A 515,086-nucleotide genomic window follows, 5' to 3' on the forward strand; every position below is an offset into this window, starting at 1 on the left:
CAGGTTAGGTCTTATTTCTGGGGAAACAAGATAGTCTGATCTTCTTGGCTGCAATACTGAGCTCCTCTGAGTAATTAGGAAACCTGATGAACTAATTATGCTCTTAGCGTTTAGATTCCTGGTTCAAATTTTTCAACCCCAATTTTTGTGATATTTTCTCGTCTCCACTGTCAAACCAGAAATGTTGTTGTCTGCTCAACTCTTCCTTGTAATACAGGCTGAATGCAGCAAGTAAAAACTGACACGTACAAACACTCTGGCTTGTCCAGCCATTTCCCTTATAACTACAGGTGTGAGTGGGCATACAGTCTACCTTCCAAGGTATCACAAGTGACAGTTTCACCAAACGTTGGTTTGGCCTATGAAATTTATTTTCTTACTGTTTGCCCCTTAACTGCCAAACTATGGTTATATATTTTTGCTTTTTATTGTGGTAGCACCCCACTTCAAACTATAGATCTCTGATTAAGGAAAATGCTAGCTGCTACCGTGTTTCCCCGAAAATAAGACCTACCTGGATCATCAGCTCTAATGCGTCTTTTGGAGCAACAATTAAAATAAGACCCGGTCTTATATAAGACCCAATCTTATGGTAAAATATAGGACTGGGTCTTATATTGATTTTTGCTCCAAAAGATGCATTAGAGCTAAAGGTCCGGCTAGATCTTATTTTCGGGGAAACACGGTATAATAACCTTCAATTGGCTTTGCACAATTCAAGTTTATTTCTTGCTGATGTAGTAATCCAGTTGGTGGGAGTCAGCCTCTATCTCTCTTGTGGATCCACAGTCCTTAGGGCCTCTGTACTCAGCCAGTGGAAGGGGAAAGAGAGTGTAGGGGAAATATAAGTATTTCTTAAAAGTCTTGGCCTGAAGTTGCACACATCACTCTTCTCACATTTCATTGGTTAGAATGCAGTCCCCTGGCCACACAAACTGCAAGGGAGGCTGGGAAATGTAATCTTGCTGCCCAGGAAGAAAAGGAGAGCAGGGATTTTTGTTGAGTGGCCAAGAGCCTAACCTTTGTGTTTATGTGAATGAAATTGGCTTTTAACTTTCTTTGTTCAGACATTTCTTATCTGGTGTTTGATACTTAAGGTTAGAGTAGGTTATGCTAGTTATAAGAGAATATAAATTGGGAAGTGTTTCTTTTTCTCTTTCTTAGAAGCATTTGGGTAAGACTGAAATTTATCCATTTTTTAAAGTGATTGCTGGATTTTTCCACTAAAGCTGTCTGATTTTACTTCTTTGTAGAAAGATTTTTAGCTATTGATTCAGTTTGATAACTGGTTATGGGATGATTCAGGTTTTCTATTTCTTATCAGTTTTGGTAGCCTCCACTATTTAAAGGAATTGGTCCATTTCAACTAATTTTTCAAACTTAAATTTGTTCACAATATATTGTTCATATCTTTTTAAAATTTCTGCTGCACTGAGAGTTGTGTTTCCTTTTGCATGTCTAATATTATTTTTCTAGCTTTCTTAAAAAGTTACCTCAGGATGCAGCAAAACAAGAGTATAAGGCAGGAAAGGGGAAAGCATGAGACTGGAGGGCAGGGCAGAAAAGTTTCAAGATAGCTGTGTGGTAGAGTACGATAGTACTAGCCCACAAGGGAGAAGGGGACCAGGAGTCTTCTTCAGAAAAACAAAGTGTGTGTGTGTGTGTGTGTGTGTGTGTGTGTATGAAGGAGGACCCATAGAATTGAAAACATGACAAAATTTGGGGAAAAATTGAGGCTACAAAGGCAAATAATTAAAGGAAAAGAAATTAGAAATTATAAGGGATAAAACTGCATAAGAAACATATAAGCCAACATCAAATGAGACACAATTTTAAGGCGTTAATGGGTATAAAAATAGAGAATCTTATTTTTTCTTGATGCTAGAAATATTCTCTTTCAAGCACCCTGGTGTTACAATATGGAATTCGCAGAGACAGCTATGTAGTTCTAACAAACTGTGTGGCCTAGCGTAGTACACTATTTGCATAGCCATAGTAATAAAATTTTTCTTATATTGGTTTCAACCTTTAGAGTGAACACATAGATGAGGAACACCTAGTGAATGGACAGAAGTGAAATTTAGTAAGTCTTGAAAATATAAAAAAGTTAAACTACAGCTGTCATCATAACATTCACCTTTGTACATATGTCCCGTTATGCCGTTAGGACAAATTCCCAAGGGCTGGGTGACTGCAAATATAGATGTGTACATTTATAATGGATATACTGCTGAATCACCTTCCAGTGTAGTGTCCCCAGGTCTTCTCTCTCGATATAGCTTCCCGTTCCCATCTGCTTCGGTTGTTCTAGGAAATCCTCAGCGCTCCTGGCCTATTTACGCGATCCTCTTCTGTTTTCCAGCCCTGCTATAGGTAGTTCCCCCTGTCTTACTATTTATTGGATCACTTCAAAGGATTTTCGCATTGGAGGGGCGGTAAGGTGTGTGTCCTAAAATTACCATCTTGAAAGCAGGTGTCCCTTGCCAGACTTTAAAAATGTAGATTGTTTTTTCTTCCTGATCATAAAAGTCATGATGCTCATTGTGGAAAGAGTGTGAGGCAGAGAGAAAAGACCGAGTGGCTCTGAGCTTTTGAAAAGGCCCAGAGATGTGAGAGTAGTGGCCAGAGCAGGCTGCTCTGTGGCGAGTGGGCTGGAGCTTTTTGGTGCCTCCTCTGCCAGGACTGAGAAATGGAAAAGAAACAACCTCTTTCTCCCTCCTATTTGCCAAATGTATTGAGAGATAAAGATTGTCCAGCTTTGCTTTGTACTTTTCTCAATTGAAGAAGCAAGATTTTTTTTGGGTCTTTTCATCTTGTCATTGGTGCTCGTATAACTTCACTGTCTGTAACGTCTTCTTATGGCTTCACTTGGGCTGCTGAATAGTCAGTCGATCCCCCAGAACCCCCCACTGACCGCGCCTCTTCATGCAGTGAGATCATTCAGCTGGTTAATTTAGAACTGCTAATGACTTAAAAATCTATGTGGAATGTATGTCACCTCAGTGTGCCACCTGATGGTCACCAGCATGGGAAAGAAAGGAGCTCTGTAAAGCCATTTCGATCTGGGATTGATTTGTAACAACAGGATGTCATGGGGGCCTCTGCCCCCCTTCAAAGTCTGGTGGAACTTGACGCAAACTTGTTTCCACAGTCCGGGATATCATCAAGCTTCCTTACACTTCCTGTCCTTGCTTTTCTTGTGGCTTTCTTCTGCGTTCCGACGTCCACGTCAGCAGCCCTGATTCACATGCACCTCATGAATTTGGTAACTGCAGGTTCACAGGGAGGGGTCATTTCCATGCACCACTGCCTTCTGCCCGCTCTCGTGTGCCCCTGCGGCCACCACCCCCTCTGCACCAGCCCACCTCCTCGCTCGCGTACCTGCCGACCAGCCATACTCAGGGCCTTGTAAGGGCGGCCCACTCCCGGCACCTCAGGTGCTCCTGTGAGGATCAGCCCTTATCACACCAGACGGACTGCCTATCCCAGGCCCACTGAGATCCCAGTGAATTAAAATGTCATGGTTTACTTTATTAGTTGAAAAGAATTATCCTATGTGATGATGAGTTTTGTATGTCAACTTGGCTGGGCTAAAGTACCCAGTTATTTCATCAAACACTAGGTGTTTGCTGTGAAGGTATTTTGTAGATGTGGTTAACATCTACAATCAGTTGACTTTAAGTAAAGGAGGGTACCTTTTACTTGGACAGGTGAGCCTCATCTAATCAGCTGGAGGCCATGAAAGCAAAAACTGAAGTTTTTCAGAGAGCAAATCCTGCCTCAGGACTGCAACACTCTCTCTCTCTCTCTCTCTCTCTCTCTCTCTCTCTCTCTCTCTCTCTCTCTCTCTCTCTCTCCCTCTCTCCCCCCCTCTCCCCCCCCTCCCTCCCTCCCTCCCTCTCTCCCTCCCTCCCTCCCTCCCTCCCTCCCTCCTTTCATCCCTCCTTTCATCCCTCCCTACTATTGGTTCTGTTTCTCAGGAGAGCCCTGACTGATATACCCTGTGTATTTATTTTAATTGCACAAATAGGGTAGTTTAGTATATAAAATTAGAAATTACAAATAAACCAAAAGAAAAATCTTACCAGCAATTTCATCACCACCACAAAACACCATAACCACTATCAGCCTTTTAAAAGCTGTATGTAGGTATACATATTTCAAAAAGGTATACTTTATATATTTTTATCAGTTGCTTTTTCATTTAATATTGTTATGGATAGCTTTCTACATCAGTGAGTACAGATCTACATAATTTTAAATGACTGCCAAATATGTTTTTTGGCTATACCATAATTTATTTAATCCTTCCCCTACAGTAGGAAAATGACATTGTTTCTGTATTTTCACTCTTATGAAACAAACTGTAAAGAAAATCCTTGCTCACATATCTTTGTGCCTTTTGTCTATGATTTCTTGTCATAGGGTAAATTCTCCTGGCCTCCCTCTCGTGCTCTCACACACCTATATACACAAGCAAATGTTTTCTACAAAACAGTGATCTCCTTCAGCTGTCGACCTCTTTAAGTGGGATTCATAGATTGTTAAAGCTGGAAAGACCTTACAGATCTAGTCAGACTTCATCATTTTCATATAAATGGAGGCCAAGGGAGGGGAAGTAATTTTTCCAACATTATACAGGCAGCTGAGACAAGATCAGGGCCCAGAACCTATTTCATAACTCCGTGCTTTCAGATGAATTGAGTCTACCCTGTTCAATGGATGGGGTGTATCTTGGGAAGGTACTACACTCGCTGGAGGTAATGTCCTTCAGTTTGGTGAAAGTCAGCACTCAGAGTAAATGCCCTTAGCATTTGGCCCCTGGGAAGCCAGCCCAGTGAAGGATAAAAGAGAAAAACTCAAGTCCTCAATTTCCTGACATGACAGGGCTTGACTTTTTGATTAGGTGAACAATCCTGCAGGCAAGGTAGGTGCTTGCTACTAAATCATCCTTTTAGAGAAATTGTACTGAGTGGTAATAATTATTCATGGCAATAAAATGTATCTTTCATTAGAAAAAAGGTTTTACATTATAAAAATAATCTGTGATCCTTAAAGCTAGACATTTTGAAGAGTAGGAAGAAAATAAGCTATCTATAGTCATATAGTCTAGAGAGGGCCACTGACAATATTCTGAGGGGGCAGGTGGTGGAGCTTGTCTGTTGTTTTGTATCTGTATTTTCCGTAATACAGAGCTATAATTATCAGGGTCTATATAGATGGTTTTCCTTAACATCACATGATAAACATCGTCTATGTTCTTATATAGTCTTCATAAATATAATTTTAATAACTGCTTAATATTCCATCATATTAATGTGCCAGTTTAGCGTCCCTCTATTGTTGAACACGTGGTTGCTCCTACTCTTTCATTGACTGAGTTATAGACAGGGACAGAAAAAGGTCTTCTAAAGGATGTATATGTTGGAAATACTGGAAACAGTATTTCAAGGTTAATGCGTTTTGGTAGCCCTAGGCTGCACTTCAGTCTAATAGACAGATAATAACTAGAAATAATTTAAACACGACAGCACTTTTAAAAAAATGTCCAGCATCTGTTTGCAGAAGGGACTCTTCACATACCTATTTAATCTAAGGACTTTGAAAATGATCATTCTTTCTGTATATTAAATTTTATCAGCCTGATAAAGTTCTTACAGCCCCATTTTGTCACTGTCCTCTGCATGTGAATTGCTTAGAGAACACGTTAAAATTCAGATTCCTGGGCCTAGTTGAAAAAGTCTGATTCAGGACTGGGTGGGGCCTGGCATTTGCATTGGTAACCAGCTCCCCAGGAGCTTCTGACGCAGGTCACACCTTAACCCTCTCCAGGGAAAACTAACTATGTTTGTTAATGGAGCAGCTTCCGCCAGGAGGGTGGGTGCAGGCACTGCAGTTCAATTCCATTCATCATGGACTATTTCTCTGATGTCTCACCAGTTCACGGTGAATCAATTTTTCCCCCATAGAAATATAACTTATCCTTCACAGCAGCTCGCATTTTACAGGAAGAGTAAGTTGCAAATTGTACCAAAGATTACTGACTACCTCCTGTGTAGTAGATACACATTTCTACGTTGTTGTTTTTCTTAGTTTATGAAACGGGAAGGATTAGGCCCTTTGTTTCATAAAATCAGCCATGATCTTCCTTATTTTGACTCTCTTCAAGCAATGATTACACTGTGACTAGCTCTGTCTTAACAGTGGTTCACAGATGAAGAGCAACCTTTACTCTGAGTCCCCCAAGTGGCATGAGAAGAACGGGACTTTTAGTTAAGGACAACAGAGCAATGCAAAACAGCAGTGTAGTCCAAATAGACTTGTCCATCCTGCTGACATCACAGCACCGGGGACAAGAAATGTAACCTATACATCTGGGACTTACTAGAAGATACGGCCAGTTGGACTAAAAATAATGACCATTAAAAAATGGACTAAATAACAAAAAGATAACGCTAAAAAATGGGCAATGGACTTAGACGTTTTCCCAAGGAACATGTACAAATGGACAATAAACACATGAACAGGTGCTTAGCATCATACCCATTAGGGAACTACAAAGCGAAATTGCAATGAGGTACCGTTTTATACCCACTAAACGGCTGTAGTGATTATGATGATGATCATCAAGAAAATTAACAAGTATCGGTGACGATGTGGAGAAAATCGGAACCCATTGCTGGTGGGAATGTAAAAATGGAATGGGCACTGTGGAAAATTGTTTGGCAATTCCTCAAAAAGCTCAACATAGAACTTCCATATAACCCAGCAATTCTACTCCTAAGTACATACCCCCCAAAACTGAAAACAGACTCAAACAGACTCATCAACGTTCCTGGCAGCATTATTTACAATCGCCAAAAGTTGGAAACAACCAAGTATCCATCAACAAATGAATGAACATCCAACTGAATATTATTCAGTCATGAAAAGGAATGCTACAGTGTGGGTGAATCTCAAAAATATCGTGCTCAGTGAAAGAAGCCAGTAATGAAAGGTCACATATTACATGATTCCATTTATGTGAAATGTCTAGAATAGGCAAATCCATAGAAACAGAAAATAGACTAGCATTTGCTGAGGGCTGGTGGGAATGAGGACATACGAGGGTGATAGCTAAAGGGTACAGGATTTCTATTTGTGGAGATGAAAACGTTCTAAAATTGATTGTGGTAATGATGGTTACACAAGCTTGTGACTATACTTAAAACCATTGCTTGTATACTTTAAATGGGTGAATTGTATGGCATGTAAATTATTTTTCAATGAGGTGTTTTAAAAAAGAAAAAATTAGTATAAATACATGTATAGCTTACATTCCAGATTCAGAGGGATTTAAAAAATTCAGGATAATTATTGATGTGGAACTCTGCTTATAATTTTAAAAGAAGTAACAACAGAATACTTTAAGAAAACAAAACAACAGGGGTGGCCAGGTGGCTCAGTTGGTTAGAGCGCAAGCTCTGAACAACAAGGTAGCCGGTTCGATTCCCACATGGACCAGCGAGCTATGCCCTCCACAACTAGATTGAAGACAATGAGCTGCAGCTGAGCTTCCAAAGGGGTGGCCGGATGGCTCAGTTGCTTAGAGTGCGAGCTCTCAACAAGGTTGCCGGTTCAAATCCTGCATACTCAGGAGAACCTTTCCTGATCTTTTCAGTATACATATGTGCCCATGAGTGCATATCTATGTGTATCGTGTATAATTTATGTAGAGCCAAGATGCATACAAATACATGCAAACAAGTTTGACTCTATGCATGGTTGAATTATTTACATGTATAGATCTATGCAAATTGCTGACCAGATCCTTTTTTACTCCTTAATGGCTGGACTTGTTCTCTTTACTCGCATTATATGAATAATGCCCTTGATTGTGTCAATAATCCTTCTCTGACCCTGGTGCTTTGACCACTGGTCCTGGGGTTCATGGAAGCATGAGCCCAGTGGCCTTGCATGGAGACTTCTTATGCACAGCACCTAATTTCTTCTGGCTCCTGTGCCCCTAAGTTCTTTTACGGTGTGGCCAATCCACTTGTTAATTCAACCAAAGAACTGGTGATAAAAGGTTACATCCTGAAGCTTAGAATGCAGTTTATTAGAGTGGGAAAAGAGCAAGAGAAAAATCTAAGGAGAAAACCAGTTTTTCACAAAGAAATTTCTGTGCTACACTTTGATGTCTTGGTTTAAAAGGCCGAGGCCAGAACTCACACAAACACACTCCAGCAGATCCAAGAAAGGGCCTTGTATGTGTGGGGAGCACAGTGCCTCCTGGCCTGAGGCATTTGTGGGATCATTCATGTGGTCCTTTATCAGAGGGATATCCATTTTTTCCCGTATAACCTGGAGTATTAATTTGTTCTTCAACTCTTTCTCCTAATTTTTTAAAAAATAGACTTTATTCTTTTAGATCATAACAAAACTGGGCAGAAAGTACAAAGTTCCCATATACTCCTACTATCAACATCCTTCCCCAGAGTGGTGGTACATTTGTTACAGTCGTTGAAGCTCCACTGACACATTATTATCTAGAGTCTGTAGTTTACATTAGGGTCACTCTTGGTGTAGTGCATTCTGTGGGTTTGGATAAATGTGTAATGACATGGATCCACCATGATAATATCATGCAGAATAGTTTCACTGCCCTAAAAAGTCTTCTGTGCTCCTCCTATTAATTCTTTTCTGCCGTCAACCCCTGGCAACTACTGATCTTTTTTTCTGCCTTTACTAGAATGTCATGTAGTTGGAGTCACAGAGTAAGTAGCCTTTTGAGATTGCCTTCTTTAACTTATTAAGTTGGTGCAAAAGTAATTGCAAAAATTGCAATTACTTTTGCAGCTTTCATAATTATTTTTAACTTTTTAAATTGTAATTACTTTTGTACCAACCTAACAGTTATATGCATTTAAGGTTCCTCTGTGTCTTTTCATTGGCTTGTAGCGCTGACTAATAATATTCCATTGTCTGGATGAACCATAGTTTCTTTATCCATTCACCTACTTGCTTCCAAGTGTTGGCAATTATGGATAGAGCCACTACATTTGTGTAAAGGTTTTTGTGTGGGCATAAGTTTTCAACTACTTTGGGTAAATGTCAAGGAGCATGATTGCTGGATCACATGGTAAGAGTATGTTTAGATCTGTAGGAAACTACCAAACTGTTTTCCAAAGCAGTTGTATTATTTTGCATCCCCCACCCCAGCAATGAATGAGAGTTCCTGTTGCTCCACATCCTTACCAACATTTGGTGCTGTCAGTGTTCCAGATTTTGCCCATTCTAATAGGTGTGTAATAGTATCTCATTGTTGTTTTAATTTGTAATTCCTTAATAACGTATGATGTGGAGTATCTTTTCATATACTTATTTGCCATCTGCATATCTTCTTTGGTGAGGTGTCTGTTCAGATATTTTACCCTATTTCTAATTTTTTTCTTATTGTTGAGGTTTAAGAGTTCTTTGTGTATTTTGGGTAATAGGATTTTTCTTGGTTGTTGTTGTTTTTGTTTTTAATCTTTTACAAATATTTTCTCGCAGTATGTGGCTTTGTCTTCTTATTCTCTTGGTAGCTTCTTTCCCAGAACAGTTTTTTATTTTAATGAATTCCAGCCTGTCAATTTTTTCTTTCATGGATTGTGCCTTTGATAGCATATGTAAAAAAGTCATCACATACCCAAAGTCATCTAAGTTTTCTCCTGTGTAGTTTTCTATGAGTTCTAGAGGTTTGTGGTTTACACTTAGGTTTCTGATCCATTTTGAGTTAATTTTTGGAAAGGGTGTAAGTTCTGTGTCTAGTCTTTTTTTTTTTTTTTGGCATGAAAATTGCTGGACATTTTTAAGAAAAACATATATTTTAAAGGAGTTTTGTTTCCTTTCTGTGTAAATCTTTTCAAAGTTATATCATTCAAAGTAATTCTCAAACAGTTTTCAAACACAATTAGAGAAATAATTTTTTCAGAGTCTCAGGGGCATGAACTTCTTGCTTATCGTTTAGAAATAGCATGGGCCTCAGCCAAGCACAGGTCTGTTTTCTTGTTTATCTGATTTTCTTTTCCTTTTCAACTTGGTTAGTAACCAGGCAAGGCAGGGCATTTATCAGTGACAGCCATTTTCAGGTAAACAGTGAGTTGGGGAAAAGGTTACTGCTGATTTCAATTTAGCCAGCAGCCATTGCATGGTGCCAAAAGCACAGAAACAGATCCTAAATTGTCTCTGGAGGGGAAAACACAAAGCAGAAGCTGCCCAGCAGGGCAGGAGGGGCATTGGTGACTCAGTGCTTTAAGGCTCCTTCTCTGTGAGTCATCACTGAGACAATTTTCTCAAAGGAATGGTAAGGACTGTATGGGGAATGGGGCCTGGTAAGCCAAGCAGAGCCCAGTTCTGCAAAGTCAACAAACCACAGTGCAGGTAGGCTAAACTGGGCCTGAGGAGGTCGGGCTCAGACTGGGGTTTTCATTGAGCCCCCCGCCAATCCCAAACCAGATTACTGAGTGTCTGCTTTGAGCCCAGACACTGGACCAGCTCTGGGCATTGCGGAAAAGGGAAGCAGAGGTACAGAAATGTATAAGACATAGTCCCTTTTATAGAGAGCTGGGAGGGGAGATGCATGACATATCGATTCCACCATTTTGTCATCAGGATCATTGTTTTAAATTATGGCAGAAAACACATAACATTAAATTTACCATCAACCATTTTTAAGTGTACAGTTCAGTGGTGTTAAGTACATTCATATTGTTGTACAACAGACCTCTCGAAAGTTTTCATCTTGCAACACTGAAACTCTATACCCATTAAATACCAGTTCCCCCAACATCAGGGTAATTTTTAATGTCTGCGTCTTGATAGTCACAGCGTCAGAAAACAAATGATTGAATTTTCATCTTAAAGAAAAAATATCAGGGGATGGCCGGTTAGCTCAGTTGGTTAGAGCACGGTACTGGAAGCACCAAGGCTGCTGTTTCCATCCCCGCATAGGCCAGCTGCCCCCTCTGTAAAACAAAAAACAAAACAAACAAACAAACAAACAAAATATATATCTCACATATATTGATATGCTTGCACATGGCACTGAATGAGAAGATGGGTGATTGCTTTTGGGAGAGGATGGGGTGGCTGGGGATAGGGTAGTAGACTTAGTTTTCATGATTTATCCTTTTGAATTTTGTGCCATGTGCTTGCATACCCTAGTTTAAAAAAAAAATTAAGTATCTAAAGGGAAAAAAAATCAAGTCATGTGAGCCACAGACCCCCCCTATTCTATTCCTGAGCACCAGCCAAGCTCAGGGAGAGGTTGAGGGACAGGGAAAGGGTGAGGGTTCAGGATGTCTATTATTATGAATATTTCTTGGTAATTAAAAAGGACATACAATAAAATACAAAACCAAAAGCAAAAACAATAGTGCATTACTATTTAGATATACTGTTTGGATCCCGCTACTTCAAAATGTTTCATGCCAAAATGGCCCTCTCAAATCAGCCACGTAAGAACGTCCTCCTTGAGCACAGACATCCCCAAAAGATGAGATGACATTAGTGCCACTGCAGCTGACAACAGAAGCAGTGTCCAGAGGCAGCAAAGAACATGGCAATCTAAAATGGCCCCAACAGGATATGGGAGTTGTGTCTGGGAGGATAGACAGGAGGACAGCAGAGTGCGAACACCAGGCATATTTAGCCAAGGGAAAGATAAGAGTCTCACTGACACAATACAGCTGAGTGGAGAGAACAATGTGAAAGCCACTGAGGGCAGGGAGGGGTATGTGTGTGTGTTTGGCCTACACTGGTAGACGATGGGCAGCCTTTATGTCATCTACTGCTCCACATACCTAGCTGTGTATTCTTGGACAAGCTACTTAACCTCTCTGTGCCTCAAGTTTTCTCATCTGCAAAATCAGAATAACAAAATGAGGGCTGCTGTGAATACTAAATGAATGGATATATGTAAAGACCTTAGAACAAAACTGGGCACATAGTAAGGGCTTAATAAATATTGGCCATTTGTTGTTTTTACTGTTGTTATCAGAAGATTAATCCGATAGGTCAGATTAAAGGAGAGAGAGAATGGAGGCAGGTAGATCCATTAGTAGGAGCAGAGGCAATACGAACCTAAAAAGTGGTCAAGGAAGTAGAAATGCAGATGAATATTAGAGAAAATTTGAGGAAAGAACTCAGTAACTGGCCACATCTGCAGTGGGGAGCGGGCGAAGGCAAGGAAGTGAGCAAAGTCCAAAATGACTACAAACTGGAAGGTTGGGTGGTTGGGAGGATGTCGAAGCCATTAACAGAAATAGAAGTCAGGCAGGGTAGCTCTTTTGTGGGGATGGAAGGAGTCAAGTTTAATTTTAGATGACTTTGAGGTGACAGTGGGCCATTACTGTAAAAATGTCAAGTATGCAATTGGAAATGGGTGACTGGAGCTCATGAAGAGGGGACATGATTGTCACTAAAAGGTTCATGATGCATCTTAGATCAGTGTAGATGCGTTTTCTGTGTAGCAAGGGGATGGGAGGGGGTGGAGGGGAGGGCAGTGGGGACAGTCAATTGTATAAGGTCATATAAGCCCAGGGAAGGCAGGAAGGGTCATCACAACCTGCGCAAAGAGACCCAGGAGAATAAACATTGGGAAAAAGTCCCCTGGAGTTTAAAGTAGGAGATCAACGTTGACATTTGAAAGCACAGAAAACTTTTTAGGTAAAACATGTAAAACCTTCCTGACTTAAAATATTAAAAGCAAGCCACAAAACATGAAGCAGCTTTGGTTATTTTTGTATTTGGCCAGATGAGCGCATAAAGATTTAAGAGAAAAACAGGACTTTGACCACAATATAGATAATTCTTGACTTATGATGTGGTTACGTCTGGATAAATGCATCCTAAGTTGAAAATATCGTAAGTCAAAAGTGCATTTAATACTACATTGTAGAGTATTGGTAGTTTACCCTCTGATTTCCTGGCTGACTGAGCTGCCACTGCCCAAGATCACAAAAGAGTATTGTGTTGCCTATTGCTGCTTCAGGCAAAGATAAAAAATCCAAGTATGATTTCTAGTGAATGCATATCACTTTCGCGTCACCATGAAGCCAAACAATTGTTAAGCTGAACCATCGTAAATTGGGGCCATCTGTACAGTGAGCTGACGTCTCTCAGCTTCTTTCCAATCGTCTTCATAATTCCAGAGCAGGAGCATGACTTCATTCCTGTCATTTTTCCAGCAACCATTTCCTGTGGCCTCCTGGGTGCCAGGCTTGAATACAAAGGGGAGGAGGTGTGGTCCCAGGCCTGGAGCAGTTCACAGCATGGAGGGGGCAGGAGTTAAGCCTCCAGGCCCTGCTTCTCTACTTTGACAAGTTTGCGAAACGCTTGTGTCATGGTGCCTGAGTCAATTGGGGTTCAGGGCACACTGCATTTGCAGCTCTCGGCCCACCCCTTCCCTTTTCTCCATTAGCTGCTGCAGTTTGAGTTCTCAGATGCCTTCTCTCCTTCACTGTATTGGTCAGCCTATTTCTTTCTAAAACTGGTCCTTCCCCCCACGTTTCCCACCCCACTCCAGCTGCCTCTGGAGCATACTCTGCTTTTTCTGGCATCTCTCTTTATCCCTGCTCCCTGGCGAACTCTTGTTTATCCTTCACGACATCCCTCTAGAGACCTTTCTAGATTCTTCTCATTGAGTGCACTCCCCTCATGTTCTGTAGGTTTCCCTGCTGTAGTCAGTTCTTGGTAATAAATGAACACTGTCAACTGAACCATCGGATGGTTTAGAATGTTGATTTTTCTCAAGGTAGCTAAAGTTGCGGTGTAAGTTCCAGAGCCTGCAAGAGAGAAAAGTGATAAGAGATTACAGATCATGAGAACATGCCGTGGTTCCGTGTACTTCTCCATATTGGGTGTGCAGTTTCAGCAGGAATCTTTAAATCCATCCTATTTTAAACTCAATTACTAAAATGTGCTTAAGTGTTTTAAACAACATTCATAAATTCCTATAAATTCAATATACTTGACTTTCTTGTCATGTACTTCAAATGCCTAATTTGGCAATTTATGACCTCAACAAGCAAAACCTTCCCAAGTAATTGACACAATTTCTTATAAATCTAACATAAAAATTTAAATAGAGGAAATTTCAAGTGTTCTTCAATATTCCAGCATTGTTTTCAAATTTAGTCAAATTCTCCCACACCTTTCAACTTGAAATCAGGCGTCTAAAAATCAACTGCATATTTTAAGTTGGAGTAATAAACTGGCCTGTCAAATAAGCTAAAATGTCACATATTCTGACACTTTAAACACCGAATACATAGATTATCTCTAACTATAACCACAAAGTATTGAGAGTATGAATTTTATTTCATTCTAAACTTTCCTACAGTTGAAAACGATTTCACCCATTTATGAAATCCCAGTCTAAGGTGTCAAGGCTGAATTCTCTAGTTACAGAGCAACGTCAAGTTCTACCTGACATATCTTGGTGCAGAAGAAAATGTTTTCAAAGGGGGTAATGAACTATTTTTAAAAAGTAGTTAAATATTCAATTTTTTTCAATTTTTAATTTAACATATAAATCTGGTGTCCATGCTAATTGAATAGGCTGAGTAAATGGAGCATGAACAGAATGTCACTACTATCTTTTAAAAAAATTTTTAAAAAATGTTTTCAATTACAGTTGGCGTAGAATATTACATTAGTTTCAAGTGTGCAACATAGTGAGAGACATTTATATAACTTACAAAATGTCAAAGAGTTCTGCCTGTGTTTTCTTCTAGGATTTTTATGGTTTCAGATCTTACGTTTAAGTCTTTAATCCATTTTGAGTTTATTCTTGTATATGGTATAAGAAAGTGATACAGGTTCATTCTTTTGCATGCATTTGTTCAGTTTCCCCAACACCATTTATTGAAGAGACTGTCTTTACCCCCCTTGTATATTCTTGCCTCCTTTGTCATAGATTAATTGACCATATAGGCATGGGTTTATTTCTGGGTTCTCTATTCTGTTCCATTGAGTTATGTGTCTGTTTTTATGCCAGTGCCATGCTGTTTTGATTCCTATAGCCTTATAGTACAGTTTGATATCAGGTAGCATGATACCTCAAACATTGTTCTTCTTTCTCAAGATTGTTTTGGTTATTCAGAGTCTTTTGTGGCTTCATATAAATTTTAGGTTTATTTATTCCAATTCTGTGAAAAATGCCATTGGTATTTTATAGGGATTGCACTGAGACTGTAGATCCCTTTGGGGAGTATGGACATTTAATGATGTTAATTAGTCCTATCAATGAGCACAGCATATCCTTCCATTTATTTGTATCTTCTTCAATTCTTTCTTTAATGTCTCATAGTTTTTTGAGTATAAGTCTATTACCTCCTTGGTTAAATTTATTCCTAGGTATTTTATTCTTTTTAATGCAATTGTAAATGGGATTGTTTTAATTTCTTTCTGATAGTTCATTATTGGTGTATAAAAATGCAACCAATTTCTGAATTTTAATTTTGTATCCTGCTACTTTACTGAATTCATTTATTAGTTCTGATAGTTTTATGGTGGATTCCTTAGGGTTTTCTATACATAGTATCATGTCACCTGCAAATAATGACAGTTTTACTTCTTCCTTTCCAATATAGATGCCTTGATTTCTTGTCTTATTGCTGTGGCTAGGACTTCCAGTACCATGTTGATTAAAGTGGTAAAAGTGGATATCCTTGTCTTGTTCCTATTTTAAATAAAAAGCTTGTAGCTTTTCACTATTGAATATAATGTTTTCTGTGGGTTTGTCATAGATAGGCTTTATTATGTTGAGGTATGTTTCCTCTATCCCCAGTTTGCTGAGAGTTTGTGTTTGTTTGTTTTTTTTATCATAAATGGATGTTGGATTTTGCCGAATGCTTTTTTTATATTTATTGATAATGATCATATGATTTTTTATCCTTCTTCTTTTTTTTTTAATGTAGTGAATCATGTTAATTGACTTGTGGATATTGAACCAGGCTTGCATGCCAGGAATAAATCCCACTTGATCATGGTCATGATCTTTTTAATGCATTGCTAAATTCAATTTGCTAATGTTGTGTTGAGGATTTTTGCATCTATGTTCATCAGAGATATTGGCCTATAATTTTATTTTTATGCAATGTCTTTGTCTGGTTTTGGTATCAGGGTAATGCTGGCCTTGTAAAATGAGATTGGGAGGTTTCCTGCCTCTTTGATTTTTCAGAATAGTTTGAGAAGGACAGGTATGAATTCTTTTTTTGAATGTTTGGTAAAATTCACCTGTGAAACCATCTGGTCCAGAGCTTTTGTTCATTGGGAGTTTTTTTTTCTTTAATTAAAAAATATTTTTTTTATTGGGGAACAGTGTGTTTCTCCAGGGCCCATCAGCTCCAAGTCGTTGTCCTTCAGTCTAGTTGTGGAGGGCGCAGCTCAGCTCCAAGTCCAGTCGCCATTTTCAATCTTAGTTGTGGCGGGACGCAGCCCATCATGCCATGCGGGAATTGAACTGTCAACCTTGTTGAGAGCTCACGCTCTAACCAACTGAGCCATCCAATCGCCCTTCTTGGGAGTTTTTGATTACTGATTTGATTTCGGTAGTAGTTATTGGTCTTTTCAGATTTTCTGTTTCTTTCTGAATCAGGCTTGAAAGATTGTATGTTTCTAGGAATTTATCCATTTCTTCCAGGTTGCCCAATTTGTTGGCATATAATCATTTTCAGTATTTCTTTGTATTTCTGTGTTATCAGTTGTCACTTTTCTTTCATTTCTGATGTTTATTTGGGTTCTTTCTCCCTGTTTTAATGAATGTGGCTGAAGGTTTATCAATTTTGTTTATCTTTGCAAAGAACCAGCTCTTGGTTTCATTGATTTGTTTTTTTTTCTTTAAGACTCTATTTCCGCTCTGATTCTTATTATTTCCGTCCTTCTATGCACTCTGGACTTTGTTCTTCTTTTCCTACTTCCTTTAGGAGTAAGGTTCGATTGTTTGAGATTTTTCTTGTTTCTTGAGAGACACCTGTATTGCCCTGTATTTCCCTCTTGGAACTACTTCAGCTGTGTCCCGTAGATTTTGGGTCATTGTGTTTTTGTTTTCACTTGTCTCAATGTATCTTTTGATTTCTTCCTTGACCTTGTTAATCCAATCATTGTTTAGTAATAATGTTATTTAACCTCCACATTTTTGTGTATTTTTCAGTTTTCTTTTTGTAACTGATTTCTAGTTTCATATTTCTGTGATCAGAGAAGATGCTTGGTATGATTTTAGTCTTCTTAAATTTACTGAGACTTGTTTTGTGGCCTAACATGTGGTCTATCCTGGAAAATGTTCCATGTGCACTTGAAAATAATGTATATTCTGCTTTTGGGTGAAATGTCCTAAAAATATCAATTAAGTCTTTCTGATGTAATGTGTCATTTAAGGCCAATGATGTCAATGGTATGTTAAAATCTTCCAGTATAATTGTCAATTCATTACTACTGTGAATCTCTCCCTTTATGTCTGTCAATATTTGCTTTGTATATTTAGGTGTTCCTACATTGGGTGCATAGATATTTACAAGAGTTATATTCTCTTGGATTGATTGCTTTATCATTATGAAATGCTCTTCTTGTGTTTTGTCTGATTTAAGTATTGCTACTTTTTTTATTTTCCATTTGCATGAATTGTCTTTTTCCGTCTCTTTACTTTCAGTCTCTGTGTATCTTTCAATCTGAAGTAGGTCTCTTGAAGGCAGCATGTGTATGGATATTTTTTTCTTTTATCCATTCAGCCACCCTATGTCTTTTGATTAGATCATTTAGCCATTTGCATTTAAAGTAATTATTGATAGATATGTAGTTATTGCCATTTTATTAATTGTTATCTGATAGTTTTTGTAATTCTTCTCTGTTCCTTTCTTATTCTCTTTCTCTCTTGTATGTTGATGACTTTCTGTAGTGTCATGTTTGGATTCCTTTGTCTTTATTTGTTGTATATCTCTTGTAAATTTTTGGTTTGTGCTTACCATGTCCTTCACATGTACCAAGCTATGTTTATAGCTGTCTATTTTAAGTTGATGGTCACTTAAGTTTGAACACATTCTAAAATTACTACAATTTTTACTTACCCCTTCCACATTTGTTTTTATCATTATTTTTCACTTTGTGTATGTGTATCCCTTAATTTATTGTTGTAATTACACACACTCTTCCTAGTTTTGCCTTTTAACCTCTGTACTAGCTTTATAGTTGACTGAGCCACTACTTTTATTATGTGTTTACCTGTGTCAGTGAGAATCTTTTTCTTTCCTATATTTTCTTATTCATGTTTTTGATCATTTCTTTCTATAGAAGTCCTTTTTAACATTTTTTGTAAGGCTGGATAAGTGGTGATGAACTCCTTCAATTTTTTCTTGTCTGGGAAACTATATCTCTTTCGATTCTAAATGTTAGCCTTGCTGGGTACAGTAATTATTGGTTGTAGGTCCCTGCTTCTCATCACTTTGTATATTTCATGCCAGTCCTTTCTCGCCTGCAAATTTCTGTTGAAAAATCAACTGAAGTCTTATGGGAACTCCCTTACACATAACTAACTGCTTTCTCTTGCTGCTTTTAAGACTCTTTTTGTATTATATTTAACCTTTGGCATTTTAATTATGATGCATCTTCGTGTGGGCCTCTTTGGGTTCATCTTGTTTGGAACTCTCTGTGCTTCCTGGACTTGTATATCTATTTCCTTCACCAGGTTAAGGAGTTTTCCATCATTATTTCTTCAAATAGGTTTTCAGTTCCTTGCTCTCTCTTTTCCTTTTGGTACCCCTATGATGTGAATGCTTTTATGCTTGATGTTGTCCCAGAGGGCCCTTAAACGATTCTAATTTTTTAAATTCTTTTTTCTTTTTGCTCTTCTGATTGTGTGTTTTCTGCTACACTGTCTTCTAGATCATTGATTCAATCCTCTGTTTCATCTGATCAACTGTTGATTTTCTCTAATGTAGTCTTCATTTCAGTTATTGTATTCTTCATTTTTCACTGGTTCTTTTTTATGGTTTCTATCTCTTTTTGAGGTTCTCCCTGAATTCATCTATTCTTAATTTGAGCATCCTTATAATCAGTGTTTTAAACTCTGTTTCTGGCAGATTGCTTCTTACCACTTATTTGTTTTTCTGGTGTTTTGTCCTGTTCTTTCATTTCAGACTTTTTTATTTGTCTTCTCATTTTGGCTGACACTCTGTGTTTGTTTCTGTGTAGTAGATAGATCTGCTACGTCTTCCAGTCTTGGCAGAGTGGCCTTGTGTAGTAGGTTTCCTGTGAGGTCCAGTAGTGCAGTCTATCTTCACCTGAGCCAGGTGCTCCAGGAGTGCACTTTGTGTGAGCTGTCTGTACCCTCCTATTGTAGTTGAGCCTTGATTGTTGTTGGCATGTCAGTGGGTGGAACTAATCCTCAGGCTGACTGGCTGTGAAGGTTGGCTGTGACTACAGAGGACTAGATTTTGGGCGGTGGGGACTGACTCCACAGAGCAGGAGCCACTTTAGCAGAGTTCTGGTGCCAGCCAAGTCCACCTTTCTAGTGTGTCATTTGTGGAGCTGGTTGGGTGGTGTTCTGGTGTGGTCTGAAGTTGGCCTCCAGGTGTGTTAGTTCTGAAGGCTCTTTTTTCCAGTGTAGGCCAAGGTCCACCATTTGTGCCCAGCTTGGGCCAGCCTGGTGAGAGCTACAAAGTGATATGCAGTTGGTTGCTGCTTGTACTGGACTTGGAGGCTCTTGGGAGAGGCTATGCTATGAACTGAGGCTGGCTGCTAGTAGTGTTGGGCTTGAGACCATTTCTGGGCACCACAATATAAGCTGAGGCCAGATACCACTTGTGCTAGGTTTGTGGCTGCTTACTTGAAGCTACGTTCCAAGGCAACACTGGCTGCAGCTGACGACAGGCTTGGGGCCACCTGATGGAAGTTACAATTCAAGTTAAGACCAGTCACCACTTGTACTAGGCTTGGGGCCTTTTAGCAAGAGGTACAGGGCATGCTAAGGTCAATCACTGCTTTTTGGGGATTTGTGGACTTTTGAGAGATTTTAGGAAAGTCTGTAGCACCAGCTGAGGTAGGCTGCTTGTATGGAGGAGCCACTGGAAGAGGTTTGGTTAGACACATAGGTTGGGTGGGACAGGTCTCAGGGAATCACTAGAGTGGGATGAACATTGTTTGCCAGCTTAATGGAGACTCAGATTGGCACCTGCTTGCACTGTGCTTGCTGGGTGGGGGGAGGGCTCAACAAAGGAATAATAGTGCCCATTAGCAATTCCATCTCTGGAAAGAGCTGTTCCAACCTCTTCCCCTCCAGCCTTTGCCCTGAAGCTGGTCAATTTAGTTCCTCCCTGTATGTCCCTGGCATTTTTTGAGCTGCTACCTCTCTGCTGGAACCCAGAGCGAGTGAGTTTGTGAATGAGTGAGCCCTTTAAGACCTGTAGCACCTAGGTCTCCAGCAGCATTCTGTCTCACTCAGATGGAATCCCGGTGTTTTCATAGCCAGATGTTATAGGGACTCCTCTTCCAGGTACTGGAACCGGGACCCGTCACTCCTCTGGGGGGACCGTTACAGGCTAGACACTCCTCCTGATTCTTAATCACCACACATGGGTGTGGAACAAGCCCATTTCACATCTCAAACCCCTCCTACCAGTTTCATACGGCTTCTTCTTTATATCCTTAGGACTTCTGTTCAGCTAGTATTTAGGTGGTTCTCAATGATGGTTGTTCTATAATTTAGTTGTAATTTTGATGTGGTTGTGGGAGGATGTGAACACAGCATTTACCTGTTCTACCATTTTGACAAGAAACCCTGTCACTATTATCTTGAAGGAGCCCAGCTGAGGGGAGGTTCTCAGGGGTCTCCCATGACCTTTATGACCTCTCTTAGGTAATAAGATGTCCTTCCTTAGCCCTCATCTTTGAGGGCTAAGATGACCCTCAACACAATCTCAATTCAACAATTAGAGTGTCCCATCTCATATAATATACACACTTCAAAGGAGTGACCTCTGCCGTCTCTGCACTGGGGGAGAACTACAGTGGTGTGGGTTTCAGCACTTCCTCCCCACTCCCTGCAGGATGAAGGGCTGGGTCTAGAGACAAGTCAGGGTGGGGAGGAGTTTTAATAGAATGGGCCTCTCCTAAGCTGGCTTTGCACTCTCTGGGCTGGCAGAGGGTTAGGCTGACTCGGGGCAGAAGGTCCTGCATCTCTGTTCCAGTTGGCTTCTTGCCCCTTCTGTAGCCCTTGGAATGTGAGGTGCTTTTAGTTTCTCCTGGCTGAGAACTATTTTCCCCTCTAGGAAGCCCTTTTTGGACAAGCCCTAGACACCCCATGCTGGCTTCCTGTCCTGTGTTGCTCACCTCTGTTCCCTGGGACCACTTGAACACCTGTGTCCAGATAAATCCTGGGAGTGTACGTCCTTCACTTGTCACCCTCCGCTTCCCCATTCCTCTCACTCTCCCTGGAGGGGATGTCAGAACCTTCCAGATTTCCCTGGAGGGAGATACTGTGCCCTTGCAGGAGGGGCACCCAGCTATCTCTCAGAGGGCCCTGTTGAAGCCTTATTCAGGTAGGGGCAACCCTCCATCCATCCTCTTTGAGGAAATAGGTGTTTTTTTGTTTTTTTTTTAATCCTTTTCCAAAATCTTCTCTTAATCTCCAGTCTGACTATTTACACTCCTGATTGGGATGAGAGGTTTAAGATCAGTGTAAAGATCTCCAGCCATCTGAGTTCTGATCCCTCACTTGGATATGTCCCTTCTCAGGCCTCTGCTGGAGCTTTCATTTCACCTTTTATTATACGCACCAATTCAGTGGGCAATGTCGGGAAACTGTTAGTTTATTTGTGTATTTATTTATTTTCACCACTGCCTTCACATGATTCCATCAATCTCCTTCTCTTCCCCCGTCCCCCCCCAGTGACATCTCAGACAGATCCAGGTTTCCCTGTTTTAGCTGTAAGAGCAGTCTCCTTTGCAGGCATTTGAAAGTCCAAACCAGTCTAAGTCAGCTCTGTGATGTCACACCTAGTTCCCGACTTGTGCCCTCCCCTAGCTGGGAGCAAGGGGCCTGGGGTGTCTTCTTTACTCTTGCTCCGTTGTGCCCTGTCACTCTCCTTGCCTCTTTCTGCTGTAGGCTCCTCAAAGGCGTGGGGGGCGCAGGGGGCAAAGAGGAAAGGTAAGGCATTAGGTGACAGGAGGTGCTGCGATAAATGTCTTTACTCTAAATGCTCGAGGTGTATTTCTGGGTTCTGGAAAGACATTTATAAGGACTTCTGCCACAACACTTCTTGCTATCTGGTAGAGGCTCTCCATCTCCCCTCCCATTCTGCATCTAATCTGCATCTAATCTGTCATGCTCTGAAGGTTTTTTCTCCCCCAAATTCATATGTTGAAATCCTACCCCCCAGTGTAATGGTACTAGGAGGTGGGGCCTTTGGGAAGTTATTAGGTCATGAATGTGGAGACCTCATTTAATGGGATTAATACCCTTATAAAAGTAGCCCCAGACAGCTCCCTTGCCCCTTCTGCCATGTGGAGTCACAGTGAGAAGATGGCCGTCTTTGAACCAGGAAGCGGGCTCTCACTAAATGCCAAGTCTGCTAGTACCTTGATCTTGGTCTTCCAGCCTCCAGGACAGTGAGATATATGTTACTGTGGTTTATAAGCTGCCCCCGTCTCTGGTATTTGTAACACAGACGAAGACAGTGTCTTTCTTCTGAGTCTCCTCATTGCTGCAGACACCCTTGTAGGAGGAGTAATTTCAAGATTACTGTGTTCCCTGAGTGCATTGGCTTCACGGGGGTGAGTTCATCCTTGCACGGGTACTCATTGCTGTCTCCTCCCCTCCCCTGCTGGGCCAGCTGTTCCAACTGGCCTCCTGCTTGGGAATTCTCCTTTGGGGCAGATGCCAAGATCCATGATTCACACATATCTCATGACTCCGTTTCTCCCCAAACCCTCTCTGTGAGAGAGGGTGGCCCCTGGTGGCCCCTGGTATGCCCTGGTGGCCCCACCGAGATCAGCCCCATGGGTTTGTACAACTGGAGGGAGACATCAGACTCCCCTTTCCCAGGCACTCCCCATCTTGCTTAGTGGTTCTCTTGGAGACCCCTCAGTTGTCTTGGAAGAGGCCCCTCCCTCCCTCCTCTGCTCCCATGAATTTCCTTCAAAGTGTTCTTCTTTTCCATTTCAGCCTTTTCTTTTTAGGCTGGGGGTGCCTAGCTAGATTGGTTCTGCTCTTGTTTACTGGGTTATTTGTTTTGCTCGAATATATTAAACTCCTATAGTTCATTAAATCCCAGCTCTGTAGAGGTGAAGGCCTTGTCACTGTCAAAATTCTGAAACAACAGGCAGAGAATCATCACATCCTGCTTGACTTACATCATAGTTTATCGTACTTTTGGTTGTTGTTCTTTTTCTTACACCGATTTCACGCATTTCTATTAATCCTTGACCCCTAAGGGCCTTTGAGATTGTAACCCTTGCTCTATACTTTTTTATTTATTTTTTTAAAAAATTGTCTGATCTGACTCTGATAAAGGTGCATTAGTCTCCCATTGCTATTGTGTTTTGTCAGTTTCATTGCATGTCCTGGTTTTGGGGCTTTTGCAAGAAAAGTTACCTGGAACTTGGTAGGAGAGATTGCCAGATGTTCCTGCAATGCAGTGCTGGGCTTGACTATTTACGAGGCATTTCACAAGGCCATAGGGGCAGAGTTTAACTTGGTTGTCACGTAGAGGTGGAAATCATTTCTGTCCAGAGAATAGATAACCCCAAAGGTTATGGTTTATGGCCCTGTTTAGCATTAACCAGTTTTGTTTCTAACCCATAATCTGTTAAGTTAATATATGCCTATCTAGTTTCTCAACGGTCTTTTGACTGGTTTTAACATCTTTCTGGTTAATATTATTTGTTTGATGAAATCTTTGCCAGCTTTCTTTTCATATTTATTTGCCTGAGAGTCAGAATTTTCACAAAGGTGAAAATTCATAATGGTTGATGACAGTTATGACTTCACTGTGGGTCATCAGCTCCCTCATGATTAAATTTTCTTTTATGGGTTTAATACTTTTAAATATTTTTAAAACTATTAAAGTATTATTTAAAGTATGAAAGCCTCAAATTCAGCTTTGTCTGATGTTAGCATAATAATCCCAGCTTTTGCTTTTGGTTGATATTTAATAAACTATAAGTTAGATACCTGTTCATTTACATCTTTTTGAGTAACTTTGTCTTAAATATTTCATATTCAACATATAATTGGATTTTATTATTTGACTTAATGTGAGTTTGTTCCATTTATGTTTGTTAAAATTACAAGTATATGTTTGGCCTTAGTGCTATTATTAGCTTTTGTCTTTAATACTTCCTTGCAATTTCCCTCTATTTCCTTTATTATTTTACTTTTTAAAAACTATTCTATTTTCCAAAGTAAAATAAAATAGTGCAGAAAAGTTCAAGTACACCGCAAGTTTCCTGGCCTCATGCTTTATGGTCTTTTGTGTATTCGCCTCCCTGCTGTTCTTCTTGCACATTGGAAGTTTACAGACTGTTTTTAGTTCTTCTGTTAATGACCATTATAACTTTAACCTCTGTCTCTTGATTTATCAAGTTAAAAATGAAGTTGAATCTATTGGTTCTTGCTATGAGGTATGAGAAAAATTAGTGTACTCATATTTAGTCTTCCTTTCCTTTGTTCGACTTCCTGATTTTTATTTATAGTTGACTTTATAGTTGGGGATTCATTATGATTCTATTGCAATTCTCTTATACAGTTCTTTTTTAAACTTTTAAATAACTGAGAAATGTATCATATTTTAGAGTGTATAAAATACAGATGCAATATGAAGAGAAGGAAAATAAACTCGTGTTCTTACCTTATCACAACTTGAGAAGAACCCTGTATGTACCTCCACAATCACAATTCCCCATCTCCCATCTCTCAGACTGTACTAATCATCCCTTACGTCTGCTGTCTGTCTCTCTGTATGTATTTTTATAACTTTACCCAGTTGTGTAAGGACAGGGAGATTTGCGACTATGAGAGGAAGGCTTCCAGGAGAAGATAATAAGCTGAACAGAGACTGGCCACAGTCTGGTTTCAGGTACCCTGAGACTTCCCAAGTGCTCTTCTGGAGAAGTCATTGAGTAGGCTTATGAACCAGTCTTTGGAAATACAGGACTCCCGTAGTTAGTCATCTGGCAGGACTCGAGTCTGGGACAAGGTACTGGGCCGTCTGGCAGAAACATGACCAGGGACAGGCGGCTGCTGTGTGTTTCCTGCTTCTAATCTCATCACGGTTGACCTCAGAGCACTTGGGCGGCACGGCAAGGAGTGGGGAGCACAGCTTTATCAGCACATGGCAAAGCCAGATGTGGTACAGATGAGAACTTGCAACAGGCATTCTGGAACCAGGGGCATTCTGGGCTCAGGTTACAAAGAGGGGACAATTGCAGTGGGGATTTGGGGGGGACAGTCGACAGCATATCTGTGTCGTGAGTCACCCTGCTTTAATCTGGATCTGTTCCACTCTGCCCTGGGTACGACCGTCATTCTAGAATCTCCGTTCATCATCTGGAGGATTCCCATGTCCTCTTTTTTATGTTGGAGAGCCTTTATCTTGTTTCTAATGGCGTCTTCTTTATTGGGGTTACTCCTTTGCTTTGGAAGAGCATATAACCTGTAGGTTCTTGAGAAGGAGGCCATGGGAATTCCATTGTTTGAGTCTTTAAATATCTGAAAGTCTTTATTCTATCCTTACACCTAATTGATAATTTGGCTGAGAATAGAACTTGGAAATTTTTCCCTTCAGAATTTTGAAGGCTTCCTTTCTTGCTTGCTTTCAGTGTTGCTGTCAGTCCAAAACCATTTTGATTCCTGATACTTTGTTTGTATAACTTGTTCTGCAGCCCCATCGAAACTCGTGTATCTTGTTTTTGCTCTCCAGTGGTCTGAGATGTCACAGTTCTGTACTTTGGTATGGGTCTGTTGTCAAGCTATCACACTTGAAAATCACAATTCCATTTCAGGCTGGAAATTCATGTCCTTCGGAAGCAGGAAAATGTCTTGAATGGTTTTGTTATGGAGTCCCTTCTATCTTTTCCTCTCTGTTCTATTATTCCTAATATTCAGCTGTTGGACCTCATGGTTTGGTCTTCCAATTTTCTGAGTTTTTAATTTTAGCTCTGTGTTTTTTTCCTAGTGTTTTTGTTTACCTTTGTGAATATATGTGTGTGTGAGTGTGTGTGTGTGTGTGTGTGTGTGTACACATATATATGGAATCTTATTTCATTGATGATATGACATCATCTCTTATTTCTTCGAGGCTACTAATGTTTTATGGAGTGTTCTTCTCCAATGTATCTGTTTTCTCCAAGTCACTTTCTACTGTTAGTTTTGGATTTTGTCTTCCATGATAGAGGTTTTCCTTAGAAATCTAATAATTCTTGGCTGTCTTCTCATGGTTAGAGGAACAAAAAAACTGATAGGAAGCTCTGGGTGTACAGTGGGTGTATTAGTTTGTACAGGCTTCCATAACAAAATACCACAGACTGGGGGCCTTAAGCAATAGAAATTTATTTTCTCATAGTTCTCGAAGTTGGGAAATTTAAGATCAAGATTCTGGCAGAGTTTGGTTCCTGGTGAGGACTTTCTTTCTGGCTTGCAGGTGTGTCTTCTCATTGTGTCCTCAACATGGAGAGAGAATGTGTGTTCTCTGTTATCTCTTCTTTATTTTTTCCAGTTTTATTGAGATATAATTGACATACAGCCTGTATAAGTTTAAGATGCACAGTATGATTTGACTTACATATATTATGAAATGATTGCCACAGTATATATAGATACAAAAAGAAAAAAAAAAGTTTCTCTTCTTTGTGAGAACACATAGGATCTATGCTCTTAACAACGTTAATATATAACATACAGCAGTGTTAAGTGTAGTGATTATGTTGCACGTTATATTCCTAGTACTTATTTATCTTGTAATTAGAAGTTTGTACCTTTGGACACCTTCATCTCATTCCCCTTCTCCCCACTCCACTTCTGGTAACCACCAATTTTATGTCTTTTTCTATGAGTTTCGTTTTTTTTCTTTCTTTTTTAGTTTCCCCATATAAGTGAGATTATAGTGTTTGTCTTTTTCTGTCTGATTTATTTCACTTGGCAGAATGCCCTCAAAATCCATCCATGTTGTTGCAAATGGCAAGATTACCTTCTTTTTTTTATGTCTGAACAATATTCCATTGTATAGGGGTCTAATTTCATTGTTTTACACGTGAATATGAATTTTCCTATCACCATTTATTGAAGAGACTGTCTTTTCTCTATTGAATATTCTTGGCACCCATGTTAAATATTACTAGACTGTATAGGTGTGGGTTTATTTCTGGGTTCTCCATTCTGTTTCATTGGTCTATGTGTCTGTTTTTATGCCAGTACCATGCTGTTTTGATTACTATTGCTTTGTAATATATCTTGAAATCAGGAAATCTGATGACTCCCACTTTGTTCTTCTTTCTCAGGATTGCTTTGGCTATTTGAAGTCATTTGTGGTTCCATATAAATTTTAGAATTGTTTTTTCTACTTTTGTAAAAATGCCATTGTAATCTTGGTAAGGATTGCGTTGAATCTGTAGATAGCTTTGGGTAGTAGAGCTATTTTAACAATATTAATTCTTCCAATCCATGAGTACCTTTCTATTTATTTGTATCTTCTTCGATTTCTGTCATCCGTGTCTTATAGTTTTCAGTGTAGAGATCTTTCACCTCTTTGGTTCAATCTATTTCTAAGTATTTTATAGTTTTTGGTGCTGTTGTAAATGGAATGGTTTTCTTCATTTTCAGATAATTCACTATTAGTGTACAGTAAGTCCTCCACTAACGTCATTAGTCGGTTCTGTGACTTTAGTGAAATGACATATAATGAAACCAATTTTACCATAGGCTAATGGTGACGTAAACATGAGTTAAGTTCCTATGGTATCTCATTAATGTTATAACAAAACAGTATTGAATGAAGTGACGTATTCAAAGACCTGCTGTGTAGAACTACTGAGTGTTAATTTTGTATCCTGCAACTTTACTGAATTCATTGATTATATCTAACAGTTTTTTGGAGTCTTTAGGATTTTCTCTATATAAAATCATGTCATATGCAAATCGAGACAATTTTACTTCTTCCTTTCCCATTCTGATTTCTGCTTCCTACCTGATTGCTCTGGTTAGAACTTCCAGTACTAATTGTATGTGGAATAGGGGTAGTGGGAGTGCACCCTCGTCCCTTGTCTTTTTCCTGGTCTTAGAGGAAAAGCGTTCACCCTTCCACCACTGAGTATAACATTAGCTGTGGGCTTGTCAACATATGGTCGTTATTATGTTTAGGGACTTTCCTTCTAAACCTAGTTAAGTATTTTAACCATGAACAGATGTTAAATTTTGTCCCATGCTTTTTCCGCATTTATAGAGATGATCACATGATTTTTTTCTTTCATTCTGTTTATGTCGTGTATCTCATTGATTTGCATATTTTGAACCATCCTTTCATGCCAGGGATAAATCCCACTTGATCATGGTGTATGACCTTTTTACTGTGCTGCTAAATTCAGTTTGCTAGTTATTGTATTGAGAATTTTTACATCTATCTTAATCAGGGATATTGGCCTGTAGTTTCTTTTCTTGTAGTGTCCTTTCCTAGCTTTGGTATCAGGGTAATGACAGTCTCATAAAATGAGTTTGGGAGTGTTCCTGCTCTTTGATTTTGGAAGAGTTTGAGAAGCATTGGCATTAATTCTTTAAATGTTTGGTAAAATTCACCAATCAAGCCATTTAGTCCTGGGTTTTTATTCATTGGGAGATTTTTGATTTCTGATTCAATCTTCTTACTACTAATTCGTCTGTTCAGATTTTCTATTTCTTCCTGATTCAGTATTAGTAGGTTGTAGGTTTCTAAGAATTTTGCCATTTCTTCTAGGTTGTCCAGTCTGTTGATGTATAGTTGTTCTTAGTAGCCTCTTACGATTATTTTGTATTTCTATGGTATCAATTTTATTGTCTTTTTTATTTATAATTTTGTTGATATTTTTTCCTTGGTTAATCTAGCTAAATGTCAATTTTGTTTTTTTCAAAGGCCAAACTCTTAGTTTTATTAATCTTTCCAATTGCTTTTCTGTTCTCTATTTCATTTATTTCTGCTCTTTATTATTTCCTTCTTTCTGCTGACATTGGGTTCAGTTTATCCATCTTTTTCTAGCTCCTTAAAATTAGGTTTAAGATTAGAATTAGGTTGTTTGAGATATTTTTTGTCTCAAAATGTAGTGTTCATTGCTATGAACTTCCTGCTTAGAATTGCTTTTGCTACATCCCATAAGTTTTGGTATGTTGTTTCCATTTGTGTTTGTCTCAAAATTTCTCCTTTAATTTCTTCTTTGATCCATTGCTTGTTGAGGAGAATGTTGTTCAATTTCCATGTTTCTATGTATGTTCCAGTTTTCTTGTTATTGATTTCTAGTTTCACACCACTGTGGTCATAGAAGATACTTGGTATTACTTCAGTCTTCTTGAATTTGCTAAGACGTGTTTTGTGGCCCAACATATGGTCATTCCAAGAAAACAGTCCACGTCCACTTGAGAAGAATGTGTCTTCTGTTGTTGGATAGAATGTCCTGATATTTCATAATCCTTACACTGGTATCTACACATTTGAGTAAGTGATCTCCTCTTCCAGACTTTGTAAGTTCCCTCTGGCAGACGCAGTTCTTCACCAGTCAGCTCAGTGTCTGCTAGTCATGTCCTTGGGCAGGGAGGGCTTGATGGCAGGGTCCATTTGGCGGCAAGGCCACTATCTGAGCTCTCAGGGTAGAGAGAGGGTTGTTGCTGGCTGGCTGAAGACAGATAGGCTTGGTTCCCTGCCCAAGGCTTGGTTCCCTGCTGGCTTGGTTCCCTGCCCAAGCAAACCTGTAGCATGAGGTCTGCAGTTGCCTGAGTTCTCTGGTCAGGCTTACTAGACGGTCAGGACTCCCCAGCTGTCAAATGCTTTTTCTGTGTTTATAGAGTTTATACAATACTCAGCAGTAGGTAGGGCTGTGAATTAGCTTCCCTGCCCTGGTGAGGCAGCAGGGCAGTCCTTAGGGCCTGCCAAGTTCATTGTATGGGGACCAGAATCAGGCAATACTGTGCACTGAATTCCCTGGCCAGTCGGGGCCACTGGGTTTGTTCTTCAGATGGGAAAAGCCACGGACTGTGCTCTCTGTTCAGGTGCCTCTGTAAGCAGTGCCGTTGGATGCGCTATGCAGCTTCCCTTGTGTTCTCGTTGGATTCCCTGGGAGGGAGGCTGAAGGCTGTATTGAGCAATGGGCAGAGCTGTAAGTCAGTTTCCCTGCCAGGGCTGAATGGAAGCACCAGCTCCAAAACCAACAAGGCTCTTTGTGGTCTTGACTCAGGCTGGCCCATGCCCCAAGTTCCCTGGACAAATAGTGCCACTGGCTTTGCTCTGCAATGATCAGCTCTGCCTGCCATAATCTGCTTGAGTGTTGTTGGGCTCTGCAGCCTCCAGATGTTCTGGCCAGGCTTTCTGTTCAAGCAGGGCTGGGAGCTCTGTTCAGTGGTGAGCTGGGCTGTGGCTCAGCTCCCCTGCCAGGATGAAATGGGAGGGCCCGCTCCAAGCAGACTCCCAGGCGGTATGCTGAGCTGGCTGTGTGCTTGGGAGGGGCCAGGAGCTACTCAGCAGCAGGTGGGGCTATTAATTAGCTCTCCTGCCTGGGCAAAGCAGCGAAAACCTCCAAGCCTGTCAAGGCTTTCTGTTTGTGGTCCTGACTCAAGCTGACGTGTTCCCCAAGTTCCCTGGCTGCATGGTGCCAGTGACTTTGCACTGTGGACAATCAGCTCTGCCTGCTGTACCTTCTGCTTGAGTTTCGCTGGGCTAAGCAGCTTCTAGGTGTCCCAGTGAGGCTTTCTGGTTGGGAGACACATTCAGCAGTGAACCAGACTATGACTCAGCTCCCCTGCTTGGGTGGGGGGCAGACCAGGTTCCAGAGCTGGAAAAGCTGTTTGAGTACCTAGACCAGGCAGGCCTCCTTCCCACTGAGTTCCCTGGTCAGACTATGCTGCTCCCTTGGCTCTGCAAATGAGCAAAGAGGCTGCAGTGGTTGGGACTACTACCTGGGCACTGCAGGTAGGAATTGCAAGATCTGAGTGCTGGTTGTTGCAAGCCCTTCTCCAATTCTCCATCACGATCAGATTCTCAGTGCTCAAGTCCCACAGACTCCCCTGTAATCCCTGTGGGGCAAGACCAGAGTGGGGGGCTCCCATGGAGTGACCCACAATGCTGGGGGAGGCTCTCTCTTCCCATTGGAGGAGCCATAGGCTTGGGGGAGACCGCTGGGCTGTTGCTGCACTGGCCTGGGCGAGGCACCATGTCATCTGTGCAAAGCTGCTCCTCTTACCCTTCAGGTGCCATCTGTCTGGGTGTCCGGTGCAGGGGTACTCCAACCTACCCCTCATGCTCTAGGATTCTCTCAGGGATGTTGGCACGTTGGACAAGAATAGTTAGTTGTTCCTGTGATGGGAAGCAATGTCAGGAGGGCCTGTGTCACCATCTTGGTGACGTCCCTCTCCTTTGTTGTCTCTTCTTATAAGGACACTAATATTATTGGGCAAGGCTCCCCCTGGTGACCTCACTTTACTTTCAAAAAGGCCCTACCTCCAAATACAGTCACACTGGGGGATGGGGCTTCAATATATGAATTTGGGGGGTGGAGGGAAGACATTCCCCAACAGGGGTGCTCACTGATTTTGATGTGGAGTGGCCATTTGGGTTGTTTCTTGAGAAACTCTCTATGACAGTGTCTTTGGGTCTTTCTTCTAGGGCTGGTTAAATTCTCCATAAGAGCCTTTCCATTTCTGGCCTGTAGGGAAACGTTCAGCAGCCAGCATTCTGAAAATGGACTTGGGGAAGACGATTTAAGTCTCAGGACTCGCTACTTGGTATGCATCGGCTCACGTAATCATCCTGTTCTCAGTTCTATTACCCGACCTTCAACTCTGTCTAGATTTCTCTCATCCAAAGGTCCTCCCGACTATTGTGAGGTGGGAACTGAGCAACTGCTTAATGGAGGGAATGAGTATGGAGCCCTGGGGACCTAATAGCTGCCGAACAACGTTCGTCAGACCTGGTTTTGGCCTCTTCCCTTGCTCTCCAGTGTATGGTGCTTTCAGTTCCTGTGGCTTTGGCAGTTTCTGTGGCATACATCGTGGCAGCGGTGAACTCTCTCCACTGACCAGTCTCACCGGCTCAGGGAGCTACTACTGCCCACCTGCTGTATGGCTGCTACCGTCGTATCACTTTTCTCTTCTTGTCTCTTTTGTTCTTCCCGTTCTTGTGACATTTTTGATGTGCATTTAATCAGTCCTCTGTTTCAACCCAGAAGCTGTCCTTCTTTTCTATAAGACTGACTTCCAGTTACTTGTTTCAGTTCTCTATTTAAAACGGATTGGTTACTTATTTCCATATTGTCCCTCTTCTCAAGCTCCTTATTTGGGTGTATATCTTGGCTGTATTCCTTCATCAGGTCGTTTTCAAAAGAAGAGCTCATTGCCAGTTGTGCCAAGAAGTGGTTGAGGCAGGTGGGGGGGAGGCCAAACAGTATCTGCTAGACAGATATAATTTCAAAAAAATAAATCCTTTTCCAATGCAATCACTAGCCTGAAACGCTTTGCTTTAGATATTCTCAAACTACCACTCCTCATGGGCATTAGTCTTTGAATCTTTCCACGTTTGCAAACGTCAGTTTGTTGCCGTTATACTCAGCTCTTCACTTCCTGGCTTTGGGGCCTTGGTGAATTCACTTATGTGTCTTGAACCTCGGTTTCTCATTTAAATGCAGACTAATTCCTACCTCAGAGGACTGTTGTGAGGGCAATACAGGCCTGTCTGCTCAACAGGTATTATTTCCCTTCCTTCCTCCCTTTCCCCAGTGTTCCCTTCCTTTCCTCTTCTTCAGGTAAACGTCAATGACTCTTTTGCTGCCCCAACACCCCAAACACACAGGGGGCCGAGACCCCAGCGCTTGCAAAGCTAGACAGAGGCAGAAGCAAGCCTCGAGCCCAGGCAGCTGACCACCAGGCCTGCTGTTTCTTGAGGGATCCAAGGGCTGAGCCCGTCCCTGCCTGCCCTGGTTGGGGTAGCAGCGACTGTCACTTTTCTTGGCGCTCACATTTGCTAACCTCACAGACAAGAACGGCTCTGAGATGAGAGGATAACCTTCTGTGCAGGCTTCAGCTGGCAGAGAAATCTGTCTTGAAGCAGTAACTCTATCAGGGGAGAAAATACAAGGTACACTCACCTCTAACCTCAATAAAAGCATGTTCACGCTCCAGTACCTTTCAGTGAACTGGCAGCTTGACATTTTGTATGATGGGACTTGTGATCAAATGTGCCCTTGCCTTTTGCAAGAAAAAGGCCAAGTATCAGACAGATCTGCTTCTCCCCCACCTCCTGGAAGGTGGGTTACGAATGAAGGACTGAAAGACATGGGGGTGAAGAACTAAACGGAGGGACACTGAGGAAGCCTGCTGTGGATGAGTGAATGCTTGTAGACAAAAATTTAAAGAAGCAAATCTTGGTATTGAGTCAATGTGTGCAGCCCCCATGCTTAGGACACGATTCTCGCTAGTGTGACGATGAGAATACAAAAGAAGACATGAAAGAGTCAATCGTGGCATCTCAGACAATGGAAGATTAGGTAGCCATTAAAAAGGATGAAGTGGTTCTGTGTGCACTGACGTGAGGAGATGCTCACAATTCCTTTTTGTCTAGTAAAAAAGTTATAAAGCAACACACACAGTGTGACCGTTTTATGTGAAACTGATCGTGTGTTTGTGTTGGCGGAGAGACAGACGGAAGGACGTTCACCACAGTGCTTGCTTAGCACGTCTGTCTCTGATGGCGGGATTTCAAGTTATCTTGTGCTTTTCTGTTTTACTTCAGTTGATTTCAATAATGAGCAGATATAATTTTTAGAACCAAAAAAGGCCATTTTCATTTAAATAAAAAAAAAAGCAGACTCTCTGCTTTGCATCCTCTCTTGATGAAACTATTGACTTCCACTCCCTGCAACTGTACAAACTGAGAGAGAGGACTTTCCTCCCAGGTTCTGTGTCGTAACGGGGAAATAATATGAAAGCACAGATTTACTGCTCATTACCTGTTAGGAGCCTCATTAAACATAAGCTGATGGAAAACATTTTCCCCCTTCAAAAAGGAAGTGTGAGGTAGAATGGAGTGAGGCAGAGTGGAGTGAGAAAGCCTGCGTCACTGACTCAGGTATGACTCCTAAATCCACTTAGTAGCTGGTATCAGGGCTTCCGGGCCGGGCTGCTCTGGGGACACTTTTTCCCGTTAGTGTGTGTGAGCCACAGACACTGCAGGGCCGGTACCAGCTGGGACGGTGGCCCGTCTGACGTTGGGCCCATGTCCTCATTTGTTCACTGGGGGAGACTAGCACCTTTAGCACTGAAGTGACGATTACCTGCATGACGAATGTGAGGGGCCTGGCAGTTCTTTCCCTTGGAGGAGGAGGCGTTTTCCAGGTGCACAAGAAGGGTATTCTAGGCATGTGATGAGTCAGAGGTAGGAGAAAACGCTGCACATTCAGATGTAGCAAAGCAGCTGGTTTGCTACTTATTGCTGCCATGTATTTGATTATGTGTCTATGTTAAAATCAGTTTAACAAGTCCATACATTTAGTTTTTGGAACTTGTTTCACAGAATGAAACAAACAGATTCTTGGCATATACAACTCTGACACAGAAATGTGGCACCATCCTCCTTCCCGCCCCGTAGAGGACACAAGCCACCAGCGCATGTGTCAGGCCGTACTGACACTGGACAACTTTCCAGGAAGGCCCCCCAGAACTACAGGGGTATTTTAAATTTCTTTTTGCTGTTGCAGAATCTCAGCTAGTCTCTTGTCCCTCATTGCATGGATTTGACTTATGTCCATAAAACAGAAGGACCAACTGGGGGAGGGGGAAGTGGTGGGGAAGAAAAGGCCTCAGAGCACCAGAGACTGTTCTTCTGACATTGGCTTCTAGCACAATTTAGAGATTCTAGCAAAAAGTCAGTTTTATTGCCAACAGATAAGAAACTCCCTCATTAAAGTGGGCCAAATACTGAACTTATTAGATATTAGTGAGAGCTAGTACTTCTAGTAGTTTATGTTCCACAGGCTGTTCTAAGAACCTTACACACATGGACTCATTCAATTCTGACAGCCACCAGGGAGGTATTCATACTATTTCCATTTCACAGACAGGAAATTTGCCAAGAGGCAGGGAGTTGACTTGCCCAAGGTCACACATCTGTTGAGAAGTTACTTCATTAAAGTAACAACTGCTTACATAGAGAATGTCACGGTTTATCAATGTCTCCCAAATGTGACCACATCTGATCCTTGCACTTACCCAGAGAGATGAATGTTTAGCTTATGTTATAAATGGGAAATTGTAGCTCAAGGTGAGGGGACTTGTCCAAAGCTTCAGAGTTAATAGAGGAGCCCAGGTGTTCAGGACCTAGATCGTGAACTCTTTTATAAACTCAGGGGTCTGTGAGTTCCTTCTGAACAAAATTTTGTGTTTTCAATAGGATCACCTTTAAAAAACACATAACAACCTTTGGAAATGAAAATTTGCAATTTGAATGATGTTTTCAGAGAACAGGCTTTGGTTTTTAAGTTACAGATTTCAGTATTCTTTTGCTTTAGTAGGAAATTTTTCCTTTAAAAGGAGTTCATTCAGTTCTCATGTTTGAGAAACAGCTTTGCCAGGCCCTTTCATTAGGTAATAATGTATTTTTTAAAATCTCATTTTCTATTCAAATAGATTTGGGTTTGTTTTTGATATAGCTTATATTATTATTTTTTTAACTCTCCAGGTGATTTCACAAGAAGTTGAACTGAAAGCAGAGCTACCTGTGTTTGAGGTGGTTGCTAAGAAGTCATTCAATACAGATCAGAAGCACAGGCTGCAGCTTTAAAGGTTTCCTGCTGAGGCTGGCAGGTTCCCACCAGGCTCATCTTTCTTATGTGACCTGTTGGACTGCACAGCACACATCTCTGGGAGGGCCAGGCTGGCCAGGCTGCGGAGGCACCAAGAGGCAGGAATTCTCCCGAGCCCTGACATGAAACTCCAGATGAAACACTGACTACTATCCACTAGAAATGGGTGAGTTCCTAGGCAATTTCGTTTTAAAAATCTTGCTCGAAATTGTCATTTAAAATCTTATGAGTGAATGTTTTTTTTTTTTTTACAAAGGACTTGTCTGTACCTTACACATTCTGGTCCATTTAGGTAAATAGGACAGATGAGAAAATGGATGCCCAGCGACTCTTGTGTTACGTCAAGGTCACGCTGCAGGCAGAGGCGAGCCTGCACCAGCAGTCAGGCCAGAGTACTTTCCATTCTGTCTCCAGTTATGTGTGCCAACAGCCATTACAGTATATGCTTTCTTAGTTTAACAGTTTTTATTTTTAAAGGGAAAACAAGCACAATCGAAAAGTACTGTGTTTCCCTGAAAATAAGACCACACCTTACTTTTTGCTCTAAAAGATGCATTAGGGCTTATGTTCAGGGATGTCATCTTGAAAAATCATGCTAGGGCTTATTTTCCGGTGAGGTCTTATTTTCAGGGAAACATGGTAGCTAAAATTCCCTGAGCTCCATTCATGGAAAGGCTTTGTAATCTCCCAGTGGACCCACGAGAAAGCCAGTGCCATTTGCCTTGTGGCAGTTTAGGAAATGCCAAAGGCACTCAGAAGCAAATGAAGTGTCACAGATTGGAAACCAAACCTGTACATTCACGGCAAATGTCACTGCATTTATAGGGAGAGGAAAAAAACGTTACATCAGTCTTCTTTGTATGTTGAAGATTTTATTTTTCGAAACTTTTAGGGGAATCAATTCCATTTAATAAACCTTTGTAAAATGCCACAGAAGCAAGGGGTGCAGGGGAAATGCCCTTGGGAATGAACCCTCTCTGGGCCAAGTCTCCGCAGTAGCTTACCTACAAGTTACAAAGAGACCGTGCTAGAACATGAACCTTTGAAAAAACTAATCTTTTTCCTAGTTTTAGAGCTGGGCCTGTTTTACATTGTTTTGTTTTTCTGCTTTCATACATGATTGAAACTCTTTCTCCATTTAAATCAACCCAAAATCCATTTAAATCAACCCAAAATCCATCTTAAAGAATTAGAATGCAGGGAACAGCTTCTGTGGGACGAAATCTTGACTTCGGGCCACCGCACCTCAGACACAAACCTGTTGGACGCAGCCTGCTCAGGACAGACAAAAGGGGAAGCCAAATGCGTCTCTGGGCATAAGTACTGCCCACTGTGTTTTGCACTTGTCAGGTGTGGGAAGCACAGACAGTAAGAAATGTGAAATTAAGGATGCTTGTAAGGTGTACAAATGAAAAAGGCTGGTTTCAAGCCTGAAACACAAACATACAACCTCACTTCCCTTGCTCCCATCACACTGTTATGCAAACAGCAGTACAGGAACCAGAATGATTCCCATTAAAACAAGCTCATTTTCTTGTGCTGGAATGCTTATGGAGTTCAAGTCCAGAGCTCAAATTCTGTCCGTTTTCCTATGTTCCAACCCGGCCTTCTGGCCCTACAGCATATAAATAACCCCCTCCTCAGTTTACATCTCAAATGACAATACCTATTTTTATTTTCTGAATTAGGGTGTCCAAAGGAGTTGACTGATTTGCTTTTGTCACTGTGTTTGAGTCCAAGTAGGTGGCTTGCAGGCCTCATGCAGAATTTAGAAATTAGGTACCTGACTTAAGCCTTGAAAACTGCAGTCACTTCTTGAGAACACACAGGAAAACACACAGGGCAGCTTGGAGCTGAGCACGAGGCTCCCTGCTTGTTCAGCAGCTGCCCGGCCCCACCCTGAAAACAGTTTCTAGTCTCTGCAGCTGCAGGATGAGGGGAAAGCTTCTTGCCAGAGGAACAGGGTAGGTCCATTTTCTTCGCTCAGCCTCTCTGCTGAGTGTTCAACATCTGGAATCTCTACTTCCTGCCCGGGAGGCTAGGGCATCGAGGACTGGCATGACTGTTACTTCAGGGTCTTTACCATGTACGGGCCTTGCAATCTGTAGCCAATCTTTCTGTAATAATTCCTCGTGCCAACCCCTGTGAAGCAAAAATACCAAAGTAAGAAAAGAATCTACTAAGCGTAACTGTAGTAACCCTCAAAAGCCAGCAAATGCTCCCACAAATGCTCCCCGCATAGCCACAGCCCTTCTCTCTCCCACGCTCGGTCATAGACCAAACTTCCTTCCAGATCAAACCTCATTTTAGTAAGTTTGGACCATTCTTATTGTTTTGAATTCAAGATGCATTAAAATACCGAAACTATTTCAGAGCCTGTATATTTACAATCCTGTTGGCACCAGGCAGCCCTCCTCCAGCTGGGTTTAGTGTGTGAGATGGCTACACTCCAAGGAAGCCCGACAGCATTCTGGTTTCCCGGGAGCTTGAAAGGGAGAAGAGGGGCGGGAAAACGGGGTCTCCACAGAGCAGTGCCGCACAGGTGTGCTGAGTGAGAAAAGCACCTGTGCTTCAGTGTCACTGTCACATCAACTCCTCGTGAGTGACAATTTCAGTTAAACATCAGTCACATTAAATTAACGCTACTTAATTTGCACTTATTAGTTTCACAGATCTGTATTAATTGGTGTATTTGCTATATGAGAACCAGGAGTTTACGACCAGGTTTATACCTGCACATTTAAAGGACATTAGCTGATTTAAGTCCATCCTAAAGAGCCATGAACTGTTCTTCTTTAAGAAGAATCTGTTAAGTTTAAGAAATACTGTACTAAATGATGCCTCAAATTAAAACACAATCACATATACGAAGCTGAGCCCACAGGAGGCGAAAGCATGGCTTATCTGGTGGTATCTACAGGATGTAAGGAAATAGGATTCAGAGAATGAGCTTTTGATCAGTTAGGTAAGACCCAGACCTTTCATTTTACAGGCCGAAGCCAATTACTTAACTTCTCTGAACCTCCATTGTAACATAGGTAGTAACGTAACTATGTTTTAAGGATGTTGGGTATTAAATGAGATAGTCCACGAAATATGATAGATCCAGAATCTGGAAAAGGTAATTTCTCAGAAACATTCGTTATTATTGGAAAGTTTTTCATGATCTGATCTCCGATTATATTTCCAGCTTCCTCTCTGGCTGCTCCGTTCCCCTTAAACACTATGCTTCAGCCTCTGGGAACTTTTTTCTAAGTTCCCTGCGTGTGTGGCTCTTTCTCTAGCTTTCATGTCTTTGCCCAGGCTGTCCTCACGAGCAAATTAACTGAATCTGAGGAGGGGGCTGTGGGAACCTCCAATTTATAGCCCCCTAGTCAGAAGCACAGGTGACAACCTAGACTCGAGGTTGGCCTCTGAAGTGGGGGCAGTGTGGTGGGGCTGAGCCCTTAGCCTGTAGGCTCGGACGCCATCTCCAGGGAGACAGCGTAGGAATCGAGTGAAACTGGGGGACACCCGGCTGTGTTGCAGACTTGCCTGATGTGTGGAGAACTCACACTCCTTGCGTCAGTCGTGTTGCAGTACTCAGAGTCCTGTGTGCGACGTAAATGAAAACAGTTTTTCTTTCCAGTGTGGGGACCCACACTGCTCTCCCAGCGCTGGACGCGACACTGCCTGCCGCCTTCGTGGGGTAAGCTCTATTTGTCTTACTAGTGACCGGGACTGTGCCTGACACCAAGTAACTGTTAGCTCTGTCTAATCTTATTCTTTAGCCCAAACATTTGCTATTTAGGAATAGGCTTTCCCATCGTGTTTTGTTGCCTACCCCCTTCAAAATTTTTCAAGTATTCAATGAAACTGAAACTGAGGTGATGGAGGTAACAGAACCGTATCATGTGATGACAGATCACTGCAGAATTTCCCCTTTAATCCAAGGGTTACTGCTACTCATTCTTGCACAACTTCACGTTGTCTTTATGTTCTAATCATTACTTCGGTTCAACATGTGGTCTGGGGTAGAGCAAGGGGAAGGCAAAAACATGAACACACAATGCATCAGGCAGCAACTCAGAGCCACTGAACACAGGAAGACATCTCAAAACTCTCAGAGGGATACCCTTTATCATTTGCACTATGTCCCAGCAATTATACTCCTGAGTGAAAAGAGAAATGAATGCTTTCATCCACAAATGACATGTTGGTATACTATCCAAAACAGGAAATAAGCTAAGACTCTATCAATAGTAGGATGGATAAATTGTAGTACTTGCATGCAATGGAATACTACACAGCAATGAGAAAAGAAACTATAGATATCTGCAACAACATTGATGAATCTCACACACCTAATTTTGAATGAAAGAAACCAGATACAAAAGATTCCAACAACACAAAGTTCAGACGCAGGCAAAACTAACTTCATGGTGACAAGTTAGAATACTTCCAATACATTTGGAAGATGATACAGACTGAAAGAGGGGACAAGAGAGTCCACACACTGGAGTATCTTGAGCTGAATTAGTAGTTACATGGAACATAACACATGCAAAAATGAACCAAGTGCTACACTTAAAATGCTGTACTTTGTCACATGCCTTGTTAAACATCAATTAAAAAAACGAGAGGGCACATCCCTTTAATAGTTGTTTCAATGTGTTTTGAGCTCAATTTGTCCAAAGATTTCAGCGACATAATAAGGTAGAAAGAGGAGGAGGGGAGGCTGTTAAGCAACCACTGTCAGAGCGCTCGCTGTATCACGCACATGCCTCTGACGTCATTCAGTGCAGGGCTTTGTTTCTAGAATCCTACTTGCCAGAAACTATTCTTCCACCTCCTTTTCTCCCACTTTAAAATCCACATTCAAACTGAACTATGCTCTGTGACGTGACAGCATACAGCAGAGACAGGCACTTCAAAATTAAAATCCAACTTTTCCTCATGTTTAGTTACACGTAGAGACTATTAGCGTGGGCAGGTGAGTCTAAGGATTTTCATCAAAGGAGAGACATGATTGACTTATATTTAAAAGAGATCAGTCTGATTGCTGTTGTGAGGACAAATTGAAAGCTCCAGGAGATCAGATTTTTATCTGTTCTATTCACTGCAGAATTGCTAGTACTCAGAGCAATGCCTGGCATATATTAAGTACTCAAATAGTTTTTTCAATGAATGAATAAGTGATCAAGGGTAGAAACAGGGAGACCAGAAAAGATGTTATTGTGATAATCTGGGTAAGATGGTGGTGGCTCAAAGCAGTCATGGTGGTAAAAAGTGGGTGGGATCTAGAAACATTTTTAAGGCAGAGTCAAAAGAAGTTGTTGATGGATGGATAGTGTGACATAAAGAGAGAGGGCCAATATGACTCAAGGTGTTTGGCCTGAGTAAAGGAAGGGTCTGGAAAAAGAAGGACTTGCCATTTACTGCGACTGGAAACAGTGAAAAGAAGGGATGTAGAGGGAAGTCAGGAACTTGGTTTTGGCTGTGCTGTGGATGAAATGGCGATCAGACATCCAAGTTGAGATGCTGAGTAATGTGTGACTTGGAAGCAGTCTTGCTCTTGAAAAGAGACATGGGGAAAGATGGTCTCTTTTCTTGGATGATGTCTTGGAAAGTAATTTATAATTGGGGCTGTTGTCTTGAAAGATGCCCTGGCAGATGGAAACAACCCTTTTGATGGTGCTGAAACAGTAAATTAATACAACCCTGAAGCTACTCTACCTACGAAGTTGTTATGAAATAATGTTTTCCATTTGGTTTAAGCCATTTTGTTTTGGTAATTTTTTGTATTGTGGTAAAATATATGTAAGATAAAATCTACCACTTCAACCATTTTTAAGTGTACAGCTGAATGGTATTAAGTACATTTACATTATTGTGCAAGTCTCACCACCATCCATCTCCAGAAATCATCTTGTAAAACAAATTCCATACTCATTAAACACTAACTCCCAATCCCCCTTCCCACTGTCAACAGCCATGCTGTCTATGTCTAGGACTATTTTGGTGACCTGCTAGAAGTGGAATCATACAGGCTTTATCCTTTTGTGACTCACTCATTTCACTGGGCATATCTTCAAGGTTCTTCCACGTTGAGTTTAAGCCATTTTGAGTTTTCTTTTACTTGTATTGTAACGGATATGTAAACTGAGGCCAGGAAGTGATATACACATAAGACCAAGCCACCATTTAAAATCAGAATTCAGCGCGGTAATTCTGACTACGCTACTCTCCTACTTAAAATTGCTAACGGTGTGTCTCAAGACAAAGCTCAAATTCTCAGCCTGACATACAAAATCTTTCATGCCCAGCCTGGTTTACCCCTTCAGCTTTAGTTCCTGCCACCACTGACCTTACTATGTATAGTCCAGCATCACCAAACCAGGCAGAGTCTCCCCAGTCCACCATGCTGGCTTTGCTGGTGCCTATCACCTCATTCCCGTCAGAACGGCCATCAACAATAAATCAACAAACAAGTGTTGGCGAGGAGGTGGAGAAAAGGGAACCCTCATGCACTGTTGGTGGGATTGCAGATTGGTGCAGCCACTATGGAAAACAGTACAGAGGTGCCTCAAAAAATTAAAAGTAGAACTACCTTATGACTCAGTAATTCCATTTCTGCATATTTATCCCAAGAAATCCAAAACACTAATTCGAAAATACAGATACACCTCCTATGTTCATTGCAGCATTATTTACAATAGCCAAGATATGGAAGCAACCTAAGTATCTACCAATAGATCAAAGGATAAAGTGTGGTACATACATACAATGGAATAGTACTCGGCCATACAAAGAATGAAGTTTTGTAATTTGTAACAACGTGGATGGACCTGGAGGATATTATGCTAAGTGAAATAAGTCACACAGAGAAAGACAAACGCCATATGATTTCACTTATATGTGGAATCTAAAAACCAAAACAAACTCAGTTACGGAGAACAAATTAATGCTTGCCACATGGGAGGTGAGGGGTCTGGGGTGATAGGCAAAAAAGGTGACGGGATTAAGAAGAGCAAATCGGTAGTAATGAAACAGTCATAGAAATGTAAAGTACAGCACAGACAATATAGACAATACTGTAATAACTGTAGGGTGTCATGTATTAGACTTATGGGGTGATCACTTCATAGGTTATATAAATGTCTCATCACTTGGACAGTTGACCCTTGAACAATGAGATTTCCACTTGTAAATGTGGACCTGCTCAGTTCAAACCCATGTTGTTGAAGGGTCAGCTGTGTTTCTGATTTGCAGCTGGGAATCTGCAAATGCAGAAGGCCAACTTAGGTTATATACGTTGATTTTGGAGTGTGTGTGGGGGGGCGGTGGTCAGCGCCCCTAACCCCTGCATTATTTACGGGTCAACTGTATTACAAAACATTGCCACAGCCTACATCTGTCCACCATAAGGAGCAGCAGCGGTGAGAGGGAAGCAGTTTCTTCCATCTAACACAGGACTAGACAGCCTTTGGATAACCGCAAAGTTCAATGACAGAGAGTGCCCTGATTTCCTCAGCTCACCGGATAAAAGAACAGCTTTACTGGGGTACCACCAAGCACTCCTCAGGGAAGAGTCGCACCGAGCATTGCCCTCTACACCTGTCTTTACAAAGAGGCGGGCCCAGAAACGATTACCAACTTGAGAGGCACTCAGGCTTTTGAAGGAAAGGTGTATTTTTGAGCTCATAGCCTTGTTTTTCAATAACATGCAGTAGCACTGGGATGGAAAGTCTACTTCTGGACCCTCTGGGAAACTTTAAATATTTGGGTGAAAGAAGTTGGACCTCTAGTCAGTCCGTATTCCAACCTCTTTTTTACCCCCCAAAAATTTCCGTTTGAATTTCTTTGTGCCTCTTGTTTCTTGAAAGATTTTCCCCCATTTCTACCATCTGCACAATAGGCTGGCCGAAGTATTTGTATTCTCAGCCAGCTGAAAAGGAAACACACTATCACCTGGGCTGGGTGAAGGCCATACCTGCTTCCATCTCCTCTCCATGTTAGCAGGGCTCCTAGACAGTCCTCGTCAGAGTAACTTTCCTTTTGTTAGGCAGCCAAGAAAAAGCAATTACATTTCACGGCTGACGTCAGCCAACCTCCTGCACGGCTGTGGGCAGGCTGTCCCCCAGGTCCTCAGCGTCACGCTGCGCCTGCCCTGGGGGACAGACGCAGCGGGCTGTACAAGTAACCTGAGTTCTCCACCCCATCACCTGCGTGTGGTCCCGCCAATCCCTGGGCTGGGAGTGAGGAGGAGTGAAACCCAGATGCAGCAGTGCTCAGACTGCCCTACTTCCTGTCTGAGTGAACGGGCGTTCGCAGCGCACTGAGGCCGGGACGAGAGGGGCAGTCCAGACGCTTATTCTGTTTCATCCTCCAAATTACCTAACCTACAACCTGGGTTTACCTGTACCACGGGGGCCTTTTTCTTACCCTCGGAGACAGGATCAATATTTTTATCTTCACCCCTTTACCAGCTGTGATGATAAAATGAGATAAAGTGACAAAAAAGAATACCTTGAAACGTGCTCAGAGTGATATTCTGATATTTAGCTTTAGTGTCCAGCCTGTAATTTACCTTTCTAGCTTCCACCTCTGCCCCAGGAGGTACATCTCTTTTAGAAGAAAAACTTTTCTGTGTATGCATAAATTTCAGATATTAAAAGTTATGAAAACGATAGGTGACATTTCTGCTGCAGGTACCTTAGATTGCAGTCCCGGGGCAGAGTGTGAGATTAGCGGTCACTGTGTACTCGGGATGTGAGAAGAGTGGAGGCCTGGTCAGCATTTGGAGGAAAAGCCCCCTTTCTACTTATGAAGGCTGCCTGCCAAGAGCTGCTGGCCTCTCAGTGAACCTGCAACCTGGGGAGCCCAGGGGCTCCGGCATTTCTCTAATCCTTTTTCTGTGCCGAAGTCTTCCGGCCTGAAGCCTCTAGCTGTGAAAACACACACTGCCTCTGCTTTCTGATCCCCTCTCCTTCTCTACGAAAGATGCATACCATTTAGCTTAAGACAGTTTTGCTTATTCTAAATATTGAGGAAGAAAGTCAATTACATAAAATGTACCTGCAAACTGCCTCAGTCACAGGAGCAGGTTAATTATGCATTACTCAATGCTCTTTAATACAAGTGTGTGTGTGGGGAAATCACAAAACCTTAAGGAGATTAATCAAAGATGAAAATAGAACAAACCTAGCTGTTTACTTAAAGACTACTCTGATGAGAAAACATGGGGAGGAAACAGGCAAAAGGACTAAACTAAACGTGGTACCTGAATTGGCTGCAAACAACGCCGCTTCCCCATGTCACTGCAGCCCTTTCTAAGGGTATAAATCCAACAGCAGAGCAGAGGCTTAGAACACTGAAAATAAATGCATTTTCCCTTCAAAAGAGAGTCAGTCAGGAACAGCAAGAGAGCCTACACTCAACCTAGTTTGTGAGCCTAATTCTATCTCAAAACCCAACAAAAGCAGCGACGACTTTACAGGTGTTTATACTATATACAGCTATAGAGAAGGAAGACACTTCTTACCATGTCTCCCCGAAAATAAGACCTAGCCGGACAATCAGCTCTAATGAGTCTTTTGGTGCAAAAATTAATATAGTAAAATAAGACCGGGTCTTATCTAACAAAATATAATATAAAACCAGGTCTTATATTAATTTTTGCTCCAAAAGAACATTAGAATTCATTGTCCGGCTAGGTCTTATTTTTGGGGAAACACGGTAGGTCTTAAATACATATTGCTAGATGCTCAACATGCGTGAACTTAATTTAAAACCTAACACGACTGGAATTATTCTGTGAGGAACATGAGTTTCAGAACGGGTCATACCTCAAGATCACAGAGCTAGGAAGAACTGGAACTCAGACCCACTTGCGTGACCCCATGGCTCACAGCGTATTTCTCATGAGTGCGGTGCTTGTGCTGTGGGTAATGCCTGACCCCGCTTCCCCCGCTCTGGCCTTAAACGTCAGGTCTGCTCTGGTACCAGCATCTTCTTTTTTTTTTTCTTTTTTCTAAAATAGTACAGAAAGGATGTCTGACTTATCTTGATCACCTTACCTCCTATATACGTGTCCAGTTTTACAGCGTCCTTTGTTTGATAAATCACTAGCTGAAACCAACATGATGACCTTATTTCCATTTCACTAACAGGGCTCAGTGAGAAATATAAGAATAAGTCACATAAAAGGGTCCAATATCATACACAGGCAATAAAAACTTTGTAAACAGATATGGTTTACAAACGTGAGAACTATTGAGAAGGGGGGATACTTTTCAATTAACAACTTGATAAATTGTGGCCATCCTTTTTTAAATGAAAATAAATACAATATAGAGTTTTGGGGAAGAAAAGCAACAAATATGGGACAATGATGGGAACTAGATCCTAGAGGAAGGGCAGATAAGTAAGGAGTACTTTAGCTTATACTAAAGAAGGTGCTAGAAGAAAATAAACGCAAACTTAGAAATCTATATTCAGTGAAAACATCCTTCAAGAGTGAAGCAAAATAAGGACATTTCATAAATCAATACTAGAATAACTTGCTATCAGATTCTTATTAAAATTCTTTAGGCACAAAGAAAACAATAACCGCAAATGACCCAAATATCTACCAATAGTAAAACAGATAAATTATGATACAGCCACATCACGGAATCCTATGTCAACTGAATAAACAACCTTAGAGATGCTACAAGGATTAAAGAGCAAAGAAAGTGGTAAACACACCAGTAAATCTAAATAAATATTGACTATATATAATAGTAATAACATCTTATGGATCTTTGAAAATGTAACAGAAATTTCAAACAAGAGGATATCTAAATGGCTGATAAACATATGAAAAGCGAGTCAACTTCATTAGTCAGCAGAGAATGTAAACTAAAACTACAAAGAAACACCACTATGTACTCATCATACTGAACAACTGAAACTCATAATACATTCCTGGTGGGATGGGAGTGAAAACTGATAGTACTTTAGAAAACTACTTTGCAGACTCTTACAGTTGAACATCCATACTCCCTACAATCCGGCAATGCCACTCCTAGGTATATATTCCACAAAAATGTGTGTTTACGGGTCCCAAGACACATATACAGGAATATTCATAAGCCCAAACTGGAAACTACCCAAATACCTGGCAAGAGTAAAACAGATCAATTGTGAGGTATCTGCATAATAGAATCCTACATGGCAATGAAAACGAATGAGCATAACTACACACAGTGTGACTCAAGCTCACAATGTTGCACAAAAGTAGCCAGAACAACAGAAAAACACTAAAATGATCCCATTTGTCTAAAATTAAAACCAGCAAAATCATATAGTTAACAGATTCATAATTAGGTAGTGGTATATAAAGAAAAACAAGGAAGAAAATGTCAAAAAAGTCAGGCTCCTGGGTGGGACCGTGATTGGGAAGGGCCAACAGGGGCTCTTCTTGGGTGCTGGTTGTACTCCTGATCTTGTTTAACATTTAATGAACTTTTCTATTTGTTCCAGTTTACTGTCAACTTTAAAAACGAAAAAGAAGATTTAAGTAATTTCATCTATGTGAATGCTTGTATAAATGGGAAAATAATTCTTCATGCATATGAAAACTCAAACAAAAAAAATGGGTTTAGTAATTCCAACTGGACAAAAAAATATATAAAATTACTAATGTGATTTAATAGAGGAAGAAATAATGAAGAAAGTTTAATTGATCAAGTGTTTATTGAGTATGTGCTAGCAACCTAGATATAGGTGTTTTACCTCCTTCCTAGAATTCTTTAAGGAAAGAAAAATTCTGGCCTAATAATTTAGACATTTTCATGTCTGACGCAAGAAAATGCATTAGCAATCTGGAGGGAAACTCCTGTTCTTTGACACAACCTTTGTTAGGACACGAGTAGGACACGAGGCTGTCCTGCATCACTAGTTATGTGTTGGACTGAATTAAAATTGAGTCCACATCACATCACTAAAGCCAAACATGAAAAGAGAAAATATGCTAATTCTACCCTTTGAAACTTAAATCTGATTTTTCTGAGTAGATGCAAAAGATTATGATGATTCATGATCATTTAATAACAATAATAAAAAAAAATCGGTGAAGTAAAAACAGTGTTTTAATTACTTTTGGACTCCATTAATCAACTATTTATTGAGTGCTTGATGTATGCCTAGAAGCATTAATTCAAGGCAAATGTATTCATTAGTTTCATTTATTTGCTACTGAAATGAGACTTATATCTCATTGATCTCTTAGTAGGATGGCAATATTTCACTCTTCAACAATGCCCACTGATATGCAAGTGGGGGAAAGGAGTTTTGACTGAACATTTTGAAAATGAACCAATTAACTCAATGACTCCAAATTTTTCAAAGAAATAATTTTTTCCTGTTCTGTTAAAATAAAAATCTTACAAGGTTACCAACATATAATCTTAGCTCTTCAAACTAGTTGGTTATTGCAAATCATTATTACAGCACACTAGTACATTATTCTCCATCATCTTGGAAGAAACAGAGACCATCTCAGAAGACATAAGGTCATACCTGCTACCCAGCAGCCTAAAGCTTCCTCTATTCATTTTGAAATGGCCATACCAAGATAATAACAAAGGAAAAACGAACAAAGAATAAAAGGAGGTAACTTATAAAGCAAGTACAGAAACTCTAAACAGAAGCCACTGAGGTCGCTCACAGTAGGGTGATGCTGCTGGGTTATCCCATGGCTCTTAGAAGCATTTTCCCACAGAGGGCCTGACATCACCTAATTCAAAGCAGAGTGCCTCTGTTCCCACCACTGTGGAAGGTTTGCTATGTCACAGACGACTCTCACTACTTTGCTCATGGCCCAAATCGTTAGTGTGTCTCCACAGGAGTTAAAGACTGTGCCATCTATAACTGGGAAGGAAGAGGGAGCCCTTCTATTTTTAGTCTTTTAATAAATAGACTTTAAGAGGGAAAATGGGGGCGTAGGGAACTCCAGATATTAGTCCCTTCACGGAAACCACCATTAAGCTGGAAAGAACAATCAGAACCAACGAAATTGGGACACTAGAACCTGAGAAGACACTTACAGCAACCAGGGGAGTGCTTGATGAAGGGAGAGGCTGCTGGACTTTGGTAAGACAGCAAGCCATGTGAGCCACCTACCAGTCTATCCCTAGAGTGGCTGGCTGGAGCTAGGGTGGGCAGTGAGCCCTTGTCCTCCAAGCACTGGGGGCTGTGCATTGTTTGGTTTTGCGGCTCCTGGAGGGACTAGGGCAGACGCCTGCCTTTAGTTTGTGAAGGTCCCCCTACCCTCCACCCCGTGCTGGTTTGCCCAGAGCATCTATTGTAAGATTTGAAGAGACATCACCCCTCCCCTTTTTAAAAGATCCAGACATTTAAGGAAATCCCTGTCAGGTCACAGGTTGATTGCTGAGATAACAGAAATTTTAGTGGCCACGTGCAACAAAGAATATGCCTCTGCAAAAATTTGGCAAAGTCACTCTCTGAACGGATGACTACAGCCCTCAAGAGCAACCCCTGAGGAAGGGGAGGCTCTGACCTTTAAAATACTCAAATGTGAAGTTCTCAAAAAAAAAATAAAAAAATTGCAAAGTATACAGAAAACAGGAAAACAAGACCCACTCACAGGAAAAAAAGAATTTGACAGAAACTATGCCTGAGGACGCCTAGACACTGGTCTTATGGGCAAAGTGAACTGTATTAAATATGCGTAGGAGCTAAAGGAAACTGTGGACAAAGAACAAAGGGAGCAAAGACAACAAAAGCAAAAACCAACAAGTGGAATCACATCAAACTAAAAAGCTCCAAAGAAATAATCAACAAGATGAAAAGGTAACCTGCAAGATGGGGAAAAATATTTACAAACGATATACTGACTAAGGGGTTAACATCCAAAATATATAAAGAACTCATACAACTCAATAATAAAAAACAAATAATCAGATTAAAAAATGGGCAGAAGAACCAAACAGACATTTTTCAAAAGACGACATCCCAATGGCCATCAGGTACATGATAAGGTACTCAACATCACTAATCATCAGGGAAATGCAAATCAAAATCACAGTGAGATTACCACCTCACTCCTGTAAGAACGGCCGTCATCACGAAGGCAAGAAATAACAGGCATTGGTGAGGATGTGGAGAAACATGAAGCCTTGAGCACTGTTGGTGGGAGTGTAAAAGGACGCAGCCGCTGCAGGAAACAGTTTGATGATTATCCCTCAGAAAGTTACACAGAATTGCCATTTGATCCAGCAACTCTATTTCTGGGAATACACACAAAGGAACTGAGAGCAGGAACTTGAACAGATATTTGCACACCAATGTCACAGCAACACTATTCACATAGCCAAAAGATGAATACAACTCAAATACGTGTGTGCAAATCCACACACACACTGGCTTATATTCACCTTAAATAGGAAGCAAAATCTGATACACGTTCCAGTATGGATGAACCGTGAAGACATTGTATTAAGTGCAATAAGCCAGACACAAAAGAACACAAATTATATGATTCCTCTCCATAGAGACAGAAAGTAGATTAGAGGTTACCAGGGGTTGAGGAGATGAAAGAACTGAGAATTACTGCTTAATAAGTACAGAGTTTCTGTTTGGGGTGAAGAAGATGTTTTGAAAATAGCGTGATGATTGCACAACATTGTGGATGTAATACAAATGAACTGTATACTTAAAAATGGTTATAACGACAAGTTTTATGTGATATACAACTTCCTACCTCCCTAAATGGAAAAACAAATGACTTTAAGGTGCATTAAGTAGCTTCAGGTGTTTGTGGGGGGAAGGGATGTGGATGTAAAGAAGGATATCACCAGAGGAAAACCACGTATCCGCAGCCCAAAGATGGTCTTCTATACTCCATAACTCAGAAGGAAGATATAAATGGCCAATATCATAGACCTAAAGCATCAGGCATTTAGACAGGCTCCTAAGAGGACACAGAGAAGTGTCCTCATGGAAGAGAAGCGGCAGACAAAGGGGCAGAGGCAGGTGCTACTGTGGGGCCTGCCAGACTCTGCTTAGCACAGTATTAGGTGTAATTGTGCTGCCGTGATTGGCTTATGAAAATCTGATTGTCGGCCTGGGACAAGAACTCTTGAAACCAGCTATGTCCAAAGACAGACCATCTCGAGAGAGGGCTAAATGAAGTTTCCTGTAGAAAGGGAGTGGGTGCCTCTTAATCGCAAGTTAATGAAAATGTATTCTATCACTCAGTATCCAAACATGGCCACCACCAGACCCTCTCTCTTTGAGAAGTGGAATTGATTTCCTCTCCCTTTAAATCTCAGCTGGCCTAATGACTTCTGTAACCAACAGAATGAGGCAGAAGTCACATTGTGGTAGGCAGTCTCTAAGATGACCCCTCAAGTTCACTGTCTACTGGTATTAACAGTCTGTCTAATCCCTTCCCCTTGAGGGTGGGCTGGACTCGTTGACTTTCTTCTGAGACTAGGTTATGATGACTATGGCTTCCATCTCAAGGCTGTCCCTGTGATCACACTGCTGGTGGAAGCAAGCTGCCATGTGCTGAGCGGCCCACGTGGCATGGTGAGGAACTCTGATCTGAGACCAATGACCTGTGAGGAACTGAAGCCTGTCAAAAACCGCAGTGAACTTAGAAGTGGGTTCTTCAACCTCAACTGAATCTTGAATTAAGTGCAGCCCTAGCTGACACTTGAACTGCAGCTTTATGAGAGGCACCCAGGTATGTCACTTTGAGATCACTGACCTACAGAAACTGAGATAAATGCTTGTTGTTTTCAGCCACTAAGCTTTGTGGTAATTTATTACATGGCAACGGGTAACGAATATAAGGTGTCCTGGGACCCAATCCTTCCCTTCCTTCCTCTTGGAACCCAGCGCAAGTCATATAAAGAACCAAGGTGCTCATGTTGACCGTCTCAGCTGAGCACCCGCTACCAGCCAGAATTACGACTCCGGACCAGACACCCAGCCAACTGCCAGCCATTTAAGTCACTCCAGCTGAGGCCCCAGCCATTGTGGAACAGAGATGAGCCAGCCTCTCTATGCCCTGATGAATTTCTAAACCACAGAATCACTGAGCAAATAAAATGGTTGTCTTAAGCCACTAAATTTTGGGGAGGTGTGTTCCTCAACAATAAATAATCAAAACAACCATTAATCAGTAGGATTTACAGTAAGAGGTACAGACCCCACTGGGTATCGATCTGGGGCTTCTTGACTGGTAGACCATACATCAGTGATTCCTTCATAAATGGTGGATACACTGTGTAACTAGATGCTTAGGTAGACAATAGGGATGCATAAGGAAACATTTTCCCAAGGCCACAATATAAAACCCTAAATCCGCTAGTTAATAATGTCTTAGAAATGTGAGCTATTGGTCAGAGACAACAGTGTCAGCCAGGCCAACCAAAGAATAAGAAGTTCCCTGTTACGTCCTGTTGGAATTAAAAATGCCCAAACTGAAAGGCTATATAAAAACCAGTACCTTGGGAACCTCATAATATAATTGCTTCCTTTTCCCAAGCAGAAGTGTACAATAGCCCTAAACTAAGAGGAACAAGAATGGGGAAAAAATGTCTACAAATGTTAGTGTGTCAACATTAGCAAGATCATCCTCCGAGACTTGAACGAGCACATTTCAGAGGCCCGAGAAGATTCGACCGCACGGACCAGGGAGGAGCAACAGCACTTGCCAACAGCTGTTCCTCAGAGGCCAACAAGCCACTGACTGCTGGCACCACTAGCTTCTGCCTAGGAACCTTCACCAAAAATTCAGTTGCCCACAGCATCCAAATAATGGAAACTCACTACTGGTCTAACTCAGAAATATCTGAAAAACACGCATTAATTGATATAGTCATGTGAGGGATGGGTCAAATGCACTTATTGTAATATGCAACGTACTACAAACCAGAGTCATGTACAAATGAATAAATGTCAAGCCAGGGGATAACGAATCCTGAGAAAAGCTATGCAACGATGCCTTCAGAGTCCAGCTGCCATACAGACACCAATTAGCAAACATTTAGCTAATTTGTTATTTAGCAAAACAGTTTTCTATGTCATTACTGCTAGTCTGATTAATGATACTGAAATTACTAAAGTTCTTATCAAAGCAGTATTTTATTTTGTATCTACTGTCTTTAAAAAGGAAGATATTAACCAACACAACAAAATCCTATTGGAACATGCACCAAAAAAGTATTAGAATACCAAATGAAGAAACAGAGGAATATACAGAACCCTAACAACGTGTGTTTAATTAGGGAATAATTTATTAAAAGATAAATTATGTGAAGGGATGAAATGGAAACTCTGAAAGAACAATCTTTTCCCTTCCTTTCTGAGAAGTCTTACATTCACACACGCACATGCGGCACAAACTGGTTTGCATTTGGCAGGCTTCCCGAGTCCATTAACAAATACATAAGCCAAAAAGAGGAAAAGCTTTTCTTGGCATTTTGGTAAGGATTATGAGTCCATTACCAGACAGATCTAGTTACAAATGTACCCTACTCTTCAACTAGATTATAATGCAAAGAATAAAACCGCCTTCACCTCAAATGGAGGGAGATGTGTTGCAGCCTGGAATACAGGCGAAGTTTCAGGGGTCCAGTAAGTAAATCTCAGCCACTTGTAGTTTAATGACATGAAACAACTGTTACTTTCTGCCCACACATCACTTCATTAACCAGTGGTTCTGGGGTACAAGACCATCCATTTCAGGCCTGAGAAGCCACACTGGATTATATATGGCACAGGCACATTTATTTTTTTCACTAGGGATTGGTGATGTGGCTTTAGAGCCCTACAACTCTGAGCATCGTGATGTGGAATGATCTCATGTCCACAGTGACTCGTTTACTCACCCTATATCTCAGCTCTTCTCCTCTCCCCTCTCCTTTGCCTTTTTAATAGGTTTAAACAAAACGGCTATCAGTCTCTGACTTCAGTGATTTCTGTCATCCACCATTCAGGCATTTTCCTCATTTCTCACCATCATTGTGTGATATCAACCTTGTACAATTCTTGGCCAATGGCCATATTAATTTTCTACTTGAAAGAACACAAATAGAACACTGCTTATTGACGAAGGTAGGAGGGGAGCTTGGGGAATAGCTGTTCGTCTCGATGCATAGCAATTAGCTTTGCAAACAGAAACAGTAACATGATTGGACCTGATACCTAGCCAAAGCTGCCAGAAGAAAAAAAAAATGATTCTGCTGGGGGTACTGAGTGGCTTTTTAAATAGTGCCTATCGACAGTTATGCGTATATTTGCCTTTTTGGAAATGGTACTAGCAGTGTGACATCAGAGATCTTCAGTTTCCATGGTGATTATTAATGATGGCATTTCAAGTGTTGTTGTTAGGTTCTACAGTATAATTTTTTGCACTTTATACCATAAGAGAGGGAAGAGAAAGAATCGCTTCATCCTAACATTTTTAAAGGAAGGCATGCTGATCATCCAAGCCATTAAACATCATGGCTTTTAAGTAGATACAATTTGTTAATATTAAACAGATGTGTGTTGACAGATGCAACATGGGTAAGCTGATGAGAGATACTCAAGCACTTGGACTTAATAGGGACTAATTAATTGCTTAGACATTTAGCAGCAATTAACAGTTATTTCCTGCCTACACATTATTTTATAAACTGGTTGTTCTAAATACTACCGAGTTACCCGTTCTGACATGAAGGAAAAGATTATTTTCTTACTCTGCAGCAACTACTCGTGAGTTGAGAAACAGTCGAAGCTGGGAGAAACACTTACCTTCCTCTGCAGTTAAGGACCATCTGCAGGAGGAGGGCTCAGTTGGCTGTCCAGCCCAGTAGGAACACCCCCCAAGGCAGGCAGAACCTCGTACTTCCGCCATCTGCCCTCGCAGCCCTGGGTCCCTTGCACATAGGAGATACTTCACACACTTAGCGGCTGTGATAATGAGGAAGCGAACCATTTCACTTTTGCTTTAATTTTCACGTCTAGAGTTGATGGTTAACTTTGAAACACTCAGTTTACTTACTAAGAATTAGATGTAGGTAAAAAAAAACAATAAACTTAAAACGCTTCAAGGGCTTCATTCAATTCTGATAAAAAAGGAAGTTTTCAATTTTCTCATGTAATCTTTTAAAAAAGATAAATCAGCTATAAAATACACAGTATTCGTATATATCTTCTATAAACAAAATATATTAAGGTAACAGATAAAAACTATTTTTTTTAATAGGGAAAAACAATGCACAGTTTTTTTAACTAATGATTCAAATCAAATCTACTGTGTAGTTAATAATATTGACTAGAGGCAGAAACAAAGATTATAAATCTAAGTAACAGAGAAAATCTGCTGGCAAAATGAAAGGAAGTCATGATGAATCAGAATGTAATTCTGTAAAAAAAATTCTACATAAATGCATTCTTATAGTCCAGTAACCAGAATGATAAACGACCTGTCTCTCCCTTACTTAAGCTACTAGTTATGCCAGGACAGAATATTTATGCTACCACTGTGTATGAGTTTTACAAAAGCCTACAGATCAGAACAAGAATTGATTTACAAATTGAGGAAAAGGTTAGAAAAAAACGTATGACAGTTAGGTCACAAAGTACAACCAGCTACAACTGAAGTTAATAAGCGTCCACAAATCATTACTAGGATTAAGACCTACGGTAAGCTTTATCATTGTTTTTATCAAGTACACAACCTACTGAGACCAATTACTGATGAAATTAAAGGGTCTTCTAATATGGTTTCAGAAAAGAATCGATTTAAAATGTAAAACAACTGATCATGTTGAGAACTAAAAGAAATTTAAGATTCAAAGGGGCAGAATTCTAGACTGTAGTAACTGTAAAAAAATAACATAAACCATTTATTTTTAGTAAGGAAATAAAAGTTCATGAAGATCAAGTAAAATTATCCAAGATCACAAGAAGAGCTACCGTCAACACAGAAATGGAATCTGAACCATACGCCATCCCCAAGTGTGTCTTCTTATTTACCACATCTGAAGTACCGTGAAGAAATGCAGCAGACCAACACCGGTACTATCACAAAGAGATTTTAATTCTAAGGAGCAACTTACGGAGAATAACTGTTTGGCTTTTTGCAAAAACCAACACACACACACACACACACACACACACACACACACACACACACAAGCGTGCGCACGCACACCATTACACTCAAATCAGAAAGACCAAAGTCAAAATGAACAAACATGGAAGGACAAAAACAACACAAAAGCATGTTATAAAAACAAACACTTTAAACTGCCTTCCTTGAGATTCTGAATAATGGACATCTCAGGTGTCTGATTCAGAAACTTAAGTATTAGGTTGGTGCAAAAGTAATTGTGGTTTAAAAGGTTAAAAATAATTGCAAAAAACGCAATTACTTTTGCACCAACCTAATAGAACAGTAACGCATTACTAAATTAGAGAAATAAAATATGTAATATATAGAACAAAAGTTCTAGCTTTTTCATTTGAAGGGTGACCAGATGTTGAGTCAAACAGAAAGTCAAGGTCCCATGTAGATTCCCCAGTAGAAAGCAATGTGGGGCTTACAGACCAGAGTGACAGGAAGTAATGCTTCCTTCTTCCCACAAAACTCACTATAATTCTAAGGTCTTCCAGGGATGTTCCTACAGAAATCCACTGACCAAAAGAAACCCTCTGTACAGAAATCTAGTAGTCTTATTGTGGGAGCTGATAAGGAGACTCTTCCCTGTTATTTTTAACAAGTCTCTTCTTGTTATTTTGAAAATTCTATAAGCAGAGATCTGAAATTGAGCTACCATTTGGATGATAAAAAGCTAGAAAGAGTACAGATGCTGATTTCTACATAGAAAGACACCCTGCTCATAAAAAGCAGTAACTGAGGCTCTTATGGGCAACTGATTGCGATGTCAGGCAAGTCAGGGGCCCTCTCTGCATATAATATTTCTAAAAAGACATACCATGAAGGCAAATGAAATAATGTGGAGAAATGAGAGAAAACCAATGCTCTCAGTTTTAAGACTGATGAGGTTCCCAGGATACCAGAAAATCATGTGATTGCTTATCCAAGTTTGAGAGTGCAGGCACTGCCAGGGTCCCAGAGCGTATCCTTATCTTAATGGAAGAGAACACTGTATTTGGAAGAGAATGCTAAAACCCTGCTATTCAGAGTGCGGTCTGGAGATAATCCGTGTAGGGATGGGGGGGGGGGGGGGGGCTGGCGGCGCTGGTTAGAAATGCAGGCTCTCAACCTCCACCCCATGCCTAATAAGTCAGAATCTGCATTTTAACAAGATCTCCAGGTGATTCACAAACACATCAAAGCTTGAGAAGGATTATACTGAAAACACTGCCAGTGCTCTGGCAAAAGAGGCCACTGAAATTCCAGGAGATTTCAACCCTCCCCAGATGCACGTGGAGAATGAGTTCTGAATCAGTACTGGCCCTTTCTTGGTACCAGGCAAGGCTGAGGCTGACTTCTGGTCAACCACAGTATAAACAACTGAGAGGTAAACACTTCTTATTACACATATCAGTATCAATCAGGTAAACCTCATTTAGTTCCCTCTTCTTTAGTGGGATTAAAGATAACAGAAAAAAATTATAAAGCTAGCCACGTTAAGAACTGCTTTATTCATCAGTCTGGATAATGCCAAAAACCACAGGCAGACTAAATGATGAAGTGAGCCTTGGTAATTGCCATTTTCATAATTATAATCATTAAAACTTGGGCAAGGATATTGATTTATTGATTGGCAAAAACGATTTTTTTTTTTAAAGATCTCATTTTAACTTTCATTTTCAGAAAAGATTTTCTTAGAAGAAAATAGCATGTCTTTAAGAATGCAGTAGTCTAATGAGAAAACAAATACTGGAGAAAAAAGTAACCAAAATTTTTATCATAGCTTTCACTATGTTAGCTTCTTATTGGGAATAGCAATTTTTGTAAGGATATGATACCAAAGAGTAGAACTAAAAGGGTGTATACATTATTTCTTGATTCATTCCTACTAAAATGTCCTTTTCATGCCTGTTTCCCTAATTATTTGACGTCCTAGATAAAGTATGAGGGAGCTTCCAAACAGGGGAAGCTGTTCCCCAGGAGCAAAGACACTGAGAATATTTAATGAGCAAGAAACTCTGCCTTTAAACCCCTTGTACAGGCAACTGAAAATCTATTTTAATTTTCTGAACAATGATGATCATCTCCACATTGGTTTACACTTTTCTTAGATGTGTATCATCAAACGACATTTCCCCAGACACTGAGTAACTGGGCACAGAGCCTGAGAGAGGAGTTGACCGCAATGACTAGTGTGACAGTGAGGGAGACACGATACAGACTATTGGTTTCACCACCCAGAGATGGAGTGCTTCTAAAAGCTCTATCCCACCGAACTGCTTATGGTAGGAATTTTCTTTGTGTTTGAGCACAAAGTCTTTCACTGCTCGGCTCTGTCCAATTTTGAACATAAACAGGAGTAAGAGAGGCAGGAGGAAGTTTTAATTGTGGTACCAAGTTAAAAATGTGAATGAATCGTGAACTTTGCCCTCCCCGTTACCTGATATAACAGCTATTTTCCCAGATCCATGCTCTTCTCTAGCTATTCTTTCTGCTTCCTCCATCAGCAGCATGCCGAATCCCTGTAAGGAGCAATGGAGAGGGTTAGAGAATTAAGAAGAAAAGGAGTCTTTAAGGGGATCTGTAAAATAAGAAGGCTAATATTTAGTAGTTGTTAAAATAACTGACAAAAAAAGTTTATGGGAGTAAGGAAAGAGACACCATTCAATTATACCCAAAGTGCACTACAGCAGACTAATAAAAGAATATCATTAAAACAAAAGCCAAAGGGTGTTTTGTGGATGACATAATCTACTCACAACAAGGAGATAACTGCCTCAGCTTCTGTCACTTTTTAAACAAGTCCTAGGCGATCTCCAGCTGATGAAGTCTGGGGCATCTAATCTTGTATGGATTAGGCACCCCTCCAATCTCTAAAAGGCTCTGAAACCTGGCAATATTCTTAATTCACCAATTTTGGATATAATCTACACTATATCCACCGTTAGTGGCTTTAACCCCTTTTCCTGAAATTTTAAAAAGTGAGCTATTTATTTATCTAGACTGTTTGGAGGCTTAGAATAGTGTTCCACTATGTATCATACAGTTTACATTTATGAAGCACTGTAATATTTCACAAGTGCTTTCGTATTATCATCTCCTTTGATTCCATAATAGTTGAATCATTTGAAATTGCCGGTATTAGATCATTTCTGACTTTCACAAATAGCAATTTCATATGGTTCAATCTAACATTATATTCCATTTGACTGAGTCTGAATTTGTCTCTTCCTCCTCCCGCCTCACACCCAAAAGGGGTAATTTGGAGAAAAGACATCTCAGAACAACTAAAATATTGGTTTGTCTGTTTCTATACTTCCCTTTCCTCTTCCTTCTTGCTCTATCTCTTCCCCTGCCTTGTCCCTCCCCCCATTCCTTTTCTCTTTCCCTCCTTAGGGCAATTTCTTAATTATAGTAAAAAAGAAATGGAATACAAGACACCTGATGCTGAAATTTAGTAGGATCCCGACTGCTCACAGGAACCACACTTCCGTACACATGCAGCTCTCGGACTATGGAAACACCTCCAACCAATTCAAAACGGAAGGTTTCTTCCGAACACTTTCGTAATCGCAGGAGGCCGATCAAAATGTCTTGATCTGGGTCTTCGTAGGATAAGAATGTTTCCCAGCCACCATTTGCAACATAATCTCTCCTTACCAATTCAACCTGTGTAATAATAAAAGAATAAAGACCACATTTTTTTTTTTTTAAATTAGAGAACAAAGTTCATTTTTATAATTATACGTATTTGTTTAGGCTGAGATCCACAATTAGCGATAAAGAATGAGTAATCATGAATTATGTTTCTTTTTACTTGTCTACTCTCGAATACCATCAATTAAATAAGAACTCATGCCTTGTTCATGAACTATTTATTATAAAAGGAAAATAATTTTACAGTTTTATAAATATTTGAACTTCATTAACCTTGAGATTCTTACAGAGATCTGGCTCAGTAAATGCTTCTATGCATCAAGTCTTTGATGCTCCATGGCGAGTCTCTAAGATAAAATCACACACTACTACATCACATATATAGTTCTTGGGAGCCCTCAGGTCCTCAATGGTTTCATTTTTCTAGTCCTTACGTCCTCCACTAAAAAACTACTTTTTGGGTTAAAAATTGTCACGGGTCACTTGTTCCTTGATGGCCATCCACAGGGCCCCTAAAACACTAGGCCTAGTTATGATCTTAAAACTAATGAAAACCCAATCACTGGAGAGTGGCTTTGGGGGGAGGCTTTTGCGGTAGCAATCTACCTAGGCTTTTAATTTGTCAACTCATTGTTCAAGTGGCCCTTGTACTTTGCATAAATATAAGCAAAATTATATTTATATGCATATTAACAATATGCATACATACCACAGAAAAGCCAAGCCTACATATGAGGGCATGCTCACACCCAGGTATGTTCTGAAAATGGGCAGACTGTACCCATACTGAGGTGAACAATTCAGACTAACACTTACCTGCCTTTTCAATTTACAGTTTGCTAAATAATGGGATTGCACAAGAATCTGGCAAAATGATTAACTGTGCTCGGGTCTACTTTTTCCCTCAAAAGGTCCCAAATGTGAAAAATATCAAACAATTTGTTTTGAGAACAGAAATAGCAACGCAGATCTCATCTATCCTACCTTTTCTCAAATGGGTTTCCACAAGAGCTAAATCCCACAGAATATTCTGCACACAGCTAGACATTATAGATATATAGGAGAGAAGTTAATTCATTATGAACAATGAACGCCTTTGGGCATTAGGCTTAAGTTTTGTGGAATCCCTGTCTGTTGATAAGGGCCGATATATTCATTTGATTACCACGAAAGGGCAATAATTTAACAGTTGTACACAGAGATAAGCAGATCATATTCAGCTCTACTTGAAGGTAGTCACTAGTTACATATGCCTCTTTCATTTGAATTAAAATGAAATAAAATTAAAACCTCAGTTCCTCAGTTGCACTAGCCACCTTTCAAGTGCTTAATAGTCACATGTGACTGATGGCTACCATATTGGATGGCATCGATTACAGGACATTTCCAACACTGTAGAAAGTTCTATTGAACAATGCTGATCTAGAATGAAGTTCAGACTTGCTTTTCCTAAACTGGCTCTTCTAGAATTCAGCCACCCTCATGTTGAGTTTTCCTGGCTTGACATCTGTATCTGATCCACAATTATTCTTTATTCTTAGTTTACTCATTAACTTCTAGGGCTCAGTCCCACTGGTAAGTTGTAGGTCCAGGCTTGACAAAAAAAAATTATGAACAGGATCCAATCTCTGTATAAAGTGAAGAAACTAACCTGGTATGGTCGTACTTTGTGATGAATTTCTTGAATCCCAACCTCTCTGGTTCTCACATCTCGACACTGACAAAAAAGAGGTGGGGGAGGGGAACAATTATAAAACTGGTAACTAATTCAATTTTTATTGAAACTCCTCCATCAAACCCTGTGCTCAAAATTAAGTTTGGACATAATTTACATTGAGATAAAAGAACTGCATTTAAAAATGAAGTCATCTTTAATAAATCTGATGGGGAAAATAGAATGGAAATATATGAAATTAGTAGTACAGTATTGCTTTTAAAATAAGTTTAGAATTCAAAAGAGGTCAATATATAATATAATATTAGAAGTAAAGAGCATACATCCTAAAATCTGTAATAGTTTTACCCAGGGGACATAACTGTATCTGAAAGTGCAATCCAAAATTATGTACACAGAAGAGTAAAAAGCAAATTCATAACTTTTAAAAACCTTCATTTTTATGGCAGTTCATATTTTTAGCATCACCATATTTGTATCATTATAGAAATGTCAAAAAGAGGGATGCAGAAGATTGCTGTTTTTTTGCAGAGAAGGACACTGTGGAAGAAAGGATGGGAGGCAGGAGGAAGGAAAGAAAGGAAGAAAGGACCTAGATCCATTTATTATACAATCTGAACCATAGTCATGAATGGCTCTTTAAGTGTCCCTGGGAGACACAGACCTGCCTGCAGATGATATGGATGCAATGCCTGGTCTGCGTGGTGGCATATGTGACGCAACTCTCATTCCTATTCCACAACCCAGCATGCCTGTTACATAGCCTGACGTTTATTAATTACAAAATCTTCACAGTATTCCATTATATGTCCTATGGTATATTTTCCCTATGGAACAAACTGTAAAAATAATTTTCAGGATTCTAACATTTTTCACCAGTGAGAAAAGATCACTCTAGGAAATTTGATGATGTCATGTAAGCTGTACTACCAATAGTGTGTTTAGGAAGGACTGCTATAATATATACCGTATAGAATTCCATGAGAAAAATAAGAGCTCATTATTTCCATGCTCCAGGAACCAGTCCAAGAAAATAATGTTTCGCTGATGTGGATTCCATGAATTCAAAAATTGTATAGCAAACAAGGATCACAAGTCTCTGTAACCGTAAGTCTATTACATTTACACGTTGCCCTTTAACAATAGCAGTTCTATATACCCTGTTTCTCCGAAAATAAGACCTAGCCGGATAATCAGCGCCAAAGCATCTTTTGGAGCAAAAATTAATGTAAGACCCAGTATTATATTATATCATATTATATTATATAAGACCTAGTCTTATATTACCGTAAAATAAGACCGGGTCTTATATTCATTTTTGGTCCAAAAGACGCATTAGAGCTGATGGTCTGGCTAGGTCTTATTTTCGGGCAAACACGGTAGTAGCTCGCATGTGAACGCACTCTAGTTACATGCTCTTAAAGAACGCTTGCATGCTTCTTTTTTCTTTTTTGAGTGAGGGGAGTGCTTTTTAAAAGGCAGAGATTGGTGTGTGCTTATTTTCTGGTAAAGACACTGCCTATGTGAACTAGACGTCTGTGGGCTATGCCTGAATTCCAGTCTTTAGATGCAATCCCAGTTTCCTGGGAGGGTATCAAGGTATCTGAAGGGTACAGGGTTAAAGACAATAGCTGGGTAAGGAGGTTACCAGGATACCCAGGCCAGACCAGTCATTTTGGCAATGGTATTATCAGAGGAGAGAGGAGATGGAGATACATCAAGGACAGCTGGAGGCCAGGAAGCAGAGCAGGCACACAATCTTGTTTGGTGCTATTAATTACTATAAATACATTAGCTGGTTTTCTAGAATTTAAAATGTTTTTTGGGAGAGGCAGAGGTACAAAAAACCAATAATGTTCACAAACTCTACTTTGGACAATTTTCTGAAAAATTTTTTCCATAATAATTTGGCCAAGAGAATAAAATATCTTGGGTAAGTTCACAAACACAATAGACAGTCCTCCAAACAATGCCCTTCAAAGTGTTGTCCATGTTTCTATTGTGTGAGAACATCTCCTGGCTCCGCCCAGACCCAGTCAATCAGAATCCCTGAAGGCAGAGCCCAGTGGTGCTCAGGCCTAGACACCACTCCTGGCCCTTTCTCTTTAGCAGTTCTAAGAAGTAGTTTCTAGGGCACTGAGTTTCAAATCTTATAGTGATTCAAGAATCCTCTACTGAGACTTAAATTGCAGATTCCTGGGCTGTTTGTACTTCCAGGGCCAGCAGAAAGGAATGTATGTGTCAGATAAATAAGTGACTGAATAGACAGGGTGGAGTGGGACGAGGGAGACTAGTGTATGTGCTAAGAGCATTGTTTGGTCATTATTTCACGCATGGAATCCTTGTTTCTTCAAACGTTGTATTCTTGTATTCTTCTATAACCATTAACCATTAGTCAAGAATACTTCAAAAGAAAAAGGTATTTTTGAAAAAGGGAGTTGAGCACATAGTTGGCCATCTGACTGGATAGAAAAAGCAACCATTAAAATCAACAAATCTACACTCTTAGAAGAAAGCAGAAGGGGTGTAAGGGATGAGATGCAGCCTTTGCAACCACCAGCTTCAACTTCAACACATTACACAATAAGAATGCCTTCAGTATAAGAGAGCTTTTTGACGAAAGCTGTAAGTCTGTAAGTGTGATCGTATCAAAGTGTTTTTTGTGTTTCAGATTACTTTGATCTCAATAGTTACAGTCAGACTCTTACCTGTATTCCAAGGTCTTTCATTCTTGCAAATGCCAGCTCTCTCAAATTACCATGCTCTACTCCTGAGCTGACTAAGGGCATTGGAATATCTCTGCAGGAGAAAAAGATCAGCTGTTTCAAAACATAAATCATTCTCTACAGCAGTACAGTAGGAATATTAAAAGAAAGGAAAAAGAGAACAATAAAAAACAAAAAGCCTACAATGCAGACCAGAAAAGCAGAGATGGAATATTCTATCCAGGAAGCAAGGTCCAGAGTTTCTCTATCCCTCAGTTTTCCCATCTATGAAATTATGATTTTCACCTGCCACTCAGGGTTTTGGGGAGAAACACCTGATGAAAATCACTTCATAAGATTATAAAGTGCAAAACAAATGTCCAACAACCATTAGTAATGATTTTTGGCTGAAGAGGCATTTGCACTAAACAAGATAACTTTTTTTTTTTTAAACAAAATCCATTTTGTTTACAGCTGCTGAATGACAAGTAATCAAAAGACTGGCTTAGCCAACAACTGGTCTCAAAGAATAAACTTTTCCCCGTTTCCCAAAAATCTAAATCAGAACTGACTTTGCATTAGAAGAATAACAGCTTGCCTAAAGATGAGAGGAGATAAAATTTCTTTATTTCCTGGCATCAATATAAAGTGCTAGACATCCAGGAAACTGCAATCAAAAGTTGAAGTTATGAGTTGCATTTTGGTAGCCTTGATCACTCTCTTCTAGACAAAAATCAGTATCAAAAGATAAAGCAGTTTGAAAAAAAATCTGGAGAATATGCTCAGCACATCTGCTTTCTACTCAAAGACAAGTCCCCAATTTGTTTTGTCTAATATTTGGTTGATTAGGAGAAAGATGAAGAACACATCAATGATCTTGTTTTCTCACTTTTACTTTTGAATCAACTTGAGTCTTTTCCTTCTCTTTGTACTTATCCCTTCAAATGTTAAGTATATACAATTAGCTACTTCATCCGTTGATTTTAATAAGGTATTTCTCACTTGTCAAAAGTCTCAAAAGCCAATCAATCAGCATTAAAAAACTAGACACTATTAGACTCTGGAAGCCCCTAGTTTCCATAAAGACACTATAAAGCAATGACTGATAGGCCAAAACTCTTTAAGACGACACACCAGGGAATTCAAAGTGAGAGCAACATAGGACAAGTTAAATTCTTCTCAATGGCATTTTTTACCCTGAAATATTTTATAAATAACTCAAATATATGTATGTACTTTTACAACTTAAACTTCAGAACATTGTTCCACATGATATAAAATTAATCTGATAAAATCAATGGCAACCACGGTTAGTACCATTACATGGCCAATACATTCAGTTCTTGTTATTTGTGGCAGTTACGATCTGTGAAGGTGCTATGAACACTGAAGCACTGATCCTAGGGAAAATGCAGGGTTAGGCTACTGCAAGCCTTTTCAACTGATGAATACATAACCTGGTTTATTTGTGAGAAACACACTAAAGGCACTTTATTTACTATAATCGATTCATTAATACTGCACTTGTGGTCAGCAGCATTAAAATGTATGCCTCAATGAAACGTAGTTAATCAGGTATTTTCTTCATAAGGCACATCAGTCGTCTTGTGCTCAGAAACACGAGCTAGACAGCACCCCAGCACTATGCAAACAAACAAAAATGCCAAAATCAACAGCAAAATCAACAAAAATGCCAAAAATGTAAAAATCGTGTTATTAAATAGGCTGTGAGGACACTGTACGTATGAGAGCAGAAACAAGCACACGGTCTCACACCAATATCCCCTCCTTCCTCCTCAAGCTTCCAACTACCAGGCTAGCATCCCCCAGGGACTCCTTCTGTACCACCTTCCCTACCGTGGTTGTCAAACGGTGATCATCTATTTCTATCATCCCATCTGCACTTACCAGTTAAGCTTGTGTCATCAGGAAGAGCTTTCCCCTCTTCCCTATTTATTTATGCATTTATTGATGAATTCATGGATTCCTATTTTATTCAATGTTGTCATCTGATAGCAACACATTCTTTTGTTGCTTAAGTTAGATTTGGCCAGTGGGCGAGTTCAGGCTAGTTTCTGGGTCCCTGTGACACGTCTCCATCATTCTTTGAATATTTCCTTACTTTCTGGCAACAAGATGTTCCAAGTTTACCTTTTATGTTTGCTGCCCCAGCCCTTTAATTGGCCCTTTCCCCAAGCAGCCCTGATTCCGTTTAGTGAAGAGTGGGATTTAGAAAGCCAGATCTGGGCATTCGCTGTGTTCATTACTACTGAGGTGTCACCTCTCAGTGCACACAACCAGGAAGCGTATGTACACATAAACCACACCACACGGGTGCCACAATAAACATCAATGGCCACCACTGTTAGTATTAATTACATGACAGATAAACATATATATGGAACAATTTATATAAATTAAAAAGCCCATGAGTTCATGCTGATAATTATAATTCTCATCCAGTGCCTCAATAATTTTTTCAGCTTTCCACCTTTCAATGTTTGTAAATCCCTTCAGACATCTGGCTCTCTTATTTTTAGTACATTTACTTATTTGCTAAATCAAATAACTTACTTGTTCAATGTAACCAATCTCGCAACTACTGTAGCTGCCACCTCTGCACTCCCCACCTTTACTCTCCATTTCTTCAGGTGCCAGGCATGCTGCTGGCAACGCCTCCGTGGCACTGACTCCACTGGTGATGGGAAGGTCGGAAGGGAAAGGAAGATGAGCTCTACAAATATTTTAATAATGAACCAGTACTTTTAAAAGACATTAAAATTTGCAATGGAAGTAAACTCTCTAAGGAATAGGTTTTATCACATAGTGTTGTTAAGTAGAATTATATGACAGAATTACCAGCAGGGCCAGCCAATAATTTGTGGGGCCCAATGCAAAATGAGAACAGGGGCCTCTTGTTAAAAAAAAAAAAAAGACCAATAATCTCAAGGTGGTGAGAGCAGAACATCGAGCCAAGTAGAAGCCCTATAAGACTACACAGGTTGCCTGTCCCGGAGGTGGCTCTGATGACAACAAAAGCACAAATCAGTGAGGAACGGGTAATACAGGGCTTTCTAATGGTGCTGAGAGTTCATAAATGTCCTTAAATTTGTATCTGTCACTACAAAAATGCAACATGGTTTTAATGGTCTTTGGCAGTGACATGCCTAGAGTATATCAGATGGGAGTTTTTCCTCATTAAGGAACAGAAATGTGGCACTCTACTTTCTGTGAGAAAGTCTTTCCCACTGAAAATGAAGGAAGATAATTCTATATATGCTGAACATCTATGTACAAAGTAGTGTACTAAGCAATCAGGAATATATAAAAAGCCATTGTTACAGTCTTCTAGGAGTTCAAAATGCAGATGAGATTACTGACCATTTGAACTTGCTACATCCCACTAGGTAGGAGTCAAAATTGTTTTTAGGCTTCTCAATTTTTCAATCTAGTTTCATTTTCTTTGCTTGAAGACAGACTATATTTCACAGTATTCACTTTTCAATTTCAACAGGTAACATTTTTAAGCTTAGAGGTGCTAATATTTGCAATTTGCTCATCAAAAATCTTTCAAAGTATGTCTAGTTTTTTTTTAAATTAAATTTATTGGGGTGACAGTGATTAAAACTGCAGAGGTTTTTAGGTCTGAAGTTTCTTGTGCTTCAGAAGCCTGTTTTGGTTACAAATTGATATTCCTATTTTAATGCTTTGCAGTGATTTAAATATCACATCAAGGCAGACAGCTGTCAAATAGCCCGAGGGCGGCGGCAGTTTAATGTGGCTCTGTCATGTGTCTGAACAGAATTTTATATTTAATCACCGCCTATACCCTTCAGGCCTGAAATTCAAACTCATCTATTAGGATGCTGCTTCATAAAAAAAAACCCCGGTAAGATGTTATTAACTCAACTGTCATAAAATTAAAAGTGTAAGCTAGTTAAGGAAAAAAAAGAGGGTAGGGTGGGGGAAATTGCAAATTAAAAATATCAAGTAATCTATTAGTAAAATATAGTATTAAAAAAGGCGTGTATAAAATATTGCCATTTTCACTTGAAACATATTCCCTCCTACTTTCCTTTTTCTGTTCTGCCCTTCTGATACCTGTCTAAAAAATAATTCCTAAAATCTTCTCCATGTACATTAGATTCATCAATCAACACTAAATTTATTGCCTGTATATTGGTAGAAGCTGTCATAGGTAGAAATAACCAGGTTTTCTAAAAGCACAGAACACAAAGACACATACAAAGATTTTCCTTTCCTCTGATTTAAAACAAAAACAAATAAACTATAATTATTAAAACTGCCCGGATTAAACATTCTGGGAAGAGGCTTTTCTCCTTTGCCAATGATTTCTTTCTAGCAAGACATAAGTGACTGCTTCCAAATTAGACTAATATCAGTTTTCTACATTCTCAGAATTGCTTTAAAAGTTTAAAGCTGAGGCTAGAAGAAACAATGCAGAGTCAAACCCTTTGATTCCCTTTTCCCAAATCAGGTTTTTAGCCACTTAACACTAGTGTCTAAACAGCTGGCTTTCTCTTACACCGATTCATAGGTATGAAGCTGTTTCACCAGAGCACAGCTACCAAATTGTTATTAAGTGTTAAATGTACTATTGGAAACTGTATGTGGCTTTTTGGTTTCCTAGTCACCTTATCTGTGCAGGAGAGAGGTAAAGGTAAAACTTAAGAAGTTTTTTGCGTGTCTTTTTTACTGTCTCAATAAAAAGCACTATCTCCTTTATGATACAAATCCATGACTGACACTTATATATAAACAGACAACTGATATAAGAACCACAAAGAATTGGTTACATAGAAAAAAATGTTAATCCACACTATAACTAGGGAAATGCAAATTAATACCCCCGGGGTAAACAATCATCCACATCTATAGAGGCTGTGATAAAACCAGTAACTACTTATGTACTCTAAACTGGTATAATTCTTTTGGAAAACTGTATCAAATATCTGTAGCAAAAACTAAAACATTCATGTATATTTCCCTTGTTCCAGTAATAACAATAATACTAAAATGCTTACATCTTTTATCATGCGTTACTCTTCTAGATTATACTGCTCTAACAGGTTACTTCAATTTAAGTAAAAGTTTCCTGTACATGAATTTTAACTGTCGTGGAGGCCAGGATAATAATTAAAAAATTTTAAAAAGTAAAGAAACCTGGAAGCAACCTAAATGTCCAATATTAGAGAGCAGTTTACTGAATAAGACAAATGAAAATGCTAGACTACTATGCTGCCATTTAAATGATAGCTATGAAGGTATTTTAAGTTTTTAACAAGAAATGGAACCAAAAAATGCAAACAGCGTATTTGCCAGTATATAAAATGTACTGCTGTGTAACGATGCATCCCGATTATACAAGGAAATTTTTGGAAAAATAATCCAAGCCTGTTTTTAATACATATATTGAAAGTGATTTTAAAGTAGCTTTATAAGGAAAATATTATTTTGTTCATAAATATAACACTATATAGCTGGAAATTAAGAAGAAAATGTAAGTTCTGGGTAATTAGTAACATTCTACAAACTCTTCAAAAAAAGTGTAAAACACACGATCAAAGAGAAATGTACTGGGATTAAGGAATGGTGGTGGTAGGCAGCAGAAACGCATGACACCACAGCCCTTGGCAGTACGAAAGCCTACTCTAGAATTTAAATGACTACTGTTAACAAAAAGCAAGTCAATATAAAATAAATTTGAATCGTTTTACGCAGTTTATAGAAAGAAAATAAAAGTGGGTGGAACCCAAGTAGCAAAATAAAATTAATTTGAATGAATTCCTATGCCGGTAGCCAATGCAAAACATAAAGTAACATAATATATTTGAAGGAATTCTGCCCATGCTTACAGAATAACAAATGCTGTATTTGTTTATAACATTAGTCCCCAGTAAGCTATATTAAAAAAAAAACACAAAAAACAGAATTCTAATGGAATCTTGTATAACAATATCATAATTGTATTAAAAACTTAAAATAATATAAAAATAAAGTGGAAAAGACTATAAACATTTTAATCGTTTTACTAAAAAACCTAGAAAATAATCACATTCAAAGTTAAGTAAATTACCAGTCTCCAAGTATGAAAACCTGACATCACAGCTAGACTCCAGATGACCCTCCACCAAAGGCATTTCTTCTGTTAGGAACTGAGTCATCATCATCTTCAAACAACGAATTGTCCTCAGATTCACTGAGGACATTACTAATTCTGTAATTTTAGAGATTTTACTTCTTGTTTTAAAGTCTGTATTCCATTAGGTTCTAACTCACCCACACATCTGTAACAAAACAGTGTCACTTCAAAGTCTTAAGCCTGCATCCACCTGGACCACTGACTGGCATTAACCCTTTGTGTGATGTATTTATTGATAGAGAAATATAATGGACAGTTTGGCCTCCTGGAATTAGAGCCAGGGGACTCTTCGACTGGCCGATTCTCCAGAGAGAGCAGTATGGGGGTCATGATAGGAGAACAGGCAACAGAGAGGTTACTCATGTCGGTTATTTATTACCATGCCTTTCTTATCATACCTTTTGGCTACATAATATACATGTTCTTAATTCTTCCTGTCATGACCCTTTACAATTTTTCTACAGAGACCGTATTTGCTGCTCTTGTTTTCTCCAAGTCCTTATTTTCTCAGTTAGTGGTAGGCCAGGATAATGTCCCATAGTGATATTTCATAAAGTCTATAAAATTAAGCTTTTAAGGTTACAGCAATGCCTCTGTTGCTTTTGATTGACTGGTTAGAACAGCAAGAAATTTAAAGCTGAAAATGAAGACGGAGAATGTAAATTCTTCACCTGATTGCCTGTGTGCCCTGTGTCATATTATTTTTGGTAAGAAAACTATGGTGTCTGTGGCTGTGAACTTTCCATCTACTCTGTGGTATTTGTTGCCATGCTGGGAGGTATCATCTTCACTGTTGTCTGTCTGCCCTTTAGTGTACGTGCCTGACAGTTTTTTTACTGTAGTATTAGCGCTTGACATTAAGTTTTTGATTGGCATCCATTTCAGAAGACTTCCATCCCGAATAAATATATTGCCAGCTGTATGACACAGCTACCAGCAAAACAACCAGGCAAGGAATTAGGCTGTTTCCCTGCCCCTCCCCCACCATGAAGTTCCCTCTTTCAGAAAGCTCTGGGTAACCTAGAAAACTGACCATTTGGGTGACCCCATTTTCTCATCCTATTTCCCACTGTTATGCTTTAAGTTAGCCAATGAACAGTAACTCCACAAAACCGTAAATACCCCACTCTCTCCACCAAACCTGCTGTGTACCCCTCAGGCTTGCTGGATACCCTCCAAATCCTGTAAGTAATAAATCTTGTTCCTCAAAGTTCCCTGAAGGTTTCTACTGAACTTCGTCCTGCAGTCATAATAGGAAGCATAAGGGCTGGTCCAGTAAAAACATTGGCCCCTGTGGAGTAACGGGCCAGGTGAGGGCCTCAGGCAGTTTCAGCTGAGAGCGTTGCTGTCAGTCGGTTGAGACCCACACAACCGTGGTATCTGTTGCCATGCTCTGCTGCTGGGAAGTAGTCTCTTCACTGTTCTCTGGGTGCCCAAGTCAGTTAAATGCAAACGATCTTTTTCTTTTGCCTTTCTTCGTACTACTTGTTGCATCTTTGTTTTCTATTATATTAATTTATATTTTTTGAAACAATCTCAAAGTTACAGAAAAAGTCTCAAGAGAGGTACAAATAACTATTTTTCTGAACTATTTGAAATTAAATTGGGAACTAGATGTCCCAATACCTCTAGAATACCAAGTATTTCCTACGACAAGGATATTCTCTTACATAATCGTAATACAACCATCAAAATCAGGAAATTCATGACTGAGACTTTACTACTGTCTAATCCTAGACTCCATTCTAGCTTCACCAGGGTCTCAATAATGTCCTTTGTAGCAAAAGGATCCAGTGAGAACCTTGGGTTGTGTTGTCATGTCTCTTTGGTCTCTTTCAAAATGGAACTCTTTCCTTGATCCTCCTACATTTGAAGAGTAGACACCAGCAATTTTTTAGAAAGCTCCTCAATTTTGATTGATCTGATGTTTCCTCTTGATTAGATTCAGATTACGGAGTTCTTGTTGGGTGCCACAGAAGTGACGCTGTGTTTTCAATACACACTACCAGGTGGCACCCAACTGTGCTACGTAGTATTACTAATGATACTCATGTTGATCAGCTGCCAGGCTTCTCCATGGTCAAGTTACTCTTCTCCACTTTGTAATTAATAAGTACATTGTGGGAGGTACTTTGAAACAATGTACAGTCAATTCTCATTATCTGCGGTAGTTATGTTCTACCAAGTGGCCATGAACACTGAATTAGTGAATATCATAATACTGCTTCTAGAGGAAATACAGAGTTAGGTTCCTGTGTGCGTCTGGTTACAACATTTTGTTTCTTTCTGGTTTTGTTTTTTTGGTCACAACATTTTCATCAACTGATCAATCCACAACTTGCTTTACATGTGTTTCTGTGCAAGGACAGCTTACAGATATATTGTTGATTCATTAACATTGAACTCACAGCGATGGTGCTGTAACTCATGGCTACATGAAGCTTATCTGACACACGTATCGTCTCCGTAAGGCACATCATAGCCTGCCTGCACTTCAGAAACACAACGCTCCCTTACTATACCTGGGGCCATTTTAAACAGTGGCATCACCAACAAACAGCACAGAAATGTAAAAAAGGCGGCATTAAATAGACTGTGAAAAGGAGACACACACACTATCTTCAGAGTACATTCTGATTTTCTCCTTTTCACATTAGTAATTCCCTTTGCAGATAACAAAAAAACCCTAGCTCTCATTATCCTTACTATTATCTACTTATTAGATCACCCCCCTGCTAGTAACCAGTCTTTTGTTGCCATCCTCCTCTTCGCACCCTCTCAGACACTCCCCTTACCTTGCTCAGCTCTGGCTTCCTGTCCCAGATCAGCCCTCGGGAGAATGCCCATTTTACCACATTCAACAGCCTACACCGCACCACTGCCTCCTCCACAGGACACCCTTCTCACCCCGCTGGGGTCTCTGCAGCCCCCTATTTCTCCTGCTGAGATGCCTGCATTGTTTAGTACCTCCTCATGGCTTTTGGAGTAAATTATCCCAGAAAGGCTGAAAAAGGGGAAAGACAATGCAAACAATTTTGAGCGCTGAATTTTCCATTCATTATCTCTTCATTTTTTTAAGTGTGTTTTAAAAAACAGATCATTTTGGCCATTTAGATCCTTAAGTTGGGCCAACAATTTAAAAAATTTAAGAAATCAATACGTTGTAGCAGAAGTATGGTATAATGTCCTTGGACCTTTAAGCAACTCCATTATTTTATATCCTTGGCAATTTTCCTTTAGTTGATAATTCTGCTTGTTTTCAGTAGTCATTGTTTTTATTATTAATCACAATTTTTGTGCTCTGTGGATATTAGTCTCAGCAGTAGATTGTACATGCATTTGCTAGTCACCTCTTGGCCTTGTCCAGTAGTCCCCCCCTTATCCGCGGTTTCTTTTTCCACAGTTACCTGTGGACAACCTCGGTCCAAAAATATTAAATAGAAAATTCCAGAAATAAAAAATTTCTAAGTTTTGAATTGTGTGATGAAATCTCGCACCGTCCCGCTCCATCCTACCAAGGACTTGAACCATCCCGTTGGTGCATCCGCACTGCATACGAGGATGCTACACGCTCATCACTCACTCAGCAGGCATCTCAGTGAGCAGATCCACTGCCACATTGCAGCAGCGCTTGTGTTCAAGCAACCCTTATTTCACGTAATGCCACATTCACATAACTTGTGTCAGTGTATTGTTATAACTGTTTTACTGTATTATTAGTTATTGTTGTTAATCACTTACTGTGCCTGATTTATAAATTAAACTTTACCATAGGTAACGTATGTATAGGAAAAAACATAGTACCTATAGAGTTCAGTACTATCCATGGTTTAAGGCATCCACTGGGGGTCATGGAATGTATTCCCCACAGATAAGGGGGAAATGACTGTATCTGTAATACTGGAATCCAGGCAGGTTTTGGCAGGGTGGTGGAAATGTGCCTTAACGACCAGCAAATACGGGAATGGTTTTTCTAGGATTGTAGGTAAATAGGTAACTTTATGGCTTCAAGATTTTTCTTTAATGTTATATTTACAGTAAAAAAAGAAAAAAAGGCCCATGATTGCAAATGAGATCTTAGTTTCTCTCTCTCTCACAAAAAAAAAAAAAAAAAAAAAGAGTTCAGATGATTTCCTTCATTCCATCAGGAATATGTCACTCTTCCTCCACATTTACATCTACATCTATAAAGAGTGATTGTTCCTACTCTGTTTTATCTTTAGAGGCTCTAGGATAGCAATGATAACAGACACATGGCGACATTCCCACTGCCCACACATGACTGAGCCTGGGTTGAAGTAGACCTGGAAAAGGAAATCCTGACGGGGATCATAAGCTCCTGGAACTAAACATCATGCCTATTTACCATCCTAACTCCATCTCCTGGCTCAGAAGTGAAGGGAGCGAGAAGTCCAGGGATAGTACGATACTGGCCAAGTGGCTGGACATGCTGTCCTTTCGTTTCCATCCCTCTTTTACAGGTAGCATTCCAGCTGTCCCATTTTTCATTAAAAAAATTCAGACCCCCTCAATTTTAAATCAGTCTGTTCTCATCAGAAATTGTAAGCAGACTAGTCACTGCTTATTTCTGGCATAGAAGACAACACACTACCTCTGCACTCGGTACACTCGAGTCCATGGAGGCACCAGGGCAAGGATCCGAGCCACCAGTTCGATCAGGTCACTAGGAGAATAACTCTTATATCTTCCTGATTTCCACAGCTCATAAAGCCCAGTTCCACGGATCACCAGGGTCGGGTAGAGTTTCAAACCATCAGGACGAAAAGCAGGGTTCTCAAAAAACTCCTGTGAACATAGAGAACAGGAAATTACTTCTCAATTATTTATGCAGCGATTAGCCATGGTGAAGTTTCAAAGCTGGGCCAGCCTCTCACAGACCTACCTGGTCCTTAGACTGCCTTTCCTGTCCACCAATGGACGGGATGCAGAGAGGATGGAAAGTCATTGTTTTTATAGCCTCTGTAAAAACCGGAGCAAAGCACAAGTGTGTGCTGAACTACGAAGCCCTCCTTAATCTAGCCCGCCCACCGCTGCAGTCGCATCTCAGGCCACCCTCACCACCTTGCCTTTCTGCCTCTGCAAACGCACCTTCCTTTGCCTGGAAAAGTTCATCAATTTTTCTTCATCTAGCTAATCTTCAGGCCTCAGCTTGAATGTCAGTTCTTCAGAGGCCTTCCTGACCTTCAAATACAAACTGCCTCACTGAAAAAATTTTAAAAAGCCTACTGAATTCTATATTACCGCTTTCTTAACATCAGCATACTGGCAATTTATTCGATGTCTGCCTTCACCTCTAGACTGTATCCTTTACTAATGGAATATACTCAATTGCTTCAACTTCTAAAAAGTTGTGAGAGATCATCATCTGGCCTGTAAAACCTAAAATGTTTGCCATATGGCCCTTTGCAGACAAAGTGTACTGATCCCTGAATATGACTATTTTGTCCTCAGGCCAACTGGCACCATTCCGAACCTGGGATACACATTGTCTATTTGTTATCTGGACACTGAGCAATACATCTAATTCATCTGCTCTGACGTGGTCATTTCCTGTGCTATATCATCCCAGCTGGCTGCATTATTTCTTTATTTGGGATGTAGCAAGGAGACACCAGCCATTCTCCTTTCCATGACTTTGCACTGCTAATCTGTTCTTATCTTGATTTTGCGTGATAAGTGATGGAAGACTGAAGGGGGACTCATACAGTTCCACCTCGCCCCCACCTGGGATTTAACATCTATACGGCCAGCTACATGATATTTTGTGAACTGTAAATGTGCTTTTTATCTTGTGCTATGTGCAGAGCTTTCCACTGTATAACTTACTTTTCAAAGAGCTGCAACTATAGACTTGTTTTTCTTTCTCATTGATTTCTGTCATATTCTTAAATGCTTTGTGCACCATTTGGTCTTACAGATATTCTTCTGTAATTATGTATAATTTTCCCTATGACTTTTATATATTAAAGATTCATCAGGTCTTGAATAAATTTCTATAGCCATCAACAAAGAGCACGTAAGGCAAGTCATTCTCTACCCAGTTTGAATCCACTGGAACATGGATTTCCGAAAAGTACTTCTGGTACTTATATAATAAATTTAGGAGACAGATGGGCTGATATGCTCCATTTATAAGAATGACGATAGATGAAATTAGTTCTGGACTTCTAGATAAACATAGAGAATTAAAATCTGTTTTTCTTTCCCTCCCAAGACATACTAAAACAACAGGAAATATTTTTTTTTAAGGTGTAAATCCAGGAGAACAAAGAACATCAAAGGAGACAGGAGGTGACCGAGTGATGGCAATACATTTTTGGAAGACAGAAAATAGAAGACTGGTAAATGATTTTGCAAGTGAAGAAAACTGCAAACAAAGTATCTGCAAAAGGGGACAGATACCAAAGAAAGGCCGGCTCAGTCACACCCAAGTCCCGGAAAGGCTCATAGACCACAGGTACCAGGAACTAACTGGGCAGGATGGAAGAGAGCACTGGATCAAATCTGTACATGGAGGGCTTTATCCCTCTCCCTTCCTATAGGCAGACACCTGCCTGTTTGTTCCCTGGAGAAATGGAAACCAGCTGGACTCTGAGATTCCAGGTACAAAGGAAGCCCTGGGTGAGGATCAAGGGTGAAAACAGGGAGACTAAGTGAAAGCCAGCACACTGACTGGGGACTCTTTGCCCTGCTCCTTGGACACCAACAGCCAATTTCCTGTGACCTTCACACCACCCACCCCCAACCAGGAAGCTGGAGAGTTCACCGCTGGATCAAATGGCCCTAAATAAGAGTACTGACATTTGGGAATTCCCTAAAGAAAGGAGAGCTTATTACATGAACATCCTTCAGTGAGGCATACCAGCAGCTAGCCACACAGAGCTGGCCATCTGGTTTTTCAGCACCTCACTTTCAAAGTAGGACTTGGTTAAGGATCAGCAAAAACTTGGGGAAAGCCAAGAACATAAAGGGCAGACCAAAACAGAAAGGAAAAAAAAGGAATCTGGAGGGAAACCGAGGCATTGCATAAAGGAAAATAAAACTTAAAAAACAAACAAACCCAACTATATTAGTCCTTCAGAGAGATAAGAAAAGATGTATTACATCCATAAAACAAGAACATCAAACAGCCAGAATAGTATAAGAAAGAACTCTAAGAAATCAAAACTATAACAAAAATGAAAACATTTACTAGAAAGGTTGAAAGATAAAGGTGAGATAATAAGAAAGCAGGAAAGAAGGCAGATGAAAAACAGATAAGGTAAAAATATTAGATGATTAATCTGGGAGATCCAACATTTGCTTAACAGGAGTTTTAGAAAGAGAACACAAAGAATGCAAGGGTAAAAATTACCTAGTAGTCAGCCCTCTGTATCTGAGCATTCTGCATTTGTGGATTGAAAATATTCATAAACAAAAACAAACAAACAAAAACACCATTACATTGTTACTGGTATGTACTATGTAGTTAGGCCTACGATGGTTGCATCTGTATTGAACACATAGAGACTCTTTTTTCTTGTCATTATTCCCTAAACAATATAGTATAACAACTATTTACATAGCATTTACACTGTATTAAGTATTGTAAGTAATCTAGAGATGATTTAAAATATATGAGAGGATGTGTGTAGGTTATATACAAATGCCACACCATTTTATATAATTGATTTGAGCAACTGCGGATTATGTTATCCAGTGGGATTCCTTGAACCAATCCACCAAGGGAGGGTACCAAGGGACCCCTGCAGTACAAAGAAATTTCCCAGATGACAGGGTCCTTCAATATCCAGCACATTTAAAAATTCTTGCTAAGATATACCACTGTGAAATTGCACTATATATGGGAAACAGACTTGCCTAAAATATTCCAGAGTGAAAACAAAAGATATACATAATAGGATTAAGAAATAAAGAATATAGGATTAGGAATACAAACAATATTGTGCTTTTATAAAAAAAAAACAACCACATAGGTTTATTGGCTATTTGAATAATTCCACAATGTCCTTACCTATAGATGTTCATATAAATTAATATTAAAAACATTCATATCCAATAGAGTAATTGGTCAGAGGACAAAAACACCCAATTCCCAAAAGATGCCTGCAGTGCTATTTACAATATCAAAACTGGTAATACCTTTAATTTTAAAAAATTTAGAAAGTGATTACGCAAAGTATAACATATTTATTCAATGGAAATTAAGCAGACATTTGAATATGTTAACATTTTAACAGAGACCAGGCTATGACATGGATAAATCCTTGTTATAATGTTAAGTGAAAAAGCTACTGACATAAGTACCTATCATATATGTAAGTGTGTCTTCTGTGTATATATATGTATAAACCACCTCCCCAAAAAAGCCTAAGCATAGCAAAATCCTGGAAGGGTGTATATTGAAATGTTAGGGTTTTATTTGGTGTTGGGGCTGTGAGTGACTTCTCTTTCTCTACTGTGTTTCTACTATTCTATTATGAGAGAGCACTGTTTTCATAACGAGGAAAAAATCAACACCAAATAATCAAAAGAACAGCGAGGGTAGAAGCAGCATGCAGAGGCTTTTTAAATGAGCCCGGTTTAAGGTAACACTTACTGTGAACTGTTCGATGTCTCTCTCTAGCCCCACATTGGGCAGATCAGGCATCATATGAGACACAACTTTGAAACCAGAATCTTTGGCCAGGTGAAATGACTCACATACTGCCTTCACTGTGTGGCCCCTGAGGAAAGAAAATCCACTACCTGTTACACAAATAAACGGGCAACGTTAACACAAGGAATAGAAGAGATGATCTCTGAGACGTGAAACAAAGAATACGGTTGGGGAAAAGAAATCTCAGGAAGTCATTTTTATATCTCCGCCTCTGAGAACGCCTGGAAGGCAATCATTTTTACTTCTGAGGTCTTTCTCAGAAATTCCCTTATGTATCTACTCAAAGTTCTGACACTAAAATTATTTGGTTGAGCATCATCAGCCAAAATAAGCTTACTACTGTAAATGTCTAAGTTCAAAACCAGAATCATGAGCTCAAAACCATGCAGTAACAGCATAGCGCTATGCTCTTTCCTTTTACAATCTTTTGAAATATTTGGGGGTAGGGGGGAGGGGGAGACAGAGAGAGACAGAGACAGAGAGAGAACACACACACGTATATACAAAATAAATTTCACTCTGGTGGATTTTTAAGAGGATTAATTTCACTTAAAAAAAATGAGAAGAGAATGATTTAGTGACAAAGCAGCATCATTTGGGGCCAACTGGATAAATCATTCCAACATTCTAGCGCCCCATTCATGCAGGAAGCAAGCCCTAATAAGAGTCCGTGGCTCCTGAAGACTGAAGCGCTGTTTCAGTCCTTTCACCACCAAGATGTTCCCACTCACCACAAAAGCCATCCTAGAAAACACGGACTCCATCCCGCTCTCTCTCGATGCTAGTGACGTCCCAGGTGGGAGGACTAGGCCTCTCTCCTGACACCACACCCAAATATCAGGACTCTACAGTGTCACTGTACACTACAGCACTCACTAGGACAGGTGGTTAGGCACGTGTCTATTTAATTAAAATGAAAAATTCAGTTCCTCAGTTGCACTATCATATTGGACAGTGCAGGTATAAAACATTTCAATCATCGCAGAATGTTCTGTTGGACAGACAGCCTTGCTCTAAAGCAACCTTCAATGGTTTGTCCTGCAAGAACCTAAAACCCAGTGTATCTAAAATGAAACTCATCTTCCCTCCAAGCCCCTCTAATTCCCATTCCCTTATTCCCACTCAGCCACCAAACGCTGTCATTCCCTTCTTTTCAGGACATCATTTCTTGCTTAAATTACTGCAACAGCCCCTGAACTGGTCTTCCTTCTAGCTTATTCTTCTTACTCCAGCTCCATCCTGTGATCCCCATAAAGTGCTCTAAGATGGAGATATGCTCGTATCACATCCTAGCTTCCAGCTTGTCCTTGGATTAAAGCCCTAATTCCTTGGGCTGACTTCTGAGCCTGTTTGCCTACATCTTCAGTCTCACCTCTTACCACCCTCCTACCTACCTCAGGCTCTACCCTCTCACCAAAGGAAACCACTCCAATTCCCGAAATGTGCTTGCTGTGTGCTCCCATCCTCAGCAGTTTACTCGTATTTTTTTTTTTCTGCCTGAAACAATTTTCCTCTTCCCCCACCTAACTTGTATGCTTCCTGTAAGTTAGACGTCAATTTCTTCAAAAAGCTTCCTTGACTTTTGAGACACTTTTCACCCCCAGGTACCTCTGTCGCACAGCCCTTGATTACGGGGTCCCGGTTCGCGTCTTCCCCTACCAAAAAGCATTCTATTCAGGTTCCTCTTTCTCAGGCCTGATACCCATCAGCTTCTTCCCTGTGCTCAAAAAATATTCAGTAGGCCTCTGCCACCTAAAGGAAAGACTCCCCTCTCCTTAGCCTGACATGCTTCTGGCTGGGTCTCAGATGCTGACCGTGGATGTTTCCCTTTACTTCCCTCTCCTCGCACAACCCCAACATGCCTACCCAAATCCTATCAAAGCAAGTAGCCTTTAGGGTCCGACTCAGCACACAGCTACGCCCTGAAGCCTGCCTTGACCACTCTAGGTCAGGGATCTCTGCTGCCTAATAAACTCCTGAAGTCTTTTGTTTTTCACTAATTTACCAGTTAATCATAAAGTTCCTCATACAGCTAACCTTTTGTGTGTATCTTTTCTCCTCAACTCAGTGATATATTTCTAGAGGGAAGAGAACCTTCACAAGGCTCTATCGACCCTTATTTCTTTCCTTCCTTACATGCCCAGATTTCTCAAAGTTTATACTCACTGCCTCAACCTTCCTCTCTACCCTGCCAATTGGCATCGCGTCACAAAAACTAATGTCTTCAATCTCACCCTGACTTTCTTCTTGTTCAAACCGCTTTCTTTGTTCCCATTCTTCTTTGCCTTCTCTCCTGCTTTAAACTACTGACCATGAGCCTTGCCTTCTGCTTTCCATCTGGAAAAGGCTGTTTATGACAAGACTAGAAGAGATATGAGCGTGTTTATAGGCTACTGGAGAAGAGCCAGTCAAGGCAGACTGAAAATCAAGGAAAGTGGACAGAAGTGAGAGCACAGATAGAAGACTGACTCTGAGAGGAATACCTGTGTTTCTCTGAGAGCGGTAGCACGGAAGGAACAATGACTATGAAGATATAACTGGTGGGAGTAGAGGAAGGCTTGTGCAAGATCATTTTACCTGTTGGTATCTCTGGCCACGTCTTCGTAGACACTCTGCACGCCAATCTCCAGCCTTGTACAGCCATAGGTCAACATGTCACTTAAATGCCGCTTCATGCAATAATCAGGTCTAGTCTCAATAGTAATTCCTATACACTTTGTGAGGCTCCTCTCAGAATACCTGTAGAGAAAATCTGAAAGTTAACAACCTGCCAGTTTGGGGGCATTTGCTCCCACTTAAAGGACTGTCTCTTCTTTGTCCTCCCAGCATAAGACAGTGGTTAAGAGCACGGGCTCCGGAGCCACACTGTCTGAGTTCAAATCCTGGCTCCGCTACTTCCTAACTACACAAACAGGAACACTATTAACAAGCTCTCTGCTTTGGTTTCATTATCTGCAAACGAGAACAACAGTACCTGTGCCTCCTAGGACTGACGTGACCAAACCAGCAGACAGTAATGCGATCATTATCACCATTATTCTCCTGCAGCATGCGGCAACCATAATCTCCTTGAAAGCAGTGATTTCAACTGTGAAAATCCTATTTTTCAATTCCTAGCAACGGTTTTGCATATAAGTGAAAAGTATCTGCATTACTTATTTCCCACTCTATATTTTTGTCATGTTAAATAAAAGGAAAAAAGGGAGAGGGACAGTATAATGATCATAGGAATAATTTGGATGAAATGTCTTCTACATACAAAAAAGGTCTTTCTGCCAAGCCTATTCATCTTCGCAGTGATTTACAAAATTAGGAATCTTGAGCCAGATATCAGAGTAGTGAGTACCACTTTCGATTCAAGCTGTTTGGGTTAATGGCCTTAATGCTGGCCAAAACCCAGAGAAGTAAAAACGACTTGCTAAGGGGGCTGCAGATGTGAGGGGATAGGAACTAATATTGGCAGACGCCACTGTGGCCCAGCCCTGGGCTATACACTCCATGCTACTGGATGCTCCCATCAGCTCTATGAGGTCTGTCTCACACTCTCCATTGTACAGATGCAGACACTGAAGTTCAAAGGGATTAAATACTTTGTCTGGGTACAGAGCTCAGAAAACCCAGGACTTGAAGTTGGGTCTGCCTGGCTTCAAAATCTTTGCTTTATATTTCATTTTACCACACTTAGACAATTCAGCTTTAGCCGTCAGATTTCTCTCCTTTTCAACTTCTCTAATGTCCTAGAGCCCAACAATTCTTCATGGTCCACCCTTCAACTTTCTCAATTCTTTGGTGAGTGTGAGGGAAACCTTTTTTGTCATTTAATTTCCTTCTTTCCAAAGAAATTTGTAGCTCTTTCTTGAAAAGTAAAAATCATACAAGCCTCCATCATTTGTGACTACTCCTTTAGACATATTCCTTATTAACAGTCTATAAAAACTGACTTTATTTAACGTTAATGTTAATAATTACTCATTTAAGAACCACAGAATTGGAGGACTAATTCTGAAGTCTTTCATTTTAGACATTCAAACTTTTTTGTACTGTTTATTCCATAAGGTTTTGTGTAGAATTACAGAAGCAACAAGACTAAAAGTAAACAACTAGTCCAAAGTTACTATAAGATGAATTATAAGACATAAAAGGGGCTCAGATTTTACCAAATTTTGCCTAAGAAAGGATACTAAATCATTGTGACTTCTCCGAAACAATCTAATCATAAAGTCTCATGCCTCTCAAATAGGTGGGTACCGAAGCATGCAGTAACAGAAGTACATAATGCCATAGTATAAATGTAACTCACTTTCTTTAAATATCAATTATTGTACTTGGGAAAAACCATTATTTTAAAAATTAAAACAAACACATATTATGGAGAAAGCAAACTGCATGAAAGTTGATCAAAAAAACAAAAAGCAGAAAACTCTAAATGAGTATATTTAAGAAAGTAAATGAGAACATCTTAGAATCAGGCATTCCAAAACCGTATCATAAACCTTCCTATTAATCGATATTTTTATAAAGCCTACAGTCTTTCTTAAAAGAAGCCATTAAGTTAGCAAGCTCAGCAGTACAACAGAATCTTGCTCCACTGGGAAAAAAAGGAGAGGGTAGGCAACCGCACGAATGGGAATTTGTCTAGAGGAAAGAGAAAATTCACCACCTAATCTTTCTATTGCACAGATCGTCAAAGGCCCAGCTAAGACAGATAGAGGAAGCTGCTGCAATGATGATAAGGTCTCTTCAAAAGTAGACAAAATATAGTATAGGATATAGAGGCAAATCTTATTCTCAAACAATAATTTAAGTCCATTTCAAAAACAATCTTTCCTCTGGGTGGAAACATCATTTCCTTTTGCAGGAGCAGAAATGGAGAAATAAAAAAAAAAATTCAAGTTTTTAAAAGCCAGTGTTTTATTTAAAAAAGCGTTTTACCACTATCATTTTTCAGAACTGTATTTCATCTGAAAAGCAATAAGCAGAAATTCTTATCAAATTTAAACGTCTAAAACAATGGAGTATTTTCTTAAAGAACAAAATATAAGGTCACTGTATTTTTCTTAGAATCTTTTGTTAATGCTGTATTTAGTCCTATATGTCACTGAATCAGAGATGTAAAGATATCAGTAATTGTCCCTTAATATGCAAATAGTGCACAGACTTTCAACTCATCTAAGTAAAATATGTGAGTTGACATTTTATGGCCTGCTGTCATCTTTCATGTCATTTAGACAGCCATCCAATAGCATGACACTCCTTGAATACCTAGTTCAACTCCCACACCTTCCAGGGACCACAGACATCTTAAGTTCCTGGGCATCTAGGAAATGTATCAAATATTTTCCTACCCTGATCATAAGCTTCTAAGAGACAAAGTCAGGGGTCTTCTGATTCCAATTTCACTGCTGTTTTTGGGGTAGTACAGGGTCATCTTAAAAGAGCCTGTACTCCAGCAGCATGGGGCTAGGCTGAATCCTACACTTTTCTGTATGCCACATGATCAGGCACCAACTATTAAAAGATGCTTATGTTCTCTGCAAAGCGTAATTTAAGCCAATAACATGTTAACAGCATTTTTTTACAGGGGGTGGGGGAAATCAAACAATAACCTAGGAATTTAAAAGCAAACAAACACCAAATGCTACCCAGCCTTCCAAACACAGCTCAAACACATTTCCCCTCCTATGACACCTTCCCAGCACCTCTCAGGAAGAACTCTGTGCTCCCATTCCCAAAGCACCTCGCCCGTACTATGACAACAGGTTGCCTTGTTCTTTGTAGATATGTCTGTCTCCCCATCTTGACAGGAAGCTCCTGGGAGGCAGCAGGCTCGAATGCATTTCGAGGTAACTGCTTAGGGGCTTCAACTCTAAAAACTCTCCTTCGATATAAAAAAATACAAATATGAGAATACATGAAATAGGCATAACTGGGGTCACAGGTCTCTCCTTACTCCCACAGCAGCCTCTAGACTGTTCTACTGGTTATCTTTCCTCTTGCAAACAGTAACCCAGAAGGTGCTTAGCCCTAGGCCAGGTGTTCTGCAGGAAATAAAACTACACAGAGCTAGAAGTGGCAGCAATAAAAATGGATACAGATTTCTTGGGGCACACTCTCCTATTTCTGAAAGGAAGAAAGTGACCTATAAAAATGATCTCTATTATTACTTACTGTCTTCTTGCACTAAGGGTCCCAACCAAGGGGACATGGAAGGAAGACAGCACACCGAATGTTACAGTCTCTTTATTACCCTCTGGAAACTGTTTCTTGATCCACTCCAAGAAGGGGCGGTATCAAAACCCACTTCTCATTACTATCAATATGCTGCAGTCTGCTTTTAAAGCCTGTCATTAATGAAGATGGATGGGCCTTAGTCTAGTACTGTGTGAAATCTCACTGGAGCTCTGGGCCCAAATTCCTGAAAGGGTTATGAAGTTTCCTGCACAGACACCCCTCTAACTCAAACTCATCCTGCTCACACCAAATTGCAAAGTAAAAAATAATGCTACGTAGATGAAGTACTAATTGTCATTAGTCACGATGTACAAACTCTTCTGTATCTTTAGTCCCAAAATGAGTAAGTAGATTTTACAAACTCCTTTGGACAGCCAAAGATTTGTTTGAAATGCTCAACACCACCTGGGGTTTTGGTGTAATTCCTCAGTAGTAGCAGCACAGAAAAAAAAATTTTTTTTTCTATACTCATATCTGGAAAATACCTCAATAAAATTTTATGTTCTGCACGATGCTGTGGTAGTGATATTCTAGACTTAAAAATGATTGAGCTGGTTGTCTGGTGTGTTTGAAGATTTAAAAATAACTACTCTTCCCCCCCCCTTTTTTTGAGATGGTGGTGAAGTGTACTTACTGGATCAGGCAGTTAGTTATGTCAAGAAGGTCTATAAAACAATAGGGTTCTGCCAACACGAGCTGAGGAAACGGGAACAGAATTTTGATTTTTAAATGGGTACTACTGATGAAAAACTAACCTGGTAACATTGCAGCTTAGAGACTAATCAGAGGCCCTTGCTCCCTATCAAGCTAGTTGACCAGGTTTAAGATGCACGAAAAACAACCCATAACATTTTAGGTTTTAATACTCCCAACGGCTGACAAGAATGCTACAATTTTATACTCCTAGTCAGACAGTTGAAGAACAGCAACACATTATTAACAGAAAAGAAAAAAAAATAAGTTACTACACATTCTTTTAATATTATCTTTACATTCAAATGTAAAACATGTATACATACACATATATACAGAGGGTGACAAAAAATGTATACATATTTTAAAAAAGGAAGAAACTATTAAAATTGTAATACTCCATATATACTGATAACAAAAAATAAATACAAGTCATGTGTATACATTTTTTTGGCACCCCCAGTATATGTGCATTATGGAACAGTTTTGTCACGAAGGACTGCTACCTAAAAAATAACTTGCGAACACATCTTAGAAAAAAATTCTCATTCCAATCAAAACCTTCAAATCATAGAATGTCAGAGAAAACAATAATTTTAAAGATAATCTAGTCCTACCTCCCCATTTTTATAGGTGAGGAATCTAAAAACAGGACGAATAAGTGGCTTAAATCTGGTCATAATGTAAAATAACAGAAGTCTGGAACCTAGGTTTCCTGAGTGACTGCACAGCTCTTTCCACTGCATTCATTTAACAACATGTACTAAATACCTTCTATCCTGTCAAGAAGACATTCCCTATTAAAGAATATAGGAAAAAAATGCATTATACAAAATTAGACATGAAAAGTACTCACTAAAATTATTATTCTTGGCTACTGAAAACCAAAATGAGGGGGTGATTAAACTGGTAGATAAAAATCCAATTGTATCAATAATTATAGTAATTGTTAACAGACAATTAAAAGGCAGATATTGTGAAAATGGATGAAGATTAAAAAAAAACACCACAAGACTCAACTACTATATAGATCACTGTCTGCAAGAAACCCACTATCAATATAGACACACATGGGTAGAAAGTAAATGCATGGAAAAAGATAATACATAGGGAAAACTATAAGCACACGAAGGCTGTAATGGCTAAATTAACATCAAATAAAGGAAACTTCAATACCAGAGATAAAGGACATTTCATAACAATAAAAAGGTAATTTCATAATGATTTAAAAAGCTCATACATGGGGAAAACATAATCATAAGTGCATATGCACCAATTAACAGCTCTTCAAAATAAACAATTAATATAACTGAAGGAGAAATAGATAGTTCTTCAACTGTAGTTGGATATTTAATATCCCTCTCTTAGCAACTGACAGAGTAGACAGAAAAAAAAATCTAAAGAATCTGAACAATAATATAAATCACCTTGATTTAATTGATATTTATAGAACATTACATCCAGCAACTGCAGAATACACATTCTTGTAAATACACATAGTATGTTTACCAAGAGAGATCACATATGCTAGGCCACAAGTCTTAAATAAAAAACTTAAAAAAAACTGAAATCATACAGAATAGACCAGACCGTCTCTGACCAAAATGGAATTAGAAATCAGTAACAATAAGATATCAAGAAAAACCCCATGTATTTGGGAATTAAACAACCCCTTTCTATATACTCTGTGGGTTGAAATGTAAAGGTTTTAGAAAATATTTTGAATTGAATAATAATTAAAATACAATATACCAAAATATGTGGGATTCAACTAAAGCAGTGCTTAGAGAAAAAGTTAAAACTGTAAAACTTACATTAGAAAAGAAAAAAGGTCCGTAATGACAGCCAAGTTTCTATTCCTTACTGAAGTTGTAGAAAAAGAGCAAAGTAAATCCAAAGAAGGTAGAATAATAAAAAAATAAATAAAACCAGAAATCAATGTAGAGGACATAAACACCACCAAAAGTTAATTCTCAAAAAAGGAACAAAATTGATAAACATCTAATTAATCAAGAAGAGAGACTACAGACTATCAACATCAGGATTGAAAGAGGGGTGGTCACTACTATCCTACAGACATTGAAAGCATAATAGGGAATATCACGAACAACTTAATACTAGAAAGTCTGACAACCTGGATGAAATAGACAAATTCCTTGAGAAATATAACTTACCAAAATGGACAGAGATGAAACAGAAAATCTGAATATACCTGTATCTATTAGAGGAATTGAATGCATCATCCAAAACCCTCCCATAAAGAAAACTCCAGCCTTGGATAGTTTTACTGGTGAGTTCTAGCAAACATTTTATGGAAGAGATAACTTTCATTTTATATGAACTCTTTCAGAAAACAGAATACTTCCCAACTTGTTTTATGGGGCCAGCATAACACAAATATCAAAACATGACAAAGAAACTACAATCAAGGAAATTACAGACCATCATCCCTCGTGAACACAGACACAAAATGCTTTACAAGGTATTAGCAAGTTGAACCTAGTGGTATATAAAAAGGATAAAACGTTATGACTAAATAGTGTTTACCCTAGGAATGTAAGGTTTAACTCTTTAAAAAAAAAAAATCAACCAACGTAATCTACATTGTCAGAATAAAGGAGGAAAATCATGTGACTATTTAATCAGATGCAGAGAAATCATGTGACTTAGATGCAGTGAAATCATGAGACAACTGAGTTAACAAAACTTCTCGGAAAACTTCTTCAATCTAATAAAGCTATCTACAGAAAACCCCAAAAGTAACATTGTACTTAATATTAAAATATTAAATGTTTTTCCTGTATTATTGGTAAAAGACAAAGAGGCCCATTCTTACCACTTCTATTTAACACTGTACTGAATGTCCCAGCCATTCCAACAGGCAAGAAAAAGAAAGGCAGGCAAATCCAAAAGGAAAAATTAAAACACACTGTATTTGCCTATTATGTGCTTGTGAGGAAAATCCTAGCAGATTTACATAAACAACTTTTAGCACTAAACAGTGAATTTAATAAGGTCATATACAAAAATCAATTGTATATCTATACCGGGAGTGCCAAAAAAATGTATACACATTTTAAGAGATGTGATCTATGTATCACTCTTCAAAGTTGAATTGAATTATGTAGCAATGTGTATGTAGTATGATGCTTGCTCAAAAGATGGCATTAATCAAATGAATGTTAGCGTTATTCATTGGATTACAACTTTAATACAATTTTTCTTTCTTTCTTAAAGTGTGTATACATTTTTTCGGCATCCTCTGTATATAGTTGGCCGTCCGTATCCGCAGGTTCCACATCCATGGATGGAAAATATTTGGGGGGAATAAAAAGTTATGTTGTTGACATGTACTATGTAGTTAGCCCTTTGGTGGTTACTGGGTGCATCTATACTGAACATGTACAGACTTTTCTTTTTCCTTGTTATTCCCTAAACAATACAGTATAACTATTTATATAGCATTTACATTGTATTAGGTATTGTAAGTATATGGGAAAGATGATTTAAAGTATATGGGAACATGTGTGTACGTTATATGCAAATACTGTGCCATTTTCCATAAGGGACTTGAGCATCCATGGATTTTGTTATCTCGGGGTGGGGGTCGGGGAGTCCTGCAGCCAATCCTCTGTGAATACCAAGGGCTGACTATACTAGCTGTAAACAATTTGAAAATGAAATTTTAAAATTTCATTGACTATAGCATCAACAAACAAAAATATTTTGGAATAAATTTAACAAAAAGCGTACAAAATCTCTACACTGACGATTGCTAAGAGAAATTAAAACACACCTAAGTAACTGAGGAGACAATGTTTATGGATTAGAAGGCTAAATGTTGTTAAATTGTCAATTTTCTCCAAATTGTTCTATATTTTTAACACAATCCCAATCTCATTACAATTTTTTTAACAGAAATTGACAAACTAATTCTAAACTTTATATAGAAATACAAAGGACTTACAATATCCATAGCAATCTTGAAAACCAATCACAAAGTTAGAAGATTTGTACTACTTGACTTCAAGATACACTATAAAGTTACAGTAATCAAGACAGTGTGGTATTGTCATAAGGATTGAAAAATTGATCAATGGAACAGAAGAGACCCCAGTTCCACATTTATAGTCAATCGATTTTTGACAAAGGCACTGATATAATCTAAACAGGAAAGGAAAGTTTTTAAACAAGTGATGTTGAAACAATTATCTATGAGAAACAAGAAACACTGACTCCTATCTCACACTACACATAAAAATTAATTCAAGATGGATTATAAGCCTACATATGAGAGCTAAATATAAAAACTAGAACTAGAAGAAAACAGGAGAATATCTTCTTGCTCTGGCAAAGGTTTGTTGCAGACAATACAGAAAGCAGTAACTATGAAAGAAAAAAATTGCTAAATCAGGCTTCCATCAAAATTAAAAAAAAAAAAACTTCTGTTCCCGGATTATCATTTACACAATGAATTGTCAAGCCACAGACTGGGTTTTCACATTTGCAAAATGTAGATCTAACAAAGGATTGGTATCCAGCAGATAGACAGATAGGTATCTAATAGCCCAATAAAAAATAGGCAAAAGATTTTAACAGACACTTCACAAAAATATATACAGAATGCATAAGCACATAAAAAGTACTCAACATCATTAGTCGTCAAAAAAACGCAAATTAAAACAACAAACCCCCACTGCACACCCAGCAGAATGGCTAAAATTAAAGACTGACAACACCCTGTGTTGGTGAGGATGTGTAACCGAATGCTCAGACATTACTGGTGGGAATAAAAATGGCACCACATGGGAAAAACGTCCGGCAGTTTCTCATAAAACTAAACATATGATGTAGCAAATCCACCTCTAGTCATTACAGAGAAAAATAATACATATATTCACACACAAAAAAAACCTTGTAGACGTATGTTTATTCAAGTTTTATTCATAAGGGCCACAAACTGGAAACAGCCCAGTTGTCTATCCACAGAATGGATAAACAAACTGTGCTCTATGCATACAATGGAAGACTACCCAGCACTCAAAAGGTAACAACAACTACCGAAATACCCAACATCATTGATGAATCTGAAAAGATTATGCACAGTGAAACATACACAAAGAGTACAGGCCAAAAAAAAAAAAAAAAAAAAAAGAGTACAGGCCAACCCCGTGTTATTGCACTTCAGCATCCTGTGGTGTGCAGATACTGCGTTTGTTTTTTGTAAATTGAAGGTCTGTGGCAAAACTGCTTCGAGTAAGTCTCTCGATGCCATTTTTCTAAGAGGCTCAGATGATGGTTAGCATTTCAATAGCGATCAAGTATTTTTAAATTAAGGTATGTACATTGTCTTTTAGACATAACGCTATTGCACTTAATAGACTACAGTACAGTACAAAAATAACTTTCATATGCATGGGGAAACCAAAAAAATTCATGACTTGCTTTACTATATTACTCACTTTACTGCAGTGGTTGACACCCAGCTTGCAGTGTCTCCGAGATATGCCTGTATATGCTATATGGTTCCATTTACATCAAGTTCTAGAATGGGCAAAACTAATCTACAAAAGGGAAAAAAATAAGAACAGCTGCCTCTGGGAGGTGTAGGTGAGAATTTACTGGGAAGGGGCCCAATGAAATTTTCTGGGATGATGGTAATGATCTACGAGGTCTGACAATTAAGTTTGCGAACTCATGCTACAAAAAGTGCTCCATACCTCACTGCTGAATATCACTATGGTCACCTTTGAAGTACTCCCCTTGGGAAGCTATGCACTGACACCAGTGCATAGTCTACCCTTCAAAGTAATTTGGGAACTCTTTTTCTGGAATGGCCATCAGAGCTATCGTCATATTTTACCCTTGATGTCCAGAATGTCATCAAAATGTCTTCCTTTCAATATTTCCTTTCTCTTCAGGTATGGAAAGAAGTCATCGGGGCCAGATCAGGTGAGTAGGGAGGGTGTTCCAATACAGTTATATGTTTAGTGGCTAGAAACTCCCTCACAGACAGTGCTGTGTGAGCTCGTGCATTGTCGTGATGCAAGAGCCATGAATTGTTGGTGAAAAGTTCAGGTCATTTTCATCTAACTTTTTCACGCAGCCTTTCAGCACTTCCAAATAGGAAACTTGGTTAACTGTCCAGTTGGTATAAATTCATAATGAATAATCCCTCTGATATCAAAAAAGGTTAGCAACACCGTTGCAACAAATTCATGAACTTATTTGGCAGACCTCGTATTTATTAAAAGGGTTTTGTAGCACCAGTATTGTAATTGTTAGAACTCATCAAATATAAGAGTACATATAAGATCTGTGCATTTCACTGTATGTACATTAACTTCAAAAGAAAATACCACAAACAGCAAACTAGTTAATGACATGCACGATGACACAGTTGGGGAGAAGTGTACTGAAGTCTACAACTTACTTTGAAATGCATCTCGGAGAAAAAAAGGGGCTGATGGATGGATGGAGGAATGGACAGCTGAACAGATATGTGATAAAGCAAGTACTGCAGAACACAGACGTGGTGTTCACAGGAAAAGGCTTCCCATTTTTTAGGTCGGAGTGCCAATGTTAAGGATCCTGGTCACCATCTATGCAAACCTGGTTGATCAAGGGACGAAGTAAAAGTGGTCAATACATAAAGTAAGGTGGGGGAGAGCAGTCGAACCAAAGTACAGAAACGCAGGAGGTTCTGAAGTTTCCCAGAAATAAGGCCCAGCGCAGCAAGGCAGGAGACAGTCCCTTTCAGGCCTTCTTAGGCTTTTGCGTTCTTTATAACTTCAAGTCTATGAAACTATGCTCTGGGCCTGGTACCTAAAATTACCTAGCACTCTAGCTTTTCTAAGACACATAAGAACATAGTTGGAGGATTCCAAATCATTGATTGGGGTAGAAGGGGGAGAGGAAGGAACTGAAATGAATGAATTCCACAGGGTGAAGGTATGACTCACCCACGTCTTGATGGCTAACTGTCCTTTTAAATTACATCTTGTGAAAACATCCAAGGAGCAGGAAAGACTGAATATAAAACTGCTTCTGGGCAGGGCTGATTAAAAAGGAATAAAACTATTTTAAAAGGTTGTTCTGAGTTATTTGGCAACATTTGCATTCCGGTGAATGCGTGACTCAGACCCCACTGCAGGTCCTTTTCATCTCCAGAGCTGTGATTTTTAGAGGACGACAGTCACCAGTAATTGCTGCTCTCTGGAGACAACTGAAGAGTCTCAGTCTAGCTGATAGAAATCAGTGATTATCATTTTGCTTGATTTAATGAGCCTTCACAGAAACCATACCTGCTTTGTCCTTGAACTATTCACTCAGCTTTCCAATTTTTCCATCTGCAAGGATGTAACATACTTTTCCCTACTAATTTGCCAAAAATAATAACCATGTTCACCTTTTAGGCTTTTTCTTTACCCTAACTTGTGATCTTTTAAATAAGAAGCAAAACTTTCATGTGAGACACATGATAACAAAACAGGGACACACCAGCTAACCCTAATTTGAACAAAGACTTTTCAACTTAAACATTGTTGATTCATCTGTCATAATATACAATTTTTAACCTAATTAAAAATGATTGATCTTTGAAATGAAAACTTCCGCTAAGCTAATGAAAATCAGTATTACATATGGGTAGTTAGCAAGCAAAAACAACTAATATCAACTAATAGTAAAAGAAATGTGAAATTCATCATTTTCCATCTGAGAGGTTAACCACACTGGGTAACCTACCCAGTTTTCACGAATACCTTCTGTGCAATATAATACAGAGAACAAGAAGGTAAATGTCTCATTCAAAAAATTTGAAGAAAACAGTATCTCTGTACTTTATTTCAAAGATGTTAACTTTTGAAAATAGTTTTCTGTATCTCTAGTTCTGTAGTACAAACCAGACCACTATTTCTTCAAATTATATGACGTTTCCCTAAAAAAGCAAATACCAATTCTGTAATAGGGAGTTGGTAGTAAAAATTTACCTCAACAAAGCAAATAAGATGCCACAAATCGGCTTTTTTTTTTTTCCAGATTATCTCATAAAAGCACAGAGACCAGGAGAAAAGAGCAAAACACGTCAAGTGTGGCTTGGCATGATTCAGTGTAACATTTATGGATGGTTTTATGGCTCCCAGATTGTACTTTTATTACTTCCCAAGAGCCATGCATGAGATTTGATGCAATGAAGACTCAAATCCTATGTAAATTTTTATCTGAAAGTGAAGTGTTTGTTGCCCTCTTGAGGTAAATTCAAGACCAAAAAGAAAACAGCGCTGCTGGCTTCGTCTAGTCCACTACAGAAAGAGGCTTTCTTCTCCAAAGGGCTTTTTCTACAAATGTATTGTGATCTGAAGCGAGCCAGTTGTAACATAAAACTCCATTTTCGCCCCAACCACAGACAACTTACACACAGCATTGGGCATTAGAACATTTCTGCAAAAGATAAAACTAAAACTTCACAACAAGAATAAAGCAAAATGTTTATAGTTTCAATTGATGAAGGTGTCAAACTAGCTGCATCCTAAAAACTCATGATGCAGACCTTCAGCTGGCCTAGCACGTAAGACTTGGGACACCCAAACTGTAGACTGAAAGCTTTGTGGCAAACTTTGATGGGGGAACACAAGGCAAGTCCAAGATGTTTTTATAGCTCAATTCCGCTTACTATGAAAGGTCCACAACACAAGAAAAGCTGCACTGAAAAGAGTATATAATATATAAGCGTGGGTAGGAAACATTTAATGGTCTTGATTATCCTGCTAGGGAATTCTCAGAGCAGAATGAATTTCATCAGGAGCCCTCTGAGGTACTGTTAACCATTCCAATGTCATGGGGCTTTGAACAAATTAAGGTTGTTTTTCAAGTTACATTTTATTCTAAGCTATCATTTGATTTTCAGGATTATTAAGAAGAATGAGTTGGATTACATCATGACTCCTCTCAAGTTTGAAAGACTTCAGCACTTTACTAATAAGCATGACTCATATCCATGAATGATTAAGGTTCTGAATGAGCAATAAAAATATGGTCACCATCTCATCCTGCTACTAAAGACCCTGTATAGGAGGAAGCGATCACACTGGCCAGATGTTGCTACAAGTCTCGATTCACAGCCATGGATGGCGTTAACCTGTCACATTCTCTAAAGCAATCAAACAAAGTAGGTTGCCATACACACTCTCCCGGTGATGAACTCTTTACACAGGCCCCTGGAGTTACATTTGACATCTAAACTTACGAAAAAGCTTCTCTATTTTTTCATTTTGATAAACCCAAAGAAGAGCAAAAGAAGTTAAGATGACAGGGGAAATAGGGAGAGCACAAAAAGATGTCCCCAGCACCAATTCCTAGAGGCAGCCCTAGCTTTCAACATTCAACTTACAGATTGATCATTCAAAATTCATTCACACGTTTACTTACGACTACTATGTGCCAAGAACTGTTTTAATTACTGAGTAATGAAAACACCCCCAGGTTCATTCAAAATTTGGTCCTACTTACCACCCCGCAAAAAGCTCTCTAAGAGAGGCACTATTTGAACAATCTTATAATTAGCTTTATGACCTATATAAAAAGAGAACCAGAACAAAGCCTAAAGGCAGTAGGAGAGGGAGTGCAAGAAAAAAGACCATATTTAGCTGAAAACTCAACTAGCCCAATCAAAACCACCCCTGCAGCTCAGAACAGCCTAAGGCTGAAAAGATCATTTTTTCTCTGAGAATACTAATGTCAACAAACCATACTTCTTAAAAAAAAAAAAAAAAAAAAGGATTATTTCAATGAAGAAAATCCTTTCCCACAAAACAGAAGTGATTATAAGAACTAGGGACGTATGAAATGATGGATGTTAACTAAATGTATTGTGGTAATCACGTCATGATACATACATGTCAAATCATTATGCTGTACACCCTAATATACGCAGTGCTGTGTGTCAATATATCTCAATCAAACTGGGAAAAATGTATTCAACCTGACAACCCATCAAAAATATGCAAAATTTAAAAACAACGAAATCCCATCTCACCCCTCCACCCTCCAAAAAAGAATTAAAATGCAGATGTAGAGCAGAAGGAATTCTCACAGGCCGCTGCTAGGAGGACAAACTGACAGCCACTTTGGAGAATGTGATAAAACAAGGATTTCTTACTTGACTGCCTCGTAAATATTGTTGGAGGTATGTCCTGACAATGCATCATGTAAATTTCGAATAAAATAATCTCTGTATTCTTCTGGAAGGGCCATAAATGTTCCACCCATCACAATAAACTCCACTTTATCCACACTGTGACCAAGTTGTTTCAACTGAAAGACATAAATTCATCTGCATTAGAAAATACAGTCAACCACCCTAAAAGGGTATTGCAAATTTCTAAATTTTGCAGTGTTTTCATCAGTATCGTTTAAAAATGAGAAGCAATTAAACATATTTAGCAAATTCTGTGAATTAAAAAATAGACTCCAGAGTCTGAAAGAAAAAAAATTATAGCTCAAATGAGGAGAGTGAGAATTAAACATAATAAAAAAGCTTAATGTTAATACCTACCAAATTAAGTGGAAATATAAAAACACATAGAATATAAACTAGAAAGCAGTAAAGGCAAATATGATATAACAACACAATGTGTAATATAATAAGCAACTACTTATGGAGCGTGTCTGTCAGGCCAGACTTTGTGGTTAGCCTCGGAGACAAAGATGATTGTATGCAACCTAATCAGGACTTCACGCAAATGAAAGAAAAAGAAGACTAGATTAGAAGCAAAAATTAAGAAACCAGTTTAAATGAAAACTTTAAAGTTTTAAATCAATTCTGAAGATTCTGGGCACAGGTGGTGGTACCTCAAGCCGGCTTTCCAGAAAAAAAACAACACACACACAAAAAAACCAGGAAAATAAAAGTCCAATTGATAACTCATAAAATATTATGTCTCTACTGCTAGGGGATGAAATAGTATAGGTCTTTGATTTTGTCAACTACATTAAGCCAAGATTCTAATTTTTAAAAACAAGTATTTAAATTTCTTGCTCTATCTTAGGCTTAAGAAAAACCGGGTCAAGTAGCTACCAAATTATGAACTCAAATTAATGTACTATGTAAAGAATGTGTACACTTAATATGGAAAAAAAAGGAACCTTTAAAAATATTTGTTTCTGAAAATGGCAAACAATTTATACATACATCTTTTTGTACGTATTATACACATAATTATATAAACATAAGCATAAGTACATGCATATGCATACATACGTAAAAATATGTCTACAACTATATACACACACACATATATACATATATATCAACACTAAAAGAATACTCTGTATCGATGATTTACAAGGGATACACAACAAAATCATCCTGGTAGCTTTTTCAAAATATCCTGACAGGACCCTAAAATACTTTTTTCCCCCTAATTTTTTTATTTTTCAAGTACAGTTGATATGCAACACTATATTAGTTTCAGGTATACAACATAGTGATTAGACATTTATAAAACTTATGAGGTGATCACCCCAATAAATCTAGTACACATCTGACACCATACATAGTTATCACAATATTGTTGACTATATTCCTTATGCTGTTTTGTGACTTTCAATTTGTACTTCTTAATCCCTTTCCCTTTTTCTCCTATACCCCCTAACCCACTCCCAACTGGGAACCCTCAAAATGTTCTCTGTATCTATGAGTTTGTTCCTGTTTGGCTTGTTTTTGTTTAGATTCCACACTTAAATGAAATCTTTTCTCTTTCTCTGTCTTACTCCACTCAGCCTAATACCCTCTGGGTTCATCCATGTTGTTGCAGATGGCAAGATTCATTCCTTTTATGGTTCAGTAACATTCCATTGTATATATGTACCACCTCTTCTTTATCCATTCATCCAATGATGAACACCCAGGCTCCTCCATATCTTGGCTATTGTAAATAATGCTGTAAGGAACATATGGATGCACGTGTCCCTTTGATTTAGTGTTTTGGGTTTCTTCAGATAAATACCCAGAAGTGGGATTACTGGGTCCTTCATCTCGTTACAGACTTCATTTTAAAGTCCATTTTGTCTGGTATAAGTATTGCTATACCAGTTTTTACCCCCTTCGTTTCCATTTGCATGAAATATCTTTCCATCCCTTTACTTTCAGTCTGTATGTGTCTTTCGATCTGAAGTCATTTGTAGGCAGCACCTGTTAAGGGTCTTGTTTTCTTACCTATTCAGCCAGCCTATGTCTTTTGATTGGAGCATTTCATCTATTTAAAGTGATTATCGATAGATATGTAATTACTACCATTTTACTATTCATATTTTTAATTTTTTCCCCTTAATCTTAAAGAAGTCCCTCTTACATTCCCTGTAATACTGGTTTGGTGGTGATGAACTCCTTTAGCTTTTGCTTGTCTGGGAAACTCTTTATCTGTCCTTTGATTCTAAATGATAGCTTTGCTGGGTAGAGTAATCTTGGATGTAGGTCCTTGCTTTTTATAACTTTGAATATTTACTGCCAATTCCTTCTGGCCTGTAAAGTTTCTGTTGAGAAAGCAGCTGGCAGTCTCATGGGAGCTCCCTTGTAGTTAACTGATTGCCTTTTCTCTTGCTGCATTTAGGATTCCCTATTTGTCTTTAACCTTTGGCATTTTAACTATGATGAGTGTTGGTGATGACCTCTTTGGGGTCATCTTGTTTGGGACTCTACTTCCTGGGCTTGTATGTCTATTTCCTTTGCCAAGTGAGGGAAGTTTCCCATCACTATTTCTTCAAATAGGTTCTCAATTCCTTGCTCTCTCTCTTTTCTTTCTGGTACCCCTACGATGTGAATGTTGTCACACTTGATGTTGTCCCAGAGGTCCCTTAAACTATCCTCATTTTTTTGGATTTTTTTCTTTTTGTTGCTCTGATTGTTTTATGCTACCTTATCTTCCAAATCATTGATTTAATCCTCTGTTTCATCTAATCTACTGTTCATTCCCTCAAATGTATTCTTCATTTCAGTTATTGTATTTTTTATTGCTGACTGGTTCTTTTTCATGTTTTCTATCTCCACTTTTATGTTTCCTATCTCTTTGTTGAAGTTCTCTCTAAGATCTTTGGACATCTTTATAAGCAGTGTTTTGAACTTTGCATCTGGTGGATTACTTGTCTCCATTTTAATTCTTTTTCTGGAGCTTTGTTCTATTCTTTCATTTGGAACATGTTTCTTTGTCTTCTCATTTTGGCTGCCTCCCTGTGTTTTTTTCTATGTATTGGGTAGCTCTGCCATGTCTCCTGGTATTGGGGGAGTGGCCTCATGCAGTAGGAGTCCTGTGAGGCCCAGTTGCAATCTCCTTGGTCACCTGAGCCAGGTGTTGCAGGAGTGTCCCTTGTGTGGGTTGTGTTGCCCTCCTGTTGTAGTTGAGCTTTGGTTGCTGTTTGCATGTCAGTCAGAGGGATTCAACCCTAAGCGAGACTTAATCAGAACTTCAAGAGGTAAAGATCTGGCATGTGTTTTAGAAGTTATTCAAGTGATTCTAGCAATTTATAGTAAAGAAAAAAAAATCACTGCTCTATGGTAGTTTCTACATCTTTTAAAACCCATGCTTCCTTTTTGGTAAACGTAAATATTTCACACTATATTAAAACATTTTAAATGAATTCAATATAAATATCATGGTTAAAAAAGAAATTGAAGCGATGGTCAGTTTACAACTTACTTTTCCAAACTACGTAGGCCCCCCCAAGTGGGGTCCTCTCCTATAACTGACAATCCTGATCCACATATGCTTGGGTGATAGTGAAATGAAAATTAGAAATGACTGGTATTCACTAATAATAATACCGTGTCTCCTCGAAAATAAGACCTAGCTGGACCATCAGCTCTAATGCGTCTCTTGGAGCAAAAATTAATATAAGACCGGGTCTTATTTTAGTATAATATTCTTATCTTATTTTTTGCTTCAAGAGACGCATTAGAGCTGATGGTCGGGTAAGGTCTTATTTTCGGGGAAATGATAAACACAGACGTGACTCACTAACTTTGGTACTATTTTGCATTTGAGATTTTGTAGTTGCCCTGCTAGATGTTACTGTAAAAACTACGGACAATTCTCACATTTTTTTCTTTTAATTAGACAACTTTAAAATTGTAAAAAAAAAAAAAAATCTGTATTAATGTTCAGATTACTTGAACAGAGCAAAACCATTTACCTAGTACTTGTTTTTAATAAATTATATTAAGGTATAATTTACATACAAAAACATCGATTCATTGTAAGGGTAAATCAGATGAGTTTGGATAAATGTTTAGAGTTGTATAACCACCACCACAATCATGATACAGAACAATTTCTCAATTCCCAAGAGTTCCTCATACTCCTCTGCAGTCAATTCCCTATTCCCACTGCAGCAATCCAGTCACAATACTTCTTACCTGGTTTACAGAAGCTAATATTCAATCCATCCACCTGTTGTCTAAGAACTTCCACACATGTATATTTCATAAATTTCATACCATAAATGACTTTCTACAAATTGAAAGAAATGTAAAGACATAAAACCTTTAAAGAAAATAATAGTCTCTATAGGAAGTGGTGTTTCTGACCTTGCTAGGTATTGGAAAATAGTTTCCCTTCCTCAGATGAATATTAAAAACTTACAAAGGGGAAAAACACTTTTAGTTCTTATTTCAGGTTCAACTAAAATCAAGCCAATAATACCTTCTAACTAAACATAAAAATCTAATTTAAAAATGCTTTTTAAAAATTTACCTGTTCTATTCGGTGTCTTGTCTGCAGATAAGGGTCGTATCTAGCACGGATAGCTCTCATGGAGGTTGGCTAAGGAAAAAAGAGAAAAATACTGTTAGGCCCACATTGAATTAAAAAGTAGTTTGAAAAGAGTTGTACTAAAAATAAAATTTTCTTTTCCTCCTTTCATCATTTCTCAGTCTTGTCAGGATTCAAAATAATGTCCTGAATCGCATTTGACTGGTCTCTAGCCCCACTATCAGAAGTATGTGAACAGCAAGGCATCTTCTTGGATTGTATTTATTTTTATGTAAACACTTATGGAAACAACACAAATTGTTTTACTACTTGACAGAAATAGATGTGCATACATATTCAAAAGACTTATTTGGTAAAATAGCCTTTAAACAAGGTCGTTAAATACAACATAGTTTGCAATGGCTTAACAAAAAAGCCTTTATGTTTTCATATAACGGAATATTCTACAGCCACGAAGCAACACTGATACATGTTCTCTAAAATATATTGTTAAACAAAAAAAGCAAGGTGTAACGTTTTGATACACTACCTTATGTGTAAAAAAGTACGATAAAGAATATATATGTGCTTAGACATTCATATCTTTGAAGGATGTATAGGAAAGAGATAACGGATTATCTGTTGGGAGATAGGGGAGACTGGGGCAGAAAGGGATAGCTAGAGGACAGGAATGAGAGGGAACGTTTTCACTGAATAATTCCTTTTGTATTTTTAAAAATTTCAACTATGGTGCAATTTATTGCACTTAAATTATGCCTCACTAAAACTGATTTTTAAAAATATATTGGAGTAAAAAATTTTTGTTCAACTTGAACTATGAAAAACAGGTAAGAAGACAAAAAATCATATATAAGTCACCTAGTTAGCTAGCTGCTGACCTTTTCTGAAGATGCTGGCTGCTGACCTCTTCAAAAGCCTGCTCCACTGGTCTCCTGCTTTCACTCTTGCCCCCATTCTAATCCTTTCCTCCCATAAAATGATCTTTTAAAAACCTATATTGGATTATATCATTCCCCTGCTTTAAATCTTAATGGCTTCTCATGACACCTATAATAAAATCCAAACTCCTTGTCCTGGCTTAGAAACCCCTACGACACCTATCTATCCAATTTCATCCTTCCCCTTCCCCACTATGTTCCAGCACACCCCGCATTGTTCCTAGCATGGCTCCTTGTTCTAGCTATTGTCCCTGCTAGGAATGCTCTTTCCTGAGATTTGTGAGAGGCTCCTTCTTGTCATTCAGAATTCCGTTTAAATAGCACTTCCTCAGAGAATCCCTTCCTAACCACCATAGCTAAACTATCCACCCAGCTAATACACTTGACTCAATTTTACTTCTCTGCTTAGCATTGGCTAGTGCCTGATATTTTTTTCTTGTTTCTTTCTTGTCTCCCGTTCTTAGAATGTAAATTCCGTAAGACCAGGGACGTCGTCCTTGTTTTCACGGCCACACAGGCAGTACAATGCAGTGGTAAGGAGCACAGAATTTAAAATGTGGCTCTGTCACGTATTAGCAGCGAGTCTCTGGGCCACCAGTGTGAGGCTCCTAGGCCTCAGTTTCCTGATCCATAAAACCAGGATAGTAACAGTGCCTACCTTCAAAATGCTGTGTTAAGGTTTCAAGTTGTAGAGCACTTAGAATAGTGCTTGACAAATATTAATAAAAAGTGCTTACATAAGTATTTCTCCAGTGACGACAACAATATTTGTAGCCACTCAGCAAATATTTGGTGAATGAACAACTTTGTCATCAGGAAAATAATTTAAAAATAAAAATTTTCAGAAAGCCAGTAAGTACTTATAAAAGCACACTAAAGGTAAAGTACGACGTGACACTTCCTCAGGACAACCTCACATGACTTTACCTCATATCCAGTGTATGACTGGGTCGAATATTCAAAATCGGAATCAGGGCCACCAGGGCAGTATCTGTTAACATAACAAAAGAACGAAGGTGTCAGACACAAAACTTACTTCAACAGTCTAGTTTAAGTATCTGCAGTCTCCTTAAAATCCTGATATTAAACAAGCTTAATTTTCAAATCCTAACACACGAGTCTATCTTCGCAGTATCTGCAAATAATGTATTTTCTAACAAGATAAATGTATAAAGCAGGGGTGTCCAAACTGCGGCCTGCGGGCCAACTGCGGCCCGCAATCCATTGTTAATTGGCCCGCAGCAAATTCCAAAAATATATTTAGTTTGCTTAAATAAACCAGGTGAGGCAATACGTACTTCACCTCGAGTGAGTGGCCCGGCTGTTTGTGTATTTTACCGCATATGGCCCTTGGTAAAAACCGTTGAAAAAAGTTTGGACACCCCTGGTATAAAGGAACATTGAGTCATTTTCAGAATATTACAGTCACTATTATTTTAGAGGTTTAGGCTTTTAAGGGCAAATAACAGAAGCTAAGTTTTCCTAAGTTTGGATTGATGCAGTGCTCTCCTGGTAATTAAGAAAATCTTTCACCCATTTAATCTTCCTACCTGGAATCATGCATATTCTCCCGCTAACTTTTCCAATTATCTCAATTTAATAAGTTTTTGAAGGTTATTTATAACTTTTTATTTTGATACTTTTCTGGTCCAAATTCATTTAAATTTCTTGACATTTGCAATTTAGGCAGCTCATATTTCCATTTATCAAGTTAACAGAATGTCTACTGATTTGAGTTCTATAACCGTTTTTTTACTGTATATTGCAACAAATGAAAATCTTTCTATGTTTCCTTTTAAAGCACTAGCCTATTAACGGTTGCTTGTTTCAAAGAACTTATGAATCTATTAAATCAAAGTTTCAAATATTAGCAGCATGCATTTATCAATGCTCTAGGGGACTTATTAGTTCAATTAAAACACACACACACACACACACACACACACACACACATAACTTACCGAAATCATCATACTTACACACATATGTTTCCTGTAAAACTGATATGTGGACATCTGTGGGGTTTGCACATCACAGCCACAACAGCAATCTACAAAAGAAAGATTAACAAGAAAGCTATTATGGAATAACTGAAAATTCCACAGAGTGGTTATTTCTCAGAAGGAAGGCGAGGGAATGCAATCAGCGAGCGGCACAGAAGGGGCTTCAAAGGGATGATGATGATGGATTTAAGCTGAGCAGTGGGTACAAGGGTGATCCTTTTTCAACGTTAATAAATCTTTAAAATGCACATATGCACTGTGATGCTAGTTTGTATTGTATTCTACAATAAAGTACAAAATAAGAAATTAATTTTTGAAGTCACAGTGATTCTTATTCTGATTTTACTAAAATAACCTGGGGGGAAAAATTACGTAAATCTATAAAATTATATCTAAACCTAACCTCTGTAACTCAAACTCCTCATGGACACGCTAGGTCTCAATGTTTAAAGCAGAGACTGTTAAACTAGGAGCTGAACTTCAGTGTGTGCAAAATATTCTCAATGGGGTCTGTCAGAGCCTAAGTGGGGTGAAGACAGTATCTGCTTGAGAAAGGAGGGGATGGCATAAATAGAAGATAGGTTTCGTGAATGAAGGGGCGGTTGGTCAAATAAAAGCACACACTAAGGTGACTGCAAGCCAGGTTTCTTACTATCAGAGAAGGAAGTTACAAATGTGGAAAGGGAGAAAACTAGAATGAACTCTGTGGGTTGGATGGAATTGAAGGTGCTATTAACTCATAGTTTTCAATATATCTAGACTGATACACAAAAAATATAGATGCAAACGTGTTATGAATACGTATATATATATATATATATATATATATACACACACATATATACATATATACATACATATATACATACACACATACATATATATTTACACACATACACATTCCCTAGCTTGGTCCATGGAGCAGCAACACCCTAACAGCAGTGAGCACATCTAGCACTCAGATCTTGGCCCCTAGACACCACATGTACCACTGATGAAGTCAATCTAATTCAACAAACTTTACTGAGCGTCTACTATATAGGCCAGGTTCTGAACTACACAGAGCAGGTGGGCCCTGAAACTACATAAATATGAATGCACTGCCTCTGTCCTCTGAAATCATTCTACCTAGGGGAGGGAGAAATAGGGTATTTTAAAACCACATGCCAACAAGCATGTAGAAAATACTGGGAATGCCCAAAGAAGGCAATTAATTAGCCCTGACCAGGGGAGTCAGGGAAGCCTTTCCAAGGGTCTAACAACCATGCGGAGTAAGAGTTAACTGAGCTGAGAACGTAGGGGGCCAGGAAAGCAACGTGCAGTAGTTTTCAAACATTTTTTTAAGCAGTAGAACTTTCCTTTCAAGGAACATTTTACTTAGAACCTCAATTTATAAAAGAGATTCCAAGCAACAGCCCTGGGTGACGTAGAGATGGAACCTGCTCCCACGGCTTCCCTGTTATTCTCCATAGCAGCTCCTACAAAACTTCTAAGGAACCCCGTAGTTTTATAAAATAGTTTAAAAATACTGATCAAGTAGAAAAAGCAATGACTTTGGAGTCAGCCAGAGAGGTGTAGGTTTGCTCCTTACGGTTGTATTTTCCTATTTTGTAAAATGAAGATAACACCACCCACCCCTCAAAACTGTTGTGAGGATGAAATTAGAAAATGCACCTGCATAGTGGCTGGTATGTAACAGGTGGGCAATAATTGTTGGTGGGCAGCTACTATAATTGTGATACTACTAAGAATAACAACCATGGTGTTTTAATAACAACAAAAACCCCTCAAATACAAACTCAAAATGGATCACCTAAATGTAATATGCAAAACTATAAAAAACTTCTAGACGATAATACAGGAGACAATCTAGGTGACATTGGGTTTTGCCATGAGTTTTTAGATACAACACCAAAAGCATGATCCATGAAAGAAAAATATCGATAAGCCAGACTACATTAAAATTTGAAAAGTTCTGCTCTGAGAAAATCACTGTTAAGAGAATGAATATTTGCAAAACACCTGATAAAAGACACGTATCTTAAATATACAAAAAATCCTTAAAATTTCACAATAAAAAGAAACAACCCAATTAGGTGGAGGGCAAAAGATCTGAACAGACACCTCAATAAAGAAGACACACAGCTAGATGGCAAGTAAGTGTATGAAAAGATACTGAACGTCGCACGGCATTCAGGAACTGCAAATGAAAACAAGACACCACTACACACGCCTATTAGAATTACACACTCCTATCAGAATGGCCGAAATCCAGAACACTGATAAGACCAAATGCTGGCGGGCACGTGGAGCAACAGAAACTCTCCTTCACTGGGAGATGCAAAATAGTACAGCCACTTTGTTTCTCACAAAGCTAAACACAGCCTTACCATTTGCTCCAGCAATCATGCTTCTAGATATCTACCCAAATGAACTGAAAACTTATGAGTACACAAAACCTTCACATAAATGTTTACAGAAGCTTTGTCAATAATTGCCAAAAATTGGAAGCAACCAAGATGTCCTTTAATAGGTGAGTGGATAAACAAACTGTGGTACATCCAGACAGTGGAATATTATTCAGTGCTAAAAAGAACTATCAAGCCATTAAAAAGATGTGATTTTACATGTGTACTGCTAAATGAAAGAAACCAATCTGAAAAGGCTACCTATTGTTGATTCCAACCACGACATTCTGGAAAAGGCACAACTACAGAGATAGTAAATAGATCAGTGGCTGTCAGAAGTCTGGAACAGAGGAAAGGATGAATAGGGGAGTTTTAGGGCACGAAAACTCTTCCACGTGATACTGTTAAGGTGAATACATAACACAACACTACGCATCTGGTAACACCCATGGAATGTACACCACTATGAGTGACCCTAATATAAAAACTAGTCTTCAATTAATAATGCAGCAATATTGGTTCATCTGTAACAAATGTACCAAACCGACGCAAGGTATTAATAATAGAACAACCTGGGGAGGGGGAAATGAAGTACATGCAAACTGTGTCCTTTCTGCTCGATTTTCCTATACACCTAAAAATGCTCTATAAAACAATAAAAACAAAGCACCATCTGTGGATTGGAAGAATTAATATTATTAAAATGTCCACACTACCCAAAGCAATCTATAGATTCAGTGCAATCCCTACCAAAATACCAATGGCATTTTTCACAGAATTAGAATAATCCTAAAATTTGTATGGAACCACAAAAGATCACCAATAGCCAAAACAATCTTGAGAAAAAAAAGAACAAAGTTAAAGCTATCACACTATCTGATGTCATACTACAAGGCTATTGTAATCAAAACAGCATGGTACTGGTGTCAAAACAGACACATAGATCAAGTAACAAAATAGAGAGCCCAGAAATAAATCCATGCCTATATGGTCAATTAATCTATGACCAAGAAGGCAAGACTATACAATGGGGTAAAGTCAGTCTCTTCAATAAATGGCATGGGGAAACTGGACTGGTACATGCAAAAAATAAAACTAGACCCCTTTCTTATACCATATACAAGAATAAACTCAAAATGGATTAAAGAGTTAAATGTAAGACCTGAAACCATAAAACTTCTAGAAGAAAATCTAAGCAGTAAACTCTGACATTGCTCTCAGTAACATTTTTTTGGATATGTCTCCTCGGGCAAGGGAAACAAAAGAAAAACAAATGGGACTACATCAAACAAAAGTTTCTGCACAGTGAAGGAAACCATCAACAAAACAAAAAGACAACTTAATGGGAGAAGATATTTGCCAATGATACATCTGATACGGGGTTAATATGCAAAACATATCAGGAACTCATATACTTTAACAACAGAAAGACAATCTGATTAAAAAATGGGCAGAGGACCTGAACAGACATTTCTTCAAAGAGGACATACAGATGGCCAATAGACACATGAAAAGATGCTCAACATTACTAATCATCAGAGAAATGCAAGTTAAAACCACGAGACATCACTCACACCTGTCAGACTGGCCGCCATCAATAAATCAACAAACAAGTGTTGGCAAGGATGTGAAGAAAAGGGGACCCTCATGCACTGTTCGTGGAATTATAAAATGGTGCGGAAAACAGTATGGAGGTTCCTCAAAAAGTTAAAATAGAACTTATGACCCCGCAATCCCACTTCTAGGCATTTATTCCAAGAAATCTAAAACATTAATTCCAAAAGATATATGCAGCATTATTTACATTGTTCGTTCCAGTGTTATTTACAATAGCCAAGATATGGAAAGCGTCCATTGATAGAAGAACTGATAAAAAAGATGTGGTACCCATATACAATGGAAAATTACTTGGCCATAAAAAAGAATGAAATTTTACCATGTGCGACAACATGGATGGACATGGAGGGCATTATGCTATGTGAAATAAGTCAGAGAAAGAAATACCATATGATTTCACTTACATATGGAATCTAAAAAGCAAAATAAATGAAGAAACAGAAACAAACTCAAAGATAGAGAACAAATTGATGGTTGCCAGGTGGGAGAGAGGTTGGGGGGGGGGGCTAAGTGAAAAAGGGGAAGGGACTAAGAAGTACAAAATGGCAGTTACAGAATTGCCGCAGGGATGTAAAGTACAGCATCTGGAACATAGTCGATAATATTATAATAACCACCTATGGTGATGGGTGGGCACTACACTTATCGAGGGATCACTCCCTAAGTATATAAATGTCTATCCACTGTGCTGTGCACCTGAAATTAATATTGAATGTCAACTGTAACTGAAAAATTTAAAAAGTTTTAAATATTGTTCTGGAACAAAATAAAACCACCCTAGTAACAGCTGGAATAAAAGCATAGAGGTTAGGATGCATAGCAGATAGGGAATGACAATTAGCTGTGTACTTCTGATATTTTTAATAGATCACTCACTCTGGGGACATTATAGAAGGTGGATTTGGTGCAGGTAAGACAAAGCAGACCTGTTCAGAAATGAACGCAATATCTAAACAAGAAATAACAAATGCCAAAACATTCCTACCAGTGCTGGCAGAAATGGATGATCATTACACCTCTGTTGGAAACTGAGCGGATGGGAGCACTGTGAATTAAGATGGACGTGGAAGATGAATGAGCATGGCTCAAGTTAGTTTTGGTTGTTACACTGGAGGGCCTACATACAGGCAGTCAAAGGAGAGACGTCTAACAAGCAATTCCACATGGGCCTGAAGCTTGGAGAGAGGCTGGAGCTGGGAGTAAGCAGACGGCCATACTGAAAACATCAATGGATGAAATCACCAAAGAAAGCAGTGGGCCCAGGACCACAGAAAACATCAACTTTTAGAGGCAAGCAGAACAAGAGCAGCCCTCAAAGAAAGAAACGATCAGAGGCAGAAGGAGGAGAAGAGAGAATGGTGTCCTAGAACCAGGTGTATTGGTCAGACTGAAAGGTTGCTAAATCTTTGTCTTCCACAGAGGCAAGCTCATACGTAATACGAAAAACTGAAAACTCAAGACTTCATAAAACATGCTATTCAGGGATATGGAAGTCACTGACAAGAAATTACTTAAGAGTTAAAAGTGGTTGTCCTGGGGGGGAAAAATGGGAGATGAGGCTTTGTTTTTTTCTCTTAAAGAACCTTTCACAGCTAGATACAAACAAACCAAAAACCTTAAGTACAAAAGGAAGAGACCAGGATACATTGGGTGTAAGTTTTGGGGTTTAATTAGCCACAAATGTAATATGATCCAGGAGATATAGCCACCAAACAACTCAACACAAGCTACAATTACTGGAAATATAACATCCCTGTCCAAATAACAGACTGAATTTCTTAGATCAAGTCAGGAACAGAGAATTCAATTCTGGGTACCATGTTTTAAGAGGATATAAATCGATGTCTCACACTCATCCTTTTTATCCTAGACCCCCTACCCCAATTCAGGTTCTAACACCACACTGAGGTCAAACCAAGAGCATCCTCACTGCTCTTTTTGTCTCCAAGCTACCCTACATCTTGTATCCAAAGTAATTTTCTGAAAATCTATTTTGTTCACATCACTCCCTTTCTCAAAAAGCTTTAGTCGTTTCCTATTGTCCTGTTTCTTTGTGGGATATTTAAGATCTTTTACAAGCTGATTCTTCAACCCCGTGTCCTGAGGCTTCCCCAAATGCATGGTCAGTTCGCTGTCCTCACCGTTCCCTGCATACACCACACCTCCTCTGTCATCTCTGCCTCTGCATCTTAGTTCCCCACTCCCACTGCGGTTTGAGCCTCTCTTCTCTGCTGATACGAGCACCGTTTCTATGTCAAGCAAGCTCTACACTTTCTACTGTGCCTTCCCTTTTATTGTAGGGACTCCCACAGCGCTCCTGATTGTGCCCACTGTTTCACAATTACCACACGAGACAGAACAACTTCACACCATTAACGACTTTCTAAAAGCACCTTTTTAAGTATCAATTATTTAAGCAATTAGTATTGAAAGCCACAAGCTTAAGATGGCCAACAACATTTATCATATTGTGATAGTCACGCCTCCAACCTATACTTTTAAAGACACCAAAACATCATTAACTCCTCTAAGCACAATGAACTGTTCCCGATGGATGCCCTCCTAGCATTCTACACACATCTCTACTCTAGCACGTATCGTAACATACAGATTTTACTAGTCTGAATCCCTTACCTCCACCTCACTACCTGGGTATTACACGGAGGCAGGGACTTCTTGCAGAACAGACACACAATCGATATGACATGAATGGAATCACTCACCCCACTGGCAGTTCTGATGGGTTTTGCCTTTAACTTGGGGACCAAGACCTTCCGATACTGAGGTGGGACTGCAGCAATGATATCCACCAGGCGAGGCTGTGAGGAAAGGCCGTATTTGGCAGCTGTCTTGGTTTTTACCCTGAAAGCAAAGCATCTAGCATTATCAAGATCACAGTATTTCAAGGACAAGTTCCCAAATGATGACCTACAAATCACATCATCAACTCCTGTCATTCCCCTATTCTTTCACCATGACAATAGTGGCTTTAACTTCTGTGACTACCGTGTTTCCCGGAAAATAAGACCTAGCAGGACAATAAGCTCTAATGCGTCTTTTGGAGCAAAAATTAATATAAGACCCGGTCTTATTTTTGGGGAGACACGGTAAGTACTTGATATATCAGAAGGTATAAGGCATAGTTGTCACATGCTCTATGTTGGCATGTTTGCAGATAGGCATGTACAAAAATAAATGTGTGTGTATTTTAATAAATGTATCACACAACAATGAATGCTTCCAGAGTTGAAAAGAGAAGAACCCAATGTATGCTGGGGAGATATTCATGGAAAATGGGCACAGAAAAAAGAGTAGGCTTCAAACATGCAGTGAAAACAGAGATGACATTGCAAGCAGACAGCCTGGCTTATGTGAAGATGCAAAAACAAAAATACGCATATTTTAAGAAAGATGGGTAGACCAACTTGACAGAAAGCAGAAGATTTTCCATGTAAAGGTACAGAAGTTTAAAAAGTTAGAAGAGTGAATTAAAGCCAGACCACAAGGTCTTACATAATGGGCTAAAGAATCTGTTTTTAATTCCATTAAGCACTGGGGATATGCTGAAGTTCCTCCACAGGGAAATGATGTGATAAAAGATGAAACAAAGGGAAATTAATCCAGCAAGAGATGAAAAGCGACCGAAAGCATAAACCATTGCAGTAGTCTAGCCTTAAGTTTAAACAGGGATGGAATAGGGAGTTGGTAGTAGAAATGAAAGTGAAGAGTCATAATGAAGACAGTGGGTAAACTTTAGACCCTAATTGGACGTAAGGAAAAAGATTCAAAGAGGACACTCGTTTCAAGCCTGGGTGAAGGTTAACACAACTAAGCAAAGAGGACATCTGCATAGGAGATGGTTTTAAGGAAGATACTGGCTATAGCTTTAGATGTCTAAATTAAAGAGAATGACAAAAACACATAGGAAGTAGAAATGTTCACTAGAAATAAAAGATATAATTGGGGGTACAGCCAACAAAGACAGAAAAAAACAACTTCTAGACCTGGTGGAAAAAATCATTAAAATATCTTCATAGTCAAAAAAGGATAGTTATTCATTCCTTTAGCAAGTGTTTATTAAATAAGCACAATGTTCCAAGGAAGGGGTAAAACATTCCAGTATCGCAAACGGAGAATATGGTCTTTAAAAAGGTCATGCATGTGGTTACTAGATCACTGACAACCTGGGGGTGGGGAGAGAACCCTCATTAGAGCCGCTCTATACAGTGAAAAACACAGATGCAGAGACGAAAGACCACTCTCATTCGAGGACACAGCCAAGTGAAAGCTGAACAAGGTTGCAGAGAGGAAGTAGATGAACATGCCAAGCAGTTTCTAAGGTCGGGAAGGGTTGGATTAAATCAAGGAGCCCAAAGGGAGGCTTCTCCTGGAAGAGTCACTGCTTCCTCTGAGACACAGGACAAAGAAGGATGTGAAGTGAAGTCGTACAGAAGCTAAGAACGTGGGCTCTGGAGACATATGGCCTAATTCCTAGTCCCAACTCTGCTGATCACTAGTTACTTACTCTTGGACGAACGATTTAACCTTTGTCTCAAATTATCCCTTTGTCAAATGAGGGTGACATAAGTACCTATACTTCATACAGTTTTTGGAAGGATCAACTAAGCTAATACATACAATGCACTACTAACAGTGACTGGAATACATTAAGCGCCCAATAAATGTTAGAAGCTATTAGTATTATTGGGCTATGAGATAATTTTGCCTTAAATGAGTGACAAGAAGGGCAGAAAGCAAAATTCACAAGTGAAAAATAAAACATGAGATGGAAAATGTGTAGTATTTGATAATTTCGTAAAAGAGCTACCACCTAAGAACAAGAATGCCTTCTTTTTCATAGATCCACTTACTTATTAAGATCAATGTCCTTCCCCTGCTCGTGAGCTTCAATCAGTTGTTTAATAACATCTCCTATGGTCAGCATCATTAGTTCAGCAGGGCTGAGATCTCCTGGAAAGGTAATAGTTAACAATGTAAAACATCATATTATTCAGGGAAGATTTTTTAGTTTGTTAGTTTTCCTTCCCAAATCATTCCAACCAAGCCAAAGGAACAGCTCAAGTTCACAAGACCAAACCTCTATTGTTTACAATTTCATCATTTTTTGTATCTTTACTTTAAAACAAACCTGGCTTCACCTAGTGTACATGGGAAGAACTCACTTTAGAAGCACAGACACCACGAGAATGAGAAGCACATGAGGAGAAAGATTCTAATTGGAAAGGAACAAAGCAGTTAAAATAGCTTCCCTTTATTTCCAGATTTATAACTATTTTTTGATGCATTATTTCATCTGATTCTCACAACAGAATGAGGTAGATAGAACAGAAATAACTGCCTGTCCCATAAAAATGCTACCAAGGGATGAAATTGAAACTCAAACTCAGGTATTTGCAGAAGTATGTTACAAAGCAATGTAATTCGTTTCCCCGAAAATAAGACCTAACTGGAAAATAAGCCCCAGCATGATTTTTCAGGATGACATCTCCTGAACATAAGCCCTAATGCATCTTTTGGAGCACAACTTAATATAAGACCCGATCTTATTTTCGGGGAAACATGGGACCACTTTGTAACAGAAAAGATGTGAGTTCTATACTTGTCCAAGGATCTTAATGCATCTCTAAGATATAGTCTGTCCACCATTGCGACCTTATGACAACTGAGGCTCCTCGTCCCATCTAAAAGGCAACCACAGAAGCTGACATGTTCTTACATGACCCCATCCCTGCAAGTACAGTTGACTGGTTCAAGGATGGGCCCCTACCCAAGCCAGGCCAATCTGAGCTCTTTTCCTCAAGGCAAAACACACCAATCTCTCTCCAGTGATAAAAGCAATGAGATTTCAGCTTGAGAGCTGCTACCAAGCATGCTTCCTGTCCACAGGGAAAGCTGGTGTGCAAAGATAATGAAGTCACCAGAGAAGCATAGATGAGAAAGTCTAGCAGTTATAGAGCTCTTTCATGTACTTTCTCATTCGAAATCTCACAACACTGTAAGGTAGGAATTATTATCCCATTTTACAGATGTGAAAAATTAAGGCAAGCTATGATGCCATGGTAAATGGCATAGTTAAAACTCAAATCTACATCTTTTCTTCACAACGTCCAATTTTTTTTTTTGTACTGTACCAAGCTACCTCTAATTTAATGAGGCAAGGCCAACACATACAAAACAATTTCGGGGGGGGGGGGGCGGCAGGGAAGACCATCTATAATCAAAGGCTAAATGCTTTCCCAAACCATGTAACTCATCACTTCAGAGTTCTACAAAGGTACCTGAAGGGCCACGTAACAGAGGTAGGGTTGGTGGTGGTGGAGGTAAAGAAAGGGGAGAGGGTGAGAAGGAGGGTCTCTGTCTCCATTTCAACCAAAGCAGTTCGCTTTCACCTGTTTAATATTGAGGTTCTACATAAGAATTTATTTGGAGGTAAAGACAGGATTCAAGTGATTAAAAATAAAGATATGAAACCCACCTGGATAGCCCTTGAGTGTATCAAGAATTAACTAGAGACGTAAGTAGTAAGAAAAGGCTTCATGGAGCAAAGGGCACAGGGTCTTTAATGAAAGGGCAGGATTTGGACAAGCACAACACAGGGTAATCTAGAAGGAACAATGTTAGGTATAGAAATTATCTTTGTGTGAAGGAGCATTGTCAAAACCAGAACACAGGCTTTTTGACAGGGTTTGGTAAAGAACAGAATACAGGATACATTGGCTACTAGGCAAAAGCATTTAAATGGAATGCAATAGACAGTGGAGAACTATGGATTTTCAAGTTTGGGAGTAAAAACATGGAAGTAGTGTTGAAAGAAAAGTATACAAAAGAAAAAGAAGATACAAAAATGATTCAGTAGGTGAAAATAATACATAAAGTCTGGATACTAAGTAAAACACTCTTGAAAGGCAACATTGGGGGAGTGGGGGAACAACCCACAAAATTTAAAGTAAAAAACTTGGATAAAGCTCCTTCCCTAGCTTTCAAACCCTACTGGCTGTGAGATAATGGGAAGATCAATGACTTCTAAGTCCCAGTTCTTTGCCTGCAAAATTGGAACAATATGCACACATCTCACAAGGCCACTGTAAGAACCAACTGAAATGATGTCTATGAAAGCCAAAGTACTATTCAAATATTAGTTATTAAGATGGGTTAGGAGGGTGGTGGCCAGAAAGATGAGGAATAAGCTATTTCAAGAGGTGATTTTTAAGACCTAACAGGGTTTGGCGATACATAGATCAAGTCAAAAGTGTAAAGCTGTCTGGCTGGAAAGACTGAGAAGTTAACGGGAGAAGGTGGCAATTAATTTGGGGCACACAACAACTGAAGGTAATGTAGGCACTTGGAGATGTTGCTCAAAAAAAAAAATTGCAGTTGATATTCATTCAAGATGCAGTAACTAAAAACAGATTTAAAAAAAACTTAAAAAAATGTTTTTGAGTTCAGAGACAACCTAACCAAGCAGTTCCACTTCCTAAGAATAATTTAGGGCTGGAAAAGTTACTTAACTCTTTGAATCTAAGCTTCTTCATCTGTGGAGAGGATATCAACTTCAGAATTATTAGCAAAAGCTCAATAAAAGGTAACTTATTATCATAAACATCATTATTATTAGACTTGGCTGCTCAAATGAATGTATACAAGCACTAAAACCTGTGAGAAAATACTTGAAATTTGACTGCATCCTGTTGAAAAACTAAAGATGGCATTGCTCCGTGCTAATCCAGGAGGCAACACCAATGAGCTAACTGTCCCATAGAATCCAAGAATAATTCGGAGTTTTTCTTTTTTTTAAAACTTACGGAAAAAAACTAAAAAAAAAAAAAAGTCAATCAAAAAAGAAAAAGAAAAAAAGAAAAAAAAGAAACCCTACGTGAAAAGTAGGGTTTCTCCCAAAACAAATCTTAGCAAATTATGGAGAACGCGTTAAATCCACCGACCACGTTAACTACCTGGAGGGCGTACCTTAGAATAGAGCTTTGCTCGCCATTGATGCAAAAGACACCCAGTGATTGCCCAAAAGGAAGGGAGCAAGGGTAGGTGGGAAGGGCACACTAGGGCAGATGAAACAGCGGGGACCTGGAGCCCACAGACTCCCAGCAGCAGAGCTTCTGGATCAGGCAGCAATTCCCGCGGGCAAGACTGGGGTCCGCATCTGACCGCTCAGGTGTGCGCCCCATCCCTACCACCCCAACCCTCGTCCACTCCTTCCTTCCCGCACCTTTCCGCTTCTGCTTCATTTCTCCTCTGTTGTCGCAGCGGCCACCACACTTAACATGGATACCACCTCGGACCTCGGGGAAAGTTGCCAGCCACAAAGCAACCCCGGCCTGGTGTAAAAGGACGGTCAATAGATCGTAAAGCTGCTCCCAGAAGGCGGTGCGCGCGAAGGCCCGCCCCCTCCGCCCCCTCCGTCCCCGCCCAGCGGCGCAGGCGCAGAGCCTCAGGGGGCGGGGAAACGCTGCAGCCACGCGCCTGGGCTTTAGGAAGCTGGAGTTGGGCAGCACAGCGATAGGATAATAAAGCTTAGAGAGAGAGGCTGCGCCTGAAAGCCTGAAGGAGTGTGGATGTGGGTGGAATGTAAATATACGCGGCTGGGCAGGAGCACGAGTGGGAGATCGCATGAAAACGAGCCTGCTAGTGTGATGGAAATTAAATTCAGAGCCTGGAAGAGACCATGTAAGAATCAAGTAACAATTTGAGGCGCGGGCTTTGACGCCAGTTCGTCACCTTGGTCTCTGATGAAAGGCACATGTCATCAATAACCATCATGAAAGCTATGGAGGGTTCTCCGGGAAAATGCACCAAGTTTTGTAGAGTTGAAAGGCAGGACTTGAGATGCCATGTTCCTGAAACCCAGCCTGATCCTCTTTGTTCCGGAGGTGACTCCAAGTCTCTGACCCACCACAACCCCGAAACTGCCCTGGCCAAGTCTGTAACTCCCCATCAGACCAAATGCAGTATTTATCTGTCCTTATTGTCATCCTAGTACCAATTGACATAGCTTCCTTGAAAAGTTTTTCATGATGGGACTTAGCACACTCTCTTGGGGTTTTTTTCCTATTTTTTTCTCAGTCTCTTTGGTGAACTCCTCTACCTCACCTCAAACTATTGGTGTACTACCATCTGGGTGTCTAATATGCATCTCAAACTTAACATGCCCAAACCTATTTTTTCCTACTCTTGCTTATGAGGAGTTACAAGAACTGTAATATAATTAATTTGTGGCCCAGCATTTGGGTTTTTGCAGTTTGAATTCTGAGGCTGCTTACGAGCATGACTCTACTCCTTGGACTTGGAAACTGCCTGCAGAACAAACAGTCTCTCTGTGCTGTTTGATTTCTGTTGATAAGTAACCCAAAAGCTTTTGTTCTACAAGCCTGAGCTAGAATTAGGACACTGACAAATGTCTAATCCTATGTTACCCACTATTCTTGTGTCACAGCCCCACTTGCTCACCAATGAGTCAGCCAACTGTTGAAAAGTCCAGTTGCCCCCAAATCAGAAACTAATGTAGGTTTGTGGTGTTGTTTCCCCTAGCAACCAATTGCTGGGATCATCAGCTGCTTCAACTTTTGCCTTTAAAAACCTAGTCCTACCCTCTCCATTTTGGAACATGTCTTTGGTTCATACTGAGGGATATATCCCTGATTTGCAAATCATGTGTGAATAAAATTCTTAATCTCTTCTGGGATTATCTGAAGTGTTAAAGAGAAAAACTACAGGCCCAAAATGGCATCATTTTTGTTATAATCCATGATACCAAACATAGATTTAATAACTGGCCTAACTGCTCTTTCAACTTTTCCTAGAAATATCATCTTAATCAACCAGTCTGGAATTTTCTAGTCAAGCACCAGTAAGGTAATCTATCACAGGGTCCCTCTCCATCCCCTACAGAAAAAAAGAGTTAATCTAATAAAAACCTTGCCATTCCTTCCCTCCAAAAAAGGAGGTCGTGGTCTAAAAACAATACTTCCCTTTTGTTAATAGCTCCCTTGCTCCACCCTTCTTCCTATAAAAAACCTTCCCTTTTGTACACCCCCTTGGAGAGCCCTTCTAGTTGCTAGATGGGACGCTGCCAGATTCATGAATCACTTAATAAAACCAATTAGATCAAATTTACTCAGTGGAATTTTTTTTAACAGAAGACATCATCATCCACCTCATCACTCTTTTGCCTCACACAAGAGAAAGAGCAAGGTGGTAAATTTTAAATAGGTGTTAAGGTAGGCCTTATTGAGAATATGATATTTGAGTTAATACTTGCTCTGCAGGTATCTAAGGGTATTTCAGGTAGAGGGAACATTTAACACAAACGTCCTTAGCTAGCATAGGGACAACAAGAGGGATTTCATTTTAAAACTAGACTCCATCTTGTCTATAAGGTCAGGAATGCAAAGGGGAAAAGCCTGAGACATTGATTAACTACCTGCTGCTCACTTCCTGAGTGTACATAGCTAAGAAGGGGGAAAAACACAATGTAATCAGCAGACCTTGCAAAAATAAACAGCATGTTCTGTTCTCATGAAGTCAAGCACTGTAAAAAAAAAGAAAAAAGAAAAAAAAAGAAAGGGAAAGAAATCAGAGATTGTAAAACTCCCGTGTAAGTTTATTTTTACAGAACTTGAAAGAAAACCTTGTGTCATGCAGGGTCTCTGGTCCTGCTCCCCACATAAGAACGCAAGATATGGTGAGGCCAAAAAGGAACACCAATGGAGCCATGGATAGGGGGTTCATACCACAATAGTCTCACTGGCGACTGGGTTGGAGATACAGGAAGAAAGCTCCAAACGATCCGCAATCTGCCAGCTGCTTCTTTGCCAACCAAACAACCCACCCCCGCATAGCCACGGCAGTTATATCAGTGGCTAATGGCTAACTGGTAACAGCTGATTGCCACCCAGCTACAGCGGATTACAGCTGATGGCCATCTAATAACCGAGCCAACACCTTTCCACGTGAGGTCGAGAACTTGGAAACTGCTCTCTGGGACTCTGTCCCCACACCTTGTCATGGGACAAAATTGAGCAGACACATACTGACAATAAGATAAGACATTGTTTGCTGACCACAGAGACAACCATCATGGGACAGTCCACCAGCTTCCCCTCTCTGGTCTCCTATCCTTCTCGGAATAACCTGTAAAAACCCCTCACACAATCCTATCCAGGAACCATCCAGCTCCTTCCTTCTTGCTGGTTCCCTGGTGTACTATCTCTCAATAAAGCTTTGCTTGCCGAACTTCTTATCGGGTACCATGCTCATTTCTATGACATTGGACCCAAGAACATGGCCTCAGTTGGCTCCAACAACAGTCCTATGGTAAGAGGATGCCTGGTGTATTCAATGAAAGTAAGGAGGCCAGTGTCAGTGGTGAGTGAGTGAGGGGAAGTGGTCGAAGAAAGGGTGCCGTAGGGAATATATAAAATGGAGTCATTTTAAACAAGTGGCTAAAATTATTGAAAGTTGAGGCATGAGTAAAGACTTCATTTTTGTTCTAACTAGCCTGGGATCTTAACGTTTTTGAACTCTGCAGTCTTGTGTCAATGCTTGGTTACACATCCAAACCTCCAGGTAACCCTCTAATTACCCCCTGAAGAACTCCTGTATTGAGGCCACCTGATTGCCCCCAATGAAGGACTCATGTATACATCCACCTGACATCCATTATTCAGACCACTGGCGTGACCAGACCACCAGGCCCCCATTTTCCTGAGTGCCTGATGTCTGACTAATCACTGGACCAATCCTAGGGCTAAGAATACAGGAATAATCGTTCTCAAGAATGTACTTTCTGCTATAAGAACTTTTAAGTTTTCTGTCTTCTTTGGAACACTTCTGGGTTTTTGCCTAGTTGTGTTTCTAGTTTGTAAACTCTAAGATCCTTGACTAAATCGCTATCATTTATTTCTAGCAAAGCCTCCAGACTCTTTCTGAGTTCATTCCATAGTTCAGAGAAGTGATGGGGTGAGTTAGGGTGGGTTGGGGCGCAGTACAGCTCTTGTTAGACCTTGTAGGTCATTATAACGCCTTTGCTCTAAGTGACATAGGGAGCCATTGGAAAGTTTTTTAGCAGAGAGATGATCTGATTTATAACTTGAAGTTCTCTAATTTCTGTGTTGAGAATAGACTGTAGGGCGAAGGGAAGCGCCTGGGAGGCCAGGTAGGTGGCCATTATCACACCAGTGCAGGTGATCCCCAAACTTGGATGCACACTAGAATCACCTGGGGAGTAGTGAAAAATCCCAGTACTCAGATCACATCCAATACCAATTAAATAAAAATATCCAGGAGTGGGAGCCAGGCATAAGTATTTTTAAAAGATCCTGGGGTGATTCTAATGGGCAGCAAAGTTTGGGAACCACTGACCAAGGCCAGAGATGATTAGGACGTGAATCAGTGTAGTCAGCAGTGGAGGTGGTAAGAAGTGTTCAGATGCTGCATATATTTTGAAAATTTCTATAAGACTTCCTGACAGATCAGATGTGTGATATGAAAGAAAGACAGACATAAACATCCAAAATGACACCGAAGCTTTTGGAGCGAGGGATTGGAATCGTGTCATTGCTGTTCGCTGAGATGGAAAAGACTGTAGGTGGAGTGGGGTTTTAAGCGGGGGCGTGTTGTGGACACGTTGTGTTCGGGATGCTTAGTGAGCAGTAAGACATGAAAATGATTGGGGCTAGAGATACCAGTTGAGAGTTAGAGGCATAGAGGTGAAATGTAAAGCTATGGAACAGGATGACTGTGGAAAAGAAAGAGAAGAGACCAAAGACTAAGCTTTGGGGTGTTCTATTATTATCAGATTGAGAAGAGGCGTAACCAGCAAAGAAGGCTGAGGAGGTACCTCCAGGGAGGTGGGAAGAAAAACTAGGAGAGTGAGATTACCTGGAAGCCAAGTGAAGAACGTGATTTAAGGAGCAGGGAGTAATCCACTGGATCAAATACTATTGTGAGTCGAGTAAGATGAGGATTGAAAATTGATGAGTATCATGGGGAATTTAATAAGAATGGTTTCAGGAAAGGTAGAAGGGAAAGCTTGACTAGATTTATGACAGATTGAGAGGAGAGGATTTTGAGACAGTGAGTTTAGACAACTCTTTGGAGGAGTTTTGCCACAAAGAACTATGGAGAAATGGGGTAGTAGCTGGCAGGGAAACTGGGGTCAAGGGGAGTATGTGTTTGTTAAAATGGAGGAGTTATCAGCAAGTTTGTACGTCTACGGGAGTAATCCAATGGAGAGTGAAAAGCTGATGAATTAAGAGAAGAGGGGAAAGTACTCTGCCTTAGCCCTTCAGTGGGGAAAGGGGATGCAATCTGGTGCACAAGAGAAGGGATTCGCTTCTGATGGGCACAGGGATAGTTCATCTATTAACAGACTGGAAGGCAGAGCACGTGAGTGCAGATTCTGACAGGCAGTGATGGTGGAGCTCTGTGGACATTCTCCATTACTTCAATGTTCCCAGTGAGTGCAGTGACAATTCAGCCTGGTAGTTTGCCCACATTTGTGACAGACCTGGTATTCAGGTGTGCAATGACAGCTGTCAGGGACCATCATAAAGAACCCAGGCAGCTTTCAACATGATCTCAATGAATTTTAGCTATTAGGTACTTTAGTAATGTCTCTGATTAACAACACAGTTAACTGGGGCGGCCAGTTAGCTCAGTTGGTTGGAGCACGGTGCTCTTAACGACAAGGTTGCCGGTTCGATCCCCACATGGGCCACTGAGCTGCGCCCTCCACAACTAGATTGAAACAACTACTTGACTTGGAGCTGATGGGTCCTGGAAAAACACACTTAAAAGAAATGAAAGTTAAAAAAAAAAAAAAAAAGAATACAGTTAACTGTTGAAGCAAGAAACAGCCAGTAGAGGGAGAGCTAAGCACGTATAAGATGAATACGACTATAAGTGTGGTTTTGCCCAGATAAGATCCAATGCTCATGATGATATCCACGTTGATTTTCTTTGGTTTGAACTTTCTATTGGTATTTCTATGGTTTTCTTATGAATAAGGCATACCATCTTGCCAAGAGTTGAAAGCAATTTTTAAGACCACAGTCTAAATACCTACCTTCAATTCTTTTTGACCTCTTTGCCTTTTGAATCCTCCCTTTGGACTAAAAACATAAACCTACAGTTACTGAAGGTTATCCTAGTAATGACTGAGTTGCCTTTGAAGGTCAAACACTACCTGAAGTTGAAGGTTTTAAAAAAACAGCTTTTCCCTGTACTTGATGTGATTGTTTAGGTGGCCAGACACAGCAAAGTGGAGTAAGTTCTACTTTCTTCTCTTCTTGGCATCATTTTACAAATATTTGTTTTTCTGTTTTGTTTTTTTTAAATATGGATGTAGAATTTAAATTCCAAAAGGAGTTATTTAAAACTGTGTGGCACTCGTGTATACATTCACACAATACAATATTGTTTGGTTTTTGATGAATTTCACGACTTTGTATCAAGAATCTGTTTCTCTTCACCACCTCATGTCACCCACTTCTCCCAGTTGCCTTGTAGTTGGGGGTGTAGGAACAGTACTTTGTCTCTTTTGGGACTGGGGCATGTTTCATATTGGCTGGAGTAAGTCAGATCCATCAAAATTGCTTTCACCCTCAAAGAAAGTATGCTGCAAGGTGGATGCTAAAGCTATTTGGGAAGGAAAAATGACTAACATCTGCCTGCTTGTAGGAATAGGGCAGAGAAGAATGTAAGATCCCCAATTCACATACAATTTAAGTTTAAATGAAAGGGGAAAATAGCATGAATCAATGTCTGAGGGAGGATATTGTCCGCAAATAACCCTCCGCTGGCAAATCAGTTTCACTTCTGCTTCTGTAAATGTGACTTTGTGACTGTGACAAAGGGCTGTACACCCCAGCTGGTTCCACATTTCTATACTAAGGCAAAGAAACTGCCACCATTTCCACTGTGGACTCCTGGAGCTGAAGTAGAAAAAGTGACATCTGGTAAGTTGTTTTTATTATATAATTTATGCTGTCACTTATGGTCGATTTTTAAAAAATAGACTTTAGGTTTACAGAAAAGTTGAGAAGATAATACCGAGAGTCGTCATATAACCCACACTCAATTTCTTCTCTTATCTTACATTAGTATAAAATATTTGTTACAATTAATGAACCAATATTTGTAACTGGAGGCTAGACTTTGTTCAGATTGTCTCATTATCATAATGTCCTTTTTCTGTTTTAGGATCCCATCCAGGAGACCACATTACATTTAGTCATCATGTCTCCTTAGAATTCTCTTGGTTGTGACAGTTTCTCAGACTTTCCTTGTTTTTGATGCCCTTGACAGTTTTGAGGCGTGCTGGTCAGGTTCTGAGGAGTACAGGTCAGGTATTCCCTAGGAATCTCTTCTATTGAGATTTGTCTGGTTTTTTTGTTTGTTTGTTTGTTTTTCATGATTAGATTAGACTTATGGGTTTAGGGGAAGAAGATCACAGAATTAAAGTTCTCATCACATCACATCAAAGGTACACATTATCAACATGATTTATAACTATCGATGTTGATTTTGATCACTTGGCTGGGGGAGTGTTTGTCAGGTTCCTCCACTGTAAAGTTACCCTTTTCCCTCCTTTCCATATAGTCCTCTTTGAAGGAAGTCACTCTGCAAAGCCCACACTTAAGGAGTGGAGCGGTTATGCTCCCTCTTCTTGAGGGTGGAGTGTCTGCATAAAGTATTTGGAATTTTTTTACGTGTATATGGGAGATTGTTCCTTCTCCCTCTTTTGATTTGCTTAAAATAAGTCATTTCTTGAGGGAAAGTGAATTCTACTCTCTTGTTTGTTTAAGTGAATTTAAGGCTATGTAAAGGCCAACGAACTAGAAATCTGGAGGATCAGGATTTAGTTTGAATTTTATTTAATAGTGTGATCTTAGGCAAAGTCAGTAATCATTCCTCCCCAAAGAAAACATGTATTGCAGACTCCATCGGGGTAGTATTAATGTCATCTTATGCCTCACTAACTTTGGCAAGCTTAGGGGAGAAACATGAGAGGATTCAAATTCTGATAAAGTACGTTATGAAAATATCTGCTTATTTTACTTGCCTACTCACCTGGGGGAGAAGGGGCAGAGAAAACCATGTCATCCCAATGCCTCCTCTACTGTGTCTATGTCTGGTGTCTGCACTTCTAATGCTGCCCACTTCAGCTGATGTGTTAACACAGAAAACATACCTCTTTTCCTTTGGGGATTTGAAGGCCCTTGTTTCACTTTTTCTTCTAAGCTGTGTTTAAATTGCTCCTTTGAGACAGTGCAATGTCCAATAAGTTGGTCAGGAAATGCTGCCAACAACAAAGGTACATAAACCTTAAAAAAAAAAAAAAAAAAGGAAGTAAATCCTAAATGTCATCAACATTCCATCATTTTATTAAGAATCTCCTCTTCCTTATTTTACTCTTAAGTTACCTTTCTGGGGAGGAAACAGATTTTACCAAAGACTCGAAGGAAAATGCGATAGAACCCTCATGGTGATTGGTCAATGGGGACAAGAATGGGAGTTAGTTTATCAGTTAAGGTGGCATCTGTTCCCTCAAAATAGACTTGGCCCAGGTAAATACTGGTACTGATTTCTAGTTTAATTGTCTTCAAGAAATACTCTAAAAAAAAATTATACAGATGCTTAAGTGTCTGTAGAGGAATATGCATTATCATATTTAATCCTTAACAATGAACTCTGGATTTTCATATTCTCATTTTGTACGTGGATAAACTGAGGCTCAGAGATGTTAGATGATTTGTTCAGTGTTACACTGAAGTACTGGAGCAGGATCCAAACATTCAGGCAGTCTGACTCTAATTCCAGAGTAATTTCCACTACACCATTCACTGTCTGGAGTGTAAGGCCCACTGGGTGTGCAGACAATTTGCCCATTTTGTTTCCTGATATATCTCCAGCACCTACAACAGTGCCTGGCACATAGTAAAGACTCAAGTATTTGTTGAATGAATGAATATAATTTCTGCCATTATTAAGCTTATCATCTAAGACATGTTTAAAAGATACACTTCATTCATTCAAAAATATTTATTTAGTGCTTCCTATGTACCAAGTACTTCCCATGTTTATTTTTATTTTATTTTATTACCCACAGTGGGTAATAAACCAAAGTTGATCAAAATGCCCCTTAAAGAACTTGGCTAATTTAAGCATTTTGTTTTTTCTCCTGTTAGTGTTGCCTCAGTCTGGGGGTAGGGGATAGAAATGAAAGGAAAACAAGAAAAATATTGGGAAGAATTAATGGTATGAAGCAACGTAGGGTGAAATGAGATTCAAAGAGAAGATCTAGGGGAACAGAACAGGATGTTGGTAATTCCTAACGCATTCAATTCTGCATCAGACACAGAATGAATGCAGTAGAAGTCTCTCTCTCTCTCTCTCTCTCTCTCTCTCTCTCTCTCACACACACACACACACACACACACACACACACACACTCACATGTGCATACACCCACACTCTGGCTTGTTTTACCTCTGAGGACATTGAAGAATTTCCTGGCAGTAGGTTCAGTTTGAGTCCCTAAGTACCATTTTATCAAGTTGCTTCTCTCCCTCCTCATTTGTGGGCACTGTTCCCTTCATTCTTTGTTTAAATAGTACCTATTTAAGGCTGCTTGGTGGCGTGAAGAAAACACTGAACTTAGAGTCACTATGTGACCTTGGACACGTTCTTTCCCTTCTCTGGGCCTCACTGTCCATATCTGTAAAAGAAGGGGTTCCAGAGTTCCTTTATTTAAGTCCACTGTATGAAGCTGTTGTAGTATAGGAATGACTATTGCTCATGTGTCACCTCTATTATGTTATTCTGAGAAAACAGACCATAAGAAAGCACAAACAGAAGAGAGAGTGGAAGAAGCAAGGATAACTGTCAAAATTCATAATTATTTAACAGGAAACTGTGCTGTGTAACCTTCCTATATCTAGCTAAATATGCAGAGTCTCATTTAAAAGACACTATTCTTAGGCTCAGTGCACATGAATGTAAATAAGTACTAAAAGCAAAACTAAAGTTCTAACCACATAGTTGAAATACAAGTGAAATAAACCACAAATGAAAACCTCGTCTATATGAGAAATAAATTTGGGTTGTTTCCAATTGCTTCTCCATAGAAACCAAATTTTCACGATTTCACCATCATTACTGTCTTCTCTTTGGGGAAAAGTGGACCCCAACATTTGAAGAAGGACTGTGCACCTATTGGTTGTTTTCCCCTTAAAGCAAAATGAAACTGACATTCAGTAATCTCAGTTGTGCTATTTTTGCTTACTCAAAATCATTGGTACAGTCTTGGTTCCAACAACAGGTGACATTTCAAAATAAGAGCTTCAATTCTGTTGGCACCCAACTAAATCAGAGAACATTTACACTTCAAAGACTCGTTTAGTCTTTCACCTACAGATGGGAAAACTAAGACCTCAAGCAATGAAATGATGTGTCTGAAGTACTACAGCTCCTTTGGTTGGTGGCAAAGAGAACTGGAACCTTCCCCACCTGATTTCTAGCTTAATGCCTTTCCCACCACATCATTTAATTCAGCCCAATGACTATATACTGAGTGTCTATACCATACCCCCCGCCCCCCATTAAATGATATATTTGTTTATAGGTCATTCTTTTTCAATGCTTGGCACTTTATTTTGTTCTCCCTCCTCAGCTGTTTTGTAAATGATCCCTTTCAATTTTCCAGTGTCTTAGTTTCCCAATCAAATGATCCGGTCCTGCCAGTTTTTGAACGTTGACGGAAGGAACTTGAAGCCCAGTTCACCACAACCACAACCCAAATCATTTCCAATTTCTTCAAATTTCAGTTAGGGGTCACATATTACTTGTGTACTAGTACAATGGATGCCTGTGTAGCGGCAGGCCAATGGTTTCATGTCTCGGTTGCATGCAGCTAAACCCAATCCAAGGTAATCAGTAATCAAAAATAGCACAACTGAGATTACTGAATTTCAGGTTCATTTTGCTTTAAGGAGTAAACCATCCATAGGTACATAGTCCTTCTTCAAATGTTGGGGTCCACTTTTCCCCAAAGAGAAACAGTAATGGTGGTGAAATTTTGGTTTCTGTGGATAGTTACATGCTAACAGCCGTTGCTGGCCGCTGTGTACTGTTGATTTAGTAAATGAAGTCAGATGAACTGAAGTCCCTGTGACCCTGTAGGAAGGAAGACACAGCCACTGCCCACATTCCAGAATTTCGTGAACACATTTGCTTCTACTCTAAATTCACTTCCCTCTCAGATTGATGGGGCTGATTCTCAGTGTTTGAATGGTGCTGACACCAGCGTGTTCATGCTTTTGGGCTTCATGTGACTCCTCCATTTCCTCCTGGGATTTGATGGCCAGAACACAAGTTGTCCTGGAGGCCTGCAGTAGATTGTCCACTGGTAGGACCGTATATTTTGTTGTGTTTCCTGTGCCCGCTGTGAGATGATCCGAACATTTTGTGTAACCATGGGTCATTGAGCTGCTGTCTTCAGAAAACAAAGATCGCTTTCTGAGGAGTAATTCTCTTTCTATATCTAAAGTTATTGATAGGCATTACCGTATTCTTGCACATATCATAGCTCATCTACACTTTCTCCCCCCTCCTAACTCACCTAGGTTTTGATGTGGTTTAGCATTTCCAACTCAGCATTTCAAACCGTGAATTGCTTATGTCACTTGTGAATTTTAGTTACCTCATCAGGCATTTCCACTGTCAGCTTTCCTGGTGACTATTTCAAGTAAGAACATAAACTCTTGGATTTGAAGTAGCCTTAAAATTCATCTAGTCCAATGCCATTATTAGGTGGGCATACCAGTATATGTTCAGACACCTGTGGCAGAAAAATTCATTACTCTCTAAGGGAGCTCATTTCATTTTGGACAACTCTGACTACTAGAGCATGTTAAGCCCAAATGTGCTTTCTTGTACCTGTCACCTGGTAGATCTAGTTAGTGATCCTCTCCTGGGACCACAGAAAACATGCGTCATCCCTCTTTTATATGCAGCTCTAAGGTCATGTATTTGGAGACCACTGTGCATCCTCTCCCCATCTCCTGCTTTTGCCTGTGTCTTCTCTGCCTCAAGTTAAACCTTCCCAGTCCCTATGGAGCAGTCCTCACTACTAATCTTGCCCCATCTGCATTCTTGCCTATTTGTTCCTATTCTGCTTTACTCATTAAGCCAGGACGCTAATCATATAAAAAACAACATGGTTTTAAAACATCTTTTGGTGTAGACTCTCATCAAAAGCTTCCCATCATTTTATCCATTCCTTCAGCATTTTTTGTCAGTCATTGCACTTCATGATAGAAATGCATCATTGAAACAAATGCAGCCATGACCTTGAATAGCTCATGGCTCAGTAAGGAGGACGAGACATAAAGGAAGCACAGTCAACATTATAACAGAGGTGTTCTCAGAGCAGTGGTGACACAAAAGGGGAATGACTGAGAATCAGGAAACAGTTTCAAGTAAGAACATAAACTCTTGGATTTGAAGTAGCCTTAAAATTCATCTAGTCCAATGTCATTATTAGGTGGGCATACCAGTATATGTATGCCCACCTAATAATGGAAATGCTGAAGCAGGATCTTGAAGACAGAGTGGGAATTCACCAGGAAGAAGAGGGGAAGGGTATCCCACACAGAAAGAACAGGCTGTGCTAAAATGCCTTGGAGAACTGTGTAGTTAGAGGAGGGCTGCAAGATATGGAATGGAGAAGTAAGGGACTCTACCTAAGGCTCAGGACCTTGCACATAGTAGGGGTTCACACTGCATTCAGCCAGCAACTACCAAGTACAGAAACCATTTCGTCAGTTAATATCCACTAGCCAAACTAAGCTGTTTTGACTGATGCGTTGTGATTTATATTTGGGGTTAATATGTAAATGAGGCACAGTCTCCCTAACTAACTGCCAATGGCTCTAGTGGGGGTTGGCAGGTCAGGTGAGATTTTTCATATCTCAGAAGGGCTGGTGACTCTCTCCTTTTGAATTACATGGCTGAGTGATCCAAACAGCAACGTCAGCTACAGAAAGCAAGCATGTCGGTGCTCCCCACTTGTGTTCTTCAAATTCTTCTCTATGTGTAGAGACAAAGAAGCTCCAGGATAGCATATCCCCACCTAGTCTGTGCATGGCCCTCTCTTCTGAGCCACCATAGGTCCAGTTCTCCTCAGGGCCCAAGCCCTACCGGCTGGTGAACAGGAGGCAGGTTGGATCTGACACTTCTCCTTTTGGATGTGCCTCTCCTCCCTCCCCCGCAGATGCCCTATGCTGTGGGGCTGCCTAGAACCTCCAGTAGGGGTCCTCCTGGTTAAATTGGGAGTGGGGGAGTGAGGAAGATCCAGAGAACCTAGTTATTACCACATCCCTCCTTCCCCACACCGTAGCCACCAAAGCAACTCCAGTAAATCCTAGGAATATCCAAAGTTCCATCTATCTATCAGATTCTTGCTGAGATCTGCTGGGACTGAATCTTACTGGCGCAAGGGTTCAAGGCTTACCCGATTGGGGTACTGATGTCACTCAAAGCAGCAAAGTTATGTAATTTCACCTTCATGGCTCTAGTCACTAGAGGTTATTCTTATTTCAGAGTGAGTTTCCTTAAAGAGCTCAGGTCATATCAGTTTCAAGTTCTATAGATACAACTATTATTGAAAATCAACGGTCAAGCATTGATTTTTGTCACATTTAAATCAAGACATAGTGTACCAGGTGTGGCGAGGGAGTCAAAGGTAAATTAGAATAGTCATTTCCGTTTGGGGCTTGGAATCTAGATGGGGAAATAAAACAAAACAGATTTACGTGTTATTTTTGTTTTGTTTTTGCTTTTTTGTATTTACAGTTTCTGTTGTTCCCCATCCCCACTCCTTGTACTTCGTGTGTATTTTTAGGCTGGTTCCCCTAGGTGGACAAAAGCAGGTGTTTACATAACAGGAAATGGAAGAAACTGAGGATTTTGTGGGCCAGGAGCCACATCCAGGTAACATCCCTATAACATCCCCTGCTGACGTAAATAGAACAATTTACCGTGATATAATTAAGGGCAAATGTGTTCAGATGTTGTTCCTTGCTCTTTATTCAGAAGCCGCCATTTCACCTTTTAATAGTGAATGAATATAAATTATTCCACCAACAACTAGAATAGCCTATCCGTAATGTAGTAGACTGTCTGACCAACAATTAAAGTTGTGTCCGCCCCCTAAAAGAAGGGTCCAGAAAACCACCTTGGATCTTCTGAGGGTGGCCTCTCTTAGAGGGGGCAAGGTAAGGCTCCTGGAATTTTTTCAGGTGCTTTCCTTAGAAGGGGAAATATAGGGTGAATTACATTAGAGTCAGTGAATGTGACCCCCTCCCTACAAGGCTGTGTGCAGGCCCCTGGAGCCAAGCAAGGTGCCTTCCCTAGGAAGACACAGGGAAGTAACCCCTATCTGCAGAACATGGATTGTGTTCTGAGAATCAAAGAGGCTTAGGGACGAGGGAAGTCTTGTTTCTGGATCAGTGGGGTAGTGGCTAGCATCTGAGGAAGGGCTGGATACACAAACCAAAAGCACTTCAACTTTTGGGCACCCTTGGTTGAACTTAGCTCTGAAGGAGTGGCGTTGTTGTGCTTAGAAGACGCATGGCAGTCCCTGGCAATGGAATGCATCAATAACCAACCTGTATCCTGAGGTCGAGCTATCTGGAATCCGTTTTCAAAAGTGACCCCTTGTGGCCGCAAGAAACAATAGCAGCAGTAGACTAAGGTTCCCTTCTCTGGACCGTCCTCACCCGCTCCTACTGCTCCCTCCTGAGATCATCCGGGGTAAAATGCTGGAAAAGGTGAAGGGGTGCTTGACAATTACAGAAAATTAGAGATGTGCCAGTTCAGCCCAGTTCATTCCAGTTACAATTTAATTTAAAAATACTTCCCTTAAACGGTATAGACCCAAGATGGAATACTTTCTCCTTTCCAGGTGGTTTTCATTTTAGAAATTGAAGAGGTTTAAATTCCTGCTGTTTTGTCTGACTTCTTATCCTCTGCTTTAGTTGAGAACTAAGCTTCTAATCTTTTATCATATTAATCACCAGTGCTGATAAAGTTGAAATAAAGGCCATGGATATGGACCTGTCCCTTGTTGTATGCTATCTGTGGCTAAGATATTGTGCCAGCATTGTTTACACAGAAGAGTTCCTGAGTTACAAAGTCCAGATCAAGGCCTGCGTCCATTTACTTTCTCTCTGCAGACAGATTGTATAAATATCCTGGAATTCTGAGGCACCTTGTATAAGACAGTCTACAGGGCTCTTCAGCCTGTAGCTGGCCCTGGGGCCTGAGTGGCATATTCTTTTCTTCTCTGCCTCTTCCAGCTCCCGCCACCCAGCCAGCAACCACTTGGTATTTAATTCTAATGCAGTTCTTAAACTGAGCCAGGATAAATTCTTTGAGTTGGGCTCAATCATTAAGTTAGAATGTCTGAGATAGAAAGGCTGAAGCATAAGCTCTTTCAACACCCTGTCACTGCATGAGCATGCGGTGGCAGAGACTCAGGCTTTGGCAAACAGCTTACTTCTGCACTGCAATACGCTGTGGGGTCTGAGCTGGCTCCAGAACATGGCAGAATTTGTGCTGGAAGACACAAGGCTGAACAGAGGGGAAGAGTGCCTGTGCTACGTGGGAGACCTGCGTCTGGAGCCCCATGATGGTGGATGGGCCATGTCCCCATCCTGGGTCCCCAAGTGAAGCTCCTTCTCTGTGGTTCTTCAGGGAGGATGGCCTCCAACTTCACACTCAGTTTTGGGTCCTCACATTCTTATACGAGCTTAGCGCGTTATTAACTCTTGGGGATCAACTCTTCTCCCAGTTCACCTCACAGCCATTTCCTAAGGCACAAGCCAGCCCCAGGAGCACTGGGTTAGGACCGTTTCCAACAACCTTGACCTCAAAGACCCACCTATTGCCCCTTTCTAACCAGGTGAATACAGACTGGGGGGTGGGGGGGGTGGGTTGCTAAAACCCATCCAAAACACAATGTTTTGGTTATACCCTTTCCTGAGGAGTGTGGACCCTACCAACCATTTACTTCATAACCGAGGGGAACCACTAAAGTGGAAAAAATCTCCGCAGAACTGCAAAGAGCTGTTTCTTGGTGATTTCTATTCTTGTCTGTGTCAGGAAGCTGCTGCTAATGTGTTTCAGTGAGGAAGAGAAGAAAATTCCCCAGATGTGATCTCTGGAGGGCATCCTCTGGGAGAGCAACCTCCAAACTTGTTACATACATTTTTGTCAGCCCTCTCATTTTGCAGATAAAGAAATGGAGGCTCAAGGAGAAATGAGTTGCTCTGGTTATGTGGCCTATTCTTTTCTCTGCATTCTGCTCCTGATCAATTTCTTTCCCCATTTAAAAAGACCTCCCAGAGGCCTTTCTTCATGCTTAGCCCTATCTTGAGCTTCTGTCTACACAGGTGGCACTTGGTGAAGAAGATCCAGCCATTTTGGCTTCTCGGGATTTCCAAACAGGAACCGTTTATTTCATTTCAACATATCATCTGGGGAGATATGTTGGACCTTGCATTTTGGAATAAGATGCAAAATCCTGGGAAGTAGGAACCAGACTAGAAGGGCCCAACAGTGTCTGCTTCTGAAGTGAGCTTTCAGGCATGCAGAGCCGGCAGGGGTTCTCTTAGACTCTCCGGGTTTGTGTATTGATAGAAGTCAAGCAAAAATACCGGGGCCCAAGAACCTAGAATTTTATATAACCTCTGCTTATCTCTAGTTGACGATGATTTATTTAAAGAACCGATGAAAAAAAGAAGACGATCCGATCGAGACCAACGGTTCCGAGCATTTCCCTCCGTGGAACAAAGTGCTCTTAAGGAATGTGAGTGTCATGCAACTGCTATTAGGTTGTTTGAATACGGCTGTGTTCTTTTTCAAACGCGTGAAAATGCTCAAAGGAAGAGAAGGGTAAACCTCAGAAGCAGGATAAAACATCTTCATATGATCCTGATCCAGCAAAGGATGCCTCATAGTCTCTGCAGAGATAGATAATTTGACAGTTTACCTCAAGAATCTCTGGAGAGGAGGGTTGTCAAAATAACTTCTTCCTGATTAGAACCAAGTCTGTGAAAATGGTTGGTTTTGTGCTTTAGTGGGTATTTATACGATGCCCTTACATTTTTCCCCTTTATCTTTCTTTTTCTTTCTTTTAAAATATAGTTGATATACAATATTATATTAGTTTCATGTGACTCTTTTTTCCTTTTTGTGACCACAGGAGAGAAGAATCTAGAAGGGCTAAAGCCCGTGGCAAAGCCTATGCTGACTTTTATTACAAGGAGTTTCAGAGCAGCCTTGCTCCTTGAGAGGCTGTCAGAATCAATGGTTGCTATCTCCCAGGAGCTGTTACCTTTAGTGTCAGATAATGGGCTATCTTGTTTAATTGGCTTTTCATTTCATTTCTTTTTTTTTTTCTTTTTCTGCAATGTTGAGCAGATTCCCCCTGTGGAGATCTAGCATTTGATCCCCTGCCAGGTACATCCCAGTTAATACATCTATATTTTGATTCCAGATGAAAAATTGGAGTCACGGACAAGAAGGGTTTTGAGCAACACTTACCAGAAACTTATTCAGTCTGTCTTCCTGGATGACAGCATTCCTAATGGAGTCAAGTATCTCATGTGAGTCTGATACCAGCTCCCATCAAATCTTACTTAGATGTCTTTCCTTAGGGGAGTGTAAGTGGTTTTCTCCAACAATGAAAGGGAATTTTCAATGAGACTCTAAGCAAAGAAGGCTGAACATTTCCATAGCTATGGGCCATAATTATTATTGATAGTTGCCATTCATTGAGTTGTTGCTGTTGCTAGGTGCTCTGATAAATACCTTACATATATCAAATTTCATTTAATTTTCCTGATACCCCTATAAAGTAGAAACTATTAATATCATCCCCGTTTTGCTGAAATTGAGGATCAGCGAGGCCAAGACATTGACCAAAGTCACATGTTGGTAAGTCAAAGGGCTTAGAATCCAACCTAGGCTGTGTGACTCTGAGCCTGTGCCCTCAACCGCTGTGCTCAGTTGACTTCAAAGACTTGAGTGGTACTCAGGCTGTGTCTCCTGCTCAGTAAAACTCTGTGTTACTCCTCATTATACTTTACCTCGGCATGAACTTGAGTTCCAGGGTCAAGACTAAGTAATTTCCTTGGAACACAACAAGATTGCTTCACATCTATATAGATGTTATAGAGCTTGTATAGAGTTACTATAATTTTTTTTTCTTTTTTTTAAATTTATTGGGGTGACAATTGTTAGTAAAATTACATAGATTTCAGGTGTACAATTCTGTATTACATCATCTATAAATCCCATTGTGTGTTCACCACCCACAGTCAGTTTTCCTTCCATCACCATATACTTGACCCCCCCTTACCCTCGTCTCCCACCCCCCACCCCCCTTACCCTCTGGTAACCACTAAACTATTGGAGTTACTATTATTTTTGTGTAGAATTACCAAGTATTTTTGCATAATCTCATTTGTTTAGTATGAGACAACTCTGTTTAGTAAACAGGGATTAGCATTCCTCTTCCAGCAAGGAGAGAACAGAGACTCAGAAAGGTGTCATGACTTGATTAGGATTAGTACTCAGTTCTTTTGTGTTCTTTTCTGACGCTCTCGCTTCGCTTTGATGATCACGGCAATGTGCATTTAAAAATTGATCTAGAAACAGACTTCTTACCTTAATTGAAAAACCGTCATTGGATCCAATCTACATTGGATTATTTGGAAGCACTGGGGCTGGGAAGAGCTCTTTGATCAATGCCATCATCCAGCAAGCAATGTTTCTACCAGTGTCTGGAGAAAGTATATGTACTTCATGTATTGTACAAGTGAGGTCAGGCTGCTGTGAGCAGTATGAGGCCAAAATCCACCTTCTCTCTGACCAGGTAAGCGTGTCCTCCCTTTTTTCCTTCCTCTCTCCCTCCTTTACTTCCTCCTTCACTCTTCCTTCCTTCCTTCTTTCCTTCCTTCCTTCCTTCCTTCCTTCCTTCCTTCCTTCCTTCCTTCCTTCCTTTCTTTCCTTCTCCCTTTCTCTTAGAGATTAACATTATATTCCTTGTAAATATAGCTCATGCCTTTACTGAACGAAAGAACATAGTACTGAATGAGAAAGTTTCATAGAACAAGGTGGGGGTTCTAGCCTGAGTCCCGACACAACTCATTATTGGACTATGGGGAAGCCATTTTCCTCTTTAGGTCCCTGTTTCCTTATCTTTAAAATAAGGGGGCAGGGGTTATTAAATGATCCTTTGCTGGATTACATGATTTCAGATTTCCTGAATATGCAGCCCCCCTGCCCTCCAAAGGACAATGGCTTCCGTCCTTTGTCAGTGTTTTTCTGTATCTGTGTCATGAGGGGCTTGGCCTTACTCTGCCTTGGCAGGAGTGGAAGGAGGAGCTGAAGACCTTGACTAAACTCCTGCACAGGACAGAGGAGCTGGGCGGAGAAGAGGTGGATGCGTGGGACAGGGATGAGGCAATGGAGGAAGCCATCTGGAAGCTGCAAATACTTTACGGAAATGGAGCAGAAAAGAAGAACTATGAGGAGTTACTAAGGGCAAAGCCCAAAGGAAAGATTCCCACCTCTAGAATCATCACCCTCAAGGCAGAAGAGGTAGCTTCAAGATATTTGTTCTTTATTTATCATGGGTCTTAAATATAACAATTGAATCCATTTAGGGGATTTTGCTCAAGGTATGGTATTTTTATTGGAAATAAGTTGATACCCACATCAGAAGTATCCACGACCAAGTTATTTTTCATTATTTATGGCTGACAATTGGGAATTTTTAGTGTCTGAATGGGGGAGCTTTTGAACACAGAAAAGACTATTTATAGTTACTTGAGGATTAATTAAGGATTTATTTTTATTTTTATTTATTTATTTATTTTTTTGCAGCAAATGATTTTTTTAAAAAAACCCAACTTATGGCTTAAACAAATAGGAATTTATTGATTTTCTCACATAAGAAGTTTGGAAGCAGTTGGGTTTATGGGTTGGTTCAATAGCTCAACAATGTCAAGATCAACATCTCTCTGTTTCCTTGGCCTCCATCACACTTGAAGCCTTATAGTAGTAAGATTGCTACTGAAGTGCTAGACTTCACAGCTACCCTGTTTCCCCGGAAATAAGACCTAGCCAGACAATCAGCTCTAATGTGTCTTTTGGAGCAAAAATTAATATAAGACCTCATCTTATATTATATATATTATACCCCGTCTTATATTATAATAAAATAAGACCGGGTCTTACATTCATTTTTGCTCCCAAAGATGCATTAGAGCTGATTGTCCAACAAGGTTTTATTTTTAGGGAAACATGGTAGCTTCAAGGGAGAAACGGATAAAAAGGTGGCACCAACCACATCTCCCCTTTCATTGGGAAGTAAAAGCTTTCCCACAAATACAGAGCTGAGTCACATGGCCTTTCCTGACTGAAAGGAAGTCTAGAGAAAGCAAGAAGCAGACTTGTCATGATTGGCTAAGACCAATCTCAGTCTATTACCTTCACAAACAGTCAGGATTCTGCTAGCATGGGTGAGAGACAGGATGGATGTTAGATATATAATTAGTAGATTATATTTATATGTTTTACTTATAATCCATATTAATTTTATTAAACTAAAATTCCATTTTAAGTGAAACCAAAATACTTGTGGAACAGATATTCACTTTATTAATGCTTTATACTTAAAAACCTAGTTTTTCTTGCATCTGAAAATTCATCTTTAAAATACTGTATTCTATTTTAAAATCTGGCATTTTTTATGTCTAAAATGAGAACAATTACTTACACCTATTCTAAAACTGAAAGTTCAATTATCTCCTAAGTTTTACATAGCAAATCCTCCTTAGTTAATGCTAGTAACATAATTAATCAAATTTCCTTAGACTTTAGTTTTCAATTATAGTTGACATTCCATATTATATTAGTTTCAGGTATACAGCATAGTAGTTAGACATTTATATAAATTACAAAGTGATCTCCCTCAGATTTTTTATATTATCCTTCAAATTTAACGTATTCAATTCTTTCAAAAAATTTTAAATACTTAACCAGGCATACTTAGAAGTCAAATGAATAAAACCTTTTAAAGCACTTAGCTCTTGTATATCTAGGAAATCAAACAAATGTAGTAGCCATTTCTTATATTTAAATGGAAATTACTATGAAAAATAATTGTGTAAAACACAGACTGAGTGTGCCCATAGAAAATATATTACTATAAAAAATGATATCTAAAACATAGACTGAGCATGTCCAAAGAAACACAATGATTACAAAGCTGGTACTTTATCTGAATACTGACAACTTATACCAAGGTAACAATACAATATTTACTGCTTCACTATTCTGTATTTAGAAATATTTCTTCCCAGTGTTATAAATTTACCCGTTGAAACAAGGGGAACAAAATTACCATTTCAGTGAGTGAGGGCACAAATTCAGAGTTTGGGTTGGGGCCTCTACACTGGGACAAGGGAATCTGAGTTTGCCTCCCAGAATGATTTGCCCTGAGCGAGTGTGGTTGGGTTGAGCCCTCTTCTTATAGAAAGGGACTTTTCAAGCCCATGCTTTTTCTTTTTTCTGTTGCCCTATTGTATCTGATTTTTTTTATAATTAAAATATCTTTTAAAAACTTTTATCATTTTCTCTTTCACAATTTCTTATTAGTTGGTTAGACTTTATGACATCTGTCACTTCCTACCCCCAACTGCAACAAATCCTCTCATTTACTCTCAACTATCTTAAGAATTTACTTTCTTAGCTTTCTTCCAAAACCATTCTATAGCTATTTATTAACAATGACTACCACATATCCCAAATCTTCTGTCCCCTGACGTAGCCTAGTAGAGATGGACTGCCATAGATAGCCGCTGGGATGAATGTGTCAGTATCCCAAGGTATGTTTAGGTAGGAACAATAGGCTGAGAACAATTTCCCATCCCACCCACCACTATTAAAACATCCTGGAAATTCCTACATGTCAAAATATTTTGTGTACTTGGAAAGTAATTTTTGAAACCTTTTTAAACATCAATTTCAGACATATTTTCAATTTGGAAAATATGGTCATTGCATCACTATAAATTTTCTGTAGTCAAGGCTTTCTGGTAACTAAAATGTTCACATTAGCCACATGGGAAGAATCTCCTCTCTCCCAAATTTAGAAAATTGCATATTAATTACATTAATTTTAGAACTGACATGAAATCTAGAAGATAAATCATTATCCAGAGAAGCTATACCTTTGCTGAAGTCCCATGAGTCTAGGCCGTTGCAGATGAGATCACCAGCCTCCTGGTGCCCATTACCCAGGACTGCTTCTTACCATTACTCAGTGTACCTTCAATGAACCCGAACCACAGCCAATCCAAGACAGAAATGCTGGGAGGCTGTCTGGAGTGTGTGACTTTTTCCTCCTTCCTCAGGCAGGAGAGCTGTCTGTCAAACTGGACCCTTACATCCGGACTAAGAGGAGAGACTGGCATGGCGAATCAGCGGAGACACAAATCTGGCCCCTGATCAAACATGTGGAAGTGACGCTTCCCAAATCAGAGCTGATTCCAGAAGGAGTTGTGCTGGTGGACATTCCAGGCACAGGGGACTTCAACAGCAAGAGGGATGAGATGTGGAAAAAGGTGATTCATATGGCTTCGGTCCCTCTTCCCTCAATTGCTCCACCCTTTCTAAAGCAACAAAGAATTCTCCACGTCCAGCTTAAGGGATTTGATGAGTTCACTGGAGTGAAATTCTTCCGCTTTCCATGTTCTAAGCCTCAGGGTAATAGCAGGATATGAGTGGCCAGAGAAACTGGAGAGTTAGGAATCATGAGGTAGGCCCGGTGGCTGGAACAAGACTGTGTGTATATGGGAAGGGTCAGCAAGAGAGACGCCTAAGAGTAAGCAGAGCAAACAGCACAGAGTGGGAGAGGAAGGCCAAGAGTTGGGTACAAGCAGAGAAGCTGACAGCCAGGCACCAAGGAACCAAGAAGCTGCTACCATGTTTAGTTGTAGGGAACAGAAACTCAAGAAAGTAATTCCAAGTGAAGAGGGGTTAATCCAAAGAACATCGCAGGATCTCAGGAGACCGACCCAAGCCCTCAGGGCCACCTCTCAGGATGGAAGAAGCTATTCTTTCCTCTCATTCTCTGCTTGGACTCTTGTGACTGTTTCTCTTTGTGTATGTCTCTGCAGAGTCCTGCTTCTCTCTTAGCTTTCTGTACTTAGCCATTAGGATCCATGTTGCGGAAAATGACCACCCTAACTAACCGTGTCTCTAAGTGACATTGTGGTCCATGTGCCTACAACTGTCTGACTATAGTCTCTGTGTGTTGTAGCTCAAATTCCTAAGGACAATGTGATTGGTTACTGCCCAGCAAATGGATTAGCTTTCTATGTATCCAGACCCAGTGCAATCGGCTGCGGCTGACAGAGGTGGTTGAAATGAAAGTTCACTCCTCCTGCCAAAAACTTAGGTAGGGGTTTGATTCCCAACAAATGGGGTATGAGCTAACGAGGCATCCTCAGATGTGTCTACAGCCAGAGTTAAGTATGAGGGTAATTCGATCTGCACCTAGTGATTAGAGGCCGAAGTATTTTTTAAGAATATATCTCTTTGTTCATTTGCTTTTCAGTCATCAAATACATATAATATGTAACACAATCTACTTACTAAGCACTGAGGATGCAAAAATTGTAAATAACAATAGCAGACATTTACTGAGCACTTACTTTGTGCTGGGTACTATTCTCAGTGAACTAAGTTGCCCATTATAACCCTGGAGGTTTTGACCCAGGCAAGATGGCTCAAGACCCTCTCTGCTCTTAACCCCTACTGTATCCTACATGATAAAACAAAACTAAATGAAAAGATGCAGAGCATGACCGTTAATATTAAGAAGTGCATACATACACATATGTGAATGTGTGTGATGTTTAAATGCACAGCAAAAGTAAGATCCTGCCTTCTGGAATGATACACACCCAACTGTTATCAGCAGTTTGTGTTTGCCACTACTCTTTACTATAATGCATACACCTCTGTATTGTTTGTATATTTTGCATGAGCATTAACAAAGATGCAGAGCGCTGAGGCAGCTGTGTTGGGGAAAGGATGAGTCTTCCTGGGTGGCTGGAGGGAAGGCAGTATGGGGTATAGAAGAGAAAGGTGCAGAAAACAAGCTTGGAAAAGCTGGGGATGGGCTTTAATACCACACTTCCTGGGGCAGCTCAAAGGACAAGAGGGACCAGGGTGTATGACAGAGAAAGAAAGGGTGTCTTTAGGCAGAAGGAGCTCAGGAGCACGAGTGAGAACACAGAGGACACAGGACTGGAGCGGGAAGGGGACTGGGGGGGAGGGGCAGGTCAGTATCAGTGAGTCATGATCAGTGCAGCAGCTGGGGGGCTGTGGACTGGGGAGATTTGTGACTGGTTTCTAACCAAGATTAGGATGGTTGGATCAGGATGACAGCTCACAGAGAATCAGCCTATGCCCTGATTTTACAGATGAGGAAATGAAGGCTCAGAGACGGGAAGTCATTTCCCCAAGACCACACAGCTAATGAGTGGCAGCATTTGAACCAGAAAGCAGGTTCCTACCTTCCCAGTTGAGGCTTTAGCTATCATCCCCACCCCTACCGCCCGACGTCTCCTAACAGTTCTTTAAGATGAAGGCAGACCCAGCCTCCTTCCCCTTGATCAGGCTGCTCAGGCCTGGCCATGAGACCCTTAGTTTCTGCCGGGTCTCAGCTCTTGGAGTGGTATCCCCAGTCTCGGCTAGCTCCAGGCCAGGCCCAGAGAGAAACAGCCTAGGGAGGCAGCCAGCCTCTCTCACTGGATGGAGCTGGAGTTGCTGCCAGTTCAGATATGCTGGGCAGCTTATCAAAGGCCACTCAGAACAGAGGAGCCAGCAAGAGCTGGCTCAGAATACCCACTCTGAGGAGATCAGGCTGAAGCAAAGGGATGGTTCCCAGCATGCTTTGCTTGGCCTCAGCTCCCCGGCATTCCTGTGGTTTTGCGATCTCCTCTCACAAGAAGTTACTAAAGACTCCCCTCTTTCCAGGGAGAACAGAGCCAACACCCCCTGCCCCATTGCTCCAGCTGCCAGCTTGGCCTTCCTAAGCTAAAACTATTATGAATTCAGACCTCCCTGTTCTGCCACTTAGAAGTCCTGAGACTTTAGGCATGTCACCTGACCTCTGAGGCCCTTTCTCATCATGGGGATGGAGGGAGCTGGGGGTAGCAGGGGTGCCATCCCACCTACTCCTAAGTCCAGTCGCTTTTGTCTTATAGACCAGCTTTTTGGTGTCTTCTGAGACTCTAACTTTACCAAACCCTGGTAGTTAGGAGCCTTGTGTAGGGCCTGAAATTTAATCACAGCATACTTTATGATTGCAGTCCTCTTCCCATGATAACAAACATTTATTAAGCACCTGGAGTTTACCAGGACCATGGAGAATACTGTTGGCCTTTAACAAATAGACGACCAGATATTTGTTCCGCAAAATGGGTTGATTTGGGGACAATAAAGAACTGCAATTTGGGGCATGTGGGCTAGTGGTGAACTAGGAGGAAGTCCAGAGAAACAAAGCAGAGGAAGCTCTTTTATGGACTTGGGAAGGGCTGCTGTCAAGGAAGACTCCCGTGGGGGAAACAGGAAGTTCGAAGTATAGTGACTTTTCATTGGCTGAGTTACGGCAGTCTCCCATCGGCTGGGCAAGGAGGAACCTTTTCGTCCTGCGGAGGTAGTGAAGCAGTGTCACTTCTTGTCAGAGGTGCAAGGTACATCTCTTCTTGCTGGGGCCAGTAGTGTGTGTTGAGTGACATGTGTGAGAGTTCTCTCTTCTGGTCTCCCAACTCCATTTTAAATGAGGTTTTTGTTTATTAGTTTTCACAATACAAAGATAAAAGAGGACCTGCCCTTTAGGAGCTTGGAGCCTGGCATCCTCTGATCTTCCAAAACCTGATTGAAGAACCTGAAGCTTCCCTAAGTTGATTATAATTTGGGAAGTGGGAGGGAACAATTGTTTTCTTTTCCTGCCTAAATATGAGTCCAGGAAGGAGACTCAGACCTGCGTTTGAGTCTTTGCCTCTCAGGGCCTATTACTTTCTCTATAAGAGAGTAAAGTTTGTGTAACTCCAGAGTTTGATGCTTTTAACACAATCATTTATGAAGCTAAGAGATTCATGGACAGAGGGTGGGGAGTGCTGAGAACTGAGACTGGAGAGAGAGAAAGGGCATAGGATGGAGGACATAAATGATACATTAAGGAATCATGTCCTCTACAGATGAGACACCATGTATGTTCTTAAACATATTGTGTTCATGTTTCATAGACCATTGATAAATGCTCAGTGATCTGGGTGATCAGTGACATTGAAAGAGTTTCTGGAGGGAGAGCCCACGAAGACCTTCTGAATGAGAGCATCAAAGCCTGCCAAAGGGGTTTCTGCAGGGACATTGCCCTGGTGGTCACCAAGACCGACAAACTCCACTTGCCGGAATATCTAAGGTACTGAGCTGGGCTTGCAGGGATGTGGGCTTTCCTCCAGGGGTCTTGACTACAGCTTTGACTTCAGGATATGGGAGGCATTGTGGCCTTAGGAAAGTGACTGTTGAGGATGAAAGAGACATCTTGGTGACTTCCTGGGACATCAGGACCCTTCAGTGGCTTATTTCAGGAATCTGAACCACTGTGGCCTCTCGTCCAGAGGAGCTACTTAACACCCACCCAGGCTGTCCTCTGTGTAGTTCCCAGGGTGCCACTCATGTGTACGAGATGCAAACAGCACCTCCTGGAGTTGTGTGGTGTGATCATCCTGCCCAGCCCCCAGATAGGGAAAACGTCGAGGCCCCCACAGCTAGTAGGCACTTTCTAGAATACTCTCTGTTACAGTACAGCTTTGAAGTGTCAGATTCTGGTTTCAGATTTGTCTACTTCTGAGATATTAAAGCCATTTGGAACAAAGTTCTCAAAGTTTTAGAACTTTGGCCAAAAATGAAAACATTCTTACAGAGTCATACTCTAACAAAAATTAATGGAAGATAAGCATTTTGGAGCTTAGTAGATGTTAATTTATGGTGATTTCCATGTAGATCTCTTTCCTCCCAGAGCCATCCCCCTATAACTAGGAGGATTATAATTTATCTTCCATATTGGGACAATTTGAAAGTGAAAGGGGGTATTATTAACCCTTACAGAGGATCAGTAGGTATAAACTGGGCTGTGCTGGGTACATGGGGTGTATGACAATGGGATATAGTGTTGTTGATGCTTTTCTGCTCTGACAAGAGCTTCTTTACCTGTCACCTGTCCCCTCCACCATTCCCCCCACACCCACTGAAACTTGAGTCTTCTGTTTCCAGTAATTCTCTAAGCAGAGAAAACTTTCTTGGTGAAGAAGTAGGTTAAGGCTTTTCCCCCTAGCTTCTTGCTCTCATGTTCTAGGTTGGAATTTCAGCTTCATTTTTCCCCCCTGCAGATTCCATCTACTCCAACCCCTACCGCAGAATAATATCTCAAGGTCTCCCTTTCTAATACCAACTTGAAAATTAAACATAAGTCAATCTAATTTGTTCAATGTTTATTGAACCTGTGGTGGGGGCTGCCAATTCAAAGAGGAATATCGCCTTGTTGCTAAGATCACTGTCTTAAAAAGATGGTTACAGTTTATATGAGAGGGACAAGCAAAGTGCAATGGGGACCGAGAGAGAGAGAGAGAGAGAGAGAGAGAGAGAGAGAGAGAGAGAGAGAGAGAGAGAGAGAGAGAGGACTGCATTTTGACTGGGCCAGGAGGTGAGGTCACAGAAAATCTCACCAACAAAACACTGAGAAATAAAGACACTCTTTTTTTTCAAATGGACACTGGAGGTGGATCCAAAGAGAGTACACTTGGACCAAAGAAAGAGCTTATGCAAAGGCATAAAGGTATGACAGTATATGCTGCTTTCAGAGAAAGCAGCAAGATTGCCGTGACACATATGACTTAAGTAATTGTTACATTTTTCTAATTTCATTTCAGGGAAAGAAAAGTAGGAAATGTAAGTATGGACTAATTATTTTTATTTTTAAATTTTTAAAGCTCTATTGAGGTATAATTGATATACAAAAAAATTGCACAAATTTAATGTAAATATCTTGATGAGTTTGGACATATGCATGGACTAGCTATTTTTAAATAATACTTTTTATGATTAATGTTATGTAATTTGAATACATGCACATTTGTCTGGGCCAAGTGAAGATTTGCCAAAAAAATGTGCCTCTTATCATCACTCTTGCTAACTATATATTTTTTGCCGTTTTTATTTCCTTTCACAATCTAGCAAGCTATTCAAAGTCAGCGAGAGGCTGTTTTAGAAAGAAATGAAATGATAAAAATACAAAGGAATAGAATTCTCAAGGAAAAACTAAAGGTAAGTTAACAGGTTTACCTATGTATTGTTCTGTTTTTCAACCACTCAGATTTTGAGAAACAAATGTCTGTTTGGTCTTGGGTAGTAGCAAGGGGAAAAGCTTTGGTGTAGACAATTTGAACTTAACTGAGTCCTATCAATTAGTAACTTTGTGACCTTAGGCAAATTATTATACCTTTCTGAGCCTCCATTTTTTTCATCTATAAAATGGGAAAATAATATCTACCTCCTATGATTATTAGAAGGCTTGAACGATCATATGGCCTACTGAGAAATATGTAAAATCAGGGATCGCCATACAGTTTGAAGTGTGCTTGGCTAGAGGAATACATAGGGTGACATGGGAATACAGGCGAATGCTCAAGTCACACTGGCAGGCAGGGAGGTAGTGTTGAGTAGAGGTTCTGGGAAAACTTCTCAGCCTCTTGAGGCGGAATTTCAAAGAACCAGTATCTTTAGTAAGGCAGAGAAGCAGGAGAAAGGGCATTTGACATGGAGGGAAGAACATGATTGAAAAAGCCTGCTCTGTATGGTGAGCTAGACGCAAGTAGTTTTGAACAGCTCAGCAAAGGGTGTAGGCAGGAGTGTTGTGAGATAAGGCCTGAGCTATATTTTTCAAGCATGAGTAATTGTTCTGTGGGAATCTTGGTACTTTCTTAAGTTATTTTTATTATTCTGTCACTAAAACCAATTTTCAGATGAAATATAAGCAAAACAACATTAATGATAGAGCAAAGTTAGTATAATGTGATAGAGGATATGGTTTTGCTCAAACTAAATCTTCAGTGCTGAGTTTAATAGTGAAACCATATGGCCTTATGTCTATTTCTATATGTAATTGCTTTCTGTATTTTGACTTCAATTACATTGATGCAGAAAATGTCTGATGTACAATGTGGAATTGAAATTTTCAAAGCTTTGGTTCTAATTCAGAATAATCTGACCTCATACTTAAGCCAAAATCGTCTAACAAGCAATTCCTGAATGCCAGTTTTAATGAGACAATAACTCAGTAAAGCTGTTCTTACTCTCTTTAGTCATTCTTGTTGGCATTAAAACATATACAGCTTACGAGTACCTAATTGTATTGTTTCTGGAAGCAGAAACATAAAATGCTTCAATACACAATTCACAACTATATTTATTGCTTATAAATGTGGCAAATTGGTGTGTGTGAGATAAGGTGTGGACAATAATACATCAGCCTGTATGGTGACTATGGTTCTGATTGTTACGGTACGAGTCTTTTTGAAGTCTGCACCTACAGCTCTGATGGCTAGGTGATACCTTAATTCTCCAACCGCTTTATTTCTGTTTGAATTATTGTGAAACCTTTACTGGTACTGCCTGCTTTCACTTGAAGTACATTTCATTTTAATCACAGAAAATATGAGGCAGAAGTTGACGATAAGGCAGTCCTTCATATAGATGTCCGTCCTTTTTTTTTAATTATAAGAATGAAAATTAAGAAAACTATTGTAAGAAAAATTGTGGACCCTGGAGACTACATTGATAGATCTCAGTTTGAAAATAGAGTTGACCCTTGAATAACACTGGGGTTGGGGGTACCAACCTCCCTTGCAGGTGAAAATCTGCATCTAACGACGGTGGATCCTCCACATGTGCAGGTTCCCAAAGCGAAGAGTTGACCCTTAAAAAACGTGGATTTGAACTGAAGTCGACTAAAAAACAAATCCGCATTTAAGTGGACCAATGTGGTTCAAACCCATGCTGTTCAAGGGTCAACTGTACTATGCGTTTTATTAATAGAAAAATTGTTTTCTCACCAGTATGGAGAATGGAAGGTTGGAGGAATGTCAAGTGAAGCATGGATGTAGAGAGGCCATTTGGGAGGGTTAGTTAAGAGTCTGAACCAGGCAATCACTATGGAAATAGAGAAGAGGAGATGCATTCAAAATATTAGGGTGGTCAGATCCACAGGTCTGGATGACTCATTGTATGTGGCAGGTAAAAGAGAGCTGTGTTTTTCTGTTCTCAGGCATGTTGTTTGAGCTGGTTGTTATGCAGCATTTCACCTTTGCTTTAGTACACCTGTCAGGAAAAACCTACATTCCTGCATGTGTCTTCTTTACTGCCACACTCTGACACCAGGTCTGTGTTTAGGGAAGATTCCCACACAAAGCAATTCTCTGTGACACCGCCTGGGTGTCCTATAGTAACTTATTTTGACGCTGGCTATCTGGAGACAGGGTCTGATCCCACAGGGTCTCGATCCCGCAAGACCACCCCCACTTCAGATGTCAATCACAAGGAGTAGGTCCCCAGGTTACCCAAAACTTCTGTCCAACTTGGCTCCAAATCAGAGGTTCCCATGACCTCCTTTCCCTTGGAGTTGATTATTTGCTAGAACAGCTCACAGAACTCAGTGAAACAATTACTTACGTTTCCTGGTTTATTATATAATAAAGAATACAGGTGAACAGTCAGGACAGCGCATGGTCTGGGGGGAGCTGTCCCCAAGGAGTGGGCGTGCGTCACCCTCCAAAGATGTGGATGCACATAGCGGAAGCTCTCAGAACCCCTGACTGTTGGGATTTCCATGGAGGCTTCCTCACATAGGCATGGTCAATGATTAACTCCATTTCCAGCCTCTCTCTCCTCTGATAATTCCAAGGTTCTAATAGTTTGGTCTTTCCGGTGACCGGCCCCAATCCAGGAGCCCACCGAGAGCTGCCTCATTAGAACAAAAGACACGCCTATCCCCAAGGAAATTCCAAGGGATTCAGGAGCCCTGTGTTAGGAACCAGGGTCAAAGAACAACTAGAATAAAAGATGTTCCTAATGCTCTTATCACTTAGGAAATGACAATGGTTTTAGGAGCTCTGTGCTGGGAACTGGGTTCAAGGACTAAACACTATCTATATCTTATTATTTCACAATACCTTATATGATTTTACTCAGTTTGAGGATCAAAATGAGCTCATGGCTTTCCACAGAATTATTGTGTTCTTTTTGATTTTTCAGTTCACACCTTGGCCAATAGGAGCCCTTCATTTAAACTAGTTCCTTTTAGCATTACCCAGACATTAAAAAAACAAAAAGTTTCTGCTCTCCAGCAACAAAATATTCAGGCCAATTTTCTTTTTCCCTGCCTCAAGACATGGACCTACTACTCTCAAAGAAACTTGGGTTCCTTTCAGCAGAGAATAATATTAAAAATAAAAGTTGAGGTGCTAGGGGTACCTATCAAATTATTTCATACAAGTAAAAGAAGTGGGCAGGGTGACATCACTGCAAAATCATGTGAGTGACAAAGGTTGAAAAGATAGATTTTTTTTTTTCAATGGGGTCATGATTTATATTATGAAGTTTATTCTAACTCCAACTTTACTATATCCTTTTTGAGTCTGCTTCCATCTGATATCCCTCCTATTTTGAGCTTCCAGATTTTCTCATCTTTCATATACAATATCTTCTTACAAATTTTACTATATTGTGCTATACATTATCATAACAAACCATGTGCGTAAATTGTAACTGTGACTCATCTGCTATAGAATAATTTGATAAGTATCTACATACCTCTTGGATCCTACTTTCCAGCTGTAACTGTTTCTACTTCTCTTTTATGATCATATGGAACCTGCATATTGTAGTCACGTCACTGACACTATAAAAATATTTCTTTGTTGTATAATAACAACCGTAAGTGTTAACTAACCTTCCATAATTTTTAGAAAAGATATACAAAATTTAGAGCAACATTTTAAATAATGAAAACACCTATACATAGCTAGGCATACTCCTTTCTTTTAATGGTTTTAAAACCCCACTTACATTTAATTCCACGTTAGTTTTATCTCCCAGTAGGAAATAGTTTCAACTTCCCTTCAACTTTTCTCCTAGAGTCAAAACTCTATAAGAAGGAAAAAAATGAATTGTGGCAGGTCCTTTATACAATTTCAGCCCCTGACTCTAGTGTATGGGGCCTCTGAAAGGCTACCAGGCATCTCTTGTCCAACTTTGACTACATGGGCTTATAACTTGCCAGAGAAGTGTCTTCTTCCCAATTCCAGTGGACTGCTCACTCACTTTTATATGTTTGCATCAAGGAGACGGACAGCTCTCTGCTGTTTCCTACTGCCCCCCATACTGATGCACACACATGCACACCCTTTATGGTTTTTCTCTTTTCTTTAAAAAGAGATGAATAAAAGATTATGGAACAACATTTATGCATAATTCTAGTATGACTTCTCTGTGATGATGTTTTCCTAATGGTAAAAAAAGATTTTCTCACCTGATTCTTCACTCCTTGACATTTAAAACCATCATTTCCTTAAACATTACTCTGCATTTAAATGTATGATTACTCACTAACCACCCCTCTAAGGAACTTGCACTTTTATAGAACCTTTGCCTAGTATTGTGTTCTGTTGATTTTTTAACAGACCTAAATGTTTAACAATTAGGTCTGTTAAAAAAAAAAAAAAATGGCACCCTGATTTGTAGTGTTTCCCACGGTGTAAATACTCCCACCACTGCCAGTTTCAAGCTACCAATGTGATGTCACTGACGGCAGAATTGGGAAGAGCTGTGTACTCTCCGAGCTGGTATAGCTCACCACTGCCTTTGCCAGAGGTGTGCTGTGTGCTTCCTTTTACGAAAAGGATCCTGGTACTTTCCCCCCCTCTGCTCATTTAAGTACATGTTGAACTATTTTTTCTATATGTTTCCTTCTAGAATCGATCTTTTCAACTCCCAAGAAAATAGTTTCTAGGCAGCCGTTTCCTCACAACGTCCAACCTTGTAAGGTGTGAACAGTTGGGAATGCTTGACCGACCGGAGAGTGTCAGTTCTTTTTTGGGTTCTCGTGGAACGGAAAGGGAATGAGCTGAAATTTGCTGAAGGCTCTCGTGAGGCCTGTGCTTGTTTCCTTTGTGATGACTGAGGTATTCTGTCCCCTGTGTGCCTCTCTCACTTTAGAGAAAACTGCCTGCTGACTGCAAGGTTCTGGAAGCCTCCAATCTGGTGTACACAGTCAGCGCCCAAGAGTACTGGCAGCAGGCTCTCCTCACGGAGGAGGAAACTGGTAATTTTTCTTGGGTTTTTTTTGTGTTTTTTTTTTATCTCAATCACTAAACTATTTTCAAGGCTGAGCTTGGCACTCTGAATTTCCCACTCTGTAACTTTTTATTCCACGATTCCAGCTTGCCAGAGTTGCTATCCTGATAAGCACATAGACGTGTATTTTTCTCTGCGTTATTGTGGTGCCAGAGACCACAGTTCTTTTCTCCTCCAAATCTTACCATGAGTAGGGAAAGGTCAGTGATAAGGTTGTCATTTCCTTAGTGTTTGGCTTAAGCGAGATCCATCGCATACCCAGCTATGGGTATTAGAAGAATTTACTGAGTATCTATTATATGCTTTTTACGGGGGAAAAGTAGAAGACATGGCACCTTTCTTGATATAACTTAAAATCTCGATGAGGACTGAATAGTAAGCCCTGTGCAAAAATCAAAGTAAAAATAAGGCTTTGTTAAATAGGGCTATGAGTACAATAGCAGTTCAGAGAACCTGGAAATCTGGGTCACTAGAACACTCAGTGAAAACGCAGTGAAAACGGGATAAGTGGGCAGGATCTGACCTTGACTTTGACCTGAGCTGAAAATGTGCATGCATTTCATGAGACACGGATGAGTGTGAAAGGAGCAGTAGGTGTGAAATGTTCCCAGAAAAGGGGGAGAACAAGGATATAAAAGAAATAACATGGCACACACAAAGAATAATATAGGAAAACTTAGACTTATAGGAATAATGGGGAAAATTGTAGTGTGACATCTGTTATCTGACTAACAAAAGGTTAGGGCTAAGGTAAGTTTCTAATCTAGAATCCCACCTGTCAGAGGTTCTTATCTCTTTCTAGAGCAAACAGAAGCTGTTTTGATTATGGGTTATTTGATATAGATAGAAAAACTAGGGGGCCTGGAGAGCTGAGGCTAGAAATGTGAGCACCTTTGGTTTTTTTACGTACGTGCCCATCCAGAGGGAAGTGCCAATTTTCTTAACCAGCCTGCCCTTTCTACACAGCTTGTTTCATACCGCTAAATAAAACTCATATTCATCATTGCTGATCTACCATTCATTATTGTTGAGCCTAGACTTGGGGGAAAGTTTCTCTGAAAGGGTGGTTTAGTGGGCACTCAGTCCACACAGGACCTCAACAGTAGTGAATTCAGGTTGCCATCCGTAGCTGTGCATTTTTATGAATTCTATTCACTATGAACTCTGCTCTTGTAAAATTGTTTGTGGTGCCTGTGAATTCCAGAAATCCCCAAGTTGAGAGAATATATCAGGAAAAGGCTCTTGGACAAGAAGAGGAGGATGGTGACCAAGTATGTCACAGAAGCCTTTGGCCTATTGCTTCTCACAGACAGTTTCAGCTGCACAGACAACCTGCCGGTATGGACTCCACCTGGGCTGTGTATTCCCTGCCCCCCACCCCGGGCAGAACATTCCCTTTTACCAAGTTAGGGAAGTATAATATTTTCTCGTTTCATAGCGAAGGAAGATGCTAAGCCCAGAGAATCTAAAGGGGACAGAAAGATAACAAGAGGGTTAAAACTATAACATCTGAGTAAAAAAGAAAGAAATAACATTTTACCTGGGACAAATGGGCTGAGAGGAAAACGTAAAACTGGTGTGTTGCTCCTTTCCCCTCTCCTGAGACTCGAATGAGATGGAATGTGTTTAAGCGATGGCAGGAGCGATATGTTTAGTTCTCGCAGAATAGACAATTCTTGGTTCTTGTCCAGAGGCATGTGTATGCATACAGTCCAAAGAGTTTTCATCTGTCTGTGGACTCCCGTCATGCCCCGGTACTGTCAGAACCCCACACTCAGAGCGGCATAGTAAAATGAAGTGAGAGGAAGGAAAGTAGGAGGGGCTTTCAGCAGAGTTTACATATTTATCTCCACAGTCTAGAATGGAGGCCTTCTGAATGACCAGTTAAAAGTTACGTTTTTCGTAGTAATGGACAAATTTATCTCTTGAATGGATGATTTTCCCCCTCTCTAAAATAAGAGGGATAAGCTGCTAGATGAGAATCTTGACAGAGTTTTGGAGAAAAATCTGTTACTGGAATCAATCACCCACTGCTTTGCTTCCTTGTGAGGGACTGAATTACAAAGGGACAATCACAGACAGTTGACCCTTAAACAACACGGATTTGAACTACATGGGTTTATTTATGTGCAGATATTTTTAGATAAATACGTATAGTACTGTAAATGTATTTTCTCTTTCTTATGATCCTCTTCATAACATGTTTCTCTCTAGCTTACCTTATTGTAAGAATACAGTATTTAATACATATACATACAAAATATATGTTAATCAACTCTTCATGTTATCAGTAAGGCTTCTGGTCAACAGTAGGCCATTTAGATCAGTTTCTGGGGAGTCAAAGGTTACATGTGGATTTTCTACTGTTACAGGGGTAACTAACTCCTAATGCCTGCATTGTTCAAGGGTCAACTGTATAAAGTAAAAACTGTGGCCTACAAGCGGCAGCAACCTGCCTAGGAAACTAATCTTTATCGACAAAGAACAGCTCAGGAAGCCAGCCTGCTGTATGTTAGACTTGTAGGAAGTTAGACTGCTATCTCTAGTCACAATCCAAGAAGCTAAACAATACCTTCTGTCACAAATGACCCCAAACGGCCAGACCTTGGTTAATAACTGACAGCTTCCCTAATCTTTATCCCTGTGCCCAACTTAGGACCAAGCAAAGAAAGCCAAATACGTACCCTACTGGCTCATGTAAGATCCTTGCTTCTAGTTAGCGCACTATAGCTTCCCCATTCTGTCACCTCCGATCAAGCCTTCGCACCCCTCTGCCTGCCCTTGAGTCTCTGCCAAACGTTGTGATGGTGACTGATACCCTTGCTATAGTAAGCGATGAATAAATAGGCTTGGTGTGTTCTTAGGTGGTGAGTGTTCAATTCCACACTTACTTTCACTTGTCAGATTTGCACAACCGAGTTGTTTGACTTCTTGTTGTGCAGAACAGGGAAGGGGCTAAGACAGTGCACCCATAGGGCTCTGTGAGAGTTCAAGGTCCTGTGGGACCTTGAGATTGTGGGACAGTGAACCTGGGATGGCCTGAGGAGTGGCAAGGAGAGACAGATAATGGAGACTTGACTTACATGAAAAGTAAGCAATACCAACTGTCAGTGGGCTGTCTACACAGTTTTGCTCAAACATCCACATTTTCTAAATTCTATGTACAAGTGACATATGGAGCAAAACTCACTGTCTTTTTCATCGTATTTCTTATGCCTTCTATTTGTCTAGTTCTGTGAGGGGAAAAAAACAAACAGACAGACAAACCAAAATGTCCTGGAATCTGAGATTTTCTCATTTGACTTTTGTCCTCTGAAACACTGGGGAAGGGTTTAACCTTCTAACTTCCTGAAAAAGTTCTTCAGGGTGAAAGTTGCCTCCCTGCCAGCAAAAGATTGCTTTTGGAAGTGCTGATGGAAAACCCATCAAATGTGGTGCTCTGTGTGGTTGCTTTATGTTACAAACAGAAGGACAAGGCATTTTGCAATCAAACTCAGAGTGCCTGCCCCACCCGTGCTCTTCTCTGCTGATCCAGAGGTGTAGTCCCTGTAAGGGCACAGTCCCATCCCTGCAGCCAGACTCCAGGTGACAGAAAACACAGAGGAGGGGGCTGGTTGGCACTTCCATGATTAGCTTTTAGAGAGTTGCCAGCAGATTTCCTTAAAATTCTTTGGCCTCAGATATCGGTCTCAGTCTTTGTTCTTTGATAGAAAGTTGGAAGGCAAGAGTTTTGACAGTTCCCTTGCATTCTGAAAAAAATCGAACCTAAAATAATGCATGATTGATCATTTTTTAAGATTGTGCTTCAAACCAAAAAAATTAGAGTTCGGGTGATTAGTGATTTTAACTAGTCATTATTTTTAAGAATCAATAGGAGATTGATTATGACAGCTCGATGTCAAGTGAGTTTTTATTCATAGTAGGTGTCAGCCCTTCCCTTTGTTACCTTTATTCCCAGCCCTCCCCTTTCTTATCATTTTTATTTTTTCAACATGGATTTGTTGAGAGTGAGACTTTGTGAGAATCTTGCCCATAGATTTTCTTTTCGTGACTTCTTTCTTATTTCGTTTTGATCACTAGCCACAAACTGAAAAGAATCTAGAAGGCACTCTGGAAAAAAATATGGCTTACAGAATTCTCACCAGTGAAACTACAAAAATCCCTGAGACGTGCCTAAAGCTAAATAGTTTCCTTAAACTCTAAAACTCATCAACTCTAAGACAGAGTGTGGGAGTTTGATTGAAGCTGTTTTCAGGATCTTTGAGCCCCATTCACTTACTTCAAAGATGGTGCAGTCAAAATCCAGAGAAGCTAAATCATCTGTGTAAGGTCACACATCAATTCAAGAGCTATTTCTGTCATCAAATTTGGAATAGAATTTAAAAGCCTACATTATCCATAGTTTCTCCATGCCACTCACTCATTCCACAGATATTTATGGACTACTCTCTGTGCCATGCCTCGGAATAAACAAACATGAATAACACAGTCTGTCCTTTTGGCAAGTTCCTAGTCCAGGGCAGGAGACATGGAATGAGAGAGACATAGCATAGCAGGAGGACGGCTGTAACACACGGATGTACAAAATGCCATGGGAGTGCAGGAAAGAGAGCCCCCATTTTGCCTCTGGGGGAGTCAGGGAAGACATCCCAGGGGAAGTGACTTTTGAGCTTTGTCTGGAAGGATGAGAAGGTGGGAACAGCATGTGCAAAAGCAAGGGGGTCACACAAAGAATGGCACATTTGGGGAATGGTAGCAAGATCATGGGCAACTACATGGGAGGGTTTTTCGGGCCAACAGAGAGCTGGCACTGCTGAAGAAGTTGGTTGAGACCTGGCTAGGAAGGACCTTAAGTGATGAACTGAGGTTTGTGGCTTCCGTGTGCTACCGGCAGGGACTACGTGGTCCCTCAAGATTCTCACACAGAGAACAGATACTGGAGTTCCCAATTTGGAACCTACAGGTCAAGGCTGTCCCTGGTGGCGCCTCCCTTGTATTATTTGAATAGATATTTTCCTCCTTGACTAGACTGTATTCTCCTTTGAAGAAGGGACCATGTCTTTATTTTTGTGGTCCTGTAGCTTTTCAATTCAAAGTGTGGTCCAGGGTCCAGTAGATCAGGCTCACCTGGGGGCTTGCTAGAAATGTAGACTCCTAGGCCCTCAGATTTGAACAAATTATCTTGGTGACATGTATACACATTAACGTTTGAGGAACACTAGCCTCAAAAACTGCTTTGTGCACAAAGCACATTAAATGTTTGTCGAATCAGATGTCATTGGAAAAAATCTGCTTTAGTTAACAATTGGATTTTTCCTTGGATAGGTACTCCCCCAAATAGCCTGATGGATTGTATACCTAAAGAAAGTTGCAGGAAGCCTATATTTGTTCTACTCTCCAATCCCACAAAGTTTAAAGAGGTTCATGCACTGAGGGATACTTTATTGGGATGACAGGGAGAAGTCAACTGTGGGTGATTAGCTCAGGCTAAATGAAGCTTAAAGGAAGCAAAGTTTGAGGAGAAGGTACCTTTAGGGAGAGCGTGGCCTCATGTTCCTTTGCCCCTGTCCCCAGAATGAATACTTGCACATGAGTGGCCTGCGGGGATTTGTGGAAGAGAAGATACAGCTGCTGGAGAAGGCCATCGACCAGTGCTTTGCCCCCATAGTGCAGCCCCTGCAAGAAGGGGTCAGAAATGCCAGGACTTCCTATCGACGGATCCTTGGGGCGTGCCTGGTGGTGAGTGGCCCTTTCCAGGAAAAACCTGTGATGTTGGGTGAGGTCTGCCTGATCCCCAAGGTCAGGATTTGAGAGTCACTTGTGGGAAACTGATAGTCAGGTCTCTAGGAGTGAATGGTATTGAGGAGTAGAGAGAAGGACAATATGACGTAACCTCACACAAAGGCCACATTTAGGAAGTAGAATAAAGAGGATCCAGGAGAGTGAGCAAAGAAAGATTAGTCTGAGAGATAATAGAAGGAAATAGTGTAATGCTTTTCTTGTTTTTGGTACTTACTTTTAGTGTAATGCTTAATTTCTTTTTTCCAATAAGAAAACCAAGGCAAAGAAGTTTGTTAAGGAGATTTTCAGATACTCCTGAGGGGTTAAAGAAAATTGGGCTAAGAAAAAGGCAATTGGATTTGGCCATTGAGAGTATTCATTGGTGACTGTAATAGGCAGCCTCCAAGATGGCCCCAGGGAGCCTTAGCTCCTGGTATTCATGCCTTGTGGAATCTTCTCTCTCACTGAATCAGGGCTGGCCTCTGGTCAGTAGAGTACTGTAGAAGGGACAGTGTGACTTCTGAGGCTAGGTCACCAAAGGCCACTGAGGCTTCCACGTTGGTCTCTTGGATCACTCCCTCATTAGGAAGCCAGCCTCCATGTACTAAAGTCAAGCATCAGTGTGGAGAGGTCCACGTGACTAGGGGCCAAGATCCCCCACCAATAGCCAGCACCGCCTTGCCAGCCCTGTAGGAAGCCTCCTTGGAAACAGATCCTTCAGCCCCACTTAGGTGACCGTCATCGCATCTGAAACCTGTCAGAGCCTTATGGAGAAGCTCTGAGCCAGAACTGGCCAGCAGATGGGAAAGACCATCAAATGCATGCAGTCTTTTGACCCTCACTTGGCTAAATAAGAATGGGCCTTGGGCCTGGAACACCTTGTGTGGGAATGTCTTCCCCAGTTTCATGCTCAATGTGTACTCCTTTGTTCCACTTAGTGCTAGCAACCAAGGCCCTCAGGCAAGCTCCTAGTTTTCTGTATTTCAGATCTGTGGGAGTGGGCTTGGGTCCTTGTACTGCAGCACAAAGTGGGATGTATGTTGCTACATCTCCTGCATCAGCTGTGGGGTGAATTCACTGGTCATGAAGGACCCAGGCACTGCAAGGGGCTGAATCTTATGCATACTTTTTCTCCTCTTGCTCTAAGTCAAGGTGGTACCACTTGAGCCTGGTGTGCATGTTATCTGTTCTCAGTGACCTTGAAGCCTGCACTGGTCTCTTCTGTGGGTGGCATTTATCTGCCTTTTAACCTTGGCCACACAGCCTGGCCACCAAGTGAACTGTGAAACACCAACCAAGCCAACACCAATCCGAGTTCCTGACCGCAGAATCAGCGAGAGATAAGAAACACTTATAGTTATTTGAAGCCACTAAATTTGGGGTAATTTGTTTCATAGCAATAGGTAACTAAGTGACCCTGGAGAGAACTGTTTCCATAGGATGATAAAAGATCCCAGATCACAAGAAGTGAACGAGCAAATGAGCACTGAGAACATGAAGGCACGGGTGGGAGACCACTCCTTTGAGACGATTCGCTTGTAAGAGGAAGGAGCAGTATCAGCCATCTTCAGTCCTTCACCACGACTTCCCCCCATGAATTGGACTCTCTCTCATCAGCCCTTTCATGGCTTCTTTCTCTGCGATTGTACACATACCAGGGCATTCCTATTAGATCAGCAACTTGCTTTTGTGATCAGAAATTTGGGCAAACATGTGTATGCTAATGTCATATGTAACATAACGTAACCTAAATACCTAATAACAAGAGAATGGTAAAATGAATTATTACACATTCATATGATATATTGTTTGGTTATTAAAATAATGTTTTGAAAGTATTTACAATAAACTGAGGAAATGCTCATATTATAACATTAAGTGAAAGGGAAGAATATTAAGATAGTTCTTAAACAATTCTATCATGCCACCCAGCCAGTCACTTGAAAGAGATTTCTTTAAAACACATATCATTGAATAATGCTCCCAAAGCCCTGTACTGAAATTTCAGTCAATACAAATGTATTTTTTTTCCTCTTTACTAAGAATCACCATCTGGCTAAAATTTATCAATGTCTCTTACAGCTCTAGCTTCCTCATCTTTTTGTTTCCCTCTGACTGTGAATTTATTTCTCTGAGACAAATAGTACAAAGATCTACAAATCAAATTGCCTTTCATTAAATATTTAAGCAAAAGTATATAAAAAAAAATTGGACTACGCTTGCAAAAATGTGAAACAGATACTCCCAGTCGGGTCGTCGCACATTTTCATTTAATAATTGCTCATTTAACAAATATTTTTCAAGCACGACTTGTGCCCTTGCCAGATGGCAAGCCCATCAAGATGGATAAGACGCTGTGGCTGATCTCAACAAGCCGATGGTCTAGTAGAGGAGCCTAATGAGACAAGCACAAAACTGTACAAGAGGAGGTGTGAGCCACGTGAGCACAGGGCATGTTGAAAGTCCAGAGCAGGGGCACCCCACCGACTAGAGGCATGACGGCTGCTCTCTTTGTCTAGCTTAATAGTATGTTGAAAGAGCATGGTGTTGCTACTCTTCCCTGTGATTCTTGGTACTAGCCTCTGGCTAACGGCAATGCAATTCCGATCCTGTGACGTTCTGTGAATGCCCCCGACCTCTACTAACTTACTGTTTCACTATCTAGAGGAGTAGAGGGAACCAGGGTTTTCACCAGACGCTGAAAGCTGTTTGCCTGAAAAACGGCATCTACGCCTCCAGGACTCTGGCAAGAATAGATCTGAACGCAGCCATCACTCAGCCCATCTATGACCAGATTGATCCCGTCTTTGGAGGCATTTTTAGGTAAAGGCTCTTTTCATCTCGCTCCTTCTTTGTGAACAAACATCTGAAGAATGTTGGGCCAGAGTTTCATCTTGAAGAATTTGTGCTTTGGATCTGGACGTGTAAAGAGTAGCTTGCAACTTGAGGAGGAAAGCTTTCTCTTTGGCAAAACACAAAAGCCTTCTTGGTTGGGTTTACTTGAAAATTTCCCATGGTGACCTGGAGTGCAGTGGAGATGTTGCTTTCAGACTAATATTATGATTCCCATTATTTTTCAAATATCTCATACGTGCAGTAGAGGATACATTTTCTTATGGCTCTGAGCCCAGGACAGGGTATTTTGGTTGGAGAGTGTGGAATTAAGCAAACACATGACCTTCATAAATTTCCCTGAATGCCAAAAGGAAAAGTGGCTCACCCAGGACTCTGTGTTTGTTTTCGACACACAGCATGCTCACAAACATGGCCTGGGTGGGGCCGTAGGTACCTTCAGGCGCCCTCCTTCCGTTCTCCCTTGACCTCCAATCTTTTCCTCCATCAACAGAAACAGAATCTCCTAACATCCCAGCCTATCCCCAGTCTTGCTCCTTCTCTGGCATTTTACCTGGTTTACTACCTGCTGCTGCTCGAACCATTCCACCTGGGTTTGATTCTTACTGTGTGCCCTCCTCCCCGCCCCCATCTTCCTTTAAACTCTTTTGGGATCAGGCCCTTCCACCTACGCCCACCCCACCCCACCCATTGTTTACAAGTCTGTAGGGTAAACTCCAAATTCCTTAGAATGGCATTCAAGATATTCCACTGGCCTCCAAACTGGCCTATCTGATCTCTCCCCAGGCTGTGGCCCAGTGTCATCTCTCTGCTTTAGCCAGCCTGGAGGGGAACAAAGAGCAGCTGAGATGTCCCGGGAACTGTGCTAAGTATTCTGTGTGCATTGTCTCATCCCGTCCTTCCAATAACCCTCTGAAGTGCTCTGTTTTTTTTATAAGAGAACCAACTGAGATTCAGGGGAGTTATACAGCTTTCCCCGCTCGTAATTAAAGAGCTAGCATTTCAAGCCTATGCCCTCTCCTCTATAACCTGCTGCGTCTTACTCCTGGAACCTGCTGAAACTTTGTTCACTATGTTGTCCCAACGGAGAACAACTCCTTCTTCTTTTCACTTTCCTAAATCTTCCCTATCTCTTAAGGTGTAGTTCGAGTTTCATCCTTTCAAGTGGAAACATCTTGGCCGTGGAAAGACTGAGTTTCTAGATGAAACAGATCAGTATCCAAAGCCTGGCTCTGCCACTTACTAGCTGTGTGGTCTTGAACACATCAGCAATCTTCTCTAAACCTCAGTTTTCTTATCTGTAAAATGGGCATCACTGCACTGATTTTATAGATTTTTATGTCAAGGGCCAGCACAACACAGTGCCTGGCTCATGATAGGAATGTGATAACTGTTAGATCTCACCCCCCATTCTCTTTAAAATTAATAAAATGATACCAGCTGGTTTCCTCTTTGTTTCAGTCTCACAATAGCTACTATCATCTCTTAACATTTTACATTGCTTTCTTCTGTAGGGCTGGAACACCCACCAATTCCGCTTTGATGCCTCACATAGATGCTTTTAAGCACTCTCTGCAGGAGAAAATGATGGAAATTGGAATAAGGAATGGATGGAAACATGATAGCTACAAAAAAAGTTTCCTGATCCAAGAGGTAAGGTCCTTCCATGGTGAAGAGGGTGGTGAGGTTTGGTAGTGGTTTTCTTCCCAACATGATTTTGGACACTGCCTGTCTCTCCCTGCTTGTTTCCTTGCAGTGTCCAGGGTCTGGGCGTATCTAATAACAAGTACTGTGAAATACACAACATAGTGGGACGGGGAGAGAGAGAGGTGGCCCTGAGACCACTATCAAGGTGTAAGACACTCGGGCCAGCTTTGTTCCACTGTTCTACTGCAAACGATAGTAAATGCTGAGATTGTAAAGTAGACTCAGTTCTCAGGAAGAACCTTCAAAGAATCCTCAGATGTACAACAAGTTGAATCCACTTATAACATTTTCACTAACCTATTGATCATTTTTACCAATATTATGAAGTATTATCCAAAGCAGTGGAGCTTTTTAAAAAAATGCTGTGTCTTTTGCAGATCATTTTTCAGTTTTGAGTATTCAAGACTCTTGTCTGTGACCCATTTCCTTCTAGGCTGTCTTGGTCCATTTGGGCTGCTATCACAAAATGCCATAAACTGGGTAGCTTATACACAACCGAAATTTATTTCTCATGGTTCTGGAGGCTTGTAAGTACAAGATCAAGGTACAGGCAGATTTGGTGTCTGGTCGGCCCAGTTCCTGGTTCATAGACAGCTGGCTTTTTACTGTAACCTCGCCTGGCAGAAGGACAAAGGAGCCCTCTAGGGCCTCTTCTATGAGGGGAATAAGCCCCCTCCTCATAACCTTATCACTCCCAAAGACCTCACCTCCTTTCAACATATGAAGTTTGGGAGGATGGACACACGAATATTCAGTCCAGAGCACAGGCCCAGCCCAAATCACATGGCAACACTACAGAAATAGCCTGTGCCTCCCCTTGCCCTTCCCCAAAGAGGGCCTATTCCTGCACCTTGCATGTGCCTCAGTTCAACTCAGCAAATCCTTAACGAGTTGTTTGTAGGTGCCAGGCTCTGTGGGAAGCACTTTGGGATATAAGGTCCTGCCTCTGAGAAGCTCACAACCTAGTTGTGGAATCATGTGAACAGCCAACCATAACCTAAGGCAGAGGGAAATCATGGCCACACGCGGGAACACCTGACCTGCTTCTGTTGAAGAAGTTGACGCAAATGGCCTCTTTTAAATGTGGATTCTCAGATAAGCGCCATCCTGGGAGGCCTGGAGGAACACATCCTCAGAAAGAAGAGGAAAATCTATGAGTCTCTCACTACCTCCGTTCAGAACGACCTGAAGCCCTGTTATGAAGGTGGGGGCTCTGGGAAAAACGTTTCTGCTTTCTCTGGGGTCTTCCTATCCGCTCCTTTAGGACCCTTTTCTGCTGCTCCCCCACCAAGTATTTGTCTTCCTGCATCCTAAGTCCCTGTAACACTCCTGGTTTACACATCAAAACCAAATAATTGCAAGGGTGTAGAGAGAGGTAATTCATGAACCCATTTTATCTGTGTGTTTCCAGTTCCTTCTGGCCACCCTTTATCTAGACATCTTGCTTCTCCTCCCTAAGCTCCATTTCAGCTAATTACTAATTAAACTATAAAATCCATCATCCAGTTCTCATTCTTATTTTTTATAAGTATTGGTAAATTCACTTTCCAGCTCCTTCTCATTTTGGAGTCTTGTTTTTTTTTTTTTTTTGGAGAGCAGGGGTGGAATTTTATAAGCTTCTGCTTACTTCACTCAGGTTTCCTGGATCACAGTTATCTAAATATTGGGTGTTAGGTTTTTGGTATCATATTATTATTAAATTATTTCCACTGGGTGGAAAATGGTGCTATGTATATGAACATATGGAAGTGTGTGTATATGCATATAGTTTTCGTTTGTCTGCTTCTCTTTCTTTCTGATGCTAAAGATTTCTAAGCAAGTCCTTGGGGTGTGACTGTGGCTCCCATTTTTTCCAGAGGCCGCTCAGATCACTGGCAAAAAAGCATGCGAGAGGATGAAAGACATCATCAGAAGAGGGGTGGACCGGCAGGTGGCTGAGGGCATGTTTGAAAGGGCTCAAGAAAGGATGCAGCACCAGTTTCAGCAGCTGAAGGTATGCCTCATCCGTAGTCTGAATTCCAGCCCGAGAGACAGGCTCCTGGGGGAAGAGAGGAAGTGGGCACAGAAGACGGAAGAAGTAGTAGCAGTTTGGGCCCAATGGGCCCAAATAGAGCCAGCTGCCTTCCAACCAATGGCCACAGTGCCGGGAGAGGAGGCCAGCTGGCGTTGGCATTCTTCCTTCACTGCCACTGCATGCTAGGGTCAGTCTCCTCTCTGGCGCTGTGACTTCAGAATGCAGCCCCTCAGCCCTCTCCTGCACTTTTCCTCTTTCATAAGTCATCAGTAGACAACTGTAATAGCTAGATGACATCCTAAGATCTTTACACACATTAGCTCATTTCATCTCCAGTGAATCTGTCAGGTAAATGCACTCGGTCCTCTGTATCCACAGGTTTCACATTGTCAAATTCAATCATCCACAGATTGAAAATATTGGGGAGTGTGGGGGAAGTTCCAAAAAGCAAAACTTGAATTTGCCACACACTGAGCGCTAGACTGAGTCCACACGAAGAAAGTAATGTGTAGGCATAGCTTGCTGTATGCAAATACAGGTTATATGCGAAAAACAGTATCATCTTATATAAGGGGCTTGAGCATCTTCGGATTTGGGTATCAGTGAGGGGTCCTGGAACAGATGCCCCTTGGATACGGAGGGGTGACTGTACGATTCTTGTTCTCATTTTATGGGTAAGGAAACTGAGGCAGAGAACAGTGTAATAAAAGGCCATACAGCTCGTAAGTTACAGAGCGAGGATCTGACACTCCAGGGTCTTCAACAAAAACATAATCTCAAGATGGATTTTTTATGAGGGAAATGTCTTATTTACATAAAATATCAATAAATAAATGCCAATAAACTATTATGGCTCCGACATTTATAGTTCCTAGCACATATTTAGGTTTGATTCTGTCTATCTCAGAAGATAGTTCCTAACAGTTTCCTTGAACCTAAGTGTTTCTGGCAAGTATACTTGGGCCATCTTGTCTCAGCCCTGGGTCTCTTAGCCGGCCACCCCCACCCCCAGGTAACATAAATTGTTTTAGTCTAGGACATGTTGGTCCCTCCCTGGCCATGTGAGTTTCCCAATTCTTCTGCCTCAGTCCAGGTTTAACGGACCCTCTCCCAGCCTCCCAAGGAACCTGGCTAGTGGCTATTTTGGTCCACAGCTGAACCAACCTACATCCTGAAATGTCTCCTGCCTACTTTAGCTCAACGCCCCCCCACCAACCTCCAACCACCACCACTCTGCACCCTCATTGCAGTTTTGGAAAATGCCTTTCTCTACAATACAGAAAAAGCATGTAATTGCTCTTAGAATAGGCTAAGAAGTATCTCGTATACCAGTAGCAGTTTACTTTCTGTCATTTAACATATTATCACAGTCTGTAAATCTATGCAGAAAACTGGCCAACCTCTATGGCACCCAGTCCCCATTGGATATATAGAAATTGGCCTTTAGGTGACCAAGGAAAAATTCCACTAAAAACAAACAAACAAACAAAAGCTTAGTACATTGACCATGTTCAAATGTATCTTCAATGACAGCAATGTAGGAAGTTGAAATGGGGCAAGACCACAGAGCGTTCCCATTCTCTGGTCTTATGGACAGCGTATCTAATGCTCAGAGGGCTTAAGTTACTAGCTCATGGCTCAGAGCAAGAGCTGAGACTGGAGCTTAGGGTACTTGGCCTGGTGTGTTGAAGGGAAAAAAAGCATAAGACTTGGAGTCAGGAGATCCAGGTTCAAAATGAGGCTCTGTCAGGCTAGAGGAAAGTGTTGGGTATTTTTCAAAGGGAGGGAAGAGATGGTTAGAAGAGGGAAAATGGTTTCAGGTGATAAAAGGACTGAGAGGAGTAAGAAGACATTTGTTAGGAGTTAGGGAGAAGAAACAGGTATGTCAAGTACGGTATGTTGCACAAAGCAGGTACTCAATCAACGTGTATCCAGGGACTAGATACGTGATGAGATGGTGGATGGTGGCCAGTGCTGTCCCTCTTTTTCCGTGTCTGTGGTTGCTGTACTCTCCTTATTCTTCCATGTGTCCTCACTAGCGCCTGACTCAGTCGGTCAGCACCAGAGGGACAATCCCCGATGAGACTTGATAGGCAGGGGAGGAGATGCTGTGACAGGTGGGACCCCACAGAAACTTTGCCCTGTTGACTCCTGAGCCATTCCATGTACTCTAAAATGGCCCACCTTGGACCTGACTTTGATTTTGGTAACCCCAGTCTTACACACTGATTCCCGGATTGGGTGGGGTCCCCTTCATAAGATTCCCTGTCTCGTGGGCTGTGCCATCCTAACAGAATGACCATCCTTTTTTGTGCAGAATGGAATCACGGAGAAGGTGAAGGGCAGTATCGCCACCATGCTGACCCTTGCTTCATCCCAGGGGGATGGTCTCTACAAGGAGCTTGCAGGTAAATATATAAAACCTTTGCATAAAGGGTGAGCTTGCAGACCGCCCTAGCTGAGGTCGTTCTTTACTGGATTTAAAGAAGTTAGGAAGAATTTCTGGGGGAAGGAATGGAGATGATAACTATGATCGCCCCTCCCTTTGCTGAGTACCCGACCAAGACAAAGCATTGTACTCAGGCTCTGTGCACAACACCTCATCAAATTCTCACATTAGCCCTCAGGCGTAGATACTATTACTCCATTTTGCAGATGCAGAAACAGAGACTCAGATGAGATGATGGGCCCACGATCCACAGCTGGAAAGAGGCAAATACAAATCTATGATTCTGCCCTACTAGCTCCATAAACTTGTTCTTTTAAGTTGATACCTTCTCATGAAAAGCCTCACTATCTGGTGGTGGTGGTGGAGAAGGGTTTCTCTTCCTCCTCCAGGAGTCTGTGGATGCAACACCTGTGTGCTCTGTTGCAAGCAACCATCTCCCTTCCATGCCATGGGCTCTACGAGGCGGCATGTAAACCGGAGAGCATAAACTGGTGCAAAAAGCAATTGGACAATTTCTAGTAAATGAAAAATGCACCCATCCTTTGGCTCAGCGATCCTGTTTCTAGGAATTCATCCTATGATATCCTTGTACATGAGCAGAATGGCATGTGGCCAGGGTTATTCAGGGAAGCATCGCTAATGATGTCAAATATTGGAACAATGCAAATATCTGTCACGAGAGCACTGGTGAAGTTAACAGGTGTACAACTAGTGGAGGATTGTGCAATTGTTAAAAGGAACATAGATAGTAGCAATATGAAACAATCTCCAGCATGTATTGTAAAGTGGAAAAAAGCAAAAATGTGTGGAGTATGTTGCCATTTGTGAAAGAAAAAAGGAAATACATATGTATATGCATAAAAATCTCTGCGGGATACAAAAGAAACTGGTCACACTAGTTGCCTCTAAGGAGAGGAACTTGGAGGCTGAGGGACAGGAAAGGTGAGAGATTTACTTTGCACTCTGTATATGTTGTGCCTTTTAAATTTTAAACCATGTACATAGTTGCCTGCTGGGGAAAAAAAAAAAAAGATCTGATGCCATTGAGTGTGTTGGGGTGAAAGCGAGCAGAGCTAAAAGCCACATCTGCTGCTTCGAAACGTCCATCCTGCACTTACCTATCTCTGGAAATCAACATTATCCCCACCTCTGGCTGCTTAGATGGACATCTAACCGCTTCTAATGGGAAGGAGATAGAACACTCTCAACCTGTAATTTTTTGGACCCTCTCATGACTTTCTGTCAAGGCCTTCACAGGAATCTCTTTGAAGATTATGGTCATCCAATTGTGTCTTCTTTAAAGAACTCATACTTGCCAAAAGGTCTTCCAACTCTTGCAGGAGAGAGGGTCCTTGGCTTTGCACAGGAAAGAATTCAAGTGTGAGCCAGGAAATAAAGCGAAAGTAGTTTATTGAATAAAAATCTACTCCATAGGCAGAGCACAGGCTGCCCTTCAGCAGAGAGAGCCCTGACTCTCCCTCCTTATGGCTGTGGTTTTTATTAGTTAAGCTTTTAATATGGGAATAGGGGGAAGAATAATCTTATTAGTTCTCAGAAGGGGTGGGTTTTTCCAGGAACTTGAGATACACCCCCTTTTTATCCTTATATGGTCCTCTCTGTAGGTGTCATGGAGCTGGCGGGTGTGTTATTTAGTGTGGAGATTATTACATGACATATAGTGTGGCTGGAGGTCACTTGGAGGTGACTCTCCTCGCCATCTTTGTCATGGCCAGTTCTGGCTGGTCTTGTCTCATCTTGATTTACTAGTCTTTTGTCTCCAACTAGCAGTGAATGGTTTTTCTTGGAGGCCCTGCCCCTGCCCTATCTCACAACTGTCCAGGTCTCGCACCCAGAAAATGTTCCCTGAGTCTGACGTAAACTGCTCCTGCCATAATTTAAGATCATTTCCTTTTCTTCACCATCAACAGCAAACATACACTATGTAGGGAGTGCTGTGTCTGGTGCCAAAGAGGTCTATAACAGTCCCCGCTTGGAGTAAGGCAAGATGTGTAAGGATGTAAATCACAGTCGTGGACAGTACGCATTCACTCCACAAGTAATTATCATCTCCTCCGAGGTGCCAGGCAGTGTTCTATGTGTTGTGGATACAGCAGTGACCAACACAGACAAAAATCTCTGCACAGAGCATACAGCCCAGGGAGCAGAAGGCAGGCAATAAGCAGAACAATACACAAAATAAGAAGCATGCCAAAGGGTGATACATGCTATGGAGAAAAATAAAGCAAGGAAAGGGGAGAGGGAGGGCTGAGAGTAGGAGACAGGGTATGGCGGGAAGGTCTCACTGGCAATGTGACAGTCTGCTGGAGAATGCCCTCTGGCTGGGGGAGGTGGAGGTGGGAGTGTGTGTGTGTGTGGGGTGGGTGTAGGGCGGCAGCCATGTGTTCTACTCAGGCCTTCAACTGATTAGATGAGGAGTGCAATCTGCTTTACTCGAGGTCTACCGATTTAAATGTAAATCTCATCCAAAAACACAAAGAAACCTTCAGAATAATGTTTGACCACTTATCTGGTCACCATAGCCTAGACAAGTGAACAGGTGAAATTAACCATCACAGGGATATAATCTGATTACAGATCATAGGGTGAAAACCTGAGATGCCAGAACATAGCAAATTCACTTAGTATGGGGATTGCTGGAGAGGGAACAGGGGAAGGAGAGAGATTCCTGGAGACGCTTAGGGGAGATTTATTGTATAATATGCTGTGTATATCTCCTTCCACTGAGCTCTTGCAGAACCCGAATAAAGACTCTACAATGGCCCAAACCTTTTTTTATAGGTAGGTTTGTGTTCTTTTGAGGGTGACCTCTTTGCCGAGATAAGCCTTAAGGGAAAAGCAAGAATGCTGGATTTGATCAGGTGATTTATAAAACAAATCCATTGGACGATCTCATCTCTAAGCCCCATTCCAGATCTCACATTCTGGGACAAGTGACCCAGGTCATAACATGATTCTCAGGGGAGTTGTTTTTCTGGGAACATTTCTGAAAAGGATGCTAACTCCTGGTGCATGCTTTCTGCTCCTCCGTAGACGTCAAAAGTGAATACAAGGAGATGGAAAAGCTACACAGAAGCCTGAGGGAGGTTGCTGAGAATGCAGTGCTACGGCAGGGCATGCAAGATTTCCTCCTGAGAATGTCCCCCAGCAAAGCTGGGCCCCCCAGAACATAAATGTATTTTTTGGAGCTTAGCATCAAGTGGATGAGAAACAAGCTTGGAGCCAGATAACCAGAATTACTTCTGTCTTGAAAAATCTACTAAAGAACATCTCCCAACTGTCTGAGCTTTATACACAGTATAAACCTCAATAGATTGTTACTTCTGACATAAGCAGATCACTGAGCAACATCAATTCACTTTTTTATTCTATCGCCAAAAAGAGTCATCTTGAATCCCAAGTGCCGTTCTAAAGCTTTAGGGACAAGAAACTTGTACTTCACCAAGGAAAGATATCTAAACCTAAATATTATTGGAAAAACAATTGCAAAAGAAAGCTTTAGAGACCCAATTCTATTTCCCACCCTAATACTGATGAGACGTTCGGGTAAGGAGGTGGGCTTGTGCTGTGCAAACAGCATGGGTTTAAGAGCCAGCTGAACAAGAGACCTGGCTTTATCACTTCTCAGGAGTGCTAATTCAGACTGGTACTTCTGAAACATTTTGATCTCGAGACCTTATACTCTTAAAAATTATTAAGGACCCCAAAGAGATTTTGTTATGTGGGTTATACCTATTGATATTTACTGTATTCGAAATGAAAACTGAGGAAAATGGTAAATAATTATTTATTAGTTCATTTAAAAGTCACAATAATTAACCCATTACATGTGAATATAAATAACATATTTTTATGAAAAAAACTTTTCAAAAAATTTTAGTGAGAAGAGTGATATTACTTCATACTTCTGCCAATCTCTTTATCCTCTGGCCTAATAGAAGACAGCTGGACTCTCTTATCTGTTTCTGCATTCAGTCTGTCGCAGTGTGTCTTTTTGGTTGATGTACATGAAAAAATACAGTCTTATGCAGACATAGTGTGGGAATAAAGAAGAATATTTTAATAGTCTTTCAGATTATTTCTGGATATTCTTCTTTGATATGACATTCTTGACAAGTGGTAATTCTTAAAGACTAGTTGCAGTGTGGAATCTGAAACCATATTGGTGAACTTTTAAGATATTGTTACATTAAAATACATTTCTATCTCATATTTTCAATGTATCTTTTACCAATGAATGATTTTGTGGCATCAGGCCTTGGTCATTTTGAAAATATTTGTTCACTGAAGTTAAGCAGATCTTCCAAAAGTCAATACATTTCATTATATAATAACAAAAATGTCAATTTGTTCATATTTCTACTAGCTTCATCAGGAAAGTCTTGAAGTATTGGGAAGCTGTCAAGTTCATGATAGAGGATTCAAGTTTTATAAAATTCAAATTTTTTCCTAAAAGCTCATTTTAGGAATGGCAAGAAATACTATCAGTTGTTCTCTTTGAAGTGATAGGCTCATTTTGTTCAAGAAAATGTCCACTATTTAATCATGTATGATTAACCATAGTTTGTCAATTGTTATTGCAAGTAAAAATGATGTTCTATAGAAAAAAAGTCAAGTTCAACTTGAAACTCAATAATACAAATGCTTTTCCTTAAAGTAGTAGAAGTCTTTTAAGTGTACTTCCGTTTTGGTCACATAAAATAATAAAATATCATCTGCTTAAGAGTCAATAATGAACAGAATTAATACCTTATACTGTCTCATTAAGAACATTCTTAAGTAAAACAGGCTTAGGAAAAAAAAAAACCTGCAAGTGCACAGTGAAAAATGTAACAGTTACTAGTATAGTTTGGTGCCACTGGTTTGGCTTGGTTTACACTTGGTGCAAGTGGTTTTATCCACCTGTATTTTTAAACCTTTAGTACATATGTCAACATGGTAAAAAAAAAAAAAAAGGCAAACAAAATCTTAATATTATTATAAAAATAGTTGGACCTAGCAGACCCCCAGTATTTCAAGGACCACATTTTGAGAACTGATGTCTTAGACAAATTATTGAAACTCCCTAAGCTTCAAGTTATTTATTTTTAAATGGTGATAATAATAATACCTACCTTGACTCTACTAGGGTTGTCAGGAAGTACTTATCAAGTCCTTAATAGTACTTGATAAATAGTTATTATTTGGCGGCAGAATAGAAGTAACAAGCTTTCACGGCTTATTTGTTGGGAGAATGAAGTTATAAACCCAGCTCTGCTCAGCACTGATATGACCTTTGACAGCTCTTTGACATCTGGAAGATTTCATTGCTTCATATACCAAATGAGGGAGATGAACTAGATGATTTAAAGGCTTTTGCTGCTTTGAAATTCTAAGATTTTAAATCCTTCCCTTCTTATTTTGATGTTTTTTGCCTAAGATTTGAAAAAAGGATTTTATCCATGTAGATGAGTCTCAGTGGTTCCTTTTCTTTTTAACCTTCTAAACACGTACAGTTGCATTGAAGTTTGCATAGTTTTACTCTTTAAATTTCAAGTGAGGGCTGTGGAGAACTTCCACTTCCAGCCACGAGAGAGTGACAAGGACCATATATAACCTCCGACCTTAAGCCACTAAAAAGCCAAACAAAACTTATGAAACAATAGTTTGCAGATGTGGGGAAAATAGTCAGTGCAGAACAATAATCCCTGAAGGAAGGGAGACAAACAAGGTGAACCCTACAATTGTCCCATTTTGCCGCCTCGATAGAGTTTCCAGGCCACAGTACAGGGAGGGGGAACCCATAAAAAGCCTGAGTTAAGGAGACAGTGCAGAGTTTGGGGGAGTCCAAGGCGGTTAGAATTCACAAGGTGAAGTACTGTGAAGAAAAGAGCTATGCAGAGAGAAAACGCCAGAGATATAAAGCAGGTCTAGGGCTAATTAGCACACACAACTACCCAGAAAGAATCAGTGGAAAGGAGCAGGCAGAAAAATCCCCAAATTTCACATCAAGCTCGGAGTAGCCAGAGTGGAAAGACCTTCACACACATGAGGCATCAAGTCGAGTTCTCAGAAGAATATTGCCTCAGGAGTGGGCCAATACTGACCTAGACTAACGGCTGTTGTGCATCCACCTAACAAAGTTTAAAAAACAAACTTCAGATGGATCAAACTGTTCCCAACTAACTTAACTGTATCCCAGAACAAAACACAAAAACACGTAAAGAAATAAAAAATTTCAGCACCCAGCGTTGGAAAATGTACAATGTACGGCATCAAAATAAAAATTACCAGGCATGCAAAGAAGTAGGGGGAAATGACCCATATTGAGGAGAAAAATCAATAGAAGAAGACCCAGGAATGAAACAGGGTAATAGAATTAGTAGACAAAAATGTTAAAATGGCTATTATAAATTTACTCCAAATGCTCAAGAAGATAGGCTAAAGCATAAACATAAAGATGAGAGAAATGGACAAAGTAAGACCCAAATAGAATTTCCAGAGATTGAAAAATTCAATGTTTAGGTGATTAACAGATGCTGTAAAATAAGAGTTTTTTCTTTTTAAAGGGAAATATGTGAGCTTATGGATGCATTAGTTAATTAATTTGATGGGTGAAAATCCTTTAAAAATGTGTATGCATATCAAATCATCATGTTGTACATTTTAAATAGCTTACAATTTAATTTGTCAATCATACTTCAATAAAGCTGAAAAAAAGGAGAAAAGATTAATAAATCTGAAGACAGAGCAAGAAAATAGAGCCACAATGAAACAGAGAAGAAAAAAACTGAAAAAAAAGAACAAAGTATCAGTGAACTATGGGACATTATAAAGCAGCTTAAAACACTTATTACTGGAATCACAGAAGTACAGGAGAGAGATGGAAATATAGAAAAAATATTTAAAGGCATAATGGTTGAGAATTTTTCAAACTTGATAAAAACTATAAACCTAGAGATCCAAGATGCCCAAAGAATCCTAAGTAGAAGAAACAGGGAAAATCACACCAAAACATATCATAATCAAATTGCTGACAACCAGTGATGAAGAGAAAAAAGTGAGATGATACTTTTTTGACATACAAAAGCTGACATAATTCATTTGACCAGAAGGCTAGTGCTACAAGTAAAGTTAAAGAAAATAAATAAATAAATAAATAAATAAATAAATAAATAAAAATAAATGTTAAAGAAAGGCCTTCAATCAGAAGAATAATGGTACCAGATAGAAATTTGAAACTACATAAATAAATGAAGAGCACTGGAAATAGTGTGTGGGTAAATATAAAAGACTTTTTCTTATTTATCTTTAATCTCTTTAGGACTTAAAAAGATTATTTAAAAGAAAAACAAAAACAATTGCATCAAAAGGTTTATAACATGTAAGAGTGAAATGTATGAGGATAGTCCAAAGGCCAGGAGGGGAGAAATGGAAGTATATTGTGTAATATTTTTATACTATGCATAAAGTGATTAATATTACTTGAATGTAGAACATGATACTTTAAAGATACATACTGTAAACCCTAGAGTAACCACTGGAAACATAAGAGATATGTCTAATAAGCCACTAAAGGAGATAAAGTGGAATGTTAAAATTACTCAAATAATCCTAAACAGGCAGGAAAAGAGGAACAAAGAACAAATCACAGAAGGTAAAATAGAAAACAAATTGCCAAATGATAGAGCTAACCCAATCATATAAATAATCACATTAAATGCAAATGGTGAAACACGAATTAAAAGGCAGGGATTATCAGATTAGATTTTAAAAAGCAAGACCCAACTAACTATACGTTGTCTACAAGAAATCTACTTTATTTTTTAAATTTAATAACCACTGGTGTTTACTGTGTAGTTACTATATAGCAGATATGTACAAGGCAAATACATACACGCAAATTATACTTTGTTGCACTTTGCATGAATTATCTTCTTTAAGTCTTATTAAAACCTGAAACAGGATGCTATTTAAGGATGCAAACAATATAAAAACTATCATATCTTTTTTTTGCTTTAAAACTTTTTTTCAATTACGGTAGAGATACGATATTACATTAGTTTCAGGTGTACAACATACTGATTAGACATTTGTATATCTTACGAAGTGATCACCCCGATAAGTCTAGTATCCATCTGACACCACGGTTATTACAATATTATTGAATATATTCCCAATGCTGTACTTTACATCCTGTGGCTGTTTTTATAACTGGTAATTTGTACTTCTTAATCTCTTCACCTTTTTCACCCATCTGCCCGAATCCCCTTCCATCTGGTAACCATCAATTTGTTATTTGTATCTATGAGTTTGTCAAGAAGCCCACTTAAATAAAAAGATGCAAGTCGGTTGAAAGTAAAAGAATGGAAAACATATACTTGTAAGTCCTAACATAAAGAAAGTTAGAGTGCCTATGTTATATCAGACAAGCTTCAGAGCAAGGAATATTTCCAGAGGTAAAGAGAGTCACTGTATAGTGACAAAGTTAATTCATAACTAGGACATAACAAGTCTAGTTATGCACCTAACAACAAAGTTTCAAAATACACAAAACAAAAGCTAATAGAACTCAAAGGAGAAACAGCAAAATCCACAATTATAGTTGGAAATTTCAATACCCCCTCTCAATAACAGATAGAAAAAGTAGAGTAACTCAGAAAGAATATAGAAGATTTGAACAACCAACTTTAGGAACTGATATTTATAGAACACTCAACTCAACAGCATCAGAGTACAAATTCATTTCTAGTGTTCTTGGAACATTTACCATGACGGACCATATCCTGAGCCACAAAACAAGTCTTCATACATTCAAAAATATTGAAATCATACAGAGACTATTCTCTGACCACAATGAAATTAAATTAGAAATCAATAACAGAAAGAAATCTGGAAAATCTCCAAATATTTGTAAAGTAAACAGCACCCTTTCTAAATAACCCATAGGCCAAATGAGGGCTGTGGACTAACATCTTGTTGGGTTTATAGCGTTCTCCTCTAAATCTTAATTTTGCCCAAATGGAATTACCTCGTTGCTCTGAGGGGCCGTGGTGTTAACTCCAGCCAAAGCTTAAAAAGTTAGTCAGAGCTGGTGCAGGCACAGGCTGTTTGCCTGAAGAACACAACCAAGAGCTGCGGGTGAGGAGCCCACCTACGCTGGCAGAGAGAACAAATGGGGAAGAAGCTGAGGGAGAGTCTTGATTCCTGGTAGGAGGCAGCAGGCCGACAGGAACATGAGTCCAGGAGAACAGGTCAGATGCCAGAAAGAAAGGAAACGCTGAAACCCCCAGGGTAGAATCAAGAGGAAAACAGGACATTCGGGAAACAGGAGCTGGGGTTCCGGAGGTTACTATTGGGAGCAAGAGACTTTTATGTGTTCTTTGGTCTAGCTCACAGGCTCCATCATGGGTTCTAAGTCACAGCAGATCCATCTTCCCAGGAAAGGGGGGACTGGCTAGAGTCAGGCAGGATGCCACTACCATCAGGGAGCAAGACTGGGGTTCAGGGCAGGCCTGGATTCTAGAGGAGACCGGAAGAGAAGGTGTGCTGCTCAGAAGACTGTGAGGTGGACAGGGAACATAATACTGTAGTTTTGAAACACACTTTAAATGCCTGCACGATATTCTAATATATAGATGTACCATCATTTATTTTACCATTATCCTGTTGTTGGACATTTTGATGGTGCTGGTTTTCTCCATTATAAATAACATCATAAAGAATATTCTTACAGAGATGTCTCGGTCCCTGTCTCTGATTTTTTTTCCCTTTAGGATAAAGTTTTAAGAATTCCATGATAGGATCTGAGTGTAAGAGCATTTTAAAGTCTCAAATTGTTTTCCAGAAACCCTGTCCACTCACTAGCAGGGATGAGAATTCCTGTAACATTGATTTTTTTTTTTTTTACCCAATCTGGTTATTAGCCTTTTCTGCAATAGATTGATAGAATCAGATTTTTAACATTACCATCTTGTACTGCTTGGGTTGTTACTGATGCCGAAACATTTTTTGTGTTGATTTGAATTTCTTCTATTTGAATTGTCTTGTCACAATCTTTTCTTTGGGAGTGCCCCGCCACTTTCGCTATGAAGTCTTTCTTTTTACTTCGAAAGAATTTCAGACTTACAGAAAAGTGTCAGTCATAGCACAAAGAGCTCCTACGGACCCTGTATCAACTTGCTAAAACATTTTACTATATTTGCTTTATCATTTGGAACTAGTACTTTTTCGGAGCTATTTCAAAGTAGATTGCGTATGCCATGTCCCTTTCCCCCTTAATATTTTACTTTGTTGCGTAAAAGGAAGTATATCTCTCACATTACCCCAGTGCCACGCTCAAATTCAGCAAATTCAACACGGACACAATGACACTGCCATCTCATCCACAGCCTACATTCTAATTTCATCAATTGCCCAATTACAACCTACAGAGCAACGCTTTTCAGCACAGCATGCAGCCCAGGATCATGCATTCCATCTAGTTGTCACATCTCTTTGATTCCTTTAACCTCAGGTGTTTTTGAGAAATATAGGCCAGCTGTTTAATAACATTGGGGTTTGTCTGATGTCTTTTTATGGTTAGGTTTAGAATATACATCTTTGACCTTAAACAACCACCTACATGCTTCATTCTTTTTCATAGGAAAAGTTAGAATTTCCTGCTGACAGCTTGACAATGAGGAAGGAGACTGGGAACCAAAAATGGGTACAAGTCTGACCCGGGTGTGGGAGCTGGTCCCTCACTCTCCGTCCTCTAGGGTGATCCCCACTAGTCTCTGGGGTAAGTGTCTAGAGCAGGGAGGTTGAGGAGAATCGGGAATCAGCCTCCTAGCGCCCCAGACCTGGAATGTCACCTGTCCATGGCTGCCAGTGACCAGGGGCAGCATTGCCAAAGATACTTTTAGACTCTGGTGGAGGAGAGGAGAGAAGGCAGTTGTCTCTGTGGGGATCAAACTCCCCTGCCTCTCCAGACTGACTGACTGACTGAGGCCCAGGACTATGTCTCAGAGTACAGCACGGGGAGGACAAAAGGCATGGTCTCTGCCACTAAGGAGACGAACCTGCCAGGCTTAGACCTGCAGAGGGCCCGTCGCTCCTGGCTTCCCTCTGTCTCCTCCTCACATCTATTCTCTATGGCCCTTCAGCCCCTTTGACCCTACTTTGGGAACTCTGCCCTTTTCCACCTTTCAGTGTAAAACTCCAGAACTCAGGCTTTGGCCAGAAAGTAATGGAGATGCTCCTCTGCCAGGTTTGTCAACTCTAAAATGAGGAGGAATGGGTCCTAATTCCACGACTCCAGGCTCTCCACCAGCAAGAATTGTGGCCTTGCAGTTTCTGTGAGCAAGCGCACTTCTCCAAAGGAAATATTATTTTTTTAGAACCTACCACCGTCTTGTTCCAATGAGGAGAGTGTACTCTTGGACTCTGTTTCTTGGAACGATTGTGCTAAAGCACCTCTCCACCATGCTGTTCCAGGCCGATGTCACTAAAGCCACCTCTTGAACTGAGACAGGCTCTGTTATACCCATCTCAGCGGGACGGTGCCAACCTCAAGTAGTTTCTTTCTCATCCCAGTTCTCTTCCTTGGGAGGTGACACATGTATCCTGCCACAATTACATTACAATAGTCATAAATGGTGACTCTGACTCATTAAAACTATTAAATTATAGTTGATCAGCGCTGCTTAAGAAAGCAGGGAAATGATAATTTTAGAATGCACACCATCCAAATTGTAAAAACAAAAACCTTGTGTGTGCTAAATGACAGAAGAGAATGTGTTGTGTGTGGAGCGCTTCATGATCTGACAATGCCTGATAAATGAGGTGTCATCCCAATACGACAACATCAGCATTTCCATGTCAAGGGGACAACTGAGATGAGACCCTGTCACTTTCTCTGAAAGCATCACACACACCGTGTGCAATCAGCGGTATCAACTGACCTTTGGTTCTCTTGTTTCTTTTACATTTCTCTCCATTTCAATTGAATTACCCAGAATAGTATGAATTCATGCCAGTTTATTTTCTTCAATCTAAGCAATTTCATAACTCAATTATCCCCCCTTCTCCCAACCACAATTTAATCTGATTATGGGGAAAAATTGATGATGAGCCATGAAATCTGGATAAGACTGTGTTCTAGATACCTTCTGTGATAAAAACCACTTTAAACCTTTTAAAATCTTGCTGCATAGTCTATATAAAAGTTCTTTTATTTATTTTTCCACCTGGAAGAAACATGTGGGATCTTGCTGCTGGAAAGGGGACAAGTTATATGACCATGACCTTTGTCTTTTGGCATCATGTAACGGAAAAGGCAGATTTTGCTTCGAGCTAGAAGACAAAAAAAAAGGTTGTATAAAGGTGGCAGGAAGAAAGTTGTTGATTGCTGCCTGGGAGACAAGGTCCAAGGCAACTGATTCTCATACTCTTCCTCTCCCCACCCCGAAATCAAAACCTGTAGTAGAAAGAAGTTTTTAAAAACCTGGTAGGACTGTTGAATCTCTGGAACTACCTGAGTCTGAGAAATCATTCAGGCTGAGTTCAATGTTCCTACTTAAGCCCAGATTGGGCAAAGTCAGTAGTAGGAAGCAGTAACTGGTGACAACTCAGGGTTGTGTGTAGGCATGTGTGTCTTTACAACCTCCTGAGATTATTCAATGTTTACTATTTTGATAATGGATGTCTTCTCCAAGGCTGTCTACCTGAAAGGGTCAGCTTCTCCATATGACTAGATTCTGAAAATGCACACATCTCCCTCCCTCCCGGTCCTGCCCATATATCACCAATCCTTTTCCTTTCAGAGTGGGGAAAATTTGGGGTATGCTGAAAACAAGACCACAACAATAGGGGTCTCCATTATTTCTTCTTGGGTAGGGTAAAGCTCAGTGCTTAGCAGTGCTTAGAACTTCCATGTGCCTATGCAAGTGACCAGAAAGTTTGGTTTAAAGGCAGGTTGTGATTCAGCCGGTCTAGGGTTAGGGCTGGAGATGCTGCCTTTGCACTAGTCTCCCAGGGGTCTATGGACCACTTTTGGGGGAGAACAGGTCAAAGGTCAAGAGAAAGTCAAGAGCGCTGGCTACAGGTCTTGCCCCTTCTGCCTGGGATGCCTGCACAAGTTATTTCACTTTTGTTGGACCACAGCCTCCTCATCTTCAAAATGAGGGAATAGTGTGTTACTAAACTCCAAGGTCCCTTCCAGCTCTCATATTCTAACAGACTAACTTGAATTTTGCCAAAGGGGTAGGGCATTGTGTCCCAAATGACAATGGGACTGGATGAAGGAATAGGAAGGACGTAGCAGGTAGCAGCACCGTACAACTCCAGGGGTGCAACTTCCAGGGAATACAGTGTGAGGGGTACCCCTGGAGTTGTACAATGGAGCAGCCTTGGGGGTACCAGGCACACCTTTCTATCTCTGTTTATTCCTTTAACTCTTGAGTTCCCATAAAAGTTTTTTTCCATGTAGAATACGTTGGCAATTTTAAGAGAAATGCTGTACACGTGAAGGATCAATATCCTTCCAACATCCCACGGATGGCAGGTCCCTTAATTCCCTAAGAAGCGCTTTTCTCTCTCCATCAGAAAGCTATCAGGCACAAGAGGCCCCGAAGCCTGGAAGGTGAAGCTTGGAAGTGACTGTACAGTGTTTGAACGTGGGCCAAGCTATGCTAGTAATACCGTGTTTCCCTGAAAATAAGACCTAGCCAGATCATCAGCTCTAATGCATCTTTTGGAGCAAAAATTAATATAAAACCCAATATAATATAACACAATACTTGGTATAATATAATATAATATAATAAATATAATATAATATAATATAATGTAATATAATATAATACTATAAGACGGGGTCTTATATTAATTTTTGCTCCAAAAGATGCATTAGAGCTGATGGTCCAGCTAGGTCTCATTTTTGGGGAAACATGGTATGAGACTGCACACTTGAATGTGCCAAACCAAATGCTAGAATGTCAGCACCAAAGAAGCCCAGAAAGCCACCAGGGCTCAGAGAGGCCAAGGGTGAGGGCGTGGCATGTCAGCACCTGGATCCTTGGGATCCAACCCCTTGGCAAAGTGCCTGTGGTCTCTGGAGATACCACTGCCCAACCTGAAGCCCAATGGTGGAATGGGCTCAGTGTGTGCCCAAACTCAGTGGCCGAGACTGGAGAGAGGACCCGTCAAAGGAGAAACAGGAAAACAGATCTTGCTCCCTGGGAAAATAGCTCCTAAAGGAGGGATCCTTCATTCAAACCCAGTCAGAAAGCATAAGAGTTGGAAGGAACTGTAGAATCCATCTGGATGAATCTCTGGTCCAAGATGCACCTGTTGGGAATTCAGGCTCTGAGGAGGTTTGTGGAGGGAGATGAGGCTGGAGGTTATTCCTCTTTCCATCTGCTGTGGCAGTGGACAGTGACCTGAGGAATATGACCACATGGAGAGTCAGCTACGCTCACATGGACATGGCGCTTGCTGGCATGTTGGCTTCATCTGGTGACACAACCCGTGGGGACATAGCGACACGAGAGCAAAAGGGTTATTAATATTCATGAACAGTTTTCCTGGCTCAACCCCTGCCTTCAGCTGAGATTTGGCCATCTGCCTTTAGTCTGGGTTCTCAGCTGTTTCCCTCTATTATTCAAGGGACTGGAAGAGTTTCCAGAGAAAGACAATGAAATTCACAAGCCTGTTTCTTACAAATGTAAAATCCTGGTAGGCGCAGTCCAGTCTGTGAGGGGCACAGTGACATGTGTGTGGTAGAATGCCAATGTGTGCTGGGGAAGTGGCCAAACCGACTCAATCCAGAGACTGGGAGAGATGATCCACAGCACTTCCCAGCCCTCTGTCCCTTTCAGCTCCTAGGACATTGGCAACCTGTCTTAGACTTTCCAAACAGAAGGCTGAAGATGATCAAACAAGAAAACAAAAATCGTAAAGACAACATTAGGGATTCCCCTAGTAAAACAGCCTATCCAAACCAGCCTACATTGAAACCCTCAGTTGATCCACCCATGTCTACAGAGCTTTCAAACAGCTTTTTTAGTCCTCCACTCTTAACTATGAAGAAACAACCAAGACTTTAGATAAAAGTCTCCACCATACAAGAGAAAGACCAAAACAAACAGAATATAAGCAACTCAAAGGAAATAGATAATTGCAGAGAGAAGAAAATATTTTTAAAAAAGATATTATCATATAATATCTTTAGGGAGATATGTGAAGATATTGCATCCATGAGACAAGAAAGTGTGCTATGGTGATCAAAGAATAAGATACTCCTGGAACTTAAAAAATATACTAGCAGAAAAAATTTTTTAATTAAAAAGTACATTTGAAAGATAAATTTGAGGAAATGTTCCCAAAAGTAGAACCAAAAAAATGAAAAAATGGAAGCTGGGAGAGAAAAGCTAGGAAAAATTAGAGAATTTGTCCAAAAAGTCCAACATCTGAACAAAAAGAGTTTGGGAAAAAGAAAAGAGGAGAAAAAAGGGAAGGAAATTATGAAGGGAATAATTCAAGAAAATTTCTCAGAAATGAAGAACCTGAGATTTCAGATTGAAAGGTCTCATTGAGTGCTAAGAACAATGGGTAAAACTGATACACGCCAACACTCATCTTTGTAAAACTTTAAAATACTGGGGATAGAGAAATTTTCAAGCACTTCTAAAGAGGAAAAGAAGGTCACATATAAAGGTCAGAAATAAGAATGGTTTTAGACTTCATGACATTGAATTTAGAGGACAACGGTAGAATGCCATCAAAATTTGGAGGGAAAAATATCTCAAACTTAGAATTTTATACCCAGGCAAATAAACTATCAGTCAAGGATGAGGGTAAAAGTAAAGATATTTTCAGACATGCAAGTTCTCCATAAATGTATTCCACCATGAATGTGCTCCATCAAAACAAGAAAATAAAGTAAGAAAGAGAAAGGCAGGATAGTAACAAAGCAGAAGCTCCAACCCAAGACAGAATCAAGGAGAAACTCTAGGATTAAGGTAAGAAACAATCTCTGGATAATAGGCATGAACAAGGTGTAGCGAGAAATTGACCAGTATGAAGTAAATTAGAAAATTTAGGGGAGACACCTACCGAAGTACAAATTAGTAGAATACCTGATGGGTTTGGCTATATCTAGAGGAGATGGATGCCAGTGGTGCAGGGGGTAGGGGGATTGGCAAACAATCAGTGATAGATAAATAGAAAACTACACAAATAGAAAAATAAGACAATAACTCTAAGGAAAACTAAATGTTGTAGAAGAAAATATATTGCATAGCTTGGCTGTGAATAGTATTTATCTAGTCATAATAAAGCAAACTGAGGGCCGGCCCGGTGGCTCAGGCGGTTAGAGCTCCATGCTCCTAACTCCGAAGGCTGCCGGTTCGATTCCCACATGGGCCAGTGGGCTCTCAACCACAAGGTTGCCAGTTCAATTCCTCGAGTCCCGCAAGGGATGGTGGGCTCTGCCCCCTGCAACTAAGATTGAACACGGCACCTTGAGCTGAGCTGCCTCCCGGATGGCTCAGTTGTTGGTTGTAGCGCGGGCTCTCAACCACAAGGTTGCCAGTTCAATTCCTCGAATCCCGCAAGGGATGGTGGGCAGCGCCCCCTGCAACTAAAATTGAACACGGCACCTTGAGCTGAGCTGCCGCTGAGCTCCCAGATGGCTCAGTTGGTTGGAGCCTGTCCTCTCAACCACAAGGTTGCCCGTTTGAGTCCCGCAAGGGATGGTGGGCTGTGCCCCCTGCAACTAGCAACGGCAACTGGACCTGGAGCTGAGCTGCGCCCTCCACAACTAAGACTGAAAGAACAACAACTTGAAGCTGAACAGAACCCTCCACAACTAAGATTGAAAGGACAACAATTTGACCATTGTTCCCCAATAAAGTCCTGTTCCCCTTCCCCAATAAAATCTTTAAAAAAAAAATAAAAATAAAAAAAAATAAAGCAAACTGAAAAGTGATCAAAAGTATGATGTAACTGTACTAGGAGAATAGGGAAAGGAATGTGTGTGAAGTGGGAGATAAAACTAAACCTTTTCTCCATAGTGGGGGGAATGGCTAATGCATAAAACAAACAAACAAAAAACAAAAAAAAATAGCAGCATAACTGTGTTATTTAGAAATGTGAACATAAATATAAAAAGCAACAGTTTAAGGATTGCAAATGGGTTACTATGGGAATTAGGATATGGGTATGAGAGATCAGGGAAATTGTTGCTTTCACAGCAAGCCTTGTAGAACTACTTGATTATTTTAAAAGATTATTAAAATGCATACATATCTTTGATAAGTGTAAAATTTTAGTTTAAAAAAGAAAACCTCCATTTTTCACTCCAAGATATGTATCCAATTCTTCCAGAAGAGAAAGAAAAATATTATATCACTTTATATTCTCTCTGATCCCTTCATTTTTGCCTCTCTCTTCCTCCTCTCTCCCTCTCCCTCTTTTTTTCACTTATTTGCCTTGTTTTCTTCTATTTTATCTCCATGATTCTTTCTCAGTTTCTCTTCATATTTTTTCTTTTTCTCTCTTTCTGACATAGTATGCAGCCAATAACAGCTTATTATTATTATTACTTATATTTATTGAATATAATATTCCCAGTTCTTAGTTCTTAGTATTAAAACCATGCATGGAATGTTTTTTATTTCCTCCAACTGAAGCAATCAAAGCAGCAAAATGAATTGTAAGTTACTTTTTATCAAGGTGGAGAAATCTGTCATGTAAAGGCTCTCTTAGACTTGCAGGATATATCAGAGTTCACTGGGTCCAACGAGCCACTTGAAGGAGGATCTCGCTCTTTGGTACTTGTGTCCAGCCCAGACTTCCCAGGCTCTGACTAAATAATGTGAGTGTGGGGAATATTGAGTGTGGGGAATATCCAGACAGCTCAACTGTGAATGAGAGTCTTCTATATGTTGAATAGAAGCCTCTCTCTCTCTCTCTCTCTCTCTCTCTCTCTCTCTCTCTCTCTCTCTCTCTCTCTCATAGCTAAAAAAAATAACCTAAGACTGCTCCCCATGACAGCCCTTGCTATATCTACAAACAGAAATCATGTCCCCTTGAATGATTTCTGCTCTGGGCCAAACAGTGCTCTTTCTTTCCTGTTCGATTCTGGGCCCTTCACCACCCTAGTCACTCCTGAGGGCACCCTTTAAGCTGAGACTTTCAATCGGAGGCACCTAGAACTGAACATACCTTACCAGGTGTGAGCTCAGCGATGCAGATTTGCAGGAGCTCTGTCACCTCCATTTTTCTGCTCACTGTGCTTCTATTAATGCAGCCTAAGTTTTGAAGTAGCTGTTTCTCTCAACTCTTGCTGACTTACATCAACCTCAAAGTCCTCTAAAATCTTAGGTTTCTTTCTTACGTGCCCCCCTGAAAAGCCTGCTATCTCATATTCTGTATGTGGGCAGATGAGTTTTTCCAACATTGCTGTCTGTCTTACATTTATCCCACTAAACCTCTTCTGAGTTTTGGCCCACATTCTCACTATGTTTTAAGAAGTTTCTTGTGATTCACTTGAATGAACACGCTTGGCTACCAGTTATAAATTGCTCACATTAAAACTATTTCATCATCCAATTCCCCAACAAAATTTATATCATCTTGGCGCTAAGACAGATCTGCTTAGAGCCCCTCACTATATGACCCATTGCAGGTACCCTGGGCCATTGATTTTGACAATAGAAAGAGGTCCAGGCAAGCCTTACTTTGGGGTCTCTGGCCTGTGCACATGACGGGGACGGGGCTCATCACCTTTACTGCCTATAGCCCTGGACCAGTGTCAGAAAATCTGGGCTGTCTCATGCAATCCATCATTCCTACACCTTCTGGGAAATGAATGAAAATGAGTTGAACACATGGAGATGAAGCAGATGGTTGGGTTGATTCCACGATGGATGAGGAGCAGGGAACTCCACAAAGCAGAGGCTCTTGCTCCCACTGTCTTGGACTCCGTGCCAGCTGTCAACAGCTGGACACGAGAGAAAGAACCACCTCACGATTAATACTCCATCTGTCAGGGGCTGTCAGCTCTGAAAAATAATAACAAAGGCTAACATTTGTGAAGCGCTTTGCGTTTTCAACACCCTTCTCTTCCTTGTAAGAACCCTTGAGACGGGAAGGCCAGGAAGTAGTAACCCAGTTTTATAGATGAGGAAATGAAGTTTTAAAAAGGTTCACTGACTTGCTCATACCTATAGATCTTGGGAAGGTGGAGCTGGGAGTCCAGGCTGGGTGTCCTGGCTTGGGAATCCAGTCTTCTCTCCACAAGGCATCTCTGACGCCTACTGTCCAGGTCGCCAATTAGTAACTGTTGATCTACCATCTCCCTTGGGCCTATCATGGGCTAACTGTTGGAGAGGGGACACACAGGAGTATAACCCATGAACCCTGACCTCAGTGAGCTCAGAGCGACCTAAAGCATTCTGTTCAGGCACCTGAGCAGATGGATTGGCCTCTGAGCACAATAGCCATCAAAAGAAGAGGAAGCACAGTCAGTGGAGAAGGTTTTAGGTGAGGGATAGGCTGGGCTGGTCCTGAAGGGTGAGCTGTGTTGGAAAACCTGGGAAGGTAGTGGTGGAGGGCGGACTGTGGGCAGTCTCCGGAGGCGCGTGTGGGTGGGGAGGGATGAGAAGGGACTGGCCTAAGTGCAGACAGAAGGGCGTGTCAGGGTCAAGGTGAAGCAAACAGAATGGAGAGGGTGAGGCGGAAGCCTTGAGCGAGGAGATGATTCCCTTGCCTTAGGCATCCAGCTCACTGACAGGTATGGGGCTGTATTGCAGGATGGGGAGACAATGACAAGTGGGGTGTGGTCCCTCCCTCAGGAAGGTTACAAGAGCACTGTCCTATTATCCTCTCAGAATGACTAGCTCCTCACCACACTCCAGTGGCATGTGACATTTTCCACTATTGAGCACTCAGAAGAAACCTTCCAGTTTTCTAATATTTGTTTTTGTTTAAGTTGTAAACAAGCTTAGAATCTCCTTCAGGATGTCCGATGGAGCACTAGCCCTGTTCTCTGTGTTCAATTAAGAATGGAGAAGCTTTAATACTACATCCCTCTCTTGCAGAATCACTGTGCTCAGTAGCAACTTAAAGGCTCTGATAAGTCCTGCAGTTAAGGAACACCTCTTGCTTTGACCAGAGAACCCTTTCTCAAGGAACTCCTGGGAACATCTCATGAAACTGGCAGGCTCAGAGTCACTGCCTAATCCCGTTTGATACTCACATCTTCCCTGTGATATGAGGCTATTTTCATGTCCAATGAGAATACTGAGACCAAGAAATTTAGTGATTTGCCCAAGGAAACACAACTAGGAATGGTCAGATTAAAGTCCAGGACTTTATACTGTAAATCTGTGGCTTTGTCCCTAATTCAGCCTTACAATGTCTGAATCAACTTTCCCTAATAAAGCATATATAATTACCTTGCGGGGGAGATAACAGAAACTTAGACAGGAGGAAATAAAAATCATTAGGAACGCCTTAAAGCTGATGAAGCATAGATTCTCTCAGAAGCCGGGGCTGCTTTCCAATTCAGAAGCCCTTTGTCTTGGATCCATCTACCTTCCCTCAGATGTAACTCCTACATTGGCGGGGGGAGTGGGGCTAGTGGCTAGAGGTGGTTGACGGATTTCAGTTAAGATCAGATGGGTGCTTTGAGATAAACAATATGATGATAAATCAGAAAGCACTTACACTGTTGATCAAACAAAATTTTATAAAACCACAAAAGCTAAATTCCTAGATCATTTGGCGCATACAGTAATTACTTCTTACCTAAACTACCTCCTGAACAAAACCTAAACTGATGAAATTCATGGTACAATTAAACAATAATTACTTTTTAAACGTGGTAAATCCAAATTCTGATTTTGGAGAGATTATATACTTTTCACCAGGCTCTGCCTACGAAGCTGAACAACAGGAAAAGATAAACACTGGTCTGTGAACAAGGCACAAAAACTTGTTTTTGAAATATTTGTATTGGACATGAAATAGGTTAAAAACTAACAAAAAAGAAAATACTAAAGGTCGTAAAGAGTATGTATTTTTTGTAGAGCAGGCCACAAATAAAGGCATAGCAAGGTACCTAGATAGTCTAATTTATAGAGACAGAAAGTAGAATAGGGGTTTCCAGGGGCTGTGAGGAAGGGGAAGAGGGAGTTGTTTAATGGGTGGAGAGTTTCTGTTTTGCCAGATGAAAAGTGCTCTGGAGATGGATGGAGGTGATGGTTGCACAACAGTGTGAATGCACTTAACACAACTGAACTGTACACATGCAGGCTGCTTGACCTTGGACAAGTTACTTAGTTCCTTCATCTCTCTAAAGTGGGAATAATAACAGTACCGACCTCACCAGGTTGTTGTCAAGGTTAAATGAGTGAAGAAACGAAAACCCCTTGGAATTGCCTAGCACAGGTATATACTACAAAATGTTTTCTCCCCGCCCCTCCATCTTCTTCTGCTTCTCCTCCTATTAGTATTATCCTTCTTCTATCATTTCTTTTTTTTTATCTCTATAATACGAAGCCTCATATGGGAGCTGCTTCTCAAGGGTGGTCAGGCGGCACAGTCCCTGAAAATGACTAAGACATTTCTGACTCAGCTCTGTGTTGGCAGCTGTCATGCGGGGGGGTGGGGGAGGGACCTGAGCCTTGGCAAACTCTTCTGTACGAGATCTCACCCTCAAGTGTTCAGGCCGAATTGTAACCAGTGAACTTGAGCCTATTCCTGAATGTTACCTTCAGAGTTCTGGCTTCAGGAGGCTGTCCACATAAACTGGCAGTGCTGCCATGGCTCAAACTGTTTTGGAATTTCCCTGATGACGTCCCCCATCACCACCCCAATCTGAAGGTAATTACTCTGTGAAGGTTTTGGTTAGATCTTCTTTTTTAAATGTAACCAGTCGTGCTTAGGTTTACAGTTTGTTGTGCCCTAGCCCACCCTTCCTCCTGGATGGTAACCCCCTTGAGGACAGCGAGCTCATCGTACGCACTCTTGCATCTCTCCACCCTGTGCAATGCCAGTGCCCCATAAATGTTGGCCTTCTGGCTGAGTTGAGCCGAAACTGACTTTGGGAATCTCCTGGGGCACTCATCAGAATATCCCCGGTGTGGCCAATGTGTGTCCCTTGGGGGTGGATGTGACTTCAGGAAAACATGTAAGGAATTCTAAGCTGAGTTTGGCGAATGCATTCAGCAATGCCAAACTCCATCCTATAAATACGTTTATAAGGCTGGTTTTCTTGCACGGCTCATAAGCCAGGTCTAGCTGCCATTCCCCTGGAAGCTTTCCAAAACGTTTGAGCAGGGCCTTTAGAATAGGCGCATGGAGTCCCAAGACCAAGGCTGACTTCCAGGAGGAACCAAGCCGCAGGTCCTGTGGGGAGCTGTAATGCTAAGATTGGCCACCAGAGGGGGGACGTGTTCCAGACCCCACGGGGGCCTCCACAAGTGCTCCAAGAACTTTATATTTAGAGACTGGCGGCCAGAGCAGCTGCAGTTCACATCTCAGTCAGTACCTAGCAGAGCTGCTGGTGCCTCCACAGAACACCTCCTGACCGCGGCCGCTGGCTGACTGAGGTGAGGGACCAACCCAGGGACTCCCCAGCCGCCGGCCCCCGACTTGGGCACAAGGCTGAGTCTTGCCTCCTGACCTTATCTTCCTTGACAAGTGACCCCTGAGACGAGTCACTGGGCACCCCTGCAGCCTCTTTCTATGACTCCGTCTGGATTTGGCTGGTTGTGGGGACAAGCTCCAAGGGGCCACTTGGGTCTCAGTGCAGCAGTAGCAGCCAGCTCTCCAGGCACCATGGTGAATGCCGGGAACTGAAGGGACAGCCTCTGCAGCCTCCGTGGAGGCAATAGGGTGAGTCTTTGTCACTTTGACACTTTGATACTAACTTGTCCCAGCACCTGGGCATGGTGTCCCCAAAGGTAATTGGAGGACACTGGGATGTGGCGGATGGAACAGGGCATGGCATTTGGGCATCCCCAGGGTGTGGAGCATAGAGGTACTGGTGCCAAATAGGACCGTCTCAGTTGTCAGCCTTTGGAGATCCACTGGGCCCTCATCCAGCTGCCTGAGCAGGCGAGTGTAAGCCTGCATTTGAAGTGCCGCGGGAAGCTATTGCCTTAGTGGCAACTCTGTCCGGCTCTTGTCACAGCTCAAAAGCCTAATTTAGGGTGCAGATGGTACAGGTGACAGTCCCTCTACATGGACAGAATGTGTGTGCATGTGCGTGCCGAGCGGTGGAACATATGAAGGGAAAGCTGATTTATAAAACACCTATACCTCTCCAGCCTTTGGGTTGTGATTTAGGTTAACTAAGTACTGTTGGAGGAGGAAAGGGCTTAAAACCTACTTGGTGAGAGTCTCTCTGGAGAGGGCCACATTCATGGTGATTTTTACTTGCTTCTGATGAGTTTAACGCCAGGCAATCCAAAGAAAAGCTAGGAGCCCTGCAGAGTTACATGCTGGAATCCAGAGACACCGTCTTTGCAGCAACAAGCAAGGCTCATGCCATCCTCTTGGCAGGAAGAATTGATTGAGTCCTTCTGCTGCCCAGAGAGGGACTTTGAGAGTCAGGATCTGGACTTCAGCTCTGGTCTGCATTCATGATTGCAAAGGGAACCCCAAACAGCATTGTTTCTGGGACTGGCAAGGCAGGAAGGAGGCCTAAAGCACCTACAGACCCCTCCCACCTGCCTGCTTGGCAGGGCCAGAAAATGCTGGGGGGCTGTTGGTTATCACCAGTCTCTGACACTAACTCCCTGTGTGCCCTTGTTTGTAAAGTCTTTCCACGTGCACTATCCCACATGAGGCTCTCCATAAGCGAGTGGCTGGCAGATGTGCTTCTCCTCATCATAGAAATGATGACCTGAGGCTGCACGAGCTTAGCTGATTGGGCCAAGTTCCTGAATAATAAGAAGTGGAGCCAAGATAGGATCCCGTGTCCGCTGAGCTCCCCACACCCCACAGGTCTGCACAGAGCTGCCTAGGGTGGAGCTATGGATGGCTGAGTGCTTCAGCTCTAAAGTGCATCGAGACACCCTAAGAGGTCAGTAAAGTGTCCTCTCCCTGGGGAATGAAGACGCTACTCTTTGACTTGAAACATAAAAGTCCAGGCTCCTTGGGCTTCATCCACAGGGCACTTTGGCGTCCACACCCTGCCCATGTTTCTGGGGCCCTGGTCCCCTACCTTCCAACTCTTAGAGCCTCTCTTTAGCCAAAGAGCCCCTACCTGGCCCTCTTCACTGACTCGTCTTTGACCCTAAAGGTGGTCACCAAAAGGGACGGAGACACCCTTCCTGGACAAAGCAACCTCGTGGCTGAGCCAGTGTCCTGAGGGGAAGCCTTTGCCTAGCAACTCATCCCTCCCTGACATCCATTGGTTCTTGCCTCCTTGTGCCTTGGTTGGCTTTATCTTTAAAATGGGAATAACAGACTGGCACCATTTGCCCCCCTCACAGTGCTACTGGGAGGGCAGAGAGATCCTGGATGGCAAACATCTGTAACTCATGGGCTGAATGGACACGCAAGAGGTTCGTTGAGCCTTCCCTGAGAGCACAAACTTGGCCCAAAGGCTATGAGACCAAATGATCAAAGGGTCCAAATTCTGGCCCTGCTCCCCCCTTCCCCAAGGAAAGAAAAACCACCCAAAATAAAACCTGGGGCAGACAGAACATTCTTAGGTTTCATTCCCAAGTAACAAATATTAGCCGAGCTGACTGAGCATTTCCAATCTCATCTCACTCACATCTGGCCTCGTCCTCGGCCAGCCCCTCTCCCCAACAAGTTCCCCAGGGCTCCAGCTCCACCAGCTGAGGGGTGGGGAGGGAGCAGAGTCAGGACCACCCGACAGACACATTCCAGATAACAAGTCCTGCATTCCAGCTTTGGTCCAGGAGCTGATCAGCGAAGGGGAAGGTGGAAATGAAGATGGGGCTAAGTTGGCCCAAGCCCATCACCACACCTCCACTCCCGGCATGACAGCTCTGGGCTCTGTGCGACCTCTGCTTTTGGCAAAGAGAGGGTTACCACATGCAGAAGACACTGGCCTCCTGATTTGCAGCTCCCCAGGATCCAAAGGAAGCCAGAGGGAGGGGTGCTGCACACAGTGCTATGAAATAAGGGAGGGTCCCCTGCAGCTCTCCAGCAGTGGAGCTGCTCAGCGCCCCACCTAGAAACCCTTACTGGGTGGAGGGCTTGAATAGAGGGCGGGTATTGGGAGACTAGCAAACTTGACTCAACTGTAGACTGGAGAAGCTGAGGTGGGAGCTATATAGGGGCTCCGGGAGCCCCTGGGGCAGGGCGGACAGATCCTGACAGAGTTTGGGCTTCCTTCTGCCCCTCCCTCCCACAGGCTGGAAGAAAGACCTGCAGAGACTGGGAACACCCGAATTGTACGTGTGTGTGCATGTGTGTGCATGCCTGCACGCATGTACAGGGGATGTGGCATCTCATTACATGAAAAGACAAGAGCAGACGCCCCTCTCCAGCCTTCCTGGGCCAGTGGATTGACAACTGGTCATTTACAGCCTTTTCTTAGCCCTGAAGTCAGAGATCTCTGGAGACAAAGGTCAAGTCATGAAAATAGGAAATGTGTTTGCTCTGCCAGGCAGAGCCATTCGGCCAGCTTCCTCCTTCATTATCTCATTATTGAAATGGTGCTGACACCACCTTTCCCAGCCTGCTTCTAAAGAAGAACTGACGGCTGCTCCGTTCAATTAGCAGACACTGTGCCTCCACTGCCACCTGCCAGGCACCTCCCTGTCACCTCCTCTCAGGTGGTAGACCCCTGGCTGCCACTCTGGGCCTCAGAATTGAGCTTGTTCCATGCTGGGCCTGGAACCCATCCACCCTTCCAGGGGCTTTTATCTTCCAAAGAATTCACTTTTGAAAAGTAGATTCTTTTTTTGGATTCAATATCCAGATAGTCCAAGAGCATCAGAACCAAAGGCCAAGCTAAACTAATGGCTGGAACCAGCTGAAAGTGGAGAGTAATTTATAAAATCACTGAGCATATATGTAAGAAAAAGAATATCAAGTATTTTATGGAAATAAATAGTTTGCAATTTGGCTCGAAAAGTGGATTTTTCTTATTGCACAAAGAATGCAAACACACCGTAGAAAATCCAGCAAACAAAAAGAGGCACAGTTCCCACCAGAGTCCTGTAACACATGTCTCACCGGAGCAACTGGGACTTCTCCACACACTGCCTTTCCCATCACATACACAGGACCCGTGTGCATATTAAAAAATGGGATGGTGTCATACACACTTGTATAAATGGGGCTGGTTCACGTTAAACAGCAGAGCATCTCCCCCAGTCACTGGGTATGTTGCTGGGACATTGTGGGTAGGACCCTAAGCCCCTGTGATCTAGCCTCAGGAGGCCATTCAGGCACTGGGACCCTCCCCGGGTCTAAGGCTGCCCAGGCCTTAGTGTCTGGGGTGGCCCAACACGGCCGCTGCTCGCCAGGCTCCCTGCTATGATCCCGCTGAACCCAGGTCTGACCATGCCAGCCCGGCTGGGTTGGGAGCCCTTCTGTTGTTAGCTGTGTTGGCTGGTGGTCTCCATACCCACCTTTGTGTCTGGTTTCCCTCGTTTCTGACAGAGCAGCCCAATTCTGTCTGACGTACCCAGGGCTCTAGAGGCTCAGAAACTGCTCCTTCTGGGTCAGGAGGGTCGGTTCCTCCAGGCCCCACCCAGCCTGGCCCTCCGTGCCCCCTCTCAGCTCAGGGCTCCAGCCCCATCAAGGTCCCACCATCAAAAAGAGCCAAAGGTCCTTGGTTTTCCCAAGCACTGAGGAAGTTGGAGATGGGGAATCAGGGTCCTAAGGGCTCAGTAGATGTCAACCGTTGATGAGGACGTAGTCCCAGGGTTCAGGTTTGGGGTCACAGTGTGGGTACCTTGTTCTATCCATTCATTTCCATTTCCACCTACAGTTTATTCTCTCTCTCCACCCCCTCCGTCCTTCTTCCCTCTCCTGTCCCGCTGCTGCTGCAGGCCAGGATGGAGAATAAAGCCATGTACCTGCACACCGTGAGTGACCGTGACACCAGTTCCATCTTTGAGGAGCCCTTTGATGGCAGGAGCCTGTCCAAGCTGAACCTGTGCGAGGATGGTGAGTACCTCTGGCTCGGTCTTGGGGATCTGCCCTGCACCCCACACCCAACCTTGGCATTGCTCCAGGGTGCTGGTGACCTCCCCCCTAATACTGCATGTATTGAACTTAATGCTTTGAAAGGTCTTTTCCATATGTTTTCTCATTCATGCATCTCAACAAACCTGTGTGATCAGCAAGATGAGCACCCATTTTATAGATGAGCTAGTGGAGGCTGAGAAAAAGCATTAAGGATAATTCAGCTCATAGAGGGCTTCCAGCATTGAGTTTCCTGACTCCTTTTGCTTCTCTCTGAGTGAGAGGCTGTGGTCAGGCAAAGGCATCTGAACCAATTAGCCCAGACCCTCAGGTGAGGAGTCTCCAATCCATTTCCAGAAGGATTTGTGAGGAGAAAACATACGTCTCCAGATATTCATCCTGCCCCTGGGTCTGAGGCCCCAGGACATGTCACAGGAAAGGGTTCCCCATTCCAGTGACCCAGGTGGCACTGAATCTTTGGGGGCTAGGTATTTGCTAAAACTCTGGAAATACAACTGATAACAGCTTCCCCTAAAAAAGCCCAAAGCCATTTGTCAACAGCCTGCCTCCTGTATATCCAGCACAGAACTCGACACTTTGTAGGTGCTCAGTAAATACTTGCTGCATGAATGCATACACTCCTCTTTGCTGTGAGTGTAGAAGCAGAAAGAAAGCACCATCCCCACTTCAAAGATGAATAGAAAGAAGCTCACAGAAGAGTCTTGTAAAGATTTACGGTGAGATAGAGATAGTCTATATTAGGGTTCTCCAGACAAACAGAACTGGTATGCTCTCTCCGTACATACATAAAGTGATGTACTATACAGGACTCACGTGATTACGGAGGCGGAGAAGTCCCACAATCTGCAGACTGGAGACCCAGGAGAGCCAGGGATGTATCTCAGTCTCAGTCAGAAGGCCTGAGAACCAGAGGAGTCAATGGTGTAAACAGCAGTTTGAGGGCCAGAGACGATGAGAGGAGATGTCTCAACTCTAGCACTCAGGCAGGAAGCAAAAAGCAAACACTTCTACCTTTTGTTCTACTCAGGCCCTCAGCTGATTGGATGAGGCCCACCCACGTGGGAGAGGGCCAGTCTGCCTGACTGAATCCACCAATTCAAATGCTAATCTCATCAGGAAACACCCTCCAAGACACACCCAGAAATGATGTTTAATCTGGGCACTGTCATGGCACAGTTAAGTGAACACATAAAATTAACCATCACGCAGGCCTTTTTTCAAGCTTTTTTCTCAAGCGTCATGTTTTGTTGTGCTCCACTCTGCTAGCTGCCTCTGTCTTGAAATTACTCAAAATGAGAAATGACTCCCCCTCATGCTCTAAGCCTGTTTTTCCTCCCACAAAGTGCTGAGAGTAGGAAGGGACGCTGGGTGATTTAGAAAGGCAGGGATTGGAGACAGTCTCAGCAGGGAGAGGAGACAAGGAGATTTGGGCTTGTGACTGATAAACAGCTCTTCACCCGTTCTCGTAAATTGCCTGCCATGAGAGCTCTGTCTCTGGATTCCAGTCAGCGCCCGTATTTACAGGACCCATGCTGTGTGAAGCTGTGGGTTAGGTGCCAGAGATGTTCCAAAGAGAAATTAAACCGTCCTTGCATTCAAAGGGCTTACGATCCAGTGGAAAGGACTGGCATGGGGACGATTACCCATCATATAAAGTAGGCGAAAGTATGTGTGATTATTGAAGTCAAGCAGACCTCAAAAAAAGGCCTCAAGGACTGACTGTGATGTTGTAAGAGAGGAGGTAGGTGGGGAAAGCTATGACGAGCGGAGTTGTACCCGGTCACTGTTTCCGTCAGATTAGTGCCACCTGGGAAGAGAGGAAGGCCCTAGAGGGCTGGACGGCTCGCCTGTGCTTAGCACTTGCCCATCACACATAGCAAAGGCCACGCTGGCTTTGGGATCTTGATCCAGCCCTGTCCCATCCAGCCATGAGTGGGGAGGCCTGGTTTGGCAAGAAAGAACTGGGGTGCAGCATAGTGGGGCAATTGGAGGACCAGCAGGGCCAGCCTGGCTGTCAGTGGGGGAAGGGCAGAGTGGGGAACCACCGGGGTGGGGAGAGGCCTGAGGTGGGAGGTGTCACTGGGCCATTGTACCCTCTTCCCCTTACCTAATCTTACTCTCCCTTTGTCTGAACCCCAAATTTAAAAAAAAATTTTAAAAGACCATTTGGACAAGAAGGGGTGAAAAATAACAGTAACCCAGCCACTGTGCTTTCCAGGTCCCCAGCGGTGGGGAGAGCTGACCAGAGGGCAATTTTAGAGCAATGCTAGCAAGTGTCCTTGGGAGTCACCTGAGGCCTGGCACCCCATGAACTGCAGACAGTAGAGGCTGGAAGATGAGGGATGAAGCCTGACTCACCCTTCCCAGGGCGTGTGACCTGACCAGGGCCCATCCTCCTTCTGGGTCTCAGCATCTGCATCTGCCAAATGGGGACAGAAAGGGTGTGTCGAAGGTCCTGTCCAGTCTACAGTTCTGTCCGTAGAAACAGATTTGGTCATTGCCTTTGGGGTAAGGTCCTTTTACAACCTAAGTCAGGACACAATGCCACCCTGAGCAAACCCAGGCACTGACCTGACCAACTCGGCCTCTGGTCTTCATGCTGAACCTGCTGCCTCTGCCATGTCCTGCCCCCACCTTGGCTCACTCTCTCACCCTGTTCCTGTCTTTGCTCAAATCTCACCTCCCCCAGTAGGCTTTCCTGCCTCTACTGCACTCCTAGCCCTCTTTCCCTGCTTCTCTTGGTCCTATGTTCTTCTAACACATATGTCATTTTCTTATTGACTATGTTTATCATTTACTGTCTGTTCCTCACGTGACAGGCAGCATCTCTGTTTTGTTCACTGATGTCTCCCCGCCTGGCATGTAGTAAGTGCTCACTAAGTATTTGTTGAATGAATGAATGAGCGAACAAACGAATGAACACAGAGGTCCTTAAAATCTACAGGTGGCAAAACAAATACATTCTAAACCTGATTTCTAAATCATCTGTATCTTCCCTGCTCTTCCCTCCTGGATGCCAGGTGCAGGGTGGGGTGGAGAGCACAAGGAACCCAGAAAGACTAGTGTTGAGATGCAACCAGCCCCCAAAAAGCTCATTGGTTTCTGGTTTGATTTCTTTTCTTCCCTTTCATTTCTAAGAGGAAAACATTGGGCTCTGACTTGGGGAAATTCCAGCCAGATTTGATCTGTTTCCCCAGGATTTTGCTGCTTCTTGATCCTCATCTCTGGAGAGTGTAACAGGAGAGGGAGAGGAAGGGGTGAGGCTGGAAGGTTGATGGGAAAGAGGGTGGGCAGAGATGGGGACAGGGAGGGAGACCCGAGTCACTGTGGGCCTTGAGTAAATTAAAACAATATCGTCTGGTGTGGGCCTCACAGGGGCTCCAAGTCCTTTCCAGGGTTTTCCCCTTGAAGGCAGGGAGGTGGGGAGGGGAGGAGGAGCCTCCCCTTGGCCTTGGGGATCCTGGGATCTGGAGAAGCAAAGTTGCAAAAATGCAGCCTACTTATTAGGGTATGCCTTGGATTTTAATGCAGGTGGGAATTTAAAGATGTTAGGGGGTAAACATGTTATTGCATCGGTCATGCACTGACAACACGCTCTCCTCTGCCCTGCCTTCCTCCCTCTCTCCTCTCCTCTCTTTTCTTGTCTTCTCTGCTCCTCCTAACTTGCCTTTATCCCTCCCTTCTGTTCACTTACCATGTGAGAAGGGAAGGTGAGGACTGTGGTACCTGACTTGGTTCCTCTGTCCTCTCTATGAGAAGCCATCTGGCCCAACTCCTGCATCTTTCAAGGCTCCCTCCACACCCATCTCTGTGATGACACTCCCTCCTCTGCACCTCTGGTTTGGGTGACCTCTCAGGGCCTACCTCCTTTCTGTGTCTAAGCTCTCACCCTCCACATAGGAGCCCCCTGTTTATGGGAAGGTCCTAAGGGCAGGGACCTCCTCACCTCCATGTCTCCACCAGTCAAAAGCATTGGTTCCACCTGTTGTTCTGGAATAAGTTGGAAGGAATAACTGCAGAATTCAACCTCCAAGGTCCTTTAGCTAAGGCTTCTCTAACCTTGATGCCTGCTGACACTTCCCTTTGAACAGAAACCATAATGGGCCAGCTGGGCCTGTTCAGCCCCTCCCCCTTCCCTCTCTCTACTCCTTCCTCTCCCTCCCCTCTCACCTTCCCATTCCTTTCTTTTGTAGCCTGGACAGCTGTAGGCCTCTCCAGTCTGGCGCCAGGAGGCGGAGGAGGTGGAGGGCTGGGCGTGGGTGGTGTTTAGCTGGGCTTGGCTCCTCCACAGCCCTTTCCGAGGGCCAGAGAGAGGTGTTAGTGTCAGAAAAATATTGCAGTCAGCTCACCCCACAGCCCCAGGCCCTCCACCACACTCGTGGCGTCATCCACGGGCCACAAATGGGAGGCTCTCGGAGGTAATGAGTTACACATGTTCCTGGCCGCGCCGGGACGCCTGCAGCCGAGCCGCTGGCTGAGTTTAGGGCCTGAATTCCCCATTCCGGCGTTCTTTCCCTATAAAATTAAACTATTCTCCTAGGGGAACCCCCGCATCTACCTTCTCATCAGTCAAATCTTCCCAGCTCTTCTGGCGTAGCTGGGGGCTGCTGGGCAGCCACCCAAAAGTAGGAGTGGATTTCCTGGGAGGGTCTGGCTGGGCCTCATGGAGGGTCACCGCCCTCTACAGGTTGGAGAATCAGGCACTGAAGCAGGAGAGAGCAGAGAGATTAACTCCTGCAGTGCCCCGGTGCTCAGGGTTCTGTCCCTGTTAAACCAGAGCTAGAGAAATGTGTGGTCATGGCAGGTGGGGGTCAGGCTGGGTCCGGGGTCTCGTCACAAGATGGGGAACAGCACAGGGAGGCGACAGGAGCCTGGACGTTGACGTTTGGCAGGTCTGGGCTTGAATCTATAGATCACAGTGGCTGGGTGGCCTTGGGCTCAGTGCAGGGTGTCTTGTTTGAGCCTCAGTTTCCACTCACCACCATTCACCCAACTCTCTGCCTCACTGGGGTTGGCCACTGGGGAGCTGCCCAGAAAGGAGATGGGAAGATAGAAGAAAGGGAAGGTGCCATCTTTGTTCATCCAGCTCCTGCCCTGTGGGGTCACCTTGGGCTGCTGTGTCCTTCCACCCAAGGTCACAGCTCCTTGTAAACCATCCTCTCCACACAGGCTTTCTCCTTCCAGGTGCTAGTAATTGCTCCAGGTGCAAGGACCTTACTCTTGTCATTCCTGCCCTTCATTCCCTCATTCATTCCTTCATTTTTTTCATCTTCATCTTTCAACAAGAAAGGTGCTTTTCAGGTGCCCTGCAGGTGCCACACACTGGCTCCAAGCAGCAAGGGGCACAAGGAGGCATGAGACAAGGGCCAGCCCTCTGTCATTTTACCATCACTCTAGTTGGTCTGTGGCCCCCTCTCTTCCTGCCCTCCCCACTGCAGACCTGCACAAAGTTGGTCCCAGCTCAGTGCTTACCTAAAGGTGGTACAGTGGGAAGGACATGCAGGGTTCGGACCACACAGTTGCTGCAGACCACATACAGCCTTGCTCACCCCAAGAACCTGAGTCCACACTTAACCTCCTGAACAGTCTTGCCCTCTCCACAGTGGGGATGGTATTGCATGGTGGCAAAAGGCACAGGCTCCTGACTCTGGCCTTGCCACCAGCTCACTTGCTGTGAAACCCCGAACAAGTTCTTAGCCTCAGCCTCACCCTCTTCTACAAAATGGGGTACTCATAGCCCTGACACAGGGTGATTGCAAGGGCGACACCAGTGATTCCACATTAAGTCCTTCCCGCAGTGCCTGGTATATACTGAGCACTTATAAATGTTAGATCTTAGGACGAGTATTGTGGCAACCCTATCATCTGTCTGCTTCCACCCTGAGACCCGCCCAGTACACTCTAGTCCCTCCACATTCTCTGTATTAAGTCTCCAGGGCAGTGAGATCCATTTTCACCTCATTCCCAGGTGTATCCGGTACTGATCTCTGGTGTCAGATGATAAGCAGCATGACTAATGCCCACTGAGTCTAGAAGTCCTGGCTTCTCTCTCTCTCTTTCCCAAGCCTTTGGTCCAGCCTCTCTGGCCCCTGTCAGCTGCCCATTCACACTTAGGCTGCAGCTTGTGCACCCAAGTTCCCTCTGGACTGTAAGTCCTTGAGGGCAAACACTCTCTGCCTTGGGTTCACCATTATGTCCCCAACACCTAGCGCTGCATCTTGCATATGGAAGACTCCTTTGCTGGTGGAATAACTGAGCACAGTCTTGTTCTCCAGATCCATAAGCACCGGGATAAAGGAAGGCTTAGAGAGATGAGTTCCAGACAAAATAAAAGGAACTGTGACTCCATTTATCCAAAGATTGCAGGGCTTTACGATGCTGGTGGTACATGCAGAAATAAAAGGTTGTGTCTCCTGTCCTCAAGGGATTTAAAGTCCCCTGAAGACACAGACATGTAAACAGACCCTGCATTATAATTTGATTACTTCTCTAATGGAAGTATATGCAAAATGCAGTCAGAGGGGAGATGAAGGAGCCCTCAGTCTGCCTTGGGGAGGAAGGGAGGCCCCCTGCAGGGATAGACTCCAGAGCAAAATATTGAAGGGCAGGCAGCGGCGTGCCTACTAGGAAGGGCAGGCAAAGGTTTTCCAACCCAAAGGAAGCAACACTCAGGCTATGGAAAGACAGTAGAGGGAGTTAATAAACACTCACTTATCAAGCTTCACAAAGCCAGGCACTGTTGTAAGGATTTTACAAGTATGAGCTCATTTGATCTTCGCCTCCACCCAGTGAGATAAGTCCCGTTATTATACCCAAATGACATATGAGGAAACCAAGGCACAGACACCAGGTAACAGAGTTAGGAAGGATTGGTGACTCAGTCCATTCAGGCTGCTGGGACAGAATACCATAGACAGAGTGGCTGATAAACAACAGACATTTGTTTCTCACAGTTCTGGAGGCTGGGAAGTCCAAGATCAAGGTGCTGGCAGATTTGGTGTCTGGTGGGAGCCTGCTACCTAGTTCATAGATGGCCGTCTTCTCACATGGTGAAAGGAAAGAGGGAGCTCTCTGGGGTCTATTTTATGGGGACATTAATCCCATTCATGAGGGCTCCACCCTCATGAGCTAGTCACCCCCGGAGGCCCCACCTCCTAATGCCATCACCTCAGAGGTTAGATTTCAACATATGAATTTCTGGGGGAATAAACATTCAATCTACAGCAATTGGAGTCAGAATTCACTAATCCTACAGCCCAAACTCTTAATCATGTGAAGCTAAAGCCAAATCATGGCAGGTCTCCTGCACCATCCATAGGAATCTGGATTTCTGGAGGCAATGGGAAGCTAGCAAAGGGTTTCAAAGCAGTGAAAGGATAAGGCCCTGATTGCTTTTTAGAATGCTTACTCTAGCTGCAGCAGGACATTGGATTTTTCCAGCAGGAAGGTCACGAATGACCTCTGCAGAGCCATGTCAGTGTCCGTGGAGTGGGCAGTGAGAAGCCAGGGTGCCATGGATTAAGTCTGAGTTGAACCAGAGGGAGAGGTCCCAATGTAGACTCTGCTTTTGAGACCCCTGGCTTTGAGGTTGGGAAAAGAATCAATGGAGTTGCAGAGGGGATCTGGGGTCAAGTCCAGGTAGGATAATTTAGATCAGGGGTGTCCAAACTGCAGCCCGCAGGCCAACTGCAGCCCGTGATCCGTTTTTTATGGGCCTGCAGCAAATTCCAAAAATACATTTAGTTTACTTAAATAAACCAGGTGAGGCAATACGTACTTCACCTCAAGTGAGTGGCCCGACTATTTGTGTATTTTACCGAATATGGCTCTTGGTGAAAAACATTGAAAAAAGTTTGGACACCCCTGATTTAGATGATAAATGCTAGGGCCTCAGAGAAGTGGAGGAGATGAGGGGGGGACCCAGTTCTGGTTGTGTGCTTTTAGATTAGAGCTGACAGATGGGTGGAGTGGGTGAAAATGAGAAGAGGTCCAGGGAAATGGTTCTGGTTCACACCATGCTAAGAGGTCTAAATGGATGGGAGATAGGAGGAGCAGTACCAGAGACTGAGAAGAAGCAAGTAGTGAAAGAAAAAGCGAGAATGCTAAGCTCTGGAAGTGTCTTGAGGAGGAAGGGGTGACCAATGCTGCTAGAAGATCAAGTTGGAAGAGCAGTGAGCATTGGCCACTGGATTAAGCCATTGGAGGTCAGTAGTGACCTGGTGTATTAGTCAGCTTGGGCTGCGTAACAAAATATCATAGACTTTGTGGCTTCAAGAACAGACATTTATTTTCTCACAGTTCTGGAGGCTGGAAGTCCAAGATCAATGTGTCCTCAGGGTTGGTTTCTCCTGAAGCCCCTCTTCCTGACTTACAGATATCTACCTTCTTGCTGTGTCCTCATAAAGTTTTTTCTCTGTGTGTATGTGTACCTGGTGTCTCTGTGTCTAAATTTCCTCTTCTTATAAGGGCACCAGTCAGATTGGATCAGGACCCACCCTAAATACTCATTTTAACTTAATCACCTCTTAAAGGCCCTATCTTCAAATACAGTCACATTCTGAGGTGCTGGGAGTTAGGACAACATAGGAATTTGGGGGCACAATTCAGCCCATAACACCTGGCAAGAGCAGTTTCGGTGAAGTTGCGGGGGAGAAGGCTGATTGAAGTGGGTTCAGGAGAGGATGTGAGGAGGGGAACTGAATGCAGTGGGTACATGCACTCTTTCAAGAAGTTCTGCTGTGCAAGAGGACAAATGTGAAAGGGAAAGGGAGGCCAAGAGAAATTTTCATTTCGTTTTTTTGATGGAAGAAATAGCAGTATGGCTTATGTTGATGGAGTGATGCCACACAGAGGGAAACGTTGCCTAAACAGAACTGCAGGAGTTATGTCCCTGAGTACGTAAGAGAAGAAGGAAGCTGATGTGCAGACGGGGCTGTTGGCTGAACCCAGAGCACAGACATTTCAACTCCCGTGACAGAAGGGAAGGTAAAGCATGAGGGCCTGGATGCAGGTCGGTGGTTACCTTGTGGTGGGAACTTAAGGAAGCCGTTTTCTCATTGCTTGTGTTTTTGCAGTCGCATAGGAAAGAGAGTGAAGCAGGAAGAGCAGGCATCTGGAAGATGAGTGTGTGAATGGACTAGGAACAGGTGGCAAGCCCCCTGGACAGCCATCGGGACCCACTTTGGTTTAGTGGTCACGCGCTTAAAGTCAGACTGATAAGCATGGTGGCATTTTTCCTTTCTCCAGTTATGCTCAGCTATGCGGATGGAAGTGCAGAGTTCAATCTAACTAGGGTTTAGAGTGTTGCCAAGGGAGTGTGAGGAAGCCAGAGAGGAACGAGGGAGTGGGGGTTGGGTGTAGAGAGGGAATAGCGTAGATTATAGAACGTAAGTCAGACAAGAAGGGAAGGAAGGACATGATGGGGAAAGATGGCGGAAAGGCAGTGAGGTCCTTGGTTTGTAGGTCCCCGGGAGGTTAGGGAGCGTGAGAATCAGAGTTCTTGAGAGCGCGTGCCAGGAAGATGGGACTGGTGACTATAACAGGGGACTTTTGTAATCGCGATTAAGAAGGGATTTTGAGGGGCCGGCCCGGTGGCTCAGGCGGTTAGAGCTCCGTGCTCCTAACTCCGAAGGCTGCCGGTTCGATTCCCACATGGGCCAGTGGGCTCTCAACCACAAGGTTGCCAGTTCAATTCCTCGAGTCCCGCAAGGGATGGTGGGCTCTGCCCCCTGCAACTAAGATTGAACACGGCACCTTGAGCTGAGCTGCCTCCCGGATGGCTCAGTTGTTGGTTGGAGCGCGGGGCTCTCAACCACAAGGTTGCCAGTTCAATTCCTCGAGTCCCGCAAGGGATGGTGGGCAGCGCCCCCTGCAACTAAAATTGAACATGGCACCTTGAGCTGAGCTGCCGCTGAGCTCCCGGATGGCTCAGCTGGTTGGAGCGCGTCCTCTCAACCACAAGGTTGCCGGTTCGACTCCCACAAGGGATGGTGGGCTGTGCCCCCTGCAACTAGCAACGGCAACTGGACCTGGAGCTGAGCTGCGCCCTCCACAACTAAGACTGAAAGAACAACAACTTGAAGCCGAACAGAACCCTCCACAACTAAGATTGAAAGGACAACAATTTGACCATTGTTCCCCAATAAAGTCCTGTAAAAAAAAAAAAAAAAAGCTTTAAAAAAAAAAAAAAAAAAAAAAAGAAGGGATTTTGACTGCTGGTAAAGGCAATAGAAATGTAATACAAGGCCCATATGCGATTTTAAATGTTCTAGTAGCCACATAAAAAGGTAAACAGGCACAGATGAAACTAATTTAAATAGAGTAATATATTTTATTTAATCTAATACATGCCAAATATTATCTTTTTGATATGTAATCACTATAAAAAATAATGGAGGTATTTATATATTTTTTTCTCATGCTGAGTCTTCAAAATCCTGTGTGTATTTTGTATTTTGAGCCCATCTCATGTTTGGCCAGCTCCCTTTCAAGTGCATCAGGGTGGAGGTGAAATCAGAAGAGGAAAAGAGGCGGGGAGGAGTTAGAAATGGAGATTGAGAGAGAGTGACCGTGAGCCTGGAGAGGAGAAGGGTAAGCACATGTCCCTTAGCAATGAGGACAAGGGTGTGTGATGTTAGAGTCCACGCTGGGGGTTTTAGGGAGAAGAGAGAAAGTTCTGGAAGTAGCACGAAAAGCAAAGAAAAAACACCTACTGTCAGCTTAGGCCAGTTTTGTGAGAATGGGTGAGAGAAAGCCACACTTGGGGAGACAAAAGAAAGCAGGTTTCCGTTAGAACAAGAACGTGAAAAAATGTCCTGAGCAGAGGTTGAGGAAATCAGGGTGTTTTGGCTGAGTGTCTGGGAGGTCCAGGGACCACAGTGGGAAAGTTTCAGCAGTCGGGGAGGGAGATGGGGTAAAGGAGGATAAACAAGGCTGTTTGGAGATTATAGTGGGTGATGGGGCGTCCTGGGATCCTGGGTTCTGTGGGATTGACGTAAACCAGGGCGGGACTCAGTGGGGTTGGGCTGGCTGATCTCCAGGCAGCAGTTGAACTGAAGGGGAGGCTGAGTGTTTGTGATAGGGGTCTTGCCAGGAGCACACAAAGTTCTAGGGACCCCTGTTCCCTCCTGAAGGTAGTGTGTCGGCCAGGGGTGTGGAGGGAGCCTTTTCCTACAGCACCAGGAGCTCTGGAGTTCATTTTGGCTTTTGTGGAAGGTAGGAGGCCAGGGGAGGCCAGGGGCGGTGGTGGAAGCATGGCTGTCCATTAGAAGTGGTAATAATACACGGCTCCCCTTAACTGGACACATGCACAGGCAGGCTCTGTGCTCAGGGCTTCAATACATGGTCTCCATTAAACCTCACTATATATTGTTATTCCCAGTGTGTCCATGAGAGTTTGAACTCTTAGATGAAGTAAATTGCCAAGGTCACTCAGCTAGTTAGAGGCAGAGTCTGGATTCAAAGCCACTTCTGCCCTGTCCTTAAACCCCACCCCTCAGCACAGCTCTCGCTACTTCCTCTGGTTCCAAGCTCTGAAGTCCCTGGTGCTGGTGAGGAGCTATGAGAGCAGATTCTTGGAGTTTAAAGTTTCAGGGGGTGGGGACGGTCTGGCTGATCATACAAGCTAGGGGGACCGTGGGAATAAATGGCTAAAATGCAGGGGACAGACGGAATGAATTATTCTAAGAGGTGCCGCTGGCGGGAAATAGATATAAATGTAAATAGGTTTGGACAGGGGCTCAATGACAGAGTCTTAAATGGCTCTGCGAGAAGCCTAAGACACTAACCTCAAGGCAAACTTCAGGTCAAAGAAATGCCCCGCCCTTCCCAGTGCCCCTGGGGCTTCTGGCCTGGAATCTAACCTCCCATGCAGAGTGGTGAAGAGGGGGCCCAATGGGGAAGGTAGGACTGGCCTGCTCCTCCCCTCAGCGCCCTGCAGACCTGGCTGCTGGTTAATGGTGAGGCTCAGCTGCAGCGCTGATGGAGGCCCAGGGTGGTACCAGCCTTCTGCCCAGTGTCCTGGAGCCTGCCCGCTCCCTGATGCCTGCCGCTTTCCTGCTGCCTGACTTGAGAGTCAGTTCAAGTCAAGATAACCCAAGATGTTCAGTGTGGGCAGAAGAAGCCTTGTTTTTAGAAAGTCCTGTTAAGATGGCTACTAGACTTACCGTGGTGATCACATCATAAGGTATGTAAATGTGGAATTACTATGCGGTATACCTGAAACTAGTATAATATTATATGTCAACTATACTTTAATAAAATTAATTAATTACTTTCCTTTAAAAAAAAAGTCCTCTTAAGAGAGGAGGCTGGGGGGGGGGGGGGGGCTGGCGATTTGCCTCCTTTCCTGACTCTTCACTAAGGGTTACAGCTTCTATCATCCACAGGTCTCCTTGGGGAGCACAGTTGAGGGACTAGGAAGATAGAACATACTAGAAACCTGAAGGGGGCAGATGGCAGCAATCAGGTCAGGAGGGGCATGTTGAAGAGGATGAATGAGGACAAGGGGAAATGGAGGACGGGCTTTCTCAATGGGGGCTATACTTCCCAGGTTGCAGGAACCGGCTTGGTTTATGCCCGCTCTCCCTGCATGTTGGTTAATAGAGCACTATTCACTCTTCAAAGTGTCTCTGTTGGAAAATAATCTCATAGTTTGTCCACAAGTAAAAGTAAGCTTGACCTTGTCTCTTTCCCGACAAGTTTTATCTCAGCATCTTGATTTTCCAGTGCCCTTAGGACCTCAGTATGCTCTGCCAAATGTAGGAATTCATTTCTTCCCTCCAGAGTTACAATGAACCCCCAACCCTGACCTAAGAGAATCTATTAAAATGGAAATGTATAATATGTCTAATGTATTTTAAGCATTTCCAGGGTGCCCAGGGGGAGTTTCCTTAAACATGCATGTACTAGGTTTATACTGGGGATCCCTGAAGGATGTTAACAGACTAAAGGGAAGAAGTCAGCTCTCATAAACACTACATCTTGCTCAAGAAATGGTTGCTGAATGAATGAAAGAACTGTCCTTGTGACATTCTTTCCCCTGCCATCCCCATTATCACACCAGGTCTCTTCTGCACAACTCACATCTCCTTCCTGCAAGGCTGAAAAATCCTAGCTCTACCATGTGTTTTGGGCGAACCACCTCACCTATCTGAAGCTCAGCTTCATCGTCTGCAAAGTAGGAGTAATATTACCATATTCACGGTTGTTGTTGTGCTTAGAATTAATGTATCTAAGTGTTTAGCCAGTATAGGTACTTGGCAAGTGGCAGCTGTTATTTTATTGTGTCTCACTGTTTGAGATTTCCAAGCTGTTTAAAAAGGTTTTATTATTATTCAGATATGATGAAGTCAACAGATCAGAAGACAGTGGCCATTGAAAAGATAGTTTGTTACTCATAGAGGCAGAATGAGTGATGGGAAACCATAAGCAAGAGTTTTCATTGTGGTTTCCTTGGGAAGGAACAGGTGAAGCAGGTTAAACAAGCTTGGGATTGGCTAGTTTGGATAATTTCAGTGGGTGCTGGGATACAGGGGCCATCCAATCTGGTACCTGGTGGCCCTGGTGTGATTAGGGCAGGTGGATATGTGTGAGAACTGATAAAGGAGGTGGTTGTGGGCTGTGGGCTCTGGATTGGCTGGTTTGCGTATAAAAGTCTTGCTTGCAGGAGAGTCCTTTATTATCTGGCTAGCCCTGCCCAGAGTCAGCAAGATGTTGAAGTATCAAATACAGAAGCTAGAAAACGTTATTACAAAAGCCTAAACAATGGCTCGGAGTGCCCGGTAAATCTGGGTTTAGTTATTAATCTCATTGACCTACAAATAGCCAATAGATGTTAATTGAGCACCTGCTATATGCCAGGACCTGTGGGATCCAGAGATGAATCACAGACCCTGCCCTCTGGGAACTGACCCTTAATAAATCTGTATTTTTGTTCATTGGTTTATGAATGCAATTCTATTCACATCATTAGCTATACCATCAGTGGCCACAATTTCCCAACAAAGCTCTATACATGATAACTGTTGGTCACAAGCCTTACAAGGTGACAGAGGTCCATTGTCTTTGCTCAAATCCACTGAATTCCCTTCTGTGGCTCAGCCTGCACTGCTTTCTGTGCAGAGGCCACCGAGCTGGAGGCCTCTGAGCCTGGAGGCTTCAGGGACACTTCCAGCTCAGTGCCACACAGGTGGCATGGGGTGGCATCTTAGTCTTCCTGTCTTTAAAACCAGATACCCAGATGGCCCTTCCAACTCAGTTGGTGATAGAAATTGGGGGAGTGAAATGGAGTGTTAAATGTTATCCATTCCTTCCCGGAGGATAGGCCAGTTCATCAAACCAAGGGGACCAGGAGATGAGAGTGGTCCAGGGGACCACTACTGGAAAGAGTAGTGATTTAAAAATGGAAATAGCTGAGCACTAGCTGTCACATTGTAAACACATCACCAGATGATTTATTTCCTCTGACAAGGGACCAGGACAGGAATTGGGAATCTTTTTGAGAGGGATCCAGGGCCACTCTATAAAAGGAGGGTCTCTTAGCTGAATTTAGGCAGAACTCTGAACCTCATCTTATTTCAGTCTCTGCATGGACACAGCATTTCTTCCATTCCATGCACTAAGTTGGGCAAGTGCCGGCATCTTCAGCCAGCCCCAGGACTCACTTCTTCTTCCTGGGGACCCCATGGCTCCTCCCTTACTCCCTGGTCACAGTGACCAGTCAGCTCACCGTGACTGCCTTCATCTTTCCTCCCACCTGCTTTCTCTCTCCATCCCTCAGTCCCAGCTCCTACATTGGATGCACACTACCCAGAGTCCCTTTCTCCTCCTGCAGAAAATAAACACACAAACCCTGATTGTTTTCAAGAATTTTTATGCTGAGTAGTTTGGGAAATCCATAGGGGTTGAGAAAAATAACTAATGTTGCTGGGAAGTTACAAAGTTATACCATATCTCTAGAAGTACGAGGAGAAACTGTCCTAGGTCATCACTGACATCGAAAACAAAGGCCATCCCTCCCGCCTCCCCTCTCCCTTTGTTAGAAATGGATGTGAAAGGCCAGACTCATCTGATCTTGCAGAAGACTGTCTTCTCCTTTGCCTGGAGCCCTCCCTGGGCTGTCTGCCTGGAAGATTCAGGTCTGTGGTCCAACAGGGCGGAGCTGACTGGTGTTCACAGTACTCCAGCGAGTGGTTCAGGACCCTCCCAGACTCAGGTCAGGTGAAACTGGCAGGTGGGGGGCTGTCCTCTGCAGTGTCCCGGCTTACACCCTCCTCTTCCCTTTGATGAGGAAAAGTAAACAGAGGTCCCCATTGAAATCAGAAAAGGATGGCAGCTTCAAAGACAGAGGTTATTTGGGGCTGCCTATTACAACGGACAATGTGAGTGGGGAGTAACCAGTGAGGATGATGATGAAGCCAGACTTCGGGGTTTAGGAAGATCCTTGGTGTACTCTGCTTCTTGTAACCATATATATATATAATTGTAGTTGGCATTCATTATTGTTCAGCCTCAGCTTCAGGTGTACAGTGCAGTGATCAGGCATTTACATCATCCCTGAGGTGATCTACAGCATTAGGAATAGAGACAGTGGAAATGTAATGGCTGCGTGCGATGTCGGAGGGGTAGTGGATGGGGGGAGGGAGGTTATCACTGTGTGAGGGATATAAATGATAAACGTCGAACACATTGTTTTGTGTACCTGAAACTAACAAAAAGTGTTAATAAATAAATAAATAAAATTTAAAATCATAGCCAAAAAAAAAAAAAGATCCTTGGATGAGAGGAGCTCCAAGGTCCCTCCCAGAAATAAAACCCTATCTCCACCTGCTGTTTACCAGCTGTGGGATCAAAGAGAACAAAAAGAAAATAATTGTCCTTTGTAAAACTCAATTAGGTGACAATTGAATCATCGTATTCTGTTTTTTATGTTGTTTAAACCCAGGTTCTTTGGCAATAAGTAAATATCCACTCCTGTCAGATACAATTTGTTTTTTGGTCTTTTGTTTTTTTTCTGTTTTTTGTTTTTTTTAAAAAGATTTTATTGAGGAAGGAGAACAGGACTTTATTGGGGAACAGTGAGTACTTCCAGGACTTTTTTTCCAAGTCAAGTTGTTGTCCTTTCCATCCTAGTTGTGGAGGGTGCCGTTCAGCGTCAAGTTGTTGTCCTTTCAGTCTTAGTTGTGGAGGGCGCAGCTCAGCTCCAGGTCCAGTTGCCGTTGCTAGTTGCAGGGGGCGCAGCCCACCATCCCTTGCGGGAGTCAAACCGGCAACCTGTGGTTGAGAGGATGCGCTCCAACCAACTGAGCCATCCGGGAGGCAGCTCAGCCCAAGGTGCCGTGCCCAATCTCAGCTGCAGGGGGCGGAGCCCACCATTCTTTGCGGGACTCGAGGGATTGAACTGGCAACCTTGTGGTTGAGAACCCATTGGCCCACGTGGGAATTGAACCGGCAGCCTTCGGAGTTAGGAGCATGGAGCTCCAACCGCCTGAGCCACCGGGCCGGCCCCTGGTCTTTTGTTTTTAATGGGAGGAAAGGAAATTCGAACCGATAATTCCCAAAATGCTCTAACATTATGATTAAGAAATTGAAAAATTAGTTTTCCACGAAAAGGCTAAATCGCTGAAGGGGAGAGCTCGGAATGCTTTCTCATGATTTCACAGTCCACTTCTGACAGAGGCAGCCTTTCAATCTACCGCCACAGAACTCCAAAGGCACACTTGTACCCTTGTGGGAGTGTTAAGGAAACTGCGACCCCGAGGTTCTGAAGCTCCCACTTCAGTGTGGCACCGACATTGGGTGGGGGGGCATCTCTGGACTCATCCTCAGCTCAACTGTCCGGGGCTGAGTGGTTTTCAGATTAACTTTCCTTTTCAGATTGTGAATCCTTGCTCCCAAGTATCTCCCCACCCTTCACAGAAAGTATTTTAGCAAAAGCTCTTTTGGGGGTACTCTTGTTCCCATGATGAAAAAGAACCCTTTGTAATTTTATCCTCTGGGAATAATAAAATAGTTTGAGACAACCCCATTTTGAAAGTGTACTCTTAAAAAAGAAATCAAGATGAAAAAAAAAAAAAAACCAAGCTCTGAAAACTGTAAGATTTTTCACTGATTTTCCAAGAACGTGTCTTCACATTCTCTTGTGATATGACAAATGCCTTGCTCCAGGACTGTGTACCTCTGTGCCATAGATGTGTGATTTCATCATTGAATCAAAATGAGAACATCTTGGGGTGGGGCTCAGGCTTGGGATGTTTAAGAAGTTCCACGTGTGATTACGCCCCTCAGCCAGGATTTAAGTGTCGATTCAGTTCCAGTGAATTACTCCCACAGTTTACCTATTTGGGCGCTAAGTGGCAATCTTGTCATGAGTGAGCCAGGGAAAGCCAAGGTTTTGTTTATTATTGCAGATCAAAATTTTGCTCAAAAATATGTTTTTACAGCCAACAAAAATGTGTCAACTACTTGCATAAGACAAATGTAAGAGCTGATCTTTGCAGCAAAAATAAATGCCTTACACATGTCTTTGTTCTTGCAAAGAACTTTATTCTGGTCTGCTGTGTGCTGGTTGATGGGGAGAGAGCGAGCACTGAGACACGCCCACCCAGAGAACCTTTTAGACACGTGGGGCAGACGGAGGTATAAATAGACAATTGTGAATAATGAGGTTAGTGCTAGAGGTGTCTGCTGTGGTTCTTTCAGTGGCACAGAATCCTTCATGTTCTAATCCTTAATGTTAGAATTTAGCATATTCTAAATCTTGAATAGCTAAAACGTTTGGTTTTGGGTCTCTATAAATGAAATCTCCTTGGAGTGCATCAACTTTTTTCTTGCAATTTGTCAGTGAACTGCGATTTAATTACTGGTACTAAAGTCAGTGTTTCTTGAATGTGTCTACAGTGGTACTCGAGAGGACTTGAAGGGATGTATGGGTATAAATTTGTTATTTTAATAGATAGGTATTTATTTTAATGTGTGATCGGAAGATACTAAGTTTCTACTTAGGATGATATAAAATTTCCCTCGCAAATTCAAGTTGTATGTGGAGTGACAAATAAAATAATAGCCCAGGGATACACAGCTGTAGCAAAACTGCACAGGCCATGTGCAGATGGGATGCCTAGAAGTGGGAACGTTGTCTATCCAACTGCTTCCAGCCCATCAGGAAGCATGTGTTCCACGCTGAGATAAACAACATCTCCCAGCCTGGCACTGGTGACCTGTTCTGCAAGTCACTTCGCATTTATTTTTTAGTGTCTGTTTGCTCTCTTGGAGCCACTGGCTTTGCCCTCTCCAGATTGCTCAAGTCCCCTTCTATTGGCTTTCTGATCTCCTGAGATGGCACCTTCATTTCTGGAGGCCACTGCAAGATGGAAAAAACCTTTTCTGTGATTCTCCTAGACCTTGGAAGAGTTTTGTTTTTGTGTCCCATTTTCTCCCTCAATCTTGTATGGGACCATGTTGACAAACAACTATGTGTAATAACTAACAGCTTTGTCTTTATCCAGTTCTTTATCTTTTAACGGTTCTTTATCCAGAACTGTTCTCATATGGAGGAAAACGTTTTCTTCTTAAAGTCACAGTTTTCCAATGCACAGCTGTAAATCAGATGATAAAGCCCAAGAGGAATGATAATGGATTTCAGCCCATCTAGAAAGGCCTGTCCTTCAAAGCCCAAGTTGCTGCCAAGTTGCTGCCTCCTTTATGCAGATTCTAGGACCACCTCCTCACACAGAATGAATCACTGCTTGTACAATGCAACACTTCACTTGTGCCATTTCTCTTACACCCATATGTCATTCACATCAGTATAATAGTTACCTGTTTACATGTCTCCTTCCCCTCACATGTGAGCATCTGAAGGGCAGTGGCCATCTTTAATCTCAAATATTTTCTGAGTGCCCACTCTATGTCCGGCACTGGTCTAGGAACTGAGAAGATGGAAGTGAACAACCTGACAAAGTCTCTCTCCCATGTGGCTTGTTGTCTTTGCATTTCCCAATGTCTAACATAAGTGTATTAGTTATCACATAACGAATTGCCACATAACAAATTACCCCAAAACTTAGCAGCTTGAAACAATAAAAATTTATTGCCTCACCCAGTTTCTGAGGAAGCCATGGGTGTGCAAGGAAAGCCAAGACTTTGTTTATTTTTTACATCAAAATTTTGCTCATAAATATGTTTATATATAACACAATTTGGCCAGAATCTGGGAGCAGCTTAGCTGGGTAGTTCTGGCTCAGGGTATCTCATGAGACTGCTGTCAAGATCTCAGCCAGGGTGTAGTCCTCTGAAGGCTTTATTTGGCTGGAGGAGCTGCTTCCAGGCTTGCTCACGTGGCTGTTGGCTGAAGGCCTCAGTTCCTTACCATGTAACCTCTCCATAGGGTGTTCATGACATAGCAGCTGGCTTTCTCCCAAATGAATGTTCCAAGAGATAAAGAGTGAGCAAAAAGGAAACTGCAGTATCTTTTGTCTAATCTCAGAAGTGACACACCATCCCTTCTTCCATATTCCATTGGTCCCACAAACCAATCCTGGTACAATGCAGAAGGAGACTGTACAGGTGGGCAGGGATCGTCCAGGGCCATCTTGAAAGCTGCCTACTGCAGCGGGACAATCGACGGTGGGTGTTCGATAAACGCTTGTGCAAGTTTTACCCCAACAATCTATAAGTCAAAACCTCTACTTTAAAAATAGTAGACTTTGTCTTTAGAACAGTTTTAGGTTTGCAGCGAAATTCAATGGAAAGTGCAGAGGGTTTCCATGTACCCCCTGCCTCCACACAACCACAGCCTCTCCCACTGTCCACATCTTGCCACACAGCGGTATGTTTGTTACAATTTATAAACCTGCATTGATTGACACGTCATTATCACCCAAAGTCCATAGTTTACATAAGGATTCACTCATGGGGTTGTACCTTCTATGGGTTTGGACAAATGTATAATGACGTATTCATTATTATAGTATCATACAGAATAGTTTCACTGCCCTAAAAATCCTCTGTGTTCCACCTATTCATCTCCCCCCCTCCCCAATCCCTGGCAACCACTGATCCTATTATTGTCTCTATAGTTTTACCTTTTCCAGAATGTCGTATATAAGAGTTGGAATCAAATAATAGATAGCCCTTTCCGATTGGCTTCTTTTACTTAGTAATATGCATTTAAGGTTTCTTCGTGTCTTTTCATGGCTTGATAGATCATTTCTCTCTCTCTCTTTTTTTTAAAACAAATAAGTGAATATGCTTTTTGTCCTGGCTTTACTGATTATATTGTTTTGGAGTGTTTTTAATCTTCCACTAAGCTTAAATTATTTGAATCGTTTACCCAGCTAACATGCTGCTGCCATGTTAAATTAAAAAGTCAGTAAATGTGTTTGGGGAAGACTTAGTGACTTGTCTTTCCCCTAAATTGTCTTCTTTCCCTTATAGTCATATTCTCTAGCCATCTTGCCAGAACCATTCATGTTCTGTTTGTCTAACTATTTGTGGAAAATCTCTGTTTGAAACCCTTATTATGTTCTATTTGAAATCGATTTTATTTAAAATACAAAGTAACCAAGTCTTGCTAAGAGAACTGAGCTACCTCAGAAGAAGGTCTCGTCGTGTGTATTTGTTGATGAAGGGACATGTCAACAGTGGGTGTTTGCTATTAAACAGAAACCTCAGGTAGAGGGGAAGGGAACTACTCTTCTTTGATGGGAAAAAATAATAATAAAGCTCTATCATTGCAGTTTGTGCCAATTTTACAGTGAGCTAGCAAAACACATGCAAACAACAAAGGTAAGATTCAAGTTAGCAGTATTGCTGGCTCTGTGATGTTCCTTCTCCTGTTCTGCCAAGATTGAAAATCAGTATAGCATTGACAATAAAAAGATGGTGTTCTAATTAGTGGGATCAAAGGAAAAATAGTCCTTGCCCTTATGACTGATTGGTTTAAGAAAATGTTTTCACTCCTAGAGGAATAAAGAGGGCCTTACTTTTCTGTTTCCCCTCCCAATGTGAAAAATCTCAAACGGAATGACAGTTAACACTAATCTGGCACTTTATAAATTGTGATGTAGTCAAGCTGTGAGTGCATATTGTTTGCACTTAACCCTTAACTGTATTAACATTTAGCTTACTAAACTGACTGCCTCAAGTTCAGGCAAGTTATAGTGCCTTGTTGTGCCGCAACAGAAAGTTTCGTGCAAAAAAAAAAAAAAAAAATGTATATCAACTTTTTTGAGGAGAATGATTTCTTATTATAATGAACCAGAAAAAGAAGATTCCGCTGGAACTGGAACAGTCAATAGAATATAGTTGAACTTAATTGAATTAAAACTTCAAGGGAAATAAGAAGAGGGTCAAAGAAAACCAATGAATGGAGAAGCCCAAGATTGGTTGGGATAAATGTAGGAATAATAGATTTCAGCATGGGCATCTTCTGACCCCGTCCCAGTAGTTGGTCCACCATCATTCTCATCATCATCTGAAGAGGAAGCAGGGCCTAGAGCAGGACAGCTGGAACAACTAACATGGCAACTCATATTTGGATAATGTTCAATGCTCTGCCTACCATTCTGTCTCTTGAAGAAAACAGATTTTTCTCTAATATGTTGCAACCAGACAGCCAGCAGCTCTCTCTCTCTCTCTCTCTCTCTCTCTCTCTCTCTCTCTCTCTCTCACACACACACACACACACACACACACACACACACAGAAGAAGCCCATATATTTAGGAGCAAAACAGGTTGTAGATCCTAGTGTGTGGAAAGCGATGAAAAATCCCAGCAAAGAAGGTTAAGAGCAAGTTAGAAAGTTGCAAGTCTTAATGGAAAATCAGTTTAAGTCTTCAAAATTTGAAGGGTTGACATTTAAGGGTTGACGAGAATGATCTTTGAATTTGTATTTCTTGACAACTTTCTCCAAATTGTACCCAATGTGTTAATGCAATACTATGTAATAGTTCTGCTTAGCTGTTTTAACCACAGTATTTTCACTAAAATGTGGTAAAATGAGTGGGAAGATATTCCTCACTTAACAATGCCTCTGGGGAGCTAGAGCCCCGATGTTGTCACCACCATTTCCCTCATGGCAACCAAACCTCCTGAAGACCACAGAGTTGCTAGTGATACCCTAGAGGTCATCAGTAGGCCCTGAAATAAGGAACCCAGCGTTACCAAAGAGTAGTAAACATCACACCATCATTAAAAACATTTTCTAAATATCAATGATTTCAACATCTTGTCGTCAGTCTTTCTCTGTTGCCCCACCGCCCTCCATGTGCAACAGGCTCCAGTCGCTAACTTTGAGAATAAGTATAATAGACGCCTGCGTATTTTAGAAAAAAAATCTTCCATCCATTCATACCTGCCCTGCCAGGGTCCAGGTGGGAGAGCATCCCTTCCTTTTCACTATCAATTGACGTAGCAGGTGGAGGTTAGTGAGCTTCCTGGCCTCTGCACAGCCATCGGAAAAGGCTGCCTCGAAGAAGTCCAGCTGAAAGGTGACCAGGAGTCAGGGCACTAGGCCTCACCTAGAGTTTGCCACTAACATTTGACGTCCTTTATAGGTATTACTTACAGGGTTGGACTTAACGATTTGTAAGATCTGGTAGAGCGTTGATATTTTGCTGTTCTGTTTTAGCCAGAAGCTGATAAGCCTTGTGTTGTTTCATAGGATGAAATGACTATGTGTTCATGGAAATCTAAACCCAAGATTGCAAACAAGGGGTCAGATCCAGATGCAAATGTGTTTGGTTTAGACTCCCTAGTGGTTTTTTTTTTTCTTTTTTTTCTTTTTGTCTTGTTTTTTGTTGCTGTTGTGGTTGGTTTAAATGAGTTGTTAACGCTTAAAAACAAGGGGATTTCTCAACATCACTTCTGTCTTATCTTGAAAATTTTGGATCAGGCAACACCCAGCTCTCATTCCTACACTGCAACCTCTTCCGTCTTGACCAGGCATGTGCTGTTGGGTTCCCCAGGGACCCCTGAAGGCCACAGAGGTTCTAGTGATAACACCTGGCCCTCTTGGCTCATTTCCATCCCTTTCTGGCCGCTGTAGAAGTTAGAGTTTGCAAGCTCTCCATATCCCCCAGGTCACATGGGACAATGATGCTTTAGGAAGGGCACATATTCCAGCCTATCTGAGCTTTCTCTGCTGCTTGAACTGGCTCCAGGAGGATGAGCTTATGTGGGCACACGAGTGGTGAACATGCTTGTCTGGCTTGTTTTAGAGTACAGAGGGTCGGTCAGAGGACAGCTAGAAGCTGAAAAGCTTGTCATGTTCTGAAAAGCTCCCTGTAGTTACCGCTGTGTTACAGATGCTCAGAAGGTGTATGAGAGGCTCCACATGAACATCTGCGTGCATCAGGGAGAGAGAAGACCAAACAAGAGCAAAAGCTGATGAGGTTCTCAAATGTCTTTCTCTTTCTCTTCTTACCTTTATTGGTTAGGTCCATGCCAGAAACGACGGGCCGGTGGCTGCTGTACCCAGCTGGGCTCTCTGTCAGCCCTGAAGCATGCCGTCCTGGGGCTCTACCTGCTGGTTTTCCTGATTCTCGTGGGCATCTTCATTTTAGCAGGTAAGAGCACCGTTTCCTGTCTTGGCCTTTAAGGATGCAGAAGGAGGTGCAGAGGAAGTGAGAGCAGATGGGAACTGGAGAGCTAGAGCCTTCGCTCTTCATTCCCACAGCCGTGAGCCCGAACACTGCCCTTCTCACCATGGAAACCGTGAAGGGGGAAGCTGGCTGGTCTTTCCAACCTGGCACCAATGTTAGCAGCATTGCGTGTTTCGTGTGAGATGAATTGTTGGCAGGGGCGATGTGAGCTTGGGAAATCTGAGTTCAGGAGCAGAGACCTCCTTACTCTGAGTGGCTTCTGACTTTTCCTGCATCGTTGAGTGACTCCGTGCGTTACACTGGGCCTCCCTGGAGCTCTGCACTGTGTTTTACACAGAGCACGGTGGGCCCTTGTCCTGGGGTGTGATGAAAATCATTATGCGACACTTTGCTGCTGAGGCCGATCAGGGCCGGGGTCAGTCTGCTGCCCTTTTGCGATTACTGGGGTGGATGGGTTTGTCCCAGTTCAGTTGGGCTCTTCTCCCCACTCTATCTGCAGGACAGGCTGGTGATGGGCTGGAGCTTGGAGCGCATTCTCTAGTCAGGAAGGAGCAGTGCATGGTTGTAGGAAGGGATCAGATGGAGGACCCCCTGCTTGGAGCAGCCCAGTTCACCGCCCATAGCTCATCCCACCATGATGGAGATGGTGAAGGGACAGAGGCTGTGGTGGTCTCTCCTGACTCCCACCCAGAGGGTGGGATGCTCAATGCCCACCTTTCTCAATGGAGGCATATGAGGCTTCACAAAGTAAGGGAGGGATCAGTTTATTTCAACTGCACTCATCTTATATGAGTGGCTACTTTGTGTCAGGTTCCATGCTAGGATTGGAGACACAGCTAAATAAAACCCAGGGGCTTCCAGTCAGGAGCTCCCAGTCTGAGGGGAAGAGGCAGGGACACACAGATGGAGCCTTGTCTCAAGGCAGAATGGGATGGGGGGTATGGTGTGGACCGTCTGTTGACACAAGTGCGTTGGTAATCCAGAGGAGGTGCACACAGTGGAAGTGTGGGAGTGGGTGGGGGGTATTGGTCAGAGCAAGGCTGCTAGCCAGGAAGAGCTGGCTTGGCGTGCTGAGGGTGGGGTCCTTGAGTTAACTCTAGGGGAGGAATCTGGAGGTTAAGCCCTTGCAGATGACCCGTTGCTAAAAACCCTGAGGCAGATGCCTAGGGCCTCCCTGGTGACTATTTGCACGTTCTGTCACATGCAAATAGTCACCTGGGCCCGGTGATGAGATGTTCAGGGCTGCCTTCACCCTCAGGTTCCCACCATCAGGACAAAGGGCATCTTTAGGGGTGTTGTCTGTCCCACCAACCATTGACCTGGAGGGCAGCCAACAGCAACAATGAAAGAAACTCATGATTCATCCCAGGGATCCATGGATGATGTCCAGCCAGGGGATGATTTGAACATGTTCTTGGGCTGCTCAGTGAGAGATTGAGATCTGGGTTTTGTGGGCTTGGCAGCCACAACTGTAACAAATTTCCAGAATTTTTGGAAAGTGCTTCAGCCCAGCAGGAAAGCTAGGCTATGGTATTGCAACTTCTCTGCTGAATAGGAACGTTTAGGTGACAGAAGAGGAGTGAGGCTGGGGGATTCTGGGGTAGATGTCCGGAGGCCTGGAGGGCTGGGAAGGGCATCATCTCTTGGGAAGGGAAGACTTGCAGAGGGATGAAAGTTCTCTTCTGGTGTCTGCAGGGCTACTGTGTGAAAAGAGCAGAGATAGTCTATGTGGCCTCAGAAGGCAGCACTAGACAAATGGCTGGATTTCGTGAAGAGACAGATTTCCATTCAAAATAGAGGAGAATTTCTACCAAGTAGTGCTGTCCAGCATGATGAAGGAAAGCTTTTCTCCTGGCTTGGAAATTGAATGGGATGTATGATGATATCCTGGAAGTTTCATATAGGAGGGTGGAACATAGTTCCCCGATCTGATGAAAATGGTGCCAGGCTTCCTTAGTTGTTCCACGTGGAAACCTGGGGAGAATTTTGATCATTATGATCATCTCTGAACCTGAAATGTTTGGGTACCAGATTGCCTGTGTGGAATGAAAATTTGCCGTGGAACCGATCTGATGGAACCCAGCATCACATTTTATGTCTTGCCTCTGTGGCATGGCCACTGTCACCTGCCCCGGTTATTGTCTGGCAAATCATGTTAGCCTCTGGGAAAGATTTGGTGAGGGTGGCCCATGAAAGACTGTAGTCACCAGCTGCCTCTCTCCTAGGGAGGGGGCTTAGAAATATGGTGGACAAGTCTGAGGTTCTTCAAGGAGGCCCTGCCTGACCTCAGGTAGGAAAGAAGTTTCTTCAGGTGACCCTGATTGAAGACCTCCAGTAATGCCCCCTTTCAGAAAATGCAAACATGGTGGGGGCATTCATGGTTCAGGGTAAACCAGAGCTTGCTTTCTCTGAGGTGTCCTGCTGTGGCTGCTTCCCCTGTTTGAAGTTAATCTAGCCATCGCCCACACTATTTTATCCATTGAGTTTTCTACCTACCGTCTAACTCTCCATTCCTGACCAGCATCCTTTCATGATCTGTCCTCTGATATTCCCACACCATCAGTGGGTCCTCTGCCAACAGTTGTCCATCATCTCCCAAGAAGGCCACATCCAGCTTTCCCACCCCAAATTCCTCCAAGACTTTCTATGTCTTCAATTCATTGTGGCTATTACCTGGGCCGATGGTTCTCGCTTATGTTTTTGTTCTCTTCCAGATTCATTTTTGGACAGTACAGACTGTCAGGCTTAATTTCATGAACAAGAGTGTCACGGCCCGCGCAACACAGGCAGTGAGGAAATGAGAAGGGGCGGCTTTGGGTTAAGTTCTTAAGAAAGAAACAAACAGAGACTTAATGTAGTTAAATCTCTCCGAAGGCCAGGGGGCCTCACAGTCTCAGAGGACTGGAGCCCAGAATAAAGCCAACTGGAAGTTTTTATTGATAAGTGTACAAATACAAGAAAGTAACATTGTTTCTTACACGGTCTGTGAGACTCATGCATCATAGCAGAAAAATGTTTATTCCAATCACCCTTTGTCTGTAAACAGCCAAAGCACAAGGTTCCATGATGTCTTAATTACGGTATGTACCCTCTCAGGGTCAAGTCTCTCATATTGTAATAGTTCTGTTGAGATAGGTGGAGAGAACTGATCTTTACTGTCCTCACGACTTCTGTCACAAACAGGTGCAAGGGAAAAGCTGTAGCCAGCAGTGGCTTTTCCTAGGCAGGGGGAATGGGAGGCAAGGCGCCTTCCCATATTTTTCTAAGGCATCACGTCGGGGGTCTCCACTCAGTTCCGCCTTACTTGGGTTGTGTCTCCCGTGAGATATCTTACCCGTCTTTGGCTGCAAACCATCTTTTGGGGACAAGATAGAGAGACATAAGGTGTAAACACAAGGATGGAACAGAGTCCCAGAAAGGCACAGTCTCACAGACTCTTCTTTCCTTAAGGAAAGACACGGGGTGGGGGGGACAGTTGGCTAGGCTGTTGTGTGACTACACAAGAGAATTGAGATTGGATGGTCCTGTGATCAGGAGGTCCTCAGTCTAGCGCTTTAGGGACGATGTTATCAGATGGAGTTCAAGGGTTAAAAGAGGTTCCATCTCACCCATGGCTATTCTGGGACATCACTGTGATAACAAAGAGTGGTCATCAGGAACCACCTTTTTCCTGTCCTTGAGGAATTTGAAATCAACTGTGAGAAATGAAACAGCAGAAAAGGGAAGTGCAAACATCTGGGGTGGGTCTAATTTGGTGGGAAGCTGAAGTATCACAGAAAGGTAGACATAGAACTGGACTGGGGAGATTTCCTGGTAAAATATGGGCTCCTCTCACACCTTAATTTAGTTCATTCTTAACAGCAACAGTCATATATCACCATCATCATCCTTAATAAGAGTTTCCCTTATGCATGAGCGCTAAGTAGGTACAGGGCAATGGAATAAATCATGGCGCTTTAGTCCATTCAAGCTTCCATAACAAACTGCCATAGATCAGGGGTCTTAAACAACAGGGTTTATTTGTCAGTTCTGGAGGCTGGGAGGTGTAAGATGAAGGCACTGGCAGATTTGATGTCTGGTGCGGGTCCTTTTCCTGGCTCATAGGAGCCATCTTCTCACTGTGTCCTCACATGGTACAAGGGATGAGAGAGCTCTCTGGGGTCTCTTTTATAAAGACACTAATCCCCTCACGAGGGCTCCATTCTCATGACCTAATCACCTCCCAGAGGCCCCACCCTCCAAATGCCATCACCTTGGGGTTTAGGATTTCACCATATGAATTTGGGTGGGATGCAAACATTCAGTCTATAACGTGGGAGTGAAAAGAATCATGAGATGTGGTTCTTGCTCTGGGAGCATTTAAAATGATAGACACATGTACATCAGGACAGTAAGATGCCGCTAATGCTACGGGCCAAATTATGCAGAGGAGAGGCTGACACCTGACCACGGGGTAGCTGGAGGAGACCTCAGCCTGGGGAGAGCTGAACACCATGTGATTCACATGTGGTTTGAACTGAGCACCCCTGGTTTGGATCACCTTGTTTCAAGCAGGTCTGTCCCTGACTCCACAATCAGAGAACAGTATGCTCAGAGCCCATACCCACTGATACGGCAGATTACCGATACCATGATGCATCTTGGAATTAACAGTGGGATGGCCTTGGACTTTAGCGGGACACTGTCCAAAACGGGGATGTGAAACTCCATCCTGTGCTTGTTGTAAGGATGCTGTTGAGGACATGGTTCGTTCCATCACTCACATAGACCAAGAGGGCCCACGGAGAAATGATTTTCTGTCTTAGAAGGAGGTATGCTTTCCTAGTTTGTTTTCATCTTGAGGAGACTGTGAAGGAGAGCAATTAAAATCACTTTCAAGGAGGTAGTTATAATGCAAACTGAGAGTTACTTTTCATCTAGTTGTAAGATGTGTGAATTTAAAGGTAATTAAAATGAAAACCTGGAGACAGATCTCTGCTCCACCCGCAGCAACTTATAGACTTTGTGGAAAGCATTTTTATGTTCATATCATTCCTACCTCCATTTAGCATCTCACTCATTCTCCCTTTATCACATCCTCATTTACCGTTATCTTAGTGCAGGGGTGTCCAAACTGCGGCCCGCGGGCCAACTGTGGCCCACAATCCATTGTTAATTGGCCTGCAGCAAATTCCAAAAATATATTTAGTTTACTTAAATAAACCAGGTGAGGCAATACATACTTCACCTTGAGTGAATGGCCCAGATGTTTGTGTATTTTACCTCATATGGCCCTTGGTAAAAACCGTTGAAAAAAGTTTGGACACCCCTGTCTTAGTGTCTCCTTATTTTATGTCTCCTTGTAAACCACCTTAATCCTTTTTGGAACAAGGAAGGGTGTTATACACAGTGTTGTCTTTCTAAAAAAAAAAAAAAAAATCTGCCTTCTCTATTTAATTCTGCAAGAGCATGATGTTTTTAATAGGTGAATGGATGAATGAGTGGAGAAATGAATGACCAAGACAAGGAACCTTGGAGGGGATCTTATTTGTGGAAAAAAAGATGATTATTTCGGTTTTAGCCAATTATCTAAATGGCTTGGTAAATATGGACTCACCACTCAAGGACATGTGCTAGTAGAAGAAGTGGGTGTGTGATTAATTGAATTAATACACACCGCATAGTATAGACTATATTGGCATGATAGCCTTTCAGTAGGATCTTAAGATAGGCAGGACCGTGCTGTACCTTACACTGCTTAACACCATGGACTTTGAAGCCAGCTTGTCTGTGTTGGAACCTTTCCGCCCCCTCTGTTACCAGCTGTGCGATGGTAGCCAAGTTATTTGACTTTTCTGTACCCGAGTTTCCTCATTTGAAAATGGGGGAAATAAGTATAGCTGCCTCCTTGTGTTGCTATGAGAGTGAAATAAGTTAACGTATCGCAGGGCACACAGTAAGCACATAGAAGTAGTAATTACTATTATTATCGTTATTATAGTAGCAGTACTACCACTATTATTAGTATTATTACTTGTTTTTCCTTGGCTTTCTGTGCAGTCAATTAACCTCGAGGATGTGAACTGAGAGTTAGAAAAACTTTGGTTTAGTCCCAGCTCATCCATTAACACTCTGTAATCTTGGGGAAAATCACTTTGCTGTCTCAAGCTTAGTACACTCATTTGTAAAATGAGCAGGTTGGACTAGATGAGTGTTTCTCAAACTTTTTGACCATGACCTCCGTTAAGAAATATGTTTTACGTCACATCTAGTTCACACATATTCACACATATACCCAAGAAATCATCTTAAATGTATAACGCATGCTGAGGATTTTCTATTCTATTCTATTCATTTATTTTTAAATGGTCACAACACAACCCATACATGTATTTCATGATTCATGAATGGGAGTCAAACTGTAGTCTGAAAAACAATGGACTAAGTGATAGTTCTATTATTCTATGTGTCTTTCAAACATTCTAAGAGAATCACTATATTCTCTTCAGGATATGGGCTTTGAGGGTACACTTCTGGATTCAAATCTGAGCTGTACCACGGAATGGTTTTATGATCTTGGGGCAAATTATTTAAACCTCTCAACTTCTCAGTTTCCTCATCTATCAAATGGGATGATGATGGTACCTACCCCACAGGGTTGTTGTGAGGATTAAATTAATAAATATACAAAAGCTCTTAGTGCCTGGCATATTAGAAGTACTCAATAAATATTAGATACTATTATTGCTATCATTATTATTGGACCAGTTAGAGGGATTTTTCTCGCAGAACACCCAAGGGTTAGAAACCTATTTATTTCGCCTGAGAATGGTTTTGTCTATAGACAGAGAGAACTTGCTGTGCTCTGAGTGGTGGGAAGGTATATGCCCATAGCCCACAAATTTCTAATAAACACACAGGGGAAACCTAGAGACTTTGTCTGAGGGATCTTGGGCTTGCCATGACAATGCAGGGCCCGGCATGCCAAAAAATGGGATAGGGTTTTCAGCACTGTGGCTCTTTAGGGAAGAGAGCAAATGAACCAGCTCTGTGGTGCCAGTCCCACCTGTGACCCTCGGGAGCTTAGCCATGTAAGGGGCCTCACAGGATGTCTTGTGCAATCTACCTCCCTTGGCAAGAACCTCCCTCTCAACTTCCTAGATACCTGAGGTATTGTGCTTCTACTGAACAAAAGCTGTGAGTGACAGACACTTCTGCCTAATCCTCCTTGACTATCTCGTACACGCTGTTTCTTGTTCCTCTTGCAAGGACAACTCATAATAAGGCTTTCTTCTCATCCTCGTGATTGTTCTTCAGTGAGTTGAAAACACCAGTTCCTTCAACAATAGCTCATTAGACCTTGTTTGGAGACCTCTCTGTGTGTGTATGCCTCTATCTGCACACTTGCCACATTATATTGAAGTTATCAGTGTATGTGCTTACTTCCCTTCTAGTAAAAAAGAAAGCTCTTTTATGATAAGGCACTGTGGCTTGTTCACTTGTGTACTCCCAGTGCCTAGCAAAATGCTCTGCACATAGTAGGTGCTCAGTTAATGTTTGGTCTAAACTGAACGTCTCAAGGTAATGGCCACTCCTCCCTCTCCCATTCTTACGCAACAATCCCCAGGCTTGTGTGGTACACAGAATGAGACATAGTACTGCTGGTGTGGTCTGGCCAGGGCAGGGTGTGCTGGGCTATGACCAACTTTGATTTGAATACTCCATGTATGCTGATGTAGCCTAAATTGCATGAGTCTTTTGAGTGGTAACTCATAGCAACACATGACACCACGTCCAACGGATGGAATACTATGCTGTCATTTAATAATCATGTCCATTCTCCACCCCACCCCAACCTCAGATCTTTTTCAAAGGAAACACTGCCCAGTGAGGGCTCCTTTGTCCTATGTCAGTGCAACTGGCTTTTGTTGGTTTTGTTGTTGCTTTAACTTAAATGTGAGTCTTGTTAGTAACCTTAGTTAAATGTCATCACTCTGGTTTCTGCCAAGTATTGCAGCCTGCTGGATCGGTTTGGATCAGTTTGGATCTGGATTCAGATATCTGTCATTTAGCTTTTCCTTTCAGCCTCGTGTCAACATGTCTAAATATGTCTGAGCCGGTCTCCCAACCCAATCCCGACTTCATAGCTAGCCGCCACGTGTACGGTTCCCAGGATGTGGCCAAGGGCACATCAGCCCATGCACATACTTTACTGTCCTGTGAGGTGAGGTGAGGTCACCTCGAAGACCCTCCACCAGCCTTCTCCCTTAAACCTAGACCTTGCTCACCTCAGAAGCTACTTTTTCCCCTGCCTCCCACCTTAATTGTGAGTCTTCCCAAGCTCTCAGAGCTTCCCTGGCAGAAGGTGCTCCCGTCATACCTTAGCTCCATGGAAAGTGGGAGGAAAAAAGAGGAAGAGAATTTTGACATCCTGACTTTTCCACAAAAGATTCTACTGCCCAGGATGAGGGACCTTTCATATCTCTCTGACTTTAATGGGTGCCTCCAACCTCCCCTCAGGTGAGAAAAATGGGCATGGGGGCAGGTCGCCTGTAAATTAGACAATAGGCTTTCTGTGTCTTCAGTCAAATTGTTACAATAATTAAGACTGGGCAGAGGACCAATCATAGCTACATCCCACTGGAATCCTTCCTCTAGACAAAGGGCCAAATTGCGCCACTGACTGTTTTTGCCAATAAAGCTTTATTGGCACACAGCCATGCTCATTCACTTATGAGCTGCCTATGGCTGCTTTCGCACTTCAATGGCAGAGTTGAATAGTTACAACAGAGGCCCTATGGCCTGCAGAGCCTAACATAGTTACTCCCTGGCCTTTTACAGAAAATGTTTGCTGACACCCCCACCCCTCACCCCTGCCAGACTAGGCTTACACTGACCACTAATTACCCCTTTAATATTTCGCCTTTGGTTTGTGCTTTATAATTTTTCACATATGTTGTGTCATCTAAATCTCCTCACAATTGAAGGAATCCAGAAAAGAGTTCACAGTATAAGGATAAGGAAACTGAGGCTCAGAAGAGTTGCGAGTGCTGGTCCACGGTCCCACAGCTGGGGAGTGGAAACCTGGACCATGGATGATAGGACTGCATGCATTCAAGACTTCTCTTAGTCCAGACTCCTGTCGGAGGCAGTGTCTATTGCCCAGTGTCTGAGTACACAGGCTGCCCTGGAGTCAGACTGCCAGGGTCCAGATCTTGACTTTGCCACTTACTGCATGACCTCGGGCAAGTTCTTCAAGGTACCCGAGGCTTAGTGTTCTCAGTTGTAAAGCGGAAGTGGTAACTCCCGAGTTCAAAGCGTTGTGGTGAGGATGGATTTAATTCATTCATATAAACTGCCTATAAGTATCATTCGTGTTTGTTAGGTGATTAGCACCATATAAATCCCACCAACTGTACTATAATCCAGCCCTCATTTCACCAACCTATACGGGAAATAAGTGAGACTTGTCAACTGCTTCGATTTCTATCCCAGCAGCCAGGATTGGAGGAAACTTTAGAGGCACCGTGAACACAGCACCCAGATCTTGCTAAGAAAAGGAGCTTTTTTATTTAAGTAAAAAGAAGAGGGGAATGCGCTTGAGTTAGCCTCTTGCTTCCTTCTGCAGCTTGCATCTCCCTCTTCATAGCTCCGCCTTTGTACTTTGAAACGTACATTTCCTTCTGCGTTCTGGTTCTATCTTCTGCTGTGTGTGCCGAAGCTATCAGGTAGATTTTGTCACTATCTGATGGTTTTGAGTTTGGACTGGGACAGAAGCTCAGCAACTAACAAGCTTAGCTTCAGTTCTCTACCCTTTGGGAGCAAAGTTATAAACTTTTGGAATTTCTGTAATGATCTTGTAGGCATGATGCTTTGTCTACCCCCACCCAAGGGCCTGAAGCCCGCTCCCATAAAATCCAAAACAACACGCCCTTGTTAAGCGCCTTCAGTGGGCCTGGCACTGTGTTAGATGCAGTGAGATAGGAAGAGAAATAAAGAGATACCCCTGCCGTAAAGATTGCACCAGTTAGAAAGCTGATACGCCAAAAATAAACTATAAACCACAGTGTAGAGAAAAGAACAGATGCTTTGGAACCAGGCAAACCTGAGTTCAAATATCAGCCTGATATTTTATGAGTTGAGATCTGGGGAAATTATTTAAGCCTCATTAAAACAAAACAAAACAAAACATTAAACTGGGGATAATAACACTTAGCAATATTGGGATGATTCAGGGAGATAACACACCAAGTGCCTTGCACAATGCCTGGCTTATATCGGGGGCTCAATAAATGTTTCCCTGAAAAATCTCTGCAATTTCCTAAAACATTCTGAGAAGTTCTGATGTAATTGGTCTCCTTCGCTGTCCCACGCCCATTTGCTTCGCCTTTAAATCTTGGAGTAACTGGGAGCTCAGTCCTTGGCGTTCTCTCTTTCTTTCTTTTTATTTATTTATTTATTGGGGTGACAATTGTTAGTAAAATTACATAGATTTCAGGTGTACAATTCTGTATTACATCATCTATAAATCCCATTGTGTGTTCTTCTTCTCTTTTTTAATTGAACTCTTCCTAGTGACTTCGTCAAATCCCATCATATACCACCTCTGTCTTTATTTCTGACTTTTGCCCTGACTTCCAGACTAGTATGTTCAACCAGTTCAACTACATACTTGTGTCATTCCTACTTGGTCATTTAATAAGCATCTCAAACTGAACATGTGAACAGAATTCTCGATTTTCCCTCCCAGACTTGTTTCTCCCCCATTCTTCTCCATCTTAATGAATGACACCTCGATCTACCCAGTTGTATTAACCCAAAACCAAGGAATCCTCCTGGGTTTGTCTTACCTGCTTCCCATTTCCACTCTATCAGCAAGCCCACATGAGCTCCATCGTCTCTTACCTGGACCCATCCAATTGCCCACACCCCAGGTAGGATTGCCACAGTTAGCAAATAAAAATACAGGAAACCCTGATCACGTTGAATTTCAGATAAACTATGAATAATTTTCTAGAAGAAGCATGTCTCAGATATGTGGTGGGAGGACCCAGGAAGAAGAAAGACAGGGCCGAGAGCTTCTCACATAACCAGCCAGTCTCAAGTCTGCGGGGGGTTGGGTGCAGGGGCACTTATGGTGGTAATGGTGGGCGGTGGCCCTCTCTGGTTTCTCTCTGGTTCCAGCCTAGGCTGATGGCCCATTGCTGTGACCTCCGGGCAGATGGTCTTATTAGGATAATGTTCCCATGCCTTCCATCTCTGAGCAGTCCCTCAGAGATGGGAAACCCAAGTCTTCTTGGCCCCACTACCATTCCAGCTGGCAGCCCAGTAGGGCCTGATGGCCGGCAAGCATCCCCTGGGCGCCTGCTGTTCTCTGTGCTCTTTTGTCAGAGCCCCATATTCCCTGAAGTACTTCTGGGAGCAATCCAAGAGATGCAGGAAACTGGGATGGGGCCTGGGTGGGGGGCTTCCTGTATTCCTGTCTTACCCTGCTGGTGTGTTCCTCAGGCAGTCCCAGAAGAGAGGTGGGCCTGGCTGTGCTTCAGCTCAGGGGACATGATTAGCTTCTCCCAAAGTCCTTCACCAGGCTTCTCTCTGAGGAGAGGACCAATCTGAGCTCAGCTGTCATTTAGTGGGCTACCTGGAGCCAGCCCCCACTCCCACCCCCACACTCATTTAACACCTTTATGAACATGGGGGAAGCAGTGAAGAAGGGCTCCCAAAGCTGACCTGTAGGATATGATGGTGCCAGTTCCCAGGGTGGGAAATGGGGGACTCACACACCCCGGTCACGCTGACTCACTCTGGGAGGGATTCCTTCTGCAAAGTGCTTTGTCTCCCCTTCTCGCTGTTGTAAACAATGACGGGGTCTGGCCAGTTGTCCTCTGTGAAACATTGTCCTCTGTGAAATATATTATCTGCCAGGGTTTTGGAAAAATTGTATCTTTCCAGGAGGAGTGGAGGAAAGGAGTCTCCTACCTATTAACACTTGTCCCCTGACCATTAGCCAAAGCCACTGAGCAAAAATAAACAAGCAAATTGCCTTGAAGAAGTCCCTGTCCTTTCAGGATCTCTAAAAGCCCTTTATACCCTTGGGCTCAACAATCCTTCTCCATTTGTCTCTAGGAAACAATTACAAAGAAGAAAAGCACTATGTGTACAAAACTCCTAGCGACATTTTTCACGATCACTCAAAACTGGAAAAAACCTGAATGTCCAACTTTAGGGGGTTGTTTAGCTCAATGACGGTAAGTCAACACAAAGGAATATTACACAGCCTTTTCAAATGGTACCTGAAGCAACATGGGGGAAATGTTTATGAAATAATGTTAAGGGGAAAAGACTGCCCAGTTGCGTGTGTGCGCTCAGAGTGCAATTACGCAATCAGGTATGCAGACCAAGGGAGGCAGGGTGGAAGGGAACTTGGAGAAAGGAAAACAACTGCAATGGAGTGGGAGGCTTATTAGTACACATTCTTCTCTTTCAATTTACTGTAATGTTGTTGGTGTTTTAATAAACCCCCCTTTTAAAAAGCCACAAGAATCCTTCTGCAACCCTGAGAACACAGCACCCTGTGGGACTGCCCTGGAGCCACCAGCACACCCTGGGGGGGGGGGGGGGGTGCGGGGACGGCAAGCAGGTCTCTCCTTATTCAGTCTCCAAACGTGGGAGTGTGCTGCCCCCACCTGGTTTCAGGTGCTGCCATGACAGACTCCCTGGAGGCAGGGACTGCAGGACATGCCTGCCACAGACAAGGAGAAGCTGGGCAAGAGCCCCAAGGGCCCCCAACAAGGGAGAGGCTGAATGATAAATAAAATCAGAGCTAGGAAGGATTCGTCCAGGCTTCAACCTTGTAAATGAGACCGAGTTCCCAGGGAGGGGACATGTCCTGTTCAGGGTTTCCCAAGCCTCCGTGGTCCAATGGGAACTTGTATTCAAGGTTGCGAATCCCCTAAGCTCCCGATCCCCTGGGAAGTTCTGTCTTCCTGTGCACTCTCTTCATGGGTCCCACCTGTCACCCAGACCCAGACACTTGCTTTCCGATGCCAACCTTCGTTCTCGAAGCTCACTGCTCTGCTAATTTTTATTTTTTTTAAAATAATTTCTACCTTCTTTGGGAGTAAAGTCATTATTTGGGAAAAAAGGGAGTAAAGTCAAATACTCCAAGTTTCCCTTTAAACTGTTTTTTCTTTTTTCTTTTAGCTTTCTCCCCTCAGCTTTACTGAGGTAAAATTGACAAATAAAAATTATATACAGAGTGCCCCCCAAAAAAAGTATGTACATTTTAAGAAAGAAAAAAACTGCATTAAAATTGCAATACACAATATATACCGATAGCAAAAGATGAATACAAGTCACATTTGACTTATGCAATTACAAGAGGTGCTCAAAGTAGTTACCATCAGTGTCCAGACACTTCTGATTATGGCAAACTACTGCTTGAGCAACGCTGACCAAAGTGTCCACTTGTATCCATTTTTTTGGCACCCCCAGTGTTTATGGTATACAATGTGATGTTTTGATGTATGTATATATTATAAAATGATCACCATAATCAAGCTAATTAACATCACTTCACATAGTTACTATTTTGTTGTGTGTATGGTGAGATCACTTACGATCTACTATCTTAGCAAATTTCAAGCATATAGTGCAGTACAGTCACACGCTCTTAGCAACACGGATACGTTTCTGAGAAATGTGTCGGTAGGTGATTTTGTCATTGTGTGAACATCATAGAGGGCACGTACACAAACCTAGACAGTACAGCCTACTACACACCTAGGCTGTATGGTGTAGCCTACTGCTGCCAGACTACAAGCCTGCACAGCTTGTTTACTGTACAAAACATCACAAGATTAAACCAAGCACAGAGAAAAATGATGCAATCAAGAGATGAGGTAAACACCAGATGTATGAGGCTGCTGCTGGTGTAAACGGGCATAGTATTTTACAGCAAACATTTTTTATAAGTAAAAAGAGTATACTCTGACATAACAATAAAAAGTATAGTAAATACATCCTCAGTAACATAATCATTTATTATCATTATCAAATATCATGTACTGTAACTGTCTGCTATACTTTTATACGACTGGCAGCGCAGTAGGTCTGTTTACGCCAGCATCACCGCAAACACATGAGTCATGTGTTGTATTACAGTGGTACGACGTCACTAGGCAACAGCAATGTTTCAGCTCCATGATAATCTTATGGGACCACCAGCGTATATGTGGTCCATGGTTGACTGAAACGTTATGTGTTGCATGACTATATTATAAACCACGCTCACCATGCTGTAGATCTCCAGAACGTATTCATGTGGAATAACGGCAATTTTGTACCCTTGATCAACATCTCCCCACTTCTCCCTCCCTGTAGCCCCTGGCAACCAAGATTCTACTCTCTGCTTTTCTGAGTTGGACTTTTGTAGATTCCACATCTAAGTGAGATCATACAGTGTTTGTCTTCCTGTGTCTGGCTCATTGCACTGAGTGTTATGTCCTCAGGTCTCACCCATGTTGTTGCAAATGGCCCACCCTAATCCAGTGTGACCTTAACTTAACTTGATGATATCTGCAGAGATTCTCTTTCCCAGTAAGGCCATATTCACAGGTTCCGGGTGGACATGAATTCAGGGGGACACTGTGCAATACCGGAGAATGAAAATACACAATTGAAGGCATTCCTGCCAAAAGCATTGAAAGGAAGAAAGCATTGTGGGCTTCCTCTTCTGCTGAATCTCAGGAAGCCTGCCTGTTTTGTATTCTTTCATGATATGCTCAGTCAGCAGCTGCCACAAGAGGAGACAGAGGAGAGGCTCAGGAAAACACAATGCCTTGTTCCAGCAGGTCCTAGAGACAGGAGGCAGGGCCACAGGAGGAAGCACCAGGCTGGTCAGGAGGCAGAGGACAGGAGAGAGGGGAGCGCTTAGGCCACAGCCTTTCCTGGGGTTTCCACAGGAAAGGAAAGACAGGGCAGAGCGACCAGTTTAGGATTGGCTAGTTTGAATAATTCTGGTGGGCTTTGATCTATCGAGGTGGTCTCTAGTTGTCTGGTACCTGGTACCTGGCCCTTGAACGATTAGGACCGAGGAAACTTTCCTCCAGAGATGCACAGTCCAGATGGAGGAGGTATGACTCGGGATTGATTAGTTTACATATTAAAGTCATGCTCAGGCTGGGCTCTTTGCTATTTCTAGGAATTGACTAGCCCAGGGAGGGGCAGTCTCTCCCCAGCTGGGAAGGTTTTCAAAAATGTCAAAACATCATAATATACAGAAATTCTTAAGTATATATAATACACCCCCCTCCCCTCGAGGGAAAGAGGAAGGACGTGGCTTCCTTGGTCCCCAGCTCCTGTACACCAGTGTAGCTCTAGAACATTCACATTTAAATTGGGCTCTGCCTCTCACCTTACCGTGTGGCCGTGGGCAAGTCAGCAGCTACACCAGAGAGAACAGGACCCCACACTGGTGGTCCAGCCTTCGGCTCAAGGTCCCAGCCCTGCCACTGGCTGTGTGACCTTGAGCAGGAGGCCTTGCCCCTGGGAGCCTTGGGACCTGATCGTTTGGCAACTGATCAAGGGTTACTAGTTGTTCTACCTGGAAAACCCACTTCTACTTTGGGGTTCTTTAGAGGTTGTATCAGGGACCCCACATTGACAGTTTCTGGACCAGGCCCTCGAAGTTCCGTCAACTTTAAACAATTCAAGGTCCTAGGAAGTGACCATGGCACTTGCTCCTTCGGTGTTCCCCTCTTGTATCCATTTAGCACGTCTTTCCTCTTGTACTAAGGCTGGTGGTTTCTACATTTGACTCCCCACTAAACTGACCTCCCCGAGGGCAGAGGTCATATTTGAATACCTTTGTATTGTCCACATTAGCCTAGATTTGGGAATTACATGGGCGGGTTTCCAGTGCCATCTGCTCATTTTTCATTCTGTGACTTGGGCAAATCACTGAACCTGTTTGAGCTGCAGTTTGCTTATCAGTGAAGTGGGGATCCTGATGCCATCCTCTGAGCAATGCGATGGCCCTTGAATGACCCTTTACGCAGCCACCATTCCTCATAGAGTCACAGTCTATGTAATAATACACTAACTCTCGGTGTGGTCTACACAGGAAACTGCTTAGTCTACAAACAGCAACCTATTTTTTCATGGAATTGATCATTCAGAAAGGCACTTTATCACAGATCTCCATGGGACCGATTGAATGAATGTGTAGATAGTATCTTTTAACATATATTCAAGTAAAAATCAGCGCTGGGGTTCCTGGGCATTGCTGAGGGAAGACAGCTTGTGCCACCTTGAGACCTAGCCACCTGGACTGCAGCCCCTGCCCTGTCCCTATACTTTAGTGGGTTCCACTCAGTCCATCATCTGGCCACATCCTACCCCATAGCAAAGAGTCTTTGGGACTAAGAGAATATCCCAGCTGGAGTCCATGACCCCCTCCTTCTGGGCTGTGCTCCAGGGACTTGGCACTCTGGAATTTCCTCCCCTGAAGGCCCAGCTTTCTTCCAGGGCCTCTGAATCATCCTGCTGAGGACAAATCACATTGCTGGCCAGTGCATGGCTGCATGGGAGCTTTCCAATGTGTTTGTAGGTATTAAGGAGCCTGGGAGGATGGAACTAGGCTGTTCAAGCTGGAGTGTCCCCCAAGCATGGGCATAAGGCCCCTTGTGGCACAGGACTGCACAGGAGGTGGGAAGGGGTGAGGTTCTCATCAGGCAGGGCCTGGACTAGGTTCTGGGTAGGCAGATGTGTTCCTGGCACCTCCAAGGTCTGGCTCTTGTCAAGGCTCAGATGTGGGTGATTTAATGGCAACAAATGTGTTGGTGTCATTGCCTTAGACCCTGGGGTTGGCCTCCAGTTGGCAGTGGTGGTGCGCTAAGCCCTCCCCTCTTTGGTGGCTCTGGCCCTCCCCCTGTTACAAGGACTCAGGGCAGAGGCAGCCAGTGGGTAGCATTGCTCTCAGCTCAGGTTTCACCATGAGGAGCCAACAAGTTGAACATATTTCCTGTGCCTTCTGGGTTCTCTGCTCGGGGCCCTGTTGGTGCCCTCATACCTGCCTAGGACCAGCCTGCTGGTTCACGCATGGCAGTCCCGTCGGCCCAACCAGCTCCAGTGCTTCCTGATGTGTGCCTGTTTCCTGTGGCTGGGCAGTGTCCCACCCACTGCAGCCCCCAGCTCCCCTTTGGAGCCACACCCATGTCTACCACCCTGTCCTCACGCAGGCCACCTGTAGGGGAGGGCGCAGACCTGAAACACTGTCAGGTAGGGGGTTTTCCCATCACCATGAGCAAAGTTTTCACAGGGAAAAGCTCTTTTAGTGGGATGTGATCAATGCAGAAGGAGGCCAGTTGGGGGTGAGCTATGTATTCCTGCTAATCTGCATTCTTCTTGCCTTTCTTACATTCTGAGTTATCACAGTTCTGCCATGGACTGATTCCTGAGCTGCCCCATTTGTAGTGCCCAAGAGCCCCCACCTTCCCGCAGGGCAGCTGCCATCCTCACCACCAGTGCCACCATACCGTCACAGAAGTATTGTATGTCCCACTTTGCCCTCACACCATGCTGTGAGGTAGATGCCATCATCCCGTATACAGATGAGAAGATCAAGGCCTAGTGAGACCAATAGTTCTCACAGGGGAATAGATAGTTGTTCATTCAATTTAAGTGGCCCTGAGCTGGGCTTAGACTCCGGTTTCTGAGTCCAGAGCTCATCCCACGAAACCCCACGGCCCACTCATGGTTTTCACCCAGCCCCACGAGGGAGAGCAGATCAGTTGCGAACTACAGCTCTAGGCCAGGCAGGAAGGCTCTGCGTACATGCGATCAAAATGGGCCTGCGGCTTGGGGCTGCCCAGGTTCACTGTTCTGTCCACCATACCACATGGCCTCTGGGCAACAAGTAGCTAGGGAAACTGAGGCACCTGGTCGTGAGGGACAAGGGCAGTGATCTTTCACAAAGAAGGCTGGTTCCAAGTCAATACTCTGTTCCACCCATTTGTGTTGGATCACTCAGCCTGGCCATGTGGGGTTTTGTGATGTCTGCTGGTACAGTACCTATTATACAAACAGATCTACAAAAAGGGCTGTAATGCTGCATTGCAAATTACAAAGTAAAACCCATGAACTCTCAAGGACGGATTTTTAAATTTTCTTGATAAAACTGAAGGTTATGGAGAAGTTGCCATTGCTTTCTGCAGCCACTGCTTTCGATTTAACTAGGCGTTGGGGGCTGGAATAATTTTTTTCCCCTCTCAGTCTTGGAAAGTGTCCCACAGCTGGAGCCGCCTGCTCTCAGCTGTTTGTTTTTCCTCCTTGGAGAGGGACTTGGGAACATTACCCACCAAACCCCAGAGGAATGGGCAGTTTGAAGAGCACTCAAGACCCCAGGCACACAGCCCCCCAGCCCATGGGCCCCAGGCTGCATTCTTCCTCCAAGTGGGCTGAAAGGCTGGCTGGCAGTCCTGACTGCCCAAAAGACCTGGGCCAGTCCCAGGCTCTTCCACCTTTATATTTGATGGCAGAGGAGATGGGGGATGGGAAAGAAGATTATAGCCCACAGGCTTCAGGCCAGGCTCTGAAACTTCAGTTGTGAAAGCTGAGCTGGGACTGCATTGAGTGGCTCCCAGTAGGCCCATTCATCATCTGGCCTTGGGTGGGACTGGGCAGAGCCTGAGTCATGCTTGCCTGGAGCACTTGCTTGGACCCAGTCAGACTCTCCCATAAATCCCACCCTCACCCCAGGGGTTCAGTCCCCAGACCCAGCTATCTTCCTGCTCCACCCCATCTCAGCTCCTCTTTTTAGTTGCCCTTTAGAGATGTTTTTGATTATGGTAAAATAGACATAACATAAAACTTACCGTCATAACCATTTGTGTACAGTTCAGTGGCATTAAGTACATTCATACGGTTGTGCAGGCTTCACCACCATCCATCTCCAGACCTTTTCATCTTCCCAAACTGGAACTCTGTCCCCTTTAAACACGGACTCTCCATTCTCCCCTCCCTGCAACCCCTGGCAGCCACTATTCAGCTTCCTGTCTCTATGAATTTGACTACTCTAGGAACCTCATATAAGTGGAGTCAGACAGTATTTGTCTTTTTGTGACAGCTTCTTTCACTTACCATAACTAATGACTTCAAGTTTCACCCATGTGACAGGATTTCCTTTCTTTTTAAGTCTGAATAATATTCCTTTCTGTTTGTACCACTTTCTGTTTATCCATCCATGCATTAATGGACACTTGGGTTGCAACCACCTTTTGCCTGTTGTAAACAATGCTGCTATGAAGATGGGTGTGCAAGTATCTATTCGAATCCCTGGGTATTGTCTTGGGTACATACCCAGAAGTGGGATTGCTTGCCTTTTGGATGTTTATGCCAGCTTGCACTTGAAGGTCCATCAGGACATCTGACCACCTGGGACCGCTCGTTGCTAAGAGAGATAGAAGAGGTTAAAGGAGAATTGAGAACAGAACCAACAACCATTATAATGAACTGTAATCATCCTACAGCTTGGAGCACAACTATGGCACCAAAACAGAACTGGGACAGGGTTGTTATTTCCTGAACTAGAATCTCCAGGCTGTAACCTCAGCCATACTCAGGTGCTTCTGATTTGCAGGAAGTTTTAGAACCACTGCCTGACATGCCACTCAATGGACTGAAGATGGCAAAAGGGAACTCATTCGATTCTCTGTCTTCCTGGGTACACTTGGGGGTGTCAATAATGCTCAGTCCACCACACCCAATCTTCTGGTTATCAGATCCTGGGATATGGCCATTAGCCTGACCTGGCTGGGTTGATTGTTTATGTTCTGTATTAGTTTTCTCAGGCTGCCATAGTAAGATACCACAGACTGAGTTGCTTAAATAATAGAAATTTATGTTTCTTACAGTTCTAGAGACTGGAAGTCCAAGATCAAGGTGCTGGCAGGGTTGGTTTCTCCTGAGGTCTTTCTCCTTGGCGTGTGGACGGCCACCCACTTATGACTGTTGATGAGGTTGTTTCTCTGCTCACGCTGGTGCCTGGTGTCTTTTCCTCTTCTTATAAGGACACCGGTCAGATTGGCTTAGGGCCCACCCTAACAGCCTCATTTTAACGTAATCACCTCTTTAAAGACCTTATCTCCAAATACAGTTAACATTCTCAGGAACTAGGAGTCAGGATTTCAACATATGAAATTTTGGGGGAACACAACTCAGGCCATAACGTTATCCTTTCTTCCTTCATTCAATAGATGATTATTTGAAATTCTTTATGTTGCTCACACATAACAATACCATCAGGAAATGGAATAAAATCACTCATAATTTCATGGTTCTAAAAAAATTAATTATTTTCAATAATCCCAGTTGTCTTGTAACCCTTATATTTGTGTGTGTTTGCTTAATATTATAGCATCTGCATTTGCCACATTGTCATATAATAGACCTCATAGCTGTCATTTTTAGGGTTTCATCCAAGTCTATCTGGTTGATGTACCATGATCTAATTACTCTTGAATTTTTCATTCATGATGCTCCAGTTTTTCACAGCTATGAAAAGTAAAAGCAATGAATTTCTTTGTGCTATAGCATTTCCCTTTTTTTTGGATTATTTCCATAGAATTACTTCCCAGGGGTAAGATTATTGAGCAGAGGATGTGAACATTTTCATGGCTCTGGATACATTTTGCCAAATTGCTTTTCAAAAGTATTTTACACTGTCATCAGCAATGTATAAACACACTAGTTTTCACCATAGTCTTGCCAGCATGATGTAGCACTTGCTCTGTAATTTTGAGAGATTTCATTTTGTTTCATTTTGCATTTCTTTGATAGCTAATGATCTCATAAGGGTTTTCATACATTTGGTTATTAATTATACCATCTTTTAAGGGAACTGGCTCTTTAAGCCTTTTGCCTGCTTACTACCTATGCGAGGCCCAATCAGATATTTATTAAGCATCTACTACACGCTTACTACCATGGGGTACTTATTATGGGGTATCCAACGAAGTGGAAGACCTAGTTCTTACCGTCCAGAAGTCTATAATCAACAATTACATCTTTTTTAGTTATTGCTGATTTCTTCGTACCTGATCTGTTGCTTTCCACATTGTGTGTCCTGAATAAATTTTGTTGAATGTAGTTCAATCCCAGATAGCACGTTGACGTAATTGAGATCTGCATTCCATTCAAAAGAATGAAGAACCAGAATTGAAAATGAGCCTGAAACCTAGAGAGAGAGCCCAGGCCTGAGAATCTGATATGGATGTGCCTGAGGTCCTCTGCTACAGCACAGGGAAGGTGTGCTTGACAGCAATTTTAAAGCAAGGTTCAGGGTTTGAGGTTGGCAGTATGGATGATTGTGTGATACGACTGCCCACCAAAAGCTATTGCAATCAAAGTTATATTAATAGAGGTGTAGTATGTAGAATAGGGGAGGTGATAGTCCTGTTTGGCTCCACGCAGATTAGACAACTCCACAACTCCTCAACGTTGATCTTTTTTTATTATAATTTTCAATTTCTTTATTTTTAAAACATTTTAAACCTATAGAGATGTTGGAAATATTGTATAATGAGCACCCATATACCCTTCATCTTGGTCCATCAATTGTTAACATTTTGCTGCATGCCCCACCCCCTTCCTCTGTCTCTCTTCCACACTCCCATTATTATTACGATCTTTATTGTTAGGGAACCATGTGAGAGGCCATTGCAAACTTCACCCATAAATACTTTAGTATGTATTTTCAAGAACAAGGAAATTCTCTTATATCACCACTTACAGCTATTAAATTCAGGAAATTTAACGTTGGTATCATGCAATTATAAGTACATATGTAGTCCATAATTAACTTTCCTCAATTGGAGAACAAATGACACATTTACCACTGGAGGCAGATACGCTGAGACACATTCAAAGAACAACAATTTGGATAGTGAAGGGATTTGAAACCTTGAGGAAAAGGAATCTGTCTTCAAATGTTTAAATGACTATCTTCTGGGGAATCCTTACTTTTTAGGCGGTGACTCTTAACACCCTCCCTCCCACATAGTCCTTGAAGCAATCACAGGCCCTGCACATCTCCCACCTGTGGGGAGCCTTCCTGTGGGTAGCTGGCAGGGGGTGGCATGGAATGCAGAGGCTGCAGGTCACCTTGAGAAGGGAAAGTCATGCTTCTCACTCTGATGCTGGAAGAAACAATGTGGATGCAGAGAGATGCGAGGTGCAGAGGACACCGAGTTCCTCCTAGAGGACGTTCATATTCTTGGTATCATGAGTACAGAGAGTTACTTCTAAGAATGAGAGGGATAAAGCAGGCTTCCGCAGTAAGGAGCATGAAGAGGTTTTGAAGAGCAGCTAAGGAGATTTTTTTCCCAGCCCACCAACCCACTCCAGTAGTTCATGTCCAATTGTATTCAAACAATGCAAGAATAGGCCAAGTCACCACAATTCCCAGCAGTACTATGTGATCCAAGAGGTAAAGCAAGGGAAGGAGGTGGCTGCAGCTGCCCAGGGTTAGTCGTTGATTAGTATGGAAGTGAGAAAACTCCCCAGAGGCCTGGGGCATTTGGCAGCTGAGCTGAATCCAGGTGCAACAGTGATTCAGGCATAGCCAGAGGTGATCTACTGGAGGCCGTCAATCAAGTTCCAGGATCAATCTGCTCATTGAGGACAGTGAGTAGGTCTCTTTACGGTGAGAGAGCTGACAAGCTTGGCCGCAGTGGTTGAAAAGAGGGGAGTCAGCATTCTGGATCTCTTTGGAAAAGACCAAATAATTACCAGGTCCTAGGGTGAGCAGTACTGGGGGCTACTGGGGGTGAAGAGCTGTGTGTTCAGGTTGTTGGAAAGTCAGAGACATAAGAAAGATGAATTTTAGAATTATAAGTCTGAACCCCAAACCTTGGCTTTCACTAGCTAGTGGTGGAAAAATAGTTTCTTCTCACCCCACCCCCCCGCCCCAGTAATTTAGTTTATATAAGTGGGGATGAAATGCTGGTCCTGAGTAGAAAATTAGGTAATGTACATAATGGTGCTTTGTAAAATGTAAAACTCTATACAACTTTGATGTTCCATAACGAATATCAATGTCTACAAATCGGATACTGAAGAAAGGGTAAGTTATCGAGAGCAGAGGGTGTACTTCTGTACAAATGGGAACAGGGCTTTACAATATACAGAGGGTGCCAAAAAATGTGTACACATTTTAAGAAGGGAAAAACTGTATTAAAGTTGAAAGATGAATACAAGTCATGTGTATACATTTTTTTGGCACCCCCAGTATATGGGGTTTTCTTCCCACATGTTTCATTTCCTCAAATGAGGTAACATCTGCGTAAAACACCTAACACAGTGCCTGGCCCACAGTAAGTGCTCAATTACTCTTTCCTTTAGTCTTCACAATACTCCCCAACGTAGCTGTTGTTAATTCTATTTTTAGATGAAAAGGGAGAGACTCAGAATGACGAATTTCCTTGTTCAAGAGACAAGAGGAGCAAGTGAAGTGGTGGCAGGACTTGAACCCTGGCTTTTGGATTCTAAGTTCAATTCTAATTTATATCTAAGATTTATATCCTTCTTTTCTAATTTATATCTAAGAACCCATTCAATTCTCAGAGTCTATGAAATTCTAAAATCTACTTCCTTTACATTATCTGCACTTCATACAACACTGTCAATTTTGGAAAAATTGGAAACATGAGATGCACGTGGTGTTTTTTTTATTACGATATGTTAAAAGTTGTTATTAAAATTTTTCCCTTTTGTAGAAAAGGCTCTGAAACCACATAACATCACATTGTGATTGATGATTGTCACTGACGTAATTTCATATGACTCTTTTGCAATACTGAATACTTTTGCAATACTACAGATAGCCAACCTAATAATGCAAGATACTCTGAGGACCAATTAATATTTTAAAGTAACTCTCACTCTTAGTGTAAATGTTTTTAACTGGAAAAACTGTGCCTCTTTGGATGGAAATGCTTTTTGCATTATTGTCAATGATGATTCACATGGGTGGATGGATGGTTGGATGGATGGATAGATGGACGGATATGTAATTCTGCTTTCCTGGACAGCAGTGTGGTATAGTAGAAAGAGACCTGAACTGGGTTTCAAGAAATATGGGTACTAGCTCTGGTTTTGCCACCAACTACCTAGATGACCTGGGCGTTTCACGTCACTTTTCTCAGCCTGCATTTCCTCATTTGAAAATAAGAAGTAAATGATTCTGAAGGTCAATCTTGGCTGTAAACATCTATGATCTTATGGTACCATGAGTCTGCTTTTTGAAAAACAGCAATGTGAGAGATTTGACACATGGGCTGCAAACCCCACGTTCTGAAAGAGGAAACCCAATAAATGTCTCGATTCCTGGCAAGTTTGGCTCAGATTCCTTACATGCTTATTAGTGAGAATAATTTCCAACCTTCTTAAAATACTTTATGACAGGCTCGACCAGTAAAGAGAGATGAATCTGAGAAAATTGGCCATGGGGAGAGCTCACAGCACTACAACCCAAAGCCGGGTAGAAGCCCTGGGGGACTGATACTGAGCTGTTTGAAAACAAGCACTTACGGAACAAATTGTCCAGAAAGATAGAAACAGAGACACAGCCTTGCCACCCTCACTGATATCAGATTGTGGCCTCATGTGACTGTGCTGGGAGGCAGACTGGAGAGATACAAGTAGGCTCCTGCTAGCCTGAGAAGGATGGACTGTGCAGTAGGGTAGAGCAGACGGTCTGGGCTTTACATCTGGACTGGCCGTTCACGAGCAGTGTTGTCTTGAACGAGCCGCTCAGTCTTGCTAAGCCTCGTCTGTAAAACTGGACACGTGAACATGTTTGGTATTCTCCCATGAAATAGTCAGATGTGGTCGCAGAGGAGACAGAGGAGAGGCTCAGGAAAACAAAGTTGATTGTTCTCACAGGTCCTAGAGACAGGATGCATGGCACCCCAGGCAGGGCCACAGGAAGAAGCACCAGGGTGGTCAGGAGGCAGAAGAGAGGAGTGAGGGGAGCGCTTAGGCCATGGCCTTTACTGGGGTATGTGTGAGAAAAGCAAGGCAGGGTGGGGGAAACAACTTAGGACTGGCTAGTTTGAATTCTTTTGGTGGACTTTGGGCTACAGAGGTGGGCTCTAGTTGCCTGATACCTGGCCCTGGGGATATTTCGGCAGAGGAATGTTGCCTCTCAGGCCAGAGAGAGGAAGTGTGGCTCTGGAGTGGGGATCAAAGTCATACTCCCAGCTGGGCTTTCTGCTGTTTCTGAGAATTGGCCAGCCTAGGAAGGGGCAGTTTCTCCCCAGCCAGAAAGGTTTCTTAAGGTGTCAAAGCAAAGTAATCATATATATAGCTATAGATATATAGATATAGATATATAAAATTATTTTCTGTATATTATTACAGAATATATCTCATGTGTAAAACTGGTGATATGAACAATGATCTGTGAGGATCATGAGATAATATACATGACAGCAACCAGTCCTCTGTCTGGCATCGAGTAGACACCCATTAATTTGAGTTTTCTCTCTTCGTCCATCAGTTTAATGAATGGACCATTGGATTAGTCATCCCATCTACACCTGTGTCTAGCTGTGTGACCTGGAGCAAGAGGGTTCTTCTGTCTAGGATTCTGTTTTCTCACCTGGGAAATAGGGAAGGGCAACCAAATGGTCGTCAAGGTAACTTTTAGGCCCACTGTTGCCACTTTCTTGTCTGATTCCTGCTGAGACCCACAGTGCACCTTTATGGGCTGGAAGGGCAGAGATAAGGGGTCCCACTGAGGGACGTGGAAAAGGCCACTTGGAGGTTGAAACCATAATACCAGAGAAGAGATTGTCCACAACTTGTGGGCAGAGACCCCAGCTCTGACACAGAGGCTTGTACTGGACTATCTCTTTAGGGTCCACACGATTAATCTCCCTCATGTCCAACCATGGGCCCAGCCTTTGGTGACGCAGGGAGAAAGGGCATGGTATTTGAGGTGGTCGAGTACAAAACGTACCTGTTCCATCACATACATTTAATTTTTACATTGATGTGGGCGCCTTACCTGTAAATAAAAAACCCTAAGTTTCTCCACAACATCTACCTCTGAGGACTGCTATAAAAATGAAAAGATATGTTCTGAATCAGATATTCCATATACAGCAAACTGGCCAGTGCAGTGCCTAGCAATCAGTAAGTGCTGAATAAATGAATTAATTATTCATGACCCAATTATTCCATAAACAGGATATTTCTGCAATAAGCATTGAAACTATCTCATGTCTTGTCTTAATAACATTCAAACATTTATTTGTATTTTTTAAATGTGTAAATCACTACATTGGATGCCTGAATCAAATATAGTATTGAGTACCAACTATAATTAAATGAACAAATAATATGTAAATTGTCGATTTGCTAAATCAGTGTTGAAATGAAATTCTAGAAAGGAGTTTCTATTGATGGGTGGGCACCACATTTATAAAGAAGGGCCATGCATTAAGTGAAATCCAGCAAGTTAGGGTTTTTCTTTTTTCTTTACTTTTCAAGTAGAATGAAAGTGCTGGAGATAAGATCAACTCTGGGCTTTACAATAGCAATATTTACATCTCCTTTCCTAATGCACTGCTTTATTACAGGTTGGACGCTTTATTATATTGTATATCAATGGGGACTTCGGCTTAAATGCCACTGAAGCATGCCTAGGAAAGTCAGTGAGCGTGTACCATGGGGCAAGTCACCTTTCTCTAAATGGGACTCTGCTTTTCATGTGTGCTTTGAGAACAGGGCCTAAATTTATCAGGAGAGATTTTTATTTCTTTATAACTAGATTCAACTAGTATGGCTATGAGGGCCACTGTCTGGAAATAACTGCAATAAAAGACCAACAAATCCCACTGAAGTATAGAGAAGATTCCCCACTAGATTTTTGTTGCTAAACAGGATTGTCAGATCCCAGGAGTGCATTACCCACTGGCAGTAATGACTTGAAGAAACACTTCATCCTCAGCGCTTCGGGCAGCTTGGCCCCACTCAGACCGGCCACGTTCTAGGCTCCTCTGTCTGTCGGGTCAGTATCTTAAGGATGTAACTAAGGTTTGGAAATCAGCACCCACCTTTACTGCCTATCCCAACTTCTTCCTACTTCACCCCCAGTAAAGACCCTCACTAACCACTTGTTATGGGTTAAATTATGTCCTCCTCAAAATTCCTATGTTAAAGTCCTGACCCCCAGTGCCCTAGAAAGTGACTCTAGAGATATGGTCTTTAAAGAGGTAATTAAAGTTAAATGAGGTCACTAGGTTGGGCCCTAATCCAATGAGACTGGTGTCCTTATAAAAAAAGGAGATTAGGACACAGACACACACAGAGGGAAGGCCATGTGAAGACACAGGGCAAACACTGTCACCTACAAGCTACAGAGCGAGGCCTCAGGAGAAATCAAACCTGCTGACACCTTGATCTCAGACTTCCAGCCTCCAGAACTGAGAAAACAAATATCTATTGGTTAAGCCACCCAGTCTGTGGTATTTTGTTATGACAACCTGAGCAAATTAATACACCACTTATTTGTGTTTTTGAAAAAATCCCCCCCCCCAGAAGAGAATAACAAGTTTAAAGAAGAAGAAGAAGAAAAGAGGAAGAGGAAGAAGAAGGAGAAGGGGAAGGAGAAGAAGAAATAAAAATAACAACAACAAATATTTACATGTACAATGTGTTTTAGGCCTGTCTCTCCCTGGATGGCCCATTGAAGCTTGGCAGGGTGATTTCAGATGCAATCTTAGAATAACTACCAGCCGTCCTCTTACTTACAATGCCTGATTATAACATCATACCACTTTGTTTTCATGGTGCACGTTTGCTTCCCCCCCCCCCCCCCCAATCCACCACCACGATGGGAAGCCAAGAGGGGGGAGTCTGGTGGAGAGACTCTGGAGTCGGCCTCAGAACATCTGCTCCCAATTCTGGTTTTGTCCCTTCCTTGCTATAAGACCTTCAAAATTTTAATTCATTCCTCTGAGATTTACCTCCCCCTTCTTTAAAACAGGGATAATAATGCCTACTTCACAGGTCGTTGTGAGGATTAAATGGTGTGAGTCATATGGAATAGGTAGGAATGTGACAAATATGAGCTAACTGATGTGGAATTCAGGGATCTCTTTCAGAGTTTCGATTGTAAATGCAAAATACCGCACTAGTCCGTTTTATATGTAACCCTCTTACCTTCAGCTGAGATTTCACATTGATTAAGATAATTTTGAAATCTGACGTTGTCATCTACAACATTACTCTTGCCAGCTTTGCACCTGCTGTTGACCATCCACAGCATAATTGATTCCACTGCGCTGAGGATTTCATTTCACCAGACACCATGTCTTTCAACACTACTAAAGCTTTCCTCTTCTTCAACCTCCAATCCCAGGAGGCCGCTGAGCCCTGACAGTGTTATTTCTTACGTCTGTGGGTGTCGCTCCTCTGCACCCTAACAAGCATGGCCTCGCTTCAAGGCCCTCCTCTGTCATCGGGACCACAGCTTCCTACCCCATTCCCCAGCTCTAGTTCCTGTCCTTTCCAGTTCATTCTCCACACCACTGACAGAGGCATCTGACACAAATACAAGCAGAAGCCATCCCCTCAGCCTACTGAAGAATGTTCACAAATCACAATAATTATGTCCAACTTCTTCAGATAATCTTAGTGTTGGGTTTGGCGTTTTCTTTTCCCAATGGACATTGTTGATATACATTAGAACAGAGGAGTTTTAAAACAGGTTCCTTGGGTTGCGTAGTTTTCTAAGTAAATGATAAATTTCTTGATAGGAAAGGTGGGATTTTACTCATAGACTAAATTGGACAGTCGGTCCTTGGTATTTGTGGGGGATTGGTTCCAGGGCTCCTGCAGATCCCCAAATCTGAGGATGCTCAAGCCCCTTATATAAAGGGCTATGTAGTAAGAACTGCAGAATTGTCTGTCTGTGCAAAATATTTATCTACCAGCTCCTGTCCGCATAGATCGGGGCTTCCCCAAAGCTCAAGGCCACACATACATGAGGTCCAGTGGGTCTCCTGATTCTGAGAAGTCACAGTAGCCTGGGGGTAGAAAGCTAAAGATCAGAGGTGTAGATAAAGTGAGGTCCTGCTGGGTGACACCCACCCAAAGTTGGTCATTGTAACCCTGTCTGGAGTTAAAGGTGGGCTGAGAGTGGGTGAGGCAGGACCAAGGGCTGACCTGTCCATCACCACTAGTTCAAGCTCTTCTGTTTCTAAGAAGAGATGCGGGCACTTCTGTGCCTCATAATGTTCTTCACTTTCAATCACTCACGTGTTCACTTAACAACTATTTATTGACCACCTACCAGGGTTCAGAATTTTGCATTGAGCCTTATGTTAGTCCAAATAACAAGTCCCTAATTCCACTTGCAAAGTCACAAAGAATTAGTCTCTTCCTTATCAGGTTTATGCACGCCATCGAAATGCTGGGTTTCCTGACATTGCCAGTAATGGTTTCAGAAACTCTAGCCTCTGAAATGGGAATCCTGGGGACAGTCTCCGCAATAGGAGACTTTTGATTTGTAATTCCTCTTGGATCCCATTTTCACAGTAATCAACAGTGAATTATCAGAGACTCTGTCTGCTTGGACCACCAAAGAGAACGCTTGTGCCAGGAACACAGAGGATAGAGCCACACCTCTGGGGAGAGGGATAAACATAGTGGTGGGGTTTTTATCCTCTGAGGTTGTGCCAGACTGTCTGAATATGGATATTGTGGCTGTCAGGAGGCCAGCAGTCAGCATGTACTGCATGTATCCTCCAGGTTTGTGCTCACTGATGTGCCAGAGCCTGTTCTCGTGCTCTACCAACGACTTGAGCTGCTTTATCTAAAAATGGATGTAATAATCCCTACTTCACACGGTTGTTAGGAAGAGTCAACGAAGCAACTTCTAGTAAGAGACCAGGACTGAGTCTGGCATACAGTAGGTGCTTAAGACATGTCATTTTCTGCCCTGCTTCCCCATATAGATTTTGGAGTTCAGCATGTGACTGACAATAATCCAGCAGCAGGGTTAGAGGACTGAGTACTGGATTAAGGGACAGATGACCCCAATTGACCCTTATTTTGTACTTCCAGCAATCTCTTGACTTCTCTGAGCCTCCTTTTTTCATCCTTAAATGAGATTATGAATATGTACTTGCCCTGCCTACCTCCCAACATTAGTTTTGTTGAAAATTAAGTGAGGCAATAGACAGGAACGTGCATACAAAGATAAAGGGTTTCACTAGACATCAAACAGAAAGCTTAGCTTTCTTCCTCCTGACCGGTGCTGGCATTGTCATCATGCCCCATGTTTGGGAAAAACAGCCGCTCTGTTCAGTCACCTCTGGAGCACCCTGACTTAACCAGCACGCAATTATATTTTTCATGAACGTTGAGGTCAGTTATGGAACACGGAGCCAACTTGGGACCGAGGTGTAAGTGGGAAGGCAATGCCATATAGATGAAAAGGCTGCAGGAGATTTGTATGTGCAAGCCACCTAGCCCAGGGGGTAGCCTGAGGCCAACATTAACGCATTACTCATATATTATTGCAAATCGTACATTAACACGTTAATTAGTAGTCCGCAATTAATACTGAACCAGAATCTACATTTGAGTCTCTACATTATTCCTGCCAAGCAGTCTGACTCCAGCCTAAGTTTATGATGAGGAACTTACTACCTTTATAGTGCATCCCATATTTGTGTATCTCCTAAAAAGTTTGTTCTGTGCCTTCCACCCTTTCAGCAGTATCCCAAAGTGGTTAAGTACCCGGAGCTCCAGAACCAAACCAGCCAGGCCGAGTCCGTCTCCTCCACCTACTGGCTGTGTGTCCTTGTGAATGACTTACCCTCTGTGTGCCTCAGTTTCCTCATTTGGAATATCAGGATAATAAGAATAATACTTACCTCATAGGGTTGTTATGGGATTAAGTGTATTAATACGGAAAGCACTTAGGACAGTGCCTGGCACATAGGAAGGACTTAGGAAATGCCAGTTAGTATTGTTAGTCTATGATTTATTTTCCCCTTTGTGAAAGTATAAAAGTTGAAGAATAATTAAAGCACATTAAAAGTAAATACACCAGGCAGAGAGATAAATGAGCTGTTTGCATAAACATGAATTAAGAGAGTCACACTCAAAAAAGAATTGTTCCTTGTTGAGAACAGCAAACATCTGGAAGGAATTAAATGGGGGAAGAGGGTGGGTGGTGGTGGTGGTGTGGGCTGAGAACACACTGTGACTGTTGGAAGGAGCTAATTCATTTCTGGGGTGGGTAAATGATCCCAGAAAAGGGAGGCTGCTGTGGGCTTTTACAGCGTGATTTGATGCCCAAAGAGTATTACCCCTCCAAATAATTTCTGTTCTGATTAACCTGGGTAACTGAAATGTCTGTATCATTCCTTTGAGCTAATGCATTGCCTTGAAAAGGCCACTTCCCAAATGCAAATATGCTAACAAAAAATAACCATTTTATATCTGTGAAATTAACAATATGAAAATTTAATACTCAGTGCACTGAGGTTTCACCGAAACTGGCACATTTCAAAATCTGTAATGTACATGTAACTTCTATCATGTAAGTAGAACTTTTTGGGAAGTGATTTGGCTGGAATTTTTGAGTCATAAAAATGTCTATACCTTTTGATCTACTAATCCAACTTCTGGGAATTTATTGTTAGGAAAGATTTCAAAAGAAGGAGAGACCTTTCTGTATTTCTTTTCCATGACTGAAAAAAAAAAATTCAACAGTAAGAGAATGGATAAATTACAACACATCCTCTAGATGGACTCATGTGGCCATCAAAATCATAATTGTAAATGACAGAGAAGAGGATGGGAAAATGTTTACGAAATAATCATATTAGGTTAAAAAACAAAAACCAGAAATCAAATTTTAAAGATGGGGTAATGCATATGGATGGAGCTAGAAAATGAAAACAAGAAGAAAACCAGTGTGCTTTGTTGGAGGTTGTGGGATTGTGGAAGATTTTTTTTCTTTTATTTGGATTCATATTTACATTGGTTGTGGAATGAACGATAATAAAAGACCCAAATGAACTTTCTGGGGAGGGGTCGCTGATTGTCAGCCATCACCCAATGGGCATGTTTCAGTTCAGTTTCCTGGACAGAGAGGTAGGGTCCTAGAGCTGGTAGGTTCTGAGAGGAAGGGGCCGATAGGCAAGGCCAGGGGCCCCCAAAGTCACAGGGCACCAGTCAGGTCTGAGGACCACCTGAAGAGGAAAGGAGGGACTGGTGGGAACTGGAAGAGAGTGGGAGTAGGGAAATTGCCTCTTCATGATGTCACCTCTGGCAGGCCTGGGCAAATGGAGCCTTACGTCAGTCTTGTGACTTAAATCAAGTTGGTTGCACTGTTTTCTCTTAGTCGCTCACGATCCCAATTTTAAAATGAGAATTGACAAAATTCAGAGTGTCCTCATTATTTCTGATAAGCTGCAGTATCTCTTTGAACTCCAGGGACATCGTGAGCAGAGAGTGACACTACCATATCGGACTTTCTGTTTTCCAACTGCCCTGTCTCTAGGACTTATCAACCAATTTAAGTCAAATACTGGACAAACACACTGGCTTTAAAATCAAATCCTGGCTTATGAAGATTTCTTAAGCAGACAGTTCCTGTGGTTACAGGGGTTGTAATTGGGTCATGGATCTATTTCCCCAGAACCTTTTCTTGTAGTGACAACTCTTTAGTTAACTTTCCAAAATGGTGGAGGAGTGGAGTGAAGTGCTAGACCAGGCAGGAGTCAGGAAGCATGTCTCTGGGCAGATCACTTACACTCCCCTGGCCTCAGTCTCTTCATCTGTAAATTGGGGAAAATTTTCACCAAAGACTGCATAGATGCCAACCCAATGGCAAAAGTCTGAAAAGCCCAAATGAAGCTAAACAGGGCCCAGTTTGGGCCACATTAGTAGAAGTTTCATGCCCAGAATGAAAGAACTGAACCTTCTCCCATACTTTGCCCAGTCTGTCCACTCCTTGGAAAACCACATCTAGATTTAAGGCGTATGTGCAGAAGAGGGCAGCCAGGATGGATGGAGGCGGGGAGCCTAGTCATGAGAGAACAGATGTAGGAGCTGAAGATTTTAAACCAGAAATGTTATTACGTAACAAAGACATGATAGTTGTCTTTGAAATTCCGAGGAGCTGTCTTGTGGAAAAAAATTGCATTTGCTCTCCATGTCCCCAGAGGGCAGGCTCACTGGAGACAAACTACAGGGAGGCAAATTTCCAGACTGAACAGAATGCAGAGTAAGAACTAACTAAAGGTGGAGAGATGGGTATAATCAGAGGCTGGGTGACCACTTGGCAGTGTGATTTTCTTGGAGAATAAAGTGCTGGGGGAGGGAGAAGTTGAGGTGGGGCTCCAAGGCCCCATCTAGCACAATGAGCCTCTGAATCTAATCTGAAATGATTTATCTCCTCCAGAGGGGCCACCATAAATGCTTGTAGTTCCAGAAGCATTGCTGAAGGATTGAGGCAGCTGGTCTTCATGTGCCACAAACACCCTCACAACCAATCTTCCCTCTTCCCAACTTGAGGTTCTGGAAGAGAGCGGTTCTATCTGAATTTTCTCAACTGTTTGAACAAACTGTGTATCGGATTGCCTGTCTCTATCCATTCCAAGATTTCCAAGACAGAATTCCCTCTACGCCACATCTGTCTCACCTCCCAGTCTGCCTCACCCCCACTACGGTTGCCATTTCTCTAGTGTGCGGAGCAGAGAGGGAGATAGCTGTGGACAGCACACAGAAAGCAGACAGCAAGGGTCCCTAAGCATTCCAGCCCCAGTGTACCTGAGTCGGTGCAACCCACGAGCTTCCAGGAGACACTCAATGCCAGATTCTAATGCTTAAGATGCACATCTCCCCTTTGCTTGTGAAATAGCTGCATATTACCAAGGAAAGGAACCTCCCCAAGAGGAAAGGCGGGAAAGTCACTGAGATGGGTTGTTTGCCTGCAGAGGGAAATAGGGGATCCAGAAGAAGGGTTGGAGGAGCAAGAGGAGGGAGGATAGCAATATGAAAGTGTGTGCGCCCATCCAGGGGGGCCCTCCTCGCAGCAGGTGAGCATGAGGGAAAGGGTCTCAGAACTCAGAAGGCCAGGAAATAGACAGTGTTGCTTAGAGCTGGGCTGCGTCTGCTGCAGGCATGGTTCCTTCAGGCAGTTCTGGAGTGGACTTGTGGGGAAGCACCCAGGTTCTGGAGCAAATGAGCCCTCTGGCTCCACGACTTACTTGCTGGGTTATCCTGGGCCACACTTTAACAGCTCTAAACTAACCATGAAAGGGGACAATAATGGTACCTGCCTCTTGGACTTGAGAGGATAACCACACACAGTATGGTAGGCTGAGCCACATGAAACTGTGGATATCTGACCATTTCAACACACATAAGTGAACATTTCATATGAATCAACCTCATACATCATTAGAGAAGTACAGTGGTTCCCAAACTAGCCTGCATCTTGGAAGTATTTCTGGCTCTTCTAAAAATTCCCAAAATGCCCAGGTCACACCCAGACCAATTCAATCATAATTTCTGCTGGTGGTACACCTGGCCAGGTCATTCTAATGGGCAGACAATTTTGAGGACCGTTGGCTTATCCCAGCGCTTCGGATCCATTAAGGCACTCAAACACAGCCACCTCTGCTTTCCCTTCATCTATGGTTTATTGAGCACCTACTGCAAGCCACACTTTGGCTAGGCCGGCCTCTTGGGACCCAGGGACCTCCCCAGTGGCGCTCATCTCTCCCCCTCCTCCTCTGCAGTGTCCAGGCCCCGGAGCTCCCCAGATGATCTGAAGGCGTTGACTCGCAATGTGAACCGGCTGAACGAGAGCTTCCGGGACCTGCAGCTAAGGCTGCTGCAGGCTCCGTTGCAGGCAGACCTGACCGAGCAGGTGTGGAAGGTGCAGGATGCCCTGCAGAACCAGTCGGACTCACTGCTGGCACTGGCTGGCGCGGTGCAGCGGCTGGAGGGCGCGCTGTGGGGGCTGCAGGCGCAGGCGGCGCAGACCGAGCAGGCGGTGGCCCTGCTGCGGGACCGCACAGGCCAGCAGAGCGACGCAGCGCAGCTGGAGCTCTACCAGCTGCAGGTGGAGAGCAACCGCAGCCAGCTGCTGCTGGGGCGCCATGCAGGCCTGCTCGACGGGCTGGCGCGCAGGGTGGTCGTCCTGGGCGAGGAGTTGGCCGACGTGGGCGGTGCCCTGCGTGGCCTCAACTACAGCCTGTCCTACGACGTGGCCCTCCACAGCACGCGGCTGCTGGACCTGCAGGGGCTGGTGAATAACGCCAGTGAGGACACACGGCGCATGCGCCTGATGCACGTGGGCATGGAGCTGCAGCTCAAGCAGGAGCTGGCCATGCTTAACACCATCACAGAGGACCTGCGCCTCAAGGACTGGGAGCACTCCATCGCTCTGAGGAACATCTCCCTCGCCAAAGGTATGGAGCCCGCCGTGCCTGCCTGGGCCCCTTCTGCTCAGGCCCTCTCCCTGTGCACCCTCCCCAAGGGCCCAGGACGCCCTTTACCTCCCCATGCTGACTTGACATTGGGAGCCCGTATCTCCTTGATTAAGTCTTCCCTGATAGGACCCGGGAATTTTCTGCCTATACCCATTTCCAGGCCTGCACATGTGCCTGTGAACTCGCACCCAAGAGACTACACTCTGTGTCCACACCCCTAGGCATGACAAGGGCCAAGGGTGGCTAATGGGGGACTGGGTAGTCAGCTGGGGTGTGCCAGCTGGGGCCTCCAAGGGTTTGGAGCTGGGGAGAACAGCAGGGGTCAGGCGGCAGGCTCACGCTGGGAACAGGGAGGCACTCGTCTGGTGTCATGGTGTTCTGATGGGTAGAGCTATAAGGAGCTGGAATTTCAACCTGGCCTTCCAGGCTGTTATGAAGCCACCGTGTTTCCCCAAAAATACGACCTAGCCAATCAGCTCTAATGTGTCTTTTGGAGCAAAAATTAATATAAGACCCAGTCCTATTTTAATATAAGACCGAGTATAATATAATATAATATAATATAATATAATATAATATAATATAATAATACCGGGGCTTATATAATATAAGACCAAGTCTTATGTTAATTTTTGCTCCAAAATACACCTTAGAGTTGATTGTCCTGCTAGGTCTTATTTTTGGGGAAACAGGGTATATTCATCCAGGTAGATAGACATATTTTATTTAACAATTTGTTGGCTTAATTTATAGCTTTTAAACATAATGGCAAAAAATGGGCAGGCCTCCATTTGTACTCTTGCTTGGGGCCCTTGAACATTAGAGCCTTTAGAACCAACTTCTCTGTCTTGCTTCTGTCTAGTCCCTTCCCCGCCCCCCATGCCTTCCTGTTGTTGTCCACCCTGCACATCACTTTTCCCACTTCTGTACTTTTCCCACATCACCTCCCATCAGAACCCACCATGGCTCCCAAATTCGGCCAGATTCAGTAAAAACTCCTTAGTGTAACAGCAGACAGTAATAGTACCATTTTGAACACCACCTATGTCAGGTGCGGTGCCCGGGGTATCTCGTGTATTGTGTTGTAAAACAACAAGTGCATTGAGATTCAGGAAGCTGCTCACAGGCTAGGAGATGATGGAGCCAGGATTTGGACCCAGGCGTTACTGATCCCAGAGCTGGTGTGCTTTGCATCATATACCTGGCCCCAGCCTGCCTTCCCCTCTGTTTCCCTAATCCAGGGGTTGCAAACAGAACTGTCTGCAGGGACCAGTGGAACAATGTCAGTGAGTACAGTGACCATGGCGTTGGGGGAGTAGTAGGGGCTATGGCAGATCCCGCCCATTTTGGCCAGGCTTGCAATTGACAAGGTCTTCCCATTTTTCAAGAGAAACTAGAAATGTGGAATGTTCTAGAAATTTTTAATTGTTTAACACTGTGCGCCAAATAAAACACATCTGGGGACCATATATGGTCCAGAGACTGCCAGCTTGCACCCCTTGTCCTGTATAAAGCATCCAGTCCAATGGGACATGACTTGTCACTGCCCCAGAGACATAGCCTGCCTTCCTGCTGTCATAGCTTTACTCCAGCTGTGCCTCTTACTGCAGTTCCTCCTTCTTCCTCTTCCTCCTCCTCATCCAAATCCCAATAATCCTTCAGTTCTCACTCCAACTCACTTCCTCCAAGAACCCTGCTGGCCTCTCTAGCTCACTCAAGTCTCCCTCCTCTGAGCATCTACGTTGATCAGAGTGGAAAGTAGTAGTGATGAAGCCTCCCGTTTGCATAGTTCTTTCCAGTTCACAGAGTAATTTCACGTACATTATTTTGTTTTACAGTGGGTCCTCATGACCAGCTGGGAGGTTGGTGGAAGGCAGGTTTCATTGTTGAGGGCGGGGTAGGATTCTTGCAGAAAAACAATTGAGGCTCCAGAAGGAAATAGCTGATTTACTCAAGGCTACACAGCTGGTAATGATCTGACTCAGGACTTTTGTTTTCAGCAGCTTTAATAAGGCATAATTTATATGCTGTAAGAGTCACCCATTGAAGTGTACAATTCAGTGATCAAGCCAGGACTTTCAGCCCAATGCCCAGTGCTCATCCTGCTACACCACAGTCCACCCCCATCTGTTCACCCCTGTGTTCCCCGGCACCTAACAATGCAATACGTGTAACTGGAACTCAATGAATATTTGTGGAACAATCGTTAAATCCTGAACATGGACAATCAGAAAAAATTGGTTTTCTTGTCCTGGGTCATTTTGGATTTTTACCTCTCAGAAGTCAAAGGAGGGCTGGAGGCAGAATTTCTTCTTTCAAGTCTACACCACTGGGATCTTAGCTTTTCCCATCTTCTCTTTTCCTTGACCTCCCCTGCCCATAGCAGCTCTGCCCATTATTTAGTAATAGTAGCAGCTCTACCAAATCATGACCTACTATGAGCCAGATATTTTGTCAACATTAATTCTCCAAATTCTCATTAATTCTCTAAATTAATTGTCTAAGACATTGAAGACCACTAATTCTTACATCCTGCAAAAATGTATTAGTGTCCCCATTTTATAGATAAGAAACTTGAATAACTTTTCCACTGTTTCTTATGCAATTGACAAGTGGCAAAGTCAAGGTCTGAAAAGTGAGTCTTTCTGGCTCAAAAGCCATGTTCTTATCGCTGACCATCCTGCTTTCCAAGTGAAGAGACACCAGCTATGAACAATGAAGAGAGTAGGGTCCATAGTCCCTTGGACTCCATTCCTGTATTTGGGGGTAGTCTCTCCCAGGCTCTCCCCACTTCCTTCCTCTTCTGGTCAACAAACATCACCATGTTTCCTCCTGGTACCTCATCCTGGGCCTCACTGAACATTTCACATCCTGGGTCTTTAATTTCCAAGTCCACCCTCCTTGGCTCGAACTGAAACTGCTCTGGGCCATTCATTTGTCAAGGTTCTTCCAGTGGAATCCTCTAAGTAGTCTTTCTTTCACACTCAATTGCCTTGAACTGAAAGTTTCATCTCAGGCCTGCCTTCCAGTCTTCAAGCTCTGCATTCTTGATGAGCTGCTGGCTCTTCAGAAGTGACTACCACTCTGCCCCTCTAGTTCCCAGGATCACCACTGCATCTAGTACCTCCCTTTCCCACCTCTCTCTCTCATGGTTGCCAACTGGCATGAGTAAAGAGAGTTCTGTTTGGCATATCGAAATGTAACTACCATTCAACTTGAATGAGATAAAACTCTCTACCCTGGCTTTTGGATAAGGAATGTTTTACCAGATAGCATTCATACATTTATGTACTGCTGTCTAGAGTGACCTTTCTGCCCTAGCATTGTCCAGTTCCTCTCTTAGTCTTTACACACACACACACACACACACACACACACACACACACTTTGCCCTTTCTTGGCTCCGAATCCACAAATACTCAGCTATGTATATTTTTCAAATATGAGCTTATTTATGTTATTCTTGAGCTTGACTCCGAATGGTTTTCATTCTCTGGCTTTGTTATAGTTTTCTATGAATTTTGTCTCCAGTTTGTCTTTTGTGTACATTCCCAGCAGTGCTTTCTGTTTTCTGATTTGGGTTTTCAATCAGGTCTGTTGAAATCTGTCTGTGGCTTTGAAAGCAGCAGAAAACTTAGATGATCAGAGAGAGGAGGCATACCCGGAGGGGAAAGGTAACCAGAGAGGGGAGGAATACAAGGAGGGAGAAAGGTATCCAGAGAGGAGAGGCATGTCTGGAGGGGGGAAGGTGTGAGCAAAGGCCTGAAGGCAGAACTCTCCAGCCATATTCCGAGTGTCTGCTAGATGGTCGTTTATAGACTCACAGAACATTAGAGCGATAATAGATCTCTGAAATCATCTTGTCCATGCCTCTCGTTTTGTAGTTGAGGACCCTGAGGCTCAGAGATTTGGCCAAGTCCGATCTCCAGGCAGTGGCCCAGCTGGGACTAGAAAGCACATCTCTCAATTCATGAAAACAAGTTGGCAAAGCCAATTTATCTGTGGGCTACATTTTTGAGAAAAAATGCCATCTAGTAGATTAGAGATTCCAGTTCAACAGACGTTTATAAAGGGCTGGTGTCATGTTGTGGAGTCTTGGATTCCAGGCTCAAACGTTGGGACTTTGGCCTCTAGTGAACAGGGATATGATGGAGGTATGGAGCATCTCTAATGAGAGCAACATGTTAATAGTGTTTCTCCTCAACCAGAGATTGGTAACCATGAGCTGGGCAGTGGCTCCCTGGGTGGGATGTATGGCACTCTGTCATTTCACTTTCCACATCTGATTCTGCTGGGAAGGAAGGAGAGAGCATGCTGTGGAAATTAGCAATTGCACCCAGCCTTGCCCACCCCCCTGTTTGCCCTTGAGGCTCAGAGGAAAGCTGACCTGGAAGGCCAGGACCGCCCTCTGGGCCCCAGTTTCCTCAGCAGTGAAATGGGGCTGACGGTCCCTGCCCTGTGTACAGGCTCAGGGTAGTGGAGAGGATGCTGGAATGAGGGACGTGAGAGAGCTTGCACACGGGTAAAGGTAATAGAGTCCAGTGCCTCCGTGACATCAGGAAAAAGTAATTACTAGAGTAATTAATTCAGGGACTCCACCTCTGTCAGCCACCCAGGGATAAGCATGATTCTGGGAGTGGTGTTTACATTACGATTTTGGTCACTGTTTTGCTGGCCTCAGGCCCACTTCATCAGCTATCAAGAGAATTTGTTCTTGGCAGGTCACTGTCTAGATTCCAGCACACATGCGTCCCCCACCCCATCACTAGTTCCAGGATCTGGGAAGAGAGAACGGATTGCTTTTCCCTCCCTGTGGGCTGGTTCCCAGAAGAATCCTGGTATTTCTCCCAAATGCTGGGTCACATATCCTTTGTTCTGTTCTGAAGATGCTTCCAGCTGGAGCAGCTCATGGGCAGTCTGGGCCAGGGCAGAACTGCCCTGGGAGCAGCATGGTGGAGTGGGCTAGACTGGGGGACAGGCTTTGAGAGGGGACCCCGGGTACAGAGGTCCCACTCCCCGTTCCCCCTCTAGGAGGTGGGTAGGAAGGAGAAGCTGGCACACCAGACCAGAAGCACAGTGGAGGGGGTTCTGGGGCTGTTTTCATGATTGAGAAGAAATAGACCCTGCTCTCCTAATCCCGGCCCACCTCTATACTCTGGCCTAGTCCAGTGGTAGAAAAGATAAGAAAGTGACAGTGTACAAAGCTAAGTTAAAAAGTTGATCTGGGTACCACTGACACCATAACGGCTTCTATGACTGCCTAGAAGTCATTCTTTGAATCTCTATGTGTGACAGGTGTTGTGTGAGGCTCAGAGCCGCAGAGAGGGGGGCTCCAGACCTATAGAGAGGCCTGTTCTCCTTGGGGTCCACAGTTCAAGGTGAGTGATAGTGCCCCACGAGTGGGCACAGGATGGCTTGACCAGGCTCAGGGGTGTCCTCCATGGGGAGTTTGTGAACAATGATGGTTCTTTCCCATGATTTGGGGGGCTCTGTCCCGGTGCCCTAAGAGATCAGAAGGATGTGCATGAAGGTGAGCTCCAGGGCTAAGAGGGACAGGGCGCTTAGAAAGGAAAGGATTTGGGGACACCACGAGAAGAGTGTTTCTGCTGATGTGGAAGAGAGTTAGTTGGTGTCCAGAAGCATCCGACTGCTACGTTTGCAGAAGGGATCATTTGGGAATGACCTGCAGGGGTCTCCAGCAGAGGGCGCCATGGCACATTGTCCTGAACGGGGCTCTGAGTTCATTTGATGCTGAATAGGATTAATCCACAGCAATGCTCACAGTGCATTGAAGACAAAGACGAGATAAAGAGGTCTCTAAACAGGCTGGGAGCGGATACTTAATGAGCTTGGTGGCAGTGAGGAAGGAGGTAGAGACATGACACAAGAATCGCCTCAATGACAAGCACCTTGCAGAGTAACGGTGGGGAGGGCAGAGGAAAGGGAGGAGTCACACAGAGCAAGCTTGAGGTTTTTAGCCTGGATTCCTGCGAGAATGACAAAAAGTCAGATCCCAGGAGTGCATTACCCACAGGCAGCAATGATTTGAAGAAAAGCTTGGTCCTCAGCGTTCCCGGCAGCCTGGCTCCACGAGACTCAGAACGGCCACACTGTATGTTCCTCTGAGTCGGGCAGGGCAGTACCTCTTGAGGACACGACTAAGGCTTGGAAATTAGCACCCACCTTTACTGCTCACCCCAACTTTTTCCCAGTTAACCTCTAGTGAAGGCGGCCCCCTAACACCTTATTTGTGTCCTTAAACAATGTCCACGCGTAGGATGTTTTTCAGACCAAGCTTGGCAGGAAGACTTCAGGTGCAGCTTAGAATCCCCATACACAGTCATCCAGGAATTGTTCCAATGAAGCATTATGAAAAGTGAGGTACAGATAGGTGGTCAAGGATGGCCTTGCTACTCAGAGGTTACCAAGCCCCTTTATATCCAGATGGCATTTAATCCACTTACTCCTCACTACAAATGCCCGAGGAAGGAATTTTTACTTAGATTTTATAGAACCAGGACCTGAACTCAAGATGCTCCATATCCATATTCAACCCCCACTCTCCAAACGATAGCTGCCATCCTGATGCCCCACTATCAGGGCCATTCCGCTGGGTATCATCCTCCCCTTGCAAGAATTACTCTTGGGAAGATCCATACATTGAGTCACACCGGAATCAGAGCAAATAAGACAAATTGGAGTGTGTGGTTCATGGTATGCTTAACTTGCTCAATTCCTGGAGAGCTTTGTTCCCCATGGGGAGACATGGAGGGGGCAGAGGAGCATGAAAAGGGGTGGGGGATACTGGGGACGGAAGGTCCAACACAGTGGCAGCTCATGGAATGCAGAGATACAGGCACCTCTCTTGGTTCCCTTTCTGCAGCCTCGCCCTGGCCGGGAGATTGCTGGCATGGGAGTTGGGGGACGATGTGCTTCTTCACTCTGTCTTTCCTTTGCTGTATAATCTTAGGTGTGTTCCAAACAGGCTCTGTGTCTCAACCTTGTCACCTGAAAACTGGGATCAATATGGCCAGTCTGCCTTTGCTTTTTTTCATAGAAAACAGGAAGATGGCTTCAAAACCTGCCAGTCCTCCTTAAATGATTTGTGTAACTTTGCATTTTTAAATTGTTGATTACTTTTTCTCTGTGCATGTGCCATTGAATTATTAAACAGCTGTCAACTTTGATGTGGGCCTGGGGACAGTGCCAACTTTTGTCATGTATCAGTACATCTTGATCTTGGCCTCCTGGTTGTTTTGTGTGTATTAACACACACTGATCTCATATACTCATTCATTCATCAAATATTTACTGTGCAAAACATTACTGCTATGCTGTGAGTATACATGTTTTGGTTTCCTAGGGCTGCCATAACAAAGTACCACAAAGTTGGTGGCTTAAAACAACAGAAATTTATTCTCTCACAGTTCTGGAGGCTGTAGGTCTGAAATCAAGGGGTCCATACTCCCTCTGAAAGCTCGAGGATGCTTCTTGGCCTCTTCCAAACTTTTGATGTTGCCAGCATCCTTGGCATTCCTTGGCTTGTAGACACATCACTCCAATATCTGCCTCCATCACCACATGGGATTCCCCTCATGTGTCTATCTGTGCTTCCTCTTCTTTTTTTTACCCCCCTTTTTCCACCTCCCCCTCCCCTTCCGGTTCAAGCCATTGTTTCTCAGTCTAGTGTGTAGGACACAGCTCCCTGGCCCATGCAGGTATTATGAGCCCTGCGCTCCCCCCGGCTGAGGCAGTTGGCGGCGACCTCGGCGTTAGGAACATGGTGCCCCAACCACCTGAGCCACCAGCCCGGCCCACTTCCTTTTCTTATAATGACACCAGTCATTGGGTTAGGGCCCGCTCTACTCAAGAATGACCTTATGTTAACTAATTACATCTGCAAAGATTCTATTTCCAAATAAGGTTATATTCTGAGATTCTGGGTAGACACGAGTTTTGGGGGAACACTCTTCAATAGTGCAGTACAGTTTGGCATTTTCCTTGGTTCTCTTTTTCTCTCACGAAGCAGCAAGAGTGGAGAGCTTAGAGTCTGGATCTTCACAGCTGGAATAAGGATGACAAGGATGTAGCCCCGTCTCAGGGAGCTGGCAATGTTGTTAGGAAAGAGAGAACATGTACACCTATGACTACAGGACAAGGCGGTGTGAGTTAAATGTCAAATGGCACTAAGTACATATGTTCAAACACGCCATGCCCACTTCCAGCCAGAATGATGGATCAGAGAATGTTTGGCCAATAAGGTGGTAATGAACGTCCTCAGGTGGTGGGGAGCAGGTAGCTATAGCAGACTGACTCCGCAGCTCACCGCCTGGGAACAGCAGGCTGCAGTGGGGAGAAGGTTTGGTTTGCATTCTGGGAATGGCAAGATGTCTAGGGTGATGAGTGACGCAGAGTGACCGAGGACCAGACAGCCTGGAGTTGGAACCCTAGCCCCTTCACTTGCTGGCTGGTTGTGTGGCTTCAGATGAGTAACTTCAATACCCAGTGTTGTTGCAGGGACTGAATCCAATCACAGACCTCTAGAATTCCTGCCGTGCTGGAGTCTCACCCTGGAAGGAAACCCCACTCAGGAGCACTTAGAAACCCCTTCTTTCATTCAGGTGCTTCAGCCAGAAATCTGAACACGATCCTGGCTGCCTCCTCTGCCTTCACCTACATTTAGACAAGGTCTGTCTCTCCTACTTCCAACCAGCTGCTCACATCCCTCCCGACCACCACATCCCTAATTCAGGGCTCCAGCACCTCTCACCTGGGGTGCAGCCTCCTCCTTGGCCTTTCTTCTCTGCTTTCCCCGCTGTTCTGATCCATTTTCCAACACCGCAGCCTGTGTGATCTTCCTTGTGTGCAAATCTGATCACGCTCTTCTCTCAGTCCCCTCCTATGGGGTCTGGGCCCTCAGGGTCAAGTCCAGCACTTAGACTGGACTTTCAGGACCCTCCACTTTCTCACCATTCTCATCCCATTATGTTCCCTCAGCTTCTGCCATTATGGCTCACATATGTCTTTCTTTAAGCTCTTATAGGGGCTGTTCACTCTGCCCACTGTCACTCTGTCTTAGTCTGTTCAGGCTGCTTTAACAACATACCACAGACTGGGTGGCTTATTTCCTTCTCAGAGTTCCAGAGGCTGGAAGTCTGAGATCAGGCTGCTGGCATGATTAGGTTCTGGTGAGAGCCCTCTTTCTGGTTTGCAGACAGCTGCCTTCTTGCTGTGTCCTCATGTGGCAGAGAAGACATGCTCACCAGCGAGAGAAAGGGAGGGAGGGAGAGAAATCTCTGGTGTCTCTTCTTACAAGGGCACTTATCCCATCAGGAGAGCTCCACCCTTATGACTTTAACCCTAATTACCTCCCAAAGTCCCCACCTCCAAATACCATCACACTGGTGGGGGGTGGGGGGGGGCAGAACTTCAACATATGCATTTAGGGGACACACAAACATTCAGTTCATCACACACTCTTACTCCTCCCTTTGCTTAGTCACCTTCTATCCTGCCTTGAGATTTCCCTTTGGATATTACTTCTTCTAGAAAGCTTTCCCTGATTCCCCTACCACATACCCACAAGACTAGGCAAGGTGGAGCCCTGGCTGCTTCTAAAGCATCATGCTGACCCTTCCTCTCTCTAGAAGGGAGTTTGTGTTTCCTCTGCAGGCGGCCTGCTCCAGAAAGCCACCTTCTAACCTGGGTGCTGTTTATAATCCTTTCAGGACCACCTGGCCCCAAAGGTGATCAGGGTGACGAAGGGAAGGAAGGCGAGCCTGGAATCCCTGGATTGCCTGGACTTCGAGGTAATGGGGAGAGTCCTGGGAGGGACCTGGGCCCACCAAGAAGGGGAGGGGCTCCCCATCCATCCCCGACCCTCTGCTTTCTCATTGGTATCAGAGGTGGGGTTCCCTGGAAGAATACCCAGTCATAGCAGCCTCAAATGCGCTGTTCTGTTCAGAGACTGATAGGTTGTTGGTGTAACAATAGGGTGGAGCAAATGCTTTTCCATAGAAAGTACTAGGATTTGAAGGAAAGGGGTGTGTGAGAGGCTCACTGCTCCCTTAAGCCACTTTCCACCCCAGGAGTCAGGGTCCATGTGACCAGGGCCTTCAGAAGGAATTGAGGGTGTCCTGCCATCTGGACCAACCCTCCAATTAGGCTGTGCACCCCCATCCCTTAGTGTTTCCTGAATCACCAGGCACTTGATGCCCCCACCTCCTGTTGCACCCGCACAGGTCAATACACACCTTCCCCTCTCCTAACTTCCCCATCCTGCTACACGCGCTAGTGACAGCCCTGAAGATCCAGTGGCTGGTGGGAGGGTACTTTTTGGGCTTCTGGAAAGAGCCCTCACTTAATGTCGTCAATAGGTTCTGTGACTTTAAGCAAAACAATGTAAAACAAAAACCAATTGGATCATAGGCTAATTGATACAAACAAGCATTAAGCTCCCATGGTATCTCAATGTTATAATGAAACGGCGCTGAATGAAACATTATTCTAGGAACTGCTGTATATTCTTCCACTCATTGCCTGGGGAAATTCCTGTTCCGTTACTTTATCACACTTTGCATCCCAGTCTGTCCGTTCCTGAGCCTCTACTGTGAACAACATTTTTCTAAGCGAGTACAGAGTCTTCTGATTAATGTAAGAAAAAGAGAAGTTTATCAGGGAAAAGCTGTCTACTTACTTATATTAGGAATCATACCTCCAAATCATCTCCTTCCTAAATCTCTGAGGAGGTTGCGAACAGGACAGGAAGCGGAGGCTGGCAGAGGGAGAGCCCGCAGCCTAGCCTCCACTCCTTGCTTCCCCCTCTCAGGGGAGCTCCCTAAATTCAAAATTGAGGATGCCCAAGGGTTCTCAGTGCCGTGAAACCCCTTTTTGTGCCTTAGTAAATTATAGGATGTGCCCTGGGCACTTCCTACACTAGATCCATAGTTCTGCAGCAAAAGGGCTCTTGGACTCTGCAAACATTGTGTTAGGGAGGGGAAAAAAAATTAAGCTCTTCTCTGAGGTCCTGCCACCCTCTTGGGGCTACCCATCCTCTCGAAGACTAACTAGTGAGAGACAGTTTTTCCATGTCCCAGAAAAAGCCCAAAGAAAACCAAATAACAGTCAAAGCAGGAAAGAACAATCAGTTAATTAAGGCTGCTCTGTTCTGCAGAGATAACTGTGGGCTTAGGTCAGGCCCCTGGGGGCCCAGGCCCGGGTGAAAGCATTTGTTGATTCTGGCTCTCCCTGGTGATATAGCCATGGCTGTGGGGTCTCATTTTCAGGAGCCCTGGTAGTCGGCCATCCATCCCATTTACTGACTTCCTCTCTCCTCCTCAGCCTATGATCCCCATTTCTAGACTTTCCTGTGTTTACCACAAGGAAGGGACCTTTTTTGTTTTTGTTTTTTTCCTTAAATAGGATGGGGAGCTAGTTCATCTTCCTCCCACCCTAAGTTCCAGTAAGCCCTTTCCATCAGCGTGAGATGAAGCTGACTGACCATGGTCTTAGTTCAGAAAGACCAGGGCTCAGATCCTGCCTCCAACACCCTCTGCTGTGTGACAGGTTACTTAATCTTTGGGCCTCAGTTTTCTCATTTGTAACACAGGTGAAATAATACCTCAGTTTAGTGTGAAAATTAAATTAGATACTTTTAGATAAAGCATCCAGAACAGTGCCTGACACATAGAAAATGCTCCCCCAAAATGTTTGCCAAATCTAAATCTCCAGTACAGCTAGAGGTAAAGGGACATCTCCCAAATGGGGTTGACACCACCACCATCACTCACAATACAATTGGATCTTTGGTGGGGAGGGACCCAGCCTAACTAGATAAAAGGTGCTGATGGGAAAGGTTTGTGCTGACTTTTGGGACACTTAAAGATGCTTTTGCAGCATCTTTAAATTACCTGAGAAGAATCAGGAAACGAAGGTAATGGGAGGATGTACAGTTGAGGTCGACTGCTGAGCCAGACAATGACCGCTAAGGGCCCTTCCAGTTCTGTGTCTCAGGCTCCCCAATTTGTCTCTTGTCTCCCCAGGTCTGCCAGGAGAGAGAGGAACCCCAGGACTGCCCGGCCCCAAGGGTGATGATGGGAAGCCAGGAGCCATAGGAGCCATGGGCATGCGTGGGTTCAAAGGTAATACTAAATCTCAGGGCGCCCTGGCTCCCTGCCAGCCCCTGGGCACCAGCACGGGCATTGGAGTCAGTGGACTGGCTTCAAATTCTGGCTATGCCACTGACTGGCTGAGTGACCTTGAGCAAGTGGCTGAATGACCTTGAGCAAGCCACTTCATCTCATCGTTCACCATCGGTGTCTTTATCCCAAAACTAGCAATCCCCATGATACCATATTTCACAGGGCTGTCGGGAGGATTAAACGGGATGTACAGGTGTGAAAACACTTTCTAAACTCTAAAGTGCTGCAGAAGCTCAAGGAGGAATCAGTGTTCCCACTGGGTGCAGCTCAGAGGAAGCCAAGCCAGGAGAGTGGGCCTGCGGGAGAAATACAGAGGCTGCAGACCCAGGAGAGCCACCGCCTCCCAGGACGGCCAGAGCCTCACAGTGCCTCATATTCTTTTAATTCCCCAAATAGTTCAAACTTTAATCAGTTCTCAGCTTTACATTGCCAAGAGTGTTTCTTCTGATTTGTTTTTCTTTCCTATTGATAGTCCCCTTGTTTTTTAAGGGAGCCCATTTTATAGTCAGTCCCCATCTTTCCGCGTGCATTTCAAGGGCAGCTCAACCTCCTCTCATCATTGCAGAAGAAGCTGAGGAAATCCGACGCTCTTTCTCCAGGCATGGCCTTCACACTTGTTAAAATCAAATCTAAGAAAAACCTATTATTAATCCTTCTTACCTCATGTCCAGGATGGTCTCTTAACCTTGCATCCCTGGGAATTTTATTCTACTTTCTGGTTGGTGATGAAACAAGCTGAAGTTTTTCTTCCTTTGATGAGCCACATGTTTAAAAACTGATTTTAAAACAGATGACAAACGCAGCACATGCTTGTTGAAAAACTTTAACAACATAGGAGTGTAGAAAATGTAAAGCAAAAAGTGAGCCCTCTCCTCTTCTGTCCCTTAAGCTCTTACTCTTTAGAAGAATTACTGTAAACAGTTTGGAGCATATCCTGCCAGATCTTTTTCTCAGCACACTCATATTTACAGGTAGTATGGTTGCCTTTGTTTTTTCCGAAACTTGGATCGCGCTTGGCGTCCTCCCCTGGAACTTGCTGGCTTGCTTTTTTTCACCAGACAATATGCCATGGGCTTTTCATTTGCAGATATCTTCCTGGAGGTACTTGGAATAGAATTCCCTAGTCATCTGAATGCCTACTTTAGTGGTGTCAGGACCTACTACTTCCTTGTAGAGTGAGATGCTAACTGGGAAAAGAGTTCTTTTAACCACATCCTTCAAAGGAAATTCCACAATTCCCTGGGAACTCTCCCTTATGTTTTATAGCCTCCGCCGCTGGTAAATCTGCCTGACATATAACCTGCGTCTCTCCCTATGTAACTGAAGACCCTGACTCCTTTTCTATCCGTGTGCTTATTAGAGCAAACGTGAATGTGAACTTCTAAAACCTTGACTATTTAATAGGAATACCTTTGCTTTGTCTCCTTCCTGCTGAATACCATGTAGTCCTTTAGTCTGTGCAGGTCTGCTGTCTAGGCATTAATGAGGAGGGGAGGGGAAGAAACCTCTCAGCGGGGCCCATCCTCCTTCCCGGGGTGACCAGAACAGGCAGCATAACTGCTCAAGCTCTTCTCTTTCCTGCTGTGCCCTCCACTGCTGCAAGTTCCTGCTTGAGGTTCTCTCTGGTCTTGGGTTAATAAGTCTCCTGCAGATAAAACTTTGTTGAGCATTAGAATTTATTTCCATTTCTAATGCCAGTTTTTCTCCTCTGTTTCAGGTGACCGAGGCCCGAAAGGAGAGAAAGGAGAGAAAGGAGACAGAGCAGGAGATGCCAGTAAGAAACTTCTGTTGGGGGTCACTGGATTCTGTGGGAGACTGAGCTGTGTCAGCATAGGTGTAGCTCTGTTGCCCAAGTAGCCTCACAGGTGTGGGGGTCCAGAAGCTGGATCCGTGGGCCAAGGCTTTAGTGTCAAAGGAGCCTCTTACCTGCTTCAGGGCTCTGCTGGTCCAACAAGAGATGTAGTCTTACTCCAGGGGCACAGACTACATTTCCAGACATGGTCTCAGCCCAGGGGGTTGTGTAGAAGGATCTGAAGGCAAACTGCCTGTGCTCCCTTCCAGCTGCCTCACAAAGCTAGCTGTAGCATCTCTGTGCCTCAGTTTTCTCATCTATAGAATGGGGATAAGAAGGATCATTGTGAGCATTAAATGAGTTAATACACATAAAGTGCTTATTACAGTTGCCTGGACTGTGGTTAGGACTCCGTAAGTGTTCGTTGTTATTATTCTATGTAATACATCAATTCAGACCTACTTCCTAAATTCATCGGAGATGCTTGCTAAAATTCAGTTACTGACCTTCCCCGGGTACCTACATGGGGAAAGGTGTAGAGGCAAAGCAGAATGCCTTTGGTCTTCCTCCTCTGCCTCTAACTGAGCAGAGAAGGGAGAGATCACAGTATCTGGCAGACCACCAAGTCTAGGAAGGGATATCTTTCTGACAGGCATCCTTCCTAAGATGGGAAAGCCAGTGTCGTTAGTTAACACTCTTTTCTAGGGTTTCTTGTCCCCCTGCCCCAAAGGGCTACATGTAGAACCTTGGGGAAATTGCCAGAAAAGAATGAATCTCTTAGCCAGATCTAAGTGAATAGCATCTCCTAACCAAGTTGCCGAAAGTATACCAGCATCTAGTATGTGCTGGGTTCTGAAATGCTGCCACCCTGTGTGAGGCATAAACAGATTATCGTCTTCCAGGGTATCTGTGCTCTGGTCTTGGCTCTCTTACGGAGACTGGCCTGGGGAAGAGCACCTTCCTCCAGGTTCTGCTGTAGACACTCAGGGACCTGGAGCTTGGCAGATTCATACTTTGGACCCAGATCGAGGGTTTCCCTAGGGCTGATCTTCTTTGGTTTCAGTGGGTCCTTAAAATGACACTTTTATCCCAGTCATGCCGGACCTGAAGGAGACCTCACTCCTGAGTAGGGTCACTCTGGGGTCTCCTGAAACTGTAACTTGCCTTCCCTTTCCTTAGCCTTGCCCTTTCCAGGGGCAGTGATTAAAGATCAAACTGGGAGAATGTACATAAGAGCATTTTCTCACCCTAAAGTGATGGACGTACCTGAGGACAAGGTATACCTATGCTTCCTCTGGACTCCACATGCCCACCTCACCTGAGATGCTGTGATCCACAAAGCAATATGTATATGCTTTACAGTCTTTCTAGCATTCTCCAGAGTCCCTTTCAAGGGCAGCCAAAGACTAAACTAGGAGTGTCCCAGCTAGATGAGGAGATCTGTTGGACCCTGCAGGAGCCAAAAGGAAAGTTTTGATGGCAAAGAAAGGGAGTCTGGATAGGATCTAGGACATCTGTGACATATCCGAGTCACATTTATGAATTGGGCTGGGCACCATACTTTGTCTTTGGGTTGCTGCCTTCTCCTGCTCTCTTTGTTGATTGCGCTCTGATGGCATGCTGCCAAGGTAGCCGAGAAGGACTGTGGCATTTAGCTGTGTGAAGTAAACAGTTCCTGATGGGGTGGCAGGAAGGGAGGCGCTGTGGAAAGATGACCTTTAGAGGGAGATCAGAAACACCGCCCACGTACCAGAGGGGTGCTTGTCAGGAACTCTTTGGCAACTGTTCTTCAGTCAATGTGAGAGGAGAGGGGAGGTCTGTGCAAGCTGAGCCTGGGGAGAGGTGGTGGTCATCAGTCACCATTAATCCCAAGGATGCTTTCATCACTGTTTCACTTGCCTGTTTGGGCCCAGCCGGCTGGATTCTGCACTTGGATTGAGTTCTGAGGCTGGGGGCACAGTATGCAAGGTGGGAGCTAAGCCACAGTGGTGTGGAGCTCTCCCAGGCATGGGTGGGGAGCTTGGGGGAAAGGCATCTAATCCACTTGGCCCTGGAGACTATTGACGACCGGAAGAAGCTGATGTAAGCTCTGGACAGCCCTTCCTCAGGGACTGCTGGCATTTTTTCCTGCCCTGAGGAGGCTACACCCTCAGTGGAGCCCAGAGGTCAGACAACAGCCCTTGCACAAAGCTCGAAGCTTCTCCTTCCTGCCCCCTGACAAGATCCAAAGATGTCACCACTGGCGATGGACTGAAGAACTAAGGTGGCTCAGCAGAGATAGCTCCATCAAAGGGAGGTTTTCTACGCATGTGGAGAAACAGAGGAGACATGCAGGAATTGTAGAACAGCAAAACCGGAGGCCTGGCCTCCGTCTCCTGTTTTCAGAGGCCCCGAGTAGAGAGCTGACTCTCCCAAGGCAAGGGCAGAGGCAGAACCGAAGACGTAGGCCTCTGACTTCTCTGATTCTGGAATGAGAACTTCAGCCCCTGGTCTTGAAGAGTAGAGTTGGGCTCCTTAAAACCCCTAGCGATTCCATAACCTGGAGGTACGGATTTAAGCGTGTTAGGCTGAAAGGGAGAGGGAGGCTGGGCATTGCAGCAATGCAGGGCTGAGAGCTGTGCCTTCTCACGGCCTCCACTCCCTGGCTTGCCTCTGACCACGTCACACCCACGCTGTGTTCAGACGCCTGGTTAAGTTTCCAAGGAACTCCAGTCCCAGAGGCATTAACTGGATCCCTGGGACTGAGGCTCTGAGGAGGAAGCCGAGGATCGTCTTTCAGAAAAGTGCAGAAATTGGGACCCATGCTGAGTGCCCGCTTCCGTGGGCAAGGGGTGGGGCGGTGTTCTTAGTCATTCCCTGGGCCCAGGACAACCCCACTGTGAGAGCTAATGCACAGGAAGAAGGAGGTCTCCGCACCAGAATGCTACCTTCCTTCGAAAAGGAATACATTGGAGGAGGGACCCTCTGGTAACGCAGCTGGTGCTCCGTCCATGGAATCCCTACCAAACACCTCCCACCTTTAGCGGCACAAACCTCAAGTTCCAGCAGGTGGAGATGTTACTACGTGAAAGGGTAGATGAGACACGTCAGATAGATACCCCTCAGGTCAGAATGGGAGATTGGGGGCTCCTTCAAAGAAGGCATTCTATAGAGAAGACTGCACAGTACCCCAAGTTTTAAGTCAACATTATAGTACTTTTTACAAGATCTTGTAATTGTTTATCCATGTTTTGGTCTGGAGTCACAGGATTTTAAAGTTGGGTGGAGTTTCAGATCAACCCCTCTCCCACTCCCAAGCCTACCCCACCTCACCAGTTCATTCAACAGGGGCACAGAGAGCTGGAGAGACTTCCCACAGTCCCAGGGCTAGGTCATGGCCAAACTGAGTCTAGAATCCAGATCTGATTTCTGCTTGATGAGTTGATGAGAGGTAAAGGGTTTTTTTGTTGTTGTTTTGTTTTGTTTTGTTTTGTTTTGTTTTGTTTTGTTTTGTTTTGTTTTGTTTTTCAGGCAAGGGTGATATCAGTTATTTTGTTACATGTTTGGTTTTTGGGAGTTTGGCGGGGGTGGAGAAGAGGAAGTTCCATACACACATCTCAAGATAGAAAGATGTTTGTTTTACCCTCTTATATGGTCCATTTGCAAGAAAAATAAATGGTATTTTTGCAGCTAGGGGGTGGGTAAAGGATCCAGTTTTGTTTAAGCCCCACAGCATGAATTTAAAGCAGGATATAAGTTCAGATTGTTTAAAAAGTTTTCCTCAATTTGGTTTCACATGGAGAAAAATATGCAGAATACCCAGCGGTCAATTCTAAGCCAATGTGTGTTGATAGTTATCAGTGGCATCTCAGAATACTTGAAAAACGTTCAACATCTTGTGCATGTTTTTAGTATTTAGGGAAGTAAATTGGGGAGGGGGCAGTGGGCTCCCCAATGTGCAGTATAAGCTCAAAATAAATTATCAGGATGGTGACTTCTAGACAGTTGTTTTTGTTTTTTCTTCCCCCTAGCTGCTGAGATATTTCTGTTTCAGAATAAGGGTGCAAAGAGAATCCTTTGGAGTCCATGAATTCCCTTCGTCTGCTCCTTGCACCTACAGTTGGCTGCAAGCAGTGGCCCCAGGAATCTGTTCAGGATGACGTAACACCGGAAGTTAGCATTCTTTCAGGCAGGGAGAGCGACAGACAGTCCCTGGACCTTTTATTTCCAATTATATTTCTTTACTCACTTCACCGCACATACAAAAGTTCAGACCATTAAGTTTGCAAACTTAATTGTCCTCCATTCGTACATCCTTAATTCCTCATACAACTTTAATACCCCAGCAACAACATGATTTCAAAGTAAACCACACCTCTAAGAAAAATTAACCACTCACATAATACTGTCAACAAACTTGTACCTGGCACTACAGGGGGAAGTTTCTGTGTACATTATTTCACTTACTTCTCACAGTAATATTCAGGAGGCATGCTTGTGTGCATGGGAGAGAGAGGAGGAAAGCTGGAGGAAGAGGATAAGGAAATCTGCCATAAGTCACCAGAGTTCCTAAGGGACAGAACCAGGACACAGATCCGGTCTGTCTGGCCTGGATTCCTTTCGCTACCATCTCAGATCGTCTTTTATTCTTCTGACCTTTGACAGCCTGGGATCCTCCTGGACCACTCTGTCTGTTCTTAGTGTTCTTAGTGGTTTAGTGTGAAGGTGCTAATTCCCTCCTCAGCAATTCTCATTTTCTTTTAAGGTACTCTTCCCTGTCTCAGAGTTTGCTCCGCATTTCACCAAGCCTTGGCTGCCTTACCGGCTGCTTCTGTGGCTCTGAGACAGGCCAGAGCAAAAATCTGGCAGCAAAGCCCTTCCCATCTTGCTGGTTTTCCCACTCTTTGGGATTGTTTGAACTGAGTACAGCAGCCTCACTGAGATAACCTGAGCAGAAGCTCCCCGGTACCTATCTGACATTGTTGAGTCACTCACACATTTGTTTAGTTTGTGCAGCCATTCATGCCTTCTCTCTAGCCTTATACAGTGAGCGCTCAGCAGATGCAAACTCCAAAGGATGTGTGTGTGCAGCTAGAAAAGTGTTTTTCTCCCTTAAGTTTACATCTAGTCACACTGAAAATACACAAGGACACAAAATTCACCCAGAAAAATTGTCCTGCGGCAAACACTCCTTCTAATCCTGGCTGAAGCAAAGTTGGAGACACCAGAGAGGGGGAAAAAAAACAAAAAACAAAAAAACAAAAATGAGAGCTAGGACGTGATAAATGAAGGGATGGTAGGAATCCGATGAAACCTGGGCAGGGACAGCCAAGCCATGAAGACCATGGGTCAGAAAGCAGGCTGGCATGGAGCTGACTTTGAAAGGAGCAAGACGAGAGAGAGGGAGGCAGGATTCTAGGGAAGCGGGAAACTGGCGTCCCTCACTTTCGTCATAAAGGAAAGATAGATGTGTGGAAGGAAGAAAAACATTTTAGGAAACAGAATATTGGCTTATTCACATACTTGGCAAACATTTAGTGAGCATTTGTTGTGTACCAGGCACTGGTTGAGGACTGGAGAACCAAAAATGGGTCAGGCCCGGCCTCACCTGTGAGGAGCTCACAGTTTAGCGGTTGAGAAAGACACACGATCACCGTAGAGTGTGGTGAGGGCCACGGTAGATGTATGCGCAGAGGCTAACTTGCCTCCTGTTATGGAGGGCAGTTGGTAATGTGTCTTTGACTAAAACGCAAAGGTGGTCTCCACCAGGTGGATGTGGAACGTGAAGTGTTCCCTGTAAAGAGAACCATGCACGAAACAGCAGCACATTGTTTGATACACATAAATAGTTTGACGTGGCAAAGGTTTGGGATGTAAGAAACAAAAAATAAGGCCAGAGAGCGGATCAGTGGTCAAAAGTTCAGGCTCGACATCTGGGCACTGGGAAGTCAGGATGGACTGGACGCAGGACGTGACATGACAGCAGTGGGAGGTGACTGACTATAGGGAGACTGGGGCCAGAAACAAGGGGTAACGAAGCCTCGGCTCTTGTTGACAGCCCCCAATACCACAACCAGTGCTGGGCACAGGGTGGGCAGACCCTTCCTCCCCATGGAGAGGTCCATAGCCCAAGTTCCTGTTTCTCAGTTGCTCCCACTCCTTTTCTTGTCTGAGCTGCTCCCCATTTAAAAAGTCCTGTTTTTCAGAAACACAGTTCCGAGAAGAAGATGAGACGTGAGCTCTGGGGAACAGCACAGGGTGGAGTAGCAATCCAGAGATCCGAGGCCCCTCTGACCCAACCTGGAGGCCAGTCCCTCAACCTCCCCCAGGCCGCAATCTCCTCTTCCCTGGTTCTTTGCAGAGAATGGGATCTGGCCTTCCAGACTTTCCGGTTCGCCAAGAGCCTATCTTAAGCCTCCCAAAACCAAATCCAGTAACTCTTCCTGGAAGCTTCCTGGTGACCCCTTTCCAGAGAACTTTTACATTGCTATGTGCAGAAAATGGTTCTGTTCTGATTAATCCCTGTTGCCCTTGGTGTGATGGCTTCACATAGACTCGAGAGGGGATGGAGAAACCAAAGGCCTGGCTCCTGTCAGAAGCCAGATGGTAAAATACACGTGTGTGGCAGAGGTGTCTGAGAGTTAGCAACAGCTGAGCTAGAGAGCCATGTTACATTCATGTCTTATAAACGGGAAAAGAGGAGAGCTGCAGCATGGGCCCTGGGGAGGAAAAACTGCTTAGGCAGGAGAAAGGAAGCCCCCTTAGGGACTCGGGGACTCGGTGCTCTAGCAGTGCTAAGAGGTCATTAACAGGACCGCTAATGCTTGTATTCTAAATACATGCTAAGTGAAAGCAGGAACCAACTGAAAGACAAAACTGAAGGGTAACTAGAAGAAAATAAACATGCCAGTGTTTGGAGTTTATGTTAAGAATTAGCAGCCAAGTGTGTAAGTGGAACTTGAGAAGATTTGCTTTTTTAACTGGTAGTCTCGCAGGGCATTTCCCACTTGTGAGTGGAGGTAACCAGTTTGACTGTTCCCTAAGCACCTATTTTTTTCATGGTGAGGGAGCGAGGGAGCCTGTCCATGCTATGTCTCCGTGTCCTTCATTGCCCATGTTTAATGGATGCTGCGGTGCCCATCCTTCCAAGAGGGGCCTGTAGGCAACTCCCACGAGGACTGGCATTCCCAATTTCCTGGCAAACATGCCATCATCTCTGGGATTTGCCCTGCAAGACGACTCCTTTAGTAACAAACCTCAGACCGAAGGTGAGTAAGGAATTCTCTGCAAAAACAACGCCTTGGCACCACTGAAGAATCGAAATGTTTTAGTCTTTGATGTGGGTTTTGGACAAAGAAAGTCTTAAGTTGAGACATACTTTAAAAGCAGGAATGGTTACACGGTTTATGTAGAATGCAATGCAAACAAACTCAGGGATTGCTCTTAATCCCCGTGAGCCTGCACTCTCTCCTCTTAGGAGGGGAGGTAAAGCATGCTGAAGGCCCTGCAGATTAAAACTGGGAGGTCCCCAGGGTGTCTCTGATGTGACTGGATCAGCTTTAGCTGCCACTGCATTAACTTCACAGCTTCATTTGATAATGGAAAACACCCTCAGGGTGTAGTTGGAACCAGTTATCTACAAGGACTTACTTCCCCTGGCATAGATTTCAGCCTCTCTTCTAAAGAACACTGTTGTAGAATTCTGATGGAAGAAAGAGAAGATGAGAGAGGGAGGCAAAGCCTGGGGACATCCGGAGGGCTTGTAGATGCTGTGGTAGGAGAGGGTCATGGTTAGTGTCCTCACTGACTCAGAGGTTGGAAAAGCCCCTCGCTGCAGTGCCTCAGTCTCCCACCACAATCCTTGGGGCTTATATTGAGTTCAACACTGTTTCTTGAGAACCGACCACCCAGTCATTGAGCTCATGTATATTTCAGAGTAACTCTCTAAGGTATGTGTGGTTATCCCAGACGAGAAGAAAACTATTCTGACAGATGAAATTACTTGCCCAAGGTCATGGAGCTAGAAAGTGGTCAACATGGTGCTAGAAGCAGGTCAGGTCCTGTGTTCAAGGATTTAAAATACAGGGATGGCGAAGCATTCCAGACAGGGGTCTCAGACCTCGACCTGGAAGGAGAGCAGAACTGAGGCAATAGGACAGGGCAGGGAAAGCGTGAGTTCAGGCAGAGGGTGTGAAAGAGCCTTCTTAGGAAAGGCCACTGGTCCTAGTCATGGGACTTGGAGGGAAAGGCAGCGGGTCCATGAAGCCTTTAGAGGGCTGCCATACGAACATCACACCTCTGCATAGCTATAGGCCTGATAAGATGAGAGCTTAGCATCATTGACTTTCTGCTGGTTCTATAGCACTTCTTACTAGTCCCAAGAGCCTGTTGACCCTCACTGACCACTCACTGCCCTTTGAGAGGCCCAGAGCAAAAGCAAGGCAAAGGACTCACCTCTATCCTGGGCTGCCCAGTGACTCCAGCTCTGAGCAGAACTTCGGGGCATTAGTGACATCCTGCCACTGCAATGTGGAGAGCTTTTGGTTCAGGGCTGGGCAGGAAAAGTGCTTCATTTATTATTTGATCAGACACATTTTCCTTGAACACCTACTAAGAGCCAGGCAGCCATGAGCAGGGCATTGGAGAAACAAAATCAGCCAAGACAAAATCCCAACAAACAAACACGCAGTAGAGTTGAGAAGACCAATGGGTGAGTCAACAGTTAAAACCAATCCAGCATGATGAGTGCAGTGATAATTTGGGGGATATTTCTGCTACTCAGCAACATCCCGAGCACTCCGTGTGACCCCTCCCCCCTCCAATCAAAGGCATAGTGCAGTAGCCCCGCTGGGTTGTGGGTCTGGAGACCCAGATGTAGCCATTTTATCATGTGACCTTGAGAAAGTCACTTTCCTTCTCTGAGTCTCAGTTTCCTCACCTATTAAATGGGTATGATACTACCCACCTTAGAGGAGGACTGCAAAGAATTAAATGAGACCATCTAACAAAAGTGCTTTGAAGAGGCATAAATACCATATTAAGTTAAGAACATATTAAGTTTCCTAATTACCATTAGGAAATAGCATTTTATAAAGCACACCCACAGGCCAGACCACATTTTAAAAACGATGCCCTCCAGCAGACCCTGGCCAGAAACTCCTTAGTTTGCTTGTGGGATGGCTCCTGTCCTTCCCAATACAAACCACATTTCCGTGGATGTCAGGGACAAGAGAAGTGTCACAGCTAGAGAAGGATGCAGTCCAGCCTCCACCACAGGGAGGTGGGGCGCAGAGCCCCTGGGCTGCAGGCCGGCTGGGGGCATGGCGAGTTCTTTCTTCACAAGAGAATAAAAGTTCAACTTCCTTAATGGGCAGCTGGTCCAGATTATCCCCCAGGCTCTCCTCTGCAGCTGCAGAAAATCAGAGCCTATTTTCCCAGCCCCATGTGTTTATTTCTATTCTCCGTAACCTCCTTTCTTTCGACTTGTTTTGCTTTGGCAGGGCCCTGGAAGTCAGGATAAACAAACCTAAAGGAGCTGTGATGTTTCAGGCTCAGGCTGGGTTTCCCGCCTCTCCTTTTCTTTAGAAGCAAAGTTCCCTGGGCTTTGGTGCCCTTCTGATGCACCGCCAAGCAGTGTCTGGGGAATTTAGGGATCAGTTCTGTCTCTAGAGACTCCCAAAGGTCTGTGAGTCTCACTCACTCACTCACTCACTCACTCACTCACTCACTCACTCACTCACTCGCTACAGTTTGTTGAGCACTGTGACGTCCCAGGCTCTTTGCCTGCAAGTGAGGCTGCAAGTGGGGACCACTGGGTACTACGGCGGTCACTCACAGAGCTTACACTGCTGAGTACAGAGAGACCTAGGAGAGGGAATAGCAGTTTAACATTTCTCATATGTGGGGAGCGCATATGAGGGCCGCAGGTCAGGGAAACCCTCCCAGAGGAGGTGACCTCTACATGCCTTGCTCATAAGGCCTGACAGCTGTGTAGCTGGGGCTTGATTCCGGATCCATCCCTTCGAACAATGCTTCTCAACCCTGGCAGTGGGTGCATCACACGCAAACTGTTGGAAACTGTCCCTGCACAACGGTAGGTTTTAAAGCGCCCCAGAAAATTCTTACAAGGCTGTGAACCGCTGCTGTAAGTCCAAGGCTCTTTTCCTTACTCCTAAAGACACTAATTACTGCAGACCCCGGAGGGCTATTTGGAGACAGATGAAAGGTACTTTATGTATGGAGAGGGCTGTTATTAAATATTTGTCTTAAGTATTCAGCCTGACAGTCATCTCTGTGGTTTGAAAATGAAAGGCCTTTGCTCTTTTCCCTGGCTCCACCTTGTAGCAGCTGTATGACCATGGGCAAATTACTTGACTTTTCTGGGCTCCTTTTCTCCTCTGTTAAGTGAGAGCCATAATAACTAACTCATGGAGCTACTGTGAAGAATAAATGGGGAAAATGCATGTATGAAGCACTTTGCACAGTGCCTGATATGTAGCGGGAACTGAGTACACATTAGTTACTTCCCTTCACTGTCCATCCTTGACTTGAAATCTCTCTTGGGTAGCACCCAGAACTTGGCTTTGTTGTAGTTGGGTTTGAGGATGTCTCTGAGCCAGGTGTGAACAAGCCCTGCCAGTAGCACATAGTTCTAAGGCTTGGCTCCCCCAGCCCTGGACACCAGTTCAGAGATGGTAGTCATTGGCCATTAAGTTGTCCCCCCAAGACCCACTGAAAGGCTGAGTAAGAAGCTAACCTTGGTTGTGCTCCCACCAGATGCTGGAGAAAGAGGGAGATATTATGTATCTCGCTCCCCAATTATAAGCACAAAACCCAAAGCATACAGAGTAAGACAAGGTAGCAAATCATTGGATGAAAAAAACACTGGAGCCATTTGGAGATGCCAGTGCCCTGTAAATGAAACCAGATGTTTTAAAATCCTGGAAGGGATTCCCAAGAGATACTGTCAACTTCCCTTCCATTCCCAGAGGCAGCATGAGCAGCTGTCAGGCCTGGTACAGAGTGGAGAGGATTCCTGTGTTTGAAGCAGGGGAGAGGAGCACAAGCTCCTTTCCTCTGGGGGGAGAGGAGGGCAGATAGTCAAAGCCAGGGGAGTCTCGGGTAGACCAGGCCTGCTTTGTCTGAGACCTTGTTTTTCCTACATATATATTTGCAAGGCAAAGAGAGCAAAGAAACATTCATTTGGTGACAAGAATCCCCCCATATGAGATCTGTAAGGTTTGTACTAGGAGGCCCACAGTAGCTCAGCCCTAGTGCCACATGCCAGGGCCATTCCAGAGCTGCCTCGCTTAACAAATCACATCTAGCTCACATTAGAGAGCAGAAAGTTGCTGACAGCAGGAGCTGGTCTTCTACTGACACCCTTGTCCCCCTCCTCTAAAATACTAAGGAGCCAGGAACTGTGCCCTGGGGAGAGCAGAGGACATTAGGAAGAAGATTCATTCCCCCCCCCCCGCCCCCCCCCCCACACACACAGCAGGTTTGCTTTGCAAAGAAGCTTTCAAGGATACATCCCTGCTAGGGCCAGTGTATCCAAGCCATCCTCAGCAACTCATGGAGACCCCTACAAGATGACCTACATGTTGCTGGCAAAGTGCTGACTGGCCAGGAGTGGGAGCTCACAGTGAGAGGTGCCCATGACGCACCAAGTCCTGGACATGTCCTATTGCTCCCCACCATTATAACCATTTTAAGAGGAATGTAGGCTCAACACGAAAAAAAAAAAACCCTAACAATCCAATTGAAAAATGGGCAGAGGACACGAAGAGACTTTTCTCCAAAGAGGACATACAGATGGCCAATAGACATATGAAAAAGATGCTCAATGTCACTAATCAGAGAAATGCAAATAAAAACCACCTCATGCCTGTCAGAATGGCTATCATCAATAAATCAACAAACAAGTGTGGGAGAGGATGTGGAGAAAAGGGAACCCTCGTGCACTGTTGGTGGGATTGCAAATTGGTGTAGCCACTATGGGAAACAGTATAGAGGTTCCTCAAAAAATTAAAAATAGAACTACCTGATGACCTAGCAATTCCACTTCTGTGTATTTATTCAAAGAAATCCAAAACACCAATTCAAAAAAATATATGCACCCGTGTGTTTACTGCAGCACTATTCACAATAGCCAAGATATGGAAGCAACCAAAATACCCATCAATAAACGATTGGATAAAGAAATTGTGGTACATTGATACAATGGAGTATTACTCTGCCATAAAAAAAGAAATCTTACCATTTGCAACAACATGGATGGACCTAGAGAATATTATGCTAAGTGAACTAAGTCAGAATGAGAAAGACAAACACCATATGATCTCACTTATATGTGGAATCTAAAGGACAGAATAAATGAGCAAACAAAACTGAAATAGATTCATAGACACAGAGAAAAAACTGATGGTTGCTAGAGGGGAGGTGGGTTGGGAGATGGGGAGAAGGTGAAGGCATTAGAAAGTACAAATTTGTAGCCACAAAACAGTTACAGGGATGTGAAATACAGTATGGGGAATATAGTCAATGTTGTAAAGACAGTGTAGGGTGTCAGATGGATACTGGACTTATGGGGGGATCACTTTAAAGATTACATAAATGCCTAACCACTGTGCTGTACACCTGAAACTAATATAAGATAATATTGCATGTCAAGTATAATTAAATATATATATTTAGTATTATATATGTATATGCTCGTATACTGGGGGTGCCAAAAATATATATACACATGACTTGTATTCATCTTTCGTTATTGGTATATATTGAGTATTACAATTTTAATACAGCTATTTCTTTTCGTAAAATGTGTATACATTGTTTTGGCACCCTCTGTATATAGTCATAGGATGTAAAGTGTGGCACAGGGAATATAGTCAATGGTATTGTAATAGCAACGTGTGGTATCAGAGGAGCAGTAGACCTGGGTGGGTGTTATCACTTTGTAGGGGGTGTAAATGTCTAATCATTATGTTGTTTTGTACACCTGAAACTAACTTTAAAAAAAGAAAGAAAGAAGAAGTTAGGTGTAGAGAGGTCACATCTGGCTAATGGTGGAGTCAGAATTCGAACCTTGTGCCTGAGTCCAGGTCCAGCCTCTTTCCTCTCCCCTGTGCCTCCCCACAGGGACCACCACTACCCTGTTTTCCTCCGTCCAAATTCCCAAATCCACCCAGGGACCAAGAGACAAGTAGCTAAGCAGCCCTTAGATGGGTGTGTGAGATTCACAGGTGCTCTCTTTGGGCATTTTTGCTGGCGAGGACCAGATCCTTATTGGGTCACTTCAGTGAGTGCGCTTATCGTAAGGACACCTGGGAAAACTTTAGAAGATCAGGATTCATAACACAAATGGGACTTTCAGAGCCTGGAGTGAAAGTCATTCAGATCCAAGGCAGTTCTCGGGTCACAACACTAGGGGTTCATGTCTTTCCACTCTAGTGTCTCGTCTCCAACATGGCTTATAAGTGACACTGTCCCTGCCTCTTTTTGCTTCTCCTCAGCTCTCTCCATTTCTTCAGCTCACTTTCCTAAGAGGATCGGGGTGTCCTGCTAATCATGATCATGTGATGATTAGAAAAGTCCAAAGACTGTGTGACTAGTACCTAAAAGTAGCGCCATGCACTAAGTAATGGTGACATCTGTAGCTTTGATTTGAGAGAACTCTGTCTGCTTTTCTGTATAAGAGGGGAGGATCTCTGATCCCAAATCTGGGGCAACAGGGGAAAAACACAGCAACCCAGAGGCCCTGTCCTGTAAACGTCTGGGTGCCCCTGAAATGGCCAGGGGTGGGGGGAGGTACAAGAAAAGTTCTGCCCAAGTCTCCCCATCCAAAATGGCGCCTCCCCTCACTCTTCATTTCCTTTCTGTGCCTCTCCCCCATTCGCATCTATGCACTCCTTATTACTTGGCCGTAGTTATGTTTGTATTTGTTTTCTAGTTTTATGGCCAGTCTTTCCCACTAAAGTATTTATTGTTCATGGGTGTACCCTACGAGATGGTCAGTCACTTACTTGGCTAAACAAAGATATGAACACAGTTCCGCTGGCCCGAGCAGAGAGGATAAGGGGGAACCTCTAAACGTCAATCCCACGCAGCCCACCCCCCCACTGGCTTTTTTTATTATTTTGACCCTGAACTCTGCCTGGGCTGCTTGGACCCACAGCATCCTCCTGCCACTTTCCCTCTACTTATGACCCCACACTGAGGCTTCTGTTGGAGGCCTCCCAGCCTGACATGTCCCACTGCCACTGTGACAGGGTGCTGACAGAGGCGAGGCAGGTCTGTGAGAAATCAAGGCTAATATCTTGACCTCTGCCAACTTCCCAGGGCCAAGCCCCCAGCCAGGGGCCAGGCCTCATTTGCTGCTGCTGGCTCTGGGTTAGATGTCATTACTGCTCCAGGAGAGTTTCTCTTTCAGACCCGGCCTCTGCCTTTCAGCTTCTCTCCCGGTTTTCCTTCTCCTGGATTTCTGCGTTCTCTTGCTCATCCTCAGCCTTTTTTTGACAACCTGGTGGGAGCTTATGTTTTCAGGAAATGTGTATGGGGAGGGTGGTGAGAGGTGCAGGATGCATAGAAAATGGCATTAAACATTTTGAAGAGCCTTTCGAAGTTGTCACCCTGTAATCTTTCGGCATCTTGGGAATGGTGTGGTTTCCTGGTGCCTTCTTTGGTTCCCTGTGCAGAATATTCTGGGATTTCCCATCAGCAAGTAACAGTCACATGGCCAGTTCTGACTCGTCTACTTTCTCATGTGGCACAAATGGAGGTTTTTCAATTCTGCCATCTCCTCGAAGGGCCTACGAAGGTCTTTGCCAAGTTACCTGGGCAAAACAAGGAAGAAGTAGTCCAAGGCTGCAGTGCTTATGGGGAATAGAACTCCATCGGGTTGGCTGTTTTCTCTGCCCGTTCACATAGGGGTTTTCCTGCACCGTGTCACCCACTTGTCACTGTGTCATAGTACATTGTCTCCACCTCCACCCTCCATAACCCAAGCAATTTCTTGCTGCAAAAAAAGATAGACTTTGACCTCTTCCCTGGTCTTGGAATCACAAGAGCTGAAAGGAACAGTTTAGATCATCTGATCATGTCACTCCCAGTGCCACCCACATATATATATTACCTCAAAATCATTTGGGACACTTTTGAAAAATACAGATCCCTGACTGCTGCCACCAAGATTCTGATCCAGTAGGTCTGAGTGGGCCCAGGAATCTGTATTTTCACAGGCAGAGCACAGGGGATTTTTAGGGCAGTGAAACTACTCTGTGTGGTACTATAATGGTGGATAAAAGTCATTATACATTTATGCAAACCCACAGAATGTACAACTCCAAAAGTGACCCTAATGTAAACTATGGACTCTGGGTGATAATGACGTGTCAATGTGGGCTCATCACTTGTAACACATGTACCCCTTTGGTAGGGGTGTTGATAGTGGGGGGTGCTGTGCCTGTGTGGGGGTAGGGGTCTATGGGAAATCTCTGTACCATCCTCTCAACTTTGCTGTGACCCTAAGACTGCTGTGAAAACTGAAGTCTACTAAAAGAAAAAATGTGGAGGGAAGAAGGCAGATAAAGGACAGTGGTGACACACCATGCTTTCTGCGGCTGTGGTTTTGGTCTTGCCTGTAGCCCCAGCCCCCTTTTCCTTACAAGGGAGGAGGTTAGTAGAGGGGAGTCAGGGAAAGTCCCTGGGGGGCAGGGGCTTCCAGAGCAGAGTGGTGACTCTGGGCTGTTCCCAACAGGTGGCTTGGAGGCGTTGATGGTGCGGCTGGTGAACGGCTCGGGGCCGCACGAGGGCCGTGTAGAGGTGTACCACGAGCGGCGCTGGGGCACCGTGTGCGACGACGGCTGGGACAAGAAGGATGGGGACGTGGTGTGCCGCATGCTGGGCTTCCGGGGCTCTCAGGAAGTGGCCCGCACGGCTAGATTTGGGCAAGGTAAGGTTCTCCAGAGGAAAAGGGCACAGGAGGGGGCCAGGAATTCTAGGACTGGTCTCCTCTCTGAAGTTCAAGTTTCCTTGGCCGCAATCCTGCCATGTGTCACCTGGCCTGTTCCAAGATACGTCCTGCAAAGTGAAGCTCACTGTCCCCCAGGTAAGCCTGTCTGTCTTCAGACAGTTCTGATTGTGACAACATTTTTTTCTTTGCCCAACCCTCTGTGCTAACTGGCTAAAGGGGCGTGTGGTATGTGGCATGAGACGAGGGACCAATGTGTCCCTTCCAGATAGGGAAATGGAGCCTGTTCACATACAGAGTGGCCATGGAACCCTCCACTTCTCACAGCTGCTTTTCTGCTCACCCCCCACTCAAGGCTGCTGCCATTCTTGTTCAGAATCTTGTCCCTTAGACCTCAGTCACTGTTATGGACTGAATATTTTATCTACCCCAAATTCCAATGTTGAAATCCTACCCCCATGTGATGGTATGAGGAGGTGGGGCCTTTGGGAAATGCTTAGGTCACGAGTGGGATTAGTGTCCTTATAAATGATGGGATTAGTGCCCTTATAAAAGGGACCCCTAAGAGTTCCCATATTCTCTTTCTGTGAGTCAGGAATCTAAACGCAGAAGCGGGCCCTCGCCAGAACCTGACCACGCAGGTACCCTGATCTTAGAACTGTGAGAAATACATTTCTGATGTTTATAAGCCACCCGGCCTGTAGTACCTTGTTACAGCAGCCCAAGCAGACTAAGGAATCCTAGGACTGGTCTCGTCTCCAAAGCTCAAGTCAGATCACACTGACTGAAATCTGTTGTGACAGCTGCCAGAGAGCGGCCACTTGACCCCACACACATTGGCCTCTCTACTTAAAGGCCCAAGTGCACAGGGAGTTCAGAGGATCCAGCTCCATGGAGGGCGGCCCACTGGGACAGGGTATTTGGCCCCCCCACTTAAAACTTTGGGCTGGATTTCAGTCTGTTTTCTTCTTCAAGAAAAACTGCCCTTTTTGTTTACATAAAGAACAGAAACAGTAGGAACAGTCCTCACTTTTCAATGTTTGAGTCTAAGGACTTCTTCCTAATAGGTGGAAGTCAAATCTTTTTGGAAAAGAAAATTACAAACTCTTAGAGAAGCCAAAATAGGCCCTGTGAATGTCATGGGCAGCATTCGCCTAAAACCGAGACTTTGTGGCCTCTTTCATTCCCCTTAGATTTGTTATTTTGTTATATGTATTTTATTCCACCCCCCTTGATTTTTGTATTATATGACATTTGGAGAAGTTCTAAAATTGGCACTTGATTCTTTAAACCAGTCAATGGGAAGCCAGACTTGCTTCCGTGTGTACATCAAATTTGCACCAATATTTCCCCGTTGTAGTCCAGTAACGTGATATTCGCGATCTTGAAAGGTAGGCAACCAGGTGTTATGAATGGGTGCACAGAGGGAAATGAGGGCCCGGGGAAGGGAAAGGACCAACCTAGCTGAGTCTCCTAGGCCAGGCTGCGCTCCCTTCTTTCCTGGGCTGGGAGTTGGGCTCAGTGCTGGGGCACAGAGCTGAGGAAACATAGTCTCTGATCTCAACATGTTCAGTTTGGAGGTGGAGGCAGACATGTTTATAGATTCTAAGCAGCATCGTAAGGGCTATCATGTCATAGCAGCTATGGGGACAGAGAGAACGGGATGCTCACCTCTTCGTGCAGCGGCAGGGCTATGCATCAGGTCCAGATATCCCTCTGGCCACAGCCTCCTACCCCACTGGTGCCCCGACTCTCAATCCCAGTATGCCCACTCCTCAGCCTCACAGAGGCTCCCAAGCCCTCAGCCCCTCCCTCCATTGGCTCTGCTTCTTTCTGGGTGTGTTTCCTGCCCTGCCAATCAGGACTAAGGGCCTGTTCCTCCTCCTCCTCCTCTACTCCTTATTTGGTGCCCTTATCTCCTTAGGTTCTACAGATTCCACCAGTCTACCTCTCTGGCATCCTTGGGATCTGTCCCCTTCTTTTTATTCTCACCACTCTTGCCTTAGGAGCTCAGGCAGGGTACAGCAGTGGTTAGGAGCTCAGGTTCAGGAGTCAACCCCAAGTTAGAATCCCACATTTGCCACTTACTAGCTGGTAACCTAGAGCAGATTGCTTAAGCTCTCCAAGCTTCCATCCTTCTACTTTTGAAAGGTGATTGCAAGGATCAGGTTTGGTTTCCTTAGCTTAGTCCCCAAGGCCGTTCCTCATCTGCCTCCCTCCCGCCCCTCTCTCACCTTTTAGCCGTATGCATGCACGTGTGTTTTCTGGACTCACATAGGTGTTTTATGTCTCTTCTCTTGTGCTGTGCCTTCAGTCTGAAATGCCGTCCCTCCTTCTTCATCTAGCTAGATCCTATTCACCTTTTAAAGTCAGCTCAATTATCACCTCCTGAGGGGAGCTTTACTAGCTCCTTCCATCCCCTTCTCCATGCCCACCCCATTCAATACTGTACTCCCAGAGGGGTTCTTTTGTGCATATCTGTATCATAGCATCTTTCACTCTCTGATCTCTGATATATGTATGAGCATCCTGAGGGCTTTTCCTTTATAGCTCCAAATCCCAGAGCTGCGCCTGGGACCTAATCGGTACTGGATAAAAGTGAGAGGGAAGCAAGGGACGGAGGGAGAAAGAAACTTCTGTGCCTGCTTAACCTGAATCCTCCCCTGTGTAATACAAGAAACTGCCTGGCAGTTTTTTCAGTGGTCTGGCACCATAAAATTTTTCCTAGACAGAGCTCAATAATCAAATTATCAGTTTCCCTGAGTAGAAGCAAGGCAAGACGCAAGTGAGAGAGACTTGAAAATGTTGGGGGTTTTTTTGGTTTGTTTTTTAATTTTATATTGGTCCAAGAGCTGTTGGAAAGGGAGTGAATGTGGATAGGGAAGATAGAGGGTGACAGGTAGAACCAGGTCTAGGAGGAGATGGACGGGAGCAAAATCAAGCACAGCTGGGAATTGGGCTTGGGCCTGCAGAGAAAATCTGTGAGACAGACAGACGAAATGGAGGTGAAGGTGGTACCTACACAGACAGACTTGCAGGTGGGAGTAGGTGGATAGATATGATTTGCTCCTAGTCATATCATTATTACCATTTTTTTGCCCTTTTTTCTAGGATAAAATTCAACTACTGGGAGATAGCTTAGTGCAAGACTCAGCAAACATTAACGGGCGAGGTAGTAAATATTGTAGGCTTTGTGGGCCTGATAGTCTCTCTCACAACTACTCAACTCTGCAGTTGTAGCTTGAAAGCAACCACAGACAAATTGTAATCAAATGGTGAGGCTGTGTTCCAATAAAGTTTTATTTACAAAAGCAAGCAGTGGGCCACATTGGCCCACAGTTTGCCATCCACCAGTTCAGTGTGTCTGCTGCATACTGTGTACTGTGATTCTATAAGAAAGAAGGACTGGGTTGGCTGGACGTCAGAGGCCGGGGTTATAGTCTCGTCCCTTTAATAGTTATGGGATAAGTCACTTAATCTTTCTGGGGCCTCCGTTTTCTTATCTCTTCAGTTTTCTTATCTCATAAATATCTGTTTGATTGCTGTCCTGCTGATCTCTGTGTGAGGCGCCAATGGAAGCCTGTAGGATTCAGTGTAACTTATCCCTTCTTTTTATATTACTCTACATAGACATACAGAAGCTCCAATGTTAGCTCCTTGAAGCAGAGATGTTTGTCATTGTCGTTTTATCTTTTTCTGTTCAATAACATAGTCCAAACACCCAGAATAGTGCTGAGCAAGGAGTAGGCCCTCAAATATTGGGTGATGAATGAATGATAAGCATAAAAGAACATCTCCACCGACTCATCCTAACAATATCACCTTCACACAGCCCCTAGTGCTCTAAGTGTCAGAAGTCCTGGCCTCTAGTCCCAAGTTTGCATCCCCAAGAGAAAAACGTCAGCCTGTTTCTCCATTGTTTTGACGAGAGTGAGGAGCAGAGCACCTACCCTGCTTACCTGATGAGGCTTTGTTAGAGAGCTCAAGAAAGAACGTGTGTGGACGTGCAGACCTGATCTCGGGCCGGCCTCCTCAGACTTGAATATGTACGTGAATCGTAGAGATCTTGTTAAAATTCAGGCCCCGATTCATGTCTGGGTGGGCCCAAGACTCTGCCTTTCTGACAAGCTCCCAGGGGATGCTGCCACTCCTGGTCCTCGGGCCACACTCTGAGTCATCAGGTCAGTTGAAGCAAAGTGATGACTGGTACCTAGAGTCGTGGGAGTTCTCGCTTCTCTGACACAGCGAGGACCAGAGATGGTTTCCTGGCTCATTGACCCTTCACCTCTGGGCTGTGTGGTAACTGCAGATATTCAGTGCTGCTGATTTCACAACTTTCCTCTTGTTTTATTAGCTCTTCCATGACAGAACATTAACCAGGACTCCCTGGCTAAACACCAACTGGAGTTAGGAGCTTTGCAATCCTCTATCCGCATTTGGGCTGGTAACCTTGGGCCTGTTCCGTATTCGTCAGTCCCCTTTATTTGTTTTGGGTGTGACTAATCTACAGCCTTTTCCTAGGCTGTCGGAAACATACCAATTTGTCAACTGATATGTTTTTCAGGAGACATTTAACCTGCAAATTATTGCTCGGCCTCGAAGGGTTTATTGTGTAAGAGGCATAGGGTATCTGGCCAGGGAAGAGGTTCTGGTGAAGAAACACCATCCAAGAAGACAGTAGAAAGAGACAGCTCTTCCCACCTCTGTCCCCGCATTCACGGCTCGGCAGTCCCAAGACAACAGATGCTGCAGATCTCTGCCTAACAGAAGTATTAGTCGTGCGGGAGATACATTGGGCAGCAAGGGGTTAGAGGGTCCCTTGATGTTCTTTGCACAGGGTTTCTTTCATGCAGCTTGAGAGTGAGGGACAGTTTTAAGGTTTAATAGTCACTGCTGACCATCCCTGTACGAGGAAAGACTGTCTGGCTACCGAGAGATGGGATGGAAAGGAGGCACCAAATCACAGGACTGTAGTACCTCATTGAACTGGCCCGGTTGTCACAGCCAGTAATGTGGAAATGCAGTTGGTGACCTTTCATTTAACCACATACTTTTTGGTACCGGCTCCTAGACCTAACACATGAGGATGCTGGAGTGACTGGTCATCCCAGTTTACCTAGAACTTATTCGGTTTTGGCATGAAAAGTCTCGTCCCAGGAATCACCCCCCAGTTTGAAAAAGGAAACGTTCCTCCAGATGTGGCTGGGACTTGAATTGAGGTCTGTCCTACTTATTACAAAGCCCTCCCTTTTCTGCGGTACCGGCACTTCTTACATCGATGCATAACCACTTGGTTAAAAGGTAGATTCTGGTTCAGCAAGTCGTGGGCGGGACCCGAGGTTCTGCATTTCTAACAAGCTCTGGATGATACCAAGGCTGCCAGGCCAGACCACACTCTGCGTAGCAAAGCTCTAAGCACTGCTTGCATGGGAGCCCTGAAGCTCAGTTACCCTTCCAGCGCGTTCCCAAATGGGCTCCCACCTTCTGGGGCCTGCTTTGGCCATCAGCGCAGAGAACCCACAAGAACCATGGGTGATGGTCCTGCCAGTTCATCAGTGGGGACTCCAGGTGACTTCTGGTACAGCCCACTCCCCTCTCTACTGACCACTCTGACCTCAGACAAGCTCTCTCCATTCCCTCTTGGAGCCTCACTTAGCTGCCTTATTCCCTGACATTTATTGAGGAACCTCAATGCCAAGTTTATGTCTCTCAAGGCTCAGGTACAATCCTGGGAAATCCTGGAAAGGCTCCCCTGCATGGACACCTTCAGAACAGCAGATTGGTCCCCTTACGAGCTGGATGTCTGCAGGCAAAACTAAAATAGACTGTCTTAGGGACCTTGTATTTTGGGGTCTGACCTAATTACTATGGTTAGGAATGTGTCTTCTGCTTATCAGTAGATATATGTCTAGTTATAATGTTAAATTCCGGGGTCCCCAGCCATTCCAGCACCCTGTTCTGTGCACATAGAATGGGAAACGTCTGTTTTAAATGTCCGGTTTAAACGTCAAAAGATTGGAGATAATGTTGACACTGACTTGCTTGGTTATGGGGCACTGGATCTGTCCAATCCAGCATCTGACACCATCTCTCTGATTTGGCCCTGCCCGAGTATTCATCATCAAAGACTGCAGTATATCATATCTCAAAATTATGCAGTGTGTGTCTCATATAAAGTATGGGCCTTGAAGCGGTAAGACTTGGGCTTGAGTTCAGACTCCACCAACAAGCTGAGCAACCTTGCACCAATTGCTTCCTGAGCCTTGATTTTCCCATCTATAAAATGGATTTATTAATACCTATCTCACAGCACCAGCACTACAGTGAGAATGGAGGAAAATCATAGGTGTAAGATACCTGACACATAGGAGATTCTCAGAAAATACTACCATCACCACTTTCAATTATTGTTATTCTGCTCTCCTGAGACTGAACCTAGAAAATAAGTATTTGGTCTTAGGGGGATGGAGAGGGCAGATGGGAGCCACTAGATCTGAGAACTACCCGCACAGCCTGGAACAACCTGGTCAAGGACAGACCCAGCAGTGCCCCCATTTCTCTTCTGTCCTGCTCTCCTGCATATCTGCTAAGAAACCGTGTTCACTTGTCTCCACAGGCACAGGGAGGATTTGGATGGATGATGTCGCCTGCAAGGGCACAGAGGATAGCATCTTCAGCTGCAGCTTCTCCAAATGGGGGGTAACAAACTGCGGACATGCTGAGGATGCTGGGGTGACGTGCAGCAGACACTGAAAGTAGACACAGCCAAGGTCCAGGCCCTACTGCCCAGCCTCCTTCCTGCATTCTTGGGGTGGGGCCATGGCATGGGGCTCCCTTGATGACACCTCTTCCCTGCCTAGTCCAGCAGCCCCCTACCCCATTATCCCTATCCCAGGACCATGGTGGCCCGTTGTCATTCTCCTCTTGGACATCTGCTCCAAATAACTCTGGGATCTACTGCTTGTCTCTGCCTTCCACCAGAGTTCCTACATGTGGAGCCCAGGTCAACTGGATGGCCATGTTGCCTTGCCTCCTAAACCCCATGCATCAGGCCTCAATATCCGTGTGCCCATTGGTCTGTCAGTTACAGGTGAATTCTGAGAGTACATTGAAGACAAATGCTGCCGTGAGGATGGGAGGGAGTTATAAGAGATCATTCACATTTTAGATAATTCCCAAACCTCAGGCCAAGAGTTTTGACATCTCTTCCTTCCCAGCAAGAGACAATACTGAAGATTCATTTTCCCCTCTTTACTCTGGCTCTGCACACCTTTTTTAGTTTGGGGAAGTGACACAGAGGAGAGGCAGCTGTCAGAGGGAGAGGGAAATGCAAGTCACCTGCAGGAATTCATCTGGATTTGGAGAAGGGGAGTGAAACGAACACTTATTGCGTGACTGCCATGTGTGCTACCTAGTATCTTGAGTGCTAAATTCATTTATCCACTTTGCAGCGTTTCTACAAGCCATGTTAGCTTAGGTAAGTAAGACCTTACCTCCAAGTCGCACTCCACTGACCCATTCACCTGGCCTATATGTCATGAAATTGAGAATGACAGAGACCGTTGTTTCCACCTGAACCTTAGCGTGCCTTTGCTAGGCTTAAGCAAGAAACTCAGGTGCAAGACCCGTGTGACTAGAAGGTTACATACTCCAAAGCCTATGGGGTGTGACTGCACGAGCAGACACGACTGGCTTCCATGCCAACCATCCACATAGGAGGACAGGTGGTTTGGAGGGTGACATGGGGGCTGTTGGGGTCACACCGAGACCAGCACTCAGTCATCTGGCCATCAGGGTTAAAGCCAAGTTGTCTGTGTCTCAGAGCTGTTTGGAGGTGATGGTGTTCAACCTTCCAGGCCTCTGATACGCCCTCGAGGCATAGAAAGCAATGGGATTCCTTATCATCTCTGGTGAAAGAAAGGGCCCTGGGCCTCTGCAAATCCTCAATCTGTACCCCTCTCCCCATGATAGGTAGATCATATTCTGCTTTTGATACAAGGAAAAGGTCAAACTGGGCCATCTATGTGTTCTAGGACTAGGAGAGCGACATGGTGGTGAGGGAGCACAGACCCACCTCACTTGGGGGAGTCCCGGACTCACAGGCACCTGTCACCTGTCATATTGGGTGAGCATCACCCTGCGTGGGGATACTGGCACCTGGGACCAGTATCTCAGGTGTGGGACCAGCAAAGTTCCTGGCTGACAACTAAACCGATATGTGCTATTGGTTCTTTGCTTACAGTATGCTTGTTATTCATTAATGTCCTAATGATCAGAGACTCTCCTTCTGACCAATTGCTATGTTTACATAACACGCATGTACTCATGCATTGTTTTCCCAGAGCCAATATATATATGCATATATAAACATAGCACTGTTTACCGCATAGCTCAGCACATTGCAAAGTTTGTATTAAAAAAAAAAAATGACCAGAGGTGTAAAGCTATCACATTAAATGAAACAGATTCCCAGGTTAGTTCTGGCAAAGAACCCAGGTACGCCACTGATGAAGATCGGCACGCCATTCTTATTTGGGCTTTCCATTTGGGAAAACGCAAATCTTGTTTTACATCAAATAAAAATGATGGTGATAAGTGTTTGAACCTTAAAAATAAAAGTCTACTAGTTTACATACCTACTTAAGAGGACATGGAAATCACCATGGACCTGTATTTCAGGGACTAACGGCAATTAGGCCTGGCCTAAAATACATCAGAACTTTTGTAAGGAAGAATTTCAATAAAGCTAAAAACATGTCACTGACAAGCGTTGCATCCCATTCTTTCTTATGAAAACCCATGATCATGGGGAGGACTGGTGAGAATTGGAAGGTGGGAAGGTGGAATTCTCAGTGGGGACTGTGGTAGAATGGACACTTATGAGAAGCTGCCTTCATACTTCTGGAGGACAACAAAGAGCGTAAACCAAGAACATGGTGGAACGTGAAGTCTCAAGCCTTGTTTGGTCACCTCAGGACAGAGTCCCAAAGCAACAGAACAATAATCAAGGCCCTGCTTGTAAGAGAATTGCTTTTGTAGTCAATGAGGGAAACAACACCTGTCTATTTCCTCACATCTCCAGAGTTTTTACTCAGGGATGTGCTTCCATCTGGAGTTCTATTCACACGTAAGAAGATTGCCCTGAGGTCGGTACAAGGTCTGTGAAGTCGCTGGGCCTCATCACTTAATGAGAGGCAGGTCCTCCCAGCCTCAGGACCTAAGCAGTGCATGGGAATGGCGCAGGCCACTGCGTAGTCCTGGCCACATCCTCCTTGCTGGCACCTGGGAATACCTAATGGCCCCAAGCTTGCTATGGGCCATGATAATTTGCAAAAGGAAGTCAGCAGAAAGAAGCTAACTTCTGGAAATCCCCAGAGGAAGCATCCTGTTTTTCTCCTCTAAAAGCCTGGGGATAGCCCACCCCCAAATCATTGTGGTTGCCATTCTGGAAACAGCCCCCATGGAGAAGGCCAGAAGCCTCTCTTGTCCTGCCTTCTCTAACGCCTACAAGGCACTGCTAGTGCCCTCATCTGAAATGCCTGTGAGGAAAAAGCCTTGGGGCCTACATGTGCTGTAGCTAAACCACCCACTGCAGTGGATTTGATATGCAGAAAGGAGTTAGGACTTTCTCCACCATAGGTACACCTTAGTTTCTTCAGCCACATTGTTTTATAATAGTTATTCTCCCATTTCTATAAAATGTTAAATGTGTGAATCACCTGTCTTTTTCTTCTTAGAATATCTCTCCCTTCAACCCTTCATAAAACACCCTTCTCCCTTCCTTCCTTTTCCTCTCCTTCCTCTCCACCTTTAGTTTTTTGAAGCTGAGCTGGGGTTCTGACTGACTGGAGCTTTGGATTTTATCCCTCTCAACCAGCCCAGCCCCCATCTAGAATGGACTAAGGAGCTCTCAAGAAGGACTTTCAGTCCTTTGGGTAATTCTCCTACTCTGGCTGGCGGGAAGTTGAACAATTCCTAGCTCTGTGTGAACTCTGGGAACAGTGCGTCCTCAAAAGTTGTTCTAGATGGTCTCTAGCTGAGGTTCATACAGCTTGGTATTCAGCTGAAAACTCAAGGGAACCCTATGGTCTTTCTGGAACTTTCTCTGTGTAGCTCACTACTTTCAGATACTGTGCCCTGAAAATTCCTACCTTGTCCTCCCTTCTCTCCAATCTTTGTCTCCTCACCTTGGTGAGATGACCGGACTCCGGCCTCCCCTTATTGTGCTGCAATTGGAAAGAAAGCCTGGCCAGGGTGGGCTCACCTCACTTGTTGCCTTTTCTCAAGGATCACACTTGTGCTACCTATTGTCCGATATCTGAAATTATATGTTTTAAGTATTTTGGACAATTTTCTGGTTATGACAGAGGGAGGATAATTCTGGTAAGTACTATCTCATGGCTTGAAGCAAAGTTCTTCCTGTGGTTATTTTCTACTTAGAATCATAAAGGAAGAGCCTTCATTGTTAAAATACAACACCATGTGAGGATTTGGCAGAGACTACCTCTGGAAAGAGCATCTTCCTGTGGGTAGGGGGCTTCCCCTTTATAGTCTCTCATGGCCCCCACCCACTCAGACCCCTTCCAACGGCCAACCCCAAGGCTCTTGCTTGTTTCTCCTTAGTACTGGCTCAGTTAAACTAACCATGAGCAGCAAGGAAATCATGTCAGAAAAATACAAACAGCTTTAAAACAGACAGATCTCCCAATACAGAAGTCTTAGACCCTTCAAGAACTACTTGAGTTGTGGTCCCAAAGAGCTGGTGAAAATATCCTGGCTGCTTACCTGACCCATTTGCCTCTCAGCCCCACTTATGTTCAGACCATGGGTGTTTTCTTATTTTCCATCTTGTGTTCTCCTCAACAAGTAGAAAAGTGTGCTGCCTGCCCATGCTCCAGTCACTGAGAATGCATTCTTGGTCTGAGAGACACATCATCCTTCTGCAGTTGACTAAGTCAGATCAGTTTTAGTGGGCACAGTGAATCACCTTTCTCTCTCTGTGGAAACCCAGGCCCTGTCCCCACAGGGGAATGGTTTTGACAAAGTTCTTGCCCTTCTTTCGTTTGCATGGTCATTTCATAAGTATTATTGAGTGTCTACCATGCGCAAGGCCCCATACTTCAAATAAGTTCGTTCATTCAAAATGGTAGTAGTAGCTCATGTGACAGAAACAATAGCTAATATCCCCCGAGCATTTACAAGTGTGACAGGCTCTTCGGGGCTTCACAAGAATGAACTCCCTGAATCTATATAACCACTGGCTATGTTCTAATCATCCCAGTTCTGGGGGGTGGGGTGGGGGTGCAGGAGAGACTCAGCACTAAGAGGATCACATAAACTGAGAAGTTAGGACTTGAATTCGAGAAATCTGAAACACTACACTCTATGTAACAAGCAGTGATACTACTAGAATTCTAAAAGTTTAACTCTAAGAAAGGTGGAAATGGAGATCACAGATCAATCACGGAAGAATACAAAATATTTGAGTTCTTGAGTCCTATTAACGTGCTTACAGAAATAAACAGCTCTGCATTCATTTATCTACATTCAAATGACCCAATGCACTTCCTGTAGAGTGAAGCCATAGAGAGCCCTTTAACTAGGACCAACCCACACATAACAATCAAGGGTCCTCTGATCCCCAGTGGACTCAAAGGAGGCTGGAAACTCCTTCCTGACCAATCCTGAAAGATCTCCACTTTTTTCCCCGCATGTAAAGGAGTCAGGAAACGGTGAACTTATGGAGCGCCTAGGATCTGTTTACCTGCTACATCATAAAAGGAGTCCATCTATGATCCAAAATACTTTGGGCTCTCTTACTCTGCCCATATTCTTCAGCACCTTTGGTCTTTCTAAAATTATTCCTAAACTCTTCTCTCTTAGCAAAAAAATTTCAATGCGAATCATTTTTGAGTATCATTTCTTCCCTCTCTAAAATCATTTGACTATTTGTTCTTGAATCATTAAGTTGGACAGAAGAGAAAGGTGTTTGACTTTTGAAGCTGTATAATTTTATGCAAAGAAGAATGTCAAACAGGTTACCAAAACACATGCTAATTGTAGCAAGTGGGGGTAACATTTCCTGAATCAAGATGAAGCGTCATTTACTATTTAGGCTGATCTGATTTCCTAAGATATCTAGTATTAACCAGACAAATATCTTATTTCCTTCAGGTATTTCTGAAACATAACTATACTTGAACAAAGAAAACCAGAAAATTAAGAAACATAAAGGGCTATCTTTTGAGATCCTTCTTGGGTAGCTTAGTATTGGACAGAGGAAGGTAAAAAGCAGGTCGAGTATCTCTGCATTTACACTGGGAGGGGTGTGCCAGAGGGCGTGCGTTCAGACTGGGCCATGAGGCAGAATGGTGGGGAAAGAAGTGTTTTACTAGGAAAACCAAGATAGGAGTTGGGTTTGTTAGAAACCAACAAAACTTTTTTTTACCTTTCTATGAGGTTTCAGAGTTTTCAAATCAGGGAACAGAAACTTCACATACTGTTATATACACAAACCCAGAGAATGGTGATTAAAATCACGGATATTATAAATAGTGTGAACCCTCTCCTACTGTCAACTTCTTATCTATAATTCCAGGCAGCAGTATCTTCCGATGGCAAAATTCCACTGTCTAAGAAAGAGAATGTTTGATTATGTCATTTCGGTGGTTGTTACATATACTTAGTTGATCAATATAATTGGACAATGTGCCTTCTGGGTCCTGATGTACCTGATGTGTCATCTTTCATCAGGTTGCCAGTGATACTGCCTTAGTGTGGGCATTTGTTGAAGTGACACTACCAGTATAAAATCTAGAACCATTCATTTTCTGCTCATTCTAGTAAATGTAAAACCAGAAGTTTTTATTAAAACAGTTACACATAATGATATTTGCTCTTTTACTAAAATAATGATTGTAACGAGTGAGATTTGATGAAATACCCAGCCGAGTACTTACTTCTCCACGTGTGTTATAATGCCCATTCAAAACCCAACCTTTTACAAAAGTTGGATTCAAAGATTCTGTTGGAATTCCTTGGTTCTTTGAGGATCCACAGCCCTGTGCATGCGTATGGTCCTGGGGCATCAGACCCACTTGTCATCTACCCTTTGTCACTTTGCAATGGCCCTCTGAACATTTGTGACAGTTACTCAGTTATTCTCCCTCAGCCCCAAACACATCCTGACACTCAGCTTCTGGTACTTTGTGATACTCTGCAAACCACACTTCTGTGTTGGGCTTCCTGTTAGGCTCTACACGCAGGCAGCAATAGAGGGAGACTGAGGCTGAGGACTGAGAAGGGCTTGATCCTAACTATCTGCTCCTGTTTGCTGTCGCAGGGACAGCGCTTTTCCCTCTGGGAGCTTTTCTTGCTTGGTTGAGGTTTCTGTAAACATCACCCCATCAAGATGCTCCATCTTCCTGGAGCATCTGAGGTGCCTTTTGTGGCATCAGCTGGATCTAGTCTGCAGTTTCCCCAACACTGTGGAACCAGCCTCATCGTGTCCTCTCAGAGACACCCACACCACCAGCCAGTGCCCCTCACCCCAAGCTCTGCAGGGCCCCTGCCTCTACATTCCTCCCTTAGTTTTCTTGGTTCTTTCAACTATAGGGAATCATTAGGTTAGTGCAAAAGTAATTGCAGTTCAAAAGGTTAAAAATAATTGCAAAAACTGCAGTTACTTTTGCACCAACCTAATAGTGGCTTCTTATAGTTGCTACCACCATGATCTCATAGAGTCCCCCACTTGCCCTTTCAGTTACCTATGTAGTTCACAGGTTTTTTTTATATTCAATTTTTTTCTCAAATAACTAGTTATGGTTCTGCCTTCTGGTTAGACCCTGACTTCTGGTTAAACCCTGATATAGTATTGAAACTTGTCAAGTGATTGCTGGGGACTCCCTTCTTCAAAGAGAGCTACCCAAGGCCACCATTTGTTCTAGAATAAGTCATATTTTTGAACACTTAAACAAGCAAAACCACAAAACTTTGAAAAAAATCAAGGAGTAAAATTGGCTTTACCCTCATTAAAATCAAAGATAAATGGAAATGTAGTAAGTACTTACAGCTGAATCATAAGCCTTAAAGCAGTTCTGTAGGTTAGTTTTCCCATTTTATAAAACAGGAAAATGACCCTCAGAAAGGAGAGTACATAACCCAGGATGACACAACCAGTAAGTGGCAGAGTTGGGACTTAAGCTCAGATCTAAACGTAAAGCTGTACATGGTGCCTCCACAAGCTGGATGGCATGAAGCCATTCCTTAGAGTAAAGAGAATGAACTAATTCAAACTGAATACATATGGTACAGTTCTAGAACATGGGAAGGTGGGTATTAAAAATGAAGAAAACAGCATTCTTTGCCTCCAGGAAGTTCTCAATCTAGTGGGAAAGACAAGATAATGACCATGTGTTATTAATTAGTGCAACCCAGAGAAGTGGAATAAATTACGTGGGGTAAGGACTAACTTTTCTATGGTTGGTGTTATGGATAGCGACCTGGACAAATGTCATTACTAGAGCTTCTTTAGCAGTCAGTCGTTGATTCTGCTATGGAATATCAAGAATGTGGAATGTGGCCGAAAAAAAAATGAAAAAGGAAAGGGAACTCTGTTTATTGAATATCTAACGTTTGCCAGATACTGTGCTAGGCACCTCACTTAGTCTGCCTTACTTAATCATCACAACCATACCATGAGGAATAAATTATTAGTGGTAGTTCCATTTTGCAGATGTAAAAAACCGAAGCTCAGAAGAATTAAGTAACTTGCCTTGGGTCAAGTTACTTGACCCCAGCTACTAAGACGTAGGGTTGAGATATAAGCTCATGTCTGGACTAAGGCCATGGCCACAGGTATAGAGATAAGGGGTCAGACCTGAGAGATTTAGGTAGTTGTGAGGACAGAGCCAGGAGTGCAGTTTCCAGGCTCTCGGCCTCACATGGAAAGGTGCTCACTCGGGTAGTAAATGGCCATCAACTGTGATTGGATGGCCATCAGCTGTGGCTAGTTGGCCGTCAGCTATAACCAGTGAGCCATTGGCCACTAATATAACTGCCGTGGCTATGCTGGCAGCAAAATGGGGGCTAGCAAGAAGGTGGTGGCTGAGCTAGCAAGTGCGGATTGCAGTTAGGATGGTAGACTGCAGCTAGCAAGTGGGGTTGGTTGACTGGCAGAGAAAAGCAGGCGGCAGGTTGCGGATCGTGTGGCTCCTGCTTCTTGTGTCTCCAATCCAGCTGCCAGCGAGACTATAGTGGTATGACTCCCCTATCTATGGCTCCGTGGGTGTTCCTTTTTGGCCTCATCATGTCCTGCGTTCTTATATGGGAAGTGGGAGCTGAGACCCCACATGCGACCCAGCATGACAGTAGTGATTACTTGCCCATGATGCTTCTGATTCTCTGTAAGGTGAAATGACAGATGAAAAGTTTATAAACATAGTACCTTGTGCCTCATCTGTGCCTTGGATATACTAATGATGCTACACATTGTGTTTGTCACAAAGAAAGGAGATAGAAATTCCTTAGGGTAAGAAATTAGATTCATGCCCTCACAGACATTTGTGTTACCAAGTTAGAAGGAGGGAGCCCTAGCCTGCTCTTCAGTGCTTTCTAACAAATCAGGTAATGTCTATCAACCTTGCCTGTGTCTCACTCTTACTCATAATCTATCATGAACACACCCCAATCCAAATATAGTCGTGCACCACATAACGACATTTAGATCAACGGCCAAATGCATATACAACAGTGGTCCCATAAAATTATAACAGCTGAAAAATTCCTATCACCTAATGACATCCTAGTGCAACACATTCCTCACATGTTTTGTGGTAAATAAACCTACTGTGCTACTAGTCGTTTAAAATTATAGCACATATAATTATTTACAGTACATAATATTTGATAATGATAATAAACGACGCTGTTACTGATTTATATATTAGCTATACTATAGTTTTATTGTTATTTCAGAGCGTATGCTTTCTACTCATAAAAAACTTTGATGTAAAACAGTATGTCTGTTACGCCAGCAGCAGCCTCATATATCTAGTGTTTACCTCATCTCTTGAATGCATCAGTTTCTCTTGTGCTTGGCTTAATCTCGTGTTGTTTTGTTCATCATGGCCCTTAAGTGTACAGCATCAACAGCTAATGTTATCAGTAAGAGGCCACGTCGAGTGATTGAACTGGAAATGAAATTAAGTGATTAAGGATTATGAAAATGGAAAATCAGTGATGGTTATTGCTCCCCAGTCAGGCATGTTCTGTTCCACCACTGCTACAATCTTGAAGAACAAGAACAAAGTGACAGAAGTTGTTAAAGGATCAACTTCCTTGATAAATGAGACTAACAAAACTTCTAGAAGGGCCTATAGCAGACATGGAGAAACTTCTAATGACCTGGATTGAACACCGGATACAGAAGCCTGTCCCTCTTAGCACCATAATAATCATGGCCAAAGCAAAAAGTTTGTTTGCGATGTTGAAAGAAAAGGTTGGACCAGATTATAATGTTGAATTTACTGCTAGCTCTGGGTGGTTTAAATGATTCAATAATTGTTATTCATTACATAATGTAAAATTGAGTGATGAGTCTGCAAGGGCTGATGTGAAGACAGCTGAAGAATTTTTGGAAACTCTAGACATACTGATTATGGAGGGAAATTACTTGCCAAAGCAAGGAATATTCCGTGTAGATGAAATCTCCTTATTCTGGAAAGGACTCTCTCATCCATTAGGAAGCCAAGTCAATGCCAGGTTGCAAGGCTTTTAAGGACAGGGTAACAGTCTTGCTTGGGGGCAATGTTTCAGGCTACAAATTGAAACCTTTTGTGATCTGGCACAGTGAAAACCCAGTGCCTTCAAGCATATCAATAAGTACATGTAGTGAGTATACTACAGGAACAATAGGATGACCTAGCTCCTTTTCCAAGATGCCTTCCTGAATTGCTATGCCAGTGAAATGGAGTACAGTTTGGAGAATAACATACCTCCCAAGACTTTGCTTACTGTTGATAATCCTCCCAGATAGACTCCTTTTATTGGTGATCTTCAGCCTTATATCAAAATGATGTTTCTCCCTCCAAACACCACCTCTTTGATCCAATCAATGAGTCAAGGAGATGTAGCAGCTTTTAAGGCCGCCTCCCTGAGGAGGACCTTTGCCCAGGCTATTGCTGCAACTGGGGAAGACACTGAGAAGACACAGATGCAATTCTGGAAGGATTTACATCTGTGACTACATCCAGAACTTTGCTTGGACTTGGGGTGATGTCATCAAGTAGCACATTAATGACCTCGAGAAGAAGACACTCAAAAGGTTCATTCATGACTTCAAAAGATTTTCCAAGGATGAGGAGGCTGCAATAATCAACAAGGCTGTGGCTGAGATGGCACCCAGCTTGAACCTGGGTGTGGGTGAGATGACATTGAGGAGCTCCTAGGGGTGATTCCTGAACCACTGACTAATGAGGAGTAGTTGGAACAAGAACAGGAACGCATAGTTGAAGAAGAGGCAAGAGAAAAGGAAATTACAGGAGAAGAAAAAGAAGAACCCCTCAGGAAAATTCACAGAGAAGGGTTTAGCAGAAGCTTTTGTAGACCTCAACAAACTCCTTAAACAGTTTGAAAAGTGGACCCCAACACTGAAAGGTTTTCATTAATAGAGAGGAATGTTCATGGGGCATTACCTGCTTACAAGCATATCTATGATTAAAAAAAGAAATAAAGAAAAGAAAAGATACAAACCAAGCAAACTACCATGGACATATTTCTGAAGAGTGACACCTCCTCAAGAAGAGCCTCAGGCAGGTCCTTCAGGAGGTGTTCCAGAAGAAGTCACTGCTATCATAGATGACAGCTCCATGCATGTTATTGGCCGTGAAGACTTTCCAGTGGTACAAGACGTGGAGGTGGGAGACAGTGATGATGACAAGCCTGACCCTGTGGAGGCCTATGTCAGTGTGTGTGTGTGTCTTAGTTTTTGACAAAAAGTTTTAAGTAAAAACAAACAGACAAAACAAAACAAGTTTAATAGCAAAAAAAAGCTTATAGAATAAGGATATAAAGAAAGAATATATTGTTGTACAGCTGTACAATGTGTTTGTGTTTTAAACTAAACATTACTATTACAAGAGTTCAAAAAATCAGTTTATGAAGTAAAAAAGTTGCAGTAAGCTAAAGTGAATTTATTATTGAAGAAAGAAAAATACATTTATAAATGTGGAGGCTAAAAGACAGAGGTGTAGCATCTTTTAAGCACTGAAAGAAAAAACAAAACAAAAAACCTCTCAACCTAGAATTAAACGAATGAATTTATCTTTCAAACACAAAGGTGAAGTAGAGATTTTTTTTTCAGACATACAAAAGCTGAAAAAATTCATTACCAGCAGACCTGCGCTACAAGAAATGTTAAAGGAATTCCTCCACACAGAAATGCATTGATGTTAGATGGAAATATGGAGCAGTATTGGAAATGGTCACTACATAGGTAAATAGAACCAGTATTTTTCTCGGCATTTAACTCTTTTGGAAAGATAATGAACTGTTCAAAGCAAAAATAATAACCATGCCCTTTATCAGGAAGGGTTGTAAAGCAAAGGAACTTTCACGCATGTCGATGAGAATATAAAATGATAAAACTACTTTGGAAAACAGTCTGGCAGTTTCCTAAAAAGTTAAATATATACCTACCATACCCCCACAGACATTTCAATCACAGGTATTTGCCTAAGAGAAGCAATAAAAGCACATGTTCACACAAAGACTTGTATACAAATGCTCATAGCAGCCTTATTTATAATACACAAGATTTGGAACAACCTAAATGTCCACCAACAAGTGAATGGATAGACAAATTGTGGTGTATCCATACAACGAACATAACTGTGGATGAACAAAGCCAAAAGTTGTAAATTTAAAAAGACAAATATTGACAGATCTGAAGGAAAATTGATCAAGAAGAAAAAGACACAAATAAAAAGTGTGAGGAATGTAAGAGAAGACGAAGTAGAGATGTAGTAGAGAATAAAAAGAAAATAAGAGAATATTATAAACAATTTTATGCCAATGTAATTTTTTTTAACGTAGATAAAATGTAGACAAAAATTGAGATGACAGGGTCCCTAGGATCTAGTTCTTCTCTGGAAAGGCAGATGCTGAGGTATCTGTAGTGTGGACAGCTTCAAAATACACTGCATAGCCCATTTCTTTGTAGCTTTACTGAGTAATAGGCCAAAGAGCTTAAGGGAACTTGAAGGGCAAGAGAGAAGAGTAAACAGCAAGTAAATTGGGGGCAGCGGGGGGGGGGCGGGGGGGGGCGGGGGGGGGCGGTGAAGCTTTATGTAGTGTTTCCCTCCTCTTCAGTTAAGACCACTATTGGCTCTCTGGTGACATCTGCAGGCTAATGAGAGAATGGAAACTGAAAGCGTTAAGGAAAGAACACAAAATGTCTAGGGCCCAAATCAACTAGATTTCTAAGGCCGGTTCTAACATGCATGTGAATCACCTGGGGGTTTTGTTCAAATGCAGATTCTCATTCCGTAGGTATGGGGTGGGAGCTGAGATGCTGCAGGTCTGTCTCCCAAGTGACATTGCAAGGCTGCTTGGTCACACAACCACTCGTTGAGTAGCAAGACTGTAGGGACTTTCGGAGTAGGCAATGTCGGCGGTGAAAGGATGTTAGAAGTCATCTTGTTCAACCTTGTTCAACCTACAGGTGAGGAAGCTGAGAACAGCGAGAGAAGGCAGGAACCACCACAAATGTAAATAGTGTAAGATGGTTTATTTCTCTAACTCTGGCTTTCTTGTTTGTAATAGCAAACTATGTGAGCTCAGAAAGCCTTTCCAGTTCTAATATGTAATGATGATATTACTTGCCCAAGGCCTCACTGCTTAGATAGAACAATGCAGGCCTCGCTTAGTCTCCTCTGATGAACTCAAGAGATCACGTTGGACTAATCTGATCACCAAACGCCTTGGGCATAAAAATGGTTTTGCACAATGGATGATTATATATATATATATATATATATATATATATATATATATATATATATATGATACATATATGATATATATAATTTTTCTGTCTCTCCTTGATGTGCTTGCTGCTGGCTGGGGAAGTAACCCGTTCTAGATTATGTAGAAGATGCTCCTAGTTTCCTTGTGAAACTGATATTTCAGAGGGTAAAAGCCCAGTCCAGATTGTTGAAGGGGAGTCCGGGTCAGAAGTCACTGGCTGCTTCCTACTGTCATCTCTGGCTGCAATAACCAAACCAAACAACAACAACAAAAAATCCCCAAACAGTCACTCTAGCACATCATCCACCAACTTACAACAGAGGTTGCCTCCAGCCGGACCCTTACATTTCCCAGAGTATCCACTTCCCCAGGTTCTGTGGAAACCCACCCCTCCTCGTGCCACAATTGCTCCCTGTAACCAGGATATGGGGGAAACAAACAGGAGTACTGATTTTAAATGCAAGGACATTTAGAGACAAATTCAGCTAACTCTCAACTACATTAGGTGTAATTGGTCCAAGAATTGGAATGAATTACCTTGAAAAAGCAGCTGACGCTGCGCTTTATAATCCAGGGCCTTGGAATGAATTACCCCCCAAACCACAATTAATTGGCAGAATATGGAAATAAGCACTGATTCGTGGAATTCATTAACATTACCATTTAAAGTAATGGTTAAGCTATATGACTTTAGAAATGCAGAAATTGACACTTGTATGTATGATCTGGCAAGGGGTAGTGGAAAATTCCCTGAACTGAGAAGTGGAAGATAAGGGCTTACTTTATCCCTGAATCTACCACTTACTAAATGTATGCCCTTGGGCAAGCTACTCGGCCTCTCTGGGACTCAAATTCCTACATTTGTTAGATGAAGGGGCTGCGTTAGATCACCTCTCCATTCCCTTCCAGCTCCAATATTTTCATACTTCAAAACCTGTATAGCCTAGGAGAAAATTCACAATGTCTACAGAAGAAAAATGGTGCTAGTAAGTTGTCACTGATTTCTTAATGTCATACACAGAAGTATCTGTTCTGCTTGGGAACTGTATACATGGCTAGTTGCTTGTCATCTGGGGCCTCGATCATATTCAGACTTGTTTCCTCAGCAGGTGTCACCGTGTTTGGCATATGGCAGGACCTCATAAATGGTGAGCAGGTGAATGAAAAGAGTCAAGTCACGATTGAAAAATTCTAAAATTCTGGCAAGTCTTAAGATAATTTCCTTGATGCTACTTCCAGTTACTATCTGATATCTGTCGCCTCTTTAAAACTGTATCTCAAGAGATGAACTATTGACTCCATTTCCCCACTTCCCACTTTCTCCTCAGTATGTTCCAGTCTGACATCTACCTCTTTAGGGAGACAAATAGTCCTAAGCTTACCAGTAACCTCTGTGTTGGTGTGATATTGTGAAATATGTATATTTGGTCTTGGTCCTTGGTTCCTGGGACAGAGCTCCTAAAACCCTTGTACTTTTGTGAGTGATAAGGACGAGAGGGGGTGTCATTTGTTATTCATAAGTTTCTTTCAACCACACTTGAGCTTGTACGAATGAATGACTATTGGAGGATAGAGGCTGGTTACTAGAGGAAACAACCATTTGATTAGAGGGTGAGAATTTTCAAGCCCTCTCTGATCTCTGGGGAGGGGAGAGGAGACGGAATTGAGTCAATCACCAATGGCCAGTGATTTAATCAATCATGTGTTCATAATGGAACCTCCATAAAAATCCTAAAGAGTGGATTGGGAGAGCTTCTGGGTTGGTGAGTATGTGGAGATACTAGGAGGGTGCTGCTCCTGGAGAGGTCATGGAAGCTTCTTGCCCCTTCTCCATACCTTGCCCTATGCATCTCTTCCATTTGGTTGTTCCTGAGTTATATCCTTTATAATAAACTGGTAATAGTAAGTAAAGTGTTTCCTTGAATTCTGTCAGCTGCTGTAGCAAATTACCAAACCAGAGGAGAAAGTTGTGGAAATACTAGAGACCCAGACTTGCAATTGGCATCTGCCATGGGGGCAGTCTTGTGGGACTGAGCCCCTAACCTCTGGGGTCTGCACTAATGGCAAGTAGTTAGTGTTAGAATTGAATGAAATTGTGAGACAGCCAGTTGGTATCTACAAAGAATTGAAGAAATGCTTGGTATGGAAAACCCACACATTTGGTGTCAGAAATGTTATGAGTAAAGAAACTGTTTTCCTTTAGTTGGCAAACCAAATGGGCCTTTTGTAGTGTTTATTGTTATGGTCTGAGTTTTTGTTCCCTCTCCGCCTACCCCAATTCACATGTTGCATCCTAATGCCCAATGTGATAACGTTAGAAGGTGGGGCCTTTGGACAGTGATTAAGTCACGAGGGTAAAGCCCTCATAAATGTGATCAGTGTCCTTGTAAAAGATCCCTAGCCTCTTCCAATATATGGGGATAAAATGAGGAGACTGCATCCCAAGAGAGGGCCTCAACCCAACTATGCTGGCACACTGATCTTGGACTTCCAACCAGCAGAACTGTGAGAAAGAAATTTTTGTTGTTTATAAGCTATCCAGTTTGTGGTATTTTGTTAGAGCAGCCTGAAGGAACTGAGACAGCTGGTAAATGACAAAGTTAGAATAACATATTTGTGTTTTTTATCCAATACCTTGCCTTAGTCTGTTCAGGCTGCTATAACTGAATACCATACTGAATAACATACTATACCACCCGTACTGGGTGGCTTAGACAATAAACATTTATTTCTCACAGTCTGGAGTTCGGGAAGTCCAAGATCAAAGTGATATAACATGTGGTCTCTTGTGATGGGTTTCTTTCACTTAGCCTAATGTTTTCAAAGTTTATCCATGTTGCAGCATGTGTAAGTACGTACTTCCTTTTTTAAAATTGGTGAATAATATTCCACTGTATGGGTATACCACATTTGGTTATCCATTCATCAGTTGATTGATGTTTGGGTTGTTTCTACCTTTTGGCTATTATGAATAATGTGCTATGAATATTTGTGCATGAGTTTTCATATGGACATATGTTTTCATTTCTCTTGGGTATATATACATGAGTGGAAAAGCTGGGTCAGATGGTAAATCTATGATTAAACTTTTGAGGAACTGCCAAACTGTTTCCCCAGGCAGCTGTACCATTTTACATTTCTACCAGCAGTGCATGAGAGCTCAGATTTCTTTACATCCTTGCCAACTCATAGCTGGGGCTGGTGAAAAATTCTGGTTGCCTGCCCCTCCCAAGAAGATACCATATCCTTTAAGTGAGAGCTGGGAGAAGAGGGAGCCCTGTGTTCTTGTCTTTACCTACCTGGAATGGAGTTTCTGTCACCTTGAGCTTGGAGCAGGGAGAGAAGGAATTAGTCATGGTTCAAATGCTACAGATGCTCACTGTTCTTACCAAGTTTTACTAGATTTTCTTGAATAAATATTTCTTTATTTGCTATATGCCCTAAGGAAAATTTCCAGAGGTTTAAAAAATAGTTTTCATTAGTTATGCTTGTTTTGCTAGAGACTGCCGAGCCCCTGATGCTGTCATTCCAGAAGCTGAAATCTAAATGTTTGTTGTTTAAAGCTGCTGAGATTGTGGTAATTTGTAATGCAGCATGGAAAACTATTATACAGGGAACTCGTGTTCTATAAACTTTACTTTCAGAAACACTGAGGTAGGGTAATCAAGCATTGGAATAAATTGAGAATTAGATTAAGTTGAAATTGATATTTAATGATTAATGGAAAATGTATTGACTATACCTATTTCAACAGTGAAATATTTTAGTATGTGATTTTAAAAGGAAGAGCATATTTTTCACATTTGGTAAATTATGCATAGCCAAAGTGCCACCACCACCTCTTGCCAGTATATATTATTTACAGGCAAATACATGTTAGAAGGTTAAGTAAACCAGTGGATTGCACACTTTTGAGTTTCACTGGCCAGTTAATTTCCAAAAAAATATGGGAGACCATTCTAAAGGTGCCTACTTTTAATATTTGTTATATAAGGACACCTTTGAAAAACCACTGACAAAAACCATTTCAGATCTGAGAGGGCATTTAAGCATCAATAAAGAAAGAAGGTCATAATCTCAGGATTATGAAGGGTAATCTTTTAAATTGAATGCATTTAGCCTCTTAAAATGTCATTTATGCTCCTTATTTTTCTCCTCTTATGGTGGAGCTCTGGAAACTTCGTTACAGAGTGATTGGGAAATTGGTGTTTTGGAACTATCAAAATTTGCAAGTGAAACAAATAAAAATGGCGAACATAATGGGCTCCCTTGTTTTGGCAAGGCACCCCTCCCCCATTTATACATTTTGGATATATCGACTTAATTTCTGTCGATATATAAAAATTAACATACTGAGTGAATATACCACAATATTTCATAAGCATTCCTCTGCATACATAGCTATCATAGTGTACTATATTCACATTTTTTATATTCAAGTACTTGTGAAAGAAACTTGGAGAAGGAGATTTTCAGTCAAGATGGTAGAGGAGATAAACTGTGCTTACCTCCTCTCATGACCACCTCAAAATTACAACTAAACTACAGAACTACCATCATTGAGAATTGCCTGAAGTCTAGCTGAATCAAAGCCCTACAACTAAGGACATACAGAAGAAGCCCCCTCGAGACTGGTAGGAGGAGTGGAGATGTGGAACAGGCTGGTCCCACATCCACGTGTAACCACTAAAAGTTGGGAGGACTATCTCAGCTGTGGAGGTCGTCCCCCCCACCTTCCAAAGGTACCCCAGTCCAGGGTTTTAGTTCCAGGGAGAGAAGTTCCCATAACTTTTGGCTGTGAAAACCAGGGGAGATTGTGGCTGAGCGAGACAGAGGGCAGCTGGAATCCTAGGCATTCCTCTTAAAGGGCCCATGGACAGACTTACTCGCTCTGAGCTCCAGTTCTGGGGCAGAAGCTTAAAAGTCACCAGGATCTTATGGGGAGGAACTGAGTTGTGTGGCTTCAGGGTGAGGGCTGGAGGGGTAGCTTTCTCCCAGATGGAGGAGTTGGCAAAAGCCATTGTTTCTTCGTTGAGCCCTCCCCATTCCTGGCATGCAGATGCAGGTGGCTGCCATATCTTAGTCTCCATGAACGTAACTAATACCATTTGTTTGCCCTGCCCTGGTGATTCCCAGAGACCCCGCCCCACCAAACTTCCAGACCCACTGAAGCCACTTCCAGAGGTTTTTCTGTACAAACAGCCTGTCTTGGCTGATGCTGAAGAATTTCCTAAAATCTCTCAAAGGTGCACAAAACCCAAAGAAGCAACATCTGGCTTCAGCATGTCCCATACCTCTTGCAGAGCAGCCCTAAGCCCAGCACTAACCACAGCTGATCTTGGTTGACAGCTGGGCCTCTTGAGGCACCTCCAAGCCCAGCATGGGTGGCAGCCATCTGCAGATTGCTTTGTGGCTCCTACCAGGTACCTCTGGGCAGGCACAGGTTGTGGCTGAACTTGGCCTGCAATGGGGGCCCTCCCAGGAGGTCCTGGAAGCTGGTACACCCAGAAAACAGCTTCGGACCAAGCCAGAGCATCACCCAGCTGCCTCCAAGGACAGCACACCCAAAGGGAAGACTGGGCAGACACCGGAGCCCTGCTAAAGTGAATACTACTCTGTAGGGTCAGCCCCTGCACAATGGCTCCTCCAATGTAGTGGTGACCAATCCTCACAACCAATTAGCCCGAGGGTGAACCCTCCCATTGATGGGAAAACAACAACCATTGCTCAACTACAACAAGAGGGCACACGCAACCCACACAAGAGACACACCTGGCATACCTGGCTCAGGTGACCAGGAAGACTGTGCCACTGAACCCCATAGGACATCTATTACATAAGGCCATTCTACTAAAACCAGGAGGCATAGCAGCCCTACCTAATACATACAAACAAACACAGGAGGCAGCCAAAATGGGGAGACAAAGAAACATGTCCCAAATAAAAGAATAGAACAAAGCTCCACAAAAATAACTAAACAAAATGGAGACAAGAAATCTACCAGATGCAGAGTTCAAAACACTGGTCATAAGGATGATCAATAAACTCAGGGAGAACTTCAACAAAGAGATAGGAAACATAAAATTGGAGATATAAAACATAAAAATGGACCAATCAGAAATAAAGAATACAATAACCAAAATGAAGAATACATTAGAGGGAATCAACAGTAGATTAGATGAACGAGCGGATCGAATCAGTGATTTAGAAGGTAAGGTAGCAGAAAACACCCAAACAGAACAGCAAAAAGAAAAAGGAATCCAAAAAAGAGAAGTTTAAGAGGCCTTTGGATGACATCAAGTGTACCAGCATGTACATCATAGGAATACCAGAAGGAGAAGAGAGAGAGCAAGGAATTAAAAACCCATTTGAAGAAATAATGATGGAAAACTTCTCTAACCTAGTGAAGGAAATAGACATCCAAAGCCCAGGGAGCACAGAGAGTCCCAAACAAGATGAACCCAAAGAGGCCCACATCAAGGCACATCATAATTCAAATGCCAAAGCTTAAAGCCAAGAGAAAAGCAGTTAGTTACCTGCAAGGGAGCTCCAGTAAGACTGTCAGCTGATTTCTCAACAGAAACTTTGCAGGCCAGAAAGGATTGCCAGGAAATATTCAAAATGATGAAAAGCAAGGATCTACAACCAAAATTACTATCATTTAGAATCAAAGGACAGATAAAGAGCTTCCCAGACAAGAACAAGCAAAAGGAATCCATCACCACCAAACCAGTATTACAAGGAATCTTAGAGGGATTTCTTTAAAACGAGAAAAAGATAAAAAAAATTGAATAATAAAATGGCAATGACTATATATCTCTCAACATTTACTTTAAGTGTAAATGGATTAAATGCTCCAATCGAAAGATAGGATGGCTGAATGGGTAAGAAAACAAGACTCCTACATATGTGGCCTACAAGAGACTCACTTCAGATTAAAAGACACACACAGACTGAAAGTAAAGGCATGGAAAAAGATATTACATGAAAATGGGGAAAAAAGTATAAGTAGCAATACTTATACCAGCAAAGCAGACTTTAAAATAAAGGCTATAACAAGAGACAAAGAAGGACCCAGTAATCCCACTTCTGGGTATTTATCCAAGGAAACTCAAAACGCTACTTTGAGGGTATGTGTGCATCTATATGTTCATTGAAGCACTGTTTACAATGGCCAAGATGTGGAGGCAGCTGGGTATCCACGATAGATGAATGGATAAAGAGGAGGTGGTACATATATACAATGGACTATTGCTCAGCCACAGAAATGAACAGGTTCTTGCCATCTGTTGTGGCATAGATGGGTATTGTGCTTAGTGGAGTACGTCAGACAGAGAAAGACAGATGCAAAGTGATTTCACTGATATGTGGAATCTAAAGAACAAAATGAACAAACAAACTAAACAGAAACAGACATAGATACAGACACCATTTTGATGGTTGCCAGATGGGAGGAGGGTTAAAGGGGGTTAGTGAAAAGGGGGAAAGGATTAAGAATTACAAATTGGTTGTTACACAGTAGTCATGGGGCTGTAGGGTACAGCATAAGAAATATAGTCAATAATATTGTAATAACTGTGTATGGTGGCAGATGGGTACTAGATTTATTGGGGTAATAAATGGGAGGGGAATTGGGGGACAGTGAAAAAAGGTGAAGGGAATAAGAAGGACAAATTGGTAGTTACAAAATAATCATGGGGAGGTAAAGTAAAGCATATATAGTCAAAAATGTGGTAATAAATATGTATATGCCAGGTGGGTACTAGGCTAGTTGGGGGGGTGCTTCTTAAATTACATAAATGTCTAACCACTATGATGTACATGTGAAATGAACATAAAATAATATTGAATGTCAAAAAAAGAAGAAACTTGGAGAAGTAGAGGAATTGAAAGATAACAGTGTGTATGTACATTGACATTCAGCCATAGAGTTTAAGCATTTTTGAAATCGTAATGTATTAAATGCGGAAGTAGGATCAGGTAGAGACGTCAGATTTACACAACAATTTTCAGGAACAATTTTGTAAAATAAGGAATACTTAAGTTCATTATTAATTTAGGGTTAAACCCGAGGATACTTTTCTGTTATCATAATATATCTTTGAGAAATTCTTCTATACTTGAAGAGCCGTGCAGCTGCTCTGGGCTTCATCCAACTGAAGCTAATGTCTCTATAATTCTTTATAATAGCTAATAACTTCCCTGGAGTCTTCTTACTGTGATTAAATGCTGGCAAAGGCTTTTCCAAAGCCACTTAGCAAAAAACTGGCATCGTCGGTTTCCAGTAACTGAGTGGCCATAGGCAGTCATAGCAAAGATCAAAATCAAATTCTGTGGAAAACATGTCACATTTGAAAAAAGTAATCGGCATTCATTTCTGGCATGGAGTCTGTGGTCAAGGCATCCCCCACACAGTGTTTGTTGAAGGTAAATGGAATGTATCACTGGTGCCTCCTTTTCCATTTTTAATTCCATGTTGCTCCTCCAGAGAATTATAAGAGTTATTTTTCTCTTCCTTTTTTCCTCTTCACGAGAAAAATCAGGTAATGCACTCATCCCAAAAATTATTTAGGAGATGAGGAGTAACTGAGGCAAAGCAAAATATCTTCCAAAACAAATAACCTAAGTGTCATTTTTTTTTCTCTTCCTCAGAATGTAACATGTTTTGAAATAAATAACAATTCTGGCAAAAAGTCTCCCCCTCTGGACTTTAGGGTGGAGAGAAAAGCTCAGATTCCATCAAGCCAAAGGGAGATCTGGGTTGATGATATTCCCATGCTTCATAGACAGACTAGAATGGTCCTTTCCTAAATCTTTCTTCATGTTTGAAAAGTCCTACCTGTCTTCAAATCAGCATATTCAGGGCCTGCTCAGCTATAAGGTGGCTTAGAGCTGACAGTAACATCACCTGGGAATCAACTTGGGGTCAAGCGTGGTGACCATTCAATTAGTAGGAAGGTTAATAACCAAGAGAGGACTCTACCCGTGACAGAATCAGGAAGTGCAAATCTACCAGACAGGTGTTGAAACTAGGGGTCCTCAGGGGAGCACACATTTAGGATTTAACATGTAAATGATGCGGCGATTACCAGGGAATATGCAAGGGCAAGTCAGGGACTGAGCTGAAAAGAAACAGCATTATCTGAGCCTGCCCTGGTCTGACCCATCTTGTCACAAGCAAGACCAGGAGAGGGTAGTTATCCTCCATAAATATTTAATAAGGAGTAATGAAGTCTATACTTGCACCAGGAATACAAAGATAAAAGAAAGATTTCCTGAGCTAAAAATTGGTCAATTGGACATATGTGCCTTCTTTCACTCCCTGCCAAACCCTGGTGAAACAAGAATAAAGTGATTTTGTCTTTTAAAGCCATAAGCCTACAAGAATCGGCTAACAGAAAGAAAGGACAAAAGCAACATTTTTGAAGCTGGAAAGCTGGTAGACACGTGGTGAATGACTTAGACATGAAAAAGCTGAATGTTAAGCATGAAGTAAAGAAGGCTATCGAATTCCCAAAAAGCTTAGGACTCAGAGGCAGTAGCTGTTTGGGGTAGTGGGGATGAAGGTGTGGCTAAAACCAGAGGATTTGTTGAAAGTCTATTTGAAAAACAGCAACGAAACCAGAAGCCATGATCATCCCTAGCACCCGGATGGTTATCACTCCCATCTTTTGAAAGTTTGAAGTATCACTCCCAGCTTTCAAAAGAAAAACCTGGGGGCTTTTTGAAGAAATGGCTGATACCAAGCCTGGAGCAAGAAATATATGAGTCTGAAACATCTTGTCCTATCCATTAAAAATGAAGCTATCAAAAACAATTAAGATCATGTAAACAAGATTCAGGAGCCAATTTGAAGAGGCTCCCACTGGCCAAAGATGTTATACTATGAGTGTCAGTAAGGACAATAATTGCAATGAATTAAAATCCATCAAATCTATTGAAATCCATGTTTTTACAATATATTTTTTGAAACCTTAAGTAGTTACCTTTGGAGGATGATTGGCAACCAATTCATTATCTTGAAAATGTAAATAAGTGGAAATAATGAAGCATTTCTTCTGCCATTTTTATGTAAAAGGTGTAACTAGATAACAAAATAGTAGTTGAGAGGAAACTAATAAATAAAAAATGAATATATCACCTTTGAACCTAAGGGTTGTGCATCAATAACTACTAATATCATAAAAGGAGAGACAAGCAGAACTTAAGTACCTCCTGATGAGAAAACATGCCATCACCTAGGGTGTAATACACACGAAGTGAAAGCTAACAGGACTACAAGAAGAGCGAGAACTCTACAATAATTCAAGATTTTAACACTGTTCTCTAAATAATTGATAGAATGAGTAGAGAGAAAATCAGTAAAGATATAGAAAACACATATACATAGAACATATGTTGTTTTATATGTAAAACAACTCTAGCGATAACTTGATCTAATAGACTTTTATAGGCTAATCCACTTCAAACTGCAAAATATACCTTTCCTATACATGCACATGAAAATTTCTCTAATATAGACAAAGGGTTGGATCATAAAAATAAAGTCCAATAAGTTTCAAAATAAGTTTCAAAAAAACTAGTCTTTTCTCTGATTAAAAGAAACTAAATTAGAAATCAATAACACTAAGATATCAAAAAAACCTCCAAATGTTTGGAAATTAAAAATCATGCTTCTAAGTAATTTTGCATTAAAGAATAAATTACTAGAAAAATTAGATAGTATTTTGAATTAAAACATAATGAAAATGCAGTATATCAAAATCTGTGACGCAGCTAGAGTAATGCTTAGAGGGAATGTATAGTTTTAAATACTTAAAAAGGAAAAAAGATTTAAAATCAGTTATTTAAATCTATACCTTAAGAAGCTATGAGAGAAAAAAAAGAAAATTAAATTTAAAGCAAGTAAAAGGAAGGAAATAAAAAGGTAAGAGTAGTAAATAATGAAACAAAATATAGACAAACAATAGAGAAAATGAACAAAGACAAAAGTTTATTCTTTGAAAATAAAATTAATTGTATCCTAATAAGACTAGTCCAAACAACAACAAAAAGAGTGAAAACACAAATTAATAAAATCAGAAATGAAAGAATGCATGACTACAGATCCTACAGAAAATGAAATGATAGTAAGAGAATATAATGAACAACTTTATGCTAATGAATTTGGGGGCTTAGATGAGTAAGCAAATTCTTTGAAAGACACACTTATCAAATGTGACTCAGGAAGAAATAGAAAATTTGAATAGCTCATATCTATTAAAGTAGTTAAATTTGTAATTTGTAAATCACAGAGGAATTCTGTTAAATACTTATGGAAGAAATAATACTAATCTTAAACTTTTTCAGAAAATAGAGAAGGAGAGAATACTTCCCCAATATTTTACGAAGTCAGCATAATCTAGAAATCAAAACCTAACACGGATGTTATGAGAAAAGAAAATTACAGGTCAATATTCTTCATAAATATAGATACAAAAATCCCTGATGAGATATTGGCAAATTTAATCCAGAAACACGTGTATGATTCTTTGTAAGTCTCCAAAAAATCAACAAGAACTAATATATAACTTAAGCAAATGGCAGGATATAAGCTTAACATACAAAAGTCAATTGCAGTTTTTATACTAGCAACAAAAAGTAGAAACTAAAGTGGAAAACAAGACTATTTACAACAGCATCAAGAAACATAAAATACTTAAGAATATATCTAACAAAAAATATGCAAAACCTCTATGCAAAGAACTATAAAGCATTGCTAAGAAGATTTAAACAAATGAGAGAGATACTTTGTCCATGAATGTAAAAACTTAGTATTGCAAGGATGTCAAATTGATCTATGTATTCAATAGAATCCCAATCAAAATAACAATATACCGTTTTTGTTTAAATTGATAAGATAATTCAGAAACTTTTATAAAAAATCAAAGTAACTAAAATAGTCAAAACAACATTAGAAATAAAAAACACAGCTCGAAGAGTTCTGCTACCTGATTTTAAGATGTGCTACATTATTATACTAATCAAAACAATATGATTTTGGGGGGGGGTGGCCAGCCCGGTGGCTCAGGTGGCTCAGGTGGTTGGAGCTCCATGCTCCTAATGCCGAAGGCTGCCAGTTCGATTCCCACATGGGCCAATGGGCTCTCAACCACAAGGTTGCCGGTTTGATTCCTGGAAGGGATGGTGGGCTGTGCCCCCTGCAACTAACAACGGCAACTGGACCTGGAGCCGAGCTGCGCCCTCCACAACTACGATTGAAAGGACAAGAACGTGACTTGGAAAAAATCCTGGAAGTACACATTGTTCTCCAATAAAGTCCTGTTCCCCTTCCCCAATAAAATCTTAAAAAAAACACACACACAAAAATATGATTTTTGTATAAGGATAAACAAATAGATCAATAGAATACAAATTAGAATGTTTGGAAATAGGTCCACATACAGAGGGTGACAAAAAATATATACACATTTTAAGAAAAGAAAAAAACTCTATTAAAATTGTAGTGGAAAGAATGACGCTAGCATTCGTTTGATTAACACCATCTTTTGAGAGAATGTCATACTACACATTGCTACTGTAATTCAATTCAACTTTGAAAAGTAGTACACAAATAACATCTCTTAAAATGTGTAAGGGGTGCCAATTTTTTTGGCACCCCTAGTATATACTGTCCATTGACTTTCAACAAAGTCACCAAGGTAATTCAATGGGGAAAGTCTTTTCAATAAACAGTGCTGGAAGACTTAGATATATGTGCGGGAAAAATTAACCTTAACCCATACTTCTTGTCACACAAAAACTGAGATGACCATAAACCTAAATTAATTAACCATAAACCATAAACCTAACTTAAAAGCCAAAACTATCAAGCTCCTAGAAGAAAACTTAGGAGAATATCTTTGCAAACTTGTTAGGCAAAATCTTCTTAGAAATGACATAAAAAGAACTAACCATGAAAAACTGTTCATTGTATGTCATCAAACATTTTAAAATCTTTTCAGCAAAAGATGTCAAAAATAAATAAATCAAAAGGCAAGTCAAAGACTGGGAGAAAATATTTGTAATATATATATCCAATGAAGGATTTGTGTTCAGAGTGTATAAACAACTCATACAACTTGATAAAGACAAACAACATAATTGAAAAATGGGCTAAACACTTTAACACACTTTATAAAAGTGTGATCTTTTATATGAATGTTCAATGGGCACATGAAAGGATGCTCAACATTATTAGCATCAGGAAATAAAAATTAAAACCACAGTACAATACCACTTTGTACCCATGAGAAAAAAAATCATATATTGTTAGTGGAGTGTAAAATGGCACAATTTTGGAAAAAACAGCTTGGAGTTTCCTTATAAAGTTAAATATACACATACCCCATGACCTTGAAGTCTCACTTTTAATATTTACCCATAACTAATGAAGATATAGATCCAAAAAAAGACTTGTTCAAGAGTGTTTATAGTAGTTATATTCATAATATTCCCAATTTTGGAGACAGCTCTAATATCCCTCAACAGAAGTGAGAAATGAATTGTGGTATATTCATTCAGACACAAAAAAGTACATACTGTATGATTCCTGTATGTGAAATTGAAGGACAGGTAAATCATGTGATAGAAATCAGAACACTCCGGGTGGTGAACGCACAATGGGATTTATAGATGATGTAATACAGAATTGTATACCTGAAATCTATGTAATTTTAGTAACAATTCTCACCCCAATAAATAAAAAAAAAGGAAAAAAAAAGAAATCAGAACAATGATTATCCATGGGTGGTGGGGATTATCTGGAAGGGGACAAGAAGGAACTTTCTGGGTGATGGAAGTATCTATTATTTTGATTGTGGTGTTTGTTACCCAGATGTGTACATTTGCATATTTTGTGCAAGATAACTCAAACTTACCACTTGTGCACTTAAAATCTATGCATTTCACTGTATGTGGATTTTGATTCAATACAACTTAAAGTAAATACATTTTTTAAAGCAGTCTTTAAAAAAATAAAGGAATTTACAAAAGATGCCAGAAGGCATGCCTTCAGTCTTGATCCAGCCTGGAATTTTAAACTATATTCTATTGGAATTTTAGGCCAAAACCACAATGTGAAATCGATGGGCTGTCAACTAACTCAGCTTGGTGGACGCCTTTCCCAGTTTTCTTTCCTTCCAGCTCTCTGCCTCTCCCTGCCATAGGGGAGCAATATCAGGGAAAGTCCTTTTGGTCTTTCTCTTTGACCACGTTCCAATACTCTTCTTGAGGGACTAACCTTTTGTTTTGGCGATAGGCCTCTGACAGCCTCATATGTCATGCAAGTTGATTCTACCCCATAATTAGTGCCCTGATTAGATAACTTTGTCCTTTCTAGCCCACTGTCATGGGCTAGTTTAACCCATCTTAATTTCTCACCTGGACTTTCACAACAATCTTGCATTGTCTGCCCCCAAAGAGATCTCCCCATGCAACACATGATTCTGATCCTGTCACTCTCTTGCTTGAAACCCTTTTATGGTTGGTTCCCTGATACCTACAAAACAAAATCCAAATTTCTACCATCAGAAAAGCGCATGATCTGGCCTCTAGCTATTTTCCCAGGCACTTTTCCCTGCTATTTATTGCTCTAAGACTGCATCCTTCCTCTTGCCTCCACACATACTATGCTCAGCCTGGAGAGCCCTGCCACTCTGCTTCTGCCCCCCAATCAGGATGGTCACACAAACTTCTCATCCTTCAAGACCCACGTCAGTGAAATCTCCCCCCACCTCAAGCGCAGTCAGGCTCTCATTATCTACTTACCACATTGTATTATGGTGTCTATTTATTGACTAGTCAATATACTTCCTGGAGGCAGGCTGGGTTTTTATACATATCTTTTCTTCTTTTTTAACCTGCAGCCCCTGGCTCAGGATCATTTATTCAATGAATAAATGAATGACTAGAAGAGGGAGGAAAGGAGTGAACGAATTCACTCACTTTGAGGGTTTCCAAGAGCGATTCTTAAAGTGCAATCCCTCTTCTCAAACACTGGGAAGAATCTCATCAAAGTCTACCTAGTTCAGATTAAATTTAAATCTATCTATCTATCTATCTATCTATCTATCTATCTATCTATCTATCTATCTATCTATCAATCTATCTGTCATCTATTCTCTGATTTAGGATTGCTGAATTTGTGCTGACAATACTAATAGATACATAAAGGGGCATAGGTATTGGGCCCTTGCCAGTGGAGGAAAGGGGGGGTCTCTTCCCTTCTGATATCCACCTAGCTTTTCAACATGCATGGGGAGCAATTATTTTAAAAACTGGGTGTATCATGTTGCTGGAGAAGTGGTCTCTGGTTAAAGGCAGTCTGGTAGCAACAAGCCCTGGGCTTGATTTATGGCTCTGCTTCATGAGTTTTAATATATGGTACATGTGTATACAGCCCCACCCTTTCTCCACTTAACTATCTTCCTGGAGGAAAGGCCCTGAAACTATGATTTTCATATGTCTTGAGAATATCCTGTTTATTTCCCTTCACAAAATATGTTCAGTAGATACTGTTTCTTAGTGGCAGGATTATTTCCAACAGCATGCAATAAACAGGACTTTCATCCCCTATACATGCCAAGTCAGGATTGAGTAGTTAAAATGTAAACCACCAAAATCCCTTTCCTATTATTCAATATATTGATTCACCCTAAGAAGTTGAGAATCAAAAAAAGTGTTTCCATGCTGAATTAGCAAAGAACATGGTGGATCAAAAACCACGCCAGGGTGCTGAAATTGTGACCAGATGTCAGGGCCAGACCAGAAGTCTTACACAATCACAGAGGATGAAATACTCATCTTCATGAGGCATTAAGTGGGCGTCTTCCCTGAGAGAGGGTTAGAATTCCCTGTCACATCTTCTCAGCTCGCTGGACCACAATGGAGGAAGGAACTCATCAATTATAGGTCACTCAGATCCCAGCACATTTTCCAAAGCACTTCTTGTTTTTCAAGTCCCATATTCCCAGAACCAGCAAAATTTCATTTCTTATTGGGAGGAAGGAAAAGTCAGAGAGCTGCAAGTGGAAATCTTTAGCCATTGAGGATGAGTAAAGTTTGGTGGAGTCCAGCCTTCCTAACAGGCAGCTGTGTGGAGAGCTTTCCAGCTCCTGCTTTGCTCCAAAGCAGCACCCCCCTCACCCCCCCTTCCTAGATCCCCAGCCTTAGGAAGCTGCTCCAGGAAAGCAGATTACCTCTTCCCATTCCGGTTTTCTCTTTTCTATCCTCAATCGTTTCCATCTTATGATCACCATCTGTCTAAACTGTCCTTAGGGAGGAAGGGGCAGTATGAAGCCAAAAGTAATTAAACTATAATAAGATGTTATATCTGCCCAGTGTTTTACTATTGGCCTACCTCACTTAGGTGCATCCATGAAGATGACAAAAGTTGGGTGAAAGGTGGTTTTTTGTGAGATTAAGTGGAAACTGGCAAACGTGATAGTCACGTGTCTGACAGGCAGCATCAGGCTTCAGCAGGTGTTTGGAACCACGTGGAATGAAGAGTGTGAGTGAGGTGACTAGGTGATGATGTATTCTTTGCCTCTTCTAGCTTCTGGCGACTGCTGGCATTCCTTGATTTGTGGCCACGATGCCACATCTTCAAGGACAGTGTCTTCAAATCTCTCTCAGTTCCATCTTCACATTGCCTGCTCCTTTGTGTGTCTGTCAAATCTCCGCTTCCCCTTATAAGGACACATGTGACAGCATTTAGGGTCCACGGGATAATCCGGGATACTCTCCCCATTTCAACATCCTTTCACTTAATCCCATCTGCAAAGGCTCTATTTCCAAATGAGCTAACATTAACAGATTCAAAAGATTAGAACCTGCTGTCGTTGGGGGCCATTATTCAGCCAATTACAATGCCTTTTGCTCATTTTCTGTCTGGACTATTTGTTTTCTCTACTATTGAACTTTCAGAATTCTTTATATAATAGTCTAGATACAAATCCTTTGCAGATACAGATTCACAAATATTTTCTCCTATTCTGCAGCCGGTCTTCTCACCCTCTTCACAGGGTATTTTGCAGAACACAAGTTTTTCATTGTGATGAGGGTCAATTAATCATTTTTACTTTTTATAGAGCATGCTTTTAGTATCAAGTCTATGAACTCTTCACCTAGTCCTTGTTTCTGCACTTTTTCCCCAATAGCACCCAGTCTGTTTCTAAAAGTTTTAGAGTTTTATGTTTTACATTTTTTCTAAAAGTTTTATAGTTTCATAGTTTGTATTTTACATGTGAATCCATGTTTTTCCTGTTCTTTGCCATGATGAACTTTATCACATAGTTATGAAAATTTCTGGGATACTGTCGTAGACTGTATAACTGTTTGCATTATTCACTCTTCCCTTAATGACGATTATATATCTGTGCCCATTGCCAGGCAGGAGACTGAGACTAGGAATGGCTCAAGGATATGCACCAGAGCTGTGATCCAGGAGTCAAGAGACCACCACGGCCACTGCAGATGTCTCTCAACCCCCACGGAGGTAGTGACTAGGTACTAGAACACAGCTGCTGAAATCCCCAAGCCCCACAACTCTGCTTGCCAGGGGACATAGGTGAAGGGGCAGGGAGGGCATTCCATCTCACTTCTGCCTTCCAAATTGTACCAAGTACCTCTCATTGGCAGAATCAGATTCACAACCAGAGTCCATTTGCTATGTCTACTGTACAGGCATGGTCAAGTCCTGGCGAGAGCTCTCTTCCTGGCTTGCAGACAGCTCCCTTCTCACTGTGTCCTCACATGGCAGAGGTGGTGGGGGGAGGTGTGGGGGGGTGGTGGGGGGGCAGGAGTATAAGAGCTCTCCATGGTGTCTCTTTTTATAAGGATACTAATCCCATTGGACCAGGCGCCCACTCTCACGACCTCATAGAAACCAAATTATCTCCCAAACGCCCCACCTCCTAACACCACCAGTATATCAACAGTGGGGGTTAGGGCTTCAATATATGAAAGAGGGCAGGGGGGCTCACAAACATTCAGTGCCTAGCAGTCAGGGAACATTGAGTTAGGGACCATTGCTAAGATATTGTTATCAGCTCAGAACAACTTCCCACACCAACTGGCATATTCTCTGTCACTGAAGGACGGATGGAATTCTCCATGCGACAATGTTTATCCATCTTGTCATTCCCTTGTGCATTCACGAAACAATCCTGAGCACTCACTTAGGCGTGTAGGGGAGAGATATAGAGCTGACACTCCAGTGCAGGGAGACACAAGTAGAGAGAAAGTTCCAGTGCACTGGGATATGTGCTGGGACAGGGAGAATCAGACAGCATTCTAGGAGCTTGGAGGAGAAATAACCTAGACTGGAGAGATTATGAAGATTCTCTGGGGCAGGCAATACCTGAGCTGAGTGCTGAAGGCTGAGCGGGTGCTAATTCATGCAGGAAGAAGGGGAAAGACCATCCTGGCAGAGGGGAAGGCAGGCATGTACATATGCTGCAGACAAGAGAAAACATGCGTGCTGTGGGAACGACCATTAACTCATGCCGTCGAAAGACATCCAGCCTAAGGGAAAGCTCATAAGAGTTTGAGCCAAACTGACAACAATTGCCAGGAAGTAAAATCTCAATGGATGTGATTTGCTCTGTGAATTGGCGGTTTGCAGCTTATTTTATACATAGAATCAAAGGAGGAGGGTTACCTGAAATCCATTGGTGATAGATGAAGGGGGTGGGAGAAAGCAAAGCGGGGAAATCTCTGGGATTGGATAAAAGTAAATTGGAGAGACAGGTACTTCTTTCACATAGGTGGGTACAGGGTAGTTAATAGTTCACATAGAGATGTTAATCAAGGGACAAGAATAATAATGAGGGATTCTGTGCTTTCCCGCTCTGGTCCTAAAAAAGGGATTACTGACATCCCAAGGATGTCACGTTAGGTGCAAAAAGACAATAGACAGGCCCACTGAAAGGCACAGAGTAACTTTATGAAGGAAGCTTTTGTCTAAAGATGTGACTTCCCACCATGGCCCACGTAGTTATGAAATTTTTTTTATGCTCACGCCATCTTATGTGCTTATTTGAACTTGTCAGATTTAATATGTGGCCCCTTTTCCATCCACACTCAATGTAACTGGAGACCAGATTCGGAGCTGGAGGGATCCAAGCTAGAGACACCCAGGGTAAGAGCCTAAGGGGAGTTGTTTTTTTACCCTGAAGCTAATGAGGAAACCTGAAAGATTTCAAGTAGGGGAGTGACTGGACCAGATTACACTTCAGAAAAATTAACCAGGCAGCAATGGGGCGATCTACTGGAGGAGAGGAATGATGAGAGGCAGCAGGCAAATTAGGAGGCTGTTGGAATTATCAATAGTGAGAATTTAAGGTCCAAGGCAGAGGAAGGTGGGATGGAGAAGAGGAACGGGATGTTAGAGATGTCTGAGGAGTTGGGAGAACTTAGATGGGTGAAGGAAAGGGCACTTCCTGGCTTAGGCCCTGAGGATAGATGGAGGTGCCAGTCAGCAAAACTAGGACTCAGAAGAGGATCACGGGGAAGGAGGGGAGATCGGGGCTGGGGAGGGGCTGAACTCAGGCAGCCTCAGCTGTGGACCCAGTGGCTTCAGGATGCCTGAGCAGCACCCTACGGACATGTTGACTGGTTGGATATACAGACGTAACAAGACGAAATTTTGAAACTAAACATTTTTTCTTCCGCTTCCCTAAACATTCTCACCATTTTTCTAGCCCATCAGCTGCATCCATATGGCCTCAAAGAGAATTTAAGTGTAACAGCAGTGAAAAGAGGGGGGTAAATGTTAATATTTTTCCCCCTTCAAACTAGGCTCTTGAAAGTCAAAAGGAGAGGCCCTGAATGGAACAGAAACCGGAATTTATGCCATAAAAAGGTGATGATGTAAATGTCCCTTTGGGTACAACCAGCCAAGAGTCAAATATAGACTTTGAGGCTTAAGCCAAGGATTCCAGGACATTTATACACTGGGGGAAAATAACCAATTCAGGTTGGAAGCTGTTTCCCATGACAACTGACTGGTATTCAAGATTTTGAGGTTAATGATTACATTTCACTAACATTAAGCTTGTGAAGTTCAATCAAGCTTATTGAACCTGCAGATAATCTCTGGAGGTTCTTTCATAGTTACAAAATGGGAAACAGGATGGTGTGAGTATTAAGTCTTTACCCAAGGGCCTTCATTCTTGTGAATATGCTCTGCCTCATCTCACACCTGTGTCAATATCCTCATCTCCCTAGAGTTTCTTTTCACAAGAAATGGTTAATTAAGAAGCTCTTGGTCTCTGGCTCCAGATAAGATTTTAGTAGCCAGTAAGAACAGAAAATAGAGATCTTGTAAAAATGTACGACTTACTACAAAGTCTAGAAAATTATAGATTTTTTTAAAAAGATGATGAGGTCTGTATATTTCAACACCGAAAATAAATAAAAATAAAAATAAATGAATAAATAAATTTGATAACAGGGGGACCATCTATATTTAGGAGAGGGTGACCAAAAATGGGAATGCCGTGGAGGTGGAGAGGTGTGCGTGTATGTGTAAGACGGAAGAGATTTTGAGCACATTTATTAAAGAAGAATTCTAAGCTCAACATGGGTTCAAGTCCTCTACCATTTGTTAACTCTATGACTTTAGGCAAATTAGTTAACCTCTGTGCCATAGTTTCCTCATTTGAAAAACAGTGTATGAACACAGTAATCCACATAAAGACTTTTGTACTATGAAGTGTGTGTATGTGTGTGTGTTTTCTTTTTCTTTTTTTTTGTGTGTGTGTGTTCTTAGGGTACCTGCCCGTCCCTTCCTCTCCCCACATCCAAGATTCTAAGCTCCTCCTGAGCAGGAGGGAGTTTTGTGATTTTTATCATTTTGGTTTCTTGTAGTGACTACTACAGTATATATAGTGGACTTTCAATACATACCTGGTACATAGTAAGTGCTCTATAAATATTTGTATTGAATAAATGAACAATTGTTGAAATGAATGTGCGTGGTAATTATGAGTTATCAAAATTTCTAAATATTTCTCTTCTCAGCCAAAAATGATTGTTACTCCAGGTTAATGCATTTTTAGTTATAGTGTTCCAAGGTCAAATAAATCTGTAATAAAAATTTATATAATAATCATTACACATTGTGAGCACAGTATTTGTAGTAATTGGGGAAGAATTTCAGCTTTAAATACAGGCATATATATATATATTCTTTTCAACCAGAGTTGTTTCTCCGAAGGGCTGACAGTGGTGGTAAAAATTAGTTTGTCTTTTTGTGCGCTTCTCTTCCTTTTATTTGTCTCGAAAGCGTCCTTGTTTGGTAGTAAAATGGGATCGGTAAGATAACTGGAAAGACCAGCAAGAGCAGGAACGGCGAATGCCGACTAGTTCTGTCCCGCGCGACACCCCGTAGTTTGCGGCTGACGTCGAGGCGGCGCGCGCGGTTTTGAAAGCGAGAAGCGTTCAAACGTCAACTGTTGTCTTCGAGTGCGGGTGTGGGCCGGCGGGTGGCGGAGGCAGCTGTGAAATCTACTAGTTAGCGGCCCCTCGGGAGCAGATTTCCAGACGGCCTTGGCCTGGACCTCTTGTCATCGCGGTCTTTTCCTGCCTGGAGTGTGAGTCCGCCGCGTCCAACGGCTCAGGTAAGGGGCGCTCTTCTCTGGCCGCCCACTGCGCGCGGGCCTGGGTGGGGGTCGAGCACTCCGCGCAGCCGAGGCCTCTGCATTTGCTTTCGTAACAGCCCGTGGCAGAGAAGAAACGTTGACGATGTTGGGAATGCGGCGTTCAACTCGGAGTTTTCTTAGGCGTCATCTTTGCGACTCAAACCCGAGGGCGCATCCCGGGGTAGGGTGGGGATTGCAAGGAAGAAATTGCTCTTTCTCTAAGCGGAGCTTGGTGCTCTCTACTTTTGGTGGAAGCTCCATAGGAGAAGACGGTGGTTTGGCCGATGTGGGCACCCCTGATCCGGCAAGCTGCTATTGTGTCACAAATGATGTTACGGACGGGTACCCGGAGGCCCGAGTCTCTGCTTAAAGCCAGACCCCAGTCTTCAGGCACATTTAGTTTTGTGCCAGATCCGAACACGGGGGCTTCTGCCTGGTGGAAACAGTTCATCACCGCAGCCGAGTGGGTCTCAATTCCAACTCTTAGGGGCGGCTAGAACTGGCGAAGGGTTCTGCTGGCGTGGAGGGGGGTGGAGGTTGAGAAAGGAGTGCGAAGCACGGTTGCCTGCTCTGAACCCCTCCACTACCGCTAATGGGGCTTCCGATTTGCAGGTGAGCGGACTGAGCAGGTGGAAGACGGCTTTTTAACAATGAGCCCTCTATAAACTGCTGGCTTAGGGGATAGACGGTCTGTGCCTCTACTCCCAGAAATCCTACTGAGGGTTTAAAGTGTAAAGGACCTTAGAAATAATCTGCTCAGAACTTTACTTTCTTTCTCATTTACTTTCACCCCACTGTTTTCCTTCTCTTTTCTCAATTATGTTTATTTTTTCTCTTGTTCTCTTGCTTTTCCTTTTATCTACTGGCTCTCTCTACATGTTTGCTTTGCCAGTAGTGTATGTATTTGTTTAGTCCTAGGGTGGCTTAGAAGTGCGTGTTGGGTGGGGATCGTCCGTGTTCTAAATTCAGGCAAATCTTAAAGAGAGGGGTGATTGTAGCTACACTTTAAAAACTGAACAAGCTTCTCATTAACAGAAAATTAAAGGTGGGCATTTGAGATGAATTTTTTTTTCTTGGCACAGTTTTAAAAGATGCTATTATGGGCTATACAGAAAAATTAAAGGAAATGTTCTCTCTGCTTCCCAATTTTTTACAGGCAAACCAAACGAGTTTAGGAATGTAGGAACATGTAGGAACAGTTTACAATAAATAAATAATATAAAATTTAATTTTTTAAACAAAAACTAAAGTAATTTTTTAAATCTTTATAAAAGATTCTTTAAGAAATATGTTACAGAAGAAAGAAAAGCTTGGATTAACTTGCATGTATGTGCAGTATGTACATTTTATTTAGACAATTGTTTATTTAGACAATTTTTTGGGGGGGGGCAGTTTTACCTTCTATGGGACATACTTTTTTTAATTTTTAAATTTTTTTTATTGGGGAACAGTGTGTTTCTCCAGGGCATGTCAGCTCCAAGTCATTGTCCTTCAATCTAATTGTGGAGGGTGCAACTCTGGCCCATATGGGGATCGAACCAGCAACCCTGTTCAGAGCTCGCCCTCTAACCAACTGAGCCATCCGGCTGCCCCTGCATAGACAATTTTTTATAACAATTTGTTGAGATATAATACATATAGTTTAAAATTCATCCTTTGAAAATATATAATTCAGTGATGTTTGGTAAATCAAAGTTGAATATATTAAACTACTACCTATTAGGTTGGTGCAAAAGTAGTTGCGGTTTAAAAGGTTAAAAATAATGGCAAAAACCGCAATTACTTTTGCACCAACCTAATAATTTTAGAACATTTTCGTGGCCCTCAAAAGAAGCCCTGTACCCACTCACTAGCAGTCCTTCCACGTTCTCCCTTCCTCCCAGCCCCTGGCAACTAATCCGTTTCTGTCTATGGATTTGCCTTTTGGACATTAGGTGTAAATGGAATCGTATATGTAGCCTCTTGTGTCTGGCTTCTTTCATTTAGTATAATGTTTTTAAGGATTATTTATGTTGTAGTATATATCAGAACTTTATTCCTTTTTATGACTGAATAATATTCTATTGTATAAAATATGTATTCTGTTGAATAACATTCTGTTGTGTGTATTGTGTACCATATTTTATTTATCCGTTCATCTGATGGATATTTCAGTTCCTCTTTTTGGCTGTTAGGAATAATGCTGCTTACATAGACAATTTCTTTAAAAGATATTTAAAAAGCCTGTTTGCTACAGGGAAGTGTGAGAGGGAGACTCACTCTTTATCTTTTTGTACTAGGTGATTTTTTAAAAAAGAACCAAGTGCGTATGTTACTTTTTAATTAATACAAACAAAAAAACTCAATGACCTTGGGTAAGTAATTGTACCCCTCTGGATTTTAGTTTTCTCATTGTAAATACAATTGGACTAAATATTTGTCATAGTCTTTTTCCGTTCTCAGATTTCGTTAATGTGATACAATGGGTGATAGTATTACAGGAATTTTTTCTTCATGAATGAGTTGTAATCTTTATAATTGCAGTGTAACTTTCAATTTATTTTTATCATAGGACCTAGAGTGATTATTACAATGGAAGAAATCAGTAATTTCAAGACACCAAGCAAATTATCTGAAAAAAGGAAATCTGGTAAAATCTATATAAAACCTTTCTTCATTGTTATTGCTATTAGAAATATCTTAGTATTATTGTAGTTTCATGCTTTAATTATTATCTATCTTACACAATTTTAGCATAAGTCCGTTTTATAATGTTGATCTTAACAAATAATACTTATTTTATAGGCCGGAAATGGTCACCTACGAGCTAATTTTATTGACATTCTAATAGATTTGGAGGTTCTCTGGTGAAGAAATCAACTTAACTTGAACCATTAAGGAACTACTTACCTTTCCTGGTCTCAAACATGCATTGCTCTTGTGAAGGAAAGATACAAGTATTTTTCCAGTGCAATTCAGTGGACAGAGGATAATCTCAACAAATAAAAGCAATTGGATATCAATATGTAAATTGACCCTTATTATGCATCATATACAAAAATGGTTAAAATTATAAAATTTCTAGAAGATAACATAGGAAAAAGAAAGTCTTATGTTCATTTTTAATATAGACTTTTGCGTGTTGACCTTGTATCCTTCAACGATGTTAAACTCACTTACTCTACTAGCTGTTTTATAGATTGCTTAGGGTGTTGTACATTGTACAGTTGGTAATGTAGATGAATCAAGACAGTTTTACTTCTTTTTCCTAGTCTATTTTTTTTTTTCCTTATGGCACTGGCTCCAATATATTTTTGAGTAGAAGAGGTGTGAGTAGATTTACTTATTCACAGTGAAGTATTATATTAGATATAAAGTGGGGGTTTTTTTGGTAATAGACTTTATTTTTAGAGCAGCTTTAGATTCACAGGAAAATTGAGTGGAAGTACAGAGATTTCTCATACACCGCCTGCCATCAACATCCCCACAGAGTATATGTAGGTTTTTCACAGATGCTGTTTATCAGGTTGAAGAATTTTGCTTTTATTCCTGGTTATCATGAATGGGTGTTGAACTTTGTTAAGAGCTTTTTCATAATCTATTTTTTTTCGTCTGTTGATGTGGTAAATTATGTTAATTTTCAAATGTTAAGCAAACCTTTCATTCCTGGGGTAAAGCCAGTTTAGTCATGTTGTATATACTTTATGTATTGATTGATTCAGTTTGCTGATATCTTCTGTGTTCGTGAGGGATATTGGACTGTAGCTGTCTTTTTTGGAATGTCTGTCTAGTTTTGGTATCAGGGTGTTCTGTATTCTTGAAGTAAGATGGGAAGTGTTTCCTTCTCTTCTTGAAGAGTATATGTAGAATTGATAGTATTTCTTCCTTAAGGTAGAATTCACCAGTAAAACCAGGTGGGCCTGAGTTTTTTTAGTAGAGAGAGATGAACTGTAATTTCACAGTTAATAGGTATTGGGCTGTTCAGCTTATCTATTTCTTCTTGTGTAAGAAACTTTGTTAGTGTTTTTCAAGGAATGTGTCCATCCCTTCTAAGTTAAATTTATTGGTATAAAGTAATTAATGATATAATTTTATTATTGTTCTAATGTCAGTAGGCTCTGTGATGATGTCTCCTTTTTGTTGTCTGGTACTGGTATTTTATATTTTCTTTCTTCCTTGGTCAATCTGACTTGATCAGTTTATCTATCTTAATGAATGTTTCATGTGCTTGAAAAGATCATATTTTCTGCTGCTGTTGTGCGCAGTATTCCATAAATGTCAGTTAGGTCAAGCTGGTTGACTTGTTCATGTAGTTTTATTCAGGTCTTTGTATCAGTACTGATTTTCTGTCTACTTATTCTATTACTGACAGAGGTGTGTCTCCGATGAAAATTGTGGATTTGCCTATTTTTTTCCTTCAGTTCTATCAGTTATTGCTTTATGTATTTTGAAGTTTGTCATTAGGTACACATACATTTAGGAAAGTTATTTCTTTTGATGGATTTACCCCGTTACTATTATAAATAAAAATTCCTTTGTTTCTCTGGTGTTGTACTCTATTTGAAGTCCACTTTATATGATATTAATTGAACTACTCCAGCTTTCTTTTGATTAGTGTTTCAATGGTAATATTTTTCCAGCCCTTTACTTTTAACCTATTTGTGTCTTTATATTTAAAGTTTATTATACAGCACGTAGTTATGTCTTGTTTTGTTTTTATCCTGAAAATGTCTGCCTTTAATTAGACTGTTTAGCCACTGGCCACATGTGGCAATTAAGGTTCAAGTGAAATAAAATTTCATATTTAGTTCTTCAGTTGTACTAGCCGCATTTCAAGTGTCCAGTAACCATATGTGGTTACTGTAGTGGACAGCACAGATATAGAACATTTCCATCATGACAGAAAGTCCTATTGGACAACACTGTTTAGACCATTTATAGTTAATGTGATTCTCTATTGTCTCATAGCAAATTGACGATTTCTTTATTTTTTTCCTAGTGTTTTTTCTCTGTGCTTCATCTTTGGTATTTTTTGTTGCTTTGTCTTAAAATTTAGTGGCTTTTTCATTTACTCTAAGTTGGTGTTATTCTTATCCATTATATTTTTAATTCCTTGAAGTTCCATTAGGATCTTTTTTTACTTCTCTTTCTTGTTATGCTCATATTTTCCTTTACATTATTGAGCACATTTTTAAGATTTATATCTTATGGTTTTTATCTGCTGCTTCTATATCACTGTCCTTTTATGGTATGTTTCTATTGGTTTATCTTTCTCCTGGTATCCTGGTATAGGCCGTATTTTCTTGCTACCTAGTAATTTTTTATTGGCTCTTGGACATTTCACATTGTTGCGTGCTGGACTTGGTTATTCCTTTGAAGGATGTGTGATTTTGTTCTGCTCTACCTGCAGTTTAGTTTCCTGCACATTAGCTTGTTTCTTTTGAGGATTGCTTAAGCCTTTGTTGTAAACTTTTTCCTTTGGACTAAAATTTAGCTGTACTAAGTCATGACGCTTTAGAGCACTTAACTCAATGCCCTGTGTGCTACAGATTTACCACACTGAATGATTGTAAGTGAGCTACCGTGTTTCCCTGAAAATAAGACCTACCCCAACAATAAGCCCGTTAAGATGGTCAGCCAGATGGACACATTTAGTATGTTATAATGATGTTCCAAAAGAAGATGACATGACTATATTTAAATAAATGTAGATTGTTGTACATGAAAAAATAAGACATCCCCTGAAAATAAGCCCTAATGCATCTTTTGGAGCAAAAATGAATATAAGACTCGGTCTTATTTTCGGTAGTATTCCTAGATCTGTGTAATGTCAGGTAATTGTTTAGCTTACTGCTTGCCTTGATGCTTGCCCCAGCTTTGGGGAGTTCTGTCCATTGTATGTTCAGATAAGAATTTAGCCAAACATTAAAGGGGAGACCTCTTTTCAGATCTCTGGAGCTTTTCCCCTAACTTTGTCTCTCTCTTTTAGTTCTTTGCTCCACAAATTCTAGCTATCTAACTCTCCTTGACCTCTGATCTCTGTCTCAATTTGACAAGACCTCTATGCTGTGTTTCTTTGTACTGGGGCCTGGAAACCGCCTTAAAGCAGTAAGTTAGGGCAATGACATGGCTCACTTCATTGTTTCTCTTCTCTCAAAGATCACAACCCTGTTCTACCTATTGTCAAATATCTGACAACTGCTATTCTATATTTTGTCAAGTTTTCTAGATGGTATTTCCAGGAGCAGTTAATTATTCATTAGCAAAAGTAGGACTCCTGTCTCATCTTTTAAAATGATTGTATAATGCTCTGTAATATAGATACACTATAATTATGACTAGTAATGGTTACTTAGGTTTTTTTGTTTGTTTTCTACAGCCACAAAAGTGAATCCCAATATTCAAATATATGCACGCATGCATGTGCACGATGGCTTTGGCAAACTTTTTGTAAAGGGCCACATAGTAAATAGTTTAGGCTTTGTGGGCGGCCACTGTTGCATATTCTTTTTTACCTATTTTTTCCAATTTCAAAAAGCAATTCTTAGTTCGTGGGCCATGCAGAAATAAGCAATTTACTGATCCCTGCTTCAGTGTTACTGTAACATAGAGCTCCAAAAATAGATTTGGTCATTTAAAATTAGGATAGATAGTGTCAAATTGCTCTCCAAAAGATTATGCTAATACTCTATTCTTAACAATAATATGTTGAGAATTTTAATTTGCATTTGTAGAGGTCTTTTTAAATACTAATTTTATTTCTCTTTTTGACATTTATAGCATTATGTTCAACTCCATATATAAATATACCTTCCTCTCCGTTTATGCAGAAACTTGGCTTTGGCACAGGGGTAAATGTCTATCTTATGAAAAGGTGAGTATAAGATTTCAGATTAATCTTTTTACATTCCACTATATTTGGAGACAAAAAGAAATTTGAAAATTCAAATATTTAGATTAGGGTATGTTCCTGATCCTACCTGATTGCTATCTTCCAGTTCTAGAACCTTTTATAACTACCAGAGCTCTGCTTGGTATACTTTTCTCCTAGTTTCCTCCTGATGGATTATTAAAGGAGCAGTAATTTACCTTATAATTTTTCCTTTTCCTTGTATGGGAAGGGAAAGGGACAGAGGAAAGGGATTCCTGTGTGGGAATGATGTAGGATTCTTAATAAGAAAACCTCAAAAAGGACTCCAAGTGGGAGATGTCAGTGACTGTCATTCTCTTCTATCTGGAGAGTTGTCTTCTCAAGATACTCTCTTCTAAAAAAAGTAAAGTTTTTGTTTCTATCTTATCATTGTTAAGTAAGAAAGGTACATACATGATTTTAATGTAGGAAAATTGTGTTAAAAGAAAAATGAAATAGTTGATACTAAAAGCTATTAATATTGTTAACAAACACATTTTTTTTTAGGTTGTTTCTTTTACTCATACTCTGTACCTAGTTTCATGTTAATTAAGTGGCAAACAACTGAGTCATTATGTGTGCCTTATGCATTCTTGGAATCAGCCGGCCTCGTCCAACTCAGTGTATTGTTAGGTTTATATTGTTTCTAAACAGAAATGCTTTCTTTACTAAAAATCTAATGAATTGAGAATAATATAGCAATTATATATAAGTGGGTGTTCTTGAAGCATTTTTGTAGTTTAAACACCCGTTTGTTTGTATGTTATTTATGAACATGCTTTATTAGTGTCTAAAAACTTACTTTGAAAGAAAAAATTTCTCACAGGTTCATGGCTAGTCTCATTTTTTTTCCCTTTAAAAATATATTTTTAAATGTTAAATGTGTTAACAAAGTTAAACTGTATTTAACTTAATCAAAATTTATATGGCTGATACTGAAAAATAGCTGTTCCAGTCTGATCTTACCACTCCTCTAAACATGGCGCTGTCAGCGTGGGATTTTCCTCTCCTCGTAACCTGGAGATTTCCTTTGCTTCTCTGGTGAATTGGATCCTCTGTTTTTCTGTGCCTCGTGTCTTGCTATTTCTTGGTTTACAACTTGTTTTGTTTGAGGACATCTGGTAGCTCCCCATGAAAAGGTGAACAGGAGATACATTTTTGAGAATTTGCATTTCTGAAAATGTTTCATTTTACTTTCATACTTGAATGGCCTTTTTGCTTTTCTGGGTTAGAGTTCTTGTTTGGAAATAATTTTCCTCCAGAATCTTGAGGACATTGTTCCATTGTCTGCTAGCTTGCAGTGTTTGCTGCTGAGAATTCTGAAGTCCTTCTGATTGCTGATTCTCTTTATGTAACCTGTTTTATATGATCTGTTCCTCCCACTGCCCTGGAACTGGAACCTTGTATGATCTCTGTTTGTCACCAGTGTTCTGAAATTTCACAGCGACGTGCATAGGTGTGGGCCTCTTGGGTTCTGAAAATTCTTGTTCTTAAATTTTTGAGAAATTATTGTACAAATTACTTTGTTGATAACTCTCACCCGTTTTTCTGTTCTTTATTTGGAACTCCTATTATTTGAATGTTGAACTTACTGGACAGATCTGTGATGTAGTTTGGGGGGGGGGGGCAGCGCTGGTTTTCCTATTTTCTCTGTCTCTGCTCTATTTCCTGGGAGATTTTTCCAACTTCATCTTCTGATACTGCTATTGAGTTTTTCATTTTTGTCTACTTTTAATTATCTGAAAATTTCCTTTTTTAAAACAGCATCCTAAGTGTATTGTAGGTACTAGAAATGTTCTATATTGTGATCTGGATGGTGATAACACAGGTATATACACATATGGAAACTCATTGAGTATTTAGTATGTATATGGTCACACATTACTGTGTTCCTGTGTGGTTCACAGGTATTCAGCTACCTCAGCAAACTTCAAACTGAAGAGTCTGCTTTAGCCCCTTCCAAAGCTCGTTCTAGTTTTGAGAAGCTGGGGGATAGGGAATGGACAACTGCCTAGTGATACAGAATGGGGGAGGGTGTCTAGGAGTCTACCTGCTTTTGAATAACTTTCAAGAAGCTCATTGGGCCTTTTAAGTCATTTACTTTCATCTGCTTGCCATCTTCCAAAAATTTGTTGCTGTTGTCTCCTCTTCGTTATTTTTATCCTTGTTGGTGGGAGTATGTCTTAAAATAACCAATTGTTTTAGTTTTAGTTTGAGAGGGATAAAAATTATACGGTATGTCTGTGTTTAAGCTGTCATTTTAATCTAAAAGCGTATTTTTAATGTTCAGTCAGGTTTGCATCCCTAGTTTAAACCCAACATAGTTTTGATGTGTATTATTTTTTAATATACTGATGGATTGAGTTTGCTATTTGTTTAGAAATTCTGCATCTGTGATACAACTGAAATTGGCTTGCGATTTTCCTTTTTCTGTTGTACCTATTTGACTTTTTTATTAAAGTTATACTAGACTCGTAGTCCCTTTTCTTTCCGTTTCCTGGAACAATTTACATAAGATTGATAGGTTCCTTGAAAGTTTAGTTTACTAACCTATAAAGTTATCTAGGCTTTGTGTTTCTTGTGCGAAGATTTTAAACTCTTGATTACATTTCTTCTTTTATCAGTTTTCTAAGAATTTGACTATTTTGTCTTTTAAATTTATTGGTGTAAAAGTTTTACTATTTATTCACTTGTATTTGTTTTTTATCTCTGCTATACTCGTATCTATAGTTATGTCCCCATTTTTTATTACAATGTTATTTGTGCCTCTTTTTTTTTTCCCCTTGTGCAATCTCATCAGAAATGTGCCTGTTCTATTAGCCTATTCAATGAACTAACTTTTAGCTTGGCAAAGTATTCTGATTTCATAAATCTATTTTTGTCATTTGGTAGATTAGGATATGTTATGGAAAAGGTGAAGATGGACCTGAATTCTAAACATTCGAGAGTTATGGGATACCCCTTGAAACTTGAAAAATATATTTTTCATAGTAAAGTGACATGGAAGAGGTTATCCCCAAATGCTCTTGTTATCTAAAACTGGAGATGTAAAAATAGTTTATATAGACTTATGGATAATAGATGTATACAAATTAAGAAAGCTAGTGATTCCCCTGAGTACATGTTTCTTGATTTTTTTTAAAAAAAGATCCTGTAATCATAGAGCTATGCTTATGAGGTAGTACAAAGCTCAATGAATTCTTGGTGCAATATGTTGTTATGTTCTTACGGTTAAACTATTTATCTTGAACTCTTTCACTAACTTTTGTGACTCTATGCTACATGCACTTTGTCTTTCGTAATTCGATGTACTCATAAATAAATGCTTACCTTTTCAGGTAAATCTTTCCCTGACTTTGTTTTACCTGTTTGTCTAGTTAGGCCTCAAAACACTTATACTTTATTGTTAAGATGGCTGAATCTTCCTAGAAAACAGACAACTTAACCTTTTTTCTCATTTGTATGTTTATTATTATTGCCTTATGCGCCTGTCTTTGAGTATGTAGTGAAAGGTATACGGTGGAGTGGTTAGTGTAAAGACACAATATTTGTTGGTGAATAAGCCTTTGTTCTTTATATGATTATATATGGGCCAGATGTTTCTTGTACATCTCTTTAAATTGTTTCTTAGAGACTGGTGTTTGTTACTTTAGCATTCTAGAACTCAACTCTGGTACATATAATTAAATATTTGATAAATAGTTGGTAGTCTTAAATGCTTGAATGGAAAAATTAGAAAGTAGTAATATTGAAGTTTAAAATTTTTAACATTCCACCTTTTTCCTTCTAGTTCTTCTCTCTTATTATCTCCTCCCTTCCAGAAATAGATACAGACTTCTCTTATAATTAGTAGATATATCAGCTGTTTATCTTTCAATTAAAAAGGATATGTAGCAGAGGTTTGATAGTATAAAATACTGTAAATGTTTTTTAAAAAACAAATTACTGTCAAGTCCTTTTCAAAATGTGGAACTTTTTGTTAGTCATTTGAAATGTGTTATTAATCTTTCTGTACATTTTATGATTGCTTTTTAAAGATCTCCAAGAGGCTTGTCTCATTCTCCTTGGGCTGTGAAAAAGATTAATACTAAATGTAATGGTTATTATCAAAGTATGTATCAAAAGAGACTAACTGATGAAGCTAAGATTTTGAAAAGCCTTCATCATCCAAACATTGTAGGTAAGTTTAAAGTTATTTGGCAGCAGGATCTGGTATAATATTGTTTATTCAGAAACAGTTTATATAATCTCATAACCAGTTTCACAAATAAAAACTGAAGAGGATAGTGGTAGAGTTTGGTAAGAATCAAATTAATGTGAACATTCTAAGATAAAAATTGTGTATAATCTTTTTAGATGCTTAAGTATATATTAAAAACTTCATGGGAATAGATATAGTCATTAGGGTGCTAGTACTATGGAGAATTCAGGAATATAAAATAATCTTCATTTAGATAATTTCTTTGTTGTCATTTTTAATAGAAGTGGGGTCTGGTAAACCATTATATTTAGGAATGCAGAACATATTTAAAAATATTTTAATTTGTGGTACTATTTGCAAGCTGAAGGCTTTTTTTTTTTTTTTTTTAAATGAACTGAACACTTTTCTCAATAAATCTTTGCACTGCTTTTCTTACTTCTCAGGCATGTCATTTGAGATTCCCTTCTGATTTAGTTAACCATGTTTACCTGTGTCTGACCTCTCACCCAGAGTAGACTTTTACCTTCAAATAGCAGCTAATTCAAATACTGCATAATGTAGAATGTAATTTATGAAGGATGATCGCAGTTTAATTGCACTAACACAATTATTTTGCAGCTCCCCCAGATAGATCCATCCCAGGAAAATTGTTTGATTCTATGGAGAAATTCCCAGCGCACCTACACAGAGAAGCATTTATCTATGTTCCACTGACAAAGAGCCCCCTCAGTGTGGAGGAGTTTCCTTCTGTATTTGATTCATGAGATGTTTGTGTGGATAATTCCCTTGATATCCAATTTGATTTATGAACAATCTTCTCTGCTCTATTGAGCCATCAAATTTAGTTTGGAATACACATAGAGATAGCAATGGAAGGGTCTATGGCTCACTCAAATACAGTCTTTTGTCCAGATTGGCGCACCCATTTGTTTTATTTTATTTAAGTTTGTATTTCTTGTTATAGTAAACCTTGATACCTTGAGAAACAAATGAAGGAATATGTGAAAATGAATAAATAACTAAGGATAAAAAGTAAGAAATAGTGCTGAATAAATATATGAATAACAATGAATGAAAATAAAGTGCATTAGTTCACTAATGGAGTTCCTGGTAGATGGGGCAAAAGTGAGAGGGTTTGGGTTTCAATAAGAAAAATGGTGCAAAATAGGGCAGAAGCAAATGCCTAACACAAGTTCACTTCCACAATATTATCAAGGACCTGTCATGCATTTTCCTTTTTTTTCTTTTTTCTGCCTTCGGTCTCTTTCCTACATTTCATTTCTCCTCTAAATTCTAAGATTTCCTTGTTAACACAGAATATTCAGCGATACTGTGAAAAAAAACCTCTTAGTAATATGATAAAATTAGCTATTCAGATCCCTGATACTAAAGATGGAAAGAAATTGGTGGGTTATGTAAGTAGCAAATTTGAAAACAGAAGAATTAGAAGGGGGGAGAGAGAGAGCTGAAGGCATTTTAAATTAGATCTACTGAAATAGTTTTGTAAATAATAGTTTTGTATATTTGTCAATGTTAATCCAGATGTTTTCCATTACATTACTGTAAAAAACTCAAATGTTACTGTTGGTCTTCCCTATTGTAGTAAGAAAATGTTATGCTTCTTTAAGGTTATCGTGCTTTCACTGAAGCCAATGATGGTAGTCTATGTCTTGCTATGGAATATGGGGGTGAAAAGTCCCTAAATGACTTAATAGAAGAACGAAATAAAGACAGCCAGGGTCCTTTTCCAGCATCCATAATTTTAAAAGTTGCTTTGAATGTGGCAAGAGGGTTAAAGGTAACTATGCCATTATATTTTAAATAGCTTTTGTGGAACATTGTAAAACAAAATATTTTATATACCTAATTACAAGATAGGCCTTTTTTCCCCCAAATAGAAGGGGTTGCTTAGGTTAAAAAGTTGCCTTATAGAATCTCTCATATTGTAGCGTGCACTATGTCCTTATTTTGATCAGCAAAGTGTTTGAGGCCTATACATAGTCTGAAATAACCCAAGTCAGGTAGTTTTGCTTATAGAGATCACATGTTAGGTTTAGTTAGACAGATTAATAAATTTAACACAAATTTAGTAATTATTCCTGGAGATGTAGCCTAACCTTCTGTTGATTGTAAACAACCTCTTAAAGATTGCTTTATGGAGTAAATTTTGGAAATCATGAATATACATCTATAGGTAAAATGAGAAAAGCTCTCTCAGTGTGATGCAAATAAATTATTGTGCCTTTAGATAGAAATAGTCTAAGAAATAAAAAGAATTTTATATCGTAAATTAGAAGTAATGACGGCTCCAGAAAACTGTTGGATGACTCAAAGTGAATCATGTAATAACTGATATCCAAGTTGCACATTAAAAGTTGAAATAAAATTGATTCATGAGATGTGAAACTGGAAAAACAGTATTTCTAAATATATATATATATTTTAATACACAGAAAAACCAATTTTAAATGGGTTTTAAACTAAATAATTTGAATGATTTAATAAATAATGATTTTAAATGTATATGTATAGTGGAATTAATATATTACAAATATATTTGAGCACATTGAATTTATGATGGGCAACATTTAAATTAAGCACAGTGAGTGTTTCAAGTTATATACCAAGAATTACCTCTGCATCATTTTCAAGCCCAGCTCACAACGTACTAGCTCAAATGCTGATCCGTGAGCAAATAAATTTTGTAGGACATTTTTTATTATGGATAAATATTGTTAGTTGTCAATTCTAAGAGTTAATGTATAAAAAAAATACAGTCTTAGATTATATTCTGCTTCGTCTTCTGCTTGTAAATAATATGTATTCCGAAGTCATCTGTTGTTCTGTATCATCTCAACAATTCGTTTGAAGAAAGGATGCCTCATTGTGAAGATTCCAAAATTGTTTCTAAAAATTACTAGCCTCGAGTAAAATTGCAGTATATTTTGAAATCTGCTGTAACATCTTTTGATATACAAGTATGTGAGATGGGTTTGAAAATAAAAAGTTAGCTTATCTACAGACATCGATTTCCAAAGCATCTTTTAGGTTTTTGGTCGGTATGGCAGACCAAGATAACATGGGATGTTCTTTTCTCTAGCTTCAAATAATTTGAAATGATGGACAGGTTTAATCCTGTAGTTTAGGAAGGGAGTTCAAGTTTTATTTTTTGTTTGAAGCTTATTATACATTTTTCATTAGTTGTATTTTGGCTCAGATGTGCTAAATTTTCCACTTGGTGTATTTTAGTATCTACACCAAGAAAAGAAGCTGCTTCATGGAGATATAAAGTCTTCAAATGTTGTAATCAAAGGTGATTTTGAAACAATTAAAATCTGTGATGTAGGGGTCTCTCTACCATTGGATGAAAATATGACTGGTAAGTAGCATTCGAATTTTTTAGATTTGTTTTTATACTATTTTTAAATTTCAAATTTTTACATATTTAAATAGGTAATAAGTTCACATTCTTCAAAAATTAAAAACTTTATAAAAAAGTGTATAATAAAAAATATCCGTCATGTCTCTTCCACTCAGCCTCCAGCCCCCTCTCTTGCCATACACCCATGATATAAATGATTGTTTTCTTATTAATATATATTTTAACTAAAGATAACTTTGGTAACTATTTCTAATCTAGATTGGGATTTTTAAGTGGTAGGGAATAGAAAATGAAATTCCATTAAGGTTTTATACAGGAATTCATTTATTCAGCATCAACATAGTGACAAGATTTGGGAAACTGATAGAAGAAGAAACAGGAGTGCAAGTAAGAAAGAATGTTGCTGGTAAAGCCTGGTCTTCAGGTTTTTGCCTCTTGGCCAACCCCACTCCTTCTCTCTTTATTTTAAGTACTGATCATTCTCTTCTAAGGAAATTTAAGATATGTTCTTGGTGAGAACAAAGCCAGCCTCAAATAAAGCTTCTGCTTTCAACATATTATTTAATAAATAACATTTACATTTGCCTCTTTATATGAGTATAAGGTAAAGGGAAGGTTAATGAATGCTAAAAAAAAAAAAAATGAAGTCCTCCAAAAAGCAGAAATGAATGAATGAATTACAAAAATCTGTGAAATCTACAATGTCAGTATAATCTATTTTATTTTAGAACGTGTCAAAGTTCATCCTTGAGGATACATTTTCCAAACATAGCCAGGAAAGTTTTATGAAAGAATGATGAGTTGCAATTTTCCTGACCAGATGTTAAGAAGTGTTGTAAAACTACAGTAATTAAAGCAGTGATATTCATGCCAAAATAGACAGAAAAGTATAAGAAAGTCAAGAAATAGTTCCCAAACCTATGGAATTTATTATATGGTATAGGTGACATTTATGTATTAGTAAGAAAGATAGTTGCATCAAATGTTGATGTCAAGATGTTATAGAAAAAAATAAAGCTGTTTTCTATTTCTCGCATTCTAATCCCCATAGATTGTAGAAAAGTTGTATGTAAATATTTCCTTAATGTTGGGCTCAAGAAGGACACCAAAACTAGAAACCATTTTTAAAAAGCTATGATTACTGAAAAATTCTTTGAAAAATGTCTATGTGCTAGTCTGAGCAACAGTGTAGGATAACATGTACTCTCGTACACAGAATGGAAATTGCAATGGGTGTATCAGTTAGATCACGACAAGGTTTGCTATGGTGACATAGACCCTCAGAAACCTCAGTGGCTTAAAATAACCCAGGCTTATTCAAGCCACATGTCCACTAGGGTATGTTCCATGTCACTCTCACTTTAGGGCCTAAGCTGCTGGAACATCCGCTATGAAATATTGCCATCATAGTATGGAAGCTGTAGAGCTGCACTGTCCACTGCAGTAGCCACTAGCTCATATAGCTGTTTAAATTAATTTGTATTTTTAAGTTTAAAAAGTTCGTTTCCTCAGCCACTTTAGCCACATTTTAGGTGCTTAGTAGCTATCATATTGGACAATGCAGATACAGAGCATGTTTATCACAGAAGGTTCTGTTGGAAGCCCCACTTGCACTAGCAATTAAATGCGCCATCTCAGATGACGCAAGTCACTTCTTTCACAGCTCACTGAGCAAAACTAGTCCTGTGGCTCCACCCAACCACAACAGGCCAGAAAGTGCCATTCTTCTGCATCTAAAAGGTGGAGAACACGAACGACTAATGAGCAGCACTAGTAACTACCACAGTGGTGTAGCCTTTTCAGAGGGTACTTTGGAAATACATATATTTAAAAACAAAACCTTAAAATCTTAATGCCCTTCAATGCTGTGATTCCATTCCCAAGAACATGTTCTAAAGAAATAATTAGACAGTGCAGGCATTTTTTTTATAACCTGATAACATTAATTTCTTCAAAACCTCACATTCTGCAAAGGTCAAAAATACAGAACTAGGCTTATAGAAGATACAGACTTGGGACAGAAGAATCAGAACCCAGGCAACTTTGAAAATAAAGCAGTAACAAAAATAATAACAATCCTAATAAAACTGCTAACACAGTAAGTCTTCACTGGCACCCAGCATCAATCTATATATGGTGTAACCATAAACCATGGGTTTGTGCTTCCTTAAATGTATATGAGGGCGTTTATTTTCAATAGATACTTTTCATTAAAATTAAGAACCTAATCTAAAAAAAATATATGTAAGCATGGGGGAAGTGAACACACTAGTAGAACATCCAAAATGTAAGAGAATGTCCATTAATAAGGGATGGTTTAATTTACTGTACCACTCCACTGCACAGCACAGTACCATAGAGCCATTAAAATCATGTAGGTTTATATTTGTAGGCATGAAAATATATCCAAATATACTAAAATGAACAGATTACAAAATAGCACTTCAAATAGGTATTTATGTAAACATTAAGAAAAGTTTGGAAAAAAATACACCTAAATCTTTAAAAATTATTTTTAAGTTTTGTTTTAATAGGTAATATGTTCATGTTTCACAACTATTGCATATCTAGGGTATCCTGTGAAATGCCCAAATCTTAACAGTGGTAGCTCTAGATTAATTTATTTAACATATTTTTAATACTAAGTACAGTCAGGCACTGAGTGAGGTAGGCACTATGGATATAGAGGAAAATGGGATACATACATACAGTCTTCACCCGTTTAGGGCTCATTATCTAGGATGGAAAGTAGCTCTTGAGTAACTAATACTACTAAAGGATAATGACTATTACAAGGAATTATGTGAACATGACATCATGTGACACTTCATCCAGCCTAGATGTTGAGAAAGGCCTCCCTGAAAAAATAATGTTAAGCTCAGAATTGAAGGATGAGAAGCAGCTCCAGTTTCATTTTCAATTTGAGATAGTATTCATGAGAACTGAAAAAGGTAATGTCTGCTTAGACTGTTTGAATGTAGTAAAGGGCAATAAAATGTTTCCATCTTAAAGAGGAATAACTGACCATTAATTTGTGGTCTCATCAAACTTGTCAGAACAGCCCATCTTCATAGAGAAGCAAACTTTTCAGTAGCATGAGGAAACCACTTTCATTATGTTTAAATTCTAATCACCGAGTTGGAGAAATGTAAGTGGACATATAGGAGATGTTCTTGTGGTTGACTGATTGTCTATTGGAGCTGCTATATTAGACCCAGAGTTCTAGAGAGCTACTCTTTAGCCTGACAGGTCCCTGTAGGAATTTGACCTACTTAGAATGGGGTAAGACTCCTTCCTTATGGCCACAATCAGTGCCCATGTGGACCGTGTCCGTAGACTCTTGCCTAGTCGTGGATTCCAGTAAGTGCCTCTTGGATGTAAGGTGGTACGGGGGAAAGCCTTCGCGGAGCTTATACTGGACATGACTGCCTTTCAAACTTCACTGTCCTAAAGCTGAGTCAAGGAAAAAGACATCTTTCCTTGCCACCTGATGCTGGGGATTGTCCTAGTCTGGCATCTTTGTTCTCACTTCATCTTCAGACAGACAGACATCTTCATCTTCTACTTATTAAATGTGCCCAACAAAATGTTGCATGAATGAGTGTAGTGCTTATTGACTGGAATCTTCAATTTCTCGACTCTTGATTTCTCATTTTTCCTTCTCAGTCCTGTTTGTTCTTCAAATGTTAGTTTCCTCCTTTCTCTTCCTTGTACATTTCTTGAGACCTGCAAGGCTTTTCTTTAATTCTGAAGAGAAGCTTCTTTCATTAAACAGGCTCTCTGGTTTTCTGTTTATTTGAAAGTAAGTTATATTTGGTTTGTTTTCACTCTAACCTTATTCATGAAGAAATGGAGATTAATAGCAATCTAATAGTGAAAATTTTCATTTTGGATATAATATATACTCTGTCACTGTCCAATCAATGTTCTGTTTGCAAGAGCTTTTGTTTATCCTAGTCATAGCAGAAGTAAAGCCTTTAAACCTGAAAAGTAAAATTTATAAAATTATGGAAGAAATGATAGAGTATGTTTGTTGACCACAATGAATTTAAGTTAGAAACCAAGAGCAACACGATATCTAGGAAACCCCCAAGTATTTGAAAATTCAACAACAGAAATTTGAATAACCTATACATCAAAGAAAATGGCAAGGGAAATTGGAAAATACTTTGAATTACAACATATCAAAATGTTTGAGATACAACTAAAGTTAAGGGCTTTATGTTAGCAAAATATAATGTAAAAGGGCTTTATATTACAAAAAGAAAGGCTCTAAATCAATAACTTATGTTCCATCCTAAGCAAGAAAAAGAAGAGCAAAGCAGATCCAAAGTAAGTCAAAGGAAGGAAAAAAGAAAGCTATGAGCAGAAATCAATGAAATGAAAAACAAACACTAAAAAATTATTTTAATAAAGCCAAAAGCTGGTTCTTTGAAAGACAAAATTGACAAATCTTTAGCTGGATTGATCAAGAAAAAAACATAACACAAATCACAGTATCAGGAATGAAAAAAAGGTGAGCGCTACAGATTCTACACACATTTAAAGATTAATTGATTGTTACAGACAGCTCTGTGTCAACAAATTTGACAACTTAGGTAAAAAGAACAATTTACTTAAAAAATACAATTTATCAAAATTGATATAGGAACAAATAGGAAATCTAAATAGCCCTATATTAAAGAAACATTCCCCCAAAGAAAAACCATGACCCGGATATTTTCACTGTTATTTTCTGTCAAACATCCAGTAAGAAACGACACTGGTTTTATACATATTTTTTCAGAAACTAGAAGAGTAGGGACCACTGCCTAACTTATTCTGAGGCCAGCAGTCTAATATCAAAACCTGACAAATACAGTATGAAAAAAGAAAATCACAGAGCAGTGTCCTTCACAAACATAGATGAAAAAATTTTAACAAAATATTAGCAAATTGAATCTAATAGTATAAAAAGTATAATACATCTGACTAAGTAGTTTGTCACAGGAAAGAAAAGTTATTTTAATATTCAAAAGTGAACACAGTTCAGCATATTAACAGATTTGAAAACTACATGGTTATCTCAATAGATGCAGAAAAAGCATTTGACTAAATCCATCTTCCATTCATAACTCTTGCTCACTAGATATAGAAAGGAACTTAATCTCAGCATATCTACAGAAAAACCTACAGGCAACATATTTAAAACAGAGGACAAGGCCAGCATGCCTGCTCTGGCCAGTGTTAATACTGTCCTGTAGTCCTACCATCAAAATAAACTTAGAGAAAGCAAGAAAAAAGTAAAAGACATGAAGATTGGAAAGGAAATGAAATGGTTCGTATTTATAATTGATGTGCTTGTTTAGGTGGAAAATCTCAAGGAATCTACAAATGAACTAGAATCAAGTGAAGTTTGCTATTTCTATATGTAGTTAATAATTGGAAAATGAGAATTTTAAAAATTCCATTAACAAGTACCAAAAGGTGTAAAATACTAAAGACTTTTCTCTAACAAAAAACTCTGAACTATATACTGACCACCATAAAACATTACTGAGAACTGAATAAGACGGAAGTAAATAGGGAGAGAGCATGATGCGGATTGGCAGAATCAATACTGTTAATTTGTTAATTCTTCCCAAATTGATGTAGAGTTTCAGTCCAATTCCAATCAAAATTTTAGTGGGCTTTTTTTTATTGAAATTGATAAGTTGACTTTAAATTTTAAATGGAAATGTGAGTCGATCTATGGCATTCCTGGGCAGGAGCTTTAAGAGCCAATGTGGTTCCACCCTTTTCCTTTTCCCCTGATTTAGCAATTATAGAGGCATAGAAATGGTACTTCTCTCAGCCTAATGACAGCATAGTTTGAATAATGAAGAAACTGACGCACTGAGATCTGCTCAAGTGATCTGCTCAAGGTCACACAGCTGCAAATGTTTTTGAACCCAGGCAGGGCAATCTAGCTCCAGAGTCTTGTACTCTTGACACCCACAATGTATTTATATTCCTTCCACCTTCTAAGAGAATTACTGTTTCTCTACACCTTTGCCAATTGTCCAGCTTTTCAAATATTTGTCAACTTGTTAGGAGAAAAGTAATTCTTACTAACGAGGTTGAATGTATTTTGTCGTGTTTACTGGCTACATTTATTAACCTTTAAACTACCTGTCAAATTATTTGCCCACTTTTCTTCAGGTTGCTTGCCTTTCTTAGTGACTTCTAGTGTTTTCCCTTAAGACCATTTTACCTGCGTTTTACTTGTTTCAGTGACCGACCCAGAGGCCTGTTATATTGGCACTGAGCCTTGGAAACCCAAAGAAGCTTTGGAGGAGAAGGGCGTTATTACTGATAAGGCAGACATATTTGCCTTTGGCCTTACTCTGTGGGAAATGATGACTTTATGTATCCCACACATTATTCTTCCAGATGATGATGATGATGAAGGTACAACCACTTTTGTTTTTAAATTAAAATTTATTGGGGCAACCACATCTTTTTAATGTAAATCCCAATCTTTTAAATTTGAAATAAAATTAGTTTATAAGATTGCGTTTTATTTTTCTATTAAGTTAAAATTTTAAAAGAGCAAGGTATTTGATTTAGTGGTGTCGGGTGTAGATTATAGTAACACTGATGACTAATTTGGTACCATCTCAGTTTAAGCGCAGTCAAATGAGATATAGATTTAGAACAGGGAGATTAGTTGACAAAATTCAGAGGAGCAAAAGTTACCTTAAAAACTCCTCTTGCCTGAGAAGAAGATTGGAATGCAACATAGTAAGGGGTGAGAGTTGCTAACCATGGATTGATAGTAAATCCATGACAATAGCTAGTCTATACCATGGCAGAACAGGTGAAGAGATTGATATAATGGAAAGCATCCTGGATGATGGATTCTTGTTTCACAAGGGTGAGTTTGAGCAGGCGCCAAGTTTTTCCATGACCTAACATGATTTTATTTCATTGTTTCAATCTCTTAACTCCTTCATGAGCAGATAAAACTTTTGATGACAGTGACTTTGATGATGAAGCATACTATGCAGCTTTGGGAACCAGGCCACCTATTAATATGGAAGAACTGGATGAAACGTACCAGAAAGTAATTGAACTCTTCTCTCTCTGCACTAATGAAAATCCTAAAGATCGTCCTTCTGCTGGGCACATTGTTGAAGCTTTGGAAGCAGAGGTCCAGTGATTGCCTCAAACATGGCGACCTGAGCTTCCAGTATGGTTCCTGTATATACATGTTCTGTTTACTGTAATACATTTACATGGTTGCTATGAGCATCCATAGTTAGACTTTTTGGCCCATTTTAGGACAATAGCACCTTGTTAACATTTGAACAACTATTTCCATTATAAAGATATTTCATGTATACTTATGTATACATTTGAGAGCATAGTGGGTTTTCGGTAAAGTTTAGGAACCTTAAGTTTAAGAAACAAGTATTTGAATTTATTCGTATAGATTTGAAACACTAGCAATAAAATGCTGTAAACTTATGTCTAACCTACTAATTTGGGTAGTTAACCATTTTAATTATCTTAAATATTCTCAATTTTAATGGGTCTGTTGAAATTAGTACTTTGTGCAATAGAAAATAAGTCTACCTTTGCTTGTCTTTTATAACATTAAACTTTTTGCTGGCCTTTCTTCGTTGATGTGTTTACTAAATATGGTCACCTGAAGCTGAGAGAATATGGCAAAAGAGTAACTCTAGGTATTTCCAAACATTTTTGGTTAAGGCTTGTCTTGCTCTCTTTGCTCTCCCCAGATCTTTGGGTTTTGCTTTTCATTTATTAAATGTATTTTTCTGTACTGAGACCCTTATTTTTATTTTTATTTACTAATCTATATTTTAAACATGTCACAGTTCTGGTGTAAAAATAATAAAACTCTAATAGAATGATATAGAATAAAGGACATTTTAGTTACCAGAAAGTGTATTCTCTTATACTCCACTGATTTGAGTATTGTCATTAAACTTACTGAGTGAATGTGAGTAGATTTTTTTCTCTTGTCCTTATTATTCTAATCTGTAAAATGAGGGTGATTTAGACAAGAGGTTTCTATCTGTGAGCCACAGCCCCCTGGGAATTTTCAGTTATTGAATTGTGCTTGTGAATCTAGGTGGTATGCTTAGACTTGACTGTAAAAAAGTTTTAAAATTCCTGTCACATGGGAGATCTTAGATTAGGAACCACTGCGCTTTAAACAATATTAAAATTCACTGGAGGGTTCCTTTTGTTTGCGATTGTACCACGCGATGGTACACATGAGCATATCTTCTATCAAAATATTAAAGTTACTAAAGTAACTTTAAAGAAAGTAAACTGAAAGCTGACCTAATTTATGGAAAAATCTTATGTATGATTTTGTATCATGACATTATTTTCTCTGTGATTTATGTGTTGTGTCATTCTTATTAGGTCTGCCAAGCTACAAAGCAGTTTTTCTCTTAACCCATTATCATAAATTGCAATTTTTTTTTTTTTTTTTAGTAAATACTTTTCCTTGAGAAATTTGTTTCTAGTTCCTATGGTTGGAATATCTAAATGGGAACAAACTAATGCCTGAGAACTGGGCCAGCAAATTCACAGCATTTGTCTATGGCAGACATTGCAAAATGACTCAGGCATGCTTTTTTCCCCCTTGAATCTGGATAGGGCTGTGAAGTCCTCAACACAAAGTTGCAGATAATTTGATACCAACTGCAAGAAAACTTTTGTTCTTGTCCTAGAACTTGCTCTTTTAGTCTTGGATGTTATCTTCTTTTTTGGCTGTTTGCCTCATTCTCAGGAAAGAAGAGTAAGGTGACTGGATTGAGGCTAGAGCAGGACTAATCGTTTTGCTACAGTAATTATATTTGGCAAGTCAAATCAGGTTTCTCCCAAATAGCTTCCTCACCCCCAGAAAATCTCCCTTTGCTATCAGTATAAGGACTCCAGGAACCTCTTTGCACCTATGGAGATAATAAGCAACTGCTTAAGGAATGCTGAGGACTGTTCTTTTATGCCTCCTAGTACTTACGTCATCTACAGTTTGGTGATCCAAATACAATTAGAAAAGATTTTTAATAATGGCAATACTGTATATATAAATTTGTAGGATGCAGCTAAAGATGTGCTTATAGAAATCTGTAGTCTTAAGTATTACATTAGAAAAGAGGCTAAAGGCCCTGGGTTCTCACTGCCAGATCACAAAGCGTGTGTAGCCTGCATCATTGCCCCCAAGCAAGACTGTTACCCTGTCTTTGAATATTTGGTTTGGCAAGTAATTTTTCTCCATAATCAGCTTATGTAGAGTTTCCAAAAATTCTTCAGCTGCTTTCACATCAGTAGTTGCAGACTCACCACTTGCGTTCACATTATGTAATGAATAACGAACGATTCTTGAATCACTTAAACCGCTCAGAGCTGATAGTAAATTCAGCATCATACTTTGGTCCAAACTTTACTTTCAACATCTCTAGCTGACTTTTTGCTTTGCCCATGGGAGGGAAACGGCTGTGTCTGCTCTTACTCCAGGTTTCAAAGTTTCTCCAATTTCTATTAGTATCATTGCCTTTGGTGAAGCAGATTCCTTAATAGCTTCTGTCACTGTGCTTTTGTGCTTTGTGGAATGGGACACGCCTGACTGGCAAGCAGTAACCATACTGATTTTCCACCTTTATAGTCCTTCATCACTTTAAATTTGTTTCCAGGTCAGTCACTCCAGGTGGCCTCTGATAGGCAACATTATCAGTGAATGTTCTACGCTTAGGGGCCACGATGAACAAAATAAGATGATGTTAAATCAAGTACAAGAGAAAACGATGCAATCGAGACGAAGTAAACAGGATGTATGAGGCTGCCGCTGGTGTATCACAACATACCGTTTCACAGCAGACTTTTATAAGTAGAAAGTACACTGAAATCATGATTAAAAAGTAAATACATAAACCATTTGAATTAAGTACTGTACATAATTGAATGTGCTATTTTATACGATTGGTAGCGCACACAGGTTTTACACCAGTGTCACCACAAACACGTGAGTAATGCATTGTGCTGGGATGTTACATTGATTACAATGTCACTAGGGGATAGGAATTTTTTAGCTCCATTATAGTCTTATGGGAATCTGTTATATTCGATCCATTGCTGACTGAAACGTCATGCATCACATGGCTATATATACACATTTTCTTTTATCCATTCATGCATCCTTTGATATATACTTGTTTCCATGTCTTTTGTGGGTAATGCTGCAGTGAACACGGGGATGCAGGTATCTTTTCAAGTTAGTGCTTGTGTTTTCAGGTTACATACCCAGGACTGAAATTGGTAGATCGTAAGGTAATTCTATTTTTAATTTTTTTGAGGAACCTCCATACTGTTTTCCATCGTAGCTGCTCCAATTTACATTTCCATCCACAGTGCGTAAGGGTTCCCTTTTCTCCACATCCTTGGCAACACTTTTATTTTTTATACAACCATACTAACATGTGAGGTAATATCTCATTGTGGGTTTGCTTTGCATTCCCATGATTAGTAATGAGCATCTTTTCATGTGCCTGTTGATCATCTGTATGTCTTACTTAGATAAATGTCTATTTTGATCTGCCTATTTTTTTAATTGGAGTGCTTTTTTGCTATGAGGTAATGAGATCTTTATATATTTTGAATATTAACCCCTTATAAGACATAATTTGCAAGTATTTTCTCCCATTCAGTAGGTTGCCTTTTCATTTTGATGGTTTCCTTGCTGTGCAGAAGCTTTGTAGTTTGGGGTCCTGCTCATTTGTTTCTTTGTTGCCTTTGTTTTTGGTGTCAAATCCAAAAAGTCATTGCCAAGATCAATGTCAAGGAGGTTACCACCTGTTTTTTTCCTAAGTTTTACAGTTTCAGGTCTTTAATCCAGTTTTTTATTTTCTATGTATGGTGTAAGATAGTGGTCTGGTTTTCCGAACAGTACTTAATAGAAGAGACTCCTTTCCTCATATTATTGGTTCCTTTGTCACAAATTGACAATATAAGCATGGATTTATTTCTAGGCTTTCTATTCTGTTCCATTGTTTGTTTTTATGCCAATATAATATAACTGTTTTAATTACTGTCACTTTGTAATAGTTTGAAATTAGGGAGCATGATACCTCTAACTTTGTGTTTCTCTCCCCCCTCCCACCCCCCCGTTTCTTTCACCTCCCCCCACACTCTGGTTCAAGCCATTGTTTTTCAGTCTAGTTGTGTAGGACACAGCTCCCTGGCCCATGCTGGCATGATGAGCCTTGCACTCTGCACCCCCCTTGCTGAGGTAGTCAGTTGCCAGTTGGCCGCTCACAGCTGCTCTCGCCGGCTGCTGGCCGCTCACGCTGGCCACCGGGCACTCATGGCAGCACAGCAGCTCATGCCAATCTCTGGTTGCTCACGGCAGCCCAGCTCCAGGGAGAGCTGTTGTTCACAATCTTAGCTGTAGAGGGTGCAGCTCACTGGCCCCTGTGGGAATCGAACTGATGGCCTTTGGCATTAGGAGCATGGTGCTCCAACCTGAGCCACCGGGCCGGCCTATGCTTTCTCAAGATTGCTTTGTAATCAGCTCTTGGTTTCATTGATCTTTTCTAGTGTCTTTTTAGTCTGTTTATTTCTGCTCTAATCTTTGTATTTCCTTCTTTCTGACTATGGCTTCATTTGTCCTTTTTATAGTTCCTTGAGATATAATGTTAGGTTGAGATTTTTCTTGTTTCTTGAGGTCGGCATTTATAGCTATGAACTTCCCTCTTAGAACTGCTTTTGTTGCATCTTATGATGATTGAAAGGGGGCATGAGGAAGACTTCTGGGAAGGTGGCAATGGTTTTTTTTTTAACCTGAGTAGTAGTTATAAAGGTATTTGTGATAACTCAGTTATACATTAAAAAAATAAACCTTTAAAGAAATTTTAGAACTACTGAAAAGTTGCAAACACAGAATTCCCATATACCCACTGTCATGCAGGGCATCAGGTGGGGTCTCTGGTCGCGCTCCCCACATAAGAACGCAGGACATGGTGAGGCCAAAAAGGAACACCCACGGAGACACAGATAGGGGAGTCATACCACTATATTCTTGCTGGCAGCTGGGTTGGAGACACAGGAAGCAGGATCCACACGATCTGCCACCGACATGCTAACTGCAATCCGCTCTTGCTAGCTCAGCCACCATCTTGCTAGCCCCCATTTTTTGCTGCTAGTATAGCCACAGCAGTTATATTAGTGGCCAATGGCTCACTGGTTACAGCTGACGGCCAACTAGCCACAGCTGATGACCATCTAATCACAGTTGATGGCCATTTACTACCTGAGCCAGCAGCTTTCCATGTGAGGCCGAGCCTGGAAACTGCACTCCTGGCTCTGTCCCCACACCCACCTAGCTTCCTCTATTATCATTTTACATTATTATATTTGTCACAGTTAATGAACCAATGATGATACATTATTGCTAACTAAAGTCCATATTTTATTCAGATTCATTTTTTTTTTTTTACTGAATGTCTTTTCTGTTCCAGTATCTCATGCAGGATGCCAGATTACATTTAGTTGGCATGTCTCTAGCTGTAATAGTTTCTCAGACTTTCCTTTTTCTTGTTTTTTAGACTTTTTTTTAGAGCAGTTTTAGGTTCACAACAAAATTAAGAGAAGGTACAGAGATATACCACACACCCCTGCACCACCACACATTGATATAGTCCCCCCATTATCAACATCTCTACCAGTGGTGCATTTGTTGCAACTGATGAATCTATGTTGACAAATTAGGGTTCACTCCTGGTGTCCATTGTATGAGTTTGGGCAAATATATAATGCCATGTATCCACCATTCTAATATACACAGTATTTTCACAGCCCGAAAAATCCTGGTCCTCCTACTCATTCCTTCTTCCCTTCCCTCTAACCTTTGGTAACCATGATTTTACTGTCCCCACTGTTTTGCCTTTTCCAGAATGTCACATAGTTGAAATCATATAGAATATAACCGCAGATTGGCTTCTTTAACTTGGTAATAGTCACGTACGTTCCTTTGTGCCGTTTTTTGGCTTCTTTTTAGAGCTGAATAATATTCCACTGTCTAGATGTACCTGTTTATTCATTCATCTACTGAAGAACATTTTAGTGGCTTCCACGTTTTGACAATTATGAATAAAACTAAATACAGATTTTTGTGTGGATGTTTTCAATGATTGCTTTTTTACAAAGAGCATGTACTATTTTTATAACCACTAAAAGTGATTTAAAAAGAAAATCAGTACATTCAATTGTATGAGAACAGAGAGAATATTGTAAAGAATTTTAATTGCTTCACAACAGCATTGAGCAAATAATGTTAATAAAATTTTTAAATAAAATATTTAAAACAATTTTTAAAAACAGTGCAGGAAGAAAATTTAGCATCAAAATGTTTGCATAATTACACACATTTTAACACTTCCACATTCTTTTTGGAATCCAGGCCTTTAAATTTTGGAACCATGTTAACTTATAGGCAAACGAAAGAATGTAAATGAATGTAATCGACATAAAGTTATAACCTGAAAAACTAGTTCCCTAGAGTATTATTGCCAGATAGTAATAAAATGTTTTTTAGAATCAAAACAATCTGAATAATTCTTTGCTTTTCAAAGTATTCAAGAATTATATTAGAAAAATGTGCATATTTAGATTTATTTACATGTCACCATGTTCTCTGGCCATCAGCCTAGATATATTTATTCACTAACCTTGGTTCTGATACATTTTTTCAGACATCTCAGATACAAGATGTATTTTAGACATGCAAAAAAATTTTAAATGTAACCATATGAATCATCTAATTCCAACGGGGCATCCATTTTATTAATGACTTCAATTACCAACAATAAGTTCACTAAAGTAGCACAATTAGCATCTTCACACACCAAAAATTAATGAAATGACAGTAGTGCAATTACTAATTTTAATGAAATCTGGTGACAGGTGTGCTTTTGATTAATATGATTTTTAAAAAAGATTAAACAGCTATAGAATTCTATTGTACATAAAAGGATATGGAAATATTATTCTTTACCATCTTTCTCTATTACAACTAGAAATTCAAAACACTTCCTAAATACATTCAAACTGAGCTGCTATGTATAAAGGTGAGAATTCTGTGTACAGAAATTAGGAATTACCTTTAAAAATTGGGCATGGAAATTATTTGTCTTTAAATTTTCCTGTTTGCTTCTGACGGAGCATGAGATAATCCTGGTACAAGGGTGCTTTATAAAAGGTAAGTGGTCACATGTCTGTGGAAAATCACCCTGCTTTGTCATTGTTCTTATGTAGTAGGCAAATAATTTTCTAGTTATAGCTCCAAAGTTTTGTAATTAAGGATTCAGAGTATTAGTATACATCATCCAAAGATTTTTCCTTTCTTTGACTCTCCACATAATTTTCAACAAATTTATCCCTGACTTTTCAATTCATAAGGAACAAAATAGGCAGGTGTGTGTGTGTGTGTGTGTGTGTGTGTGTGTGTGTGTGTGTGTGTCTCAGTATTTTTATTTTGATATCTGTTAAATGGTTCTTATCTGATAAGGGGCTGTCTGAACGCATCCACATAGTAACTATTCTATAGTTGAAATTGGCTTTAACTATTAAAATTGTATACAAGGAAATTCGGGGTGTTGCAGTACTTGGTTGCAAATAACTTGCCATCTGGTGTTGGGTCAGAAAATGCTATTTCATTCGTGCTGAGAAAACAGCCAAACATAAAGCGGTTCCTAAAAAAAGAGGAAAAGACAATTTAACAATAAAACGAACTTAAAATATTCACAAGTTAAACATTATCACAAGTCCATCTCTTGAATACTGGATTAAAATCATTATTAAGTGATCATTGACTTAATGCTTTAGATTTTAGAGATGACAGTCTAATATTTCAAAGATGAGAAAACTGAGGTCCAGAAAAAATTCTGCTGAGAGGCAAAGGGAACCAGACAAACCAGCTGACTCTAGGTGATCCATTATAATGAGCAACTAATAGGAGACAGTTCTGCTAATTAAAAGCCATAGATAATTAACACCAAAAATACCCATCACTGATTTTAACCAATAACTCTTCTGAGCTACATCACACACTCAGAGCTTAAAGAAGGCAAAAACTAATCAGCGTTTTTACTACAACGCTCCTTGATCCAGCTCAACTAGGATTAAAAAGTAATGAAATGGTTGAAAGAATTCAACAAAATTGAGGGATAGTCTATAACATAACTGGCCTCTACTCTTCTAATTCTTAAATGTTATAAAAGACAAAGGCTAAAAACCTGTTCCAGGTTAAGGAAAATGAGGACTAAAGCAAGCTATGATGACTAAATGCGATTTGTGATCCTGGACAGGAAAAAAAATGCTAATATAAAGGACATTTGAGACAAAACTGAAACATGGGCTATACATTAGATAAAAGCATTACATCAATATTAAATATCCTGAATTTGATCACTGAACTGTACTTATGTAGGAGAATTTAATATCCTTGTTCTTAAGAAATACATATTAATATACAAAGGAGTAAAGGGGCATAATGCATATAACTTAACGTTTAAATAAGTCTGAAATTACTTCAAAATAAAGAATTGGATTTAATTAGAAATTAAGATATCAGCTTCTGGTATACTTACTATGTAAGTGAATACAAAGTTTATTTATTGCCAAATGTACTAGAATCCAAAATACTGGTTTGATTAAATAGTTCTTACTGTCTTTATTAGTGATATCAGCTACAGAAAGAACATTAGATCTCTGGGTTTGAATACTAACTCTGTCCTTTTACTAGTTCACCAGTTTGTACTTAACAATCCTATCTGAGCCTCAGTTGATCCTTGAGTAAAATAACCAGGAATAATAATCGGCTCTTGTGAGGAGTGAAACCTATACGGCCTGTACAGACGAGAGAATTCAGTCTAAGGTTCCTCACGTACAGGATAGCTGTCAATTATGTTACACGCAACTTCAATTCAGATGTGTGACAAAACAGAGAGATGTCCTCACATGAATGTTTTATATTTCTCCTTTCACGGCAACTTAATTTTTATTCATTATTGCTTAGAATCTATTGTTAGGACTCAGAGTCTGACGTGTAGACGAGCAACAGGTAGCGTCACTTGAGAGCTTCCTAGGAATGCAAATTCTCAGGCCCCACCCATCTCCTCAACCACGCGTGCACTTTAACACGGCTCCCACGTGATTCATGGGCATGTGTTAAGTTTGAGAAGCAAGGCCCTACTGTCTGATGGAGCTACCAGATACTGGCAGTCCTCAGACCAAATTTATGTATCCCTTAAAATACAGAAAATAGAGGTATTCATAATTATCCAATAGTCTTTATAGACATCACTTTTTCTCACTGCTCCCTTTTGTCAGGTATATGCGGATGACTAGGAGGGGGGCCCAAGATTGGATCCCCACAGTGGTCTTTGGTGTCCTTTCCTAAAAAGTATATAGAACTCAAAATGCCAGAATAGTGTTATCCAAAGTGTGGCCACTGGTTTGTAATCTGTTATCTGAAGGACAGAAATTGAGAGAATAAGTATTGTGAAACTCATCCATCCAACTTAGGTAAATTAACGAGCAAGTAAGCTCATTTGTCACATGAGCAACTTGATCAATATAGTGTTAATTCAAAGTGTGCACACAGGAGTTTAAAATGGAGAATTGCTAATTTATTTTTGAGATACAATTCATATACCATAAGACTCAGTCTTTAAAAGTGTACAATTCAGTTTTAGTAATGTTCACAAAACTGCAACCATCACCAATACCTAATTCCAGAACATTTTCATTACCCCAAAAAGAAAGCCTGTACCCTTCAGTAGTCACTCTCCATTCTCCCTTCCTTCAGTCAGTCCCTGGAAACTACTAATCTACTTTCTATCTATGGATTTGTCTATTCTGGATATTTTCTATAAATGGAATCATACAATATGGGGTCTTTTGTGACTGGCATAAAGTTTTCCAGGTTCATCCATGCTGTAGTATGTGTCAGTACTCCATTCCGTTTTGTGGCTGAATAACATCCCACTGTATTATTGTATGGGTATACCCCATTGTAAAAAATTTATCCATTCATCACAAACTTGGTTATTTGTACTGTTTTGGCTGTTATGAATACAATGCTGTTATGAACCTTCGTATATCAGTTTTTATGTGGACATATGCTTTCACTTGAGTATAGCTTGGAATACAATTGCTGGGTCATATGGTAACACTTTATTTTTGAGAAACTGCCAGACTATATTCCACAGCAGCTGCACCATTTACATTCGTATCAGTAACATACAAAGGTTCCAATTCCACATCCTCACCAACACGTTATTTCCCCTTTTTTTGATTAGTCATGCTAGTGGGTATGGAGTGGCATCTCATGGTTTTGCTTTGTGATTTGGTTTGGACAGCAATGATGCTGAGCATATTTTCATGTGTTTATCAGCCATTTGCATCTCTTCTAGGAAGAAATGTCTATTGAAATCCTGTGCCCGTCTTGAAGTTGGGTTATATATCTTGTGTTGCACTGAGTTATTATGCTAGATATACTAGACCCCGATTAGATAAATGATTTGCAAATATTTTCTCCCATTCTGTGGGTTGTTTTACTAATTCACTTTTACATTTAGTTACACTTATGAGTAACTTTATTAAGCACCTATCGCATACTATCAATGAACGTGTACAATGTCTGTAGGTTTTTTTTAACCTATATTTTGTTTTTTTATATTTAATTATATTAAATATATTTATTGGAATGTTAATTTTACATCTGTTGACTCTAACAAAAATTAGAGCTTGTATTTTCCATTTTTTGTTTTGTTTTTCTATTTCATTTTCTAGCAATTCATCTTTATTAAAGTGTTGGTCTGTAACAAATTAAACTAGTCTTTAACCACAGGTAGTGTGAAAAGCATGGGTTTAGAATGTTTCAGACTTAGAATGCTGTGCCCGAAATTGAGTGTACTTAGTACATATTTTTTTTCCAGTACTTGCCTTAGCCTGCCTTTGATAGAATTCATACAGAAGTGTCTTACCAACATCATTCTCTTTGGCTCATGAACTAGGAAAGGTTCTGGGAAAGCGAATCTGGGTCTAAATCCATTTTATTTCTTACCTGAGAGTATCTACCAGTCGTCTTGCAATGCGCTTTCTTCTCTTCAGTCTGAAGACCCAGATTCTACTTATCCCACAGACTGCAGGTTCTGGTACATTGGAACACTGCCAAGCCCTATGACATTCTTTAGAGCTTGGAGATTCTGGTCCCGTTGGTTCAGACAGGACACGGAAGGCCTGCAATAACATATAGAAACATCTAGAATTAACAATACAGCTAAGTTCATATTTCTTTTTAAAAACCATTCCTTAAACGAAACTTAAGTATCTAAGATTAATCTTATACCTTCACCAATTATGTTGAAAATTCGATAGTTCTTGAATTCTTGTTCATTTAGTCACACCATGCTTAAAAAAATGCTAGTGGTATTGAGATAGTCCCAACATTCCTGTGTATTACAAACTATTATGAAACGTCCTTTTTTTTTTTTTTTAACAGGACTTTATTGGGGAACAGTGTGTACTTCCAGGGCTTTTTTTTCCAAGTCAAGTTGTCCTTTCAATCTTAGTTGTGGAGGGTGCTGTTCAGTTTCAAGTTGTTGTCCTTTCAGTCTTAGTTGTGGAGGGCGCAGCTCAGCTCCAGGTCCAGTTGCCATTTCTAGCTGCAGGGGGCACAGCCCACCATCCCTTGTGGGACTCGAGGAGTTGAACTGGCAACCTTGTGGTTGAGAGCCCACTGGCCCATGTGGGAATCAAACCGGCAGCCTTAGGAATTAGGAGCATGGAGCTCTAACCGCCTGAGCCACTGGGCCGGCCCTGAAACGTCCTTCTCTCATTGATTAAAAAATTGTAAAAAATCAGACTCTGACTTTTAATAAAGTACATAAACTTCTCCCATTCTCTCCAGTCTAAAATTTATATATGATATTCTTAAAAAACTGGTAACAACTAAAGACTTTTACATGTTGAGTATGAAGTTTGGTAGGCATTTAAGGTTTAAAGAAAAACTTTATTTTCAAATAATTATAGATTCACAGGAAGATGAAAAATAGTACATAGAGGAGACCATGCATCCTTCCCCCAGCTTCCCCCAAGGGTTACATCTTCCATGACTATAGTACAATACCAAAACAAAGAAATTAACATGGATATAATGTGTGTGTATAGTTCTATGACAATTCATTATACTTGTATATTCATTTAACCACCACTACACTGAAAACAAGAGTTATTGCATTATCACAAAAATCTTCCTTCTGCTATCTCCTTATAATCACCACCACCATTCCCAAGCCCTAACAACCATGGTGTGTTCTTTATAATTCTGTTGTTTTGAGGATGTCATATAAATGGAATCATACAGCATGTGACCTTTTGAGATTGGCTTTTTTCAGTCAGCACAATGCCTGACATCTGTCCCAGGTGTTGCTTATATCAACACTTTCTTCCTTTTAGTTGCTAAGTAATATTCCATTGTATGGATGTACCAGTTTGTTTAATCATTCACCTACTGAAGGACACTTGTTTCAGGTTTTGACTATTACAAATAAAGCTGCTATAAACATTCAGGTACCAGTTTTGAATAGACATAAATTTTCATTTCTCTGGGATAAATGCCCAGGAGTATGACTGCTGGATTATATAGTAAATGCATGATTAGTGTTTGTAAGAAACTGCCAAACTTCTCCCAGGGTGGCTGTAACATTTTACATTCCCTCCAACAATGCATAAGACATTCAGTTTCCCTGCATCCTCGCCAGCAAAAAATTGTCAGTATTTTTTATTGTAGCTGTTCTAACTAAATTTTAACTACCACCAAGAAAACTTTGCTTTTGAAATGAGAATGAGCAGGAGAGAATATGTATGAGTTACTTGGCTATATTTGCCTACAATCACTACATACAGTTTACTTCTCTTTAAAATCAAAAAGGCCAAATAGTCATTTTTACTGCCAATAATACAAACCAGCTGCTTTTTTCTCCAACTTCTGATAAACACAGAAGAGACTGTGCGTATTTACATATTAGCTGAAAAGCAGGGAAAAAAGAAAAGAAATAAAGATGGTGGAAATGAGGGGATAAAAGGAAGGCACTTACAAAAAGTACAGCATAAATTAATGCTAGCGTCATTTCAAGATATATTGAGGATGATAAGTATTTTTAAAAGGAAGGATATGTAAGTGTAGAATATTACATAGTCAAGTAAGAAGAACACACTTGAACTCTAATTCTCTCTAGCTAAAACTTACGCTGTAAGCTCCTTCAACGCAAAACTACATCTCCATTCTAGAAAAAGGGTTGGCAACTTTTTTTCTACAAGGGGGCAAATTGTAAATATTTTAGGCTCTTTGGGCCATGCGATCTGTTGTACCCACTCAACCCTGCTATTGGACCATGAAAGCAACCACAGATAACACGGAAATGAATATGCATTGGCTATGTTCCAATAAAACTTTGTTTACAAAAATAGGTGGTGGGCCACATTTGGCCCACAGGCTGTAGTTTGCCAACTTCTAATTAAGGGACAAACGATCACTATTTTGTCAAATTTATTAATCTGCACTAAGCCACATATTCAATAACTGGGCTCTACAGATTTGCTTATTTAAAATTATACTTTCTAATCCAGGTATAGAAATGACTACGTGAACATAAGACTGACTTATTTATCCTACTTATATAAGGCAAAATGCCAAATAATAGAAATAAATGGCTTCAATCATTCACATAGTCAAGGATGTTTTAGTGGGAAATAAAGGTCATTAATGGTAGTAGTCTTAAATGCTTATTAAAATTTCTCACAACTACTTTATTTTGCTCACAAATTAGGCCACTAATTTGAAAGACTTATACCATACCTGTTTGATGGGCTCTGCAATTAAACACCCAACTACTCTCTTTTCATCAGATATAAAGAGAAAAGTTTTGGTTTTGTTTGGACATCGGGGAATAACTTGCTGGAAGCCCAATTCACAGTCGACAAGTTCTTGCACATCTTCTACCTAATGATGTTAAAAACCAAAAGAGGTGAATGTTTTAAAAAGTACAAGAGAAGCTATATATATTTATATGCACAAAATTTATGGTTGCTACATTTTAGCTTCTTTTATCTCTATATCCTAAAGTTACACACCCCTCCAAATTGTTTCCGTATTGCTGCATGTGTCTGCCACTTTGGAAACAGCGATTTAAGAACCTATTTTAAAGATCACTTTCAGCAGAAAGAAATTCAGGCTCCTGGGAGGGATAAGAAGTAGGAAGTGCCAAAACGGATTTTGTTTCAGCTTTTTTCCTTGTTCACTGGGGCTAAACATCCAGCCCAAGAAATATAAGCAACACCAACATAAGAAATAGACTCTGGGGCCATTCATCTCTCAACACGGAAAAGTTTATCTTTCACAAGTAGAAGATGAAGGTCAAAGATAAACTATAGACCTTATCTGTTTTCTTTAATCTCCAACTGCCATTCACTTATTTGTCTTTTAATTCTAAATTAAGCTTTGTACGAACTACTATGAAAGTCGTCCTTACATGTGTACCAAAGTGGAGTACCCATCAGCAAAGGTGTTTTATACTTTAACATAGGCAGTTTCTCAGAGCGGGGAGAGGGAAGGAGGAGGAGAACAAGGATTAAAAAGCTAATGTTCTGTACCTTTTTGAGAGCATAACTTGGATCATGTGGCAGGACCAATACAATTTTCCCATCCCAAAACTCTGCTACTACACGTTCTTTTTTCCAGCCCTGCCAAAGGAGGGGATAAAAAAGAAATCACAGTTTAATTTGAAGAGGGGAAAAAAGAACCCAAAACATTAAATAATTTGGTCTGGAGAGGACAAAAAGAACAATGAATGACACAGAAAAGACAAAACAAAATCCAAATAAAGGAATGTAAATCCAAATAAAGTGATGTGAGAAGTGAAATACAAGATGTCTAAAACAAAATGCCTGTCCTCCAGGGGCTGACACCCTCTTGGGCTACATGTACATAACCTATTACAAAACAAGGCAAAGTCAAATAAGAGCTCTTCATGAGAATATCTAGAAAAAAGAATCATTAGGAGCAGGAAAGTGGGGGAGGGGGAAGGATAAGCAGAGTTTTAATAAACCAGACTAAAAATGTGATGAAGGTATGAACTATAGCAATAAAAACAGGAGGAAAAGGATGCATCTGAGTAGCAGGTACTATCGTAATGATAAGGCCCACAATAGGATATATTTGGACTAGAAAGGTTCTTGATAAAGAGACCTCTCCTCTCAGAAAAGCAAGAGCCTGGAGAAGTCATACAAAAGCCCTTTTTCTAAGGCAATCTATAAAGAAGAAATTAAAGGGAGAAGATGGGACTCCAAATCTTTGAATTTTGTAGCTTGACTGTTTAGCTCTGCTTAGAAAGCTAGGGGTGAGAGCACAGGGTGTTCACTCAACCTAGAACAATACGTCTCTTATATTAGGACAGTTTGAAATGGCACGTATTAAAAAACGTTAACTTTTAAATACCGTCAGCCTCCAATATGACGGACAACAAAATTGCAGATGATGAAATATTTACGGATCTATGGGTCTTTCAATATTTAAGCAAAAGAAATGTGTATCTTCTAAAGCAGTTTTACTTTTAGAACAAATGGAAAGACTGTGACTTACTGTGTACTTGACTCCCTCCAGGAATCTGTGGTGATGCTGAACGTGCTGCAGCTCGTCTTCAGGGCTGGACGCAGCATAGATCATGCCACAAGACTTACACATGGTGGCTCCAAAATGCTTCTGACCTGCATCCTGTAATTGGGGGCGGAAAGCCATCTCAACATGTCACACATAGCTCTGCACTTAGTTCATGTAACCATCCATTCAAATTTCTCCTTTTTCTTTCACGCTGGCACAAGTGAAATACTAAATGAAAGTCTGGTTACTACATCCTCCTTCCGCTTCCCGCAAACAAAATGAAAAACATGGAATTGTCTCTTAGAATGGACAGTGCAAAAAAGAAAAAAAAAATCAAGATTCTTTAGCTAGACCCATAGTTCTAAAAAAGAATAAATCGTAAAATTTACAGCTAAGAAGAACAAGGGAACTTCTTTATTAAAGTCTTAAATGAGACCTAAAAAAAGCCTTATTTCAGAGGCAGGGCAAAAATTTCAGGACTTCTATGTTCATTATACAGTCTTTATTTCCTTAAGTGTTTAGGAATATAAAAATCCACTGCTCCAAGAGTTGATAAAATAATAAATATAATACATAATAAAAGTTAAGGAAAAGCAAAGATAAATTCATGAATAAAGAAAAGTCCGGAATATTCAATATCATGGCCTATTAACTCCCATTCTACCTCCTAAGGCATTGCTTAATGCTACTAAAAATACCAGGTTCTGAACTGTCTAATACAGGTCCTGGCAAACTTTATCTGCAAAGGGCCAGACAGTAAATATTTTAGGCTTTGCACACCACACATGGTTTATCACATATTCTTCTCTTTTCCCCCCCAACCTTTTAAACATAAAAGCCATTTTTAGCTCATGGGCCATGGTCCAGATTTGGCCCACACCCCATAGTTTGCCAAACCCAGGTCTAATACAACATAGCTATTCTCATTAAATCTTTTTTTTCTTTGAATTTTTTTGTTTTTATTAGTTTCAGGTGCACAAAACAAAGTAACAGTTAGACATTTATCATTTATGCCCCTCACAGTGTCAACCCCCTCCCCCCATCCACTATCCCTCTGACATCACACACAGCCATTACATTTCCCTCATTAAATCTTTTGTTGCTCAGCAATAATCTTCCTTATCAGAACACAACTCACTCATCAGCATTAATGACTAGCATTGCCCGATACTATTGGTTTGAAAATACACTTGACTAGCTTTAAATGCTGCCACTACAACAAAGCTGGAATTTACAAAACTGAGAATGTCTATCACCCATGTTGACTATGCTAAAAAAACATGTCTGGCTACATGTTCTGTATATGAGAGCCACGTGTAGGAGGAACTTTGTTTTAAATCTACTCACAATGATGAGCTGGTCTTTTGATTCTTTATTCGTATCTCTGGCGTTAGTACTTTTCTGTGCATTGATCTGTTTCAAGAAGTTAGAAGGTAGGATGGATCCCACAGAAGACTGTTCTTCAACTAGAGATCTTGAAATAGAAAGTTGATAAACATTATTTCATAATTTTAAATGTTTGGTGAATTACAGTGAAAAGAAAACTGATATGTATATAACATCTGCAGAGTACCTGGCAGTTTTTAGTACTTTCTATGAGCTCTTTCCATCTCGGCATGATCACAATGTCTTTATTTATATCTTAGCGATTTTAACATTTTATCATATGTATTTGTTTAAATGTCTGTCCTCCCCTTGATAGCAGGACCATGTATTATCTTCACATCTCTAAAAACTCGGTATAATTCGGGCCAGCCCGGTGGCTCAGGTGATTGGAGCACTTTGCTCCTAATACCGAGGTATCTGACCTTTTGGGTCCTACATAAAAAGCAATTTCCAATGACTCAATCAATAGTATCCTAATATCTCCTTATGCTAAATTAGTTTACACACTTTTATCTAATTGTGGTAGATTTCAACCTTTACTAATCAGTCATGAAAGAAAACACAGATGAGAAGAGAGAAATGTGGGGAAAAAAACAAGGAACCTGGCCTTCGAAGGGGGAAAGTTGCCCACCCAACCCACTCTCTGAGGTGACTTAAGGTGAGGAGTCCTAAGAGTAGGTGAACTTAGCTAGGAAGCGCCTTACTCAGAACCTCTCATTATTTATCATCAAAAGCCGTTAGGAAGATGTTCAGACTGTAAGAAACTTCTTTTTCAGAGCTTACCACCTATCATGCTCTCATCAGCCCAGGCCTCTCCTCAATCCCCCGCCCCCTTAGCTTTGACCAGGATAGTGGTGGCTTCTGCTGGGATTTATAATAGCATTTAGTGCCGCAAGTTACTTACGCCTGTGGCCAGTTTCCTTATCTATAAAATGGGGGTAATAACGGTACCTACAACATAAGGTCGTAAATGCTCTTTAACATTAACTATCACTAACATATTATCACCCAGCGAAGGCAATATAGCCTAATGGGCTTTGATTCAGATATGGATTCTAGTCCTGGCTCTGTCACCTAATAGCTATGCAACTGTGGCTGAATTACTAATTTCCTCAGCTAAAAACGGAATTGATTTAAAATGCTTGAGGAATTACAGTGAAAACCAATGTGTATATGACATTTGAATTGAACCTAAAGTCTTGGTTGTTGTGAGGATTAAGTGAGATAATGGATATAAACTACTTGTTATGGGCCAGGTTCTGCATAAAAATGTTAGCAATTATTATTAATGAAGCCCGTAAAGATCTCAACTCTTGGGTTGCTATGAAGTTTCTATGACAGCGTTTGATTTCACTCCTGTTCTTAATATCCCCTTAGTGGGAAATAAAAAAATGCTCCCCGAATTAAATAGTATAAGAAAGAAAGAGACTCATAGAACTCAATTAATGATCAAAGAGCAATTCCTACCTTTTTGTATTGACTGAAGATGTACTGAAGATGGGATAGACAATGGACTTAGGAGAAACTGGTAGGGGAAAAAAATTACAATAATTTGTATAACAAAATAAAATCAAAGCTTTATATCTTAAGATTTTAAAGGCTAATTAAGACCAAAATACTCACATTACTTGACTTCAAGACTTAACAGTGATCAAGGCAATATGGTGTTGGCAAAAAGATAGACAAATTGAGCAAGGAACAAAATAGAGCCCAGAAACAGACCCACGCAAATATAGTCAACTGATTTTTGATAAAGAGGCAAAGGTAATGGAGGTGATAGATAAATGGATATAAAAGGTAATAGAGCTCATTCTCTAGAAAGAAGACCAAGATAAGTGCGAGTCTGATCTGCTATGGGTAAGTTACTTAACCTAAGTCTGTTTCCTCATCTATAAAATGGACATACAAACCTATTTCCTACGGTGGTTGTGAGAATTAAATGATAAACTATAGTTATCAAGCAAAAAACTTACCATTTGTATACTACCTTCATGAATTTTGCCATATCCTTATACCATCTGTATTATTTTTTATTCACTACATATTTTTCTTTAAATAGATTTGACGATATACTGAAATAAATTAATTTTAAGAGAAAAATTTTTAACTACTGCAAATAGAAAGGCATTATTTTTGTTAGATGTTTTATTATACCAGTGATAGCACAACCCATGGGAAACATAATGGCATACTGGATACTTAGCCCTGCCTGGTACATATTTAGTACCCAGTAAATACTAGTTGCTATCATTACGAACAATCATTTTATACGTATGTATGCACATATATATATATAATTATATATGTACACAAAATTAGATCCTCCTAAGGGCTATGTTCCAGATTATGCTTTTAGTTTTATCTTTTTTGTTTTCTTCCTACGAGCTACAGTTTCTCACTATAGTCAGTATTGTACCTGTAGAATTTTAATTTATTTCCACATTTAAAGATATAACTAACAAGGTAAAGTTACGAAGAATCTGGTTGGTAGGTAGAATGTTAATTAACCTCTTTATTTATTCACAGTTTAGTAAATACTGTTTAATTGAATAATGACACCATAAGTTAGAAATAGAATTTCAGAACTCAGAGGAATTTAAAAATTAAGACTAACTCTTTATTTGAGCGATCTCATTCCTAGATCAGTTTATTAGTGGCATACCTAGATAAACTACCAAGATGCCTGATGCCCAGTCCAGTGTCCTTTCTATGGCTTAGCAAATTCTGCTTAGAATGGGGCTTTGATCCAAAATATGTAACATAAATTGTGTTGAGTCCTTTCTATTATTTTGGGTAACAGGTAGGTAGGGTAGGTATGATGAGAACGCCTAGCTCTAGGGACCTTAAGTAGCTTGTCCATATCCCACAGACCAATGAAATATCAGTATTTTGTCTTCAGCTTCAGCCTAAGGTCTCCTTGTCTCCTCCTTTTCAAAATACATTTCATTGTTTATCATAGAAAACAGTGTCAAGAGAAACACAAAGATACAAATACAGGCACAGATACCAAATATTAAAAAAAACCCACATATTATTATGTATATGATTTTATATTGACATGTGTCACGAAGCATTATTGTAAGTAAATGAACTTATTTTGAGAAAGATGTTTTCTCTTACTTACCTGCCTTGTTCTCACTGTGAGAATCTTCTGAAGGAAAACACTTATTTTCGTCAGGTTTATGTTCCCTTGAAGAAACTACTCCACTTAAGGAATCCTGATAATGAACAGGTAAAATTAAAGAAAGCCTATAATTCTTAATTGTTTTCTATTTAGTGAATGAATTCTAATAGATGTTTCTAAAACCAAATGTCTATATTATGAATTACATTTTATAATGTGATTTTTAAATCCTCAATTTTCAGCCTGTTTTAAGGAAATTTTCCCCTATATTTACTAAATGTATATAACCTTTTAAAACACAGGGTGTGCATATTTAAGTCTGCAATTTGTCATCCTAAAAAAAAAAAATGTATTGTAATTCCTGAAAAAGATGGTAGAACAGAGATGACAGAACATCCCTTCTATAGTAATAAATGGGAAAAACAGTGAAAATAGCAAACATTTCCTCAGTAGCCACCAAACTGGAGAGGAACAACCTTTTGTCATAAGCTTTAAAAACAGGCAGTCACGGGAAGAAAAAGAACATTCTGGAGTAGCTGGAGAGGCTTCTAACTCCCACTTTTGGGGCAGTAGCTGGGAAGTGAAAAAAACAACGCAGAAAAAATTCTAACAAGTATCACTAGCACTACTCATTTGGTGAGACTTAAGAGAATATATAGCTTGAAGGAAAATGAAAAAAACTTTTGACTGAAGTAAAACTCCTACTTAAGACCACAATATCTCAGTAGAGCTGAGACAACCCATCAGTGCCATTTCTCAGGGCTCCATAATGAATGGGGGAAAGGTTATATACCCAATAATGAAAATAGCTAGTAGAGGTGAATACTAGTAGTGGGTATTTCACAAAATCTTGAGAGAACTTAGTTCCACAAATTTAAGATGCACAAGAGCCCAGCTTCTCAGACTACTGAAAAATAGACAGAACTCAATACGCTGCCTCTTAAAATGAAGCTCAGAAAATAAGGCAGTAAAGAGTGTTGCAGAGAATTCGTCATGTCACTGTATCAAGGCTGTATCTTCATTACCAAATAGATAATGGAGAATACTAATCAGGAGATGGCAGGATGGAATTGTAGACCACCCCCCGTCCCAACACACACACTTTTTTTGCTGGGTTGAGAATTAGTTCTAGCTTGAGTTGTGTGCTCCAATTTTTTTTAAAAAATTGACGTACATTTATATATAGTGAAATGCAAAGATATAAAATATAGGGTTTGATGAATTTTGATAAACTTATGTACCCATGTAACCAAAACCCAAAATCCCTATCAAGATATAGGAGTTATTTTGGGCAGAAACAATATGAATTAGTAGAATTAGACTGTCATGGCTTAGCCAGCAAGAACATGTTCCATTTAACAATATACTTGGCAATACTTGATGAACAGGAAGAAACATGTATACTGGGGATTGCTAACTTAAATGCCTATGAGGGCAGCAGGTAAGTAAAATTAATAGCAAAACTAAAATTAATAGCAACATAGTAAAACTAATAGCAAAACTGATCTAAATACATATACATACACTGATTTAGTGGAGGGAAATGAAGAGCCCATACCTGTCAAATGGTAGCCTGATATTGTCCCCAAAGATTATTGCCATGCGGGAATGAGGGCTTAGCTTTGCCAGACCTCAATTTTTCATGTAACACCAGAAATCTGTTATATTACATTCCAAAAAAATAAAAAAAAATAAAAAATGCTGGTTCAAAAAATTTTAAACATTATGTAGGCCAACCAAAACATTCATGGGCTGGACTTGGTTCCCCGGCCACAAGTTTATCTTTGCCACTGAGATTTGAAATTTGGGTGAGTACAAAAGGTATGAATTGGGATTGAATTTGAGAGGAAGCAATGAAGAAAACAATAATGAGAAGAGCTGGGTGAGGAGAGAAAAGACTATAAAGAGTTGGAATTGCTCAATATGTATGTTTCAGTGTACTGGGCACTATGTGAAAACCTATCATTTCTCCAGCTGCAAAGATTGTGGGGAGCATAAGTAAGACACTGCAGACACAGAAGCCCCAAACCAGAAGACAGCCTTTCTGTTCCTAACTACCTTATAAACAAAACAAAACAAAAAAAACCTTTCTCTGATGAGATTACTGATAAGTGATCAACAACAGAAGGTGTATGCAGACCTGTACTGTTTATTATGATAACCACAAGTCACAAGCAGCTAATGAGAATTTACAATTGGCTAGTCCCAACTGAGATATACTGAAGTGAAAATAAACATGAATTTCATGAACTTAGCATAAAAAAATGTAAAATAACTCATTAATAACTTTTTATCCTGATTACATTAAAATGGTAACACTTAAAAATATATAGCGTTAGGGCTGGCCCGGTGGCTCAGACTGTTAAAGCTCTGTGCTCCTAACTCCGAAGGCTGCCGGTTCGATTCCCACATGGGCCAGTGGGCTCTCAACCACAAGGTTGCCAGTTCGATTCCTCGAATCCTACAAGGGATGGTGGGCAGCGCCCCCTGCAACTAAAGATTGAACATGGCACCTTGAGCTGAGCTGCCACTGAGCTCCCAGATGGCTCAGTTGGTTGGAGTGTGTCCTCTCAACCACAAAGTTGCCGGTTCGACTCCCGCAAGGGATGGTGGGCTGTGCCCCCTGCAACTAGCAACGGCAACTGGACCTGGAGCTGAGCTGCGTCCTCCACAACTAAGACTGAAAGGACAACAACTTGAAGCTGAACTAAGATTGAAGGACAACAACTTGACTTGGAAAAAAAAAGTCCTGGAGGTACACACTGTTCCCCAATAAAGTCCTGTTCTACTTCAACAATAAAATCTTTAAAAAAAACAAAACAAAAAACAAAAAAAAATATATATATATGTATATATATGTGTATATATAGCGTTAAACTTTTTATAAAAGTTATTTTAATGTAACCACTAGAAAATTTTAAATTATATGTGGTTGGTATTCTATTTCTATCAGACAGCTAGCTGTGTTAAATTGATGAGCAAAATCAAAAAAGCACAGAATGACAACCATGAAAACATACTACATAAAATGAACAAAAACCCAACTATATGTTAGCAGTGATCTTCTCCAAGTAGTGGGTTTACAGAAGATATACTTTTTATACTTTCTGCATTCTCTAAGTTTTCTAGAATAACCTAGTGCTTTAAATAATAAGCTGAAACAAACAAAAAAATATGCTCATAGTCTGGAAATCTACTACCTGAATTTCGTTATTTCTACTTCCTAAAAACAGTGACTACCAAATAAAAGTTAAGCTTCTCTGGACTTTAGTCATGAGGGAATTTAATAAAATGTATATCTCCATGACAAGAAAATGTTGGTATTCTTCCTTAAGCCAAGAAGGGGAGAAAAGTCCCGTCTTTCCACCCTGCCTCTGAATTCTTTATAGTGATTAAACTATACTATTTACTTTCATAAAAGCAGTCCTTCAGGCTGCAAAGAAAATTTTGTTCAACTATATTATATATAGATATATAATGTATACTGATGTTTTGTTATATAGACAACTTATTATAGTTTTAAAAGTAATATATTTAGTTTTCTTTACCTTTATTACTTTCTCTTCATTTTTACTTCTTGTACCCAGCAGCTCAATGTTCAGTTTCTTTTCTAGTAACATGCACTTTGACACTTGCCTTGTCTCAAAATTTTTTATTTCAGTGACAGTCTCTACATTAGAATCTTCAATCATTTCTGATATATCCTGTTGGGTGAGTCCCAGCAATGGCTTATTTTCCAGAGACAACTTTTTAAGAGAGGATTTTTTCCTACTAACAAAAAATGCTGCTCCACCCTGGAGCGTTACTTGTGGTTTGACTTTTTTGCTTAGAACTCGAGGAGCATTCAGATTATTTTCAGCTGAATAACACTTGTTTTCTTTCTCTACAATTGGTTTATAGACCACTCGGTTTTGCTTGGAATCTTGAGAATTCTTTGATACAGGCTTGATGCACTTATAACTCGATCGACACTTAGTTAAATTCTTCTGTGGTTTTTTGTTCATCTTCTTGGAGTGGACTGGTTTTCCCTGAATTTTTTTTGTCATACTAGGAAAAGACTTATCTTCATTATTAGTTTTTAGACAAATGGATCTACTCTCTCTTATCATCTTTCTCTCCAATGGATTGAGATAACACTTATTTTTGTTGTAAAAAGATACAGTAGACACAGCAGATTTAAAAGGCGAACCTTGATTTGCAGATGGTAATCTATTTTTTTTAGTGGTTTTGAGTGGGCTTGAAATGAAATGGCCTTGTTGAGGGCAATGCACCTTTGCTTCATTTTTATCACTGCTTCGACAAATGTGCTTTTTACTAGATGATGAAGGTATATTTTCAGTAAAGTCCAAAATTAATTTCTTTGATGGAATGTCTGATAACAGCCTATGAAAAGAAATAGAGTTTGTTGATAAGTATTGCTATTTTACTTCAATTTTTATATCAATCTACTGCCAAATAAAAAACAACTTAGATCATACTAAAAACAATACATCCTCTTCACCAAACATCCAACCATACACATTATCTATTAGTTTAACGGTAGTATTCTCTAATACTATTTTTTACTAACCAAGCATTCAGATATTTCTCAAAAGTAAGATACCATTTGTGAAAAGACTGTTTATAAAGGAGCTTTGATATACATGTATATGGATATGTGTGAGTGTGTATTTTGAAACCTATTTCTAAGTCTTGGGCATATACAAATTATAGCCCATGTACTTTGCTCCAGTGGCTACAAGTCCCCTAAAATGATTAATTCTATGTAATTAGGGCCTGTTCTGTGGGGAGTCATTTATATCTGGCATGACATGTAGTAAGCACTAAGTACACAGACTTTCTAGGATTGCTTATAGGTGAGCATCTACTGTATGCAAAACTCTATGTCAAATATTATGTAAGAGAGAAGAAAGGAGCAGCAAATAAAAGATTTGAGATACATTTTGAACCCATAGAAAACAGATTTCTCTGATTCTCTTCAAAAGCATTAAATAATTAATTATGAAAGCTTACGGTATTTCCAGACTATAATTAGAATATAAAATGTTACTAGAGCCACGAGGAGTAGGCAAGTGAAAGAGTGGAAATTTTAGGAGAGAGAAGGTAAAAAGGTAAATTTTTCTTTTTTAAGGTTTTCTATCCATAGGATGAGACTCACCTGTCACAATTCAAAGAATCCTGCTTCCTTTTCCTTGGCTTCAAAGCTGACATCTTCTTAACTGAACTCCTGAAAGCAACAGGACAATTAGAAGAACCAAATTCATCCAATGTTTACAAAGATCACTATATCAAAATTACACTTTCAAAGTCTAAAAAGTCTTCAGATGGGTGACAGTCCATTAAAGACTCAAAAGAAAGTTTGTTTTTTTAAAAAAGCAAATCAGTTTAATAAAAATTCAAACTATGAAGGTAAAAAAGGGAAAAACAGTACATTACAGTAGCAATTAAGAACAGGAAATAAAAAAACAGGGACAGTACATACGTGTCAAGCTGGAAAAGGATCCTACCAAGAAGTATTTTTTATCCCACTGCAGGGGCACACTTTCCCCTCTAATTAGCCTGATTAATTCATATCAAGTTTAAACACTCTTTATGTTCTGGAACTCCTTTCTCACCACTGCCCTCACCCCATCCCCTTCCTACTGTTAGATGCTACCCTATGCTTCCATTCCACCCTAGCTCCCTAAATCCAATTGACACATTTGCTTGTTGGTTTTACTGTTTCTCAAGAGCCTGTATGTCCAATGAAGGCAGAGAATGTTTCTAATTTTTTCATTCGAGTCCAGCAAGAAAACGGGTGAAGAAGCACACTCCTCTCCCATTTTACCAGCCGAGGAGCCTGACAAAGTCGCTTGTTTCCTTTATAAAATACCCTTACCTCCTAAGGCTGCTGAAAATAAACAATCATGCACCTTAACTCTCGGGTAGATGATATGTTGTTGCTCATTAAAAGCTTTCCCTTCCTTTTTCTTTGGATTAGGTATATTTTAAAAAATTACCTAAGCGTGATTTTAAAGTTAAACAAACAGAAAGACCAGGGTCTCTGGGAATTAATGTCGAGCTGAGGCTTATAGAAGAACCTTCCTTCTAAGGCTGAATAAGGAAAGGTATGCCTTTCAGGGCAAAAAACACAAGAAAACTCTGGGGTAAAGAAGATGGAAACCCTTTGACCTGGAAGTGCGTGGCTTTGGTCTCAAGCCGCCAACACGCCAAGCCCAGAGCAAACGCTTCTTTTCCCTTGACATTCACCTCTGCGTTCCAGTATTGAATCTCCCGTTATCCTCCGTCTCCCACCGTACGCCTGAGCCCTCTGCAGCAATTACCTGCACCGCAGAGCCAGCAACCCGTTCTCTGCCGAGCCAGTTGCTCCGCCACTTTATTCAAATTATTGCGCGCCAGTCAAGGCTGAAGCCGCTGCCTTCTGATTCGTCGCTTTTCAGCGCTTCCAGAAGCTCCCTCTGTGACTGGCCACGTTTTGTTCTTTGCCCCACCCACCCGGGAGGGGGTCTCCAAGATTCTCCCGCCATTGGGAGGCGAAACGCTGTTTTGGAGAAACCATGCCTTCCACAATCCTTTGCGGCAGCGCCGGGCTCCATGCCCCAGGTCTTGTTTAGGTGCATTCTGGGAAGTGTAGTTTTGGGTAGAATAAAGCTTCTTGAACGTTCCGGGGTCACTTGGTGTTAAAGTATTTTTGTAAAATAGCCTCTTCGAGAGTCTGAAGGCAGTTATATTTCACATTTAAAGCTTTAGCGGTAAACTTTTTTATACTTTAGGTTTCTAGTTAATTTTTATTTAAAAAAAGATTAAATCGTGGTACTAATATCCGGTATGGACCGGGCTTTCTTACATGCTTTGCGTGTTTTATTTCATTTACTTCTCACCACAATCTATGAGATAAGTAGTTTCATTCCGATTTTGCAGAGAATAAAACTGAGGGCTTGAAAACAATTACTATTTATAGGACAAAGCTAGGCTCTTGCATGGGGAGCGGGAAGGTTCCTAAAGCACTCATTGGTTGTTACCTACCGTTACTATCTTTGTGTTACCAGCTCTTGGTACCCTCTCTGGCACATTTTTAGTTCTAAATAAAATTAAGTGATGCACGGTCAGAATGAACTAAGAGAAATAGGTCAAAGCTAAGTGCAGTGTGAGCTTTACAGTAGTAAGATTACCACTTTACAGCGGGAAGATCTCTGAGATTCACAGGTTTGGAATTTGCCCAATGTCACAGGTAACAGATGGCAGATCTTCGATTTAAAGGTAGAACAGTATGAGCCCAAATCCAAGAGGCATATTGCTTTTGGCGAATACCACTAACAACTCACTTGAGTGCTGTATTCTAAATCCTTTATACCTATTTACTTAACCTTAGTAAAATAATCTATGAATTAGCGGCTGTATTCATCTTAATTTTGCAGATGAGGTAAGTGAAGCACAGAATGTACCCAAATGTGTGCCTTACACGTGGTGAAACTAGAATGAAAAGGGCGGAGGAATTTGGGTTCGTTCAAAATATAATCAACTCCTATGAAGTTTCAAGTACTTAAATTCACGCAGTGAACACCTAGCTGTGAAAAAGGCATATTGTTTCTGCTCTCAGGGGAAGCAGATAAAACCAATAGAGAAGCCGCAAGACTTGACCGCCCAATGGGTGGAAATTCTGAAAATACAGTCAGCCAATGGCATTTTTCTCTTAAGAAGATGGAGTTCCCCGCTATGTTTTCCAACCAGTTGTCTTGGCACCATCCTCTTTGCCTTGAAACACCCTAGTCCGCCAACATGCAACTCGCCAAGATTAAAGATGGCGCCGACGGGCCTACGTTATGACGCGACCCAACGTCCACCGGAAGTGCGTGAAGAGTTCCGGGGAACCGGCATCCTCTGCGCTTCTAGTATCCGAACTTCGCCAGTTGGTTGCTTCTGCTCCACACTGGAGTTGCTGCTCCGCCGCCGGGATCATGGTGTTTTACTTCACCAGCAGCGGTGAGTGGGCGCCACGACCTTCGGTGTCCCTTCTTGTTAGGGTGTCACCGAAGCCGGGCCCCCCCCAGGCCGCCGCGGAGCCTAGACCTTGTTCTAAAGCTCCTCGGCGGTGGGTGCCTCCTCCCGCGCTCTCTCGGTGTTCGTTCTTGTAGGCTCCGAGTGCGCCCTAGTCAGGGCCTGAAGGACGTGGAGGGACCGTCCCGCCTGCGTTGTTTGCATCCGGGAGTTGTTCTCTTCCCTTAGTCCGAAAGACCTTCCGTCATTACCTGGAATCGGGAGTTTCTGGGCTTCTTCACGCTCCCAATTCAAGCCCCCGCCACCTCCGGCCTTTTGTTCTGGCTCTGTCCTAGTAATTATCCACTTTGAGAAAGAAAAGACACTCGCCAGCAATTCTGCCTTACAGGAAGTGCGCCTTATCCTTGCAGGAAAGGGTTGTAGGGCCTGGGATGCAACAGAACGCAATTAAAAGACCCTAGAATGACGATGCAGCCACTCACGGGGCAGAATTGATGTCCCAGATATTGAAAAGTGACATAATGTTTCTGATTTGTCGTTGGCAGTCAAGGAAAAGGTGTTTTTACTTCCCAGGAAATGCTGTGTCTAGAATTCGTTTCTCTGCTTATGTTCCTTTTGCTAGAATCAACCCCCAGTTAACTGGTACACCCTTAAGGACAGCTCTGGCTTATCTTTTCCAAATACCTTTTTCCGACCTAGCTCTGACCCAGAGATTGCTTAGGTATACCTCTTCCGGGACCCTCTTAACACCCTTTGTATACCAGTGACATAGCACTTACCATATGGTATTAAACGCTGTCTGCTTGAGCTAGAGTGGAAGCCCTTTGAGGGCAGGGACAGGATTTCCTTGTGTCCTTAGCATAGTGCCTGGCTCGTAATAGTTACTCAATAAATGTTTGTTGAATAAATGAATGGTATGTTGTGACTTACTCATAGCACTCTATTATATTGCTATCTCTGTTTGCTTGTTCAAGTTGAGATTTAAGTGAAACTAGCTCCATGTTGTTTGTGTGGCATTGAATAAGGTAGTACTCTCTCTTTAGAGATGAGAACATTGAGGCCCGCAGAAGTTGTAACTCACACACCCCCACGCCTCCTACTCCACGCTGTCACCTCTCATCATTTTTCTCAGTAGGTTACACTTCCACAGTGTACCACGTGCTAGTTCTCTGCCTCCATAGATTTGGTTTGTCTTACCCATATCATTAAAGTTACTAGAAAAAAAATCCATACTGGCCTGAAATATCATTATAAGCCCCTGATAGCGTTTTCAATCCTTCCTCTGTTCTGTCTGTTCTGCTCCCTGTCATAACTTGAGCATCTCTTTCATAAAAGTCCCCCACAACATAGATACCCATACATGCCCAAAATGGAATAAAAATTTCAGGCAGGGTAGATAAGTATGAAATGTATTTTATGCTAGCTGCTTTATTCGCTTTAAAGCTGTTCTAAATTCTTTGAGACCTAGTCATGCATACACAGGTGTCTTTAATAGATACAGTGCTTCCACAGATTTATGGATCAGGCTTTTCTCATTGACTTCCATTGTAACATCAGAACTGCTTCCTTTTGGAAAAATACTTAACCTCTAAGTCTAATAAAACTGCCCTTGTGCAGCATATCTTTTAAAATTGCTAAGTTAATGGAAAAATGATAACTTTTCCAGTAAAATAGTAGAACTACATATTCCAATACAGAACAACTTGAACATACAGTATCTTTAGGAAATGACTTCGTATAGCTAGCCAAGCTTTTCAACCAACTGTTACTGCATAAAAACTTTTTTTAAACAATGGGAACATCTGAATAGGAAATTTTTTCTTTTCCTTTTGTTTTAAGATTAGTATCTCTGACTAAAATCTGTTCAATTTTATTCTTTTATGCTTTCTTATAATGAAATAATGAAACATTAGCCTTATTATATTTCCAGTGTCAAGTTCAAGACCATGTGGTTTATGGACCCACAAAATACCTGCACTAGGCTCATTAAGTCCACTTGTACTTTTAATAGCATCTGTCTTAAGATAGGTGTTCTGTAAATTATGAAATTACAGCACCTCTAAAGTTCGGTTGGTTGCTACACCTGAGTCAGATATCTTCAAGATGACTAGTTCCTATACTAATCAACCATCGTATTTGAGTGGGAATAACAAAACTACTAGAATATTTCAATTTGTTTTTCCTTTATCCCTTTAACATGGACAGGAGCTTAATTCAGACTTCTTGCTCAGCAGTTCATGCTCTTTATTTTTAATTTTCTGTTTTGACGTAATTTCAGTCTTTCAGAAAAGTTACAATAATAGTAAAAATTCCTTTATATCCTTCTCCCAGACTCCCCAAATTCTAACATGTTACATTTACCTGATCTCTTTTCCCTTTTTTTCTTTCTTCATCTCTCTCTTTGTCTCTTTCTACACACACACACACACACAAAGCATGCACAGTATTTTCCCCTGAACTTTTAGTAAGTTGCAATTTACACATAAATGTTTATTTTTTTCCTGAAACCAAGAGTATTCTTATTAAAAGATATTCATTTTTGAAACTAGGAAATTAATATTGCAAAATACAATTATCTAATCAGCTTTTACTCAGTTTCCACCACTGTTCTAATGTATTTACAACAAAGGAAAATTATAAATCATTGCATTCACTTGTCATTCATTACTCTCTGGCCTCTTCTAATCTGGAGTAGTTGCTCAGTCTTTGTCTTTCATAACACTGTTAGTTGAATCATTTTGTAGAATGCCCTCAGTTTGGATTTGGAAAAGTTATGTTCTTAATCACCTCATTTTGTAGATCAACCATCCAAATCGCTTGTCATTCTCTTCGCTATAATTTAAATAGCTTGGCCTACACAGAGACAGTTTTATTTTAATTATTTAAAAAATTTCTGATTACAAAAACTGTATTTCGTAAGCAAGCTAGTTAATGTGACTTAACATGTATATCCTTCCATACATAGAAAGCAAATAGGAGCATCTATTAGAAATGTATATGTAAACACGTATGTATGCATACACAATTACATATTCATTTATTTTTTTACAAATTGAATCTTACTGTATATAGATTCATAAAAATCCTATCCTGCTATTTAATTTCTTCACCTATCCTTTTCATTTTAATGGGTGCATGGTATTTTGTGGATGTTCTGTAATGTGATTAACCAGTCTTAATTAGTGTTTAGGTTGTAAAAAGAACATCATTGCTCGATGGAGTGTTTAATTGGTCAGATATACTCCTAGTAGTGACATTATATACACATACACACTGTTAACAGGTTGGGCAGAGAGAATCTAAAGCACATTTTACTTTTATTCCTGCACTTCTAGCATTTGTTATGTGCTGTGCTAAGGCCTTTATCAAGCTAATACAATGCTCAATTACAGATAAGTATTTCTGTCAACTAGTCCAACATTCTCTCCTTTCAAGTCATTCCTCAACTACTTTTAAGTGATTATGGACTGTAGTTCGCAGTTTTCCTTCCCTACAGCAACTATAATTGATAACTTAAGGAGCTTCTCCTTACTAAAAGTACAGTCAGTCGTAAATTTAAGACTAGATGAAAGAGTGCTTCTCACTAGCCTTCAGAGCTCACCTGTGGTAGTTCTGTACTCTGGAGCGACAGCCAACAGACTGTCCAACCCAACTTGACACCTATCTGTCAGCCTTTGTAGACTGAGGGCTCAGTGACTATTCGTGAGTTTACATCCAAATGAGGGCCAAAGAAGTTTTTGTGGACTAGCTGGGAAACCCACTACCCAGTTAGAATTTCAATTAGGAAACTTAACTTTTTGTTTGACTTCAGGTGGAGGATGCCCACATGAAAACATACTAGCTCGGTAAAGCAAATGTCATTCCTTAGGTTAGCCATACCCAGAATATTCTGTCTGATTTAGGATATGGTTCCTAAGGCTGACTTCACCTTAGAATCACTCGGAGAGCTTTAAAAAAAAAAAAAACAATGCCCACCTCCCAGAGATTTGTGTTTGGTTTGTCTTAGGTGGAGCTGGGGCATAAGTAGGTGATTCTAATATGTAATCAGGGTTCAGAGTCACTGATTTAGAAAACATTTGAGAGCCATGTTTCCCTGAATGGGACAGGGAGCCCAATTGTAATTTGCAGCACACTTGCAATATAACTAATACTAAATAAAATTATGAAATACAAAACTTGGCTAAGTATAGAAACCTATTTTTAGGTGGTTATGGTGAAGGTTTTTAAAAAATTCTTTTGAAGAAGTCAAAAACTAGAGGACTGAACTGGAATTGCGTTAAACTATATATATCCCTGAGAAAGTAGGAAAATAGCCGTTTTTAGTAAGGGTCAATAAGCTTTTCCTGTTTGGGCCAGATAGTAAATATTTTAGACTTTGTGAGCCACATGCAGTATAGATTATTTGTTTTGCTTTTTTCAGCCTGTTAAAAATGTGAAAATTATTCTTAGCTTTAGGGCTGTCCAAAACCAGAGCTGGATTTGGCCGACGGCCATGTGTTGCCAAGCCCCAGTCTAAGCATTTGTCACTTGTTTTTCCTGTGAAATGGTTTCGTTGATGATAAAGTTATCTAACTACTTTTTGTTTTTGTTTTGTCTTAGTTAACTCATCTGCTTACACTATTTACATGGGAAAAGATAAATATGAAAGTAAGTTTTCAAAAGCGTTTGATTTTGAAATTTCCAGCAGGTAAGTATTAATTGCCTGTTTCCCCATTGGTTTATTGGATGTTAGTTTTCAACTAACTACTAAGTAACCCATTATAAAGAACTCCAGAGGATTAGCTTTCCTAGAATTTAGTTTAGCAAATAGTATTTGAACTAGTTGGATTGCCTGTTGTTCATTAGTAACTTTATAAAGAGTTTTGTGATATCATTTGATTCAGGTGATATGAGTCAGGGTTAACCTAGATCAAACAAAAATAATCTGCAACTTGGACTTTGAAAAGATCATTTTCTGTACATTTTTACCACATTTAAGATTAGTGGAAACAACATATCGTTTTTTCTGAGGCTAAAGATGGCTCTTTTTAAGTCATGAGATAAATATTAACAGTTTTTATCTAATTTTGTTGACCACTCTTTTCAGAATGAAATACATTATTTCATACCGTACACATTCATATAACTAAAACAAAAATTTACCAAAAATATATACATTATTTGTTATGCCCTCTATTTTCTTTTCTATTTCATTTTTAAAAAGTTAGTCTCAACCTGCTAAATTAATTTTTTGATCCACTAATGAATTTGAACTAAAGTTTAAAAGAAAAACATTGCTTGAGGGGGTAAACTTTTTGACTGCACGAGTGGAAAGGGGGATGACAGTGAATTTTAGCTTTCTTAGTCAAGAAAGCAGTGAGTTGACAGCACTGACCCTTAGTGTGGAGAACACTGAGGTGAGGGAGGAAAGAACTGCAACAAGGGCACTTGGAGAAAATGACAGAGTTACTCTTTTTGAAGCTTGGAAAACACAGCTGATCTTCTCACGGGGTAATGTAATGTTTTGGAAAAGACAGCTCTTACATCAGGCCAATCTGGGTTAAAAATTCCAGCTCTTTAGCAAACTAGCTATAGTTACCTAACCTCTTTGAACCTCAGATTTCTTAGCTGTAAGAAGAGAATCATGGGATGATATCTACCTTGCAGGGTTGTGAAGGTTAATGAAAGCACCTGGGTAAAGTGCCTGGGCCATCGTGGGCACTCAGTAAGTAGTAGTTACCATCACTGGAGCTTCTTTAGTTCCCGAAAGCCACCTCTCTTCCCTTCTCTGGGAGCACGCCAGCGCTGGATGACTCTGCCTCAGTAGTCTGAGAGCTGGCTAATTCACTAGTCACCTTTCTTTAACCTCCAGGTATTGCTTTTTTTTTTTTTTTTTTTCCCTAAAACCATGAGTGTTCTAGATGTAGTTTGAAACTGACAACAGTTTAAACTCAATCCTTTAAAAGGCAAGTATAACATTCTCTGGTATGAGACATTTGACCTTAATGAAATAAATAAGGCCAAAAATTAAAAGATGTCAAAGAGCAGTGATATAGTTACATAGTTAGTATATTATGTTCTTATATATTAAATGTAACATATATATGTGACATAATAATGTGATGTGTAATAGTTATATAAATATACTTATAAATCAGATCTATATAAACCGGTTATTACCTTGCTACTGGTTGCTATAAAGCAAAATCAGTATAAGCAAGACTATCACATCCTAGCCAACGGAAAAAAACAAAAACAACAGAATAAAGGAACTCATTTTAAAACAGTTTTTCCTTATAATGAATTTATGACATTGGCTCTCGGTGTGACTTAATGGAGAAGCTGTTTGCATTAACACTTGAATTTTATTTCTCCTAGTAACCTATAAATTGCCATAGGGGATTTGTATTTTTCTCATCGCCCCCGCCTGATGAATATAGCTGAGGAGAGGATGCTACTACCGTCCTATATTACACTGAACAGGAAGGCACAGTTGCAAGAGCCCTTAGATGGATCCAAACCGGACCAAATCTCCTTTTCTTTGTACCGATGAAGGGTGCACGCCCAAGACTAAGGTTACTGAGAAGTGCCTAGAGCAAGCTGCAATGGGTTGGGCAGGTTTTGCCCTGTGCAGCTCTGGGGAGGGGGTTTTATATATTTCTTACAGTGAACAGCTGCCTTGATACTGGTTCACGCTGATGAGCTCCCAGTGGTGCTGACCTAAGGCAGCTGTGCCAGTGACACTCCTGCCATGTCTCTTTTCCTTCCATTTTAGTTTAGTGTGTTGGGTCTGTCTGTGCGGGCCTATTTGCTAGCCGCTGTGAGTATCTGAAGGGGAAAACTGAGTCTGTGCTTTGACAGTGTTCAGGTGGAGGCACACACAAAAACAAGTGGATAAAGTTTGCTGTGCACCTCAAAATGCTCTAAAGAGTAAATGTCTGTTACAAAAATATTGGCAAAATATATTAATATTAATAGCAAATGCTACAAAAATAGAGGGAGCTGAGAGAATAAATGTAATTAGGGAGAACCGAGAAGGCTTTCTATAGCAGTGGGTTCGGATATGCTAGATTGTGGAATTCTTTAAGTGTCCCCCGTAGGAATTTATATCTACAAAGGTAAATCTAGGATTACGTCTACATATGTAAATTTAGATTCTGCCTAGAGTCCCCAGGAGTAGTGTTTCGCTGTCATTAAGATACATATAGAAAAAAAATACGTATAGAACACTTTTTCCCCAGGAAAACTCTTGGAGTCATTTGGAGGCATCAGCTTTCCTACTCTGCTTTGTAAGAAAAGCATAACATTGTTAAAGCAGACTGTTCTCTAGTGCTCCTAACACAGCCTGTCTGTAATGGCCTCGAGGACTTCAAACTAAGAGCTGGGTAGAATATAAATGAAATTTAAATTGAATTATTTACTTTCACTAAAAAGCTTTCCGGTGTATTCTTTTTATTACCCAGCAGATGTCACTAGGGAGCCAAACATTGCCTGACTGAGAAAGAGGTTTTTATATTTCTCTCTACTTTTTTTGCTTACCTGTTGGCTATTAGCTCAGCTTCCCTCTTAAGCTAGTGGAAAGCCCTTCAGAAAACTCATGGTGGCTACAGTTGCTAAGTGTACCCTCATTTAAGGATTATCAGCTTCTTGGTTTTGGGAAAGTAAATACCCCACTCAAGTTAGATAGATTATACTTTCTTGGGCACATTTTAAGTCATATATGAATCGTTTTGTTTCCCTTACAATTTTTAACTTTTGTCTAATATTTTAAATAATTATTCTGTGATAAGCACAATTAGTTACTAATTATTCATATGACTATTAGAAATATATATGGTATAACCTTTCTGTGGTGATACACAACTATATTATTAGCCTTAAAATGTGCATAAATTTTGAATACTCAACCTTTTAGAAATAGACCTTAGGAAATAAACAGGAATATGGATACATTTATTTAAAAAATATTTATTGAAGCATTTATAATTTGAAGCAACCCAAATGTCAACAATAGAAAAGTTTATCCATATGATAGAATAAGTAGTCATTGTTTCCAAAGAAATTTTTAAAATCTTATTTTTACCTAACATACATAGTTTAACATTTCAAATAGTAACAGAACGCTTATAATACCCCATCCTTTCCAGTACCCATGTGTCCCATCCCCGCCCCCCCACCACACCCCCCACCGAGACAGTTACTTTTAACATTTTGCTATTTTTTATTTTATTTTCACATGTGACAGAATTTTAGGTGATTTTTTATTTTCTTTTTTATACTTCTGGTGTTTGTTTTATTCTCTAATTTCCTACAATTTTAATTGAGGGTTGTTGTTTTTTAAGAAGTAAAATGCAATTGATTGGTTTTCAAGATTTAGCAAAACATTTTGATATATAAGTATTATTATAGTGAATCATTTTTCTAAGACATCTAACTTCTCAGCTGCTCTGATTTGTTAGTTTTACTTTCAAATATAAATATCTTTGAACTTTAGATTGTATTATAAAAATTATAAAAAATTATAATGATTATCATTTTCCAATTGTAAGAACTATTTTTACAGAATTTTCAAGCATCAAAGCCTGTCTGAATTGCTCTTTTCTACATTAAGGGAGAGAAAAAGTTGTGGAAAGGATTGATATTTCTCCCCTTCCCGACTATTTATAAACTCTGGCATGTCTTCATTTGACAGGTTTTTGTTTTTGTTGTTGTTGTTATTGTTGTTTTACCTATTCTTTGTTCTCTTATATCTCCCTGTAGATGAGGACCTAATAAAGTATGGCTGGCCTGAAGATATTTGGTAAGTAACAATTTTGGTTCAGCTTTCTGTGGATCATTGTTTACTTTCTTAGACATGGCCAACCACCTGACTCTTATGATTAAAACTAGAACTTGTGCTTTGTATTTTGTTTATGAATGTTCAATGGTAAATAGCTGGCTGCCAGCTCCTCCATTTATAATTACCGTGAAAACTGGGAGTGATGTCTTAGGGTTAGATCTCAGGCCTGTGAAGTTCTCTAGTGTGTCTTCTTACAGTAAGTACTGAGACCACTGCACTGACACATTCAGACCACTCTTCTTGAGTGAGTGCATGACGACTTCACAAGAGGCACTGAAGAAAAGAGACACAGGCTTCCGTGTGGATGGAATAAATAGAGCATTTGACCAGACCCACCTTTAAAGAAAACATAGACTGGGTTCCCTTTGTCTTCTCGATTCACTCATGTGTTTAACCCAGTCTTGATCCAGCCACTGCCCCCTCTTTCCAAAATAATTTATGGAAATTTAAAAAATAATAATAATACTTGCTTAGCCTCCTTCCAAGATAATCTGTTTTGCGGTTTGCAAAAGCCAGTCCAAAAAAACAACAAAGCAAATGAATGGTGAAAAAACCCCTTCATTTTAGTTGCATTCTTTTTTCTAACTGCCTTAGCACACTATATGGGTTTTTCTGCCACTCAGGATTTTTTAGGAATGCATGGACTCCTGGTACTTTGTTTTTCTCCCTTGTAAAACTCTCAGACTCAGGTTGCTTTGTCTGTCTTCAGTTTCCACCGCTCACTGTGACCCTTGTGATGGCTCTCTCCTAGAGCCTAATATACCTGTAGAGCAGGATACGTTCTCCACAGCTCCTAACACCCAGACCAAGTGCTGTCCCCGACAGATTCTGTTGCTTTCATGATAGTATCAATGAAATTTATTGAGCACTTAACTATATGGCAAATGCTGTTAAGTGCTTATCTCCACTAATAAATTTACAACAACCCTGTGGAATAATTACTGATATTATGCCCATTTTTCAGTTGAGGAAACTAAGGCTAAGAGAAACTAAATATGATAGATATGCTCTGGTGGTTGCTGGCCCCCCAGCCGGTTCTAGTTCTAAGTCGGTTTCTCTTCTTCTAGGCTGCTACTCTTAGTTGCAGTTCACTTCTTTCTTACGTCTGGCTATGGCTGAAGACCTCTCTGGACCTCTTTTCTCCAAGTGTGGGCCCAGACCCTTAATTTAAATCCCTATAGTGACAGAGTTTAGGCTGTCAATTTTTAGAAGAGTTGACTGATTTCCAACAAAGTATACAGCATTGAGCACTTAATAGGAAAAATAATACACAGAGCCTAACTTAAGTTATCCCTAGACTCAGTTTACTGACCTTTTCTATCCCCAGACCTGTGCACGCACCCACTGAAGGGTGCCTCCTCTCCTACTCCAGCGTACCCCATTATGAAGGGACTAATTCATGATCACAGTGGAAATGCTTTCCTGTCTACCCTCTCTAAAGTCCACACTCCGCAAACCAAGAGGCACTGGAAACCTGAGGAATTTTAGTCATTTATCTGTCCCCGTCCCAGCACCGTGGCCTGTCTTCTGAACGCAAATATGTCAGTAAGGTGGACAATGCATGGTGCCCCCTGACCTCAGGTGGGCAGTTTCCGCTGCTGAGGGCTTCTGGATGGGGTGCTGCCTACCTTCCTGAGACCTAGACTGTAAGCCCCACGAGGACAGTGATCTGTGTTGTTTACTACTATATCACCAGTGCCTAGCGCAGGGCGTGGCACATAATAGGTGTTCAGTAACTATTTGTTGACTTCCTAATTGATAGCACTCTGCCTGTCTAGAACTTGTCTCCACTGCACAGTTCTTCACAATGTCAAATGAGTACTGTCATCCCCAGCTGGATTATTTCAGTTGTCCTTAAAGCCTAAAGATCTCCAGACTCTATCAAGGGAGATGAGGATAGCTGCACCTGTTACGGAGTTACCTTCTGTAAGTTTTTAACATGTCAGGTTTGAGGCAGAAATACCTGCATAGAAAAGGTTATATATTCAGATAAACCATGAAGGTCAATTTACCATAGCCTTTTACCTGACATTAAAAAAAAAAAAATTAAGTGGAAGAGAAATTTCCAATTTACACCCCAGGTATTAATTCTTGGGTATTTCATTTCATTCAGGTTGACTGTCTCCCGGAATACTACTAAAACAAACCAGTGTCTACAGATACCTAGACATCCGTTACCCATTTTGACATTTTTCAGTAGTCTTGAGATTGTCATTGAAAGTGATTACATTTTACTTTTCAGGGGCTATTCAAGATTTGATGTGAGCTGGAATAGCCCTAAATCCAAGACCTGTTCTGGTGCATAAACTGTCAACCCTGGAAACATTCCTGGGCGTGCTAAGAATGGTTCGGTTGATCTGCATTCCAGGGCAGATTTTCCTGGTTCACTGGTTCCCTCTGACACAGACTCTGGAACTTTACCTCTGTGAATGTCAACATCTGAGTTTGTATCAGGAAACCTTCTGAGGTGCTGTTAAGCAAAGGATTTTTCTAGGTAGGAACTAAATATCTTGAAACAAAGGAAAATAGAGATAGTGTGTGTTTATCGCCTCCAAACTCCTTAGAGTAGTGGTAGTATTTCCAGCAATCCCACTTTAAGGAATTAAATGACCCAGCTTCTGGGGCCCTGCATCTCTTCATCCTTAGGTCATTGAGTCTCGTTTATTGAAGTTTGTAGTCTCTTCATTCGGTAGAGTTAACAGTGATTAAGCAGGGAGAGGAAGATAAGGACAGAGGGAACTAGGGAACTAATGGGCATAATTTTAACTTTGAGTAAGCATTTTGGGTGGTTTTGGAAAGGTTTTTAAGGAAACTCACTCTCAAGAAGGTTTGTTTTACAGAGCTGGCTTTTTTGTTTGTTTACTTTACATTTCTACCAAAGCCCCATAGTCCATGCATCCCCCTGTCTTTTGTAGAGGTGTACCTACACGCCTGAAGTTGGTGGGTATCAGCAGTGACACTCCCATGTGTCTTAGTACTTTGACTAATTGTGTGTGAATCAGTTAGATGTATATTGAATTATTTGTGTATTTCTTTTGGTAAAATTTCACATCAGAGACCTTTAAGAAAAATCAGAATACAATTGAGCTATTATGGGTATATAGGAGAGTTGTAAATAGAGAAATGGCTTAAAACAAGTTGAAAGGGGAGAAGTTACTTCTCAGTTGGGTTTGCTTACTAATGGGGTATTTTCCTAAGATCCTGAAAGAGAGTAATGAGATATATAATTTCTAGATTTGCAAAAAGCACAGTCTCTGGGTGGAAAATGCCAAGCTGAAGATGATAATCAGTAAGAATCTCTTACACGGGAATGCAAATGAGTAAATGAACCAGCTGGAGAAAAATAAACTAAGATGTTATGCCCATTTCCTGGCTATCAGTAATGGTTAAGAATAAAGCCTAGAGTCATCATAGACTGCCAAAAATGCATATTTGTCTGTATCCAAAGTGACTAGCAAGATGCTTAACCTTTAAAGAGGGCATTGGAAATAGTATAGTCTTAACCTTTATATAGAATCACACTGCCTACACCTTGTACTCGGTGTGAATGTGTGCCCATTTTCGCTTCTAAAAAAATACATTCATGCTAAGAAAATGTGTAGAGAAATACATAATGGGATGTAACGGTGCCCCCTTAGAATTTTACTGAACATTCTTCAGTCTGGAAAGGTAAGGACTAAGGACGAGCTGACGGAAGTTAACAGGATCACAGAGTGAGAATCACGTGTTATCGTTGTTTGATACTAGGATTCCATGGGCATCTCTGGGTGTTGGAAAGAAAGTCAGCTTCATTTTGGTGAATTGTAAATATGAAAAACTTAACATCCCAAAATGTTGGACTAGGTGAAAAAGGAAGTAAGTTTTAAAAGATTTCATTACATTGGTGGATGATGGAGCCTTAATGAAAGGTAAATTTAAGTGTGGGAGGGAATTCTGTATGTTGTTTTAAGGGAAATGTCATAAAGGGCAATCACCATGCTTTCCCTGGAGACATATTAGTGCCATTGGTGGCTGTAAGGCTGGGAGACTTGCTGGGCTGACCCATTTTATGATGTGGTCTGTTTACTGTCTGCAGGCCTCACCTGACTCTTCCAACTCTGTGCTTGACATTCTCTTTGGATTGTTTTGCCATCGCTTGAAACTCAGAATTTCCCAAACCAATCCCTCATCTTTTTCTCTAAACTGATGCCCTCTCCCACCGTAAGGTATTTCTGCCTGTGGTCCTGCAGTCTCCCAGACTTGCAGCATTGAAGTCTTGCTGACATCTTTCATCCCCTTCTCTTCTCACCTGAAATTCCTTTGCCTGTTTTTCTCTAAGTGCTGTGCTTCAGTCAGGGACCTACCAGATTGCAGTTGTCAGTGAAGCCTATGGTTACTGATAGCTCTTTCTCACTTGAAATGCCGCGCTTCCCAGGGCATGTAACAGTTACTGTCTCTAGTACTCATCCTGGCACTTCGTGTCACACAGCTGCAGAACCTTCCATGTTTATCTTACCTCTCCCAGTTGATAGTGAGCCCTGTGGAGGTGGTGACTGTGCTTTATACACCCCGTGCTATTTAGCATGTGGCAGGCACTGAGTTAATTCGTTCTGGATTTTGGAATGCCTGAAATGCAAGTGGCCTGAGGAGATGCTTGTCTTGTACCTCTTGCTAAAAGTGGTTTTCGTTCTTTGTAGGTTTCATGTGGACAAACTCTCTTCGGCTCATGTATATCTTCGATTACATAAGGTAACTGGATTTAAACCTGGATTCATGACTTTTTCTTTAGTGATGAGCATCATATCTTGTCCTCTAGCCTCTTTCTACAATTAAATTGCTGAGAGTAATAAATATGTGCAAAAGTCTAAAAATTAGCAAATGAAAGATGTCTTCCCCCTGACCCAGAAAATCACTAAGGGAAATTCTGGTAATTTCCGAGACTTGAACATGGGGCATAGTCCCAGCTAGAAGCAGTCTTGTCCTGCCAGTTCAGGCATGTTGTCTGTCACCTCTGCTTTCTCTCCCTTTCATTTCAGTTGCTACTACGGGCCTTTGTGTCTTCAGTGGAGATCACGTTGTGGTTCCTTTGCTCAGGCTCCTGTGATTGTCCCGCGTCCCCAAGGGCAGTGTCCCCGGTTAGCAGGGGCTGCTTCAGAGGGTTTAAACCTGCGTTCTAGTACTAAAGGGGAAAGAGTGCATGTTCCCTCGTAGTATACAACCACCGTTTTACAATCTGTCCTTACATCCATATGTTGCATTTTATAGAGGTGACTCTTAGGGTAGGTATACTTGATATGTGTGTTGCTTTTTAAAAATGTTTTATTTGGGAATGATTTGAGATTTACAGAAAAGTTGTGTAGAGGACAGAGTTCCCATATACCTCATACCTAGTTCCCCTGATTTTTAATATCTTACATTACCATGGTAGATTTGTCAGAACTAAGAAACCAACATTGGTACATTAACTAAACTCCAGGCTCTATTTTTGTTTTTACCAGTTTTTCCATTAATATCCTGTTTCTGTTCCAGGGTCCCACATTGCATTTAGTTGTCATGTCTGCCTAGTCTCTGGTCTGTGACAGTTTCTCAGTCTTTCCCTATTTTTCGTGACCTTGACAGTTTGAGAAGTACTCATAACGTATTTTGTAGACTATCACTCCGCTTGGGTTTATCGGATGTTTTTGTCGTGACTAGACTGGAGTTACAGGTTTTGGGGGGTGAATATCACAGAGGTGAAGTGCCCTTCTCATGCATATTAACAGGGCTTATCACTGATGGTGTTAACCTTGATCGCCTGGCCAGGGAACTGTTTGCCAGGTTTCTCCCCAATAAAATTGCTTTCTCCTCCATTCTGTCCTCTGCTGTTGGAAGGAAGTCACTAAGTCCAGCCCATACTCAAGGAGAGGGGATGGAATTAAACTCCACTTCCTGGAGTGGCAAGTGTCTACATAACATTGTTTGGAATTCTGTAAGGAAGATTTGTCTTTTCTCTCCTCACCCCCCCCCCCATTTATTTATTCAGTTATTTATTTGCTTCAGTATGGACTCATTTATTTTATACTTTGGGTTATAATCTAGTAATACGTTGTTGCTCCAATTGTTCCAGCTTTGGCTGGAGCTCGTTCAGCTTGGCTGCTGTGTTTCTTTGACATTCTTGCATCCTTCTGTTTTCTGAGCACTTCTTTCCTTTCTGGCATGACAAGATGCTCCAGGGTCATCTTGTATTTTCCCTGCCCAAGCCCCAGAATCAGCCATTTCTCCAGAGAACTGTGGTTCCTTTTATTGGGGAATGTTATTTAGAAGCCGAGATCTGAACTTGGCGTGCTCTTGCTTCCAGGCCCTCTCACCTGACAGCTAGAAAGTATGTGTATACATACGCTCGTATGAGTTGTGTCTGTGTCTCCCTAGCTGTACCTACAGTAAGCTACAGGCAGGCTCATGCTAATGTCTTTGATGGATCCATCACTACAGGGACCATCCTAGCCTTTCCTCCTTGCTTATCTGTAACTTCCGTCTCGGAGACTGAGACGCGTGCCTTCCCCCACCTGCCATCCACTTACGTATTTATTAGACTTGAATGTATGTGGAAGCAGTTTCAGATTTGTTAACCTGCATCCCCATAAGAAACAGCTTTACCAGCTAAAGCACAGTGTTTATGTGCAGTTATTTTTTCTTTTTGCCTTACAGTTTCCAGTCAAAACACTTTTCCAAAGTTACTTGTAAGCTTTTCCCTGCCCTCTTCAGTGATGTGTCATGCACTTATCATACAGCTAGATTCTTTCCTCTCAGTCTACATTCCCTCCTGGCATCCTCTGGTTGATTGTATTACTTTTTAAAGTGACAGTTTATAAACTTTTCATGCTACTGTGTTACGATCATATTTATTACTTTGGCTGGCTGCTTTAAGTTGGTAATATGCCACAATTAATATGAAAGCTTCTATGGTAGAATTTATGTTGTTTACCGTTTTCAGCATTATGACTCTCCAATAAGAATTGTCTTTTTATGAACTACTATCTGTTCTTCTTTTGAATTATTTTTTAGAGTAATTCTCAGAAAAGGAATTACTGGGTCAAAAGCTATAAAGTTTGGTAATTCCTTTTATATCAGATTGAACTCTGAAAGTATTATGCTAATTTAAAATGCTATCAGATACACACACACACACACACACACACACACACACACACTCACACACACTCACTCCCCCCGCCCTGCCCAAACACTTCAGGGGATTTTATAACTTAAAAAAAAAAATAGCCTTTGACCATGTCAAGTAAATATAAGGTGCTTATTACTTCATTATGCTTATAATATTCACTTCTTAATTTACTAGCAAGGTTAAACATTGTGGCCCATCTTTATACTATTAATGTGTCTGCGACTCTATTGTAAAGGAAAAGAGGAAGATTGTGAACTCTGTGCTGGAACAAAATTCTGAGTTCTCCTAGGCAACTTCTTGCCATTTTGGAACTATTTGAAGTTTAGAGAAAATAGAGTGTGTTGTTACCAAGTTTCCTTTTGATTCAGATTAAAGTTTTTCCTTTGGGTTCTGCTGTGTTAGAAAATGGAAATAATGGTGGTTGTCCCAAATTCACATTACCACCAGTTGTTACTCGTTTGAATAGAATTTTAACATTGTTTTCTTTTGGAAGCACATAATGTGCTCCATAAAAAACATGTTCTCCTTAAGGAACTTTTACCTGGTTGATCTTCTGCAGTAAACGGGACAGCCCTTTGTGTCTGTTAGTAGGTACCAGGTAAGTGTCGGAGATGCAGTCAGACTAAGTCCAGAACTCGGACTCTGGATTTGAATTCTGGCTCTGGTGCTTGCTACCATGTTTCCCCGAAAATGAAACCGGGTCTTTCATTAAATTTTGCTCCAAAAGACGCATTAGTGCTTATGTTCAGGGGATGTCCTCCTGAAAAATCATGCTAGGGCTTATTTTCCGGTTAGGTCTTATTTTCAGGGAAACATGGTAGCTGTGTGACTTTGAGCAAGTCATTCATCTGTGCCCATTTCCTCATCTGCAAAAGGCAGCTCACAGTACCTATCTTACTGGGCCGTTGTGAAGATTCAGTGAGCTCGCCTATCTGAAGCACTTAGAATAATGCCTGGCACATGCTAACCGCGGTATACGTTCGTTCTTTTTTGTTAAATTTAGGCCAAACCTTGAAGATCATAGATAAGTCATCCATGTTCTTTCCTAGACTTGATTTTTAAAAACCCTTCGAAAAATCTCACTTACCTAGAGGTTTCTTAAATTAACGTAGATGACACAAAGCCCACAGTCAAAGTTCTGACCATTACATGTTGGGAGTACCTTAGACGCTCCACTCTGTTTACTGTGACTTTATGCTTAATGCTAAGCTGAATGAGTTTTGTCTGCTCCTATCATTTCAAAGTTTAAAAACAGGGAGAGGAGATTGCTTCAGGAATAGTGACAGCCACAGGTAGTAAGAAGGGATCCTGGACTGAAACCTGACATCAAGGTCAAGAAACTAACATTTCCACCAGAACCCTGTAAGCATCATACTCTGGCGCCACTTCTTAGAGCAAGGCTCTAATCCTGGGTTTATCTCTCATTTCTGTCACTTACTAGATATGTGGGACCTTGGTCCAGTTACTTACCCTCGCTAAGCTTCATTTTCTTCATTGGTAAAGTGAGGATAATACTATCCATTTCATATGGCCGTTTACTTAGTGCCTGGCATGTGGTGAGTACTCAAAAACCGGTAGCTTTTGTTTTGTTTTTTAATTACTCATTTTGATTTATTTAGTATCGGGTCAGTCATCTCCTGTGTATTGTAGAAGCCCCTGAAGGCGTCACTGTCACCATATTGTAGCCTAGTATAATGGTTGATATTCATAATGATGACACTGTTCTCAAGATGTTTGAATTCATAATTCTCTGTTTAAGCGGACAGGGAATTGCACGGGGTGAGAGCCATTGTTAAAGTAGTGACACACTTAAATCACTTAGTTTTTGGTCCAAATTTATGTATTTGAGAGATTCCCATTTAAAACATTTAAAATAAAAAATGTGGAAACATAATGGGACAATTTCATTTACACCAAATATTTATGTAGGTAGAGCATTTCATTCCCAGACCGAAGTGCTTCTGTGATCCCATGCCTAGGAGGAGCCAGTACTTAGTTGATTTCCACTCACTCTTGCCTCTGGAATATTTTTGTTCATTTGGAATGACTTTTCTTGTTCAGCTTTGACTTTGATACAGTATCTGTAGAGACAATGAGTGAGTATTATTTCTCCCTTATGGTGTGTGGATTTATCTACCACACCAAGAGCTTGCTTCCTGATTAAGGCTGAGGCTAGATGACCTATCTGTCCTCATGTTTGAGGATAGATGGATAGATGTTTGAGACCCAGAACCATAAGATGTCTCTTTGAGTGGGACGCTGTAGGGACCTCACCTAAGGAGACTTCCAATTGTCAAAAATAGGCACCATTTCCCCATGAGGTTTCTAGAAGTAAGAATGAGAAGAAGAAAGGGGGGAAAATGACTCAGACATAATTGTAATTAGTATTTTGTTGTTTTTCTTTCATATCCTGTGTTTATTTTTTCCATATTACTGTCTTCTCTTATTTTAAAGAAGCATTCCCATGACAGACTTCGTTTTTCAGTGTCCTGAAATGCAATTGAAGAGCCACTGCTTTTCATAAAATGGTGTCCTATGAGAGCTCCAGTGTCGATCGGTAACAAGGTAATGGACCATTTGGTTTATTTTTGTATTTCAGGGGGAGAAGATAGAAGACATTCCAAAGGAAGTCCTGATGGACTGTGCCCATCTTGTGAAGGCCAATAGCATTCAAGGTCAGTTTTCCCAGAGGTGTTTTCAGAATTAGCACTGATTTCTCTGTGTCTGAAATGGATTACATTTTAGAGAACATGTTATTGACTTTGGATTGAGTCAAAGGAATAACCTTTAATATGCTTTTGCCCTGTTTTATTCTTTAAGCTGGCATTTCTGCTACCTATCAAAGAACCAAAAATGAATCTCCCCAACTCTCTAATGTTTGTGTCCCTCTATCAATTTACTCTCTTTTCCTTACCTTGACTAGAAGGTTGTTTAGATGTGCCTACCCTTAAGGTTATTTGTAGAGAGGCTTTTGGAAATTAGGTTATGTTAATAGCTAAACAAGAGATGTGTCTCATGGCTTTATTTTTAATGTTGTTTGATGTCTTTATTTTCATCATTTATCATTAGATAGTAGACCTCACGTCTCCAAATCACTCTTTCCTACGTTTTCTTTCTCTTCTCCCCTCACATATGTTTTTCTTCCTATAAATTGTGAAAATATGAAGTCAGTTGATCTTTATGTCCCAGAGAATCTTTTTTAATTGGTCTGGGGTGATCCATGAGTGTCAGTATTTTTGCAGTGCTCTCCAGATGATTCTGCTGTGCAGAGAGGGTTGAAAACAATGGGTGGTTAAGTATTTTAGGTAGGGCGTGTAACACTGGGCTTGGTGCTTGTCTGTTTCTATGGTACAAGCTTTAATCTGTCAGTTGGACAGGTTAAGAAGGACAATTATTGGGGTAGAGGTGGGAGTTAAAAGGGGGAGCCAGGAAATGGTGTTCTGCTAAGAATGTTTGAGTTAATTGATTGAATTTTAGGTGTAGGACATAGACCTAGATAGGGTGAAAGTAAGTTTGTTTTGATATGAAGTTGGGGACGATGCAGAGGGTTGGAAAGAACTATGGTTTAGGTAGAAGATAAGCATGGGGCAGACACACAGCCAGTACCAGGTACCAGAGGTGAGTGGTGACAGGACAAGAGCTGGGTAGTATAACTCCTTCCCTGTCACTGAGACTGCGTTTCCTGAGTCTGACTCGGGTAGTCTCACTGAATCAGGCACCTGGCCAAAGAAAGGGGACGTCTTGTAGGGCCACTGATTTTCAACCCTATAAATCATTAAATTGCAGTTACTTTTAGGACATTCCATTTCTATGAGGAGAACAGAGTGTCTTAAGATTTCCAGTTAAGATCTTCAGTTATTGACATAAAAATAATAAAAATTAAAACCATCGTTACCCTCTTTCCTTGTGTGTTGCAACCTCTTTCACGCATTCTTGTCTCCTTTCCATGCCCCTGACTAGCAGATGTGACTATTAAAAGAGTTTTGGACTCTTTATTCTTGGCCCGGCCTCTTCCTAATCTCTTCATAGTTTACTAGTTACAGGAAAAGAGGAGAGAAGACTCCTGACACAAATTACTCAGCTCCTCTTCAGCTTCCTGTAGCAACGGCTCACTTAGAAAATGGAGCTAAGCCTAAGATTCTTACTCTCATGAGTCAGTAGCAGAGGATGCGAAGAGGTGAAGATTGTCTTTGCTGAGTACACGCCCATTGGCATCACGGTGTAGTGAAAATATTTTCCTCCCTCGCTGACCACCTTCAGCATTCAGAACCAAGGGAGTTGGGTTTAAACGTATTTGTTTTCATAGAATCTGATCGGCCCGTCCTATGTTCGTCTTGTAATCTTCTGCCAGATTAAACTTTCTAAAAGCTCAGACACTTTTGATGACACCCCACCTTGTCTATACAATGAAGTCCAAACGTCTTAAGCTTGCATCTAAGCATCTTTGATCTGACTACGGAATTCTTTTCCCTTCCCATATTTCACACTCTAGCCAAAGCAAATATTTTCTGTTTTTCTACCTTGTGCCTTTGCTTATATAGTCATGTGTCACTTCACAATGTGGATTCATCTGAGAAATGCATCGTTAGACGATTTTGTCATTGTACAAACATCTTAAAGTGAACTTACACAAACCTGGATGTTGTAGCCCACTACACATGCCGCCTGTTGCTCCTAGGCTACCAGCTGAATACTGTAGGCAGTGATAACACAGTGCTCAGTATTTCTGTATCTAAACATAGAAAAGGTACAGTAAACATATGGTATAAAAGATTAAAAAAAGGTACAGCTGTATAAGGCATTTACCATGAATGGAGCTTCAAGACCAATTTGTTCTGGGTGCGTCATTGAGTTAGCGGTGAGTGAATGTAAAGAAAGGCCTAGGACATTGCTCTACATGACTATAGACTTTGTAAACACTGTATGCTTATGATACACTACATTTATAAACAACATTTTTTTCAGTATAACATTAGCTTACTGTAACTTTTACTTTATAAACTTTTTTAATTTTTTAACTTTTCGAGTCTTGTAATAACAGCTTAAAACACGCATTATACAGCTATACAGAAATGTTTTCTTTCTTTATAACCTTACTCTATTAGCTTTTTTCTCTTTTTAATTAATTCTTCCCTTTCTTGTACGTTTTACAAAATTTTGTTATTAAAACCTAAGACACACACACACTGACATAGGCTTCCACAGGGTCAGGCTCGTCGGTATTACTGTCCCCCACCTCCACGTCTTCTCCCACTGGAAGGTCTTCAGGGCCGATAACACGCATGGAGCTGTCATCTCCTGTGATAACACTGCCTTTTTCTTGAATACCCCCTGAAGGACCTCCCTGAGGCTCTTTTTGAGAAGGTGTCACTCTTTACAGAAATATGTCCATGGTGGTTTGCTTGGTTTGTTTCCTTTTTTCATCATAGATTTGCTTATAAGCAGATAATGCACCATGAATATTCTTCTCTATTTATGAGAACCTTTCGGTGTTGGGGTCTATGTTTCCTAACTTTTTAAGGAGCTTGCTGAGTTCTGCAAAAGCTGTTAAACCCTTCATTGTGAATTTTCTTGGGGTTATTCTTTTTCCTCTCCTGCAATTTCCTTTTCTCTTGCCCTTTCTTCACTATGCGTTCCTGTTCCAGTTCCAACTACTCATTAGTCAGCTCCCCAGGAATCACCCCTAGGAGCTCCTCAATGTCATCTCACCCACACCCAGATTCAAGCTGGCTGCCATCTCAGCCACAGCCTTGTTGATTTTTGCAGCCTCCTCATCCTTGGCAAATCCTTTGAAGTCGTGGACGAACCTCTTGAGTGTCATCTTCCAGGTGCCATTCATATATCACTAGGTGATAGAAATTTTTCAGCTCCATTATAATCTATGGGGCCACTGTCATCTATGTAGGTCGTCACTGACCAAAACATTATGCGACACATGACTGTATTGTTCCCTCTGCTCTCAATTTTGTCCTCCTCGTCAGTCATCCCAAGTCCAGATCCAGGCTCAGGTTCAAGGTCCACATCATATTTGTAATATTAGCTATAATTATATGCTTGGCGCTGTGGTAAAACTTTACAAGTTATTTCATTTATTAACCCTACTGAGTTAGAGATTATTATTTTCATTTTATAGATGAGGAAGCAGAGCTTAAAGAAAATTAAGGAACTTGCCCAAGGCCTCAGCGTGCTGACATGTGGTAGAGGCTGCATTTGAAGTCAGACAGCCTGACTTTTAAAGTCTTCTGTCTTACCCAGCAAGCTGTGTTAACCTCTCCCATGGAGCATTTACCTTCCTGCAGCGTTGAGTGACCACTGCCCTCTCTGTACTGCTTTAGCACTTCACCGGTACCTTTCCAATATTTGATCAGTTCTACTTTTAATTGAAGTTATTTGTGTGCTTATCTGCCCTCTCTTAATCTTGAAATGTAGGATCCATTGTCTGATCCATGTTTGTATCCCCCTGGCACATTGGAGATTTTTTTAGAAACTTAATTTTGAAAAAAAATCTCAAACCTACAGAAATGTTGCAAGAAAAATACAGCTTTCATATACTCTTCACTTAGATTCATCAATTTTTCCACATTTGCTTTCTCTCTGTAACATACTCGTTATTAACCTTTTTAGCTGAACCATTTGAAATAAATTATAGCCATCACAAGCCGTCAGTATGTCCTAAGAACAGGACATTACCTTAGGGAACTGCCTTACAGTGATCAATTAAGGAAATTCAAATACTATTATCTGATAGTCTGTATTAAGTTTTCCCAGTTGTCCCACTACTGTCCCTTCAGAGCATTTCTTCTGATCCAGGATCATGTGTTATATTTACTTGTCACGTCTCTCTCCTTTAAGTTTGGAGACACTTCTTTGTCTTTCAAGACATTGACACTTTCAGAGTGGAGACCAGTTGTAGACTATCCTGCTATTCAGTTGGTCTGGTGCTTCCTCTTGAGTAGTGTGACATTACGAATTCTCAGCAGGAATACTTCGTAAGTGAAGTCTTGCCCAGTGCAGTCAGGAGGCACATGGTGCCAGCCCTTTGCCCCATTTTTGGTGATATTGACTTTGATCACTTATGTAAGGTGGTGGTCACCAGATTTCTCCAATGTACATGGTGATTTCATAGACAATGAAATATATTGCCATCTGATTTTGAGGGGCCTTAAGTAATGTTGGACCAGTGATGAAACTGATCCTTTGAGCTGTCAGGGCGGCTGTTGGGGCAGAAGGGAAGTGTGGGGTAGAGGTGGTGAGGGGAGAGGAGGAGGAATGAACAGGGCACCTCGGACCCCTCCCACCCACAGCATCTTTACTTTGATCACTTGGATGTTTTCTTTGGTGAAAGAGGTTCCACTGCTAAAAGAAACAAAACACAAAAGTTCTAAGCTAGTCCAATTTCCTCATGTTTCAGATGGGATTCCAAGAGCCATGAGGACTTTCCCACAGTGACATGGCTGCTTTGTGGTAGGGCCAGGACAGAGGGCAGGTCTCTTGAATCCCAGGCCATGGCTTTTTGCTTTATCTTGCTTCTTAACTTTTATTGGATCTAGGACTCCTTTGAGAATCTGTGGAAACCTGTTGGATCCTTTTCTCTTTAAAAAACATATTGTAAGTTCTGCCTTCAATTTTAGGGACTCTCAGAAGTGAACCCCTACATTCCTCCGTAATACTTTGCTCGAATTGTTGTTTGTCACCTTCACCATTTGCCTTTTGTGGGTGTTTTTTTTTAAGCTTTTTTTTTAAGAAGGATTTTGTAGTTTGAAACCCTTGAAGCCATGTTCATTCTAAGGCCTTTCCTTGGTTGGCTGACGGTCATTTGCCAGTGGGTAAGGGGACGCCTTGCTCGGTGGCATCCTGCCTGCATGTTGAAGACAGTCTCTCTCGGCAGGCTGCAAGATGAACAACGTTAACGTGGTATATACACCATGGTCTAACCTGAAGAAAACAGCCGACATGGATGTGGGGCAGATCGGCTTTCACAGGCAGAAGGACGTAAGTGTGCCGCACCGCGAGGGGGCAGAGCCCTGCCACCGCGGGAAATATCCGTCTTTTCTGTCTAACACCTTTGGTGTCATGGGCGCTGCATGATGTATGTTTCCTAAAGGGAATTCAGCTGGGCTGCTAAGCCCCTAGGAAACCTTTCACCTGTTCTGAGGGAGAACCGTGTCATAAAGATTCGGTATTTCTTCCCCTATCTCCCTCGAAGGTGAGCATTGTGACAGTGGAGAAGAAAGTGAATGAGATTTTGAACCGATTAGAAAAGACCAAAATGGAGCGGTTCCCGGACCTGGCAGCAGAGAAGGAATGCAGAGACCGTGAGGAGAGGAATGAGAAAAAAGCCCAAATTCAGGAAATGAAAAAGAGAGAAAAGGAAGAGATGAAGAAGAAGAGGGAAATGGATGAACTTAGGTACGTTGGAGCTCTGTATTGGTATTGACTGCCAAGATTCTTTACTGCTCGTTTTAATCAGGGATTGACCCTTAAGAATGATACACTGGTGGAGGGAGGGACATATAACAAGTTGAGAGCATTAAACGAGTTAGAAAAATGCTTTTATACTAATGTGTTGGTCACATGAATTGCCCTTTTGTAGGGGCAGGATATGAGAGTGTGTGAAGTAAAACAGCTGATTTTATTTTTGGATAAAGCATGATAGCTGGTCTTCAGAGTTTGGTTTATAAACATCTTCAGAAAAAGAAAAGACACTATATTAAGTGTTTAACATTGACTAGCTGTGGTATTTGAATGAAGTCTTAGCTCTAACGGCCAGTGCTAGTAACTCTGAAAGCTTTTTTTGAACCCTCTTTTCTACATTTTGAAAGTTTAAAGTAATTAATGTAGTGAGGCTTGCTCTCCAAAACACTGCATTTCTAAACAATAAATAGTCGTTAAAATACTGCTAAAACAGAATGAGGAGCTTCATTTAAAATATAATATTCAAATACCAAACTCCGGAAGTGTTATCCTGAGTTATATCTGCTAACATGAAACAGAGTAATGCACAGATGTAAACATTTGCTCTGACCTAGAATTGTAAGTCTGCTTTCTGTTAGGAGTGAAAGAAAAATGATCAACTATCAGTGTAGTTGGCTGTGTAAAATTTTGAGTGATGTAGAATTTAGAGTAGTTTATTCTTTTTTGTTGTTAGTGTGGAGTGGGGAAAAATTCAAAACAGCCTTTTTTGTACCCTTTACAAATCTAACAATTTTGTGTGGAAGCCAGTGTTATATGTTAGAAATATAATATCGCTTAATTCTCTAATTTAATAAGAAAGAGCTAACATTTTTGGACACTTGTCATTTGCCAAACATTGTACTGTGCTTTACTGCATTATCTTATTGAATCCTAGCAATAGTCATATGAGATAGATATTTTTTGCACTTTGTAGCAGAGGAAACTGAGACTGAGAAGCAGTTAAGTCACTTGCCCAAAGTCAGGTAGCCAGTCTCAGTCTGATTCTCAAGTTCACACACTCTATGACCACACTCTTCAGCCCTCTGTTCAGTCTATGCAATATTAAAGTAGTATTTATCCCATATAAATAAATAACATATAGATGCCATAATTTACCTTAAAATACATTTTTGTTTCAGATTAAGCTGTATACTACTGAAATTTAGGGGATTTTGTATGTTTGATTGTACTAGTTTAAAAAGTTGCAAGCATTTAAACAAACTAATCCATCCACTAAAACACCGTTTTCCTATTTTCTGGACTTTCTTCATATTGTCAACAACTTATATTCATTTAAATTGCGGAGGGAAAATTCTCCTTGTTACTGGATAAAATTTTGGCTTCAAAAGTTTAATCATGCTCATTTTCCAAATTGTCGCTAGTCACTTGCATATTTTTCCTTTTGTTTCTTCAGACATAAATTTTATATCACTCGGGTACATGTATATAAAAAGGAAAACCTAAGTGGAATAAATTTAAAAATCACTTTTCTGGCCTGTGTTTTCCTACACAATTTTATCCCTCCTGCTTTATTTTTAACAAATTATCATGGGCCTCAGAAAACCAGAAACATTTGGTGTGTCCGTTTCTGTGAAACATGCCACAAAAACGACTTCCACATGCTGCAGATGGTAGAAGAATGAAGCAGGGATGTAGCGCCAGAAACCGATGTGGTGACATAGCAAGGCTCTGCTTGGCATATGCAGAGCTGCTGTTTGCATGCTGTATTCTGCAGCTTTTGTGAAGGTCCAACAACAAACTCTAAACTTCTGATGCTTTATAATCTGTGTTTATACGTTTGTAGTGCTAGCATCACTTTAATTTCTGTCTTGACTCTTCCACCCAAGAGATCGAATGCTATGCTGTAAAATCTTCTTATTCTAAAGTCTTTCACTTAGCTTTCTGACAGTGAAAATACCATTGAATTTCACCAACAGTTGATTCTTTTATTTGGACCATCTGTTAAGAATGGTCCAAATCACTTGCTGTGATTGCTTAAGAAATTCACTTTTGAATCTTCAGGGCATTCCACAGATAAACCAAGAGGATATTCTTATTCCGAATGGTCTCCCCAGTGTTTCCAGGTGATTTCAGTGAAAAAATACTTAGCCCCATATTCGGAAGAGCTACATTCCAACTTCTTTCTAATTCTAAAGCCATGATTTAGACTCTAGACTCCCTAGTATCCTCAGCTTTTGGAACAAGAATGGCATTAAGCCGGTCAGTTCTCATTTCTACCAGGAGAAGAAATGCATAGACGTGCTGTTGAATAGTCCAAGTCCTTTGAGCTCTAGTTGGGATCATATCTATCAGCCCTCTGCTCAGAAGTGAATACTAGAGCAACCCAGCGAAGACGGTGCCGCCTTCCTTCTCTGACGAAAAGAACTTGATGTGGGGGCAAAGATTACTGCAGCAAGGGCTTCATGTGTGAAATGTGGAAGGTCATAGTTGGTAAGTGGCAAAGCAGGAATTCAAACTCAAGTTTGTAGTTCGGAAGTCCATACTTCTGCTACACTGTGCTGCCTGGTAGGCGAGGGATGAACAAGTCGGCAACGCCAGTCAAGGTCATAGGTCATACATAGGCAAACAAGAATAAAAAGAATGAAAGTTTTTGTTTAGTCCCGAATTTCATGTTGAAAGTGATGAGCCAGTATAGGTTTCCTGGGGTATTAGGAAGAAGTAGACTGGTAGGGTGAGTTTAGTGTCAGCACGTAGGGAGAGGTAATGGTGAAACCATTGATGAAAAGGATGGTAGAATCTGATGTGGAAATGAGTGCTCTGATGGTACCTCCTTTTGTTCTCCCATACACTGCTGCCTTCCATAAGTAATGCGGTGTGTGCCGTGTATGTATCGTCGTATCTCCTTACTTATCACCCAGTGCTTTACAGATGCAGTGAGTGACTAGTCAGTATAGTATGGATGGATGAGTAACTGCGATTAGCTTCCCTCATACAGTGATTCTTGAGCTAAGATCAAAACTGTTTGCTAGTGAAAGAGCGGGGTGGGGTGAGTGGGACATAGTGCTCTAAGCGGAGGGAACTTTGAGTGTAAAGACCCTGTATGGGAGGGAGCAAGGCCAAACACGGGAATAAAAGCAGGCCCAAAGGTGCGGAGCAGCAGGCATGAGGGAGCACGTGGATCGAGGTGCTAGTCCCTCCGGCCTCATCGGCCGTATCTGCCTTCATCATAAGAGTTTTGTGAGGTCATCAAAGAGTTTTAAGTGAGGCGTAGTATGATAAGGTTTGTGTTTTGGAAAGGTCACTTTGCGGACCTGATTGGAAAGGGAACCAGGAGGGTGTGGCTAAGCCAGTTAAGAAACTAACGCAGTTGTCCACATGACAGACAGTGGTCGCTTGGACTGAGATGGGAACATGGAGGTGGAGAGGAGTGGACCATGGAGAAGTAATTTCATAGATAAAGTGACAGGGTTTGAAGATAGATTGGATTGAGGGAAGGGGCAGGGAAAAAGAAGGAATCCTGGGTTTCTGGTTTATGAAATGGAATGGATGGATAATAATGCAGTTCTTTGAGCTAGGGAATACTGGAAAAGAACCAGACGATTTTTGATAGGGGAGAAGACCACGTGTTGGGTATGGACATATGAATCTGAAAATACCTTTGAGGCATCTGAAAAATGTCATATAGGTAGTTGGTGGATGGGATGGCGCTCAGAGGAAACACATGGACTAAAGAAGGGTGAATTGTGTGTTGCTTTCATGTAAGTGGGAATTCAGACTCACTGGTTCTTGAACCTGGACGGCCGGTGCCCACAACTGGGAATGTGTTTCCTCTTTTGAATTCCTGTAGCATCTTGAGTCTGAGTCTCTGCAGTGTACTTCAGCTGTGAATCCTATCTGCTCTCTGCCAGGGCTATCGCTGAATTTCCTCATCTGAATAGTGCCACCTACTTCAAAGTTATTGTGGAGGTGACATGAAATGAGTTTAAGTGAGCACTTTGTAAACTATAAAGGCTGTGCACATCCTACTTATTTTCATAGATAGTTGTCCTTTTTATGCTGCAGTCTCCTTGAGGGCAGGGATTATATTTTCTTCAAAAGACCCTCAGCAGTGCTAGATACGTGTGATGTTCATGTAATACTTGCCAGCTGGATAACCTTATTTTAAATGTTTTTTTTTCTCTTCTAGGAGCTATTCATCACTAATGAAAGTTGAGAATATGTCTTCAAATCAGGTAAGCTCAAGTTATTTGGTCTAATGTGTGCCTTGAAATAATTTACTAAGCGTTTTTAATTGAGTTCCTGGCCAATATTGACGCGCATGTTGCAGATGGCATGACGTGATTTGGCAACGGTAGTGCACTCAGGTGGGTTCTATTAGGCATTGCCCCTCCCTTCCTGTGGACTGCTCATGGGGTTGTTTTTAAGTGGGTCACCTCGTGTCATACCTGGTCTGTTGTGAAGTACAGATCTATTCGTACTTACAGGACGTCCCCATTCCTCATTCCCCTCTTGGCTAGTTGCAGCCATGCAAGAGTGCCTTTTTTTCTTAATGTTTTCTATTAATGTGACGGTAGATTCTATATTGTAATTGAGTGAGAACAAAATGATCACCTTCCATAAAAACATAAAACAAAAGTATCAACCCTAACATCACGCCTGCCGTTTAAGTGACAGCACTGGTTGTTTCGTGTTCCTCGGAAAAGAAGGTACAAAGAAGTGGTGATGCATATTATAGTACTGAGAGGATCTTGGCATTAACTTGGATTGTTTTCACTGGAACTATGTCAGGGATGTATTGTCTCTGAGTACTCTCTTTCCCAAAATATATTTTAAAGGATCTGGAGATAGCACAATTTAGCTGTTATTAAATAGTCTTTGCACAAAATTAAAACTGAGTGGATGTATTTGCTGTATTGCATGTTTTACATATAGTTTGCAAATAGGTGCTTTTATATCTGTGTTCTCCAATGCACTAGGCACTGAATGCATGTGGCTGTTTAAATTAATTTAAATTTAATCTGATTTAAAAATTCAGTTTCTCAGTCATACAGACCACATGTGACTAGGGGCTACCCTATGAGGACAGAAATAGAACATTTCCCTTATCACAGAAAATACTATTAAACAACACTGCTTTAATGCTTAGAAATAGCTAATAGAATTTAAGGTCCCCTAAAGGTCATCTAGTCAGTCCCCATATTTAATGCATGAATTGGAATTGAATTGTTAATAAGCTTTTACATCTTGTTCATATCTATATATTCTTCTAAAAATGAATAAGAATGATATCCTTATTCCTGTCTCCGTGAAGAACTCAATTTCCGAGGCTGCTTTATGAGTCAGAGATGTAGCTTTAATTTATTCCAGCAAAATTCCAGAGTAGCATTATGTAATTAAATAGAGCCTTGAATTTTAATTTTAGAGACTCAAATTCAATCAGTCATTTACTAATTGGATAAGGCTAATAAAGTTATTTAACCTCTCTGAAGGCGTATTCATCAGCAATAAAAAGGAGATATATTACCTCATGGGGCTGTTCCAAAACTTAAACAAGGGCATATATGTGAAAGTTCTTCCTTGACTTAGTCCCTCTCTGAATATAAATGGTCATTATTAGTTCTTATCCACATAGTCCTTAGTTGCTATTTTCCCACAAAGTATCAGTATCAAAAGGTGGGATGTATTTAATCCCTTTTGGGAACTATTCTTAGATGCCTTGAAACTCTTAAAATAGTTTAACAGAAGTCTTTAACGTATCCCAAATCTACTGTCTTTGTTGTGGTGACTGTTGCTTGTTGAAAGTTTCTGTTACTTAGCGGCTACTTTCCAGCTGAAATCTGCCATCTATATTATCATTTTTGGCATTTTCATTCCCACCATTATGGATTTTTAAAGTTTGGTTGTTCTGGAATCATGAACTAAAAACACACACACACACACTCTTCAGTCTGTTTCTTCCTAATCTTTGTGAATTTGGTATCGGGAACCATAAACAATTACTTTTAACATTTCATTTGCTTATCACTTTATAAGTGAATAGCAGGAAACCTAATTTGCTATATTGAAAAACATTTTGACTCTTAAAGGGAATATAAAATATAAAAATTGTCCAAATAAAGTCTTGGATATCAGATATTATTTAAAAGTTACTGTAACCCTAAAATACAGATTCTCAACACATGGGAACTCTTTGCAAATGTAACTCACAGCCTTTATAGGGAGTAATAATGCACTTTCATTCTCACCAACCTAAATTATCTTAGTGAATTTGTCATCCTCAGTTTGGGATCTAAAGCTGACCTCCAAAGATACAGGAAGCTCTCAGGCTATCACTCAGTTTAGGCCTCTGGGGCACTTGCAGTGCTGGTGCTCGCACAGATGACAAACATTAGTGCACTCTGTACAATTATTATCTAAGGCATTTTTACTACGGCCTGTGTTTTGCTAATTGAAGACAAGCACACAGAAATCCACTGAATGAAACAAGATAAAACCAGACTTCACAGAAACCATCGTTTTCTACTTATATCTCATACTTGCCTGCCAACTTTGATAAGAGCTATTAAGGATAAACGCATGTGTACCTGTAAGCCTAAGTTCTCTGCCTTTCTTTAACTGAACTCAGGCATCAAGCAGTGGGAAAGAGACAGAAACTGAAACAAGTGACATGATGCTATGTTTTTAAACAAATGTGCCGGAACTTATTCTGTTAGTGAATGTTGGCCTTCAGAGCAGTTTTCTTAGGGTGTGCAGTAGCTCAAAAAAGGAGTCTGGGCTCTACTTTTGTACTTGCTCTTTAGGACTTGTTTGTAAGCTACACAATAAAAATGAGTCCCTTTATACTATATACCATCATGTAAGGTTTTTTATCAAAAACTTGGCAAGCCAGCTAACTTGGTAACTAGCCTGTGGCTTCCTAATGACTTTTCCTACTTAAAAAGAAATCAAAGGCATCTTGTGATGTCACAAATAGGTGAGAATGTTGATGCTCAAAATAATGGAATTTGGGCCGGCCCGGTGGCTCAAGCAGTTAGAGCTCCATGCTCCTAACTCCGAAGGCTGCCAGTTAGATTCCCACGTGGGCCAGTGGGCTCTCAACCACAAGGTTGCCAGTTCAATTCCTCGAGTCCCGCAAGGGATGGTGGGCTCCGCCCCCTGCAACTAAGATTGAACACGGCACCTTGAGCTGAGCTGCCTCCCGGATGGCTCAGTTGGTTGGAGTGCATCCTCTCAACCACAAGGTTGCCGGTTGGACTCCCGCAAGGGATGGTGGGCTGCGCCCCCTGCAACTAGAAAACGGCAACTGGACCTGGAGCTGAGCTGCGCCCTCCACAACTAAGACTGAAAAGACAACGACGTGAAGCTGAACAGCACACTCCACAACTAAGATTGAAAGGACAACAACTTGACTTGGAAAAAAAAAGGCCTGGAAGTACACACTGTTCCCCAGTAAAGTCCTGTTTCCCTTCCCCAATAAAAAAAATAAAATAAAAATAAAAAAAATAATAAAAATGTAAAAACCCAGTTCTTTAAAAAAAAGAAAAAAAGAAAAATGGAATTTAGCCCCAAAATATTTCTGTATATTGGCAGCATTGTTAGCATAAGGATATTGAGGCAGTATTTGTTTGGTTTCATATTATGGTGTATTTGTTGAAGGAGCAGTCTCATTTTCTTTTCGTCACGCTTATTATATCCTACACTCGGTCGGTTGGACCTTACTTCATAATTTGGATATCACTGGGTACCTGTTGTGTTATCCAGGCCATGTCATGAATAATGCCTTAGAGAAGGTAGCTGCTCATCCAGCTATTCTAAACACCAATGTAAGACAGAGAAGTGATGAGTGAATTCAGTTATTTTACTTTCTGCTTTTTGAACTCTACTATTGGGCATAAGGATATGGCTTATTACTTAGGACAAATTGTGAATTCAAAGAATTGAGTTACTTATTTTGAAGGCTTTTTATGGTTTCACTTTTTTTGTTTCCTACAGGATGGCAATGATTCAGATGAATTCATGTGAATGGAGAAAAGGACCTTTTAAAGATGTGAATTTAGGGACAGTTGCAGACGTTTTGGTTTCATCTATGTTCTGAGTTATAAAAAACAAAACAAAACAAATATCTACTCGAGAGTTTTTAAAAATATTGTTCCCTTTTATGCTGACAGAGAGGATCTCATATATATAGAATAATAGTTGGACTTGAAGACAGCATATAACTTCAGGAAAGTGAAAATATTTTTGCCAGAACATGTCTTCATACCTCCTGAAAGCTGGCTGCCCTTGTTCTTGGGATGGACTTTAGAATGAACCAACTCTGAAAACTGTTTCTGGTACTGTAGTCTGTCTCTGAAAACAGATGTCTTGAAAAGCTTTTTATATTCTTAAAATAGCTTCACTTCCGTTAAGAAGAATGTATTGGTGAGCAATATATAGCAGTGTTCCCCTCACCCTCGATTTCCTGATTAGCATAAAAGCATATGGGTTTTGAAGATGATAGTGATGTTTTCAGAAAATTGTCTGGCTTCAATATTCATGTTCCACTGTGTTGTCAGAGTCAATTAGCAGAGTTGTCCTCAGCTCTCAGCTTGCCCTGGCTTCTACATTCTCTGTCCTTATTTTCGCTGAGTGAGGCCCTCCACCTAGTTCCCATCACACTTCAAGAAATAGTCGGTATTAATCAAGGTTGGGCCTTGTGGCAATTTTTACCTGAGCACCAGATAACCCAGGTCACGTACATTATAATTCCAGGGCCTGGACTCATTTCTCAGCACTGAGGGGAGAAACAGGAAGGGCTGCTCTGTGAATCATTTGGAAGATGTAGGTTACCTAATCTTCATCTTGGAATACAGCATAAAGCAAAAGTTCACGTTGTAATTATGATTTTAGAAAGAATTAAGCATTTCGTTAGCCAGCCAAGTCATTTGTTTATTTACTTTGAAAGAATATTTATTTTGAGTTGTAACCACAGAGTTCAGATTTCTGAATTGTAGACTCAGTAACTTAATATGTATAATAACAGTACTACTCATTCAAACTACCTGCTCTCCAGTGTGTTTCTGAATAGAAAATATATTTTTATTGAAGCATGTAAGGCAACCCGTTGTAGAAAGAGACAAAAACCAAACAATGAAAGGGAAGGAGAACAAAGCCTGCAGGTCAGGAGGCATACAAATGCACATTTTAACCACACCCAGAACTGTACGTGCAGCATTCTTCTAACCCAGCAAAAATTATCTCCAACAAATATTCTGTCTGTAATAGCACTTTGGGACTGTGGGTAAAACCAAAAGACTTCAGTATTTCTATTTATCCCAAGTTGGTGTATGGGGTTGAACTGGAAAATTCCCTGAGGCATAACTTGGCCAAATTTTGAGATGTAGTATGGGAGACAACTCAAGAAATTAGAGAGAGAGAGAGAGAGAGAGAGAGAGAGAAAGTTTCTAATGATATTCAGCCTGCAGTTCTATGATTTAAAAATGTAATAATAAAGAATCATTTTTTGTTTGGAAGGACATTGATACATAAATTCTTAGAATTTGCTCCAAGAGCTGGTTTTGAGGGGCTGTGGCTGTAAAAATCTTCATCTGTCATAGGCTCGACCTGGCGGTTCTACAGGGGTATGAACTCCTCCCTCTCTGATAAACGCGTCTCTCCCCCAGACCCCCTGAGAAGAAGTAGACGGCCTTTCCCAGACACACTGTCGAGGGAGTGTAAGTTAGTGGCCGAGCCCTCCTGCCTGGTTACTGTCGGCGCTTCTTTGCTCTGCTGCAAACATCTAAACGGGAGATTTTGCCTCTAGCAGCACCTGTGCACCTCAACTTTCTACTGTTTCTGAAGGACTCCTCTGTATCCCACATTACATCACATATAGACAGTTTTTGAAGACTACATCTATTTTTACTGTAGTGTGAGAGATCCTGGGGTCCAAATTTTAAATGTTTCATAACTCACAGCTTCTGCTGGTTTAAAATGCCAAGGACTCCTGAATTCTCTGAGTTGAATTCCAAGCTCTTGAAGCTTTTCAGCTGCTCTGTGCTGATTTCCTCCTACCACTGCTTGTGTATTAGGAAGTTTTTTTCCCATAGCTCTCTTGGTCCCAGTGAAAGCAGGGACCTTTTCTTTTGAGGGCATTGGTTCAGTGGCAACAGGTCAGACTGTTGGCATGGATGTCATTTCATTTCCTGCTGTTGGCATACTTCCTAAACCTATAGAAAAATTCCAAATTACTGGGATTTTTATGAGCTGTGCCCTTGATCACTGAATGCATGCATCCTGAGGAATTCTCTTTTCCACTCTGCCTCCAGTTTCCCCACTCTGTTTGATCTGCATGCAGGTGAGGTTCCATTATCATTTAATTTACTTCACAGACTCTGACCTGTTCTATTCCTATAGTTTTAGAATTCATTTCTTACCCACCTTTGTTTATCTAGAGTCCCGATCTTTGGGCAAGGGAGCCATGTAACAGTGCTTGTGCTGGAACAGATGCTGGGAAGCTTACCAAAGTATGGAAGGTTTGTACATTAACAGAGGGTGACAGGCTTTAGTTGAACCCTTATCTTCTGTTTGTTGTATTTCTTAACTTTCTTGAAGCGTGGACTTTGGTGAGCCTTTTAACTCTTTAGTGCTGATGGTTTCCCCCATTCACGAAAGAAGGGGGCCACACAGACAGAAAGATTAGAGAGGGAGAGTTCATCTCTAGCCTCCCGTTTAAGAACAAAGCTCTTCCTCCCACTTTTGAGTCTGTCTGAGAGGGGAAGCTCTTGTTTTCCAGGCTGGAACAGATTCTGGGAAAAACTGAGCAGGAGGAAGCAATGGAACACTTGTCCAGTTTTTCCTGAGCTGTGATATAAAACCTGCTTTTTCTGTTTGAATACAGCATTGTGAAGAACAAATCTCATACTCAGAATGATCACAGTAGAGTGAGTGGGTGACCTTTTGATTTTCAAGTAAACTGTAAAACAAACTGGAAACAAAAGTGTAAAATTAGAAATTTAAACTCCAAGCTAAATGTCAGCCTCGACCCGTCTAACTCCAGCAAGTATGTGATAGCTCAGAAATGGGGACAGCGCTGGGCCCACAGGCTCTTCGCCAGGCTCTCGATACAGCACCAGGCAAGAGACTTATGTGCATCACATCATCTTAACAAAGGAGACGATGCCAACCGCGTATTCATCGTGTCCTGGATGGATGGTATGTAAAATACAATAAAAGCTTATAGTTTGAGTAGAACCAAGTGTGTGTGTGTGGGATTTCACTTTTCACTTTTCTCCTCACTGACGGGCTGTGCATACTTCCATGGGCACGTAGGAAGAAGGAGGCTTTGGCTCCCCAAGATGATGCCCTTAAAACTGAGCTTTGCTCCTTAGCAGGAGAGCAAATTAGGGGAAAGGGAAGGCTGCCCAAGAATTCCAGGAAGAGAACTAAAGAACTTGGAGTTCAAGGGCCATGATGGTTTGAGCTCTAGTTTTTGATGTTTACAACTTGATACCCGCCCTCCCCCCAAAAAATAAAAAAATTCCTGGGAGTCTGCCTGAATCTTGGCCAGGGCGAGGCTGCCATGTGAAGACTTGCTGGAATGGTATCGATGAAGGTGGTGGCCCTGGGCTGGTGTCCTGTTCAGTTTCTCCCCTACTGTGGGAGCGCTTATTCTAATGTCACTCAGTATGTTTGCGGGGACATAGTGGGGTAAAGGGAGCCACAGAAACATGCAGGTTTCTCTCCCAGCTATAAAAGCGTGCTTAAATTCTTCAATTTTTATTAGTGGGCATTTGGGTTCGTGTATTTCTCATTAGTCAGGGCAATACCTGTGTCCTTTTGGCTTTAACTACCTTAGCTACTAGAATTCTGGGGTTTAAATTGTTATAGGTTGAAACCAGTATTTTCATACAGAAAAAATGTAGATAGAGATCCATGTGTATACTTAGTGGACTCAGGATTACACTGAAAATACGAATACCTATTGAATGCTGTGTATTAACCATGGTTTATCATTAGCATATACATACCTCTTTTTCTGTCTCACCTTGATTGCTTCGTTTTATCTTTCACGGTTGTATCAATTATTGGGGGAACTCCAAGCTTTCCACCTTAGTGCTTGTGACTGCAGTTCTGCCCTGTAGCCAAATGAAACAAGAAACAGGTCTCTGCTGCTGGCATGCACCGATTGGTGCTGACTGGGCATTTTCTGCCTTTGTCTACAGCCAAGGAATGGAAGCCAGGGGAAATGAATGCTCACCCTACAAGTCCCATGTCGTTTTTGCTAGTTTCCAAACCTGGTGAGTGGGTGTCAATACCTAAGGCTGAAAAAAAGGAGGAATTCTCCAGAGTCAGTATTGTTTTTCCTTCCCACATCAACCCCCTCCCGTAACCACTGCAGTAAAAATATAAGACTCGTGGCCTGACATTTCACATCCTGCCTACATGAGGCCTTAGCTGCCTGCAGTCTTGCTGGTATTTTGTTCCTGCCTCAGCAGTTTATCTTGCATAGAGAAGGCTAACTAACATTTGCCTATGATTTCTGGGACATGCTTAGGAAAACAGGACCTTTTAGGTAGGTGTTAAAGGCAGGTCTATTGGTCTTGAGCCTTTTTAGCTCTTTGGCCCAATTCAGGCTCAGCAGGTCAAAATTACAGACTTTCATGAAAGAGGTAAAGAAAAAAATATTAGAGGCAGTGTGCCCTCTTACCCAGCTCAGCCTTGCCAAAATTATCTTTAGTTGTGAAGCCCTTTGCTTCATTATGTTACATCCTTTCCAAACTGTAATTTTTGTTTGGTGGCTAATGCATTCAGCATCCATGATGCTTAACATTAATGTTTTTCAAACCTAGAATTGCTTTAAGAGTCTTTAGAAAGGGATGGAAGGTCTGACATAGACAAGGCTTAAATTTGGTCACAGAAAAAGCTTTACTGGTGCTTGCAATTAGAAGACGTTTCCTTTTTCAACAAGAGGAAAGTAGGCGGCCGGTGTTCCTGCTCCCCGCCTCCTAAAGTGAAGCCCTCCCTGTCCTTAGCTGTGGTGGAAAGTTATGCTGCCGTGTTTAAAACCAGTTATTGCCTGGGGCTTTGTAAGAGCCTTGGTGAACAGAACAGTGCATGGATTACCTGGACTGTTTTCTCTCTCACTTATACCCACATAGCCGCTCGTATGTCGGGGATAAAAGAGGATAAAGGAAACGCGCAGACCTCTCCTCACTTCAGCATGCCAACTCCTCCGTCCATTTCACTCTGCACTCCACCGGGAGAGTGGCCCTGCCCCAGGATCTGGGGATTCTGAATTGGGAAGAATGTTCGCAATGTGTTTGTTTCCGTGAATAGGTGTACATGGTTCAGAAATCAAAAGGTATAAAGGAACATCGGGCACAGATTTTTAGGGCAGTGGAACTACTCGGGCTGATACAATAATGGATACATGTCATTAGGCATTTGTCCGAAGCCATAGAATGTCCAGCACCAGGACTGAACCCTCATGTAAGTGTGGACTCTGGGTCATTAATGATGTATGAAGGGAGGGGCATCAGTTCTAACAGAAGGACCACTGGTGGGTGATCTGATGATGGAGGAGGCTGTGTGTAACTCTATGTACGGGGTACATGGGAAGTCTCTGTGCCTTGTGCTCAATTGTGCAGTGAACCTCAAATGGCTCTAAAAAATAAAGTCAACTTAAAAGAAGAAATGAGTATAGGATGGTAAGTGTTCCCAGTTTCCCTTGGAGGCAACCAGTATCACCAATATTTTTTAAAGTTATGATTAAAGGTGGTGGTTCTTTATCTGGACTCAATGAGCTTGGAGAGTCTGCCTCATGGCCTGGATGTACCAGTGGCTCAGCGAAGCAGCCATGATGGGAGAGGATCTTCTCTCCGCCTTTGTGCTCTGGGCCATTTCATCCAAGAGAAAATGCATAGCCCCTTCCCAGACATCACACCTGTCTGCTGGGGCTTAGAGATAGGTAAGAGGGTTAGGAGTGCCTTGGTGTCCCCACTCACTAAGCAACCTCTGTTTGGACTCCCAGTGACCATTGCCTCTAAGCTCCTGTGTTCCGGTTAAAATCTGAGCTCAGTGGAGAATGAACCAAGGACAGGCAGAATGCCACTTGCTTTCATTTCGGTTTGTGCTTCGGGTGGGGAGGGAGGTAATGGGAACAGGACTGGCCTCAGGCAACTGAAGATGTCAGCGCTCCAACCACTCCCTTTGACTTACCCACCCGCAGCCTTAGCTACCCAGTGTCCTCGAGCCTCTTCTGACCGCGTCAGAGGATATCAGAGAAGATCTAGTGTGGGGTGAGGATGTGCGCGGTATAATGAAGGGGAGGGACCCACACACCATTTCTACCCCTAGATTTTCCCTTTAGGAGTGTGGATTTTAGACTATACGAGTTCACTCAGCTACTTCTCTGTGTGACACGAGTCACTTGTCCCCTTTGAACCTCCTCGTGCCCACTGGAAAATGAGGACTAAGACTAGAACCAGGATTGTAAATTCCAGTGCCCTGGGGGTCAGGCAGGTAACGGAAGTGAGAGCTGGTGAGGCGAGGGGAGCGCGTTCATGCACACCCCGTGTGTGAGCCCCTAGGCATTCTAAAGGGGACAGCTGCTGCTCAGCTCTGGCTAAGAATTGCCATGGGGAAATGAAGTTTATAAGAGAAGCCAGTGAATGACTGATTCACTGAAGGGGCTGCTGGATAGGGCAGGAACAAAAGAAATGGCTTTTTTCTTCTGGTCACTGTCGTCAACAGGGCTCTCTGATTTCTCTTCCCCACCTTTGGTGCCGTCTTAGATGAATAGATCCGATTCTCTGATTTTCTGATCCGTTCCCAATACAAGGACAGTTGCATTTTAAAATTACAACTTCCTTTTGTGTATTAAAAACCCCAGTCTCATTTAAATAAAAACTAATTATAATTCAAAATGTCAACTCACGTCAAGCCTGATGGTTCACTCTGCCTCTTCCAACTCGCCCTGTGCTCCCCTCATAGCAGACGGCAGTTCCTCCAGAAGTAGGGCGGAGGCTAGGAAGGTGGATTTAAGGAGGGTTACAGCTTGATCCCCCTCTGCAGGGGCCACGGGGAAGGGTGTTTCGTGGCAGGCACTATTGTGATCTGGTTATTGGTGCGTCTTGCAACTGGAATGTGGATGTACTCAACTACTTGCTACGCTCAGCTTTTAAGGCTTTGTGAATATCCAGTAGCAAATTACATCATGAATTTGGTTTTTAAGTCAAATTTCCAAATTTATATATGTTAGCTCAAAATTGTTCAACACCACTGGACCAAGCCAGGCCTGTCTATGGGCTATCCATTGCCCATGGGCTATCAGTGTGAGGGCTCTGGGTTAGAACAAGTTCTAAGGTCTCTTCCAGTCCTCGTCTGTGAATTTATGATTTTCCTAGATTTAGTAGGAACCACTGGAAGTCATCCAAGCTTTACCTTTATAGGCAGTGTTCCCCCCCCCGGGCATTGTGGGTGGCAGAGGCCTCCTGGAAATGTATTATCCTGAGTGCACACCACCAGTGTCCTAGAGAAACAAGATGAAGAGAAGAGCCAGCAGGTGGCAGGAGAGAATAGCACGGGCCTCAGCTTCCATGTCCTTATGAGTCCATATTGTGTTCTTGCCCTTGGAAGGGAGGGTGAACACAGGGCCTCAGACACTCCTTTGGCCCCAAGAATCTTAAAGCACATATGGAAAAGCTGTTTCCAAGCGGGGGAGGTGTTTCAAAGCTTATTTGCCACTGAAATCTTAGAAATGTGGGGTGGAAGGGACCTAGACCTTCTAAACCAATACCATGTATTGATTTAAAAAGAAAATGGCTGTCAAAATGCAAAGCTTATGTTTAAAAACCAATCTCTTTTGTTTCAGAATCAGCTTCTAGCTTTTCTTTGCAGGCATAATGCACAGGTTTCATAGACTCAGAGAATTTCATAGAATCGTAGCCTGTGGAGGTTGGAAGGTTCCTGAGAGATCATCTAAGCTGATGGTACTCTTCTGGGCCCTTTACACCATCCTGAAACAGAATGTACCCAGACACGGAAAGCTCATTACTTTATAAAGACATTTGGCGATTAGAAAGTTTGCTTTATTGAGCCAAAGTCAGCCTCACGGTGACTTCTACCCATTATTTTGTCTTCTGGACATGGGGCTCAAAAGTTTGGAAGACAGGTGTCAATTGCCACCTGTGACTGCTCCCAAACACCCCATTAGCAGGAAAAGCAGGCATCTGAGGACAGAAGAAGGCTCCTCACGCATGGGGCCAGTCTCCCTAACTCTCCTGTTTGCCTAACTCCCAAGGAATGAGCAGCTCCCCAGCTGTGCACGACCCCAGCGGCTCACACAGGGCAGCGTAGAGACCAATCTCCACATAGAGCCTAGATCACCTGATTTGGGTTTTTTGTTTTGTTTTGGTTTGTTTTTTTGTTTTTTTGGACTAGAGAACTTCAGATATTTTTCTTTAAATTTTATTTTTCACTGTGAAGTAAAAAAAAAAAGACCCAAAAGAGTGCATGGAAAAATATATTAATTTTAAAGGATAATAATAATGTAAACATCTGTGTTCTTTTCCCAAAGACCCTTTGTGCCTGTCCCTAATCACATCCTCCCTCCTCACTCTCCTGACTCTTGTGATAATTATTCCCTTGCTTTTCTTCATGGCTCTTATTCCCTACATGCATTTCCCAAAGCAACACACTGTTTAGTTCTGCCTGTTTTGTACTTTATATAAATGGAATCTTATTATAATGGTTTTTTTCCTATGACTTGCTTCTTTCATTCAATACTATGTGTTTAATGAATTTTCCCTTTTAAAGATATCTTGTTAGAGTCTATTGAGTTAATTCTGGCTTTAATTATTTCCTCTGACATACTCCCCTTTACAAATATTATCTACATATTTGTAAACATTCCTTCTATATTGTCATCCAAAAAATTTGGGAAATGGTGAATGGAGTAAGTCTCATGGTAGAACTTTCAGCAAACTTCTAGAAACATCCTCACTGAGATTAATCAATTATTCAGCACTCTTTGGACATACCCAGTAACTACTTCTCCTAATTTTACTTTAATCCAAACTATATTTTTCATACTTGTTCAGATGGTTTTCAAAAACAAAACAAAACAACACCTTGTTTGAAATCCAGATAAAATATATTTATGGCATTTTCTTGATCTACCAGTCCAGCAACCTTTCAAAATGAATGAGGCTTAGAGAACTCGATGGCTCCTAGTAATTGTTGTACCATTTTCTAGATAACAAAGCAGCCTTTGGTTTCTACAATTTTGCCTGAAATTGTGGCATGTTCACCAAGCCTACAGTTGCGCGAAATTGATCTTTGGAAAATCAGAACTATAGTTTCTGATCTATTGCTTTCCATGATTTCTCTAAGTTCACAAATAAAACTTGAGTAACCTCCTACAAGTTTCCAATACTGAGAGCGTCCTTTAACTGGACCAGGAAGTTATAACTCAGAGAGGACGAAAGGCAACTAATGCACTGAGACAAGGAAGGCATTTTTAGTGCAGAGAAGGGAAGAGGGCAAAGCTCTTAATAACTGGCTTCCAGAAAGTGATAAAGTAATTTTAAGACATTGGCAGTAGGCGTGGGATTAAGAACTTGAAGGTCAAGGGGCAAGTTTAAGATAGTCACTGGAGTAATGAGAAGCATGCTATTACGGGAAGGGAATCAATTTGCCAAAAGGCAGTGGTCGAGTTGGAATGATTTTGTAGTCAGTCCATTTAGCATGGAATGGTAACTTTCTCTACCAGGAAAGGAGAGGAAAGGGAAAAGAGGATAGTCCAGGGCCAAGCTAAGGGGTATATTTAGATGCCTTTAGGCCATTGGGGAGGGCAGCATCCAAGGGGCTGAGGGCTCCAGGTTCCAGGGGAAGGAAATCAGATGGAACAAAAGGAGGTGTGGACTGGGAAAAGTGGGACAGGTTATGTGGGGTCTGATGAGAGGTGAGTGGGTTATAGTTATGGTAGGAAAAGGAAGGCACGGAGTGTGACACTGGATGAATGGATGCACCGTAGGGTGAAAATGATGAAGTGGTGCTGCATGCTGCTGAAGACAGAGCAGAGAGTGACGTGAGGAGTACAGGAGCAGCCTCAGGTGGTGGGTTCCCCGGCAAGTGAGCACCCCTGGTGGTCAGGGCCTCAGGACCAACGTTAGGTGCCAGAGTCACTAACATTGGAGGGGAAACCACCAGAACCAGATGGCGTGAACTTCAAAGGAGGAGCAGGGGTTCAGCGATAGCTTCATGGTCTTGAGGCTGCAGCAGGGAACAAGGCAGAGTTTCCCACATGCTCAAAGAATGTGATGGCAGTGGGACATGTCCCCAAAGAACAGGGGACAGCCACTTGGGCTAAGGAGATGAGCAAAGGAGAGAAAGTTGAGAGGGCATGGAGATTCTCCACGATAAACCTGGAACGTCAGAGCTTTGTGACAGCAGCTTTGGGACTGACACTTTCAGGAATGGCTTACTGGGGAGCTGCTGGGTGTAATAAGGAAGTTGCTTTGTGATTTTTCAAGGAGATACTTGTGGGTAATAAGAATGAAGGCACCAAGAGTTGGGAGGTCTGCATGAAGGAGGGCCAAGAGTGATGTTGAAGCCTCAAACCACCCTGTGGGGGAAGATGGTCTGCCTTTTATCGATGCTGAAACGCAGAGTAGATAGGAACGTGAACAGTCAGTGCCCAGGGTCTGCCTGGATCGTGACTCATCTTCACGTTCACAGTAGCACCTGCCCCAGTCCGGGGAGTTCATGACCAAGATAGTTTGTCCACAAGCATAATACCTGTGACTTTTCCAGGGCATACAAAAACGGGAAACCTTTAAAAACATGCCTTGGCTTTCAAAATCAAATAGAAACCAGCACAATCGAATACATATTTAACTGATGGTCTACAAATGTCATGCTGGTGCGCCACCCTTATGTTTAGATTTAGTATCCATAAACATTTGGTCCATTTTATACTCGTAAGTTAGCAGTGCACATGGATTACTGGGAAATCATAAACATCTGTAAACTAATTGAGTTAATCAAAGCCAAAGAACATCTGAATTATCCCCGAATTGAAGGCTGAGCTCCAGAGTCCTGAGTGTTCCTGGCAGGGCCGCCAGTCTCACCACCTTTATCTCACCAGAGACCTCCAGGGCTGATCTGCTTGTCCTTTATTAATTACCCACCATCAAAGGCCAGCACACTGAAACCCCAGGGCCTTTATGGGCAATAAACATACCCTGCCCTCATTCTTGCTTTATTTTTTAGTTCTTTTTTTTTTTTTTTTTTTTTTTTGCTTTTCCAAACACATTTTTTCTTGCTCTATTTTTCTCCATAGCATGTATCACCATCTATCACGCGTAGTACATATTTTTTGTATCTGTTTATTGATCCCACATAGGCTCCATCAGGGAAGGGATTTTTTTTTTTTTCACTCTGTACCCCAATACCTAGAACAGTGCCTGGCTCATAGTAGCCATGAATTTCATGGAAAGACAGGGAACTGTTCTAGATTGAAGGAGACTAAAGAAACATGACAGGTAAATGCAATGTGCGATTATGAATTGGATTTTTGTTGTCAAGGGCATCATTGAGATCGTGACTCGAATGTGGTATGACTATTACATGATAGTAAAGGATTCACATTCATTTCCTGATTTGGATGGCCATACTGGGCTTATGGAGGAAAATGTTTTTGCTTGTTGGAAACACAACTAAAGTATTTCAGAGTTACGGGACATCATGCTAGCAATTTACTCTCAAGTGGTTTAGGGGGGAAAGTTCTTGGTACTTTACTTGCAACTTTTTTGTAAGTGTGAATTTTTTTTCAAAACTGAAAAACTATAGCAATAAAAAAAATGTATGTTTCCTAGGTCTCTCCATTAAAGAGACTCAGAAACAGTGATTAACTGATAGCAATGAATGCCTCCTGTGCCCACATGATGAATTCTAAATACCATTTCCCACCAAAAAGAATCAAGCTTCTTTAAAGAATGTTGAGTTCCAGGTCTAAGATAGGATACACCAGGAACATTTTATTCCTGAAAGCAAGGAAGCTATCAAAGACTGCGGAGGTTGAGTCAGAAGAATTCAGGAAATAAACTGAGGAGGCCAGAGATGGGACTATCTGAGCACAAATAAGAAGAATTAGTGCCACAGATTGAAAACCATTAAAATTGTTAAAACCCATGAGTTCATAATAATAATAAAAAGAATTCATGGGCCATCTTGGGATGATATAATAGGGAAAGCAACTTATTCTGGAAACTGGGAAACAAAAAAGGAAGGGAATCAAGAATTCAATCTGACTTTCCTATAGGAACTGTACCTCAAGGTCGTCATTATATGAGGAGAAAGTTTCTCTCTGAAAGAATTCAAGCTGGTAGGTGAGGATGCAATGCTAGAATCACCCATTTTTGTGAAGCCCTTATGAGCGGATGGACCTTGGTAATGATGACCAATGTCCACTAACATCACACAAAGCAAGACCAGGAGGCAGTAGGTCCTCCTCGTGGTTCAGCATCACCTGTGACCTCACTCAAAATCACACGTCTCGTTCTATCCATCTCACTATCAGATTACAGGAAATACCTTGGACAGAGGAACGTGTTTTAAACATGTCACAGCATAATCCAGAATATGGGAAACTATAGGAAAAACTGACCGGGTGTCTTCACCAAATGAAGTTTTACAAGAAAAAAAGGAAAAAGGGAGCAAGAACCTACAGATTTGAAGAGCCTTAAGAGACATACCAACCAAATGCTATATGAGCATGTGGGGGAAATTCGAACACTGACTGAATATTTGATGAGAGTATGCGTCTGCTTCAAAGCCGTCCATTTGTGGAGGTGGGGAGTGGCGTGGGCAATGATACAGTCGAAGGAAATGTAGCCATGAGTTGATTTTTTTGTTTGTTTGTTTAATCTGGGTGATCAGTAATTAGTAGTCCATTGCTCCCTACTTTTGTTACGCTTTACATTATCCATAATACTTCTAAATGTCACTAAACCCAATGTGCCTATCGATTTCTGCCTAGGCTGTTCTGGCTCTGGCACCTCCCTTTGCCTGCCTCTCAACTCTTCCGAGGGAGCAAGAGATCCTCTGACCCGTTGTGTTAATCGCATCAGCTTTGACAGAAAACCTTTCTTCTCCCTCCACCCAACGATCAGGAAGAGCAGCGAGAGAAGAGGCTGATGCAGCAGCAGGCAGGGTGGGGGTTTGGACTTCGAGCCTCCAATAACAACCGTAAAGAGTGCTTGGGAGGCTCAAATATCTGAGATAATATATACGAAAGAGCCTGTACATAGAAAATGACATGCAAATGTAAGGCGAGAGTTTCTATTTTCAATTCCTTCTCCCCAGGAGGATTTGTCTTGGCCCCACGCTATAAGAATATAGAAAAAAGGAGGATGAGAGGAATTATTCAGGCCTAAGAGAAGTCTCTCTTTGATTTTCTGCAACCACGTACCACTGAATGTGCTGCCCGGCGGATCCTCACTGCATCTTAGGGCAGGAGCGGCCTGGGCCAGTGGAGAGGGAGCGAAGGAAGGCGGGACAGTGGGTGGGATCCTGGCCAAATGATGAAGTGTTTGGATCCGAGTTGGCTGGAACCAGACATCAGCACTAGGTTGGCCATGCAAATGACACAGCTGGATTTTCTGGCCGACCCCGGGCCAGCATCCCACGCCTCTGGGTGCAGAGGGCACTTAGGGAAGTCAAGCAGCTCCTCACTCAGCAAAGGGGCCCCGCAGTCTGGGGGACTCTGAGGGTGGGCAGGTGAGTCTGGGCTGGCTTCCATGGGACGTGAAGCATCCCCTCAAGCACTCCCTTTGCCCCAGCACTGAAACTCAACAACACTATCCAAAGAGGCACATGGTTGGAGCTTCCTGGACCCAATGGGGTGCATGAAAGGAAAATCAGGATGGCGTGGAAGCCTAGGTGGGTGTGTGGAGGTCACAGCATTGTGGGCAGGAGGCCGAGCCTACTTCCGGTCCTGACTTTTCCTGGCCCAGTCACTTCTCCTCCCTGGGTCCGAGTTACCTCAGATCTTGAGTAGGGCCCAGAAATCGTTTCTGGCAAAATCTCTAGTGGTGTTTCTGATGATCACACAGGTTAGAAACCGTGCACTCAACCAGATGGTCACTAAATCTCCTGATTGTGCGTTTTGGAATCTGATTCCTCCTGATCCTTCACCTTTCTCTGCACTGTGTCCATTAAATAAATATGCGGGAAGCGCTCATTCAAGGGGGAAGAAAAGAAAACTGACATTTCTTGAAGATCCATTCTGTACTGGGTACTTGGTACTTTACCAACTTCATTTCAGTGTCTCCTGCTCAGAAGACAGTCATAGATGGTAGATATACTTTCGGCAACTTGCCTTTCTCCCTTTTCCTGACTTTGAAATACAAAGGCTGCTCTACTGGGGATCTCCTCACACCTTAAGGGGTGGAAAATGGGAACTTACATTTCTTTTTTGCTATTTTATGGACATTTAATTTTTTAAACTAAAACATTGCATAAAAGAAACATCCACACATGGTTGTAAAAGTCTGTAATGAAAAATAGTACTCATCTGTTTCACCTCCCCCCACATTCCAAAACTGTCTGTCCCCCCACCCACCACCCAGACAACCACTTATACCCATTTCTTTTGGTAGTTATCTTTATAATATAAAAGTCATATGCTTACGCTGCTTTTCTGGATATATTAATTTTAGACATAATATATTTATTGACAAATCTGTTATGATAGTGTATGAGATATTAGCTCTCACATTACCCTCCTCACCTGTTGTCTCCCTATCCTCTCAATATAGTTAAATCACTATTTTTTAATTTTGTATCAGTAATCAGGGTTTACATCCTTAAGACTTTATAAATATTGTTTGTGGCAGAGTCTAGTAGCACATTATGATTGCATACTCTTTCCTGTATAGATTTTCTATTTTTCCTGGAGTTATTAATTGCTCTTTTTTTCACTTGCATAATTTTCCATACTTCTTTCCAGAAACTCCATCATATAAAATGCCATATCATTTATGTTGTCAAGTCTACATTTTTTTTCTAGAGAGCTTCTTTTCAGAACCCTCCATTCTTCTTCAGTTTGGACAGGTTACGCTCTAGGTCTGCTTTAGAGGGTCCTCTGGGACTTCTCTTTACCACGCTTCTGAGTTGCATCCCCATTTCCTGGAATCTACTTTCTCTGTCTGGGTTTACTTTTTGGTTTTGCTGGCCCCTACGCTCCCATAGTTTCCTAAGACAGTGTGGAATGCGAATTAAATTTTCTGAATCTTTGTATGTTTGGGAAACATTTCTCTTCTGTGCTCACACGTAGCTGATAGATTAATTCTGTACAGAAATGTAAACGGAAAATAATTTTCCATCATAATTTTAAGATATGTTTGCTCTGAAGAAGTCTAATGCCATTCTTATTCCTTTGTGTGTAATTTTGTTTTTCTTTGTCCTGTTTCTGGACGCTTTTAAGTTCTTTGCTTTATGCTTAGTGTCCTGAAATTTTAGGTTCAAGCTCCTAGGTTTGAGTCTTTTACGATTCTTTGTTCTGGGCCCTTATTAGGTTCTTTTAATCCAGTGACATGTATTCTTTAGTTCTGGGAACATTTCTTGTATTACTTATTTGATAATTTCTTCTTTTCCATCTTCTCTCTCTTTCTGAAATTTTTGTTAGTTGTAGAATCTCTTGGATTGATCGCCTAATTTTTAAAATCTTTTCTCTCTTGTTTCTTATTTCTATATTCTACTTTCTGGGAAGTGTCAATTGAATGTTTTATTTATTCATTTCCAAGAACTCTTTCTTGTTAAATGGTTGTCCCTTGTTCATAGTACCTTGTTCTTGTTTTATGAACTCTCATATTTCTGTGAACATCTGAGATTGGTTGTCTCTTCATTGTAAGAATGAGAAACTACAAAAGTTGACTGGAAGCTCTGTGTTGCTTATCACTTTAGGGTGAGTAGGATGAGACTTTGCCATTTCTTTGGAAGACCCCTCCACCCCCAAATATTAGTATCTGGAAGTTTATTGCTTGGGGACTATTCAGTTTCTCTAAAGAACACTATTTTCCTACTTGGGAGAAAGGTGCCCATCAGGAGGTAGGGCAAAAGAGGAAGGGGCTGGGGGCCTGCCTTCTCCATAGTAAGGCTTGCAGTTGATACCTCCTTTTCAGCCCTGAATCTCTCCTCACTATTTGATGCCTGGAGCTCCCAAGTCCATAATTTCTTCTGTTCTCTTTCGCTAAGAATAAATCCTAGCTCCTGCCTAAGGAGTAAGTCTCTGACTGCTAGCGTTCTGAAGGTAGATAGGTTTCCAACCCATGTCCTCATTTTCCTCCCATGCCTCCTCCCGCCCTCCTCGCTACCTGACACCTTCCTGCTCTGAGCCTCACCAGTGAGCCTACGGCATGACTTGGCTCTTTTCTCGTAGATAACCATTCTCAAGGAGCACATTTCTCCTCCTCAGAGCTAAAATAGTTACTCCTCCTCCCATCACTGAAGCATCCTCTTCTCCAGCAACATCGCTCCATTTCTGAGCTCCATCAGTTCTTCCTCTCAATCCCCTCTCGCATTTACCAGCTTTCCCCTCCTCTGCCTTCACTTCCCCTCCACAGTCAGACCTCTGGTGTCTCTTGCCTGGTTCACTAACAGCCTCCTTCTAACAGTCTCTTCGCCCACTTGTGAATTTCTTTTCTTCAGTCCGTTCTGCACTCTGTAGCCACACAAATCTGATCATCTCATTGCCCTGCTAACAGGCTCCCTGAAAGTGTGGACTCAGGATAAAGTGTAAACCCAAGCATGGCCCGTCAGACCTCCACTGCCTGCTTCAGCCTCTGCCCTTCCTGATCTGCCCACTACACGTGTACCGTCTCCAGCCCTAGGGATCTATTTCTGTTCCTCCGTTAGGCCAGGCTCTCTCTTACGAGCAAGGCTCGGTACATGTTACTTTTTGCTTTCCTTCTTCTTGTCAAGACCTCCTACCTACCCTGCCAGCCTCAGCTGAGGTGTCATTTTCCTCAGGAAAGATTCTCCTGGCCCCAAGGCTAGTATATGCTTCTGGATGCCATGTAGCATGGCACTACTTGTCCTCGCTAAGCTGCATGTTCCTCTGGAACAGGGACAATAGTTGGATTATTAGTGCATCCCCCGTGCCGAGTACAGTACCTGGCCCACAGTACCTTGTTGAACAAACGAATATATGAATCAGTGATTGGATTCTCATGTTCAGATGCAGCAACAGAGGTTTGGAGAGGCCAAGTAAATGATTCAAGGTCACCTCGCCAGGATCTGCACCGTGGTCCCTCTGGCTCCGAAGCCGAGGAGTCCCTGTTGGGTGATGGGTACCTTGTCTCTCGAACTGCGCTTGCTTTCCCTACACCCGGGCCTCTGGCTCAGAGATGTTGTTTTTGGGCTCCCTGGGGATTAAGTTTCCAGAGCCTTCTGGGGCAGCTTTCCCGTCAGCACTGATCTCCAGCTGCTTCAGTCTGGGTCTGCCAAGGCCCTGCAGTGGGGTCCTGTCAGGCAAGTCCCCATAATAGAAGACACCACACTGCCCCCGAGGGAAGCAGGTGGGGGTCAGTCCCCCTATCAGTACCAGGCTCCTTAGGCCTGCCCCTCCTGAGGCCAACCCCCCTGAACACTCATTTTCTCCACCTCTGGCACCCAGAGATCCTCAGGCTATGAGGATTTGTGTGGGGGATGCAGGGTGTGAAGTGTGTGGGCGGCAGCATGGTGCTCTCACTGATGGCTCCCTTAATGAGCCAAGGTGTAAGTTCCGTTTTGGTCAAATTCAGAGGCCGCTGCCCTCTGGGGAGAAGTTGGGGCTGAAAGTTCAGATTATTTTGCAATTTTTGAAGCAAACATCCACTCAGAAAATATGATGTCACCAAGGATGGCTTGATTACTCTATGGGGTGCTGGCAGCAAAGTTACCCTCTCCCCTCTGCAGCTCGTCCTCCCTCAGGAGAGAGACAAGAACAGCGCTCATTTCAAAGCCAGAATGATGTTTCTGAGGGAGGTGGGCCCTGCGTCTTCTGGCTGTGTGTGTGTGTGTGTGTGTGTGCGTGTGTGTGTATGAGAGAGAGAGAGAGAGAGAGAGAGAGACACCCCCAACCAGAAATATGAAGCAAACCCCATGCAAGGGTTCTATAAATGCTTTTATTAACTGTCCTCACAGCTGGAACCACAGCTAGTTCAGGAAGCTTCTTTCACTGTTTTCCCCACTCAGTCCGGGGTCTGTGATGTTGACCCTAAGGAACGCAAGGGGGGGTGGGGGTGGGAGGGGTAGTGATTTGCTCAAAGTGGAATTTCAGCTACAAACCCAGGATGTCTGACTTCCAAAGAATCCCCTAGTAGATTTTGAAGGATTTATTCTTATAGAGAAATCTGGGAGAATATACACCAAAATGTCAGCAATGTGATTAAAAAGTGACTTTAATTTTTGTTGTTGTGTTTTGTTTGTTTGTTGCTCACCTGAACTTTGTTGTTGTTTTTGTTTGTTTTTTAAAAATGGACAAGGATTACTTGTGTAAAACATTTAAGGGGGGGGGAAGAATTTTTATTAGATAACACACTACACCTAACGTATTTAGTGAAATGAAGGGCTGGCATATAATAATAGATACATAAATGTTAGATATTGTCAGCTTAAGGTGAGAAGGAGAGAAGAAGAGGAAACAGAAGGAAAGGAAAAAGAAGAGAGGACCATTCCAAATGAAGAAGGAGTAGAAGCAAAGAGAAAGGAGTGAAAGAGGGAAGGGAAAAGGTGCAGTAGTATGCACATGCAGAGTGACTGCTGTCCTCACAGCTGCTGGGGACTCTGTGCTGGAAGAGTAAGGTGCTAGGGACGGCAACAGAAATATTAGGCAGTGGTCTGGATCTAATGCTAGTGCAGTCTGGATCTCAGTTTCCCCAGGCTGCACCTGCATTGCAGGAATAGACTACACCCAGGTATAGAGACTTTTTTTTCCTCGAGGAAGCCCCTGCCTGTGGCCTTGTGCCACCATTGCAAGAATCAGACCTGGATTCTCAGCCCAGCCTCGCCCTCCCTCACATCCCCTCCGGCCTCACCCCTGACTTCTCAGCTTTCACTTTTCTGCCAACACATTGGAAATTGCTCCTGTTTTCCCTCCACCTGTACTAACAAACACAAAGTGCTGCCCCAAGCACTTCCCCCCATTCTACACATCCCGTGTCAGGCACAGGTGCTGCCCAATAGGGTGCTACGTATTCCTGGGCACAGCTCCTGTCTGCACCGATAGACCCCGCGTGGTGGTGCGCCCACGGGAGGCTCCGCTCCTGTGTGGCTTGGGGCTGTTTTCTTTCCCCTGGAGCAGCAGGGCCAAGTTTCCGTGGCCCTGTGTTCAGGGACCCTGGGCCAGGGCTGTGGGTGTGGGCAACTTTTGGTTCCATGTGGGTTCTCAGCAGGAAGGGCTTTCATGTGGGTGCCAGCTGGCCTCCCGGGCCCAGCTTCGGCCCTGGCAGGGCCTGAGGAGGGAGAGCTGCAAGTGTGATAAACACTCTCTGTTGGGAGAGCTGGTGGGTGGGAAGGAAAGGAAAGAGGATGGGGGACAGCAGGTCAAAGTGTTTTTTCAGGCTGAGAGGAGGGAGCCCATCACGACCCTGTGGTAATAAGACGACGACACGGCCTTTTCCACCCAAGAAGAGGCCTTGGCAGAAACACAGGGTAGAAAAGTCCATTGGGTGGGGCGGAAAACACTTTCTCAAACCTGCCTGTGCTCCCTCTCTCTCTCCCCAGGCTCCCCGAGCCTGATCAGGTCAAGCCTCCAGCTCCTGCTGCCAGACACAGTGGCATTGTTTGACTCTCCCGGCCCCCTTCCTCCCCATACCCTCTCCCTACTGAGAACCCAGTTCTGACAAAGGAGGCCCTGAGGGACGAGCTGGAGAGGACAGAGGCCCAAGGTCTGGGGAGACAAGGTCACTCCCTCTGTCACCCTCTCCTCCCTCACATTGGTTATTTTTCTACCAGGGACCTGAGAAGGAAAACAAGCCAGTCTCTGGAAAACCTGAAGGCTGTTTTTGTTTACAAAAAGGCACTTTCCCAGCACACTGCTCCCTGAAAGGTGAGCGCTAATCCCAGGCAGTGCTGAGACTGGGGAAAGGGTTTGGAGGGAGTGGGGGAGAAAGGAAACTGTGGGCCACATGGGGTCAGATGACTTCATCAGAGCAGGGAAATGGCAAGTGAGGTGGCAGGGAGGGGAGCTTCCTGTAGATGAGGCCCTGGAAGACGCTCGCTGCTGCATAATACTTAGCTAGGTCTTGTTTATCTGCCTTCCAGAACACCCAAGAGCATGGGAGAGAGGCTGGAGCCATGGGCAGGACACGACTGAGCTTGGCATCTGGGCCTGGATCTGCCACTGCCTCTGGCTTCACCTCTCTGGGCCTCAGTTTGCATGAAGGCACCGAGGTAGAACACCTTTGAGAGCCTTACTAACCCATATGTTGTAGGCTTTCAGCAAACATTTACTTAGCATACATCCTGTGCCTGATATGATACTAAACCCAAAGTCCCACATAAGGTGACCGATAGCCCCGGTTTGCCTGGGACTCGCCCAGTTTTAGTACTGAGACCCTGGACGGTTTGTCACACCAGCCCAAGACTTCAAGCTGCTCATGACCTGGAAATGATGATAGACATATAATAGCATGCGATGAGTGATCTGATAGAGGTTACACAAGGGCATGGGACTCGGTGGAGGCAGAGACTAGCTCTTGGCAGGGGAGCTGGGAAATTTCACCATACTGACACTTGTGAGCTATGGGTGTATGAAAAAAATTAACTGTATTGAGGTATAAATTATATACAATACACTGTACACACTTCAATGTACAGTTCAATGAATTTTGACAAATGCGTATATGCATGTAAGTACAACACCAATCAGAACAATCAGAATATTTATATCACCACAATAGCTTCCCTAATGCTCGTTTGTAATCAGTCTCATCCCAGGTAACCACTTAACTGGTTTCTATAACTATAGATTAGTTTTACCTGTTCTAGAACTTCATAGAAATGAAATCATAAAATCTGTGCTCTTTAGTGTCTGACTTCCTTTGCTTCACATAATGTTTTTGAAAACCAAAGATGTGTGTATCAGTAATTTTGTTCCTTTTTTTTTTTACTCCAGAGTATAGATATAACCACAGTTTGTTTATCCATTTACCTGTTGATGAACAATTTGAGCTGTTTCCAGTTTTTTTGTTTGCTATTATTAAAATGCTGTTATGAATATTATGTACAAGTCTTTACGTGGATATGTTTTCATTTCTTGGGTAAATACCTAGAAGCGGAACTGCTGAGCCATAGGTTAAGTATATGTTCAGATTGATAAGAAATTACCTAACTTTCCAAAGTGGTTGTACCATTTTACAACCATACCATCAATAGATGAGCATTCCCTTTGCCCCACATCCTCTTCAACACTTAGTATTGTCAATTTAAAAAATTTTAGCCATTCTCGTGATTATCTCATTGCAGTTAAATTTGCATTTCCCTGATGATTAACGAAGTTGAACACTTTTCATTTACTTACATGTCATTCATATATCTTCTTTTGAAAAATGTCTGTTCAAGTCTTTCCCCCATTTTAAAATTGGGCTACATGTCATTTTAAAATTTGAATTGTATGAGTTCTTTATATATCCTGAGTACACATCCTTTGTCTGATATATGTATTGCAAATATTTTCTCTTAGTCTGTGGTTTGCCTTTTTATTTTCTTAAAGGTATATTTTGAAGAACAGAGGGTTTTAATTTTGGTTAAGTCCAATTTATCAATATTTTTCTTTTATAGCTTATGAATTTCATATACTTAGAAATCTTTGCCTATCACAAGTTCATGAAAATTATCTGTTATGTTTCTTTCTGGAAGTTTTATAGATTTACTTTTAGCATTTAGATCTGTGGTCCATATCAGATAAATATGTTCACATAACTAAAAAATAATATGCTCATAATGAGTGACAGAATAAGAAATCTCAACAGAGAAGTGGAAGCTATAAAAAAGAACAAATGGAAATTTTAAAACTGAAAATTGCAATAAACTAATATATTCATTGGGTGGAATTAACATCACCTTGGCAATGGAAAAGAAAAAGTCAGTAAACTTGAAGACAAATCAATAAAAATTATCCAAACTGAAGAATAAAGAGAAAAAATACAGCAGAAAAATGAACAGACCCTCAGGGGCATATGGGAAAATATGAAATAGTCCAACAACATACATGAAATTGGAAAACCAGAAGGAAAAATGAGGATTAAAAATGAAGGAAACGGGGGTAGTAGATTGGGGGAAGGGAATTATCACTTTGTGAGGGATGTAAATGTCTAACTATTACATTGTTTTGTACATCTGAAACTAGTTTTAAAAAAAAAGAAAGAAAAAGGAAATTAAATAAAATTCAGGAAAAAAAACAGAACAAAGGAAACCACGCCTATGCACTTACTAGTCAAACTGCTGAAAACCAAAGCTAAAGAGAAAATTTTGAAAACACCCAGAGAATAAAAGACGCATTACAGACAGGCGAACAATGATATGAAATATCACTGCCTTATCAGAACCAATAGAGACAAGACAATAGAGTGAAATCTTTGAAGTTCTAAAAGAAAATACTGTCGATGTAGAATTTTATACTCATTTAAAGTATCCTTCAAAAATGAGGGGAAAACAAAGATATTTTTAGAAAAATGAAAACTCATAGAATTCAGAGCCAGAATATCTACATTATAGGAATTGCTAAAGGATATTGTTCATGCAAACAGGAAATACCAGACAGGTACTTGGATTGACAGGAAGGAATAAAGAGCAGCAAAAATGATAAATTAGTGGATAAGTATTAAAATGTATGAGATTTTTATCTTCTCTGAATTTTCTTAAAAGACACCTGACTATTTCAGTAAAACAATAAGGTGGTGGTGCATTATTAATGTATGTACCTACAATGTATTAAGAAGAAATTATAACTAGCATGTTGGACAAGGGGAAATGTGTAAATGAAATTGTGCTATTGTAAGGTTATTAGTGAAGTGCAATGTGTGAAGTGGGAATGTGAGGTATGAAATGAGAAATATTAATAGGAAATGTGAAATGAAAATTGTGAATTATAAAGTGTGAAGAGATACAATATTGACTCTAATTAGACTTTTATAAGTTAAAATGCATATTATTAACTCTAAAGCAAGCACTAAACTTTAATATGTATAGCCATTTGAAAAAATAAAATGGAATCTTAAAAAATTTTAATTAACCATGAGAAGACAGGAAAGGAACAACAGAAAAACAGAAATCAGAAGGAACAAATGGAAAACAAATACAAGATAGTAGACTTAACACCCTACCATATCAATTGTTACATTAAATGTTGAAGGACTAAATACTAAATAAAATGCAGAGATCGTCAGGCTAGATTTTTTTTAAAAGACCCAACCAGATGCTGTCTATATAAGATGTACTTTAAATACAAAGATAGATTGAAAGTAATAGGATGGCAAAGATGTACCATGCCAACAGCATACATAAGAAAGCTTGCATGACTATATTAATAACAGATACAGCAGACTTCACATTACAAGAAATAAAGGGAGATATGTCAGAATGATAATAACAGTGTTACATAGGTATGTATAATAAACTTAATAACAGCTTCATAATTCATGAAGTAGAAATAATAGAACCAAAGAAAGAAAGAAACTCATAATCATAGTTGGGTATTTTAACACTCTTCTCTCAGTAATTGACAGAATAAGTAGACTAAAAAAAATTGATAAATATATAGATCTGAAACAATTTGAACTAGCTGGTAATTATAGAACACTACACCAAATAACTATATAATAAACATTTCTTTCAACGAAGTATCAGCCATCAAAATAGAATATATCTTGGGTCATAAATTGTCTCAATAAATTTTAATAGATTGGAACCTTACATAATATGTTTTCTGATTACAATGAAATTAAGTTAGAAATCAATGGAAATAAAATATCTAGAAAATCCCCAAATACTTGTAAATTGAATATCATACTACTAAATACACCTTGGTCAAAAAATAGTACTGCAACTATTACAGAAATTGAATGTTTAATTTCTGTGTATGGTGGGAGGTAATGTCAAGGTTTGCTTTTTCCATATGGAAAAAAATCGTTTGTGGAAAAGGTTCTTCTCTCCTTATTGAAATTCTTTGGTGCCTTTGAGAAAATCAATTTCTGGTTATATGAGTGGGTTACTCCCAAAAGGCCACAAATAGACACCATGAAGAGACACCAATCTCTCTCTCGTTTCTATTCCTCCTCCATGTCTCCTATTATCCTGGATGGGTCATATTTACAAATTAAATCATAAATAACTTGTACTTACCAGCTTCTTATGGATCAGAGCTCTCTTTACTTCTTATACACCCCCCACATTTCCCTACCTCCTTCTGAGCTGTTGATTTCCTCAACTATCGGCTCATCCCTTGTTTCTTTTATACAAGTTTTTCCTCTACTGTCTTTCCTATTTAAAAAAAAATTTCTTATCTCTTGGGTCATATGAATATGATCTCTATATCTTTGTATAAATCAATTTACATATATAAATCAGTTTATATGTACAATATATTTACATTATTACGTATGATTTACATATATATGCATGATAAGGGGGTATTTCTGCATACATTAGTGAGAGTGTATGTGGCATAGTTTCTGTGGAATGAAGTTGGCAAAATAGGGTTGGAAAAGCACTGGGTCAGAGTCAGGACACTCAAATATACCCTTTACAAATTTTATCTAATTCTCATTACTGCTCTATGAAGTACACTTATTTTTCAGAAGGAAATATGGGGCTCAATGAGGTAAAAGTAACTTGCCCAAGACACAGCTGGTAAAATAACAGAGCAAGAATTCAAACCAACATCTCTCTGGTTCAAATCTGACTCTTTTTCACTGCGTATTACTTTCTCCCCAGAAAGATGTCTGTTAAGAAATAGGATCAAAGGGCATGTAGTTCCTGGACTCTTGAGGTTGGAATAAAGGGAAGAAGATACGTGGGAAATAGACTCATGGTCCAGCATTGCCTTGATGGAAGTGATCACATCTTAGGGTCCTGTATTACAATCTCCCACCTGGAACCTGAGTGACCTGGGAGGGTTTTTGATTAGGCACAGGAGAATGAGAAGGGTGGAGAACTTAGCTGAGGGGATCACAGATTTAAGTAATATGGCAGAAAGGGAATCATAGAAACTCCCAAGGACATGGGCCCAAGATCAAGGAGGAGAAGCGACTGAGGATGAGGTCAGGGGAGGAGTTGAACCCTCGGGTGATAAACGGGTTATTGGGCACTGAAATTTACAGGAATCCACAGAGGGCAGGATTAATGAAGTAGACCGAGAGCCTTCCCAGAAGTCACTCACACGTGGAGAAACAGGAACTGGGTGAGTGAAATCAGCCTGGCCTTGTCTCAGCAAGGGGGTGCCAACATCAGTTATAATCAAGATGAAAGAAACAAGTGGTCTAGTTGGAAATGTTAGCGTGTTATGAAAGTACGCTGAAGTGAAGCATGATGTCATGACAAGTGCAAGAAGGGAAGGAGATGGGGAGTTTGAAAGAAGAAAAAAGGAAAGGGAAGCAAGACACTCTCAGAGATTCCCCCACTCTGGCCAAGGGAGAGAGACGACTGAGCTGGGGGATTTTAAAATGGGCTCCCTGGAAAGCTACGCTCTTGGATGAGCACTTAGGACTTGCTAAACTCTCCCCAGTCCGAATTAAACATAAATACTCCTTGCTTTGGAAAGGCCACCTGACTTCTTGACCTTTTTATAGTCGAAAATAAAAATAATTGCTTAGTCTAAAAACAAAATCCAAAAGAGGCAAAAGAATAAACAGGGAAAATTAGGTCTCCCTTCTAACTCTGCTGCTCAAGTTCACCAATTCTCTTTCCAGAGGCAACTCCTGTTCTCAAGCTTTCATGGATCCTTACAAAGATATTCTCAGCGTTTAAAAACAGCTATGTATATATTTATGTTTTTCACACAAGTGAAAGCATACTGTACATACTCTTTTATACCTTGATTTTTACACATTTTAACTTTTACAGTATATTTTGGAAATTATTCCTTAGTACATAGAGAACTGCCTTATTACTTTTCAGCAGCCATTTACTTTTTCGTGTTATAGATGTATCATCGTGTCCATAGTTTTCTATTAATGGGAATTCAGGTTAATTTCCAAGCTTTTGCTATTACTGGCTGGGCAATAACCATCCTTGAGCATACGTCATTTTGTATGTGTGTGTATGTACGGTGGGGGAGAGAACAGGGACACGAGTGGAGTTGACGAGTTAAAGTCTGTGTGCATTTTAAAATATGGAGAATGTGTGTCTCCCTTCTTTCAATGTATATTTGCTGCTCAATGTGTGAATAGGTGGAGCTGTCCTGTAAACTCTCTGGCTGGTGGGAGGAAACTGAGCAAAGTTACCATTATATTTTGTCTCAGTTCTTCCAATGGTGCTGTGAGGTATGGAGTTCAGTAATTTCTATGTTTCGTCCAAGAAAGTCAAGCTCAGCAAGGTGCTGGCAATTCCAAAGTAACTGGGCAACTTCTGATCCGCCTGCCGGGTGACCTCATCCAGAGAAAGGGAAATTGCCCTTTCCATCAAGGCAGTTGCATCTCTAGGGCTGAAGGATGGAGTATTTGGTCACTAATGGTATGTGTCCCTCATGATATGTAACCTAAATCAGCGTTCTGGTCCACACTGGTCTTCAGGGTGGGCCCAGGGTCTGCTGCTGAGTCTGACTCAGCTTGAGCAGAGCTGAGAGCACACCTGGGCCTGCTCCTATCCCACCAGGTTCGGAGATGCCCTAGGGCCTTGCGGTGATCCAGCCGAGCCATCCCCAAACACAGAGTTTCCCAAGTTCTAGAGCAATTAGATGTGTTCTCAGTGCCCTCGTACCTGCATCTAAACACAAGGGGACTTTTGTTTCCAGAGACAGAGCCTTGGGAAGCCTGCTCTACTCACCCAAGTCCCTCTCCTGCGGTGTGGGAAGATTATGAGATACAAACGAGACAGCTCAGGGCACAATTAGCATCCCACTGGGTCACTTGGTTTAGCTTGGAACCGCCACCAAGTAATCATGCTTTTGATCAGCAGCTCCCGTTTCGTTTCCTCGTTCCTCAGGAGCTTTCACCTGTAGCCTGGCATAAAGCCCTTTCCCTCTTAGCTTTCCAGATTCTGAGGAAACAAAAGCTGTTCCCACTGCCCCCCACCCTACTCAGCCCCTTGGTTGGAACCGGGGTGTCTGTAGACTCCCGAACCCAAAGAGTAGCTCCCCTAGACATTTCCAGAAATGGCTTATCGAATTTCTCCCTCAGGACCCTTTTGGGCTGTCTGGACACATTCGTTTTAGGTGCTGCTTCTGATGTTCAGGTCTTTTCTGATTGACTGATTTGGTCGCTAGTGTTTTCAGAGTGTTTTCCATGGAATTCCAGATTCTAAGGAGGTGCCTTGGGCTGCTAACGGGAGCCTCTTTCACCATAGAGTTCCCCACCCCACCCTCTGTAAACAAAACTTGTGAACTATATCCTATATTCAGAAAAGTTCAAAGACATATAGATACAGTTTAAAAATAAATGTAAAACCAATATCCATGTCACCTTGACCAGATCAATAAATAGAATATTGCCAGTGCCCTGGAAGCCCCCTTTCTGGCCCTCCCTAGTCTAGTTTATAATTGAAATTTGGGTACGATTTCTCCTCTTAAGCGAGTCTGAAAAGCACGGAGTCCATTTGCTCCCTCCCTGCGCCTCCAGCCATACCCACAGCGTCCAATCATGCATCTTGCTGTCTCCTCTCTAGGGCTTTGCAGCTCTGAAACTTTGCTCTCTCCTTCTCACCTCTGCCTCCCAGCCTACCACCAGCTGGGTTAGGAAGAAGTATTAGTAAGTAGAAAGAAAACTTGAATAAAATGCATAGATAAGGGAGAAGTGGGTTTTCGATGGTAAATCTTTCCTTTGTCTTTTCCTGTTCCTTAAGGTTTTTGGGGAGGCGGGCGGGGGGTTGTGGGCGTTTTTTTTTTTTGGGCCACCATCAAGGACTTCAGCAGTTTTTTCCCCTTTATCTTGGGTCCTTTCTATCCCTTTTTCCCAGTTATGTCATCACTGACCATCAATCATGAGTACAACAAAACAGTCCTTCCTGTAAGTGGAAATAATTTTAGAGTCCAAACCATACACAGGTCCCTAATTGCAGGTACAGTGACTAGCCACAGAATCCATTTCTGTTCATCGTTTTTAGTTAGAACACCTAAAGTACATGAGGCACTCAATGAACATATTGAAGCAATGAAAGTTTCTTAGACTTGTTTCTGTTGTCCCGCCTTATCCCCGCTCAGAGTTTTCTCCTACCTGAAACCTCAACAAGCCCACCAGGTTTCCAATGGAGTAGTCTCTGGTCTTCTTGGCCCCAGACTTGACAGAATGGTCTGCTTTCTCACTCTTTACTTCCAGGTTTGCTGTATCTTCAGGGTCCACTCAGGAGCAGAAACCACACCAGTTACTCAATAGGGAGCATTGAATGCAAAGAAGTGTTGACTGGTATCAAGTTGTCCATTAGGGAAAAGGCAAGGAGAGAACCCTAAGGTATGGAGGCAGCAACTGTAGGAAGCAGCTGCCACCCCCACGCTGGTAGAACAAAGGGATGAGATTGAATTATTAAAACTCGGAAACTTGGAGGAGGGGTCCATGAATCTGAAACTCAGATGTCTGAGGACAGGGGCAGGGCTCCACTGATGCTGGGATCTCTGAGCTTGGAAAAGGGGATCCAGCCCTCTGAGAAGGGGCACCAGCCAGCTGGTGTCTCCAACAGGGGAGAGAGGGTGCAATAAGACAGGTTTTGTGCTGAACAAACGTTGAACTGGATTCAGCTGCTGTACAGGTGAAGAAGGGAGGTTGGGGTGATGCTGAGCAGAACCCAACGCTCACAGGAGGCTGATAGGAAAGAGTGACTCCTTTTTCTCCTCCAGTCTTGCTGTCTCTATCTAGTGCCCCCTCTGGGAAGAGCATAACGGGGAGCCAGGGAGGTAAGAGAAATGAGGCTGGCAGAGTCCCAGCATCCTAAATCAGGTACAGAGGAGTGCAGAGTTTGGGACTGAGAGAAAATAGCCTAGTAATAACTGACCCAGTTGGTCAGACAAGTAACCCAGGACTGGCTCTCTTGAAGTTACTAGCCTAGGGCTGTATTTAGCGCCTGGTACCTCACATAGATTTAGCACTCCATTCTGGAGAAGCAGAGATGAACATATGAAACACAGTGCCGTCCTCAAGGACTTACAGTCTGCTGGAAAAGCACTTCTGTACCCAGATCATTACAGGGAGAGCAGTAGGTGTGAAATGCTCCGTCTGCAGCTCACCCATCCCCATGCGATTAATTTCTCCCCCTGCTTTGACCTTTGAGTGGAGTTCTGAAGGATGAGTAGGAATCAGCCATATGAAGTTCATGGGGAAGAGAGTTCCAGGCAGTGAAATCCACGAGTGTTCATACCCTGAGAATGGAACCTGCCTGGCCTGTTTGGGGAAGATCAGTGTCACTATGTCACTATGTCTGGGGCGGTGAGGGGCAGACGGACAGGTTAGAGAAGTCAGCAGGGTCCAGATCTGGCTGAGCCTCGTGAGCCTAGTTAAAAGAGTATGGGTTTTACACACTAAGTGTGATGGGAAACTGCTGGAAGGGTTTTAGGCACTGAATGGATGTGGTCTGATTTATGTTGAAACAAAACCAAAAACCCTGGTTGCTCTCAGGAGAACAACAACAAGCATGGAGGCGGAAAGACCAGAGTATGCCAGGAAGTGTGCTGGGGACCTGCACGTCCGGTATGTCATTGAAATCTCAACAACCCTCTGGAGAGCTTTTATTATTCTCACTTTAGAGATGAGGCAAGTGAGCCTCAGAAAGTCGCACGGCTTGGAGCTGAGATTTAAATCTAGACACCAGGCGCATGCTTTTTTCCATGCCCCCACCAGGCTGCAGCCTTGTTCTGCTTCCTGGTCAGTAGGGAAGAGAAGGGACCAAAGAAAATCTCCTCTGAGTTATTGTGTGTGAGGGGAGGGGAGGCAGGCAGGTGGGCTGTGGGAGTGGATAAGAATCCCCTGACTGGCAGGCATATCATCACACGAAAGCCAGGTTGTTAAGTTCATGGTAAAAGGCGAATGGCAAGGTAAAGGATGTTGACTGAATTAGCCCATCATTGTAGAAAATAAGAAGCAAAAAATATCTCAGACATCCTATGCCTCTTACCTTGTGTTACCATATGTCAGCTCCTATGCTTTTTACTATTTATTTCTTTTTCTCACTTTATTAAAATTTATAGGCCTCTAGTTCAATGTTGAATACAAGTGCTGATAGCAGCAGACACCTTTGTTCTTGACCCTAAATATGCATATTTGCATTCTCTCTCTCTCTTTCTCTTGGTTATTTTATTAATTAATGTACTGGAAGTTGGAGGGGGGAGACTGGTTTGACGGGAGGGTGTGTGACTATATTCAGGGACTATAATATTACCATCAAGCTCTGAGTCTTTGCTTGCTTATTGTGGCTTCTTTCTTAGACAGTGTCTTCTCTCAGTTTTAGGCAAATGGCCACAGCAACTCCACGCTTTTAGTCTCCTGACTTGGCTACGCCATAAGGAGGAAGTGCCTCTTTTCTAATATTTCCAGCAAAAGTCTGGAGGTGCCAGGCTTTAGCTAACTGGTCCTGTCTGGGTAACATGCCCATTCCTGCAATGAGTGTGGTCAGAGCAACGGTATTCTCCTTGGTCAGACCTGAGTCACTAGTCCACCTCTGGGGGGATGGGGGTGTGGGGTCAACCCCATCTGAAGGACACGGAGTGATTATAGGTATTTATACAAAGGAAGATATAGGTGTTGTTACCTGAAGAAGAAGGAGTGGATGCTGTAGGTAGCATTTGAGCTGGGTTTGCAAGATAGGCAGGATTTGAGCCTGGAGAGATACATTATCATACTTAATAATTTCTTAATATGGTCTAATAACAAATCTGGGTTCAAATTTCTGTGATTTTCTCAAAAAAAAAATCTTTATAACTTGGTTGATTTGAATTAAAATCTGAAGTCCACACATTGCATTTGGTTGCTATGTCTCTTAAGTCTCTCTCTTCAACTAAGTTTTAAAAGATTAATTTTATGTCTTTTTTAAAGTTGAGGTATAATTGACATACAATATTATATTAATTTCAGGTGCACAACATGATTCAATAGTTTTGTATATTGTGAAATGATCACTGAAATAAGTCTAGTTAGCTTCTATCAATATATGTACCCGTAGTTACAGAATTTTTTTTTCTTGTGATAAAAACTTTAAGATTTACTCTCTTAGCAATTTTCAAATATGCAATTTAATATTAAATAATTCTATTTGCCATGCTACCACATTACATCCCCAGGACTTATTTATAACTGGAAATTCGTATCTATTGACCCCTGTCATGTATTTTGCCCACCTCCCCCCGCCACCTCTGCGACCAACCAATCTGATCTCTGTATCTATGAGCCTGTGTTTTTTTTTAATATTCCACATATACGTGAGATCACATGGTATTTGTTTTTCTCTGTCTGAAGTATTTCACTTACATAATGCCTTCAAGGTCCATCCATGCTGTCGCAAATGGCAAGATTTCATTCTTTTTTATGGCTGAGTAATATTCCATCATGTATATGTACCACCTCTTCTTTATCCATTCATCCATCTATGGACACTTAGGACTTTTCCATTCTTGGCTATTGTAAACAATGCTACAAGGAACATGGGGGTGCATATATCTTTCCCGTTAGTGTTTTTGTTTTCTTCAGGTTACTACCCGAAAGTGGAATGTAAGTCTCTTTTAATCTAATCTAAATAATCTACTCTTTATTTTTCCCATGCCATTTATTTGTCGAAGATACTGAGTCATTCTGGGTTGGACTGGCCAACACCTCAAGATCACGATGGTGGTGTTAACATGTTTCTCTCTTTGGAGCTATTGTATACAAACTGGAAGATAGATCGAGAAGGTTGATAACACTTAGGGTCAAGATCAATTTTCTTTTCTTTGGCAAGTCTATGTAGGTGGTGCTGGATACTTTCTATTGCATCATATCAGGAGGTATGTAATGTCTGGTTTTCTTAAAGGGAATAAATTCAGTTTTTCACCTTTATAAAAGATGTTTGCTGGGGACTTTTTGATAGATACTATATTTTAAGTTTAAAAGTTCCCTTTCATTCCTAGTTTGATAAGATTTCTTAAAAGTCGTAAATGGATGCTTAATTTACTAAATGCTTTTTCTACATCTCTTTATCTATTTTCTTCTCTGGTTTTGGTAACAAGGGTTTCTATCCTCATAGAATAAGTTGGGAAATGCTCCCTATTTTTTTCTGCTTTTTGGAAGAATTTATGTTGGATTGCAATAGTGTGTTCTGTGAATGTTTTGGTAGAATTTGCCTTAGGTCTTTTTGTGCATGGGCCTGGTGTTTCCTTTGTGGGAATATAGTATTAAACCACCAATTCAATTTCTTTAACGGTTTCGCAATATTCATGTTTTCTACTTCTAGGGTCAGTTTTGGTGAGTTACATTTTCCTATGAATTTGTTTGTTCCAAGTAAGTTTTCAAATTTAGTGGCATCAAATGTTTATAACATTTCCTCTTTATGTCATCTTTTCATTACTAATATTCTTTATTTATGCCTTCTTTCATTTTTCTTAGGATTCATCAATTTTATTAGTCTTTAAAAAAAACAACTTTTGGCTTTCTTGATCCTCTCTATTCAAAACCTTCTTTTTCCCCATTTCATTAACTTCTGCCCTTTATTATTTCCTTCTTCTACTTTCTTTATGTGTGTTATGGTGTACTTCTTCAAACTTTTTAAGTTGGACATTTAGCTCATTAATTTTAGCCTTTCTTATTTTTCTAAGGTAAGTGTTTTCTCTCCTAGTCCTGCCTCAGCTACATGCCTCAGCTTCTGAGAATCAGTCTTTTCTTATAAAATAGCTTTCAAGTATTTTATATATCTATTTCAACCTAATTTTTATTAAACTTTCCTTTTTGATTCGTGAGCTTTTGGAAGTGAATTTCTATTTTTTAAGATTTTTAAAAATTGAGAGTTAATTCATGCACACATCTGTGTATAGTTTGATGAGTGTTAGCAAATGCATACATCTGTATAAATCACACGTCTATCAATATGTAGACCTTTTCCACGACAGCAGAAACTTGTCCTACACTCTCTCTGTCACTCCCTGATCTTCGCCTGCACAACCTGAGGCAGCTATTCTGATCTTGAGCGTGGTAGAGTAGCTTTGCCTCTTCTACAATTTAAATGTAGAAATACAAATGGAATCATGTTATCTGTGCTATGTGCTCTTTTGGGTCTACCTTTTCTTCAGTGTTGTGTGCTTGTATGTTTTCTATGATGTTGCTTTTGTGTTTTTGTTGTTCTCTCTCTCTCCTTTATCCTTTTCTCTCCTCCTCCCTTTCTCCTTCATTTTGAGTAATTCATATTTCATTGCATGAAAATACCACAATTTATTTATCCATTCCTCTGTTGATGGATATTTGGGTTGTTTCCAGAGATTTGGGCAATGATGATGAAAGCTATTATGAATGTTTTTGTACAAGTCTTTTTATGGAATATGTTTTTATTTCTCTTGGGTAAATACCTAGGAGTGGAAGTGCTGAATCATAGGGTAGGTGTGTGTTTACCTTTATAAGAAACTGCCAAACCATTTTCCAGAGAGGTTCTACCATTTTGCACTCCTATGGGGAATATCCTCACTATCGTTGGACACGTTAAGTCTTTTTAACTTTAATTATTCTAGTGAGTAACATGTGGTAGGTATCCTAGTTGTTTTTTTATAATCAGTGTTATTGATGTGTAATTTACATACAATAACATGAATACATTGTAAGTGCATAATTTGGTGAATTTTGACAAATGTATACCCCTATATAAATCACCATCTCTAATCAATATATAGAACATTTCCATCACCTCAGAAAAATTCTCTCAGGCCCCTTTACAGTCAATTACACCCCACTTCTACCCTAAGTAACCACTAATCCTATTTCTACCACCCCTTAATTTGTATTGCCTGTTCTAGAATTTTATATAAATGGAATCAAACACTGTGTTTTTTGTTTGTTTTTGTTTTGTTTTGTTTTGTTTTTGGTATGGCTCTTTTCACTCAGCATAATTATTTTAAGATTTATCCATATTTTTGTGTCTAACGCTAACATTTTCCTTTTTATTGCTGAGTGGAATTCCATTGTATGGATGTACCACAACTTGCTTATCCATTCTCCTGATGATGGATATTTGGTTTGGTTTTACTCTTTGGCTATTATAAACAAATCTTCTATGAATATTCTTGCACAAGTGTTCTTTGGATATGTTTTTATTTCTCTTGAATATGTTCCTAGGAGTGGAATGGCTGAACCACCTGATAGGTATATGTTTAACTTTTTAAAGAGCTACCAAACTGTTTTCCAAGGTGCTTGTATTATTTTATATTCCTACCTGCAGTGTATGAGAGTTTCCATTGCTTCACATCCTCACCAAATCTTGGTATGGTCGGTCTTTTTAATACCGTGTTTCCCCGAAAATAAGACCTAGCCGGACCATCAGTTCTAATGTGTCTTTTGGAGCAAAAGTTAATATAAGACTTGGTCTTATATTACTGTAATATAAGACTGGGAATATAATATAATATAATATAATATAATATAATATAATATAATATAATATAACACCAGGTCTTATATAATATAATGTAAAATAAGACCGGGTCTTATATTAATTTTTGCTCCAAAAGACACATCAGAGCTGGTGGTCCAGCTAGATCTTATTTTCAGGGAAACAGGGTAGCTATTCTAAGAGGTGTACAGTGGTATCTCACTGTGGTTTTAATTTGTGTTTCCCTGATCACTAATGATGTTGACCATCTTCTCCTGCACTAATATCTTTTGTGAAGTGTCTGTTCAAGCATTTCATCCATTTTTATGGGTTGTTTATCTTCTTATTACTGAATTGCAAGAGGTATTTATATATCCTATTTATAAATTATTTGTCAAACATTTTCTCCCAATGTGTAACATAGCTTATTTACTTAACTGGATCTCTTAACGTGCAGATTTGAATTTTATGAAATCTAGTTTATCAGTTTTTTCTTTTATGGTCAATGCTTTTCTTATTTTAGCTGAGAAATCTTTGCCACCCAAATATCATGAAGGTATTTCCCTGTATTTTATTCTAGAAGCTCTATAATCTTAGCTTTTATATTTATCTATCTTGAATTAACTTTTGTGTATAGTATGAGATTCAGGTCAAGATATATTTTTTCCCATATGGATATCTAATCGTTCCACGCCACTTTTGTCATCGTTCTCTCATTGATTTCTTTGGTGCTTTTGTAAAAAAAAAATCCATTGATTATTTAATATTGAGCTCATTTCTGATCTATTCTGTTCCATTTGCCTGTCTAGCTTTGTGCTAATATCATACTGTCTTGATTACTGTATCTTCATAGTAACTACTGAAATCAGGCAATGTAAGTCCTCCAAACTGATTTTTTTCAATAATTTTTTTTCATTTCTTTTTTCGCTATTCGGTCATTTATATTTTAAAAGTATATTTTAGCAGCAGCTTCTCAATTTCTACAAAAAAACTTGCAGGAAATTTGTTTGGGATTGCATTGACTATAGATAAAATTTGGGGAGAATGTACAAGTCTTCCAATACTATCTCAAAATGTTTTCTCGTTTCCCTGGTGATTTATTTTCCCTCTAACTCATGATTATTTAGACGTGTAGGGATTTAAATTTTTTTCTAAGGATTTGTGGATTTTATATATATTTTTCTGTTATTGATTTCTAATTTAATAACATTGTGGAGAGAGAATATTGTCAGTATAACTTCATTCTTTTGAAATTCATTGAGAGTTATCTTATAGCCCATATGGTCTATTTTGGGGAATGTTCCATGTGCCCTTGAAGATATTGTATATTCTGAAGTTGTTGGTTCTAGTGTTCTGTAAATGTTAATTATGTCAAGTTGATTGACATAATTCAGATCTTTTATAGCCTTATTGATTTTTTTGTGTACTTGTTCTATCATTTACTGAGAGACTAATGTTAAACCTCCATCTACAATTGAGTATTTAATTTTGTCAGTTACTGCTTCAGATATTTTGAAACTCTGTTACTATATTTTTACACATTTAGAATTTTTATATTTTCTTGATGAATTGATGTTTTAAATATGTATATAAAAAAGTGTCTCTTTATCTTTGATAATTGTCCTTGTCTTGGAGTCTGCTTTGTCTGATATTTATATAGCCATTCAAGCTTTTTTGTGATTAGTATTTGTAAGGTATATTGATTTCATTTTTTAAAATTTGTTTATCTTTTTTATATTTGAAATGTGTTGTCTGTCAAGCAGTGTATCATTAAGTCTTACTTTTTCAATCTAGCTGACATTCTCTGTTTTTTTAATTGGAGCATTTAGTTCACTTTCATTTAATGTAATTATTATATAATTGGTTTAAGTCTATATTTTTCTTTTTTTAATTTTTCCTGTTTTTCACTCATTTACTCCCTTTTCTTATCTATTTTTAGATCAATTGAGTATTTTTAGACTTTCATCTCCTTGATTTACTTTTGAACTCTGGCTCTTGGCTTTACTTTTTAGTGGTTGCTATAAGAATTACAGTATACATCCTTAGTTTATCATAGCCTACTTTGAATTAATATTTTCTTCACTCAGATATGATGTAAGAATGTAACACTTATCTACTTCCCTTCCATTGTGCCCTATTATCACTCATTTTACTTTTATGCATGTAATAACTTCACAATGCATTTTGATGATTTTCCCTTTAACAATAAATTTTCTTTTAAATAAATTAAGAAATGAAAATAAAAAGTTTTTAATATCCAGAAACTTAGTATTTATGGCAACCTTCATTGGTGTGTGTGTATATGTGTGTGTGTGTGTGTGTGTGTGTGTGTGTGTGTAAGTCACGTTTCTAATTGGTATCATTTCCTTTCAACTTGAAGATCTTTCCTTAACACTTGTTTTTTTTTTTTTTTTTTTGTGCAGGTACTGGTGATGAACTTGCTAGGCTTCGTTTATATGAAAATGACTTTTATAGTCTATGTTTTTGCATTTAATATCACGTTGAAGAAATCTTTGCCAAACTCACTGTCACTAAAATTTCTTCTATTGCATTTTGCATTTTCTAGAAGTTGTATAGTTTTAGCTTTTACATTTAGGTCTGTAATCTATTTTGAGTTAATTTTTATGTAGTGAGAGAAGGGTCATATTTCATATATTATATATCATTATACTATTTTCCTAGAACCATTTGTTGTAAAGATTATTCTTTCTCCATTGAATTGCTTTGGCACCCTTGTTGAAAATCAATAGACAATATATATGTAGATCTATTTCTGAACTCTCTATTCTGTCCCACTGATTGCTAAGTTTATCTCCATTAATACCATGTTATCATGATTACTATAGCTTTGTACATCGTGTAGTGTGAGTCCTCCAACTTTGTTCTTCTTTTTAAAAATTCTTTTGGCTCTTCTAGGTCCTTTGCATTTCCAAACAAATTTTAAAATCAGCTGATCAATTTCTAAAAAAAATCCTGATGGGATTTTTATTAAGATTATATTGAATCTATATATCAATGTGGAAAACTCATATTATAACAATAGTGAGTCTTCTGATCCATGAACATTTTCAGTATCTATATTTATTTAGGTCTTCCTTAATTTCTCAAAGCAATGTTTTATAATTTTCAGTTTTCTAAGTTTCAGGTCTTACACATATTTTTGTCAAATTTATTACTAAGTATTTCATGTTTTTGATCCTATTCTGTTATTGTTTTTTATTTCAGTTTTTGATTGTGCCTTGCTAGCATATAGAAATACAATTGATATTTGCACATTGACCTTGTGTTCTGCAACTTTGTATGTTTACTCATTACTGCTAGTAGCTTTTTTTGGTAAATCCTTAGGATTTTTTACATAGGCAATCAAGCTGTCCTCAATTAAAAATAGTTTTGCTTCTTCCTTTTCAATATGGTTATCTCCTTTTTTCTTTTATGTGCTTTATTGCATTGGATAGCCTCACAAATACATGGTTAACTCAAAGTGATAAAAGCATACATGTTTGCCTCTTTTCTGATTTAGGGGAAAACATTAAGACTTTCACCATTAAATATGCTTTTTTAGTGGTAGGGTTTATTTATTTATTTTTTTAGGATGGTCTTTATCAGACTAACAAAGGTTCATTCTATTTCTAGTGTGCTGTGCGGATATTTTACAAACGAATTTTACATTTTTTCAGATGTTTTTCTGCATCTATAGAGACGATCGTGATGATTTATTTTCTATTAATGTGGTGAATTATATTGATTTTGAATGTAAAACAACTTTGCATCCTGAGATAAAACTCATTCATGATATATTATTTGTCATATATATATTGTTGGTTTCAATTTGCTAAAATTTTGTTATGAAATCTTGCTTCTGTGTTCTAAAGATATTAAGCTACAGTTTTCTTTTTCGTATAATGACTTTCTTTTCCTATAATATGTATCAAGTTTTGTTATCAAAGTAATGCTAGACTCATAGAATGAGTGGCTAGTGTTCCCTCCTCTTCTATTTTCTGAAAGAGTTCGTATAGAATTTGTTTTTTAAAAAGTTTGGGAGAATTCATCAGTGAGCTTATCTTGGTCTGGAGTTTTCTTTGTGGGAAGTTATATTTTAACTAAAATCCATTCCTTCAATAGTTACAGAGCTATTCATATTTACTATTATCTATTTCTTCTTGAGTGAGGTGTGGTAGTTTATGTTTTTCAAGAGATTTGTCCATTTCATCTAAGTTGATGACTTTTTTGGCTTAAAGTTGTTCATAATATGCCCTTATTATTTTTGTTATGTCTGTAGGATCTGTCATAATGGCCCCATTCTTGTTCTTGGTAGTGGTAATTTATGTCTCTTATTTCTGATTAGTCTGATTAGAGGCTTATCCATTTATCGATCTTCTCAAAGAACCAGCATTTTGTTTTATGAATTTTCCTCTATATTTTGTTTTTTCTTTTTCTTTTATTATTATCTCTTTTCTTCCATTTATTTTGCATTTAATTTGCTCTTGTTTTTCTAGTTTTTTGCACGTTGAAATTTAGATCATTGATTTGAGAGCTTTTTTCCTTTTCTAATATAAGTGTTTAATGTTATAAATTTCCCTCCAAGCATTGCTTTAGCTATATCACACAAATTTTGATATGTTAAGAAGTTTTTTTTTTTTTTTTCATTTTAATGAAGCTCAAAATACTTCCTAACTTCTCTTGTGGTTTCCTTTGACCCAAGGGCAATTACAAGTGTGTTGTTTAGTTTCCATTTATTTGGAGATTTCACAGATATCTTTCTGTATTTGTTTCTAATTTAATTCCATGTGGTCAGAGAATATATTCTATATGGCTTGAATGCTTTTGAATTTATTGATACTTCTTTTATGTCCCACATTATGCTCTGTCTTGGTAAATGCCTTATCTGCCCTTGAAAACAATGACTATTCACCTCTTGTTGGGTGCAGTGTTTTTCTCACATCATGATGTCAAATTGGTTGATAGTATTGTCCAAATCTCCTATATTCTTACTGCTTTTATATTTACTTATCCTATCAGCTATTGAAAGAAAAATGTTGTTTTTAGGCTTTGTTGCTGTGGGTCTAGAGTCAGCTCACAGATAGCCACAGAGTCTTACCCTGCACATTTGAGCCAACCACGCCAGGGAACTCTCAAGATTTCTGGAGCTCCTTTTCTGCACAGCTCCTTTCTACCCAGTATCTTGTCTGGTACCTGATTCTAGTTGCCTTGGCAGCCTCAACCTACAACCTCTATTCCTACCCCCAGTGAGACCATTGTTCTCTGTTTGGGCCCCACTTCTTTGTGAGGTGATTTGAAAAATATTCCTGGGCAGGAAGCTAAAATGATTCTGGAGCTCACGTCTCCCTACGGAATATGGTATGCTGCAGCTAGTTGCAGCTCAATAACTACTTGTTGAATGAGTGAACAAATTCAGCGGGATCCCCACACTGTCTATTAAGTTTTTTAAAGTTTCTATGTCTGGAAGAAGGGAGCTCTGTGAAGCTAAAATAAGGACAATGATGGATGATGGGGAGCAAGCAAGTTCCACATTGTAAACTTGGGAGGTCAGGCGTCTGGGGCATTTAGAGGTTCTGGGAGTTCAGAAGAAAAAGGAACCATCAGATTCCAAATCTGGGTAAAATCATCATGTGGAGGTTTTTTTCCCCCTTCCCACATGAGGGAGTTCTGCTTTATCACAAGCGAGAATGTCAGAAGCAACAGAGCTGGCTCAGGGCAGTGGTGTTCAAATATTTTGGTCACTCGCCCCCTCATTATTAATATTTTTTGATCATTTTTAATTCTCCTAATATATGTAAATTTATTTATTTATAAATTATGTTCTGTATTTCTATTATTGACTAATTTCTCAAGGCATAATTGCCCTTAGCGTGATGTTTATCACTAAGGATAGTAAATACAAATTCAATTTCAATTTGGATTCTTGGTCATTCCAACCTTTTTGGCTGACTTCCTGTCAGATCTGATTATGTGAAAACAAAGTGTGACCTCAAATGGATGAAACATAAGAAGACGTTTTAATATTTAATAGTTTGTTCCTCACCCTGGAAGGTGTAGTTGGGCACCCATTTTGGAGACCTTGCGTTTAGGGAAAAGGCCACAGGGAGGTGAGCAGCCTCGCTGAGGGTCGCACGCAGCTTCTTTCTCAAAGCCTTCAGCTTTCACGGGGGGGAAGCACGCTTCTACCTCTGACTGCTGCACTGTTCTGGCTAATCCCTAGGTATGTTTAGTGTCAAGGCAGCCAGGCTGTGGGAAGCCTGGCAGCCCAGAGGTTTGGGACCTTGTTACAGCTTTGTCACTAGCCTACTCTGGGACCTCAAGCAAGTCCGTTTCTGAAAATTTCGATTTTCTCAGGTGCAAAACACAGGCCCCACTGAATCCCCAACCCCACTGTTCTGTAAGAAGTAGCTCAGGACAGCTGGCTTCCGTACATCCTGGGTTCAAATTCATGTAACATCTACGTGGCCTTGAGTGAATTGCTTTACTTTTCTGACCCATCAAATGAAATTACATTTAGTGTGTGAGGATCAGATGAGAGAGTATACTTAAATCCAAAAAATAATATTTTCCTTTCTTTGTCTCTCACACATGTGGGAAATCAGACTTCCCTGGGGAATTCTCCCCCTCACTCCTCTTCTCTCACCCCCTCTCTGGGATTCTGAAGCCGTGGGTCTGGGGTGGAGGCCCACAGTCTGCATTTTTATGGTCTCCTGGGCAGTTGTCCTCGCTGAGAGCACGGCACCAACCTTTGCACGCCTCCTACCACATCAAACACGGAGCGCTGCACTTTGAAGTGTTGAAAAGAAAACAAAAGGACTAGACAGGTGAACGCAAGGAAAACAAATGACCTGTGCTTTTGCAGAGCCCGCAGTCCCCAGGAGGCTGATCAGCAGGCCACCTGCCTGTGTGTCCTGGCAGCCCCTTGCCAGCCCAGCCCAGCCCTGCTGGAATGTGCTGCACGGTCAGGCCCTGTTTCTCAGCTCTCTACTGTCCTCTCCCATGGCTCTGTTTGGACAGGTGTGTCCAGGGCTGGTGCAGCAGACATTGCCAGCTCAGCGCCTCCTAGGGAAGAGAAGCTGGAGGAAGGCCTGGAGACTCTGCCCGGCCCCCTGTCCTATCCCTGCTGGAGGGGCAGTGACACCGCTGAGAGGAATGGTGGAGAGGCCTGGGGTTTTTAGAGCTGTTCAAGGACTTGCTCCAGGCCTGTGGCCTCTGGAAAGCCCCCCCCTGGCTTTCCTTAGAAGGAGGCCCAAGAGCTCTTTCAAGGCTTTGCAAATCTGGTCGGGATTAAAACACCCCACCTGCAAAGGCCATGATTTTAATCCAGTGACTGCAATCCCACCAGCCATCTCCTCTCAGTCTGGGTTCAGACTCTCCTACTGCCTTGGCCCTGGCAAGTTCCAGGAAAGCCACCAAGCCAGACAGGAGAAAAAGCCCTTGGTTAGAACTGCAGGACAGAGGAATCCGGAACATTCCATATGTCTCCCAGAAGGAGTCATGACCGGGCCCCTCTCCGTTTCTTGATTAAGAAACTGAAGGTCAGAGAGGGGCCTACAGTCCCACAACGAATGAAGGGCCCAGCAGGGAAGAAGCACAACCTGCCCTGGTTCCACGTCCACGAAGGGACTCCATTGTGGAGCCCACCCAATCTCCCCACTCAGATGCAGTTGGATCCTTTTCACCGAGTTTATGCACAGAACAACATACTGACTCACAGTGTTTACTACAAGCTTTACGGTTCTCACTGCCTGCCCTGCCAACTCCCGTGGTCAGCTTTTGGGATTTTCAACAGTACCTATAACGGCCCATTAGTACTATGATTCAGAATGGTCACATTAGTACCAGGGGCTATTTGATGAGGTGAGACAGAGAGGGATGGCGTGGGGGTGTTTTCTGGGGAATGTGCCGCAGAAGCTGCCCAGTCGTCCTATCCGACGGCAAACTGGCCTGAGAACTGGCGTTGTGGCAAAACCAGACATGAGAAATTGCACTGATCAGGAACCAAGAGACCCGAGCTCTAGTCCCGGATGGGCAGTAAACCCCTCCGCTTGCTCTCAGCCTTTGGTTTCTCACTTGAAAAGCAGTTGAGCCCGATGGTTCCCAGCTCAGTCCTGGCTCTAACCGTGCAGGAAATGTGGGAGTGGGGGTGGACAGGGGGTGCCAGTCCTGGCCACTCATCTACAGAGGGAGGTGACAGAGATTCAAGAAGCTCTGGAGCTAGAGACTGAAGACCGTCATGATAATGGCTGATGTTTATGGAATGGCAACCACTGCCGGGGCCTGTGGACTGAATCGTGTCCCCACAAAGTCCATATTTTGAAGCCCTAACCCCCAATGTGACTGTATCTGGAGATGGGGTCTTAGGAGGTAATAAAGGTGAAATGAGGTCCTAAGGGTGGGGCCCTAATCCAACAGGACTGTGACCTTCTAAGAGGGGGAAGAGAGCCCTCTTTTCTCTCCCCCCTACAACTCTTTCTCCCAACCATGTGAGCATATAGCAAGAAGGCAGCCACCTGCAAGACAGAAGACCTGGCACCTTGATCTTGGACTTCCAGCCTCCAGAACTATGAGAAATAAATTTCTGTTGTTTATAAGCCCCTCAGTCTATGGTATTGTTATAGCAGCCCCAAGGGACTAAGACCTGCGCCGTAAAAGCTGGTCCCTGAGGGCAGGGCTCCCTGATGCACTCCTGCTTCCTGGAGGAGGCCGGTGATTCACAGGAGACCCAGCGGTCCTTTGTTTCCTGTGGACCATGGAGAGCCAGGCCCCATGGGCAGGTCTGGCCTGGTCTTTTCCTTCTTTCTGTTTTATTTCCTTGTCTTAGAGACAAAAGGGGGAAGTAAGAGGTATCAGTCAGGTGTCCAGGTCTACCTTATTTTCCAGGCTCATTTTGGTCAAAAAGCTCTAGGGCCCTATTGCCAGATTGATAAAGCTCAGCTTGTTTCCCACTGGGCTCCTGCTCTTCATGGCTGATTCCCTCAGACACGCTTCGTCCCAGGAGGACCACTGTGAATTCCTAGCAGAGCTCAGTGTTTCCGGAGTGAGGGGCCAGGGGTTTCGGCCCAGACTCCACAGGGGGACTGAGTATCTAGGTTACCCCTTGTCCACTGATTCCTCTTCAAAAACCAGGTGAGGAGGAGCCCCTGGAGGCATCATGCCCCAGTTGGGCAGAAAGGATCAGAAGACACCTCCTTCCTGGAAACAGCTCTTTACTGAGTCAGTAATAGTATGTTGCACGATAGTATATGTAGACGGGAGAATTACATGGAAGTGGGGACGGGTGAGAGTGCAAACCAGTTGCACATCTATCACGAGAAGGGAGGTGGCATTAAGGCTGGAATGGGGAGAGGGGCTGGTATCTGAGTCAGGCTGGGGAGGCCACAGCTCCATGCCCCACCCCAGGCTTGGTCGGGCTCTGCTGGAACACAAAGGCAGGGCCACTTCACAGTGAGTTGAGCCTATGGGCGGCCTTCTTCCTGCTGGGGGAACGTCCGTCGGCTCCTTTCTGCCACGGTGCACGGGAAGTTGGAGGTGGGCGACGGGTGACGTCCAAATGAGCCTCCTGTGGACAATCAGGCCCTTCCCTGCTCGTTCAGTTGTGCCACTCATGCAGAGGGACTTCAGGCCATTCTGGGTCATGGTGGGGTGAGGTCAGCGAGCAGCTGTGGGCAGGAGGGAACATGAGTGCAGGAGAGACAGCTGCCCTGTTATCAGGGGCCAGTCCTCCCACAGCCACCACAGAGGGGCCCACCCCAGGAATGGACATCAAGGGGGACAGCTTCATAGGCAGCCCAGTGGCCACAGCCTCCAGCAGCCCTCCTCCAGTTTCCAGGGCCTGGGCACCACTTTGGCAGAATTCTCCAGAGCCTAGAGAATGTCCCGTGCAGGTGAAACTCCTGCTTGGATTCCTTCTGGAATGCTCCTGAGAGGCGGAGGCAAGGATAAAGCGAGGAATTTTCTGGAGGCATGAAAAAAAAAAAATTGCTGTGCTCCTGGGCGCAGTGCCCAGGGCTCGAGCATGACGGCCCTGGTGCATTTCTCTGTCCTCTGTGAGACAGGCAGGTCCCGGGGCTCTGCTCCCATAGTTACAGGGAGGGTCTGGCGGTTGCCAAACCCACCTTGTTACTAGAGTTTGAATCATAATCTCCTGCAAAAGTTTTCCTGGGTCTCTTCAACTGCTGGCAACCCCAGAAAACTGCTGGCTGGTAAGGGTGTGAAGATGCTGAAAAGACTCAAGTTGGTCACCAATTCAGAGACAGATTCAAGACCTTCCTCCCGAGGTAGCCACCGCCCTGGCAGGCTCAGTCACTGGAGAGGGGGTTCTTCTTCTGCCCTCTCCTCCTGCCCAGCCAGGGAAACCCAGTTGGTCCCCCTGGCCAGCAGGGAAATGCATGTGTGCACACACATATGCGTGTGTGTGTGTGTGTGTGTGTGTGTGTGTGTGCTTTCTATGGTACAGTCAGTACCGGGGAACCCAAAGGTGCAGGGGCAGGCCTCGGGGCAACCCTCTTCAGAATCAAAGGACCACAACTGTCTGTAGGTTTGCTTTCTGTGGGCTCGCTCTGCCCTGAGTCCCCTTCCCGGCGTTCTGTGTGGCAGTGTCTGGGACTGGGGCCCTGCTCAGTAGCGGCTCTGGCTTCCTGGTGGGCCTGGGGGCCCGGGCAGGCCAGGGGGACCCTGGATCCCAGGTTCACCCTTCGGCCCCATGGGCCCCCGCTGACCTTGTGAACCCGTCTTTCCAGCAATTCCCGGTTTTCCCTGAGGCCCTGAGGGTCCTGGGGACCCTGGGGGCCCCTCTGGCCCTGGGGGCCCCACATCCCCTTTGGGGCCTGGCTGTCCTCTCGGGCCTCCACTTCCAAAGCTGCCTTTTGAGCCTTTGAGTCCCGGGAAACCTCGCAGGCCGACTGGCCCCCTTTCTCCCACAGGTCCGGCATCCCCGGGCTGCCCCTGAGGACCCTGAGGCCCTGGGGGGCCCAAGCTGCCAGCGTCTCCTTTTGGTCCTCTGCCACCAACAGGCCCTTTCACGCCTACATCTCCCTTGAGTCCTCTTGGTCCTGGAGGGCCGGGGGCACCTAGGGTTAGAGAGGAGAGGGGAGAGGTCAGTCCATGAGGGGTGGCTCTCACGAGGCTTTCTCATGAAGTAGGTGCAGTACACTGGGCCCTGTGACACCCAAGGATTCGACAGATGCAAAGCCCAGGTCCACCAACTGTAAGCTTTGGGAGTTCAGGCCTGTTACTTGACTTCTCTAAGTCGTCTTTACCATCTGTGAAGTGGGGATGAGCACATTCACGGATTGTGAGGTGACACATGTATGTGTCTAGCATGCAGCCTGGTACACAGTAGGCACACAGAATTCTGACTTCAGGGCTTGTCCATAGCGCCCCACATGCACTCATGGTGGGGACTGAGGGCCGGACACTTCTGCGGAGAGGCCAAGCCTGCCTGTCCAGGTCTGTCCCGCTCCAGAGGCCTTCCACACCTCCGCGTGGTCTTTCCTGTACTCACTCCCGCCACACCCCACTCCCCAGTCCCAACTCCAGGCTTTGCTCATGCCTTGTGACACTTCTGGAACCAAGAATGAAGTCAGGTGACCCAGAGGAGAAGGCTAAGAAAGCGAAGCATGAGAAGCAGATGCCTCCCGGTGTGAGTGAGTGGTCACTGCCACAGCCCCGAGAAAGGGCACCTCTTCCAGGAAGCCCACCTTCACCACTTCAGCCTCTTCTCTGAACTGTTGGGCTATTGTTTTCTGAATCTTTTAGTTGGTATGTAAAAACAGAAGTCACAGTACAGAGCAAACAAACCTTTGGTGCCTATCTGGTGGACCCTGCTACACTGTGGAAGCCCCGGAAGATAGTGAAGGGGTCAGAGGTCAGATAACCTAAATATCCTTCTAGCTGTGTAGGCCTGCAAGGCTCCACCTCTCAGAGCTGTACCGACCCTGAGGACATAAGCAGAGCATGGGTGTCCCTCAGCCCAAGGTACAACAGCATGCTCAGGAGCACCGAGGAAGGAGAACCATCTGTCCTTGTGAGGAGGGCAGTTGCGGAGAACACCCTTAGTCCCCACGCGCCCAGGGCACAGCGAGGGCCTGTCTTTCTGCGGCGGTCTCAGCAAGGGATCACTGGGTCGGGGTGGTGGGGGCCGGGGGCCTCAGGAATGGCCTGGGACATAAAGTCCAGTCCCACCGTCAGCTCTCTCTGAGAACTCTGCTGTTACATCATCCCCTTGGCAAGAGGATCCTAGAATGTTTGAGCTGGGTGGAGGTAGTCCAATTGCTTCGTTTCACAGAGGAGGCAACTAAAGCCCAGAGAGGTGAAGTGATATCCCCAGGGGTCCCCGAGCGGAAACCAGAGCCCAGGTGGCTCTCAGAGGGGAGGGATCCTGTATGCTGAGAGCAGGGAGCCCTCCCACTGGCCACGATCCGGTTCTGCGTCAGGGCCCCCTCCCTGGCAGATGCAGACACCACTGCTGTTCATCCTGGCGGATGCCACCTGCTGCCACCTTCCCTCCCCCACGCCCCCCTCCCCTGCTTTTCCCCATCTCGTCTCCTTCCCGGAATGTTTCTAAGTGGAACAGAGTGTCTGTGAATACCATCCTTTATTATGATCTAAACTGGAAATCAGAGCCCAGACGGAGTCAGCCCCACCGGGGCCAATAAAAACCTCTGCCCAGCCGTTGCCTGCCACCTCCTGCCACGCCCACCTCCCACACACCACGGAGATGTGACCCTGCGTGGGCTCAGCTCATGTGGCCTGCCAGCAGCACAGGCTGGAACTCTGTCATCAGGCTGGCAGTGGCACTGCCCTGGCCTGTGAGCTGCCCGAGGCAGGATCTGCCCTTCAGCCACAGTGAGCCCTGCCCCGCATTAAGGTGGCCAGAACAACATGGAACAATATGGGTACAGGGAGATGCCCAAGCAAGGACTGTCCCCTCTCCCCCGCCCCAGCCTGGCAGGACTGGCTGGGAACTGGCAAAGCTACTGGTCTGTCTTCACCCCAACTCTGCCCTTGGCTCTGGGGCCAAGTGAGGCTGGTAAACGCTGAGCCATTCAAAGGTGGAGTGGGACGGGAATCTGAGGGCCATGGGGGGATGATGGCAAGTCCCTGCCCATTCGCGCCCAGGCCCTCATCTATAACTGAGAGTTGCACTCGACAGTTCCTTGGGGCCCCTGTAGCTCCACGGTCACCCCTGTTCCTGCCAGTGTCCCTGCTCCTCGGCCTGCCTGCTGTTGTAGGCTCAGCCTCTGCCAGCTCCAAGAACTGGTTCCCAGGGCTTGTCCCCACCTCCCTGGTTCGTCACTCTCTCTTCTTACAACCACTTCGGTGGCTTCCATATCCCCGTCTCCAGCCTCGACTCAGGAAAAGCCTGAGAAGTCTCATCTCGACAAGGACGCCCTGTCCTGCCCGACCCCCAGGTGCAGCTGGAGCCCCCTAACTCTCTCCCAGGACCTCATTCCTTCCCATGCCACCATCTCCTCCCTGGCCCCTGAGAGGGCACAACAGCTGGCTGCAAGGATTTCTAAGGGTTTCTATGCCAACAGCGAGGGAGAACTGCAGAGAAGAAAGGCCCTCTCTCTGTTTCTCGCTACCATCCTCTCGGCTCCTCTTTCTGGGGAAGCTCTCGGTGTGTCTTCCCTGGATGGGGAGGCTGGGTGCCCACATGCTCCGGGCGAAGGTTTGTGCAGAAGCCTGGGTCACACTGTCCCCCTATTCCCCCAGAAGCTGCAGCCCCAGCATGAGTGGAAAGAGGACAGCAAGGAAAGGGTTACTTCTCTCTCCACAGCCCCACCATGCCACCGCCACTGACCCCATCGCTGAGAACCAAGACAGAAGTCCCAGCCAGTCGCCCTGAGGACATCAAGTGGGGTGGCTTCTTCCAGGGCTACTGACAGTGGCTTCCCTTGTTGTCTGTCATGAGCTGGTTGACGAAGCCTGCACCAGTCGGTGCGCCTATGACAGCCCTGCAATCTTCAGCCCCTGCCTCCCTCTCTAAGGCCTCTGTGACCTGCTTTCTCTTGGAGAAGGGAAGGGCGATGAGAGCAGTGAACATGTGTCCCCAACGGCCCCAACACTGCACAGAGATCGTGGGCCCTTGTACAGATGAGAAAGCGTGGTGCAGAGAGTTGCCCAAGATCACCAGCCAGGAAGGGGCAGAGAGAGGATTCCCACGCAGGCCTGAGAAGCTCTGGAACCCGTGCTCCTTGCTCCCCACCCTGCTGCCTATGTCCCTCATTACGCGGTGGCCAGAGCTCCTAGCCCTTTCTCCACTACCCCTGTGCTCTCACTGCCAGGGCCACCTGCCCTGCTGCTGCCCAGAGCAAGGGGAGCAGGGAAGGGGTAACCGAAAGGACTGCCCTCCTCAGGTGAGCACAGCCTCCTGGGCCAGCTATGAATCATGCCGTCAGAGAGGGGAGAGCTGGCAGGACCTGTGTCTGGCTGGGGAGGAAGTCAACAACTGTAGTGGAATGGTTAGCCCAGTGGGAAGGCGTGTGGGCAGAGGCTGTGCAAGGCGCTCTCCAGGACAGGGTGCCCCTCACACAGCCCAGAGCTAGAGGGCAAAGGAAGGGAGGGCTGTGTGCCGCTCTGAGCAGTAGGGAGCCGGTTCAGGCAAAGGAAGCAGCTTGAGCAGCAGTGGCTGAGGTGTGGAGTTGGGAGAGGGGAACAGAATCCTCTGGAGTCATGGGGAGGCACGTAATTACTCAGGAAGCCACAGGCTGTAATTAGGCCATTCCGGCCCATTAGGGTAGAGCCACAGCTGAGTGCATGTCTGGGACAAGTGGGTGGTCTGCTCCTGGTGTGTATGGGGAACGGGGGTTGGGGGGTGAGCAGAAGTACCACATCTCCCAGGGCACCCACACTGCCCACTCAGGGGTGGGGTGCTGCATGGGGAGGAGGGGCCCCCAGTCCATCTCATAGCCCCAAGCACAGGCCAGCTCACGAGGGTAGAAGGACATAGAGACAGAAGGGGTGCCTCTCGAGACACTGGCCTGCACTTTGGGGGACCTGGGTTCGAGTCTTAGCTCTGGTATTAGCATATTAGGTGGCTGAGTAAGTCATTGTTCCCCTCTGTTCAATGACAATATTGGCCTGGGTCAGAGACTCTCAATCCTGGCTATTGTCACCTGAGGAGCCTTGAAAAAACGGCGAATGGACTTCCACTTCTGCTTACAGAGGACTAGTTTGTAACAGACTAACCCACCAAGTACAACCAGAATCATTCGATAAAATACCAAGACGCTTTTCTGAAGGCTTTGGAGAGAGACTAAGGGCCAAAATTCCAGGCAGAAGGGGGACTCACAGAAGAAAGCCTAACAGTCTTTGCTACATTTCCTCTCAAGGCATTTGTTGATTAGCAATGGGCTTGGGCAGAGAGCATGAGAAGCCAAAGAGCAGACTTCAGGTGTCAGGCTGAGTAGGGCTTTCAGCAGCAGCTTCACTGGGGCGGGAGTTCAGGGTCTAGATTCAGGAGAAAAGGAAACAATGTGTGCACTGGCCGTCAGGACCACAGGGCAGAGAAACTGAGCAGAGCATTTGCCTTCATTCATTCAGTCTTGTGCTGGGGAGACAATCATTGGAGCTCAAGGCTGACAAAGTGGCAGGGCCACCTAGAAGTAAGGGCGTCTGAGAAACAGGCCAAGTGTCATGGCGAGGTCTCCTGCAGGCACCAGCAGAAGCTTGCACGGTCCTCCTTTTCATCAGTCACCTTTGTTGCTCAACAACAAGCAAGCCTACTATCCTCCACTGCAGGCATTTCCCCCCCTGCACGTCCCCAGGAAGCTCCTCTGCCCTGAGCGACAGAATAATGTGACAGTCTCCGCTTTCCCCTTTTTGCCATGTAAACGCCTGAACACTTTGGGTGTGAGAGGAGGATGGAGGATGGTGCTTATGGAATGTGACTGCAGATTTGATTCCTCTATAGCTCGTCTTTCTTGCCCATCCTCAGCTTCGTACCCTTTGCTCACGCTTTCATGTTTGTATTCACTGAGCAGACGTTTCCTGAGCACCTTCCAAGGGCCAGGCGTTCTGCTGGGTACTTGATGAGTAAGACATGGAGCCCACCACCAAGCAAATTAGATTCAGAATCATCCTTTACACTAGGACAGCCTTTCATAGTTTACAAAAACTTGTTCACACTGATACAACTACCCCATGGGATACAGGTAGGACAGGTACCAATATCCTTATCTGAGGATGAGGAAACTGAGTTGAAAGTAGCCAAGGTCACTGAGCTACTAAGTCATGATGGATGGTTTCCTGTCTCTCATTCCCAAGAGACAGTCCTAGCATAGACATAGAAATCCTCCTGCAGAGTACGATGACACAAATATTCTGAGAGGCACAACCGCTGTGGAAGAAAACCACAGGTTTTCTGTTGAGCAAATGGAGGCTCAGAATTAATCACAGAGCTGGAAGAGGTCTCAGAGAACAGCTGGTCTCATCCCTTCATTTACAGATGAAACCAGCAAACAAACAAAAACAACCAACCACACAAACAAGCAAACAAAAAACAGGCCTGGAAAGTAAAGTGATTCTGCCTAACGACCCAGAGCAAGTTAGAAGCCAGGCTCCTTTCCCATGCAGTTTGAGTCCCAGCCCAGCCATCAGTACTTGGCACCTTCCACACCGGCTGTGGTCATTGTCTGTCCCCACTCTGTTTATTCTAGAGAACAGCTCAGCTCCGGCCACAGGGAGACCTCATTGCCAGCTCCAACATCAGAGCCTGTCAACACCTGTCTATGCACAAATAAATGAGTGACAAGGTCCTAGAGCAAGGCATGTACATTTTCTCCCTAAAATTTTCTTTCAGATGTGAGAGATTTTACATGCGGTGACTTAACAACCAAGAGGAATGTTGGTCAATAAACAATATATACACAAATGTGCAGAGGATGAACTAAGAGTCAGATGTAGCTCAAACAGATGTGATGTCCCACCTTACTTTCCAGCTAAGACGAGGTCCTTCGATGAGAATGCTGCATTAGGTTAGGTGCAAATATAAATTCCGGTGACTATGATTTGTTTTACCTAGAACAAGGTTCTCAAACGGCTCCCTTGCCAATACTTGTGGTACCATCTTTCCCTTCTTCTCCACTCTCTGCCCCACACCCTACACCTAAGCATGACTGGGTGGAAATGCTTTTTGGTATCTGAAGCTCATGCTGTCAGCGTCTCCTCTTCTGGTTGGGCACAGATGTATGCATCTCAGAGCCACGTCAAGGAGTCAGGATTTTAAATTACAGTGTGACCTTGGGCTCATTCCTTAACCCTTCCCAGTCTCTGTAAAATAGAGACACCAACCCCTGCTTTGCCCACTGTACAAAGATGTGAGGCCAAAATGAAACAAAGCGTGTGAATGGGCTTTGTCACGGGAAAGCTTTATATTTCATTTGTTCCTAGGTTGAATGCAACAAAGACACAAAATTACTAGAGGATGAACCGTAAGAACCATCTACTAATGCCTTCACTGAAACACTGTTTCCTAGAGGTCACACAGATACATATTTTAGGTGAAATACTGTGGGAAGGTTTCAGTAACCAAGGAAATACTCAGCACCTGGCTTTGTTGTAAAAATATGAGAACAGGCCAATAAGATCCACACCACCTGCCCCTGTCCTCCCCTCAAACATCATCAATCTAGATTAAAGAAAAAATTAGCCTGTGGCAGTAGAAACACTTAATGATATAAAATGAAGACAACACAGGTTTGAAACTAAATGGTTAAAGAGAATCAGAGAGATTAGTTCCAAATCTGAGCTCCACGGAGAGAACAGAGCTGACTGGGTTAGTGGGGGCCTCCCTCTTTCCTCCTGGATGATGGGGCCCAGATGTTTGTCACCACCCCTTACCCCCCGCCAAATGTCAACCATACATTCTGGAACTGCCAGATCTCAGTGGCTACTTACTCTATTCTCTAGAGCCAAGAGCTGCTATATTTTTAGGTTGAACATTCTTCCCACAAAGACACACACTTCCTGGGGAAGCGCCCAGGGAACCCGGTTATAGCCATACAAATTCCCGGTGAAAAGGAATCCTGATTAGGAATTTTGGGGACCATTTTCTAGGAGAAAAACTGTTGGAAATATCGCTGCAAAGGACTAGAATGAAAAGATAATGGTGTTTGTTATGGGTTGAATTGTGTCCTCTCAAAATTAATGTGCTGAAGTCCTAACCCCCAGTACTTCACCCGCTTACTGCATGATTTCCCCACCCGCTTACTGCAGTTCACAATCTCTGGTGGCCGCTTAAGGTAATACGACCTTATTTGGAAATAGGGTCTTTACAGAGGTAATCAAGTTTAAATGCTATCATTAGGATGGCCCCTAATCCAGTATGACTGGTGTCTTTATAAAAAGGGGAACTTTGGACACAGAGACAGACATGCACAGAGGGAGGAGGATATGCCTCTAATATGACATCTTGGGAAGTTAGAAAGGGCTCTAACAGTTTGATTGGTTAGTTGGCTGAAACGTGGGCCAAAAGGAGACCCACAGAGAGTGAGTTAGAAATGTTGGACCTGCCTGGGTTTAATGTAAAGGAAGGGATTAATGGCTTAGGAAGATTGAAATGTTAGAGTGGATTTGTCATTTGAGACCTACTCACCCACACTGGGAAGGTGCAGAGCACATGCCTTTCACCTTATGGTGAGAAGTAGATTTGTGAGGGGAGCCCTGGCATCTTTGCAGGGTGCTATGATCGCTCTCTCTGTAGGTCAGACCTCACAGTGGGAATTGCAGTCACTGAACTGGGAAACCTAAATGCAATGGGGTAATTGGATCGTGGGGTGGGGGGGGAGGGCAGGGCCAAGTGGTGGCACTCAACCTCCAAAGGGCAGGTGGGCATGGTTCCTGAATGGACAGCGGAGTCAAAGCAGCGAACAGAACAGTCTGACACACAGACTTTGGATGTCAGCTAGCTGATCGCATTGTTCCTAGAATGGAAATGGATACGGAACCCACTAAATTCTTACCTGTTCTGTATAAACAGAAAAGTTCTAGGTCAAGTGAACAAAGTCTAATCTGAATCATGAAAACAGAGCTATGGCCCCTCAATCAATCCTCAGACCTGAGCCAAGCGACAGACCCCTTGAATGAGAGGGAGGCTGGGTCCCCTTCAGGAGGGACTCCCGTGCACTACCAAATATTTATACTGTTCGTCTCTCTCCCAGCCTTCCCCAAAGGGACCTGCGGCCTTTCAGCAGGGTAACTGCGCATTAGGGAAGAGGAAATACTCAGAACTTTCAGGCACTCCTGCACACTGGCTCTGAACGGACACTGATTCCAGGAGACGCCCTGTGCCCCACCAGTCGAGGAGGGAGGTTTGTCTAAATGGTCCCAGCCTGGGACCTTGAGCTGCCACCAGAGACTGTGAACTGCAGTAGGCAGGTGGGGAAATCATTCTCTTACTTATTTTTATCCATCTTTTAAAAATGTATGTATAGTTCACATTTATTTCAATGTGTAATATTAGAAGTGCTTTGGGTCTTTATTTAGAAGTCTGGTGATGTTTTTGTGAGCAGAAATTGCTGTAGGCACGTAACTCTTATTTCTGTCGATTAGCCTGTGGTAACATTCATTTCGTTAGGCATCGATTGGCTGCTTAATGTCACAATTCCCAAGAAGCCATCGATGCCATTAAGTGAGGACTTCCTGCATGCTAATTCACAGGCTGTGGCCAATGGTTGGCTAGATGGCCAGGGACTTGGAAAGAACATGATCGGAAAACTGGTTATAAGGGCATCTGGGGACTATGTGGATAGTCCTCTTTGAATAGGCAAAAAATGTGAAGATATTTGTGTCCTGTGTGAATGCTCCCCAAAGGATGGCTTCGGCATAGGAGGCTTTTAATAACCCAGGGATAGAATGACCTGTCCTGTGCATTGCAGTCAGCCTTTTTCCCCAGCCCCCCCATGTTATCACCCAACGGGCTCATGAACAAAGTGGCCATGATGACAGAGATGGAGGTTATGAGTTTTCTCAGCAACACAGACTTCCGGTCACCAAGGCTGACCTTGATACAGCCAGTGCTGAGTGCCCACCCTGCCAATAGCAGAGACCAACAGTGAATCCCCGATACGGCACCATTCCCCAGGGTGATTGGCCAGCTACCTGGTGGCAGGTTGATTACATTGGACCACATCCATCATGGAAGGAGCAGTGCTTTTTTTTTTGCTTTTCTTTTTACTGGAAGAGACACTTGGTCTGGATATGGATATGCCTCCTCTAATGCAATGCTTCTGCCAAAAATACCACTCATGTCCTTACAGATGGTACCCACCATCATGGGATTCCACACAGCATTGCTTCTGACCAAGGAACTCACTTCCCAGCAAATGCAGTGGGGCAATGGGGCCGATGCTCATGGGATTCACGGGTGTCACCATGTTCCCCACCATCCTGAAGCACTTGGCTTATTGGAAGGGGGGAATGGCCTTTGGGAGACTCAGTTACAGTGCCAGTTAGGTGGCAATAACTTTCAGGGCTGTACTCGTATGTGCTCCGGTCAGCATTGATATGCGGTGCCATTTCTCTGATAGCTAGAATTCACAGGTCCAGGGCTCAGGGATGCAAATGGGAGGGGCACCACTCATGGTTATCCTTAGTGACCCACTAGCAAAAGTTTTTCTTCTTGTTTCCACAACCTTATGCTTTGCTGGCTTAGAGATCTTAGTTCCAAAGGGAGGAATGTTTCCGCCAGGAGATACAACAATGGTTCCATTGAAGTGAAAGTTAAGACGCCTGCCCAGACACTCTGGGCTCCTCGTGCCTCTGGATTAACAGGTAAAGAAACCACTGTGATGACGGGAGTGATTGATCCTGACCACCAAGGAGAAATTGGACTGCTACTCCACCATGGAGGCAAGGAAGTGTCTGGGCCACAGGAGATCACTTAGGACTCGTAGTATTACCATGCCCTGTGATTAAGGTTGATGGAAAACTACAACAACCCCATCCAGGGAGGACCACTAATGGTCCTTCACGAATGAAGATCTGAGTCACCGCACCAGGTAAAGAATCACAACCAGCTGAGGAGTTTGCTGAGGGCAAAGGGAATATGGAATGGGTGGTGGAAGAAGATGGTTATAAATACCAGCTATGCACATGTGACTAGTTCCAGAAATGAGGACCGTAACTGTCAAGAGTATTTCCTTCGTATTGTTATTAATATGTATATATTAAGATACAATATCTTTGTTTCTTCCTTCTCTTATCTCCATATCACATAACATAACACATAAAATGTATTGACTTTATATCACAGTATTTAGATATTGTTAATTTTATATCCTAGTATTTAAGTTACGTGATATCAAGGAGAACAACAAACATCACTGAAGGACTTTACCGCCTCTTTCGGGGAAAGAGTTAGTGTGTTTTTGTTTGTACACCAGAGGGCCACATCATGCACCTGAGGTGGATTTGTTATTGTCTTCATTTGAGGATTAAGTATGAGGTAAGGAGATGTGTATGAGTGCCAAGACTTTCAACTTGGCAGGTGGAGTTGTGATGGTTAATTTTATGTGTCAACTTGACTGGGTCATGGGGTGGCGAGACAGTTGGTGAAACATTATTCTGGGTGTGTCTAGAGGGGTATTTCTGGATGAGATTAACATTTAAATCAATACTGAGTAAAGCAGATTGCTCTCGCAATGTGGGTGGGCCCCATCCAATCAATTGAAGACCTGACTAGAATGAGAGGCTGACTCTCCCCCAAGTTAGAGAGACTTCTGCCTGATGGCCTTCAAACTGACACATCATATCTTCCTGGTTCTACAGCAGCATCCAGAACATAGATTGTGCAGATTTTGGATTGCCAGCTTACATAATCATATGAGCTAATTCCTTATAATTGCTCTCTCTCGCTCTTTCTCTCTCTCCCTCTCTCTCTCCCTCCCTCTCTCCCCCCCACCATGGGTTCTTTTTCTCTAGAGAACCCTGACTAATGCAGGGGTCAGAGGGGAGGAGAAGAGAACATGGGAATGAAGGGCATCTGAAGACCAGATGGTTGAGAACATGGGTGGGAAGGGTGAAAACAAGAGGAGACAGAGTTTCCAAAAGATGAGGTCTGCCTATTTCTCTCTGTAGAGCCAACTAAACAAATCCACATATAAAAATCCAGGTTTGTATGACAGACAAAGTTAGGAGCCAGAACACCTTTACAAACGAGATTTGCAAGTGCGTTAAAGCTGCCAGTTGCCCTAGGCATTTGCAACAGGATTGTATTAGCCCGCTAGGATGTTTGCCTGACACCAGGTACTTCTGGGTCTGGCAAGATGACCAAGGCCCTCTGGGAGCTTTGCAGCAGCCCGGCCTGGCTCTGGTTCTCACCTCGTAGGATGGTGACGTTGCGTAGGATTTCTCCATGCTGCGTATCCACGGCCTTCATCTCCTCCACGATCATGGACAGGTTGCGGACGTTGAAGTCCAGGCGGGCACTGAGCAGGCTGAACCGCTCCCGGAGCAGGTCTGTGGTGCCCAGCATGAGGGAGACGGACTTGTTCAGGTAGTAGAGCTCCTCGGCGTGGGTGTGGAAACCCAGCGTGCAGGAGAGCCGCACGTCGTCCAGGTATTTGAGCATGCTGTGGACGTGGTTGTCCGTGGCGTTGATGTTGGTGAAGATGGTGCCGATCTCGATCTCGTGGGAAGCCATACGTCCTTCCAGCGTCTCGAACCTCTCCACCGTGCGGTTCTGGGCATAGCGGGTGTGGTACTGCAGGTCGTGCATGTTCTCCTCGTGGTCGTCCAGGAAGGACGAGATGTTGTCCAACTGCAGCTGTAAGCCCATGACCTGCATGACCAGGTCATGCATGCTCTCGGAATTCTGGCTGATGCGCTGCGACGAGGCCCCCAGCGTGGCCTGGATGTTCTTGACCACTTCTCCCGTCTTGGCCGAGGTGGTACGCAGGCTGCCGAAGAGCCGGGTGTAGTTCTGCCAGTCGGTGACAATCTTCTGGAGGGTCAGGGTCTCCTCGTCCGTCTTCCGCCGGATTCCGTGGATCCACTCTGTAGTCTGCCCCACGGTGAAGTTGATCTGGTGCACTGCAGCCTTCACGTCATAGCACTCCTGGGTGAGGTCCTTCAGGGAGAGGTCCAGGCCGGCTGTGGTGGCCTGCCAGCCTCTCACCTGGGCCAGGAAGAGCCCCAGAGACTGGTTGACCTGGTGGATGGAGAAGGAACAGTTGCCCATTTCCTGGGAGATTTGACTGCTAGTGGTGGAGAGCAGTTCATGCGTCTGGGACGTCTGGTCCAGCTGAACCTCCTGAGCCAGGAGCATCTTCTGAATTCCCTCCAGCTCCTCCTGCAGTTTTCTGATCTCTTGCCCCAGCTGCCCAGCCTCATGGCAGAAAGAGCAGTTGTTTGGGACTTGCAGATCTTCAGGAGAAATGAACAACATTTTGAGTTGCTGAAGGATCCGGGGACAAAGACTGCTTTGTTCAATTAACTATTTCAGAGTATATTGAGCAAGTGGCTTCCCGATCCCTCTTCCTTTCCTAAGTCCTACTATGAAATCCTATTTGGAAAAGCCTTGCCATCTCTATGAAATCTTATTTTTATCCAATGTCTTTACTATGACGTGAAATGTAGGCTTTAGGGTCTTTTCTCCATCCCACCACCACATTCTGGAGAATATATCTATCTGCTTAACTTTTCTGAGGTTGTCAAGAACCTCCCATTTATATTTTATTTTAAAATTTCTCCGAGGATTTTTATATTTGTTTTCTTATTTAATCCCCTCACAATAAACTTGTGGAGAAGAAAGTGCAGGGATTTTTCCCCTGTGACTGATGAGAAATGAGGCACAGAGAAGTGACTTGCCAAATATCACTCAACTACTTTGTGGCAGAATAAGACTTTCTCTTTCCATCAGAGCAAACCACCTCTAACCCCTTCTATTATGTCTCCTTCTGTCTCATTCTCAGCATGAGAATGTACCTTAAAGCAAGAGATAAAGAGCGTCACGAATTGTGCACACTTTAAAGCAGTGATGAGGAAAGGGCTGACTTATTGAGAGGCTTTGGAAGGTCTTAAAAAGAATTTCAGATACTTGAGGATATCTGGAGAATGGACCGTCTTTGGCTTCCTTCTCTACCTGTAGGCTCTGGCTAGATTGGTACCACACACAGAACCCTCGGCCCCGGTCCTGTGTGTATCACAGGGTAGCAGCCCTCTTTGAATGGATGGTTTTCCAGCTGAATAGGAAGGCAGGGAGCCATGGCTGTCTTTCCCTTGTGCCTAGAAGGTTGGTGAAGACAGTCCTGCTCCACGGCACCATGGCACAGAGAGCACATGTCATGGCGGGGGAACCCTTTCCGCACCCCAATTAATATTGGTCTTCCTTCATAGTCATTAGCCTATCTGGACACTGAACACTTACCTAGTCCCTGGAGATTTTCCTGCACAGACACAAGCTTTTTGTCATAAATGGCCTGGGCCAGGGAGATGTCCTCTGAGAGAGAGTCCACTTTCCTGAAAACTGGAGGGCAAACACAGATGAGAAACTGGGACAAGGAGTTACCTCAGAGAAAGGCATTTTTATCAGCCCTTCTGCAACCAAAGCTGAAGGAAGATTCTTCTCATGGCCAGAGTTTGTCACACATCCCTTAAAAATGCGTATCTATGTAACTATATCTATCTATAGACATAGACATTTATACCTCTTTATATATATCATATGTATATATATTATAATGTATAATACATATAAATATATGTATATAATATATATGTACGTATGTATGTATGTGTGTGTGTATATATATATATATATATATATATATATTCCCCCCAACCCAGATTTTAGAAGTAGGACATGACCACAGAATAAATAGGGAAAATTAGGAAGAAAATATAAATTTTTCTTAATCCTACCACTGAGAGATAACTGCTATCAATATCTTCAAGAACCTCTTATAATCTTATTTATCTCCACAACCATTCTATAGCTACATAGATATATACCCTTTTAGAAAACAACAAATGTTCCGAATTTTTTTTTTCTTTTTTTTTTTTTTCTTTATTGGCATCATGTCATGGACATTTTCCCATTGAGGTTTAACTCTTTTTAAAAACATTAATGTCTGTACTATACCCTATATAAATGATTCAGCAATTACATAAAAAATCCCCTATTGTTGGAGACACTTAAGGTAACTTCCCTTCTGAGCCTACAAATGAAACATGATATGTAAATATGAGTAATTCTTGATCCTAGAAATAATCCTTGTATATGATGGTTGTATGTATATGGTTATTCTCTTAGGAGAAATTGCTAGAAGTAGAAAATAATGGGTCAAAGGGTATTAACATTTTTGAAGTCCTTGATGCATGTTGCCAAATCATCGCCTGGAAAGGGGCAGCCTCACACCTTACTAAGGGGTCTGTGCTGGCCAGTCGTTAGAGCACATGTGGGCAGCAGCAGGATCCTTGGCTTTCTCCACCAGGCACCTGGCTGAGCCTGGTAAGAAGAGGAAGGCACAGATTGGATGGAAAGATGACTAGTGTTTATTCAAATCAATATGCTGGCCTCTCATCTTCCAGCCCAGGAAGCTGGTTACTGAACACAGCAGGTCCTCAGATAACATTGTTTCACTCAATATCAGTTAGTTATAACGTCGATGAGAGAAAAACAAATCGATTCCTGGCAGGGCGACTGGGTGGAGTTTCCATGTTCTCCCCATGTCTGAGTGAGTTTTCTCTGGGAACTCTGGTTTCCTCCCACCTCCCAAAGGTGGGCATGTGAGGTGAACTGGGGTGTCTGAATTGTCCTAGTCTGGATGAGCATGCATGTGGGTGATGCGCCTTGCGATGGAAGGGCATTCTGTCCAGGGTGGGTGCTCCCTTTGCGCACTGAGCTGCCGGGAGAGGCTCTGGCCACCCACGACCCTGAACTGAAATAAGCAGGTGGGAAAATCGTTCTCTTGTTTTTCTTCACCTTTCTTAAATGTATGTATAGTCCACATTTATTTCAATGTTCAATATTGTAAGTGTTTTTGGTCTTTATTTAGAAGTTTGGTGATGTTTCTGTGACCAGAAATAGGCTGTAGGAACTTAACTCTTGTTTATATCAATTAGTCTACGGTAAAACTGGTTTTGGTATATGGTAGTTTCACTTAAAGCTACAGTTTCCAAGAACCTATCAACAAAGTTAAATGAGGACTTACCCTATTTCTAATCAGGGCCAGAACCAGGCACCCCCTTCTTATGGTTCAGCATCCGGAATGAGGCACCTTCCTTGCCTTGCTTGTCTCGCCCTAGTCCCAGCCTTGTCTCTAATATCTAGTCCACTGGGGCAAACAAACTTACAGCTTCCTTAGTAAAGAAGTCTGGATTTTTAAAATCTGAAGCTAAGAACAAAATGGGATTGCAGTGAGAAGTTGTCAAATTTGTTTTCATCAGTTTACAAGCTGGTAGCATCCAGAAGGCAGAAGTTACCTGAACCTGGAGGTATGCCATCTCCTAGGTCAGCGACCCCTCATGCAAGCCACCACACTTGAGACCCCTGGCTCTCATCTGCAGGACTCTGATTTAGCAGGTCTGGGTGAGACCCAACAATCTGCATTTTAACAAACTGGGGGTGATACTGGTGCAGGCAGGCATCCAACCTCACCTTAAGGAACAGTCACAAAGGCAGCGCTTAGGAATCACCCAACCAGTGACATCAACCCTGGACGTACAACAGAATCATCTGGAGAGCTTAAAAATCCTGAATTAGTTCCATTATCCAGGGTGAGACCCAGGCATCAGTGTTTTTTAAAGCTCCCAGGGGATTCTAACATGGAGCTGAAACTGAGAACCTGATCTAGTCCGATCCTCTCATTTTGCCATAGGAAAACAGAGGTCCTGAGAGGGGATGTGCCTTGCTTAAGGCCACATGGCCAATTATTGACCAGAAATTAGGAGACAGTCTTTGCGGTTTGAATCAGGCATTGAGATTGAGATCTGGCCAGAAAGATGCTGGTTCTGGGCCCTGGCACAGAGATCTGTGTCTGTGTAGGGGGTTTTGGTGCAGGACCCCTGATCAGAAACTTCCCTGCAGCCCAGGTGGGGGTAGGGGTAAGGCCTGAGCTAGCCTGAGATGCTGCACTCACCCAGAGAGGCCAGCACGGCCACCGCCACCAGGAGCAGGGCCAGGAAGAGGTAAAGAATCCGCACTGACGTGTGCAAAGACAGGTTCTTCTGGCAGCGGCTGCAGCGGGCCCCCAGCTGGCCTGTGGAGGGACAAAAGGACAGTGGCTTAGGCCAGTGGCTGAGGTTGCTGCTAAAGGGTCCGTTCCACATTCCTGCTCTGGTCCGTCTCATCACATTTCATGTTCTCGATCTTCCATCTTTACCCATCTCTTGGCCTTTCCTCTAGGTCCTAGAGCTTTTAGGAAGAGACCAGAATCAGCATCTTCAAAGAACTCCCCACCACTACCGTCATGCTCTCTGTGGCATCATTATTCAGCCCGGGCTGTGAGCAAACATTTCTGCCTGATACATTGGCCTTCCTGATGATCTACAGCATGGGGCAGCCAGCCTCGTTTCACCATGGGATGACCAGCTCATCCTGGTTTGCCTAGGACTTTCCCGGTTTCAGCACTGAAAGTCTCATGTCACGGGAACTTCTCAATATGGGGCAAGCCAAGATGGTTTGCCAAGACTGAAAGTCACACACCCTGGGAGACTCCCTCAGTTCCAGGTAAACCAGAAGATTGGTCACCAATCCCCAAACTTCACAGATAACCAGCAGTTCTCCTGGAAAGCAAACAAATGGTTCCAGTCCATCAGTTAGTCCCTGGTACAGAGAAGAAGGAAACAGTATTCCTGGCTACTGTAGCAGGTGGCCCATGCCCAGCGGGAATGCAGTGATGGCCCCAGCTGTGAAATGTCTAAGGTGAGTTCGATTTCAGCTGCACGTTATGAGTACCAGGAATGTCTAAAAGTCCTTACGCCCCTTTCACAACTCCAGGCCAAAAGATATCAGAATTTCTGAGGGCTAGTCTCAGGCATCCCTGGGTGAGTACAATGTATAGCCAAGGTTGAGAACAGCTGCTCCAATCTATACTGAAACCCACCAAGAAGCCTTACTCCAAGTAACAATTCTGATTAACCAAATGCCAAGCTGTGGGCCTAAGAAGGACAGGCCACTTGGCTGGCATAGGATATAAGGAAGGGGACAGTTCTGGGCCAGCTAGAAGACAGGACCTAGGGGACATGGCAGAGGTCCCCTCTGGAGACAGATGGCACTTGTGGCAAACTGATTTCATCGTATTGCATAACCCAGGCCCACGTGACTGTCTTTTTATCTTCCAGGCGGTGGTAGGGAAAGGACAGCCAGGATTTTGAAGCTATATAAAGAGACAAGTCACCAGCCTGAGCATGGGAGAGAGGAAGAAGTCTCAGGCCAGAGAGGAGATCAAAGGGCAGCCCCCAGAGCCCTTACCCTCCTGTGTGCACGGGAAGGACGGCATGTCCTCGTCACCAGCCAGGTCCTCTTCTGAAACACACAACGCATCTCCGTCACCGCCAGCTGACCTCACTGTAATGGAGCCAAGTGCCGTCAGAAGCCAGGCTGGGACCCCGAGTCCCACTTACCCCTCTCCAGCTGCCCATTCATTCACAGTCCCCACACTCTGGCCCCTCCCCGCCAGCCCCTGGGTCCAATTCAGCCCACTGGAGCTCCAGGTGACCTGATGGTAAACAGAGAAAAGGGGGTCAGAGGTAAGAATCAAGTGGCTAAGGAACTGCGATGTCCCAGCACCTCTGGGTAAGGAGATTTCATGATCACCCACAAGCCGGAAAAGACACACAGATCAGCTCAACTGCCTACTCTGCACAGGCCTTGCTCAAACCCCATGGGTTGGGGTAAGAAGAAATAAGAGCTGGTTGCTTGATTGGCTCAGCATCTTTCCAAGCCCTGACACATGGTAACCCAAACGGGTGGATTTCCCCCCTAGCTTCTTGCACCTGCTCCCCTTTTTTAAAGGAGCAGACTCGCTGGACTGAGACTCAGAAATCTTCCACCACAGGTGTGGGCACTGACCAATCCATAGGAAGACTGTGACCAATCAGAAAAGACTGGAGCCAAAAAAACCCAACCTGAATTGATGTTCTAGGGTGACATGGTGTGGCAGGGCCTGGGGCAGCGCCTTCTAGGGTTGGGGCTTTATGCTGGGGGTCTTTCAGCTCAGCTGCCCTGGCTTATGGCACTCACAGCCCACTCTCCACCTGCACCCGTGACTCTAGGTTCCTGACATCCAGCTTCAGTATTTGTTGACCCATCCAGATTCAGCTACTAATTTGATTTTTTTTTTTTGGCTTGGTCCTCGGGGATTTTCCATTTTCTTTCAACCTTAGGTATGCATTTGGCAGTTTGCTTATAGTTTAGTACTTATAGTCCCAGGATATTTTAAGCCAGTAATGCTTAGAAGTAGAAGATCCAAGTTTTGTTTTCTTTCATTCCCTTTTTTAATGCCATGAAGGGCCGGGCCTTGCCCCGAGGCCATCTTCACCATCTTCACAACAGCCGTATAAGCTTCACGGTCCAAAGTATCACTTGGAGGGAGAGAAAGACTGAGGGGTAGAGACGTCAGGAACGGGGCCGATCAGCACCCAGAAGATGTGGTGAAGCCGAGATTGGAACTCAGAAGTCTTTGCTACCATATCTACCATCTCCTCAAAGGAACAAGCAAAGGTTCTACAAATGCTAAGAAACCGGGGAGAAATGAAGGAGGCCGGCCCCACGCCTGAGGGTGTGATGGACCCTCAGGGGTTCTGACAATGACCTGGAAGCAACCTGAGTAGCACCTGTGACCTCACTTCCCAAATGTTGGGACTATTGTGGTCAACGCTGCAGCCAACAGGCAGAGTGGGCAAGAAACTGAATGGGGTTAGTAGGGGAGGGACTCTGGGTGACCCCAAATTAAAGATGGCAACCATCATCGCCATGAATGCCCTCTGCTTGTTGTCTAGGTCATGACTCATATGTCATTTCCTCAGCAGTCTTCCTGGAGCTCCCAGGCTGCAGTAAGTCCCGTGTTAGATATACTTCCATGGGCTCTGTATTTTCCCTGTGTAGAATGCAATACACCTATTATTCAACAGCTCTCTTCCCCAAGGTGAAAGATGTGAGGACGGGGAAATGTGTCTGTCTTGTCTGCTTTATCCAAAGCCCCTAGCACAGTGATTGGCATAGCGAAACGCTCAACAAACACAATTTCGAATGAATCTATGAATGATTTTGTATAGTGCTTTCCAGGAATGGTTCTATGCCTGCCTATGGAATCACTGGGCAGCTGTGATCAAGAGACCAAAGTCAGCGCCCCACCCTCAGAGATTCTGAGTTAATTTGGGGGAGAGTGGAGACCTGGGCTCATATCCATCCTCACATTTGATCCCTACAACTAGCCTGACAGATCGTTGGAGGGTGGGAAATCATTCTCCCAGTTTTACAGGTGAGGAAGCTGAATTGGGGGGAGGGGGTGCTCACTTTTAATGTCTGGCTAAAGTCACAGAACCAGTTAGCAGCAAAGCCTCCTAAATCCTGGTTGAGTTTTCCTCTTCACAATAAGAGTCCAGATAACTCCTCTCCTAGAGCTAGTGTGTTCTCATGTGTGCATATGTACGTACGCACTTTGGAGGGGGGTGTACAGTGGCAGAAGGAAGGCTGATATGGCGAGCACCACTAGTCCCTTTACACGTTCCTAAGAAACCAGCCTTTTCAGCCCCGCTTTGTGTCTGAGGCTGCCATCCCATCATGAATCTGCCAACAGTTTACAGGATAACTTTGCCTGGCAGGTTACCAGGATTACCACCCTATTCTCATAAACTGGTGCCTCAGGCAAGGCCAACCAGGATGCCTCGGTACTTTCTGTGCTCTGTGTGACCCAAACCTCACCCTACTAGCCAGGCCCTCTCATCCACAGATGATCTCAGCCAGAACCACGCTGCGGGCTGTCGGATTTACCGCCATCCCAACCCCTCGGGAGGTATTCCTTCCACTCATTGGAGCAGAAACGTCCTCAAGGCCTTCCTGCCAGTGTTTCTCATTTCTCCTCACCCCTTCATGGTGCTTCCCAGCCCTCCCTTGTGATTGGGCCTCCTCCCTGTTCTGGCTCCAGGGCTAATTTCATCACTTCACTGTTTATAGCCTTTGCAGGGAATCTGGGAAGACTTAAATCAAGCAAGGCTGACACCAACCTTCAGCAAACATCCCCACAAAAAGTACACAGCTTTGTCATAACTTTGCTCTCCCATCGAGAGCCCCCCAAATTGGCCATCATTAGCAAGTGGGAACTAATAAAGGCCCGGTTCCGGTACTTTGCGGAGCGGCCCATGGGAAGGGAAATGACAGCTGCCAGCACGATCTCAGCTCTCTCTAGACAGGGGTTCACAAGTATTTGGCCTTATTCCCTTCGCTGACATTTCAGCTCCATAACTCACCACCCTCCCCAATCCCAGAAGAGTTCTCTTCTCTTTCTAATGCTTTGGACTTCCTGTTCACTAGGGCTGAGCCATGGACCTTGGGGACCCCTAACTTACCTATGCCTGGAATGCTATAGCAACTCTCCACTTTCGCCTTGTTCATTTTAATGAGAACACAATCCAAAGCATTTGTGAGGCTTTTATAAGCCAAGCCCGTTGCAAGCACAGGCTCATTACATTCACATTACCCCAAGATTGCTCTGGTCAGAGCATGGAGGAAGAAGCAGATGTAAAGAACTCAGAAAAGCTTGGCTTGGGGATACAGATTAGAAGATGATTGATTAGATTGATTCGGATTTTGTACTCCCCCCTTGCACTGGGCCAAGTGGGGTTGACAGGGACAAGAAAAGAATATCTCCCCCTCCCATCTCCCATGCCTACCTCTTCCCATGCCTTCTGGGGTGATCTTAGTGTTGGGTACCCCAGCTTTCTGAAGTGTATTCAGAGATAAGAAGTAGGAAGAGAACTTGTAAGTCACAGAACCTACCTGTCATGCTACAAAGTCTCAGAGATGATGGCTAGTTAGTAGTTCCTAAATGTCCAGGGATCCGAAGCAAGACCCAACACACATACAGAGTCCCTGGAGAGTGGCACGTACCCAGTTCAGACAGGCCACAAAGCTGGGCAAAGCCTTTGCCATCCATTCAGGCCTAACATCTGTCTGACCTCCTAGCAGTTTTTCATCTCCTCAATGTCAGGAAATCTTTCCTCAGCACAGGGCTGATCTTATAGGGAGTGTTCAAAATAGACGGGTTACTGACCCTTTGAGGAGGCCTGCATCCTCAGTTAATTGTTAATTCTGCTGTTTCAATTAAGGATTCATTGTTATTCAAAAATAAAGATTAATGACTTAAAATGTGGTTTAAATATGGTTTATGCTTAGAATTCTCCATGGCTACCGAGTGTTGGGGAGTGCTGATGCACTGAGACTGCAAAGGCTTAAGCAGTAGAGATTTAAAATTAACATACAAAGGCCTAATGTTTGAACAGAAAAGGAATGAACTGGGGAGGAAGGACTGGAACAAGGGTTATGAGATTCCTTTCCTAAAGCTCTTGTGTTTCTTTGTTTTTGTGTATGTGTGTGGTGTGTTTTTTTTTGGTTTTTTTTTGTTTTTGGGGGGGGGGGTTCATTAGTGTCCCAGTTAATTACCTTAGAATACCACTGACATTTTTATGGCCCTCCAAAATAAGGCCCTGATCCTTCCCTGTGTCATCCATACATTATCCATGGATAATTAAGGACTTTTTTGACATGCTGAAAATTGAGGAGCCCCTACATATCAAATATTACGGGTTGCCAGGTGTCTGGAATGGTTGGAGAAGTCGCCATATTGTAGGCCATGGGTGTCTAAAGAGCATCTGAGTTTCCAGGAAGGCAGAAATAGCCTCTGTTGCCTTCTCTCTTTTTACCTCCTCTTCTTCTTTTTTTTTTTTTTTTCATTTTGCCGATCCTGGATAAAGACTATTGTGACAGAAGGGAGTGAGATTGGGAAAGGAAACTGGAGAAAAATATGGTAATACCTGGACCTAGAAGTCTATGGGAAAGGCCCTTTCCGAGCACAAGGTCTGGACAAGCTTGGGATAGCATGCTGCTCTGGGTAGTGAATATCTAAGTCTCTATAGGCCAGTGTCTGCCTACCCTGTTCCAGAGGCCCCAGGAATTGGAACTGTCACAAGGGAGCAGCATCCTGGTCCCTGTACTAAAGAATCCAGGCCCACGAATTACCTACCAAAGGCACCACACCAAGCCCCACTCGCCGTCTAGCGATCTCTACCCAAATTACAGGCAGTGTGTTTAACAAAGAAATCGAACAGCCTTGGAAGCCAGTGTTGTAAGCTCAGACTCATGAAATAGTGGCAACCACTGGAGATTTGAAAGCGCCTCTGTTCCTCTCATACCTCAGGTCATAATATCCAGCCCAAACACCAGAAGGACGGCCACAGAAGGAACTTTTTTTTTTTCTTTCTTTTTTTTCCTCTGCTCCCACAGAGCCACGTGGAAGGTTTGATGGAAGGTGCATGTGTTGGCACATTGCGAGGCCTGACTGCTGACTCTGCTGGGGTTGAGCTCGGTTCACTTCTTCTTCTGGAGGTGGAAAATAGCCCGGACCTGTTAACCAACTGCTAACTCCACTGTGGTCACTGACTCCAGCTTTCTTTTGGTTGACCAAAAATGTGGAGTTAATTCACTCCCTAGCCTTTCCGCAACCTTCCATCAGAGTCAGCAAGGGGGAGAGATTCGAGGAATTGAATAAAAGGTCTTTCTTTGGGAACTTCAAGGAACATATTTTGATGATTATCTTCTAACGGAGTTCACAGAGTGGGTTTTCAAAACAGCCAATTGGGTCAGTAAAAATAAAGATTTGAGAGTCTTCTCAGGAGCCAATGCTATATTTAAAATTGCAGAACAGCTATAGTCTAAGGTTGGGGGACACTATAATTAAGATTGCAAAATTGTTTTCATTAGAGCCCTCCTGCCATTAACCCCCTCCCCAGAGGCCTCCTTTGTGGATGTGGCTGTATTCAGATGGGAATCGGTGGGCTCCCCTCAGCTCTAATGAATCTGGTTCTTCCCTTTCTGATTCTCCTGCTCATCAAGTTCTCATGATCTGCTTCTCTGAACACTCACCTCCTTTCTGCTCCTTCATTCCTAAAATCCACGTGTGCTGCTCTGGGACAGCCTTTCCTCTCCCCCTGCCACCTCTACCTGACTACTCGCAACCAGCCCACAGTCTCCCACCTCTGCTGCCTTCCACTGTGTTCCTGGTAACCGCAGAGCTTATGGGCAAACTCCCCCTTTATCCTAAATGACTTTCCTCCCTATTCTTGCCCTCCGTGTTTCTCACTGGGGCACTGTTGGCATTTGGGTGGTACGAGTTTTCAGTACACAGGATTTTCCCACACTGCACAGACATTTAGCATGCTGGCCCGCTAAATGACAGTAGCAGCCCCTCGTCCTTGTGATAATTCCAAATGGCCACTCTATTTCTAAAGACCCCTTCAAGAGGTGGTAGAGCCTCTTGTTGAGAAGGGAACCTAGGCTATTCATTCAATTCAACCGACCCCCAACCCTCCCCCATCACATACTCACATCTCCTCTGTGTAGAGAGCAACTCCTCTACTGACCCTGAACCCCACAAATCCAACGGGATTTCAACAGAAATGTTTCCTCCATTGGGAATCGGTTTCTTGATGTCTATTGTCACCTCTGGATCTTCAAACTCGATGCTCACTAGTTAGGTCCATGTCTCTCTCACATGGAGCTCCCTTTCCTCTCTGAGCTTCATGTGCAAAAATAGTGGCCATACCATCTACTTCACAGAGGTGCTGTGAAAATTCAATGAGGTGATACATGAAACATCCCCGGCACATAGCAAATACTTGATAAATGGTAGTAACTGTCATTTTTTAGCACAATTATTTTTTCTGTCCTACTGGAATTTGCTGCTGTCATTTATCTCCCTTACCCAACACCCATCCTTTTCAGGACCCATTACCAACTTTCAAGAAATCCATTTTCTAAAACATGTCCTCCACAACACTAGTTCCAAAATACTCTTTGTGAAAAAGGATTCTTTGATCAAGTAGGTCTGGAAAATGCTGCCTACTCTTTCACCATCTCAGAAACTCATATTCACACACTAAAATTTTTTCAGTCCTGCAAAAAAAAAAAAAAAAGAAAAAAAAAGAAAGAAAGAAAAGGCCCATTTCAATCCATGTTTAATTCTGTTTCTCAAACTTGTTTGACCATAGAACTTCCTGCCATTATTGAAAAAAGTTTTCTATGAAATCCCATGGAAATAGTCAGAGATGCAGCTACCTCAGGGAACATCACCTGTACTGGATTATTTCTTCACCCTGTCTCTTGCCATCAACTCTAACGGAGGAAACATTTCCGTTGAAAACCCACTGGTCCTGTGAACCTCAGGATCCCTTGACTAACAATGTGCAGGTCTCATCTGCTCGCTGGCCATAGCTCAGCCTGCCCACCCTCTGCAGCAGGAAGCTTACTGCTGTTCCTTCTGCAAGATTTCAAGCTCCTTTCTTACACCTCTCTCACGGTTTTTTCTACTCCCCGCTGCACTCAGCCTTTACACTCCCTACTTCACCCAGACTATCAGCCTCGCCCCCCAGGATCAGCTTCAGCTCCCTGGAGACAGTTGATTTTCTCATCTGCCCTCATGCGATTCCATCAGCCTGTTTTCTCTTCTCAGTGCTGGGGAAACCCAGCCCGGTGGAGCATATCAGTGAGTGCTGTGTCTTTGGCCCCACTCAAGTCCTGCCATCTGGACCCTCACGCACAATTGCTCTTCTCAGCCCATCCCATTCTCCAAAGATGAGCTCACCTCCTCCCTTTCTGAAAAGACCAAAACTTTTAGGAACAAGCTCTTCACCATCCCCTAACTCTCTCCAGGTGTTTCGCCTCAGATGCGGTGGAAGCAAGTGTGTGTGGAACGGCCCTCTCCAGCATTGGGAGCAGTGTGTGGCATTCTATTTCCACACCCCCCAGGGAATACTTATACATCTAGGCAGAGACAGATGTGTAAAGATTATCACTGCAGGCTACAATAAACCCGAGGAAAACCGTAAATAATTCAAATGCCCATCAATAAAGGATTGGTTAAATATATATATATTTATACTATGTATATAAATATATATACACCTATATATATTTATACATAAGTCATACTATGGAATATTATGCAACCATTTAAAAAATGAGGCAGATCTATATTTATTGCCCAGGAAAGATACCTATGCTCTATTGTTGAATTTTTAAAACACATATACAGAATAACACGGATAGTATAATCTTACCTATGTGGAAAAAAAAATCTGTGTGCAAATATACACAGAAGGATTTCTGGAAGAAAGCTCATCCAGATCTTGTCAATTATCTGAGTTTACTTTTCCTTTCCTGAACTTTTCAATTTTTTTCATAATGAGTATGTATCATGAAAAGATTAAACGCAACTAGCAATGCAAAAAGTCTTTCCATATCCTTCCCTCTCCCGGTAAAGAGGGGCTTTGTTGCCATGGCAAAGCTCACCCCCTCCTGCCTTCTTCATGAATGTGCCCCCACTTCTCTTTCCCTCTTTCTTTCAGTGAGCACAGGCCAACCTCACCTTGAAATTCCCTTCATGCCTGGCCCTGCTTCTTGCTTTAACCACTTAGTTCCTTTTTTTCTGAAACTTCTCTGACACAAGGCCTCCCTGTGCCTTTACTTCAACTCTGCCATTCCCCGCTCAGCTTATGCAGCTTTCTCTGGATCTAATCATCCTGGGCTAGCTGTGTTGATTGAGTCGATTGTGTTGATGTTGTTCACATCCTTCTTGGAATTTTCTCCTCTCAATTTCCATGACATTACCATCATACTTCTCTGCCTGTGTCCCTGACCACTCCTTTTGGCTCCTTCACAAGCTCATTTTCTTCCTCTCATTCTCTAAAAGGAGAAATTTCCCAACATCTCCAGGGAGAAGTAGCAACCAGGCCATCTCCTGACAAACCCTTCCAGGGCCTCTCCAATGTCAACAGGACACAGTTGGAAGTCCTTAGCATGGCAATCAAGGCCTCCGGGTCTTGTGACTCTCTGTGGTGCTCAGCCAATTCACCACTCCAGGCAAATGTCTACCCCTCACCCCTAAACACATTTACCTAATGACATAATGCCCAGCTTTCACCGGTACCATTCCTTGCCTCTCCTGACTGTCCCTGGAATGACACAATCCAAATCTTGCCCACCCTTCAGCTCCCTAAAGTCTTCCTGAACTGCCCCAACTTGAAATGCACTCTTGATCTCAGGTGATTTCTATTGAATCTACTGTATGTACCACCCATTGGTTCTCCTGCATCATCTCCCCTGATTATTTGGTTTTCTTCTTAAGGGTATAGGTCTCATCTCTGCCTGAAGACAGGAGCTATATCCTTGACAACCTTTAAACTAGCACGCCTCCTCCCCAAAAGCAGGTACTCAATACATGTTTGTGGATTGAAAAGTGTGGGACAACATCCCAGAAGAACCAATTTCTGTTTGGGTTCAGGGGGATGTGAAAGTGTCTCCTCTGAGTCTTGAAGGAGGTGTCTGCGGGTCTCCACCAAGAGATGTTCGGGACACTGCTGGAAAGATGGGTCTAGAGCTCAGAGGAGTAAATCTGGTACCATCAGCCTATTCCCATGTCAAATCTATGGGACTGGGTGAGATTGTTATAAAATGGGGGCCTAGTAAAAACCACCGAGTCCATGGCTGAAATCACAGACTCATCAGAAGAAGAGCAGCAAAAGAGACGGGGAAAGAACCAATACCACCCCAAACTGCCTCCTTGGAACCTCTCTGATGAGACTTTACACTTTCAGTCTTTTTTGGATGATTTGGGCACACATTGTAAGTGTCCTAGCCAAAGTTAAGATCCTTGAAAGAATAATATGTTTCTCTTTGCACCACTGCGTCTTTCTCAGACATTAAACATACAGGGATACACAAGCCCTGGCATTTGGCAGTTGGTCAATGGATGTTTGTTAAATAGAATCATGAATCTTCACCGAGTACCTACGTGACGTTGTACGGATACCAGGGTGTGATTCTTGCCTTTAAGTATTTCAGCCCAGTGAGGGGCTCAGATGCAGGCACTGAACAAATGTAGTGGATACCTCTTGTGTGCCACGAGCTGTGTGCTAGTGAGACAGGACAGAGGCAGGCAGGATCCCCATGCTCATGAAATTCACATTCTGATACAACCCTGTAAGCTTATTCTGGGGGAGAAGTTTACGTGTGTGTGTGTGTGTGTGTGTGTGTGTGTGTGTATGAAATCTTGATAGATAGATGGGTCGATACAAATATATATATGCTCTCACAGAAGGAAAAACAATAGAGTAGAATCTTAGAGCTGGAAAGAACCTCAAAGTTCATGCCATCTATTTGTAGATGAGGAGACTGAGGGCCAGGGAATATCAATGACTTTATCATAGTTATATAGTTATAAAGCTAGTCTGTCACAGGGCTAGGCTTAACATCAGGGCTTCAGTGCTCACAAAACACACACACACACACACACACACACACACACACACACACACACACGCTAAATTAACGTGGGCAGTGTATATGAGTGGCACAGTTCGTCATGCTGCTGTACTTGCCAATTCTAACACCCAGCACAGCTGCCTGTACTTCATGAAAACTGCCAAGCTATCCACCAACATCTACTGAGAAGCAGAATTCTTTTTCCTCTCTCCCAAATTAGCTATGGGCTGTGAGTCTACAGTTATTAAAATTACCCCAGCTGGATGGCAAGGTGACCAGTGTGTGTGTGTGTGTGTGTGTGTGTGTGTGTGTGTGTGTGAATGTTTGGAGCTGATTTCCAACATTTGAGCTCCCCCACCCCTTGCCAAATTGTGGCTGTTTAGGGGCTCTTTGCACCTTTGTCAGATCAGCTCCTTTTCTTCTAGTCTCAGGCGCCTTCCGGTGCCCCGAACTCTGGGGATAGAGGTCAGGCTTTCCAAGGGGACTCAGTTTGCCTGCTCAGGAGTGGATATAATCTTCCCCCACCAAGCTGTGGGAGGTAGATTTTCCTGGGATCACGTTGCTGTATTTTGCAGCCCCCTCCTCTCTCTGCCCGCCCTTTGCCCATGGTGTGTGGGCACAGCTCTCTGGTTCTGTGGGGAGGGGCTGTTCTTCCCACGCTTGGGGAACAGCGGGGTGTGGCTCTGCTCTGTCTGTGGCAGCTGAGGACAAGTCTCCCAGGGGCAAAGCGTGGTCCCTGCGGCAGGCCTGCTTCCAATCAGCTCTCCACCGCATCACTTCCTCTCCCCAAGTGGCACTCAGGCCCAGAGCTCCCGGGCTGAGTTCACAGTGCATCAGGGCACATGGACACCCAGGAGAATAGGATCCTGAGAGGGAAACACTCTGACCAGAGCTTCACATGGAGCCAGGACTAGACACCGTGCCTTTGACTCTCAAAGCAGTTATCTTCGTTGTGAACCGGCCTGCTTGGGGATAGGGGCTTTGTGTAGCTGGGAGGGCTCCCACCACAGGCCCCTCTCACTGGAGGTGTAGAAACAATCCCATAGCTGGCTCTTAATGGTTCAGACAAGCCAGTGGGAAGCCAGAAGCTGAGCCTGTCACCAAGGGGCTGGTGGCAGCTGTGTACCCCTCAGGTGTTAGAAGGGCTGCACCTGGGGTCAGGTGCCAGCTTGCATCAAAAGATGTGGCTGTTTGGGAGGCCTGGCTGGCAGGCAGGCAGGAGAGGCCTCAGGGTGGAAACAGCTCGGCTGGCAGAGTTGGCCCTGGCCCCTAGCCACTGGTGGCAATGCTCCTCAGAGTACGTGTTTTCTTGTTTAAGTACCGTCCCTACCAACACCCCTCTCTCCACAAAACATAACATCACCGTGTTTTGCTTTGAGTGGGGGTGGTGAATATTGCCAACAGATGTAATTCTCAGATTGGTGGGGCCTTGGAGAATTTGAAGCCAGCTTCCCCTCAGGAAAGAGTTGCTCTGGAAGGGGCGGCCCTGCTCTGCAGGGCATTTACTTTTTCCATGTGGGTGAAAAAAATCCTGATTCTTCACACTCCACAGATCCCAAAGGGCAAATATTTGCTGTCTGCCCTGCCTTTTCCATCTCAGGCAGAGGTGGTGGCTCTTCCTGGCTTCCAGAAAGGAAGAGGAAAGACCCTGCAGAGAGGTGTGCTGGGCATCACCCTCGCCTTCCCCTGCAGCTCTGCAGACCGGGCCCCTGGGATGTTATGAAAGAGCACGGGATCGTTTCTCAGAGAATGGAGGAAAAATACACAAGAGCTGCCTAAAGGCCACAGTGGGCAGAAATTCGGCCCCACGTGGTGGTGAGGCTGTAAGTGAGAGCAAGAAAATGAAATGAGAGCGGCAGGCCTTGGGCTTCTCTCTGGGACCCACAGCCTCCCAGCCAGCAGGCCAGAAGGACCCCGAGACCCAAGGACATGATGACCCATTTCAGCTCATCCTCTTCAGGTACCTCCACTAAATATTCAGTCACACCAGGGGACTCCTCCACTCAGGGGAGTGGAATTGCCTCACTGGGTTTCAGAAAGGCAGGTCATATGTTCCTGACTCCTTCTTCCTCAGGAGCTGGATGTCTCTCCTCCATTGCAGAGGATTTCGGCTCTGCCTCTCTTTCCCGCACTATGTTTTCTCTTACAGTGTTTGTCTGGAGTGGTAGAGCCAAACCACTCTGAGAATGTACAGAATCTCAGCATCATCATTAAGGCCCAGAGCAGTGTGGGCCCCAAGCCTGTGGTGAGATGTGGTCTAAGACCTTTCCTTTCTGGAGGCTTCTGGGTAATGACCTGCCCCGGCTGGCTGACTGGGAAGGGTATAGCTCCATAGATGTGGTAGCTGAGAGCAGAAAGTTGGTGGGTGAGGCTCCTCCCTGTTGCCACACGAATTCCCTGGGGTTGATTATAACTTGCTTGCCTCATCGCAGACAGCCCAAAACATGGTGGGGCCTTCAGGAAGGACAGAGGGGCCAGAGGCCAGAGGGGTCTATTAGCAAGCGCTCTGGCCTGGAAGTCAGGAGCCCTGGGCTCTATTCTCCCCTACTGGCTGTGAATCTTAAAGCAAGTTCCTTCTTGTGTGTATAGGACCAGCAACATAGTTTGAATGTTAAAAAATGATTAAGAATTTCAAGACAGCGACCGCAGAGCATTAACTAAGTATGAGGCCTTCCAAGAGCGGGGCCCTGTGGGAACGCACAGGTTTCATACCCAGGGGAGCTGGTCCTACCTGTTTGGGCCTCAGTTTCCTCACCTGTACAATGTGGAAGCTGTCTTCAATCCAAGGAACCCTCAGACCCATGTACGAGTATGTAAAAGAGACTAACAGAGCTGTTTCTTCAACATCACCTGAGAGTATAGTTTCAAGCCCTGCAGATGCTCTCGAAGGTCCTTTTCAGTTTCAACATTCAATAAGTCAAAGATGGTGAGGTTCCCATGGTTAGGAGCACAAACATCTGCCACAAAAGGGAGCTATGAAAGGATTATTGAAAAGCTCGGGAGATAGAATGAAAAAAGCGTTGAAGCTTCCCTGTCCCGTGGCCTCCATCTCCCTTAGCCTGAAAAGGAGCGCGAAGACCAAGAATGCTCTTTCCCAGGCCTCAAGAAAGCCAGGCCCAGGTATGAGCACCTAGGACCAAGTCCGGTTCTTGTTTCCATCCCAAGCATAGGCTGCAAGAGCCACCATCAAGATGACCCACTGCTCTGGGGACCTGGACCCCTGGTCTGCTCCAGCTGCTTTGTCCCCAGGATGTCAGAGGGCACGGTGAGTGAGCCAGGGTTCAGAGGTTGGGAAGAGCAGGGCCTGGGCTACAGTCTCTCCTGAGGAAGTGGTCGACGTTCCTGGCTGAGGGAGAACGGGAGGCCTGGGGATGGGCAGAAGGCTAGGTGGGGGCTGCAGGGGCCTCTGAGATGGGTCCCCTGGGTGAGGATTTACAACTGCTAGAATATTGGGCTGGTGACATCTTTCTGCGCTGACTGGTTAAAGGGATCGGAAACTTCTTTGGAATTTAAAGTCGTTTTTTTTTTTTTTTAGGAGTAGAGCAATGAACAGTGAGAACAGGACTGGATGAATTTTCTCCATGCTCCTTCCCTCCCCTTCCTCTTGACTTCAGGGCTCCAATACCTTCCGCAGGAGGGTCGGTCGGAGAGGCAGAGGGAAGACCCCCAAACTGCTGCCCCGCGGGGTCCTCCCCTTCTTACCCCCGCCTGCAGGGAGAAGCGCCCTCCGTGACCCGGACAGGGTGGGGTGGTCCCTCAGGGTCTCGCCTAGGAACTCGCGCGCGCGGGGCTTACCTTTCATGGTCCCTTGTGCCGGGGCCTCCGGAGGGCCCCGCTGCCGGCGGCTCCAGCTGCGAGGTGACCCGGGTGAAGCCGGCGGCTCGTCCAGGGACACCCGATCGCCGCCCTACGCGCCGCCCGCGGGAGCCCGGTGGAGTGCGGGAGTTCTGCTCGAGCGCCGGGCCGCGGAGGCGGTGAGCCGAGGGGAGGGTCCGCGGGGTCGCAGCCTGGGGGCGCCGCGCCCGCCGCCCATCCCGCCGCCCGCCGCCCGCCGCCCGCGCGCTCCCCGCTGGAGGCCAGAGAGCTCTACTGCCGCCCGAGCCCCGCGCTCCCGCCCTCGCTCCCTCCCTCCTCGTCACTTCTTGGGCCCAGGCCCAGATCAACTTCCTTGGTATTTTCAAAACTGCCGCGGCCAGGCCTCTTTGTGCTGCCGCGGTCCCCGCGCCCGCGCCCCCGATCCCCCGCCTCGTCGCACGGCCTCGAACCCGCCCGCGTCCGCCGGGGCTGCGCTGGGGAAATGCGCAGGGAAGGCGCTTCTTGAGCAGTTGTTTATCCTGTGGGGGCCGCCTGGTGGCCGGGGGCCCCCCGGAGATTCGCCCTGGACATTTTTCTCACCTATCTAAGAGGTAGAGGGACTGGGAGCAAGAAGAATCCCTGGGTTCCAGCCCCAGCCCTTATCCCAGCCCCGGTTTGCCTAGGACTGCCCCGGTTTTAGCAGTGAGAGTCCTGCATCCCCAAAACCTCTCAGGCCCGGGCAGTTCGGGACAGTTGGTCACACTAGCTCTGCCACGCTAGGTTTGTGACTTGGAGCAGCCACTTCATGGCTCCAAACCTTCTTCTACATGAGAGAATTGGGTCCCCAGCACTTCCCAATTCTGTGATTTTGTTCTTGGAGGGGCTTCTGGGGGTAAACAGTAACATCTGAGGGAAACTGGACTCAAGCGAGGAAGGAGTTGTAACTTGTCCTACGCTCTTTTCTGAGATCTTCACATGTCATTCTTCATCGATGCAACAAACATTTAATTTACTGAGCGCCTACCATGGACCAGCTTCTACCTCAAATACTGAGGGTGGAGGAACGCTTCACACCATCACTGTCTCCATGAGGTTTCCTCTGGTGAGGAAAAGCAACAATTAAACAAGTATTGGTGCTCAGGTGTGTCAACTGTATGGCAGGATATAGCGCAGGGAGAGAAGGGACCCCAGAGTGGGGTCAACCCCGTCTGGTCTCTTTTGATTGCTACAGTCAGCCCCTTTTCCACATCCCCGACACCTCATGCCCAGCCCCATTTGGCCCTTGGAGTAAAGTAGGTGGGGCTGAAGGGGCAGAGAAACTTTCTCCCACCAGATCACAAAAGGTGATGTTCAGCTATGTCTAATCTCCTCCACTTTGCAATGATATGTTCCAGTTGGCAAAGCGCATTCTCTCCATTAGCTCAACAGAACTTGAAAGGGCGCCAGGATCCATACTGCCCATTGTAGAGATGAGCAGACTGAGGATCAGAGATGTGGACGAAAAAGGAGCACTGTCATCAATCTAACCAAAAGTAATCTCTCTGGTTGATCGGACCATAAATTCCTACCTCGGCAGGTCATGGTGGGTAGTCATGCTTCAGGCCTATAACTTCCCTAGTAAAATGTTACCTTTGCCTTAAGCAAGCCCTGTCCATTGTGTGCCTCTAGATTAATGCACCTTTGAATTGACTCTTCTTCAGACCTTTCAGAAGCATCACCACCCTCAAGAGAGCACACAATCTTGTTAATTATCCGTTAATCCAATTCCTGCTTTGCTTTCTCCCACCTCCATGTAATCTTCCTTACTGTTCCCTCCTTAATTCCAAATGTATAAAAGAAACTGCAAACTCATTCTCTGGAGGATTTGAGATCTTGCTTCCCAGCAATTATCATCAGTTTGGCTCAAATAAATTCTTAACAAAAACTCTCGTCAGGTTTGGACATTTCTTATGTGGATAGAGAGAATGCTGCCTGCCTGGTAGTCACGAGGTAGTCCTGGGCCCTTCTGAGTCTGGATTCTGAGTCTGCCGTGTGAGCCTCAGGCTCCCAAGACTTTGGAATGGATCAGGAGAGCTGCTCTGTAAACATCAGGGAGATATTCACATCAAAGGCACCTTTACCTAGGCAGTTGTTACCTGCGTATTGACTTATTTAATCCTCACAGCAGCCCTATGAAATAAGTAGTGTTAGAGCCTTCATTTTTCAGAGGAGAAAACTGAGGCATGGGGAGCATAAATAATGTGCTAGTAAGTGGGACATCTTGGGATTTGAAACCAGGTAGGCTAAATCCAGCTTCTCGGGGCTTCGCCATGACATACCACACTGCCTTTCATAGAAGGTACTCAAATATTTGTTTTTGGAGAGAACAAACACATGACTTGTGGCTTTCTCCATGCTTGTTTTTTAGTTGGCTAGATCCAAGGTGTGTGGTGAGAAAAAGGGCCTAACCTTGGTGCAAGGGAGTACCCTCTCCCACCCCTTTGGGACTGGAGGATATTTCTACCTTGAGGTGTTGCTATGACAATGCAGATGCATCAGCAAAGAAATGAAAGATACCAGCGTCTGGTTTGTAGCTGGTCCCCGGATGAGCAGAACTGGATCCTGGACCTAAAGAGGTTCAGAGGATGAACTGGAAAGAGCTGGAGATGAGTTGGCAAACACCAGGGGCCAAAGCACCAGGATAGTTCAGAGAGGGGAGAAGGCAGAAAGAGGAGTGTAAAGGGTGATCACAGACTACAGGTCAAGTAGGGAGGAGACAGGATTTCCTAGATATTGCATAAAAGCTTAGAGCTGCAGTTTAAAGCAATTTTACCAAGAGCTAGAGAGATGGACCCAGGGTCAACTGGACCCACTCTCCCTGAGAGACCAAATTATGGCACTATGTGGGGACAGAGTCCCAGAGAGCAGTTTCCAGGCTTTCGGCCTCACGTGGAAAGGTGCTGGCTCGGGTAGATGGCCATCAGCTGTGACTAGTTGGCCATCCCGTTACTGGTTAGCCATTAGCCACTGATATAGCTGCCGTGGCTAAGCTAGCAAGCAGGGATTGCAATTAGCACAGCGGATTGCAGTTAGCAAGTGAGGTTGTTTGGCAGAGAGAAGCGGACGGCAGGTTGCAGATTGTGTGGCTCCTGCTTCCTGTGTCTCCAACCCAGCCACTAGCGAGAAAATACTGGTATGACTCCCCTACCTATGGCTCCGTGGGTGTTCCTTTTTGGCCTCACCATGTCCTGCGTTCTTGTGTGGGGAGCGGGAGCTGAGACCCCATGTGACACCCTGCCTGACAGACTATTAGGATGTTGCTCAGTTATGACTAGAAAACAGAGGCCCAGCACCAGGCAGGGTGGAATTGGGGGGGGATGAGGTAGGGGGAACAGCTTAATACAGTTTTTAACTTGAGCTGGAGTGGGGATAGGGTGGGGGCAGTTGACTGAGGCATAAGCCGGATTTATGTTGAAAGTCAAAGGAAATAGCTGAAGAGCAGAGGTTATATGGGGGGGAGGGGGGAAATGGAACCGCTAGTGGTGGAACCTTTCGTGTATTCATGAAGAGAGAAAGTCCCACGCTAGTTCTTGAGCAGTGTTGTGATTTGTTCAGAATAAAGTCTCCCAGGGAGTGCCCTAGGCTTTCCTTGCTTTTTTCTACTTCAGGCAAAAAAACCTCTCCCCTTCTTCTAAAGCTCAATTCTCCCACTTATGCCTTTGATGTTTTCCTTCCATGCTCCTCTCCAGCCTTAGAACATCGCTTCCACTTTTCCTTCTTAGATGTCGCTTCTGCCCTCAGTGCTCACTGAAATTGCTCCCTTTCTCCTAGTTGCCAAATGTAATAGGCTTTTCAAAATTCATATCCTCTTCAACCATTTTGTAGATTTAACACTGTCAGTAAGGATTCTCCAGAGAAATAGAAGCAATAATTGGCAGGCTGGAGACCCAGGGAAGAGCTGGTGTTGCAGCTCAAGTCCAGAGGCAGTCTACTGACAGAATGCCCTCTTTCTCTGGAGAGGTCAGCCTTTTTGCTATCAAGGTCTTCAACTGGTTGGACAAGGCCCACCACACGATGAAGGGTAATCAGCTTGACTCAAAGTCTACTGATTTAAATGTTAATCTCATCTAAAAACACCTTCAAATCTAGAAGCATCTAGGATAATGTTTGACCAAATATCTGGCTACCATGACCTAGCCAAATTGACACACAAAATGAACCACCACAAACACCATTGGCAGCTCCTTCTTGAATCTCTTCCTTGGTTTATCTGATCCTACAAACTTCTGTTTCTCCTTCTAAACTTCCTTTTCTCAAATGGCTTCTCCTATTCGGTATGTTTTCTAAATACATATAGGCATTCCCTACCCTTATATTAATTAGTGAAAGTAACACTTGCTGCTATGGCAACAACCCCCACATCCCACTGTGTTAATACAACAAAAGTTTATTTCTCACTCACATTACAGTCCAATGTGGGTTGGGCAGTTCTCTTCCAAATGATGACTCAGGGACACAGGGACCTTCCATCTTGTATCACCACTATCTTCAATGTACAGCTTTAAGGTTGCTATAAAATGGAAGAGAGAGTGGATCGAGCTCCAATTCCAAGGCTCCAAGACTCTCCATGTGATTCTGACTTTTCCATCAGTCCTAGAAGTGGTTCCAGTCTCAAATGGATGAGCATAGATCAGAGCATCCCAATAAAAATGCCCATTTGGAAAAGGGAAGAATGAAAGACACAGAGAAGCTATTAGTCTGTGGAAATTTCGAGATCCCCTCAGACAATGTAAAGTCAGCAGAATATAGATTTTCACCTTGTCAGTCTCTAATATCAGGTTTTCACATCCTGCTACCCAATCACTAAGCTGATGCTGCATATTTATGTTTTCATTATGGTGGCATCCCATTTCAAGACAACAATTTCTATTGTAGTTAGAACAAGTAGCACTAGCTCTAACAAATAAGTGCAAGGTTCTAAGGACAGTACAATGATAGTTTATTTCTCATTCATATCACAATCCACTGCAGGTTGGGTATTTCTCTTACAAATGTTTACTTAGGGATCCAGGCTTCTTCCATCCTGTGATGGCGCCATCTTCAATAGGTAGCCTCTAAGGTTATTATAGAAGGGGAAGACAGATTGGAGGATTATGGGTTGAAAATTATCAAGGGACAGGCCTAGAAGTGGCATACCATGAATATCAGCCACATGGCCCCAACCCAAGGCAAGGAGGCTGGGAAATAGCCCTTAGCTTGGTTACCACGAAGAAAGAGGGATACATGGATGCTGGTGAGCCCTGTCACTCATTAACAAACCCTTCCCCAGCCCAGACCTTTGCAAGGTTTTTGCCCTTTCTCCCTCAATAAGCTCTCTAATGCCATGGATTCAAACTCCATGCAGTGTTAGTGCTTTTTTCATGCCAGTGTTTCACCCAAATAATCCTTTGGAAGCTAAAGAGTAAGATATTTTTGGAAGGCAGCTATGTCACCACTGTACCACCAACGCTGCACAGGAGTAAATGCTTTTGAAGGGACACAGACGGCCGGCCTAAGGTATTTCATAGCAGTTTTCAGCAAAGCTGGCTATAAAGGAATATCTAAATTTCATTTTCCTATTGGCTCCTATTTAAAATAAGTAATAGAAATCCCTGGGAAAGAATCCATCAACATTCTCAATTGAAGACGTTTGTCCAGAGAAGTGTTAAGTTGGTCTTTTTCGGCCCATTTTCTGAACTATGTGATATTTTCACAGTTCTTAAATTTCTTTTCTTTTATTGTTTCCTCCCAGAAATTCACGGATGTCTCCCATGTCTATAGATTCTTGCCTCACTTTACAGTTACTAATACTGGAATTTTTGAGTGCAGTAGTCCTCCCTTAACTGGGGGCCGGGGTATATTCCAAGACCCCTCAGTGGATGCCTGAAACTGTGGATAGTACTGAAATTTATATATACTATGTGTTTTTTTCTATGCATAATACCTATGATAAAGTTTAATTTATAAATTAAGCACAGTAAGAGATTAACAACAATGACTAGTAAAATAGAACAATTGTAACAATGAATGTACTGTAATAAAAGTTATGTAAATGTGGTATCTCTCTCTCCCTTAGATTATCTTATTGTACTGTACGCGCAGCATGGATACACTGGACAAAGGGATGGTTCACGTCTCAGGTAGGATGGAGCCGGATGGTGTGAGATTTTTATCATGCTACTCAAAACGAAGTGAAATTTAAAACTTATGAATTGTTTATTTCTAAAATTTTTCCATTTGATATTTTGAGACCTTGGTTGACCACAGATAACTAAAACCACGGAAAGCAAAATCGTGAACCAGGGATGACTACTGTATCAGTGGCCAGAGGTGTCTTGCAATACCACTCTTTACCAGTAGGTGATGCTAGATAATATGCTATATAATATGAATTATATATGCTATATAATATGAATTCTTCTAGCCTGAGAAATCCTTAAAAAGGGCTTCATATTATCAAATGAATATCTTATTTTATGAACTCTGTAAGGGTGAAGTTCTGAGAAAAGCAGTTTAATTACATAGTAGGATGCTTCAGGGCTTGTACAAATATTCCAGATGAATATGAGCAAAGGCAAACTACTTAGAGTGTTCATCTAAAACAATTATAAATGCAGGAAGAAAGTGGCTAACTTCATTTGGGTCCAGATTTAAGTGAAAAAAGAAGGAGCTTTGATGATCTGTAGGAAGGAGAAGACTCTTTTAGACAAACCACCCACTGGACAATAAAAAGGGCTTCCTGCGTGAATCCCACAATTTAGATGACTGCAAATAGGAGTGGAACAGCCCTGTATCCATGTGGCCAGGAACTAAACATATTAAAAGTGAAAGATTGGGCCTGGAGGGGCATAAATGCTTTTGATAAAGATATTCTCCGTAGGAGTTGGTACATAGCAATTCCTTTATATCAGGCATTCAAGAGGTTGGGCTTTTAAAAGTATAAGAAGGGTCCTAATAGATATTCCTGTCTATACGCTGGATGGAGACCCAGAAGGCATACTTATTTCTTTCTTTCTCATTCAAAAGCAGAAGAACAAAATTCGGAACAATTTTGATAGGTGTCTACAGTGCATTTCTAAAATTCAAGAGAAATACATTTAAAACCCTACATTGAGATTTGTCATCAGTTGCACCAGCAAAGGATGATGCTTAGTAATTCAGAGAGAAAGATTGAGTTGATGTTTGACCATGTATGGCTTCCATTAATTTATTCAATAAACACATAGACAGAAGCTGTGCTAGTGCTGGGGATATGTTCCCTATCCTCATGATATTACAGTTTTGATACAACTCAAAAATAAAGTGAGCCTGCTGAAAAAATAAATGGAATTTTAGAGTGTACTAATTGAAAAGTTAATCCAGATAATTTAACAAGTAGTTATTAAGCACCTGCTGTATGCTAGGCCATGTCTTAGAGAATGGGAGCACAACACCGAATGAAAGAGGGAGAATGTTTTAAACTATAATCTGATAAATTTCAGTATAATATGCTTAGTCAGGATTTCTCTAACTTTTCTATAGTCATACTGATGAAAGTAACAAAAATTTGAAGTCTTTTATTTAAAAAATGTATAAAAATTGCATGCCATATCATAGTGAAACAATATTTGTTTTAATATAAAAATAACAGTTTTCCTGGATTGGAGATGGGGGAGGTGTGGGTTAGAGGAATGGTGAAGTGTATAGATGGCTACATTGGGACTTTTTGTACTATTGGATATTTTTAAATTACATGCATATTTTACTTCGATAAAAGAAAAATTCATTTAAAAATGAAAATAAGTTTAAATTACTTCTAAACATGTTATGCTTCTATATAGGAAGCAAAATATAAAAATGTGAATTCTTCCAAAACTAATATGTGCATTTAGTTTTGCACATATTGGACCTAAAATTCGAACTGGTATTTCAACTCAGCATGAATAGGGTGGTTTATCTGATTAATCATGTTGACATAATTAGCTATGTACCTGGAAGGAAATAAAGTTAGATCCCTGACTCACCACTCTCCTCATACACATACTATCAACACACACACACACACCACAAACAGACATACATATACACACATCAAACCACACACACACAAATTGCAACTAAAATCCGAACACTATTTTTTCAATTGGACAAAATTAAATTTTATACAGAAGAATTAATGTCCAAGAATAGCCAAGAAAATTTGTAAAGGGAGACTGAGGATGATTACCTTCTCAATATTAAATATTGTTTTAAATATATGTAATGAAAACAATATGTTACGCATGAATAAAGATATAAATCACAGAAATGAACTAGAAAGTCCTAAAACTAATCCAAGTTTATTTGGGAAACTTCATAGATGACAAACTGGTATTTCAACTCAGCATGAATAGGGTGGTTTATCTGATTAATCATGTTGACATAATAAGCTATGTACCTAGAAGGAAATAACGTTAGATCCCTGCCTCACCACTCTCCTCCACACACATACTATAAACACACACACACCACAAACAGACATACATATACACACATCAAACTACACACACGCAAACATCACATACACATTTCATTTGGATTAAATATCTAAATTCTAAATATAAAAATTAATACAATAGGAAGCTAGAAGAAAATTAGGATAATAACTCTATATTATAGTGAAAGGAGGACATTTTTAAGTAAGACAGGAAACCTAGAAACTAGGTCAAAAGAGATAAACAAAAGAGATAACAAAAGACATAAACAAATTTCACTACACAAAAAACTTTAAAGACTTCCATAGTCAAAGGTAAAAGACATATGGTAGCTTTCTAAAGACATTTGCAACATACTTGGGGTTACTTTATTTATTTAAAGTGCTCCTATCAATTGGTAGAAAACAGAGTGAGTAACCCAATAAAATGAGCAAACAATGTAATAAGGAAAGTCATGAAAGTGGTATCTGGGGGATTTGTTTGGAGACTGAGATTGTCTTTGCCAATAGTTGAACACAAGTTCGCTGTAGGAATTATAATAATTTCACAAGACAAAAGCATACAGGATAATGTTTGTTAATAAGCCAATGAAGAAATAACAGACTCCAAAGCAGTGACAGATTTATCACACTACAGTTCCAGGCGAAGGGAGATGACGGAATCAAGTCCGAATTTAGTTGAGGTGTACTTTGTATGAGTTGGTACTCCGGAGAAATGTCTTAGCCAATCGAGAGCTGACATTCAGCTGCCAGCATGAAAATGAAAGTCCCTTGTTCCTAGAGCACCTGGCTAGGGAACAATGGGCAAGCCGATCTCTTTCCTGGGTCCACTGCACAGTTTCACTGCTGCTGGTAAAAGAGTCGCCTTTATCTTGGCAGCAGTTAATGCCCCAAAGGTCTTCAGAGAGCTATTTAAATCAGCAAAGTGCAGCCTTGCCCAGACCAAACACTATGGGGAGGCCTCACAAACTCTTGATCTATAAAGCCTAAATGTCCCCTCAATGTCGTTGTTTCTCCACATGTTTTTATCAATAAGCTCCCAGCAGTGTCTGTCATCAGCTAAGCTACAGAGTGCTTATCCGTGACAATAGATGTCATGACAACATCCTGACACCTTCCTCAGTAAACTTAAACTACTTAAGTCACAAGTAACTGGACCAAAACAACTTCACCTACTTCACAAACAAGTGGATTTGAAATCATATGAAACCAATACACAGCGAGAGGAAACTTTATTTTTAAATGAATACAACAACCAGATGAAAACAATTAATCAGATGACTAGATTGAGGAAGCAAAATGTCATTCTTACCCATCAGATTGGCAAAAATTCAAAGGGACAACAATATCCAGCAATCTCAATTTGAGAATCTGCCTTATACCAATAAAGACACCAACATATTAGGATCCATGCAGAAGGCTGTTTATTGTGGCACAGCTCACAGTGACAGAAAAAGCTGGGACAGGGGAATGGCTGAATAAAATATGCAGCTACTGAGGAATGTGGGTTAGATCTATGTATTGATTTGGAGGGATAGCCATAGTATTTTATTAAGTGGAAATAAATTTCCAAGCAATATGTATAATATGATTTTACATTTATTTTCAAAAAGAAAAGGTAAAGGGCATAAAATCTTATACATTTATGTATGTAATACATATTCTAAATATACGAGTATATTATATATACATACACATTCTAATTATAAATGTGGGTATGTGTATATATATATGCATTACTTTAGAAGCATGACATTCAGAGAGAAATTGAAAAAAGACAGATGAAGGAAAAAAAGAAAGAGGAAGAAAGAGAGAAGGAAGATTGATTACTCATTAAATATTAACTTTTCCTAAATCTTTGGGTGAGACTGCAGCCAGTTGCTTCTGTGTCCTTGTATACTCTCAGCACACCACTGTCCCCAGGGGACAGTGTGTTATAACATAATAAAAAATTAAGCAGACGGTGCCTTGGGGTTTCAGGAAGCTTTTTATCATGGGCTCACCTGGCCAGCCCAAGCTGGTGGCTTGTGTTTGTACCTAAAGCCACACAAAAGGGACAACGATAAAATGGAGCAATCTGGGAGCAGGCAGGAGCAGAATGAGGTATCTTGCAACCTCACTCTATGAGAAGAGGGCAGAGGACCTGTATAAATACATTTAAGCTGAGATGGAATATTTGTTTTCTAATGTTTGAAGGGCTGTTCTGTAGAGGAGGGGATAACAATATATAGTGTCTTAGAAATAAGATAGAGGACAGAAAAGAAGTTAGAAGGAGGCAGATTTCAGCTCAACGTAAGCAGAAACCTGCTAACTCAGATTTCCGTGATCCCCAATTTTCTCTTCTATAAAATGAGAATAATACCACATACTCTTAACAGTGACATAGAGCTGTAGTGAGGATCGAATGGGCAAAGTGTAAGCCAGCAATGTGTAAGCTTGGAAAGCAGTGGTCCTCAGCTTGGGCTGCACATTAAAATGACTTGGAGAGTTGAAACAATTCCTGGCTGCACCCCAGATTAATTCAATCATAAGCTCTGGAGGTGGGACTCGCGCATTGGTAATTTTTAAAGCTCTTTTCAGGTAATCCCATTGTATAGTTCCATGAAGAACCACTGATCTAAAATAAGTATTACTTGGATTCCAGGTGGTTGTGGAAAACAGAGATTTGACCCAAGGCAGATCTGGGGGCCAAGTTTTAAAAAATGCCCATTAATCTAAGAATTGGAACAAAAGTTTAGAGCTGACCGACTATAGAGTGAAATATAAACCACACAGCCAGTCAATAACGTGATTAACAGTGAAGATAGTGTAAGTAATATTTGTCTCCTTATAGGCCCATAAGCAACCCAGGTGAGGCTACCCTCACCTCTTTTCCCAGAAAGATCCTAGATGGGAGGATAAGGGAAACACAACGGATGGAGTGTTTGTAGACTTTAGGGCGGTCCCGAAAAAGCACTTGGGATTCCTCTACAGCAGCTGTGGGCTGATCTTGTTGTATATTATTTTATTACCCATGATTTGTTCGTGAACCTGTCATTCACTGAATACACCCATTAAATAATTAGAGCCTGGAGAGTGGATTCCTAATTACAGGCCACAGGGTACTGCTCTTGTTCATTTCTAGCTTATTCCCATTATATATATCAGTGGTGGTTACGCTGTCATGCTAGTGGCACTGAGCCCGACACAATGGCAGGGGTGGGGCCACATAGCCAGGATATTAGAGCAGGGGAGAGGTGGTGGGCCGACCATGAAGAGACAGACAGATAAACGTCAAGTTCTTTACTTTCCCTCTTCCCCTGTCCTGATGTGTCCTACCTTCAAGAAAAGAAATCAAGCTAAAAACCCCAAACCTGAGTGCCAAAGTCCACAATGGGAGAAGAAATGATTAAACAGCAGCACTGCCAGAAAGATGACGAATTCTCTATGAATCAACCGAGTGACTCAGCAGCTAACTAAGAGCTAATCCAGAGTGTTTGGGCAAGGGACGGGTGGTCCTGGTCTGTTCTGTGGCCAGTCCTCTGTGGGATTGTCAGGTCCAAGGCTGGGCCCAGGGCTTCAAGAGAGGCAAGGTCCAGAGGCCAAACTGCAAACAATGGCCTTGAGGGCAGGCAGCCACAAGCCTGAGGGTCCCTGGGAGACGCCAACTATCTGCCTTCAAATGTCGGAAGGACTAGCAGAGGAGAGATGGATTGGATGTTCTGTGTGGTTCAGAAGACAGAACAGGGCTTGGGGCTAGCCCGTGCAGGAGCCAGACTTGGACTCAACAAAAGAACCTAACTCTAAACAGCTTTACTGGACAGACTGCTTGCACGGAGGTAGTGAGCTTCCAGTTACTGGGGGCATTCAAACAAAGGCAGGATGACCACCTGGTAGGGATGTTGGTTGGAGATGGGGAGGTTAGGAATCAAGTATTGTGGGAGGGCTGAACCAGTGAACCTCTATGATTTACTGAAAATATTCACAATCCAGTGATGCATTTATGGTGCTTTCAAAAATGCGAATTTTTCCCCTTAAAGTTAAATCTTTTGAGCCTTGTTTGCTTAGTAGCTGGAGTAATCAAGTCATCGTTCCCAGGGGACCATGGTGTCTTGGCTGTGAATCATGTTGTTTTCTCCTAGTCCCTTCTTCCCCTCCTCCCTTCCCTTACTTCAGCTGACTAAGGCCAATCTGCTTGCCTGTCCATTTTGATTTTTAAAAATTATCACAGATTTATGCCTACTGTGCCAGATGCTGGGGGAGTCACAGAACAGAAAAGTTACAAGAAGTGTGCTCAAAAACAATTCTTCTGACCTCAGGCATTGATATGCTAAGGAGGAGGCAGTTTGCATAAAAAAATGTAGCTGTTACTGATAATTAGACTTCTTTTTTTTTTTAAAGAAAAATAAAGTGAAGCCTCAGGGGAGAACTATTGCTCCAAATTTTTGCTGGAGTTTTCTTTCCTTCTGGACTGATGATCTCACACTTGGCACTGTCTCAGGTTAGGTTGAAGGGGGCACCTTAGAGATTATACAAACCAGATTCCTCATTGTCTAAAAGGAGAAACAGAGACCCAGGAGACAAAGTGATTGGTCCAAGGTCACCCAGCGCCTCAGTGCAGAGCTGATACTGCAGTGTAGTCAGAATTCCATGCATCCAGCTCAAGTTCCCACCTTCTTCACAGGCATAGAAGCTTTCTCCAGGCTCCTTCTTGGAGAGAGGTGGGGTCCTAATTGCCCCTGGGGCTTGGACAACCAGGAACTGGGTCTCAAGCTATGCCTCAAAAGCAATGAACAGGAAAACTCAGCCCTTGACCATATAGCTCTCCTCTAAACCCTTTTACCTTAAGTGGTTTTCAAAGCCAGCCACCCAAACCAGGCTGACTACACCTTCAGAGACCACTTATCTTGCCCCATCAGTGAGAGAATCACCACCCTCCAGCTCCTTACCCTTTCTCCTAGTGCTCAAATATCCTGGGGGTCCAGAGTGAGTAGCTCTGCTTCTCCAAGAAGTGGCTATACCTGAGGGGCTTCTGGATTGGTCCTCTCCCAGACAGGGGTGGTGTGCAATGGTGTGCGATGTCTCATCCCTGTCACATGAAAGCCCTTGGCCAAAGGGAGGACAGAAAACAAGCTTCCTTTCCTCCTGTCAGCAGAGGGAACTTGGGGCAGTAGGAGACAGTGAGACCGCTTGGAAACAGGACTTGCAACATAATTTTTGAGGCTCCGTGCAAAATGAAAAGGTGGAGCGCCTTATTTAAGAACTGTTAAGAATTTCAAGACTGTAACAGTAATGCATCAAACCCAGTGTGGGGCTGCAGGGTCCCAGGCCCATGAAGCCCACTCTGCTTGGCTGGGTCCCAAGTGCATGGGGCAGTGCTTAAGGTCCAGGAATCAAGGAGCCAGGAGGGCCTTCTGGTTCCTCAAATATATGCTCTATCCGGCCCGATAAACATATTTCTGTCTCCTCTTGGCCAGCAGGTCACTGTGATGGCTCCAGAAGTCAGCATTTCAACTCCAGCACAGCACCCCTCTCCATCCCACCCTCATTATTTCCGATACTTTTCTACTTAAATGAAACAAGAGGAATGGCACACGTTTAATATGAAAGATTAACATTCAATAGGGCTGCGGAACTGTGAGGTTTTATTTCGGACTAGGAACAGCCAGGAGCGCAGTGGGGCCCCTGCAACCCGGAGGAATACGTGTCCGTTAGTTAACGCAGGCACTTCCCTTGTGAAGGCGCCGTCCCCCAGCTCTGAGCCCCAGAGTAGTGGTGCACCGCGCCTCCCAGGGTCAGTCTCCCCAGGAGCCCGCTCGGCCTTTCGCGGTGCCGCTGCGCCCCCCGGCGCCCCTGGCTGGGTGCTGCACCAGATCCCTGCATCCCCACCCCCTTCCCGAGCCGGCTTCCAGAAAGCTCCCGGTGCATTCCCCAGCATTCTTTGGGCGTGAGTCACGCAGGTTTGCAGACAGCCCCAAAGGGGGAGTATACGTAGCAGAGCTCTATAAATACTGGCGCTGCACTGTGCTCAACACGTCGCGTCGCCAGAAGGAGCACACGGGTACCACTGACCGGTGAGATGTCCCCACCTTTCCTACCCCTGCGCAGAGCCTCTCCGGGACCCACGGGTGGGCGGGGGTGGCAATTAGGCGAAGAGAGGATGCTCGCTAGTGGTCACAGGCTGTCAGATGGAGTGGAGGGAGCCTGGGAAGGTAGGTGGCTGCAGCCCCATCACCAGGCAGCCAAATTGCTGGGGATAGTGCCCAGACTCGGACTCGGCTCATTCGCTCCAACCACAATTCTGCGGGTAACTATGACAGGTGTAATGATCCTCCTTTTGCAAAGGTGGGGGAAACAGACTTGGAGAACTGACATCTATTCGAGAGGCCAGGTTAGTGAGTGGAAGAGCTGGCCTGCACATAGGGCCTTCCTGCAGCATCTTCCTTGTAAAGGTACCATCTTCAGCGGTGGTTGTCAGCTTGCGTGCATGAGTCATCTTGTTTGCTTCAGAATTTTCTAGTTCTCTGGGTAGTGTGTTTATAAGTATGATGTTTTGATTTAAGTACATGTTGCAATCACTTAAATCCTACTCTTTTTGCTTCCTAATATACTAGGGTACATCAGAGGAAAGTCACACAACCTACATCAGACCTCAGACGTCTGATTCAACCGTCTCATTTTATAGATGATAATCTGAGGCCTGGAGAGGTTTAGGACCAGCTGCAAAGATAAACAGCAAGTAGGTGTCAGAACTGAGATTAGAACCAAAGCCTCTTGCCCTTCCAGAATTTCTGGACCTAATGAAAAAAAGGAAGCTGGTTATTATTATTATTAGAGAGAGGTTAGGAATTTAAGCGTAAGTACAGATACTATAAAAGGATACTAGTGAGAGTGTTCATTATAATAATAGTGGGAAATTACAATTTAAATGTCCAACCTTGTGGGATAGCAAAATAGAATACATCAGGAAATGGACTATTCTACAGCCACAAAAGTGTGCTTTGAAAGAATGTTTGATACAGTGGATGTAAAGGATCTGATTATATACAAATGCATAAGAAATAGAAGGAAATATACCACCGTGCTGATACTTGCCTCTGGATAGTGTGAATTACATGTGCATTATTTTTTCTTTTTCTTTTTGGTTTAGTTTTCTATATTTGGGGAGAAAGTAGGTAGGAGTTTGGGCCTTGAGCTTTAAACCCTGTGGCTTATTATCTGTGTGACCACTTCGCTTAGGTCCCTGTGTCCTCTCCTGGCTCCCTCTGCATGATTTAAGCCCTCCTAGGAGGGGAAGGCTGCCCAGTGGTGGGGAAAGGAAAGCTTTGGGTGGCTGTCTAATCAGAGAAGTTGGCAGCCAGGTGCCCAGGCCAGGAGATGAGAGGGGAGGCGAGTCAGTGCAAAGGGATAGCAGGTCGCTGTGCTGACACTTCTAGTGCCATCCTTGGACTAGCCATCGTGATATCACCTGCAAGCTTGTTAGAGAAAAGCAGATTCTGAATTAGAAGCAGCATTATAACAAGACCCCCAGGTGATTCACAGCCAGTCATTTTACTAAGGCAAAGCCACACAGCCAGGGAGGGACAACAGGTGGCCTCTGTGTGCCTGCTTCTGTTCCTTCGCACCTCTCCAAACCTGCCATCTGCAACCATTTCCCCGAGACATATTGCCAATGCTCACACTTGGTCCTACATCAAGTTCTGAAGTAGTCGGAATTCACTATGATTATATAAGACCCTGTGTTTACAGAACACATTCACATCTCTGAGGTCTACCTCAGGTCCATTTTACAGACAAAGAAACTGAGGCTCAGAGACTTAAGTGCCTCGGCATCAAGGAAAGACACTGGGCTGGTGGGTTGGGAGAACTGGTTTCTCATCCTGGGGTTGCCACGAGCTTGCTGTGGGCCTTGGGGGAGCCCCATCCTGTCTCTGGGGTCGGCCTCCCCTCTGGGGTGGAGCGGCTGATCTCTTTCCTGGCTCGGAGCTGGATGGCTCCCCATGAACCCCAGGTTCCTGGTGGGAGACCCTATACTGGCTGCTGGGTTTCTAGACTCCTCATCCAGTGCTCTTGCTTTTGGCTGTCCTCCCTCTCCCTTCTTCAGGGTCCAATGTCTTGCCTTCTGGATTTCTCCAAAGTCATTGCTACCAGGGGCCTTGCCTGGAATGGTGTATTTCTCTGGCTTTGTCTGGTCTGGCAAAGGCTCTGTCCCTGCCTCAGAAGTTTCAGGCCTCAGTGAGCAGCTACGGCAGAGCCTGTCTGACGGGACCTTCTGGTGGGCCTGAAATAGCGTCCTGGCTCAGACACCCACTCTGTGTTTGCAGAAGGTGATGACCCACTGTTTCTCCCACGCTGCTCCTGTGCTCTGTGCAGTTAGTTTGGAAACCACAATTCGGCTGCCTTACTAGCTACTTTTCAGGAGAGGCTTGTCTTATTAGTGTTCTACCCAGCATCCAGATGGGCCTGCTGAGCTGAGAGCAATTTTTGGATGTGCACGATTTCAGGAAGGGGGCACCCCACCTCCTCGTTCTGTTATGGGAAATGGGTGAGTTCAGATAAGCAGTTGGGGGGGAGGTGTGGATTACAGGGGGAGGGGCTTCTGTTTTATGCAACTTCAGCTTCTGGGAAAGGGTCTATTGTGTAAGACCAGGCTGTGCCCAGGCTCAGGGCAGCAAGCCCAGAGCGGTGGCAGGGGCACCTTGGCAGGCGCCCTGCTGTGAGTTTAGGACTGGGTCATGTGAATGGTCCCTGGCAGAGCAGAGGCACATGTCTTCCCAGAGGGATTGCTCCTGAGGAGGCATCAGAGCCCAAAAGCCCCTTGGTCCCAACGTTAACCCTTGACTTTGCCCCTCCCTGCTCTACTCCCTGAAGAGAATTGTCCTTCCCTGCAGCCTGGCTCACGTCTCACATGAGGGGTGTCAAATGGATTTATTTTCCAATGCTGACCCAAAGAGTTAGCTCTCAGTACCTCAGACTCTTGAAACCAGTTTTAGGTGGTGCTGAGGCTCAGTGGGGAGAAGCGCTGTGATTGGTGATGCTTGCTGTGGCCAGGTTAGTGATGCACGTGGCAGGGGGGCTCTCTGAGCGCTGGGATGCAATCCCCACTTGATGGGGGGACAAGAGAGGGCCCGATGAGTGATCTAAGGGAGGTCTTTTCAGAGTTTGAGCAGGTATCATCAGATAGACCCCTTTCTGGATGCAGAAAGCATGTCTGCCTTGTTCAGACACATTTACCTATGATGGGGAAGGAGGAAGAGGAAGGCTTGGATCTGAGCCCAGGGCTCTGACACCAGAATTCTTGTTTCTTCTGTCTTAGGCTGCTGTCCTGTGGTTCCTCCCTGTACCCACTGCCTCCACTTTCTTTTGAAAGTGTCTGTTGGCAAGTCTGATCTTTTCTCCCAACTTTCCCGGGGATAAAAACGCAGTGATGAGAGAGGATAGCTAAGGGCAAGGTCTCTGCACGACTCCTGGAAAGCTGGAGCAGGCGGCAGGCTGGGCCGGAAAGCAGCAGGCTGTCTAGCTGTAACCATGACAGTGTCCTGTTCTCTATAAACAGAGGCGTGCTAGGATTCCAGAATTGGAGAAGGAGGCAAGATGAAGACTCTCCTGCTGTTGGTGGGGCTGCTGGTGATCTGGGAGAATGGGCAGGTGCTGGGCGACCAGGAAGTCTCAGACAGAGAGCTCCAGGGTAAGTAGACTGTCACCGTTCCTGTCAGGGCCCCAAGGCTTAAAGATCATTTTATCCTGTGCGTCAGCTCTGGTTTGCTCTGCCGGGCTCTTCTCTGAGCCTCCTCTCCCCTGCCCCCGGGCCTCCGCTCTTGGTGGTCAGGTTGGCTTCCAGGCATTTTCAGGTATCTCAAAAGCCTTTTCTAGCTGCTGTGTCTCATTCAGCTACTCCCTTCCCAGTCTGCATGAGCTGGTGCCCACACCTCCTCCATGAAGCTTGGTCCATGAAGCTTGGACCATTTGGGCCTTTGTGGATCTTCCTTTTTTGAGTTCTCCTCATTTCCCACCCAGAAAACCATGCTCTGTATATTGAATGATCACTCAATCTGAGGCTTGTCATTTTTTCAGAACCCAGCTGGTGGTCCCCTCTTCTGCCAGGTCTTTCCTGAAACCTGTCCTCCCTCCACTCCTCCCTCGCCTGACTAGCTGACCCATCCTTTGGGTAGTAGTTAAACACCCAAACTTCAAGATCAGAGCCTGGTCTGAGTCTGTTTCTGCCACTTGCTGGCTGTATAACCCCGTGCAACGCTCTTGTTCTCACTGGGCTTCCCTTTTTCCCATTTATGCAGTGGGGACGGTGATGGTACCAGCAGCATGAAGGAAAATGCCCGTGAGGTGTTGATCTCAGTGCTTTAGCTGGTCCTTCGTTGCATCATCTGATTGCATTTGTCACACAGACTTGTGTCGTGGTGACAGTCTCCTTGGGGAACAGTGCTATTAACTCATCTTTGTGTCTCCATCACCGTGCATTGGAAAAAAGTTCAGATGTTTGATTCAACTAAATTCGAGAAAAACTTGTATCCAAAAGAACAGTATTGCATATTTTGATGTTTAAGAGGTTACACTTCCAGGATTTTTTTTCTCTCCTTGAAATTCTCTTCTGTAGCCGGGCAGGCTTGTTCTCCAGCCTGCAGGCGCAGGCGTAGTGCCACGGAGCCTCTGGGATGTGCCTGGTCCCGGGGTTTGTGTTTCTGAATAGCTGGTGCAGTTGGTTCTCAGATCCTGGGCCCACAATGAGCCCTGTGATAGGAACTTTTGTCAGGGCAAAGCCGGGGCCCGAAGGCTGCCGGTCAGGGGTTTCCCAGCCTTTACAGCCCCTGGACCTAACAGCCTTTCTGACCATTCCAGCTGGTTCCAGGGTTATATCTCCATTGTCATCTCTTCCTCTTGCCTCATTGTACCTTCCTGTCTTTCTCTTGCAGAAATGTCTACCGAGGGTAGTAAATACGTTAATAAGGAAATTAAAAATTCCGTCAAGGGGCTGAAACAGATAAAGACCCTAATAGAACACACAAACGATGAGCGCAAATCACTGCTGAGCAGCTTAGAGGAAGCCAAGAGGAAGAAAGAGGTAAGGAAGAGCCAGGTGACCACATCCCCACTTAGACCCTCCCCACTAGAGGGGAGGGAGAGTGGGGTCCTGGCTCATTTGGGTTGTCCTGCTGACCCTCGGGATGCCTTGTTGATTCTCGGTCCTTCCAGGGCTGTGTCACCTGATGCTGGGACTGTAGTTAAAAAGCCAGGAGGGTTTATTTGCTTTTGAAAGCTTCAAAGGGTGAGATTTTGGATTTGCTTTTGTTACTCTCCTGGCCCAGAGTCTGATGCCCAGATTCACCACAATAGATTTTTCTAAACCCTAACTATGGTCAAATTCCAAGGTAGGCTTTGGACAGGGTCTGTCACAGGGTAAGACGGGGATGGCACCTTACCTTCAGAAAGCCTGTCTAGTAGGTGTAATACTTCGGGGGTTAAGGCAGGCACATACTGTATTGCCCCATGTCTTTATAGACTGTTTTGTTTTTGTTTTTTTTGTGGGGTTTTTTTTTTGGGGGGGGGGGCATAAATTCATATGGGAACAAATATCTTTAGGCAGAAGGATTTGTCCTTTAAGGCAGGAATTCTTTGGCATAGATTCTTATAGAATTATTGGATCAGAGGACATAGGCATGGTAGAGAGTTTTGGTAGTTGTGGTGACTGTGATTTTGAAAGCTTGCCTATTCCTGTTGCATGCCAGGGACCGTGGTTCCGCTAGAAACATAAGCTTCAGGGAGCTCCAGAAGCTTTGGAAGATGACATTTAAATACCAGAAGTGAGCACAGGGTGTGAGGTATAAGTGAGAGGTAAATCCTGGGGTAAAGACTCTTGAGTGCAGTATCAGATAAGATGTCCACGTGTGTCCACATGTTCGTGGCTGGAGAGGACTAAGGGACAGCTGGGTCTTGAGGATGAGAGGATGTTTAAAGCTTGGTGGGAAGGAAATTCCAGGTAGGCGACAGAGGGAATGAATGAGCCAGAGCAGGGGTGGAAATTAGCACACAGTGGCCAGCCTAGGGAAGGTCTGCCTGGGTGGTGGAGGGCCCAGCACCACCATGCCGGCTGGGGAAAGGTGAAGCCTGTGGTTTCTGTGTGGCTCACCTGGCCTCATATTCTGCTATAGGAGGCCCTAACTGATACTAAGGATACTGAAATGAAACTGAAGGCGTCCCAGGAGGTGTGCAATGAGACCATGATGGCCCTCTGGGAGGAATGTAAGCCCTGCCTGAAACAGACCTGCATGAAGTTCTACGCGCGCGTCTGCAGAAGCGGCTCGGGGCTGGTTGGCCGCCAGGTGAAAAGGAAAAAAACAGTCCTTGAGTACAGCCTAGACTCTGAATGGGGGAATGAGGAAAATGAAATATTTCTGGCATTCTGCACCCAATCCCAGTGTGTGTGTGGTTTTCCCACACCACGCAGTTCTATGACACCAGTAGGACATCCCACAGTTTAACTCAATTTTGACACTATCTACCCAGAGATAGCATCAGACCCACAGATGAAGGTCTCAGTCCTACAGGACTGCCCCCACACACTTCAAATGCCAACCAGAAGTCCAGGTTGTCACCTGTGCTTCTGACTGATTGGCTATAGATTGAAGGTTCCAACCACCCCTTCCTACGGTTTGATGAATTTACTAGAGCAGCTCACACAGAACACCAAGAAACATTTTACTTACTAGACTACAGGTTTATTATAAAAGGATAGAACTCACGAACAGCCAGATAGAAAAGATACATAGGGCAAGGTATGAGCAAGGGGTGTGAAGTTTCCATGCCTTCGCCTGGCATGCCATTCTCCCCAAATCTCCACATGTTCACCAAACCTGGAAACTCTACACACCTTGTATTTTGGGGTTTTTATGGAGGCTTCATTACGTAATCGATTAAATCACTGGCCACTGGCTATTGATTTAATAATCAATAAGCATAATCGATTAAATCACTGGCCACTGGCTATTGATTTAACCTCTAGCCCTTTTTCCTCTCCCCAGAAATCAGGGGCTGGGACTGAAAATTCCAACCCGTCAATCCTGATTGGTTCCTATAGCAACCAGCTTCCATCCTTAGGTGTTTTCCAGTATTCACCTCATTAATGTAACAAAAGACACCTTTATTGTTCTCATCACCAGAAATTCGAAGGTTTTTAGGAGCTTTTTGTAAGGAAGTGTGGAAGACATATATTTCTAGTTATAAATCACAACATCACAGCTTCATTTCCCATGCCAGACGCAATTGATTGGGGATCACTGATGGCCAAAGGACAACACACTCGTCTCAAGGGACGGGCTTTGTGAATGTCTCGGCCTCACAGGTCTTCCTAAACTCGTCCCTGTTGGGGTGGGTAGAATGGAAGGGCATTGGCCTGACAGTTCAGAGACCAGCAGGGCCTTCGGTCACGTGCTATGTGGCTCTGAGGACCTCCAGATGCTGTGAGGGGCTGGGCCTGGTCCTTCTCCACCAGAAGGAGGTGCAGGAGGCTGGGACTCCAGTGAGCTTCTCCTAACGGTTTCCCGTTCTGCCTTCACAGCTTGAGGAGTTCCTGAACCAGAGCTCTCCCTTCTACTTATGGGTTAACGGGGACCGCATCGACTCTCTGATGGAGAGCGACCGGCAGCAGAGCCACGTCCTGGATGCCATGGAGGACAGATTTAATCGGGCATCCAGTATCATAGAGGCACTTTTCCAGGATAGATTTTTCAACCGGGAGCCCCTGGACACCTACTATTTCTCACCTTTTGGCTTACCCCCGAGGAGGTCTTCTGACTTCCATCCCAAGTCTCGCATCGCCCGGAACATAATGTCTTTTCCCATGTTCAGACCCCCAAACTTCCCTGACATGTTTCAGCCCTTCTTTGACATGATACACCAGGCTCAGCAGGCCATGGATTCCCACATCTTTACACCATCCTACCAGTTCCCAATGCCGGAATTCACAGCAGGTTAGAAAGCTGTCTTGTTCCTCCTACGAAGGGATGGAAGAACTAAGTTTGTTGTTTGTTGAGAAACCGATTATATGCTAAAAACTATGCTGGGACTTGGCATGTATCATCTCGAATTCCCCCCAACAAGCCCGTAAGGGTGGTCTTCACCCCATTTAAGGAGTTATAATGACAGAGAGATAAAGGAGCGTGTCCAAGGTTTTGCAGCTGGTAAAGTGGGACCCAGTCAAATCTAGCCCTGCAGGACTTGGAATCTGTGTTCTTTTGAGTTTACCATGTCTCTTCCAGCAGCTCATAGCATTACATTGACTCCTCCCTCTAGAGAACCAGACCCCTTTCTCTTGGGAACTCAGGTGGCTTTCTGTGGACACCATTCATATATTGGTGACAAATTATATAAGCTGCCCATATTACAGTTAAGAAAACTGTTTATGATTGTAACCTTAGGACCTGGTAGAGAAATGGCACACAGTGAGTATTTTTTGAATGAATGAAGTCTGGTAAGGATATGAAAAGCCAGTGTTTTCAGAAATGAGTTCCTTCATTGACCCAATAGACATTGATTGGCCAACTCCATCTAAGTGTTGTAGTTTGGCACCAGGGATTTGGTTTGAAATGGATTAGAAAGGCAGGAGAGTGTTGAATTCAACCAGCATCTACTATATATCCATAACGGAGGTGGGGGGAGCCCTGTGTTGTAAGGAGGCTTTAAGGAGGATCCCATTCCTGCCTTGAAGGGGGTTGCTGACTGGCTAGGGGGAGAGAAAGGAGCCAGGTAAAGTACAGAGCAAAATGGGTTGTGATGCCTCAGAGAAGTGCAAATAGTCAAGGGAGCATGGAGGCAGGAGAGGGCTCGTCAGGTGGAGGTGGTGGGAGGGGAGGCCATACCCAGGGAAAACCCCGGGAAGTACCTCCTAGCCCTCCTGCAGGGAGCCCCGATCAGAGCCCTGTGTCTGCAGGCAAATCCCAACCTGCTCTGCCTACGGAGCCATCTCAAAGTTCCAGACAGTAGAGTGGAAGGGGTCAGAGAGGTCGGGGTGGCCCATCCCTGTGTTGCTCTGTGTGGTCCCTCAGCCTGACTCCCTCTCCCTCGTGTGTCTCCAGAAGACAACGATAACCGCTCTGTGTGCAAGGAGATCCGTCACAACTCTACAGGATGCCTGAGGATGAAGGACCAGTGTGCCAAGTGCCAGGAGATCTTGTCAGTGGGTGAGTTGGGGAGGCTTGGGTCCCTGATACCTCAGTGGGGCTGCCTTTTTGTGGTCAGACAGAAGGGAGTTCACACTCCAGCTCCGCTGCCTTCTAGCTGTGGCACCAGGGGAGGCCCTTGGCCTTGCTCTGCCTGGGCCCCTTATCTGTACACGAGGGTGAGGGTGCAGAATTGCCCCTGAAGTCAGGAGACTAAGTATATAAAGTGCCTACCATGTCACCTAGTGCAGGGTTCACAGGTGGTCATGTTTTTAAAGGTGTCCTCCTTTGATTTCCCCCAGTTATTCTTTCCCCAAGGGACAAGCACGGTAGACATCTTTATTTTTCCCTGCAGACCATGACATTTTAAGTAGTGTCTTTTCTGTTTAGCAAACACTTAACCATGCACCAGGCACTGTTCTAAACACTTTGCAAACAATTACTCATTTCCTCAGAATGACGCTGAGTTGGGCACAGTTATTGTTCCTGTCTTACAGAGGTGCCAAATCAGTCAGAAAAAGGTTAAGCAACATCCTGTGTCAGGGAGACTAGGTGTTTGGGGTGTGCTCTTACCCGGTGCTTTGTGTTCTGTCCCCAGCACGCGTGGGTCACATGGGTCACTGCTTGTGAGCCTCCCAGCAACACTGTCTTTGATTGGTCCCTGAGGCAAAGAAATAGCTCCCTTCAGTTGTTCCCCTCCGTTTTATCAGATCTGGACACTGCCTAGTTTCTTTCTCCTTGGAGATAACACTATAAAAGCACTTAGAATAACTTCCTGGCCCACAAGAGTCTATGCTCAGAAAGTTAATTCTTTACCTTGTAAATAGAGGATCCACTTTGTGGTTTTGCTCTGATTGAATACGTTTAGGTTTACCAGGGCAAGCCTTCAGAGTCTGGTTAAAAATTCTAGCCTCATTCCTATAATTTTAGAAGCCACTGCAAAATGAAGTGTTCTAAGAGGCTGCTGCATGGAGACGTGTCGATCAGGACACAACCACGCCTCTTGGGCCCTTCCCATAAAACGTCCTAGTTAGAATAGCACATATTATCTAGCACCTTGCCACAAGAACGTTAGTCATGGTAAGGCCAGAAGAAAAACACGCACAGATGCCTAGGCCCAGATGGGCAGTCACTGATCACAGCTTACCTAAACAGCCATCTTCGTTTTTTCACCGAGGAACACTTACGATCTCTTATTTAAGGCACTTGCCACCATGCGAGCATGCGCTGGCTGGGGCCCTGCGATTTCTCAGGGTCGGTACTATTGACATCGCAGACCAGATCATTCTTTTTTTGTCGTGGGCCGTCCTGTGCACTGTAGGATGTTTAGCAGGATCTGTGGCCCCTACCCACTAGATGCCAGTCGCTGCCACCCCACCTCCTTGCCGGCTGTGATAACCAAAAATGTTTCCAGACCTTGTCAAATGTCCCCTGGGGGTGCAGCTTTGCCCCCATTTGGGATCTACTGCCCTAGACTGACTGTCCGTTCTCAGTGACTTTTCTTATTTTTCATTTATTTCCTGGTGAAAAGAGTTACAGTTATGCGTTGTGTCTCTTTTCCAATCCAGCTTCTTGTTAGTAATTCTATTTCTTGTCCCACCTAACCTTTTATTTTAATACAAATGATTACATGGAATGTAATCATTCAATACAAATGATGACATATAATTATTTACCATAATTGATTACCACTCTTCAGTGTGCAAAGATCTCCTTTCCCCTGACTTGCCTGGGTTTGATGTGCTGTCCTTGGGATATTTTTGAAAAATTGAGGGGGAGAAAAAGCAGTTGTTTTTTAAACAGATTGTGGGTAGTTGCCAGCTCTTATCAATGTGACAACCTGCAGTGGGTGCTCAGGGACCAAAAGGAGTGAACTCTTATCTTCCCTGCTCTCCTGGTGACCTTGGTGACCAGCCATGCTGGGCAGGTGGGAAACCAGGACCCCAGCCACCAGGCTGCTGTGCTTTGTGACGCAAGGGTCCTGGCCATCTCTTCTGCTGCGTGGACTCTTGGGGCCAGAATTTCCAGCTCTGCAGGTATGCACAAAAAACAAGCTCGGGGAATTTTCCAGCCCCGCAGACTCAGACTAGGAAGTTTAGGAGTCATTCCTGGCCCCACAAATTGTTTATTCTATGACGTTAGGCAAGTGATTTACTTTTGTGGGCCTCCATTTCATTATTGGTAAAAAAAAATAAAAAAATTTATTATTGGTAGTTCTTAGAATACATCTGATTACTAGAGATAATGGATATCTGAAACACTTATGTGGTGTCTGGTACATAGTAGGTGCCACACAAATGGTAGCTATGAGTAGCATTCTCCCTCTCTGGAAATGATTCATGGGAGAACGAGAGCAGCCAGGGCAGCTCCAGGTCTGAGCACAGAGTGTGCACTGAGATCCGAGCTTCTCAGACTAGTTAGTGCTGTTCACCACCAGTCTCCAAGGATATGAGGGTCTTGCATCCAAAGATAAATCAATGATGTCACTAAGCACACTGTGTAGTTTAGCTGACACTGTTTTCCAGAGCAAGACTTTCTTAATGAAGGAAGCCGCATGTTGATTTACATTCTGGGACAAGCTCTTTATGTTGTTGCCGACGGACGACAAACGGTTTGGGGACTGGCGCTGAGAGTAACTCTACTTTAGGTTCCAGCTGCGTGAACTGGGTTCCATGTGTGTTTCTTCCCGTTTTAGCTTTCCCTTCACATGTCTGCCTTTTCTGTTTTTCTTCTTTGGGTAGATTGTTCGTCCAGCAACCCTGCTCAGAACCAGCTGCGACAAGAGCTAAACAGTTCTCTCCAGCTTGCAGAGAAGTTCACCAAGATGTACGATGAGCTGCTCCAATCCTATCAGCAAAAGATGCTCAACACCTCCTCTCTGCTGAAGCAGCTAAACGAGCAGTTTAACTGGGTATCCCAGCTGGCTAACCTCACTCAGAGCGAAGACCAGTACTCTCTCCACATCACCACGGTGAGTCCTGTCCCAGCCACACACTGAAGCTGAGGGCCCAAGGTACAATCTGCAGGTAATGTGACTCTCCTCTGAGGGTGAAATGGGATGAAGGGCTTCAAGGGGGCACTTATGCTTTTGATGGAGCATTTATCCTATGGCAGGAAACGTAAGACCTTTACGTATATTGTTGCATGGAAACCTCATCACCCAGTGAGGTACAATGTCATGACCCCATTTTATGGATGAGGAAGGTGAGAGAGGTTCAACAGCTTGCCCAAGGTCAAATAACTGATAGGGGACTCACCTGGGCATCATAACCTGTCTGCCTGCCTGCGATGTGCTCTTTCCATGAAGCTGCCTTGCTGTCCTGTGCCACGTGGGATAGCTCATGAATTGATGGCATCGTTCCCTACCAGTGATGAAAAGCTTCTCTCTAGCACTAGGAACCTTTTTATTTTCTTTCCCTGATGCCTTTTCCACCACAGCCTGGCCAGCAGCTGCCCAAAGAAAACACGGTGGCTTGGAAACCATTTTTTACTCCATGGGTCTTCCCCTGGGCTGGTCATTTGTGGTGGCACTTTATACTTGCCAACGAGTGTCTCTGAATTAGAGCATTTCTGTTCACCAAGCTGTACACATGTTGAAATTAGTCAAATGCAAAAGGGGTCAACTGTCCAGATTTAAGCCTGACTTTTGTTGCAAAATGATTCCAGTTTGGCCAATGTTTTAGCCCTTCACTTACCTTTCCCCCTTCTAGGTGGCTTCCCATTCTTCTGACTCCAGCGTTCCCACTGGCTTCACTAAGGTGGTTCTGAAGCTCTTTGATTCTGACCCCATCACTGTGACAGTCCCAGAAGAAGTCTCCAGGAACAACCCTAAATTCATGGAGATGGTGGCAGAGAAAGCTCTGCAGGAATACCGCCAAAACCACCGGTGAGTATACAGGTCTTAGCTGTGGTCCTTTGGGGCCCAGCAGTCCCTGGGAGCCCAAAAAAAGGCTGAGTACCCAGCCTGGGAATGACTGTTCCTGCGGCTAGAGCCCAGATACGAAGCCAGGAAACCACTGGCACTTTTTATTTTCCCTTGGAGGATGTGCTTTCTTGGTGGATAAGAATTTGAGTGTTGGTTGTTGCCTCTCAGTGAACATGGAACCCTCATGTTCCCCTCCCCCTCCCTTTTTTTCAGGGAGGAGTGAGATGTGAATGTTGCTTTTCCAAGTATGGGGCATCTGAGTCCAGTTGCCCCCCCCCCATGAGCCACAGACCCCCTAGAGAGAGCTCTGCATGTCACCAAGTGACCAGGCCCTGGCCTCCAGGCCTTCCTGATCCCCACCCAGCCTCTCCTCCCTCTGGATTCTGCAATCTAATGCCTGTACTTACCGATCACGGGAAGAACTTTCCCCCGCATGTCACTAACTCAATAAAACTGCCTGTATGCTCTGGAGTGTCCTCTTTTTTGCTTGGTTTTTCTACCTCTCATACGTCTTCATTTTGGTACAGAAAATAAAAAAGAAGTAGAAAAGCAAAAGCAGTGGCTAAGATGGTATGGGGGTATTATATAGTTGAAAATAAAAGGAGTGTCACGATGCAGTTGATCCAATGCAAGGATTTCTTGCTTTTAGGAAGAGAGATGTGTTCTAACAGCCAAAGAAAATAAATTTCTGAAAAGTGAAACTTTTCCATTCCATTATAAAACACTTGATGTATTCTGATTCGGGTGAAGGGAATATCCTGAAGGAATAACATTGAAAATTAGCATGAGGAAAGGGTCATAATAAGGCATACTGAGTAATACATAATTGATATTTTCCTTATGGAGACTGTAGTCCCCCCCAAAAAAAATGAGGCAGTTTTCATTTCAGCTGTAAGAGCCTGGAATCCCTGTGGCACCTTCTTAACTGGCATTGTTTGTCCACTGTCAAACCATAAAACTTTTATATCTTTCCTTCGACCATGGGAATTTCTCCTCTCTCTGCCAGGGTTTTTCCTGAAGACTATTCGCTCAATCTGAAATATAGCTGGGCTGCAGTACCCCATACTGCCAGCAGGTGGCCCTGACTAACCATGGTGCTTACTTCAACATTAAATCAGCAAGCTTTTTAACTTCTGAATACATAGCTATAAATGATTTTCGACGGCGTGAAGGGTTAGTGCTCATAACCCGATTCGTTCAATGGTCAACTCTATTCTCTAATTATAAAATTCTGTTCATCAAATATACTTCAAATGGAAAGAATTTCTGGCTGTATCCCAACTTTGTAATGAAGTCCACATGTAAATTACCTAATAACCTAAGAATATTCTTAGGTCACCCTCTCTCATCTCTCTCTTTTAAGTTATAAGCACCTCTGCCACACAAGCAACAAATTCTGAAGGTTAGTTTATGTCCAAAGGAGCTAGTATTTCTATCAAGGAAATTTAGAGTAAAGTTAACATGATTTCTTTAATGTTATATATAAATTAGGGTTATGGATTCAGAAGGCATGTGTTAAAATGACCATCATTGTAAATTACATATTACATGAATGTCACACATCATGTTTCAAAAACTATTTTCTGTTTTCCATTGTTATGTTGCTAGATTCTGGCAATCATTGTATCCAGCTGTTGCTTCTTTTTATGCAACACTCTTTAAAGTCTCCTAGATTAGCCCCCGAAAAGACAGAGCCTAAAGCTGACTCTGAGGTTCCCTGGGACCTTCTGTCCCTCCTTTCTCCCCCTTTGCACAGTTGTCTTGTTTGAGGGTCCTCGGATATCCCTCCATCCCTGACAGAAGTTCCAGCCTAAGGCACTAGAAGCGGCACACCAGATCACCAAGGTGCAGGGATGAGATGTGGGTAATTCTGGCAGGGGGCTGTGGATAATGAGCTCCTGGTTTCTAGGATTCTTATGGCAAAGCGGGAGCAGGCCTTGATATTCTGAGAAGAGAGGGTTTGCCATCTGCCTGGGTGGCACCAACCCTGCTGTGAGTCCCTATGTTGATGCTTGATAGGCCTCTGCCAGAAAACGAATAAGGTATAATCTCTGATGACTAAAGGGTGAACCGACATGGAGTTGTGCAGTGTGCAGCTTGCGCAACTGTAACCAGCAGTCATGGGCTAACGAAAGTGCTCTAACACTTGGGCCAATTGATTCCTGTAATTCCATTAGGTCCCCACAATTGCCTTCAAGGCAGGGGTTATTTACCCTACATTACAACAACTTTCTGGAGTAGCCTTCGTTAGAAAAGAGTCTTGTGAGTGTGTGACCAGGAAGGCCTGGGTGTGAAGAACAGAGCTGACCACCAAGTGGTGGGGTGGGGGCGATGGAAAGACGATTTGGTTCAGACGTTACTCTCCCAAAGGGCCTCCAATTAGGCTTTTGACATCATCTCCACAGGGGTTAGACTATGATTACAGAGTCACACTGACAGGATTGAAGGAAAATGCTCACCATATAACAGTACCCAATGACACCATCATCCTGTCTGGAGGAAACCACCTGGCAGTTGCAAAACAAACCACAATTTCGATAATTCTGTTTGGGGATTTTCTGGAAATGTCTGGGCTTTTCTTGGCCTCTGGAAGGCCCTGCCATGGGGCAAAGAAAGCCAATGTAAAAACTAAAATAAGCCAGGGTCAGACATTTAGTGCAGCTTTGCTCAGACACTGCCTTCTAGTTTTTTCCCCTGTAGTGCATGGGTTCCTCAAAGACCCTTGGGATTTGGGTACTTGTAGCTATTTCTGGTCTAGGTCACCAGATCAAACAAGACTATTCTGACCCCAGGTAACCTCAGAAGAGCTTGACCAGGGAGAGAGGAGGACAGAGCCGACCCAAGCCTCCTTCCTACTGTGGGGGGCTCAGAACAGAAGGGAGAGTGAGAGGTAGAGTGTGTGCCCCTCACCTCCGCCCCTCCTTCTCCAATGGGTGAGGGGAAGAGCTTTGATTTGGACATGAGATTAATGGTCCAAAGAAAACTGTTTGTTAACTGTGAGATTTTCCCAGAAAAAACAATCTGCTTGAGATATTACCAAGTAATGGGAACCGTGGTCAGAATGACTAAAATAATTTCAAGTTTGCCTCCAAATGAGTTCAAACTCCACAACAAACAGATCCCAGGAGCTCTTTACCACAGTTAATCATGAGGTTCAGCTGGGAAGTATACCCGCGAGAGGTAATGAGAATCACGTCGTAGAAATAACAGGGGTCATTTCTTTGCAGGTACTCAGTGGGTAAGCGGCAGAGTTGGGATCGAACCCAGGTCTGATTCCAGGGTTCACAAGGTCCCCACTGCCACCTTTACGTGCCCAATGCTTCCTACCTCAGCATCCTATCCAGATTCAGCCTTTGCCTGGTATATTCTAGCTGTAATAAAATAGCTTGGCAAACCCAGGATGTATTAAATAATTCAAAAGACAGCACAAAAAGGACTTGGGTCTGCAGTTTACTAGTAGAACTAACAGCTATTAAATCAATCGATATGATAATAATAAATGCCAGATCACATGGAACGGATTTACAAAGTTAATAATGAACTTGCTGTTTGCGTCGGAGATATTCTCAACTGCTCGGTCATAATCCTCCTAGATTATCACATTGCTCAATGCGGGGTGGGCAACAGCGGAGTTTGCCCAGCAACTCCTGCCCGCCTCCACCACGGAGGGCTCACCAATGCTCAACAGTTGCCTTCAGTCCCGTTCATATTTATGTATATAAAATCATAGAAATTGAAATCATATGACAACATCAAAGGAAGCTGTTCATTCTCCAAATTCAGACCTGCACCCATCACCGGCCCACCTGCCCAGAGTGGCATTCTGCCATTACCGGGAGCACAGTACAACATTATCTCACTCGGGGTGAGGGCATTCATTTGTGGATGTCAAAAATGAAAACAAACCACAATTTGAATAATTATGTTTGGGGATTTTCTGGAAATGTCTGGGCTTTTCTTGGCCTCTGGAAGGTCCTGCCATGGGGCAAAGAAAGCCAATATAAAAACCAAAATAAGCCAGGGTCAGACATTTAGTGCAGCTTTGCTCAGGAACTGCCTTCTAGTTTTTCCCCCTGTAGTGCGTGGGTTCCTCAAAGACCCTTGGGATTTGGGTACTTGTAGCTATTTTTCCAGCTTCCACTCCCCCATCCTTGGAGTAGTTCCTGTCTTTGGTTTCATTTTAGTAACTGGAGACCTACAGGTATGATCTCTGTAGGCAATCAAGAGACACCCCTTCCAAATTTGAAACCTTCTGTCAGGTAGAGACCATTTTTCTCTCAGCAGCTCCCTCTAGTGCCTCCATCAGGGTTTGCTCCCTTTTCTGTGCCATTTCTGGTCACTTTATAGTTTGGGACTAGCAGGCTGCACAGACAGGGTCTAGGTGGGAGGGGGTTGCTCTTTCCTTCTGTGTACCTCGGCTGCGGCCGCACAGCTACCACCAGGGGGCGACTTGAGTCACTGCTCTGGGGCTGAAGGCGGATGCTGACCTTTTGGACTAGTTCTGCTGCGTTCCCACTGATGGCAGGCTTTGCTGCTCTCTCCCTCCAGTCAGCTCCACCTACCCACATCCCTTTATCTATCTTCTGGGCCCAGCTCAGGCAGATGGCCAGGTTGAAGGCCAGTTTGGGATTCTCCCCATGCAAAGACACCTAGAAGTGAAGTAAGGGGGCATCTGTCTTGGGCCTTTAAATGTCCCTCATCTTTGCATTTTGGGAGGCTTTCTGAGTGGTGGTACATCCCTCTGGTACCCTCAGAGCTCACCTGGATCCCTCCTTTTCTACTATGCACCTGTGGAGTGTAGGGGACAGGGGGCCTCCCAGAGTGGAGAAGCTGCCCACAATTCATTTACTCTCTGTCATGCAGGGTGTCATGCGGGGTCTCTGGTCCCGCTCCCCACATAAAAATGCAGGACATGGTGAGGCCAAAAAGGAACACCCACGGAGCCATAGATAGGGGAGTCATACCACTATAGTCTCGCTGGCGGCTGAGTTGGAGACACAGGAAGCAGGAGCCACACGATCCGAAACCCACCATCCGCTTCTCTGCCAACCAACCTCACTTGCTAATTGCAATCCGCCCTGCTAACTGCATCCGCCGTGCTAATTGCAATCCCCGCTTGCTAGCTTAGCCACAGCAGTTATATCAGTGGCTAATGGATAACCTGTAACAGTAACAGCTGATGGCCAACTAGTCACAGTTGATAGCCATCTACTACCGGAGACAGCACCTTTCCGCGTGAGGCCGAGAGCCTGGAAACTGCTCTCTGGGACTCTGTCCCCACACTCTCCTTGGTGAAATTTGCACGTTTCCTTTTGGCTGGTGATCTCTCACCCCAAATTCAACTTTGAGAAGCACTCATGGCCCAACAGCCCGATGCTATACTCTGATTTAGTTTCACACTGGCCCAGGAAGACACCATTCCTCATCTTTCCATCCTAGTTCTTCTTAGATGCTGCTGGCAATCACTGTTCACTGTCAGAAGTCCAGTCTTTGAGCATGAGGCTCCAAGCCGCAGCACCACGATTTTCCAAGTTTCCTGAGATGAGGAGACTGTTGACCACAGGGGCAGGGCTGGCTCGTGCTACCTGAAGCTTAGACAGTTAGGCCAGCACTGGGAGAGAGGAGAAGACAGCCAGTGGGAACCTGGAACATAACTGGTAAGGAGGAAGCGAGGGAGGAGAGAAAAGGGATCCGTACCAGGGACGCCTTCAGGAGCCCAATTCATAGGCTCAATACACACCACTCAGTATCTAAAGGATTCTGCAATAAGAATTTCTGGGCAATGGTGACCTTCAGGCATCAAAAGATTCCAAATCAAAGGAAGAGTAAATTAAATGCATCGAAAGCCAGAACCAGAAAGAATGTCTGCGTTCTCTGCTAATTAGAAAGTCTATTTTCCAGAACACTTTTTTGCCTTAACAGTCTATAAATTGAAGTTTTACTAAATTTCAAGGTTTCAGACTTAAGCCATTGCAATATGTTCCTTAATGTCTGTACTTCTCCCACTGGGGTAGATCTGAGGTGCCAGAAGGACACGGCACAAACATGGCACTCCTTCCTAGAGCAGAAATGTTACTTAAAGATTTGGAAGAGGGGCGGATGGGTGGCTCAGAGAACCCATCCAGAGCTCTTGGTTAGAGCATGAGCGCTGGGCAAAGGGGCTGCCGGTTTGATTCCCACATGGGCCAACGAGCTGCGCCCTCCGCAACAACTAGAATGAAGTCAATGAGCTGCAGCTGAGCTCCCGGGTGGCCAGATGGCTCAGGTGGTTGAAGCGCGGGCTCTCAACCACAAGGTTGCTGGATGGTGGGCTCTGCCCCCTGCAACATAACAATGGCGACTGGAGCTGAGCTGCACTCTCCACAACTAAGATTGAAAGGACAACAACTTGACAAGTCAAGTTGGATGGAGCTGATGAGTCCT

The 515,086-nt window shown here is 42.2% G+C and overlaps 8 protein-coding genes and 1 long non-coding RNA gene across 28 annotated transcripts; 6 read left to right on the plus strand and 3 right to left on the minus strand.

Annotated features, from left to right (window-relative positions):
* Positions 1 to 36,894: 36,894 nt before the first annotated feature.
* On the minus strand, positions 36,895 to 192,226 carry ELP3 (elongator acetyltransferase complex subunit 3). Of its 4 annotated transcripts, XM_074338361.2 has the most exons (16): positions 192,116 to 192,226; positions 123,946 to 124,078; positions 112,592 to 112,691; positions 110,444 to 110,582; positions 103,672 to 103,742; positions 102,620 to 102,683; positions 100,737 to 100,805; positions 96,149 to 96,303; positions 81,643 to 81,804; positions 79,006 to 79,132; positions 74,998 to 75,191; positions 64,226 to 64,316; positions 61,494 to 61,559; positions 59,627 to 59,854; positions 58,626 to 58,707; positions 36,895 to 38,184 (listed from the first exon to the last, which is right to left on the minus strand). In XM_074338361.2, the coding sequence occupies exons 3-16, from the start codon at positions 112,666 to 112,668 to the stop codon at positions 38,108 to 38,110; spliced, it is 1,602 nt and encodes a 533-aa protein (XP_074194462.1). In that variant the 5' UTR covers positions 112,669 to 112,691; positions 123,946 to 124,078; positions 192,116 to 192,226; the 3' UTR covers positions 36,895 to 38,107. The 4 variants fall into 4 exon arrangements, with proteins under 4 accessions (XP_074194462.1, XP_019588716.1, XP_074194463.1 ...); XM_019733157.3 differs by lacking the exons at positions 123,946 to 124,078; positions 192,116 to 192,226 and adding an exon at positions 115,963 to 116,122; XM_074338362.2 differs by lacking the exons at positions 123,946 to 124,078; positions 192,116 to 192,226 and adding an exon at positions 115,707 to 116,031.
* On the plus strand, positions 122,579 to 167,416 carry NUGGC (nuclear GTPase, germinal center associated). Of its 7 annotated transcripts, XM_074338356.2 has the most exons (20): positions 122,651 to 122,710; positions 122,955 to 123,095; positions 129,658 to 129,746; positions 132,520 to 132,624; positions 133,315 to 133,423; positions 134,472 to 134,694; positions 135,192 to 135,422; positions 138,242 to 138,451; positions 142,148 to 142,323; positions 143,834 to 143,852; positions 144,138 to 144,227; positions 149,175 to 149,280; positions 150,517 to 150,650; positions 154,887 to 155,051; positions 157,759 to 157,916; positions 159,461 to 159,599; positions 160,749 to 160,857; positions 161,510 to 161,646; positions 163,985 to 164,075; positions 167,168 to 167,416. In XM_074338356.2, the coding sequence occupies exons 3-20, from the start codon at positions 129,704 to 129,706 to the stop codon at positions 167,305 to 167,307; spliced, it is 2,385 nt and encodes a 794-aa protein (XP_074194457.1). In that variant the 5' UTR covers positions 122,651 to 122,710; positions 122,955 to 123,095; positions 129,658 to 129,703; the 3' UTR covers positions 167,308 to 167,416. The 7 variants fall into 7 exon arrangements, with proteins under 7 accessions (XP_019588720.2, XP_019588721.2, XP_074194460.1 ...); XM_019733161.3 differs by lacking the exon at positions 122,955 to 123,095 and having other exon boundaries at positions 122,579 to 122,710; XM_019733162.3 differs by lacking the exon at positions 122,955 to 123,095 and having other exon boundaries at positions 122,579 to 122,710; positions 134,478 to 134,694.
* SCARA5 (scavenger receptor class A member 5) lies at positions 186,574 to 289,122 on the plus strand. Of its 2 annotated transcripts, XM_074338363.2 has the most exons (10): positions 186,574 to 187,000; positions 187,928 to 188,192; positions 191,146 to 191,263; positions 214,743 to 214,871; positions 249,716 to 250,390; positions 260,140 to 260,220; positions 262,453 to 262,551; positions 264,329 to 264,385; positions 280,143 to 280,337; positions 286,972 to 289,122. In XM_074338363.2, the coding sequence occupies exons 3-10, from the start codon at positions 191,152 to 191,154 to the stop codon at positions 287,106 to 287,108; spliced, it is 1,485 nt and encodes a 494-aa protein (XP_074194464.1). In that variant the 5' UTR covers positions 186,574 to 187,000; positions 187,928 to 188,192; positions 191,146 to 191,151; the 3' UTR covers positions 287,109 to 289,122. The 2 variants fall into 2 exon arrangements, with proteins under 2 accessions (XP_074194464.1, XP_019588819.1); XM_019733260.3 differs by lacking the exon at positions 187,928 to 188,192 and having other exon boundaries at positions 186,599 to 187,000.
* A 32,725-nt stretch (positions 289,123 to 321,847) lies between these two features.
* PBK (PDZ binding kinase) lies at positions 321,848 to 344,924 on the plus strand. The gene is made up of 8 exons (XM_019733093.3): positions 321,848 to 322,042; positions 324,615 to 324,692; positions 328,823 to 328,916; positions 332,990 to 333,132; positions 334,782 to 334,951; positions 336,403 to 336,532; positions 342,788 to 342,964; positions 343,516 to 344,924. The coding sequence occupies exons 2-8, from the start codon at positions 324,635 to 324,637 to the stop codon at positions 343,713 to 343,715; spliced, it is 972 nt and encodes a 323-aa protein (XP_019588652.3). The 5' UTR covers positions 321,848 to 322,042; positions 324,615 to 324,634; the 3' UTR covers positions 343,716 to 344,924.
* Positions 344,925 to 350,181: 5,257 nt separating this feature from the next.
* Positions 350,182 to 370,324, minus strand: ESCO2 (establishment of sister chromatid cohesion N-acetyltransferase 2). 2 transcript variants are annotated; one of them, XM_019733094.3, is made up of 11 exons: positions 370,083 to 370,324; positions 368,918 to 368,986; positions 367,308 to 368,142; positions 363,760 to 363,853; positions 362,103 to 362,160; positions 360,597 to 360,723; positions 359,232 to 359,363; positions 358,244 to 358,333; positions 357,450 to 357,593; positions 354,654 to 354,829; positions 350,182 to 351,276 (listed from the first exon to the last, which is right to left on the minus strand). In XM_019733094.3, exons 2-11 carry the CDS (start codon positions 368,968 to 368,970, stop codon positions 351,144 to 351,146), a joined length of 1,842 nt encoding a protein of 613 aa, XP_019588653.2. In that variant the 5' UTR covers positions 368,971 to 368,986; positions 370,083 to 370,324; the 3' UTR covers positions 350,182 to 351,143. The 2 variants fall into 2 exon arrangements, with proteins under 2 accessions (XP_019588653.2, XP_019588654.2); XM_019733095.3 differs by having other exon boundaries at positions 370,009 to 370,324.
* A 1,264-nt stretch (positions 370,325 to 371,588) lies between these two features.
* On the plus strand, positions 371,589 to 407,363 carry CCDC25 (coiled-coil domain containing 25). 4 transcript variants are annotated; one of them, XM_019733120.3, is made up of 10 exons: positions 371,636 to 371,742; positions 376,357 to 376,404; positions 380,497 to 380,536; positions 385,252 to 385,303; positions 389,158 to 389,272; positions 390,316 to 390,391; positions 395,605 to 395,708; positions 395,923 to 396,125; positions 400,318 to 400,363; positions 404,124 to 407,363. In XM_019733120.3, the coding sequence occupies exons 3-10, from the start codon at positions 380,515 to 380,517 to the stop codon at positions 404,151 to 404,153; spliced, it is 648 nt and encodes a 215-aa protein (XP_019588679.3). In that variant the 5' UTR covers positions 371,636 to 371,742; positions 376,357 to 376,404; positions 380,497 to 380,514; the 3' UTR covers positions 404,154 to 407,363. The 4 variants fall into 4 exon arrangements, with proteins under 4 accessions (XP_019588680.3, XP_074194466.1, XP_019588679.3 ...); XM_019733121.3 differs by lacking the exon at positions 389,158 to 389,272 and having other exon boundaries at positions 371,589 to 371,742; XM_074338365.2 differs by lacking the exons at positions 385,252 to 385,303; positions 389,158 to 389,272 and having other exon boundaries at positions 371,618 to 371,742; positions 404,124 to 405,648.
* A 40,668-nt stretch (positions 407,364 to 448,031) lies between these two features.
* Positions 448,032 to 481,433, minus strand: SCARA3 (scavenger receptor class A member 3). Of its 4 annotated transcripts, XM_088792552.1 has the most exons (7): positions 481,120 to 481,433; positions 467,412 to 467,506; positions 467,260 to 467,313; positions 465,926 to 466,045; positions 463,213 to 463,311; positions 461,166 to 462,209; positions 448,032 to 449,911 (listed from the first exon to the last, which is right to left on the minus strand). In XM_088792552.1, exons 2-7 carry the CDS (start codon positions 467,431 to 467,433, stop codon positions 449,460 to 449,462), a joined length of 1,791 nt encoding a protein of 596 aa, XP_088648678.1. In that variant the 5' UTR covers positions 467,434 to 467,506; positions 481,120 to 481,433; the 3' UTR covers positions 448,032 to 449,459. The 4 variants fall into 4 exon arrangements, with proteins under 4 accessions (XP_088648678.1, XP_019588678.3, XP_019588676.3 ...); XM_019733119.3 differs by lacking the exon at positions 467,412 to 467,506; XM_019733117.3 differs by lacking the exon at positions 467,412 to 467,506 and having other exon boundaries at positions 467,260 to 467,355; positions 481,120 to 481,432.
* LOC141572725 (uncharacterized) lies at positions 478,894 to 483,048 on the plus strand. Of its 2 annotated transcripts, XR_012498160.2 has the most exons (3): positions 478,894 to 479,284; positions 480,490 to 480,589; positions 480,860 to 483,048. It is a non-coding gene; the product is annotated as an uncharacterized LOC141572725 (long non-coding RNA). The 2 variants fall into 2 exon arrangements; XR_016019062.1 differs by lacking the exon at positions 478,894 to 479,284 and having other exon boundaries at positions 480,319 to 480,589.
* Positions 483,049 to 495,483: 12,435 nt separating this feature from the next.
* Positions 495,484 to 509,134, plus strand: CLU (clusterin). 2 transcript variants are annotated; one of them, XM_019733165.3, is made up of 10 exons: positions 495,533 to 495,642; positions 496,183 to 496,307; positions 499,125 to 499,256; positions 500,497 to 500,645; positions 501,733 to 501,903; positions 503,139 to 503,550; positions 504,655 to 504,759; positions 507,480 to 507,709; positions 508,449 to 508,624; positions 508,877 to 509,134. In XM_019733165.3, exons 3-10 carry the CDS (start codon positions 499,163 to 499,165, stop codon positions 508,884 to 508,886), a joined length of 1,347 nt encoding a protein of 448 aa, XP_019588724.2. In that variant the 5' UTR covers positions 495,533 to 495,642; positions 496,183 to 496,307; positions 499,125 to 499,162; the 3' UTR covers positions 508,887 to 509,134. The 2 variants fall into 2 exon arrangements, with proteins under 2 accessions (XP_019588723.2, XP_019588724.2); XM_019733164.3 differs by lacking the exon at positions 496,183 to 496,307 and having other exon boundaries at positions 495,484 to 495,642.
* Positions 509,135 to 515,086: the final 5,952 nt, after the last annotated feature.

Source organism: Rhinolophus sinicus, chromosome 15, assembly GCF_057876585.1.
Source record: "Rhinolophus sinicus isolate RSI-liver-muscle chromosome 15, RSI-T2T, whole genome shotgun sequence".
NCBI classification, from domain to species: Eukaryota; Metazoa; Chordata; class Mammalia; order Chiroptera; family Rhinolophidae; genus Rhinolophus; species Rhinolophus sinicus.

What these genes read in the sequence shown, in the direction of transcription:
- ELP3 (XM_019733157.3), bottom strand. An exon ending in CGAGTGTACCGAGTGCAGAG is followed by an intron (nt 64,317 to 74,997) that starts GTAGTGTGTTGT and finishes TTTCTCCTGCAG; the next exon opens with AGATATTCCAATGCCCTTAG. An exon ending in CTACTAAATTTCAGCATCAG is followed by an intron (nt 58,708 to 59,626) that starts GTGTCTTGTATT and finishes TGCTCCTTACAG; the next exon opens with GGATTCGGCATGCTGCTGAT.
- CLU (XM_019733164.3), top strand. Translation starts at nt 499,163, where the DNA reads ATGAAGACTCTCCTGCTGTTGGTGGGGCTGCTGGTGATCTGGGAGAAT. An exon ending in CGGGGCTGGTTGGCCGCCAG is followed by an intron (nt 501,904 to 503,138) that starts GTGAAAAGGAAA and finishes CTGCCTTCACAG; the next exon opens with CTTGAGGAGTTCCTGAACCA. An exon ending in CCAGGAGATCTTGTCAGTGG is followed by an intron (nt 504,760 to 507,479) that starts GTGAGTTGGGGA and finishes TTCTTTGGGTAG; the next exon opens with ATTGTTCGTCCAGCAACCCT.
- SCARA3 (XM_019733117.3), bottom strand. An exon ending in CTTCCCGTGCACACAGGAGG is followed by an intron (nt 466,046 to 467,259) that starts GTAAGGGCTCTG and finishes GTCCCTCCACAG; the next exon opens with GCCAGCTGGGGGCCCGCTGC. An exon ending in GGAAAATCTCCAGGGACTAG is followed by an intron (nt 462,210 to 463,212) that starts GTAAGTGTTCAG and finishes TTTCTCCTGAAG; the next exon opens with ATCTGCAAGTCCCAAACAAC.
- CCDC25 (XM_019733120.3), top strand. Translation starts at nt 380,515, where the DNA reads ATGGCTGGCCTGAAGATATTTG. An exon ending in TATATCTTCGATTACATAAG is followed by an intron (nt 385,304 to 389,157) that starts GTAACTGGATTT and finishes GTCACTTACTAG; the next exon opens with ATATGTGGGACCTTGGTCCA. An exon ending in TACTTAGTGCCTGGCATGTG is followed by an intron (nt 389,273 to 390,315) that starts GTGAGTACTCAA and finishes TTTGTATTTCAG; the next exon opens with GGGGAGAAGATAGAAGACAT.
- NUGGC (XM_019733161.3), top strand. Translation starts at nt 129,704, where the DNA reads ATGGAAGAAACTGAGGATTTTGTGGGCCAGGAGCCACATCCAG. An exon ending in GCTGCACAGACAACCTGCCG is followed by an intron (nt 150,651 to 154,886) that starts GTATGGACTCCA and finishes CCCTGTCCCCAG; the next exon opens with AATGAATACTTGCACATGAG. An exon ending in GTCTTTGGAGGCATTTTTAG is followed by an intron (nt 157,917 to 159,460) that starts GTAAAGGCTCTT and finishes TTTCTTCTGTAG; the next exon opens with GGCTGGAACACCCACCAATT.
- SCARA5 (XM_074338363.2), top strand. Translation starts at nt 191,152, where the DNA reads ATGGAGAATAAAGCCATGTACCTGCACACCGTGAGTGACCGTGACACC. An exon ending in GGGCATCTTCATTTTAGCAG is followed by an intron (nt 214,872 to 249,715) that starts GTAAGAGCACCG and finishes CCTCCTCTGCAG; the next exon opens with TGTCCAGGCCCCGGAGCTCC. An exon ending in GAACATCTCCCTCGCCAAAG is followed by an intron (nt 250,391 to 260,139) that starts GTATGGAGCCCG and finishes TAATCCTTTCAG; the next exon opens with GACCACCTGGCCCCAAAGGT.
- PBK (XM_019733093.3), top strand. Translation starts at nt 324,635, where the DNA reads ATGGAAGAAATCAGTAATTTCAAGACACCAAGCAAATTATCTGAAAAA. An exon ending in AATGTCTATCTTATGAAAAG is followed by an intron (nt 328,917 to 332,989) that starts GTGAGTATAAGA and finishes TGCTTTTTAAAG; the next exon opens with ATCTCCAAGAGGCTTGTCTC. An exon ending in ATTGGATGAAAATATGACTG is followed by an intron (nt 336,533 to 342,787) that starts GTAAGTAGCATT and finishes TACTTGTTTCAG; the next exon opens with TGACCGACCCAGAGGCCTGT.
- ESCO2 (XM_019733094.3), bottom strand. Translation starts at nt 368,970, where the DNA reads ATGTCAGCTTTGAAGCCAAGGAAAAGGAAGCAGGATTCTTTGAATTGT. An exon ending in TGGAGGGAGTCAAGTACACA is followed by an intron (nt 358,334 to 359,231) that starts GTAAGTCACAGT and finishes CTCCTTTGGCAG; the next exon opens with GGCTGGAAAAAAGAACGTGT. An exon ending in CAAGTTATGCTCTCAAAAAG is followed by an intron (nt 357,594 to 358,243) that starts GTACAGAACATT and finishes TAACATCATTAG; the next exon opens with GTAGAAGATGTGCAAGAACT.